Source organism: Lutjanus erythropterus, chromosome 4 (assembly GCF_056507025.1).
Source record: "Lutjanus erythropterus isolate fLutEry1 chromosome 4, fLutEry1.hap2, whole genome shotgun sequence".
Classification (NCBI taxonomy): domain Eukaryota; kingdom Metazoa; phylum Chordata; class Actinopteri; order Lutjaniformes; family Lutjanidae; genus Lutjanus; species Lutjanus erythropterus.
Window position 1 is genome coordinate 37,959,620 of NC_139320.1, and position 538,712 is coordinate 38,498,331.

The 538,712-nt window shown below is 38.1% G+C and overlaps 7 protein-coding genes across 20 annotated transcripts; 5 read left to right on the top strand and 2 right to left on the bottom strand.

The window, feature by feature from the left end:
- Positions 1-731: 731 nt before the first annotated feature.
- Positions 732-250,018, bottom strand: cadm1b (cell adhesion molecule 1b). Of its 2 annotated transcripts, XM_084717900.1 has the most exons (12): positions 249,237-250,018; positions 110,102-110,140; positions 70,358-70,378; positions 62,990-63,136; positions 55,208-55,360; positions 50,523-50,660; positions 38,403-38,561; positions 35,099-35,195; positions 34,638-34,810; positions 19,044-19,094; positions 2,622-2,750; positions 732-2,447 (listed from the first exon to the last, which is right to left on the bottom strand). In XM_084717900.1, the coding sequence occupies exons 1-12, from the start codon at positions 249,310-249,312 to the stop codon at positions 2,329-2,331; spliced, it is 1,302 nt and encodes a 433-aa protein (XP_084574026.1). In that variant the 5' UTR covers positions 249,313-250,018; the 3' UTR covers positions 732-2,328. The 2 variants fall into 2 exon arrangements, with proteins under 2 accessions (XP_084574026.1, XP_084574027.1); XM_084717901.1 differs by lacking the exon at positions 70,358-70,378.
- Positions 250,019-312,380: 62,362 nt separating this feature from the next.
- On the top strand, positions 312,381-426,493 carry ncam1b (neural cell adhesion molecule 1b). 9 transcript variants are annotated; one of them, XM_084717902.1, is made up of 23 exons: positions 312,381-312,677; positions 362,883-362,957; positions 365,590-365,799; positions 367,767-367,910; positions 370,514-370,651; positions 371,029-371,146; positions 374,464-374,624; positions 380,290-380,432; positions 383,213-383,236; positions 391,932-391,961; positions 397,089-397,239; positions 398,816-399,003; positions 399,317-399,413; positions 401,222-401,386; positions 402,467-402,595; positions 403,787-403,801; positions 405,224-405,256; positions 409,124-409,248; positions 412,124-412,304; positions 414,592-414,784; positions 418,731-418,847; positions 419,622-420,683; positions 424,371-426,493. In XM_084717902.1, the coding sequence occupies exons 1-23, from the start codon at positions 312,626-312,628 to the stop codon at positions 424,489-424,491; spliced, it is 3,672 nt and encodes a 1,223-aa protein (XP_084574028.1). In that variant the 5' UTR covers positions 312,381-312,625; the 3' UTR covers positions 424,492-426,493. The 9 variants fall into 9 exon arrangements, with proteins under 9 accessions (XP_084574028.1, XP_084574037.1, XP_084574029.1 ...); XM_084717911.1 differs by having other exon boundaries at positions 419,622-420,701; positions 424,371-424,495; XM_084717903.1 differs by lacking the exon at positions 403,787-403,801.
- Positions 426,494-432,405: 5,912 nt separating this feature from the next.
- zbtb16b (zinc finger and BTB domain containing 16b) lies at positions 432,406-461,223 on the top strand. Of its 2 annotated transcripts, XM_084717912.1 has the most exons (7): positions 432,406-432,534; positions 434,926-436,205; positions 441,403-441,500; positions 443,807-443,893; positions 454,800-454,970; positions 457,715-457,882; positions 460,441-461,223. In XM_084717912.1, the coding sequence occupies exons 2-7, from the start codon at positions 435,022-435,024 to the stop codon at positions 460,668-460,670; spliced, it is 1,938 nt and encodes a 645-aa protein (XP_084574038.1). In that variant the 5' UTR covers positions 432,406-432,534; positions 434,926-435,021; the 3' UTR covers positions 460,671-461,223. The 2 variants fall into 2 exon arrangements, with proteins under 2 accessions (XP_084574038.1, XP_084574039.1); XM_084717913.1 differs by lacking the exon at positions 443,807-443,893.
- A 20,256-nt stretch (positions 461,224-481,479) lies between these two features.
- Positions 481,480-495,428, top strand: tmprss5 (transmembrane serine protease 5). Its single transcript, XM_084716590.1, has 13 exons — positions 481,480-482,254; positions 485,458-485,596; positions 487,761-487,841; positions 488,831-488,944; positions 489,316-489,451; positions 490,803-490,916; positions 491,027-491,070; positions 491,237-491,399; positions 491,552-491,736; positions 493,554-493,652; positions 493,776-493,918; positions 494,064-494,216; positions 495,239-495,428. Exons 1-13 carry the CDS (start codon positions 481,991-481,993, stop codon positions 495,245-495,247), a joined length of 1,644 nt encoding a protein of 547 aa, XP_084572716.1. The 5' UTR covers positions 481,480-481,990; the 3' UTR covers positions 495,248-495,428.
- A 117-nt stretch (positions 495,429-495,545) lies between these two features.
- On the top strand, positions 495,546-500,361 carry pih1d2 (PIH1 domain containing 2). The gene is made up of 5 exons (XM_084717917.1): positions 495,546-495,976; positions 498,373-498,499; positions 498,586-498,816; positions 498,954-499,225; positions 499,377-500,361. The coding sequence occupies exons 1-5, from the start codon at positions 495,794-495,796 to the stop codon at positions 499,518-499,520; spliced, it is 957 nt and encodes a 318-aa protein (XP_084574043.1). The 5' UTR covers positions 495,546-495,793; the 3' UTR covers positions 499,521-500,361.
- Positions 500,362-500,528: 167 nt separating this feature from the next.
- On the bottom strand, positions 500,529-529,128 carry dixdc1a (DIX domain containing 1a). 3 transcript variants are annotated; one of them, XM_084717916.1, is made up of 16 exons: positions 529,109-529,128; positions 518,281-518,459; positions 512,002-512,159; positions 511,738-511,883; positions 507,752-507,841; positions 507,463-507,516; positions 507,313-507,363; positions 506,940-507,044; positions 506,757-506,810; positions 506,575-506,664; positions 505,459-505,536; positions 504,733-504,894; positions 504,542-504,608; positions 504,240-504,348; positions 503,877-503,985; positions 500,529-501,120 (listed from the first exon to the last, which is right to left on the bottom strand). In XM_084717916.1, exons 2-16 carry the CDS (start codon positions 518,301-518,303, stop codon positions 501,037-501,039), a joined length of 1,380 nt encoding a protein of 459 aa, XP_084574042.1. In that variant the 5' UTR covers positions 518,304-518,459; positions 529,109-529,128; the 3' UTR covers positions 500,529-501,036. The 3 variants fall into 3 exon arrangements, with proteins under 3 accessions (XP_084574042.1, XP_084574041.1, XP_084574040.1); XM_084717915.1 differs by lacking the exon at positions 529,109-529,128 and adding an exon at positions 518,676-518,865; XM_084717914.1 differs by lacking the exon at positions 529,109-529,128 and adding an exon at positions 518,575-518,865.
- On the top strand, positions 528,910-534,316 carry nkapd1 (NKAP domain containing 1). Of its 2 annotated transcripts, XM_084717919.1 has the most exons (6): positions 528,910-529,201; positions 530,312-530,400; positions 530,542-530,676; positions 531,002-531,055; positions 533,349-533,822; positions 533,917-534,316. In XM_084717919.1, the coding sequence occupies exons 1-5, from the start codon at positions 529,001-529,003 to the stop codon at positions 533,788-533,790; spliced, it is 921 nt and encodes a 306-aa protein (XP_084574045.1). In that variant the 5' UTR covers positions 528,910-529,000; the 3' UTR covers positions 533,791-533,822; positions 533,917-534,316. The 2 variants fall into 2 exon arrangements, with proteins under 2 accessions (XP_084574045.1, XP_084574044.1); XM_084717918.1 differs by having other exon boundaries at positions 528,915-529,201; positions 533,349-534,316.
- Positions 534,317-538,712: the final 4,396 nt, after the last annotated feature.

Below are 538,712 nucleotides of genomic sequence, written 5' to 3' on the forward strand. Positions count from 1 at the left end.
CAACGTAGAAGTATTTATTTACGGAATTTACAGAAGATCTTAGCCGGAAGTCGGCTTCATGCACCACTGAGCAGCTCTTATGGGAATGAACGGAGGCCCGGCTCCAACGATGTATCCAGTGGCTGTAGCATCACATTTAATGTACAGACCACGAGAGTCGTGTTAATCTTCTCATCTTAACTCCGGCCAAAAAAACGAACAATGCATTTTAAGATTTTTTTAGAACCAAAAGTTCAGCGAACGATAACAAAATAGAAAGCAAATGACAGTATTCGATGTCTGCTGTTGTTGATTTCCCGTTGTTCTCTTAATCAGCAGAACAACCTGATTTAAAAAAAAAAAAGTTTGATAAAAGAATTAGTGGTTCAGATTTTCTCTATAGAAACTTTAACTCTATATCATGGCACATCACAGCTGTCAGTATGTCTGAGACTGGACTCCACAATACTCTAATCAAATACTAAACTGACCTCACATCTACTAATCGTCAGATTTTTTTTCTTGACACCAACGAGAGACCAGTTGTACTCTGCTGTTTGGTGTGAAATGATACTTAAGTCCTACTTCACTTTCAGGAACAAATACATTCTATGATGAGCATGATTACTCACAACTGTTAACATTAGTAATCAACACAGTGAACCTGACCTCAGTGGAGGGAAATGTCGAAACCAATCAGACTGGCATGTATAGGGGAAAAGTGGAGAATCTGCAGGGGACACAGCAAAAAAAAGAGTTTTGAATCAAACGCAGACTCTTAAAGGAGAAATCTGTAATATATTTACTGTAATAAATCATCAGATGACCATGAAATGTCATCAGAGATCAAAGGAGTTGAGTGAAACAGTCACATTTCTGTCAACAATGTTGCAGCTGCTGTGTCCTTTGAAATTTCAGTTCCGGGCTGAAATAACTGTTCTTGTTTGCCTGTTTCACATTAATTAGAGTTCAAATTATTGCTGAATGTTAGCTGAATCACTAAGTGTCTGGATAACTGTTAAATTGAGCAATATCTTAATGGAGTCTGGCAGGCTCTAGGTCACTGAACTCAAACTCCATGCAGCTGTGTGCAGGATGGATCAATGCTGTGGTGCAGACTCGCCCTCAGTGGAATCATCCAGTTACAGCACAGGACACATTTTCACTTGTTATTGTCAAATTACAATTTTGCACTCGTGCTCCTGCAGTGTTCCTGCAGCCTGTCTGAGCTTCCTCGAGTCTAGAGAGGAGGGGGCAGGGAAAAACAACATGCCTCAAAGACTTTATATTAAATAGGATTCAGTCTATTTAATATAGTATCTATGGCGCCAACTCACTATTTAGACTGCAGTACTACTTTTTCATGTGCATTTGCTACACATTGCTCCTCTGTGTTTTGAAATAAACTCAACCGACCTATAATCGTATGAGATGATCCACATTTCTTCTTTAGAGTTAGTTGAATCTTTTAGTTTTAGATACCCCTAAAAATTTGTATTTCAGAAATTGTTAAGTGAGCTGTGAATGTGTAATTTGTCATGTTTGGGTGCTTGAACAAATGCTTGCAAGTGAAAATATGAAATTATTAACCATTATTTACTTTCACTTCAGTGTTTATTGTAAGAAGAAAAGTAAATTATCTCAACAAAACCTAATTAGTTTGTAAAACTTTGTCAAAACTCAAGAGTCTGAGTTTGGCTCAAAACTCAAACATCTACTGCAGTAAGTTGCCTTGAAATTTTGTGTTCTGTCAACTTTTTCATCTTAACAGTGCTGTTGGACTTTGACCCAGCAGGAAGAAATGTGTTGAAACTGTGTTCTGGTTACCAAACTCTGGAGATTACTCAGAAAAAAAGAAGAAACACTGGGGATGAACTGGCGCCTCAGATCTGGGTATATGAGCTATAAGCACACGTAGACAAACACCAGGCCCATTTAATCTCCTCCGAAAGCCAAAAGCAACAAAGGATCAGGTGGAGTACATGAAAAAAAAAAAATCCAACAAGCATGTGAAGGGGGGAAAACAACAAAATAAACAAAAGAAATAGAACAAGGCACAAAATTGTCTGTAAAATAATTGAACTGTACAGAATAGGCCCCAGCAGTCCAGGAAGGGTCGGATAGGAGACTCAGCAATGCCTTTTCTTCTTACCACTTGGCCATGCCAGTCCTACTTTCCACTTTCCTCTCTTTCTTCCTTTTTAAATCTCGCCCTCCCCGCCCCCTCAAGCCTTCTCGTAACCAATCGGAGTTAGACATAATGCTCCTACAGCACCTCCACCACCACCTCTACCTCCACCACCACCACCATCAACAGCATCCCCACCCGTCTCTCCTGGCCTGTCCAGTTTAGATATAGTACTCCTTCTTCTCGTCTGTGTTGTTGTGTCCGCCCTCCGCGTTGATGATGGCCGTGTCTGCGTCAGCGGCATCGTCCGCCCCTTTGGCTTCATGTGTGAAGTAAGTTCCTACAAAAAAAAAAGTGTGCAGACCATTTAGCCACACGTCGCCTCCTCCTCCTCCTCTTCCTCCTCCTCATCCTCTCATGCACTTCAATCCTATTGCACTCCACTTGCAACAAAAAACACTTGAACTCTACGATGTGTTCATGATCAAGTATGATTGCACTGTCGGTGCTTTACCTTTGTGTCTGGCAAAGTATCGACCAAGAACAATGAGTGCACAGAGGATGGCAAACATCACCACGGCAACCACTCCTCCAATGACAGCATGGTCAATTTTCTGCGGTGCCCCCTCGCCGGCTCTGGAGTCTGAAAACAGGACAATAACTGTAAATAATTTCATGATCAGTAGACCCTCTCAGCCAGTCACAAAGCTAATACCTTCAGACAGACATGGACCACACTGGAAGCTACGGCCATTAAATCATTAGACTGCCAAAATAAGCTAAATTGGTTTGTTTTCTCTCAAAGCATTTTAGCATGACCCAACCACAGAGGAAACTCTTCAAAAAGGCTGTTGAGAAAAAATGCCAGCTTATGCTGTTTACCAATAAAAATGAGATGATACCATGGCACAAGGTGGTCCATGGAGGATGGTGAATGGTTCACAATTTGGAACTAGACATCCCGTAAATAGGCTATTAAACCATGTCGTTCTTATTTACTGACAAATCCTGCAGACCACTGCCAATAACTCAGCTTTACAATACCCAGAATGAAGCTACTAACTAAAACGTTTAATTTGTTCAGCAATTTCCTTTCCAGCTTTATGGACAGCGTTCTTGTCCCATTGTCCATGAGACAATTCAAATTCAAAACTCATTTAAGTCTACAAAATCTGGGGTAGGCAGTTTATTTTTGGCATCATTGGGCAAAATTTCCATAATAACCTTTCAGCATAATGTAATTCAAGTGGTCTGAGATTAAACTAGGCTTCTGCTCTTCTTCCTGGCTCTGTGTTCAGGCTTTAGAAAATCTACCCTGTGATGGACACTTTGACCAATCAGAAGTTCTCCAAAGTGAGTTATTGCACCTTTTTAAAAGAGTAGTTAAACAGTTTTTGGAAATACACTGATTGGCTTTTCTGCTGATGGTTAATTGAGAAGATAAATACCACTCTTATGTCTGTTAGCTTAGCATAAAGACTAGAAACAGCTAGTCTGGCTCTGTCTTAACGTAAGAAAAGTCCCACTACCACATGACTAAACAGCTGACATTAACGTTATATCTTGTTTGTAGAATCCATATAAAACCCAAGTGCAAAAACAACACATTATGATTTTACAGGTATTGTGTGCCAGACTGGGCCTGGAATTAAGTCATTTTTAGGGCAAGGCCACTTCAGACTTTGATTAATACAAATTTATTGGGGCACTGTGGCCAACACCAACAGTGCAGTAACAATAAGTGATAATTACATTGTATAAGAACAAAGCAGTATTATTGTGATTGGCTGATAATTAGCCTGATGTAAACCATTAATCAAACAAATCAGTAACCACAGTCAGCATAAGACAACCTTGTTATACTTTAGCAGTCATCTAGTGTTTCTGTAGCCTCATGGTAACAAAATCTTAAAAACAAAAAAAAAAAAAAAACAAACAAACAAAAAAACCCTATATATGTATACATACATACATACATACACACACACACACACACACACACACACACACTGTATTATGTTAGTTTAAATTAAACATAAGCTCCCTGTGGTCTTACACCAAGACTTTAAGAAATATGACATAATAACAATTCCTTACATGCCCACAAAAACACAGACTCTTCAGGCACAAGATAAAAGTTGTTGTATGATGATGGTCTCCTTGTCAATTCAGCATCAGTATCCATAAAGATAAACTGCCCCCTCCACTCATTACCAGCCTCTGCTGGTTATCTGCACTAATTAGTAGAGATGAGAGAAAAATTCAGTTGTCTGAGTTAGGGTTGCATATCTTAAGCACTTTTCTTAATTGATCACTGGTAAAGATTAATGATAAATTAATCAATCGTTATAAAAAAAAAAAAAAAAAAGTGCTTATACCAAACAAAACAAAATGCATTTTTTTCCTTTCAGTCAAGGCTTTATTTTCACAGCAACATGCTGCATATTTTCTGACAACATTATGAAACAAATAAAGGCCTACAGGAATTCCCACGCTAATGGAAATTAACATCACGATCACTGCAATATTATCTTATCAAATTAAACAATTTCCTTCACATATAGAGTCATATAGCTGTCTATTAGTCTGGTTTCAACACTGCTTGTACCACATAACATTAATTATTAGCTAATGTTTGTTTGTAACATGTTTTTCTGTTGCACATGGAAGAGGGAGACTCATGCTACTGTTGGGGAAACTTGAGTTTGTTTATTTACTGTGTTGCATGTTGTTTGAAATGATGGAATCTACAACTTTCTTTTACGGACACAATATGACATGCCAAACTAGCAGTGTGGGTAGTTAATTTAGAACTGGCATTACAACCACACTCCGAGGCATCTACAGCACTGTCCATTAGGCCAGATTATAAATCCTGCCCTGGAAAAACGTATCAATTTTCTCATCTGACTCTTGGCAAGAAAGTGAATTTGCCAAAATGCCTAAATATTCCTTGAATAAAAACAGTATCTATGTCTTGAACATGTTAAAATAAAGTCTGATGTCTCTCTAAGTTATAAACCATACATTTATAATGTTATAATATTGAACCCAGCTCGTTATACGAGTGCCTCATGTAGCTGAAATCCCTGCCCGAGCCTCTTGAGTGAGCGATGTTGAAAAATGTTTTAAGACAGTTATTTCACCATGAAACAGTAGACACCGTCTGCAATTTCAGCGAGAGTTCACACACTGTAAAATACATTGTGATTTAAGAGGCCATTTCTGGAAGTTATAGAGCTCAATCATCAGAAATAGACACAAGTCTGAAGATAAATTGGCGCCTGGTGTCCCCATGCAGAGAAATACGTGGCTGCCTCAGGTGTCACAGAGTATCACTGTCTAGCATTTAGCCAGATTTATCCGTGCACCACAGAAGAACAAGGCAAAATTTGAAGCCTTTAAATTTCCAGTCTGAGAATAGTTCAGAGGCGTTTATCAATAGTCTATATCTGTGCACATTTGGACTGATGGAGGAGTGGCAGGCGAGGGAATGGCTGCACTGTTCTTTGCTGCATGAGAGAGCAGCTCAATTTTCCATCAATCTCACTAGTCATGCTCTGAACTTGAATGATTTTGATAAAAGACGAGCGGAGGGTGCAGAATTTCTCGACACTGTGAGGGCGTAATAAGTCGGGTTGAGGGGTCCGAGACACATTCACATCTCAAGCTAAAAAAAAACAAAAAAAAACCCCACCTCGCTCAGGTAGTTAGCGCGACGACATCTTGGAAGAGGAAACTAATTAACGAGAAAAGTTTTGTTTCACTTGAGCGCTCCCTTAAAATGGACTCGTCTGCACGGAGCAAGCCGGTCTTGTGCGTCGGCGTGTGTGAAGCAGGGATGTGCGAGGCGCCGTTTGTTTACTGTATCGGGGATGTCAGATAGCACAGCTCATTCCCCCGAGGAGAGGGAACAGCCCATGCTCCATGCTAATGAACATTCGCCCACTAAATGGCCCTGTGCGTAGTCCTGTCTCCTCCCCACTCCCTCACCTCCCACACCTTCCTGCCCTCACCTTGCTCCCCGCTGTCTTCCGTTTGACACATCCACGAGGAAACATGCAGGGTCTCGGCCGCCTCTGCACAGCGAGGGAGAGTTTTATTTAACAGGTGGAAAAATTCGCCCAGAGTAAAGCGTTGAGACTCTATCACAAAAATGTCAAAGAGAGACTAAAAATCCCATAACACCTACAGTATCAACAGTTCTGGTTGGTTGCATATCATGTTGCCTACATTAAATACACTGCTCAACACCGGTTTTCTGTTATTTATTACAGGGGAGGGCCACAAAAACATGATCTCAGATTCAATAAATATCACTGTTGTGCTCATTTTCATTCATTTTGTGGTGTTACTGCTGCAGCCTGCTTTTATATTATAAGGAGATTATGAGATATGTTACATAAAAGCAATGTGATCCAGAGGTCTAAAGCGTATTGTAAGATAATTTAAACATTAAAGGTCACTGGTCGTGAGCAACAGTTGTATAATGTGTTCTGTGAAGCTGAAGCAAGATTTTCTGAAGTAAAATAACCCCTGACGATGTCATTAGTGTTATCTCAGCTTTACAAATGTTTAACAGAAAGCCCGTGTTACCAGATGGATGTATAGAGTTTGAAAGATGCAAGGTCGTAACCAGGCAGGGAGGACCTCACAAAGAGATGCTGATGTATTACAGGTTTATCCAATGTTTTCTGGAGCTTGTTGATGAAAAAGAACATAGAATATCAACAGACTTCAAATCTAAATGATGCTTAAACCTCAAAATCTTGAAATTGTTTTAAGTTCAAAGATTTTTGTCAAGAACAATCCATTACTCATGTAATGAACCAGATTTAGCAACCCACTATCACACCTAAGCATGTAACAGACCCACCGATCCAGTAGCAGATGCTGTGTCAGTGTCATGTTTTGCCTCACCTAGGCATGAAAATTAGCAATAATAAATATGCAACATTCAGTTGCACTTTCAAAAGAAATCTTGCTAAAATACTTTTCAGGTGACAGCTGCACTTTGGTTAGGTTAAGGCATCAAAACTACTTGGTTAGGTTTGAGAAAAAACCTAGTGTAGTTCAAATAACTACACTTACAGTGCTCATTTTTGAGTTTTTCCTACATGACAACATAGGCCTGGGCAATAAAATGATACTTGATAGTTTCATTTAAATGCACTGAATGCAAACCACCATGAAAGCACAAAAAAAACTATATCCCCACTCACAGAAAACTCAAATCTCCTGATAACAGAGCATGCTATGAGCAACACATGAACAGACAATCACTTAACAGACAAGCCCCACCTGTGCTCCCTCCCTAGCTTACAAACAGCCTATCATATCCCTCGGTGCTACAGTGACATGGGATCAGCCAATCATTTTATAGGCATGTTTTCTGGTTTCCCCGTCGACACGTCAGAAACAGCGTGGAGTTGCACGTGAGAGGAACAGAAACAGTGACAAAATGAGCGCAGATGGAAAAAAACGACAGGTCAGCTCAGTGGTGTGGCAGTCTGTTGTTGGTTTTTTAAATCTGCCAGCACCAATCAGAGGGAGGCTCATTCATATGAATGGAGCTCGGAGTAGAACTGCTGGTCCTTCATGCTGAAAGGAGCCAGATGGCGTTGCAGAGTGAGAGTCATATCGTGCTCAGTCTACTGCTATCACGACTCAATCGCTGCTAAATGGAAGAAAAGGGACGGATGGTGGGACCAGCAGTCTCAGAACAGTGTTGTGTGTAAACTGCAGGAATAGCATCCTGATCAAGACTGGTAATAACACGTCACAATAATTATCGATATCTACCGATATGAAACTTCACTGTCATGACAGACTTTTCAGGCCTATGACAACATGCAAAAAAATAATTCTAAAATTACTCAAATTTAACTTTTTTTATTTAACTCCCATGATACTTTGCCTCACAGTGACCTGTCATGATGGGAAGGAGAGTAATTTTCTCTTAATGTAAAAGTAGTCTCTTTGAAGTTTATGACAAACTCGAGCCAACAAGATGCAGCAGCAGAACCTCAGGTTATCTTATGTAGTCACTCCAACAATAAGAAACCGTCTTACCTGGTAATAGTGACATTAAAGTGATGTAATGCCCCTTTTGAGTGGGCCCTTGGGGAGGAGTAAAATAGTGCAGCTGTCTGTTCAATTACTTTATATTCATGTCATAAATATACAAATGTCAAGTAGATGGTAATCTGCATGAGAAATAAATAAAGACAAAACTATTTGGTTACAGTAGTTATTAAGAGGTTTCCACTGTACCCTCTTAAAATAATCATTGTTGACTGTTGGTTTCATGCAGGAAATTAACACTGGTCTCCTGCGTGAGACTCCTGTGTTTGACCCACCCATTCACCCCTGATGTTCATCCTTTGCTCCCATCATTGTCGCCCCCTGCTGGTACTGCGCCTTCATACACGTATGTATTTTTCACACCTTGGCGAGGCAAAATGTGACATTCATCAGTTATCCCCTAGTGGATTGCAGGCTTATTACATGCTCTGTGATACTTCACTGTATTAGGGACTAAAAAGGACTATTTTTTAACATTCCATACCGACACGATAATTACTCTGTCTCTAAGACAACAGAGCAAATAGCATTTGCAAGAGCGCCATGAGATGTGACTAAACCTTGTAAATGATCTTGTTATAATCATATTTAGTCTCATTCCCACATCATCACATACTGACAATTTGTCACTGCCTCTCCACAGCTCATATGGACGCAGATGTTACCTGTTCACAGCTGAAAGTGACTTTAATGTAAACCCATATGCAGCTGAAAGAGATGCTGTGGGCTGTTGATGTAGTATGAAGAAAGTTGACACATGGAGGATGTGAGGTGGATAGATGGCTCGAGCAAACTCAGGACTTTTACCCAACAGACTGGGGTTCATGTCCCGTGTGAAACCGAAGTTATTAAAAGTTGTAAGGTACATAACATTATGTTACTTTTTTTATGTGACTTTGGTTCTACAAACTGCTTCAGTAACATTTGACGAACATTTATTGTAACCCCAAAAATGGTCTTATCCTAAACCTAACCAAGTAGTTTTTGTGCCTGAACCAAATCAAACTGTGACTGTTTCGCAGCGTTAATCATGTTAAAAAGGCTTTGAATCAGATACAGCACAGATACCTTGTGCTTCCTTATCAGACACTGTGGGGTGATGACAAATCATCTGTATGTGACAAGTTGGGGTGAGAATGTGTTTTTTTTTTTTTTTTTTGTTTAGTCAAACACACTGACTACTTGACCAGTAGTAATGTGTGGATCGATACTGAAATATCGATACCTCCAACACCAGATCTTTATGCTCTAAAATCGATTCTCAAATCAAAATATCGATACTTTTGATACTTCAGTCATTTGAGGTAATATATATCATTAACAGGAACACAGTGGAAAGTAACTAAACTGTTGCGATCTTGTCTAAATTACATGCGGTTGGTGGGAACTACTTTTTCTTCCGCCTGGGTAAGTGCATAATGCGTAAGCACAGCGGCACACTGCTCAGTCAGTCAGTCACTCAGTCTCAGTCTGTAGACACAATGGCAGAGCGTAAACGGAGTCATGTGTGGAGCTTTTTCAGCTCCACAAACAGCCTGTTTGTGATGTTTGTGGAAAAATGGTAAGGAGTTGTGGCAACACAACAAACCTTGTGAAACACCTCAGGTTAAACAACAACACAGAATACGAGGCATTTATGATGAGGCAGACAGAAGAGGATGGTTATGAAATAAGTAACGAAATAAATACATGCTTCAACAAAGAGCTGCATGAGTTCAGCTTGGAGTAATAATATGTGTATCACTGAGAAAATCTCACATAAGCAAAAAGCCTAGATTTATTCAGGTAAAGTTTCCTAAAGAATTGATCATTTAAAGTGGATTACATAAACTAGGTGTCATTAAATTATACAGAGCAATTGCGATAAAACAGCCATGGTGAACTTATAAAAATATATACTAGAAAAGATGGATAAAAAATAACATTTTATCTATAAAATAGGAAATTGGTGGTATCGAACATCACTATTGACCAGTTGCGGACACTGTGATTATTGGATGACCTACTTTACTTACTGAGCTACAGCCGCCCCTAAATCTGTCATCTGTGAGTCCCCCAACTTTATGGACCATAAATTACTAGAGCATCCTTTTTATGTTCTGCGAGGTATTATTTTTCTCACAAGGTGGACAAAATAACGGGAACATCCTATGATGTGATCACAGTACCAACAGCACAAAATACATGTTATGTTGAAACAACACCTCCATCTGTTGTGATTTTGTCCACTTACTGCATTCGGCAGCAGACTGAAAAGGTAGATTTAGGTATCTGTATTTGACCCTGATCTCCTGACCCCTTAAAAAAAAAACATACTTTCTTTATAACATTACTATCATTTCCTTCCTCCTCATGGGTAGATTAGTTTGTCATTCGGTGTTCTAACACACCCAGGATCAGGAGTGTTATCCCTTCAGGCCATCAGTGTTCAGTATGTATGCATTCATAATACTGCAAGGTGCTTAGAATAGAAAAAAACCTCCAAATGACAGACAGTGTTATTACAGCAGCCTTTGTGGCCTCGCACTTGAAATAAGTAGAATTTGATTATGTCTGTAATGTGGCTGGTGTCCATTCCGTCGGCACACAGCTCTGCTCTGCTCGCAGCTCCATCGGGGAGTGCTGACATGCCCACACCGGCGTCCTGACAGGATGTGCACAGCCGTGGGGATTTATGGGGGAATAAAGAGGATTTGCAACTGATGCCTGTGTCTGCGTGGCGGTGAAATCTGCTCCGCTGAACTCCACGGTACCCGCATGGTTTACAGTCGCACACCTTTCCAGTCTCTGTACTGGAATGACTAATTGCCACTGTGGTCAGCGACGGAGCATCTGTCAGCGTGGAGATCTGAGCTGCAAGCTTGTCACCGGACTGATTACATGGAATATAATTTCAGTTTTCCCACCTTTTTTTTCTTTTAATAGTTTTCTCCTCTCACACACACACAAACACATTGCAATTTATAGATGTAATTACATGGATATAATTGAAACAATGACTCTCTTGCATTGATGGAGCAAACCCTGAACAGGCTCTCGCTGTAACCCTTTCCTGGACAGAGGCAGGACAATGCTGCAGAATCAACTTTAGGACCGTCAATAGCCATTTTGCAGCATTGAACTGCGAACATCCGTGGCTTTTGTATTTGTTGCCGTCTGTAAAAGGAAATGAACGTAATGAGATGAGCACACATCCACAGTCTCCACCAAATCATTTTTTTTTTCTTGTATTACTGTTGTAGCAGACCATCAACAGAGCACAATATAGGCCTCAGCTGAATTCCAATGCCACTGCTCGGCCGCTAAATAGATTTCCCGAGTCCTTTGTAATAACCCAAACAATGATTTGAAGATGTACAAATACAGCTGTGACATTTAACGGAGGTGCTGGAATACAAGTGAAGGTCTAGCAACAACTAATAAAATGGCAAATGAATGGAAATTGTGACAGTGAACTTGAACTCCTCAGTGGCAGTTTATTGTGTCTTTTGAGATTGGCAAAATTCTCGGCCGCAAAAGCCGCCCGCGCCCACTTCCCCCCTTCAACATGTTTTTTCCTCCCTCCAAGTGCAGATCAAGGCGAGGGAAAAGGTTGAGAAAATAATAGAGAAAAAAAAATCACTATTTTCTTCCCTAAAGTAGCCTGGAGTAACGTGCCACAAAAGTACACCTCATCAGCTGAAAATGAGGACACAGTGTGAGTTCATTGGCACATAACATTCAATCTCTAAAACCTTAATGTGCTAAGTAGAGCTCTCATAATCATTTACAACTGCTCCATGAAAAAAACAATATTATTGCAGCGTTATACTCTTTTAACTTCAGGGTGGGCTGGCATTACTAGCCTGTTCCCTAGAGACCAATTAAAATGGACCATTACAATATTTTCTTTCTTTAATAACTGTTTAAAGGAAAAGAGGAAAAAAAAACCTGCAGGTCAGAAAAAAAACACAATTTCGACTGGGAATCAGAGTAAACAAATGTGAGGGGGGGGAAACTAATTAGCATTTCTAAATGATTCTTTAATTTTTCCAATGAAATACTTCAAAGAGAAATGATACATGTGAGAGTTAAAAAAACAACGCTGGTAAATGTTTAATGGCTAATTATGTTGAATACTAAATCCACTCATAACAGTCTTTGTTGAAGTCAATAGTGTGCACAGAGTTGAAGCTTGAATCCCAAGACTCAACAGCAGTGGAAACCTGCCAACACCTTACATGTAGCAGTGCCGAGGGAGGTAACAGCAAACAAAACACATATGAAAACCTGCCAGAAATGGATTCCTGAAATACCATCTGGCGCCAAATCACATGATATACGCGCTTGGAGAGAAAAAAAAAATTCCATGTGTTTCTTGGAACAAAGAAGTGGGAATAACCCTGAAGTCATGTATGTATTCTGTGAACCGCATGTTAAAGTCATAAGGATACAAATCTCTGACGGCTCAGCCAAGCAAGCAATAAAAGCTATATTATATTATCAAATCTAAAGGGTGCAGTATAGAGAGCAGACTCAGGTTCATGTATAGTGTAATGTTTGCTTGCAAAGCTCTTATTGGCAGTTAATTTAGCGCTTGTACAATCCATAAAACACAAGGCTGTTGACCTCAGAACACCCCTTTAACTCATCACACCCCAAAGCCTCTTTAATGTTTAGCTCCTGAGCTTTTGTATTCCTTCAGACCATCCAGCAGGGGTCCATCTGTAGCATGCTAAACAACAATTTACCCTGGACCACAGATCTGCAGAAACATAGGGCCTTTTTAATCAAGTCTACAACATAATTCCTTGTTCCGCGTCTTCCCTCTGGCTCCTCTCGACAAGCTGGGGAAGAGGGGGGTTACTGAAGGCTTAGCCAGGATCTGATGTCCCTGCCTTGGATCATCTCTGAGCATCTGACGAGCTGGAGCATTATCGCCACAGACTCCCTTTATTCCTCAGAGCTGGGGATTGTGGGTAAATTCTACCCTTGGCCGAAAAGAAATACAACCACTGACAAAGAACTTGTGGAGTGCTTTTTTTCCCCCCCCTGTGATCTACTGACCATCTTGAGGATGATATTCTGCTTCACTTGTACTGAAATGTCTGATTCATACTACTTTATTTAGTGTAGGGTTGTACCAATGTCATTTTTTTACATGCAAATTCCTATTGAGGTTTTTGAATGAAGCTTCAAGTGTTTTTCGCAATATTTTTATCGTAAAAAAAAATGAACCCAGTGAACATTTTTAATTTGAAAAGGTGTTTAAAAATGGCTGAGGTCACTGATGAAAAGACATTCAGAATTGGCCAATTATTTAAAGATGCTGATTGAACGTTCACATTTAGACCATATTTCACTTGGATTTGTGATTAGTGAATTTAAATGTAAATAGAGATTTTAAACTATTTTTCATCCTCTACAATGTGCAATAATCATTTTGGACCTTAACTAAGAAACGACATCCAGATTTTTCAGTTGAAATCCAGAAAAAATATGCCTTACACAAATCCCAGTCTGAAAGTCCTGTTTAAGCCATTATTCCACCACATCTTCCTGGCTATAGGAGTGACTATGTTTATACTACGTCACTGAACTTCCTCAAGCCTTTCTGTGGGAAACATTTTCTGGAGTATCTCAAATCAGGTCTTGAGATGGATGTGTAGCAAATTCCCCAGAATCAAAAGTTTCTTTAGGCCAGTAATCCAACACAACTCAGACTAGTGCGCCTGTGGAGAGTCTTTTTAGCCTAGAAAGTCTCGTCAGATGAACTGAATATCTGACATATCTGTTTTAAAAGACAGTGTAAACTTTTTATAGTTTGTATGTAGGCAACGTCTTCATGAGTTGCATACTGAAAATGATGTATGGCATGCTATTTGAGCCTTATTACACAGCTTTGTTAAATACTTGATTATGATTGATCAATTGCAGCATCCTAAAGGTCGGTTATTTCTGTATAGCAGGCCGTTGTTACATACAACAAATCATTGATATTAACACCAAGCCATTGCCCATGGACTCTGGAGGAATAATAAAATCATTTTTAAAATCAATATTTTGTGTCAATTTATTGATTCATTTTGGTAAGTAACCATGTAATAAGTGAGATAATGTACAGTGAGCAGGCCATTATCATGATATAAACCACTTCAGGCTGATCATCAGGATAATATAATCAATATGCACAAGGATTGCAAAGTGGTTTTCATTCTGAGTTATGCAATACTTGTTACTTTTCTCAGTAGCTAACAGCGTAACATAAGTTACTTCTTAATGGCAGTGATCTTGTTACTTTTAAAAGTAATGTTCCCCAATGCTGGTAGTTAAACATGTATGTTAGGCTTCAGCTTTTTTACATTCTCCCACTAAAATGTCCTGGAAGCTTTTTATAGTCTTCAGTTTATAGCAATAATTTCCAAAGCGTGGGTCCCTGCAGGTGGGCCTAGAGAGGTCATTTTTTTATTTAAGTTTTGAAGTTTCAATTTTATAAGTTTAAAATTACCATAAAATATTTATGACTAATTTCTTTAAAAAGTAATGAGAACTAAGTCTTGGAATTTAAATTACATGTTCTTGGTTTATCTGACTTCATTTAACAGGTGTTACACTGTATTTGGTGACTTATCACATTAACACCCAAACATATCTTATATTTTGTCACTGGTACAATTAGTCTTGTGTGTTGAGCCGAGATTGGACCAGGACATTCTTAAGTTTGGGGATGGTTGGTCTGTAGTTTAAACGCTTCATAGTTCTGTATTTATGACATTTTATGGAAAATGTTCAATCTTTTGATGTGGACCAGTGAAATATGACTTTGGAGAAATACCTGCACACTTATATCATCTCTCTTTCAACCTACAAGTGAAGAAATGATCAAAATGAGTAATCAAAGCTGTGTTTTGCAGCATATTGTTGTAAGCACATTTTAGCTCGTTGAAAATAAGATGGAAAGAGGTTGTTCAGACCGAAACTAAGCCAGTTCTTGACTACATATCAATGTTGGTGCTCAGTGGGAAAAATCTTTGAACAAAATCCTTAATTTGAATAAAATGATTAATTGGATTAAATTAGTCTCTCTTTTATTAAATCAGCCTTTTTTATTTAAAATGAACATAACTCATCAGTTTCGTCTGCATAAAAAAAAATGTAATTTATATTGCCGTTAGATTGCAGCTAGACCACCTCATTAATAGGTGTGTGCCCCCTTTTGTGTGTTGAAAGTGCAGTTATTTCATCTCAAGGGTGTGAAATAAAGAAGTTCACACGTCTGTCAACTTTTTCTTGATATAAATCGTCAACTAAAAGCTTTTTGTTTTAGTGTAAACATGGAATAAAAACACATGGAGAGAAACAAGGTCTTTAAACTTCCAAACACATGAAAGAAATGTTTGTATGAAAGAGTGACTTATCTCTCCCATGAGGTCTGTGCATACACCACACACACACACACACACACACACACACACACTCACACTCACACTCTCTATTTCTGCATCAAGACACAGAAAGACCTGACAATATGAACTCTTGTGAAACTTTGTGAACATGAAACAGGATAGAACACAAACAACTGTGGGATGCTGTTCTTTAACGTGGCATTTGCTCCCCCACTGCACAAAACCATATTTAGGCTTTGAACCAAGGCTTCAGTTTGCAAGGCTACAACAAGAGATTTTTTTTAATAAATAAATAAGCTAAACAAAGAAATGAAAACATAGCATGTGAAACATTGCATTTTGGAAATTCAATTCAATTTTGTATCTATTTTGAACCACAAAACCAGGAGGTGATGGGTTAATACGAATCAGAAAACTCCTCACATGTTTTATTTCTTTCTAAAGGAGAAAATACTGTGACCCTGTGATACCTGCTGCTTATGTGGATTAGTGACTGACAGCAACTTGAAAGCTTAGTGTATTAATATAGTTCATCCCATCATAAGAACATTGTAAAATACTCGATCGGGGTGGAGGTTTTAAAATACAGGACAGTAATTGACTTTTAAAAGGCACAATATGTGAGCCAGATGTAAAAAAAAGGGAGGGGAAACTAAAAACTGGGCTTTTAATACCAACAGTAGACAAAAACTAAATTTACGGTATGTTTGTTTATTTTATTGGAACTCTGTAAGCTTTTGCCATTGCAGTTGCTAATTGTCCCAGGGTCCACACATTAAAACTGTCCAAATAAAACGTTCTACAATAACACAAACACAAACAAAAATAAATAAGTAAATTATCATAAACTTCACAAAAAATACCTTCACACTAATCAGTTTTGTCTCTTTCAACATATGACTGAGCACCTTATCAGAACGATTAAACAGAATGATTTGTGTTTTGTGATACACTGATGTTGTAATCACATTTTAGCCAGTTGAAAATAAAGCAAACAGAGGTCTTTTAATATTGCTTTATGTTCCTTTCACATTTTGTCTTGACGCTCTTGATTCTTTTTATATTTTATGTAAAGCGCTTTAAATTACCTTGTTGCTGAAACACTGGTTAACTCAATTTAATTTCCCATAAATTCTTCACAATAAAAGTCCCCTGATATTTTGTTACCTAAAAGCTTTTTTATGAAGCAGTAAAATGACAACATGCCAGGTTTTCATCAGCATCTAAAGGTAAAAACAGTGGCACAGGAGAAAAACTTAACTTCAAACCACAGAGATTCAGTTAGAAGTTACAAAAGTACTGAGAGCTGAACACACAGACTTTTAGAAATGTCTCTCTCTGAGCTACTGCATGGATGTGAGTTAAGTCAAAACTTAAGGTTAACCACGGTGAAGAGTTCCCATCTAATATATGATTGGTTGCATGAAGAAAGAAATGGCGACGACACCTGCACCCTTCTGAAAAGTTCAAAGATTTTCAAGGCATTCAGAAAAAAGACAATGAGCACAGCGCTTTTTCTGCAGGTGGCTGCAGACACTCTTGCCTCATTGGGAACAACTGAAAAAAAGACGCTGGCACAAAAAAACACCATGTGGACACAAGTCCTTACAGTTTTTGTTTCTGTACTGTATTTGTGCCTTATTATTGCCCTGACCCCAAACTACTGTATATTTTGTATTCATCACAGTATTTTTTTTTTTTTTTTTTACCATTTTTGTTTTGTTTGAGACGGCATGTGCTTTAATGTGCTAGCAACTTTTAGTGATGATCAGTTGACAAACACATAAAATGATTTTTTGGGGGGTTGTAAACTCAATGAAAATGTGTTTGGCTCTAACTGACATTTATGCACGCAAAAATGCACTGATTGGACCTTTAACATCAGGATCATATACAGTAGTAGTTCCCTGATTACAACAGAAAATCACAGCTGGTGCTTCCAGCATCCATGCCAATTCACACATCTAATGAATGAATAAGAAATGGCGCTGTATACTTCCTCATTCGTGAGAGAAAATACTATACTGTGCTGTTATGCTGATTAAGGTAGTGCAAAGCAATCTACCGCAAGCCAGCTTACCATTGCCCCTGTGACAGGGTATTTAGAAGAGTAGTGAACTGCAAGAAAGCTCAATTACATCCTCCCAGCATGTACTGCATAAATCACGGTAAATCCTCTTTCAAGCCTGTCTTTCGGAAATTACTGGAATGTTTCAGCAGAAAACACGGAGACGGCTGCATCAGTGCAACTCCGAGGAGGAGAGCTTAGGGGGGAAAAACGCAGAGTAATGCACACTTCTGCAAAAGCAACTTCCTGCTTTGACTGAGCCACACCCCGAGAGAGCCGAAGTGAGGCTGGAAGCATGCAGCATGATCACTGGCATGCTGCTGATAACTTCATTTGAGAGGGGGAAAAAACAAGAGGTTTGAAGTGGAAATTTCAAACATGAAATGGAGAAGAGCTCCGTCACAGTGTACAGAAAATAAAACCCAGAAGACCTCACTAACTACAGATCCTATTTTTAATAAACAAACACGTAATGCACAAACTATTAAAAAGCCAATTGTTTGATCAAATAAATGTATAAATGAACGATATCTGAAAGCGGCCACATTAGAATATCAGACCTTTTGATGCAGTCTCACACTGAGTTTCAAACTTATTATGTGTATATTGCCACTCCACATTTTTATGACCGTATGAATTGTATGACAAAGGGGACCAAAATTGCCGTATCTCGAAAGCAGCTATTGATAAACCGATCTATTCTTTAAAGATAGTTTTTTTGTATTGAAATGTCACATTCTGGCATATCCAAATGTCACCTCCCAAGGTTGCCTCGCCATCTGTCTAGCCTTAGTGGTGCTTTTGAAATAATAGCGATTTTTCTTTTAAAAAAAATGGTTAATATTGGAATAAATTTAAGCAACAGAGCCAAATCAAACTATAAAATAGTGTGTACAGAAGATGCCAAAAGGTTGCTCTGCTATAAATGCCGCAAATGAACTGCCTTTCAGTCATTTCATATGTCTTTGAGAAAATAGTTATTGATGTTTTTCGGCCTCGCAAAGACGAAAATGTGACTGGCATTTGTAGGGGAGATGTAAAGGGCATTATAATATGATGGATGGGCCGGTTGAGATATAGCTGCAGATGCTGATAAGATAGCAGAACAGCAAAGCAGTCTGTACGTTTTCTCAGATCAAACATGTGACTGGAAAGGACTATGACAGGTGTCTCTGACAGCCCGCCGCTGCCTGTCCTCAATGTCACCTATCAGCAGCACTATCTGATTAGAACTGGCCATCCACGCTCTCTCTTAGCCTTACGTACAAGCCCTAACTCCTCTCCCCGATCACCTGGTCACACGTGCATGCAAGCTCACACACACACACACACACACACGCACACACACAGACACACATTGATGATTGCTGTGAGGGACAGTAGTGGGGGCATACAGTACCTTGCGTGTTGACTGGGTTGGTGGTGGGTGTGGGGCTAGTAGTGGGAGCATCTAGATGAAAAGAGTAAAAAAAAATAAAGAACATGTATAAGAAATAAAGGAAGACAAGAGTAAAGAAAGAGACAAAAGTCATTGAAGATGAGAAGCTCAAAATCATACGAGAGCGTACCTATGTTCCCAGGGTTTTATGTTCTATGCTAACCCCAAACCCACTCTGTTCCATAAAGAACATAGGACCCTGAAAACATAAGACCTGGGGAAGAAACCAAACCATGCACATGTTTTAGCCTCTATGTTAAGTTCCCTTTTTAAAGGTAAAATTTGGCACTTTTCATATTGAGTGTCCAGTCAATGCTGAAAGTAAACGTAGTCAACTGAAGCAAAAAAAAAAAATCCTTAAAATGTGCTATATTGATTAAGAAATCTGAGTTCTCCTGCTGCACAATCTGTTGATCTTCCTGCATTGAGTGATGTCACTGTGATGTAATTTGTGTTAAGGAAGAACTACAGGCTTATTCAGCTTGGATTTCTATTCTTCACCTCTAGGTAGCCAGGTGGTGTGCTAAATTAGTATTTTTGTCACCTAATGCGATGTACATGGCATTAGGTGAAAACACAGCAACATGGGCGCGAGAGTCAGAAGATCGCACACAATTCATCCTGGTACACGTAGGCACTGCAGGACAGTTCCATGAGCAGGAGAACACAGTTTTCTTGGTCAATACGGCAGACACTGAGGAATTTATTGCTTCAGTTGACTACAATTACCATCAACGCTGATTGGACATCCACATGAGAAGTGCCAAAGTTTTCCCTTGAACAGCTCATGCTAGCACAGCGGTGCTTTGAGCTAAATGCTAACATCAGCATAACATGCTCACAGTGACAACTAACATGCTGATGTTTAGCAGGTATAATGTTTAACATTGTCACTGTGTTAACTCAGAGTGTTTGCATGCTAACATTTGCTAAGTAGCACTTATTAGCCAGTGGGAATGTTATTAATTTAGCAGGCATTTGTAGTATTGGAGAAGTCCTGAAATGTTTTTGACCTGATGACAGCATTGGGATCACCAAGTTATTGCATTTCACTGTGATGGGGACATGAGTGTGTCAAATAGTTAGATATCAAGGACAATACCAGAAACCATCAGTCTCATGAAGGTGCTACAGAAAATAAGGGGATCACCATTAGATTATTAGGATTCATCCTCTGGGAACCACGAATGTCTGTACAAACTTGTGCTAATCCAACATGTAGATGTTTACTAAATAAGTGAAAACTTTGACCTGCAGGTTGCTCTAGAGTGGGCCAGATACAAAATAACCACAATGCATTCTGCTGTCCCCCCTCTCCATTCTCTAGTAGTTATCTGCCTGACTCTCTGATCTTTTATCTGACTGGGGTTTGTGACAGAATCTGTGGCCCTGACCATGGCTCTGAAATATCAGTAGCTTGAGAGGCAGTTTCTACGGCTGTATTGCATTACGCCTTGATACCACCAACCACTAGTTCTGATCCATCCTCCTGGCAGAACATTTGCCCTCCTGATCTTTTTCCTTGGTTTTGGTGCTTCCTCCATGGGTAAATAGGGTACATAGTTAAATGGTTTATTTTTTTTATCTATATTTATTTTGAAACTTTACTTGTGTCTGACTTTCTGCCTAGCTTTACCCACTCTATGCAGCTCGCTGCGGCTTCTGTCAAAAAATAAATGCGGTGCGTATTCTCCATGGAGCAGAGTGGAGGACTGCTTCTGGGACGCACTGCGGCGCTTCTGTTGGAATAAGAAGCATTGTCTAGAAAGGCTGCGATCAGCTCCAGCACCTTCGTCACACCCATAAACACGACACAGCCGTGCTCAGTGGAATCAAACTGCGGTGTGTAAATCCAGGGCGCTGTCCATGGCGCTGAAGTAGCAGAAGGATTTGTAATTGTGCTTTTTTCCCTCAGTCCCGCCCTTCTCTCAGTTTCATCTCAGATCCATGATGTTTGTCTAAAGTCCATACTATAAATCAGTCCCTCCACGAAGTTCAGATTGCAGCAGTTAACACAAATTCAACATATGCCTGTGAACTGTGCACAACATTGCAATTTTCCAAAATCACTGTAACTTTTCTGCAAATGTGACCAATCATCATGGCTCCAATCACAGCAGTCCCTAGTGCAACATCATACACCCACATCTCAATGAACTAATTTTTATTATTTACTATTTTACTATTTTCATCTTTGTTATTGACATTTATCAATGCTATGTGCACTTTTTATTTTATTTTCTGTTTTGACTGAGTTTCAGCTCCAAAAAAAAAAAAAGAAAATGCTGCAGGTGCACTTCTACAAATAAAGCATATTTTGTTGGGTTTTTGTAAGGTTAGGAGTGAGCTAAGGCAAGGTTACTTTGAACGCTCAGAACAGAGTCTGGTCTAATTCCTCCTGGATAAGTTGCCTTTGATTTTTGATGAATTATACAAAACATGGAAAAATGTCACAACTTTTTCTAGGAAGTTTCACTTGCTCGTGCAATTTAATTGCAAAAAAAAAACATCCAAAAACATTGCAATGTGCATCACAATTTAAAAAAAAAAAAAAAAAGCTGCCATGAAATCAGGCATTTTAGGCTGCAACTATCAAAAAAGCCAGCAAAATCCTGAAAGGAGTAATAAATACAACATTCTATATTGCCTATATATTCTAAAGTATGACCCTTGACAAGTCGCAACATGTAGTCAGGTAAGACGGAGAGGACTATAGACACACACTGACTGTTGACCTGTAGTATTTTTTTTATAATAATCATTCAGTAGCCTCTTTGAATGATTATTATAGAAATACACCCCAAGGCCCATGAGGGTTAACCCATCCCCAGTGGGAGGCTTAGGGTTAGGCCATCCCTCATGTTACAAATTAACAAATCAAATCTCCGACTGTCTACAGGTGAAGTCAAGAGGTGAACAAAGCTGACAATTCATCGGGTAAGTGTTACAATATTTAACTAAAACCTAAAATGTCAACCTGTAGGTGGTGCTAGAGGAAAAGTCGGGCGATCAACCATTAATGTCTGGTCATCCATCTAACAGATGCTAAGATACTTAAGTCTGGGCCAACGCTGTGGACAGACGGACCTACAGACAAACCATTCACAGAGCCACACCTGTTAGCATGGCAAAAAAACAACAACAAACAAACAAAACAAAGACAAATACACTAATATTTCTCTGTGCAGGGGTTGCATTACATTACATTATGCTACGGTATTGTATTTCCCCCTTTTTTGATACATTTTCTAATTAACTGTGAATAATAACGTCTGGCAATCATGGAAAGGCATTGCTATTTTCCACAGTCTCTCTCAATAATTAAGTCAAACTGCAAATTAAACCACTCTGGTGGTCTCCTGCTGCAGCACAGCGGAGCCCCCGAGCAGCATCCTCCGCCCCACACTGTACTGATTAGGCCTGTCACTAACCCCCAAACAAAATAATCAGAAAGACAAAATGGAGGGCAATTCAGGTATGCGACGGTACTAAGGAGGGCTGAAAGCATCCTCATCAGGGGAATGTATGCCTGGCTCTGGTGCGGGGGAAAGATAGCACGACCCCTTGCTGTGGGAGAGTCGCAGCAGGGGAAATTGGCTGGCTGTCTCCATGCCTTTACTGTCTGCACTCCATCAAAAGACAGCAGTGGGGGACCACACACTCCCAAACTAATGATAAAACATCAAGGACAGCATAATGTTGCCGCCGGGGATGGAGTGTATGGCGGAGGTGGTGTTGATGGTGGTAGGGGGGTATCAGGGTATCAGGGAAAGATTCTCCTCTGACAGTATTTGAGGAGAGGGGTGGGCTAGATTTCTTTCCCTGTGACCGAAGGCAGTCTGATAGCTGAAATGTCAGTGTCTGGAAGAGGGAAATTGGCCATTCAGGGAAGAGGGTCTTCACAAAGGCCGGGATAGGATGTGGCACATATAATATCCAGGCGAACAAGAATTCTCCATGGGCAATTTCCAGGCTGGATGACTCTGGGGCTCAGCATTATGAGGGCTGAAATATGAGTGTATTTTGGAGAGGCCATATTTTCAGGGAGCATTTGTATCAGTGAGGAATTTGATATGAGAAAATTTAACCATAAAGTGAAACAATGTAGGAGAAATTGTTTATCTATGCCTGCTTAAACCTGCCTGCAAACACGACAGCAGGGAAGAGGTTTTGTTTTTTCTTTTGTCTATTTCTTTCCTCTTGCTTAAAAGTTACTTTTGCAGCAAGTTTTAGACAGGTGATCTTCAGAAACAGGGAATGTCTAGAAAAGAGATTGTTATAGCTTATATAGTATAGCTTATACAAATAAATAAATAAATAAATAAAAATAAAATAAATAAAAAATAAAATAATGGCTCAAAATATTAATTTCAATGTGAATTTTATTGATTTAAACATTAGGCAACCCTATGTGCCCTTGGTTCAGTACAATAGCACGTTCACTTTTTTTTTAAAAAGACTTATATGATGTATTAGTTACAGTTGTTTTAAATTTATTTTCAGTTTTAAGTCACAATTTGGTTAGGTTTAGGAAAAGATCATAGTTTATGACTAAAATAGACATTGTCACAATATTGGAAAGGCTTTCACAAGACAATCAAAGGGACACGTTGAAGCAACAGTACAGTATTAGTACCCAATCACAGCAGATTAGGATGGGACTAGTACAAATCGCAAATCTCGCGTTTCCTTCTAGACACGACCATCTATGATCAGAACAGTATCCATAGCAGCAGTCTGTCATACAAAAAATAACAGACCTTAGAATATCGTAGCTGACCTATCAGAATTGAGGATTTAACAAAGTCGAGCAATAATTTATTTAATTCTGTATTTTAATCAGTTACTGTAGTCAATAAAATCATTTTCAAATTTGCCAGTTATTTTCAATAAGTGTCAGATGATTAATTTGTTTTTAAGTAAGTTGCTGTGTAATAAGCAGGATAATGTACAGTGAGCGGGTCAATAAACCTGCATCACCCTGTCAGGGTGTATTTTGCGAGAATGACCTGTTCACTGTAAATTAAGTCTCATTTCATGTTATGTCAACTGAAAAGCGCCTCATAGTCTATGTCTACAACTTGGCACTTCTTCCTTTAAATTTAGGTTGTGTCTAAAAGGGAACCCTAGATTTACAAGATTTGCAAAACTGTGTGCCTTCCCTCAGGCTGTGGGTGTTTCCCAAGTGTCTTATTGCATTACACCATAAAAATAATTCATTTTTATGGCTTATTTATTCATTTAGTTATATAATTTTGTTCTGTGAGTAACATAAGGGGACTACAATGGGATTTTGTTGTACAACCCTGTGTTATAAAATGAATACTAAATGAAGCTTGTATTTTATGACATGTATGTCTGCAGTGGTGGAGTGTTCTGGTTTCTGTTATTATAAATGTTTTCTTTTTTTTGTAGTGATATAGCCTACTATTGCTTATTTTTGTCTTCATGTATAGTCTAAGAAGATGGTTAATGTAGATACGTAACGTACTTTAAAGTAGACACGGACAAAACCAATAAAATTAGTCTTGGTGTCATCCTTGAAAGACTGCTGATACGCTTAAAACTCAGCGAGACAAGAATATTTAAAAGTTGCTCTGGGAGCGTCTCCCGGCAGTCTAGTGCTATTGTGCTGAATCAAGTGTGCGTGCACAGGAGTTTTACACGTCTATGGTTACCTACTAGACACAGCACTGAAATTTGCCGGTGGCTTGTCTTGCCAAATCCAGAAGAAGAAAAGTCTCTGAAGAAAGCTTACTGGTATGCTTGATCTGCAGTGAGAACTTAGCAAACAGCAACAAAAAAAGTAATGTTGACAGACATTTCCAGAACAAGCATTCTGTATTGTTGAAAAGTAGGCCTGCACAGTTCTTTATAGCCGCTCTATTGTGAACACCTGCCAGTGGATCTCCACTAATGCTCAGTTTTGTGGGGGGTTTCTTGGTAATTGCATCCCCCAATAAAAATAACAAAAATGTGCAGTTTTATTTATTGTAGTTCTATGATTTCATAAATGCAACAAAGCTTTGCATGAGTCTAATCGAAATGCAAATTTCAACTACAAAACTCATAAATAGCACACTGCAGAGTAGTCACATGTGGTGAAACATATTAATGAGTGCTCATTTACACCTATTAGTAATGTTGATAGGCTAATTTAGACTTAATAGGCTACGTTACCTTCATTATAAAACTCATATGTTTCGTGGCTCCAGATGAAATTAATTTTATTATTATTTTTCTTTATCTTTTGGGCCAAAAATGTCTCTTAATAATAAAGGTTGTTGACCTGTGGCTTGTAAAGTTTTATGACAAAATAATCTGCAAGCTGATGTGTTGAAAATTGTTCCTCACTATGTTGCACATTTTTACGAAATCAGTGTGATTCACAAGGACAGTTTCACAGCAGCCTTTCGTAAGAACAGGGAGACCCATGAGTCCTGTCTGCTCATGTTATGTCAAAACCCTTATAAACCCCAAATTTCCAGTGGCTTGTGAATCTTTGAGTTCTCGTCCATGCAAGATTTATAGGTCAAAGAGTCAACTGTGGGCTAAACCGTGGCAGTAAAAGGCAGCATTGTTCTCCTGCCAACAGGCAGTGTGTGTGAGTTATAGCACCAGGTAACCTCTGTGAGAGAAAGGCCTCTCTCTGGCCAGCTCTCCCCCACGCCGCACACCAGCCAGGGGGCACAATTCACAGCCTGCTGCAGACACACCCGCGTGGAGAACAGCATGACAAGCCTCTTTCTCAGCCTTTTCCACCGGCCACATACAATACACGCTCCACAATAGGACTTGATTTGACGTGGATTTACATCGGCCTCACACCTGTCCGGGCTGTCGCACAGTGAAAGGTCATTAGTCTTTTTGAAATAGGAAGAGCCCGAAGGACTAGCACTACTGGAGGGTGGCAGGCAGCAGGATGAAAGAGAATTGATGGACAATCCTGGCTCGGCTCTATCAATAACACTCACGAGCAAATATTTATCAGCAACAAAACAACTCATTAAAATAAATCTATTTGTTGCATGCAGTTGGCTAAACAAAAGGCACATTTTTTTGACAGGTGTGTGATGGCTTTAACTGGAGCAAGAGCTCATATGTTACAAAACAAAAGCATTAAAAAGGCCAGGTACGAGAAGGAAATGGTTATTTTGTGGAGAAATGTGAGGGTGAAGTTAGTGGGTGGGATGTGAGTGGTGCACTGGTGGACAGTTTCCTGAAAATCTGCACAAAAACAGCACAAAGTGATCATGCTAGGACCGATCCATGTTGCAGAAACACACTAATTAAGCCACTGTAGCAAGCATGATTAGTCTGGGACAACAAACCCTCACATGGACCACAACATGATTTTGTCTGGCATTAAATCCTCCAGAAAAGAGGAGTGGGAGTCGCAGACATAATTATACGCGGTTATGAGCACCTTTTACCAATCTCCTGTGTCTCATTATAGCCAGCTGAAGTCATAGAGCTTCCAATGCATGTACACCAGAGGAACGGTGTTTAATGGAAATTGGTAAAATATGTGGATAGGAAGTTACTAATTGAGGACGTCATGGCCAACGGCACAAACATTGATGATACTGTAGGTAGGAAAGGAAAGTTGTTGTTTCTGTCTGGCACAGAGAACATATTTGCCTCCCATTGCTTTTCATTCATTCATGCAAGCATCACGGGTGCAGAATGAAGCAAATGATACATGAATTTAACAGCAGCACAGACGCACACATCAAATGCCTGCAGGCAATTCAGTGAATACTTCTGAACTATTAGAATATTATATTGTAACTTTAAAGATTTGAGAATAACAAGCACGCTTTTCCCTATTAAACACCACATCCAGAGAGAAGGCACGGTAAATCTCAGTTTCAAAGGCGTCTTTACAGAACAATTAGGAATTTAGTCATCGCAGTAGCTTGAACAAGTCTGCCTTGAGTGAGCTATTTGCCGGCATATGCTGTCCTTTTGTTTGGGAGTGATCATTATGGGCCCATTGGGAACAAGCAGATGTCATCATCTGCCTGGCAGAGCACAATGATGAATAACCATGGGGCGGCGGAGTTATGAGAGTCACAGGAAACCTATGTCACAGTGACAAAGTCACATGTGTCAGCTGGTGCAATAAACGCATTTCTGTTCAACATCAACCGACCTACAGAACATCAACAACAACATCAAACATAAGGTGACGTAAGAAACTGTGTATGTTTCATTAACTGCATGCTGGGAGTTGTTTTTTTTTTTTCACACAATTGAAAATATTTCTGCAATGAAAAACTGGAATACAGGTGCTTCTCTGAGTGCCTGAGAGATCTGGATTAGTGAGGTCCTACTGTGTCCAGCCCAGTTTAGAAGAAAGCCTCACATGGCTATTCCTCCTGAAAATTCAAAACATCAACATCTGCTAAATCATTAAAGGGGTAGTTCAGATTATTTCATGTGGGGTTGCATGAGGTTTAGGCAGCACGGCCCCAGCTCAGAGAAGCAGAAGGAATAACGGTGTAAGAAGCAGAAACGTACTGCTGTGGACAGGGTCAGCAACAAAACATATTTTAGCCACCTAAAAAATTAAAAATAAATAAATAAATCAATATCAGTCAAGTGTATATTATATTTAGAATATTTTCACTGCTTTACTTTGCTATCATACAAATTTTTCTGACGGCGTAAGGCTGATATTGCTCTCTCTAAACCAACCAAACTCGAAATCAGTGATTTTACCTCACAGAACATCAAGTTGCTGGTCTATCGCTGCCTTGATCTGTTAGTTTCTTTGTGTTATTGTGTGACTTTGGCCAATCTGAAGTATCCCTTTAAAATACCAAAGTCACACAATAACATAAACAAAGCAACCTGACTGAGGCAGCAATAGAGCAGCAACTTACACACCAACCAAGCATAACATTATGACCACTGACAGGTGAAGTGAATAACACTGATTATCTCTTCATCATGGCACCTGTTAGTGGGTGGGATATATTAGGCAGCAAGTGGACATATTGTCCTCAAAGTTGATGTGTTAGAAGCAGGAAAAATGGACAAGCGTAAGGATTTGAGCGAGTTTGACAAGGGCCAAACTGTGATGGTTAGACGACTGGGTCAGAACATCTCCAAAACTGCAGCTCTTGTGGGGTGTTCCTGGTCTGCAGTGGTCAGTATCTATCAAAAGTGGTCTAAAGAAGGAACAGTGGTGAACCGGTGACAGGGTCATGAGCGGCCAAGGCTTACTGATGCACATTTGAAGCGAAGGCTGACCTGTGTGGTCTGATCCAACAGATGAGCTACTGTTGCTCAAATTGATGAAGAAGTTAATGCTGGTTCTGATAGAAAGATCTCAGAATACACAGTGCATTGCAGTTTGTTGTGTATGGGGCTGCAGACCAGTCAGGGTGCCCATGCTGACCCCTGTGCACCGCCAAAAGCACCAAACAGTGGACACGTGAGCATCAGAACTGGACCACAGAGCAATGGAAGAAGGTGGCCTGGTCTGATGAATCACGTGTGCATGTGTGTCGCTTACCTGGGGAACACATAGTACCAGGATGCACTATTGGAAGAAGATAAGCCGGCAGAGGCAGTGTGATGCTTTGGGCAATGATCTCCTGCCATCCATGTGTATGTTACTTTGACACACACCACCTACCTAAGCATTGTTGCAAACCATGTACACTCTTTCATGGAAATGGTATTCCCTGATGGCTGTGGCCTCTTTCAGCAGGATAATGTGCCGTGCCACAAAGCAAAAAAGGTTCAGGAATGGTTTGAGGAGCACAGCAATGAGTTTGAGGTGTTGATTTGGCCTCCAAATTCCCCAGATATCAATCCATCTGTGGGATGTGCTGGACAGACAAGTCTGATCCATGGAGGCCCCACCTTGCAACTTAGAGGAATTAAAGGATCTGCTGCTAACATCTTGGTGCCAGATACCACAGCACACCTTCAGGGGTCTAGTGGAGTCCATGCCTCGACGGGTCAGGGCTGTTTTGGCAGCAAAAGGGGGACCAACACAATATTAGACATGTGGTCATAATGTTATGCCTGATTGGTGTATATTTATAATATGTAAATATAATACAATATAACCTGGGTACAGAAAGAATTGAATGCAAATTTTGTTTGACTGGAGAAGTTTCGATAATGCTTGGTACTTTGATATTTCAATTGATACCTTAAAGGTATTGAGAACCAATACCCAGCTCTAACTATAGGTAATACACGGACTATAAGTACCTCATATGACCCCTCTTCAAAAAAAGCAAAGTAATACTTTAAGGAGGCAGGGATTTCACAAGTTTTTAAAGTTTCCAGGTGTAGAAAACCTGCATTAGTCTTGCACCCACAACACTCCCTGTTTTTCTCCTTTAATTTCTCTGGACTCTGACAGCTTTTCTGACACCTCTGCCCAGGACCTTGTCCCTCCATTAAAATCCTATTCACTGCTTGCCCTACAATTGGTGAAATGCTGCTGACGTTAAAACCATTACAAATGCATTTATTCCCATAAATGCACATTTTCAGCAACTGCCATAAACATTTGCCAGCCAGCCAAAATAAAATATGTTGCATTGCTGTTCTCTGACACACAGTTCATGGCTGTCAACACGACCTAAACAAGCAGACTGAGTGATAATCAAAACAATATCGCCATTCTGAAACCTGCAATTGGCTCTCTCACTAAATCCACAATGAGCCCATTTTCAACAACAGCTTTGCTTTTAGCACAACACTCTGCACCTCAGCTCGTCTCCTCGTCCCATCCTGCTGCTTTGGGCACATGTTAGCTTCAAACATGAGTGTTGGTTTCACTGGCCAAATCTGACAATCTGCATCAGTGTGTGATGAATCAGATGTAATGACGCGCTTTTGTAGCTTAGACTAACCCACCAGGGTTTGGACAAAGACAGAGATGTTTTGTCTTTTTCTGGTGTGACAATGTTTGAAAGGTGTACAGACAAATTCTATTGTTTCATTTGACTGTTGTCATTGTCCTCTGAGCAGTAGGACTCCTCACACCTGGCTGAAACAATTAACAAAAGAAGTTTACCAGTTCTGGTAATCCAGTTGGCTCTAAAAGTTACCGTAAGTGTGTATTTTTTAAAAATTGGAAAGGGACAATGAACTCAGAAAACTTTGGGGATTTATTGCCAGAAAAATCCCCACAGACGTCCTCTAACCTGCTCTGAGTGTCAGCAAACAGGCTAAGCTGCTGTCTCTCAAATGAGGGCTCTAATGCCTCATGGGGTACTTTGGAGTACTGCTTTGGAGTACACGAGATTGTTCAAAAATATCAGTAATGCATAATTCCTAGAATAATTATGGTATAACAAGTTCAATAAAAATGTAAGATTGATTAAAGCACATTTTATATTTTAAATGTCAACTGTCAACTTAAAACTTTTCAGAAGAAAAAAAGCAAGAAATGCAATCAGGCTCACCGTCAGCAGGAAGCCAGTTTTTCTATCAAATGATGAAAAAAATCCATGAACATTGATTCATGGTTGAATCAAAATAGTGGCAGAGTTGAAAACATAGGGAAAGTTGACACTGATGGTGCAATGCTGTATTATACGTCTTTATATAGGCACTGATTTTTTTTTTTAATTAAATATGTTTAGAGCCAGTCTGGGGGTACTTGGCTGGAAAAAATATTTCAAAGGGGAATATTATTATATTATAATTATATTATTAATTATATTATTATTGAAAAACAGTTTGAGAACCACTGGGTGAATCGAAATGTTGCTTCTTTGAAAAAAAAAAGAAAAGAAAATGCTCGTCATGGTTCTATTTTTCACACACTTGCTTCACCTCCCACCTATTTTCTTTGGTCAGAATCAACACTGACATGAAGAACAAAATTATTGCTTATTAATAAAGAACTTAGAGATTTAAGTTGCAACGCAACTCACAATGTCTCTGGATAGTTTTTGAGCTCCATCTGCTTACTTGTTTAGATGTCAGCTATTAAATTAATCATTAACAATTTTGATAATTAAGCAGTTTGAGTAATTGTTTTTAAGAAAGTCAAATTTCTCCAGCTTTAGTCCTCTATGACAGTTAAATATCTAATCTAACTAAATATCTTTGGGTCGTGGACAAAACAAGACATTAGAGCACGTCACCATGGCAATTTTCCAACGTTTTATAGAGCAAACAATTAATTAATTGTTTAAATAGCCAACAGAACAATTGACAATGAAGATAATCATTACATGCAGCCCTAATATTGAGATGCACCGATTGATCATATCCTAAAGATCCTCTCCAGACATGTTTAAAGACATAAAAATACTTAAATACAATATTTTTTCCCACTTGTTAAAAAATCTGTATTCTATGAATGTGAAAATATTCCAGGACCATGATGTCTCCTGCTTCGCTGCATCCTCTGTGGACACAATTTCTGCACTAGACGCTTCAAGTTTCCACATCAAGTCTTGTTTAAGTTGCATATTGGACCACGATTGGCTTCCAAACTCATGAAATCATGGTTGCACATGCACGTCTAAAACTCTGACTGAAGGTGAGGACGGAGAAAGTTTCCCTCTGCAGCAGATGAATGTGAAAACAGCTTTCTAGTGTTGAAATGTACATGCATCATTCTGCACAGTGAAGGTCAAACATCCGAGTGAGGGAACAATAAGCAAAACACAGTTCTTAGTGGTGTGGGATGTTCCGGGCAGAAGTGCCGTGATTCAAAAGACTCATACACAATATAGTCAGTTATTGTAGTTTGTTTGTTTGAAGAAAACCCTACAAATCAATCTTCAAGAAATGTTACTATTCATCATACTGACTTTTGTTGAACATAAAGTTTTACAAGCAACCAAGACTTTTAACTTGCACTTGATTGAAATGTCTAAGTAAAATACATCAGTTTTAACATATTACAATAATTATATCTATAAGTTTTGTACATTTTTTTTGAGAGTTTGTAGAAAAGATACACTTGAGTTTGGTCACTGGCAGGCAATGTTCTTGGCACGCAGGCAGAAACAAATTGAAACTTGGGAGTGAAATACAAAATCCTCTTCTAAACAGCAGGGAGCAAGCGCTCCAAGGAGAGAAAGCTAAACTCACCAACAATGGCTGCACCTGCTGCAATTTTATTTTCCCCTCGTCCTCATCACCCCTGCCAGCCACCAAAAATAGGAAATTAAGGTCCGAGGAATGTGTACTTCACTGTTGTTGTGTTACATGATGTCTAAACGATGAAGTCCTTCTCCTTTTCAAAACTTCAAACAGTTACCTCCTGCTGTTACCCCTTGGGGATTCAAGTGCAGAGATGCCCGGTGCACCTTTAAACAGCTGAGTTGTTTCCAAAAAACTTTTTTAGATTATGTGTGATTGCTGCCAAGAGAATTCACTGGCAATGGCCTCCTTTCTGTTCAGTATTTGTCTTTGTCTATTTTCTCTTTTCATTTATTTTATGTATTTGGCTTTATTTTGTGTTCTATTAAGTGTTGTATTGCAGATTGGGATATGTTGGAAAGAAAAACCAAAAACAATGACAGTCATATTAAGGTAAAAAGTGGAGAGAGGTTCAAACCGAGGGGAACAAACTGCCTGTTGCATTTAAAGTCAGATCCTGAGGGAGAGAGTCCCTCAGTTGCCCTTTACTGGTTGGCTGCAGAACACATTGAAATTCCACCCACTTTAATGTAAGTAAACAGAACCAAAGACCATCTTTAGTGTGGAAATATGAAGTTCAATTTCTGCTACGAGACCTAATAGTCAAATCCAGCAGTCGCAGTCTTGCAGTGTTTTTGTTTTAAAAAGAAATACTTTGACACTTTTGCCATTCTTGTGAAGAATTAGTTGAACCTGTCATACACACCCAGCAACAGGCTAGCTTAGCATAAAAACAGGAATCAGAGGGAAATAGCTAGCCCTCCTCTGTCCAAAGGCAACAAAATCAGCCTGCTGACCAAAGTGCTTTACACAGAAATTCAAAATACAATTTAAAATCAAAATAAACTGATACATAACTGCAACAGACAATATTGTCCTCATATTGATGATAATAATTAATGTTAGCTGCTACTAGCATAACACACCAGAAACTTTGACTAAACTGTTGCAGATCAAATTGCATTGTGGATAGTGTAGGAGCCAGGTTTTAACAACGAAGAAGAGTGTGTGGAATTAGAAAGATGATTACTGGTTCTGTATCGATTTTTATCTTTTTTGTTGTCTATTTGACCCTTCCTAAGTCCTGGCCCTTTTCACTCTGTGTTCCAATAACAGTTAAATAAGGTTGGTTTCTCCCTTTCTGTTTCCTGTTCTTAGATGTGCTTTGTGCTCAGCTTGTCTTCGTTCAAAAGGAAAACACATTCTGAAGATGGTTAGAAGATTTTGCTCGTGGATCTTGCTGGCAGGCCTCCCCACATGCATGTTCAAACCTCCACAGATGATCCAGAATGCAGCGGCACGTCTGGTTTTCAATCTGCCAAAAGCAGCACGTCACCCCACCGTTCACATCACTCCACTGCCTCCCAGTCACTGACCACATCAAATTCAAAACCCTAACACTTGTCTCCCTCCCACTCACTGTGCTCTGCCAATGAAACCACAACAGGGCCCAAAGTCACAGAGTCCCTCTCAGTCTTTAAGAGAAGACTGAAGACCCAGGTTTTTTGTGAATATGTATATATATATATATAGATAGATATAGATATAGATATAGATATAGATAGATATATATAAGATTGTAAGACCTGTAAAAGCAACATACATAGTCACATGTGATCTTTGCAATGTTAGAAAAACATTAAAAAGGTAATAAACTAGCTATCAATTGCTAGTTACATCTTATAGCTAATGTTAACAAAAGCTAGGTAACTAGCCAGCTAATCTACATCAATGGTTAGCTAGCTACTTATCTTTTAATGTTTTAGCTAACATCAGATGTGACTACACATTCATGTCAAGTCCATCAGCAACATCTTCTAACCATCTTCAAAATTTGTTTTTCTTTTCAACATATGCGAGCCTTGCACGTAGCATATCTGTGTATTGGAAACAGGAAAGGAGAAAACTGACCGAAGTCCGCTGGGAGCAAAAAGGGGCGGGACTTAGGAGGGGTCAGTTGCCCATAGGGAGTCTGAAAGTGTTACAGGGGAATGAACGAAGAGTAATCTTCAGACATTCACAGAAAGAAAGTGTAATGAGACTTCTTCTGGATCCGCTGTAAGACCATACAGTAATACTTTCCACCATAAAAGGTACGGTCTGCACCTATTCTATATGAGAAGAGTAATGCCAGTCCAAAGTCAACTCATCATGCATTAATAGTACAGCGGCAGCTCAAATCCCAAACCCAAATTCAGAACTCTGTGGATTTGTCAACTGCAGCCACCTTCTGTGATTTTAAGCTCCCTGTTCCCTGCAATAATGGCTTACATCCATATATGTTTGAAATGTGACTCTGTTTATTGCACAAATGCTGCCGCTAATCCCTATAGTTCCAATACAGTTTCAGTTAAGTCAATAAAACCTTCCTATATCAGCAAAACAGACTGAATCTGGTGCAAAGGAACATCAAATACCTACCATATACATAGAGGATGTAGTCGTCGTAGGCCTCTCCCACAGCATTGGACGCCACGCAGCGGTAGGTGCCGTTGTAGGACTTGTTGAGGTTCTCGATGTAGAGGTCGGGGCCAGTGACCACGGCGTGAGGTGGCACGTCCTCGTCTACTCTCAGCCAGTTGATCTGATGGGGACTGGAGAGCATAAATACCACACACATCACTCAGCCGCTGTCTATCCATGCTAGAAATCTGAAGTAAAGGTCAAATCTGAGATTGTCTGAGGAGGGCCATCGGCAGGCCCTGTCTAATGATGTGTTTTATTCAGCATGCTAACAACTGGTAACATTTAAATGGTACAACGAAATGTAAAGGTTAAGGGGGTGCTGGGATGGCTGGAAAAGGGTTATACAGTGGAAACTAAACAGACATTTCAGTGTGTTCTCAGGTGGTGGAAGCGCGTCCATCTGCTTGAATACTCACTGCGGTTTTCCTTCTGCGATACATGTCAAGTCTAGATTGTCACCCTCTCGAGTTAAACCTTCAGGATATGTCACCACAATCTTCACTTCTGGTTTATCTGAAAAGAAAAGAGTACTCACTGTGTCATAAATGATAAAAAACTGCCTTTTTCCAAAGCAAAAGTTAAATGATTATTGAACTCTAAAGTGAAGCGCTGAGAGAAAACAGACGTCTAAATGAAACAGAGGAGGATGAAATGATTATCCGATGTGCTCAGTAGAGACATTCAGTCGGTCTATAGTACCTTACAGCTAAATGTTTTTTTTTCCTCTTATCAATGCTAGCCAAAGATTACCAAAATGTCAAGCGGTTCCAGTCAAGCTTTCTCTTTTTCCTTGAAAGGTCAGACAAAACAGTTGTCTACCTGAAAAAAATTAATATTCTACACAGACTACAAAAGGGTACCTTAACCTTTCTTCGACGTTTAACAGTGTAAGGCAGCCTGTATTACCTCTTCAATCAATGCACCGTTTAAAGAACACCTAAACATCATTTGACATCTGAACAAAAGTTTTTTTTTGTAGTGACTGTCTCAGGAGGCTGCAAGACTAAGAATATCAGGACTGAATGATCTATTGATAATGGTCAGATGACACACTGAGAGACGCCTGAGTATCTTAAAGAGATGGTTCGGATTATTTGAAGTTTAGTTGTATGAGGTACGAATCAACAGTCAGAGTATTAGTTATAGTAAGTGGTGGTTGTTACGCCCACAGTTTGGAGAAGCAGCAGGAGTACCGGTGTAGGAAGCTAAGCTACTGCTGCGGACAGGGTCAGCAACAAAATGCAATTTAGCCACTTAAAAAATAGTTCCAACTAAAACATTCAATACCAGTTTAAGTGTGCGCTATATTTAGAATATTTTCACCTCTTTACCTTGTTGTTAGACAGCCTTTTCCACCAAGAAACCATCTGTTATATAAGGCAAATATCATATCTCTCTCACTCAACCCGACTCCAATGGCAAAATCAGTAATTTTATCTTGCAGAACATGGGAGTTGTGTGTGTTTGTTCGTGTTATTGTGTGACTGTGGTGTTTTGAAACGTTAGTTCAGATTCAGCAGTTACACAGTGACACAAACAAACTGAATGAGGCAGTTTTAAATGAGAAACTCCCAATTTCTGTGAGCTAACCTAATATTTGGCTTTTATAACAAATGATTTCCCCTCAGAAAAAGCTGTCTGACAGCAAATTAAAACTATGAAAATATTCTAAATATAGCATGAACTTAAACTGATTGATTTTTTTAAGTGGCAAAAATACATTTTGCTGCTGACCCTGTCCACAGCAGCTCACTGCTTAGCTTCATCCACTGGTAACCCTGCTGCTTCTCCAAACTAAGGTTATTATAGTTATAATAATAAAACTAGGTGTGAACAAAACATTTTATTTAACTGAAATTAAAATTCTAACTAGATTTAACTGAGACTAAAATAAAAATATGAAGGGAAATGTCTTTAGTTTTTTACTGAACTTCCAAATACCTGCCATTTTATAATAAATTTTAATTTAAAACAACAATTGAAAACAAAATAAAAACAAAAACCAATAAGTGACGTGATGTAGTGTTTTCCTCCTTTCAAAATGTAGTTCACTGTTACTCTTTAAATACAATTCTGGTTCAATTCAACCTGGAGTATTTACTATAAATGTGACCGTTGCAGCTCCATGGGTCATTCTACCTTCGTACTCGCCACCTCCACAGTTACTTGGGGAAATGAAAGTGTAGATCCTTACACTATTAGCTATAATGGGCATTCCAGGTGGCTACTTTCCAAGCATTTGAAATGATTCATGTGAATCATAAATGTTGTTTTTCCCTGAATCTCTACAATGCAGGTGGCGAATGAAAGGTTAGCATGTCCACTGAGTCACAAAAGCCATATTTATGGAAAATACGACACTGTTCAGAAGTTTGGAATCGCCTGCCACAGAAGCTTGATTCTGTACAATCAGATGGCTGAAAGGACTGCTTTATATTTTTGAACGGCCTCTCATGCTTTTATGCTGTAGAAAGTCCTCTTTACAAATAGATGTTATTTTGTATGAAGGGTTTGCAGAAAAGGAAATGTTTTGTACATGGAGAACAAAGTGCTGTACAATGGTTCAACCAGACTGACAATTGAAAGGGCAGAAAGAGAAAAAGACACCTCTGATAAACAGTTAAATGATGATATTAAAAAAAAATCACCAGTCACCGAGAAAATTATTTGGAAGCTTAACATCAAACTCTGCTCAGACTTGAACAGATGCACAATAATGCCTATAACAAGCTGGAATTAACAGACGTGTTGCTTTAGCAAAGCTATTCTTAAAACTTCAAAGTAATGATGTGGTTAGCACGGCTGGAACTGGATCACAGAATATCAGCTGAACATACTATGAACTGACAAATCACACTTTAAACCTGTTCCATCGGAGCAGTGAGTAAGGAGAGATGGCCCAAATAAAAACGGGCCAAATTGCACTGTTGTGCTTCAGTAATGATTTAGTGTCACTTAAGGTTTTATTGACTAGAAAAAAAAAATTAAATCAAAGGATATTTTGTGTGCAAATGGTTATAGCAGTATTATTCACTGTAATGCAACACTGTGGGGAAGTTTTAATCACTTACTTATTCTTATTTTGAGGTTTAAATCTAAATAATACATTTATCATCTCAATTTCACTGTTTTTATCTTCATTATAATAACCATTGTTGAAGGAAAGAAAAAGTCACTGCAGTTATACCCACTGTGTAGAGTGGCATTCCCAATACATACTAATACATTTGATTTCCACAAATCATGACCTTGTTGTTCATGTATGAACTACTTCCTTTTTATTAGAAAGAAAGTAGTTCTGGTAGATTCTACTGTAGAAAGAAATTAGCTGCATGAAAATGAACTGCTCACAACAAGGACTGTGGATTATTTTGAGCATTTTGGAAAGAGATACTGCTGTTACGTTTTGAGCACCACAGGACTAATATTAACTAGTTTCCTTATACTGGAGAGAAGGCATAAAGCCGATATCGCCAATCGTTTTCAGCTCACACCAAAACAGTATATATGGACAAACAGCACTACAGTCCAGAGGAAAAATATGTTTTAGATTTTGGGGTAAACTGTCCCTTTAAAGGTCAGTTAAGGCAAATTCTAGGATGAAATAACCAAGACTCTGATGTATTTTTTCTGTTGACATAAAGTTGTGACTGTTGTCTAAATAACTTTGGCCTTGGTCTCGTCTTTAGGCTTGAAAAAGTACAGCTGTAGGTCACTCACACAACACTTCCAAGTGTCTTTGAGCCAGGAGGTCCTTCGCAGCTGGGTGGTCAATGATGCAGTCCACTGGCACTCCATCATCCTCTTTGGTGACAGAAAATTTTACCCGGCTGGTGACAGTAAACATCCTGTCATACGTCTCCTCGACTGTTGCCTCACCTGGAAAATCATCACAAGCACAAGAGGGCAAAAAAGTTAACGACAGGGCTAAAGCGCTCAAAAACGAATCAGCAGCACCAACCTGCGCTGACCATATAATGAGCAAATACTCATCGCTATTAAGTGCACTTTACCTGTCAAAGTGGAGCGCTTTCGAATGGCATTTACATTTAATTTATGATTGGGTGATGTGGTGCCCGAACGAGACTTTAGAGGATTGAGACGGGCCCGGGGCCTTCGATTCCTGACGAGAGCAGCGAGGAGCGTCTGGGTCATATAAGCCTGATAATGAATGCTTCTGCAGCTTGAGGGTTGAGCATTGTTGGGGCTAACCCTGCAGTAATCTGCTGCCCACAAGGCCCTGGGCTGTCAGAGGGGCATTCATTTAGAGAGCATTACAATGCCACAGGGGCATCGCATTAGCTGCAGTGCTGAGTGTGATGGTTTACTCGCACTTAATGAAGTGAGGAAATAATTACAGCCCCACTCTGACCTGCAGCACACTTCCATTTCAGCCTTGTCACAGGGGAGCCTGGCTGGACTCACGGAGGGCAAAACACTGTTGTTCCACAGTTGATGATCACCAACACACACGTATGTGGCCTCTTGATGGATATTAACCCCGCGTAACACACACCCACCCACCCAAGACCTGCCTACATAAAATTTAAAGTAGTGGGATCAGTAAGTGGTCAGCGCACTCGAGGGCATTAAATTTGACCACTCTGCCAACTGCCGTGAGAGAACAGGCTGTTTGAAAAGCACGCTGACCGGTAGAGGAGAGAGTCATAACGGCAGCATAATGACAATAACCGCAGGAATAAAGAGAGTGGCAGTGTGATGAGAAAGCATAAAAATAAACTGTTATTATTTTGCTACAGGATTAATCAGATGGGAAAGATTACTGACTGGCAAAGAGTTGATTAATTAAGCAATAATACACGAGAGGATGTGCTTTAATGTGATTATTAGCATAACAGTGATGTGGTCAGTGCCTCGGTCTGTAAGCATCACTGAAGTACTAATAATCACATTAAACCTCACTCTCAAGAGTAATATAACAATTACACAACAGTTTGTTAAAGACAAACGAAAAGATAAAATCAAGATTTATTCATACTGTGCGAACTTTTTGCTGGTGTTATCTCCATTTCCCTGGAAACACACAGGGTCTGACTAATAACTGAAAAACAATCAGCCAAATCATTAGAACTCCTATGTAATGAAACCTAATTTACTACTCCAGCAAATAGGCAGACCCATAGTAATGACATCGCAAGAGAGACGATTTCTAGTCCCTGTTGAGTCAACTTAAAGGGATAGTTCAAGCAAAAATGAAAATTCAGTCATTATCTACTCACCCTCACACCGACTGAAAGTTGAGTTTAGTTTTTTCGTCCTGCTGGAGTTTCACAGGAGAACAGCACTGCAGAATCTCTCAAACAATTGAAGCTAATAGTGACCCCCCAGCATACAAAACTGACTTGAAAGACGTCATTTACAGCATATTTTTAGACTAAACCTTCATTGTAGATCCTTAGCTTGGAGCCATGTTCATGTACGTGTGCAAACCGTCTGAACTGGGTGGTGTTTTGCGACAGTGTACGCACGCAAGTGAACGCCATGTTGGGGCTTTAGGAGCCTTGTATTACACCAGACAAACAGTATGGAGGCATTTTATGTTTTTTGTTTTTGTTTTGTAAACTCCAGCAGTGTTTTGTGGACTAAAAGACTAAACCTGACCTTCAGTTGGCATGAGGGTAAGTAGATAATGGTAGTATTTTCATTTTTGGGTGATCTATGCCTTTAAGTTGGCTGCTGACTATCCCTTTAAGCTAACGCTTTATAGAGACTGTGAGATTTCCCAGACTGAATAAATACCACACATACAAACACATAACTGCTTTGTCAGCTCATTCTTGCTGTAACTAAGGTACTTGCTGAAATTTTACACAGACATATTTAGCTACTACAACCGTAAACTTCACATGTATTTTTAAGCTAGTAGAGCTGTATCACAGACTCAAAGCTGAATGTTTCTATGTGTGAAACATTTTCAACAACTCCAGAGTGTCCAAAGTTCAAAATTACAAATGTATTGAAAAAACAAAGATTTCCAAAAATCTTGTCAAAAACAATATTTTCATTGTGGTCACAAAACTGTTTGCTCCCCAGCTTGTCACACACAAGGGAAGCAGCACCTGTATTCATATTTGCCAACTTTGAGACCTCAAAAATCGGGAGGATTTTGATACTAAAAAAATCTGAGTTTCAGAAACTCTGCTTCCTGCATTCTTGTGACTTTTAAGGAATGAAAATAACAGCATTTTTATGCTGAATATATTAATTATCAGGAAGGAATACAGAATAATTTGTCCCTCTAGCATGAACTTGTGTAAATCTTTGCCATAAATTAATATTCATCAGTTTTATTTCATTTATTTTTTGCCCCTGCTTGTAAAAGACAGTTGATGTAGAAGAACTGACAAAATGCTCCTTTCCTCTAAATCTTTCCTTAAGATAGAAGGATTCTTCCTTTGGTTTAGCTGTACAATTTGTCTGGGTGAAAACAGTAAACACTTAGAGTCATTTAGGGCTTATGGACGCCGTACAATGTCAGAAACAGGTTGTAATAATGAAGTGAAAAAAGTGTTAAAATTTGTCATAAATTGGGAGAAACAGAGGGAATTTGTGATCCCAGGAGAAAATAAGGAGACGTAATGAAGAGCAAAACAAAAAAAACAGCACCATGAATTATTTTCATTAAAGAAAGTTAGATTATTCTATGAATGTTACTTAAACAGATACAAGAAATAGTCTAACAGGAGGTCATATCCCTTTTATAGGCCCATTGTGGTTCATGATTTATTTTCATAAATAAAAATGGTTTGAAAACATCCTTCTGGGTGGCATAATATTTTTAGTGATGACCATGGTGTGCCGTCATGCTGTAAATAACTGTAAATGATTTTTGTATTTTTTCACAGCAGTATTACTGTATTGAAAACCAATCTAAATAAATGTGTACCTGAATGAGAAAAATAGTCACAAACTTCATCTTCAAATGGAAAGCTGTCCTTAAACTGAGGGTAATATTTAGTTTTTATCATAAGTTTAAACATCAGAGCTCAGGACATTTTCCTTGTGACTTTCACTTCAGACTCAAGGAGGTTTGGTCTGTTCTGTCGTGTCATTGTGTCTGTCTGCTGACCTGGCACCTACTTCATCATATCTGGTGAGTGGTGAATCTTAAAGGGACAGTTCAACCACAAATCAAAAATGCATATTTTTCTCCTGGCCTGAAGTGTCATTTATCCATCTGTATTTTTTGTTGTGAGTCGCAGAGTTTTGGAGATATAGAAATCTGCCTTCTCTCAAATATAAAGGGAATAGATGGCACTCGAGCACACAAGGAAAAGAAAGTAGTTCCAGTGGATTCTACTGCAGAGAGAAAATAGTTCCTACATGAAACTGCTCACAACAAGGTCTGTAGATCATCTTGAGTAACCGGGTAATGATTTATTTTGATGATTTTTTTTGGTGCTTTGAGCATCACAATCTGATTTAGTCCTGTTATATTTATAGATAAGACAGACGTCTCAAAACTCTGCAAAGAAATCTCAATAGATAAATAGCACCGAAGGCAAGGGGAAAATGTATTATTGTAATGAATACAGTAAGTTATACAGAAGCACTGTAAAATAAATTTCAGTTACATTTTCATAACAGTCTGTTATAAAGTATTCCAAAAATAACAGTATAGTACTTTATCACATTTTACAGTATAACAAAAACTACTGTAGTTACTGTTATGGTAATTTTACCATGATATACACATTTTATACACATTTAGTTTACGGTTTAAAGAAATATTTAATGGCACAGAGCACCAGCCCCTCTTTCAAATAGGAAATGTTTTGCTGCATAATATTGGACTAATGGTCGTTAATGAGGAACTTTCTGATCATGTGTCATTTTATTTACACTTTATTTTCTCAGTTATATTATATGCTGTTTTTAGTGCTATTATTATTGATTTGAGCGGAATGAACTGACTAGTTTTATTCATAATATAATGTTAATGTAGTCATTGGTGGTTTTACTGGTGTTGATTTTGCTGTTGATCGGTTATTGTAGTAGTAGTTGTTGTTTTGTCTCCTTTTCCCTTGAATTTTAAAATTGTTTTACATTATGATGTAGTATTTACTTGTGTGGACCCGAGGAGGAGAAGCTGCTACCTTGGTAGTGGCTAATGGGGATCCAAACAAATAAACAACTATAAATACAGCAAATACTGGACAATTTTTGCTGTTGATTTGACAATAAACATTTTACACAGTAGGTAGGCAGGTAGGTTTTAATTAATCCCTGTGGGGAAATTTCAGTCTCACAGCAGCAGAGATATATAAGGAAAACAAATAAAAAATAGTAATTAATAAGGAAAAACTGGGCAATAGAATAAAAAAAATAAAAATACTAACAATACTAATACTATTGTGGGATCAAGGTACATCAATATGGATAATAAAGTATAAAACTAAGCATAAAAAGTGTAAAGCAGTGCAAAAACAGTCCATATATAGAGTTATAAAATGTCAAATGTTTAAAAACAGCACAAAACCCCCTGGAAAACAGTAAAACGATGTCCACATGTATGCAGAATATATAATGTATATCTAATGTTACACAGTTCTTTGCCCTCCGTAAGATATTAACTGCAGTCTAAGTAATTTGGCTTCCCCCGAAAAAGCTGCGCAGGCATTAATGTGACACACAGCAAATTAGTTAATCTCAACCATCTTTAGTTAAAGCAGAGTGCTGTGATCAGCGCTAACACTCCACAGAACAATGGCACCTTGTTCCTCGCCAAATAACAACAGGTTTTTCACATTAAGAGCCCTATTGTCATCACGCAATCACAAAGACCAGAGCGCCGCACGGGGTCACATTTGTAAGGTCGATGAGGGCGTTTCCAAAGAGTTGGGTGAAGTGGAGTATGAATTGGAGGGGGGTGTGATGATGAGTCATTATCCTCTCAGCCAGTCACAATAATTGTCTCATACTAATCACAGCACTGCATTACTAAAATGACTCAGGGAGAGATGGCAGAGAGCAAACGTGGTGGTGGGGTTGGCCGAAAAGCTGAAATCATTATCACAAATTTATTTACGGGTAATTTTCTAATAAAGATATATATATTTGTGTTGTCATTCATGGCCATGACATTAGAGAGGTCACTTCCTGCAAATATTGAGGGGTCCACATTGATATTAATCTGGCTTATCTGGTGGCTCATTTTCCTTTTTCCCTTTTTGGAGCCTCATTTATAAAATGGACATATGAGCAGTTTTGATCCTAAAAAAAAAAAGCAACGCTTCAATCTTGATGTCCCATAATTTCAAGGTAAATTGGTGGTAATTACCAAGTGATATATTTGAAATTTCTTAGAAATAGCCACAAATTACCTCCAAATTACCCACAGATTTCATGCTTAATTATGTGATAATTATCAAGTATCATTTTCATGTAGTTGCTGGTAATTAGCAACTTATTTGAAATTTCTGTGAAACTGAAAATTACCCCCACATTTTATGGTAAGTATGTGATAATTATAACAAAAGTGTTGTTTTCATGCAAGTAGATGAAGAGATTAAAAGCAAAACGACACTTGTGAATTATCACATACCATGAAATTTGAGGGTAATTTGCAGGTAAATTCAAAGAAATTTCAAGTATGTTGCTTTGTAATCACCACCAACTATATTAAAATTGTACTTGCTAATTATCACATAGTTAACTACAAAATTTGTGGGTAATTTCAAATATGTTACTTGTAATTACCACCGGTTTACCATGAAAGTACAGGACAGTGTTACCAAAACCACACAGAAGTAGTTATTTAGATTTTTTTTTACTTTGATGGGGATGTGATCTTTTCTCTAAGCAAAGTCTAGACTTGATGTAAGTGATCTTCCTGCTGGTTATGTAGGGGTACTGCGATGCAATGCATTTTTGCAATTCGTTGCAATAAGGCTGTTACATTACAATTTTACTGCATTTTCACCACTGGAAGAAGTGCCCCTGTCACTGGAGGACATCACAGGTGTGTAAGTTAAAAATGGGCCTCTTACCACCCGCGTAAGCAAGATTTTTTATGCTCAGATGCTGTAAAATGACAAATAAATGACCTAAACCTAAATCTGGCTGAAACCCCAGAAACTGGCTGTGATGTCTGCTGTTCTTTTACTGTATGTACTGCATGTATTTTACTTATATCTTTACATTAATGGACTTTACTAGATTCATTACTTCGTTGTTCTTCCTGTGAGAACATAATATTGATCTTTCTGACACGAAGCACAGTGCAACTAATTTGACAGCTAGTCTTTAGCGAATCCAGTGGCCTTGTTATTCATTTTTACAATATCTTTGGACTTACTCTTGTTTTTGGAATCTCATCATTTTCTGATTGACGGTTGCTCTCATTGAATTTGTTGTCTGATACTGTTTTACAATTGCTCCCAGTAAAAATCTGCGCTCTTCAACATGTACTGTGTTTTATTTGCTGCAGCTGTTCACAGTGAGTGCAGCAGAGGAACATATTTGACTTTCTAATTTTAATTTTTGTCTCTGGAGTTACTGAAATGTTTTCCCTTCATAATGTACAGTTACTGTTTTTTAAGGCTATAATAAAATTTGTAAAATGGAAGTAAGAATTAAAGTAGCATCTTACATTTGATTAGATTGGGTTCTGTTTCTTGTAGGTCATGAGTGCCCTCTCTTCAGTGGCAACTCAAGTTTGCTGCAAAAAACAGAGCTGCATCTATGCAATGTCGAAGAGGCAGTTTTTACCAAAATAGCACCATCATTTCTTGAAGTCCCATGATGTTGTGTCTCTACTTTGACCTCTGCATCATGCAAAATACCAAAGGGACAAGCAAAACACATTTCAAGGTCAGGAAAACAGTCACTTGTCTCAGCGCTGTCACTGAGGGAAAATAAAAGTTCTTAATTTGACTTCTAGTATCAATTATTTTTGGTCATGATTCTTCTTAGAAAATAATTTGAATATGACAAACAGTTTGCAAACTTGTGAAAGTTCTGAGTCATGCTTTGAAGATCAGACTCATACAGACAGAGCCATTATCATTGTACAGGCCGGCCAACGCTTGTCAATTATCAGTGTCATCCAAACCCAGATGAGGAAAACAACTGTGGATCAGGTCACGGAAGGACTCGAATTTGAATGCAGAGGATATTTGAGTGTTGCAGCAGAGATGTCAAATCAAACGCTCTTGTGAGCATCAACCACTGATCAATCCCAGCGCAATCAAGCATAACCTCCTCTCAGGGTGACATTTTCTTTCAGTCAGTTTCTAACCCGAGTCTTCTGCCTGCCAACACGCTGAAAAGCAGCCACTCATCAAGCTGTTTGACTGCGGCTTCGACAGTCGAGTAGCTCTGGTATTACCATCAGTAAAGCAGGATAAAAAATAAGATGATATAGATGTTAAAGCCGCTGGAAACTCTAATCCACAATAGCATTTGAAACATGTAATTTAGGGTCATCAGTGCATAACAGTACAGTCTACATATCTGTAAAAATAAAGCATAGAGTTTATTCATATATATATATATATATATATTTATATTCTATTCTATTTTTATTCTTATTTAACTATTTCTATTTATCAGTGACTCTTTTTTCTACTGGTACTTTGCTGCTATAATGTGAATAAACTGATATTTTATCTCATTCCTGTCTTATTTATTTGATAATTCTTTGTAAACATGCTTGAGTCTTAAATATAAATGCACCTTCTGAGGTTGATGCAATTGCAATTTTGTTGTGTCTAGACAATGGCAATAAAGTTCTTGAAACTTGAATGTATTGTAGCTTTTAAACCCTTTAAAGAGGAGCCTTGTTAGAAAAGTTGCAACAATATTACAAATACTAAGAAAAAACAGATCTCATTATCTGAATATAACTTTCTCAGATGTCAGCTAGCTATTACATAAAACTTTTAGGTTGCCAAGTTGTGGAAAAAAAACTCCTCCGTTGAAGATCAGGATGAATGAGCCTTGAGTTAAGAATATTTATTCACAGGTGAGCTCAAGAGTAAAACTACGCTGAAGCTCTTATAATATTCAAACATACCAAATTCAAAATAAGAATTACAAAAGTGAATAAAGCTTCAATTTGATCTGATAAGATATTCCCAAAATATTTTATTGACAGAATATTGATTGTTGCCAAAAGCAACAATGTTCGATGCAGAATGTGAACTGGCAGCAGGAGTATATCTTTAAATATTTGGGTAAAAAGCATGAAATTTTAAGCTGTTTTGCACCAAATAAGAACTAAATATATTTAAATGATTTTAAAAAAAGGTCTACTAACTTTTCAGAACTCTGATTAAGTCTCATGATCATGTACGAATTTTAAAACACATGATTTAAATCCATCTGTCTGATCTCCTCCGGTACTTTAGCAGCCGTTGCACAGCACCACCAGGCTCTACTACATTTAAATAATATTGCAGCTGTCGTTTATGCTAACAAGCATTTTGCCACCTTGTGTGTTGAGCCTCTCTCAGGCCAGAGCCCATCAGTCCCCTACCTGCCAGCATGATAAATGGTTGCAAAACCAATTCGGCCAAAGTGTGTTTAAATTAGGCGGCAGATTTCTTTCTTGCCATTACGGGCTGTCCTGCCCGCACGCGGACGTTACGACAAACATGATCACAGAGATTCTATAAAACCCAGTGTGATGCGTGGCTTTTAATCTCGATGCATGCAGGAGCTAATTAATTGTTTAGCACGTCCATAATGAGCAGTGATTTGTGTTTCCTGGGGTACAGGAGGACGTGACTCTCTGGCTCTCTTTATGTATCCACTGCCACTATGGATTAGCCTCGCTCAGCATGTCAGTGGCATTTCGCTGATCCAACCATCCTGTTGTCTCGCCCTCCCCTTACACAACACTCGACAACTCATAAACAGAAATTGACTTCGACTCCTGTAGGGAACACTGGAGGCACAGATGGCATTTAGCTTCAGATTCGCTCTTGTCTAAATATTTCATCTCTCAACAAGCCAAATGAATCCTCTCCATTCTAATACATATATAATTTGACAACAAGCTCAGAGATATCCACTCTGTGTAAATACGATATGACTAAAATGAATATCTCCCCCTTGCTGTACAATAAGTATGTAATGAATAATTGATGACCCCTAATCATAACTGAGAGGTAATAAGGATTTTTCCACCGCCTCAGATTATATACCCCTCTCTGCTACAGCCTGCAGCCGGCTGAAGACGATGAGAGGTGGATCAAATGTGCAGATACGAGCTCATAACCATGTTTACTTTGTATATGGATGATTTAAAGCAAATGAACATTTAGAGTTGTCTCATCTTGAAAACACAGAATTCCATCAGCATCAACTAAATGTTCAAAGGAAATATTTAAGATGTTTTAAACCTAAACAAGCATCTCAGAAATTAAAATTACAATATGAAAAGTGCCTTCAAGGCAGATGCAGACATGGTTGCAGTTTAAAATAATACACAGGCTACACCAGGTCTATCCCATCACTTTCTTATAAGGGGCAGAGTTGATTTTAAGTAAAGTGCCAAGACATTTACATTTCCAATGTCAGATCCATTGACAGTAGAACAAGTGGATGGAGCGTTCAGGTCTGAAAAGTGAGGCCAATGCATAAGTGCCTTAAACCTGCAGTCTTTCTATTGGTCAGTTGGGGATAATGCACTGGTTGCAAAAAGAGGTCTAATTGTATGTACCTTTATGAGAAAATGACCCAACTTTTCACTTGATTTATGACCTCAGTAAACAGTTTCCAAATGAGTTGATGGTCTCAAGTCCTCCTCAATGCAGCGTGATGTTCATTTTGTAAATTATCATCTTATTTAGAGTAAAACAGAGGATAAAGCAGAGTATGCTTTAGGGCGGGGCTACTGTGTAATTGACAAGTCAGTCTCAGTGAGTCAGTCCAGTGCAACACACAAGGCTCATGAAACTCAGATCAAACTGTCAAACTAGACGGAGCTGAAAAATGGATTAATAATCTACACTGAATATTTTCCACTCAAATGTTTCCAGAGACATAATTTAGTGTACTGTTTAGTTGTAATATGAGAATAATTACAACCAGGCAGGTTGCCATTATTTCCTGCTGAGTTGTAATACAAGAACGTCCAGGGATCCACGGCACAAAGGCGGCTGCCATTGTGTTCCATGTTTCCAACAGAGCCTCCCGAAATTTAGATCAAACTGTAAAACTGCTAAAACATGGATCGAGAGTCTGCTCCTACTTTGCCTGTTTCTTGCTTATAAGATTTTTGTTTACTGTTTAGCTATAATATGAGAAAAATCTCAACCGGCCGATATGAAGCAAAACCAAACACCATCCAAGCTGCAGTATCTCAGCCATCAGCTCCACGCCCTCCTTGGTACTGTGCCTGCTGTGGTTGCAAAATATTTTGTGTTGCATTTAACATCTTGTTTTGTTCAGAGAAACCGTTTCTCTCCTTAACAACAGACATAATCAATGAATGATCTAATTAGCCTACTAATAAAATGATGATCTTCTGACATAAACACCAATAAACTTGGAACATTAGCAGGTTATTTAAATCCTTTTTGGTCATGTTTATAATGAATAGGCTTGGACAACACTTATCAAAACTGACTCTCAAAAGTGTTTCCTGCTGTAAATTCATCCTGTGACTGGAGTGAACAAGCACTCGGTTCATTAGCACACATGTTTTGGAGCTGCCCGAGCATTGTTAGTTACTAGACTGAAATATTCCAAACTCTGTCTGAGGCTCTACGCGAGCATCTCAAATAAGCCCCAATTCTGACAGTGTTTGGAGTGAAAACAGCTACAGCAGATCAAGCAACAAATTTAATATGATACCTTTTGTGCCATTGTTAGCTTGAAAACTGATTTTTTGTTGAATTGGAAACTGAAAAACCCATCAGCCTACTTGACCTTGCTAAAACATGTGATGAAGCACTTACAGTGCAATAGTGCAATGGAGAAAATTTATTTTTCTCTATTGATGTGGCAACCTTTTATAGACTATTTCAATAAGATAAACCCATGAGCTGATAACACAGTGTTATTTACAGTCATTTGTTGGGTTTCTTTTCATGTGTATTTGATTTCTTTTTGTTCTTCCTTGCACAAATAAATGTACAAATTATATGCATTTATTACACAACTTTGTTAAATATTCATTTCTGACATCTACTAAGGTCAGTTTTTTTCTGACCAACAGACTGTAACTATGGATGCAGTTGCATTCATAAACTCAAAAGGTGCAATAAAATCAGTTTGAAATCAATAAAAGGATTTTTTGTGTCAAATTATTGGTTTTAGCCATGTAACAAGTAAGATACTGCAGCCTACAGTAAGCGGGTCATTACTGTGAGATAAACCCCCTCTCCACCCTGTTGGCGTTTATTTTGCAATAATAATCCACTCACTGTGCATCATCTTTTACATAAGATGTGTAATTGTATTGTAAGAAAACCCAATATACAGCAGCTTAAAAAAAAACATATGTGAAAATATGTGAAACAGAAACTGAGCCTGGATTGCAGTTCTTGGAGATGTGAGTGCAGTGTTTGATCATTGCATACTGTAGCTGAGTAAGCAGCCCAGGCATATGGACACTTTTTTTTTTTTTTTACATACAGAAGAGGAATGCACTGCTCTCCTCCAGCTGCATGTGCCAGGCGTGATTATCCTCCATGATACTCCCTATACATGTCAGTAACATGCTTTAATGAGTACAGCACGCATTAATGTTTTAGAGGAGAACTACATTTTGTTACACAGAGGAAGCGCCTCCAGAGACCAGGACTTGTAGAGAAGTGGACAGGCCTGGAGCATGTGAAGCAAACTGGGGGAGGCTGTTATTCTACTGACCTGTCAGTTCTTCCTCCCCTTTCATCCATCTGATGGAGGCAGCTGGCTTGCTGCCAATGGCTGTGCAGGTGAGCTCCGTCTCGTTCCCCTCGCTGACCACATCCTCGCGGCTCTCGATGATTGGGCTGCCTGGCGGGACTGACGCATAGAAATGACAGTGACGGTCAGAAAGACACCAAAATAACAACACACACATATGTATATATATTTTTTTTCTTTCCATAACAAGACTTCATTCACACTAATGGAAAGAAAATACCCAAAATACACATTTATGTCATGCAAACTGGAACATATATAATTAGACAGTGCCTCGTTTGCATATTTAAATGCACAATATGTTTGTTCTGATGCTATGGATCTCTCTGTCATTAAATAATGACAAAACACATGTTGTAATGCTTCTTAAAAACTCCACTGGACCCTGTTGATACTGATGTTGGGCAGATCTGTTTCCTCTAAGAGGAACAATAATAAGCGCCATATTTGTACTTCATTTCAAAAAGAAAAGTGGCAATATTACTTTAAAAAAAAAAAATTGACCTAATTGATTTATTTACATGTTACAACGGCAGATCTTATAATGTGAGGAAATATTCTGAAATTAACATTTACTTACTTGATTCTGCTGCAGCTTTTGAATATACCCCACAACTTTAACTAACTATGTTTCAGAAAGTTCTGGTCAATGAAGAAGAGTGTGGGATCCTGCCAAAAGCTCAGGAAAAACTGGTGGATGTGCCTTGACTTAAAAATATTTATTTGGAGATACACAGCCTCAAAGGTAATAAAGCAATAAAACTATGCTCAAGCTTTTACAATCGTCAAACATATCAAATTAAAACTAAGACTTAAAAGGTGAATAAAGCTTTTATTTGATCTCCTAAGAGATTGATTTCACAGAATATTGATTGTTGCCATAATACACAACCTGATTAACAAATCAAGAGGATTTCCACTTGCAGCCTTAAAGCAGAAAAGCACCTGCTCATATTCACTTTTAGTGAATAAGAAATACATGAATACAAGGAATCATTTGCTAATTAGTATCATGACTTAACTTGAGGGGTTACAAGTCGAATAACTTGTATGAAATGTTGATCTCCTGTGTGAAATGACTGTAAAGTAACAATGAACACTTCATGTGTCTCATTTATGCTAACTAGTGAATTTATTGGGTAATTTGGGGCCCTTCTGTTAGATTTAACATGTCTGTCCATTTTCCTCTGACTTGTCAACTCGCACCTGCTGGATGCTGTTGAGGCTTGTAAATGAGACATAAACAAGGACTGCTGGCTCGTCATGCAACGACGTGTAGATGTTCACATTTCACTAACAGTTTGATGAAAAAGGTATTGTTCTGCTTTCAGACAGGCTGATCAAATGTGTGGGACTGAAACGCCGTTTTCTATGAAACTGGATTCCAGCTAATTTGGTGGCATAAATTAACATATGAAGTGACTGTGAGTCTACAGTCACACAGGCAGTTCTGAGAGGCTGTACTGTCTGTGCTTTGAGCTAAATGCTATGTCAGCATGCTAATGGCGACATGCTGATGTTAAAGAGCTGCCCCCTAATAGTTGACTAAACCATTAGTTGGTGAGAAGAGTTTAAGTTAACAAAGTTTTTCTTTTTATCTGCTAGTCGCAGAAAAAAAACTCAAACTCCATTTGGAAGATTCTCCTGTTATGAGCAAGGAGGTTATTCTATGTTGAAATGAATTAACAAAATGTTCCTTGCAGGTTGTTCTGACACATTCACAATCGGCATTTAACAGAGGGTTCGTTTATGCCACTTGTAATTTGTATTTTAAAAGCTCAGTATTGTGGTTTTGAATTTCTCTGTAATGTAGCATGGTGTTAATAATGTTACTCAGAACATTCCCTTCAGCCATGAAACAACCATTTCTGACTCCACAATTTTTTTAAAATCATTAAATTAATATAATAGTAGTTAACTAGTAGTCAAAGAAGTAAAGACTAATAAAATCTTTCGTAAGGGGCAGCCGACTGTTTTATCTTGAACACACCTTTCACGAATTTAAAATATCTCCACTAGGGATGTCCCGATACAACTTTTTCACTTCCGATATGATACCGATATTGCAGCCTTGAGTATTGGCCGATACCGATATCGATCCGATACGATATCAGCACAAATCATACATACTTTTATTACTTATTTTGTAGTGTGGAATGTTAGAAAAGGCTTGATCAAGTGATGTTACTCAAACAGAGAACAATAGTCAGCAACCAGAGTCACCTATAGATAGAAGTGCCGGAGCAGAAAATGGACTGCTTATCGGAGCGCTTATATTGGAGATTTTAGATGCAGTCCGATAAAATTCGATACTCATTTTTTGGCTGATATCGGACCGATATCCGATATCAATATCGGATCAGGACACCTCTAATCTCCACCTCCTTTCCAGGATGTCCCAGGGTCTGTAAATTTTTCAAATGATCTTGACTCAATTCACGACAGGCCTAATGCTCCTGACCATTTTTAGTGCCATATTTGCATCACCTGTTACCTTTACATGTATTATTGAAAACATTTACATGCGTTAAATACTTTATAAATGAGAAATAAATGCATTTAGGCTGAGTTAACAGACCAACTCATTGTTTTTATTTCCTCTCATCAGGAAAACCATATAGGACATTTTAGCCTATGCCATAAATGAGACAAAATAACAGTGTTTAGACAGAATTAACAGGCTCTCATCTATTTGCATTTAAAAACTGTCTGGGAGATTCTGCAACACTGTTTTCCTGTGAAACTCCAGCAGTGTTTTGTGGACAAAAAAATTAAACCCGGCCTTCAGTCGGCATCAGGGTGAGTAGCTAATGACTGAATTTTCATTTTTGGGTGAACTATCCCTTTAAAGTTGATCCTGAGGTGCTCGTCAATGTCTGTACAAACTTTGACGTCATTCCATCAAACAGATGTTGAAATATTTCAGTTTACAGCACAGTGGTGGACCTCCCATCAGCCCATTCTCATCCCAGCTTGTCAAATACAGCACTGCTCTGTCACGCCCCTCGGTGTCTCACACTGATGAAGGTAAACTTTAGAAGCTATATGAAATGCTGCCAGAAAGCCTTTTTAACAGATGGTTAATGTTGTGAAACAGTTGCAGTTTCATTAGGTTTAGGGATCAAAACTACTTGGTTTAGGAAAAGATCATGTTTTGGGTCACTGACATAAATAAAAGATGGTCGCTGCGTTTCTACTTCCTTGCAACGTACAAAACTGAAGCAAAAATATTCTGGATACGAACGCTGCCATCTTGCGCTGAGGATGTCATTTGGAGCCGTGGTCTGTGCAGTAGCGTTCAGTGTTGGAGCCACGCCTTTGAGCAAAGCTCAGCTATCAATCACGGCTTGAAACCCCGCTTTTATATCTTCAAATAACCGATTCATACCAAACTTATGAGAAAAATAAACACTTGAACAAACATCAGCATGACAGGCACATTGTGTATGTTGATGTTTTAGTTTGGCCCATTATGACCTGTACTGCAGCCAGCCACCGGGGGGCAATAGAGATAATGTGGCTTCAGTTTGAAGAAGCCTTCATGTTGTCCATCTCTTTATATATAGTTTATGTTTTTAATTAAAATAAGTACATTACATATGTCACATGATGTAAATGAAGCAAGCCGCAAGATAAAAGTCACATGACACAAGTCTTGTGATGCATGTAATGTTATGTACCTTAAAACTTTTGGTAACATTTTAGTTTCACGTGGGACATGAACCTCAGTCTCCTCGGTGGAAATTAACTCCTCTTTACATGGTCTTTCTCGCTCTTTTGTCCAAAGCCTGGTGCGTCTCATACAACAGCTTTTGCGACTGTATGAGTCGTCTAATCACGTAAATTCAAAGTCATTTAATCATTTCTTATATGTGAGCTAAAGGAAGTCATGATACATCCAGTAATTCTTGCTTTAAATCATTGTGAGTCATACATTAGTTATGCATTAATTAAGCATGTATTTTGCACCTCTATACCCTGAAATTCTCTGCCAAAGTTATATAAATATATGTGATTACATCCTATGGTTACATACACAACATAAGGCACCGTGGTTCCTTGTCCCTGTCATTAGTCACTGCAGCAAACTTGCTGAACTCCAGTTACTTGAAAGCAGAAAAGTCAGCGGGGTGTTTATTTCAAGGACTCTTCAATGCAACCCTTGGTTCAGAAATACTGCAGCTAGGTTTCAATTGTACAACTAGAGTAATTACTTTAAAGTGCTTTTAATTCCTTTCAATCCCCCAGGATGTCTGCATGTATAATAAAGCTTAACTAGAGTAATTTCACTCCAAAGCATCAAAGTGTGGCACAGCTGACTCTCAATAGGGAATCGTTTGGAGCAGCCAAGTCAACATTCACCGGGATTCACAGAGTCAACACAGCTGCCAAAACCAACGTGGTCTGAGCCATCAGTTTCAGCATCTGCTCCTTTTCGTTATGCTGTTGAGCACCGCGAGAGCCTAATTGGCTGACATTTTGTTTCAGTTGCTAAAGATAACAGGATCAAAGATTACTATTATTTCATATTCGCTATCTTATAACGGAGAGAAATACAATAAGAGTGTGTGTGTGTGTGTGTGTGCATGTGTGAGGATGGGGTGTGATAGCTTGTGCGAGGTTCACACATGCACCCTCGCACCTACCCAGGACAGTGATGTCTGCGTAGGCTTCCTGAGGAGGATCTGTGTAGAGCTGGCACACATAGCGTCCCTCATCGGAGAGTGACACATTGGACAGAGACACCCGCAGTTCGTTGTCAGAGAAATTCACCAGCTGGAACCGGCTGTCCTTCAGAGCTGTGGGGATACATGTGAGACAGAGACAGTGAGGGTACAGAGTACAGGGACACAAACGTGAGACATGGAAGAGGGGGAGAAGAGAGAGGGGGAAGAGCGCGGAGGGAAGACAAAGGAGACGCGAGGAGAAAATGAGACAGAGATAGCGAAGGGAGCAGAGTGCTGCCCTTTTGTGGGCTTTCTCCTTAATTGAGTAAAAGAAAAGTGGGTTTCAAAATGATTCATACAAGTTGATTTATAAAGTAGCTTTACAGTCCACGGAGCACTCGCAAAGACAGGAAAGTGTGAAGAGTGCTCATGAGGACTCCTAACAAGCTGGGAACTCTTAAAATGGACTGCTGCTGGTCATGGATGGATGCATCAAACTCACATATTCCAGAAAAAGGAGAGGCATTCAAACATACATAATGAATTAAATCACAGCACAGAGGTAGAGAGGGGTTGGATGCCTGAGAGTCGAAAATCAAAAAAGTAGCCAGGAATCTGTGTACTAATGCGGGTATAGATTGGCTGAATTTTTCTTTTAATGTCGTCAAACTAGGTTAGCAGTCTCCCTCGGAGTTTTTTACTCTGCTTTTCATTTGGGTCAGCCCTCATCCCTGAGCGCTCTTTTACATAAACAGCTTTGGTTGATTTGATTGGGAGCCCTTTTGATGTTTTGACCTGCCTTCTTTATCAAGTCCTCTCTGCATCTGTCAAGCTAACGAACTCTATTCAGCCTCCTGTTTTAAAAATGCGGGGAGTTTGTTATTCCCTCCAGGCTTTACACTTAGCATCGTGATCATTACCTGAGGTCTCAGGGCAGTGTCAACATGAAACCTCACCCCCCCCCCGATATAATTTGAGAGCTCTTTGGAAGTCTCTCCTCAAAGGGAAACAATGACACTGATGCACTTTGAGAGCCAAAGCACCTGCTAGGGAGGGAAACCCTTCACTTCTGAGACGCCGAATATAGTTTATTCGAGGCAGTTTCATAACTGGCTGACTGCTTACATAAGAGCATGGAGGGTGCACAGTAGTTATTAGTCAGTGTTTGGGCATAGTTTCGCCAAATATACCCACATATTAGGGCGGCAATCAACAATTATTTTCATTAGAGGTTAATTAGCGTATTATTTCTTTGGTTAATCATTTGCTCTGTAAAGTAGTCCTTCACAGTTTCTCAAAGCAGACTAACAATTCGAAACCTGCAGATATTCAGTTGACTCTCATGGACGACCAACAAAACCAGTGACTAGACAGTGACAAAGCCAGTGAATCTTTCATAGTTTTTGCTTTAAAAATGTGTAAAACAATTTAAATAGTTTTTCATTAATTTTCTCTGACTCGAGTTTCCAATTAATCAACTATTTGTTTCAGCTTATGTTGTGACTTTGCCATCCATGAAGCTCTAAAGATCCAATGGAAGAAATTTATCCACCCATATTTTCATGAAACAATATTTTTTTAAGCAGCTACAATTACTATTTTTATATGAACAATGACAATAACTATAACAATATATTTTTGTTTTTTGGCCCACAGCTTTACTGATTTGGTTAGGGGCACATCTGTGCACCCAGGGTCCGTTTTTTCCTGGAGTCCTATGTTCTGTGCTAACCCCTAAGCAAGTTATTACCAATTATGTGCTGTACAGAGCTGGGAACATAGGACCTTGACAAAGAAATGACCCAATTTTGGTTAATTTTCATGTCTTTCATAGCATCACATAGTATAAATTAGCTTTTACCTGGTGAACGCATGAGATTTAGCAGCTAAAGAACCAGATTCTTCCTTCAGGAGCTGGTGGAGACCAAAAACAGAGCTACAAGAGTGTGAATATTGTACTTAGATTTGCGAAGTAGTGATAATGATGATTCCAAATTAATAATGCTGCTACTCTATTTCTTCTTCACGTATTTGCTAACAATTTAGTCTAAAATGTGATTTTATGTCAGCATTGTGTTCACAGCTTGTTTACACTCAGATATGGACAGTATTTCAGATAAAATAATGAATTTAAAGTATGGATTTACTTATTTTGTAATTTGCATTTTGCTTTTGACAGAAAGAACAAGATGTAATTTGCAAAAAAGTACTCTGAGAGTATGTACGTGTGTATTTGAAATACTTAAACTACAAATATTTAATATGCTTGTATATGTTTGTATATGTTGTATAAATGCATTTAATGTGAGATGTATTTTTGTTTTTTCAGATTACAAATAACTTTGAATTAAAAACAATCAAACAAGTACTTCATATTTGGTTTTGATACATTTGATGAGCTAGTATTTGTAATTTGTTACTAGATGCTTGATGTATATGTACAGTATTGTTGGATGGAGAAGTGAAAACTTGTCACTACTGAAATCCAGTGAAACCAACAACACTGACATGAAATTCAAGTTGCACAGCTGCTGTTCTATAATATACAGCTTATTTTTTTTACTTTATTCATGAAGGAACATTTTGCTGTCATCTTTTAAAAGCCTGCATTGGATACTACATGGTATCACTACTACAAATTTAGTAGTGCTCTTAGTTATTTCACATGAGAGATTTCAAAATCAGAATCAGAAACACTTAATCGATCCACTAGGGTCACATTACAGATGCTCCGATTCAAGAACAGAAAAACATATAAGCACAGACAATTTATAAGAACATAATACATATGCAAAAACATGTAAATTATACTACAATATAAAAGAGATAGTATAGCAATAATAAAACAAATTCATTAAGGAAAAATATGCATTATTCTGTTAATTAGATATATAAAACCAACAATATATATATAGAAAATAAGAAGAAATAGAAATAATGAAGAATTATGTACAAGTATGTTCATAATGCACCTGTATGTGTTTTTATTCTCGATTTTCTGGTTTGAAGAGGGCCAGGTTAGTTTCACACCTCAAATGAACCAAACACATGATTGGTAAATTTATTTCAATGCACCTATCACAATTAAGGGACATTAGAATCAAATGTGATGACAGCTGTGGGGTTGTTTGCTTATATTGCTGCAATCAAACCTGCTCAAACAACGCCTACGTACACAGTCCTAATGAAGCAGATTAGCTGAGTGTTCAACTCTTAATAAAGAAAATCTGAAGACGTTTTTTTTTTTTTTTCAGGCTTGAACTGTGATGTTACAGACATAGACGTTATAAAAGAAATACATCAGATTTGAAGACAGGTTTCCAGGGCCTTTTTAACCTACGGGGAGTGTAAGTATTTGATGCTAAAAGGAAAGTCTTTTGGCAGCGTATCGCTTTAAACATTAAACCTTTGTAACACAAAGTCAGACAACTTCTGAGGAGCGATGCAGTGAATAAATAATGGTGTGATATTGCATCACCATCCATAGAGGTCCACCTCCGCTGATAAAAGCTCATTTTTCCCATTTCAGATGACAACTCCGCCAAATTGCATGTCATTTCGCATATATCTGGCAGAATAAATGGCTCGTCCCAACAACACTCTCTCAGCCTGCATACCTATGACATAATTCATCTTTATTTGCAGCAATAGAAATTTGTTTATTTGGCCTTCGCTGGTACTGTAAAAGCTGTTATTGTTTTGGTATTTGTGTCTGCTTCTGTGGCTGCTGCCGCTTGGCTTGTAGCGGCTGTTCTTGTGGCTCCTCGTGTGTCTCTATGTCGCTGCTGTTTACTTCCTTGTATACAAAGATCTGCCACTGTGTCGAGCGGCCCTGTTGACAGGTAACAATGCCACTGGCTGAGGGGGGTCCCCACAGAACCAGCAGTCCTCTAGGAGCACAGCCTAGAATAGCGCTGCCATGGGGTTCACCAGACCCCAGTACAAGGAACACAAACATGCAGCCCAGTAACACCTCAGCCAGCTGTCAGAAATCTGATATATATTCAGATCTAATTGCAGATAAAGAAAACCTTTTTTGTGTTTAGTAGCTGACAGTAAAAATGCATTGACTAAAGGCAGAGGAAATGACATGTTTACAGGCCCACGTGGAACAGATTAATAAAGAATGAAACGAGAAAGGCTCTATTAACCTTGTGGAAGGGTTTCCTTAAAGGGATAGTTGGGATTATTTGAAGCGGGGTTGTGTGAGGTACTTATAAATAGTCAGTGTGAAATCCACAGCGGAGAAGCACCAGCACAGAAGCTCAGCAATGAACTGCTGTGGCCAGGGTCAGCAGCAAAATGTATTTTAGCCACTTAAAAAAAGGTCCACCTAAAAAAGAAAATCAACATCAGCTTAGGTCTGAGCTATATTTAAAATATTTTCACCACTTTACTCCGCTGTCAGAAGGTCTCTTCTGGTGGGAAACTGCCGTTCTACAATCTGAAAAGTCATTCAGGGGACATATTGCCATCACTTAATTAACCCCCCTGTGCACTACTACTTTGTGTACTATTACTACCTGGGTCGAAGGTGACAAACAACTTTTACCCAAGTAAAATTGGTCTAGAACCACAGCTGCATGGCTGCAAGAAAAAAAAAATCTAATTTATTGATTTTGATAAACCTTCTAAGCTGCAGAGATTACTTTGATGAGTTGTGTTGACAATTTAAAACTAAAACTTCTGTGTTAATTGATGTATGACTACATTCAAGTTACAGTAACTTAATGAAATTGACTTGATAACAGAATTTTTCTGCACCTTAAGTTCAGGATTTCAAGTCCCCTTCTGCACCCACTAAATTTGCTTCTGGCATGTTAGCAGACCTTTAAACATCTTTTTAAATAAGTGAAAGTTGGAACAACTTAATTTTTAGGAGTAATCAAGCTTTAAACTTGTTTGTGCTTATGCTACCAATTATCACGTAAGTGGTAATTAAAGTACCTTTAATTGCAAAGAAACAGCTAATTGTTGTTGTGTGACTTTGGTGTTTCAAAAAGATAGTTTGGATTCACCAAAATCAGGTCCACCTAAAAAAAATAAATAAATAAATAAAATATAAAAAAAAAAAAAAAAAAAATTAATATGCTATATATACAAGCCAACTATCACTCTCTCCAATCCAACCAAACTGCATAGGCAAAGTCAGTAATTTAACAGTTGCTGGTTTACAGTTGCCTTGATCTGTTGCTTTGTTTATATTATTGTTTGACTTCCACACTATCCTTTTCAAACACCAAAGTCACACAGTAACACTAACTAACTGGCAGATTGAGGCAGTGGTAGACCAGCAACTCCTTTGTTTTGCCATGTAAAATGACTGATTTTGCCTATGGAGTTTGGTTGGTTTCGAGAGAACAATATTTGACTTATGTAATGGCTGTTTCCCCATCAGAAAAAGCTGTATGATGGCAAAGTACAGCAGTGAAAATGAATAACGTACATTTAACCTAATAAAGAATTTTCTTGGGTAGATCTTTTTTAGGTGGCTACTATATGTTTTACTGCTGACCCTGTCCACAACAGTACATTATTTAGCTTCCATGCTGTTGCCATTCTCTGCCTCTCCAAACTCGAGGCGTGCCGATCACCATCTAATGTAGCTAAAACAATGACTACTGGTAAGTGTCTTATACAGCCCCACTTCAAATAATCCAAACTATCCCTTTAACCATTCAGCGCTAACATTAATTGCTTCTGTTACAACCAGGCTTGATCCCTTCTCTATCTTCCTCTCGGTGTCAGAATAAATATTTTCAAGTTGCAGAGCACAACATGACCTATGCTTCGTATGAATCCATTCTTCTCTGCCATATTCTCAGGCAGCTTTGGGTATTTTGTACAAATATGACGAAGATGTGTACTCAAACTCCCCCGATGCTCTTAGCAAGTGAGAAAATAGAACACACGTCTCGCTACCTAGACGTGTGAAATAACAGCTGGGATGCAATATAGACTGAAATGAAGGGTGTTTCTCGTTCACCTTGAATCTTGGCTCGCATCCCAGATACAAACAAGTAAAAAAGCAGAGACAAAAAACTCAGCTCGAAGTAGAAGTAGCCCATATGCTCATGCATAATCATAATGTTCAATATCCTAATCTAAGAGATTATCGTAAAATCGAACAGTGACAAGGACACAGAAGTATTCCCATTATGGTAGCACTGTGTATTATCTCATATTAATCTTGCCGCATTCTGAGCTTAATGACTTTTGTATAAGAGCCAACAAGTCAAGGACAGATGGAATCAGGTTCTCACAGAAAATCTAACCTGAAGCTGGAGGTGATCTTGTTGTGATATCTGAAAGCTTCACTGTAACGTCACGAGAATACAGGTGAAACTGAGACAAAAACAAACATCTCTGGAAAAAATAAAATAAAATAAAAATAAAAAAGGAAAATCATTCTCATATCTCACAACTATACAAAAGCACACACCACAAACAAAATAAAATTAAATAAAATTAAATAATTAAATCATAAATACAAACTCAAAATTATCTGCATACAAACATAACATTCCCTGCTTGTGGTGGTCTGTTGGTTGACTTTGTAAAACAAACGCTTCGTAACGTTAACTTGTCACCAGCATTGGGCAAGTTACTGAAATTAAGTCATTAGTTACTAACTACTTCTCTAACTGATTGAATTAAATTGATCACTGATTCCTGCATTTCAAAGTAATTTGTGGAAAATTAACTGTTTTTAAATCTCCCAACCACCAGATCGCAGCAATGACTACTGTTCCTTTTTGTAAGCTACATTTTAATTACCTGTAAGTTAGTTAGTTAGTTGTAAAGACTTACATGTTTACCAAACGTAAACATAAGTAGTGGAATTACAGTAACACATGACATGTTAAGTTTGGTGGTTACTTTGCAACATGGTACTCCTTATACTGCTTGTCACGTCTGCAAGTTACGTGAGTAAGTTATGTGTTGCTTGTGGAGGCACCGAAATGAACAGAGCAGTCACTTTTAATCTTGCCTGGTAAAATTTATTTATATACAGCCCAGACATGAAAAAAAAATGTGTGGGTGGGATGACAAATAAACTGCAGGAGGTGGCATTTTTAGCAAGTTAACAATTGCAATTAGCATGGCCAAAGAATTCACAATGACAATATTATCGCAAAGTATAGAAAATAAAATAATAAATAATGCTATGAGTCAAATACATCTTTAACTTTGTTTTTTTGTGCATTTAGCCTCTTTTTTAGCAAATGAATTCAACTCAGATCACGAGTATAGGCAGGGAAAGATAGAGTCTTCAGCTATAACTGTGCAAAAGCATAGAAAGAAAGTGCAAATACACTTAATGGATAGTGGAAAGGTGTATGTGTGGGAGGGAGGCAAAGTGAGAAAGCAGAGAAACGGAAATGACCATACATATGTTTATGAGGCACTGGATTATTTGCATAATAGTATTATATGAAAATTCTAAACACATTATAAATATTTCATTTTTTAAATATCAAGGTTGTTGTCATTACCAGTATATCACTATAGTCCACTGCTCATAATTAGTTTGAACTTGATTTTTTGAAAAGGTGAGAGCCTGATTATGGAACTGGAACAACGTCCACAATATACAAAATCAAGAGTTTGGTTTAAAACTGACTTTTCCTTCAGTGCCTGTCATTTTCAAACAGGTGATCCTTTTGTGGTGGGAAGAAAAACAGGAACCAACATGTTTACATATTTCATGTTTGCTTCGTAGGACAGCGGGAAACATGTTTAACATGGTGTCTGACTTACGTCTAACATCTCTGAAGTAGATGGTCTGTCTGTTGGGGTTGAGCAGCTGGATGACGGAGTCGTCATTGTTCTTCACTCTGCAGCTGATGGTCGCCATCTCCCCCTCAATCACAGACACATTGTCGGTCGCCAGGTTCTGACCTTCAACTTCACAACAGAAAAAAAAAAAAAAAAACACAGACGGGAAAAATTACATTTCAGATGGAGCGCCTGGATATTTACAGCCTATCAAATATTTATGTTACTTACAACAGAGACTGCATGTAAACACATGCATGGCGTAAAGCTACGTGAATAGGCCGCATAGATTGTCTGTTTGCAGCCATGCCTAATCCTTTTAATATAAGAGCCATGTGCAATGTTTGTCACTATTGATCTCCCCCCAGCTCAGAGTGGGCCCTGTGAGTCAGTGCCAGATGGGCTGTAAGCTCTGCTGCCCACGAAGGTAGGGAGAGACGAGAGGGTAGGAAGAAAGAGAGACAAAGAAAGAGTGTAAGAAAGTGGCGAGTAGTAGATATGGGCGGGGTGGAGGAGGGGAGGGGGAGTTAAACAGAGAAAGAGATGAGCCGGGCTGGATGCTGTTTATGGCGGAGCTTTATCAGAGCCCTCCATCTGAGGATCCATGTGACCAATGTGCGCTCCGTGTGCTCAGCTGTTCTGTTCTGTATCTCGAGGAATAAAAGTCCTGTAAGCGTCTGAGTCACTCTCTGTACACTGGCATTGTTGCCACAGACAGACCCTGGACCTTGTCGTCGTAACTTACACCTCACATCAAAACCCACACACAAAAAGCCTGGCTTTGTTTTCCCCCCCGCCCCCGTTGTCGTCTTCCAAGAGAAAGAGGAAGAGAATCAAAAGTCACCTTGTGCTATATTTATCTGGCAGCAGCCAAAAAAGCATACGGAGAACGGAGAATACGTTTTAATGCCTCAGATTCACACCAGCGGAGGAACAACACTCTCAGCCGCGGCCCCAAGAAAACATCAAAAGCACATTTGCATGCCCGAGTTGTCAGACACCTCTATTGCATTCTGACATTTACAAAGTGGAGGAGAAAAAACACCTGCATTTTCAGATAGTGATAATGGGAATAGACAGCCAAACTAACATGATTCAAAATGAACTCTGTGAATGCGGCAAGCAATAAGAAATTAACCTCCTGTGGAGAAAAAGCTCCTCAGACCTGTCTGATGCAATGAACTACCCATTTCATTCCACTCCGCTGCCAGGGATCAGGTTCAGGACAAAGAGGAAGGTAATAGGTAAAAACAGACACAGATTATGTCCAAAAAGTACACACCGCAGCCCATTACAGGTCTGCAGTCAATCCAGGATAGGTCTCTAATGTGCGTTGGCATAATTTGATTTAAGGACACAAACATGAACCAAATTAAATCATACAGCAGATGATTCTGGTTCAGCGTTTACCGGGCAATACCTCCTAAAAGCCACCAGAGGCAGAAAGGCCAACAGTATATGGACGGGGAATTAGTTTATATAAATAAATGCAGGAGTTCCAAACTTTTTTGCACATTTTTCATACTGACATATGTTGCTACGCACCAGCAGACGGAGGGCCAGTGATGCATATCGTTCTAACAAAATCGATGCCAAGACAAGAACGCTGACACTGTATGATTCTGCAAAATCTCAGAATATGTCCAATGCCAATATTTTATGTTGCTTTCTTTAATATCTGTGGCATCTATAGTTTGGTTGTGCTTAGGGAAAGATTGTAATTATGACAAATTAACATTGGTAAAAACAATAGTTCAACATTACTTTCAGAGAGTTAGATGAAAAGATCAGCGCCACTTTCATATCTGTCTGTTGAATAAAAGGGTGCAGCCAGCAGCTGGTTGATTTCGCTAACCGGTCAAGCTAACAAACTACAAACTACAAACAAGCTACAAACTATTCCTTTAAATTAAAGCATAGTTAAGATTAGGCAACTAAAAGATATGGTTATGGTTAGGGAAAGATTGTTATTACAGTTAATAAAACTAGAAAATCTGATTTCCTGAACACCCATCCACAGGCCTGACTTCTACATTTGCTCCACCGCCATAAAATTTCCCGCACTGGCATGAAATTTTGGCATTGGACATAAATCTTGAGGTGCAAGTGGAAGCAGTTCAGGGCTGTTTCTGATGATCTCCTTTAGTTCAATATCTCTTACTATCCTGTTCATGTGGGCTTTATAGAGAATGCTGAGGATTTAAACATACTATGCTTAATGCAAACACTTAATCAGCCCACCCTCAATCATGGATGGCAATCATGGATGTGTCAAACACAGAACACTGGATGAAAAGATGGCTAGACTTTACACTGTGATGGCATTGCAGATTTCGAAAATGTAGGAGAGTTTTTGGCTGCAATACTGCGAGTGGCCACTGGGCAAAATTGGATGCAAGGCTGACTGACAATGTCGTACCTAAGTTGCTCTTTACATCCATGGCAGCAACGTCAAGTGGCTGTAATAATAATTATGGGAGCAAAGGAGGAAGAAACTTACAAAGAAGTGACAAAGTCCATGTAGAATAAGAGGATAACGTGGATGGATAGGTCAAAAACATCCAGACTTTCACCCAAATGGTCGCTGTTCATATCCCGCATTAAACCAAAAGTCAACATTATGACTTATTTTAACTAAACTACTTATTTTAAGGCACTTGCCCTCAAAAGTAGTTCTGATGCCAAAACGCAACCAAACATCAACAATTTCACCACATCAAACCACATGAGGATGAAGGTCTAGTGCACTTATTGTAGGTACAGTTATACAGAGAGTAGAGTTATACAGTATATGCTGTTTTGGGAGTCATTGGCAAACAACCTGTTCCATTATTTAGGTATACGTATGTGTTCCCTTTAATAATAGGCTTTAAAATTATATAACAACAATTAATCTTTTCCTCCCGAATCATTTCCTCTCAGCCCTGTAGCAACATGGCCTCATAGCAGGTTGGGAACCGCTGAATTAGTGAATGAATCAAGGAAAGCGTGGAGTGAGCGATTAGTTACCTCCTTGCTACATCAAAAAAATAAATAAATAAATAACTAAAGTGAGAGATAATCATGAACCTCAAATCAAAATAATCTTCATGTGGAGAGCTGCAATGTGAAAGTGTGTAATGATATCAAGTGAGCTGGAGCTCCTTCCGTACATGTACTAAGTGCCGCGGAAGATGAGGCGAAAGCAATGTGAAGTGTTTTGATGTCTATTTTATTTCATTGCTGTAAAAGTAATATATTTGGCAGTCAAAACAGCAACATAGAGCAGCCTCAAAGCAAGGTTATTCTGCTCCCAATCTGTTGGACTGAGAGAAAGGGAACGCAATAGATAAATTCTCCATAAGGTTTAGCAGCCCCAAGCAAGGTTGGTCCCCCTCCAATATCCCAGCCTAGGCTCATCTCCAATTCAAAACACACATAAATAACGTCGCTGTGATTAGCAATCCCATCAAAGTGAAAACAGGCCACTTTGTGGAACATGGAGGGTTTTTGCAATTGGAGTAAACATTTTCAATTGCCTCAGCATCCTGGTCATGATTGGGTGCAAATGAGGAGAGGCAGTCATTAATTCTGGGTGGTGGGTGGGGATGGAGGGGGAGTGGGCAGAGGCATGGCACAGATGACTGGCTGATAAATTCACACTCATTCCAGCAGCTGTCTGGAAGAGTAAAGTGCCTGTATCTCTACACATGGCTGCCCTCCTGTTCCTGCATCACAACATACTGAATGAAACAGTCAGAGGGAAATACAGACCTTCAAAAGTCTGTGCGCTCTCTGAGGGGATGTACAATCTGGCATCGAGTGTCTGGCGCCGAGGCTCGGCTCATCAGCCATACTCAAAATGCAAAACAGCACCTACCCCAACCAATTTGAGCAAAAGTTGACGAAATCAAGAAATATTAGCGGACCGATTCCTCCGAGCAGAAGTTCGGAGACAGGCACCTTTGAATCAAGTTGGCTCTCGCTTTGAACTTTCCTCTCTTGTTTTCACATCAAAAGACATGAAAGGGGGAGCAAAAAGCAGGACAGCCAGCCCCCAATTCCTCTCCCTTGAGTCACCGCTGTCTGCAGCAGTCGTGTCCTTTCAAGGAACAACCAGGACTATAGACAGTCATTAACAATAAAAAGTTTCTCCCTCTCGTTCTCTGATGCCGCCTTCTCGCTGCCGTGTGTCTTTATCCTGCTCAGTCATTAAACCCTGATCCTCATGATGAAATGCTGTTTTAAGGATGTTCACAAGTACGAAGGCTTCTGTCTCAGGGTATAATTAGCGCAGTGCCATTTCTCCAAGACCCTTTTGCATGGGAAGGTTTCAAAAAAAATTTCATACCCACTAATTTGACCATCTTTTTTTCTTCCTACCAAAGGCAAGCTCTCTCAGAAGCTCAGTACAACCGTTTGTATAATGACACTACGACACGACTTCAAAAAAAGGCTGTTCAACAGGAGAAAAAACAGGTATGTGTCATTTTTCTGATATAAATGAAATGATCGATACACAGCGATGATTGGGTACCACGTTCTAACCCTTTCCTTTTATGTATCATTACTGGCTTTAATGGTTAATGAATTATTACAGCTTTATTGATCAGTTTTCACTTCCCTTCCAGAAAAGGCCTGCAGAAGTCTGGACCAAAATTCATTAATCAAAAATTAGTTAAGCATCTTGGTATTGGATTACCAACATTCATAACTGTATTATTCCCCAACAGGAACACCAGCAACCCAAAATTGCCTTTTTGCAGACCTATGATTGATCTATAGACCTCAAGTCTCACTTATATTCTGAATATAGGATCTATATTATTGGTCATAATTTAATAAATATCCAAGGTAGACTGACCACAAGCTATGAGATTGTAAAATGTCGGTACATTATCCTGTAGAAGCCACAAATCCATATGGGATGAACTTTGTTTCAAGAAAAACATGGCTTATTCACAATTTCATGGAGGTACTACACTACCCACAATCCTAAAGTATAACAACAGCACCTCTGATTGGCAAAGCTCGCTGTTACCATGGAAATGTTTGCCACCCAAACAAACAGGTTGTTCCACTAGCAGGATGGCTAATTAGGTAGCTAACATGAATCATAGTAATGATGTTGTAATGCTGCAGTGGCTATAATTTTTACACACACACACACACACACAACGCAAAATACAAAATATTACAACACTGTTATAAACAATATAAACACTATAATTACAAAAGTCAAATTTAAGAAGAGGTGGTATTGTTCACAATGGTTTATGGGATGAGTAGTTCCTTCATTCTTAAAATAATTATGTACACAGTCTTGTAACTCTGCTTTTTTCTCATCTCCATCTTTTTTTTGCTCTGAATCAATATTTTATAGTCATGGTTCCAGGCTTAAAACTCTATAAAAGGATTTTCTGAAACTTCAATGGAGTGAATAATGGGAAATTCACTTCCAGATCTGGAGCCCCTGAAAAAGTGGGCGGTCACTGTTGAGCTCCACAAACTCCACAGTTTATTAGCCATAAAGCATTAGTTAAGGCTTACAAATAGAGTTGGGTATTGAAACCCGGTGCCAATATGGCATCACTTCTTATACGGCCGTGATCTTGTGGATCTAATCACAACACAGATTTCTGTGCCACTTTAAAGCCTGAGCTGCTGAATATTTCCCTCTAGTGCTCCCGAAGTGTTGCTACTTCGATGTTACAGGCAACAGAAGCAGCGCTGCACGTGCCTTTGCTAGTCAACATCACACTTGCTTTGAAGGCAGCACGTTGCCCTCTGTTAGCTAGTACTTATCTTAAATACAGCTAAATGCTCAAAGCTAAACAGTCCTATAGATAAACCTTTTGTGTTGCGGTTTCTGCCTCCCACCCTCCCTTTTAAATGTTTTACTTTATCACATTAGGAGAAGCACCATGTTTCCAGGTCACATTCGTCAGGTGCAGAGGAAAGTACCTGATAAATTCCTAATGTCATAAAGTAAAAACATTTTAAGGGAGTGCCTTAAAGTGTTCCAAGTCCTTGAGATTCAGGAAGTTTTAGCTGCACAACAAAAATGTGCACGTGTTTTTCACATTGATCATTTATCAAAAAGTGGCACCAGCTCTTGCAATGCGTTTTCCTTCTAATTTTGCTCCAATTTGGCTTTAATAAGACCAGTTACAAGCAGAGCATTACTGTTAACAATTCACTGTAAGCCCAAACCAAGAAAATAACAAAGGAGGAGTTAGTACACCTATTCTGGTGAGGTGTTAGTTTGCAGCTCGGAGAAATGAGGAGACAACAGCACACTCACATCTCATGATCCTAAACAAGACAATATGTGCTAAATGCTGTTTAAATATAGCATGTGCAGGTATAGTATTATTCATTTTTAGCCACGTCAAGCCATACCTAGGGATCACCAAACCAGTGGTCCAGCACTTGGTCCAGACTGAAATATTTCAACAACTATTGAATGGACTGTCATGAAATTTTGTACAGTTATTCATTTTTATGCAATAATTTGTCCAATATTTACATTTACATATACATTTACATTTGTTAGCATTGTCAAAATGTTGAGAATAAAGCCAAACTTTCAGTTATACTGCCAGAAATACCATTCCAAATGTATCATCAGTATGATATTTCAACTTTAGTCTGAACATCTTGACTTTATTCTCAACATTGCAACTTTATTTGCATTATGCAATATATTAAAAAAATCCTCCTTTGATGTATTTTTTCTTATGCTTGGAACTAATATCAGAAGTTCAACTTTATTCTCAACATTTTGACTTTATTTTTGATATTTTAACTTTATTCTCAAAATTCAAATAAAAAAAAAAAAACCTTAATGTAGCCCTAATAAGCCGTCATATTGTGATCATCTTGGCATACTGATGTTCGCATTTCTTCAAAGCACAGCTGTGCCTGAGTACAGCCTCACTGAGCTGCTAACATGGCTGTAGACTCGTCTTCTTTTAATTATGACAGATAGTTACAACCAGTTTTGTTTATTTTTGCTCTTGGTATAATTAAAATAGTTAAAGTGCACCTCCTTGCCTCTCAGAACTCAGTAAAAAGCTAATTAACTACACACAGACTAAACCAACAACCAAGTGTCCTGAATAGATATTGAAATCTGCCATTACTGTACATGTGGCGAGATGTTGATTTGAGACTTAAAAATGAAAAGAGTGGATGTTCATTGTGAGTGCACGGCTCTCTCCTCCATCCTGAAAAGAAAAATACCAACATAACCAGCCATTCATGTAAATATGCACAGATGAACAGACAGCTATGGACGGCCAATCAACAGACACACAGACAGAAGCGAGCACTTCCAAATGAACAGCAGGTAGCAAAAAGAAAGAGTACCTGTCACGGTTTCAGCAGCTCCTGTTGCAGCAGCGCAGGCAAGGACGAGAGCAGAAGAGAAGAAAACAGACAGGTTGTGAGCAGACAGGATGCAGCACAGAGCCATATTCAGCTTGTAACACAAAATATATTCATAATTTCTAAATAGGAGGTGTTGAAATTCATTAAATTCGAGCTCCATATGCTATTTGTGTAATTTTCCACCAATTAAGAGAAATACAAAAGGCATCATAATGAGTCATTTAAACAATCCAGTCAGTCTATTTTTTCCACAGGTGTCTACAACCCCAACATAATGAACCATTTTTCCTCTCTTTATCCACGAGTTTTATTAATACGGAGGAACAGAGGGAATATGTGGACTTTGTTTTCCCTTCATGTCCCTGATTGAGATTCCAGCCAGCCCCCGCTGTGGAGCAGCCACTGCCTGGAGACGCTCCCCCAGGACCCGCAGTGTATCCTGGAGAGGCGAGCACCCATTCGGAACGGTGCCCACCCAAACTGGCATCTCGCAGGGCATGGGAGACTGGCGTGTTCCCAAGTCCCCGCAGCAGTGCTCAGGGCCTGCACCCTCGGGAGAGCTTCCATCATTCATTGTCTGCTATTCATAAACAACCCCCCCCCCCCCACCCTCTCCACCTCCCTCCATCCCTCCATCCCTCTTCACACACACCGTCCTCCCCTGCCCCTTTGCTGCACATGCATATCTACATTTTTATATTTCACACACCATCTTATAGTATATTTTTTTATATTGACATTTCACACACACAGACTATGGAGCTTCTCCACTCTGAGCCTCAGTGCCGAGTGTACAGTATGTCGAAGTGACTGCTTGTCTCGCTTGTCATTGCCGGCGTAATAAGGGTGTAAGGTATGACACATGTCCTTGTTATACTCCTTTGTGCATTTTCAATGTGTCAGCAATTCCCCCAGGACAAAGAAGTGTGAATGACAAATCACATACGATGGGAAACAAATTTTGAACATTGTCCAGGAGCCGGTTTCAATATCTCAAGCCTCTGTGTCTTTAAAAACTTCTCAAGTGTCAGTTGAAACTTTATCTTTATCACACTGTAAAAATTCATAACGGAATTTACTGAAATCAATAAATCTTAATTTACTTAAGGCAAATATACAGAAGTCTTTTAGTTTGAAATTATTTTAATGAATGTACTATAGAGAGTTCAATCAAGTTTCTAAAGAAATATGATCAGCATATGAGCAGACTTCCCAGTATGCGAAGTTGCATTGTTTGAGAGTCAAAACTCCCATGAGACCCCTTTCTTTAAATCAGGGACGGAGCAATTGTCTTAGGCCCCAAGCTACCAAGGCCTTCATGTGGTGTGTGGAGAACTGTAGTCAACTCGTGGAAACAAACGGGTCAGGGTCCCATTTCCCAGAGCCTTTGTAGCGCTACGTGCGTCGTAAGTTGTATTTTAAGGTCTCCCTTAAGGTTACGGGATGTTTCCCAGAGTTGGGGCAACCTTAAGTTAGATATACTGCCATAGCAGTACTGAAAAAAAGATGAAACAGGAGGATACCAAGGCAATATCCACCCCAGCTACAGCCTGTTTACCCAGCTGCTGTCTGGCAAGAGATACAGAAGTATCTACTTCCCTATCACCTGACTAAAGAGCAGCTTCTTCTCTCGGGCTGTGTGACTCCTCCATTCATCCACTGCACTATATATAAAAGTTTTTTTTATGACCTATTATTTATTCAAGGATTGAAAAAGGGATGTGGAGAGCCCTGTGCCTGTGCTCCCCTTAAGCCCCGAAATGATAAGTCACGGTTGCTTGTTTCACAACAATGAAAAGACAGTGAACCATGATGAAGGTTAGTATTGAATTAGTTAATTGGAAGTTAATACATTTTAACAAATGTTAAATGTTATAAATGTTTGCAAGTGTGACTGAACAGATGTTGGTTAAGCTTAATATCTTAAGCGTTTTCTGAAGTACAACTGAATTAATATCAAGTTTATCTGACCAGAAAAGTTTATTTGATTCATTACAAAATTACCTAAACTTAAATGGGTAAGCATATATAAATATTTTGGAAAATTATTCAATCACTATTTTTTTTTTAGGATGTTTGCCTTTATTGTGATAGGACAGCTGAAGATATGACAGGAGAGTGGGTAGAGAGAGGGGAAGACACACAGCAAATGGGCCGCAGACAGGATTCGAACCAGTAGCTGCTGCAGAGGACTGACAGCTTCAATACAAGGTGCTCACGTCCTACCAACTGAGCTATAGGGGCGCCCTCAATCACTGTTTTTAATATATCTAGACTAAATTAACACAATTTCTTGATTTATTTTTTTTTAAATATGACCTTTAGTTTCCTATTTACACTCTGTATCTCCCAGGACACATTTAGCCCATTTGGTGTATAAATTTAACACAGATTTTGGCTCTTTGTGCAGCTGGCATGGTTGCAACCTTGACTGACATTAGACTTCCCTGCAGATTTTAAAATGACTTTTGCCTGACCTCAGATAATTTCTCAAATCCACCATGATAATGTAATACCTAGAAATACAACTAAATAGTATCTAAAATATACAGACGAGATGGACTAAAAATATGTCCAACAAAAAATATACTAAGATGTACTGTATTGTGATATCAGTGTGGTGTCCAAACAGGGTTACAAGGCTCACAAATATCAAATAAATTGATCCCATGTTGCATGTATTATTCAGTCTAGTTTGCCTAATTCACCAAGCTTGAGAAATTAAATTAGCTATGCTTTGCCACTCAGTCCAACTTTTTTGTGTACTCTGAGCACAGACTGAGACGGTCGCAGGGGTCACCGAAGTGTGTACTGCTACATCCTGCTAAACCTCACCCATCCAGGGGAAATACTCGTGAAGTTGTGTGGGCTAAGTGAAGTTGTTATTTTCACTTTTAAACAACCAACATAGCTGATTAAAATCTGACATGACTCAGGCAGATATCTTGTTCATTCTGTGTTTTTTCCTGTAAGTTATCGCAACCAGACAAGAAGGAAATGCGCTGTTACCTTGAAGAAATTACAGATTTCTCTACATTTGGACATTATTGGAACCATGTGGGATAATATTAGCACACAATTCAACAAAAAATATTTAATGTCTAGACTATTTAATGCGGAAATGTCACATATTATAGCTTCAGAACAAATCGTTTTGTATTTACAATGTATATGTTATAATTCAACATAATGAGGCTTCAGGGGCGACTCTGCCTCAGCTGAAAGTGATTTAAACAAAAAAAGAGACACGGTGGAGAGTGATAGAGGTTGATAGCCAGCCTCAAACTCGAGCTTGAATGAGCAACGCCGTATGTGTCCCAGTCCAACCAGCCCTCAGGACAGCCCATAATGAGGCTTTTGAGCTGCTTTAATTGCCAGGTAATTATAATGTTGTAGCAACATTATGTAAATGAGTCATTATCATCTTGTATGTGTAGTATATCTGCCCTCGTTTTATGTTACTTTGTCAAGAGTGTAACCCAGAAAGATGCATCACCATAATACCGGGCCATCTCAGTGTTTAATCTTGTCAACAGGGGCCTATATCTAAACAGAGAGTGCTGTGATATAGTGGTGACACCTTCCCTAACCCTTCAGTATGATCCACTTCCTGCCGGTGGCCTCTGAAGGGGGCTATAAATAGCGTTGTGGTGTGTCTGCCGCCGTGCTCCCCTTCTCTCCTCTGTACCTGCAGCACATTAGGTAGAAGTTATGAGGTGCCAGCTCGACTGTGATTAGATGTCATGGCTGTCGCTCTGCTTAGACAGTGCTGATAGACAGATTTCTGGGGGAAATGCGTGTGATGGTGTTTCGTGCGAGTGCAGCCGTTGCACCAATCTGTCAATCATGCGGGGATGAGAGCAGGCAGGCCAGCCCGTCCTCCAAATAATGTCTGTCCTTGTCTCCTCACCTCTTCCTCCTCCTTTTCATCTGAATCTCATCCTCACGTTCCGCGCAACAAGCAGCATTATGTCAAGAAACAGAAGAGTGGAACATTTCCCACTTTTTCCTGCCTACAGTGATGCTATGCTTCCTGCTGGAAACACGCCCGCTGTTGACATTTGAAAGGGCATATTCTTGCACTGCATTATGTTTTCAATAAGAAGTGAGGCTCTAAGTGCCGTGGTATCCAGGCGTCTGCGCTCAACCCATCGCCACCTTGACGAATCCACAATAATCTGCACATTTTTTAGTCACTGAGGCAAACTAAGATCTCAGGAGACTGGATGTCTACGTGGTAAGAGTGGCACATAGCCTCTCCCTCTCTCTGCTGCTCAGTAAAAGCAGTGGGGTAACACTAATGAGGCAACATTTCTTCTCAGTACTAGTGTGATGCCTTTGAATTAATGTTCTTCCTTTCAGGTAAAACATTCCCTTGCTTATTTATGCTCATGATCTGCGGCGTGTTGCATGTCAGCCTCGTGTGTGATCACACCGCATAAGAGGACACAGCAGAGTTGGATGCTGGAACTCTGTGTAGTTCCCCATTGAGACTGGTTACCTTTGTGTGTGTGTGTGTGTATGTGTGTGCGTGGCGATGCTGTCTTACTGTGTGTAGCCCACTGTGTTTTCATTTAATTAGATGGATCAGAGGTGGGCTTCAAACTTTTTCTCTTCAAGGAAACCGGATGGAGCAGCGAGCTCCTGCAGAGTGGACCCAATAAACACGGGCGACTTTTGAGGTCAGGATTTTCACAAAAGAAACTGATCAAAGAGCTTCAGCTGTCCTCGCAAAAAAAAAAAAAAGAGAAGAAAACGTGTCCGACACCTTACGCCAGTCTTTGTTGTCGGGCAGATCCACATTAAATACTGCATATATTATATAACGGCTCTTTCATTTGCATATAGGATGTGAACTCTGAAGATTTGACAAACAATCGCAACTCAAGGCCCACTTAGCAGCATTTTCATCCAGAGCTTGCAACCATATCACACAATGACTAGTCAACATGTCCATTTCCATGACAACTCAGCAAACTTCCCACCATATTTGCCAACCCTCCTGATTTTCCCAGCAGACTTCCCTTTTTTATTTCCTCCTGGGATCACAATTCTCCCGATTTATGACAAAGTTTTAAACCTTTTTTTCCCCATTTCATTATCCCAACCTGTCTCTGACACTGTACAATATGAATACCACAACAATACATCTACACTAAACCAGTCTTCCTGAAAACAAGAACTGCCATTTCTCAAGGAGAGGGGCATACATTTTGTAAAGTCTGGCTTTTAGGGGCAAGGCCAAAAATAAATGCATGAAAAAGTTTGCCAGAGATTTACAAATTCATGCCAGAGGGGCAAATAATTCCATATTCTTTCCTGAGAATTAAAAGTAAAATTGAAAGCATTTAACCTAAAAATGCTGTTGCACTGTACTTATCATTTTAGGTCACCAGAATGGAGGAATTAAAGTAAAGCGGAACTCAAACTCTTTGATTTTGAAATCCTCCTGTGAGATCTCAGGGTTGGCAAGTAAGCTTTCCTCCAGAGCAGAAATGGTTATCAATCAGTCAACAAGATGTTAGTTGGCAACAATTCTGATCAAGGGTGTAGGTTTTGTCCCTTTGTTGTCAGTAGGACACATATTAAGCTGGGATCCTGTCCCTGAAAGTTTTTAGCATCATCATTTCCTGCATTCTGGTGATTTTTACACATCAATTTGTGCCATTTTGCGTAAATTTATACAGAGAATGTCTTTCAGGCACCAGGTGACAATTCAAAATATAATGGAATATAATGCAGTAAGACTCTCAGGCAAGTGATCTGTCAAAATAAAAGTCCTCGGCTACTTCCATGTTATTGGGAGGAGGGACAAATGCCCTTGTTCTAAATATCAGGGGTGACCTGCCACCTCCATCCCTCCTGAAATAAACTATTTAGCTATTAAACTGGGTTTCCTCATCTTTATGGTGGCAAAAAGAATACCTTTGGGTTTTGGACTATTTGTTGGACGAAACAAGTGTGAATTTGTGATCTGCACTTCTTACTATTTCCTGACCTTTTATAGACCAATCAGTTACCTGAGAAAACTATTGTCAGACAATAAAAGTCATGCTAAACTGGGTCAGGGATGATTCTCCTTCTGCTTACATGTGGAAATCTCTGATCTCCGAGGGTGTGACAGAAGTCTTAAAAGTGCTATTGATGAAATAACAGCCACTGACCTGACATGTCACTACATCCATCTCCATGACAACGCCACACTAATCCTTCCAATGAAGAGTGAATAATATGATTGAAAAGCTCTGGAAAAGGCTGGAAAGTTGACCTTGTTTTTCAACAACTATTTCCAAAGCAAAGAAATAACGTTAATGTTTATTACTGGAGGCTTTTACTGTAACAGATTTTGCATTTTAGAACTGCAACGATATGTTGATTAATCAATTAGTCAATCAAAAATAAATAAATAAAAAATTGTTTAATCTTTACATTTTTTCAAGCAAAAATGACAAACATTTGCTGGTTCCAGATTCTTAAATATAAAGATGCCCTGTTTTCTGTGTCATTTATGATAATAAATAAAGAATCTTTGGGTTTGGGACTATTGGTTTGACAAAAGAAGCATGTGTAGAGGCTTTTTCACAATTTTTTAACATTTTGTTGACTAAACAAAATCGTGAAACTAATTGGCAGATTAATTGATAATGAGGATAATCCTTCGCTGCAGCCTTAATGCATATAAACTTATAACAGTTTGTTTTTGGATACTATAAAAATAGCAATTTTGTGCATAATTTAGTTGCTTTTTATTTACAGTCCTGATCTCCCTCTTTCATTATCAGCTCTCAGGTAGCTACAGCTTAATCCAGCCCAACCTGTCAGCGAGATATCAGAAAACGCTCACCTGCAAACACCACAGGGAATACTCAGATTAATTCTCCCCAGAGTCGACTGAAACATATTAATCAGGTAGGCTTACCGGAGATGCAAAGCATGTTCCTGCTTGATAAACTGTAATAAAAAGGAGATTTTCCAAATATCCCCTCAGAGGAGGTTAATTGCTCACTGTTAATGGGATATGCTTTGTAAATGTCCAATCTATGGCCTGAATGTTTGTGTTGTACTCGCAAAAAGCCAGGAGGACACGTGTAGCTGAAGACAGCTTTTACTCTGAGAGATTAAGGGATAATCCTTCAGAAATGCTGGCAGATAAAAAGCAGATATATTGAATTTGGTGCCCTGCTTCCTCAGAGTAAAGTGCTACTGGCAGCTACAATTGCACATAAATAACAATAGATGGGAGTTCTTGTGAATAAAGGGCTAAAATTAAGCATCAGTAATGTCTTTGTAAAAAACAACAACAAAAAAGTCTTATCTCATTGGCAGAATTGGCAAAAGTCCACACATTCTTCAGTCAAGTAGAAATACAGATATGAAAAAATCACTTTTGTAACTGAATCAACTTCTCTACTCAAGTAAAAGTAAAAATGTACAGACTCTCAAAGATACAAACGTGAAAGTATGAACAACATTTGTGCGAAGCTAACCGAGCCTCACCTATTCTCCACCGCCAAATCACCCTCTGTCTGTTTCGTCTTCTACAATGTTTTTATGCCATTTTATTACACTGTTTTCTCTTATTACCTTATTTTCATCTTTACGTTGTTTCTGTCTTGTTGCATCTTTTATGTTATTTTTGTCTTTTCCATTGTTTTCATCTTGTTATGTTGTTTTCATTTTATGTCTTTTACATAATTTCTGTCGTTACATCTTTTTTTTCCATCTTGTTTAATGCTTTTTGTCTTGTTATGCCTTTATGTAGTTTTGTTCTTCTAACTTTTCTTTGGTTTTAATCTTGTTACATCTTTTACCTCATTTTTGACTTGTTATATCTTTTTTTGTTGTTTGTGTGATGTTAGTTGTTTTTCACTGTCTTGTTATGTCGTTTTCGCCTTTTACGTCAATATGTTACACCTTTGTTTCATCTGGTTACTTCTTTTGTCAATTTCATCTTTCACTCTGTTTTCCTCTTTATGTCTCTTATGCTGTTTTTGTTGTTTGATGTTGTTTACATTGTTTTTGTCTGTTACATCTTTTTCATCATCATGTTACTTTGTTTTCATTGTCTTGTTACATTTGTCTTGTTTCTTCAATTACATAATTACATTCTTGTAAATAATTTTATTCTTATTACATCTTTTGCAGCGCTTTGTCTTGTTACATCTTTAGTTGTCTTTTTATGTTGTTTTCTGTCATCTTTGATGCCATTTTGTCTTGTTGTTTCCGTCTTGTTATGTATTTTATGTAGTTTTTGACTTGTATATCATTTTTGTTTTGTCATATCTCTTATTTTGTTTTCATCTTGTTATGTCGTAAACGTCATTTTACTCTTGTCTTGTTACCTCTTTTCCATTGTTTTTTATTTTGTTATGCCTGTCGTACCTGATGTGCACTGATGGCTCATCACACAGAGGAATCATCTTCTCTCTGTGTTATTGTTCCATCCATTTAGACTGCAATCAGTCCTGATGTTGGGAAGGCGGTGCACAATGTCGCAATATAAAAATAATAATTCCACTCAAATGCCATAAAACAAAAAAGTAACAAGCCTGTTTTGAAAATGTAATGAGTAGAAAGTACAGACATTTGTGTTAAAATGTAAGTAGTCAAAGTAAAATGTTGTCAGAAAAATACTCAGGTAAAGTACTGATACCTGAAAACAAAGTATAAGTGCCTCGTTACTTCCCATTTCAGCTCATTGGTGCACATGGGTGGTTCCTGTCACTCACAAACACACATGAAAATGTCTCTGCCTGCAAACAGCAACCAGCCGACTTTAATGACAACTCAGGTAGTGCTCGGCTCTTGCAGTCGTGTCAAGAAAAAAGGGAGCGCTAACACATTTCTGACTACTGTAGCTGCCAGACTGCTGTTCCACACAGCCTCACATGACAGACACAGAGCTCTACCCGCTACACAAATAAAACGGCATCAAAATGCAAAAAAAACACAAAAGCGAAATTAAAAAAGGCAGCGGCTGCTTCACTTTACAGTGACACATCTATCAAAAAGGTAATTTGACATAATAAAAGAGGACTGGTCGGCTACGCAGGATGTCTCAAATCAACATATTATGAAGCAGGAAGAGCATTATAGTAACACACTATTAAGTCATGCTGATTGTGACAAATGCAGTAACTTCAGAGGTCTATAAATCACAGAGCAACTGCATTCGCTGGGAGGTACAATGATTTCCTTTTTCCTACCAGGCACAATCATTCACTCTGTTATGTTAACAAGACTGGTTGACTGAGCATGGACTTAAGTGCAGCAGCAGCAGCGACAGACAGAGACATTCCTCGCTTAAAGCCGAGGCAAAGCTTAACCTCTGGCAAAGTGACACATCACATCTCATTCAGATTGTCTATTTCGGGTGACACTGCATCTTTTTTGTGTGTTTTTTTCTCCCCCCCCTCAGAGCCTCTTTTCAGCCCCACTCGGTCTCAGTTTTTTTAAAAGGAAAGTTGCGGCAGGAGTGCCTGCGTTTGTTACCACAGGAGAGAAACCGGAGCTCTGATTCAACACGGATCAAAACGGGCGCACAACGATACGAATCAAAGCCTCTCAAAGAGTCTTGAGGGAGGGATTTTTGCTATTCTGGAGACGCTCACCTATATAGTATGGTCTCTTGCCAGGAAAACCCACATGAGCAGTGTTCACAGAAGCAGTGGCGTGTGTGTGTGCTTTCTAGCCCGTCAGCCAATATCTGCTTACTCACTATGAATGTGCGTACATCTGCACCAGCGTTTCTGCGTGTGTGTGTGCGAATGTGTGTGTGTGTGTGAGGGGTAATTAGGACATTAGGAGAAGCTTCTGACAGGCTTGTCATCGCCACAGCCTGCCCGGTGGAAAGGAGGTGGTCAGAGGGGTAAGTGGGGGTCCGGCAGGGTCAAGAGACAGCTGCTGCACCACCACTCACTGTCTGGAAGCTCTCAGAGAATATTAAACCACCGGGGCCTCGGCCAAGACGCTCCCTCATTTATGGAATACACAAAGCTGTTAGAGGTAGCGGGTAATTTATTCCACTGTTATAAAAAGTGCTATTGTTTTTTTTTTTCTTTTTTCTTTTTAATCCTGAAATATGAGAACATAAACATAAAAAGAGCATAATAAACGGTGATGGCATTAAGGTAATTGAGGTTATTTTGTAAATCAGTGATTGTTGTTCTCATTTTTACACTTTTTTCCCCCCCTGATGATAAATCTGTGCAGTCTCACGCCTCCTGCATGTGCATCCATCCCCTGCAGAGAGAGAAGCTCTATTATTACAATATGAGCAGGGCTGCGAGGGTTACTTTAAAAAAGTACTTGTCTAAAAATGTAGTCAGTAATGTAATCCAAGTATCAATGATCAAAATAGATGCAGATTAACTTAACAGTGGATTAATATTAGATTAATCATTGCAGTGTTTTACGTTTGCTTTTTGGTTTACTCTACGCTATTGATTGACTGATTGATTGATTGATTGAAAGATAAAAAATGGTAAAGTTTCCACCTGGTGAAGCATTTTTTCCTAGATGGCATGATACTGAATTGGCAACCAGGCTTGGGGAGTAACAGTTTATATGTAACAACGGAAATAGGGGAAAAAAATTTAACTGTATTCCATTACAGATAAAAAAAGAAAGATGTAATCAGATTAGATACATCTTGTAAAAATTAGGATTATTATTAGTAGGACAAGTAGGACAGTAGGACTGCAACAATTACTCTATTTTCAATTAACTATTTAACTAACCTGCATCTGTTTTGATAACTGATTCACAGTTTTTAATCAATTATATATTAGTAAGTCCAATTTCTCAGATTTTGAGTTGTGGACAAAACAAGATATTTGACGACGTTATCCTGGACTTTTAGAAACACTGGTCCCTAAAATGTCAGGAAATGGTGAAAAAAGCGGGTCACTTAATTGACATAGTTGCAGACACAAAAATACTATATTAGATTAAACAGTTTCACCGTGTTTTATACTGAGGTAATCTAATATTAATGGAATGTAATAAATTTACATTATTTTAATATTGTGATACTTGTATTACATTACTGACCACATTTTTTACATGTAATTAGTAACATATATATATATATATATTTAAAGAAACCATCCCAACCCTGTTAGCAACTGTGTGTGTGCTGTGCACGATAGCATATTGTTATTTATTTTAAAATTGCAAACCTACTAATAATCCCCATTTGTATTAAATGTACCTGTAATCTGATCTTTTTATCTGCAACCGTAATGGAATACAGTTTTGTTTGTTATTTTTTTAAATCCAGATTAGACGGTTACTCCCACAACTTGGATATGAGACATCCTAAATACATCCCCCCAGGCTGATGACCTTGGCGATGACATACCATTAATTGTATAGATGGATTATTATCATCACAACAATAACATGGCTCCTTCTCTCGTGCTCCACTCTTCCTAACACCTGTGCCCATTCTGCGGCTGCCTCCGCTCATATACTCATAATCACATCTATCAGCCCAAAACGTTAACTGCATCCGGGGACGCTAAACACGTCCATTTGTTTGCAGTTGTAATGTCTTTTGTGCGCCTCAATCAGGCACCTGTCAGACACACACCTGCTACCTCCGTGCTAAGAGAAAAGGCAGAGGGAAGGCCTTTTGTTTCCTCGCAGAGTTTATAATCAGCGCGTTGTTTCCAATCTTCTTCCACCATTTTTCAATTTCCCATTTCCCTTTTCTCAGTCAAATCACTGCTATCAATCAGGTGCATGTTTGAGAGAGGGGAGAAGAGTGCGAGAGTGCATGTGTGTGTGTGTGTGTGTGTGTGTGCGTGTGTGTGTGAGAGAGAGAGGGAGAGAGAGGGAGAGAAAGAAAGAGGGGGAAGTTCCTTGATGGAACCATCTCCAGCCCTAGGCCTCATTAGTCAGAGACTGCAGGAGAATATGTGTGTGTGTGTGTGTGTGTGTGTGTGTGTAAATGTGAGCGGGGGATGCGTGTGTGTGTGTGTGTGTGTGTGTGTGTGATAAAAATGAATACTGGTAGAGTGTGTCTGTCAATATGAGGCCATTTAACATTCCCCCATTCCACCCGAATGATGCACAGCGGACATTACGCTCTCTATTTGAGTTCCTCTAAATGGATACTCAACCCAGTAAGTTCTATTATATTTTGCCCTTTCCCTCCACTGTGCTTACTGATATCATGGCAGAAGATGACCTATAACGTCCCAAAACAATTTCTGCGCAGCCATGACAACATCTCCTCTGTATCAGCATGCTGTATTGTGAAAACATCTCAGAAATGAATGCGGCTGACTGATGTGGCAGTCGATACGAGTCAAACCATAACAGCTGCATTGGCACAAGCCTTATTGATCTCGTGTGGCAGTGCACTTCAGCGATGATTCGATCCTCAAGCGTTTAAAGGAGAAATATGTAAGACCCTAGTGATCAGAAACGAGTACTGCAGTCCAAATAGCGAGTTGGAGCCATAGATGGTACATTAAATAGGTTGAATATCTATTTAATGAGTTGCTTCCCCCTCGCCCCCTCCTCCTCAGACTCATTATATTTTGACCTTGACAAGCAACGGCGAGTCCCACACTGTAAGTTAATCAGCTGCTCATACCTGTCAATGTGACAATGTAAAGTTAAGCCCATTATCCTGAAAACAAAAGCCCACTGCTCTGATAATACACACCCTGGAGTTGGAGTTCAGTGGCTACCTGCCCTCTTCCTGCCAAACTCCATTAACATTTTTCTCTATTTAACCATCATAAGCATCTACTCCTTCTAAAACATTACTGATGTTTTTTTCACAACTCATAAACAGACACTCACAAATTTAGCAAACACTGGGCATTAATTTTAACACTAAGAAATGCGATGTGGCTAAATTAAAACAGTTATTCTGGCCAAGAATGGAAATTTCAAAGGAGAACGAGCTCGGCTGCATTGTTGCCAGAGAAGCAAGGATTTCATCTCTGATGACTTATCATCATTATTTTATGACTTAGTACAATAAATTTATTACAGATTTTTCCTTTAAAAAAGCTGGATTATTCAAAGTGCAAACATTCTGTTCTCTTATTTGGACAAAAAAACAAACAAATAAACAAACCAAAAAAATAGAGTGATAATAAATCATTTTGAGTCTCATAAAATTGCATTTAATTACCATATTCATTAACTACAACTCAATATTCACTATTAGATTTAAGCCTGAAGTAAGGGTGCAGCCTCCGATTATTTTAATTTAGCAATATTACACAAGAGAGTGTTTTGATTTAATTTATTTCTAACACTTAAAAAAATGTAGAAAATAAAACAGAAACAATAAATACTGAACAGACTTTCACTGAAAAAGATGAATTAACATTTGCTGTGGGAGTGGGATGAAGCAACATACTTTAACGTTATTATTAACATGACAGTCAGGAGAAAGGCAAAACAAATGACACTAACACTCAAGTGTTACCAACAATAAAAAAGACATAATGAAAATGTATTTATATTGTGGGATGGTCTCAAAATAAAAAATAAAAAACTTTTTAACTTGTGTTTTTCTGTTTCCCTGGAAAAAAAAAAAAATCTAAAAAAAAAAAGGCAGTCTATGTAATGAAGTCTAGTTTTCTACTCCAGGAAGTAAGCCGACCCTTAGTAACAACCAGCAAGAGACAATTTCTGGTCCCTGGTGAGTCAGCAGCCAACTTGAGCTAACGTTAACACTTTCTAGAGATTGTGGATTTTCCAAACTAAATAAATACCACACATACAAACACAAAACTGCTTTGTTAGCTCAGTCTTGTTATAACTAAGAGATCTGCTGAAAAAAATATCTCCTGGACAAATTTAGCTACTATGTCTAAGCACTTCTCATGTTTTCAACAAACTAGTAGCTCCTGTCAGTCACAGACTCACCACCTATGTAGTTAATGGAGGATGCTGTACAGAAAAAAGTCAAAATGTAGTGGAGAGAGATTTCCAAAAATCCTATATTATATTTGTTAGCTTTTATCCTTTCAACAACAACATGTTCACTGCAGTCACAAAACTGCCCTCCGGCTTGTTGCACACAAGAGGGCAGTCTGCAGCAATCTAACAGAAACAGAAATTATATTCATTAAAGAAACTTGATTTAATTATTCTATAAAGGTTGTTTAAACAGCTGCAAGAAACAGGAGGTTGTAGTCTATATAGGTCACTGTGGTTCCTAATTTATTTTAATTAAAAAAAATGTAATTTCAAAAACATCACCCTCTCTGAGCGGAGCAAATACTTAATTATGATGATGATGATGATGATGATGATGATGATGATGATGATGATGATGATTATGCCTTTTAGATTATTTAATTCTGAATGACTTCAGTGTTACACGCACATAATTGTAACTGTCACAAAAATAAACTTTGAATTGGCTGGAATGAATGTCAAATTTAACTGCTCAATAAAAAACATATAAGATCAACAAAACTCCAAAGAGAATCGGTATATAATCATATAAAACAGCCAACGGCAACAAATGTGGTCAATCAAAAATGGTGACCGAATTGAGACACGTCCACCAACATCTAAATTTAGAGCTTGTTCAACCAAAACAAACCATGTGACTATGCGACTGTTGCTACAAGCCACATTTACAACCCGACCAGACAACATCTCGTCTCGTATCAGCATGCCACACTGTGCAAACATCTCAGAAATGAATGCGGCTGACTGATGTGGCAGTCAATACGAATCACACCATAACAGCTGCATAGGCACAAGCCATATTGATCTCGTGTGGCAAGAGGAGCTCGCAGTGCATCGACAGCTTTTGAAGAGAGTCAACTGGCTCGCTTTGATAGTCTGTTTCACTGAACATGCCGACTGTTACAACAGAAATAGCACAAAGTCCTCTGTTAACATTCATGAGGCACAAATTAGGCAACAAATACAAACAGTGAATAAAGGATGAGCAAACACACCGGGTCCAGATTATTGCCAACGTGGCAATATGCTCCATGTTTTACTGAGTGTATTGATTATAAAAGAGATCTATTTGAAGTGGCCGCACAAAATGGCAACTATAGTAAATTCACAATGGCAGGGTAATATACGGCTCCACTGCTTTCATTTATTCACAGCTTGACATTTCCTCCCTTCCGCAGAGTGTGCTCTAACTGTGTGCCAATGGCCACATCATTTAGACTGGACCCGCATGAATATTTAACATTAGTGCCTGGCTCGTAGCTTGCAGAAAATGAATTATTTTTAGTGGGCTTTGCAGAGGCACCGTGGAAAACCCTCACTCTGGTGATGAATCGCTGGAGAGTTTATGTTGTATTAAGCAGGCAAAACAAATGGCTATCAATCATTTGAAGCTTTTCATGCTTGCCAGCTACACATCCCTTCCCCCCCTCTTTGCAGAGGTTCTGTTGGTTTTCAGGGGGATCAGCTGCCAGCCCTGGGTGTGTAAAAGAAGGTCAGCCTCGAGTTCACCGCTGTTTGTTGACAAGCTGGAGGAGAAGATTCAGGACATGTTACAGTAGGCAGCAGTCCTACTGCAGCTTTATGTAAATGTACATAAAACTATAGATACAGCTCAAACAAACAAATACTCTGCACTGTTTACAACCTCAGTGATATCACCTGTGACAATGCAACACAATCATGGCTATTTGTGAAACAGTCATGATAGTTATATATTAGCTTTACAGACCATCTGCTAACCACTAACTGCTGGTAGATACACGTAGGGTTGCCACCTGCATTGCAAAATACAGGATTGCCCCTAATTGAAATATAATATGCACTTTACAAGACACAATTTGTCCCTAATTTTCATGCATAACACTCCATTTTCACATATCTGAGAAATAATTCAACCAAAACAGTTAGACATAGTGGAGAAATATTCAATCAAAAAGTTGTCTGTCACTCACTGGTTACAGACAGATGCACATTTTATGTTTTTTTAATGCCAACAAATACCTTTAGCTAAAGTCAGCCTGTAAAAAGAGAGAAACTGTCCAAATACGGGTCTAAATGGCAGACAAACCACATGAGCACAAGATCAGTCCTGTCAGTGAGAATGACTTCAAGGCAAACTGTGCTGTTTAGAGAATAGAGCATTTTCTGTTACCTATTGTGACTGTCTGACTGTCCAAATACAAGGGCAGAGGCCCAGAGTGGAGTTATTTTGACAGACCAAACATTTTGCCCAACGTCTATGATCTGATGTTTGAATCCTTGATATAACTGATGCAACTTTACTCATATCGACTCTTTTTTCCCTTTATTTTCATGTTCAGAGTAGCAGATGACTTTAAAATTGATGCATAAAAACACACAAATTGGTAAATAAAAATTCACCAGAGGGCTAGACATTAAATGCTTGACACTCAAAATCTCATGAGGCAGGATCTTCAGACTCCCTGCTTTGATTTGTGTCCCCGCGCCCGAGGTCACTGGCAAGGTGTCCCTTATTTTTTGACGCTGAAGGTGACGACCCTAGTTCACAGAAATCCAGTTTGCTAGCTAATCTGTCAATACATGTGTAGACCTACATTAAATATGCTGCTTGTTAACTGCTTTAATCTAAATCCATTTGCACACAACAAAAGAGAGAATAGCCAAACAAACAATTAATGAACCTAAGAGCAAACATAAAATATTATTATATAATCAAGTTATATTACTTTTAATACTTTGATATTTGGATAAAGTTTCTGACTACATTTTTAACAGGTAATTAGTAATTGTTTTGAAATATATTTTTAAAGTGACCCTCAACCTCTATTCGATTTTCATTTTTTCCACTCAGCACTCAGCATAACATTCCAACTAACGTATCATCCATCATCGTTCTCATTACACGGTCAAGTTGTCAATAATAAATGAACAAATTCCATTTACACGTTGAGGCACCAAAACTACAAGAGGTGTAAATCACCAGTTTCATCATGAAACAATATTAATTCTTTGAACAATGACACAATATTTGCTGATATAAAGTCTAGAATATGTTTATGAATTGATTCAGTTTAATTCAGTTGCCTGCAGTCAATATCATTTGATATGCCCCATGTAAAACAATCAGTCACAGAAGAAGCTTCCACTTCTTTCTTTTATGATTAAATAAAAGATTGTAAGTCATTGTAAGGTGCAGCTGGACAAAAATGGTGACACAGACATACCATGGAAATTTCAAAATAAAGGTATACGTAAAGATGATAATATGGATCAGTGTTTTCTATGGATTGATACAGAGCAATGTATCATTATAGCCCTGAAAACTACTTAGTCAGGTTTAAGAAAAGATCATGATTTGGGTTAAAATAACTACTTCCACTGACCACACAGGAGACCAGAGTTCAGCTCCTGTGTCAAAGTCCTGCATTCAACCCACCCATCCGACTTTATACTGTGTTTATCCTTATTATTTTGAAAGTCATGCTGATTGTCATGAAAAATATTTACAGTTAGTGTCCTTGTACGAATCTGTAGAATACATTTCATGACCATTTCACAAACTGCTGTGTACTGGGTTGCATAATAAACCATTTTGAGTATTTAGCATCTACTTGAAATACAACTCAGTCTTCACTATTTTAATTATTTTCTTGACTGTTTTATTAATTAATGTATAAAAACATCAGAAGAGAGTGAAAATGCTTGTAACAATTTTAGCGTGATGTCTTCAAATGCCCCTTTTTGTCCGACCAACGGTCCAAAATTTAAAGGAGGGTCAGTTTACAGAGCAACAAATGCAACAAATGTGGTGAAACCTTTGGTCATCAATCAAAAATGGCGACGGTGCTGTACTCATGGCACTGTGGGTCACATCCACCATCAGCTGATTTAGAGCTTGGTCGACCAAAGACATGCCGTGTCAAAATTTTGACATGGGACTGTTGCTACAAGCCACATTTACAAACCAACCAATGTCAGAACATGACATGAAATGACCCAGAACACACTGGAGAGCTGGTTTCCATGTTACCCCATGTTCTCTCTACAAACCAACTTCACAGTCTCCTCCAGGCTGTTTTTTTTTCCTTAAAGCTGAGTGTGCATGCATGGAGAAAGGATGTGTGACTCTTGCCAGGGTATAAACCTAATGATCTGTCGATCTTTATAAATCATGACTTGATAGTCTAACCATGCCATAACCATCAGAGCATAAAAAAAATGTTTAAATCAAAAGTTCAAATTGAATTGTGACCTTAAAATCAAATCAACGATTTGGAGAATTGTGACATCCCTATTTTTAACATCAGTAAGGAGTCACCAGAATGCAGAAAATGTGTGTTTAATACATCAAAGACCCCCAACCCCTCCGTATATTACTGGGCTCCCTGCTTTAGAAAAAGCCTGTATCTGCCGAAGTGTTAAACGTTTTGTGATGTTTTGTGATGATATTGTAGAAGCTGCCACACAATGCGACCAAGACCCCTCTCACACAGCGCGACACAGTGTGAACTTGTAAAACCATTTTGAGCCAACAAAGAAAAACTAAAGTGAAATACAAACTGCAAGTAATTAGCCTGGCAAAGACTTGTGAGAGTTCTCACCGTGATTTTTAATTCTGGAAAACATCCACTGAAAATGGAGGAAGCTCGATCAGCCAATGAGTAAACAGAAGGATGTTTTAAATATCTAACCTCTTCAATCCCACCAGCAGGACTGTCAATGAAAACTCACACTGTGTGCGCAGCCAAACATTGTTTAAACACACAAAACTTTATTCCAAATCCTAGAGAAGATCCCAAAGTTTCCAAAGATACCAAATATGTCAGGCTGAATGATGCACCTGATAGGTAGAATATTTCCTCTTGATGGATGTTCGATGGTGCAGCCATTTCACTCAGTGTAAACAACTCGTAGCTTCAACGAAGCGTTGGCACAAGCTGATAAAGAATATATGTATGATACTGTCAGACAGTGTAGAGCAACTTTTCCAACCTTTAGAAAACTTGAGTTTGAAGGGCTAAACTAGGTTATGAAGGACAATAGTTGATAGACAATGACAACTGCTTCCGCAATGACCTACGTGCCAACGTTTTTAGAAACTGACAAAGGTTTAGCCGGAATTTGGACAATATTTTCCCCATAACAGCCACCATGTTTTTCAGCACGGATCAATACCTGTCCATTCAATGGTACATTTGTCCAATCTGGTGTGAAGGAAGGGTTGAGGCTGATGTTTGAGTGAATCATCATTTAAAATGAAATTTGTATCAAGGAGAAGGCCTATTGAGTCTTGGCAGACCACTGCCAAGGACACTGGCACAAAAGGTGTGAATCTAGCAAATAAATAGTCTCCTGTACAAATGAAATGGAAAAAAAACACACATCTGCTCCTGCAGCATTAAGAGGGCTAAGAGATCAAACCTAAGAGTGCATAGAGGAGTGGTTCTTATAGATGATTAAATCAGCTCTTCATGCTTCTCCTACCTGCTTTGAGTAGTTTTATTTGATTGGCTACGTAATTACCTTAACATTGGTTAATTGCTGGTTAATTTGCCTCTCATAGCAATCACATAGCCCTCTCGTCTGCCAATCAGTAATTTAAAAATCATGTATAAATTCAGTCAGGTAAAACACACACTCCAGCGAGTGCCCAAAACCACCGGCGTGACACCACAGCAGAGTTTACAGATTCTCGGATTACTTGACAGTTTCATTAAGACAGATTACCGTGACCCTGAAGTTTTAATCTCCCAGATAAAGTGAAGCTGTTTTTACACCCTTCCTCAAGGATGCACTTCATTTCCAGCAACATCCAGGCCGAGATGAGATTTGGCCTCTCTCAAACACAATCTGAATTGCTTCAATTGATTAAACAGAAACTGGCGGGCTGAACAGAGCGGAGGCAGAGTACAAACCCGTCCACACAGCCACTGGCAACTGTGGACACAAGATTGAGGGTAAGATATCTGTGAGTGGCCTGGCACCTGAGTCAGAGAGATAGTCCTGCTTACTGGGGGAGGCAGAGTGGAAGGAGGGATGGAGGGAGGGAGGAGGAGGAGAAGGGGGGTCAAATTGGAGACAGACTGGGTGGGTGGCTCTGCCTGTGTTTCCCCTTCAGGTTAATATTTTATGGATGTGCGATACAGTTCAGATGACAGTTTGAGATGACTGAGAGTCAGCGTGCGGGCGGCGAGAGTTCAACGATTTATTAGAAGGGAGAGAGTGCGGCACGACCGGCGAGTGAGGCTGAATCTGAGGAATGTGTTAGTGGCTGTTAACGTGAGGAGTCTGGAAATGACTAAAAGTTTGTGCTCATACAGGTGTAAGTGCACATGTGCAGATGTGAAAAATATACACACACATTCTTTACTCAAATAGAAAATACAGATACTTGTGTAAAAAGGCACTGGTAAAAATAGTAGTACTGATTCAACTTCTTTACTCAAGTAACAGTGGGGAAAAATACAGGTATAAAAGCAAAACGTAGCCCTCTGAATGACATTTGTACTACAGATGTGAATGATCAGCAGACTAAAAGTTTAAACACCACCACACTCACAAGTTGGCACCAGAAATACTAGTCGGGTAAACTATTTATCAGTATTTTCTCCTATACTTGTACTGACCTGGTGGGACATTTGGCTAATGGTAAAACAAATCTTGGATTTTTAAATGCCAAAATTAAGACCAAATCAAAGATTTGCATTTAATCTGCATTTGATGCACACTGCACATAAAGGTTATAGGTTACACGGCTTATTTTTATGCAATAAATGCAGCTTATTAAGTCATCCTCTCTTGTGGTCATTTTGTTTGAAGTCTTGAATATATCAAGCAAATCAAATATAAAGTGCAGACCACATGCTGTGTCATCTCCCATATAAATTGTCTGATTTTCAGTGCATGCCACCAGGCATGAAAAATAAATCTTGGGGAAACACTGATTTTGTTACTGTACAACTGTTGCCTACAAGATGTTACGCAGCCGGTGGCCACTAGCCAGACAGCAGGTCCGACAGACAGCGGCCCTCCTCTACAATCAATATTAAACATAACAAAGACCAGACTCTTGCTAATGCCCGTATGGCCCAGATGTTGTTAAAAGCAAAGTGGAACAGATGGCAGCTCATAAAACCAGCCACTTTGTCATGACTTTGATCTAGTCAATGAAAATAAGGTTGCATGTAGGCTGTGTCCGATTAAATGGGTATAGAACCGTTCACCTGGAGCAAAGTGTAACCACATTCAGCACAGACGAGGACGTTAACCTGCAGGGAGAGCAGGTTGCTACTACTAGCACTGCTAACGTTAGCTTACATTAACTGACCACATGGTTTGGCTACGGGTAAAGAATATTATGTATCTGTAGACAATGTGATCCTTTTCGGTCTGAAAAAATTAAACAGTGGGTTGTTGTCAAGCATGCTGCAGTGTCGCACATTTCAGTTGCATTTATAATATGATTGTGTTATTGAAGAATGTTTCAAATGGCTCTTAAAACTTTTTCAGATATTTAACTTTATCAATTAATAAACTGTGCAAAATTTGAGTTCTTTCCTGAGTATTTTCTCACATCGAGACTAGTTGACTAATCTAAATTAAAAGTTGCGTTTAACTGACAGGGAAATTAGTCACCAGGAAAAGCCCTAATTTCTACCTTTCTGTTTCTGTGCAAAGCAAACTGAACCTCATCTTTTCTCCACAGTGGTGTCCCCAACTCTGACTGTTTTAAGTCTGTTTTAAAAATGTAAGGGGTAGAAAGTAGACAAAAAAATATATTCCTTATTAGATAGTAGTTATAGCCTAATTAGACACCATGTACGGTACACTGATGAGAGGTAACAGGCTGTACTTTGCATCAAAATAGACAAAAACTAGATTTACATTATATATTAGACAACATTTTAGACCTTAATTAGACTTTATGAAAGGGTAATTAGGGACACATTACAACAGAACTGTGCTGTAAACTAAAGTCTTTTATTTCCCTCTGTTAGACCCTTATTAAGCTTTAAATGTGATACTTTATTCTCAAGCACAGATACCTGAAAACTCAACGGAAGTGCAGTAACGAAGTATCTGTATTCCGTTACTTCCCACCTCTGCACGTGCGTGTCTGTGTGATGAGTAAGTGCTATCTTCAGCCCCATGAAGAAGAGGAGGCACCAGCAGTACAGATGTATTTCTCTCTGAGCCCAACATGAAACACAGGAAACGGCCTCTTTGATCATTACCTACCTGTCAGTCTGCCCTCCACAGGGACCGCCTGTTACGACTGCTGATGTGCTGCACTGACAGGCCAGAAACACACATGCAAACTCAAACACATCGAGAAAAAAAAAAAAAAAAAAAAAAAAGCAGCGCCGCTATGAGTCTGACTGGTGTCGGCATTCAGACTCGTCCCCGAGGACGTATAACCATGACGACCAACAGTGTGGGCAAAGCGCAGGTTTATTATTCTATATTTGGATTCCAATTAGCCTCAGTGACTGCGAGGCTCGCTGGGGTCCACGTTCACATTTGTACCAATGGGCAATTTAGTCTCCACTCCCTGTGATTGTATGTTTGTTGAATGTGGGAGGAAACAAGCAGAAAGCGATGCGATCAAAGGGGGGGAACATATGTAGAAGTAGTGAGTCAAAAAGCAAACAAGCTTTTCCAAGTTCATTCGGTCGACTCTACAGAAGATATCCTGTAGAGCATCTGCTGAGAGAATCTGTAGACAAACAGCATTACTGGGTCACTGCTGGAGAACCTTAAACTTACTCATGTCATTGTGTGTATCTGACATGAAGTTTGCTTTTCTGTAAATTTGACTGTAAATGTAAGTTCTGGTTTTTTTTTTTATTACACTGGAATAAATGCACTAAAATACAGTAACATCCAAGTTATCAGCACCTCTCTACAAGAGTGTCTCAAGACACCTCAGTCGCGTGAGTGATGCAAGAGTTAACGAATTCTGACTTGAGTTTTCACACTGAGGTCACCTGTCAATGAAAGAACAGAACTTTTATGTCTTTAAAAGGTGGTACCATTATTTTTTCTTTTGTCTATCAATTTGTAGCTTCCCATCAGTGTTCCTTGTAATCTGAACATTCAAATTTTGGTCAAAGTATTAATGTCTTAGTGTGAAAGTGCTGTTTTTTTTAAAGGTCTTCTAAAAGTATTTTCCCGACATGACCTGACATAGATTTCTAGATGATTACGTTGCTTGAGTGGGCATTTCCACGTTCACTTTACAGTTGATTTACAAACAGATAGATAACCAGTAGGTCATTCTTGCAAATAATCACTAAAAATCAGAAATTTATGTTTATCCTTGCCATATATCGTATTCTTATTTTATAGTATCCAGTGTTGATTTTAGGCATTTTCATTCCTTCTCCACACAGCTTGTATAACAATTGCAGCAATTTTGGTGTTAAATAGGAAAACAAGGCAGAAGTAAGACAAACTTAAATTTCCTGTCTTTAAAAGGCTTTAGCGTCTGTTCAAATAAATTACAAAAACATATTTTCTCTGTTTCCATGACATTCATAGATAGTGTTGTTTTTTCTGAAATATGGATACAATGGAGGTTAATTAAATTACATTTTTAGTCCTCAGCAATGAAAATTTCAACCCAGTCACCAGACAGGGACATTCATATTGGATGAATCTGCAAAACTCTGAATTACATTAAAATTCTCACTTTCTTTCACAGCAAGTATGGTTAAGATTTCAGAAAAAGATCATGGTCATGGTAAATAAACTGTAGTTAAGGTGTGGTCAGGGTTAGGAAAATGTAATACTTGGGTTGAAGTTAGAGAAAGATCGTCCGGTCTCCTGTCTGAGTCTAATGTCTAATGCACCACATGCCCCACTCTCCAAACCCTTATCTGCCTCTCTACTTAAAAGCACCCTACTTCCTGCACTGACACTGACTGTTGGCACTGAACATAAACTGAGCTGTGGGTTCATCCAATATTGATGTAATTACTGGGGATAGTGGGCTGGAAAATTTACATGAAAAAAAAAAATCAACGGCAAAATCTCTTTTCAGAAATATTTTCCTGCTTACTCTGGATAATCCAGAAAACACACTGTCAACACTTTTCTTAGGGACTATTTCTCTTGTATGAGGAGTTCCAAATGGAAACTGTTAAATTAAATGGTTCAGTTTTAAAGTGGCCTTATTATGCTTTTCAAACTCGTGCTTTCTTTTGGGTTTTTACTAGAATACATGCCTTCATGTTCAGAAAAACCGCAGCATCTCTATTCACCTTCTGTTTTAGCTCTAGTCCATTACAAATTCTGTTCCAAACTAGCTGCACATGATAGAAATATAGGTCAGGCTATTAAGTTCACTAAAACAGTATGTGGGATGTTTCAGTTGTAAACAGTCGTACGCAAGGTGCATATGGTTTCCAGGGTAATATTACAGTATGCAAGCACTGGACACAATGCCAGCATAAATATCCCACAGTGCAGTGCAGTAATTAGGACCAGACAAAGGTGGACAGCAACCAAGGCAGCTCTGCCATAAGGTCAAAAACTCTTAAATGTAAATGTATAAAGGTTTCACTTTGTTAAGCATGATATATTTTTGAAATTTGTTTGTCGTTGCCATGGGTTACCACTGTTATGTGTCTGCAACTGGATGCTCTCAGGAAGTGATGTGAAAAGCTCTGAACAAGCGTGACTGACATACTTTTGTGCACGTTTTTCAGATTTTTCAAACGATACACATCTTGGGTTTGTAGTGCAGAGAATGTGATTTCTGATTTCTGTCTCATAGTGATGTCACCAAGTAACAAAACAAGGGGTGGATTACAAATGTGGCTTTTCAGGTAGTTCAGGAGGAGGCTTTTCTGCAAAAGTGAGTCCCTTTGGCATGGACTTCGATCTGAAACACCCAAAAAACATAACCTGGCCACTTCAAATCTAATATTTCATTTTGCTGTGGTCACCACAAATAAACTTTGATTCACTTCCATTGTATTAGGAAGTAAGCAGAAATCTCAAACACCTCAACTAACTAAATTCCTATTCACTAGCAAAGACCACAACAATGAAGATATGGATTTAGAATAGATTATTCCTTATTATGGATGGAAGAGAGCCTATATACCCTCTAAACCTATAATGCTTCGTTAGGGGTTGCCACATTGGATTATTTGCTGGCAGACCAGGCTCCACCCAGCTCAACATGGATCTGCATTAGAGGGTGACATTTTTTCAGGAATCCCATGGGAGTCTGGATTCCCATGGGATTCTTAGGGGATGGGAGTCAATTTTGGTATTCATCACAGGTCTGGGATGGGACAGGGAAAAAAGTCAACAGGCAGGGGCGGGAACATGAATCATAATAACAGATTTATGTATAAATATGCAAATGCGAACAAATGTTATTTCCTTTATTTTGAAAATAATGCTTGTTGTTCTGTCGTTTTTTAATCTCTCCTGTCTGCTCTGGTGGTGCAGCGACTGGACCATTGCATGTCACGTAAGGACTGTGGCTTGACAAGAGTGGATTGGGGCAGGAATATTTTTTGGGAATAGGATGGGACAATCCACTCCTGTGTCACCTTCTCATACAACGGATGCCCCTCCTGAAGCAGCCCTCCCCATTAATCCCAGTTTGGAACCAGCAATTATGAATACACTAGATGCAGAGCAACCATGGATTCAGTTGCTGCATTGTTTTCTGGAAAGTGGACTGCACAGGGAAGTAAGAATCCAAATCCTAGGCAGCAAAAAATGCTCACCTCAAAGGAAACACTGTAGGGAAGAATTGAACAACGGTTCTTCACTTTGCAGGAAGTAAACAAGCAGGATTATTCATCTGTCATTGCGCCAAAGACAAACAATGGAGTTCACAGTGGAGTTTTAAATCTTAGATATTTTTAATATTCATAATTTATTTCTGATTTAAAAATATTAATTTAATAAATAGGAAAAAAATTATTATTTAACAATATTTGACACAATAGTAATTAAATAATTGTTTTATTTATATTTTTATGTGGTCTGTAAGTTTTGTCATTGTAACTAATGTTACCAGTCATAATTATCAAGAACAACATCATAGAAATATTACATAATAATCCATAAATCTGCATAATATTTCTCTTTTTAGGGATAACACTGTGCATCTAGGTATCCATTTTGCTGTAATTGTTATCAGGCTAACAACCAGGGGAAGTGATGTCAACGCGATGGTGACGTTGCAGCATATTCAGAACGGAGGCTTCCCCCTGAACTGACATTCCCTCTACAGGGAGTTTGGAGTAGGGAAAACTGGTTATGTACACTGTGGATCAGAAACACAGCTAACAATATGTGGTGAGGGGTTCAAACCGCTGACCTTCAGACTCGCTATACAACCTGAGCCACAGCCACCCCATAAACACCTCTAAACATGAGGAGTAAATGAGAAAATATACTTTTTTGTAATGTGGGTGACCTGATGCTTTAAGGCTCTTGCTGCAAACATCAGTATCAGCAGGAAAACTTGCCTCAGCCTCCATCCTGTGCAGAGACCTGCTGGCTTTGACTAAAACTAACTTTGCTAACCAACTCCGAAGTCTAAAAGTATATCTAAAATACTGTATCCGTGTTGTCTTTGTGTGAATCTGTTTGAGTTAACAACTGTTGGTCACCACTTTCAAAAGGAATCCTTTAGAGGCTCAGTTTGCTAAAGCTTGTTAGGGGAAATATCTCCACCTTTATGATCAATCAAACCGTTTTCTACATCCCCGTTCCCTCTGCTGCCTTTGTCGCCTTCTCACCGCGATCCCTGTTGCTCTTGTTCTCTGATTTTCTCTGCCACCGCTGTTTCCAGCTTCCATAGGTTAAAGTTACCTCTTTAATCTTCATGTGCCCCCACTGGCACCGAGTGTAAACAAATGAACAATATAACGCAGCAGCGGGTACACACACACAAATTTATATGCAGAGCCGTGTTGGACTGTGTTTCTATTTCAGGCGGTGAGTTCGACTTCGTTGTTAGTCTACCACCCACATGACTTAGGGTGGTCACATTTGGTTGCAGCAATTTACACAGTTTAAGTTGTAATGGCTTTTCCACATCTTCCTCAGAAAACGGCTATGACACCTCTGTAACTACTTTGGGGATACACGTGTGTGACCGCGGCTCCACCACCATTAGCATACATTGTACTGTCAATTTAAAGGTAATGTTTGCAGCTTATTCTAATGGGAATGAGTCAATTTGTGTGGAGAGTAGCTTGAGAATATGAGGAGAGTGGGAACATGATGTTATGTGAATTTCAGCAGAAACATTATATTGTATATGCCAAAATCTCCCGGCACAGTCTCCCATAATGTCATCTCTGTCATGCTCCAGATCAGAGCGTCAGATCTTGCAGCACGACATCAAAGACTCCTCAGCGATCAAGCGCACGCCAAGAAAGCCAGAGTCCAACAGACTGACAGACTCACACACATATTCACAGCAGCTCGTTGCATCTGTGTGGCTATATGGCTACACTGTAGTCTGTACTCTCAGGTCTGCAAATGTGCTAATATGATCACATCACACAATGTTATCTCTGCTGCACCTCTCACCTCAGATAAAGAAGATGTATATCTATCACTGCTTCAACTGCCTAAACATCATTTAACGCTCACAATATAAATGCAAAAACATTATGATAAATAAATTATTCAGTTTTTGTGCTGTGCACAGTGATGGAGCATGTATTCAGATTGTTGTTCAAGTAAAAGTAGAAACACTACAGTGGAAAAATACTAAATTATGAACAATAGTAACACATTCAATTGCTTACAAAATTTTGTACCGAAGTAGGTATGATTGTAAGTAGTAGAGTATGTATTATCAGCAAAACATATGGATGAATAAACTACTTGTTATGCAGGGTACCCCAGTTAGTCTTCATGGGTAAACAGCATTTTCATGTTAGGTTTTTAACATCTTAATCTGAAAAGTAACTAATTGTAACTTTCAGACAAATTTGGGGGAGTAAGAAGTACAAATTGGATTATCAGCTACTTAAAATCTAATAGAAATGTAAAGTAATGTACATGTACTTGCTTAAAGGGATAGTTGGATAGTTGGGGTTGTTTGTGATACTTATTGATAGTCAGTGTATTACCTACAGAAGATTGTGGTCGACACAACCCCAATTCAGAGAAGCACAGTGTTTATGCTACATTTATAATATTTTCAACACTTTACATTAGTGTCTGACAGCCTTTTCCAGCAATTATATGAGCCAAACAATGCTGTCTTCATTCAACCAGACTGCTGTTGTAAACACACTCATTTTACCGCTGTCTTAAAATGTGAACTAGCCCTTTAAAACTCTAAAGTTATACAATAACACAAACAAACCAATAGATCAAGACAGTGGTAGACCAGCAACTCCTGTGTCCTGTGATGTCAAAATGATGGTAGTTTCCTGTCGGAGAAGGTTGTGTGACAGGCAAAGTAAAGTGTAAAATGTGAAAATATTCTTAATTTATCAAATACGTATATTTATTAGCTTCCTACACTAGTACACCAGTGCGGGTGTGCAGAACAACATCTAATGCAGGTAATGCAATAAGTACCACTTTCAACCAAACTTCAAATAATTCAAACTACACAGTAGTTTAGTCATTTTACTTTGTTGCTTCCCACCACTGTATGTGCCACATTTTAATCCATTTAATTCTTGGCTAGGAGTGTGTGTGGTTGGAACATATTTATGACAGCAGAGATTAAATACAAACTTAAATTAAATATCGTCAAAACACCAGCAGTCGTAAAAGAACTTTGACTAAACAAATACCACTGCCTTCAATGGTTAGTTGGTTTGTTTTATTGTGTGGCATTTTTCTGGTTTCACTGAAGCTGTACAATAACTAGCAGATCAAGGTGGCAATATTTGGTTTATATGACAGCAGTTTCCTGTCAAAACTGATGGAAATATTCTTAGGTGAACTCTACCAAGTCCAGATACAACCTTTGGTATGAATACCATGACCTGGATGACTGAGAATCTTCACAGATATCTTAAGTGAAAACTTAAACTGAGATTGATTTTTTTTAGGCGGCTTAAATACATCTTTCTGCTGATCCTGTCCACAGCAGTACATTGCTTAGCTTTCTAAACTGGTACCTCATACAGGCCCACTTCTAATAATCCAAACCATCTCTTTAATTTAAAACAGGAACTCAGGATGAGTAAACATAACCAAAATCTGACCAGACTTTCCATGCCAGCTTTCAGTACCTCGCAGTCTTCAAAAAAAAAGAAAAAAGAAAAAGAAAAGAGCTGAGGTTTGATAAACGGCAAAATATTACCTGCCACTGTCCAGAGTCATGATACAACAAATACTACTGCTCCAAACAAAAACAACATTCCAGCTACTATTACTACAGCCACTGCTGCTAATAATAATAAAATATGAATGTAGGATGTTGCACAGCACACAGGAGGTGATGAGCACAGAAGAGATGATGATCACGGAGGAAATAAAGAGGAAAGAGTCGGCTAATCTATGGCACAACACTGCTGACACCTCGTAAGATTAGAGACGCCTCTCCGTCTAAATCAGGACTCTATCTGCATGCTTACTGCCATTACTTGCTTTGTGGGGTACTGCCCTCAGGGGTGCATTGCCCACACAATGGTAGCTGCCAAGCTGCAGAGCAGGAGCACACACAAACACAGAGGCATGGACTTCCTCTCACACAGTCACGCTGAGAGGGATAGAGATGAATCGAATATGATGATTAACAGGGAAAATTCAGGAAACTCTTCACATAAAGTGTCTGCACAGTCACAGTGGTGGAAACTCCCAAGCAAGTCATGAATCACTGCTCAGGAGCTGCTTTTCTTTATTCACATTTAAATGCAAACTATTATATCTCAGGTTCAAGCATACCGCTAATGCAGCAGGAGCACACGCTGTTGGAGCTTTGATGACCAGAAAAATAGCATCTGAGGGATTTTTTTTTTTTTTTGCCTAACACAAAACACACTGGTGCGTTTTTTCCAGGAAGATCAGGGCTATGCATAGGGTATTGTTTGTTTCGGGCAGACAAGAGACTGCCACTGGAATGCCAGAGTAAATACCCAGTTTTGTCAGTTCTCTGTGCTGCTGTTTGGGATCCAGAGCAACCGCAGGATCAGCATCAGAGAACATTTTCATCCCTCGGCTTACAGACCTACTGAACTGCAGCTCTACATCCTCTTCCTAGCCTTACTGCTCTTAGCTGTGAGCCAGCTTTGCTCCTTGAAATAAAAATGGCCCCACAACTGCTCCTCACATTTGATTTGTGTACAAGGTTGAAGGAAGGAATTCATTGGCAACTTCTGCTTGGGAGTCTTTTTTGGTTGCAATATGAAGAAATTAATAAAGGAGTCCACAGCTTGTTGTTAAGAGTTCGGCTGGGATATATATTAAATGGTTAGTATAATATGAGAGTACATATCATCTTAATTTTTTATTATTATTGCATCATGACATGGAATGAATGTTGTCTTTTCCTTGTTTTAAAGGCTGCATTACAGTAACCAGTAATGCAGTCACATATATCAGGAGGCTGATATTATTGGCCAATACAGGCCTATTACAGGTACTGGGGCTGCACGATATGGTAAAAAAGTCATATTGCAAGTATTTTGACTGAAATTGTGATTATAATATGCAATATGAAAAGTGGGAATTGTCATTTTTGCATCACAATTTTCATTATATCATGATGATGTGACATTTACTATGGTCTGTACAAAACAAACATGTTATATATATAAAAGCATTAACAGCATTATAATATACATTAGAATGTTGTATTGCTATTAATTGTGCAGCCCTCACAGATACATAATTCTATACCCGTATCAGTGTATATGTCCACAATACATCCTCATACCTACAAGACAGAATAGGTCAGTTGCGGATTACTCTCAACATGACATGTAAAATACTGTTGAAGGGTGGTAGCAGCAACAGGTTGCATTACACACGAGGTTTACGCTGTAAAACGGTCACAGTGTGGTTAGGTTTAGCTATAGAAACTACTTGGGTAGGTGTAAAAAGAATACTGTGGTTGGGGATAACATCAAGAAGAAGTAGGTGGGGAAGTGAAACGTTGGAAGGCACGTACATACGGAAACTTAATAAATACAATAAACGCAAGTATGAGTCAAAATAAACTGCTTGCACATTCAGTCTGGACAAATGTTTTTCTGGTGAGGTTGTCCAATATATGCCAATAAGAAAATTTCTTTGACACAACATAACACAACATAGCTGTTCTTATTTGTTTTTACCCACTTAGCCTTTATATCCACATTATTGATAATTATTTACCAAAAATCTTATTCCCTACAATATTGTTGCAATATCAAGATATATAATATATTGTGACATTTGATTTTGTCCACATCGACTAGCCCTAATTGTATGTTGTCTTAGAGAAAATATGTATATCGAGATATTGTATATCTTGGGAAAGACTGAAAAAGATCTATTATTTATAAGCCGTATCATCCAGCCCTTGTTGAGAGCAGTAAACTAAAATGATAAGAGGATATTTTTTTCTGTAACAATTCAATTCGGGTCAATTTAGTTGATCTTGCAGCAAAAAACACAGAAATATAACTCATCTTTCATAACCGATCAGTTTAAATTTCCTCTCTGTTTTGTATTTAAGAGGTGCAGGGTACTCCAGTTGATTTTTTAAATTCAATTACCAGAGTCAATTTCAACAATGCAAAATACCTCACATACAACCTGGCAATAACGCCGGACTGTATAATGAGGTAAAATAAAGGCTAAATGAATCCAAATCAGAGGAGCCATGGGACTGAGGGGGAATATGCACTGTGAACAATTAGCCAGCTCATCCAGCATACGAATCAGCTCCTGGCACATTACGCACATACTGTAAAGCTCATTACCGCTGCAAAACACACAATCAGTCGATCAAATTCAGTGACAGAGCGGCGTGAGCGAGGATCCGCCTGTCATTCAACTCTTTAACCCTGCCGCTGCACCCTAATCACCCGGCGCAGACACAACAGCGGCCTCATCTTGTGTTTTAACAAGTCATGCTTCGTTATGTGCGGGACTTTTCCCAGACTTTTTCTCGCTCTTTGATGGATGCTGACTGTTGTGATGCTTTCATCTCCTCCCTCCAAAAAAAAAAAAAAGAATCCTTGAACGCAAACACCCATGGTTAAACATAAAAGGGCTGAGATATTTTAAAACTGACATCACTTCAAAGGCAGTGAACACATTCAAAGGGTATCACAGGAAAGAGATTCAAAAGCCTGCTAGTCACCTGTAATCCACTGCTAATACTTGGTCCTCACAACTGCATATTAACATTCACACCAGTCACACACGCCCTGGTTGAATATACAGAAATGAGTGATTCATTAATATTCAACTGAGCGCCAACACGACGCAAGAGTTTCTCACGTAGATATTTGGTAGTTGTAGCTACTTTGTCTCTATTGATTCAGCATGCCAAGAAGAGGGATCTACACGTATACACGGATTATCTCGTGAATATATCAGTGTCATTACACATCAGCAGCTGTTTTATAGCGACAACTATCCCGTTAGCTGGCATCTACCACTCTATTTTTCCCCTGTTTCTTCTTGTCTGTGTCTCATTCTTTCATCACTTCAGCTCTTTGTCTCTGCCTCCACATTCTTTGAATTTGTTGCCTCGCTCAGTTGTGTTGAAAGGTGTTGCTGTAGAAAGAGAAACTACCTCTACTTCTAAATAAAGCGAGGAAGGAACTGTACCTTCAAAGGCGTCTTTTTTTTTTTTTTTCCCCAACCACGGAAGAGAAGTTAAAAGTTTTTTTTTTCTAAAAGTTTAAGAAAACAACATTAAATCTTTGATGCAACACAAACAAGCATTTAAGCCTTTATGGTCTCAGTAAAGGATGACAGACGCTTTTGAAAGTGAAACTAAAAGATATGTGTTCTATGATAAAAAGAAAATGACGGGTATCATATTCCAACTGGCTTTTTACAAAAGGTTTATAAGCTCTATGTGCTGTTTTATTAGTAGTTACTAAGGACTTTACTCATGCTTTATGGATTAGTTAACTATTAATGAGACCAAATTATGGGTTGCCAGGTTAAGGGTATTTTTTTACAACCTGGCAAACAAAAAGTCTTTCTTATTAACGGACCGTTTGCTAATGCTGCATTCACATGAGTTCAGGCAGATGGCAGATGGACAACACCTTCTGGACAGCACAGGAAAAATAAATATTTGTAATAAGAGGATGGCCAAACGAAACCCTTCTGATGACAAGCATTGTTCGTGTGGTGAAGCCATATTGTTTACAAAGAACTAAACAAAGCTCACTAAAATTATTTTATGTCTATTACTTTACATATTAGTAAGAAGCAGTAATTTAGTAGTAGTTTTCTCCTCACTGCAAAAAGTTAACTGGCATCTCCCGTTATTGAGATCAGTTTTAGTTCTGCTTCATCCACTAAAATGATATCCATCTGAAAGAGTCCATGTGAAACAAACATATGCATCTTAGTTCTTTTTGCTCAGTTGCTGTTGCTTAGGAAGGCCTGCTGTTCTTGCGTGACAGTTAAGAATGATAATGGTGGCAGACGTACCATCAAAATTCAGATTAACCATTGACACCTTGGAAATGTGTTTGCTGAAACAAGGACAAGTAGATGTAATGCTTTAATGGCCTCAATCCGGCTCTTTGATCATTTATAAATATGAAAAAAGTATATCATTGTTATTTTCTTAAATAACCTGCTGTTTACACAGATAAATTTTGGGACAGTCAAGGTGAATGAAAGATAATAAAAAGAGATGTAATATTATGTTTCAATCTCGGACTACAAAGGTGATTTGTTTTTTTCCTGTACATTTCTACATAATATATCTTTTCACATTCTGAAAACTAATAAATTTTTTTTAAGAACGTGGTCAGATCTGCCTGACCACATCTGGAGGTAGTCTGGTTTGCATTTCATTTGGCTCGTAGGTATGTGTGAATACAATCCATACAACAATCTGGATAATGTATCTGGATACAGATCCCATTTTAGAACAAGTGTAAATGAGCTGTCTGTGTCTCAGCTGCTGTGAAACTTTGTAACAACAAGCAGCACAACAGGCAGACAGCACGAAGGAAAACAAGGTAGGGTGGTAAAGACAATATTTGTTGTCTTCTGTGGTGACTTGTTTATTGCCCCCACTAACCGTAGCATGAAATATCTAAAAAGTGCATCGTTTTATGCATTGAAATTTCCAACTTTACAGGTCAGAAATAGAAACTGTACGTCTGGCCTCTTGGCACTTTACTTTTTTCATATCTGGCCCCTCTAAAAAAGCAATTGAACAGGCTTGGTCACAGAATGTAATAATTTTTCATGACCTTTATTCTCGTATCACTACAGTCACGGGCCAGTTCCACCCTGAAAGACTCAAATGTTATTCTAAAACTTTATGTCCTCTGAATGGATCATCAGCAGTTTTTTTTTTTTGTACCAGCTGGTAACTTTAACCTCACTCTTTTATCATAATAAGAGACATTTACAAGCTTCTCATTCTCAAACTGAACAGCTGGAAATTATTCACAGAGTCTTAGCCTCAGCATTAGGTTATGTTAACTTGCTACAGCGAATCCAAACTGTAAGTTGCCATTTTAACCGACAAAATCCATGGTAAGGAAAGACTGCTTGTCTGCCACCATTATCACTATAAACTGTGTAAGTGCCATGCAAGATACGAAAGCTTAACAGGCGGAGAAAAAAACCAAAGGGTTTTTTGTAATGCTATGTATCATACATTTGGCTGTTGCAAACATGCCAAAACCAAATAAAGAGCAGGACGAAACTGCCATTGTTACTCTGTTATCAGCTCCCACACAGTGGATGTTACAGCCCTGAACAGGTATTTTTCTAACACATCCTAAATCCACATAATAACATAGCTAATGCAATCCTGCCTTTGGAAATAATGCTAGGTTAGACTACGATTGTAGGTAGTTAGCTGGCGTGCCAACACTTGCCTTTTGCATTAGACACGTTCTTAAACCCATTCTTTCAGAGTTTTTGGCTTTGGAAGTTGATTAAAAAAAAGATATCACCCTCCTCCAAATTCCTCTGATTGTTAAGATTTGATAATGGCTGTTTGGGTTCAAGCTGTAGTGAATGGCCAGTTGCTTATACATGGAACTGATCTTAAATGACCTAATAAATGGTAATAAAGCTAGTAATTAAAACTTTAAAGCTTTAGCAAAGGATAACGTATTAGAAAAAAAAGTGGTATTAACCCTTTTTGATCTACCATAGAACTAGTCCACCCGAGCATGTCTTTATAATTTTACATGCTGTAGCACCATTTTTTGGAGCATTTTAGCATTTTGCTATGCATCAATACAACCCTTATATCCCAATTTTTAATAATATGTATGCTAAAAAAGTGCAATAAACCACAAAAAAATTTAAGTAGTTTTTACTGTGTTGAAAGAAACTACATGATAGTTAATGCTCACAACGTGATGACGTATATTCCAATTTAGGAAGTGCTGTGAACACTTGTGGTATAATCTTTTTGTTGCGTGCACTTTTTACTGGATTTCTGCAAACCCATTAGTGTAAGGAAACTGTGCTCTGGGACACGTTGAATGCATGATATGATGTAAGTGTAACTCCTCTGGTTTCATATGCAAAAAGAATTATTGCTCTATCTTATTTGGTTGCAATTCTACTGGCATTTAAAAATAGATATGCAAATGGTAGCGTGGACGCTCCCATAGGTAAGAAGGGGTTGTCTGTGTCATTTTGAATAAGCACCAAAGAAACACTAGCACTATTGTTCAGTAAAGTAGGCCTAATCTGAAGCATCAGGCAGAGTAAAAGTGTAAACAATGTATAACAGAAGGAGGCTGTGAACATCAGCCAGTATACCCCTCGGTACAGTCGCAGTGAAAAAGAGAATCACACATTTTGGCAGAACACTCATAAGCTCTTAAGGGAAAAATGAGCTTCATCTTTAAGCTGCTCAAATTTCCATTTCCATTTGATTGCTCTCTCAAACTGCTGCGTATTAGTTTGGCACAGCGGGCAGATAGAGTCCACTCTATAAAACAAATCTTTAAACCATTTTGTTTCTGGCCATCTTCACTTCGACCCAAAAATCAGCAGATTGTGCGAATTGACGAGTGAGGCAAGCAAAGGAAATTAAGAGCTAGAACGACAAGATTAAGTTCCAGATAAAGAAGAAGAATATTGATGATTCCATGTAAGGTCACTAAAAGTGAAAACATTTTTACTTTTTAATTTGTTTTATTTTTTACAAAGCCTCTCAAAGGCCCTCAGGCTGCGAGCATATTGGTTGTCTGTGAAAAAAAAAGTAATATTTATTTTTCAGCCCTAGACATTCAGGATGCAGAGATGGAATAGAGTATATAATACTGAAGGACATAAAATTGGGAATTTTTAACAGTTAATTGTGCCTAATAATATTTTTGATCAAACAATTAAAATATAACCACTGATGTCCATCAGTGTCTAGTCAGTGTTAGTGAGATTTGTGTTGTGACAAATCCAACCTGTCCTCACCAAAGAAATAAATAAACAAATAAAAATGCATGTGTTGATGGCAAGTGCAAGCAGCTTATTGACTGACTGATGGACTGACTGACATGTCAGTTTAATGGCACCCCCTACTGGCTATAGTAAGTATGACAGGATACGTATGAGGAGCAAGAAGGTCCATATTTAGGGGAGGTGGAACAAATACAGGACTTTCACCCAGGAGACTGGAGTTCGAGTCCTGTGGACCAAAACATAAACATAGACTTAATCTAAAGTTTTGAGTTTTAGTTTTCTATGTTGTTGCCTGATTGATCACTACCACCATTATTTAAACTCAAGCCACGATCTTTTCCTAACCCTAACCATGTAGTCTGCTTGCCTAAACCAAACTGTGTCTATTGTATAACATAAACCACCTGCATATGTAACGTAGTTTGTACTCTCCACAGGTAATATATATGGCTTTGGGAGTAACTGACAACTAACTTTCTTCTTTTTTCTTTTGTTTAGGTACATGGATGTGTTGGCCAAAGCACCTGTGCCAATTATAGTTGCAAAACAATGTGTTTTCAAGTTTTGAAAGTTCACATGCTCCCCCTCACTATGCCTTACATTGGTTTGTTCCACTACCCACTTATCTCTAGGGATCTCTTTTTACTGGTAAAATATGTAATACTTGAATTAAGCAGCTAGTGACAAATCTAGCAAAATGATAAGACCAAACAAATGTATTAATTTGTTGTTTATTCCCATGCATGCTGTAATCTTAGTCAGCACTCCTCTGGCAGCAGCACATCATCTGTCAATCTCCCCTCACACCATGCACCACAGCCTGGAGACTAATGCAAACTTTACAGTGCTTATGGGGACACTCTCACCTCATTTGAACCTGGTATTAAAATACAATCTGTATCCGGAGAAGTTATCCAGATAAGGAGAAATGCATGTTTATGCAAGGTGTAAATGCTTTGTTATCAGAATGTGACCAGATCTGCCTGACCACATCTGGAGGTAGTCTGGCTTGCATTTGGCTCTTAGGTATGTGTGAATGCAATCCATACAACAATCTGGATAATGTATCCGGATACAGATCCCATTTTAGAACAAGTGTAAATGAGCTGTCTGTGTCTCAGTTGCTGTGAAACTTCGCAACAACAAGCAGCAGGACAGGCAGACAGCACGAAGGAAAACAAGGTAGGGTGGTAAAGAAAATATTTGTCTTCCGTGGTGACATGTTTATTGCCCCCACTAACCGTAGCATGAAATATCTGCCCTTGCTAATACTAATGCAAATCTATCTGCAAAATACTCCAGTGCTGTCTCTTTTTTAAGAAACCTGTTGATCGATCAAAGGTGACAAATGAGAATGGCGTCTCAAAAACACACAAGCTAAAAGCAATGACCCCGCAGGTGAGGCCACTCCACCTTAGTTTCTTGCTGATGATGATGTATGTCTTTGTAGGATAAAGAGAATAAAGCTGAAAACTGCTAATCTCTCCAGTCTGATCATTGCTGTCACTTTAGATTTATCCATCGCATGTGTGCAGATTTGGCAGTCAATTTCATAGCCTTAAAAACAATCTCCCGGAGAAATGCTAAGGTCAAGAAGGATCCATAAATAATCTCTAAGTCTGTGACTCTTCCACTAAGCGTTATTCAAAGAGGATCGATAGGATGTTGTGATTCAAACACAAAAACCTATTCTTTTGCTTATCAGCAAAGCTCTCTCCCAGCACTTTCTGGTGATCAATTATTAAAATCAACTTCACATGGTCCCTACGTGTCAACAAAACTGGGAAATCAGATTTATTCTATAGGCTACGACTTTTGAGAGGTAATTTTTCATCTGACTGGCCTTTAGCATTTCTTATTAAAATACATTATTGTTCTTGTAGATTTATTTATTCAATGTGATAGCTCATTAGTCAGATTAATGTAATGTACTCTCTTCTCACTAGAAATGGTATGCAGGCAAAGAGGTCCGTGTTGCTGTATAAATAAATGACATGAGGTGAAGTTCGAGTCTTCTGCTTTTTGCCAAAACACTGGCTTTCATTATGCATCTATTTTTAAGTGTGGGGCGATGCTAAATTTAGCTTTCAGTAGTTCAGTTGTACAGCAGACCAACATTCAGCTTCAGTACTCAAAATTGATTTTAAGTATCAAAAAAAGCAGCATTTTAGGATCCTTAATATTTCATAAAGGCTACAACTGCATTATTTAGCATACTGTACAGCATTGTATCATGCTTAATATGTTAATATGAAAAATCTTAATCTGCCCGGTAACTGTCAAATTAATGAAGACAAGTAAAAACTTTTACCTGTGTTTAAAGTAAGAGCTTATGCCACATTCAACTAAGGCTGGGTACTCAGGCTACATGCCTACAGCTATGCTAGCAGCTCTATCAGGCTATACTTAGACACTTGCTGCCTTCAAACAAGAGCTCCTGAGCAGTTGGTTACAAGCCACTGCACCTAACAATTTCGCAACCTTGCGAGTGGGTAACACAATGCAGGACATGCAAAGGCATAATGAAAAGATCAACATTTTCATCAGGTATGGGCTACAGAGTGCTGCAGGGATGACTTTTATTGTAGGCCAACATGGAAGTTAGCATCACTCCAGAAGTTAGCCTTTCCTCCACAAAAGGCCAGTGGGATTTCCTATTTGTATTTAGATTTTGTATCACTGCAGAAATTAAACTCAAACAAACAAAGGTTTACAATACTTGCATGTCTTTTTCAGCAAGATAATCATAAATTAACACTATTGTTTTTAGTTTTGAGCTATACATGCATCTCCTGAAGTATAGAGCTAATGTTAGGCTATATGGAACTACACCACAGTTTCATGACTCTGCATCACCCCCACTAAGGGACTAGTGTTTGGAGTGATGACATTTCATGACAGTGACAATCACTGTAGTCTGATTCAGCCACTTGTTAGGAACTACCTTTTTTAAGACACATAAAAGATTGGAAATTCACAAGTGGGGTATGTACTGACTTGTTTTATGTCATTTAACTAAATATGAAAGTGTCTTGAGCTTGTGTTAACCATGTATCTTATTTCAACCAAAAACCCATTCAAAAAAAACCCATTTATGTCAAGACGAGGGAAACAAAAGTGCTAATATGCTAAATCATTTCCTGGATTTATGACTCATCCCTGCAGCACAAAATTATAAAGGACATCTCTGTACAACTAAAAATAGCCTGCAATATATGAACTTACCATCCATCGGAAAAGTAACTTCCATGGCCTCCACCATATCTGAAAACAAAAGCAGACATATAACAACTTGTGAGCTGGGAGCTTTCAGAAAATTTCCACTTGTGAATACAACAAGAAGGGGCGTAATTATGGACTCTTGTCATGAACACAGAAGCCTAAACACAACTCTATTTGAAGGCAGCTGCAATGGAGGTTTGAGCTAAATGCTAACATTGGTTAATCAGCAATTAACACACTATGCAGCTGAGGCTGTCTGGAAAGTCATTAGTTTTGCAGGTATTAAATAAAGCATTAAACACATTTAAATTTTGACCAGATTATGGCAATTGTGCTGGAGGGAAACACCAAATCTATCAGAATTCATCCTAACAGGACCGTGAATGTCCGCATCAAACTTCATGGCAATCCATCTGATAGTTGTCACGCAATATCATAAATATTGACCTCATGATTCTGCTAGAGGAAAAGGACCAAAGTCATAAGGATTTAATGCTGGAAACAATTAATATCTGTGTATTTAAAAAAAAAAAAATCTCATAGCAATCCATCATATTGTTGTGATATTTCAGTCTGGACCGAAGTGGTAGACAGACTGAGCAACAGACTGACAGACTGACACTGACACACACCGCCAGCAACTAAGTTTTAAATAATAGCATGGTATTTTAGTTTTGAGGCTGATGCCAAAAAAACATTTCTTTTTAACAGACTCAAACATTTCCAACTCCATCATGTTCATTATCATTTAATAAAAGTGTTGATTTATTATTGTAACATTAGAAACAGATGAAGCCTTAACAAACTTATCACTGTGTCTTTATTGTGTCTTTCACCAAAATATGATTATCCTTTCAGTAAATCATGTATTTTGTATCAACTTTAAAATGAATGTTTCCCACACATACGCTCTGATTCACAGGCATTAAACATTATATGCCACTTTGCCTGTGAGGATTATTTCTTTAAATACACATGCCCACTGTTATTCTGATCTTAATGCCGCTGTGCAAACTCTGTATCACCTCAATTATCACAGAGGATGGATTTTTATTATTATCCTGGAAGGCTGAACTTTAATTGAGGTTACAAAGAAACTTTGTGAAATTAAATTACTAATTCCTATACAGCATATGTGCCACATAATTCAAGCAAACTTATTCATTTTAGATTTTTACAAACAAAACCTGTTTAATAACTTTGACTAAATCAGCTTTGCAGAAATTGACATTTTTTGCTACATTAGAGCCCCCAGCCTTTGCACCTTTTAAGCTTCTGCATGAAACTGCTCACAGAAAAGATGGATGATAGATTATTTAGAAGCAATTCGACTGCCACTCAAAGGTATTAGCATACTGTACCTGAATGTAGTCACTAAAGAAAATAAATCTCTTGGTCTTGAGTCAGAAGTTAAAAGACTGCACACACTGTAGTGTGTGTAGGAGTCTGATGATATGATGGTGCAACTCCTGGATTCATTAAATTGTTTATGTACATATAAATAAAAGTATAAATTTTATTGTCAGGTTTACAAAACAGTACACCAGATGGCCACAAGTCTTTCACTCAGCAGCACACCAAACCCATCAAAGTGTTGAGATACTACTGTGAGGGCTTGGCATATTATTATATATGATAATACTGTATGTTTTGACAGCTACATAACAGAAGCATTCTCTAATGGCAGTAAATATGTTGCCAGTAATGGTAAATATAACTTTTGGAAAATGAAATCATCACAATTAAGAACAAAAACCTCAGCAGGTCAGTCATTCACTTAGACCCACTGTAGTCTATCAGTGCTGGCACCTAAAAATTACATTTATATACCACTATTCTGATCTGGAAATACATTTGGAGAGAAGCCTAATGCAACCTTGTTTACATTTTATCAACATAAAGAGAAATATTTGTTTATTGCACCATCTAAAAAAATTGCAATGTTCCCACTCAATATGTTCCTACTGCAAAATCCATTTGTCCTTTGTTTTCCTCTACAGTGTCTGCTCCATAGCCATTAAATGATCAATGGTTTTATGGTTATTATGTTCAGTAAACTCAAAGCACTTGTTTGACATTAAGGTAAAGATTCTTGTCTTGGTTAAATATTAAAAATGTCAATGCCGACTTGAAGCACCCTACAGAGCACGTTTACTTTGTCAATATTTAACCAAAACCAACATCCGTCCCCCTCGCCCTTAAGGACCATACTGTATCGTTGGTTTTTCCACGTTTTAGCCAATTTATTCCATTTAGGGTGTTTTCATAATGACTGCTTCGAACTGTGCCTGAATACCCTCCTCACCCACTCCCACTCCCCCGCCACTCAGCTTGCACATTAGTGATGTTGTTGTGTATCTGAGTACAGTTGCATCATCACATGCAACACGTTGCTATAGTGTAGAAAAGCTGTGCTTCTTTCTTTATTCTCTAACTGTATATTTTATACTATTGATGCTCAAAAAATATTTATGAAAAAAAAAAGAAAGGTCTGTCAATTGCAATTCCTGTGGCAGTCCACTTTCTTGTTTTGGTATGGTTGTTTGTACACCTGATGCAAACTGTATACAGAGAGCACTTTTGGTGGTGGGGTGATCAATGCTCAGCTACAGTGCACACTGCAGTGATCACTAGAGTCTAAAGACTCTAGGACTAAGACTGGACTTTGAGGTCAAATGATCCAGTGCCGGGGTCCCTGATGTGAAAGCCCCCTTACTTTGCACCACAGCAAACCACTCTGCAAAAACATGGTAATGGGTTTGAAAAATGTACACATATTTTACTACTCTTCAAGGAAGCCACTGATTTACATTTAAATTCCAAATTTCTCAAAGTTACATTATTATTCTGAGGTAATGTAGAGCAGAATTATTGTGTGTGCTGTGCTAACAAAACAGGATAAAATATTATTAAAGCTACTACAAGGAGTTTTTAACTGGTTATGAAACAGTCTCTGTTCATTATTGATGCCTCTATGTGACCTAGACGAGTTAACAAGACCTTCTGTGAGAAGACTGGCTATTTGTCTGCAGTTGTTAATCCTTGCACTGGGTCAGATTTTCCTTGAAATCTAATGAAACAAGCCCGTATTTATGTTTTTTCAGGCTAAGTTACAGCCGTAGCAGTAGCATATTAGCCAGTTAAAAAGAAACAGGAGATTTTTATTTGGATAGTTTTATTTTTGCTGTTGTATTTTGTGGTTATTATGGTGGCAACACTACTGCTTTTGTCCACAGGGGGCTGAAAGTATTAGAAATGACGTTTGTTGTATAGTAAAAAGAATTATTTGTCCACGTTTCAGTGTATTTACTGCCATCTCCAACGCTGCCTCCTCTTTTGCCTCTGTCTCAAAAGGTGCTTTATTACAACCACTGACAAGTTTTGACTCTTTTTCTTCTGTTTTGGGGTAACTTTTGACCCTGAGCATCGCCCCCTATTGGATACACTGCTTAACATACTGCCAATGTTAAAAGCGACAGGAATTAATACTTCTGGAGTATTTAATTATGTGATGTTAATTATGTGATGAGCCTCAGTTGTGCGTGGAACTCAAACACTTTTGTAGGAAAACCAGCTCTTTATTTTTGGGATCCATCCAACAGTGACCTAAACTGAACTAAAGAAACAAGAGCTCACCGCTCTCAAGAGCAGGGACTGGCCCTGATGAGGGCTGGACTGAGGGACCCACTAACTGCAAGCCTGTCGCTCGGTTAGCTAACCCACCTCCCGGCTATTTCTCTGCTCTTGAAAACCAGTCCAGTTTTGCCTCTTTTCTCCAGGTTATGGCTAGTATCAGATAAGCAAAACACTTAGACCTGATGAGTCTGAAACACCAGTGTAAAGCACACATGGAGGTATGTGGGCAGTGCCGGTTATATGTTGTGAACTGGACGTATCTGTTTTCCTATGCCATGTTTTAGCCTAAATCTTAAATTCAGATCCTTAGCTTTGGAACCACATTCACGTGCACATGCACACAGCCTGAACTGTGTGAGTGTTGTGTGACAGTGTGCTCACATAAGTCACCTTTGCATGTTGGGGCTTTAGGAGACTTGGATTGCACCAGACGAGCAGTATGGAGACATTTTTAGGTTTGTTGTTTTTTTGGTTATTTTTTCCATTTGGTCATCAGTCACTTAAATGGTTTGGGAGATCCTGCAACACTATTTCCTGTGAAACTCCAGCAGTGTTTTGTGAACTAAAAGCCTATCCCTAACTATCCCTTTAACTGTAGTGCTGTTTTAAGTGTAGATGGTTTGTTTCTAAGGGACTAACATTTGCGTGTTTTAGCACACACACTGACTTTTATAAGTAAATCACTGAAAAAGTACAGGTTTGTACTGATGTTGCCAATAAATGTTTTTTTTTGTTGTTGTTTATACGTAAAGCCTTTGGGAATCAGTCTATATTTGGTTTATTCTCTGGCACTGAAAAGTTGAAGATTTAAATAACTAAATAAAAATGGCCATTTCTCATTAAGTCTTCCAAATATATTTTCCTGGGCAAAAATAAAACACATGATTCGTTATATAACTTTTGCATCCGGTCTCATTTCAAATTCCAAACAAATTCCTCGATTCAACACTTTATTTGTCTGTTTCCAACTCTCAGAAGCATAGGGACTGCATCGCACATCAAAGCGTTCAAATTGCCTCTCTTACTCCTGTGTAAAGTAGGACACACCTTCACTCTGGGGAAACACTGCCCATCTCTACGGCTATTTGAGGAACTACTTACTCCCTAAAGGTCTGATTTCTAATGTCAACAGTATTTGTATAAAACATAGCACTGAGTCATCTCCACTCTAAATGCCAACCTCCACTCAAGGAAAAAAAAAAAAAAGGTAAGATGATGTCTTTTTCTTTTTACGATGTCAGAAAAAAAAGACAGCGATTACAGATAAACACTGTTTACAAAATGTTCTAATACTGGCTGTTTGAGATGATGTGAATCCAGTGTTTGATCACAGTCCTAAGGCAATTTTTCAAATCTATCTGCACTACAAAACAGTCTGATGGAAAACGCATTTGCTGTGCTCTGATTACAGATTATTACAACCCAATGAACAAACATTTGTCTTGTCAACATCTCCGGTATGAACTACTTCCTCACGATTGTGATGCTATTTGAATTTCGCCGCATGCTATTTTTCATGTCAAAAAGTCACTCTCACATGTATTACTCATCAAACGTGAGAAAAGCTGCTTGCCGGGCATCCTGCTGGCCACAGAGTGTGAGCTGAGAAACACACAATTTCACCACAACATCCTGAGTTTCTAAAGCAGCTGAGGACCATTTCTGCATGTAATCGCCCCTCTGTCTATTCTCCTTCTGTCCTGTCATCCTCCACCTCCCGCTTCTCAGTCAGTGATTTAACTTAACTTGCTCTCTGTGACAGATGCACACGCCGTTGAAACTGAAACTATAAATGTGTTGACTTTTACATGCAACTTTTATTTTTGCACAGCACGTCTAATATATTATACTTATTGTTAAACTTTTTGACGGAAGAGACAAATAATTTCACTTTAGTCACTATTATTATAAATATCTATCTTGTCTATCTATATGTAGAAATAAAAGAAAATAAAGGGAAAAAAGACAAATTCACAATAAACAAAATAAGCAAAAAAATTAAAATAAACAGCAGAAAAGTGCTTCCAATTTATTGTAACAATGTAACATATGAAGGATAAATTATCCAACATCAATCAACTCTGTGTCTCAACTCAGTCAGAGCTGATGGACAATGTTTCCCAGATATTGAACTTTTTATATGAAGATTTCAAACATATTAGAGTAACCATATTGTTGCTGCTGTTTACATTAAACTTGATGCTAATTCAAAAAATGACCTACAACATTATTCCCTAGGTGTATGTATGTGTGTATGTATTTATTCTGTTTTATAGTTTTACCTTATTCCATTCTGAATTTAATCATTTATCTGTATATGTGTTGTGTTTTGAGTGTAGAGTATTGTGAAGGAACTTCAACTCTTAACTGTGTGGTACAACCCTGTGTTGTATAATGATAATAAATTACCTTTAATCCTTGCAATTTTTCAGACATAAATGATCAACATATTTTTGTGACACTTTTCAAGACAAAGTTCCAAAAATAAAACGGAATAAAATATTCAGCAATAACATGAGATAAAAAATAATGATAAGAATAATGATAAGAATAATAATAAACCAGACAGGACATTGGGTAGAAATGTATGCCGTGTGCCAACATCTATAAAAACATGTTTTCGAAAGATAAGTTTTGAGAAGTAATTTAAAAGATGTCACAACTCTGTGAGTACCAAATTAGTTTACATATTTTTTTTTCCAAGAGACAAGGTGTTAGTAAATTATTTTCGAAGTGCAGACCAATAAAAAACAATGCTACGGAATATGAACATCTATGAGAACAAGTTTTATAATTTGATCAAAAATGACTCCGTTATAAACTGAGAGATGGACAAATGGACAGTCAGCTGTATGAGCAGATGAGCAGAGACCTAACCTCCTAATAATGTGTAACAAGTGACAGCACACAACAAAGATGGCAGCTGCAGTACTCTCATAAACTGATAAACAAACAAAGACACAATGTGATCTGTGCTTCTGTAATAAACTGACAGTGTTGAGTGTCTATATACTTATATATGTGTTGTTTATGAACATCATTTTGATTGTTCCAGATTTAATTTCAACATTAAGCCATGTATTTATTAAGACAAATAAAGCATTTTAAATGAAAAATCACTGTGCAATTTAAAGGTCTGATTATTAAACCCAAATGCAGAGATCATATTTCACTATACTGTATGTTGAACTGTGTATGATTGTGTAAGGGACCAATAAACTTGATTATTCTTCTTAAAAAAAAACTTCTACACTATGTGGTCATGATATTTGTGGAGCAAATGTTTGGTGTGAAGCTTTTTTTAAAAAATGGTTTTATGGTTTAAAGGGAAATCTTACAAGTGAACAGTTCCGATTTTTCACATTGAAGTCTGTTTACAGGTTTTGAGGAGCTGCACAAAGTCTGACAAATTGCGGCAACAGCTGTGGCTGAAGACTACAAGTTTGAAAATGAAACTGGTGGTGGAGGAAGAAACAAGAGTTTACTAGTTCTCATTTCTAATTGAGGCTGGCGGCTTAAGGCTACATTAGTTGCTAATAGCATAGACACACCCTAATCTCCGACCGCGCTGTGGGCAGCTATAGTTGCAATCTGAGTAATGTAGGCATCATGTTTTGACAAGGAAGAAGAATGGGAATGAAAAACACAGTATCTGTGATTCTGCTGCAACAACTGTGATCCCTTTTAAAAACCTATCATGAGTCAGACAAGAGAAATGCTAAATCTGTCGAGCAATCTTCTATTGCTGCAACATATTCCATTAATAATAAGCTTCTTACTTTGCAGCAGCAGACTATGCCCTGTTTCAACCAGACAGTAACCCCCATGCACAAAGCAAGGCTCTTACAGAGTTGGTTTTCCACTGTGGTTTGGTGTGGAGGAACTTGACTGGCCTGCACAGAGCTTTTGGGATTGGGAGTTTCTTTGTTACATTGGTTTGGTGGCACTGATCCCTGCCGATTGTGGAAACTGGCCACATTCTTGTGGAAAGCCTTCCAGGAAAAGTAGAAACTGTTATAGCAGCTTATTAATGCCAACGGCTGTAGAATGAATTGTTCAACACTCACATATGACTGTATGCAATTGTTTTTCCCAGGAGAGAGAAGTCATGACCTGCTCTGACTCTGACTGGCTAGTACTTGTTGCCTTCCTTGAATTGGCTTATTTGAGTAGGATACATTTAGGCATGATTGGGTAGGTTTAGGGTAAGACTATTGGGAAAAACCAAACAGATGCATACATACTTCACTCACTAACATTATGTTAATTGTGTGCATTATATTACTTCTAACACATTTATTTTAACCCACCCTTTTTGTAAATCTAACCATGTAGTTTGTTGCATATGTGTTATTGCTAAATTGACCACTTAGCCCTGCATGTGCAAAACTGATGCCAGACAAGTGCTTATCAAGCCCCCAGGAAGTGTGTCAAGCTTGAAGCAATTTGACATAATGCCCATTAGGGTTAGGTGATTGGATGAATATATCGGCCATCTATGACGAGCTGAATCCATCATTGGTTGTTTGTTTTGGCTGATAACATGGTAAATTTGCACCTTACACACTTCTCCCAGCTGAGACTCGAGAGGATCGGAGGAGGTGGGTGAGGGGAACAAAGATATCGGAAATTGCCGCTGGTTGGGCTGACAATGGTCGGTTGGAAAATTTTAACGTATCGCCCAACCCTAGCGCCCAACCTGTGTAATGACAACGTCATGTGATGCACAGCAGTCAAAAACTGTAGGCTTACATTGTGAAAGTAGCTGCTATAATGCAGTGGATGAATTTTTTTCAAGCATCACAACCCCAACAAAATGACTCATTTTACTATCAACATTTGATCCATTTGGGCGATGTCTAGAAGATTTAATATGCATTTAACATTTTATCCTGTTCATGTTAGCGCAGGGCTAAACCAGAAATTTGCCTAGTCTATGGTGTGCATGCTGTATGGGCTGCATGATGCGGAAGCAAAAGCAGAAGATCTGGGTAATTTTATAGATTAAAGATAAACTGGCTTAATGTGGCACTGACCAGTTCTCCCTTCTTACATCTATGGTACATACACCATCATAGTTTGGAGTGTAGACCCACTGATTAACCTGTCTGATGAGCTTTGAGTGAGAACATGTAGGACTGCAACGTGCAAGTGTCCATATACTTTTGGCCATCTAATGCGTGTTATGTACATTAAACTGCAGTCAATGCCCTGATCAGCATCACCTTTCTATCTCCACTTCCCCTGCAGTTAACTGAATCTTAATGGCTCTCTGATTGGTGCAGATTGTACCCTCTGAATCCTGGTCCAGCATGAAACAAATGGCTGGCAGTGCTCACTGCGAGACAGGCCATTTGGTGGAGTTTGGCACTGAGAGCCTCTCTGGGCTATCACCGGGAGGGATTTTTCATTTTATTTTATATTTTTACATGCTTTAATTTATTCTTTTATGAGATCCCAAATATTTTTTGCGAGCCTCGTGTGGGCAAGAGGGCAACACATATGAAGCTTCAGACAAGCAATGCATTATCATATTACAAAAAAAAACAGTCTCATAGCCCTAAAAACACAGAGACAGAGACAGACAGAGGGAGAGATGAGAGAGCAGTGCCACAGCCTGCAAGATAACAACTTATGCAAAACAATAAGTCCCACAGGATTCATCTTACACAGCCCTAACTGAGGCTTTGAACTCTGTGAGAGAAATTAATTTCTCAAGTTTAAAGTTTTTCTGCGGGCGATTCAGCACCGAGGATAACTTAAGGTTCAGTCAACAGAGCTGAAGGTTTGAACCATGAACTCTACCGACCTCCACTTCGCTTCATTAATAATGAGCAGGGAGCTGTTTTAATAATAAATGGCCTTACAGTAGTTTTGTTTATTAATTGTCAGCCACTATTAAATGATTTATTGAGGAATATGTACAATTCAGTCATTAAGATTAATAATTAAACAAAACAATATGTAAAGTGGTGACTGTAATAGAGTCGTTTTCCAGCTGTAGAATCGTGTCCTCGCTTGTTTCTAAGGGTTTGTTTTTTAATCATTTAGCTTATTTTTAAAGTAGTTTCTCAATTTTCTGTATTTTATTTGATGCCTGCTGTGGTTTCTGTGGAAGCCAATATTCGGCAAGAAAAGAAAGAAATCATTAAAAAGTAATCATGAAAAGAACTAAAATATGAGATACTAAGTGAAAGGTTTAATTTAATCTAATTATAAGGAAGGAAACTGTATTTATGAATGTCCTTCCCACATCTCGAGAACCCTTCATGTGATCTACCTCACACTTGGGTTGTGTGAAGACCCAACGAATGCAGTGTCAGATTTTGGTGCCGCTATAACAACAAACTTTAAATTTTGGCCTGTTACTTTTGGACCGTACTTCATAAGTGGAATTTGTTTTCTGGATTCTGTGGGTTCAGATGAACTGAGCCATATAAGCCACGCCCATTTGACATTTTGTCCAAATCTTTTTTTTTTTACGCTGCTCCGCCTTTAAATTTTGAGCAATCATCACCAGATTTATACAGAACATCCCCAGACCAAGCTGACAAAAACCAAAACACTTTTTCATATTTCTGATATTGCATGCAGTTTTGCTACAGCCGGACCTCAAAGCTGAGAAACTGTCACATCCCCTGAAAACTTTGTTGTAATGACAAATTTGGTGCCATTGGCCAATCATCTAGCATCATCTAACTATAAAAGAAGGAACCTCCTTCTGTTTGTTTGTGACTGTCCTTTGCATATCTTGAGAACTGTTCATTTGATCGACGTCACACATCGATCAAATGAGTTGCTCTTGAAACCGCTGCAAGCACCCACCTCAAGCAGGCACACGTTTCAGATGCGTATGACCCCAAAACCACCGCAAGCAGCAGTACTGGGAGTCAAGTAACCGGCTTGCTCTGAAACAGCTCACCCACTGAATCTGACTTATTAAGTCACAATTTGTGAATTAGCATCACATTATTTTAACTCAGTGAATCAAAATTTGACATGGTATCTCTATCTTAGCAGCATCACCATTTTTGAACTACTAGGCTATAATTTTGACTTAAGTATCTCTTATTTTTTTATGTGCCATAGGTATGTTATTATGATTGTTTATAATATTCTTATAATGTCCTCTTGTAGTGGAAATGGGCTTCCTTGAAGTTTATGTGTCTTAACTTGCTTGTTGTACAGCACATCTCAACATAAATCTATATAACTCATGTTGTCAGTAGAGCGGCACAGAGATGTAATTATTTGCAATCTGTATCTGTTCAACCAACACAATTATCTGTCTCTATATCTGTATTTGTAGAAGACGAGAACTGGCTGCAGTTCATATAAAAACAAATCATGTTGAATAGGGCACATTTATATTTTCTAACCTAATATTCAGTGCCAATGTAATTGTTGTGTTCACAAACTGATGAAATGATTTAATATGGAATATAATTAGTCAGGAAATATATTTCCACATCATCTTACAGTACTTTCCATCTCTATCTCTCCTTTTATTTTTATTCGATCTTTTATTGCTTATTTAATTTTTATGAACTATCTGAAGTCCATCATCACCCCCCTGTTAACCAGGGGATATTGAAAAATCAGATATAAGATATATGTAAACAATATACTTCAGTTGAAGGGAATAATCTCGGTGCATTAAATCAGTGACTGATTAAGGAAGACGCAACAAAGAATAATTACGAGCAGCTTCAGATCACATTATTTGTGCTTTCCTGAATAACTTATTCAAATTTGGGATGTAAAAGAAAAAATCTCTGTTCACTTATGGAGGATGCATGTAAAACTGAGCACTCTTTATAATGCACAAAATCTAGTAGAAGTCTTGTCTGTTTTTATACCCACACAGGAAAATGCACGCAACTTCTGCAGAGAGCTTTTGTGGCAAAACCGATTCCCACAACTGCACTCATGTGCAGCCCTATGCAAATCCATTTACCGTCGATGTGCAAAATGAAGTCATAAACCCTCCACAACCCCAGCCCGAGCTCTCCATGCTGAGGTTGCTGGTGTGGTTTTCCCTGTTGAGGCCACCTTATTAAGCTGAATAACAAACACTTCAGCACTTGAAGTGGAGAGATGCTGCTGGGGAGGAGGCATGTGCTTTCCCACATTTCAGTTGCTTGTTAGTTTTCCAGAGTACTTTATTATTCTGTTGTGCCATTTTGAACATCATCGACTTTACGGGCTGTTAAAGTGTCTCCTGTAGGGCTGTGGGTGGAATGTGACCACCACTATAAGTCCATTTACTCAAGTACTGTTAGTATGAATTTCAGCTACTTTACATGAGTATTTCCATGTCATTCTACTTTATATGTGCACTTCACACCAATTCAGAGGAAAATATTGCACTTTTTACAGAGCTGCATTTATTAGACAGCTTCAGTTATGCTACAAATCAGTATTTTACAGAGAGGAGAAACATTTGTTTAATGAGAACTGATATATTATTGGTGATTCCAGGCACTGAAAAAAAAAGGCAGCGGTGTACTTCTGTTCAAATCTGAGGCATATACTCACATTTTAAGTTAACTAATGTTAGCAATATGTTGGCTAACAGCTGATAGTTACCAAGTGTTTTTCTCATATTAGCCACCAGGTGTAACTAGCTAGTTAACAAGTGCTGTAGATTAGCTAGCGTTTTGCTAACATTAGCTAACTTAAGATGTGATTTTTACAGGTCTCCCAGCAACATCTTTCAGCCATCTTCTAAATTTGTTTTTCTTTTAACATAGACAAGCCTAGCACATAGCATAGCCTATTTAACAATAGATAATAAAACAAGAGAAAGATGATCAAGGTACAAAGTTTGTTCAGCTGTCACTCAAGCACAAAACAAAAATGGATGAACTGGACTTACGAATTGTCAACTCACAGTTTCATATAATGATAGAGAAGTGCTGAAATGCTGAAAAGCAGCTGTGCAGCAGGTTGTAAAACAAATAAACATGCAAATCCATTATAGATCTCTGGTTCCCCGTTCTTCCTGGAAAGAAAAGGGATCCCAAAAAGAGACCAGTACGAATGTATGGGCCTCCATAGAATGGTAATTCTATATTTTGGCAGCAGTGTTAATTCCTTTTTGCTGACCAGAAATATCAATCAGCTAATTTATGCTGGATAAGAAATTAGAGACAACCATTTTAATAACCATGGCTTTCACACTGAGATTCGAGGCACATATGAATATTCACTGTCAGTGTGGTAAAAAGCTAAATGATGCTGGTGACAGTTAATACTGATGGACAGCTAACGTTAGCTTGAGTGGGAGGCTGCTGGATTACAGTCATTATGTTACAGCAGCGTCAGACTGACGTCTCTAAATCTCAGTCCATCTTAGATCAGCAGTCGTCTGTTAACAGAATTTGAGATTTACAGACACTACTTAGAATAACAATACCCGATAATTCAGCGTGAGCAGTGTCTGTCCACTGTGCCGGTTCACTGATCCACTTGGACGGGGGAAGACTGAAGGAGTATGACGGATGGCCTTCATTTATTCAAGTATGATGAACGTCCAGGTTCAGGCAAGGTCATAAAGTAACTGTTAGACAGGTCTATAAAACAAAAGTTTGTTTACCTCGACATGAATTTCTACAAACTTGTCAAAACTGTAATTCAAAAACATGTAAAACTGAATTGTTGTCTATGAGATCCCATGTTTTCTATCCCTCAAAAGGGGGTGTGGCCCAGCGTTTTGGTGAAGTACCCATATGTGCTGTTCTGATGTATGAGGTTTGTTTTGTAACCGTATTCCATTACAGTTACAGATAATAAAAAAAACATGTACTCAGATTACAAATGGGGAGTATTAGTAGGATTACAATTTTAAAATAAAGAACAATATGGTACCATACCTTTAAACTGATCAGTCAATCAATAAATTGTGCACAACAAAGGAAGGAACAGCCAGACAAACTAATAAACCACAAACATAAAACACTTAGAGCTGCAACAATTAATCTTTTATTAAATTACCATTAAATTAATCTGCATCTATTTTGATACTGATATATTTTGATTAATTAATTGTCGTGACTCATTTTTTAATTAAAACCAAAAATCCAAATTCTCTTATTTAAGCTTCTTAAATGTGAATATTTTCTGGTTCGGACAAAACAAGACATTTGAGGACGTCATCTTGAAATTTGAGAAACACTAATCAACATTTTGTGGCATTTTGTGGACCAAAAAAACTGACTGATTAATGGAGAAAATGATTGACAAATTGACGGATAATGAAAATAATCATTACCGGAAAGGAAAATTGTGACAGGATTAATTGATCAATTAATCATTTTATCTCATTTTTTTAATTAAAAAAAGAGTCCAAATTCTCAGATTTCAACTTCTTAAATGAATATATTCTGGTTTCTTTACTCCTCTCTGACAGTAAACAGATTATTTTTGAGTGGTGGAAAAACCAAGACATTTGAGCTTTAATCAACATTTTTCAACATTTTCTGACATTTTAAAGACTGACTGATTAATCGCTGATGAAAATAATTGTTAGCTGCAGTCCTAAAAACACTATATAAGAATAACAAAACTTTTATCATATTTTATATTGAGGCAATCCGAAATTAAAAGAAAGTAATCAAGTTGCACTACACCACTATTGTGAACCCTGTTAACTGCAGTGTTGTTCATTCAGTTACAGTTTTACATCAAGGCACCCTGTGGAATTTCTCTTAAGGGTTGTTTTTCTACAAGTGGGTCCCTATTTTTTTTTCTTGCACATGCACACGTAGGTGACATAACACACAGTCCTGCCAATGGTTTCACACTATTTCACTGATCACCAGGTAGCTGTGACACACCAAGATACAGACAAAGTCTGTCCACAAAGACAGGAGAAAAGAGGACTGCTACAACGTAAACATGGAAGTAAACAATTCTGGATTTGGCTTTGCAAATATTTTTATATTAGTAAGGAAATGTATTCAACACATTTGTTGGAGCTCAAGAATTCACACAATGCATGTAACACTGAATGTAAACATAACTTCTGTTTGTTCACAAGAAAGCTCCGCAGGGCATCTTTAAGTAAAGGATCTGAATACGTCTTGCACACAGACAGTTCGTACTATAGCTCCCAGTGTGTTTTATATGAGAAAACAATGAGAAGACTTGGTGAAACCATAAAATCCCATACAAAATTTGACAACTAACCTAAAGACTGAACTCAACACTGATATTTGAATGTATTTTCCCCGGAAATAAACTGCAACCTCACATGACAGGCCAGGTCCAGACTGACAGGGTGAGCAACGCTCGAGGCGCTGCTGCCACAGAAATGCAGTTTAATACTTGCTTTTGCTCCAGCACCAAGATATTTTCCCCCACTGGCTTTCTAATTCAATGTATGACCTCTCGCCAGAGAGTTTTAAAAGTCTTCAGGCAAAGATCCAGCAGCTTTAGGTCTGGCCAATGACAGATGAGCCGCAGAGGCAGGAGCAAGACAGCTTGCCCTGGGAAAACCACGGAGCTTTGGTCAGCCTGCAGGGGTGAACTTCTGCTGCAGTGAGGTGGAAGGAACAAGCTCCTGTAACATTATTTTCCTTCTACAATATGGCACCGTCCTTTCAAAACCCACCGCCGACCACAGCATGCAATCTGTGCAACTAAACAGCAGGAGATCATTATGGTACAGGCGGTTTGTCTTGTTTGATTCTCTGCCTGAAACATACTGTAGACCTGCACTGGTTTGTCACAGGAGGCACTGGGCTCACTTCCCTGTACAAGAGGCCGTCACCTGTACACAACATTTGTGTCTAAATCAAGGTTGGGAGGACTACTGTAAAAATGCATTCTGATACAGTTACTAATGACCTGTTAAAAATGTTGTCAATGACTAAATCAAAGTATCACACTATTAAAGTAATAAAAAAGTAAAAGTAAAGTGGTTGCAAAGTTAGCCTGTTTCTTCTTTTGTTAAGCACAAAGTCATGTTTAGAGTAAGACTGGTAATTACACACATTTAAAAGTACATTGCTGTAGTTACTCAAACGTCAAACTCAAACTTTAAGTAAACTTCTGTTTGTCAGAATTCTTCTGCAGCTTGTGTATTTATCCATACACCACCCTGGTGACCAACATCACCACCTACAGTGCCAAAATATTTTTTGACTGGTTAGCTAGCTAACTTGATTTCTTGATGCAGTTAACATTAGCAGTGGGTCTGTGTAGCTAACATGAATGGTTTGTGTGTATAGCTAACATTAGTAGGTGCTCTCTGTACCTAAAATTAGTGGTTGTTTTGTGTAGCTAATGTTAGCAATTGTCTGTGTAGCTAAGATTAGCAGTAGGACTGTTTAGCTAATGTTAGCGGTTGTCTGTGTTGCTAGTGGCTGGTCTGTGTGGCTAACATTAGTGGTGTAGCTAAGATTAGCAGCTGATAGATGTTGAGTTCTTGGATGATGACAGTATGATCACAGCTGAAGGCAGAACTGTGATGCTGTTCATCTTTTCTGATTTAAAGACAATATAATGTTGGAATTTCCACTTTCCAAGTATTTATTTATTTATTTATTTTTTATTATTATTATTATTTTTGCAGAAGAGGACATGATAATGAACTGACTAGTTTCACTCAGACCAGAGTGGAGTTGTGACTCTTGTGAAATGTTGCATTGTGGTATATTCTTCATTCTTTATTTTAAAATGTATTTTAAATGTAATCTTACTAATAACCCCTTTTATACAAACTATTTGCAATCTGCTTTTTTTCCTGTAACTCTAATGGGATACAGTTACCTGTTTTTTGTACCCCAATTACGTAAGTATTGTTCTATAGTTGGATGGAGAAGAAATTTAACTGGATGATCAGCACAGATCACAGTCCACAGATTCAGTGATTAATGACACCAAAGGGAGAGCAAAAAGGAGACAAGCCATGTTACCCTCTGGTGTTACTAATTGCTACCATCGAGTTTTTTTTCCATGAGGATATTTTTTTTTTTAGGAGTTGTTGGAATGAGGCAAAGCTCATTTAGTAATTGGATATGCAAGCTAGAAAGTGAATAATAGATCTTAAGGAGTAAAAGGGCTGTTTTGCATATGAGGGGAAGCTGCTGTTTTGCATATTGTAACTCGTACACTTGAGTATGCCGGTCATTTTCTCTCACTGATGAATGAGCTTTTATGTTTATATGATGCATCGCATGCATGAGGACACCTGTTTTTTAAGCATTTTGCTTTAATCCCCATTAAAAGGATTGCCTTATGTTTCTTATTAACAGTTCATGCCCCGTCTCTTTCCGTTTATAAATATGTCACTGCACGACATGTAGCATCAATTTATTATATTAGGCACAAATGACAGTATATGTATCATGCAGCATGAGCACAATTAGAAGAAAAGTTACTTGCTAGATTTGAAGCGAAGTGGTTAAAAGATATTTTGTTAAGACAAAAATTACAATCATATATTCAAATGAAGCACAATTATGGTTCTGAATCTTATGTTATTTCTAATTTATCAAGGAGTCAAAGGTCTTTAGTTGCACAGCTGAGAACAGAAATTCTCTCTGGCAGTTGAACTTGGCAGATTTAAAAATATCCAGGACAACAGGTTTTGTGAATCATGCAAATTAGAAGAAGTTGAAACTGAATCACATTTTCTTTTGTATTGTCCTTATTACAATGAGTTAAAGCCAAAATAAAATGTTAACAACAATGTTCAAACCCAGAGAAATCCATAATTTATTTAAAGTAATGGTGTTTTTCTTACCAGCCGCTGGTAGCTAGTTTCTATAACTTCTGTGAAAACAAGAGATGCGTCGGATATGTCAGAGTGTGAGGAAGGAAGCTGGTAAACGTGACTGAACGTGATGTGAATAAAACTTGAATGCCTCATCCATGAAAAGGATTTCTGCCTGAGTCTTGTCAGATACATTTTTATCAGCTATGGAAGTTGTTTAAAGGTGAGGTTAACAAATCCTATGATCCCGACGTCATCAAACTCCATCTTTTGTTATTGTTTTGATGTGAGAGAGATCCCAGCAGCAGAACTTTCATATTGACAATGACGCACTCCATGAATTTTAATGCTTGTGGTACCTTTGTTTCTAAAGATTAGATGAAACATCAAGATGGTGTCTTTGTTTAGTATTATTTGTAATTTATGCTGCGACTGGTTTCTGTTCTCTTTTTCTAAATAACAGTCTTATAAGCCTGTTTAGGCAGGACACATTATTCGTGCATGACCAACATCGGCTCCTAGAAATTACGTTTGTATATTACTAAATTGTTTTCATAATTACATTGGGGCGGCAAACGTTATTCCTGCCTGGATCATGTTCACAGACAACATTTCCTTGAAACAATACATTTATAAAATGCACTGGATATGCCAGGAGGGGGTTGGAGTGAATGGCGGACATATAAAGTATGAGATTTTAATCCCACAGTCCAGGTTTCGGGACTAGATTCCTGCAAAAAAAAGCACTTGGACATGGTTGAAATTACAAAATACAAACATGGGAGCGTGCAGCAGCGTGGCCAATTTCAGGTTTACTGCGAAAAAATTCTACTGCTACTGCTACAGACAGTCAATACGGTTGATAATATTTCATAAAGGCTGAATAAGAAAAATAAGAGCCTACTTTTGTAAAAAAAAATAAAATAGTACATTTATTAATCAAGAGCAAAAAAACAAACAAAATCCCAAAATCAGCAGGGGACTCAATGTTTTTCTGTTACACATCCTTTGATCGTATCAACATCATCATCTGAGCTTTGTAAATGTAAATTAATGCAAAGAGTCGTTGAATCAAAGGGGCCATAAGTTTCATTTACCACCACAAAAAGCAAACTGGCTCCGAACTAAGTCTCATTTTCTGTCTGTCGATCGATCTCCTCCACTCCACTACAAACAGTGCACACAGCATTGTGTTAATTACTAAAGATTAATTTTCAGAAATTATAATGTAATGAGCGAATAAACACACAGTACTGGCATATTTTACTATTATTATTTATTTCAGGAGCATCACGTTTTAGAGCTCCCCCAAAATGTTTCAAAGTAGGCTCTCAGGGGAGCCAAGCTTCCCATAGCTCCCCTGCAATTTGAACTGTGCACTTCAGTTAAAGGAAAAATACGCAACAATTTCCTAAGAAGCAATGTATTGACTGATGTAAACAAAATCCCTGTCAATCACCACTCATGACCCACTAGAAGTGTGTGATGGTGGTTGTATCTGCAGAGACCCTGCCAGCATTTCCTTAGTTTCATTGGTATTTGTCAGTGCTGGACATCCTGCGACGTTTTGGTGCATTTACAAACAGCTCAGACAAATACTACTGATCTTGTCTCTGAGGTAAGCAAACGTAATTTTGGATCGATTTAGGCAACAAAATCACTTGGGGTTAGGGTTAGGCAAAGATTGTAACCAGATAACAATAAAATATAACAGATAAGATCTAGGCAGGACTAGAATCTGCACATCATTCTCCAAAATGACATTTACATGAAACTTTACTGGGACACAGCCTGTGCAAGGTGACAGCTTAAAGGGGAGTATGGCGTGGCTTGGCCTTAAATGATTCAAATTATTTTGTTAGACTCAAAAGTCTCAGCAAGCTCCTTCTCAAACAAGATTTCATCTCTTAAATATTCTACCATTAGCTGCAGGCATTGCATTGATTACTGCACTGCAACACTGTCTGCAGCACAACTTGTATAAATTTTATTGGTGACCAGACATTGATTTATAGACAAAAATAAGTTAGAATCTTTTAATCTTTTAAAATGAACAATTATTATAATCACTCCATAATAGCCTAAGTTTGGGAAAAAAGTTTTAGTAAAACTATAACCAAACATTTATTCTGCATCTGGCAGATCTGTGGCGCCGCAATAGTTTTTAAATAATACTGTAGTCACTATGAGCGGATAGTGTTTTCCAAGATCCCATGCTGTCAGTGAGATCTTTGCTTACATTTGAAGTATTTTGCGACTTGCCAAGTACATTAATTAATAACATTTCCTCATTATGTTAATATAATTGTATTTTGTTGCAAATCTGTTGCATATAAGATTCTCAAAGACAGAGTTCATATGACATAAAATCAAATCAAATAAACTTGTGCTGACAGCACTTTTTAAATTAAAACCAAACATTTAAAGATAATTACATTCCTATCGCCTGTTATTTATGAATCCACTGATCAGCAGTGCAATGAGCATCCCCTTGTCTCCAGACTGTTTTACTTTGACTCGAGCATACAGTAGATCTTTGCTCAGCATCCTCTGTGCCATTGTAGTCCAGTGCTGGAGGGAGCCTGCCCTCCAGTCACGGCGTTATCAGACGGCTGATAAAATGTTAACAAAGAAGGCATTAGAAAGCAAACGGGAGACAGCTGGTGCAATCTTAGCCGAGCAGAGCAGAGCAGCAGTGGAGATGTCAGACAGTCATTCTGAGTCGCTGCCAAAAGCCACAATATGGTCACTAAAATTGCACTGCATGGACAATTTGCCTCTCTGTACAAGAAAAAAAAAGGCTCTTGAAGACTTAGTAGAGCATAAGAAGAGTTATTTTCAAAGTGTTTTATACGTATCTGTGCTTCAAATATGTCTTTACCTTAGCTGTATGTCATAAAGCTTGCTGAAATCATAAAACATAACTCACTCAAGAACAAAAATAACCCACTATTCTTTATTTTTTCATTTTGGAGAACTCCTCTTTGCTGTTTTGTTTTTTTTTATTTTTTTGGGTAACAGCAGCTCTGAGCCGAGCTCTCTCCTGTGAAAAACACTTGTAATCACCTTGAACTTCACCTGTGATCCAAGTGTTTGAGGTCCCACTCCAACATCAGGCTTAAAAAGAAACTGTTGTTTAGAGGCACTGAACACGACTGGAGTCTATCTTGAATATGGAGTATAATCACCACTTCTGTGTTATTCTTTTGCATGAGGAGCGAGCGTCTGAATAACAGCCATTAGCAAATGTTTAAAGGGCCACTTTGTGCTGCACGTGTGGAAATCTGACACAAAGAAGAAAATATACCTGCGTGTTCAGCGACTGCATGGCTCAAGAAACTACACTCTGACAAATAAAAGGTGCTAACTAGAACTATAAAGGGTTCTTCAGCTTAGCCTCATAAGAGAACTGTTTTGGTACCTGGTTGAACCTTTTATAAAGGTTCCATTTCAAACCTTTCCAAAGAGTTCTACCAGGTGACCAACATAAAGGGTTATACCTAGAACCATCTGTGAAAGTTTCACCCAGAACCCCCTATGAGAGGTTCTGCAAAGAAGCCCTCTATGGTGTAATGGTTCTACACAGACCCATCTCTGAAGGTTCTATCCAGAACCTTTCCGTCATCTAAGGGTGCCAACAATAACCCATCCAGGGGGTTCTACCGAGAACCTTTTTATATACCAAGGGTTTAATCAAGAACCTCCCCAGGGGGTTTCTAAGGTGGACCCTTTCATATTCCATGGGTTTTTAAGGAGACCCTGTTAATATTATGGCATAAAATCCCTTGACAAAACCTTGATGAAAGAGTTCTTCATTGAGTTTAACAATCCTCTAAGAACTCTTTCAAAAATGGTTCTTTGGATGAAAATGGTTCTTCATGGAACCCTTAGTCTTACAAAGAACCCTTGACAAACCCTTTCTTCCAAAAAGGGTGCCAACAAGAACCCACTCAGGAGGTTCTACTGAGAATCTTTTTATAAACAGTTCTTTAAAGATTTCAACAATCTTTGTAGAACTCTTTCTGTTAAAAGGGTTCTTTAGAGTAAAAAGGTAATGGAACCCTTAGTCTTACAAAGAACCATTGACAAACCCTTTCTTCCAAAAAAAAAGGGGGGGGGGGGGTCTTCAGAGGCAAATGTTTCAGGTTAGAACCTCAGCTATTCAGGAAGAACCCTTCTGGAACCCTTATTTTTAAGAGTGCAAATGCATCATTGGGCAGAGATCTTGCACTGCGGCCTCCAGCCTTTGTAAAGTCCACCTGCAGATGCGAGACAATCCAACAAAAGAAGACAAATGGGAAATCTTTGTTTGGTCACAAGTGGCTGCTGATAGCATAGTTCAAAGTCAGATGCTGACAGTAATGGATCATGTGGACAAAAATGACTTTTATGATCAAATGTTGCGGTTGAAATTAGGTGTTTAAGTCAACTCAATAACTGATCTTTGAGGGTCATCCTGTGTCAAAGGGTCAGGTTAATCAATTGAGAACGGCTCTCTTGGTCCTGTCGGATGTTTCTTTGAGTTTATCTTAGAGCCAGCAGGACCCATTTTCTGGCCAGGCCTGCAGCAGTCAGCAGTGAGTCCCGGCAGTGCAGACTGCACATTTGTCATAATTGTCTGCAGGCAAGCACACAAAAATAGTACTTACAGTTATGGTGCAGGTTTTCTGCTTTGACAAGTAAACATAGTGTGGATGAACACACCCAGCTTTACTACTGGCTGCAAGCAAGTTTGGCGGCGACAGGAAGTTCAGGAGTGGATCTCCTGAACCATGAATACTGGGACTGGAAGCTGGAAAAATTTACTTTTTATGCAGAATTTGGTGTACCGTCACTGATTTAAAAAAAAACATGGAAATACTGGAAACATTCAAATTAGAAAGTATTCCCAACAATAATGTTGTTTTGCTGAGATTTATGACCACTTTAACTTTTAATCTTTAGTGTAAGAGGGGGAGACACTGAATTGAGACTGAACTAACCATCATCACGGTGTTTTTATCACTGTGGGGGAAAAAAAGCACCCATGGCTTCAGTCTGCTAATGTTTCTTTAGAAACTCAATTTAATGAGTAGACTAAAATCTGCACAGTACATTCATTCAACTCATCATTTCAAGTCAAAAGACTTCAGGCTATTAGGACTCGTGTCTGTAAGCTTTCTGAAAGTAAAGAATAAAAATGTTAAGCTTAACTAACCTAAATAAATAAAAGTTGAATATTTAATATTTACTTTAAGAAAAGAAAAACATTTAATTCCACTGAATTCCTGTTTGATTTTTTAAACACTGTAAAAAAAAAATGTTTTATTTGTTCAAGCAAACATGAGTTCTTCTAACTTGAAGAAGAAGAAACATTATCTGTATATTATTATTACATTGTACATTAGCAGACTTCCCAACATGCATAGTTTGAGAGTTAAAACTCTCCTGAGGAGGGCTGGGTATCAGTATTCAACATCATTAAGGTACTGATTGAAATAACCCAGTATCAAGTTGTATCTAAACTTCTCCAGTCAAACAATACCTTTTACCCAGATTTAGAAAAAATAGGACTATTTCTATGGTTTTGCTCGCAGCCGATCACTGCAAGCGTTCCTCATAAAGAAGAACCTCTGACAAAAATGAACTGAATGAAGTACTCCATTGGTGTCAGTATCACTTTAAGGGTACTTGTATTGCTACTGGTATCATACTTTTTTAAACAATACCCAGCCCTCCTCCTGAGACCCTTTATTATAGTTTGAGGAAAATATCTAACTTGATGTGTGTCTCTAATACACTTTAAGAGGAGTCATGGTTGCTTGTTTTCACAATAATGAGAACACTGTGAACTATGATGAAGGTTAGTGTTCAATCAAGTCCCTACCTACTCACAGTTTTAATTTAATAATTTCACTGGGAGCACTGGGAACAAAGTGGCTCCAACAGAAGCCGCTGCAGCTGTGAGCTCTTTGTGTGAAATTAAGGAGTGCCTCTTCAAACTGAGGAAATATGAAAGAAAATCAAATGTGTTTGTCAGTGTGACTGAAGAGTTGCTTGTTCAGCTTAACATCTTAAACTTATTGAATGTTTTCTTAAGTACAACTGAAGTAATACTAGGTTTATTTGGCTAGAGAAGCTTGTTTGTTTTGAATCATTAAAAATTACCTAAACTTTTCTTTTCACAGTCAGTCAATTTAAAATTTTAAGGCAGTCCTAACTTTGCTTATTTAGAGCAAATTGGGTATTTTAATTTTTACAGTGCAGTGGAATTTGCACATACAAATAAATTCTATGCAGGCGTGCCAGTGTGTATGTATGTTTGTATAATGTTAGTATCAGTGTGGTGAGGAAGAGATCTGTAGTATTTTTTGTCGAATCATACATGAGTGCCATTCATCAAAGCGGGTGACCTCTGGCCGGTGCCCTTAGCCACATCCACAGAGTCTAGCTATGATGGATGCCTTATTAGAGTCCTTTATTAGTGTACTTTAGCCGGGAGATAAACTTTGTAATTAATGTCTCAGTTTGAGTATATCTCATTTATTTCAATCGGATAAAGGTGACTCTTCCAGCCGACCGGAGAACAATGGCCATCGGAGAAGACAGCAGCTTGGCAGCCGAGCGGAGCCCAGGAATGCTGAATAACAATCCCGTCATCCATCATGGTATGTAGGGAGTCGGCAGGCTGTGTTCGTCCTGAGGAGAAGCTCCAAGGAGCGGTTCACAACCATGAGGGATGGCAAGAGTGAAAAAACGGCCACTCCCCCCCCCCCACACACTCTGGTTCAAAAGGGAGCAAAAATAGTCAGCTTGTGCTTCTTTACCTCAATTTTTAGTGGAGATTTGAATTAGGATTGAAACCTTGTGAGCGGCCAGGGGCGCCAATATGTACGACTGGCATGCTGCTGTAATCTACAGTTCAATATTACCCACGCATCATTAAAATCAGAGCTGATGAATGACATAATGATGAGAGCAGCCTGAGCTCTGTGCTCAGCCTGTACGGTCTGTGATGATGGCAGTAGTAATTTTCCTGTTAGGCTGGCCCCTCCTGTTTACTTAACCTTTCCGCAGTCCTCATTAACTCACCAACACCAGCAACTATGTTGGGTTGCCAAGGGCAAACACAATGGGCAGATGGAGCCGAGCTGAGACCATCACTTAGCTGGGCAGAGGTCACTCTGCTATCCTGCTGGTCTGAACTCTTCGCTCTGAATCTTAACATGTCATTACATTACTCCTGCTGCCAGCCACGCAACCAGCAATAACCAGCATTTCACACACTTTTATTCTCATTTAAGGATACGGCGAGGTGTAAATCAGCAGGGTGTTGAGGGGACGAAATCTCACACTATTTCCTTCTGCTTTAAAGATACTTTTTTTTTTTTCTCTAGAAATACCCTTCAGTTTAGCTCCAAGAGAGAGGACAAAATGCAAACCCAGCACTGGGGGTAATGGGATATGCAGTCATTCATTCTGCCGCTGGTTCATGCTCTCTGGCCAAATGACATCTTGGAACACAGCCACGCTGATACAGTAGCACCTCGTGAAATCACAGCTATTATTAATCCCTAGAAGGACAGCGGTCTGATTACACACACGGCCATAAAAGACACAGTCGCAAAACACAAAACACTGAGAGTTAGCCGTGCCCATCTATAAAGACGAGCATAACACAGCGCAGGAAATGTGTGCAATTAAATTTCCAGAAAATCCAATGCAGTCGTAAAAACACATCTTAAACCTGCAATCTGTTACTTTCCTCACATTCAGACTACTGCAAAGATTACAGAACAGCTGCCCGTCGAATTTTACAAAACTGGATTTTTGTTGTTGGTGAACAGCGAGTTATGAATATATAATTTACTGAGACTGTGAAGACCTGACAATCACAGTTATCAATAGCAGAGGATGGAGAGTATTTCCAAGAACATTAAATACTGTTAGGTACATAGGTACAGTTATTATAATTTGAATATTTTAATAATAATAATAATAATAATAATAATAATAATAATAATATGCTGATTCTGGATTTCAGCTTTAATGATGAGTTATGTGAAGGTTAAATAAAGGCAAATATGCCAAAAAAAAAAAAAAGATAGTTAAGAAAATGTTTACCTGGACGTAGAGCTGCAGCAAAAGGGCAACTAAATGAACAGTCAGTCCGCACGAAATTCAACTACAAATATTTTGATCATGGATTAATCGACTGAGTGAGTGGTTTTCAAAGTTTTTGTGTCCAAGGCAAACACAACCTCAAGGCACTCCTGTATTCATATCTGTGAAAAATATAAAATGACTGTGCAACCATCTATTTTTATTTACTCGTGCCAAATAAAATTTGACAAAATGAAATGAAATATTTATCAACAAAATAATTTAAGAATGAATGTGTGGATTTGCTGTTTGTAGTCAGATAAAACAAATAGTTTTAAGATGTCACCTTTGGCCGTGATGAACATTTTCCACTATTCTGTGACATTTAACCGAAGAACTGTTTGAGAAAATATTCAGTAATCCACAATGAAAACAACTGGTAGTTTCAGTCCTAGTCAAAACCTGTGCAAATAAAACCAAAAATACCTACATGAAGTGAGTAAGTGAAATAATCCTGTTCTAAGTTTAAATATCTAGTTGGACTTGTTTTGAGTGTAGATTGGACTATGCAAGGCTGCTTGACATAAGTAAATGTCACTTGCCCCGTCTAAATTAGTCTTATCTTATTTAGGGTTATTTGTAGCCAGATAAAAGCAACATTTTAGCTACAGGACATCCAGCATGCTTTGACACTTTTAAGCTCCAAAGTTTCAAACAAATCCATCTTTTTTTAAGCTTTAGTCTTTTGGGTTACATGACCGTATATTTTTTAATTTCATCATGAAACAAAATATCTTATTTCAAGGTTTAGATTTTTTAAAATCACTTTCCATTGATAACAATAGTGCCTGAGAAGTCCCTCAGTTAAATCATACAAAACCTGATACCACAGAGGTAAGAAAATTTGTCTTTTGTCATTTGGGCGAACCAAAGTTTTAACCAGTGTCACCAACAGAGTTTAAAAACTTTTCCCAATTTGTGCTGGCACCTCAGACTGACAAGCAATTTGAAGATGTCACCTTAAGGTTATTTTCTGACATTTTACAGACCGAAGCCTTAACAGATTAATTGAGAAATGCTGATTAATACAGAACTCCTGAAGGCAAAATAGTTTCCCAAATTGTTTTTTCTCTCTTGTGTTTGACTTGAGAACAAGTGAAAACAAGGTTTTTATCTCTGATTTTTTTTTTTTTTTTGTAAAACTCATCTTGGCCACATAAGAGGCTGAAGTGCACCACTTACTCATGTTCTAAATAGAAATGAAAACATTTATTTTTTTTCCGTTTACGTTTTAGTTTCTCCATGCACTCTAAACATATTGTGTTAGGAAGATCTATAACATTTTTGTTGTGCATTGGAAATGTAATTTAATCTGTCACCAGCATGAAGTAGTGGAAGTAACTAATTACAATGACTCAAATTAATGTAATTAAGTCATTTTTGACTACTTGTACTTTTATATTTTTTTCACATATATATGTATATATATATATATATATTTTAAATTAAGTTTAAGGTTTTTTTCCCCTCACTTGCCTCTCAGGGCTTCTGTGTTAATCAGCAATATGCCTGCAAACATTATTTGCATCTCTACCTGAAACAGACCCATATGAAGGCTGTATGAGGACACTTCAGAAAAATTAAGTTAAAAAATGTAAATGAAGTCCAACAGGAAGAAGTTGAATAATTTAATCTCTCTCTTTAGTGAAGCCCACATGACTAAAAATGAACTGTAAAGCTGCTTGCACATTTTTAAGTACCTGCCTCTGTGCTGCTCTCCCCGTCGTGCAGTTAAAGCAGATGGCCAGTAATGTCAGCGCAAGCAGGAACTTCCTCTCCTAAGCCCAACTTACTCTCTGTCAGGTCCCCGTGGTTATTTGAAATGCTCAGGAAAGGTCATGTCTGCCATGTTAGAGTAAACAAGAGGCCGCTTATACCAACGTGTTTTGTCTCTGTAACACTCTCAGCGGGACGTCCGCGCTCTGTTTTGTTTAAGTGGGCCTGTCTCCAATCAGTTAAATCAACAGCAGCCATTTGGAACAGGAGCCGGAGTGACAGGTGAACTGTGGCGCTGTCTGCTTTCCTTCGCCATGTTATCAGCTCCGAGGTTTGTGAATGGCAGGACTTTAGCCACTCTCCTGTCGATAGTGGAACAACCCACAGGGACACACGGGAAATCCATTAGCCCAATACTGCTGTTTGACATGCTCCGAGTGAACTGCACTTATCCTGACACGCTGTCAGTGGGACTGAATTACTGTGTGTACTGTAGCGTCAGTCTCAGCCAAATTGGGAAAAAATATTAAAAACACATCAGTAAAAGATTTTTCTCACCTGGATGACAAAAAAATACATTTCTCTCTGACCTCTAGTGCACTGGTTCCCAACCTGGGGGTCCTGACCCCAACTAAGGGTCACCAGTGTTTCAAGGGGAGTATATATATATATATATATATATATATATATATATATATATATATATACATATATATATAAGTTTAGATCATTAGATTACTATCTAACTCTCTAGACCTGGCAGTCTGGTAACTCAGTTGGTAGAGTGTTCACCCCATGTACTGAGGCTGTGAGTGCTCTGCAGCAGCAGCCGTGGGTTTTGACTCGTGCCTACAGCCTTTTGCTTCATGTTACTGCCCCCCTTTTCCTGTCATATTTTCAGCTGTCCTATCATTAAATGCACAAAAAGCACACACACAGTTATAAGAACAAACAGAAATGTAGCAGTACGTAGTGTTTCTGGCAACTTATGACAAAAATCGTCTTATTATATACGTGGAAAAAGTTTCCGCAACCCGGTCGATTGCCCATACCAACTCTTTTTCACACTTTCCCCAAGAAAACATGTCCAGCAGAAAGAGCCAAGCAGCTCCTGCTGTTTACTGATGGTGATCACGTGATGTGATCGTGGGCAAAAGCCTCACAATGTCTCTTTTTCCCACAGTGGTGTTGTAGGCAGTGCTTTTAGCAACTTACGGCAATATAGAATGTAAGAAATTTACAACCTGGTCAGCTCTCCTTTGCACTTCCCCCTGGAAAATAGCATCCATCTCTGGCAGTGAGACCTGAGTAGGTCCTGCTGTTTACTGATGGTGATTATATGATGTGATTTTGAGCAAAGAACTTGAACATATGTTTTTGTCACTTTCCACAATGCCCCAGGGAACAGAATCTTTCTCACAGCACCATCTTACGTCATTCAAAAGATTATAAAGACGGGGACAATTTTTAGATTTACAAGTGGAAACTTGGTGGAAAGCCTCAAAAAATTTAGATCTCAATGTTATGATGTGTATTGCTGGTTCTGGTCATGAAGGTCACGACATTTATTTTCTGTGTTATTTTAAAATGATGGGTGCTCCCAGGCGCTCTAGTGAAAAGTAGAATGGGTATTCAGGGGTGCTATGGGGTCTAGAGGGTTAAGATATAAACTTATATTCACAGAGACTTATATTCAGTCTGCTAAACAGCTTTGTTCTGCTTTATAGAAGTATAAAATAAAAAAAACAGAGCTCATAAAGCAAGGGCCAAGTATCAGAGGGAGGAAAACAAACAGAAGAATTTGTCAAAAAAGAAGCTTTTTAGGTTTATATGATTGTCATAAATTTAAAAAAATACATAATAGATACAGAGAATTTGTATAAAAAGTTCAAAAAATTATCAGGAAAACTCATCTCTAATGCAGCATTCACATGGAATAAACCAAATCGCTCCTTTTTCTCAAACTTCCTGAAGTTACTGAGTTAATTACTCCAATAAATCATACAGTTTATCATTTGCTCTGTACTGTTAGTGATAAATTGAATGTAATGTGCATTATTAATTTTCTAAATATTGTGTAATATTACTTTTTATTACTATCATGCACAATATTACATTTACTATGTGCGATTTTACATTCATTATCTGGTGCAATATAGCTTTTTATTACTTCTCCACAGCACTTAATAGCAATATTACTTTCAATGTCATTGCCAATTGTACATTTTCCATTTTAGTCTACCTTGTTACTTATTATCTCCCTTCTATTCTTATTCTATTAGACACTGTTTCTTTACATTTACTCTTTTATTTTATATTCTGTTGTCTTGACTCATGTTGGAACAATCTGGCATAAAAATTTCCTTCAGTATCATCTTATCTTATCTAACTATTAAATATCCATAATATATGTTACCCGTTACCTAATTATGGGCTGTCAGTTTGCTCAATGACAGAAAAGGGGTCTCTTAAGGAAAAAGGTTGGAAAATACTTTTCTAGCAGTATCTATCCATGCAGATAGATTTAGTGTTGTGGTTATACTAAGTTACACCAACAATTGCCAAGACTTTCAGAGAGAAAACAACAGTCTCCAGTAAATAAGCTCCCAGTTTGTCGGGAGGTAAAGTCTGGTGACTTTCATGCCATCTGGTGACCTCCTCAAAGCAACTAAGAGACATTTCTCCAGTGGCAGCCAGGCACTATAGCACCTCAGACTGTTATTATTGGTTATATCTCTATGGGTGTCCTTCAGCACCATTTAGGTCACTCCCTCCACTGTGTTATACAAATAAAATTACGCACAGATTGCAATTCAACTGCTATTTCTCCGCTTGGCAAATTGCTATGAGGCCAGGAGAAATTGAAAAAGCTGGCAAGGTCTCAGGTACCTGACAGTGACTGTGACTATGATGAAGTATCCTCCTGTTACCACTGTTGACTTTGCCAAATATCAGAGATCTCCACAGGCTCCACCCCATGCTCCGGGCCCGCCAGTTTTATAAACAGAGAGGAACCGCTGCCAATAGTTCTATAAGTAGCACCAGCAACAGACCAGCCTGTAGGATCATGCCTCTCCAAATATCCTGCCGAGAGGTGACTTCGTCTTCATGTTCTCTTTTGCTCCTTGCTTGATTTGGAGATTTCAGGAGCAAATCTCTTCCAGGCCTTTAGTGGCTTGGAGTGCTGAGAGACTGGAAAGCTAACCTGTTCACAGAGAAGTTGCGAAGCCAAAAATTGGTGCCAACAGCTGGTGTTAAAAACACAATGATGGCTCAAAAACACAAAAACGAGTCACTGTAAAAGACAAAAAATATTCTGTCAGAAGTCAAACTGTGTATTGGTATTTATGTGTTTTGACTTCTTTGGTAAAAAAAAAAAAAGACCAAAAATAAGAGATCCAAGTTATTTTTCTGCCTCTAGATATACAGGACTTACACATACGGATTTATGTTTACCTGATCTGACGACTGCAATTCTCTTTATTATGGTGTTAGCCAGGCCTCACTGCTGCAGCTCGTCTTTTAACAGGAAAACGCAGGCGAGAGTGCATTTCCCCCATACTGAGGGTTGTATACTTTGAAGGAAGCTCAACACAGCCCGGCTTTCTTTGCACGAGCTGGCTTGACAAACCCCAAAACCCTGGTCAGAGATAACGCACATCATGACAGTGGTTATCAGCTTGTTTCGTTAGCCCAGGCTTTGCGGGCTTTGTGCACATTCACATGAAAAGGGGCATCTGGTGCGTCATTTGGCTCTTTTTCTGCACATGAGCCGCCCACTTAAGTCAAGATGAACAGGTTGTTATAATGGAGGGCTATGGAGAAAATAAAAAATATATTACAGCAAAAAGCAACACTGATGCTGCAAATAAGACAAGAGATGAACGCTGACAGAAAATTACTGATCAACTTAATGTGCCCTCAGTGCCTCTCATTTATTTCTAACACACAACCTAAACAATTAAACTTGATAAAACATATTAAAACATGAAATTGTCGGTCTGACCACCCTATAATGAAGGAAACATGGAAATCACTTAAGATTTTGGCCAAATCAAAGTAAAATGAATGTCACTGATTTAATATTTTCTGTGATAAATAGATTAGACTAATCAATTTTCTAATTGGGGGTCTGAGCTGCAATAACAGCAGAGCAAAACGGACTTGGCATTAAATCAGAATTAAGCTCAGAAACGTCATTAAAAATGTCTGTAGCTGCCTCATTATTCTTGTGCAAAATTTTAAGTGTTAATATGACCTGAAGCAAACAGGAAAAAATGACTCTCCATCACCAAACGAAGGTTCCTATGACAACGCGATGGATACAGTTTGTTCTGCTGTAATACGATTTTATTCTGTGAATTTACAAACTCACAGCTCAACAACTACATATATAATGTCTTCCTCAGTTTTTAATCTATATCGCGAATAACGAATACCTTCATGACAAGAATTGATAAAAGAGCTGTGATTTTATGGCTGATTTAATCTCAAAGTCTGAACCTAACCTCCTGAACAGGTTATGAGTTCAACTTCAGTTACCATGGTGATCTATCCTGGTTAAAAGAGGGCCACCTTAGTGGCAATGAAACCTCCGACTCAAAATATTTTGCTAAACACATTCATCTCACTTCATAGTGCCTCCCTTCACCTCCTCCCTGTAAGTTTTAGGATTGATTTCAAGATTTTAGTGTTTATCTACTAATAATTTAAGGGGCACGATCCCATCAAGGTCACTCCGGCGAGCGGACCAGTTGATCTTTGTTGTGTCAAAATCAAGGCCGAAGAACAGAGGAGAGTTTTAGCCTCTAAACTCTTGTTGTCTGCATGTTAGACTGGCCCTCACACTGCCTGTTTGTCCCGTCTTAAAACACATCTTTATATCTGGCTTTAAACTCACTGTCAGAGTTGCCTTTCTATTATTGCCCTGTTGTCTTTTAAACTCGTCTTTGTGTTTTCACTGTGTTTTTTATGGCCTTTTGTGATTTTACTGTGTTGTTTTAATGTGTGTTTTACAGCACTTTGGTCAACTGTTGTTGTTTTTAAACGTGCTTCATAGATAAATTTCCATTTGGATTTGGGTGAAAGTTTGGACTTACTTTCAGGAAAAAATTGGGAAGGTTTGAGCCTCGAGTTGATCTGTTCAACTCTCATAAGACTGAGGCAGACATTATTAGTTGTTGTACCATCTTTAATTTGAAAACTTTTTAATTTGTTAGCCTGTGCTGTGATTCGATTAAAGTAATATAAGGAGTGCTGAAGGTTATAGGAATACCGATTTCTCAGTATCATTGGCCATCACAACTGGATTAATGCTACCTTGTACGGTAGGATGACAGGATGAATAAAGTCTGGTAAAAGAGGGACCTTTAAATTCAGAGGGTGTATGGTTGTAACTGTCTATGGAAAAAAGATGTAAAAATATTGGCCTACTTTGCTAACTTCCATTTTCTAAGTGAATTTTAAGAGCACAATGTGACTTCCTAAATGCTGAATGTTGTAAAGGGCCAAACATTTTAAATCATTAATGGTACATAACAAGAGATGTAACAATATATCAAATATCACAATAAAACAAGGTCTCTAGTGTGATATATATTTTTTTATTTTATGATGTTTTGTTTTATTTCATAAAAGGAATGCAACTGACTGCTGCATTGTTTTCATCTTGCAGTTGTAAATGATTCAAGCGAAGACTGTGACTAACACACTTGCAGCTCAGCCTCAGAGACTGCAACTGCAACAATTTATAAATAGAAATCTGAGCATGTATTTGTTAAACTTTTTACCAGCTACCTCCTTATAAATAATGTGCAAAATGTGAAGAATATATAAACTTACAAAAACCTTATTCAGTCTTAAAGCTGCTATTACTGTTGCTTGCCTGTTTTTACTTTTATTTACACTTTGTATTTTTTTTACGTTTATATTTTTCTTATGTATGGTGAGAAGCCATTCAAATTTCACTGTTTCTGAGTATAATGACGATGACTGATCATTGCCAAAGACAATTCATGAAACTTTTTGGCACATGCTGAGGTCATGGCTGGCTACTAATATTTTGTTTTCATTAAAGACATAAAGCAAAGGCACTTTAAGATTCAAGGAAAATTAATTTTATTTGGACAAAAATGCTGTACACATCACATTTTTCTTTGTTTGTTAATATATTGATGTAAGTTGTGAGTTAGACTTTTTATCATATGCTCTACAGACGATGACGTGCTTCAGTAAATAGTGCATCATGATAGATGACAGAGCATCTCCTAGCAACACCGGCTCTTACATGTCAACCGTTGCCATGGGAAACACCCAGTCACCAGTTTCTACAAATATGTCTAAAAGATGTTTTTATCCTGTTTTGAAAAATGTAAAATTATGTAAAATAGCTGCAGAGTCATCACAGATTGTGTTTCTCCACACAAAAGGTGATGAGAATTCAATCAGTTCAGTTTGACTTTAATTGGATTTAAATCACATTTTCAATCAAAACGGAAAAATCCCTCAGCCATTTTACATGTATTTGTTTACATGTAAATCTTGGAGTAAATAGGCTGCAGCACACAGAAATGCAGACCTGAGTATATGCATGTCAAACAAACATGCACACACACGCAGCTGAGCTCAGAGGAAGAGACAGGTTATGACAGAAGTAAAGTGGTTATCTGAGATAAGAAATGTCTATCCTTCAACCGAAAATCATATTTCTCACTCCACATTTTATCTGCCGGTAACACCTGTTGCAATAACAACAAGTCAAATGGATACAGACACATGAGGGGTATTCACTTGCCAATATTCTTTTAGATCCAGGGCGGGAAAATGAAGCCACACTGTATATGCTATCCCATTTTGAAATCACACTTTGATGTGCAAATTTGTGCAAAGTCACATGGTGACTGCACACAGCTTTCCTCACTCTGTAAACACCAGCGCTGCTGAACTCGAGCCTCCTTCAAAACCAGCGCTACCACAGGTGGCAATTTAATCTAATCCCACAATCGCTGATTCTCAAATCTCAACGTAAACACGCTGCATTTATCCCACAAAGCAAGGGCAGAGAAAATCTGCGGGTCACTCAAGTGAATCCACAGTAATGTCCCCTTCAGTGTCCATCGATCACGTCAAACCACTCCTTTAGCTTGGGGACATTTTGTGTTTTGACAAGCCTCACTAGACCGAGCACCCTGTGTTTAAGGCCGAAAGCCTATGTTTATGTGGCTGCTGGCAGACTGGGCCCTGAACTACATGTGGCGTGGAAATCTGATCCATTTATCTTTTGGATTGTGAAGATGCATCTGACCTTGCTGCCCTGAGGAAATGTTGATAAAGCTTTTCACCTCTGAATCGCGCTTGATAGCATTAACTTTGCTCTGGAGCTTCTGTGTTACAGATCAGCTGGTATGTGCAGACCATAGAGTGCAGTGTGGGATGCTATGGTAACAATATGAGGAGGCTTGAAATTGGATATTTCTCTGTTGTGTTTCCTGGCAATAAAATGTCATGTTTTTTTGAGAGAGTCCTTAAATGAACTGTGTAACTGTTTAAAGATTAAAAAGATGCTAAAACATTTTGTGGTGCTGCTGAATTGTACATTTTTGTTCTGGCTTCAAGACAAAATAGAAGAGTGTCCCTTCAGTGGACAAAACATGACGATGTGCCCTCTAGAGGGGTCCAGTGTCCAAGACAACATGATAAAATGCCCTCTAGAGTGCCCTTTCAGTGGAACAAATCTGGTGAAGTCCCTGCCCTTTTTTATTTTTTCTGCCCCTGTCCCTCAGACAGCCTGTGTCTGCCACTTGGTTATATTATCCTGCACACTACACATGAGCTGTTATGACTAGAGCAATTCTGGCCATCGAAATCTATATGTTGCATATGGTCATATGCCATACCTGACAAAACAAAGGCAACATGATAAATCAGGTCAGGGATAACAAGTGTCGAGACTGTCCATCTCCACCTCTCCCTGTATCCTGTCCTCTCGCTCCCTAATTTCTCCCTGTGCATTCTCACCTCTTCACCAAGTGAATTGCACCTGTACCTTCAGCTCCCACCTGTTTCAGCTGCTGCCCATTAGCTCACACTGTAAGTCCCTGCTTATTTAAACCACTGCTCCCCAGTCACCTCTCATTCTCTGCCTCTCCTGGAGTCCATTCCTGGAGTACCGAGTACAGTATAATCATCATTTGCTATTTCCAACAGCCATGTTTAAGGGTCGGCTTGAAATTAACCAGTTCATACCTCAACGTCTAAAAGCACAAATGTGCATATCTGTCCCAAGTGGGCAGGGTGAAATGCCTGCTGTCACAGAGAGAGGCGAAACATAATTGTTCATATGGTGATAACTATGCACACTTGCATGCTCTCAGCTGAAAGGAAGTAGTTTTGTTGCACTCATAAAGCGACAGAAGCACTTGTGAGAAGAATGAGAAAATTAGCTCTCTAAGCTCATTTTTAAGTAAAAATCCTCCATATTTTTCTCCTTATGAAGTGGGTGTGCTAGTCGGATTGTTTGTTCCAGAAAGTCACATTATAATTACAGACAGTTACAAATTGTTCCCGAATTTGGACATCAGAAAGTATCTGTAAAGAGAGAGTTCAGATTCTCTGAAGTGGAGCTGTATGCTGTGCTGCCATCAGACAGCTTTTTACAATGGAAAACCACTGTTACATATGTCAAATATTACAGACTACTTTGGCAAAACCAGTAATTTTATCTCACAGAACAGTCATTTTACTTTGCAGATTGCTTGTCTACCATTTCCTCATTTGATTAGTTTGACTGTGTTATTGCGTAATTTCGGTGAATCTAAACCAACCCTTGAAAACACAGAAGTCACACAATAACACAAACAAACTATCCGATAGAGGAAGTTTTAGACCAACAACTCCTGTGTTGTGTGAGGTAAAATTACAGATTACTGATACTGAAAGGAGACTGGTGGCTTTGGAGAGAGACCGATATTTGGCTTATATAACAGTTTTCCCTAAAAATAGGCTGTCAGACAGCAAGGTTGTGAGGAATATCGTAGACCACTATCTTTTGTAGGTAACACACTGACTGTGGTTAAGAGCCTCAAACAACCTCACTTGAAATAATCCAAACTATGCCTTAAATGCTCTTCTTTAAAGGGACATACATGTAGCATGAACCAATGCCACATAAATACATGTCCTTAGTTGTGCAGGCAAGGAGTTTCAGACACTGTTCAACAATGTGAAAAGCACTTCGTCTGAAAACATACTGACACCTTTAGATGGATCCTGTCCAGGTCACAGCAGTAGTGGCAGTATTTCTCAAGTTATTCAACTCTTTTATGGCAGTTTCTCTCAACAAATCCTCTTCCTGCTCCTCATCATTCACCTGGACTTCTAGAGCAAAGTGTTACTTCAGTTCAAGCATTGATCTACCTCAGTGCCTATACAAATCCACTCCAGTCCATCACTTTCTATTACTGATGAGGCCGAGTCCTAACCCGTATAAGAGAAACTCTAGCCTTGTCCTAAGGTCTACCACCAGCTGTCCGGGCAAAGAGGAGCCGCGACGATGGCAAACGAGAGCTGCTTAAAGTGGAGACACTGCACGGGGGGGACGATGAAAAAACATTTTACAAATGTGGATGGATAAAAGGATGCTGCATCCAGCATGCTTAATTGAATTCTTGTCAAGCCAGATGGATATTCCTCTTCGTCTTCATGCAGTTTTCTTATCAGCCGGGGTGCCAGAGTACTAAGCCTCTGTCTTGTCAGTTCTGCTCCATGGCCGGCGACCTGATGTCACCCTCTCTGCCTCCTAACTGTGACCGCTATCACACTTAGAAGATCATGTCCTTTGTGGAAAAAAAACCCAACAAAATTGTAATCCTTAGCCTGCCAATAATCCTCCCAACTACCCATTCATTCCTGGTTTCAAGTCCTCCAGTGGGGACACTCTTCAAATCTCATCTATGTTCACACATCTCTGTAGGGTTTGTTACCTGTCTGTCCCTGATAGGAAAATAGCTATGCTTGTGGTAACAGATAAGTTGGACCAATGTCTCTGAACCAATGAAAACAACAGTGGAACAATCAGATCTCAGGTTTGCCTTTCACGGTCAAACTCTGCCTGATCCTGTCCAAGGAGACTAAACTAATTTTTTTTTATGTTCCTGATGAAGACAGCATGGTGCACAAATGTATGAATTACTAGTTCTCGAGGTTTTGCCTCTTCATCCATGATTTAATCAATGACTTTGCTGCTACACTTCTTTAGGATTTATCTAACATACTGCCACCTGCAATAAGTCACACCCTCCACTACGTCTCATTGATGGTTCAGCTGCTTGCACCGTTCAGCAGAGGCTGTCCTCCCAAGAAAAACAACAGCATTAGTCAAACGACCAAAAGCAACATATGTTTATGCTCATGTGAGAAAGTGATTCTTGTCGTTGGAGCAGGGGGGTGAAGTGGTGATAAAGCCACAAAGGCTGCAGAGGAAGACAGTTTGACAGGTTGGACAGGGCAAGTACAAGTCAGACTCTGAAACAGGAAACTGCCGTTTTCTTCTACGTTACATACTGACTGTTGATTCTTTTTTTTTTAACCACAACACACAAGTCTTAAAGATTTTTGTCTAGTTACTATCTGTTGCTAAATGAGGTAACGCAATGGTGATTGAGCCCATGGCCCACTAATGAAAGTATTGCAATATTTAGAAGAACAATAATCAACTTTGTTTGAATTGGTCAATTGCACAATCATGCACAGTGCAACATAGAATAAAATTTGCAGAAGCTATGGACACTTGGACATGTACACTGGAAGAAGTGAAGATCCATCCATGCAGTATTACAAACATTCCTGGATTAAATGCTGTATTAAGCTGCTGCTAATGTGATCTCTATAAACAGATATCTGCACGTTCATTGTCAACACTGACAATAGCTGATGGAGCTGAGCAAACATTTGCACCTTCACATTTAAAGCAGTTAACTGGCGAAACACAAGTTGGCATTTACTGCCATTGTTTATCAAAAACGCTCGGAGATCGCCACTTAAACCAAGTGATTATTGTTTTAATGATGAAGAGGTCATTAACATGAACAATTTAGTTAACCCGAACAATGATATCCTCCCAACCTAACATTTTGATACTAGAGGCTGCTGTAATAATGTAACTCCTGAGAAAGAGGTGAAAGCGTGCGCAGCATCGTAGGTGGTGATCTGTGTGGACATTAAATCATAATGTGGTACTCTATTTTTAAGGCTTCTTCATGTGTCTCATGTAACTATTGGCTACACCGCTTCCCTGCCCTCCATGACTTCTGGTGGTTCTGTTCCATCCTGTCTTTAACGATAACCTCTCAGAAAAAATGCACGCTCATACGATCCGTTTAGCATAAATCAGCCTTTAGTCTTGGACACATCTGCTACATCATCTTTGCTTTGAATCCAAGTTAAGAAACCAAATGACATTTTAAAAATAAAATTTGTTTTCAGATGTTCTTATCTTTAATATGCTGACGTTGCTGATCAGTTTTTGACTGTAAATGTCTTTAATGTGATCTTGATAAGTGAGGTCATTAGTGGTGATTAAAATCTCCAGCAATCATCCCGGTGTTCTCTCGCTGTTTGGACTGTAGATGAGCTCAGTGGTGGAGCGGGGAGCCGGGTAGCAACATTAGCACCATGCAGAGCAGCAGCACTCTGATTTACTGTTCCCAGGGCTGGTGATTGAGGAGAGCATTACGTCACAGCTGATAGATCAGAGTCTTACAGCAGAGTGGAGCTCCATCAACTGCTGCTGACAGTAGCGTTAGTGCTGACAACCAACCAAAATGGATTTATGAAAAAAAAAAAACACAGATACTCTGTGCACTGACACAAAATACAGAGAGAGCTTACATGCACACAAACACACACACACACACACACACACATACACTACAGGAGCATAATTCCTGAGTGAAAACGCCCACATTCAATAAAAGACATGAAGACATTATTGCAGTAAAACTAGATCTGCACAACACACTTGCTCCAATAAAACACTAACCGGCAAAGTGAAAAACACAGAGCAGCAGGCAGGATGTGCAGGACCACTTTAAGCTGTCAATTTACTGAAGGTTTGTGTTAGTTAATGTATCGGTTATTATTTCTTCATGGTGGCACTTACTGTCGTCTTCCCTGACAATCCAAAGACATGTAGGTTTTGTGAACTCGAGACTTTAAATTGTTCATACGTGTCCTTGTTTTTGTCTAACATACGGGTCTGGATGATGTCTGTAATGTACTGTTTTGCTGTTGCATTCTCAGCATTTCTCAGCATTTTTCAATTTGAAAATTCAACTTTTTGTTTATATGACATCTGTATCTTATATATGGTACATAAATTCTCAACAATTGAGATCAGAGATTGGAGCCCTGCTGGTTACTGATCTGTCTTTTTGCTATTAGAGCCTCCGCAGGATGGAACTATCTGCCTACTGGACTGGACACACTACGTCCTTAGCTTCTTTTAAAACTTTTTTCTTTGGGAAACCTCTTAGAAATGTTCAATATTTATTCTTATTTATATGATCTTACTCAGGTTATTGTTCTTACTTCCTCTGTGCTCATATCCTTTGATTTTATTCTTATTTTATCTGCCTCTTCTGCTATATGAGTAAAGGTTATGATTATTGTTGTAATAAATTTTGATTTTTCATGTGCTTGTGATTGCTGCTTTTTCTTATCTATGGATGCACGTTAGTGTTTATAAATATGGACAAAATTAACTTTTTCTTCAATATTTCTGAGAGTACAGTCCAACACACCTGCATAACACTCCACACTATACTCCTACCAGAGCCTTAATGAGTCTCATATTTCACCTGTAAGGGCGGATTCACACTAGCCTTGTTTAGTCCAGTTGAACTGAGCACTGGAGTGTTTGTGCGATAAATTTGGGTTGGTGTGACTGTCGCATTTGAACTCTGGTGCAGACCAAACAACTGCTCTTTGGTCTGCCTTGAAGGGGTTTTCTAGGACCACTGTCAAGTGAACTCTGACCATTAATGTGCCATTTTATTTCATTAACCAATAACTGGACAAAATTTCCACCCCATGACTTGTGTTCACAGTTTCTAGACCAGTTAGTTTAGAGCTTGAGATCTGTGCCTGAATCTGCCAGAACCTAACGGGACCCAAAGGGTTTGGGTCGGGTTGTGCCTTATTTTATGGACTCACATCAGGTTTGGGCTGTATCATTTTTATTATCTAATCTTATTGCTTTATTTTGTTATTTTATCTTATTTAACATCAATGTATTGTCCCTATCACTACCAACTCCAGTGTTCACTGTAAGCAAAGTATTGTCTCAGTCAGGTATGCTGCAGACTTGCAGGGTGGGCAGCACAGCACAGAAGCCCCGCCCCTCCTCTCCCCCCTCACACACAGATGTGCTGTGTTGGATAACCTGAACCCTTAGAGAGAGAAAGGAGAAGAAAAAAAAGGAAAAACAACTGGTCTCAGGTGATTACAGCTTGGTTACAGTGGGAAGCTTGTTAAGAAAAATGTTGGGCTGTAATTGAGCAAATTGTTTCTGACAGAATTTTGCTGGGCTCAACTTTTCAAGTCCAATTAAAGCTATACTCTGATTAAAATGTGTTGCTCTTCATACAATGACATAGCAAAAAACCCAAGAAAAGTCTTGGCCTTTTTGACTGATGATTCAGACAATCAGCTTTTAGGTTGCTGCCCTTGTATTTCCAGTGTGTTTTAACGGAGACCTCCTCAGGGACTGCAGGTAACATTTATCTTCAAGCTACCTCTGGCACAAATATCAAACAGAGGATTCTAAGTGCAATAGTGTAAATGATGCCTTACAAAATAATAACAAAATCATAAATTGTCTGTTTATACATTTTACCCCTGTGCTGAACTGTCGAGTGCATTTGCTGCCTCTCACCTAATGTATGCTGGGATATTCTTTGGCCTCCTGCAACCCTGCTCAGGATAAGCGTATAGAAAATGGATGAATGGATGAATGGATGTTTCATCCTGGTGCATTAACTCACCACTCACCGTCAGGCACCAGGAAAAGGTTTGATGCATTTTTCTTTTAAAAAAAAAAAAAAAAAAAAATCCTGGCACTGGGCCAAGAAAAAGTTTGAAAAGGTATTTTAAGTTCATGATTTATTTAAAATATACCTGTACATCTGAAAACTTTGATTTTACACAAGCCAGAGGCTAATAATGACTCACTGCACTGAATAAATGCATGATTTGGCTACAGTTATTAACAAGGAATGACAAATTTTCAGACTTTAGCTGAACTCTAATGGACCTATAGAACTGAAACTCCATTAATTTGCTGATCACAGACATGTAACATATTGGCTGTGAAGCTGGATGTCAAATGAATAATACAGGCCCCTGTGCAGAGTTTTTACTTCTTAATTATGATCTATATTATGAACAGTATATTATGGCTTTAAACCATTAACCCACATGAGCACATTTTCCTGTAATTGACAATATGACGAGCATTTTTCCTGGAAGCTCAGCAACCAGCCGAACTTTGATCTACCCGGCAACAACAGCCGAGACACGAGCGCTATAGGCCCTGCATACCAACTGCTTATCAACACAAATGCTAATGTGACCTTTAATATTAGAAACAAAATTATGAATGAGATTCAAATTCAATAGCTGGCAGACATGAGACATATTCTCTCAGCTGATGGGAACCTACAGCTCTCACTCTGCGAGGAGTGTAGGTTAATTGAAGTTTGATAAACATGAACGTGCCCTTAAATTAGCAAAAGACAAATGTAGAGGACTTATGATACTAGTTCACGCATTCTACTGACGCACATGCTGAAAGCTCCACTGTTCACTTGAACCTCTGCTATAATAACCATGTAGGCAGGATCAGGTTTTGCCTGAAATAAAACAGGTGAACGTTTCAATGATGAGTGTTTATCAGAAGTAGAAAACATACTAACATTCTGTAACATGTACACTGTCTGCGTGATCACTGTCAGAGCTATAACGTTACTAAAATAAGAGCGATGACGCTTTAAACCTCACAGCACCATGGGCGTGGCTGACACCTCACCGTTGCATTTAAATGTCATATTATTAAAATCATGCTGAGAGTTAAATGTGCTGATTACCTGCACCAAAAGAGTTATACTTTTTTAAATCTATGCATAGGAAAAATTCAGATTTAAGTAAAACTGACATAAAACTGGCATAAGGGGTTATCACTGCAAAAAAGAGGGGGGAAAAAATGGAAATTTTGGAAAGAGAAAGCTCCAACATCAAAACTATGACAATGACAATTGATAGACGCTGCTCACTTCAAGCAAACCTGATTAATCATTTAAGACCAATAAAATATGAGAGGATTTGGCAATCAGTCTCATCTCAAAGAAGGTACTGAAACTTAACTGCAATCCTGGGTGGGGATGTGGACACATATTGGGTATGAAAAGTATGGCGTTTTTTTTTTTTATTATTATTCGTAAGAAGTGCGTTTTCCTACGTTTTTTTTGTTTACTGTTTGTCTGTATATAAGCAAGCATGGTAACTCAATTTTGAGTTATCTTTGAAAATGATGCTTCACAAATGCCACATGAAAAAAACCCTTTCAAATGCTTTGAATTTTAACCCTGTTAGACTCTGACTTGTTGAATTTAATCACAGTGAGTCATTTTCAGTTCGGGTGAAATGTCCCGAGCGCAGCAAAACAATGACAAAAAAAAAAAAAAAAAAAAAAAAAAAACACAGGCAGAGGACAGGGTCTGTTTGGAAAATTTTGCAGATTATACCTTGAAGTTGACAGTTCTTGCTTTTAACTTATATAGAATATGCTGACACACTGTATTTACTTTGAGCTCTGCATCCAGCACAGGGGTGAAGCTCAGACTGCTTATAGACAGACTCACTACTCCATAACACTGCAGGCTGATTTAAACTCTAACAATGCATCAAGTTTTATGAGCTCATCAAACGTTCCGCATGTAAAATCTTATTCTGCAAAGTTACCGGTTACAGCAGGACAACACAGCCCTACAGATAAAATCGGAGCACTGTACTGAGAACACCACCTCTGAAACGCAGCGGAGTAAAATATGATGTTAGATAAAATGTAGATGTTAAAGTAAAGTACTATTAAATAATAAACAGGGTTTGGTAGTAACGGATGACATGAAATCTTAAATTCAGTATTCAGATTACAAAAAATAAGTCACTAATCAGCCATGAATAATTAAAAAAATGTGTAATTAGATTATAGTTATATTGTCAATATTACTTCATTACATTTTTTAAAATTACAAATATGATTTATTTGGCAAATATGTTCTACTTACTGAAAGTAGTTACTCATGTCAGATTTACTAGCTTGGTTAATGTGACTTAACTGAATGTTCTTTTTTGTTGTTGCTTTAATCATGTTTTAGGAATAATGCAGTTTTAATTCCTTTTTATTTATACTCAAATTTGTGAATAAGGGTAATTTAATTTTCTTTACTTTTAGGGACAGGAAATGTGCACATCACAACAGCAGCACTCTATGAGAGACATACGTAGAGGTAAGATAAGGTACTGTTCATTTAAAACAAAACACAACGATTAGAAAAACAAGTACAACTGAAGCAGAACGAGTGGCGATTTTTTTAATTCTATGGATTACATTACTTATTATAAAAATTGCCAGTAAGTGACTATTAGAAATATACAGCAACATACCTCTCTATATGATCAATCAGCAAGTATATACAGGATACACATGCACGCACACACACACACATACACACTCCCAACAAAACTTCTCTGGTGCAAAATGTTGAAAATATAATTGAGATTTTTTTTTTTAGAGGAAGTGGTCACATTTCTAATTAGCCGCACAGCTGCAGTGCAGCAGGGATAAAGGAGTCCCTTCAATTTTCCTTAATCAGATGGTAGAACACAAAGACTGTCTGATAAGGATTATTCCTAAGACGTTTCAGTGATGACAGGCTGTGTGTAATGTGTATTTGCAGTATGGTATGTGCTTATTAACACTAATCTATAGACTTCCTGAGGACATTAGATGGCGGTCTCATTTGGCATATGGCACCCTAAAAAATGATCCGGGGGGGGAAGCACTTTACCGCTTCTCAAATAACAACCACCCTGAACCCACAGCTAACAGTTATGTGCAGAGATAGTATTTTCAGTTTTACATAGCCACAAATAAAGCGCAGTTTCACAATTGCTTGTCTCACAAGGTTGCTGCCTCTTGTTTTGCCTGCAGCAAACTCTTTTCCATCCCAATCCAGGCTGGGAGTGATGAGCCCTGCTATCCAGATTGAGGTGAGAGAAGGGTTGGTCTCCTGCCTCCAGCACCATCTGCTCCAAAGTGCCACTTTTAGACATGCTGAATAGACGATACTGTACTTGCAAACACAGACGGTGATTATCAGAGCCATGACATCATCAATACAGACGGGGCAGAGGGGCTGTTAACTGTTTCAGACATAACTGGCCCCGAACCAAGTTTTTATACCATCCGTGTGTCCTATAACCTGATCTACAGTGAGAAGAAAAACAATCGTGACTCATCTATCACGAATAACTGTAGATCTTAGGTCTGGGCAACAAAACAACAGTGAAATGGCAATAGACACTTCATCAATAGCAAGAAGAAAATTGATTAAGGCTACAATTCTGTTATACAGATGACCCTAAAATGCCTCAAAGATATTACAGTTTGGATGCACAACTATTTTGATTCTTATGAGGATTAAACCTAAATCATAGTTATTGGTGCAGATTCAAAAAGAGACACAATTCTAAATGGATTTAAAACCCCATTTAATGCAAAACAGACTCAAACTGAGTCAGAAAGGGTTGAGTGTCATTAGAGACAATTTACATTATGCTGCCAGGATGCTTCTTCAAATGTGTTGTCAGATACATATATACACACATGCAGATGTACATGCAGACAGCCCATGCAGAGGTGAAAAAGGAGCATCTATTTTCATACTTTACACAACGATTTCTGTCACTTTTCTGTCACTTTTCACACAACTGAGTGCAACCCCACGAATGCCTGTCAGGTGAGAGTGTCTGACAGCGTCATGTGCCATATGTAAAAGATGTCAAGTTGTTTAGAACAACTATAAAACACTTGCCTTCCTGCGTGGTTAGTCTTATAAACTAGTTCTGATCATGAGCATGAACCAACCCTTTAGATGCACATTGACTACGGCTGCATTTTTCCACCTGACAAATATTGCAAAAGTCAGACCATATCCTGCTCTGTCTGATGCAAAGAAATTGATTCCTACTTTGGTTTTCCATTCTCTGGACTACTGCAATGCTCTTTTAACTGGATTACACCCTCAAAGACACACACACACACACCAAAAAAAAAAAAAAAATTGTGAATAGACTTCAGCTTCTACAAACTGCAGCTGCCAGAGACAGCACATCACCCCAATGTTAGCATGTTTGCATTGACTTCCTGTCTCTTTTAGAATGGATTTTTAAAATTTCATTACTAGTTTACAAGGCTGTGGATACTTTAGACATCCATACTAAGGTCATAAAACCCTGCCTTAGGTCATCAAACTACTGCATTATATTTGGAAATATGTACCGACCATTAAGACAAAGAAACATTGAAAGCTGTGTACTGTTTTACTAACTATTTATATCATTTAATTTCAACCCTGTTTTATTGTATTTACATTTTTCTGTTTACCACATTGTGATATTCTTATTTGAATACTTTAAACCCAATGCTATGAGTTTTTTTTATTATTGTATTATAGTCTGTCTCTTGTATATTCTGTCTGTATTTTCTTGTTGAGCTCTGAGTTTTGTGTTTTTAATGTATGCATTTATTGTTGCATTCTAGTTTTGTACTGTCTCATGTGTATTTGTTGTTGAGTTTTATGTATATTTAAAGGCACATCTAGGGACAGGCATTGCAAATTAGCTTAGACTATAAATGCTGTGGTGTTTAGCATTGGTCCACGCTATATTTGTCCCTATAATGTACAAATAAACATTAAATAAATAAATAAATAAATAAATATGGAGAAAGATAAAAGCCCACACCATTGTTTCCATAATAATATGCAATGAAGCATTTAATACCCAGGATGTGCTTCAACCTCGTATCAACTCAGGCTAGAAACAACCGGTGCCTGGAGAGAGAAAAATGACTTTCTTGCTACCAGATCAGAGCAGCAGCCCAACCTTTGAACCCAGGAGCGAGAGACACCCAGCCTCAGAGGGAGGGGAGGGGCAGGGCTGAAGTAAGTGGGAGCTGGGCTGGGAGTTTCCGTGTCAGTGGGCTCATCTTACAGCCTCCCTGATGGACCACAGTGACGTCCCCCAGGGTCTAGATGGGATTCAGTGGTCAGCTCGGTGACAGCTGGTGAAGGGTGGTCAGGCCTCATGCATAATGGAGGCTCAGCGGACCACACCACAACCTGACTGCTGCACTGATGTGGAAGTAGTTCCATCTCGGTGTCAATACTGCAGGGTTACTGGAATATTAACTGCTGTTTAAAGGCCTATAACCTGCTATGAGCAGCTTTTTTATCTGAATCCGATTTAAATGTTTTGTAAAAGCCAATGGAGCATTTCATTCAAAGTCCTGATTCACATTCGTCTCCATTTAACAAAATCTCTTGTGGTATATAATGACTTGGGTCACGTTTTCATAGTTTTGCCCATCATTTCTATCAGTTATGACAAGATTTCACTCAGCTAAGTAACTAGAGAGGTCTAGGAACATCCTGGCATCACTACAATGAAGACCAACAGGGCAGAAAACATGAGCAGTCAGACGATCGCACAGGCTGTAAACAAGTTTATCCGGCTGATCTAAACCTCTTACTTGGAGGTAAGTGGTTCGGTGGTTTCAGTTGTCAGGTAAAACTGAAAGTGAACATCAAGCGCTAACATATCATCAGCTTTTAAGCTGACATTGCAAATGCGTTAGAAAACATCTGCATATTTACAAATCCAGCAGATACAGACAAATATTATCATTCATTTAGAGCAGTGTTTGTGTCAACCTGATAAATCTAAGTCCATTATTCACTCTCTTGTAACTCTGATTTTGGTCTCCCCCATGTCCTGGGAGACATATCTGGCTCTTTAGCTGCTGAATACTCCCCTTCATTCACCAGACAGCAACTAATTTTATTGGTCATGTGGTGCTGAGCAGGTAGTGTGCAGATGTCCATCAGCATAATTACCAACCTTGAGATCTCCACAATAGAGAGAATTTCATGCCAAAGAAAATATGAGTTAGTTTCCTGTATTTTCCAGTGGGTTTTTTTCTCTTTTTTTAAGAATGAAAATAACAAAATAAGTACTTTTTGGCAAACAGATGCAGATGACCTATAACTGACACTTATTAGCTGGAAAACACAATGGGATCATAGCACTTACCCACACTTTGTACAATTTCAAATTTGATTACAATAACTGAGAAAACAGCTATTTTTACAAATGTTTTTCTCATGTTTGTTAGATTCCTCTTAGAAAAAATGTGACCCCATCCTTTAACACTTTACTTTAACACTTAAAGTTTAATTTTCCTTTCCAGGTCGTCTGATATTTGCTCTTCATTTCTCTCTCTGTCTCACTGAGGAGGATAAGGTGCAAGCATGGATGTATTAAGCAGAACTGGATACAGCAGCGCAAGCAGCTCTCTTCCGCATCATGAAACAACATTAAGTGCAGCTGCACTGTGGTCCAAGTGGAAACAGTAGACTTTCAGAGTTGTAGGGCTCATACATGCGTGCAGTGCCAAATACAGGTTGTGATAATGAAAAAGGGGAGTGAAACTTTGTCATAAATTGGGAGAACTATGAAAGAATTGTGGCACTGGGAGGACTGGCAAATTGCAGGCAGTAAAACCAAAACAATGAGCTGAAAGATGAACTATGTAGTCAGGTGATCATTGTCTTTGTGATTTTGTCACTACAAATGACTGTTTTCACGTTATACAGTTAGATGACCAGTTTGTTAATATAATTATTTTGATTATAGCAGCTTTAAGGTGAGCACACCCACTGCATGCACATACAACCATTGTAAGGTAGGAGTATGTGTTCACTTACTAATGTTTCTTGTATTTTGTTTTATTATTACCTTAGGTTAGGTTTTATTTTATTATTATTTTATTGCCTTAGTTAACCTTACTTTAGGTTATGTTTTTGTTTGGTTCGTTTGTGTGTTTGTCAGGAGGATTGTGAAAAACTACTGGTCCAGTTTTCATGAAACTTGGTGGAAGAGCATAGCATGAGCCAAAGAAGAACCCAGTAAACTCTGGAGCAGACCCAAATCATGACGCAGATACACAAATTATTCCTCACTTTTGTTAACATTGTGAAATAGGTCGATTGTTAGACCTGTGTCTACAGCAAAATGAACTGAATCCGTTGCACATGCACAAACTCTTAATAATTAAAGTCAATGGTGTGCTTTGAGTAAACAGCCTCCTCAAACATCACTGTAGAAACAAATTCAGTATGTATGCAAGATATAAGCAATGTCTAAATTATCCTTACGGGTTCCTCCAATCAAATTAAGCACATTTCAAGGTTATTGTGGGCTAGGATAATTTGCATGTCATAGAAGACTAGACTATTGGCCTTGGCAGAGGTCTGCACTCCGAGAGCCTTTCAGTTTAGCTGATTTTTGACTCTGTGTGAGTTCTATCTTTGACTTGACTGCAAGACAAATTCTCAGATGGGGACAGCAGAAAATTTGGGTAAGAACTTTACCATCTTCCCTTTTCTCTTCCAAATCAGTTTGGCTATCCCGGGGTTTTTGATTAAAATCTTTCTGATTAACTGAGTGCTCATCTACCTTGCCCTGTGGCCACATTACAAGATCTCAACAATTACCTCGGTGAATCATTTTTACCAATACGAACAAGTGCCAAAACAGAGAAAATAAGACCAAGGTTGTATGAATCTGGAATTTCCCTTTAAGAAAAACCTGGCTGGATAAACCACTTTGCTGGGTGTGAGCAGCGTGGTCCCCCTCAGAGCTTTTACATTTCCAGGGCCCCGAGTCCTCGCTTGTCAACGTGTTGAGGAATCAACGCTACCAGCCATTCTGTTGTGAACGGACACACTGCAGTACATCACCTCAATCAGTCATCCCAGCCCTCGTAGGCAGCCGCCACGACTAGCGACCCGACCCCCATCCCCGACACAGCAGCAGGAAAGTGCTTACCTAGGAGAAAAAGACAGAGAGGACATTAAATCAGCGAGCATAATATTCTAGTGAGCGGCGGACTCGCTTTCACAGATTAGCCAATCTCTCCTCTGCACAGTGGACTGCCACAGAGTTTTAACCCTCTCTGGCTTCAATTGAAATGGAGAGAGGGAAGATTATCCCATATATTCTGCTGCTCAGCGTTTTCTAATGTGTCTAAATACAGAGCAGTAACTGGGGTCGATACACATTTCTCAGAGAACAATAAGGGTTTATCAAGAACATGGTAAAAAAAATCAAAAGAAAATTGGTCACACTTGATTTTACAGTACATTAATGAGACATAACAAGCTGTACTTTGTATTCAATTAGACAAAAACTACAAATAATATGTTCTTTACAAACAGTAGTTATATCCTAATTAGACACTATACATCTAACAGTACCCTAATAAGATGTAACATGTCAAATTAGACAAAAACTAGAAATAATGCGTTTTTCATTCGATAGTATTCAACTCTTTATTAGCGAGTTATTAGGAACAAAACAGAACATAATTCAAAAGAACAGCCACTTCAAACATCACTGTATAAATAAATACAGTACATAGGCAAGAAACAAGTAACGTCTACATTATCCTTACTGTATTCTCCAAGTCAATATAATTGAAAATCAGCACATTTTTAGTTGATTCCTTTAGACAAAAACTTGAAATATATTCTTTAATAAACAGTAGTTATACTGCAATTAGACTCTGTAGACCCAACTGTACTCTAATAAGAAGTAACAAGTCATACTTTCTATCAAGAGTTACTAGGGACACATTACAACAGAACTGTACTGTAAACTAAAGTGTATTATTTCCCACTGTTAGACGATTATTAGACTTTTTTAGAGGGTAATGAGGGACACACTACAACAGAATTGTACTATAAACTAGTGTATTATCATCATTATCACTATTATGATTATTATTATTATTATTAGCGGTATTTCCTGCTGTTGGATCTTTATTGGACTGTATTAGAAAGTAATTAGGGATACATTGAAACAAAACTGTACTGTACTTGTAGATGTAGAGGACTGTTTTGTCTATGGGTGACGCCACAGTCTAATAAGTGTATCAGTGGGGAATAATGCATTTTAGTTTACAGTACAGTTCTGTTGTAATGTGTCTCTGACTACCCTACATCCTAGGGCACAGTTCTTTACTGTCTAACAAAGAATATTTTATTTCTAATCTTTGTCTAATTTGATACAAAGTATGGCTTCTTATGTCTTATTAGTTTACTGTAAAATGATGTGTGACCACAAAGTGAATAAGAAATATAATGGCAAAGACTGTGGGTTTTACATCGACTATTCAGAGAGCAGACACTACCGTACAAAGCCAAAAGAGAGGGATGAAAACGAGAAAAAAAAAAGCAGGTTGTGGGGATTCTGTGCTCCAGCCTGGGAGGGATTGAGCCCTGCATTCAGTCCACAGCCCTGTGTGAAGCGTTTTTCACTCGGCTCGATCAAAAGACAAGGATGTCTTCCAATGCCGGATGTTACATCACACAGCTTGATTCTTCACACTCTCTTATCCATTTCTCTGCTTATTTGTACCCATTTAAGTCCAGGGACCTCACAACCTCTCCGCCAAAGCCGAGCAGGCACACAAACAAGACTAATGAACAATAGCTGGAAAGATGCTGCACGACTACTGAGAGAAAATAAATGGAGATGCATGTCGTGTGTGTGTGTGTGTGTGTGTGTGTGTGTGTGTGTGTGTGTGTGTGTGTGTGTGTGTGTGTGTGTGTGTGTGTGTGTGTGTGTGTGTGTGTGTGTGTGTGTGTGCGTGCGTGCGTGTAGGACTTCAGTGAATGGGATCTTGATCAATCAAGTACCTGCTGTTGACATTCTGTAGTAGGGGAAAAAATAAACTAAGACGGTACAAGTGATCGTTATACTTAAGAGACAAAAACGACTGGGAAACAGAATTTGGCCACCTGATGCTGTAAATGATTCAAGACACTCAGGTAAGAAGTACACTGACTAATATATTAGAAAACACTTAAAAATGTCCCAATATGTACTTGGAATTAGGAATGGATATCGTTATGATACATACTGATACTTCTTATAGTTAACAATACTTATTGATACTCTTAATAGTCGCCAAATAGACATGACATGGAAAGATGTGAAAGCATTAACAGTTATTTGTATTATTACTTTTTTTGTGGGAATACGTTAAATCCTTCCCTGTTACTGTTACTGCATTTAGCGACCTTTTCTTGAACATGTTAAATATAGTTAGCAGTATCGTGTGTCCAGGAGTTTATCAATATTTTGTTCCTGAGCCAGGAGTTAGTTTTGGTTTTGATACCAATCCCTACTTACAACTAGGCTATATGATTTTTATTTAAGTAAAAATAGCAATACCGGTGTAGAAATACTCAGTTACTAGTTCTGGTAAAAGTCCTATTTTCAAAATTAAAAAAAAAATAAATTTAAGTTTTTGTGTGTGCATGCCCAAATTAAGTGAATACCACCACTTGGGTGATAATTGTCACAAAACATACCTTTAACTTGATATGGTATACCACTGTCTGTTGGACATGGACACAAAATTCAATAAAATGAAACACTGCTCTGCTACAAAGTACAACAGCCTACACCATACCAGCACACAGTCTTGAGGGGGCAGCATTAAAATAAATAACAGCCGCAACATAAAACTGTCACAACAAAAAGGGAGAGTGGCAACAGGTAAAGGACACAAACGTGGGAGGAGGAGGCAGCAGTGATTTGTTTGGTGAGGTACCTTACAGGCAGATTGGTAGGCAGATGTGCAGGTACACAGGTAGGCAGATGCAGATGCAGGTCCAGGAAACTCAAACACAAAAGTAAAAACCAACAAGGCAACTAGGATGAACTGGCTGTGCATGAGTGGGAATGGGCCAGTTAAAGATCTGCAGAGCTGATGAGGAAATGAGATGCAGGTGAGGAGGTGGGCGGGGCTGAAAAGGCAGATGAGGAAAATGGGAACAGGTGTGTAAATGGGTGGAGCAGTCAGGTGTTGTGGGAAGTCTGAGGGCATCTAGTGGACAGAAAATGGCACTGAAAAGGCCTGGGGAGCTGGGAAGGTGGCTGAAGAAGAGGGACAGAGGGTGCTTTTAATTCGGTAAATTGGTCTCCTTGTCTCCTCCACTCGCTTCCTTTCCTCGCGTCTTAGCTTCACCCAGCATTTTTTAATTACACAGTTTATCCTCACAGTTACATGATGAAACATAATATCATGCACATTCCGTCTGTGTGTGATGTGTTTGGCACTTTAGGATGTAAAGGTGACTAACTTTTTTTGAGTGATCGTCAAACAACACAAACCCATGCATACATTACGTGATTTAAAAGAAAGTTTGAATGATCCACTTGTTTAAAACAAATTACAAAATTAAAGACTACTGTGAATTTGTAGAAACTGTTCATAAGTAAAGGCTTCTATGTGCATTCAGCTGCAGTCCCTTTGACAGCTAATACAGCTGTGCAACACGTCATCAGTAACTGACGTCGCTTCGGACTGATGCTGTGGAACGAGGATTTTTCATTTCGGAGTTTCGTCTCCTCCGTCCTTGTGTCTTTTCCTCGCATCCCTCTTTCATTTCCTTGCTGGGTGGAGCTAAGACGCGAGGAAAGGAAGCGAGTGGAGGAGACAAGGAGATCAATTTACTGAATGAAAAGCACCCACAGACATGATACAAATAATTATGTCTCTGTGCACCTCTAGACAAAATTATACTTAGTTACAGTACTGCAGTAAATGTATGTTCCACCACTGGTTATAAACCATTTCACTAGTTGTTTTTTTACTACCTAGAAATGCTAAATAGGGTGTTTAAAGTGAAAAAAATGTGAAAACTAAACATCAGGTTACTCACTATTTGGGTGGGAAAAGAGTAAAATATCGTTGATTGCTTTGAACTCTGAGTGAGAGCAGGGTCGAGTTAGGCTGGTACCCAGTTGGCGGATCTGAGTTCACCATTAAAATCTACCTCTCTTTCTATTGGACTGCAGGACCCCAGGTGCTTCAGAGATGCTCTTTTTTTCCTCTTCTTTTTTTTAAATTGGCCGAGCTGTGACAGCCAACAGAGCAGGACAGAGATCGACTCACGCAGACAGACTAGCCCACACACAAAGCCTGGGAGACATGAGGCCAAAGCACACTGTCTAGACTGCTACTGATAACCAGTCAAAATGCATCGGTGGGTCAATGGTTAGGAGGAGTTCAAGGTTGTCCAGCTGAGTGGGTCTCCCTCAGTGGGAGCCGGCCACTGCCCATTCAATAGAATTAGCATCGGCTTTCTGTGAGCTCTGAAAAGACTCAGACGATCTCCAGAGCGAACCAGCTTTTCACATTTTATTTGCCCAGAAATAATGAGATATCTATCCAGCGATTTCCGCTAGATAGCCTCACTGTACATTTAGCAGTAAGTTATCTCTACTTCAGTGTTCATTCCAGTGCTTCCAAGCATAGTTTTACTGTTGTCAACACTTCACGGAGCAGCTCTGTCGCTGTTGTTCTGTGGCCTTGATGAAACAGCCTAAAAGAAATACAGACTCTAATTTTCCAGCCTTGAGCAGTGTTAAGTGCAAAGATTGTTTCCAGCTTCACAAAGAGCTCTGAGCCATGAATTTGCAACAGGGAGCTGAGCTGCAGACCAAGGTCACAACTTTAACAAAGTTACACAAGTGCAGATAGAGAGAGGTTATCTGCAGACTCTCTTACAAATACACCATAGTGAGGATAATACACTAATGGCAATAATATATTGTATATTACTACAGACAGAATACATATGTCTTCCATGAGATATTTTACTGTAACATGTACATATTTATACATTGCACAGCTCAATTTAATATCTCTGGATTTATTTAGGATCATTTTAAAAATATTTATGTGTAGATGGCTTAAATATAAATATAAAAATATATAGGGTTTGTAAGTATGGGTGATGCACAAAGATTGAGTTGGCTGTTCACATATGAAACATTTAGATAAGCTAACTGGAAAAGGCCTGAGACATAAAAACAAAAAAATTCTCCATCAACTTAAACTGGTTTGTATCAGCTCTTCTCAGTGCACAATTCATTTAAAGTTTATTTATTTTGTTTTTAATTTTTAGAAATTAAAGATTTATCTAAAAATTTATTTTAAAATGTTGTTTTCTTCTTTTTTTGAGAGACTACAGAAGTACCTGATAATGTGGTTATTTAAACTGTGGAACTCACTGCCTCTGTACATTAGAAGGATTAGAAGTTCTCTCTAATTAAATGAAATGACCTTTTCTTTTGAAATTTGGCTTTATAATTTTTAATTGGGAGCTATGTTATAAATTTTAACTTTTAAACTTAAATTGTTGTTTTTTATATTATTGTTGTCCTTGGTGTTTTTCTTATGTAATTCTCCTGACTTTCACATTACTTAAAAAAATGTATTGTGTTATTTGTTATTGTTATAAAATTTATTCTACTTTATTTTAGTACCATTTGAAAAAATCTGAATTTATTATTAAGTATTTATTTTTTGTATTTATTTGTTTCTCGTCTGTGTTGTTTTAATTTGCAGGGTCAAGCATTTTTGGACAGAATATGAAAGGTCTTATACAAATAAACCAGAGCATAGCTAATGCCATGTGGAATAGGCCAAAAAAAAAAAAGTTTGGCATGACAAGAATTAAAATTTTCACAGTAAATCAGTATTATAAGATTATAAGAGATAGTAAGATATGACTACAATAAAATAAGACAAAAGTAAAAAACGTAAACCAACATTTTTTTTTCTTTTCCAGACAGAAATTCTCATTATTTTTAAGGTTGATAAGACAATTCCTGTTTTCTAAATCCTTTATTGAGAGCATCCTCTGTAGCTGTATTGTATGCTGGTATGGACAAATGGTCAAAATTACTCACAGGATCAAATTAAGAAAACCTGTTAGAACCTGTGGAGAAATCATGGGACAACAGCAGACAGGCCTGTACCACCTGTACCTGACCAGACTGACTGAGAATCATGAACACATCCAGACCACTTTCAGCAGAGCTCCAACAACTCCCTTCTGGTTGGAGATAAAGATAATAATTATAATTTGTTCCGATGGGAATAACTAAATGAAACAAAATACAGTTGTTTATGATAATTGCTACAGTTATTGACATGTACTTTAATGCCTGCCTGGTCATGATGATATTTATGATGGCTGCTACAGCTGATCTTAGACTTTTGTTGTTTTTGTCCGATGTACTTTTAATGTGTCAGTATGTTCTCTGCTGTACTGCAAATTGCCTCACAGGAGGCATGAAGGTTTTCTAAGTCCAAGTCTAAGTTTCACTGAAGCATCCATAAATATTTTCTAGAAAATCTATACAATCTAAAATTATATATAACATTCTAGACTATTTTATCCACATAAACCACACAGTTAAAAAAGTACTTTTAGGATATGTCAGTTAAAATGGCTTTGCTGTAGGCAAAGTCTTCATAATTAAGGACTCAATCAACTTTATTAGTTTAATTTTCATTCATTCATTTCATTCATTGAAGTTCAACAAACCAACTTGTTCTTGAAATGAATGCAGTTGTGTTTAATTACTTACTGTGCTGACATCCACAGATCAAGTCTGATCGATGTGAAAACTGCTGTGGTGTCAAATACATTTAAATAGTCTACTTGTTTAAATTATAATTTTAAGCTTTATTTAAGAAGCACCTCCATCTACCTTCCTCTCCAGGTTTTTCAGATGTAAACTCCAACTCAGCTGTTTGCAAAAAGTGGTAACATTGGTAACACTGCCGATTCCCCTTAATCCAGAGGTTCATATGTAGCAATATCGTCATGCACAAACAGGAAAATAGCATTTTATGCTAAAACATACCTACTTCAACCGCAGTTTGTTTGTTCAGATTTGAATACATAAAGAACAATACTGGGAAGCTACAGAATAACTTCAAAAAACCCAAATAAATAAATAAAAAATAATGGACCAGCCTTTTCAGTGTGAGAGTCCTATTGAGATTATTAGACTCTCTTTTTTCAAGGGAGAGCTGACCAAGTCAGTCAGCAGCATAAACAAAACGAAAAGAACAATGTTGAGGACATAAAATACAACAAACAAGCATAGGGAACTCCAGGCACTTTATGCAAAACACTGAACGTCTATGCATTTGTCAGCTAAGATCATTGACTAACAATAAATCATGTGATTAAATAATTAACACAAAGCCTAAAGCAATTACTTCGACACCCCAGGTGACACTGCTAGTTGAGTTATGTTTTATGCTGTATTTAAAAACACAGTAGCACCATTTAATGAACAACATACGTAGGTGTGGGAATGAAAGCACGTGCAGCAGATCTGTAGTCTGATCTGATGAACCGACACTCTGGTGAGGAGCTGCTTTCAATTGAAGTTTAAAAAACAAAAAAGTGCTTGTTTGGATTTTTCCTCAGGCGGTGTTATGCAAAACAAGCCTGTGAACCCTATCGATATCGATGCCCTCAGTTCTGAACCGAAGACTTTGAGCTCGCCCAGGGTTGCCAATCCACAGCGCACACTTACAATTTGCTCCTGTGTCAAAAACAAAGTCATGAAGAGAAAATAACAACCCGACGCTGCATAATTTCACCGAGAGACAAGGCCACAGAGGCAATACTGAGTGGCACGGGCAAGATGGCACCGTGTTTGGGCTCCGCACAGCATTTTAAACCACTGAAGCACCTTCATTATTTTTTAGAAGGTATCTTCCCAGGAGCTGCAGCTCCCTGTGGATCACATCAGTGTCAAGTCATCATCTGTGACAGCAAACTGAAGACAGCAAAAACACACCTCCGGTAAACCCTCAACAGAAGTGCACGGAGACATCATGATCTGTATCTGTATCTGATCAACCAATGAAATTATCTGTCTCAGTATATGTATTTACATAGAGGACCAGAACTGTACATGATTTGCACCAGAAGTTACATTAAATCAGGCAAATGTTGTCTACAGTCCTTCAAAGCAACAAACTGAAAAAAGACGGGATGCAGAGTAAAACTTAGACAGAAATAGAATACAGTTATTTGCAAATCCTTTATGACTTGCACTCAGCTGAATACATTACAAAGACAGGATGTTCAAACTTACTGACTTACTAATTTTATTGTATGTGTGTATACTGTAAATACACACCCTGAACTTCTGCATTTGATGCCTGCAACACATTTCAAAAAAGATGGATCAGGGGCAACTAAAAACTGGGAAAGTTGATGATTGCTCAAAAACACCAGTTTGGAATCTTCCACAGGCAAACAGGTGACAGAGTCATGAACGGGTATTATAGGGGAATCCTTGAAAAGACCATAATACCAAAAGGTACATGCAGGTTTTGGAGCAACATATGCTGCCGTTCAGATGCCATCTTTTTCGGAGACGTCCCTGCTTATTTCAGGAAGGCAATGCCAAGACACATTCTGCACATGTCACATCAACATGGCTTTGTTGTAAACGAGTTCGGGTGCTAGACCGGCCTGTCTGCAGACCAGATCTGTCTGCCACCGAATAATGTGTGGTATGTTATGAAACCCAAAATATGACAACAAAGACCTCGGACTGCTGAGCACCTGAAGTCGTATATCAAGCAAGAATTTTCTTTTTTTAAAGCAAGAATGAGAAAGAATTTCACTTTCAAAACTTCAAAAATGTCTGTCCTCAGTTCCCAAACGCTTCCTGAGTGTTGTTAAAGAAAACGTGATGTAACACAGTGGTAAACATGCTCCTGTCCCAGCTTTTTTGGAACGTGTTGCAGCCATCAGATTCAGAGTGAGTATATATTCACAAAAAGCAATAAAGTTAATCAGTTTGAACAATAAATATCTTGTTATTGTACTATATTCAATTGAATGTGGATCAAAAATAATTTGCAAATCATTGCATTGCTTTTATTTATGATTTACATGATGTCCCATTTTTTTTGGAATTGGGGTTTTGTATGAAATATATTCTCACATCTTCGTACTTTCCATCTTTCTCTTTTATGTTTATCTTTTTTATTTTTATTTTTATTTTTCATTTTATGAACTGTCTGCACAGGGGACATTGAAAAAGCAGAAACTGAAAAAAGTTTTATAAATGCATTTAAAATAGAAATTATTATAGTAAAGACATATAGAAAACTATCCTTCAGTTGAAGGGAATAATGTACTAATGAACATAATGTTACAGCAGTTTACCAGAGAAACATGAACTATTTTACAATTGACCCTTCGCTAAGCTCCGCCCTCCCTAGTTACTTTTGCTCCGCCTGCCAAACCTCCCATTCTTACAGTGTTAAGTTGAAACACGAGGGCTTTGAATCTTTAAAGACATAAACAAAAGCAGCTTCATATTCAGCTAAAATAATGACTCACAAGCAGATTTCATTAGTGTAGCTGGCTGATGTGAGCTACTGCTAACTCCTTGAGTCATCTGAGAAGTTCGTCTACAGCTGCGTGCGTGAAATAACGTTAATGCTCACAGACTGAGGCTGAAGCTAACTTACACCTCAGCAAACACTGGTCAGATGGTGAAATACAGCCGGTATATCGACATGATTGATGACAGAGATACACTCAGTGAGGGAAAAGGAAGCACAGGAAGTCGTTTAGTGCAGCGGACTTTGAAATGGTCATCCGGCCGATCAGCCAGACCGTGATTGCGGAAGACAGCCAGGATAAGAGCTAAGCTAGCTTGGCTTACACCTGAGACAGCAAGCCAGAGAGAGATGCATCGTTGTTGACCCACTTTGATTCTGCATCAGCCCACATCCTCCTCCTCAAACGCCCACAGAACAAACGCAGTGGTACCGAACAAGTTTGTCTGAGGGTAAAGTTGCTGCAAATAGTGAGCTAGTATTAGTTAGCAGGACATGTTAATGTTTGCAGCTTATGTCTGAGCAGATGAAGACAGAGTTTAATCCATTCACCACGTGTGCTCTTGAGTTTCACGTTTTTGAGAAACAAAAAAACACCACCGTCCAGACTCATTAAACACCGAGTATTGCTCTTTTCAGAGCCTCCTGCAACATATAGAGAAATGGAAAGCTTGAGAGTCTCTGGTCTCGTGATGATAATGAGCAGAGAGACACATTGTTGCTTGTATTGTCTAGCGCCCTCCTGTCTACTGTCATGATGATATGTGATTTTCTATGATGTGAGACATACTGTATGAGTGTCTCTACTGTATCCTTAAGGTTTTGGTAAGACCTGTGTCAATGTGTACATTTTACCAAGATCTTCTCTGTGTACAGTTATGTGTCGTATTAAACTTATATATTCAAGTCAGAGCAACTGAGGCTCCTCAAGTTTATTCTTTTGTTCATCAAAGTAAAGTCTGATCAGAAGTTCAAGTTTTCTTCATCACTATCCACAATGATATTAATTGATTTGAAGGACATGACACTCAGCTGACTTTTTAATCCAGAATAAAAATTTGTTTGTTTGTATTTGTTTATTATTTGTTCCCATTACTTTCCCAAAGAATGTATTTGGATTCAGGTGCATCCCCAACGCACACAAATGACAAGCCGCCTGGTGGTTTGAGTTAAAAAATTCAACACTTTCTGACAATGAAGTTAGACCACATCAATTATCAATTACACTTAATGGTGGAGGAGAAATTGAATTAAAAAAGAGTCATGGCTGACCACAGGATACGAAGAGATATTGTTCTTGGCAGCCGCATTCTATTCATTCATCATTGACGTAAAGGTAATAGGACTTCAGAGCTGTACTAATGACCAACGACATCCTCTCTGTAAAATAGATGAAAGGTGTGCCATTATGGGGTGGACTCATGAGAGGAGAGGCCATGCGGCTAATGACTCATTAGAGACATCTATAGCCAGACAGGCTGGGAGCCAAAAGGCCAGGAGTCCTTTTTAAAGACTCAATACCCCAGCTGACACTAATTGTAGCCGTCAGGATAGCATGGATTTTCATCTCAGATAATAACAGTCTGCTCCCCTGACACATCTTGGCCTGTTACCCACAACTGGCACTGCCCAGGTCTGCTAACCCTGCTCAGCAGTGTCTCCCATCCTGAAGAGTTGATGCACAGCGGCCTGATAGACCAACCACCATAAAGCAAAGTGCCTGCCGCAGCGATGACGGTTTTAAATCTGATAAGCCGCTAAATGTGAACCATCGGAGGGTGAGACGCAGCGGTGAGGGTGGCCCAAAAAAAGAAAACGCCAGAGAGAGTAATTTTTTAATATCCTCATTGCATCATTCAGCTCCTGCAAGCACCTGCAGTGTTGAGCAGACACATCTCTCATTTGGACAGAGGCAAAGCAGGATGTTTTATGGTCTACGCATACTCCCTGTCACTGTGCTAATGTGATTCACTTCCAAAACAGTCAGAGGAAATGAGAAAAGCTACTCTTTCCCACCCTTGCAGCACTCAGACATGATACACATGGGGCTTTACACTGCTAGCAGGAGGGGGGTGAGAAAAAAAATTACAAAAACCTTTCATGATACATTGACATAAGGGGAGGAGAGACACTTAGCACAGACTGCAGCAGCAGCAGCAGCAGCAGCGTGAGATTCTTGATGCTAGATTTGAATGTTAGAGAAAGAACTGCCGAGGAAAGATTGGTGGCAGTTCATTACACTTCAAACTGAAAATGACTGGCAGCAACTCTCCCCTGGGCTGAGTGTGGAACAAGAGCTGGAGTACTGTATTTTATAAGAGACACACTATCGAACATGCAGCCGGTCAAAATACAAATCAGAAAAACATTCTGATAGAGCCCTGTGTTTTCTTTTTGGGTCTATACTCACAGAAAGCATGGCCACATCAATGTGTTCACTATCAGCTATTTAATATATAACTGCAGACCAACGCATATGTTTCTGACTTGGTTAAAATGAATACATATTCTCTTGAATGGTAAGAAAATAAGTGGTATGCGGCCATACTCAGCACAATCCAGCACTGTGGCTGTGCAGAAATTGAGTGGAACTGTATTAGTGGTGACTGCTCATTTTCAACATTGTGACTGTAGGCCTCTGCTCGAGGCTTCAGGCCATTATTTCTAATCCCTCTTGTTTTATAAGGACAGTTTGATTATATTTTAGAAAGAAATTCCCTGTTTTCTGATTTGCACCCTCAATAATTGGATGTTGATAGACTTTGTCCTTATTTGAAATTCAAAACATCCGGCATGTTCACCTGAAGTCTCGATTAAATCATTTATTGTATCAGAAATGTCACACTCTGTGGTTTCAACTCTGATTTTGACCCCACAGTCCAACCTCTTTTGGCCCTGTGCTGGAACAACAGTTGAGTGAGCTTGGTACCTGGCAGAACCAAGGTCAACTTTTTTTTTCCAGTTTCCTGGCTCATCTATGTTGAAAATAACAACAACATTTCCAAGATGGTTTTGATGATGTTCCTGGGGGACCTGTAAAAGTGAAACATCTTCAGATCTTAAGTCAGCTAATGTTAGCAAAATGTTAGCTAAATAGCAAGCTAATGATTGGTGTAGATTAGCGAGCTAGTTATCTGGCATTTTACCAACATTAGCTATCAGATGTAATTAGCTAGTATTTAGCTATCATTGGCTATCAGATTTAACTAGTTTTAACCATCTTCAGAATTTGGTTTGCTTTTCAACATAGATGAAATTAGCACATAGCATACATACATACAGGACACAGGCAAGAAGAACGTCTTTTTTTTAACATATGTATTTCTTGGACCTTTTCATGGCTCTATCAATAGGACAGTTCAAGATATGACAGGAAGGGGAATCAACATGGAGCAAAGGGCCTCATCTGGGAGTCAAACCCATCAGCGCTGCAGAGGACCCACAACCCCAGCATGTGGGGCAAACGTTCTACCAACTGAGCCACCTGGCCACCACGAAAGTGGAAAGTTGACCAGGTTCCACCAGATAACAAGCCTGCTCAGCTCTTATTGGAGGACAAAGAAAAAAGGGGCAGGACATAAGAGGGGTTAGGATTTTCCTCTTAAGTTTGTGTTACGTATTAAATAGAATATCTTTGGGTTTTTGACTGTTGGTTGAACAAAAAAAGATGTGAAAATGTGTCACTTCACTTCTTTTACCCTTCACTACAGTGTTCTTCACATTAAAAGCCTATCATTGGCTCAAAAGGTATGAAGACTTAAATTCTTAATCTTTACTTAATCTTTCTTTAATTTTTTTTTTTTTTATATTTTTATTTCATAAATACTTGTACATTATATATTGCTTTTATGTCACTGACTATCATGGCCATGCTAGATGAGCATTGTCATTAATGTGCTCGTGTTTTTTGGTGTTTTGAACTAAACAGATCAGTTTGCAACTAATGAACATGAATGTGAGACAAACGTTGCTCACTCCTGAGAGAGTTAACAATGTTCATGTCATCAAGTGGTAAAAAAAAAAAGTGTGACTGACTCACACAGACTTGAGTCTCTGTTACAGTGAAACAGACAGATAGATCTGTGTTATATACATTTGTCTCCTCTGTCTCGTCTCCCTTTCCATCAACTTGCAGTTCTCATGCTTTATGGTGCATTCAATTTCAACTAAAAAAGTCTGAATTTATTTTAATTTAGTTTATTTTTTTTTAACTTGTCCATATTAGGCTTTTAATTTGAAACATTTGCAGGAAGTGCTGAGTATATAGTAATTGTAGAAGCAATGGGAAATAATAATTAGCGAATGAAAACAGTATTTATAGAGAAGAGGAACTCTGAGCTGCTGATTGTTGAGGAAGACGTGACTCTGCAGTTGTGCTGATGGAATTAGCTCTGTGTAAATGGACATTATGCTGATTCTACCATGTGAGCTATTGTAGTCATTCCACTCTTTTGTTCTGGCTATTATTTGAGACTGTGCAATTAATCCAATGGTGGCTTTTATTAGAGAATTTATAGCATACTGTATATGAACCAGCGCAGTGGCCGTGAGACTTAGATTTAAACGCTGGGAGAAAAGCAAACCAAAGCAAAAACAGTTAGTGTCAAGTTTTGCCCTGATAGAAACCTAAAACAATGAAAAATAAATAACCAAGTCAGCACCAGAAAGACCTTGCATAGCGGCATGTCTTCAATATTTAATTATTATGAGGCCTCCACACTGAAAGGACTTGATCTCAGAATTGTAAAACAACACTCAGTGCAGCTGTGAAAGTGAAATGGTCAACTGTCCTCCTGTCCTTTCACCTCACAGACTCCCATGGAATAATGATCTACGTCATGCACATCATCTGCTGTTCTACTGAATTTGTGTTGCATGAATCAACTATAGTGGGTGTGACCAGGTTCAAAAATGTTAACCTATAAAAACCTGACAACAGCTTTAATTAACTGGACTAAAGTGTGGACAAATATTGTTGTCTCATCTTCAATTTTAACCATTAAATAACTAAAAGAGGAAACAACAGGAGAAAAGAAGACTATACTAATATGTTTAGGCAACAATACTTAATGTTCTCTTTAGGTGCACACACATCATTATTTGTATCTGTATCTGTTCAACTGACAAAATTATCTGTCTCTGTATCCCTTTACAACAGAAAACCAGAGTTGGGCTTGATTTATACCAGAAGCCACCTTAAATCAGGCAAATGTTTTATTTTCTAACCTAATATTCACTGGCAATGTGATTGTTGTGCCTACAAAGCATCAACATTATTGGCATATAACTATACATGTTTATATCCTCATGCTGTACTGCATTGGAAATAGAAATATACTGTATATGCAAGTATATAAACATATCCTTCAGTTGGTGCATTATATCAGTGATTGATTAAGGTAGATGGAATCTTTTGTAACTATGCTGAGGTAATCACGAAGTTGACTTTATTGTTGACTTTATTTATTAAAAATAATGAGTAACCTTGGGTATAAGACATATCTGTTTCCTTTGCATTATTAGTGCTTTTGGTGCCTCCTTAATATAGGCTTTTATCTATGTCTGTATGCATGAGCTGATGATTCAGATAAATCATGTATAATATGGGTCTTATGGGTGTCCTCAGAGTTATTGCATCCAATCCGCCAAATTATTGTCTGCTAATTTTTTTTTTTTAACTTAAAATATGTCTGAAAATGCACATTAACATGAAAACAACACATCAAAGCTAAGTCATCCCACTATCCATGAATCTTCATGCTTTCATGTGAGCTAGCTGGTTGGGTGTAGTTTATTTATTTATTTATTTTTTTGATACTGGTACTACAATTATAATTTTAAAACAGTACTGGTGCCTAAACAGTGGCTGAGACCATACTTTAAAAAAATAACCTCATAACAACAGTCGATGACATTGAAGAAAAGCTTGTTTCATTGCTAAGATAATTGTTGCACGTCCTCCCTGCTGTTGGAACCCTTTTGAGCTTTTCAGTACCGAACACTACTAGCTAATCTACCAGATCACCACGTGGCCCCTATCCATTACAGTGAACTAGTTAGCTACATATTATCAAAATATATCGGCCAGATAGCTGTATTATTATCCCAAGTGTGCAGACACTCTAGTGAGCAACAATGAATAGTTTTGTAACTTAATAAGCAAGAAACTCTGGCGCACCCTTCATCTCAGAAGATTAGCCATGTTACTAGCAGCTACAGACAACGAATGAGAGATGAATTTCAAATATTCAGTGCAATATATGTAGCCATTAATAGGGGTACTGATTCAGTCTTGCTATCAACCAAATGGGCCATGTCCTGGAAACACTTTTCTTTTTTTTTTCACCAGTAAGAAGAAAATAAAAATGTAATTGTGAAAAATGTCATCTCATTCAAAGGTTAGCATCAAGAAGTTGAATAACTTGCATGTCAACATGAATTTAGCTTATAGACACTTAAGATCTGACCTGGACATGTCACTGAATACTAAAGAAAAACTCCAACGTGGATCCACAAAGTAAGTCATTCATTCATTCATGTATGCATTCATTCAGTCACTGTATCTGCCCCTAGTGGTGGTGAAAAGGCCACACCAGTGTCAACAGATGAGACTGAAATACTGCTACAAAGTGGAGGAAGCTTTGTGTCTATGAAACTGGGTGTGCTTGTATTTTAAAGGGCTTCCAACGGTGAATTAAAGCCATGCCACCTCAGTCAACCATCTCAATGAGAGGAAACAAATCCATAACCACTGGCTTTAAAAGGCCACAGGACCAACAAACCTTTTAAAAGACCAAAAGAGGTGTAAGCTGAGAAACAAAGGTCAATCTAATATGGACTTCTTTAACGATTGTTTCGCTCTTTGACTAATTCCCAGAGGCAAAAAAAGAAAGAGAGGGTGAGGGAGAGGAAAGAGCCAGTTAGCTTTAGTCCATTCTCTCTGCTTCTCTCTGCCTATTGAGAATATGCCTTAACACCACAAAGATCCCAGTGGGAATTTAACCAAGGAGAGGGTTTTCTCCCACCTCTAATGTCCTCTTCAACTAACCTTAAAATGGCTCTTTAAGGTAATGTTCACAATTTTCATGAATATTTCAGGATATGACACTGTAATGATAGCAGGGGGTTCGAGGCTAGCCCTGCCTTGTGTCTGCTATTACGAGGCTAATCTAAACTCCCCATGAGAATTTCTAGATTTAATTTAGGCATTTGGGGATGATGCTTGGCGGAGACAAGGGCCATCCATCTTCTCTTAACAGTCCTAATCTTTATAGAGGCTCCAGACTTCAGGTAGTGCATGTGATGGATAGCACCCCTGGCTGAGGACAGTCCATTAGTAGGAAGAGAAAACCACAAAGCCAAAGCCCAGTTACACTGTCTTAAGTGCAATTCGGAGGCAGTGGCAGCTCTGTATACTACATTACCAAAGAAAAAAACAATGTTTTGGAACAAACGTCCACCCCAGTTAACCATCCCAGCAGCCCCTCATAGGTTCAGATTATTGAACTGCAAGCCTGCAGAGAGTTCCCCCCTCCTCTGCCACAGAGCTCAGCAGCCATTAAAGAGGAGTAACTCTCAACTCAACAGTGGGAGTATTATTCTGACTCGGGGCAACAATCACAGAATAAGAGGCGACTAGAGTGCATCCACTCTAAACTTCATTTTGAAGCTTCAATCGCGAAAAAAATCCAAGACGTGTTCAGGAGTTTAGCCCTGAAATAGCAAATAAAAACTTCTCAACTCTGACTGACAGAGCTCTTGATACTGTAGGCTGATTGACAGCGCGTGACAGCTCAGTCAGTATTTGATATCAGTAGAAGTTAAAGTTTTTTTTATGACAGACAGATTGAAACTAGGTCTATATTTTGGATTTCAGACAGATGTGTAGGTGTGGAGGGGGGGGGGGGCATTTTATTTTCTGCCTGGAAGACCTAACCTTGAAGGTTTAAGATGCATACCACTATTCTGTATCTGTTTTAAATCCCTTTAAGTGTTATTTTCTATCTACCACTGATGCTAATTTGTGTTTCTGGAAATATATTTTCAGAAAAAAAAAATGTCCTTGTTTTATGATTTGCTCCCTGTTAAGTTTAAAGTTGACACTCTTTTAGTCAACTGGACTCAGCAATGTTGTTTCCTATTAACTTTTGTGATATAAATGTCATCTATAGGAATAGAAATGGAAATAGAGAATACTTTGTCTACCATTTGCATGCAAAAGGTAGAAATTTGTCTTTAATTACACTTTGCAGACAGACAGCTATTACAAAACAAAACACACTATATCACTTCCAAACAGAACACATTAAAAATGCATTTACACAGAGACACAATAGAAGCTACATTAAAAAGAGCACCAGGTACTTGATGGTGAGGACTCAGTCGGGGATAGGAGAAATAATAAATAGATGTAAATGCTATGTGCTTCATGGCAACAGCAATAAGCAAATTTCTGTAGATGTTTTTCTTTGCACAGGAAACTCAGTGCCTTTGCACTGATGGCCTAGTAAGTGAAAATCAAAAGGGTTGCTCAGAGTTGCATGTTGGGCACTTTGTGCAGTTAGGAGAATTAGCTCTTTATCAGGTAAAATTAAGCAGCAAATCAAAAATTGTCAAGAACTTCCGAGAATAAGTTTATTTTAATGCTAAAGCTACTCCAAGGAACTTTAATATTTTGTTGATTTTGGAGGACCCTGTGGACAAAAGCGGTAATGTTTCCACTGCCATATCCTCAAATAATAACATCAAGATTATCTATATAAAAATCTTCTCCGTCTTCTTTTGAACTGTCTAACACACTACTCACTGTAACTTTTCCTGGGAAAATGTAGACACAGGTTCGTTTCATCTGATTTTAAGGAAAATCTGACCCAAGCAGGCTTTTAGAACAACTCAGTAGAAACAGAGAAATTATTTGTGCTTATATTTGCATTTTGGACTACTGGTCAATCAAAAAAAGACATTTTTAGATGTCACTTGGCACTTCAGGATATTGCGATTGTTACATAAGTTTACATTACACAAACTACACAAGCTTTCCAGATTGAAGCCTTATGTAATCTTACTACCACTACTTCTACTACTACTACTACTGCTACTACTACTAATAATAATAATAATAATAACAATAGCAATAATAAGAATAACAGCAATGATAATAATAACAGCTGTTTTACTATTGTTTATTTAATTAGCTGTTTTTTTCTGTTCCTGTTACTGGCTGCATAGTTGCTACATACATTGCTTTTATGATCTTGTATTATTTTTTAATGATTTTTAGCTAAATATATTATACATCTCTTTTGTTTAATTCACTTAAGATTACTTCTGCTCATTTTCATCAGTGTATGTGACCTGTGCCTTGTATTTTATTTTTGAACAAATTTCTTGAAGTTGGCCCTATTAGGCTTTTAATCTGAAATGTCTGCAAGAGCTATCGTCAATGTTTTTCACATTAAAAGCCTTCCATTAATTCATTGGTCATGATGATTTACATCCATATATTGCTTTTCAGGTCTTAGCTATATTATTTTTAAAATATTTTTATTTTATGAATATATCATATATTGCTTTTATGTCACGTTTAAGATGTATACCGCTCTTCTGTATCTGCTTTAAAACCCCTTAAGCGTTTAATCATGCCCAACTTTGAATCTATCACTGATGCTAATTTGTGTATCTGGAAATCTCAGTGACCTTGTACCGCGTGGCATTAATGGGACGACGTTACATAAACAGAAAATAAACAGAAAAACAAACTTTGCTAGTTAATCAGTTCAAGTAAAGATGATGTGCTTTTACTCCCCCCATGATGTCCAATTAAGAGTTGTGTTTATCACTGGAGCTCTGCAGCGGAGCTTTTTACAGGTACCCACTGCTGCTGCCACCACTTTTATCTGCACAGACAGCAGGACACCAGTTCAAAACAAAAACATGGATTATGTATAAAGTAAGGGAGGGGAGGAAAAAAAAAGTCTCATCCATATTTGCAAAGACTTGTTTGTTAAATCATTCTGAGCAAACACAAAAACACTGTTTATCACACATTCATTTGGCATTATAGCAGGCTTCAGTGCATTTCAACGGAGTAAATAAAGGGAAGATAAAATGCAGTAATCCATCACAAATCATCTCAGGCCTCCTGTCATCTCACACAGCATGCTAGCCTGCCTTGGCTTTAATTAAGTTATTCTGGAACTGCTGACAACAAAATAAATAAAGAAATGGAGGGAAAATAGAGAAGAGTGTGAAGTGTGGGGAGTTTCTATGGAGACCTGAAGCATCTGGCTTGATCCCAATAATTTGTTCTCTGCTGTCTTCATCTTTCTCCCTGCCCCTCTCTCTCTCTCTCTCTCTCTCTCTCTCTCTCTCTCTCTCTCTCTCTCTCTCTCTCTCTCTCTCTCTCTCACGAGTTTATACACAAAAACTCCTTTTCGCTCACGCACGTATCCCCTTGGTGGAACAGAACTTATAAGTTTGATTATAATCACTGTCATCCCTCAAACATCACAGCGTTTCATCACATCAAGGCTGCAGAAAAATCTTTAAAAACGCGATTTTTGTGAGTTTTCTTTTACCCTGATGTTCAGTGTCCTCTTTAAGAGCTGAAACGACACACTTAACATTGTTTTATCACCTTGATGCCTAATGACTTTAACAAATTTTATGAGAATCACTTTTAAGTGGGGTTTTAGACTGATGGCAGAAAATGACAAATTACTTATGTGTCAAAGGCGCCAGATGTTAAAAAAAAGTAAAATTCAGTGGATATTCAAATGCTCTGTATCTGCTTTTTTATGTAGCAGTATCCCCCAAAAACTGCCTATTAGGAGAGTTTGATATAAAAAAGATCACATCAATAACATCAACAACGTCAGCATCTTGCATCACCCCGTCAGGGTTTAATTTACAATAACGATCCGTTCACTGTATATTAACCACTTATTACACATCTACTTACTTAAATCAACAATTTGACACAAAATATTAATTTGAAAAAAAAAAAAAGATTTCATTGCTGCTCCAGAGTCTATGATCAGAACTGTGTCCATAGCAACAACCTGTCAACAGTCTTGTCTCAGGAACAACAGACCTTAGAATGCTCTAACTGACCAATCAGAATCGAGTACTTAACAAAACCGTGTAATAACTGAATTTGCATGTAAGTAACATGACTTTATACTTTCAAATAGTGTGCAGTACATATAAGTCAAAGTCCAATTTGTCATCACGGTAACAAAAATAAACACTTTGTTAACTTTGTCAAATGTTTCACTTAAGTTTAGGCAACAAATCTACTTGGTTAAGTTTAGGAAAAGATCCTGGTTTGTGTTGCGTGTAAGTATATCGTGTTACACAAAGTTAAATAGCCATGTAATGTGACTGTCATGGTTTTAGTTTAGTTGTTTCCTGTTTTATTTCAAGAGGCCTCTCCTCTTGTCTCTGTTGCTGGTCTCTGTTTGTTTACTAATTACTTTCACCTGTCCCTGATTAGCATCTCTGTGTATTTAGTCTGTGTTTTCTTTGGCAGTTTGTTTTTTGTCTGTTTTTCCAGTGTTTCCCACAGTTTCCCAGTCATCTTGGTGACAAAAACAATCACATGGTTAACACTGTCAAACTGTCACAGTTTTCTTAGGTTTTAAAACCCCAAACTTCTTGGCTAGTTTTGGGAAAAGATCACTGTTGTGTTTACATAAGTCAAGCAACATACGTAAAGGACTGTAAGTTACGTGATTTTCATTGTTTTGAATTTTGATTTAGTTGTTTTCTGTTGATTACTTCCACCTACCTTCTTGAGTATTTAGTCTATTCATTTCCCTCCTTTCTTACCAAGTTTGTCTTTGTCTTTGCGTCAAGTGCCATAGCTGTATGTCCAGTGTTTCTAGGTTTAGAAAAAGATCAGGTATTGAGTTGCATGTAAGTATGCTGCATTACGGAAGTCATGTGATGTAAGCAAAATAACTTGATGGTTTGAGGTTTTAGTGTAGTGGTTCCCTCTTTAATTATGAAATTCTTGCCTTTCATCTTGTTCTGTTGTTTTACTTACTGTCTTTGTCTTTTCCTACCTTTTTTCATTACTGTTTATTTTCACCTGTCCGTGATTACCCTCCCTGTGTATTTAGTCTTAGTGTTTCCTCCATTATTTGCCGGTTCGTATTAATCCTAACATCAAGCATCCTAGCTGTTTTCCCAGTGTTTTGGACTTCTGTTTAGTTTTTGAACTTTCTGCCAATCTATTGGACTTTGGATTTCCTGCCTGCCCCTTTGGATTTTGTTTGCCCTTGGACTGTTTATCTGGTTGTGACCTGTGCCTGCCTGACCATCCGTAAGCCTTTTTGTGGTATTTTTGATGCTGCACATTAAATCATTTGAACTGCACCAGCTCTGCCTAAGTCTGTGTTTGGGTTCTTTCCCTTGTTTTTCTGCTACCCTGCTACATTGTGATATATGTGTGATGCACATAACGTTATGTAACTAAAAACTTTAAATAAAATTGACTTTTGGTTTCACTCAGGGCATAAGCCATCCATCCACTTTATCTCATCCATATGCAGACGGTCTTTAAAATCACCTGACATGTTATTTTGATTGGTATATCATCTGCACTGCACATTATTTTAAGTCTAAAATTGTTTAATTTGTACAGAGATTAAAGAAAGTGGCTGCATATTTCTGTACTTGCTGTAATAATAATCCTTTGTGGTTATTTCCATGTTTTGTGACCTTCACCAAATGTCCAACCTAATACTTTCTTCATTGTTTTTAATACAGCGAGAAAATAACGCTATCTAAAGAGAAATTTTTCAGACATTGCTGTTGTTTTTATACATGCAGAAGAGCGGTATCTGAAAAGCCATAGCCAACAAAACATGAAGGTTAAAACTCCTGCCTCTGATTACATTTATTGCTGTTTTCATACATGGAAAAAAATTGACTGGTATCACTGATATACTGGTACTGATATTTTATTCATCAGATGTGGTCAGATCTGTCACTGTTTACTATCTGCCATCAAACAAAACCATTGAACACAGGAACATCAGCCAAATTCAGCTGAGCGTAAGACAATAAACATGCAGAAACCTTCCCCACATGCTGTTTCTATCATGTAGTTCTCAGGTGCCCATATTTCAAGCTTGAGAGTATACAGCAGGATAACTAATGGTGTAAAGTGCTAAACTGTGCCACTCTACAGTATTCAGTCTCAATTTGGACAGTGAAGGAGCAACACCTTTTAAAGCCTGAGGCTTGTTTCAAAGCAGTGATGGAAGAGGTCGTAACAGCCTCTCTACAGCTGATTTTAGGGAGAAAGAAGAACGAGGGGATGATAGATGGTTGAACTTTATATTTGACCCAAAGGAAAACAGAACACAATGTAAACTGTGTGCAGGGCGGTTCGTCCTGGAATTCAAAAAGAGATTAAAGTTCACTTATCATTTTGAAGGTTCAGATGAACTTTTGGAGTTTACTTTCACTTGATGCTTTGGTCAGTTTAAAGATACCGATTCGTTTGTGAGTGGTGTTTGAGTGAAGTGCAATCTGCTATAATATTTTCAGCTAGACTGTTGTTAAATTATACTATTCCGTTGGTGGGAAATATGGCCTATCCTGCAGCACAGATTATTCTATTGTAACAAAGAATCTTATTTTCAGGTGATTATGCACTAATGATGCATACTTATATTCAATTTCTAGCATATTCTGCCAATAAGACACCATCAGTTTTATACACTGAACCTTTAAATCATGCGATAGTGCTGTCATTTAATTTGATCTTCTCACATTTGATCTAAACAATAATAACTAAACTGTAATGGCTAAATCTGACCATAAGGAATACAGTTGGCTATGCCATGTCAGTGTCCACACTGACATTTTGCAGACAAATCAAAGATCAAAATCAAAGCTGTGAGCATGAAGTCACATGAACTGACTCACTGATTGGACAGTTAAGCAGCTGTCATGCTTCATCGTCAGCACAACATGGACCCACATGGGGAATTTAAATTTGGGTGCCTAAAAGCAGGTCATGCAGCACTTAACTCAACTTTAATGTGTTTATTTATCTTTTTTGGCGTCACATGGAGCACACCAATGAATTAGTGATTGTGATCATAATAGAGACAGAGCGCAATGCATCATACTCTGGAAAACACTATGCAACCAAGGTCTGACATGCTAACAAAATGCCTGTAGCTTGTTAAAAATATTAGATTTAAGTATGTCAAAGGATTACCAGAGAGAAGTTATATAGACAAACTTGATATTGTCAGTCTATCTCAATGTCCCTTCAAATCACCAGGTAAGATCACAATTTAACATAACAGAGCATAAAGTGTCAGGATCGCAAAGCTTTCCACATTCTTACCTCTGATGTCTCACGCCTGTATCCACATTTTGTCTTCTTAAAGGTTCTGTTTTTTGGTTCAGTAGCCTATAAAAACTTAGTTCTGGGTCCTTTACCCTGTTGGTAGTGCATTAAACCACACAGTAGTTTGTAGGCATTTGGTTTTTGCTAGCTGAAAGGGACAAGGAGGCACCTTCACACAATGCAAAGTCAAAGGACAGGGAATTGTTTTCACCTACAGCGTGGGTGGGACGCTCTGTCTCAGTGAGTTCATTGTTGTCCCATAATATTATGGAGAATAGTTACTATGGTCACTATGAGTTTCACACATTTTTTATTTAATTTGTAAATGCTTAAATACATTAAATAGGATGCACACCTAACACAACTCTGTTTAAACTTTCTGACTGAATAATTCATTACTACACTTCAAAAAAATGTTTTTTTTTCCTCCCAGCAAAAAGAGAAAAGGCGTTATTTTACTCAGCAGATGCCATGTTTAGTGGGGTTGTCTGTTGTTACCTTAGCGGTGTTACCATAGTGACCAAATAATCATGCATATTAGCGAGATTGCTAACTTAAGAGTTCAAATGATTTAACAGCAGTTTATATTTTGAATTCATGCTGAGATCCTTGTTTTCAGGCTTTGTCGGTCTGGTTGTTGAGTCTGCACTAGACCTTCACTTAAGCCATTAAGATATAAAAGCAGCCAAAATAAATAAAAGATGCCCCATCTACTCTTAACATCTAAATTTATCCATTTATTTGAGATGGTATTTTTGGTTTTTGGTGTTTTTCGTAGCTGAAACATTGTTGCTTCTAATTATAGAGTGCTCAAAAAAGTCACAAAGAGCATAAAGAAACCCTAAAACTTGCAGCTATACAGTCTTGGCACAAACTGTGTTGACATATAACATAAACATTAACATTAACTAATTTAAATCACTTGTTTTGTTTTTTTGTTTGTTTTTTTTTTATCTATACTGACTTTGTGATGGGTCAGACTTGAGAAAAACAGTGACACGAATCTGTTCATTAGCTCACGGGCCTCACTTTAGACATCTGCTGCTCCAATTTAAATGTTTCTCTAGTCTACAGTTAAGTCATTATCTCCCCTGCATTACTGCCTTCCTGCTGTCAACAGCTCGGCAACAAAATGATGTATGAGCAAAACGACAGTAGTATCAGTGGGCACAGGGATAACATTAATTGGATATGAGACAGCCATTTAAGACCCATTCAGATTGAGGACAAAACGAGCGTGCCTTAAGTTCTCTTGTGTCCTTAGAAAACTTTAGATTTGGCATTTCTATAAGGACAATAAGCGTGAAATGTCTCCACACGTGACGATGAGTGGGCACTTTGGCAGATTAGATTTTTGGAATAAGACAAAGCAGAGCGGAGGATTTCCTCATGGGAGGAGAAACCTTGGCTCATAACTCTGTCCATTGTCTCCTAGTCTTTTATTTGCCTCTACTTCAACAGAGGGATAATCTGCTTCAAATGACACCATATTGTTGATAGCAGAGAGGCTTATTGTCCCCCTTTCATGTCTCTGATAAAAGACACAGAGAGCTACTGTTCCAGCCGCCGGGATTGAGAAGAGAGTACCATTACACTTCCTCATCTCCATAAAGCCTCCATTCATCCATTTACCTCTCAGGACTCTGGGCTCCACCAGCCTGAAGGAAGAAGCAGTCGAGTGCAGAAAGCTGCTCCGCTTTGCTCGGGCTCGGTGCGGTATGGCACCCAAGCAGGCTGATGTGCTGAGTAGTGACAGTCAGCAGATTCGCTTTGTTGTGCACTTTCATTTAGGCAACAAGGGACTGCTTTCGTTAAGTGCAACTCACTGGGATGAAAGAAGGAGAGTTGGCGAAGGCAGGCAACGTTAGTTTTACTCCATCACTTTGAAATCCAAGCTATAACCATCTGTCTAACTCACTCCAGAAATTCAAGCCAGCAGAGGCAGGGAGAGATTATTCGTTTCAACTCCTAGCGCTGTAGTTATAAGGCATATCTTTACAGCGCTGATGCAGAAACTAGATGGCCTTAAAGTGATCACAATTGAATATTAATATTACTTAATTATCCTTCAGGGGAGATATAAGCCCAAACATTGCTGATGGGAACGCTGGACCTGCTGGAGCATTTTGCTGAGCGTTTTAACGGCTCGTCGTTAATGGGCGAGGAGCTGCGAGGAGGCAGAAAGGAGCACTTACTGTACAGTTAGACAGCATTCGCACACGATTGTGTGTGTTTGTCTGTGTGTGTGTCTGGAAAACTCTAGAAAACAGTTTGAAAAGAGTTCAATACCTCTCTCCTGCATCATGCACGGCCAGATGGCTGAGCATTAGCAGGACAGACTGGAGTCTGAAACCTGACAGTCACTGAATTCACACATCCACTGACCCCTGGACGCCCACCTAAACAAAAAGCCCTCCATGCACACACACATATTGCTACATACACACACAAGCAGAGTAATATGTTGATGAGTTAACTATCAGGAAATTTAAGATATAACATGTAACATTTCTGAATTAAAATGTCTAGAAATGCTAGACATATTTTGTTGAGTTGTGTACCTACAAAAGCTTCGAACAATGTTCAAACATAGAGAAATCAGTCATTTCTGCAAGGTAACTGTGCGTTTTTTACTAGCAACTGCTAACTTCCATGGAAAACAGGATATGTCAAGTACCTCAGAGAGAAGGAAGTCGATGTCAGATATCTGAGTCACGTCAGATAGATTTTCAACAGCCATAGTGGTTGTTTAACAATAAAGACAGCAACTCCTCTGATCCCACACTATTTCATATGTCATTAAACTTTGTCTTTTATTATTGTTTCAATGTGAGAGAGATGCACAGCAGTAGACCTTACATATTGTATGTTTCATCTGCAACAATTTTAATAACAGATAAAGTTTTTTTTTTTTTATATAAAAATACCAGAAATTCATGGGTGTCAGTATCTCAAGTATGAATACTCTCTGGTTTTCAGTCTTTTATAACAATAAACTGAGTATCTTTTGGTTTTGACCAGATTATCACAACAATGATATGGTATGTGATGGGCACTTTCATATTTTCTGACACTTAATCACTGAATAATAATCAAATTCTACAAATAATGACTTTAACCGTAAGATTTTCCTATAAATTTAGGGGGAAAATGTTGTAAGCAAAATGTTATAGGTTTGATCCATTCAAAAAAAAAAATCACCAGTGACTATGACGCTGTAGATGCCCCTGTGGTTTCATTTATGGAGGTACTTCTTTGACCTAATATTTTAACATGTCATCAAAGTCACGTGACGTAGTATAAGAAGTGAGAAAGTCATGTGGAGGGGGTGGGGTGGATGAAAAGAAGTCAAACAAACACAGGGCTTTCACCCAGGAGAACAAGGTTCATGTTCCATGGGAAACCAAAATTTCTTCTTCTTTTTCTTCTATGGGGTAATTTTTTTACTCTGAGCAGTGCCCTCTAGTGGATGTATTGCTTAATACCCACACCAAAATAAAAGATACATGGAAGTATGTGGGTGCTGGCCGTTACACTGTTTGAAAAGTAACCATTTATTTTCATACGTAAAGAGGGCTCTGAATGAGCCTAAATATGTTGCGTAATCAAGTATGATATGCAAGTTCACATATATAATATACATTACCTTACACACATACACTTACATATGTGACTGTTCAGTTCACAGGTGGATCCACATGAAAACTTAGGACAATGTAGCATGAACAAAGGAGACACTACAATAAACTTACTGGAGGAGGAAACACAGGAAAGTAAGCGGACACACAACAACAAAAGGCAGCTGAGCAAAAACAAGTCCAACAAAGATAAATCCAAACGAGAGAATACACAAAACAAAAAAACAATCATCCAGAATGTAACTAGGAGGAAAACAGACCTGGGGAACAGATGCAGACGACCTGACAACTGAAAGAGGGAACACACATGGACTAAATACACAAGGGACTAATTAGCTAATGAAACACAGGTGACATAGAAAACAGGCAGGAAGAGGACAGAAAGTAAAGTCAGCAAAGACACATGAATAACTAAACTGAAACCATGACAGTGACGTACTTATTTTAAATCAAAACTAATTCTTAAACCTAACCAAGTACTTCAGGTACCTTCATTTTGAATCTGGTAGGTGAAATCTGCCCTACATGGAGGTGTAATTTCAACACATTTAATGTTTCATATAAAACTACAAATGCATATTTTATTTATTGTATATATTAGTTTATTTGTCAGGGACGATGTGAAGCATCGTAACAGGTTACAAAAACAAGATACAGATGTTTTGCATGTGTGGTACTAATTTGCAACCCCTGTCCCTGCTTTGAGGATTTTTAGACTTTTCTACTTAAAAATTCATAATTACATTAAAAGACAAGAAAATGAAGAACATAATAAATAGGGAAATACAAAGATAGAAGTAAGTGATCATTGATCACAGGCTTGGGTTTGTTTCAGCCTGTGCTTCACCTTTTCGCTAAACGTTTCCAGATCAGTTTGTGCTTTTATTTCTGTTGGTAATGAATTCCAAAAATCTATTCCTTTTACTGAAAAGGATGACTGACCAAAAGTGTTTTTTTTTTTTACTGTGCCACTCCACTGGTTATTCTATTGGAGTCTTGTTTTTGTGACATATGGACAAAGTACAGCTGTGGCAAGACTGTTAACACATTTATAAAATCAATTTCATAAACAAGAACGTGATAAAACTGTCAAAACTGAGCCAATTGTTCTTTTTCAAAATTGTACAATGGTGCCATTTCATTTGTTTTTGATGCATTATTTTCAGTGCTTGTTTATCTAATGATGTAACAGGTTTGACAGTTGACTGTTTGTATTTTTGATCATTTTGATAATCACATAGGTGTTTTTAAATAGCGAGGCTAGTCAGCTAGCATGCCTAGCTGGCTGCTAACATGATGAAAACCATGGTTCATGAGGAGGGCGGTCAGCCCCACAGATGTCCTTTTTACACAGAAATCCTGAGGGCTCGCCTTTAAGCTGGCTTTGTGTTTCACATTAGCCAAGCAGCTCTGTGTCAGCGCTGTAAAAAAAGTGTCCGCTCATCTCCCTCCTTCTCCGAGCACAAAATAGCTGACAAATATGTGGAAAAAGTTCGTAATTTATCACGAGCAACAGTGAACATGTTATGCTCGCTTTAACAATACCAAGAATATCATTCACTTTCATTCTGGGCAGCTCCTCCAAACACTGAGTGTAAAAAAGAGCAATAGCAACTTAATGCTTGTGGCTGAAATTGCTAACGTTTATCTATATATCAAAATGATCAAAAATACTAACTACACACTATATGCAAAGCGAAACAATTAACAATATGTACAAATCCAACTGTAAAAAGTGAAGCATTTTAATAACCTGGGGATGAAAAGGCGCTCTGGTGACCACATACGCACTGCAGATTTAACACTGGAAGCTAAGTCGGAGGTGGTCGGATGTACGTCACACTACATTGTGTAAGAGGAGAATACATTGCATTCGATGTCTGAGCATTAGCAAGAGAGGCTGGAGACTGAAACCCCACGTCAACCAAAAGCCTACATACACACACGCGGAGCAATATGTGTTTACAAAACAGAGCCCTCTAGGAGCATAATGGCCGGCAAAAGCTTTTGTGAGCTCAGAAGAGAGGGGTGAGTAACCTTCACTTGGCCGTCTTCATTAAAGCCTCTGGTAGAGCACAGAGAGCTACAGGCCAACGCTGAAGTGGAGCGAGGCTAACCAGCAATCTCCCACACATGTGATACACACACACACACACGCGCATACACACACACACACACACACTTTTGTTTATAATAAAACAATGATCAGACACGCAAACTGTCAAAGTCTATTCTCACACTATAAAGGTCATATTCACAGGTGCGAGATTTGTCTAATTGCGCATTTCATACAATCTCGAGCCCCTGAATGGAAACCGCGAAGGCATTTCTAAAGATAAAAAAGCAATAAGAGCTCACAATATTATGTTTCTCCCCAAACATATTTGCTGGAATCATTGGCATTCAAATTACAGAGTATATTTTCCAGCTGATATACTTTAAACAAGATAATCATCAGCAGAGGGAAGTGGGGTAGAAATTTCATTGAGCAAACAATGATTATTTTATTCATAATCCCGGGGAAAAGGAATAGGGAGAATATCAGATGAGATGATGCAGGGCGAGGCGAGCTTAAAGCCACAGGAGAGTCTCTCCTCGTCGACATCAACTAGTGTCTCGTACGGCCGGAAATAAACAGAAACACAGTGTCCTACGATCAATAAGATGAAATGAGAGCGCTAAGATAGAAAACACGTTTGAATGTAGGAATGCACAGGCAATATTTCAGTATCACTCTTTATCGTCTTGCTGTATTACCATAACATGACAAAATTCTCATATTGTGGTTCACAGTTTTCATGTGCAAATGAATGATAACACATTTTTCTAAAAATCTGTCACAGCGTGAGACCTTAAACACCCTGTAACATATTGAATATATACATATTTTGCTCCTGAACCCACTTACTTTGAACATATATTGCCAAGATGACTAATGGAGGCACCCTGCAGCTCAAAGATGATGTAAATATCAGGTTTTTCTTATGTTTTACTATCAAAATGTGCTTGAAAAGAATAGATATGAAGGGTACCCTCAGTCCAATATTGATCCCTGGCACAGGCATTGAGCAGATAGACCTTTTTCACAGCAGACATACTAGTAAAAGCACAGTTGTCACTAAAAACATTAATGATGGTCTATTCAAGCATCCCTGTTAGCCGTGACAGTGTGACAGTGAGCCAGCAGTCACAACACCAGGACCCCGAGACTGAAGCAGCTGAATCAAATTCGGCCAGTGTTAATTTTATTATTTACACCTGTGTTTTTTCAACAGTAACACGTCAAAATGTCCTCAGTGAAAAAGAGCCTGTCAACAGTTGTTGGCCGGGATTCATCTCTGGACATCTGCTCATAAAATGGCTCATGTTGTGTTTTCAAATACTGCCTGATGAATATTTATATATTTTGGACTGAAATCCTGACTTCACGCAATAATTATGGTATTATTTGGAATGAACATGAATTTAGAGAATCAAGAATCACTAGAAATCCATGTCTCTTGCATCAGAATTCAGGGAGTTTCTCTGTTGACACTTGTTGACCACAATTCAATTTTAAACTCATGATTAGATTTTTTTTTTTTCCAACACTAACAACTCTGCCACTGTTAGACTATTGAGTCTTGATTTGTCAACAGATCATTAGTTTTATGCTTGGACATTTTCAAATTCTACTTTTAAATTCCCAAAGCCAGCATGTTGCCTCAGGCACAGAAAAGTGCTCCACACTATAAGTTAGATTAGAGCAAAAAAAATGCTGGAACAATCGCTTTCCTACCATTCGATTTTCAGCTTTTGAAACTGAATGTCGAAGATTTTTGATTTAATGCTGAAAATGTGACACTCCTGGCGCAGAGTAAAACCATGCCGTGTTGATTTGCATTTCCATGAGCAGTTTAAAGTCTCATCTGAGACTGAACATCTCCAGAGTTAGGCCAAAGTGCGCCCACCCTGCCTCCAAGCAGGTTACGATGACGTCATGCTGACCGCGGCCGACCGTGGCAACCCACCTTTCCCGGCTCAAACAAGCAAGGAGAGCAGAGAGACACACAATTTTTGAAGTGTTCACCTCTCAGTGCTTTTGTGGCTTCTGACTGAATCTCTGTAGTTTTGCTGTTTGTATTTTGCATTCACATACACATACATACATGTACATGAAAGCGAACACGTGGTTAAAATGCACATAAATCTCCAGCCTTAGTCGCATGAAGTTACTGGTGATGAAAACCCAGCATTTCCTGATTTGGTATTTCACAATTTTAAATAACAAAATAATGGTGGACTTTTATTGTGAAGAATTTATAGGACAGGAGACATGTTTATTCATAGCCACTGGATTGAAGACAAGTGCACATCAGTTTAAGAGACACACCTTTCAGTGGGTAGCCCTGCTGAAATAGAGATGCAAATCCCTGCTGTGCTGGGCTGATGCACAGAGTCAAGCTGAGCCGAGCCAACAGCACATGTGAATGGAAAAGGCTTATTAATTCATCTTAATCAGGTCTTACATTTTTACTCTATAGAGCGCTTTAAACGTCAATAAACCTATAAATCATCAGTTTGTATTGTTACTGACAGGTTTTGAGTTTTGAGGGGCACTACACAGAGAATAAGGTTTACACTAATGAAGTGGACACTCAAATAAAATGTGTGGTAGTAAATAGGGAGTGATATTTGACACAGTCAAGGTCAGAATTTGTTATTTGTGATACCTTCAGTTGAACACATCAGTGGAACAGGTATGTGGGTTGAAGATGAAAGGATTAGCCAATTAACTGAGAAATTAGAGACAGAAAATTAACCTTCAACAACTTAGATAAGAAATTAAAAGTAAAAAATGCCAAAAATTCAGGGCTGCTAGTTTCTTCAATCTGAATATTTCCTTGTTTTCACAGTCTTTTATAACAGTAAACTGAGTATCTTGGGGTTTTGAACTGCTTATCACACAAAACTGCTTATCACACAAAACAAGACATTTGAAGATCTGAGTCTGGGAAACTTTGATGGATATTTTTTACGGAATAATCAGGAAAATAATCATCAAATCGTACAAATAATGACTGTAATCGTTAGATGTACCCCTGATTTTTATCTTTAGAAAAAACATGCACGTTTAAGGAAAAGGTTACAGGTTTATCCCTGCAAAAGATTCATCACGGTGACTGCAGCTATCTTATTGAATGGTGTTACTGCATGCATATAGCTTAGACATAAACTTGATATCTTAATGTGATATTTAAGCACTACCTACAGAGAGAAAAATGAGTAAGACCTTTCAGAAACACTAAACACAATGGAATAACTTAAAAATATTTTCAAACCCTGTCACCTAAGGCTCCACGATACAGAACATACTGGGATTTTAAAAGATTTTTAAAATGTTCAAAAGTGGTTTTAGATGCAATTCAAACTTCATTTGACTGAAACATCCACATTGTTGTGCCTTCAGAGCTGTTGGACATATTTGCCTACACGCAAGCACATCTCTGTCATCACTATGACAACCAATGTTGTTGTTATGACAGCAGATGATTACATTGTCCAGAGAAAAAATCAGTTCTTGTGAATTACATTGTGGACGCTCTCTGACTTAAAGATTTGAAAAACAAATCTGATGACCCACCACTCTGGATTTCACTGGAGAATAAAACAGAAAACTGCAATATATATATATACACACACACACACACACACACACACACATATATATAACAACAACAACAAAAACACTTTCCTTTTAGAGAATTTATATGGAACCTGTGAATGCCTTTAAGTGTATCATTTCAAATAATAGTGGAGGCTCAGCGTGATGACTGAGGTGTGAAGTGAGTGTGAATTGATCTTTAGTTGTCCTCAGTATTCTTTAACAGTGAAAATGTCAAAAACTATGGCTGTTTGAACTACGTCTCTATCACTGACAGCTGTGAACCGCAGCTTCAAGTGTGAATGAAAAGCTTTGTATAAAACTTTGTGTTGCTGTTTCTCATCAGCGACGTCGAGCTGCCGTGGCGTTTGGGACTTTGGAGTGTCACAGTGTTATCTTTTGAAAGCGCTGGTGGAAATCAATAAGACATTTAATAAACACAAAGAGGGGGACCTTCAACTGCAAAAACAAAGCAACAGACGAGGGAAAAGAGACTTCAAACTCTTCAAAGTCCAGGTGATTCATGAGCTAAATGCCAATGTTAGCATGCTAACATGCTCAGAGTGACAAGCTGATCTTTAGCTGGCATTATATTTACCATGTTCACCATCCCTTTCAATGGGTAAGCACATTTAAATATTTTGGGAAATTAATTGATTTCTATTTCCTAATGGTTCTAAGCTAAATTAACAAAATTTCATGATTTTTTTTTAATGTGACCTACAGTTTCCAATTTCCACTCTCCTGGGATACACTGCCCATTTGGGGTATACATTTAACAACTTCCCCGTTTTAAAAACAGTTTATAAACCGCTAATTAGTTATTTTCTTTTATCTTTTTGAATTAAAAGTTTTAAAAAGTGAAAAAAAAGTTATTCAGATATCTTTTGAGGACTCGAAACCAATTTTATATTTGAATAAATAACAAGTTATTAATATTTATAAACAAACATCTGTCCTGTTCCTTTCCTGTGTTTTGCCTGCTATTTTCTGTGTGGTTCTGCAACATTAGCATTATCCTATCTGCTATGGAAGCTGAGCAAACAGGAAAAAGTTGCATTTAGAGCGACTAGTTAATCAGTCATTTATACATATTTAAAAGTAAAATAAAGAAGGTTTTTGGGGGTGATTTGGATTGGATTTCTGATACAAATTGTGAAAGTTGGCATGAAGTCACATGACCTGAGTGTTTGACCCATCCCCCTTTCAGTGTTTCTCTTGATATAAAGTGCCCCCAATTAATGCCCCCCTCCCCCCAGCCTGTCAAATGACTGTGTCCCCCCTGGTTACAGAACCCGTTTAAGAATTAAGCCCCTTTCACACAACCTGCTCAAGGCGGGAATGTTGCACCATTATTCCACTTCACCGTTCTGCACAAAAGGTACGAACACACAATGAGGGGCTGTTGTTGTTTCACCTCTGAGCCGAGCAGCAACAGAGCTGAAGTGAATCATACTCAAATCGCAATATAAGTCAATATAATAACTGTTTTTTTTAAATGTATAAATTGTGCAGCCCTAATTCAATGGCAGTCAATCAAATGGTGCAGAGAAATTTGTTTCCATTTGATGAAAAACCTAAAATATCAGTTTGCTGAGGGAATTATAGGAAAAGTCTGGATCATCAAAGTCGGGGAGCTTCATCTTCTGGACACCGTGAATATCTGTACATATTCATTCAGTAGTGTTGGATAGTCTTCAATCATGGTGAAGCGATCAACAACACCGTCCCTAAAGACATATCACTGGTGTCTAAAAATGTGTTGATGTTCTCTCTTTCTCTTAGGGTCTGTTTGCTTCTAATTTTGGACCAGGTCTAAATATTGTCTGTTTGTTTTTTAAAGGACCAGATTCATGTGTCTTTGGGTTCATGGAAGAACAAGTGTTTTTATCTTTGAAAATTTATTGATGTGTGTCAGATTTGGGTAGCTGCTCCTGATTTTTCTCATTTCTAATCATGTCAATTTGAAGACCTCTGACCCACAAACTCTGACAATTGTGTATGTTGGATTAGACGAAACTGAACCTGCACCTCTGCAGGGGTGGGCATTTATTAAGCTCCTGCAGCACTTGTGCAACTCTTGATTTTATTGCTGTGCTTGTGTTTTGTACTCTTCTTGGATATTTATTATTGAGTTTTATGTATTTTAAAGGCCCACCTTGGGACATGCATTACAAATTAGCTTATAAATGCCATGGTGTGTGGCATTGGTTTATGCTACATAGTTCCCCATACAAATAATCATTAACTTAATTCTTTTGTTTTTAATCTTCGGCTTACCCAGATCATTAACACGTAATTATACCACTATGAACAAAAAAGCTAGCAGTTGTGTTTTGCTGTTGCCAAATCTCAGAACTCTTTGGAGCCGTTGGAAAGTTGAGGCTGGCTTTGGTTTAAACATAAAGCTGTGATAAAATGCACACTGGATATGCTGATATGCTCATTATCGAATGTAGTAGACATATGAGCAAAACTGCGGTGGACAACAACAGTCAGATTCCAGTCAGAACGAGCCGATATGTCATTGAATCCAACTCGCTTTGAAGGATCAAAGGGGCAAATAGAAAATCACTTATATCTCACCCTGGCAGGAAAACAAAGAGAAAACACTGGCTGCATCCTATCACTTCTGACCACCCAGAACAGCTTCATCAATAGATAAATCTATACTTCAACACATCCAAAGTCAGGTAAAGATAAAACGTGACACACGGGCAAAGCAGCCTCCATTTTGTGAAAGGTACACACCTAGAGACAGCTCTGAGTCCTGATGACTGCTTCATCAAAACTGAAACGACCAAATAAAACAGACTAGTAAATCATACGTAAATCCCTCACGAACATCAACATTTCCTCAGAAGCCTGCTTCATTTATTTTTCAGCCATGCATATTTAACAGTTGCTCTCACTTGGGGAAAACAGGCCACTTCATGGAACTCATTCCAGGAATTCATCAGCACTCTGTCAGGCAACATGGCAGCCAAATATTTCTATGTCAGAGAGACACGGGCCAAATAAAAAGCTGTAAGGAAATGGGACATACTGATGATCAACTGTGCTTGAGACACGATGAACTGAAAAAAAAAAAGAACAATTCTTAGAAATGAAAGAAGCCATATTATGCAATCATTCAAATGCGGTGGAGCTGCTGATTCCACATCCAAAAGTTATAGATTCAAAGAAGAAACAAACAACCCGTAATCCCCTTACCACCATGCATGCAATCTCCTTTCTTAAAAATGACTTCCTCTCTTTGCACTGTCAAATTTTATCATCACTGTTCATCTCTCTTTTGGTATTTGCTGCCGAGATCCTAAGATTAAAGCATTAAAGTGAGATAACATAAGAATACTCTGTTTTCTCACAATTCTCTGCACTTATATTGGACTTTTTAGGATTTAATCCCGTCTTAAAGGGATCGTTCTGATTTTTGAAGTGGGGTTGTATGAGGTACTTATTGATAGTCAATTTATTGCCTCCAATACATGCTGGTCAGCACACGCCCAGTTTAGAGAATCAAAGATGAGGACCAGCATGGAAGCTAAGAAATGTTCTGCTGTGGACAAGGTCCACAACAAAAGCTATTTTAGCCAAAAATCAATATCAGTTTAAGTGTGTTCAGTAATCTTACCTTGCAGAATAATGGAGTTACTGGTCTACAGCTGCCTTGATAAATGTGACAAGTGTGACTTTGGTGTTTTAAAAACTTTAAATATTCACCAAAGTCCCACAGCAACATGAACAAACTTATAGATCGAGGCAGCAGCAGACCAGCAACTGCAGCGTTCTGCAAGGTAAAACTGCTGATTTTGCTGATGGAGTTTTGTTGGTTTATAGAGAGAGCAATATTTCCACCTCTTTATTTTGCCATCGGACTTCCTTTTCTGACTGGAAACCAACATCATATGAGCCAAATATTACAAACTTCATGGGCAAAATGAATGATTTTACATTGCAGAACACAGGAGTTGCTGGTCGACCACTACCTCAATTGGTTAGTTTGTTACTTGTGTAACGTCAGTGTTTTGAAAGGTTTGGTTGGTTTAGAGCGAGGGATATTAGCTTATATCACAACGGTTTCCCATCAGAAAAGGCTGTCTGTCTGCAAAGTAAAGTGGTGAAAATATTCTACATATAGCGCACACTTAAACTGATGATCATTTTTTTAAGTGGACCTTTCTTTAAGTGCTAAAAGTACCTTTTGTTGCTGACCCTGTCCACCGCAGTTCACTGTTAAGCTTTCATCCTAGTACTCCTCTCTGCTTCTCCTAACTGGGGGAGAGTGCCATCCATCATCTACAGTAGGTAACACTGACTATGGATGTACCTCATACAACCCCACTTCAAATAATCCAAACTACCCCTTTAATATATAAGAAATCAAACGAATCCTAATTAGAAAAGTAATCACAGCATGCTGATAATAATGCTTTTATCTACAGAGAGTATATTTGTGGAAACTGCTAAACTTCAGAACAAAAGAAAGGCAACACAACAATAACAAAAAAAAAAAAGAGAAATATTTGGTAGACTGCCATGAAAAGCCCGAGTTCAAAGAAATATGGACTTGCGGAGCATTGCATCATGTGGGGGGCACACCACCGAGTCATCTGCCATGGAGCTCATTCCAGACAAACCTGCAGCCGAGTTATGCGCTACAAAAACACAAAAAGTCATTGATCTTTTTTTTTTTTTTTTTTTTACACCACCACCACCACCTCATTTAAACAAAAAAAAAAATCTCCTGCTTGATATTTATGGGACATAAATAAGAAGCAGACAAATCTAATTTATTTCAGGGTCAGTTCCATCAGCTTCCAGTGTCGGCACAATCAATGGCAGTGAAAACACTGTTGCCTTAAAGTTGAAAAGAAAAGAAGCAAAAACAAAAATCTCCATAACTGCCATTGTGAGATTCAGATGGGCTACGTGGCTGCATCATAAAGGTCTAATTTAGCCTGTTTTTCTAAGCGAGAGCTGCCTGAACACACCCACCGATTGCCACATGACCTCCGCAAAGAACTAAAACACAGGGTGTTTTCCCTCAGCGCAGCCATAATGATACATTACTATTTATGTTCCGGCAGCTGGTGGGTGGCTGTGCTGAAAAGTCACTCAGTCTGCCTCCTTTATTTGCCCCCTGAATCTTGTAAGGCACCGCGAGGTTCAGTTTTATATGAATGCCTCTGTTAGTTAAGATGTAAATTCCTTTTACAAGTTGAGTGATGGCTCACAGTGTTTTTTGTAGCGGTGAATGAAAAGATCCTCATCATGTAAATGACTTCTCCATGCAGGCTTGTTTGTTTGCTGCAGCTCTAACCATGTGTTTAATGCTCAATGTAGCAGTGAGACTATTGGCTACTCACTGAGACTGAATGGAAGGAAGTTTAAAGTGCAGTTGTAGTGATTGGGCGATTAATATATTAGTTTATAATTGACAGTTATCTTGATAACCGATCAATCATTTAAGTCGTTTTTTTTTCAGGTGAAGATGCAAAACATCTGCAGTTCTCAGATGTGAGTATAGCTGCTTTTCTTTGTCACATAGTAATTTGAATATCTTCAACTATTAAACTGACCAAACAAGCAATTTTAAGATGCCACCATAGACCCCGAATCTGGATGAAATGAGAAAATAACCGGCAGATATAATTGCTTTTTTGCAGCTTAAACCAAGGCTACACTTATGTAAGTTTTAGGGAAAAAAAATCAACTTACTTCTCATTCATTAAAAGTTGAGTTCATAAGAAATTAAACACACTCTTCCTCAATTTAACACTCTCAGGGGCTTTGCTGCTACAGCCTCACTCGGTCTGGAGTGACAACACACTCTCACAGCCGTTTGAAAAACAGCCACGAAATTCAATCTATTATATTGACATCGACACGAATTTTACATTTTCCTGTCACACTCGGTATGACTTTCAAACTAATGTACTATCCACCATCATTCTCATTCCGTGGTCAAGTTTTTAATAATTAAAAAAATGTCCAGTTTCACTTTCAAAATAAAGGTCTTCGGTCGGTTTTGACACCAAAACTATTTGGTTGATTAATACAAAACCCTGGAAGACTTGTTTAATATTAAGTGATGAGAACCACCATGTTGTGGTGAAATAATGCTGTAAATTTATTCTTCAAGCAAAAGCAAATCAAGCAGACCAACTGTAGTTCTTAATCAGGGCCTCTTCCATTATGTATCAACGCTGAGTATCCGCCTCATATTGGAACTGAAACCTGGACTCACCACTCCACCTCCTTCCTACACTGACTTTGTTGCTCATTATACTTATTGATATAATGTTATATGGAATAAGTTACCTACGGTTATGGAAGGAATTGATGGTGTGGGCGGGTTAAAAAATGCTATAAAAAAGTGGTATAGCGCCAAGTTAGATTAAATTATTATCTCATACTCTTGAGATGTGTTGTGGCTGAATCCATGCATTTTAATTGTCCCAGTTATGTTGTATGGTGTCTGTTATTATGATATTATTACATGGTTTTGTTAAATACTTGATTCTGATTGGTCAATTAGCATTCTAAGTTGTTGTTTCTGTATAACAGACTGTTGTTATGAAGAACAGACTGTTGCTATGGAAGCAGTTCTGATCAGTCTCTGGAGGAACAATAAAACCAGTTTTAAATCTGTAAAATATTTTTTGAAATCCATATTTGTGTCAAATTATTTATTTGTTTTTGGTAAGTAACCATGTAATAAGTGGGATAATGTGCAGTGAGTAGGTCATTATTGTCAAATAAACCCCTTTGGGATGTTTCAAGGCCCATCCACTTCATTTTGAAGTCCTGCATGACTCTGTGTTGATTTATTTTGCAGTAATGACCTGCTCACTTTATCCCTTACATAGTGAGTTTTTCAATGTATGAGCTGTGAGTTTGTCACTTTCTGGCGACCATCCTTTACCCCCTTCCAAGGACAGTTTGGAAATAAGAATACTTTGACGATTTCTGAAAAAATGTACATGAAGCTCCTGTCCTGTATTTATATTTTCTTTTTATGGTAAAATAAAAATCAATCAATCAATCAAGTAAGTTCAGAAATAAGCCCACTGTCATGTTCATATCCCATCTGAGACTGCGGCTCTTCCTATGAAGCTCATTATAGCTCAAAAGGAGTTGCATAATGGCATTTGCTATGAAAGAAGTGGGAGTTTTAACTGATGTTCTACATCTTAAAACATTTTACCAAAGAAGACCTGCAGTGTGAGCTACAGGCAACAAACTGAGGCTCCACAGGTGCACTCTGTGACTACAATATCAATGTTGCCCCCGTTTATCAGTAAACTATGAAACATTTAGTAGCTTTGGTCTTTGCTGTATTTAGAAGAGAAATATTTGCAGAGATTTCCTGTCTTTGTTTATTAAAGATCAATGTCTAAACATTGTGGGTCACCGTGTTCTTCTCCTCAGTCTCTCGTTTGTTCTCTGCTGCCAAGGGCACCGCTCGCTGTAATGCATGCAGCACAAAACAGGAGGCACACTGGGCACATGATGAGAAGTTAGATATGCCTTCTTTAGGCATTAAATACCGCACGCAATCAAAGGTGAAATTAGCACTTTCTGGTTTATTAAATCCCAGGGAGGGAGTCATTTGATTATTCTGCTCCTCCACTTGTGCTTCTTACCGCTGTCACACCTCAAACTACAAATTAATTGGGTTAAAAATGCAAAAAAAAAGGAGGAAAAAAAGGCTGCACCTCATTTTCTGCCAGATTTTGCACAAGGAAAACACTCACAGTCCTGGTAAGTCCAAATCATCATTTGATTTTCGACAGCTTTAGTTTCCCCCACGGACTTCTAGATTCAGGCCTATTAATGCATGTATTTACATGTACTTGATTTGTATTCTCCTCAAGCCAGACAGCACAAATGTGGCACTTCTCCACAGATAATTAATTGTGAAATATCGTCGGAGTGTGAGGGCATCTAGGAGGAATCTCCAGGGGTATAAGGGTACATTTTAACTGATTCACAACAAAAAATATCAGAGAATATAAGGCTTGTGTGGGAATATAAATTCTTCTACAGGTTCACAAAATCACTCTCCTGCTCTACAGTGCAGCTCCAGATTTAATATTAAAGATTTAATAATGTGATTATATTCTGTGCTTTCAGACCTATGGAGAGAATTGTCCATCTCAATTGTTCCCTATCTGAGCAGCCGCATATTTTCTTATATTAAATCCAATTCATAAATATTAAAAATGGAAAAAATGGCAACACTTTGACTACTTTAACCCCTATTTAGCATTTATAAGCGAAAATGTAGTCAAGGTATTATTTATAACACACTATAATATGGCTATAAGAACATATTTGGACATTTATCTGTTTATTAATGTATATCAACACTTTTATGAGGACATATTTAATATGAATACGACTATGCAATTTTATATTATTATATTGTTTCATATTGTCAATCACAAGTTGCAGGAGTTACAGAAGTTTCACAGGAAGAGTTATAGTTATAAATCCATTAAAGGGTAACTTCTGTACTTTTCAACCTGGATATTTTCTTTTTCTTTCTTTTTGTGTCTACGTGACTAATGGGGACAACAATTTCTGCCGGCAGGGTTAAACTACAATGTAATCCTTATGGGTAAAGTACGTTCACCAAAATTTTTTGGTTTCGCCACTGACAGACTCAGGCTGCTACTCTAAGTGTCTGACAACATTACGGAAAGAAACACTACAGAGCCAAATGTTTTTTTAAAGAGTAAGATAAGTTTTGTATAATCAGAGACAGCTGTTTTATTGTTGTTTCCGAACTAACCAAATTCCCTTTACAAAACAGTATTTTTAATAAAATTTTCAATCACACTTGAGAAACACAAAATAAAACTCACCAAAAATGTCTTGGCTTGTCACTTGACTGTTCCTGAAATGACCAACTCTGGTTGTTTGGTCAGAATAAACCCTTTATTCAAGGTTTAGATGTGAAAATATCACCTCGAGACAAGCACGAGGGAGATCGGTGATCAGAAAAGCAGCTGGAAGAAACAGCAGGTACAGCCAGAATATTTTCACATCTACCCAGGTGAATACAGCTTTTATTTCAACCAAACCAGAGTGGGTGATTGTTGGAACAGTGGAAAGATAAACCAATAAGTTTTAAGTGAGTTTTATTTTGTTTCTCTCGAGTTTGAAGGAAAATGGTGTAAAATTGCAGTTTTCTATGTAGTCTGGTGAGTTTGGTGAGAGCAATAAATCAGCTGATTCTGGGTAAACAAAATCTATCTTATTCTTTAAAATAGGTCTGCCTCCAAAGTGATCCTTTCCATAATGTTGTCAGGCATTTGCAATAACAATCTGAGCCTGTCAGTGGCAAAAACACACATTAAGTGGATGTACTGTGACAATGAGCAGTTGCCCACGAGGAGTACATTGTGTCTTAGTTGCGGCTGCAATGTTCTTCCTCAGTACTGGACCAATTTCAAAAACTGTTGTTCCCATCAGTCACTTAAACACAAAAACATGGGAAAACAGGGTCCAGGTAAAACAAAATACTGAAGTTCACCTTTAATAAATGATTAAAAATGACCCAACACCTGTTAACAACGCCATTATACTGTCTTATAAACCCTTAATTAGTTGTTTACATGCTGCTTTTAAATGCTAAATAGATGTTTAGATGGTATTATTTTGAATTAAATTACAATTTAAACTTTTCTGATTGGTGTAATCCACAAACCTGAAATCTTTTTATTATGGATTATCTGCTGTTAAATGACATATATACATATATAAGAATAGCATCAAATCCTTGCATTTGTGAACCTGGAACCAGAGCAGGTTCAGTCATTTTGCTTTAAAAATAATGCATGAAATGATTATTTGATTTTGTTCTCAATCCATTTTCTGTCGATGGACTGATGGATTAATCGACTAATCACTGCAGCTCTTGTGTTCTTCAAATGAATTGCTTTAGCCATTGATTTCCTCACACTAACCACACAGTGAGAGCTGGATCAGCCTCTGTCAAACATTATCAAGGTACTGTAAATAGCTTGTCTAAGTTCAATATTGATTTTCGGCTCCTGCAGTTCTCAGAGTAAACTTTATCCATCTATGCATCTGAAGATTGGGCTGCGTTCACTCTTCAGTCCTGTTTCAACTTGACAAGCCCGAGCCATTAGGGAAGTAAAAAGAAAACAATGCTTAAGCTGTGGAAGTGAGAAAAAGTTTTTGACTCTTTTTCATCTGCAAATTAGCCATTGACAAGATCCAAATGGGTAACCTTAATTAACTGAAGCTGCTGCTCTCCAAAGTCTGAACCACCTGGCTGTCAAACAGTGAACACAGCTGGCCATCGGTGTGCGGTCAGCGGGAAATGGACTTTGTGTGTGTGTGTGTGTGTGTGTGTGTGTGTGTGTGTGTGTGTGTGTGTGTGTGTGTGTGTGTGTAAGGGAGGGAGGCAAGTCTGACTGAACTAAAAGTCCTACTTAACACATTATTCATATTATTCAAAATAATGGACAAAATTGTGTGTTTCTATTATGTACAGTACTCATCTTCTCCCTTTATCTGGAGGATGATCAGCATTTCAGGCAACTACACTAAAACAGAAAAAGAATGAAAACTGGTATTAAAAGAAGGTGGAAGAAGAACTCAGATCTTTAGGATAGTATATTACTTAGAAGTCCAGTGGGAAAGATTTACACGGATATTGGCAGAATATGTCAGATGTGGTATATAATATCCATAAGTATGATTTCATCAGTGTATATTCATCAAAAAATAAGAATTGTTGTTTTTATTACCTTAGAATAAGCCGTTCATATCTACAAAGGGTGCGGGTCCTTTTCCACAGGGTCCGCCATGTTGAACCACTATGTTTCTACAGTAGCCCAGAATGGACAAACCAAATTCTGGTTTTAGACTCTGGCATTTTGAGTTTCACAGCCACTGTAGGTTTTCCTACATGCTTGGAAGGGGAGGGTGAGACTAGTGGGCCTTTTCCACCAATTCTTTTGGTCGCACCGAGCCAAACCATACCGAGCCGAATTGTGTTTCAATTACCACTTTCAGCACACCGAGCTTGCATGTAAAATAAAAAGTTAAGCAGTCTATAAATTGTTAACAAGTTTTTTTTGTGTTTTTAATCAATATAATCTTATAATCTAGCAATACATGTGTTTATTATGCTATTATCAACACTTAAATTATGCATATTAATGTTAATAAACATCTTATAAGGGCTTAATTACCTATTAACTTACACGTATTACAAACACTTTAGTATGACTGCTATCTGTAAAAGTGTACATTAGGTAGAATGGGTCATTTCCAGGGTTTACAATATTTTATTATTCTGTTTTTATCACTAATGAATATAAGTAAGAGCATTTTAATATTGTAGTTTGTCAATGTGGAGCAAATTTTAGACACTTTGTGTACTACTGAGTGGTTTAGCACTGTAGTACTGCATCATATCATATGTTTTTATGTGTAAAAAAGTGGCTTGTAACTACAACTGTCAGACAAATGTAATGAATTAAAAATGGAAATATTTCCCTATGAGATGTAGCAGAGTATATAAAGTCACACAAAATGCAAATACTCAAGTAAAGCACAGTAAAGTATATCAAAAATGTACTTAAAACAGTATTTGAGTAACTGCTCTTTGCACCACTACTTAAAATGTTTTGAAAATCCTCTATATTATTGTCTCTAATGCATTAATGGATTATTAACACTGGTGCTTTAACATGTAATGAGCACTTTAATGTTGTAGCTGGTTGAGGTGGAGATTTTATACCGTTAGAGGCAGTTTAGTCCACAAATCACCATATTTTAGAGGCGGGTGATGCAGTAAATTTAGTAAATAAAATCTTAATGTGCAAACTTAGTATCAACTACAGCTGTCAGATAAATGTAGTGACAGTAAAAAACACAATAATGTTAGCTGCTCACTGAAGGATTGGACCCAGATGGTGATAATGATTGGACAAATTATTCTCAGGCATTGGAAGACACTTCCAAGAGGCTTCTTTCAAAGGATTGCATGAAGCATAGGATGTATAATAAGACAGAAAACTATTTTCTCAAGAGGGGCACGTATATTTTTTTTTTATAAATACGTAAGTGAAAGGATGAGGTGGAAGCACATTGATATTGATTTCCATGTGGGAGTTATGCTTTTGTACTTTTCTCTCAGAATTGCATTGTCTCTATTTTCCTTCTTTTTTTTTTTTGCTTTATTTCTCAAGAAAGCCACTTTGTATTTTGGTTACATTTTCAGTGTGGAATATTTCCCTCTGAAATGGAGTAAAGTAGAAGTATAGAGTTGCATACAAAGAGAGTAAACATGCTCCTTTCCACCCATGTTCAAAATAACCTTTATGTTATGGATCATGCTCTCTTGTTTTTCTTGCATTCTGTAATAATGACATTCAGCTCCTAGTTTCAGTTCACTTCCTCAAAGCCGTTCCAAACTTTGTAGCAGCCCAGTAAAATGTCCTACTTATTAACATATGGTGTCTTTGAAAAAAAAAAAAAAAGAGGACAGTCACTGTAATTTCAGAACATCCCCCACCTCCCCCCAAATGGTCCCATCACATTCTGCAAAAGCAGCTTAAAGAACTGCAAAGATATCATTTAAGTTTCTAAAGGTCGTATAGTTTGATCATCCGTGCGGCACAACCTGGTGACAGATGTGATCAGGTCGTGTACTTTGGTCGAGCTTACGTCTGACCCAGAAAATTGGACTGAGAATATTCATGTCTGCGTCCTTGGAGATTTCCAGAGACTCTTTCTCCCTTTCATGACCGTCATACGACCCTTCCTGTAGCACACATGGGCAAACTGCCACACCATACTGTAAAAATGCTACCAGATGGCCTCCATATCCTCTTACTGGCTGACTCTGTGGTTATGGGTTAACCGGGTGACGCCCACTCCTGAGTATTTTCACTGTGATTGTAGCTGCTGCTGTTTGGGCACACACAAAAACAGTGCAGTCAGCTTCCAAATCAGTTGCACCATGATAAAAGCAGAAAATAGCCAAAGGGGGTAGAAGATTTTTCATTTGTTGCCGTGTATTTTCTTCAGAAAATATAAAGCAGCTATTCGGCAAGTGAGCACTGGTTTATAATTAAAGAAAAAGAGTAATTTATCCAAAATGTATTTGTTCCACTGAGAATTACTAGCAGCCATAAATTTGCTTTCTGGCCTCTTTGCCGCTAGCTCTAGTTTCTGACTCATGTATTAACATCAGGTTGAAATCATGTAGCTGAGCATCTAGTTTTCTGATAATAAAATACTTGGAGATGTTTAAAATAAACACTTTAAAAACACTCCTTGCTGTTCTGAGAGTATTTCAAAAGTCTTTCTAACTACCTGGATGATAAAATATGAATTTATTAATACATGTAGCCAGAAATTATGAAATTTAATTCTAAACATATGTATGCATGGACTACTTTAAGGAAGTTAGTATAGTTGGAGTTAAGGATTTTCTACAGAACTGTGTCATTTAAAGTTGCATAAATATCTTTCACTTTGACAAACTGTACAAATAGAGTATAACTAAACTATATGAAGTTGTTGGGTGATGTGTTTTCTTAAGTGATGATGAATTATTGTGTGTGGCTCTTGATTCTTCTATTCTTTCCTCATGTCTCTTATGGTTTCTAAGTAACTGTGATGGACAGACCATCGTCAGTAAGGGAAAAATAAAATGTTTGTTCTTGCTGCTGCTTTCAGTTGTAGGATGTACAAATACACTTGAGTTTTGATTGTTAACTGCTTTTTTTTATGTTTCTTCTGGAGTTGTGCATGAGCAAAACAAATAAAAAAAAATGCAATGAAAAATTTAAAAGAAAAATCAATTTATACCAGTACAACTAATGATTAAGGTTTTAACTGTTTTAATAACATCATTTTAATTGATGATGTATAACATGTTAATTGATGTTATACAAATTTAGATAGGAAATTTAATTTCTGGGAATTTCTTTGTTTAGATTAGCAGCATGAGGTGCAACATGGAAAAGTTAAAAAGTATATAATTTTTTTTTAATCTGGACTACGTGAGAAATCTTACTGTCAGAGCAGCGTTATGTGTTAAACATCCCTCTGGGTTTTTTCAAAGATCATCAGGTTTTAGAAAATTGGATGTCTAAGCCACTGAAAACTTGGTTTTTAATCTCAATAACAACAGAAATCCATAAGTAAATAAGCAAGAACTAAATAAATGTATTATTTAACAAGAGTTTAATGCTTAAAATATATCTGCTTCATCAGGACTGTGTGGGCGTGGTGTCACACTATGGCTAAGTGCAGTATCCAAATCACAAATTTGAATTTTTTGATAAAAGGTAAAATGTGTGAAAAATACCATCATAGATGAAGCACTGTGGTGCAACAGAGAAGAAAGGAATCATGCTTGTTTGAAACAGACCCCAGGAAAAATCAGAGAATCGTTATTTTTTCAGTTAAAGTGAAATGCAAAAATCACCATTCCCTCTTAAAGCATGACTCATATTGCAATCTGTCGAATAAATCACCTTTTTTTTTGTATATTGTTCAGCCCTATGACAAACTGTCATCACCTTTTTCCAATCCAGCCCCGCCCACTTCAAACCCTGAAACCCTGTCATGTGAAATGACTAAAATTTTCCATCAACATGTTCAAGTAGATGCCCATCATTCATGTAAAGAAAATCTGTGAGAGAAAATAGGTCTTCAGGGCCCTTAAGCTCTGCGTAATGTAATGCTGATAATAAAAATAACAAACAGCCTGCCAGCCCATGTGTTGCATTTGACTGATCATGCCCTACACATTTTATTTTAATCATGATGGAGTAGTCATTGAGATGCACAACTGTCTACTTGTGCACTTCACAAAACGGAAGGTGATTTGCCTCATTCAATAACTCACTTAGTGCCGCCTGCATTTCAAAAACTGGAGAGAGGAGGAATGTCAGAATAAACAAAACGAATCAGGCCTAATTGCATCTAAAATTAGGTAACTGCAAGACAGGAGGATTTGTAACAGCGAGGGAGGCAGAGGGATGAAAGAGCGAATCAAGCCGAGATCATTGAGAGGTGAGTAACAAAGCCCTGCCAAGCTTTACTGTTGTGGTGGAGAAGAGAAAAAAAAGCTCCTCCTCACCTCAAGGTTACAAGCAGCCGGGCTATGTGCAGCAAATGAAATACTCAAGGAAGACATAAGTCTCATTAAGGCCCATAAAGGACATCCCTAATAAAATCCTCAGCCTGACATGCAAGAGCTCTCCAGTGATGGCTGATTAATTGCTGGTGCAAATGAAAGCATGAGAGATAGCCGGGGCTCGGTGGCTGTAATTTATCCTCTCCTGTCCTGTCTTGTCCTCACAGCCTGGGGAGATCGCCCAGGAAGACAGGAGGAGACGGAGGAGAGTGGGTGGCTGGTTTGGAGAGGAGGAGGAGGAGGAGGGGGTATCATCTTCGTATTATGGTGGAGGAAAACATGTTGAGGTGGCCGGTGAGATCATTTGTTTAGATTGTTTCAGTTATAACAAGCTGTATGTGTTGACATCTGGGTGTTTGAATGGGGAGAAAAAGCTCCCTGAACAGGTCAGACTGATAATGATGACTGCAACACGGCCTGTGAAGAAATATGGTGGCAGCAAAGATGACCCAAAATATATTCTCGGCGAGTCGTACATCAAGAAAAGACTGTGCCATTTTATGACAGCTCTCTCTGTAATCCATCAATAATATAATCTCACTGATTCAGATATATATTTCATCATTTCATCACCTCCTTTTGTCAGATCTCTGTTTATGATTAATAGAGAGGCTCCCAATGCCACCAGGGCATACTTGTCAAACATATGGCTAATGAGTGACTAATTACCTCCATAAAATGCTTTGATGCTTTGGCTTTAATCATATCTGAATCGGACCAAAGTGGATTAATCAATAGTCAGGGAGCTTTTAAGAATAGCCAACCGGGGATGTTTTGGGGACGGCTGCAGCCAAGGTTATGAGACAGACATGGGGGTCCAAGGACAATCTGGGCCAGGATAATGCCCAGCTGAGGCCAGACACACACCTGCCCTCTAACTGTAATAAGTGGCTGTGGCACATAAAGAGGAGAAAAGAAAGAAAAGAACAAAGGATTGAGGTAAAGCTGGTCTCAAAGCTACTAGACCTTTGTTGTAAGTATTTGTGGCTAAGTATCTTTTTCAGCTATTTGATGTATTTGCTTGCCTGCATGTTTAGAATATTGCACATACATTATATACATTCTTTGTTTCCTTTGCATACATATACCATATGTATTGGCTATTTCTGACAATGTCATCATGATGGAGGAAACTGGCATTATAGACCCTTCTTAAGTCCCATCCCATTTATGCTCTGTGCACCAATAACTAGCCTAGTACCCAACAGAACCTCCAGAACCTTCTCCTTTCCCGCTTCATGTAGGCTACATGCTACGTGCTGGGTTCATCTAAGTTGAAAAGACAACCAAATTTTGAAGATAGTTAAAAGACATTCTTGGGAGACCTATAATAGCAACACATATAGGCCACATTCACATCTTAAGTCAGCTAATGTTAGCTAGCTAAGTAGCTAGCAAATGACTAATGTTGATTAGCTAGCCAGCAAGATAGCATCTTTCTAGTTTCTAGTTAGAATTAGAGTTTACATTCTCCTATTGCACATATGCAGCAGTGAAAACCGCAACATCAAAGATGGCAGTAATTGTTGAAACACGAGATCTTTGGTTCCATAGAGAAGTAAACAAAAGCAGCTTCTTATTTCTACCTGACAATTGTGTATTTTCCAGCTAAAATGATGATTTTTACTCACAGTTTTCAGTGTGTAGCTCCCTAATGTAAGCTAACTATTGTTTAAACCCCATGAGTCAGCTGAGAAGCCCATCTCCAGCTGACATTTTAATGTTTCCATCTGACATATTTTAAACAAGAACCCTGTGAAAGTGTATTAAACATGTAAAGTTACCTTACAGTTGCGTACATGATAAAACATTAATGCTGAAAGACTGCGGCTAAAGATAGCTTACATCCCATCAAACACTGATTGGATGGTGAAACACATACATATACAACACGTATAAGTTAATGATACACTAATTCACATCAGAGAAGGACGTTCAGGGATTAGTTTAAGTGCAGTGGATCTTGAGACACTGCCTCAGGAAGAAAGCTACGCTAACCCAACACAGACCTAAAAAAGCAATCCAGAGAGAGATGCTTCCGTTGTGGTCCATTTTGATTGTGCACCAGCCCACATCCTCCTCCTCCTCAAACCCCCACACATAACAAATCCCAATTTAGCCCCTGATGAGAATAAGACATGAGTTTGGCACAAGCAGTGGTATCTAAAACAAATTTGGTTGGAGGTAACGCTAAAGAAAGTAAGCTAGTTAGCCAGACATGCTAATGTTTGCAGCTTACATTAGCGCAGATAAAGACGATGTTTAATCCATTCCTCACAGGTTTGATCAAGTGTTTTACATTTTTGAAAGATTAAAAAAAATACCACTTGAACATGTAGAGAGATGCAAAGCTTGACAGGCCTGCAGTGCCTGGTTACGGTTGCTAATCTATGATTGGACAGCTGCTGTTCAGAGGAGGGACTTCTTCTTCTTTTGTGTCTTAATGCTGTAGCTTTATATTTACGATGGTCATGTGTAGTAGGAGATTTGTTTTGGGATGAACGGATATGTTGCACTGGTGCTTTTGTTTATATTTGTTTGCTGTTTTTGTGTCAGTTTCTGTGTTGTGTCCACTGCCTCAGGTGAAAGGAACGGGGTGAAGGAAAAAAAACAGCGACCCTGCTGTCCTGGTGGTAGTTGATGATGTTCATGTCTTAACTTGCTTATAATAATCTTAAAATCATACTCCAAAGTATGAAAAACAAGGTGTTGTTTTTAACATAAAAATCTGGCATCTCACAGTCCTTCCTTGTTAAAATCAGGATCCACTGTTACTATTGAGCTCATCGTTTCTGTTCCAGTGTTAGAGGCTGGCAGCGATACCTTTCATAGCTTTTTTCCCTCTTTGTTTTTAACTGGCAGGATGTGATTTCTGTTAATTGGTTTATTCTTGCTGTTATTCTCAGTGTCACGATGACAAAGGTTTGTGTAAACAGCATAATTTTAATATCACCTCAAAAGATGAGGCTGGCAATATTCTCTATTTTCATTATAATGAAAAAATCTCATAAAAAGGCCAAAAACCACATATGTATTATTCAGTTTTTCAATACTTTCCCATCCTGTCTGTGGCTCTCAGCCTCAAGCCTATACACTCCTATGGAAGACATAAAGAGTCAAAAATATATAGTTTTATTTGTTTTCTTTTTTTTAAGGCTACACATTATTTACAGCAGCAGGACAATGTATTTGGGATTGACTCACAATAATCTACAGTGCCATTCATTCATTGCAAAGAAGGCACATGCCACCCAGAGAAACAGTATAACTGATGTGTTTTTAATAGTTTTTTTTAACAACAACATAGCTCTATGACAAAGAGGAATAAGTAACAATATATCAGACAATATTTGTCAGCAGAATCAATTCATATTGGTTTTCATCTTCTTGTGGGATCTGATAACAGTAAGAAATACATAAAATATCTCCTGAACTGTCCTTTAAAACAAAGTCCAACTGTTATGTTTTTTTTTCCAACCCAATTATTGGTAATCAAGGAAACTGATGACCCAAATTTGGAACCAATATACAGTTGCAGTTGGTGTCAAGATTTAGAATAACACATACTTGTAAGCATACCTTTCAGGATTTTGTTTAATTAAAATAGCACTTTTCAGCGTTATCTCAAACAAAAAGTGCATGGAGCTCCAAGCAGCATTTCTTATACAATTAACTGAAAATTCTAATAAATAAATAAACAAGCTTCAGTCTGCAAATCCGTGCCTCTGTTCCTCACTGCCTGTCTGTGGCACAGCAGCCTTACTCATGACATGTAACTGATCAGATTGGCAACACACACTATTTCCGTAACAGGGAACAATTTCAAACAGCTTGCGAAATATGAAGGCAAATGTACAATGAGTTGCAATAGCCCCCAGTCTCCCCTAAATGTCTGATGACATTTTGTTGCAAGTCATCCTTCCTCCCTCACCGCTCATTTCCTGTCATCTCTATTGACTATCAAAAAGACACAAATCCCCCCACCGAAAAAACAAAAAAATGTCTGATTGCTGATGCGAATTCTGTCGTAAAGCCTCTCTAGCTGTGTCCATATATGCCACCGTTAAGCTTGAGAACAGTGTAATCACAATCAGAATAGGAATGGTAGTCATAACAACACAAATAAGGCCCAGGGTGTATTTTCCTTGAGCTTTAATATGACCAGCCGCCAGTTTACTCAGCCTGTATAAATGCAGACAGCTGAGCTTTAGCTGGACGACATTTGGACGGACAGCAGAATCAAAGCACTGTCAGAATCCTCCATCTAACAAGCTGCTTCAAGCTGATTGAAGCCATGAAAAATTCAACTGGCCACATCACCGCAACAACAAGTAGCACAGAAAAAGGGTCTGGAGAAACATCCCTTAAACCTAACTGGCAGTTTAAGTGACGCTTAACACAACAGCATGGAAGCGATAGCTTAATAACGGGAAACAGACGCATCAAGTGGCTGCGGCTCGCTGCCAGAATCATTGTCACTGTCTGCTGCTGTTGGAGGTGGTGGAGGTGGTGGCGGCGCGTATGCTGCAGCTCTAACAGGTGATATATCATGTGAACGATCATACAGCTGGCTAGAGTGATGATGATTTAAAAGGCTTGGTGAGAGGAGACAGCTTGTCTGAAAGCCTTGTTCCACTGTGTCCGCAATCCCAGAGTCACCTTCAAACGCCGCATCCTCTTGACTGAAGGCTTGATGGGTCTCATAAATACCAATCGTAATTAGGACCCAGCCACAAACAAACCTCCATTTTTCAGGCCATTCTGACAAGAGTAAGGGTAAAGCAAGTAGGCCTCGCTGGCATTTTGCATATCTCCTCTGACTGATATGTCATTGTGACGCTTTAATACTCCATAATTATGTCATTGTGGATGCCTGATGGCTACGCTGGTCCAGAATGGCAACGCGCGGCCGCGGAGAGTGAAGAGTGAGATGTTTTGCCGCAAATTGCGCCCATGTTGATGACACAAGAGGGTGATGAATATTCGGAGGTGACCTACTCAACACAAAGAGCGATGGCTGCAGACAAAAACAAACATGCGGTTGGTTTGTCTGCTTGTGTGTCAAGGGAATTATTAAACATAATTACGCATAATCGCTGGACAGAACATGTCACCCGTCACACTAATAGTTTGTTTACTGTGAATATATCATTTCAAACTTTAGACGTTGCATAAGCACAAGGTGACAGCGTTTTCCTAATAATGTCACTTGCACTTACAATACACTGTGACAGACAGGTGCTTCCCCGAGGGCCCGGCTGCTGTCATTCAACAGTTCGTCAGCCATGGGCTCAATGTGTCATCCGACTAACCATGAAAGTTCCCTCCGCACTCGTTTCATCTACCTGTGCTGCTAATCAACAAGTTATCAACACACAGAGACAACAAATGTCTCTTTATTCTGCAGCAGAGATGTTTACTGTACATATACAGAGCTCATATGTCAAAATAAATCTTTTCTGTCATGCTGTTTGTTAACTGTCTCCCACAAAGAAGTGAAAAAGAAGAAGTTCTAACATAAAAGCATGCGGTTTCACAGATATCTGCTCCGATCCATATTCTTCGTATATGTTTGCACCTTATTAACCTGACATTGTCATTAGGTTTCTATTAATTACCAGCTGCAACAGCATGTGGCACCGCCGTCTCTGTTTTAATTGCAGTTTGTGTTTATTGCATGACCTTCATCTACGAGCATAGAGAAGAAGAAAACATCTCGGTTTTAGCACTTCCTACGTTACTTTGTGCTGTTTACAAGGTTCATTATTACAGTAGAAGGTAGGTCAGTTTAATTTATGTGACTTATTAACATTAAAATACCCTCTGCTCCCAGAGCTCTTTAATGTGGACAGACTGTTAAACCAAACTTCAGTCTGAAAGCAGGTATTTTATTAGTAGGCATAAACAAAAACTTCAAAAAAGAAGAAAAATATATGTGTGTGTGTGTGATTATATGTGAATTATTTCAAAGGTTATATTAAATACACATTTCAATTATTTAGCCTAATTGATTTTAAACTTATTTTCTGAAAAAACATGAAGTTGAAAAAACATTAAGTTGTCCACCAAGGTTAAAGGAACTGCTCATTCATTTTTTTTGTGATGAGAGATGGATGAGAAGATCAATAGCGCTCTCATATCTGTCTGTTAAATAAGTTAAAGCCAGGAGGCCCTTAGCCTAGCCTAGCATGAAGACTGAAGACGAGGGAAACAGTTAGCCTTAAGTTTAGGAAAATCTTCCTACCAGCACCCCCTAAGCTTATATCTTATCATCTTGCCTTATACCTTCTTTTTGTAGTGTTAAAACAACACATTTTGATTTTACAGGTGTTAGAACAATGCAGTTTAGCTTAGCACAACAACTGCAAGCGGGGTAAAATGGCTAGCTTGGTAAAAAAAAAGTTACAAAACCTGTCTACCAGCACTTCTACAGCTTATATCTTAATATTTTATCTTACCTTTATCTTGTTTCTTCAGTATATAAACATTTTACAGTGGCTTAAACCTGTACACAGATTAGTGCAAGGACTGGAAACAGCATGAAACAGCTAACCTGGCTCTGTGCAAAAGTTAATTTTCAAAAATGTCCAGGACCTCTAATGCTTAATTGACACATAATGTCATGTTTCTGTAATGTAAAACAACAAGTTGGAATTTTACAGAGGTTAGAGCTGGAAGACAGTTAGCTTAGCATAAAGGCTGGAAGCAGGGTGAAATAGTTAGCATGGCTCTGGCCTCCAGCATATCTCAATGTGACATTTTTACACTTTCGTCTTTGTACAGATTAAAGAAACCTTACATACAATGAAAAACGTGATGATATGTGAGTTTTAAAGAGTTTTTTTTTCTTTTGGACAGAGACAGGCTAGCTGTTTCCTACTGTCTTTAAGCTAAGCTAAACTAACCATCTCCTAGCTGTGGTTTCATATTAAGCATACAGACTTGAGAGTCATATCTTCTGATCTAACTCTCAGCAAGAAGGCAAACAAGCCCAAAAATGTCAAACATTTCCTTATAAAGGGGTTTTTCTTTACCTAACCAAGGATAAAGTGTTATTCTATAAAGAAAATTGACTTGACAGGAGGCTGGATGTCAAGACCGAACTAAATAAAATGTTTTGTCTGCTTGATTAACTCCAATTGGATCTGGTGTGAGGATGCCTATCCTACGTGTCAGCTGATAATGAAAACACAAAACGTCTTGTGGCATACTGGTAAAGACTGGTAATCACTTCTGCATCAAAGCCTCTGAAGTTGTATGTAATCAACAAAATTCCATTTTGATCGATAAAAACACCACAGAAGTGTGACTGAGATTAAGGGTGCAGTTTTGACCTTAACTGAAGCACAGCAAAACGCTGCTTAATTCATTTTTTACACATGGGTCCCTTACCACACATTCCAACCTTGAGATTGGACAAAGAGGAGAAAAATAGAGTGTCCCAGCTCCCCCATACACACATGGAGTGGAGAGCTGAGATCTGTGTAAATGAAAGCATCACATAATACGTTGGACTGAACTGCAACCTTGACTGAAGTCACTGAAAAGACAGCTATTGAAAAAACATCTTCTTTGTTCTACTCAATATTCATCTCGCACACTTTTTCACTGCGACAAATGAAAAGTGGACACAGTACAATTTTTACACTTTATGGTACAACTGAGGAATTTAAACCACGTCTTTAATTGAATATACAACCTAAATATTAGATATGAAAGTACAATACAACTAAAGTCAATGGACATATAAGAATAGTCATCTGTGCCTTTATGTCCACATTTATATGTAAATCGGAAGGGGAAAAAAATTAACCCTCCTATCTGCTGCATGCAAGATACCATTAAGTCTCTACTTCACATAATAGTAGATTTGAAAGTTTCTCCCTTTACTGCAAGCAACCTTCAATAAAACCACCAAAGACCAATCAAAGACATAAGCAAAAAGAAACAGACTCAGGAAAAATAAATATAAAATCACTGCGGAAGATTCACAGTTTTCAAAAAAAAAAAACGACAACACAAAATTAAATTAAAAAACAGCTCAGTTTGTAAATATCATAATCCGAGGTGACAATCAGGTGTTTATGAATCTTAAACGAGTTCAAAAATAGATAACTGTCAAAGTACATCACCTCTGTTGCAAGCAATTAATTCCTTTCACTGAAAATGTGAAGTGATTTAATTATTAGTGTGGAGATGATTCTTCAGTTTTTATGACTGACTGTAACTAGGGCTGCAGCTATTATTTTCACTATTGATAAATTTTTATTAATCAATTAGTTATTTGATCTATAAAATGTCAGAAAATGGTCAACCAGTGTTTCCCAAAGCCTAAGATAATGACCTCAAATGTCTTGTTTTGTCGACAGCCCAAAGATATTCAGTTTACTGTCATAGAGGAGTAAAGAAACTGGAGAATATTCACATTTTATGAGCTGATTTCAGAGGATTTAGACATTTTATAAAAACTGACAACTAATCAATTGATCGATTAATTGTTGCAGCTCTACTAATGATTATTTTAATTTTAATTAATCTGCTGATATTTTCATCAATAATCAATCAATAGTTTAGTCTATAAAATGTCCAAAAACTGTGAAAAATGTTCATCACAATTTCACAGAGCCCAAAATGACATCTTCAAACTGATTCTTTTGTCATGAATGACAAGGAAAAGGAGGAAATTCTTACATTTAAGAAGCTGAAACCGGCAAATATTTTGACATTATTGCTTCAAAAGTGACCTAAACCTTTGTTTATTTTGAGAGGTCTATCAAAATTATTCAATCTGCAATTTAGTCTATACGTAAATTAATCTGATCTCCTGCACAGATTGACTAAAATTGACTAATTACCCTTCAGAAAAAGGTGTGACCTCTTTACCAGTGATGAGTCAAAATCCCCTTACTATTAGATCTGCATTTGTAAAGCTCACATAGTGTTTATGAAAGCCTTAAGACCGAGGGACTGCTGGGATCAGCGGCCGAGCTCCTCATGCTTGTAAAACTGCCATAAGTCTAAACTTCACGTCAATTCCTGGCAGTTTTCTGTGCTGGCTGCACTCTCCCTTAAACAGTCATTTGCCTGGAATTCAACAGCAAATTACAGAAAAATCTCACTTTTCATGCAGTGCATTGAGGGACAACCGTGATCTACAATGACACTGAGTCAATTACCAAAGCAAACAACTAAAAACAACAACAACAACAACAACAACCAGATATGCTAACAGAGAAAGACAATACCACAATTAATTCCTAAAAACCTTTGATGATTGAGTTAAGATAAATTACCCATGAATTATAATACTGTTATGTAGAACAGCCCTAAAACATATTAATAAGGTAATTAGTTTGATAAAGTCAAATTAATTAAAATGTAAAATAAATTATAGTTATTTAACACAATTAAAATGCATACCTGTATTTCAATTATCAAAATTATTGGCGACTATAGTTGGCAACTATTTTTTATCAGTTAATCCTCGCAGCTCAAACTGTAACACACTTGTCTGCAGCAGAAACGTCCTGTTTATATTCATAAGAATAAAAACATAATCTCAGGCCGGATCAGGGGCGGATATTTAATTTCACTGTTGGACGGGAGAAATAAACAGAAAGATTTCAAGAACAGTTCCTGAAGAGGACAGCGGTTGTACTAACGTATATAGACAGAAGCTTTATCATTAGTCTATACTGAAAAATTAATTAGGGTCATTCCAGCATGTTCAAATGTTTTAAATAATTATATTAATAGTAATAATAAAGTAGCAATGTCCACTGAAAAATAATTGGATGCCAGTTTCTCTGACAAATAGACACACAGAAACACACACGGCATGCGTGTTATTTACAGCAGCAGGAGAGCTCAGTTTTCCAGAAGAAGCAGATCTCTGTTTTGCTTTCAATGCTTTGCTAAAAAGCTCATCAGAAGCATAATATTTTGACATAGTGTTTGTTGTAATTCTGTCTTTTTTGCGAATGAAGTCTTCATTTATTTCCAAAGTTTTAAATATGATTACATCATAACAGCCATTTTACAAGCAGTAAGAAAAAAGAACATGATTACATACGTAGGTCAGTTAATTTTAAATATTACAGTATATTATAGAAATATTACTGTTGACATCTACAAAACAGTCAGCATTTATATTATCCTGTATCATAAATACATTTCTGACATTTATACCAAACCAATTTGGTCGAAAATTCAGTGACTTATGAGGATTGCCTCCATAGACATGCATGTATTTGGAAACGCAGCTGCTCTGAACCAATACAGCAGATTCACCAGTGAGAAGATGGAGCAAACAAAATGTAATCTGATTACAACTGTGAACGTGTTACTATTAAGTAAAAGGTAAGAAAAACATCGGACGCATCCTTTTTGTTAAGTTAGTCTTTGACACTCGTCTCATACCATGAGCTGATTATACATTATAAGTTTACAATATGTTACTTATCGCCCTTGGGCCAGATGTGCAAAGTCATGATGGTGTTTTTACTAAATCGTGAAGACTTAAAAGGCAAAATCACAACCAAACACATCACAACTTAACTTCTTTATCGAACTTATGCCAGTCATTACAAAAAAAAAACATTCTTTACTCCCCATAATGACCTCAAGCCTCTCTTTATTTCACAACTACAACTGACACAAAATACAATATTTATGTATTTTGTTGCTAGAAACTCATTGGAAAAGAGACAGACAAGGTCAGACGGGGAGAAGAGACTTCAGTTCATCTGTGAGGTGATTTCATGCCGTATATATCAATAGATTTTTAAACTTTTTTTTTTTTTTCACTCCCCGGGTGAAAACTTTCAACAGCTTCGACTCTAATATCTGCCGCTTCTTCACCACAAGCAAGGCTGCTTTCTGATGATTCAAATAATTCCAGCCCCTCTCTTCAAATGGAACATTTTGATGGATTATGCAGTGTCAACCTTCACCGCGCTGAACACATTTGAATAAATGTAGATTTGAGATTTACTGAAAGATGAGGCCAACATGTCAAAGTGATACACAACTGCATGCAAATGTACTCTGCACTTTGAAGCTGTAGCATCTCAAAAGAAAGTGTGGTGTGGAATTTAACAAACTTTCGTGCAAAAAGAAAAAAAAAACTAAATTGTTTTTCATGTTAATTTCATTCATTCAGGCTGCTGTCACACCACATATTGCATATTGTCACATTGCACTGACAGGCAGTAATGAAGTTAATAGCTCTGAGATCTATTGTATAAACTGTCCTCATTACAGACAAAGTTTTCATCATTAGAAATTCAGTGAAAAGGACTTTAAATGCGGAGAGGGCTCTCTTAAATTGGCCTGAACGTACAATATGAAAAGGCAGAGGGAATAAAACAGCAATTTGTGCACTCGGTGAGAAACAATCAGCGCGGGCCTTAGAAGATATGACATTTGGGTGCAAGTGACAAAAAGAAATCATGTACAACAACCCTATTACACATGTATGCCATTTGACAACCCTTAAGTCTACTGATATTTGAACCAGAATAATCCACGTTGCGTAGGTCCAGCCTATTTATTCATGCACAGATCGCGATTCTCTCAGGCTTGGGAAATCAGCTTTTGCTTCAATACCGCCTTTGTCACACTCATACTTCCCTGCCCTCACTAACTACACTATCTCCCTGCCTGTTCAAGCAAAACTTTATGCTAAGTAAATCATTTACATCTCCCAAGCAGCCTATCTACATTTTCCAATAAAACCCTAAATTGATGGATGTCATCTTAGTGCTCACAGGCAATAACTCCTGCTGCTTCGAAATAACAATATGTTTTGGCTTTATGAGGTCTAGACATGCTATTCTTTTTAATGACATCCCTAGGCCAGTGCTGTTTACATTTATTGATATCTGTTTTTAGACGAGAGCGGCTCTGTCTTCCTCTGAGGTTTTTCTATACAGAGCTAAGTTTGACTTATGCTAACAAAACAAAACTTTTCATTTGGTGAGTTTTGACCACAGAGTGATATTTTGCTCATATACTTCTCTGAGATGTTTTGGAAAATTAAAAAAAAACAAAAAAAAAAAAGACAAACATGAACCATTTTACAGTGTTGTTTTATGGATTTGGACACTTTATTGAAGGTGCAGAATAACATCCACCCCTGCTTGTCCATTTATAAATCAAGTCAACAACATCAGATTTATATAACCCTTTAAACTTCAATTGGCATTCACATAAGGAGAATAAATTGCATTGAGTGGATGCTTATAAACAAAGAAATAAAATTTAAGTGTAAATACATTAAAATCTACATTGTCAAAAGTGCAATGGTCAAAACAATGTAATGTTTTCAATGGGTCTCATTTAGCTTTTTGCTTCAGTGATGGCAGTCTACTTTTGTGAATTACGACAACCTGAAGGACAATCTGCTATTTTTATTTCAGTAAAAGCATGTCAGTTAGGTTTCTCTCAGTAAAGTGCATCTGACATCATGATGTCCATTTTTTTCCCCCAGATTTTAGCCATTATATTTGGCATAATTATATGTAACAAGCTAAAACAAGGCAGTTACTTAAAAAAAAAGACTTTTCCTTAAACCATATTAGTAGGTTGTTAAGAAAAAGTATTTTACTTTTGGTTAAAGCAAAATTATTGGAAAATCTGAATTTTTGCCTTCAATTTGCATTGCATTAATGCAAGTTGCATTAATAAAATGTTGATCTGAAAGAAATCAGATTATTAAGTACATCTGACTTAAAGCAATTGTGCTTGATTTCACTTGATTTGAAAAAAAAACATGATTCATTTGTGTGTCACCAACTGAAGTGAATTTTTTTTTAAGCTGGTCACACAATTCTCCTTTTCAGCCACAAATGCAACTTCATTCACCCCACTAAGACAACTGAATAATTTAGGTATAAAAATCCATTATTTCATGTTCAGTAAACTCAATATTCATTAGTTTTCTTTCATTTACTTCATTTAAAATGTTTTTGTTTTAATGACCTTTTAGGGACCTTATTTCCTTGATGGATTAATAAAAAAAAAATCATGAGTTTAATAAACACAAAAGAAAGAAATTCAGCTGGCACTCAATATTTTCAAGTTAGTAGAACTTCAAAACAAATTTGAAGTTTTTACCACTTATTATATAATTAAATTAGATTAAAGACCATGAAAATTAATTTTCTCAATTAGGTTCTGACTACAAGTGATGAGGTGCTTCAGGAACACAAAGTTATAACTGTTCTGTTTTTTTAACAGGAGAAATCTCTGTATTTGTATTTTGTACTCTGCTTTTTTTTCAAAGTGGGCAGCCCATATGGAAAAGAAAAAACTTTGCCATTAACTTTCCCATAGTAAATGTTTATGTTTTATGTGTATTGAATGTCTTGTAACACTAACTGGTCTCGCTATTATTTACTCATGAAAATGGCTCTCATTCAACATAATTATAAGAATGATGAATCACAGTCTACCAGGTGAACTTTACAAGGGCGCTCAATGTCTGCAGCTTTAAATTAAATATTTAAACATGCTTCAGTTTCAAGACATGCTTTTTATATATAAATAAATGCCATTACATATTTTTGTTCTATGTATTTTTATGTCTCATCTATATGACATCTTATATGTCTTGTAAGGTTTTTATACAGGACTTGCAAGATTTCAGTTTCACAGTGGTTGCCGTACTCATCAAAGTTTTAAATTACACATATCTACACTCAACATTTTATACATTCAATACATAAAACTTTTTATACTTTTTGCACTGCCACTGTTTACTTCCTTGTCAAAGTGCCTTTATAACACATTTAACACTTTATAACATAAATTTATAACACATACAGTACATAGAAGACGCTACCTCGTCTTATTTATCTTGTTTATGTACCTTGTTTATTCATCTTGTTTTATATTGTTCTTGTTTTTTATCTTTAACTTGTTGTTTTCTTCTTTTATGTATCTTGTTTTCTATTGCTGCTGGTATCTGAGAGTTACCACGCAAAATGTCGTTGTATGACTTCAATGACAAATAAAAATAATAAAATAGTGCCATATCTACTATATATTATATTAGTGTTATACAAATTCACTAAGGATCTTGTACCTGGATTGGTTTGTCATAAATTACTTAGAAGTAATATAGAAGAAGTTTATATTTTCTATTAGAAGTTTCAGATAAAACATACAAACATTTAGATAAAGTTTTTAAGTATTTATTTTTTGTAGGGCTCCATGGGAAAAAGGGTGATTTCACATACTTCGATGCACCAATAAGGATTTATTGGCAATTGAAACCAACAAATCTGTAGGAACATGGTCAACCTGGGGCACATGGAGACAGGGTGAAGGCTATTATCACTCATTATCAGTGAGAGTAGAAACAATTGTTGTGGGGGGGGGGGGGGGGGGGGGGGTCATATCAGCTCAGTGCACTGGCAGAGGCAGTTTATATGTCCTTTAAAATAAAAAAAAAAACAAAAAACATTCAGACAGACCACAATAATAATAATTAAAAAATGCAAAAATGCTGTCTAGTTTTTAAAGTTTGTCTTTCCGTTTTTTAAATTAAATTATTATAGGGATCATTCAATTAGATTTGGTTGAATCTACATGGAGCTAAGTCTCTTCTGCCAAGCTGGAAATGAAACAGTGTTTACGGCTGCATAAACTGACGATTCCAGTAATTATCCTGTTTACAACTCACAAATAATGATCCTGTTTATGAACCTCTGCGCCTCAAGAAAATAAGAGTGTAAAGTTGTGATTTGTGTCACGCGCCCACATGAAAATAAAGCCCTCGGAGTGCTTCATACAAGGAAATGATATGGTGACTCACATGCAACTATACTTGCGTTAAATGGAACGACAGAACTCACAAAAGAAGGTGCTCTTTATGTGACTGTAAAAGAAAAAAATCCATACATGGCTCACGGACGGAGCAAAGTTCAGTGTCAGCGCACACAGGTTCAGCACTGAGCTGCTGTGTCCGCAACAGTTACGGTAAACTCCTTCCTCGTCCTGAAGCTGCATCATTATTGTGCCGTAACATCACGGCACATTAAAAGCAAGAAGTCAAAGAAGATAGGTGTTGAACCTTTTTTGTAAACAGTGGCTCTGTGCTAATGAGTGCTGGCATGTGTTCTGCCTCGGAGGAGAGAAGAAAACCAATTGAAACACAGTTTTAGAGACAGCGCAGACTTTACAATGACCAATTAAATTTATGTGAGCATCATGGACTGTCAAAACTAAATGAGACCTGATTGCAGAAAAGAGCACGGAGAACTGAAAGTCTCTGCGAGGGATGAACTTTGGTTATGCTCTCAGCTTGTGTGCATGCTAAAGTATGGATTTATACAACAGCGTCCACAAATACAAAGGTCCCTCTTGCTCAAGAGTTGTCACTACAAGGTGGAGGTGCCACTTTGTTATTCTGTCACTGAGCTGTCCTGTTGCTTGAGATTGTTCCTTATCTACTGTATTCTTGACACTAAATGTTCAATATCAGAGGTGGAACGTGATCCCATACATTTACTCAAATACTGTATTAAGTCTTTCTATTCAAGGCAACCTCACCTTTTCTCCACTACATCTCAGATGCAAGTATTACACTGCTTTTTACTCCACTACATATGTCAGGCAGTTGTTGCAGATTAGATTTTTTTTCATACCTTTCCACTCCAATGAAAACCATATTTGAAAATTTGTTGATTTTGAATCTGAGGTTTTTGTTAAATTGAAGCATTAGGTGCTCCTTTACTGATTCTTTGGAGATATGTGGTTCTCACAGGACAGAAACACTATAGCATATGATAATCCTATATAATGTCATGCGTTGCTGTAGATCAGAGGTTTTATCAGCCCATTAAAGATCCCCCTGGATGACTTTGCATAGTCTGAAAATTGCAGAAAAATCATTATTTCCATACAGACTACTTGACACAGCACCATCAAGCGTTGTAAGCTACTATTCATGCAGGGGCTGCCATTGGAAAGAAGAAAAGTGGGCACAGACTGTTGGGATTTTGAGGAAATAATGGACCAGTTTCTATTTCTTCACAGTGGTAAATGGGAAGGCAGTGTGCTTGGTGTGTTCACTGCACCTTTCAGTGCCCAGGAAAAAAAAAAAGAATATACGGAGCCTTGATCAGACTCATCATGGTGGAAAATATAAAAACGTTCAAAGCCAAGTGCGAACAGAGAAAATAAATAAATTCTTGGTAGGTCTGAGGAAATAGCAATCAGTTTTCCGGTGTAGCCGAGAGATCAGTGGTGCAGCTGTTAAAGCTAGCTACCTTAATGCTAATGAAACAGCATCAGCTGGAGCCTTGTCTAAGAGTGAGTTTGTGAAGACATGCTCAAGGCTGCAGAAACAGTGTACACCGACAAAAAGATGGTTCATTAATTGTGAATGTTTTCAGAATGTACTTGTACTTCTTTACAACAAAAGAAAGGGGAAAAAAATTGAGGCATTGTTATGTATAGCTTATTATGCAATGATTTTACTGCTCTGGCCCACTTGAGATGAACTAAACATTAGGTTGACAGATCTGCTGTAGATTAAACTACCCAACAGGTTATAAAGTTATTAAAAGTAATTCAATCTTACACATCTGCAGCAGTAAAATGCACAGCTGTAATATTAATCCAAAAACATTATATATAATAGTAAAACACTGACAGGGAACATTTTACTGCATTATGAGTTGTTTTACTTTTGATACTTTACATACATACTTTCACTTAAAGGCATAATACACAACATTTACCTTAAAAAACATATAGATTCATATAAAAATAAAACTTTTCAATCAACATTTATGACTTAGAAGAGTGTGGTGGTGGCTGTATCTGCAGAGACCCTGCCCTCTGCCTGTATTTCCTTATTCTCTCATTATTTTGCCGTGCTTGGGACAAAAAATACATCGATTTTTGACATCTTGAGAATGAGACAATAATCAACTATCTGTCTGGTGCGTATGCAAACTGCTTGGACAAATACTATTGATTCTACCCTTAAGTAAGACTTTGCATGCAAGGCTTTTATTTGTAGTGGAGTATTTTCACAGTGTGGTTAGTACTTTTGCCTTAGTAAATGTTCTGAAAACTTCTTCCACCATTGATTGTTAGATGGCCTGATTATGTCTGTTTACTTGTCAATAATTCAAAAATGCCGTGAGTGGATTTTTTAAAAAGTTAAGATGATAATTTGTCATAATTGGCAAGAAGTGTGGTGTCAGTGGGTGCGGCCATGAAACTTCAGAGCAGAGTCACAAAGCAGCATCAAAAATAGTACACTTTTGAGTATATTTATATATGCAGATATAACTGCTCTGTATTTTTTTAATCCAGAATTGGTACACTGGTGGAACAAAGAACAAAGGACAGATGAAAGAATTAACTCTGAGTGAAAATCTGACAAGTGGAATCGGCTTATCTTGACAAATGAATAGCATTAATGAAGGTCTGCGGCTGAGATCCATCTACAGTGAGTACTCTCAGCAGCTCAACTATTTTGTACAGTGCACAAGTTGAACAAGACTTTTAATAGGGAAGTTATAAAGTGCTGTAAAGAGGAAGAAGCAAAACAAAACAAACATCAACACATAATGATAAAGAAAAAACTTGCACTGTTGACTCCATTAAGGCCCTTAGCTCATTAAGGGAGAATCAACAAACTTCAACGCCCCTATTAGACCCCATTGGGAAAACAGAGAAGAGAAAAGAGGAAAAAAATTATATGAATTCCAGCAGAACAGGAGCAAAAACAAACGATAAATACGAATTAGGCTTTTGGTTAAATGAATAAGAGACGACAGAAAGTTTGAAATTTAATTTCTTTAAATGTTTTGGGGGCTTTGGTTGCAACTGTTTGTTCACCTTTTTGTATTTTAAAGCATAATCAGTAATTCAATTATAAATAGAGCCTACAGTGATATTTACTGCAAGCTGTAAACTGCGGTGTTTTTTAGTAAATCGGGAGTTTTATTCTGGTAAGATTGGGTGTGAATCATACAAAAAGGCAGATTCTCAGATTGTAACACAAGCTTCTCTGATCAGGGATATGAATATGTAATATACCTCAACTATTGTATTATTATAAAAATACTGAGTGAGCCTTTGAGTATTTTAACTATAATACAATTACATATTTCCCATCTTTTCAATCTGAGACTACTGCTACAAATGCTTTCTTCATGCTGTATATTTATTCCCTGTCTATTCAATGTGCAAAATATGTTGGTATTTTTACTTCTCTTTCTTCTTTTGCCATTTTTTTGTCCTTATTTGTAATATAAAAATCTATTTCTTCAAACACTTACTATGTAGCTGTTGCCATACCATAAGAATTTCATTGCTCAGAATAACTCTGTGTTACGCTGTGTGTTTAGAAAATAAATCATGTTGAACTATCAAATACAATAAATACCAACAGCAGTAGTTTAAGGTGTTAAATACATGTTAAAATTGTATGAAACACACACACACACATACAAAAAAAAAAAGCACGGTTAGAATTTTTACCTCAGGAAACCAAAAATCATTGCCTGTGTATCAAATTCATATGACATACTATTTAGGGCTATATCAAATGTTGTCTTTTTTTTTTTTTTACATTTGCAGCTCATGTTGAGGGTCTTAAAAGAGGCTTTGAATGTCTGTCGTCATATTTTATAATGTCATCACCCCCCCAAAAAAAGATCCTTGGATAAATTCCTGTTTGATTAAAGTGATTAATCAGATTTAATGAGTAAAGGGTTTGTGTCCATATGGCATTTTTTTCTCTGGCAGACAGGCAGGGCAGGGCAACAGCATGACAGCAATGTCTTGACAATTTCCTTATTTTCTTAACTTAACAAGCACGCCGTGGTTGCATAAAACAAGAACAACTGCAGAAACACTAGCTTGAAACAGAATAAATAGAAAAGCAAAAGAAAAATAAAGCCGCTCAGCTTTCGATTGTTGATTTAGAATTAGAATATCAATGTTATGAGCGAAGCTTCAGCCTCCTTGGTACAGCCCTAATACTACAATGCACTTTTAATCAGGTTTTGTAGTGTGTTAACACTGAAAATGTGTCAGTATTCATACTAAAACACCTTCGATTTTTGAGGACGCTGTTGAGAGGCACTATTCCCCAACAATGTTATTCTCAAGGAAAATGAAAACTGTGAGAAAAGGCTACAGGAACACTTCAGAAAACTTACTTTGGAAGGCAAGTATTGTATAGCTTCTTGTTCATATAAACAGTCAGGTATACTGATGTCTTGTATACTAACTGCAAAAACAGTATAAAATAAACATCCTATGCAACGGGTTTCCAGGGTTTTTTTTGCATTATATTAAGATTTTCACCACCTCACAATGAACTTGCACTGTCCACTGGAACTCTAAAGGGTTTTTAATTCTAAACAGGAAGTGTTAATAATGCATTCATTTTAACAGGGCATATTTTAGTGACAGCCCACATTTCCTATCATGCCATGTGCTGGACTGAGTAGTTTTGTTAACTTCGATGTTTCATGTTCCAAAATCCAAATGTTACCTTATTTAATGTTTATAATGTGTCTGTTCAGAGCATGGTGGTTTAGTGATTGTCATTTTGTGCTGGTTTCAAGTTTTAAACACTGGTGAGGTGGCTGTTACACTTCAGCTGTATTTTACTATTATTGTTCAGTGTTCTTGTGATGTGCGTCAGTAAAGGATTGATGTTTCCAGTAAGTATTGTCTGTCTCTCAGTCTGTGCCGCCCTGCCACAACAGGACCAAATACACTTATCAAACAAAGGGAATTAGAAATAAATCCCTGCCTCTAATGCAAGCCTGTTTTAAATAAAGAGCTGTTACCTTCTGGAGTTAAGGTAAATAAAGGTCCCTCTGGTCTCTAATACAGCAGACATTTTAATCTGCCAACAGGCAACCAGGGCTGGGAGACTTACTTTAAATATGGATTCCAACACAATTACTAATTATTTGTTAAAAAATGTAGTCAGTAACCTATCCAAATATCACAATATTAAAGTAACATAAGTTGAATTCTTTCCACTAGTTTTGGATTACCTTTATACCAAATATGTTGAAATTCTGTAGCCTAATATAATGTGTTCGTTTGTGCATTGTTTGTCCAGCTAAAGTGGTCATTGTGTGCATTTAAATGTACTGTTACACTTCACAGCTAACACTAGCAGTTGATCTGTGTAGCTAACATTAGCAGTTGGTCCGCATAGCTAAAATTAGCAGTTGGTCTGTGTGGCTAATGTTGGAGTTTGGTCTATATAGCTAACGTTAGCGGTCAGTCCATGTAGTTAACATTACTGGTCTGTGTAGCTAACGTCAGTGGTTGGTTATTCCTGTAAATATTTCTTTAAATTAGATTTTGAGTTCTTAGATAGTGAGAGTATTTTCACAGCTGAAGGCAGAACCGTCACTCTATGTTCCACTTTTTTGATTTATAGACAAAACAATATGAAATTCCCGAACAGTGAAGCATTTTTTGCTAGAGGCCATGATAATTATTTCGCAACTATAAGATTAGCTGGTTTAATTCGAGACCAGAGTGGTGCTGTGAGACTCTTACAGACACTTTTAATTTGTGCATGCTGTGCAAGGTAGTATCATTCTTAAAACCAATTTAAAATTTGTAATCCTGTTAATAATTCCCATTATTACTAAAATATCCATAATCTTTTTACTGTAACTGTAAAGGATTACAGTTAAAATCAAATTACGTAATCCTGCTACATGTTACCCCCAAAGCCTCTTAATCCATTTTGTATCACAACCCTAAATTTGTAAAATGCTGGTATATAGTGGTGTAACTGGTATGTAGTTTGGATTTTGGATACGGCAATAACTTTGAACAAAATGAAGAGGAAACCCAAACATCTTCAATATGCCACCAACAAAAGCGCAACCATGTGTCAGTATTGATAGAAACATGCTGTACTGATCGAGTCAACCTTTTATCAATGAATATTGGTTACAGCAAATCAAAATGATCAGTTATGCCATGCACAGATATGGATTTGTTGCAGAAATATAAAAGCTGCTGTGCTGTAAGCACTACATCTGAACTGCAGGGCAGCTGATCATTCTGGGTTTTTACTCTCCCTGTTAGCTACAGACAGACGGCTATTTGGGAGCCAATGGATCAAACCCATATTTCCTTTCAAATACATTTACCTGTCATCTCAGATGTAAACAATGTGACTTTGAGTTTCCCCCTTCCATTAGCTCTATTGCCTCCCATGTCTCTCCGCAGTGCAATGACTCAAGTATGAGAAGTAATCAATAGGCTTCTGGTTTGGGTGAATGAGTCTTAGTGCTTCGTTTGCACAGTCTTGATCAGCCTGACAATGACAGATTATAGTGCTGTATCTGAGAGTAATTAAGATGGGTCTATTGTCACGCTGATAACTCAAGAGCATGATGCCCCCAAGGCAGGCAGCTCCAACCTGTCAGACAACAGCTCTCTTCTGTGTAAACAGCATCAAAATGTTCTTATGATTCACCTTGAGACACAGTTCTGCATTGACTCTAAATTCTCCAATGATTATCTTTTCTTCTACATTCTACTACTACTACAATATTGGCAAGTATGACTTTCAAAACAAACTGAGCATATGTGAATGTGCACATTACCCTGCCAAATTATCTCCCAAGCCATCCACTTAGTATATTAGGTAGTACCTAGAGTAAATTAAGACGTAAAATGGCCATTTAAAAAAAAAAAACAGGACTGTATTCCAGGAGTTTCTGTTATGTAATCCAATCAATTCAACAACAATCCTCTAATAAATATCAATGCACCTACGTGGAGCTCACATTTCTTAACAGATATTGAGTGTCAGCGATTTGTTGACTTAAAAAAATAGTTCAACATTTTGGTAAACACAATTACTTAGCTAGAGTTGCATGAGAAGATTGATAACCTCTCTTATGCCTGAACACTAAATATAACGCTATAGCCAGCAGCTGGCTAACTTATCTAAGCACAGCTGGCTAGAAAATGCTAGCCTAGCTAACCTAAAGTGCTGGATCATATGCAAGTCTATGCACTTACCCAGTACCACATAAAATTACATCCCTGCTACTTCCTAGCAGTGTCCTATATGCCAGTTTTTTAAACCCTAGCCAGGCCATAAAGCAATACTAATGATATGTACTTTTTTTTTAATACACTGGTATTCAATCCCTTCTTCACATTGGTTGATCCGCTTTGGGTTGGGTGGTTTTACACCTCCATATCGTGCCCTCGAACCGTTTAATGCACACCTACTCATTGATTATTCCTTACATATCAGTAGTTTGTGTAATACACACAAAAGTCAAAGTGTAACAATGACAACTGACCCTTTCTAAGTCCCGCCCCTTGTTGCTCCATGCTCCAGTAACAGTTAAGCAAGCTCTGTACCCAATGTTCAACTTTCCTGATTCCTGTAGGCTATTAGATATAGTTATATATGCTAGGCTTGTCTATGTTGAAAAGAAAAGCAAATTTCAAAGATGGCAAAAAGATGTTGCTGAGGGACCAATAGCAATATATATAATCACATCTCAAGTTAAGTAATGTCAGCAGTTAGTGAGTTACTGATTTATGAAGATTAGCTTGCTAGTAAACGAATGTTTTTCCAACATCAGCTGTCAGATAACTAGCTAGCTAACGATTGATGTAGACTAGCTTTTTGTTTTGTTTTTGTTTATTTAACATTAACTTGCAATGGAAAGGTCACTGTGCCTCTTTTGGTGAGGATATGCTTCTGCTAGTTGCCTGGCAACTCGTCACAGCGACTTTGATTTTAACAAGCAACACATAATGTGTTAATTAGTGAGCTTTAGTAGGAGCAGTTTTGTACTTTTGGACAGAGGCTAGCTGTTTCCCCCAGTCTTTATGCTAAGCTAAGCTAAGCTAACTGGTTCCAGTTACATATTTAGCAGAGAGAAATGAGAGTGGTTTCATCTAACTCATGGCACGAAAAGCTTTGATATGGTAATTTTTGACCCTCTAGTCTCTACGCTCAACTCATATTGAGTTGCATTAATTGTTTCTCATGCATACTTGCATCTCCATACATGTTAATGGATTTAAAACACTGATCAATGTAATGCAGGCCAATATAGCACAGTCACAAAGTAAAATGTTCAAATAGACCATGAAATCAAGTATATAAACATCTAAAGTAGCAGTGAAATGATTAGTCAATTAGCTGAGCAGTCAAAAAACAACACAAAACACTACCAAATATTTTCATAATCAAATTATTGTTTAATCAGTCTTCAACCAAAAACATCAAACATCTGGTTCAAGCTTCTCAATTGTGAGGATTTGCTGCTTTTCTCTCTTTGATATAATTGTAAATTGAATATCTCTGGGGGTTGGACTGTTGTTCAAACATTTTAGTGACATTTTGTTTTCTAAATGATTAATAAGTGAAGAAAAGTAGCATTTCATAAACAACTAAGCATTTTAAGTAGCGTATAATTTAATTCAGGGCTATTGTGAATACATCAGTATGGGAGTTTCGATCCTCCTGCCCCTTCAGTGTATTTAAAGTTGTTTCTTTAAGACTTGTTTGTTCTTTCCAGCTGGCGTCCCTGAGTGTACTGCTCAAATAAAATTAGAGAAACATTAGGGTGCAGTGGAGGGACTGCAGAGAAAGAAACATGGAAAGTTGGAAGGACCGGGCTATTCTAATGTTGTCCCCAAGTTGAGCTCCTTCCTGCTGTGTAAGGGAATAATATTTCATTCAGTCTGCATAAATGCATTTGCAAACAGCTCTCCAACAAGAAAGGGAGGGACTGATTCCAGGGGATGCTGTTAAGAAAGCGAGGCACCTGTCCCATTATTTCCCCGTAGGTATATAAGCACGAATCTGGCCAAATTAGTTTTTTTTACATTTTTACTCTTATCTCAGAGTTAAGTATGGCATCAGCAACACATTGCGTTTCTATTAACAATGTAAGATTTATTGATTAGTGCAGTGTTTGCATTCTGTTGGCGCTCACTTGTGCAGAGTAGGTACATGTATTTTTGATTTTCTCCAGCGGCGTTGCATTACTTTCACCTGTGTGCAGCTGCTTACAGGGGACTTTTAGGTACACAGCGGTTATTTTATCAGGCTCAGATCTGCCCGACAGAGGAGACAGAGAGGTTCTGCTTCCATTCTTACACTGCTGTATGAGATGCATGGTGCACACGGAGTGAAAAAGCTGCCAACAAACCGCAGAGGACACAACAGATAGGGCTGGTCCAAAGGGGGCGTCTCAAACAGCCCCTCAACTCAATATCTCTAAAGGTGACCAAAACAAGAAACCATGTGATGATACGCCTTTTCATTGGTCAGACACAAACACCCTGCAGCTGCTGTCCAGGGGAAAGGAACCTTTTTCATTCCAATTCAAGCAGTGGATTAGTGGGAGCTCGATAACTGAATTTATTGATTAGAGATTCAGTCTTCTCTCTCAGAAAGAGTCCTTTCTGCTCCACATTGATCAGCAGTTATTTAGTCTTTATGTTGTGAGCTCTGGTCTGAGACTCGGTGCTTTTTGTTGAATTTCTCTACAGCTGTGACTGAACTAGGACTGCACCTAACAATTATTTTTAAGCAATTAATGTATTATTGATTAGTCTAACAATTTTTTTTATTATTCAATTATATAACTAAAGTACACGTCAAAAACTTGTCTAATTAATATTTAAATACTTAATTCAATTATAATCCTGAAAAAACAGACAGATAAAGTATATTAGTATATTAGTATATTAGAATAATGATAATAGTGTCATTTTTTAAAGTTTAATTTCCACCCTACTCAACAGACTCCATGTCAGAGGCCTGATCATAAAAATACTGGACCTCAAATTCAAAAAGAGCTGTGAATCATGTTAATTTAATCGCTAATCATTGTCAACCCTTCACAAAACTGGACCATCAGTATTTTCATTTAAAACTTCTGCCGACTGAAATGATTTAGAGACAGCCTGTAACATTATTTTTATCCATTTCTGACTCATTCGTGGCTGATGAAGTGAACAGAAAGTACAAAACAGCCGAATAACACCGTTAGATGACACATGGTGGAAAGTTAGCAGCAGCGGTGCAGGCATCACTTTTAACACGAGGGTGTTGTATAAACATGTAGGAAAATCTAAATCAGGTGACTTCTACTAACTGAAACATGTTCAGCGCGTTGATAATCCTCATATATCGTGTTTGGGTGCTGACAGAAAGTAAAAAAAAGGTGATGCTGCTGCAGCTGCAGAAGGAGGACAGGTTGCTCGGGGCTTCACAAATTTTCCTACAAGCAGACTAATGCAATTTTATAGACGTAAGCTAAACTTAACAATTTCAATCAATTTTAAAGTCTTATAAAAATCACATTTAAGACATGTTAAGGCCTAAAATTGAGATTACTGAATTTTAGACTCTTTAAGTACCTGCAGAAATAAAGATAGAACAGTTTCTTATGAAGATTATCTATATAAATTCTATATTTTAAAGGAGAAATATGTAATGTATTTACTGCAATAAATCATAAAAGGACCACACTATGTCATCAAAGATTAACAAAACATGCTAAGATAAAATACTTGCTTCTCTGACAACAACATTAGAGCCACAGTGTCCTTTGAAATTTCCATTCTTGCCCATAACTTATATATTTTGCCTGCTTCACATTAATTAGAGTTAAAATTAATGCTAGTTAGGGTCTCTTTATGGGTCGTAAGAAACCATTAATAATCTTTTAGGAGTAGATATTTATAGCAGTTAAACTGAGCAATATGTTAATGGACACTGTAAATTATAATGTTGCGGTCATCCTGCAGCCTGCCTGAGTTTCCAGAAGAGGGAACAGGGGGAAACAACTCACATCAACCAGACTATATATTTCATAGAATTTCAACTTATTCAATATATTGTCTAGGGTGCCAACTTGCTATTTGGACTGCAGTACTCATTTCTAGATGTGCAACGCTTACATATTGCTCTTTAATATATTATATCTTTGGATGGTCCAAAAAGTAAAAGATCAAATCACTGTATTTGTCTATTTTTAGGCTGTAATTATGGTTCCCCTTTGGCACCAACAGTGTAATTTTGAACGCTGTGATGCTCTGATGAAATATATCATCTAATATTGTTGAGAATCAGATCATTGGTGTCTCAGTTATTGCATATGACACACGGATGAGTGAGCAAATTATGTAGAGCGCCCCTTTGGGCTGATCAGTGTAAATTTTGATAATGTGAGATGCATCCCCAACTTCTCATAAATTCCCCCCCAGAAAATGCAGAGAAAATGTTGCTGAGCCCTGCTTAGGCCAATCAGTGCAATTTTATAAACACCTGAATGGAGCAACAAGTTAAATGTATTAAAAATCTGATCAGTGGATCAATAGAGAAATATGACTATAGATAAAGGGAAGGGTAGATCAATGAGATACTGATTAAATACAAAAAAACAGCAGAGAAGCTGCTACCATCAGATCACAGCAAGAAAGAACCACTTATTCCAATTTAGTGGCATTACAGAGTTTGTACTATACAACAAGGTAAACACTGCCATACTTCGAATGCCTGTTATTGTCATATGTAATGACAGGGTTCTGTGGAAAAACTGTGTTGATAAGTAATAAGAGTCTGTAGCCAGCAGCTCTGAGCCTGTACTTAGCCTTTGAGCGTAACGCTAACATGTGTTTAGCTGCTGCTTCACCATGTTCACCACCTTAGATTAGCTTGTTGCCATTCCAACGTTTGCAAATTAGCACTAAATAGAAAGTACAGCTGAGGCTAAATGTTATTCATTTTTTCTGGTAACTGATTATCAAGTAAAGTATTGATCAAGTTAAAATACTGACCTGATGATGGCGCTAGATGAAAAGTGAAGATATTTCAATTCACCCTGAGGGGAACATGAGTGTGTGTTAGAAATGTGGCTGCATCATCTAAAATGAAAGAATCAAAGGGTTTATAGGGTTTATCCTTTGGGCACCAGTTTGTTATGCACATGGGAGAAGTTAGCCTGCAGGGCTCTCTGCCAGAAAGTCTTTCTAACACATGGTTAAAGTTCTATCTTAATCCTTTTCCTACTGACCAAGTAGTTTTGTTGCCTAAACCTAACCAAGTTAGACTCACAAGACAGTTTCTGAAGGCTTCACTCAATACAGACTGCAGACAATCTCCCAGTTTTCATTATTAAAAGTGGATGGAAACAATTAGAGAGTTAAGAAAACTCACCACTACCAAACCAATTCAAAGTGTTTAGGGCAACCCTTCATACTGGGGTGGTGACATTGTGTGCTTACTACTGAGGGGAACGGAGGAAGAGCATCATAAGTGTCCTTTAAAAAATGTAATGTACTAGTGGCTATACTCTGTTCTTGTCACAGTTTAACATGTAGAAATCCCCTGATGATCGATAGGCGGCAAGATCTCAAATTGTCTGATATCCCAAGACTTCAGGTGCCTAAACCTAACCAAACTGCAACAGAAAACTGAAAGTAATAGCCTTAAAAAAATATAACCCAAGACAATATGGCCAACAGAAAATAATAAGTTAGTAATAAGCTTCACATGGCTGTAAAACCTCAGTCTCCAGGGTGGAAGTCCTGTATTTAGCCCACTCACCCACCACAACCTGCTCCTGGTTTAGACTTTGTTGCTCTTTATACTATGGCAAGGCAAATCAACTATATGTGAAAACCATGATATAATTGTAATTTCAAAGTGCAAAACTCCAGGCAAGCAATAGAAGAGATATGAACGATTCGAAGGTGAACTAGTGCAGTTTAATCAAGTGACAATAAAAAGATAATACACAGCAAATGCTTCCATATTTAAATGTACAATTAAATTAAATTAAATTAAGGCAATGTATTAAGTTCGGTGACAATGAAGGCCATTTAAAAGCTAAGCTAAGAAGAAATTGTTTTTCAGCCACTTCTAGGTAGTTTTTAGCTTCAAATTAAAAATGAGTCAGGGCTTGTCAAATATCATCTGGGAGGATATTCCAGGTCTGTGCTGCATGATACCTATGTCACCCTCTTAAAGCCTCTTTCTGGGCTTTCTGACAGAGAGCTTTCTGGCAGAAAGTCCTTAAGTCTAACTTCCCCCATGCGTGTTTGGCAGCAAGCGTCTCTTTGCACATTTATGAACAGGCTCAGTGAAATCATAATGTGGCAGGAGACCATTCGTGCAGCAGTGACAGAACACAGCAGATGGATTCTCCCTCCAGTCCCTGTACAACTTTATTTCAAATTTATTTGGCAATCCAGCTCACTGTAGTAAAATTTAGGGAAGGTTTAAAGGTATCAAAATTTGAATCTCATCCAGCCTGAGTAAAAACACAATTACTGGCATCTGTGTTGTTATGTGTGAGAGACAGATGAATGGTCAGACGGAGGCTGATCTGCAATACCTCCCCCAACATCACTGCAGGAGACACAAGCTTTTATCCATTTATACCGGACTGGATTCTCATTTGTTAAAATTTTTGTACAGTGCATGTTATGGCGGATATCTGCCCAATGGAGCTCTTCATTTAGAAAGTACTGTGCTTTGACGGCTCCACAGCCTTAATGGTGGTTTGTAATTGCTCCATCACCCATACTAATGTGCACTCTGCGCCCTTTTCAAAACAAAAACATTGCATTTCCCTTTTTTTTTCTCATTGTGGACCTGATTGTCACCATCTAAGCATCGCAGCCAATAGAGTGAGGTCTCTCAGATCCAGGGAACAGAGAGAACAATGTCATATTCATAAGCGGAGACATCAGCTCTCCTCCTCATTACCACAGTATAGTCATGAATGGGAGCTTCTGTCCCCACAATCATGAAAGGACCTGTCATCTGTCTGTTTCTGCTAATTGACTGTTTACTACATTTCAACACAGACAGACAGACAGACAGACAGACACATTTTTGATCGTCCTCAGTTTGTCATTCAGTTTGACACCGCTGTACAGATCGCTCACATCGAGATGTCCCAGTTGTTTTCTTCATATACACCTTATTTTGATTCTTCCATTCAACAGAACGGGTACAACTGATACAGTCTCCGTCCTCATTCGCACTCATGATCCCATCCAAGGTCAATATACAAACAGACACAAATGAATGAATAAATTCCCACGGTTAAGTTTATCAAACATTAAATTCAATTAGAAATATTGTGCATGTTTAGGAATACCTAAAGGGGAAACACACACACACAAAATAAAAAAAGTAAATGCTACATATGAGATGTATATTAGACTCCCTGCTTCGGCACCCTAACATCAGTGGTTCTCAACCTTTCTGAGTCACGACCCCCAGAATAATTAGGTTGGTGATTGTGAACCCCCACCCCCGTCTGTCCGAGAAACTCAAACACAAAAGACCGTGGCTTTGACTCTCACAACAATTAAACTTCCCAACAGCATATAAAGTAGAGCTTGGCGATACAGACAAAATCAAATACCACAATAGTCTTGTATGCAACTGCATCACTGATCAAAATAAACACTAGCCATCCCCCAAAAGTAAGGACACACCGATATGATATCAGTATCGTATCTGTCTGATACTCTACTCACATACTCATGTTTTTACTAACTAACTACATTGATACCACCACTTACGATACCACTTGACGGAAAGAAGCTTCTTCAGCACGAATAACTTGATAAAACATTTAAAGAACCAACATGATGCAGAGTTCAAGGAGTTTGCTCTAACTGTCAGCAGGAAACAGCCAATCTAATTAAACATGTTTTTGACAGTCATTATAAGAACTGTAATCAGTCCCTCCAGGAATTTGCGACGTTGCCATCACAACAGTTACTGCCACTTTAACCATTTCATCCATCGATCATGGCAGTCCCCCGCACAAACATCATACATGTGCATCTCAGTGAACTGACTCTATGGTTTATTTATTTTTTTCTGTTTTGTTTTGTGTTGATTATTTTGTCATGTGCGCTGAAAAGGACACAAGGTTTGTCGTTGCTATTGGGATCCATCAAAGCTCTTTTAAAATGTATAATTTTTGTGTTTGCCATTTTGACTGAGTTTGAGCTCCCAAAAAATGTATTTCTTTGTCTAATACCTTCCAGTTACACTTCTTTATTTACACACAAAAAGCATATTTTGTCAGAATTTTTGTAATCTTGAGGCTTTTTGGGAAGATTACTTAAAACCTTCACAGCAGAGTGTGGTTTTATTCTCCCTGGAACAAGTTGCCTTGTTTTTTTTCCATTTATAATGAATGACACAAAAAAAAAAAAAAAAAAATTTTTTTTTTTTTGCAATTTCCACCTGCTACCACAATTTTGTTGCAAAAAAACACCTAGAAACTACTACAAACCTTGATACGAAAACCTAGAAACCTTAAAATATGCCTCACAATTTCTGAGAAAAGCTGCTGCAACAATCCCCAACAAAAAATCCTGGAGGGACTAAGTCATGGCATTATTCAGTGGGTTTATATCAGTACTCAGTATCGGCAGCTACCCAAATGTAAGTTCTTCCACTTGTACTTGGTCTGAAAATATTAGATTTGATTAGATTTTTATTTTAGACATGTTAAAAGAAAAAAAAAACTATAATATACAAGTACCAAAAAAGTAACAGATGAACTTGTGTTCAGCAGCAGAAATAAATAATTCATGTCCAAAAACGAGAAGGAAGAAGTGAAAACCTCCTTTTTTATATTTCATCGATTAACTATCTGAAATGCTTAAGTAAAGTAAGTGGTATCAGCGCGTCCCTACCAAAAAATCGTTCAGACCCTTTTTTTCTTTATACATTTACTACATGACTCAAAGTGACAGCACGTCGACAGCAGCAGCACTCCTGTGACCTTGACAAAACAACCAGCTACAGTGTTTACTTCAAGGTCCCGCAGTAAAGTACGTGGACAAAAACCCTTGTACCCATGCAGCACCCAAGGTGATGTTTTTAAGGAGAGATTGGACTCTTTCAGCGGCTGAAAAGAATATAAAGTCAAGGATAGTGAGAGATTTTCAGCACCCAACGCTGACCTCCATAACCAACTTCTTTGAGTGTAAACTGGCTGAAACCTCTGACTCTGGAAGGACAAACCAAAGTGAAATCTGCCTATTCACTCCAAGCCGCAAAGACCCTCAGCTCCCACATCGCATTGTACGAGCCATCTCTAAAAAGAGTGTGAAGTTTGAGCACGGACACACATTCACACGCTCAGACAAGGTAATAATGGTTTAAATACATTCGATTTACAGGTTAGACCTTGTGCCTTCACACACAACCACGGCGGGGAGAGCAGAAAACACAGCCCGGAGGTGTGATGATGTCCTCAGCAGAGCCCACGTCTCTCTTCTTTGTTACATCTGATACCAGCGGCGAAAATTCCTCCCATGCATCAGCTGCCAATTCCTTGCCAGCCCCTCCCTGTTCAGCAGTATGATTAGCTGCCACCGCATAAAGTAGTGCCATGCATTATCTCGCAATTAGAGTGAGGCTTATTAGGCAGAGTTTAATGTAAATTTAATGAGCAATAAATTCAATTTCTTTAAATAGAAGAGTTTATTATTCTTACAAATGATGTACTGTGGTGATTTCAATGTACAGGCGATGAAATACTTCACAAGCGCGGGCACGTATCAATGGGCCATTAAGTGTGGTATTAAATGTATCCTGAAACACGGTCGTGTGTAAGTGCTATTTTATACAGACAGCAGAGGGAGAAGAACACTTCAGAGATGGAGCTGATGTACTGCGTGTGGTTATGTGTGGAGCTGAAACAACTGATCAATTGTTTGAGTCATTTTTCGAGAGAAGATGCTAAACATTCTCTGGTTTCAGCTTCTCAGTTACTTATGTGATAGTAAACTGCTATTTCTCTTTTGCTGCCCTGTCTTCTTTGTATTACGTGTTTGCGTCTTTTTTAATTTTACCCTAATTTTGTCTTGGCCTCACTGTTTGGTTGTCTGTTGTTATACTTCCTCCTGGGTATATCCTGCTCTGGCTCTGGCTGCCGAAGCACATTGTGAACTCTGTCGTAAAGGTGTAAAGGTCTGTTTTAAAGGTGCAATATACATAAAGTTATTATTACAGTATTATTGTTAAGTTTTGCAGGGAAGCTCATTGCATTCTCTTGGGGAAAAAAAACCTCCCTTTTCTGAATAATTTTTCAGAAAAATTTTTTGGAAATCATTTTTCACGTTAAAAAAAATTGGTTCTGTTTTTCTGAATTAATGAGATACCTCCAGCAGGTTCTCTGTGCCCAGGGCCGGCTCTCAGCCCCCTCACAGCCTGTCCTAAACCTTATAACCAGCCTCCAGCAGGCCCCGGCAGGAAAAACAGAAACAAAATTATTGTCTCAATAATTCAAAAAAACACTTGTGCATGCAATACACTTTCATAGTTTTGACTGCTGATTGGACAAAAAGCAAAAAAAATTGAACGTGTCACCCCATCTTTATAGAGGTGCTGCACACTTAAACATGTTTTTGAGCTTTAAAGTAAATGATAACACTGTACTGTGATGAAAACACACTAATCCTGGTGTTAATACTGACATTCCTCACCTAATTCATTAAAATGCCACCTTCTGTTTTAAATCATTCTGAAACTTGCGAGGCCAATACTGACAGAGAGACGGGCCATTTGGGACAAATTTACATCATCAAATGTATATCAAAAAGGAAAGTTGAAGCCTTCTAAATGGAAATGGGCAGCCCAGGCCACTGGGCAACTCCTGCCTCACAGCCCATTATCCACTTTTTAGCATTTTTCAAAATTATACAGTTGGTTAGGCTCAGACCTGGGGATGAAGTTACACTTTATGTTTTATTATTTTTTGACATGCTGTCAATCAGACAACCATTCAGTTAATCAGGAAAGTAATCAGCAGTTTAAGCTACAATATGGATGATCATTAGTTTAGTCTCTGCTGTAACTAAGTACATTTACTCAAGTGCTGTACTTAAATAAAATGATGATCTACTTGCACTTGAATATTTCTGTGTAATTACCTCTCAGTGCTGTTTGTCAGTAGGATTACAGGAAATCTACTGGCCTTATTTTCATGAAAATTGGTTGAAGGGTGTAGCACAGGCCAAAGAAGAACCCATTAAATTTTGGAGCAGATCCGAATAATGGGGTGGATATACTAATAATTTTTTAATATTGTGAGGTAGATATATTGGCCTTGGCGGAGATCTGCGCTCCCAAGTGCCCTTCTAGTGTTACTTTACAGCTCTACTTTACTACATTTGAGAGGCAAATATAAAACTTTATACTCCACTACATTTATTATACGGCTGCAGTTACTAGTTACTTTACAGAAGAACATTTTACACTTGAAGCTAATGAGGGGAGAGTAAGAACAAGGTTGCATTTTATAGATTTAATTACCCAACACTATATAAAGAAGTTCAAATTAGCCCAAACTGCTTACACTACTGTTAATGCATCAGTAAAATTAATCCAGTAAAATATTTTATTGTATAAAGCTCTATTCACACAGGACTAGTTATCACCTAAGGATGGGTATCAAGGCCCAGTACCAAATTGGTACCAGTCACTGACTGGTCAATACTAAAGTATTGATAAGCTCCCGGACAGACAGTACTGCTATCGGTATTTATGAAATGTTAATTCACTCTAAAGGCAACATTCAGAGAGAATCAGGCACTGCATTGATCAGCTGCAGGGCTCTGCAGGGGTGTGGAGGGTGTTTATTTGTGCTTAGAACACCACTGCTGTGAAACAATCAGGAAATAATGTTTTATTTCTCTGATTCAGTGGACTCTGACCATCAGCCTGCATCCCGCGCGCTCGCTCGGTCCGCCTTTTCCTCTCAAACACATCGACACAAACCAAACAAAGCTTCTTGGCGTAGCTATTTTTCTGCAACATCTGAGGACAGAGGTAGACGCCAAAGCTGGACACACAGAATAAAACAAGCAAGGACACAACGGGAAGAGATCGGGTCGTGTTTCTACAAAAGTTGACTCTGATTCTACTTTTCCTCCACATGACACTGTCTTTTTTTTTTTTTTTAAATGGCATCCCCTCCTGCTAACGTTGCCTTAGTCTCGGCGAGACAAGAGACACAGAAAGTGAACGTAGCAGTGAAGAGCAGTGTGTCTGTACAATTCACAACTCAGGCCAAACTCTTGTGTTTTGAATGCTGCTGGAGGGGCTAACTGTTAGCCCCGAAGTAGCTACAACTCCGACACAGACTCACTTAAGGTGGACTGACCTTTAAAGTTATTCTCATTTCAGTGAGAAGCTGCTTCCTTTGCTCAGGAGACGACCACAGCCTTTAAACCCAGTTACGCCAATTACCCCAAAGTTGTTGAGAATAGTTAAAAGTCTGATGTTTTTTCCCACATTTTCACACACCATGTCTTTATTTTTTGCATCATTATGTAAATTAGTATTGATAAGTGTATCTACAAGTATCGATAATGATACCCATTCCTGCTTGGGACCTCTAGTAATTTGGGTTAATTGGTTGTCTGTGATCTTAATGCTGAGAGAATCTGACATGTCTATCAGTTGTAAAGTAAAAAAATCATTGCAAATTACCTGCCATATTTCACCAAACCCAGGTGTCATGTCATAATATTACAACGTACAAATCAGTATCGCAGTTTGTTTTTTCAAGGTATTTTGTCTTCTTCATACACACACACACACACACACACACACACACACTTTTTTGAAAGAAAGTTTTGACAGCATTTTGGGTTCAAATCCAGGAGGCTCACTGCTCCGGAAGCAGATGTTACACACCAACTTGACATACAGGAATTATTAGAGCGGATAACAGACTTCACTTATGCCAACATGCCACACGATACACAAATTCGGGGTCTAAATTACACAAGCTCCCCTGGTAATACTTGTCCTGTGTGAGCAAGGCTTGATAATATAACACCCACAGGGGAGAGTTTTCTGCACAGGCTAAAGATAAGTGTAACTTTTCTTTAAGTATATTTTGCTGTTTTCGCTGTTTCTTGTTTATAATTGTAATACACTGTTGTGTTGCTACCTATACTTGAGTTAAGGATCTGAATATTTCTACTACCACTGCCTGTAGCTCTTTGCTTCTTCTAATGACCTTCTCTTTAGCATTCGACAGGAGTTTGCATACACAGGTATGAATCCTGCGGGTCTGAGTACTCACCACTGACTCAGAGAGATCAACCTGTGAGGTAACATGAGGAAATAAAACACTATCAACCTGCAGGACACACACACACACACACACTGTAAGCAAACACAAATTGAGGGCAGAGCAGCACAGTGCGAGCAGATTTTCAGCAGCATCTTGTTTCAAAGCAAAACCCCACCACCATAAGCAGTGAGAGACGGACGGACATCCTCAATTACTCATCGCGTCACGTGCCAACTGGCAAACGGAGAGCACCGTAACAACTGTATGTTTCCTTTTGTTTCCCTGAGATCCCGTCCTTCAGCGGCGCCTTGAGGCTTCATGACAGCTCCTATTGATCCACTTCGCCATCACTCAGCCCTGACGAATGACTTTAAGCTGGCAATAAGTGGGATTATGCAACCTTCTGAAATTCGACCATCTGATACGCTACAACAGGCCGAGCCCCGGGAGACGCAGGAGGAGAAATACTGCAAACAGATTCTTTGTTAAAATGCAAAGTCTCAGCGTTTCATAACACGAGGCAGCAGCTCTTTAGCTCCATGACTCACTCTGTAGAGAACAAGTTTCTCAGACACTTTAATTACACGCTCAGAAATACAGGGGATAACTAGAACCACACAGCGTTCTACACCTTGGCCCCGCAGCAGAACCCTTTATGGTTGCTGGTGTCTTTTCTAATGGTTTCACTTGGAACCTTTTCAGAGTGTTCTAGAACCCAAGATAAGGGGTTATACCTAGAACCGTCTATGGAAGGGTTCACCCAGAACCCCCTGTGAGAGGTTCTACCGAGAACCCTTCTAAGTAATTTTTATAGTAAAACAGTTTTATCTACAATTCTATATTCTAAGCATTTCACCTAGAACCCACTCAGGGTGTTCTATTGAGAATCTTTTTATATTTCAAGGGTTTTACCTGGAACACACCAAGGGGGTTCTACTGAGAACTTTTTTGTATTCCAGGGTTTATTTCAAGAACTCATCCTAGTTCTACTGAGAATCCTTTTATATTGTGGTACAAAAAACCCTTGACGATACCTAGAACCATCTGTGAAAGTTTTCACCCAGAACCAGAGGCTCTACTGAGAACCCTTCTGTGGTGTAATAGTTCCACCCAGAACTCTGACTGGGGGTTCTATCCAAACCCTTTCAACCCTCCAAAGGTTTTATGCAGAACCCACTCAGGGAGAACATTTTATTTTTTAAGGATTTTATCTAGAACTCATCCTCAGAGGTTCTGTTAAGAACCCCTTTATATTATGGTACAAAGAACTCTTAACAGAAGAGTTCCTCAACAATCATTCATGAAATGTTTCCTGGATGAAAATGGTTCTTAATGAAACCATTGGTCTTAAAAAAAAGGGTTCTTCAGAAGAAAATAGTTCTGGGTAGAACCTTTTGGATCCCTTATTTTTCAGAGTGCAGCCCTCTTTCTTTATCTTTATAATAAAAACTCGACACCTCTGGTGTCAAGCAGTGATCCAGTTAGTGGGATTTTGTTTTCCTCTCGTCAGATTTAGAGACAAAGTTCAAATCCACTGATTCTGGATTATTAACAAAGAAAAATAGGAAGCTGTCAGAAAGCAGACTGTCAGCACTTCACAAAGCAGGAGCCGGGGTCCTGTTTTTGCTCCCAGCAGCTGGCACAAAGACAATCAAACAAATGAAAAGCCTCAGGTCAGATCAGTCCATCTCTGGCTGAGGGGATTTCACCTGAACCAAGAGACCGCATCGGTTTCCTGATGCTCCAACCCCTCGCTGTGTGCAGCTCGGGGGTTATTGCGTATTCACGATGCATTATTTTATTTGACTGAGAGGTTAATTAACTTAATGTGACAAGGAGGCGCTAGACAATGCTGTAAATGTCATTCAACTGCTATTCAACACAAACCATAATAAATTCAACAACTGTGAAATGAAAGCCGTGTAAGCAGTGAGCTGGAAAGGAAAAAAGAACAAAAAAAAAAAAAAACAATCCGTATTAGTAAGCTCATTTTGGGAACAGGCTGTCAATCACAACACTCACAAAACTAGAGCTACAACGATTAACCAATTAGTTGTCAACTATTATATTAATCAACAATTATTTTAACAATCAGTGAATCCAAATTCTCTCATTTCAGCTTCGCAAAAAGTTAATATTTTTTGGTTTCTTTATTTTTCTCTGACAGAAAACTGAATTATGTTGACTATTTTCATTGTCAATTAATCCGTTGACTATTTTATGGATTAATCAATTAGTTGTTTGCTCTGTAAAATGTCAGAAAATGGTGAAAATATGGATCACAAATGTCTTGATTTGTTCACAACCCAAAGATAGTCAGTTTAATGTCATAGAATAGTAAAGAAACCAGAAAATATTCACATTTAAGAACCTGAAATCAGAGAATTATCAATTAATTAAATGACTTTTTTCTTTAATTTGTGACAGCTAATAGATTAATCATTGCAGCTCTAAATTGAATATCTTTGGGTTGTGAACAAAACATTTGTGATGAACATTTTTCAACATTTTATGGACCAAACAACTAATCAGTGAATCAAGAAAATAACTGACAGATTAATCATCAATGAAAATAATTGGTTGCAGGTCTGTTTACTAGTAACTTAGTTTTAATCTCACCATACACATGCTGCAACAATTAATCAATTAATGAGTAAGTTGTCATGTAATTAATCAAAATTCTGATTGTAGTGTCTTAAATGTGAAAATTTTCATTTGTCGTCTCAGACGTCTTTTCACCTTTTTCTCACCCACCTAAAATGTGGACCAATGTGTCACAAAACACACATTTGTTTCATCATTCTGATACTGATTAGTGTGATGACATTTCTCCAAAGTCATATTTCACTGCTGGGTGAAATCTGGTCCACACAAAGACAGAATTTCAACATATTTAATGTTTCAAATAAAATGTCAGAAATAGGAACTATACCGGCAGCCAACAAGAAGCTTCCAGGACATCATAATGGGACAAGTTCTTAATATAAAGTAAAGAAATTGCACTTATTGCTGCAGCCTAATGCTCATACGCATGTACTTAGGTGTGTCTGTTACAGCTCTGATGGTATATGCACCAGGACGTAGTATAAAGAGCGACATAGAGGATTAGATGAACAGAAAGATGCAGTATCTGAGTGGGTTAAACACAAGACTTTAATCCAGGTGACTGGGGTTTGAGTCGTGTGTGTGGCTGAGTGATTTCTACCAAACTGCCATATGGTGATGTCCACAGTGAAACTCAGCGATGAATGACGACATTGCTTTATACTTTTTATATCTGCATATATTTGATGCTAATTACAAATTAAGCAGGGCTTCATGCAGCTTTACTTTAAGTAAATCAGATGCAAGGTGTTATTATAATAAACCCATCCTTCATTTTTTGAGCTCTCTGCCTGACATTCCTAAAATATATATTCATCAGTTCTAAGGCATGATGTTACGATGGTAGAGAGCTCACTGGACGATGACTGTCAGGCATCGTGATGGACGATGGCATCATCCATCTGTCCAACCCAGTGTGGCGGTTATTTTTTCTGGCTTTCAACTGAGATATTTGGATGTAGTTTCTTAGTTAGGGTCCGAAGTGACGATCGGCTTTGATCCACAGACTGTAGAGGATGAAAAATGTCTGTAGTGCAAATCTGGGTGAAATATTGTCTAAATGAGAACCTGCAATTAACATCTTCAGACTGTCAGAGAAAAAAACTTTCACTTTTGAACCTATTCTGAATGTCTTTTCACCAGTGACTATAGTTGTTTTTCAAACATCTTCTCAACAGAAAAATGCTCACTGGGAAGCTTCTTAAATGTGAGTATTTTCTTGTTTCTCTCTGACAGTAAACTGAACATATTTGGGTTGTGAACAAAACAAAATATTTGAGAGGGTCATATTGAGCTTTGAGAAACATGGCTCGACATTTTTAACATTTTCTGACATTTAATGGACCAGCAAACTAATTGATTAATAGAGGAAATAATCGGCAGATTAATCAATAAGGAAAATAATCTTTAGTTGCAGCCCTTTTGGGAGAAGGTTGTCAGTCTCTGCACACACACACACACACACACACACACACATGCACACACGCTTTGATGAGTTTCTGCAGACCGGTTGATGGCTGATTTAAGACCATGATTGTGATGATTATTATTAGTTGTTGTTAGCTGTCAACCTTTAAATAAATTAGAAACAACTTTCATAATCGATTAAACAGTTTGAGCAATTTTGTAAACAAAAAAGTCCAAATTCTCTGACTTCAGCTTCTTAAATGGGAATATTTTGTGTTTTCTTTTCTCCTCTATAACAAACTCAATATCTTTGACTTGAGGGGAAAAAACAAGACATTTGAAAGCATCAACTTGGGCACTGATCAACATTTGTCAATACTTTCCGACATTTTTGGGGGCTGCAACTAACAATTATTTTCATTGTTGATTCATCTCTTGATTAATCGATTAGAAGAAAAGATTGTGAAAAATGTCGGTTTGCGTTTCCCAAAGCCTAAACTGATGTCCTCAAATATCTTGTTTTGTCCTCAGCCCAAAAATATTCAGTTAACTGTCATAGAAAAGCAGATGAACCACAGAGTACTGACATTTAAGAGGCTGGAATCAGAGAATTTTGACTTTTTTTCTTAGAAAATGACTCAAAACAATTCATTGATTATTAATATATTGGTGATTTACTTAATAGTTGACAGCAGTTAAACTGATCCATCCTTTGGATTGCAGACAAAACAAGACATTTGAGAATGTTGTGTTGAGCTTTGTTTCACCATTTTCTGACATTTATGGACCAGAAATTGATTAATTGAGAAAATAATTGACAGATTTATTAATAATAAACCCATTAGTTGCATTCCTAAGTAACTTAATTTTGGGAGCAGGTTGTCAATCTCACACACTCACCTTGGCAATCACTAATAAAGAAAGTGAAAACTTTTTAAATGATATTTTTTTAATAGTATTGATTGTTATGGGGTTTTTTTTTTTCAGAAAAAAAAATCAAAATTCTCTGATTTTAGCTTTTCAAGTGTGAATTTTTCTGGCTTATTAAGTCCTCCCTGACAGCAAACTGAATATCTTTGGGTTGTAGTCAACATTTTCTGACATTTTATGGACCAAACAACTAATCGATCAATTGAAAAATTATTGGTAACCTGATTTTTGGGGAGTATTGTCAGTCTCCCACCACACAGAGAGATGCTTTGATGAGTTTTGTGCAGACCTGTTGATGGCTGGTGCAGATATTGTACAGTGAGTAACCACTAATGTCAACGTCTGAAACGGGAATTAACCCAGTGAGAACTCGCTGTAGTAGTTTTCACGTGTAAACCTGCCATCATCGCAACTGTTGCTTTGCCATTTCAACAACCGCGGGGACTGACAGCGCCACAACACGTCCATCCTACCAGCTGGGAGGGATTTAAAGCGGCTGCAAACTGACATTTTAACCGCTTCACATGCGTCAGTTATTGTCAGCGCGGAGACGTTTTCCAGGAAAAAAAAAAAAAGAGAGAGAGAAAAAAAAAAAAAAACACTGACGCATGCAACTCTGATGCAACCACGGTGGAATAACGGGGGAATGATCGGACTGTATGAGGACTGACTGCGATGAATGCACATTTTAGGTTGTAAAGCAGCGACATGGCACAGATTTACATCTCACTGACAGACAGACAGACAGACAGACAGACAGGCAGCAGAAGCAGGAGGAGGAGGAGAAGTGAAGAAGACTGCGGACTGGAACACACACACACACTGGCATCAGAGGCTGCAGTTGTGTGGCCAGAGGACACTGAAGCTGCAATGCGTGTTTTTCCTCCAAAGCGCACCTGAAGCGCAGAGATTTGAAGACAGTGGGATGAGTTGAAGGTTTTTATGCGGTTTGACTGAAGGATACAAGCGCGTTTGAGTGTGAACAATAAAGAGACACGTTTCAGTGAGCAACTTGCCCTGTAGCTCTAAATACTGTACGAGCATTGCCACTGCTGAGACTTTCCCTCCGCTTGTGCACTAACACTACTTTTTTACAGCCTATTGCAGCAGTAAAACTCAGGACAACACCCCATCAATCAGCGCTAAAATCTGCAAATAACTCGCCCGAAACACCGCAGATATTTCGCACTCAAAGCAGCACTAAGTGATGCTGAGATTTAACGGGGAAGCTTGTGCGCATCTAGCGCGCAAACGCACCACAACTTCTCCCCGCCGGTACTCTTCTGTAGCTCTTTAGCTGTGCGAGGGGGTAATTCTGCAGCACAGACACACACATACACACACAGACAGCACAAAAACTTACCTTTGTGAAGAAACGCCGCTGAAATCACGAAAACAGAGAGAGAAATAGCGAGAGATCCGCTCCCCGTGATCGCCATGTTGGACACCTGCTTGAGACTGGCGGCGCTAAATCACCTAGAGACGGCCATGGGATGAAAATGTAGACACATGAGAGGCGGAGGGAGGGCTCAAAGCAGGGAGCCTGCTATCATATTGGGCTGCATTATGTTGCAATGACATCCAGGCCTATAAAATAATATATTAAAGGTGTATTACAGTGACACATGCAGGAGAATTTTATAATTTAGAGTAAAAAGTGTGAAATTGCGCACAAAAGACACGCACTAAATCCCTATAGGAATATTACAGAGATACCACGGGAAGTGTAAAATACAATGAAGCGCGGTGAGGTAACCATAAACTCACCACCGAGAACCACAGACACTTTATATGAATATTATAGTAATTTTCTTTTATGGTTATAGTCTGTTAGTTCATGTGGGTGAGACCAACCTATACTCAACTGGCTGCACTGGAGCACAAATACTACTGAGCCAAAACATGCATGAGCATTCAGTTTATGTTTATTATACAGTAGTAGCGGTGTAAAGTGCTGTTTGTTAAATGAACTGTGTGTTCCAGTCTGTTTTAGGACATTTTAAAGGCTGCAGAGAAGCCAAAAGGATGCATTTTATGTGGAAATCACACATTTATGTTGCTTTTTCTACGTCAGACTGTAACATGTTGAGTTTAATATGTATTCACTGATGTGTTAGCGTATAAGCCTGTTTAATTAAAGGAATAATCATAAAGTTTGGTGAAACTCCGGTTCTGAGGTCATTTTGTTCAATGCCTACTCAAAGAGCGCCCCCTTTTCTTTAAATTGTGTATTGCATTTTATAATTGTAGCTGACAGTGCTGGAGAGGTTGCATGCTCATGGTTGCATGCTGTGCATTATGTGAGGAATGGTCATGCAGCTCGCAAACAGTGAAGTAGGGGAGACCGGGGCCCACTGTTACTTTTTAAATATTTATTAGACAGTAGTTGGTCCAGTAGTGGTGTTGCTAAATAAACTGTGTGTTACAGTCTATTTTCTGACATTTTAAAGGCTGCAAATGAAGAAAAGATGACTTTTTTGTGAGGAAAACTTTTGGAGTCACACTGTAACATGTTAAGTTAAAAAATTACTCACTTTTGTGCTCAACCATATACAAGCCTGTTTAATTAAAGGAATAATCAGTAAAGTTTGGTGAAACTCGGGTTCTCAAGTGATTATGTTCAATGCTCAAAGAGCACCCCCATTTATTTAAATGGTGTATTGCATTTTATAATAGTGGCTGATATATAGACATATTTGTGCATTATATGAGGAATGTCCATGCAGCTTTCAAACGGTTTGCAGGGGAGACTGGGGGCCAGTGTAACATTTATTTTAAAAGATTTACTTAATAACAGCCCATTAGAAATACATTAGTCATCTTTTGATATGAGAAACATAAACATGCACATTAATTAATAATACAATTAATATATTTTTACAACAAGCTCATTGAATGCAAGAAGTCAGAGTGTTACAGTTACCTCCTTTGTTGGGGGCAGTTGTAAAAGTCGTTGGGGGCAACTGTAACAATGAAAAAAAGAGTCATACTGTCCTCCCTAAGTTTTTCATTTTTGAATCAAACTCAGACTCTTAAGTTTTGCTCTTTTCACAATCGTTTGTTGAGATAATTTACTTTTCCTCTTAGAAAAGCTTGAATCCTTGAATTTTAGAAACAAAAAAATGTATTTCAGAAATAGATAGGCAAGTGAATAATTTAATATTTTCATTTGCAAGAATTTGTAAGGTTCACAGCTAAATATTAACTTTTTTTCAAAACTAAATGCAGACTTTTGGGACATTCTCAGACTCAAAGATTCAAAATTATCTAAAGAAGAAAAGTAAATTATCTCAATTAAAGATTACAGGTCAGCAAAAGGTTTTTGACTTTATTTCAATACTTAATGGCTCCTTTTGTACTTAAGACAGTTGACTTAAATTCTGAGTTTTCGCAACTTTTTTTTTTTTTTTTACAGTGATGACCAGGGGAATGATAAAAAAAAATATGCAACATCCATTAGTAGATGTTTTTCCTATCAATGTTAATGGTCAACAACAAAAAATGTGCAGTGTGGGGCAGTAAACTTTTTTCAGTCTCTGAAGTGGGGCACTGTAAGTCAAACTGAGTTTAAAATGTGTTCACTGAGGCTTTGTGGCTTTATGTTGGTGCTTAACCATATAAAAACTGGTTAATTAAAGGAATAATCAGTAAAGTTTGGTGAAACTATGGTTCTCAGGCCATTTTGTTCAATGCCTACTCACAGAGCGCCCCCTGTTCTTTGAATGGTGTATTACATGTTATAATTGTAGCTGACACTTGGAGCTGGAGAGGTGTCATGCTCCTTGAAATTGGTTTGAAAAAATCACATCAGAATTTCCCATTTTAAAATCACACTGCTCGAATGGAAATGAAATACCAGAGATTATTAATAAGTGTGACCAACTGAACTCTATCGCTTCTCTTCCTCTGAAATTCTTCTTCCTCTGTGCGTGTACTTTATTATATCTGAGTATGTGTCACTCTGTTAGTTCATGTGGGTGAGACCAACATCTGCACCCAGCTGGCTGAACTGGAGCACAAAAAAACTTATGCTGTTTGTTAAACGGACTGTGTTTAACATTATTTTTGGAAAAACAGATTTTTATGAGTCAAACTGTAAGATGTTGAGTTAAAAATCTATTCACTAAAGTTTTTTGGCTTCATGCTGGTGCTGTTAATCATACAAGCCTGTTTAATTAAAGGAATAATCAGTAAAGTTTGGTCATTTTGTTCAGTGCCTACTCAAAGATCGCCCTCTTTTCTTAAAATGGTGTATTGCATTTTAGTCGACACTTGGTGCTAGAGAATAAATCTGTGCATTATGTGAGGATGCAGCTTGCAAACACTTAAGTAGGGGAGATCAGGGGCAACTGTAACATTTTTAAGATTTTCCATCACAACTCACAAACAATCCTTTGATACTTCGATACAAGAAATATATAGGCATGCACTAATTAATAATACAATCAATTTAATTTTATTATAAGGACAAGAGTATAATATTAAATTTAACACATGTCAGTTGTTACAATTACTCACTTTGTGGAGGCGGTTAAATTAAGTCATATTAAACCACTTTATCTCAAATAAAATCACACTTCAAAATAATCACATTGCTGCTGTAGCATCTAATAATGTTACTATTAACTACAATACTACTATTTCTATTTTTGCACAAGACTATGCAATTATTGTAGTGACTAGAAAGTGATTATTTGAATTGAATCGCACAATATGAAGTGATCCTAAGTTGAATGAATATGATTTATATAAGGAAAATAAACCAATAATAGTCCACTGATGCTATTGTGCTGACCATTATTTCACAAAAATTCAGCTCGGATCCCTTTCTAGCCACTTCCCCGTGTAGTCCTTGCATTTTATCTTAAATTGTGGGTCATCCTCACAGAAACTGGAAGATAAACAGACTCAACAACTTTTGTATCCTCAACATGTTTCTGATTCTGAATGAGAGACAATAAGTGTTGAGGAATCATATGAAGGTTTTGAAAATCGCCTATGATTCCACTGAAAATGCCTTTTTAGTGCAGGCATTTGTAAGAATAAAGGGGTGAACCTCAAACAAATTACAACAGAAAATCTGACAAATGAGTACTGCTCAAAAAAAGTCTCCTCTCTCACATACAAGAAGTGCAATGAGGCACAAGTGGTTGTTCAAACTTATAAGTTGGTATCACTTTTTTGCTCCTAATGCTCCACAAGGAGTTTTTAACCAGTTATGAAACAGTCTCAGTTTATGAACTATATAAGTTAACAAGACAATCAGTGAGAAGATCAGTTATTTCTGTGTAGTTATTCTTCATGGCTGACACCAGGACACAACCCTGTCTTTACATTTCCCCAGGCAAAGTTACAGTAAGTAGAACATTAGCCACTTAAAATTTATAATAGCATTTTTATATTACTTTGAAAATATTTGTGAATGTCAAATTAGCACTAATCAACATAAATGCTGTCAATTATGAACATAAGCTTGGACATGTTAACTTTTCAGTTTTTTTTTTCAAAAGAAAACAAACCCACTAGATCATTTTGATCCATTTATGAATAAGGGCTACAAATTTAATTTTGCACCTTCCCTGTTGCAGCCAACTCAACGTCTCACGTGAAAGTTGATTGTGGACAGCTGTGAACACTTTGTGTGGAATTCGGACAAGAAGAAATGCATAAATCAGTTTGTGGCTGCAATGGGAAAGGTGTTACTAGTTTCAGTACTTTTCAATACTTTCCCCAACTTGGATTTCTTAAGACTTTTTTAAGTAATATTTTCTCATTATATATAAACAGAAAAAGGTATGAAAAATGGAGGTATACAAGGATATGAAAACAGGAAGAAAAAAGACATACATATCAGTGTCGAATGGTACAGGCTTTCACTAAAGTGACAAACTGGCATCATCCCAAGATGATTATGGTTTGATGTTTGTGCTCAACCATTTAAAAACCTGTTAAATTATCATCAGTAAAGTTTGGTTAAACTCCAGTCCTCAAGCCATTTTGTTCAATGCCTACTCAAAGAGCGCCCCCTTTTCTTTGAATGGTGTATTACACGTTATAATTGTAGCTGACACTTGGATCTGGAGAGGTGACATGCTCCTCAAAATTGGTTGAAAAAAAAAATCACATCAGAATTTCCCATTTTAAAATCACACTGCTTGAATGGAAATGAAGTACTAGAGATTATTAATAAGTGTGACCAACTGAACTCCTCTTCCTCCCTCCGTGTGTGTTGCGCTTTATTACATTTGGTAATTCTTCAACTCTACCGCCCGAAACTTATTCTCACCTGAAGAAGTACATTTGGAATATCTTATGGGAATCACACAGAGCTACAGAGGAGCGTGCATGACAACGTTGAATCTCATTTCCCTTTTTCATTGTGTCAAAACAGCACAAAGGCTGCTAATTGCACAATCTATTCTCTGAGACTGCGTGTCAGTCCTCATTCCATGGATGAGTAGATAGCATTTAGAGCTTCACTCTAATGCTGCAGCCGTCCCTATCACTACAGATTGAATTCCACACATCAAATTTATTTCAGATGTTATTATCTGTGGCAGCTTGCCAGTTCTGCCTGCCACTCACACAATGTCTCCACAAGGTGTTTTCTCCTCACAGCACCGGCCGGCCTGCTTTATTTTCAACCGCGTCGCATTGGTGGGCATCAGTGTGCACCTGCATGAGATACTGTGTGCTCAATAAGTTATATTTACACACTTTCTATTTCTGTTTTTTCTGTTGCTTTTGGTGATATAAATTGTTTATTTATTTTTGTTTTTGTTTATTGTCTATTTATACAAAGAAGGGGAGGCAACATCACATAAGTTCGGGGATTCCAACCTTTTTCCTGACAACCCCTGAGGCAACATATTTCATGATTTTTTTTATTATATTCAATGCACAACAAATAATGAATGGTAATAACTGCAGGAAGTTTGTGTAAAATGAACAATTTGGAAGGATTTTAAGCAGATTCTTTCCTTTATTGCATAAGAGCTGAGTTTTCATACAATTCTCTATAACACTTTATTTGAAGGGATGTACATAAGACTGTCATTACACTATCATAACACTTGTCATGACCATGAAAGAGTATTCATGATGACAGTTTGACCACAAGGAATATAATAAAAGGTGGTTTGGTTCCTGGCACCACAAAACTGAGTCAGCTAATTAATTAATTAATTAATCACTAATGATAGCTTCACAGCTAACCAAGCTAACAAGCTATAACAGGATCAGATAACAGCAGACAGCAGTTAGCCTAATTTAGCAAAAATCTATCTTACATGAGGCAGAAATCTTGTTCACAAACAAGGTAATATCAAAGTTTTATTCATGTTATGTTTAGTCACATTTGAAGACTTTCTCACTCTCTGATGTAGCCGGCATATCCTGTGTTTATCCGAAAGTTAAAGCAAGTAGCCGGTAGTTCACAAACGTTGATGGCAACATGTGAGATAATGTAAGTACACAGCTTAACAAAACTGATAACATATGACTGGCATTTTAAGACATTTTAATGCCGAACTGTTACATATTATAACAATCGAAATTTTAAAAATAACTATTTCATTTAGATTTCTTCACAGAAATATGAATGACATGCTGACATATCCTCAATATCGTCAAAACATTTTTGTACACCTCTTGAAAATGAAGAAGTTGACCCCCCAGTGAAGCTTTTGTGACCCCTAGTGTGGGTTAGGACCCCGACGCTTGGAACCAGTGACATGAGGCAAACAGGCAAAATAGTCCCTTATTTTCCCTCTAACCCATCTTCATGTGTATTTTCAGACAAAAAAACAAAAAAAAACAACTTTAGAATTTGGTGGCCCCCCTGCAGCAACTCTGAGGACCCCCTAGGGGTCGAGGACCCCCTGTTGAAGGCCCAGGGACTGAATGGTTGATAATCAACTGTGAAAATAATTGGCAGATCAGTCAGTATTGAAAATAATTGTTACTTGCAAGGCAGTGTTCGTGGATAAGAACATAAAAACAAAAACCCTAAACAAATGTAAGATAAACTACAAGAACAGCCTGTCAGTTTATCTAAACCCCACCCCCCCCCACTACCCAGGAATCCTGTTTTTTTTTCAAATTTGTAACTTTTATAATTTGATTTGCAGTCCGCTTGTTCATTCATTTCAGTTCTTGTGTGCTCACACTCCCAACTTTTTTGTTTTCACTCCCCGGTGATTCACTCCACTCTGCTGCATGGCATTTCCTTTGCTCATGAGAATAGATGGGGTTCCTGGGTCTCTCTGAGAAGAGAAGCCCAGCGTCTCTGTCTCCCCGAGCGGGATGAATAATGGATGGGAACGGATCAGATGACTGAACTGCTTCATCTGTATCCTCTGTGGTAATGCCCAGTCATAGATTCTCGGTATGTCTCCATATGGTAGCGTGTGATTATGTGTGCTCAATCTGTGCATCATGTGAGGAATGGCCGCGCAGCCCGCAAACAGTTAAGTAGTTTATTTTGGAGATCTCGCATATATAAGCTAGTCACACACTGAATACTGGTTGTGCCATTTAATAGGGCAGCCGTCAGCATTTTCTATTTAAATTAGTGGGGAAACTGGTAATAAAAGATTTTCGCCCAGGCTTCTTTCTCAGTTAATGTTTGATTAGAAATGCAATGGTTTTAAATTAAGATTTCTTTCCCCCCTTGGTATGAAATCAATCAAATTAACGGAAATTGAATTATTTGAGATGGTAATCTATTTAAGCAAACCATTCACCATGAAAATGTTTTCCCCCTGTTGTGAACGGAAGAATAATTGAATCAGACCCTTGTAAGTGACCCCCAATGGCTGAGCAAGAACAAGGCTTATTGAAATGAAATGTAGATTTTCTCATGCTCAGACCACGTCAGCGAGCAGACAGGGGTATGTAAAATTCAATTTACCTCACATAATATGTACAGAGATTCACATGTGTGTGATATGTAACATACAGTAGCAGGAGAGGGCCGTGCGAGGGCAGAATAATGGACTGTAATCATGAGCAGAAATGTGTTTGCAGGCCTCTGCCCCTGTCCATATATCCCTCTAAAAGTCCTATTTTTTTTTAACTTATTTTAGCACAACAGCATTTATAAAGTAGAATAGTACTACTGCAAATTTCCTCCTCTTTTTTTCACCCCCATAGCAAATTATTACAGGAAATGATATTCCAAATATATCACCACAGGTCATCAATTCTTTATGCCTTCGAGGGATGAAACGTGCACTCGATTGGTTTCCTGCCTCCTTTCTCGTCACACTTACATACATGTAGGAGCAGCTTGTAAATCATGTTTATATATGCTTCTGAGAAAGAAAATCCTATATTTCCTGCAAACACTCTGAGAAATAAGGGTTCCAAACAGGTTCTTCCTGAAGGGCTGAGGTTCTACCCAGAGCCATTTGGCTCTGAAGGACCCTTTTTTGAAGAAAGGGTTCTTTCTAAGACGATGGGCCCCATTGAGAACTCTCATCATCCAAACACCCCCTCTGAAAGAAAGTGTTGTTGGAATCCTTAAAGAACTCTTTCATCAATGGTTTGTCAAGGGTTCTTTGCACCATAATATAAAAGGGTTCTCAGTAGAACTGTCCATGTGGGTTCTAGATAAATCTCTTGAAAAGCTGTCAAACCCTCAGAATGGGTTCTCGATAAAACCCTTGGAATATAAAAAGGCTCTCAGTTGAACCCCTAGGTGGTTTCTTGATAAAACCCATGAATATAATAAGGGTTCTCAGTAGCGCTCCTGAATGTGTTCTAGATAAGAACCCTTGGAATATAAAAAGATTCTTGGTACAACTCCCTCAGTGTGTTCTAGATTAAACCCGTGGAATATAATAACGTTCTTGGTTGAAAACCCTTGGTTGGTTCTTGATAAAACCCTTGAAATATAAAAAGGCCCTCAATAGAAACCCCGCATGTGTTCTAGATAAACCCCTTAGAATATAAAAAGGGTTGTGGTAGAACGCCCTGGGTGGGTTCTTGATAAAACCCTTTAGAATATAATATGGTTCTTGGTAGAACCCGTTGAGTGTTTTTTTGTCAACACCCTTCAAAGGTAGATAGAACCTCCAGAGAGAGCAGAGCGATCAGGAGGTTCTAGGTGAAATCTTTCACAGATTGATCTAAGTATAACCCTTTGTGTTGGGTGCTAGTTAGAACTCTGAAAGGGTTCCAAGTGGATCCTTTATAGTAGAAAAGCTCTTATGGGGAACCAAAAAGAGTTCTCTATGGGGACAACCCAAAGAACCCTTTATGGTTCCTGGTAGCACCGTTATTCCTCATAGGGTAAATCTCAAGGAGAACTGTATCTTAATGCTCTGGAATATTTTATCAACATATTTAATGATTTGCTTAGATTGAATTAATGACTTTTAATAAATACCAATTAGTGCATCCAGACTGTTTGTTTGCTAAAGAAATCAAACAGACCTGCACAAACACATACCGTACTCTGCGTATCTTCTTATTCAAATCTCAATAAACGTATGTAAATCTACATACAGTAATGATCTCCATCATTCTCTGCCTTCTCCCCAACAGAAAACATGTAAATACTTAATTGTTTGACACATGCTACACATTTTATCAGCCGATGCACGCACAGGCAATTTTGCATCCCACCAAACCCACGGACATACAGCAGGTGATTGTAATAAATCATGAGTCACATGGTGCCTCACAGAGGCTTAATGGTAATAAATTTGTCAGGGTATAGTGTATGTCAAGTTGGCTGGATGGGCCTGAGAGGGCCTTTCTTGTCTCAATATGTGTGGAAGAGAAATATTGTTTCAGTCCTCCCATTTATATTAGTCTGAACTCTGAGACACTCAGACTCGCACTCTGCATTTCTTTTGGCCACTTCAAGCCTTTTCAGAGCTTGAAAGGATGGTATTGACCCACTTCCACCTTTTTATCTGCTTCAAGTGGTCTATCTAATCCAACATACCGTATATAGGCTACTCGAGGGCATCTTTTCTCTTTTATGCAGCCTACAGTCTGTATACAGTCAGATCAACTCAAGTGCTCCTATAGCACCAGTCATGTTCTTATGTGATTATTTGAATTGTTGATTATATAAATTATATATCTTTATATATATTTTATATTGTTGTTGTTTGTTATTATGTTTTCATACAATTAAACTTTGATCAAGTTTTCATTACAACCTATAGGCTACTATTTATTCATTTTAGCAAATTCAGCCATTTATCCATTAAAACAAAATAGTTTAACTGTTTAGCAAATAGCTTTAGATATCTATTCCAAGTCTTTATTCATTAGCTAACTAAATTATGACTATTTCATTACTTTGTGCTAACTATCCATTGTTTTAGCAAACTAGTTCAACCATTTTATTTTCAGCTAACTGTTTAAAGTGTAAAGCCACCCCTAATCCATTCATTTTAGCTAACTACAACTTACCCCATTTCTTTTAGCTGAACGATTTCAACTGTAAATGTCTTACTTTTGGCAAACTATTTGAACTGTTCCCACAATTTTTGTCTATTTTGACCATGTTTCCATTAGCCACTGAATTTGAATTTATTTATGATTTTAGCTAGCCCTTTCAACCATTTAACCAATCACTACTGAAACCACTATTGTCTTCTCTCTCCACATCTTCTCCAGCTCCTCTTTCAGCCCTTGGCATTTTTCGAGCTTCTTGTGTTCCTTCTTCCTGATATTGCTGTTGCTTAGGATTGATTGTCGATCAACAGGATGTCTGATTGGTTAGCCATCACCAGTTTGTCAGTCTGGATCTGATAGTCCCACAGGATCTTGGCTCGGTCATTCTCAACCACCTCAGGAGGTGTCTTCCATTCTGACTGAGGGACCTCCAGCCCATACTTAGTGCAGATGTTCCTGTACACTATGCCAGCCACTTGGTTATGGCATCCCATGTACGCTGTTCCTGCCTGCATCTTACACCCTACTATGTGCTGGACTGTCTCCGGAGCGTCTTTGCACAGCCTGCACCTAGTGTCCTGTCTGGTGTGGTAGACCCCTGTCTCTATTGATCTTGTTCTAAGTGCCTGCTCTTGTGCTGCCTTGATTAGTGCTTCTGTGCTGTCTTTCAAGCCAGCCTTTTCCAGCCACTGGTAGGACTTCTTGACATCAGCCACTGCTTCTATCTGATGGTGGTACAAGCCATGTAGGGGCTTGTCCCTCCATGATGGCTCCTCCTCCTCCTCTGCATTAATGGCTTTCTGCTGCCTGCAGTAGTCACTTAGTATTTCATCTTTGGGGGCCATCGTCCTGATATATTCGTGGATCTTGGTTGTTTCATCCTGGATAGTGGCTTGGTATATGCCACACTTGATGATAACTTGTGCAATTGGCTTTGAGTTGGCCTCCAGAGTTGTTTTCCACAGTCCACAGTCTACTACAGACAGACCAACCTGTGCATCGCACTTAGTACAGGTTGATCCAGGTTGGTACGAGCAAGGCCTATGTTGGTCTGTCAACCATATATACTTGTTTAAAACTAAAAATGTTATTAGTATTTATTTGGCAAATAACAACCCGAAACAACTAAATAGTCCTCTTTCACACATAATAACCAAAAAACTGAATATTTTGTATGGCCTCCTTTGGCCTTGATAACAGCTTACACTCTTGCTGACATTGTTGTAATGTACTTTTCGACAGTATCTTTTGTTCCAAATAGTTTCTAACTGTTCCCACAGACTTTCATTAGATAAAAACTTTTGTGCGATCAATCTTTGAACCTTCTAAACCACAAATTTGTTCAATACGATTCGGACTTTGACTCGGCCAGTCCATCACTTCCAGTTCTCCAGATCCCTTTTTCTTGGTCAAATAGTCTCTGCACAGCTTTGAAGTATGCTTGGGGTCATTGTCTTATTGGTATATGAACCAATCAGATTCAGTACAGAAGGGATTCCATGATGCACTAAGATGTTGTGGTAGACATTCTTGTTCATGATATTGTCGATTTTCATTAATTTGTCCACACCATTTCCACAAATGGAACCCAATATCATAATGGAATCTCCACTGTGTTTCACTGTGGCTGCAATGCATCTGGCATCAAAACGTTTTCCAGCTTTTCTGCAGACATAAACATGACGATGCTGACTGAAGAGTTCAAACTTGAACTCGTCATCTGCTTCAGTTAACTTTCATTTCCTGCCTCTTCCTTGGAACATTTTGTAAGTACCAGTCTCAGCAGTTGACTCCAAAGCATACTTGACCACACTGTGAGAACACTTTATGTCTTTGCCTATTTGTCTCAGAGACCATCCAGCATCATGAAGTGCTTTAATACAGACTCTTTCATTTTCAGTGAGCTCTTGATGTTTTACCATTTTGCAGAGGAATGAGGAATTTCAAACTGAATTCACCTTTTTATACCCAAATTTGAGCCAGCTCACTGGGGTTCACTGAGAAGTCAGAAATGAATCAAGCTTAGCATTCAACTACTAAAACTATTTTTTCTGTTCAGGAATGCAAGTAAATAACTATAATTTGACATCCTAATCAAGAAATAATAATGGGCTTTACTATTTTTTCTGGGTCTTTTTTGTGAAACAGTAAATTGAAAATTCATGGATAACAATAATAATTATATTTTATATCATTTTGGTTAAAGAGCTTCTACATACTGGTTAAAATGCTATATAAAATATATATTAAACTGAAATTTCTTTTTTTTTTTTCCAATTCAATCTTTCCCCCTGGCAAATGCAGACACCCCCTGTGGTAGAAGTAGGCCGAAAATTGTTTTGTGCCATGAAAAGGCTTTTATAGGCTAATGTACATCTTAAAGTCGTTCCACTGTTGGTTGGAGACAGACCTTTAAATGCAGAATTTACGGGATAATACATAAAATGACTTTGCCATGATTATAGGTAGCAGAAACACAATGAAGAACCACCTTAACAGGCATAAGGAGCTGTTATACAGCAGTTAAAAGACATGTCTTCTGTATACAATACTTTCTTCAAACTAGTACAAATGCATGTGAACAAAAAGAAAATACTGATGAAAGCTCTATGGTAATGTACTGGCATAGCAACTGGGGATATTGCTAGCTACACATTACTGGAATTATTAGCACAGCTGGAACGCTTGGCTGAAAATACCTCAGCTACGTACAGTAGACTGAACAGCATAATGCAGGGCTGGGGTCATTAGCATCAAACTGTCCATGACTATTTGTGCTGTGAGGCAAATGCCTGGTGGCTACCTGCTGTTAATGAGGAACACCATGCCTATAATTTTCCACATTAGATTGAGAGTGAACCCAATGACATAATATCGGTAATAATATCATATTACTGCACACACATATAAAAAAAAGTTTTTAAACCAACAAAAGCCACATAATACCATGATTTTCTCATCAAAGCCTGCAGCAAAACCAGGAAATTTCAACCTAGTGTGCAATGTTGTTATAGGGGACTGTGGGGTAGTTGACCCACCTCTATTTCTAGGAAACTGTGCACATTTTTTGTCATGTGACCATAAATTAAGGACATACCCTGGTGAGAAACACATGGGTGAAGTGGAAAGTGATGGTAATGAGTGGTGGGTGGTGTAATGACTGTAATGTCAAAGCAGGTGATTGGATGAACTATCTATCTATCACATCTAACACGGAGTTACAGGAACTTCAGGAACTGTCATTGTTTTTTCAAGAAGAGTCGCTTCCATGGCCACTTCTCGATGTTCTCGCACTGAAAGCCACTCCCATAGCTGCTAATGGTCCCTCGTAAGATGCTGATTATCTGCACCACTTGTGGTGCAGAAAGACACGGATAGCTTGAAGCTTTGAAAGATGAATTCTGGCATAATCTTGTGATCTTGTGAATCTAGCTGCCTCGCAAGGAAACCCGGTCTCGGCTTCTACACACATCATGGCAGAGGCGAAGAGACCAAACAGGATGTTGGTGGAGGGAACTACAATTAGTGGCTGTCTTAGCTAGTTTTTGAATATAAATAATGTTATCATAATAAATTCACATGTATAGCTGTCCATATTTATGTAAATGTGAATTGCACTCTAGGAGCAACAAATTGCAAAAAAAACTAAACCCGATATAATGTTGCTTTAAACTTTATTTGGTTGATTTTTGTTTGCTTAAGTTACCTTTAAGAAAATAAATGTAGCATTTTTGGAAAGGAAACATGTATGATTAAATTACTTTAAATGACTTTTTAAATTATGCTCAGGTATTAACATAAAATGTCAGAAGGTCAGTTTACCCCCAGATGGCTCAACAGACTGACTTGGAACAACTTACCCCTAACGTGGGGCAAATTGAGCCACAGGACCACTTTGTTTTTCAAAGGTTTATTTTCAAGGCCATTAATCACAGATGTATTGTGATCATTGTATTTGATAGGAGACAACTTTTTTTTAATTGTCCTTCTGTCTAATGTTACCTTGCCTAGAGGACAATTTAAGTAAAAACTGTCTCATCTTACCCAACTCTCCCCTCGCCTGTGTGGTGCTTGAAAGCGCTAAAACAGATATGAACATTTTTATCAGATTCAGGCAGTTTGAGGACATTTCAGCACTTCCTCTGAATAGCATTAAATTGCATGAGGATTAGGACACATTTGCATATTAATTAAGCAGAAAAATCTCATAAACAAATCATGTATCTTCCAAAAATCCAGATGAATGATTTGATACATATGCCAGATTGTTTTGTGGGACAACTGGTTTTTACAGGGGCCATTTCATTCTGAAGACCTGCACTACATGTCGGTTCAAATCCCAAAGTCCCCGAGGTGCTGCTCAGGAATTAAACCTGTTTAAAATCAGGAGTCTGACTCTAGATCTGTGTGTGTGGCTCATCTCATCAGACATTTAAATCTCAAAACAAAAGCAGAAAAAAAAGCAAGTTCATCCTATGCTGTTTTTCACCATTTAAAATAAACTAAGCCAATATTTTCCCAAGGTCTGTGCTGTTTAGTCCTAATGATTACAATGCAAAATACACACCACCAAAGACCAACCAAGCAAGAATCAAACCTCAGAAAATCCAATAAAATGCTTTAACCTTGACAGTGCATGTAGCAATCATCTGTAATCCTATTGGACACGCAAATTAGTCTCTAAGACTATGCTTTCACAGATCAAAATAATTTCATTTTTCAATTACTGAAATCAAAGAGACAATAATATGGCTTAGGAACATCCAATCACTTCTTAATATTTTTTTTAAACTGCAAACGTGTTGAAAAACAGGGAGAGGTTAATATCTTTCAACCTGGTTCACTAGACAACAGACACTCTCGGCAGAGTCCCGGTGAGTAAATTCAAAACACTTATTCAGTTCAAAATATTCTTTAAAACTATAATTTTTCAACTGAGAGAAACAATACACTCTCAACTGTAATTAACAGGAGAGATCCTATCATTTTATCTACTCCACTGGCACGCCGTTGATTTGGAATTGATTGCTGCCGAAGTAAAGACTGTTTGACCCGATTACACTACAGCTATAATTGAACTCTCAGGTACAGAAAGCCCTCCGGAAGGCCTCCTTGTCTATATCAAAGACAAATGTGACAAGTATTTGTACACAAGGAGCCTTAACTGAAGATAACATGTCTGACAAGATATGATTACCAGTCTCCGTATCTCTTCAACTTAACCTCTTCAACTCTGCGGCCGACACTGCTCGGCGAGATGGGAAAAGTAGCGTCAGTTGCGTATCTATTGAGTATTTTGGCCCCAGGTTCCCAGCTTTCAGATGATGTATACTACTTGTATGCGTCCACACTGTAGACCTACAATTTCCCCTAAAATCTCCTCCCACTCTCCCACCCCGACCCTTTAAAAAAAAGACAAAAATGGGTGCATGCTAGGGGAGGGAGGGAAGGAGGGGATGGATTAAGTAAAAACAATTGATGAATCAGAGTTGAGCTGAAACCCTGTTGTCTTTCTTATGTCTTCCATTATGCTGTGTAGGCCTTATGGAAGCAGGAGTATGAGATATTATTTCAGCTTTAATTTGATGGTTTAATTAGATAGTTAGTGGCCTGTAAACTGTTAAGTGGGCTTTATAGTGTCCTAATTTGTATGTAAATTTTCATTGTTATGATAATACTACACGACAATGTCTTGTGCTGTCTCTGTTATGCTGAAGAGGACTTTATGGGAGCCAGAATTATAGGCTCCATTGTACTTGATATTTGGTTGAAATTTGCATATATCTTTTATTTTAGAGAATCCATTTTACAGTTTCATTTTATTGAACACTAGGACTATTTTGTCTCTCCGGTCTAATCAGTGATTTATCGTGATACAGCTGCATATTTGTTATGTAAATACATACTTTTTCACATGTAGGCTACACAGATTTATCCTCAGCTTACCTTACCAGGGTGGCAAATTAGCCTCAGCTAGATGCCCCGTATACATTACAACTGTTACATCTCTGGTGTAACCATCCTTATCTGTATTGTCCTTGTTAAACAAGCTAACAAATAAATAACAATATGCAATCCAGTTTCAATAACTCATCCTATAAGTCTCCTGTTATTCACTTTTTAAATCAGTTCCTCTGTGTGGAGGACACAGCTCATCGAGCAACAGTCTAGGCATTACAGATTACTTTTCCTCCCCTGTGTTTAAAAAGTTCCCTTATTTAATAAATGAATGGGAGCCGCTGCAGTATGAGGGTCTTTATGAAAACAGGCAGGATTTCATCAGGTGTGAAAAGCAGTGTTTTAGCCAGGCTTAATTGGGTCTCATATTTTTATTTCTCCCTCTCCCTCCCTCTCTCTCTCTCTCTCGCTCTCACACACAGTCTGTTGGTATAAGGGGTACATGAAGCAAGTTTCACTGAGTTAAGGTGTAATTAAAACTTTTTAAAATTTCAAATGTACCAAAGGTACTCACTGTCAAAAAATGAATCTATCTTTTTCTTTCCTCTCCATCTATGGAACAGCTGCTGTAATTACCAGACCATAACCAGAGGTGTGTTGAACAATAATATTGAGAATATTGTAACTTCCCTTGCTGCACCAACAGCTAATCCGAGGTTGAGGTGTCCCTGGTAAAAACAGCAAAAACAGGGTGGCAAACCCGCTGCCTGTCTCTGAGCTTGTCTTTACATTATCTGATTCTGTTAACATGTCCTGCATCTCTTTCCTCCAGATGCAGATGAACTGGCACGTTATCTCACAACTAACATCCAAGTTTCTTTTTCCTTTCCCGGAACCCCTGACCTGTCATAGAGTCACATGCAGTCAGTCTTCTAATATCCAAACCAAAGTTTTTCACTAATGACTGTGTAATTCATTAGTTTGAAGACATTTTGAGTTTGAAAAATAAATTACACTTCTTAATTATGTCGACATTATCCTGTTTGACTACATTTCAAATTATAATATAATTGTAAATTTACATATAAAGCATTCACTGATCTATTATTACCTGCTGTCAGGTGTATTGGCTGTATATCTGCACATGCAGGTTTATGAAGTCACTGTCCAGACGAACATCCTCATTTATTCTGTCCTCTTTCTCCGTGATGAAAACTTCCCCTTAACCCTCTCCTCCCGCAGCAGTCACTGATCGCCCCTTACTGTGGCAAGTCGTTTTTTTCCTTTTAAGTAATTTTTATATCGAGAGGTTTCGTCTTTATTTCAGTGACAGTCCGACTCTCCAGTAACATCCATTTCTTGGCTTTAGCAGGTCTTTTAATTCCACTGCTGACGCTGTTAAAATGACTGATTTTCCTTTATGGATATTTGAAAGCAGAAAGTCTTTTTTCTCTTTGAAGCCATTTTCATGAATGAACACTTTCTGACACATTGGCGTTACCTATGCTAATTTATGTAAGTCTCGTGTACACAGTCCATAGGCTTTTATAGACAATCAAGAAAGGGGAAGGCCCCATTTCCAGTTACAATCCATTCACACATTGGCAATACGAAGTGATTAATACAGGTAAATTGCCTCTAAAAGTACATTTAAATGTTTGCATCTTATAGTTTGTTGGTTGCTGCCACTGTTACACTGAGATATATTGGCTTTGACTGTGCTTGTACAGTAAATTAGTGCAAGTGAAGCCATACTGAGGGATTTTTAATGCATTAATAATGAGCCACATACTGTATTAACTAAAATCACTGAAGAGTAGGATTTTATTACACCTTACAGGTCTGACTATAAATCAATGCCAGGTCAGTGACATTATCATGCTTGGTAGTAAATCTGAATCAGGTTTGCAGAGCTTTTTGTAAAAGACCCAGAAAGGTCATTTATTGTTGTGCCTCATTCCCAGGACGTCAAGTATCAACATTTTGGTTTGGTAAAACGTCCCGAGCGCCGCAAAATAATGAGAAATAGAGGCAAAGGGCAGAGTCACTGCTGATACAGACACCACCACACATTTCTAGTGGGCCATAAGATTGAAAGGGATTATGTTTTTATGAGCCTATGAATTGTATTTGTGTGTTAGTGTACAGTAATCATTGTAAAGAGTAGTCAACAGATTTTAGATTCCAAAAAGGTAAATGAAAGACAGTAATTCTGGTTTATAAAGCTATTTAATGTCTTTGATTTACAGTAACTGAAGCTGTCAGATTGTTTTAGTCTTTAGGGGCTGGAGATATGTGCTGTGATTGAGTTTGGGATGACCTTGGATAAAATAAAATACCTAATTAGGATATACTATACCACTGGGCAATTATCCTCAGAATGCTCTAATCTCCTCTGAACAAAGACTGAAGCGCTGCAATAGCAAGAGTGAATGCCAGCACTTCTCTTTGTCTTTGAAACTACTTTACGAACTTACGTCAAACATCAAATCATTGTATTTTGCAGGGCATCTTGCCTTTTATTTAAGTTGTATAAGTGACTGTTAACAGTTAACAAAAACATGTGAAGACAGAGAAGAGAAAAGTATGCAAAAGTCCTGTGCCAGATTTGTGCGACAGGCTTCACAGTTACAAGGTTTAAAATTCAGATTTCAAGGTCATTAAGAAAACTACCACTCACTCTGCATTGTGTTGATTTATACACATGCTTGAGCATTTGGGTCATCAATGCTTTTCACAGCTGTTGAGCGTTGCACCATGAATGGTAGTTTTCTAATAACGGGACTCAACTGTGTCTCCATCAAGGACAGAGCTTTGTGGGATTTCTATCTGGGTAGTAGAAAGTAGTAGTAGTAGAATCTTTCAGAATAAATGATATTCCTGAGAATATATATGGTCTTTTTTCAACGTTATTTCTTTCAGAATTTTACATTTTATCAGTGCCCACACGAGTTGAATTCAATTCAAGGTGATGTGTCCCTCAGCACCTTCGGTCCTTGACACTGCAGTAGCTAAGATGCTGTATTCATGCTCTTAGAAAATGTTTAAATGGAGAGGCTGCATGCTGTTCTGCTGTCCTTGCTGTAAAGCTCCAAACAGAGAAAGAACCGGTGAAAGAATAGTCATAGCACTACAGTTGTTCCTCTATAGAGGCAGAGCTCCAGCAGTCTTGTGTGTCATTAGGCCTGTAGTGCACAGAGGCAGGTGTAGGCAAAGACGATTCACACCAGTAAACACCCCGAAGTAAGAGCTGCAAGATGTAGTGAATGAGTCAGTCCCTTTACACAGTATATAGACAGTGTTGATGTTTCAATTCCAAACTGTGTGCTGCGGGTGAACAAGTTCATCCTGATGTGTGTATAAGCAAATATTTTCTTCTGCACAGTGAGTTCTGTAAGGTTTCTGTGCAGAAGAACTGGATCATTACCCGTGTTGGGGAGTAACCAGTTATATGTGATTAAATTACAAAATAAATGTAACTGTAATCCATTACAGTTAAATAAATATGTACTTAAATTGCAGTTACAAAATATTGGTTATTATAAAGGGGTTGCAAGGATAACATACTGGATACTAATATTTTTAAGGACTGGTGGTGGCCCAAATATAAACTTGACACTTGTCCATTTTTCTTAAGAACTGTGATGTGGTGTCTCCTGAAAACATTGTTTATGATGAAAAACGAGCAAGACTTCTTAGCACATTAGTACATTACATGTCATAATCTAGCAACTTACATCCATTCACTCCTAAATTTTCAGCACCATTTCGTTTTTTTCGTAGTCCGCCTTTTGTGTTTCTGGTTCTTCTACAAGAATTGTGTTTGCAGTTGGAGCAACATATATGTGGAACTGTAACGTTGTGTTGGCAAAGGCTCACAGTATGGTGATGAAACAATACTACAATTACTATTTATTGGCCACAGAGTAAGAGTTTTTTGTGGCCTCGGGCCTCCGGGCCATGCTTAATGTGGCACTCTGGATTATCTATATTGTTTCTGGAAAAACTAGAATAACATTCATTCTGTTGCTTTGCATCTTTTCATTATGCAGGATTGCCTTCTTTTGGAATATAGACGGACAACAAGGGTCAGCAAACCTGTTGGGACAAATTTGAGTGCAGTACCATTAAGGGTGGGATGGCATAAGGAGCTGTCTCTACTCCAGGCTAATATAGACTCAAATTCTACCTACGATGCTGTTGGGAAAAGTTAGGCTTCGTGGCTTTCTGCCAGAAATCCCTTCTTGGTAAGGGTTGGGGGGGTTGTTTGAAATGTTCGCCTGCAGGACTTGTCACTACTGAAATATCAATAAGCTCCTGGAGAGACAATACTGCCATGGGTATAAGTTTATAGTGTGTGCTCGGTTTATTAAAGTTGATGAAAATGCACCTAAATACAATAATGCATAATGAAATATTCATCTAATCCTCTCACACTTTTTCTTGTCTTTATTTTTTACACCAAATTAGTAGTAGTATCAAAAAGAGTATCTTAAGTATCTGTATCAATGAAATCCTAATGCTACCCATCCCTATCTACAGGTACGTTAAAGTAACCACAATCAGTCACATAAAATAAAGTTGTGAGGTTCACACTGCCTGGTTTAAATATATGTTTGTTTGTTTTGTTTTTTCAGGACTTTTCAGTTTTATTGCCCGTTTTAAAAAGTTGTTTGAAAGGTAATCAAAAAGTAATAGGCTACATTAGTTTAATTAAGTAATTAAAATAGTTACATTTTACATTTTTAACTGGGTAATTAGTAATCTGTAACTATTCCCAACACTGATCATGACGACCCACTGTAAGTTACTTATATTAAAACTAGACAGGGTTCACTGAACCAGACAGCGCGTCACTGTAAATGAAAAGAGGCCACTTCTGAAATGAGATACAGTTTGATGAGTCAGTGCAGTTGGTTTGTTTAACTAATTTGCACACTGAATTATTCAAATCACAAGCAGGGGAGACTGATGGCTTGTGTTTATACTGTGACCCTAATTATCAAAATACTTCATTAGCAGCATGCACTGTCCTGGTATGTCGGCCTCATAATGTTTGTCATGTCGGTAAAATAAACACTTGGAGGCCCATCAGAGTAACATCATGTATAAAAGCTCCACTGTTTGACTGAGTGAGCACACACTAATTAAGCATTTTAAAATTGTGTTCACATATTTTCAGTATTCCCGAAACTCAGCAGTTTGGTCATAATCCCCCGGTAGACATCTAGACATCATGGTGCTATGATGAAGACATGAATAATAACGTGTTTTAAACCTCTGAAGACTCTCTCTCTCACTTGTTTTCTACCCCACAGACACACACAGTCACACATTATGTACATGTGAGTGTTAATTTACACATGAGTGCACTTCAAAAGTAAATTAATCTAAAATGATGGTGTAATAGATCTGTAATTAGCTGGGTGAACCAGGTACTTTGCACAGTATTAACAAACTCTTTTATTTAAATGTTACTTGATCTCTTTGTATTGCAGAGATTGCTGAAATTTAAGTATTTATCTAATTCTAGTACAAAATGTAATTAGGCTTTAAGCACAAAAACTTGGTGGCACAGTGCTGCAGTGGTTACCACTGTTGCATCACAGCGAGAAGGATCTGAGTTGGAATCCCAGAGCCGGCTGGAGGCTGGGGAGTTTCTTTGCAGAGTTTGCATGTTCTCCTCCAGTCTGCATGGGTTCTCTCCAAGTACTCCGGTTTCCTCCCACAGTCCAAAGACATGCAACACAACTCGAAATTGCCTGTAAGTGTGAATGTGAGCGTTTGTCTCTGTGTGTCAGCCTCTGTGATAAAGTGGTGACCAGCACCCCTACAACCTGTCAAGGATAAGTGGTTACAGACAACGGGTGGATGGTACAAACAAGATTTTAAAAGTCAAAAATAAAGAGATTGAGATCAAACTTTTCAGTCATTTTTTCTCTTTAAGTATCAAGTAATCCCTTATCATGAGAGACAACTCAGCAGCTACTCAGTGTCATGTATCACTTTACTCGAGGGGGCACAAAAAGAATATCTAATTATTAAGTAATTAGTCAGCAGCTTGTTCATTGTTCAGGAGCAACTCATGAATAAAGGGGGCAGAATCAGTTGTTCAGTTGTTCATTCAGTTGTTTCCATTACCACTGCTCCCATTCAAGAATATAAGTACATCCGAACATATAGAAAATACAAGAATTGAAACAGAGACCATATGTAACAATATGAAAAAAATACTATATATAAACTATAACTACTATACACAACAACATAGAAAAAAATAGAAATAAGAGGTGTAAAAATATGTAAGCAACAATATATTCAAGTGGTACACATAAAAAGTGTAAAAAAAAATAATTCTGAAGATAAGAGTGTTATGATGCAACAGTGTTATAAATGAGAGTATAGTTTGGTTTAAATGAACAGTATAAATAAATAAATGCAGTAATGAGGCCAGTGTAATCAGTGTATTGCACTATTGAATTATTATCATTGCACTGAGTATATAAATAGTCAAATTATTGCACAAATAACCATATTGTTAGATCAGTATTGTACATATAAAGATCTAAATAAAATATAAATAATGATTAGCTTCTGATGAGTTGAATACATGAATGACTAATAAGTAAGTAGTTTCTGACAGCAGTGAAATAGTGGGTCAGTATGTTGATTCACAGCTCTGTATGAAGTTATCGTTACCTACTTATTCATTAATATAGAACCTCCAAGTCTGTTGTCTAGTACCTCATCATCATCTACTGTATAGTACTTGAATCAATTACTTAGGAATAACTCATTAATGATTAATTAATAATCAGGTTGTTTCTGATTCATTCCCCACTCTTTCCTTAGAAACCATTACATTTTTGTGTATCATATTGTAAAGTGCTTTAAAAACACCCAAGCTATCCATAAACCTTGAGCAAAATACCTTTTTTTGTTTGTTTTATTGCTCAGAATTATTCTCTGCATAATTTTAGTCTCAAAACCACCTAAATAGTTAATAACTGCTTTTCTGTTTTCATGAGTCATGTTTTTATTTCCCAAAGCATTTCCTTGGGAAGAATAAAAACCTCTCGAGCAAACATAAGGGGAGGCCATCTGCATTGTCATGTTGATCCATGCTGGCTTCTGCTCGGCTCTCTCCCCTGCTCTCCTCCTCCTCTGACTGGCCTCCAGATACACCGCCTTACTCATCCTCGACCTGACCTTTGGTTTGATGTCTTCCAGCTGGATGTCCAGTGGCAGCCTTTAAAGGTGAGATAAAGAAGTGGATGCTGCTGCAGGACATGGATTGACTTTTGCTTTGAAAACAGTATCTTCTTAAGCCCGACTTGAAATGGCAGGATGGAGGTTTTTACAATTACTCCTTTCATTAGTGCTTTTCACATGGCCAGGCTCGATCAAATGCTTAAATAGATTAATATGGCCAGAAAGGTCCAGAAATGCGCTCCTCTATCATGCTGTTTTGGTGGAGATCATGTAAGTCACCATGATCTCAGGTCAACCACTGGTGGTATTTAAATATGTATGAAGATTGGGGCTGTATTCAAAGAGAAAACTGCTTCATCTTGATGCCTAATGGACATACAGTGTGACAATCACAGCCCTTTACATAATAACAACAGCAAAAATGTACTACAGGAAAAACTGCACAACCTTTTATCTGGTTTAATTATACAAAATATATTGTGTGTGTCTGTGTATTGGCTTTAATACACTATTCATTTTAAGTATGATGTGAGTACATACAGAATATGTGACATTGCTGTGTTGTGTAGAAACAAGACTAGTCTACAGTTGTGCTAACGGCTCTGTGAGACCAGCTGTGCTTTCTAAATGCTTGGGTCAGCATGCTAACATGCTCACAATGATCGTGAGCAGGTACAATATTTACCACGTTCAGCATCTTAGCTTAGTGTGTCAGGAAGCAAACATTTGTGAATTACTGCTAAACACAAAATCAGCAGATCCTATCAATTTTCTATGGAGAGGAGTAGACCCGGCCGTGCAGTGCATGATGGGTACAGCGATGCGAGTTGGTGGACCGTTCACCCTTGCTGAATTTGCATAATCAAGAATAGATGTAGACCTGTAGTCATTTTAGCTAAATATTTATTTGAATAGTAAACTTACTGAGGCAATTTAATTCAGAGAACTGGTGACTATACTGATAGTCAATTATTGTTACATAATATATTAAAATATGAAAGACAAACAAACAGATCCAACTCTGAAATGGCATTTTATTAGTGAGGATTCACAAACCCTGCAAAATGTTCTTTGATTATATTTGTTGACTATAATCTTTTGAACAGACACCAAAGTCCCCTGAATGCACACGCACACCCTGCCACAAGACACCCATATGTAGCACACTGTAAGAGAATAATAAGAAATAATAAGAAAAGAATTAAGTCAGATTTTCAAATAAACTGCTTTTGCCTGAAAATCAATTACTCTTTATCACAAACTGATTCATCCTCTTGGGACCACAAACATCTGTACAAAATTTCATGACAATCCATCAAATAGCTGTTTGCTGGACTAAAGTAGAAGACCAGCTAACGGACCGACATTGCCATCCATAAAGTCACACTGTTTGCATGCGTAAAATCAAACCTGCTTTTCATCTACACCACTTGGCATTTTTGCTTTGTTTCTGACAATATTTAATCACCAATTTGCGTGTAAGGATCAAGCCACTGCCTGTGAATCTGACAAAGAGAAAATGAGCTAACCTGTTCTAATCTGCACTAAGTGGGGAGATGGAATTGAATTAAATATGCTCTTCCCTCTTCAGTGGAACTTAATAAAACCCATCACTATAGCTCACACGCCATCAATGAACATTCAGCTGGGGATGCATTCAGCTTTATATTTCCTCTGTGTGAGATAACGCGAGGTCACTGTGAGAAATAATGATGAAGCCAACATACCCATTTTATCCTCCGGTGAAACGTCTGCTCATCTGTCTCAGTTCATGGATGATTGATATGCCAATTACTTAACGTCTGCCTCAGAACCTGCCTTTAAATACTGCTGTGTATAAGTCACTGTAACTACCTGTAAGTATCAATGATCTCCACAGCAGGTTAAAGATTCAGTGGGTTTATGTACAGTCGGCTTCACAGAATATCCAAAACGCCAGACTACACTCAGTCACAAATCCCACATTATTATTCTGAAATGGTTTATATTCCTCCCCAGACGCACTACAGAAGCTCTCAAAAGTATCTTTCATCCCTACACAGTAAGATACTCCAAATTACTGTACCAACTTCACTGAGTGGGCACACTTAAATGGGATACTTCTCACTGCTTCATTCAACCAGACCAGGTAAGTAGTCCTGTTTATGTTCCCTAAACTGAGGGTTGGATAAGAAGATAATAAAAGAGAATAAATCCTTCTGTTACTCAAACTTAAATTTCTTTTTCTTAAGAAATACCAGATACCTTCACATATTCAGGCTTTGAAAAATCCTTCAAATTAAGGAATGAAAGAAAAATGTCTTTTTTATTAAACTTTTCATGAGTCATGTCCTTACAAAGGCCATTGCGTGATGAGTCATACAGTATTAGTTCATTTTGAAGTCATGGTTTGCTGTGTTGAGAAAAACATTTACTGGTTGTCTCAGTGAGAGTTTGATGAGAAAACTGTAAATATGGATTTACAGCATAGTTGTGAAAGTGCAAATACTATACTTAAGTAGAGTTTTCTGGAATCTGTACTTCACTTTTATTTATTTTTCTGACTTTTTACTTTTACTCCCTATAGTAACACAACTATGTGTACATTCTACTCTATAATTTAAAAACTGTCTTGTTAGTTTAGTTTTAATGTATTTGAGGGGTATTATTGATTATTTTATTTTGCATCATTGCGCGCTACCTTCCCAAACTCAAGACTGACTTCAACCCAAATGGATGGGACAATAACACATAGAAAATATGGTTACTTGGTGTATTAATTAGTGCATATTTCAGACAACAGACATAGCAAGATGAGAACAACATAAAAGACATAACAAGATGAAACGGACAAGAGAGGGAGACTCGACCGAAGAGAAACAGTGAGGTGATGTACTACCGGCTCATATTATAGTTGTTTTTGTTGGTTCTGGTCTTTTGGGTTGGGTAGGTTATGGGTAGGTTTAGGCATGAGGACTGGGATTGGGTAAGGTTGGGTAAACCGTTCAGGGTAAGCCAATCAGAGGCATAGGAGGGCAGGGCATGTCTTTTCCATCCTGGGTTAACAAAAAACTTACATTGCAGGTTCTCAAATGGCCACTTGAAGCTGGCTCCAAAAGCAGATCAAACTCCACAGACCCACATGTAAAAATGCCCAACTTTACAGCAGAAATAAACGTTTACACTCTGGTACAAAAACAGTTCTGGTCTCTATAGATAATTTACCCATTCCAGAAAACTGTACAGTGGGTGAATTTTTATATAATTAACCCGTTTCAATTACGCCTTTAAATTGTGCCTAATTAAAGGCGTGGCCTCATCTAGTGCCATTACAGATGGCTAGCCACCTGTCACCACCTCAGTGCCACACTCCACCTCCTTGCCCATTTTCGGATTAGCCAGGTGTCAGGCGGAATCAGGAACTGCCAAGATGGCGATGGCCAGAGCCACCACACTGAGCTTCACAACGGCTCTTCAGAAACCTGTGGGTGACGACTGTACGTCCATGTTTTGTACAGTCTGTGGTACAAACATGATAGTGGCATCAATCTTCTCATCTAATTATAAAAAAGCGAAAGAGTTCTTCCCAAATTATCACACTATTCCTTTAAGGGGTTGCAAGCAAAAGTGATTGGGAATTACTGTTATTTAGGTGCAAAACCCCAATCAGGGTAATTAAATTAAATGCACAAAAGGTCTGCCACTAGACATCTCTCTTACATTAAAACAATAACAAAAGATATAATTAGATGACGTCTGAAGTAGTGTGGGATCATGAGAGTTGTTGTCTTCATTGTTGAACAACCAACTTATCTGATGAAGATCTATCTGACATCAGGCAGAAATCATGTTCAAGGAAGAGGTTAGAGCTGCAACAATTAATCAAGTAATCAATTAAGAAATTAATCACCAATCATTTAGTTCAGTTAATCAGCAACAGTTAATTGATTTGAGTACTTTTTAAAGAAAAAAATGTCCAAATTCTCTGAATTCAGATTCTCAAATGTGAATCTTGCAGTGGTGAACAAAGCAAGACATTTGAGGACATCATCTTGGGCTTTGCAAAATACTGATCAACAACTAACTAATACCAAAGAACTAATCGATTGACAGAGAAAATAAGCGACAGACTAATCGATGATGAAAATAATTGTTAGTTGCATCCCTAGAAGAGTTAATACATTTTATTCACATTATGTTTAGTCACATTTTCTAACTTCCTTCCTCACGCTCTGACATATCCAACATATCCCGTGTTTTCCAGGAAGTTAAGGCAACTACACATCGTTACCTTGAATAAATCACAGATTTCTCTTGGTTTGACCACTGTTGGACACACTTGGGAATAATGTAAATACACAACTCAACATAGGTCTAACATTTTTAGACATTTTAATGTGGAAATGTCACAAATCATAGCTTTAAAATATGTGTTAAGCACCTGTTTTGGCTCCAAGAAACTCCAGTGTACTTAAGAATCTGGGCTGATGGGTGCATGAGTGGTGCAGGGGCAAAAACCTCACCTGATTACCGCTTCAGAGGCCTGAATTCAGGTCGTGACAATGCAGACAATGGGCAGTGATTGCAGGTGCTAATCCAGTGACAGGCCATGCCTATCTAAAACTGTAAAAAGGACACTCATATATAAATAATACTACTGTATAATTAAGGTAGGGTATAATAAAAAACAAATGTCACACAAACTAAATAGCTACATAAATGACTACATTCTTCATTGCTATATTTTATATAATTAATTAATGTATTTTTTTAAAGGGCTGGATACATTTTATTGTGCTGCACATGTAAAGGAACTGGAATAATATTTCATGTATTATAGCAAAAGAATGACTTTGCTTGCTCATTCATCCATTACAAAGGTGTGTGCAACAGACTGCAGGTGTTATCACTTTAATCTGAATGGCTGAATACCGCCTAATATCAGATATCAGTATTAAAACATGTCCAGGTCTGCGATCCAGCACCTGCCTATTTAACAGTCACATGCTGTTCATTAAGTCTCTCTCTTTTGCTGTCAGTCATATCTCGCCCTGGCCATAACTCAGCTGGGGACATGAGTGATAACAGCACCATCATGGCCCTTTTCAATTAGTTTCTGAGATGAAAAATATATAATCCTCATCCTTCATGCCAGGATGCTTTCCCAGATTACAACACAGTCTGTATTAATCATAAAATTTATGAACAAGAAGTCTGTGCTTGCATAGCACTGCCAGTCATATTGTCTGGCTCTGGGCACTGATAACTACTCATGCACAGACAGAACAAAGACAATTAGGGGTTGAAGTGTGTGTTTATGTTCTACTTATTGTGGTCTTTTATTCTGAATGGTAAATACTAAAAATGACTCATAGCACTTCGAGTCCTGCAGCTGTTGGAGAAACATTTGCACAAAATAAGGTGCTGCGTGTTTGTTTATGTTAATTATTCTTCACTTCGCTTTGCAAAAGGTAAAGGAACTCGAACAAAGGGCCGAGCTATACAGACTTACATGATATAGAGCTGCATGATTCTGTGATTTCTTTCATGTATGTTTGGAAATTGTGATGTAACTCAACTAAAAGCACAGGCTAACACTCATACAACAAAGCCATGCAGCCATTAGTCTACTGATTCATGTAACAGGTCATACTCACATTACACAGTTTAATAAAAACATAAACTATCATTATACTAGGAGGCTATTGAGGCCCCAGTCCATATAAATGTTTATGGCAGCTGATCATTGGAGGACTCAAAGGGGGGCCAGGGGGCATGTCTGAAAAAAACAACACAATAGTGCCCTTTTGGATGGTAGATAAAACATAATAAAGCGCCCTCTGGTGCCCATGAAGTGGACAAAATATGATAAAATGTCTTGTAGGATGTCCTTGCTGTGGGCAAAATAAGATAAAATGTTTTGATGGGTGTCGTTCCAATGGACAAAACATGATAAAATGCCCTCTAGGCTGCCTTTGCAGTGGTCAAAATATGATTAAAAGCCTTGTAGGTGAAAAAATATGATAATGTATGCTCTAGTTTGCCCTTTCAGTGGTCAAAATATGATAAAATGGCCTCTGGGTTGCCCTCCAATAAAGAAAGTGTGATGAATTCCCTCTCTGGTGTCCTTCCAGTGGAGAAAACACAATGTGCCATATACACTGTTCTACAAGCTACAAAATTCCCTCACGTGCCTTTAAATAGTTAATAGTTCCGTGTCTTTTAATTACAGGAGTGTAGTAATTGTTGTACTCAAAGTCACATAATAAAACAAATTGGAATTGGAACTGTTTCACCATAAATGCATCACGACATGCAGTGTGTGTGGACCAGGAAGACAGCCTAGAAATTAAACACACGTCATTTTAGAGGAGAAGCAGCTATTTTGATGCTCATTTTCTTATGTAATGCTCTCACATTCACTTGTATATATAGTATTTGATGGAAACACCCACTGATCACAGGTTATTTAGCCAACTTTTCAGAACTTCACTTCAGCAGAGGTTTTCAAACTGTGAGGCCAACACCTCATGTGGGGTGGGAGCGTGTTTGTCAAAAATTCAAAACTGTCACAACTCTGTTTAACCTAGAAAACATGGACATTATTCACGTTTTTAGATTCAGTGTGACTTACTCCTTTTAGACGATGTCGTCTCCAACATCCATTGCAAATATCCTTCCATGATTTTGCTTAGAAAACTTCAGTCCTTAAAATTCCAGAACTCGCAGAATCATCACGTTTTTAAGATTTCTTCGGTATCAAAGTAATCCAGTGACAGTTGTCTGAGCATCATCGGGTACACTGCAAACAGCAGCTGCTATTACATAATTTGGCACACTTTTAATGGTGCCAATTTGACAAATGTTAACAGATGTAGGATAAAATAAACAGGGCTCAAGTTGTTAAAAAAAATCCAGCATGGTATACTTCCTGTTTATATACCTTAAAGCATTATGGGAGCTTCATGGAAAATGTGTATCTCCTTGCTTGCTTTGTACAAAGTAGGTGAGCATCAGAGCTGTAGCTCAACTATGCACTCATACAGCTAATATGATGCAGGCAATTTTTAAAGAAACTTCATTCTATATTGTATTTATTTATTTTTATTTTTTGTTTTTCCTCTTATCTTTTGTGTTTGTTCTTGCATACTACATTTAGAGTACGTCACTGTTGATTCTATAATCCTATTGAGAAGGAGGTCATTCCTGAGCTGTTTTTATTACGTGGCTGTTACTGTTACATGCTGTGAGTGATGCAGTGTCATATTTAAAAAAAAAAAAACATTAAAAAACGTAGGACCACAAACAGTTTTTTGACTCCTATGCTGGCATGCCACGCCAGGGGAAGTTTTGTTGGTGTATTTGTGATTGGTGGATTTATGGATCTTGATGGACACTGATTTTGGACTCTTGCATGTAACACATTGAAGACCAGTACGGCGAGCAACAAATTATCCAAAAAATATCAAAGAAGAAGACGTGGGATGTTGTTATTTCACAAGATACAACGAAGCGGTGCAAGGCAAGAGCGTCAATTAAATTATTACCCCATCTATGCAGCCCCTCAGTGGCTTCAAGGGTTAGGTTTAGCCACTATAGTAGCTGCTGCCACAATGTGATGACACACTGAAATGCAGAATTTTTTAACACCTACACCGTAAATCCCTTTGTTCCACTTGTTTTTCAGAATTAAACATGATAGGTGCTTTACCAGGCTTCATAAAGAGCACAAATATATCAATAATAAATAATAACAAATAAAAATCCACCTGAAAATAAAGTTTTAAAATTTGGTTAAGCTGTGGCTACAACCTTTTTGAGCATTTTAACAAAAAGTTGCAAGTTGCAAGATGAGCCTTCTCTATATTTTCTTTATTTTGCAACCAATGGAATACATTCTCTTTAAATGCCTTTAAAACAGCGGTACGCTCTTTTCAGACTTTTCCTTGAATTTATCTTTGAGACAGACACTTAGCTAATGTAATCATGAATGCAGACATCTCAAATGTAAACTGTGGCTATGGCAATGATCTATGTGCATTTACCTACTGTAGTCGGCTATATGAGCAGGTAGAGGGCCAGTTGTTTTAGTTCTCCTATTTATAACAAAGGTCTGTATGTGATCAAACAGTTACTGTAGGCATCATATGAAAATCTGAAATGAAATATGATGACTGAACTTAAATGATTTGTTGTGAGATTTCAAGAAACTGGTTTTCAGTGGACATTTTGAGCCTGTTTATACTTGATTCATACCTGGTATTAATATGCGTCTTGCATGATCTGATCACAAGTGGACAGCTCTAAGTAGGTCAGTTCACACATGACAGCATTACAATGCATCTCCACCTGCATCTCGAGTGGCCATTTGTGATCGGATCTCATCTCCCCGCTCTATATGCAAATAAACACGGAGCTACATCATTTCCATTTGCAAAGACCAAATGCACTGTTGTTTTTAATCAGTGGTGCAACAGTAATTTGACAGCATTTGACAAAGTTTATAAAGTTTTTCCTCACTCAACGACTCACAAAACTGGAGATTTTTTTTACACAAGTCTGGCAACTTTTCCCACAGGCAACAAAGAAGTAGGCCATATTGTTAACTGTTTACTGTGTTTATAAAGTTTGACATGTTTATATGAATAAAATGTTGTCTTCTTTCATAAATTTAATATAAATGATGTAATCAGGTTAAGCGGTGTGATAAAACAGCTGCTACATGTTGGCAGGCAAGATGTACTTCAGACATGGGTAGCCAGCAGTACACAAGTGACAGTCTTTTTTACAAGGAAGAAAACAACTTAATGTGTTGCATTTAATGCCCAGTTTACAAGAAGGCATAATGATTCAGAATTTGTTGTAGATGGCATTTCATAAAGTTTGTAAAGTAAAGTTTCACTCAGCAACTCACAAAATTTAGATATTTTTAAAGGAGGTCAGGCGACTTTCTCCACTGACAAAGAAGTGGCAGCTATTAGTTACCATCAATAAAATGTTGTCATCTTTCACAAATTTAGTGTAAATGGTAAAAATCAGTTGAAACAGTTGAAAATTAAGATGCACTTTAGACGGCAGTGGCCACTGGAACAGCAATGCCAAAACTGACAGTGTTTTTTTTTTTTTTTTTTTTTTAACAAGGAAAGAAACAACACATTTTTTTTCTGGCATGGTCCCTTTCAGAAGCCCCAAAAAAAGTTTACAACCCACCCCAACTCCCAATTATTATCAATCATTAACAAGAACTGGGGAAGTAACTGACAAAAAAAAGATTCAAGTTGAATTTTAGTAAAATAAAGGTCAGCATGATAGCATCAGCAAACTCATGTTTGTTTATTTCCCTACATAAATCATATTGATTTATCTTTGTTTCACACATATTTCTCTCCTGGTCATCCATGCATCCCCTTGCAATGGGACTCAAGAAACATTGCTTACACATTCCTAAAAGAAAGTGGTTAAATCCAGTCCGACTACTTCTGAATTCTCAATCACCCCTTCACCCCAAATGTGTTTTGGTGGTCAGTTTGCAGTCACGCAGGGTTTGACTACATGACGGTTCAGGTGTAAATGTACCCAAGATGTATGGAGGACCAATGGTGACCTGATCAGTCAAACCACCTCTGGAAGTGGTCAGGGATGCATTGTGACTACATTAACCACAAGGATAACTGCACATGCTTTTTAAGTCCACATACAACGACCACATGGGTGGAAACTTGGTAACTCGCCACTAGATTTAGCAACTTCTTGTACCCTATTGGTGACTTTACTTTTAAAACACTACTAGTGACAAATTTTGCTACAGGAAAATTACATTGTCCCTAGGCAGAGTTCAGTTCAATGAGTTTCTTTGGTTACGCTGGTGCTCTCGCTCTGAAACCTTCTCTACATTGGGACTTTTCAAAATGCAAATGAGTTTCTCTCATTCTTCTTCTCTGGATGTCTTTGTTAGGATCCTTTAGCTTGCAATTATACAAATACTTTGTTTGATCTTGATAGTCTCTAAATAGTTTGTTTGAGCTTCTCTCTCATTCTTTTTCTCTGGATCTCACATGGTCCAATATGGAGTCATAGGAGTGCCATAAAAATAATTAATATGTATAGGAATAAGAAATATAATGGTAAATAGTCCATTTGATCTTCTCTCTCCTTTTGCAGATTTTTTTTTATTTACTTTTTTATTTTGGCAAATGTTCAACAACAATAAAGGATAGTTCACTGAAAAAAGAGAATTCAGTCATTATCTACTCACCCTCATGCTGACTGTGATTGTCGGGTTCATTTTGTTAGTCCACAAAATACTGCTGGAGTTTCACAGGATTGGTGACTGTAGGTGTGAGTGGTTGTCTGTCTCTATGTGTCAGCCCTGTGATGAACTGGCGACTTTTCCAGGGTGAACCCCGCCTCTCGCCCAATGTCAGCTGGGATAGACTCCAGCAGCCCACGACCCTTACGGAATAAGCAGTTACAGAAAATGAATGAATGAATGAACAAGACAGGTGAAGGTAGACTGGAAAGGTGAGAGAGACAAAGGAGACGACACAAAAATAAAACAGCATAAACAACAACTATTAATTCTTAATTAAAGCTAGAAACATCTGGTGGACCAAATCAAACATTATGGTGAGCCAACTTTGGTCCGGGCGCCCCAGTTTGGGCTGCCCTGATCTATATAAAGACTAACAGGCTCTACAAAGGCCAGATGAGTCGTTTTTTTATTTTCAATAACTAGATGGTTTGAGACAATTTGTTTTAGAGGCATTTTTCATTCTCACTTTTGTAAAAAGCCTCTAATTTCTGGGATACTTAAGTACAAGAGTAATATACTTAATTACATTTCACCACTGAAAAAAGAAAAACATCTAAGTACTTGGTTTGTTTAAGTGAACCCAACTCAAGTACACTGAGTTTGGCAGCTTTTTTGACCTCAATGTACAAGTAACTTATTTAAAATGAGTGTTAAAAACAAGCTGATAAAAACTGAGTTAGTTGAACTCAGCATTTGTAATTGAACTCTATGTTAGTATTTATAGTGCAGATGCAATCTGGATGTATGACATAATTTAATATGAGGTGTTAAGGGCGTGAATACCTCCTCAGTGTGCATTCACACCTGTACTTAGAGCTGTCCACTTGTGTGTGGATGAGCTCAGACACATCATGTCAACACCAGGTGTAAACAGGCTCTGAGTGATGTGGCCCTCAACATGACAGCTTGCAAACCCTGCAAATGTTGCCTGTCCAATCAGTTTGGCCTTTTCTTTCATAAAAGGGGAGACACTTGTGTGAATGATGGGCAGCACAAAACCACGCAACGGCTAAATTTAGTCCCGTCAGCTGGGCTATTTTTCACTTGACGTATTTCATGTCACTCTTTGTTCCGTTGTGTATTAACCATGGCTAAAATATAACTATCTGGCAGAGAGCACCCAATGTGATAGTTCTGTCTTTTCCTCTCGTGATGAATTGAATTAGGCAGAAGTGACATGCATATGAATGCTGTCTGAGCTCAAGGCAAGAATTGAATTGATGAGGACTCACTAATTTCAACCCACAACATTGTCAAATTAGCTTAGTGGGGGGAAAAAAAGCTCTGTATTGACTAGCTATTGCAGGGGTCATTTAATTTTTTTGATTTTCAAAAAAGGCAATTTAATAGCTTAACGAGGGCAATCAATTTTAAGAAATGTCAGCAGAATGAATTGAGAAGTACATGTCCCAATGTTTTTAATTGTGGAAATGGTGTGAAAAATCCACTCCCTGGATTGAAAGTTAATGGGCCAGGTGGATACATGCGGACAGCCGAGTCATCAGACAGTGTAATTAATTAGCACACAGTATTTGCATCGCTGTTTCCTCTCTGTCAAAAATGAGCAAAACAATCACATGAGGACATTTTGCAGAGTGAAATGGGTACGAAGACAGACAATAGCAAACCTCCTGCCTGTCGTTATGCACTGTTAGTCTTGACTGATGCTCTTTTATTGATTCTCATTTTGTCACTAGATAGTATAACAAGAGAAAGTCTAATTTTTTGTGTTCAGGACAGCCAAAAACAGAGAAGAACATCACAATGTCAGACCGTGCTCCTGACATATTGGAAATGCAATTTAAGGATTGTGATTCTACACAATATGTCCATCAGTGAGCTTTAAAGGCAGTGGTGGGCAGATTTTGTTACCTTTAGATTGGCTAGCTGTTTCCCCTTGTTTCCAGTCTTTGTAGTCAGCTAAGTTAGCTGGCTAAAGCTTCATGTTTGGCATACAGACATGAGAGACATATCAAGCTTCTTATCTAACTCTAATCAAGAAGGCAATAAGCATAATTTTCTAAATAACACAACTTTTCCTTTAAAGGTCCACTGTGTAAGATTTTGGGGGATCTACTAGAAGAAACTAGCAGAAATGCCTCAACACAAGGGCCTGACACTAACATGTGAATCGTCTGCTTCTTACTCAATCCTCAAAGAGCTCTAAGGTTATATTTAAATGCTCAAAATTAACACAGAGAAATGAAAAATCCTCCCCTATAATATCTAGCAGTCCAGCTGAGTGAAAGGAGGTATAAGGCCTAATGCCATTGCTCAGCAAGATAAATCACCAAATGCATGAAAAACTACCTCTTCTCAAGGTGAGAAAATAAATAAATAAATAAATAGGGACATACTATTCAGCCAGTACCATCGACTGCTGACAAAAATAAACAAACGTACCAAATCCTCACTTACCATATCCAGAGGAGCAACTGGTTGAAGAAAGGCTAACAGACTGCAATGCAAATGGGAATGAAATACAGTTGGCAGTGCTGATTAGAGAGTAATTATTTAGCAGAATTGCATCCTCACTGTTTGCTATTACAGCCCATATCCAGACACTTTTTCATTTTCAGATGTCTAACATCCAGCAGCTGCAGAAGAGGGAGAGGAAGACGAGGAAGTGGACCTCGGAGGCCATGCAACAGGCAGTCCAGGAGGTGGAAGCAGGCAGGCTCTCTCTTCGACAGGCAGCTGTGAGGTTTGGGGTCCCAAACTCCAGCCCGAGTGACAGAGTCAGTGGAAGGGTTGCCTCTGGCTGTGCTAACGTCCAGAGGCAACTTCTCACCCCTGAAGATGAAAATTCCCTGGTGGAGTACTGTTCGTACTCCGCCAGTCTCAGGTTTCCACTGACGAAGCCTCAGGTCCTGGCCCACGCTCTGGCCATCTTCGACCACCACCACCCGCATGCACAGAAGACCGTGCTTGGCCAGATGTGGTGGATAAACTTCAGGGAACGGCACCGTCATCGCCTCACAACACGGATCCCACACATCATCGACCGTGGGAGGGCATCCTGCGCCAAGAGGGGGACCATCGAGGACTACTTCAGGCTCCTCACCACCACCCTGGAGGAGCACGGGTTGAGACAGAAACCCTGTCAGATCTACAACTGCGATGAGACGGGGTTTCAGCTGGACTTCAGCAGGTCATCGTGCCCCAGGGGACCAAACACGCCTACAGGCAGGCCCAGGAAACCAGGGACTACATCACTGTCTTAGCCTGCCTGAATGCCACTGGGGAGGATGTCACCGCTTTCAATGTCTATAAGGAGGTATATCCTGTGGGCCCCTACAACAAGGAGGGGGTCACGGACAGTACGCTGTTTAGGAAGTGGTTTGTCGGGCACTTCCTGAGATATGCCGTGCAGGAGAGCCCACTGCTGCTGGTAATGGACGGCCACCAGTCCCACCTGGATCCAGAGCTGGTCCGGGCAGCACAGAGGGAGGGGGTAATTCTCCTGTGCCTGCCACCACACACATCTCACATCCTTCAGCCTCTGGATGTGAGTTTCTTTGGACCCTTGAAGGTAGATTCTGCTGGTGTTACAAGGGATCAGTTGGCAGTAAGTAAGTTTTCAAGGGTCCTAAGACACTCCTACCAGCGGATGAAGGATCCCCCCACCCCCAAATCCCTACCTCACCCATCCCCAGGTAACATCAGGGCAGATTACAGCAGACCTGGCCCACCTCCTGGCTGAAACCACCAGCAGGGTCAGGAGGAGCAGGCCAAAAACAGCCCGACAGCCGCTTCCCCTACCCTGCCTGGCGGCTCCCGCCACAGCCACCGAAGAGGAATACCCCTCGGGGCTGCTCCTGCCACCAGCTCCGGCCATTCAATTGCCGGTCCCTCGACCCACTCAGCCCCCTCTGGTGTCTCCCACAGTCACCAGCTGCCTGCCCCCAGCGGCACACCATCCCCAGGGAGCCTGCCTGCCCAGCGACATCTTCCCCCATCTCCTGGTCCACAAGGGAATGGTAAAACATCAATAAATATCAAAATGTAATCACTGTGATGCTTACAAACCATTAATATGTACACTGATATTGTCATAATAAAATATGATTATTCTTTTAGAGCCTTCAGCATCGGCAGCGGGTGGTGGCCTCCGAGGGTCCCAGACTCCTTCCTCTCCCTCCCAATGTAAATGTTTTTTTATTACCTGCAAATAAATAACACACCTCTACATGTTACAGCACGAAACTGCAAAATTGGTACATCATTTAGACCATTATCTCTACATGCACATATTCTTCATGTTGTGAAAATGTTCACATTTCTGCACAAACTGTGTAGCTCCTTAATTTTAAGATATATTCTTTGTCACATTTCTTTTTGAACCAATAAAGTGAAAAATTATAAATTATATTCTGATTCTGAAAACAAGCAACTATTTAACATGCTAGTGACATTAGCCATCATAATCAGAAATGTTAAATCTTTGTCCCTTATTTTTACAGCTTCAAGTGCAGCTTCAAGTTTTGCCCAGCTATTTTTCTTTGACTAGGTTACACAGCTGGAGAGACTGAAGAGGATCAGACGGTTTGGCGGTGTGGCCGGTGCTGGAAACCAGACCCACCAGATACTTTGGAGGGTCTGGTGTCATGGGTCCAGTGTGACACTTGTGCTCACTGGTATCACACCACTTGTGTCGGCTGGGAGGAGGAGCTGGATGAAGATGCTGATTTATGTTGTTTTTGGTGTATTGAAAATTAGTTTTTAATAAAAATCTTTTTTTTTTTTATACCAATCAATGTTGATTTTTTAAAAATAAATTATTCCATGAACGTTTAAATTATTTTCTCTGATCATTTGTCTTTTGTAAAAATGACCATTTTATGGATTAAGACCTGAGTTTATACATACATATATATAAAGTGTGAGTAATTGTTATATATACATATGTGTATATAATTGTAAATTTAATGCATCAGCAGAGATTCTGAGAAGACAGTTTAACAAAACATCCAGCAGGTGGTGGTATAAACTCGAAATGGAAATTAAGCAGCTTTTACTGCATAATTTGGAGTTGCTGAAGCATGCTATTTTATTTTGAAGGAAGGAAGTACTGTGTCGGATGTGTCGACAGTAATCCTGATAGTTTGGCCGACTCGAGAACAACACTAGATCGCCATAAAATCACTTATTCCCATTGTTTACAGTGAGAAAACAAGGGTGTCCGAATGAAGACAAAGGTTTTCGGTTGTGGACACAGTTAAGCTACTAACTGGTGTTACCTTATTCTCATCAGGACAACAAGGACATAATTGTCAAGTTCTACTTAACAAGAAACAAACAAACAAAAAAACCAAAACAAAACACAAGTATCCGCATCCCTCTTAATACCATCAAAGAGTTCAACTGTGTGAAAGGCAGCAGAGGGGCTCTGTTTACAATCTGTTACAGTTCAACCAATGTATAGGAGGCTGCCTCTATGAAATTTTCAAAGGAGGGAGAGAGGTAAAATACACACAAAAAAAACACAGGTCTGGGCCGTGTCATTAAATGTTTCAGCAAAATAATATAGCCATGAAGCTCGATGCACGGCCCTTTACAGAGCTGGACATTGTCTCATCCAAAACACCAACACGCTGCCCACCTGCCAGGTGGCTATCACATTAGCCGTCATGTTAGCAACCGGCTAAAAACAACAGGCCCGGTTCATACTTAAAACAGTCTTTAGTGTTACTCTAATTCGCGCGGCTGTAGATTACTCATAATGTACGCTCTGGCCTCCGATGCATTATCCAAAGATGTGTGCTCACCTCCTGGAGTAGTGATCTGTAATGTAGCTGGGTATGAGATGCCTACCTGACACCAGGACAGCGTCGGAGCAGACCCCTCACTTCGTTGAAGGCCGCTGGCTTCATCCTGACAGAGGCCGAGTAGTCGGGATAGATGTGGATGTGCTTGTTGTTGTGGAAGATGGCCCCCGCTCCCGCAGCTTTCCGTAAGACGTCTACTTTCTCCTGAAAGTAGTGGAACTTCAGGACGACAGGTCTGCGTGGGCTGCAGGCTTCTGTGGGGTCCAGTGTTGGAGTGTAGCCGAGAGCTAGCACATCTTGTAGCATCTTGGCAATGGACTGCTCTGGTCGTGTGTCACCGAAGGCCTCCTCCACGCCGATTAATCCTGCAGTTGTCTCTCCGCTGTCTGTAAATCCAAGTCCTCTGTCTTGGCCGTCAGCTGGTTTACTTGGGAGGTGAGTAACTTGACTTTGTTTTCAAGTCTGTAGACCAAGTCTGAATAACCATTAGCCCCTTCTTGCAGGCTAGCAATTCGTGTAGCATGTGCGGTGTTTACTTTTTCAACTTGTCCCAGTGCCTTTGAATGTTAAGCGCGGGCCATAGCTATTACTGTCAAAAGATTCTTGTGTGCACACAGAAAAAAATATAAAAAATATGTGCATGTTAGTCTATAGTTGCACATAAATAGAAATTTTGTAAAGTCTTGCATATATTATGTAGTGTATATTTTCTCAAGTTTCTAAAGTTACAACTTTACTAAATTACAAATAGGGATTGGCAGCCTTAAGATCGCATTTAGTCGATCAGTAATTTTCTGACAGAGCTCTTCTTCTTCTGCTTTATTTGCAGCAGTGTCACAGCAGCACAAAGTTGTTATAATTATGAGTTGTGGAAAATATACAAAATATATTACGGCAAAAAGCAACACTGTTGCTGCAAATAAAGCAGGAGAAGAAGAATGCTGTCAGAAAATTACTGATCGACTGAATGCGATCTTGAGGCTTCCGTTTGTCTCTAACATGAAAACTGCACGTTAAAAAATAAAACTTCATACAGCAGATTTAAACATGACGCTGTAAGTCTGATACTATCTCCTGGTGACAGAGATGTGGAGATCACATAAGTTTCTGGCCAAACCACCGCAAAATGCAACTGATTTAAGATTTTCCGTGATAAATGATGATTAATTTTCTAATCAGAGTTCTGAGCTGCAGTATCAGCAATGCAAAACGGACACTGGTAAAAAAAAGTATTAAAAGTGTCTGTAGTTGCTTCATCATTATTTTAGTGTGAGATAAATTTATAGTGGACCTGGAGGAAATGAGAAAAATGCCTCTGCTTCCCCAAACATGACAGTGTGACGCACACAGTTTGTGCCGCTGAGACACTGTTAGATTTGTGTATTATACGGATTCGTTCGGTGATTTTACGAACATACAGCTCAGTTACTTTTCATTTTGAACGTCTTCCCTCAGTTTATAAGCTATATCGCTCATAAACAACCTTGCTAGGACAATAATTAGCTTAAGAGCGGAGATTTTTAATCTTTCATGCATGTGCAGTTTGATGTTATCTTCCACTCCATACATAATGTCTGACCCCGTGACGTAGTTTTGACAGTAATTTCACGGTTGTCAGATTCGTATCCATAATGAAGAAAACCCATAAAACTGCAATCCGTATTTGTAATTTAGTAAAGTTGTAACTTTATGAGTTGTCTTCTCATGGAGAAAATATACACTACATAGTATGCGCATGATTTAACTTAAACAAGAGTTTACAAAATTTTTATTAATGCACAACTATAGACTAACATGCACATATTATTAATACGTGCACGATTTTTTGTGTGTGCACGCACAAATCTTTTGACAGTAACCTTACTCCATACATAGCAATCTCCTGGCGTAGCTCTCTCGAAAGATCCTCAATTCTCTTATTGGATGAATCTATCTTTGCTAAAACCCTTTGCTCATATTCCTTAATGGCTGCCATAAGTGTCTCAATTGCCAAGCGGGTGTCTTCGTCAGGTGGGTCCATAGCATCGTGGTATGGGTTAGGTTTTGCGTATTTTGGCATGGTTAGGCTGAGGGTTACAGTCCACCAAAGCTCGCCGAACAATGAAAAGTATAACAGAGAGTAAGGTTTAAAGTTAATATGTAGTTATTGAGCGTGGGAGATAATCGCTTATGGAGCTCGAGGAAGACACGTCCTCACATGTTGCCGGCTCTCCTTCTGCAGTGATAATAAAAGTTTTTAAGGAATATAATATTATGTGCGTCACATGCATTGCATCATGTGGCGTTCATCTTGCATGTCGCTCCAATGACATCACCTGTCACCCAAACATGGTCTTCCAAACTGCAATGGTTTCACAACGTTAACCACATGTTAAAAATGTTTTCTGGCAGTGTCTCATACGGCTGCTACAGGATGCCTTTTATATCAGTGTAAGATGCCGACTGACAAATCGGCTCACAGTATTCAGTTGGTTGCAATTTAAAGCCTTACTGCTAGATGGCACTAAATCCAACACACTGGACCTTTACAGAGAAATTTTGCCATGTTTCATGTGGATCTTAAATCAGTGTTGATAGTAAATGTAGTCAGTTGAAGCGATTTCTTTCTTCTTTCTTTTTTTTTTTTGTGATCGCACATGAGCTTCTGATGCCCAGGTTGCCATTTATCACCACTCTATCCTATAGCTATGACTTGGTTGGCCAATACATAGCACATATTGCTTCAGTTGACTACATTTACCATCCACATGGCAAAATTTCTCTTTAATAGATGAAATGTTTTTGGTCTAAGGACTTATGTAATGATGAATTTATAACAACAGTCAAAGAAGTTTGACCTTGTCAAACTTAATTTCTCCAGAATTTGAATCTTAACCCATAGTTTTTTTTACTAATGTACCAGCAGCTCTCGGTTCCGACCACTTCTTGACCCCACTGCCCACTCTGAAGGGCGTGATCTCTGTTTCGTTTACTCTCATCCACTTACTGTATTAAACCCTATCTTGCTGCACTGTGTTGAAACACCATGGGAGGATGATTTATATCTCGAAATAGCAGAGGAGGATCGGGTCGAGTGTTTGCATCAGGTTCACTCCTTTTTTCATCTCTGCAAGGCACAAGCTGATACAATGCAAGATTAGTCTCCACTATCACTTAACTAAGGTCAGGCTGCTGGGGATATATGAAGACTTACATCCTGTCTGAGATAGACGTTGTCAGTCTCCTACCTGCATTCATATGGAGTTTTTTTTTTTTTTTTTTGCAAAATTTGTGGTTGTAGGTATATAATTAGACAAATTATGTCAGTCCCTGTCAAACCATCTGCAATTATCTCTGTACCTGGAGTCACCCTGACACCTGCAATACCACATCATATGATGTAACATTAATAGCTTTTGTAACTCTTTTAACTTAATGTCTGAATCCTCTCAGGTGGAAATGTTCCTCTCCATCCACCCATCACTTTTGGATGAGAGACCTTTTGCAGTTGAAACAATTAGATGTATACTGAGAGGGTCATCTGCCAGTTTTATGGACACATGAGGACCATTTTTCACACACAGCAGGCTAATAACTTCATGGCCATTCTCGTGTATCTTTAGTTATATTATTTAAATTAATCCCTTTGTCTGTTAATTTTCAGTACTCCATTATATATGTATGTAATGTATGCATAACTATCTAACTTATTATTTCTCTTTTGTTTTTTCCTGCAGATCTTTTTTTAGCACAGGGGTGTGCTGATCCACCAACACTGTAGTCCCTCACTTTGGTGATCCTCTGACTTTTCATCCAGCCCTACAGTCAGGTCAGTGTTAGTAGCTGTGAGTAAAATGTCTCAACAACTATTGGATGGATTCCCATTAAATTTGGTTCACATATTCATGTTTTAGGATGAATTATTATGACTTTAGTAAGTCCTGTGACTTCAGTGCCATCATCAAGCAACAATGTAAATCCACATATGTCATTTCTGCCACTTGGCGTCTCTCTCACATTAAAACAGTAGAGCTTTTTGCGCAGATGTCGGTAACAACCATTGTGGAGATACTGGCGCCTGATATCCTCAGATACACGTTGCTGGTTGTTCCAAGATCGAGATTTATACAAACGAGTGATAGAGCCATTAGGACGTGGAAGAGCCTGCCTGAGGAGATCAGGGCAGCAAACTCTGTCCCATCTTTTAAATCACTTTTAAAAACCCACTTTTAAAAAATGTCTTTTTATTGATTCTGTAGTTTTACTCTCCTTGTGCTGGTTTTATGTTTAGTTTTTATGTCTTTTAGATCATTTTCTTTTCTTCTTCTTTTGAAAGGTGATATGTAAATACAGTTTCTTCTTCTTCTTCTTCTTCTTCTTCTTCTCATTATCATAATTAATATTATTATTACGTAGACAATAGAATGGATTACACATATTACATGGATTAGGGTGTCTTAACAATGGAAAAGTTTGCATAAAGTGTCACATTATTACTCTGATGTATCCAAGATATCCTGTGTTTTCAAGTCATAGCAACTAGCAGCTGGTAGCAGCATTTTGGATAACGTAAGCACACATCTCAACAAAATATATTGCATAAGTGTAGCATTTCTTTTAAATATTTTAATGCAGAAATATCACATTTTATAGTTTTAATTTTTCCAGTACTTTGGTTTATAAAATAAATCCCTGTAAAAAAAATGGCATTTGAATCATCCTCAGCTATACTTTTTATTACCACTAAATAGCAGGTGCATGAATCCCAACATGCTAAATTAAGTTGGTGATCATATTAAACCTTATACTGCTAAACACCAGCATGTCTTCATTGTCACTTTTATTGTCTTATTTATTTTCTCTTTCATTTGTTCAGCTTTTATATTTTTAAATCAAAAAGCATCACAATAATTTTACTTACAATTAATACATAACAAAGAATCTAACACTGAATAAACATGAAACTGCTCAGCCCACACATTAAAATACAGCCATGAAACACATGCATGACACATGAGATTTAAGAGGAATTCAGAAATAAATTGATGGTTATGATCCTATCCCTCAGTGACAATTACTGGAGTAAAATATAACAAGATCACTTCAAAGTGCGGAAGAAATAATATTATAAAGACATTCTCTATCCACCTCCCTCTCACCACATGATAGAGGGTGTAATGAAGAATGGCATGAAAAATTTATGGAATCACTTCAAAGATAGCATATGCTTTCATGATTTCAAATATTTCTAAGATAGGCTGAAAATGGATGGGGCTGCTATATATCAACCAATTCAAATCGGATCTTCTTCATCTCACTCTTTTTGTTGCATAACACTCTTTTTTTTTAAAACCATTTTTTGTAGACGCATTTCCTGCGTAGTGCCTTAAAGGTTAAAAGTGATCACAGGAAATTCAATAACCTATAACACTGGAGGTGTTGTTGGAATATAACACCGTGTTGTAGTTTGGATGTTGAACAAAAACATCTAACATTTCTGACCTCAGATTAAGATGTGGGAGTGAAGTTGTTCAGGTCCTCTGCTGACTTTGAGATGAAAAGCAAAGACGAGAAATTATTGAAAGACTTCGGATTGTGAGTGGGGTCAAAGGAAATGAGCAACAGGCAAAACTTCTTCTTTGTTCTTATCTTTCTCACACAATCAATAGAAGTGAAAAGGGGAGAAAAATGAACACCACCCCTTCAAAGTCCGTCTTATTCTGTTTGAAGTCCATGTTGTACTTGAAAATGAGTGTAATGCCAGAGGTAACAGTCTGCCCTCAGCTCCTGTTTCTGAGTTAGAGTAATGCAGTATTAACAGCATTAACACATGAAGAAAATTGCTTTTGAAAGATAAAGAAAAAACAAACAGCATCTTATTAAGCAATTAAATTCTTCTTCTAGGGTCTAGATATGATTAAACTGTATCTTTGTCAGGGATAATAAAAACAGTTACACTCTTAGAAATGAGGTTTCCCAGAATGGTTCTGCCTGAAAGGCTGAGGTTCTACCCAGAACCATTTGCTTCTGAAAAACCCTTTTTTGAGGAAAGGGTTTGTCAAGCATTCTTCAAGAATTGGTGAAATTCTTAAACTCATTTGTCAAGGGCTATTTGTACCATAATATAAAAGAGTTCTGGGTAGAACCCCATGTGTGGGTTCTACATACAACCCTTGAAATATATAAAGGTTCTTGGTAGAAACCCCCTGGATGGGTTCTAGATAAAACTGGTGGAATACTACTGTATGCCATTTTAAATGTTTACTCATGATTGATGCATGAATGATGAATGCAGTATGTTACATCAGTATTTGTTCTTATACACACATGTAAGTTACACTGAAATACATATGTTACAGTCCATAGCCACTGTGGTGGAAAGGTGGGTGGCTGGATTTTTTCTTTGGTAGCAGAGCTGCTGAACACAGTATTAAACTCATGTGTCTCTGTCAACTATGTCTTTTCATGTAGTAGCCTCCAAGCTAATGAGCAGTCCAGTTTTAAGCCTTAAAATTCAGGCTCATTAGCATTCTTGAGCCATGATTCCCCCTTAGTTGAAAGAAAAATAGGGTATGAATGGAATTTGGTTAAAATGCCTTAAATAAGATACATGCTTAAAGGAAATGTTTAACATTTTGGGAATGTGCTTATTCACTCTCCTGCAGAGAGCTGGATGAGGAGATAAGTTAAATCTAAAGTTATAGCCAGGAGACAGTTAGAGTAGCTTAGCACAAAAACTGGAAATGGGTGGAAGCAGCTAGCCCAGCACCAACAAAATCCACTGTCACAGGTGGAAAGAGCTAGGCTAGCTGTTTCCTCCTGTTTCCAGTCTTTGTGCTAAGCTAAGCTAACTGGTCACTTGATATAGCTTCATATTTACCATAAAGAAAGCAAATAGCTAGCAAACTATTCATTCAAGACAAGTTAAAGTTTAATTTTGAAGGTTATCCTAATAATACAAGCTTCATATACCAGTCTTTGAAATTCAATTAACAGGCTTTTATTACAGAGTCCTTACATTATGAATTAATAATGATGAAATCTCAAGACCTTTTAAAATTACACTCATTTGGATGATTTGAAGTGGGGTTGTATGAGATACGATCTAAAGTACATGGCAGTCAACATGCCCCCAGTTTGGAGAACCAGTAGGGGTACCAGTGTAGGACAAAGGCCCACTTAAACAAAATTATTATCACTTTAAGTGTGCACTATGTTTAGAATATTTTCATTGTTTACCTTGCCCTCAGTCTTTTCTGATGGGAAGCTACTATTAAATGAGACAAAATCTATCATATTATATCTACTAAAATCTATTATTTTACCTCACAGAAGACGCTGCCTCAGTTAGTTTGTTTGCATTACTGTGTGACTTAAGTGTTTTTACGGTTTAGTTTGGGTTCGCATAAGTCACACAATAACACAAATAAACTAAATAGTTGGGGCAGTGATAGATCAGGAACTCCTATGTTCAGCAAGGTTAAAGTACCTATTTTGCTGAAGGAGTTTGGTTGTGGAAGAGAGACTTATATTTGGCTTATATAGCAGCGGTTTTCCCTTGGAAAAGGCTGTCTAACAGCAAGGTAAAGCAATGAAAATATTTTAAATATAGTATACAAATTTTGTTGCTGACAGCAGCACATTGCTGAGCCTCCTACACACTGTACTCCTGCTGCTTCCTGAACTGGGGGCGTGCCGACCGCCATCTACTGTAGGTAATACACTGTCTGCTGATAACTCGTACAACCCCACTTCAAATAATCTGACCTATCCCTTTAAGATGTGCTGGCATAGTGCCATATGCTTTGAGTGCTGGTGTCACGAATGCAACCTCAGTTGTATTTCACCTGATGTCTGCCCGTGTTTAACACACACCTTATTTTCAGCATCAGTCTGAAGGCACATTCAAAACCCTGCTGAAGTTATAGTGGAGGCTGCAGCCAACGAACCGTAGCAGAGTTAACTTCCAAGTTGGCTTGCAGGATAACAGCCCCGCTGGACTCGAGGCCATAACATTATTCACATAAACACTGCACATTGAGACAACCTGTTGAAGTCATACTGAATGAACAAACACACTGAGCCCAGCTCGTAATCCTTGGCTCCTACTGGGCTCCTAATAACACCAATAGACCCCAAGTAGGTACTAACAAATACTGAGAAAATAACACATTACTTTTACTGTGTAGCACTTTATGCAAGCTGCATATACACTCCTTAGACATAAGAGTTCCAAGAGGGTTTTTTCCTGAAGGACTGACATTCTACCCAGAACCATTTTCTGAAGGGCTGATCAAGAGTTCTTTATAAGACTAAGGATCCTTTCATCCAAGGAACCCCTTTTGGGGAAAAAAAAGAGTTCTTCAAGAATTGTTGAAATCGTTGACGAATTCTTTCATCAAGGGTTCCTTGTACCATAATATAAAAGGGTTCTCAGCAAAACCACCTCAGTGGGTTCTAGATAAAACTATTGGAATATAAAGGTGTTCTCAGGGTTAAAACCCTTGGAATATAAAAAGGTTCCTGGTAGAAATCCTTGGGTGGTTTCTAGATAAAATCCTTGGACAATATAAAGGTTTGCAGTTAGGGCTGGGTTAAAAAAAAATCAATTAATCAATTTGAATTGATTTTCCTCTGCCCGGTCTGATATAAATTCATAAAATTCAATAATACATCATTTAATATGTCTTTTCTCCTGTGGATGTGTGATCCATCCTGTAGTTTTAACCCTGTTTGTCTTGTATGACCAGCTTTTGGCTTGAGATCTGGTAGCGTGAGATTTAACTAAACTTAACTTTAAGGGTTCTTTGTAAGACCAAGGTTTTCATTAAGAACACTTTTCATCCAAAGAATCTTTTTTGGACGAAAGAGTTCTTCAAGAAATGTTGAAATAATAATGGAAATATTCTACCAGGGACCAAAAAAGTGTTCTCCCATGGGGACGAGCCAAAAAAAACATTTTATGGTTCTAGTTAGCGTCTTTATTTCTCAGAGTGTAGAAGCAAAGCAATGACCTATTTTATTTCAAATAAAATTACTCTTCAGCTGTATTTCCTTTAACCTCTTGAGATACAATCAGTGTATATCATGTCATACTGTACATGTAAAGATCACCCTTTTGATCAATCACCCATTTCATGGATCTCTCATCATCTTTTCTTTACTTCTTTGGTGTTTGAGTATTGCAGAGAGCATCTCGAAGGCAGTTTGATGACTGAGAGCAGTGTTCTGCATAGCCCCGGGTTTCAAATGGGGTTTGAGTATGTTAGAGGCTTGTCATACATCTTGAGTGAAATCCAAAGTGACAGGCTTCTTGAAAGACCCGGGATCTGATGCGAACTGTCACTGCACATTACAGAAGCTGCTGCATGCTAAGCTCGGTTTACAGGATGTTTGACTAGTCTGCAGCAAGAGTCTTAAAATGAGTCCGTTACTCTAATTGTTAATACCCTTTATAAATAATGACAAGTGCATTTGGAGAGGAGGCTGTTTGCTTGTGTTTTGATGGATTTATAACTCCAGCCAGCTCTTTGCCACCTGTTTTAGATTAAACATCAGTGTTGAAGTCATTATCAGATTGTAATTTAAGTTTTATTTCAGGGATCTATTGCAATAATTTTGTCTGTTATTGTGGTATTTAAATGAGGCTGTCTGTGCATGTTGATGGTGATGACAGTGAGGGCTGTTTTTAGAGCATATCACATCACTGCCGAGGTACTAAAAATAGAGTGAATACTCATTTACTGATAACAATGTCATTTAAAATGTGACATTTAACACAAAACACGTGTATTTTGTTTTATTGTTTTTATCAATTTGGATTGGATTCAGAAAAAGAAATACATAATTAAAAATTAAGAGACAGACATAAGTGATAATGGAAATTTTAAATTTAGCTTTGAGAGCATGTCTCAAACTGCCTTAAAGGGACAGTTCAGAGTTTTTGAAGAGGGATCATCTGAGGTACTTACCCATAGTCAGTATATTATCTACAATAGATAGGAGTCAAGACAACCCCAGTTTGGAGAAGCAGCAGGAGACACGGTGTAGGAAGCTAAACAATCTACTATTGTGGACATTGATTGGGTGACCATAACTGAGTCATGTTAGATCAATCCAAATATTATACATTTATACTCAGCCAGATGTATTTTGGGTGTTCTTTTGGTCAAAAGTGAATTTCGCAGGTTGGACTTGAACTTTGGGTTTGTGACCTGACCTCACCATAAGTGAGAATGTGGATGTCAAACACAGATCACCAGTTTTTCTGCTGCACTGAGATACTTTCGTAGCAGATTAATCTAAATTGGTGAGCACTTCTGATGTTTTCTAACACTAAAGACGTGACTTCTTACTCGGTTGAAGTTAAAATCTTAATGCAGCACTTTGGGAGGCAACGCTGTATACAGTATCATGTATTATTATACAGTATTATCATTTTTAACTGAATGTTTTCCAGTTGAATTAATATATGTTAACGTTATAAGTTACCTTTTGTGGGCAATTTGAAAATATTAGTAATGTAGCTACAACACTCAGCATGGTTGATGGGTCCAATGTCCAAATTAAGTTAAAACCAGTTCGCTATAGTTATAGCTGTCTGTGAGCTACTGTGCTGTTGTAAATACACAATTCAAAGTTGGCCCCTCCTCCCTCCCTTGCTCAGCTAGCTAAACTGTGGCAACCACTATCTACTGTAGCTATGATAAGTACCTCATACAACCCCACTTCAAGCAATCTGATCTAGCCCTGTAACACTGGCATTATGCAACTACTTATATTAGATATAATCTCCAGTGACAGTGAATGCAAACAGTTTCATGTATCACTGCTGCCAGTTTAGAATTAGTTCAATGTCTCTGCACAGCAAGACACCAGACGCAATGTGATGTGTGAAAAACTGTGCGAAAATATCACAAAATAAACACAGAAAAAATAGATGCAAATTTCTGAGCTGTGAGGATGAGATTATTAAGTATAACATTTGCTTAAAAACAACATATAATACAAAAAGGGAAACAAACAGCAGCCACACCAGATTCAGCAAACATCACTGCAGTTGTTGCCTGCAGCCTGTTGTGTGTTAAACCTCCCATCATCCAGCTGGAGTGTTGGGTCAGACTCAGACTGTCAGGTCTGGGGCCAGACACCATGGGCACACGATGAAAATCTATTATCTTCTATTTTCCCAAATCACATCGCTTTTACAGTAGAAAAGTGATCAACATTAGTCCTCATTAATTCTTAATTCCATTTGTACACTGTCCATGCATGAATTATAATAGCAAAGATGAAAATCTGCTGACAGGATCACAGTTAAAGTAGAGTTATGCTGCCCCCACATGGCAGAAAGACCACATTACAGCTTTAAAGGAGGCATCGCCATCTTATTTAAGGCTCCATGCACGTGCTGTGATGTTGTTAAATCTCTAGGTGGCAGCAGATATCCAAGATATGTTTACTGTTACATCGTTTTTGGTTGGTTTCATTTGACTCTTATTTTCTGCCATGCATCTTTTAATTTGATTCAGAGCTTAAACAGAACATTGAAAGCTGAAATTATGCAGATCTCTCCTGAAATTCATTTAAATGTGTCTTACTGCAGATGTTCAGGAGATGGAGGAAATAGCCGGATCCACTTACTTGCTTATCTAACACACCTTGCTTAATTATCAGAGAAAGATGTTGATTCAACACTGAATGTGATGCTGCTGCAGTTTGTGGTTGTCAGTAGTAGAGGTATTCAGATCATTTACTGAAGTCAAATTATAATAGTAATATCACTTTATAAAAAATACTGTTGCTTTGAAAATATTTCTTAAGGTAAATAATGTAAGTATAATCAGAAAATGTACTTAAAGAATTAAAAGTACTTAATGCAGAGCATGTCCAATGTGACTGTTAAACTATATTATATGATTGGATTATTATTACTGATGCAATAATGTAAAAGCAGGGTTTTTTTTTTGTAGTTGATTGATGTGGAGCTCATTTATAGCTATTTTGTACATGACTGTAATTTAAGGTTATTTTCCTTGTGGACTAATTTGCTGGTTATTTTTCCATTAATTAACTGATTGTTTGGTTTGTTAAAAAAAAAAGAAAGAAAGACAGACAGAAAGAAAATAGTGAGCAATGCTCATCACAGTATACCCAGAACCAAAAGTGACACCTTCACCATTTTTATTTTGTCCAACCCACAGTCAAAATAAAGTAATACTAATAAACTGAAACTATTAAAATAACTCAAAGGAAAAGCAGCAATCCTTATATCTGTAAAGCTGCAATCACAAAATGTTTTTGCATGAATTCTCAAAATTGTTAATCAGTTAGTCAGTGAATTGTTGCAGCTGTACCTGTGTCATTTCATATGCTTTGCATGCAAAATCATAACTGAAGTGTGGAAAAGTATTTTCAAGTGAAATATAGTGGAGTGGAAGTTAAAAAAAAAGTGATATGGGAAGAAAATACTTAAGTAAAGTATTTAAGTACAGTAATTCAGTTAGTTACCTTCCACCACTGGTGGTGGTTCTTGTATTTGGATTTCATACCTGGTTTAAAATTAATAAATAAATAAATAACCAAAAAAATGTACACTAAAGTAGACTTAACATGGGTTTTAGATAAGTACAGATAAGCACACTTAATTTTGTATACTTAGTATGCTCATGATTTTGGTGTATAAAGTATATTTTTCTATTTTTCGATTTACTAACAATGTACTTGATGCTAATAACCTAACTTTAGTGCTACCAAACATTATTGAAATACAATTAAGTGTACTTAAGTGTACTTAACTGTGTAAAGTGTACTGAAATTTAATGCACTTTCACATACGTTTTTTACCTGGTTAATTTAATCCAGTCATACCTGAAAGTGGTGCACTTTGTAGAAGAACATTTTCAGTATTTAAGGAACAAAAGACCATTCAGGGACCAACAGTTTTCCTTCTAATTTAATTGAATTCTTTGTGTGACTCAGTTGGCTGTGTCAGCATGTGGTCAGAATAGGCAGAGGTAAAGTGTTGTCACTGGTCTGGCACTGGAACTAAGCCCTCTTTGTACTGGTGATGATGAGCATTGCAATGACATCTGGCAGTGGCACCTTATGTCTGCAGCGGTGACGACAAGCTTGCGCTTATTGTGTAAATCATCTCAAAAGAATTACATCTTTATGATGGGGGATGCTGTATGTGGTGGGACACTGCATCCTCTCTTCCTGCTGTTACATAATGAATATGCATATGGCCGGGTCTCTGTGTGTCTCTGTGTGTACTGATGTGTGTGGTTGTATGTGAGCTTAGTCAGACTCCTCCAGATCTCTGCCTACGCAGATTAATATCTGCCGTCCACAAAGGGGCCCTGTGTGCCTTGCAGGACAGACTCTCAGGACAATGAATCCACTGTCTGACAACACCATCTCCCACTCCAGCAAACCGATACGCACCCCTTAGTCCTGAGATTATAGGAAGCCCAGTCTTTCTGCACTAAAGGTGATAATTGAATGACGGAACCGTGCTCCTGGCTCTCTCAAAGCTTTTCACCGAGTCATTCATCTAGACTGCAGAACATTGAATTAGAGTCGCCAAGAGCTCTGGCACTTGTGTCCCCACTTGTGACTTCTGGATTGTGGAAGGCTACTTTCAAGGTTGAAATGACAGGTCTTTGTTTTTAAAAGAAATATATAGTATCCAGCAATAATAGAGCTTTTTCGTGGTAGTCATGTTGATATGGAATAGAGTAAACACAGGTGTTACCAGTGATCAGAGATAGGCACAAATACATTAAAATGTATCTTACAAATACCTGTGCATTAAGACTGAGTTGAATCAACATAGATTAATTTAACCCAAGATAAGTTCTAATTAGAGTTTAGTAAAAAAAAAGTTTTAAAATGAGAAAATTCAGATTTAAAATCAAGCAGAGCTCTGTTGAACAATTAAAAACTGGACTAAATTTATTCCATCCAAGTTTAGTGATGTTGCTTAACTAAAATGTAATAGTAGTTCAATCAATATGGACATGCTTGCTTAACCAAATTAAAAATAAATCCATAAAAATGAATTTGAGCGCTGGCATGACCTAGCTACTAAGTATTAAAGATGGGGAATAACTAGCTAAAAAGTAAATAAAACATAACATTGCTTGCTAGCTACCTGAAATGTATTTTAAAAACTTTATATTGCTTGCAAGCTAGTTAAAAGTGCTACAGTTTGAAAACATGTTACGTTGTTTGCTTGCTAGCTAAAACGTCAGTTAGCCCTCTTAACCTAAGCCTACATATGATGGGTCGGCATTGAAGCTCTAATTTCTTCTCTAAGAAAAACCTAGCAACCGGAGTGAAAGAAAGAAGATACACATAATAAAGCTCAAGCGTGTTGAATCTGTCCATTAACTTTCTTTGACGAATGAGATGTATTTTCAAAAACGCAACTATTTTAAAAGTACCCCCTCAAGTATAAATTTAAAGTTGATATTGGATCAAATTTGAAATTGGAGTTTAAACTTTTGGTGCAACATAATTGAGAATTAATTGAGGTTTAACTTATCTTAGCTTTAGGTTTAACTAAACAGAGGTTTAAAGAGAGGTTTAAGTTCAAAAATAATCATTGTTGGTGCAACCCAGCCTAAATGCATCAAAATAAAATACAACAAAATAGGAGACAATAGCCTAATTTGTATTTTGGAAATGTAATACAGTCTGTACAAACTGATATTGTCACATTTTAGGCATCACTATGGGTCTGACCTTAACCCCCCTAAGGCTCCATCAAAAACAGAAGGTTTAGTTAACTTAAATAGACTATCCAGTGAAATACAATTAAATGTGATTGGCTATTACTGACAAGCTAACATGATAGCTATGTTATGCTAGCATTAGCTGGCTGAGTTAGCTAGGTTAGCTATGGATTATTCATTGGTAATGTTACAGAACATCAAAGTGATGCACTGTTCTTCTAGAATAACTTTAACTTTATGCTACTGTAATTTTTGTTTGCAAGGAAATATTCCTGAGCTTTGATATTAAAACTTAAATTAAAGCATAATACTGCACTTACATCAGTGGTGGTCTTCAATTTGAAGATTGCAGTTTGTGGTTGTTTTTCCTGGCCAGTTTGTATTACTGTACTTAGATTTACAGTAATATTTTCCTGGAATGCATTGAAAATCTACAGTAACATACTGTACACAAAGCTACAGACAGTAATAATGCTGTGGAAACAAGAAAGCATGAATAAAATGACAAATTACATAATGAATTTCCCACATTTCATATGCAAATACAAGCTCTTTGACTGAAATATGACTAATTAAGGTCCTGTTTTATTTAGTGTAGCAGAGCCTCACAATGAGGCCAACATGCACATTAGCTGCACCCTGACTCTGTTTGACCTGAATGCAACAAAACATTAATTAGTATCATTGTTGTGTTTACCTGTGTTTACCAACTATTTCATTTAAAAATGGCTGCTGAGAATAAAGCCTATAGAGCTCGATTCAAATCTGGTGTTTTGCCCGACCATGATGCTGCATTTTCTACCAGCCTGCTGAGCCACAACAACACCACAGTGGGATTTTCTTATTTATTTGCCTTCGCCTGATTTAAAATTGATTATTTGATAGATATACACTGCGAGGGTTGGTTAGAAGGGGAGGGTCTTAATAACATCCCTGTTTTTCTCGTTAGTCACACTGATATCCACTGAGCATGTATCATGAACGCTCCTCCCTCCCTGCACCACTGACCTCCACTTTTCTCCCATGACCCGGAAACCAATGTTCATAATAGTACTGTATGTAGCCTTCTGTTACAGTAGTGGAGGAGGCAGGAGAAGCTATTTTAAAACTTCCTACAGTGGAGGATGCTCACATGTATCCTCCCGAGGAAATATACTAGACAGTATGGCCAATATTGTGATAGATAGGTAAGACTTTGACTTGGTAATTCATAGAGAGAAGGACTAAATGCTCAGTAGTTGTAGTAATTAACGTTGAAAAAGTATCTGTAAATGTGTTGCACGTGTATATGTGCATGTAGGCGTGAGCTCCACAGAGTATGCATGTGTGGTCAGGGCTCTAATGGGTGAGGGAGGATGAGAGGAGGCAGGCGAAAGAGGGGGAGATATACACTACTGTTCAGAGAGAAACACAGAGATGAAGAGCACAAAATAACTCCAGGCAGCCTGGTGGGTAATGAAACGAACGTTTGAAGTTTCACAGGGTTGTACATGTTTTTGTAAAAATGACTGTGTACTCGCTCTGTCTCTGTAAACTGAGGAGAGTGAGACAAACGGAGATTACATTTATCAGCGTGTCCAAACAGCACTAATACTGCTGATATTACGACTGTATGTGATTGAACATGAGAATAAATAAATCTTGGCAAAGTTTAGAGAGGGATTCTGCGTGATTTGAGTAGATGAAAGAGCATGTTATGTTTGCTTTGCCACAGATGGACAGCATATTCAGTTAAAAGAAAAATGGAGTTGATGGCTCATGGGGGATACATTAATACAATTTTTCTCTCAAAGTATGTTTTACTGAAGGAGATAAGGGCATGTGGGTGTCTTAGTTATACGACCACACAGACTAACAGAAAAACAGAAATAAGATTGTACCATAAAGACAAAAACACAACTCATCCGAAATCAATGGCAGACTGACCTAGAATATCAGATAGGCGTCAGTAGAAAAACAATATATACATTCAGACTGGTTTGCACCAACAAGGATTCATTTTTAAACCTGATTAAATCATAATTTAATCAACGTTGCACCAAACTTTAAACATCAGTTTAGTTTTTATTGTAAACATAAATTTAAATTAATTCTGTTGCAATAAAATTTTAAACTTGAGATCCAGTATTAACTTTAAACTGACACTTGAGAAGGTTTAACTTTTATAATGGCTGCCTTTTTGAGATGGATTGAGCAAAATAATTCTCAGCCGGACCATCATGAGTAGGCTAACTAGGCTAACCAACTTTTTAGCTAGCTAGTAAACAATGCAATGTTTTTAAAACCTTTAAGCCAGCTATCAAACATAAGTTTTTTTCCAGCTAGCATACAATGTAACTTAGTTTTTTTTAGTACATTTTGATTACTTTTTAACTAGCTAGCAGATAATGTAATATTTTAACTTTTTAACTTTTTTTTTTGTAGCTATATGTAGCAAACAATATAACATTTTTTGAGCTGGTCAGCAAACAATATAAGTTATTTTTACTTTAGCCAGCTAGCAAACAATGCAACATTTTGTTAAGGAATACAGAGCAACTGGAAGTTAACAGGATTTACTCATTTTAAACCTAGTTTTGCAAAACTCTGGTTAGAGCTAAACTGATTAAATTTCTAAGGACATCCTTATGCTGAATGACTGGCATAAGGAGGTACTGAGAGAATACTCCCTATGGAGAAGATGACTTATGTCCTTAAGGACAATGTTGAGGGATTTATTAAGATATGGCAACCAGACATAGTGGACCCCTCTGGATTGGACTTTGTTTTAATTACCTTTGCTATTTCGTGTTTGCAAAGCTGTGACTCCTGCTGTTTTTGTGTTTTGTTAAGGTTCAAAAGTTCAAAATCTATGAAAAACATGGTTCTGTAGTCTACATATGAACTGAACTGGAAGTTTATATAATTGTAACCAAGCACAACCTCAATTTTAAGAAAAAACCCACACGCACACTCACATATCTCTATTAAACTGGACAGATTCTCTCAGATGATATGATTTTGTCAGTTTTTCTAATTGAAAATGATGTCTCCAGTTAAGCCTCTTATTAATTAACACCCAGGAATTTGGCTGACGGGACCTGTGAGATTTAATAACCATAAATAATTACTTGAGCAGAAGGATTTATACATTTATCCTCATTTTTCATCCTTTAAAAGAAACCACTCAATTTTTTTCTTGGAAATTCAAGTGTTCGTGAGCCGCAACACTAACAAGATAACCCAAAAATAAAAACAAGCTACATCAGCTTTTCAACTCCAGCGCACACTGAATAAAACACTACAGTATATTTCGGAGGGCATTTATATGTATGAGTCATCAGCTGAGTCATACTTTTCCTATCTGTGATGCTGAGGCACAAACGCCAGTCAAAGCTCCCCTCCCCCTCACAGAGCCCCAAACCCACCCTGCTTACCTCTCTGCTGCCATGCTTCTCCATCACTCTCAGAAGTAAGGGTTCCAAAAAGGTTCTTCCTGAGGCCCTGAGGTTCTACCCAGATGCTTCTGAAGAATCATTTTTAAAGAGGGTTTGTCAGGGATTCTTTGTAAAACTAAGGGTTCCATTAAGAACCCTTTTCATTCAAAGAACCCCCCCTACAATCCTTGAGAAACTCTTATGCAAAGGTTCAAGGGTTTTTGTACTATAATATAATATAATTCTCTGTAGAACCTCCTGAGTGTGTTCAAGATAAAACCCTTGGAATATAAAAAAGGTTCTTAGTAAAATCCCCTTGGTGGACTCTAGGTAAAAGCCTTGGAAAATAAAAAGGTTTTCAGTAAAACCCCCAGGGTGGTTTCTACATTAAACAATTGAAATATAAAAAGGTTCTCAGTAGAACCCTCTTGATAGGTTCTAGTTAAAAGCCTTGGAACATAAAAAGGTTCTTAGAAGCCTTTGACTATGTTCAAGATAAAACCATTGAGATATGAAAAGGTCCTTTGTAAAATCCTGTTGGTGGGTTCTAGATAAAATACTTGTTATATAAAAAGGTTCTCAGTAGAACCCCTTGGCTGTGTTTTAGATAAAACCCTTAAAGCATAAAAAGGTTCTTTGTAGAGTACCCTTGGTAAGTTCTAGATAAAATCCTTGGAATATAAAAAGGTTCTCAGTAGAAACCTTCGACGGTGTTTTAGATCAAATACAGAAAAGGTTCTTGGTAAAATCCCCTTGGTGGTTCTAGATGAAACACTTGGTTTATAAAAAGGTTCTCAGTAGAACCCCCTGGGTGAGTTTTTGTTAGCACGCAAGGTGGATGGGTTCTGGATGGAACACCCCAGGGAGGGTTCTGGGAGGAGCCATTACACCATAGAAAGGTACTCTGTAGAACATCTCATTGGGGGTTCTGGGTGGAATGTTTCACAGACAGTTCTAGGTATAACTCTTCATATTGGGTCTTAGGTAGAACTCTCTGAAATGGTTCCAAGTGGAACCTTTATATAGGTTCTACCAGGAGCCAAAAAGGCACATCAAGGAACCCTTTATGGTTCTTGTTAGCACCTTTATTTCTCAGAGCGTCGTCACTTCTCGGTAGACAGATTTTTAAAAGAGAAAGAGGTGTCTGTCTGTGTGGACATTTTTTGGGGCCGTGCTCTCTGTGCTGGTATGTTTGGAGTCTGAATTGCTGCAGAAGGATGGGTTGCAGCGAATGTGAAAGATTTGACCACAATACATTCACAGCCAGTCCACAGATTGATTTGAGTTTATTAAATTTTGGCCCATTGCCTCTCTCTGCTGGCCAACAGTGCAAATCAAAGGCAAACCGACCTCTCAGGGTGCCAAATGCTACGGTTCCTCCCTGCTGTGCGAGCAAACAGCATTCTCTTCCCTTGCATGTCTGTTCTCTCAGGTACCATTCAATGTGAGGCCTAAATAAAAGTGTGTTGCGTAAGGCTCTCTTCGGTCATTGGTGGGGTTGAGGGGGGTCAGGGGGGAGTATTTGACTCACAGCAGTCAGTGCTTTGCAAAAGTATGAGGAGGCGATGGCTGTGGTTTTTGTTTGGGAGATTTTTAAGGTCTACATGCTGTACTTCAAACATAATGTCAAACTGTTTGACAGCATTTCACTGAAAAAAAACAATGTTCTGCTGCGCAGCAAAATAGATATATATTATTGTGTGAATAATGTAAGATGTAATGTAAAAATATTACAGATTCCTGTTTTAATTGAGAACTATTTTGATAATCTGTTTTTCAAGCAAAAATGTCAAACATTTGGGAGTCTTCAGGTTTTGGACTGTTGGTTGGACAGAAGAAGCATTTTGAAGATGTCTCTCTGGGCTTTGGGAAATCTTGAAGAACATTTTTCAAATATTTTTGACATCATATACACTCAACAATCTATCAATTACCTATGAAATAATTGGCAGATTAATTGATAATTAAGCAGCCCCAGTAGGAACTATTTTCTTTCTTGACTTGACTTCTGTGCAGTGATTTGGTTGGTGGTTGTAGTTCTGCAATGAAAAGAAGAAAACAGTATATGAAACTGCTCACAATAAGGTCTATGGATTATCTTGAGTAACTGGGAACGAGACATTGCTATTCAGTTTTTCAAATGTATGTTTTGGCACTTTGAGCACCACAAGTTGAATGCCATTTAGTTCCATTATATTCAAGCGAAGACAGATCTCCAAAACTTGGCAACTCACACCGAAGCAATCTTGATGGATTAATAGTGCTACAGGTAGGAGGGAAAATATGTATTTTTAATTTCAAGGTGAACCGTCCCTTTAAGGTAGTGTACAGGCAATAGTATGTAATAAATATTTAAGATAGAACCTTTAAAAATCTGACATTTCATCATTGCAAAATAATTTTTGTAGTGAATAGCACAAGGGCTGCAGCTTCAATTGAGTCTTCTTTGTGATCAATTTTTTATTTTTTCAATACTGGAGGTTAAGTTGCATATGACAGCAAGTCACCAGCCTCTTCATACATCTATTGTACTGAATACAGATCATTTTAACAAAAGTACAGAAGTACGCTTGCTTGTCAATGTGTATTATGACATTCATCAACTTGTTTGCCCCTCCAGTCTTCCTCCTCCTCCCTTCCTGCACCCTAAGATGGCACATTGGTATGATGACCCCCTCAAAAAACCAAGACTGAAAAATAGAAAGGTGAAAAAAAAAAGATATACAGACACACATATGCGCATATATACATATGGTAAAAAAAATGAAATAAACAAAACCATCTGTTACATATCAAAAGCTGCCACTGAATACAATGTAGACCATATCTTGGTAATGGTGTTTGTATGCAGTCACTGACATTATTTCACCATCTGGTCATTCAATTTAACTTTCTCCATCTGGTTTATATAACTTAATTTAACTTTCTCCAGTGCCTTGGACAAGGTGTCAGTTTTATTTCCCTTCACAGCGTTGGTTCGAGCTGTACAGAGTTCTAGAGAGATGATGTCTAATAATGAGAGACTCCGCTGGGAAATCTGGAGTTTATGAGGAGGCTTCAACCTCACTATCAAGTTTTTGGTGGCTGTCAGACCTAAAAGTAAAAAAGCCTTCTCTGAGATTTTAATTGCTGAATCATCATTTAGTTATAAAATGTGAAATTAGGACTGCTAAATGGCACAAGTGCAACTCTAGACCAACAATTTTTCACATCTGTGCAGTCCCACATTGTATGTAAATATTCTGACCTCATTATTATTGCATAATGTACATAATGGGTTTGGGACAAAGCTGGAATTAGAAGCTTTTCCTGGGGGTCAAATAAAACCTAATGACTGAATGTGGGAGTTTTAATGAGTTTCAGCTCTACAGTTTATAAGGAAATTTCACATGTTGGGTTTTGAAGGCTGATTCTACTATTTTTCACACTCAGGTTTGAAAAAATAAATTATCCAAAGAGATCAACCAATCAGCTAAATGAATAAATTAATGTGAAAAAATATAATTTTACCAATGTCTTTTGGTGCAAAGTAAAAGTGTAAAAGTTGCATGGTGGAATATAGACTCATGACCCTGTTTGCCATTGGGAAAAGCAGTTATATAATCATGGTTACCACTTAATTAGTAACAAATAATTTACTAAGGCTTTGTAGAGCAGTTATAATAAACTTAACAGCACATTTTGGGTTGCCATGTTGCAAAAATCCCTTTGGTTAGGTTTAATTTCTGTTCAATAATATTGCAGTTCTAAATATTGATAATCTATTAACAAATTGTTAATTAATGAAACTTGGTGAGAGTGAATGAGATTCACTGCTGCCCCTCTCCAAAAGGGAAGTGGTCATAGCTATATTCAAGTGGATTTTTTTTTCCACAACCTGGCAACTAGGGCTGCTACTAACAATTATTTGAGTATTAGTTGAACTGTAGTAAATCAATCAATCATTTGGTCTACGGAGAAAATCGCTATCACAATTTCCTAAAACCCCTGGTGATCTCTTAAAATCAAGTGTTTGCTCTGACGAACAGTTCAAAATCCAAAGATATTTTAATTTGCTCTCGCTTAAAACTAAGACAAGGAACAAATCCTCACAAATCACTGTCACAGGCATTTGTGTTTGAAAAATGACTAACAATTAATCAGTCTAATCTTAATAGTAACCAATTTATCTGTCACTTGAAAAACTGATTAACTGATTAATTGTTTCAGGTCTACTGGCAACTCAAAAAGGTTCTTATTAATGGCTTAAAACTGATCTAAATTATTAAAGCCTTTCACAAGTACATTTTTTGAGGTAGTTGTACCTTATTCTAGTATTTACATTTTCTACTAGTTTATCGTTTTACTCCACTACATCTGTTTGATACTACCCCAGAAATAATTTCCCACTTACTCAAGATAATCCACAGACCTTGATGCGAGCAGTTTCATGTTGGAGCTACTTTCTCTCTGCGGCACAATCTATTAGAAAGAAAGTAGTTCCTACATGAAATTGCTCACAACAAGGTCTATGAATTATATATGTATTTTTGGAAAGAGACATTAGTTTTGAAATTTTCAAATGTACTTTTTTTCTTTTATTTATTTTTTTTTTGGCCAAGTGCCATTTAGTCCCATTATATTGGAGAGAGGCCTGACATCTCTCATCTCTACGGCTGACATCTCCAGCAAAAAAAAAAAAAGAAGGAAGGAAAAATATGTATTTTTGATTTGGGGGTGAACTCATGTTTTAAAATCATTTACGCATTAATGCATCAGTAATGCAAAAATACAATAGATATTATTCTGGAATGGGCCATTATCCATAATATGTATTTTTAGTTTTTGTAGATTTGTATATTTGTATTTTTTGTGTATTTTGTATTACTTTGATTTGAATGCAGCACTTTGTAACACATTCTACATTTCTACACTGCATTGTTACTTATACCTATGTACAAGATATGAACACTTATTCCACCATGGCTCATTAACTCTTTATGAAAGGTTTTAAGTTTGCTATATGCACAACAATTACAGTGAAACAGTTGAAAATCACACAAGCAAAAATTAATATAGAAATAAAATAAAAATTAATGGAAATGTAAGACATAAGACAAAAATAATTCAGGGGTTAGGAGACAGGAATTAACTATGTCATATATAATAAAATGAAATAAAATATACTGTGGTGGAGTGGTGTAGTCCAATACTAATGATAAAATGAATAAAACTGTATGTAGATTGTGCACTAAGTATGCTTAAAGAGAGCTGGTTATGAACAGGTAAGAACAGGAGACAGCGATCATGGTTTTTTAACAGGTAAAATATTTATGTGTAGGGGTGTGCAGCAATAAGTATATACATTTAGATCAAAAATATAGAGATATAAAGCAGAAGAGCCTTGTTATTTCACATATATTTGTACATGCACTGTATATTGGAGAAACAAACATTTTATTTTATTTATCATTTTAAACTCTAGAACCAGTTTTTCCCTTATGTGGTGTTGGCAACGTGATCAAAAATACATTTCTGTCACAGAAAACGTTAATTTAAATGAATATCTCTTTTGACCTTTAAGGTTAATTCTTTAAATATCTCTATTGTCTGCTTTGTGTATTCTGAAACAGATATAAGGATCGTTTTGCTTTATTATTTATTATTTTTATTTTTTTGCATTATTTATTACGGGGGTTTCCCCGTGACACTGGTTTCCTTTGAGACCGGCGCACTATTTTACGGGAGGTCCTTTATTCCGCTTGTGTGCGCGGATTAATCCACGTGTGTGAGCAGGCTCTGCTTGTCAGTCAGACTTTGAACGGAGCACTGGCGCTCATCATCACTGCTAATCTCTGTCCGCTGCTTGTCATCACCGAAGCTGCTGCCGCTGCTGCTGCCGACAGTTATTATCACCGACCAGCTCAGAAATATACACAGATTAGGATGAACAGTTGCTAAGATAGGCAGGAAACCCGAGGGCAACACCGTAGGGACCGAGCGGAGATTAAACGTTAGCTGCGCCGTTTAACGTTCACGTTACTCGGGGAGTTGCGATGGTCCAGTTAAGGGATATTTTTCTAGCCTTGCTTCTTGTGGGCTTTACAGGTAAGACTCTCTTATTTAGCACTCACACTCGTTTTTTACAGATAGAAATGTGTCCTTTTTTCCCCGTAATATCCTGACCCTACCTTTTAATAGTGGTCAGGACCGAAGGCATCCACTCCTCTCGGTCGTCCCTCTCCCTCCTCCCTCCGCCCGCAGGCAGGCAGGCGCTCTGTTTAGCAGGTGCAGCGGTAACAACGGTATTGCGCCTGCTGCTAATTAGCTTACTGACGAGCTGCTGGGTGATCTGTTTTTAAGTAAAGACAGCCTGCTGCTAATGTGTTAGGGCTCCATTTTCTCCGGACACACACTAACACTCAGTGGGCTACATAATTCTGCTCTTTGCGTGACCAGCCTGTGCGCTGACTTAGCGTTATTGTACATTAAATAAAACATGATGTTCAAGAGGGACATGCTTTTTAAAATCCAATTAAAATCGATTGTGAATGGGATTATGGCGTGGGCATTATTTTTTTTTAATTTATTTATAGTCGTTTTGGTTTCAGCTTGGATGGGACGTGTTTGTTGTTTATGGGGAGTGATGCTGGGCTCCCTGTATTTGTACACACACACACACACACACACACATTCACACACATGAATGCACACATACACAGCCTTCTGGGTTGAGTCACTGTCTCTCAGTTAAAGATACATTGTGCAAAATATCACACGTGTTATTTCAAGTGCACCTGTCACTGTGTGCAGGTGTGATGCATTGAGGAGGGGTTAGTGTTTGTTATCAATATCAATAGTGTGATATCAGACTAGATATTGTCTTATGTTTTGAATATCATCATAACGTGATATGGCATAAGTGTTGCTCTTTTATTGTTTTAAAGGCTGCATTTCAGTCAGCAAAGCATATACTGTCAGTAAATACATTTTAGATTTTTACAATTCTTAATGGCAACTAGTCAATTAAGGATTAACCATTAACATCCCTAATATTATGACATGAGACTAGATATTGTCTTAAATTTTGGACATTGTTATATCGCAATATGACATAAATGTTGCATTTTCCTGATTTTAAAAGCTACATTATAGTAAATCGTAGAGCCCATCCAGGATATCGTAGACCAATATTTGCTTATCATAGCTGTATTGGTCTATAATGGTATCGGCATATATGTGTGTGTGCCTATATTAATAATATATCAACAAATTTTGATTTATCATTTTTATTTGATAGCCATATAGACAACATTTAATGGATATTTGATACTTTTTCTGAATTTGCATTTAATATATACATATTTTTGCTCTATTTGTGTAAATATATGGTAAAAGCACCACTTGTCATCCCTATAATGTTATTGCAATATATGGTATTGGTATATATCGTCAAAAATATAGATAGTTTAGTTTGTCAGTGTCAACCAGCCCTAATTTGTTTGTTTAGATCCTCATTAGCGTCTGCATAGCAGCGGCTATCTTTCTGAAGTTAGCACAGTTTACAAGATGCTAGTACAAAAATACACATTAACACTTTTCATAACAGTCCACTGACATAACACATTGCCATATACGTACAATATAAATTATATATTAAAACAAACACAACCAGCACAATTTAAATAAAACAAACACAAAGAAAATAGACTGGCTGCAACTGAATCTGTCATAATCTAACATATAATATCACCGTTTAACAATGCTCATTTACACGTCAAAGAATACTTATGAATAACTAAAATTTCTTCTTAAATAATGCTCTTTATATATTATTTTGTTGTGTAATATGATTTGGCTGTGACTTCCATTTTAGCCTTTTTTAATATATTTCTGTACAATCAGTTGATATGGTTTTGGTTATTGACAATGAATGCTTGCTTGCATGCAGTGCATCAAGGGACTTCCAGGCACTGTATTTGTTTATTTGGCCTCTCTGGCACACTGATGCATAGCAAGCACAAGTTCTACTCTGAATCATCTGTTATGTAATCTGATGCCACACGATAAAGGCTTTGAAATGAGATCCTCTAAGTTGGTAAAATGTGTCGTTATGTAAGTCTAATTGAGGGAGTTTTGTGTCAAATTACATTTTTAATAGCCTCTGCACGCCCATTTTTTGATTAAAATCAGTAATTTGATGTGATTTGAGGCGCTTATGGTTGGAGTAGTACTCTCAGCTACACCCAGGATCAGGGTTTTCGTGGGATAGCCTTTTAATCCTTTATGTACAATCCAATATGTGCAGGGGTGTTCCTCAGGCAAGGGAGGAAAACACAGAGGAACTGGAGCCCTCACTGCATTGTAATGGTAATGGAATTTCTCCTGGGTTTATTGGAACATTTTATGTAGAAATGAAATTTTTTGCAAGACCCTTATGATTGGATTCAGTCATCTCTCGTGCTATAATTTAATGTAAGCATCTTCTAATGAATTTCACACATTTGTACTTGTTATTTTGCTAAGTATCGACCGCTGATTACACTATGTTGTAATACAGCATAGTAAATTATATTCTACTACTGAATATTCTGAAAAGACCTGTTAATTCAATGGAAGCAATAGTTGAGATCTAAAAAATGATTCAGAACAAATTGAGCTGCAGCTACAGCCTCTGAAATTGTCTATTCTGTTTGAGAAAGAACATCTTTTTAAGTTTTTGTGAAATTTGTTATCTTTTCAGAACATCTGAAACTAAGAAATGTGGACTAGAGTTATATGACTAGAGAAACTCCAGATGAAGGATTTTGTTAATACATTTATTAAACAGCTATATAATTTAGCCATCCACACTGGATTTTTGATAATGATATGTTAGAGTTTAATAGATCAGGTGATATACTTGACAATATTAATTTTTACATAAACAAAAAACACAGTTAAACAAACAATGTAGCCTGATAGTGACACTGTTTCTAAATGTGCATATACATAGGTATATTTAGCATGTATGTGCACCAGTTTCGGGATACTTATCAGTTTATCTGCAGTAAAGTAATTCCTGTTCTGGTTGTTCTGACACTAATACTGGTATGGGAATATGCTTTGACACTGAAATGTGGGATCAGGTATTGTCTATGCACCAATCCAATACCATGTAATTTATTAGCCCTGAAATGGGACCCTTCTGCTTGAAATGGATGTTTTTAGTTGTCTTTCTTTTGTGATTGTGAACTGAATTGGAATGAACTGTTGTGGAGTTGTGGGAAAACTCTGCAACCAAGTGGATTGATCTCTGAGATTTTTTATTTTTTTTCTGATGCACTGGTTCAGTGTCAGGAAAAGAGTTCCAAACTAACTTTTTGTCTACTGGCCAAATGGGTATTGGATTTTTCAATTTTACTAGCCACCAATGGATTTTTGGCAGTTGAGTGACGCAAATCTACAAGGCAGTTGCATATTTTACCAGCATTTGGCTGGTGCTAATTTTTAATCTTGATCAGGATGGAAAAAAATGCATTGGAAGATCTCTAATTTGAGGGTTCATTAACCAAGGCTGGTTGCCACCAAAAGTGACTCTGTGGCCACCAATATTCTGTGTAGGTGAACCCTTGTGACCACCAAGTCTTATCCCCACATTGTGAGCCTTCGCCAAAACAACATTAAGTTGCCGTAATCGCATTTTCTGTATTGTTTTTACATAAGTGCACATTTGAGCCATGAAAAATGTACGTCAGCCACCAAATTAAGGGCTTTGGTGGCCTGTGGGGCCAGTGCTTGAAAATATTAGCTTCTATGTGGTTGATATATCGGACCGTATAATTAAATGCTACATACTTATAGTGGGAAAGGAGATTTGGGGTTTGTTTTTTGGTTTACATCATGTAATAACCTGATAATAACTTTAATAACTTTAAATATACAATTATGTACATACAAAGTAGAGTTAATCATAAAACAGTTATGTACACAGACTACCTTTAATGAACTAATCGCTTTGTCTCATAACCCATGCGCCATGACCAAAGCTAAAATCATGATGTTTGTTTTTGAATTCCATTATTGAATCTACATTTGTAGTGTATGCAGTGCTCCACTTAAATGTCAGAAGTAATGCTTTTCTAAATGACACTTTTGTAGGTGAATGCAAACAGAAAAATGTATTATTTTCATAGATGATTCTATGAAATAGTTGCAGCAGTATTTCTAAAAGTGAGATGGGGAAGGAATTAACCATCTTTCTCTTCCCTTTCCTCTGGCTCCGGCTGCATGCTCTATGGGCCTGTTGAGCCTCTTGACATAATTATTAATTGATCGTCCTCAAACTGATAACTGGAATGTGGGAGAATTTCAAGGCTGCATTTCTGACAGAAAATGAAATATGGCCTCCAGAAATCAGAGTGAGAGAAATGAAGCAAAACTGGGCAAGATAGGAGATGAGTTCCAAGTGTCCTCAACCTGTGAGACTGATGAATGAATTCCGATCCTGCATCTCACCATATGGCGCTTTTGAACAGTAAAATGTGGCTCTCTGGTGTACAGTAGGATTGTTTCACTTAGCCTGTGTTACATCATCATCAGATCATGTGGGAGTGATGACGTAGCTCCATAATGCTCCACTTACAAAGCAAGATGGAAGCGTGGCTGTAACTGCAGGCTGACTTACAAATGCTCCAGACTTCTTTACGTCTGACTTAGCTTCATGAGGATGGAAATCAACACTGCCAACAGCAATGGCTGCCAGTCCAACAGCTCCAAATTGATAAAACGATTATTTCGGAATAGTGTGTGCACATTGTGTACTGCCAGTAGTGTTTCCCACATTTAGAATTTATTTGGGAGTTCCACCAGTATAGATTTGCCTTCACCAACAAAAGAGACGGCAAATCTTTTAAAAAAAATTATGCCTTCTCTTCAGTTGCCTGCTTGACCAAGACCAATCAATTTACACAGTTGCAAAACTCGATTAAGTGCAGAGACCTTTACATTATGTCCCTGGCCTAATGAGACCAATAATGTCTCAGTTCAACATGGTTGTATCTTGCGGAGAGGTTGCACTGGAAATGCATATGAGTAGGGCTGCTTCTAATGCTTTTATTGGTGAGTAATCTGTTTTTTTTGATTAGGTGATTGATCATTTGAGTCTATAAAATGACTGAAAATAGTGAAAAATGGCTGCAGTGAGCACTGTTTTTATTTGCACAAGACCATTTCTGCAGATTGCTTCTTCTAACAAGCTTTTTTAACTAGCAGCAAAACCCAAATGTATTCAGTTTGCAAGTATATAAACCATTGACATAGGTTCATGGCTTATATAAAGATGGAAGGAAGTAGTGACGAGTCATCCATCTTAAGACACAGTCAATATATAAAACAGTGAAATGCAAGCTTAAACCAGCAAATATTTGACATTTTTCTTAAATGACTCAAACAATTAATCGATTATCACTAACAGGGCCACTTTGTTGATTAATCTGTCAATTATTTTCTTGATTAATTGAGTTGTTTGAGCAATTAAATGTCTCAAAATGGTGAAAAATGCGTATCAGTGTTTCCCCAAGCCCAAGATGATGTCCTCAAATTCACAACCCAAAGAAATTCAGTTTCCTCTGATGGAACTGTAAAGAAACCAGAAAGTATTCACATTTTAAGCTGCAATCAGAGAATTTTGACCATTTTCTTAAAAAAAGATCAGTTATCAATTAATCAATTATCAAAATAGCTCTAATCAACATTTTTGTCAAATTAATTTTCAGTCAGTCAGTTCATTCTGACTAACACCCACTACATATGATCATGGCTTGGTATGCCATTTTGCTGCTAAAGCTATATCACATTATTAATGCAAAACATGTTTCAGCGTTAGATTAAAATCACCATAAAAAGTAAGTATTTTGGTGTGGGAACCAGTAGTAGATTCTTATCAAAGCAGCAACAGTGATGGCACTGTCAAGTGCATTTTCAGACTTCCACTTTGAGTGTCAAGCTGTACTTTGCAAAATCGTATTAAATTCAGACAGGCACATGCACATTTTGAGGAAGGTCCATTAGGGAGATCCAGCCAAAGCGTGTAAAGGCCTAGTGTATCTTTCACCTCCGTTTTCTGTGATTTTTGTTTTGTCTTATCAAATAACTAAACCCGCCAAGAACAGAGCATCTACTGACAGGCCACTGCTAAGCCTTAGAGAATGTTTATTGAACCAGAATTCGTTTCCGAGTGGAGCTGATGATGGAAAAAGACAACTACTGGATTGGGAGACAATTTTTGGGAAACAACTGTCAGCTGTGCGTGTTTTAGGTATTGTATCCATTCAGACTAGTAATTTCAACAAATTCATATGTCATCTTAACTGTGAAACAGTCAGTGAAATACCAATTCCCTGTAAAGCAGAACGAGGACTCTGAGGAGTTTTAAACCTCCTGCATATCTTGCACATCTTCTTTTTATTTTTTTTTAAATCTCACAGATGCTAAGGTTTTTTTTTTTATCCAGTATTAGGCAGCGGAAGCAAGGGAGAGACTGATTTTGTTCCAGCTAGGACTACTTGACTCTTTAGTGATGGGGAGTGGATCAGACAGATCCAGGTCTGAGAGAGTTGAGAGGAGATGCATTGCCTAAGGACGCTAAAAAGATGACATTACATGTGCACGTGACCCCGTGAAGCACTGTGGGAGGAACATAAACATCCTTTCATAAGGGTTTGTTCACAGAAGAGGCGCAGGCGGTGGGTTTAGTAGCTGTTTTTTTTTAGTGATTAGCCCCTGTGGTGGTTGCATCCTTATGTCATTCCTGTGAGATTTGAGTTTTTATATTAGGGATTAATATTAATCAGGCTTAATTTAAGAGTATGAAATAGTTTGTGAGATGCAGCACTGAACAGGGAGGTGTGGGAGACGAGCTTGTTGTGTGTCTTGTCATGACTAGGGCTGCACTGTATGGTAAAAAAAAAATGCAACTTCTATATTGTACATGGCCATATTGTGATTTAGATAATATTTTGATTAATTATGCAGTTCCACTGATGATGCGACAAGAGCACTGAAAACCTGTTTAAGACTAGGGCTGTGACTGAAGATTATTTTCTTGATTAATCAGTTGGATGTTTTGGTTTATAAAATGTGAGAAAATGGTGCCAAATGTTCAGTCTTTCTCAAAGCCCAAGATTATGTCCTCAAATGTCGTTTTGTCCACATTTCAAAGATATAAAATGTACTGTAATAGAGTGGTAAAGAACCCAGAAAATATTTACATTTAAGAACGTGGAATCCGAATCAGAATTTTGACTTTTTCGTAAAAATTTACTCTAAACAATTAGTCGATTATCAGAATAGTTGCCTATTAATTGAATAATTGATTCATAATCAATTAATTGTTGCAGCTCTGGTTCAATGTTTCTCACTTAATTCTACTAACTTTGTTCCGCAGTATGAACATGCTAAGATCTCAGAGCTATCAGGAAATTAGAACAGTGTGTCCTTGTCATTCATCAAATTAAAAAAAAAGAGGCCAGCACTGTGAGCACAGTGACTCCCCGTGGACCTGTAACCCTAGATTGGCAAACCTTTAGGCATTATATGTCTTCTCTCCTCTTTGAAGCATTTCCACTGTGGGGCAAAAGGAAGCCATGACAGGGTGTTGCAGAGTTTGTCAAAGTATTAATTATCTTCTAGGTATAGGCAAGACTACTTGACACACTGATTGCACATCTCAAGCACTCAAGTAATGCTTTAAGCAGGAGATGTTATAAATATCGTTGGCTAGAAGATTTTGGCATTTGGTTCTTAGTTCAGGCTGCAGTCTCCTTTTGCCAATGGTGAATACAACTCTGAGCCTTTTCCATGTGGATATTTTTCTTTTTGATTCTCATTTTCCCTGACCAGTCACCTTCAGCCATCCAGCCTTGGTGCACTCTGCAGAATGTATCACCTTTTCTCTCCCGGTTATTCACTTGCAAATAAAGACTGATTTCCCCTATGCTTAGGCTGTTATGAACTGAGAGCACCTCCTGGCTCCCCTTTCTGCCTTTCTTGTGTGTTTTATTTGTCTCATTTGGGAAAGACAGGACTCCTGTGACCCAAACCAAGTCATCACAGCCTTGTCTCTGGCCCATGTTAGCCCTTGAAAGAGGAAATGAGCTTACAATCATGTCACTGGCCATGCTGGAAGGAACTATATAGCAATTTACAAGCAATACATATGAGTGTACTCAACTCAAACTCCTAAAAGTGAGCTTACAGTATGTCTGATTTTATAAAATGAGTCAATGTCTCATCTTAACTGTAATAAAGCAATATGCTGTTGGGTAGGATTTAGCACTCAACTTCTTTTATGTAGTGTGAAGGGAGGCAGTGTGTGTGTTCTCATGCATCCATGCACATCATGGTGCATTCATTATTGAAACACTATAGGGTACATCACCATGCACCGAGCAGGGAAAATTTGGATCGCTATGCCGCAGGCTTTCTTTTTATGCAGTCACCATAGTGTGTCACCCTCTCTTACATTACACTTCTGTACAGGCTTAGTCATCGCCTGGCAACTTAGAGATACCTATTTTTCCACATAAAGTCATGACATGCATTAACATTATTCAGAATATAAAATCAATCATTAAAGTAGCGTAGTGACATTCATTCAGCAAAAAAAGCTGTTATTTTTAATCTCTAATTAGATCACACGAAGAAGGCGCTATCTCCAGGGGAGCAATAGCAGCTATAGCTGTTTCTGATCCATTCACTGTGCAGGATCCACTTTGAAATGATGTCAGTGATTCCCACAGATAGGCTATACTTGGGCAGCCTGCAGAAGTATTTTAACAGTCTCTCAAGTATATTTCAACCCATTTAACGATTTTACATGTGAAAAGGTCTGTCTGATGTAATGCAAAGCAGTGGAGAGCAGTGCATTTTAAGTAGTTTATATGTAATCCTGCACTGATGTCCCTCTCACTTTGCATATAAACTACAAACTCTTTATTCAAAGGCTCTCTTTTCACAGAAGGCTTATCTACTCAATGAAAATATGACATATGATAATCACCTTTTTATAAATTTATTAGCCCACATGGCTCAGTTAAGTGACACATTGTTCTCAAGTTGATCATATTTTATGGGTACATGTCTCAGTATTAGGCTTTTTAGAGGACTAGAAGGAAAAGAAAATTTAGAAAGTAATGTCACAGGGGATGGGAATTAACCTCATTTCATCCCCATTCATGCAGAGTAATCTAAAATTATGTAATAGAAATGTCCAAAGATAGAAAGAAACCTAGCCCACATGGCAACATGGCACCTCTTTTAATTTTGTAGCAAAACTGTGAAGCTCCTCTGTGCATGGATCATTTTACGTAGTATGTAAATATAAAATATTGTCAAATATTTTCAGAGCTCTTTGATCAGTACTGTACTTGCAAACAGCCAAACAGTGAACAAATGGAATGTGTGTTTTTGATTAGGTTAATTCCCATACCTTTCCAAACTACTGTTCTGAAGAATAGACAGTAATAAATATTAACTGTTGAGGGTTTTTGTTTGTTTTTCATTCAAGTTTGAAAATTATACCAGGTAGGGCTGTGCAAAATGACGTGTGATGATAGAAAAATTGTTTCATGTTACGGTTCTTTTCGGCACAGCACAGACACAGGCAGGATATTTGCATGACGGCAACAAAAATAAAAGAAGGAGCAAAGTAAATGTAGCAGAGACTGGGGTATTTCTGACCTGGAGAAGGACTCCAACCGATACCTAAAAGAGGGACTGCTTCTTCTTTTACCCATGGACATGGTTTGGGTATTAACTGTATGACTGGAGCACCGTACTTTGCAAATTAGTATAATTTATATTTTATTATGTGCTAAATTGAAAATCTGCACAAAAGTTCTAAATAAAATTTAAAAAAGAAACAAAATATGAGTAGGTACCTTTTATTTGTCATTTTATATACACTATTAATTTTGGTCACATGCAGAATTAATACCAGTGTGACAAATAAGACATGGTGCAATCTGAGATCTTAACATCTACTTTGACCTTTTTTTATCTGGACAGCACGTGCAGGCCTGTGGTGATTGATCCCTATGAATAATGAATGAGTAATGTTAGGACATTACGCCATGTCTAACTGACATTTGCCTCTGCAGTACCTGGAGAAATATTGGCTGTTGTTAATGGACCTGTAACAGATGGCATTGTGACATTAATATTTTTAGATGTCTTATTTTTTTCCCCGTTTGGCCAGCCAGTCCCCTTCAAACTGAGGCATATGTAACTGCTAACTGGGATGTATTTAGTCATGTATTTCCTCCAATACTCACAGTCACGACAGCCCTTTTCTTTTTTCTTTCCAGCAGAGAGTAGCTTCACCAGGAGGGTGTAACACAGACAGATTCACACTATCTGCCACAGACCACATCTCTTTTCACACGCCCCAACCAATCAGATGTAACCACTGAGGCTTGGATGTGGAAGGAATTTTGAGAGGCAATAAATGATAATTTGAAGGTGTTTTCATTGAGGGCAGTGGATTGCTAACATTAACAGGCAATAACGTTATGAGTTAAATGGAGCACTTAGCAGAATTCCTGAACCCGACAGACACACCCACTGGACAGGAGGTGTAGCTGAAGGATTCAGGGGATTAGAGTCCATCTCTGAGTCAGAGGTCACTGGAGTACTATAGTTAACCCCTCATTGGAAGCATGCTAGCAGTGGATGAGATTTGTTCTGAAATGCTGAAGGCTGTTGGGATAGTAATAGCATGCTTGGAGTGGTGCACCAGCATGTCCCCATTTCTGCAGTGTTTTCTGACTGACTGTGTGTTTCTGTGTCATTGCACCGTTTAGTCCCTCTCAAAACCCTAAACCAAGGTGCTGGGATCTCCCGCCTATTATTGAAACTCAGTTTCAGCTTTGTGTGGAACAGTTGTCCAGCTTTTAACCCAGCTAGGAATGGCTCAATACCACTTTTTCCCGCTACTGCAGCTATGTGTATTTGACAATACCAATCTGAAACATCCGAGCTGTTAATATGTTTGCATGGATGCACTTTGCTTAACCTCGCAATGTAAAAACATTATGATCACACTGTGAGACAAATATTCTACTCCCCGGAGGGAAGAAAAATAGATAAGTGGACACGAAGGGAAGGGAACAACAAGCAGAAGAAATGTGGTTGGCCATTTTAATTGACTGTAATCAGTGATACTAGTTTGATCAATGACTAGAAATATGTTATTGTCTTCAAACCTAAAAATAACAAAATATTAATAGAGATTGTCTTAAGGCAAATTCTTCTCAAATTTGGGATCTGTGGTCTAATGTGCATCCATTCTTTGCCATGAAAAAGTTTGCCAACCCCTAACACAGCTATAACATGACTCAGTTAGGCTAGTGTATGTAATACTGCTGCCCCCCCCCCCACAATGCTTAACAGCATTTTTGATTAGTCAGCACCTTTCAAAGTTTAAATTAAATCCATTAAAATAAGTTAAACTTGAAATAAATTGCATAACTTGTAGTCAGCTGTTTTTCTTTTTTCTTGCTTGAGCTTAAAATAACTCCACACAACTGACATGATGACAGTAATGCTGACAGGTCTCACTCACGTTCTATTTACTGTTCACATGACACATGCTGCTCGCCTGTGTTCCTTGTGACACATCTCTCTCTACAGCATGTCACTCAAGGTTTATTTAAGTAGTTATATGGTAGTTTTGGTGAATGGATTGTATTGGATTAGGCTTAAGTTTTTCTTTTCCCTGATCTAGTAATTTTGGCCATATCTGCCCAGTGCCAATATTGAGAAGTGGATAGATGCAACCCTAACCTGGTGATAGAATATTAAGGGAAAGGCTTAAAGTGTTTTTTTCTGTGTTATATATTCCTGTGTGTGGGGGGCTGCTGTTGCAAGTCGTGCATTCCCTGCAACCTCAAGCTGTGTTTGCATTCTTGGCACAAACTCAAGCACAGTCAGTGTTGGCGCTGAACAACGGTTGACTTGTCACCTTTACTGTGTATGATATTCATGGACAGGATATCAAGGCACAGTGTTTGGTGAACTCAACAGTTTACTGGTCAGGCCTCACCTTTAGTTACAAACTTTGGGTATTGATCCAAAGATGAAGGTTCTCTGCAGGGTGGCCGTCTCACTCAGTGTGATATCATGACTTAATGGGGTGTCTTAGTTTTGATTGGCAGATCTCCCAGGTGGTCACACTGCTCAGCAAACACATCTCAGTTCCAAATTTGTTGCCCAATTTGGCTATGGTAACTGAGGAGGCATAGTGTAAACCTCCCAGGAATAATGCCCTACTGTTGAAGCATATCAGTGGATGTCTGTTTGCAGCTCCCTTCAAGCAAACAGTTGGGTTAGCATTAAGAAAGACACCAGTGCATAGGATAGTGGGCTTTCCAAAACAAGAAGAAAACATGGAAAATCCTGATGAATGTATCTTTAAATGAAAATACTTAAGATTACACCATAAAACTGGAGTAAGGTTTTTGGTGCATTTCTTTACATTTCAGCTCAATTTACAAACCTCCCTGCACCTTGTTTGGCTGACTGAAGAGATGACTCTCATAAATTATCAAGTGTTTGTCTGGTGCCCTCATGCTGCACTAAAACAGAAGGAGAATCTACTACTTTCTTACAGATGCATGTGCAGGTTAAATGTCCACTGGCCAAATGACTGTGTCTTAGTCTTACCATTAGTGTTGCCACAATATTAGAATTTCAATGCTCTACATTGATAAATATCAATATTAGATACCATTTTCAGTACCACAAAAAAAATCACTCAACATTAAGGGCATAACATTTTAGATATATATTATAAGATAACAAGTAGAGATGCTCAGTTTCAATCTTCTTGGCTGATTCGAATTTACATTTTTTTTTTTTAAAGGTCTGACCTGCCGATTCCAATTTTGGCCGATTACGATTTTCAGTCTTTCTAAGAACTGTAATTGACAGCATTCATAAACATTTTTGCAACTTTTCTTGTAAAAATTAAATTGGATGTTTATAATAAGACACTAACTACTAAATATTCATTAAATACTATTTAAATTTTCTCCAAAGTCCTCCAGGTTTCAACCAGGCCTTATATTGTTTTATATTAAGATTATGAATCAGGTGAACGTGATATCGCAAGATCATGGAATCTCATGGGATTTCGTGAGACACTATTTCACGTGATCTCCTGTGGAAGCAGATGTAAACAAACCGGACACTGACGCGGTCCAACAGTTTGCTGCAGTAAAACTTTGCCGTGAGACAAACAGATGCAGAAGTTAAACGAGTCTGGATGAGAAAATGTTTGAGGAGACACATCAACACAGGTTGTTTATTCTTCAGCCAGAACAGGAGGTGAGATTTTAACCGTCCCTCTGTGAACAGCAGTCTGCCGCTGGCTAACATTAGCCTGAAGAGCTAGAAAGTTTACGGCTGTTCTGCGACATCGTCAGCTGCTCTGTCTTGTTGTAGACTGTTTGTCTTCTCCTTATCCTGTTCTTGGAATCTGTTGCTGACACCCGATTTCATGCGAACATGTGTCTGAGTGTGTGTAGCTGTAATCAGCACTGTGGTGGGTGTGATATCACGGTCAGTTTGTCTGCTGCACACATGATGTGACCATCGTGCAGAACTCGTGTGACAATAACAGGCACAGAATTGGTTAGGTGACGCTGACCGGAGCCGGTCACACTGAAAACCTGCTGGTTCCGGTCTCTGGCCGGTTGATCGGTGCATCCCTAATAACAAGGCTATAACATAACAATGGATATAGAAATTGAGACAAGTGATGAGAAGAAGATAGCACTGTGATAAAGTAAGAGGAGACAGGGTTATTTGGGCACTGCAGCGGTGTATGTGCCAACTCTGTCAGAGAGGAGAGAGAGCGAGAAAGTGCAGCTGGTGCCAATCAATCAATACTGCGAAAAAAAGAGTATTGAAAGCATTTCAAATATTCAGTATTGATATTTGTACACATATCAGTGTTTTTGAGACTGCTTTCCATTTCACATTCATTTTAGATGCTGTGAACATAAGAGGTTATTATCACTATTAAATTATCATCTTAAATATTTAGATTATTATTTAGATATCAACAGTGACTTGAAATTATGTGTAACTCACAAATAGTCAAATTCCATGAGTTATGCTCCACAATAATCAGCAGTAGACTACAATACAACAGCATGTCAACCATTTCTGTAGTATTAGCTCATTTACAATCTAATGTTACAATAAGGCAGCATAGTTAAAGCAAAAAGGGTTAAATTCATTACATTTGTGATTATGATTATTAATTACAAAATTGCTAAATATCATGAATCCAATCTGCATGAACTGAACTGCTTAATGCAGATGAACGTTATTACCTGTAAAAGCAGATTCTTCATCTTTGAGGTAACTGATATCACAAATTCCATATTAAATTGAATTGTTGGGTTTTAAATCTTAGATTGAATTAATTAAACTTCCGATTCCTTTTGAACAGTTTGATGGATTTAAGTATTTGAGGCAGTATTGCAGTTAATAATGGTATTGATACCAGTGCTGCCTTTAAAATATTGAGTACTAAAATCTTAGCTATACCCATTCCTAGTTAAAGATAGTGTGCAGTGGAGAGTGAAAAGATTAAAATGGATGAAGGATAAGAAACCATGTGCAGGGTTAATACATGATGGTAGTACTTTAAGCTCAGGTACCACTTCATCAACCCAAGACTTTTTGGGGGTTTCTTAAAAGGAGGAGATTGAAAATGCAATACCCAAACAAAAGTTGTTCTACAATATAGTGCCATCTTTTTGAGTCAGACATTTTTTGTGTATGCTATGTTTGGCATCTTGTCTGTCGTGGACTTTTTTACCATGTCTCTCACGCTCCTCCTTGAAGGATCTCCTCACAGTATGATTCACTGACTTCCACTGCCTGAAAGCCGTCTTGCTCTCTTTGCCAGCAGAAGCCGGATGTGTCACGAACCCCATTGTGCATCTTTTCCATGGATGTCATAAAGTGCAAAAGGCAAATGACAGGCCCTCTGAAGCAAATGAAACCATCTCACAACAACAGTCATAGTGCCTGGGCCAGTGTAGAGTTATCTATGCACCCTTCAAATGTTTGATATGGTAGCATCTGGAAAAACCACCAATGAGAACCACTACAATTACCTTCATTGTTACCTTAATTATTGGTAGTCTTTAGTAATTATTACAAAGCTGCAATTTGAAGCAGTTAATTTAGATTAATGTTGTGGTCAGTATGCTCACAATGTAGTAGGATAGTGTTTTTAATTTGCCCACCCAAACCGTGGTAGGCTTTCATGAAAATACTTGAAAAAATGTATCATGATAAAAGGTTTCATTTCAGGCAATAAAGGTCATTATTATAATTATTATTATTATTAGTAGTAGTAGTAGTGTTGTCAAGATCAGGAGGGAAAACTGTTAAATTTGACCACTTTATTATGGATTTAACCACCTTACTTTGAATTTAACCACTTTATTTTTAAAGTTATGTTTTTTGGGCTTTTCTTGCCTTTATTTGATAGGATAGCTGAAGAGTAGACAGGAAAGGGGGGTGAAGAGAGAGGGGATGACACGCAGCAAAGGGGCCACAGGTGGGAGTCAAGTCAGGTGGGCCGCCACTCCTAAATCCTAGCCGCCACTGCTTCAAATTTCTTTTTTTTCTTTTTTATTGTTGACGCAAATACACCACCGCCGCATCTCTCCACCTTCAAAACAGACTCCTGTCGGGTACTTGCAAGCACTAAGGTAAACTGCAGATAACTATCTTGCTCAGTATGGAAATCTACTTGCGCGTGCTCATTTGCTGCATTGCATGCATTTGATGCTAGCGTTGTTTGGGGGGCGCGGTCGTCAAGCACATCAAGCACCTAAGCGACAGGGCAGAGTCAAAGGAGCGAATTCCTGAATTACAAATAAACAATAAAGCAGTGAATTACCGGCCAGAGAAGAGGTAGACGTAAGTTATTAGCTTGAGATAACTCGACATACATTTTACAAGTTAAACAGACGTTCACAATATGTTGATGACCAGCTAACGTTACGTAACTTATCGGTAGTTTAAGTTAATTTGGCCCGGTGCCAACTCAGTGTCGCTAACGTGAGTAAACTAATTGATAGTATTAGGCTAACGTTAATATCTACACACCATTATGTAACAACTGACTGCATTTTTCAGATGAGTTTATTGAAATATTTCTCTAAGAAGAGAAACGGAACGCCTGCCCCCGCTGCTGAAAAAAATCCTAGAGGAAACACTGTGCTGGTCCCACACTACAGGATAACTGGGCAGATTTTGGGTCTGATTTGCCTCTCCTGACAATCACAGGGGCGTTCCCAATTCAAGGCTGGTCTGAGCAGATTATCTGTCCAAATGATCCAGTAGAGGGAGGTGTTACAGACATTATCTCAGTGTTACCAACTGCATCAGAGTCTTCCAGAATTTGAACCATGAATATCAAACATGTTAAATATTTACAAGTTAAAATATGATTGTCAGTGCGAAAGTGAAAGAGAGGTGTTGCCGAGAAATGCTAAACATTTTAGCCCTTGTGGCCAACGTTTGCTTACATACTACTGTTAACTAAAACTGACAGTTAAAATTTCAACTCCAGTTCTTACTGAAAAATAACATGTTTTATTGTTTATGTCTGCTTCCACATAAAATCCCACAAGATCACTTTCCCCATGAAATCAAGATTGTGCACCCTCTGGCACAATAATCTTGATAAAATCCTTTAGTGTGAGGTGTGCCATTATGTTCAGATCTTGTAGTGTGTGGGTGATTAGAGAGAAGATAATCAGTGAAGTTTCTACGTGGTACAACCAGATTTTAAAACTCCTGTACTGTGGGACCAGCTTTAATAGATAAAAAAAAAAAAGGGATGTGATAGGCTGTTTATGAGCCAGGGTGTGTGATGTGCTTTCAGTTTGCATGTAATGCATTTAAATGAAAGTATAGAACATTCTACTGAACAGTTTGCTTCTTAAGGCCTAGTGACTACACCATATTATTAGGAGCTTATTTTTGGTGTGTAGTCTAATTCAAGTTGAAGACATTTTGAAGCATAGGGGTATTTTGTGAAAAGCAAAAAACATTTTGTAAAGCATTACTTACATTCTTTATTAATGAAACATTATTAGAAATACAGTGCGTTTTGATTTAGTGACTGTGCTGCATGTACGCTGTTAGCAAACTGTAATCATCCACTGTATTCTCAATGGCATACTGGTGACTTGCATACCTACTCCCACTGGAGATTGCTTCACAACAACCACCATTAGTGGGGTGAGGGGATATGCCTGTGAAGGGCTGTTCTCTGCCTTATGACAGCGCATGGCTGCTCTCTCTGCCTGAGTGGCTGCAGTAACATGCAGTTAAAACGCATTTTGACTGAACAGGGTCAGTGCACGTTTCTCTAGTGGATGGGAGCCACCGTGCTACAGCATTAAGGATGTTTGACATCAGCTGTGGTACTCGTAGCATTTGTCGGTCTTACTGTGCCATATTGTAAAATGTGTTCCCAAGCGTTTCTGGTGTATTGATATAATGGGGAGGCTAGTTCAGATGTATAAACATCCCCATTTGTCAGATTCTGGTGCGACTGACTTTCTGTGTTATACTGCCATACTTGAACTATCGAGGATTGTTTATTTAAGTCCTCTACCAGACTCTATTTGTTCTATATTTGCTGGCATTGTTGGTTATCTAAACATGTATGTACGTTCATGGGAATGTGTCTTTTTTACTCTTACTGCCCGTAGCCTATATGTGGGTCCTCCCTCTGGGTTTTAATTAGGTGGAAAGCAAGTAGTGCAATGGCTTGGCTTTTGTTATTCCTATTGATTTTGCACATTGTCTTTATGTCTCTGTCTAGTGGAACCACTGGCTGTTTGAAATAAATTTAAATGTGCTGTATGCTCACTATGTATGTAGACAGAACAAGTCCAACACCTACATTTATACTCTCAGGGAGTGCCCCCATTAGGTCTCAAATGACTGTTCTGGTATTGATTTGCAGAACACTCATTTAACATAGCAGATCTACCATTATACAATGGTTGTACAAAATAGCCTAAGCATTTTATTTCCAATTGGACAGCAGTATCTGTCCAAACCATGACAGTGTGATGTGTTGTACAAAATATGCAACCCTGTTTTGAAACTAATTTTCTCATAGAAGTTAATTAGAAAATTAGCTTGGAGGAATGCACTGTTGAAATTCTTTTGCAACATGAGACATCATGATCAGAGGGCGCCATTGCCTTAGGTCCTGGATATTTATTCACTTATAGGGTGACATGTTTTCCCACAATGCTAGTATGCTGTGGGCTGAGGCAACTGTGGTTAGCTTGCTATTGTCTCAAAGAGATCTTGTTCAAATAACCAGAGGAGAGTTGCTTCTCTAAACAAGTGGCAAGAATCCAGAGGTGAAATGCATGCTGTTTAGTTACACTGAATAATTGGGTTAAGGTCTTTTTAAGTGAATCTGTTATTTGCCTACACTTTTTATAGGCTGTGACTGTATGTGTCTGTTGCAATCAATAGATGTGCAGAGTACCATCTACATACAGAGTGTAAAGCATGAAAAAGGTGTAGGCACAGGCTACCTGAGTTGTAGTACTAACAAGTGTAGTGTAGTGCTCCTAAAGGATACTCCACAAATGGAATGTGATGGCTTGATTGAATATGAGTAGTTGTTATCTTTGCAGTTTTGTTCATAGATGGTTGTTAAAAAAAATAAAAAAAAGTTAATGCTAGGAGCATTCTCTGATGTCAAGGTCAAAACGTATTTCCCATGCAGGCTGATTCCTATTTTCCTGTGACTGTTAAGTCCTTGCCCTTGGTAGAAGTTCCTGTGTTTTTCACAAAAATCATGTAGGAACTGGTGAAACATCCACATTTTTCAAAATTTTAATTACTATTTTAAAAATGTCAGCTGTCATATTGATGGAAAAGAGGGCATCATAAAATCTAGATCAGCAGCTCTGAGTCTTTTGAAGGCTCTGAAGACCCAATGCTGATTATTAAATGATTTCGAGGATCACCTTCATAAATAAATGAAAAAAAAAAGAAAGTAACATGAAAAAAAGAGACAAAAATAAGCTGGGCTGTGACAGGATTTCACCACATTCAACACACAGTACCTTTGGCTCAGCATCACCGCCTGCATTTATGAATCCAAAGTTTATATATTTACAGTCATATTTCCTCATCACATGCTTTGGAGCTTTCACTGGTATGGGGATGTTGGGTTTGTGTTCCACATCTGGGGCTGGATACTGGACTTCAGTACTTTTATGGAACAGATCAAATTGCTTCAATACTATTAAGCATGGAAAAATGCCTTGTCATTCGATACCAAAATTCATTACATTGCCAAAGGAGTTTTATTTCTAAAAAGTTTCTCCAGCTGCTCCTAGGTCTTTGAACAGCTTCTTCATTTCTTTTGTCCTTTCCTTGTACTGTAATGTGTAATGTAAGTCTCTTCTTGTTAAAATGGATTATCTAAGGGGTGCCCCTATAGCTCAGTTGGTGGCGCATTGCACCCCATGTGCTGGAGTTGTTGGTTCTCTGCTGTGGCTGCTGGTTCGACTCCTGTTTGCGGTCATATCCTCAGCTGTCACTATCAAAATAAAAGCAAAAAGCCCAAAAACTATTTAAATTTCTTTTTAATTGCTACAGAAAAATAGTGGTGTTCATGAAGCACTATCGAAGCCAAGGAATGATACCCAGTCCTATGCATAACCCTTTTTCCTTTTTAAAAAACAATTAATTATTTTTTACTGAAGTACTGTTAGCTAGCTGTGACAAGACATGTTTGTCTCTGCCTGGTAATGTGTCATGATTGGCGATATTAAAACATAACTGGTCATTAACACTATGTATTTTAATTTCATGTTGTTGTTTTTTTAAATCTATGTGAATTCCTGATCATATTTAGAAAATAACTAGCTTGGTAAATTACAATATTTATCCATTTATCTATTTTATATCTAACCATTTGGCAGTACCACTGCCTGTAAGGCCCACTAGATATCACTCTGAAGCCCACTGGTGAGTGATGACCCTGAAGTTGAGATGACAAATTAGAATAGGGCTGCAACTAACAATTATTTCCATTATTGAATGTCAATCATTTTCTTTATTAATCAGTAAGCTGTTTGGTCCATAGAAATGTCAGAAAATGGTGAAAACTGTTGAATGATCCGTGTTTCCCAAAGCCCAAGATGACGTCCTCAAATGTCTTGTTTTGTCAACATCTAAAGATATTCAGCTTACTGTCATAAAGAAGTAATGAAACTACTATGAAATTATTCACATTTGAGAAGCTGAACTCAGATAAGTTCATCGTTCTTTCATAGAAAATTACATAAAACAATTAATCAGTTATCAAAATGGTTGGTGATTAATTGTTGACAACTAATCAATTTATTGACATATTGTTGCAGCTTTGAACTAGAATTTAGTAGTCAGACATTCAGTCTGCGTTCAATAAATGCTTTTAATATCTCTAATGTATTTAGTCATACTCTGTGAATAATAATACAGTCTACTATTGTGCTATCCTTATTTTGCTTGTGGCATGAAAACTTCTATTAAATGCATCCCCCCACTGAGTTCATTCTCCTAGTTTAAAAAGAGAACGACTCGAATTTCTCAGAAGCGACTGAAATCGACTTTCTCAGATGACTTGAATTTCTGACTTGAATTCCCCAGGTTTTTTTCTGCTCCTGACAAATTTATTCCAGTAGTGGAGCTCACAGGATTTGTAACAGAACATTAAACGAACCGCAGCTCAAACGTGCAGCGTATACTCCCTTGGATCTACCTCAGACTGAATTTAATGAATTTTAAGGCAGGTGAATTTGTAGTAATCGGCTGGCTTTACTGCTTGTTATTATTTGAAGGTCAAACAAGTGAGATCCAATAATAACCATCAATAAAAAAATACCAGAAAAACCACTGAAGGTAAATATGACCATTAAATCCATGTATGTCCACGGGTAATGAAATTAGTCCAGGCTACTTAGCTGAAGCTGGCACGTCGTATTACATGTATAATGAACAGCCATAAAATGAGGAAAAGGTATTACCCTGCTCTAATTCATCACAGCCGTGTTTTTAAGTACCCAGATTAATGGCGATAGTCTTCGCTCTCTGTAGATGTCTCCGGAGATTCTTAGCCCTGAGGAATAGAGTAGCCAACTCTCTGGAGGCTAGCCCTGTCCCAGAGTCTATTTTTACAGTCCAGCCTCTGATTGGCCGACAAGGTGTGTGTGTGGAGGCTCATGTTGTGTCATAAGGTGCCTCTGTGCCATCTGTCGCCCTCAGTGGAGCCGTTGTGAAGACAGACCGCGCCTAGTCAGTCTGTTTCAGAGAATGCAAAACACAACCTTGGGCTTTCCTTGCTCTTTTGTACTGACAGCTATATCAAGAACATGAGAGGAATTCAGGATCCAGCTTCCCAATTAGTGCTTTTAATGAAACCAAGACAAAATCTTGGCTACTGATGGGATCTGCTTTTGTTGTTCTTTCAGCCAATAACGTTATGTGGTGCAATCAAGTACATTGAAATTCGATGTTAAATATTTCTGGAAGGTACATTGGACTTGTAGCTAAAGAGACACCTGATATTAAACATGTAAAACCGTAAACATGAACAGATTTTCTTAGCAGGTGTAGTAACAGGTTGTTCATGAGTCATTGCTCGTCTAGTCCGGATATGACTGTGTTGTCTCATCAGAAGTGCTAAATGATTAATCACATTTAGCTGACTGAAAGATGTCACAAAACAGCTTGGACTTCAGTCATTTTTAGGGCAAGACCACTTTTGCCTTTGGTAAATACCAGTTTATTGGGGCATCATGGCTAAAATGTAGGGCACCAAGGCCATGACCAATAGTGCAATAACAACAAAGTGGCATTGTATGAAGACAATAATAGTACAGTTAACTGATAACTAGCCTCATCAGCCACAGTCGGTAATCAATACAAACAACATTATTAGACTGTAAACCATTAATCAAACTAATAATTAACAGCAGTTCATATCAGACAACCTTATCAAAACATTATTTTAGCAGTTACCTAGTGTTTCTGTAGTGATAACAAAACATTAACAGCAAATAACTCACAGTATTAGCAGTTTGAATGGCAGTCTCTGGAGAATTATTACACCAAACTGCCTTTAAGAAATATGACATAATAGTTATGTGTCTGCCAAAATTGATAGCTTAACTCTAGAAACACGATAGATATGAAAGTCAGTCCTTGCATCAGTCTGGCATCAATATAATCCTGAGAGAGAGGGGGGAAAAAAAGTCTGTTATATTCTTCAGATATAGACATTAAAACTGTTGTGAAAGGTGTCATGTTACTAGTATGATGTTGATATGACTATCAACATGTCTTTTCACTGTCTATTTTGCTAAGAAATGTGTGTCACAGCTAAAATAGGTAAGATGAGGCACCATGTGTTAAATGGATATCTGATATCGATCGCAGACTCCTGAATTGAAGTAAACCAAAATCATATCATGGCAGACTTTGTAATCGGCAAACATTGTATCGTTGTCCAAAGAATTTATATAATATCGTATTGTGATGAAACTTGATTTACATTCCTTGCATGAGATGCGTATGCGCTGCAATGCTCACACAGGCCATGTAGTTTTTGTAGCCTATTAATATGTAAATGAGAAGCAAGAGGTTCTGTGATGCATGTGTGTTGCAGTATGTCCCAAAATCACTACTTTCTTTAAAGGGCACAATGGCCCATTCAAAACAGGGCATGCAAAACTTGCCATGTGTGTACAGGGGGCATTACAGGTTCACTCCGGGGCATCCACGGCCCTGGTTGTTTGTCTGTGGTATAATTCCTGCCCTGATACCTCTTAAGGTTGACTGACCTTGACTGCTCTTCTGCCTTAACCTTATCCTACTCAAGCCCCATGTACAGTACACATACTTGAAAGACTTAACAGTTCACTTACCTTGTTTTCCCTTGTATGCTGTGGTTTCTCTCTCCACAATCCAAAAATTCAAAATTAGAAACCCTAAATTTTGCATTTTGTATATGCAGTTCACATTTTTATGTAGGCTGAAAATGCTTTGTAATTTTTTACTGAGGGACAAATTTAGCCACAGTGTGGTATACTACAACAATACTGGTAACACCTTAGTTGCCACTATACCAGAATTTTAATCAATATGATATTAGTATAAAAAACAATACTTAATACCTCTCAATACCGTGGAAAAAGAAAAAAAAAGTCTTAGGCACACAAAATAGGTAGATGATAGGTAGATATGTTTTTCCTTTTTGTTGGATTAATAATCTGCACACAGTGTTTTTACAGAAAAAGTCACTGAACACTGTCAGCTTTTCCTATGCTGCAAGCCAAATTTCAGGCAGAAGAATAAAGGCTGTTCTTGAATGAGCTCTTAAATAATCTTTCTAACAGCTTTGGTACTTTCAATACAGTAACTAACAGATATTGTGTTGTTTTACACATGTGGTATCAAAAGTATTGAAGTTTGAAGTCTGATACTCAGAAATGTCTTCCACAAATGTCAATCTGAACAGGTCAACTGTATTATTGATCTGCTCCACAGGTCACAAACCAACATGAGTTTGTCTAAAAAGCTTGTCTGTTACCCATCCTCATCTGGCCTGTCAGGAGCATTTCCAATTAGTCAACAACAACTGGAAAAATTGTGGAAGAGGACAGCACTGTTGTTTAAGAATGCAAATGGCCTGCTGTTATGGCTTAGCACAATTAGATGTGGCATGGATTAATGAGGGACATCAGGGATGGCCTTGAGTAACAGAAACATGCTACCGGAGTACCAAGCATGCCCTTGACTGGAGGGCTACAGAAGCATTTCCTGACCATCAAAGAAATCTGACATTCTTCATTGAAAGTTTTTATTGTCAAGAGGCTGTGTTGAGAATTTAAAGCATGACCCTGAGCACAAATATTTAAAGCAAAATGCTGCTAAAGTGATATATTCAGAATAGAAATAGAAGTGTAAATCTAACCAAGATATCAGTGCTTATTTCAAGCTACTCATACAATCAACTACATACTCCAAAGTGTTTTCTTTACATGAATGTGGTAAGCACTGCTGCCTCACCGTAAACAGTGTAGAGTTTTAATGTTCCCCCATGTATTTCCTCTGGGGGCTTTGGTTTCCAACCCCAAAGACACACACATACGCCTGCTATTGCCCCTAACCAAGGCGATGACCTCAGAATTGCAGCTGTTCCCCAGGCATTTTGCATTGTGGTTACCCCACACAACTAAATACTTGGGATGAGTAACATTGAGGGGACAAATTTCCCCATGGGGACTTATAAAGTATAACTAATTTTAAATAGGATAATACAAATGAGCTTCTTAGTGAAGCATAGACGACTCTTGTGTTACCATCAAAGGGTTTTATTCTGATATAGTTGGCAAGAGGCCGATTTTCCAGCAGGCAGATGCACTGCACGTACAGATGAGAAAGATGAATTGAACTGAAGGCATTTGATGATGGCAGTTGTCTGGTTAGTTAGATAGCAAGAGATCCTGTGCATATAGATTCTCAAAGAGGCTTTATGTAGCAGACATGCAGCAGATTCCACAGTCTGTGAGGTCAAATTAGTGGGTTATTTTCTGCAGGAGGCTGGCCACTTATACATAATTAGCATTGAGTTATTGTTTTGATTAAAGTAGTTGGGTCAATACACAGCTAGGGTTGTTATGTGCTTCACTAACTACTTCAACATCTACAAAACAAGAATATTTTAAAGTAACATTTTAAAAAGCTATCAAGACGCTGATATGTAGGCTATACTTTTGTCTGTAAAGCTATTTTCAGAGTAGATTGATGCCAATGTAATGAGCACTGAAAATGTTTATATGTTGATCATTATGGTGCAGTTATGCAATTCAAGGGAGCAGGCTGTTCGAAGACATGGGAGCACCTGGAGAAACAGTTTTCACTGTGTACATTTCACTCAACCTGGACAACTGGACTAAAATGAAGAAACTGATTGAATATTAGTATTGGACTATATAAAAAAATATAACTGTCAAAAGTAACATTAATAACAAACAGCAGTCCGCCTTATTCAAAGAAGAAAAAGAAGGAACTGACTGTGTGGGCGATGTTTGTGGTACTGAGAAATAGTGGCAGAATGAGACCTCTGACTTTCTCTGTGCTAAGAGCAGCTAGCCTGAGTCTGACAACCATCCACTGTGTCACTTGTGTATTTCTCTACTTTTACTAGTCGGTCTGTAAGCTACACTATGTAAGCTAATAGTCTAGAGCTAATAGGGGTGTCATAATAATCAATAATAATAATAATAATAATTAAATAAAAGGCAGAATCGATTCTGCCAGTATTTTTTTCTCTCCCCTCCCACCTACTTGTAGCATCCAGCACATGTTGGAAAAAAAAACAAAAAACAACACTTCAAAGACAACACAGTACCAGCCCTTTTATGACATTTGATACCATATAGACTAACTTTTTAAAGAAGAATTTGAAAATGTAAATGACATTTGACAGAACTTAAAACCAATGGTCTGTTAAACTTTTAAAATCAAGACTAGAGTCTAACAATGGCATAGCTGCTAAAAAACTGAGTGACTTTTTCCTGCATGCCTCAACGACATGTTACATTAGTCAGCCAATCATCAGCTTTAGATACTGGTACATGCTGCATGCTTAATGGCTAAATGACACTGATTTACTCCATTGGTATTGAAATTTGGTATTATTCATTCTAGGTTTGCCCTCTAAAGAAGTAGCACTCTCTCATTATCACTGCAAATTGTTGGACAAACTTTTGCTTCTTGCTCGTAAATGCATCCTGTTAAAATGGATTAAATATACTCCACCCACAGTAACACTCTGGTACAGAGAGATTTTCAGTGTTCTGCCTCATGAAAGGATAAGTGCGGTCCTGATGGATAATGAGGAGTTATTTCTTAACATTTGGAATCTTGTCCTAGATTATTTACCAGTCGAGCTCAGACATACTCTGTTGAAAGGCCAATACCCTTCGGAGTGGAAGCAAATTTTGCCTAGTGCCTCATAAAACCTCTGATATTTTTTGAATCACTTTATCACTCTAAATCGAAGAGAGAATTGTAAGACAGTATACTTTTATGTAATGCTATCACTCCTTTTTATGTGTGTTTCATATTTATATTAGTGCTGTCAATCAATAAAAAATTTAAATTGTGATTAATCACATGACTGTCTGCAGTTAATCGCGATTAATAGCACATTTTTTATTGGTTCAAAATGTACCTTAAAGGGATATTAACCAAAAGTGATAAATATTGTCCAGAAACCGAGCACTGCATTTGGCATGAAAAATATGCTCAAATAATAACATAATAAAACCAAGCCCGTCAAGCACAGATAAGCATATTTACCTGATCAATTTAACATTAATATTTACATCAGTGTCACTCTTACGGTTTACATCAGTGAGGATGTTTTAGACAACAGCAGACCGCAAACTGCACACCAACACACACCAAGGAAATGAAGAGGAGAGATAGTGTCTGGACTCTTCATCATGACTTACAATAATGCAGCACAGTAACAAACTTTTTGTGGAGGAGACGAGCCTCTGTCAGTTTGGTCTTTGTAGTGACAGATATTTTAATCTGTAGTGGATAAACCACAGAACTGTACAGTAACATCAGGAGTCGTGAAATGTGAAGTTTTATATTGGTCGGTACGTCACACACTCGCTCCCCTCCCTCCCTCCTCTCTGCAGCTCGTCTCTCCTCCTTCGCAGTTGTGATTAATTGCCATGAAGTAATTAAGTATTTAAAAGTACACAAATCAGACTTGGAGTGAAAAATCAAAAAGGATGCTGTATCTGTTTTGGTGTTATGGCAGAAAGGAAAAGAATTGTTGACACACAAAATATTTTTTTTCCTCTTAACATGCATAAAGTGCAGGGTCAGAAAAAGTCACTGAATACTTTTTTCTATGCTGCAAGCCAAATTTCAGACAGGAAAATAAAGAACTGAAAAACTGAAGTGAGGTCTTGAATGAGCACTACACTTCATGGCTTTGTTGCTTTCAGTTCTACTGAACATTAGTCTTGTTTTAAATATGTGGTATTGAAGTATCGATACTTTTTAGAGATGCACTGATTTCAATTCCCTTGGCCGATTCCGATTTTCAGTCTTTCTAAGAACTGTAATTGACAGCATTCACAAACATTTTTGCAACTTTTCTTGTAAAAATTAAATTGGATGTTCATAATAAGACACTGACTATTAAATATTCATTAAATACTATTTAAATTTACCGCGACGCGGTTTCACGTGATCTCCTGTGGAAGCAGATGTAAACAAACCAGAGACAGACTTGTTGCAACAGTTTGCTGCATAACACTTTGCCGTTAGAAAAACAGACGCAGAAGTTAAATGAGTCTGGATAAGAAAATGTTTGAGGAGACACATCAACACAGGTTGTTTATTCTTCAGCCAGAACAGGAGGTGAGATTTTAATTGTCCCTCTGTGAACAGCAGTCTGCTGCTGGCTAACATTACCCTGAAGAGCTAGAGAGTTTACGGCTGCTCTGCAACATTGTCAACTGCTCTGTCTGGTTGTAGACTGTCTTCTCCTTATTCTGTTCTTGGAATCTTCAAGCAAGCATGTGTCTGAGTGTGTGTAGCTGTTATCAGCGCTGTGGTGATATCACGGTCAGTATATCTGCTGCGCACATGATGTTACCAATTGTGCAGAACATGTGTGACGATGGCGGGCACAGAATCGGGTATGTGACGCTGACTGGCCGGTCACAATTCATGGTCTATCACGTGAAAACCAGCCCGATTCCGAGCATTGCTGATTAATCGGTGCAAGTCTAATACTTTTGACTAGAGTTTTCAGAATACCAGAATTTTAAACTTTAAACTGATACAATATTAGTATATAAAAAGAGACTTGATACAGCAAAAAGGAAATCCTTGACACACATCGGGATATTTTTTTCATTTTTTCAAAATTTACAGCCAGCCAGAAAAAGTCACTGAATGCTATCTGGTTTTGCTGTGCTGTGAGACAAATGTCAGGCAGGAAAATAAAGAATAAACTGAAGTGAGATCTTGAGTGCGCACTTAGATCTTTTCTTTTTTATAGATTTGGTACTTTTAGTACCATCAAATTTTAGGATTGTATTGTTTTACACAATGGAATATTGAAAAGGTATTGAAGTATCAATGCTTTCGACAACCTTTGTCTACAATTGTTCTCATACAGCAGGTAACAGTATTGCTGTTCCTATTGTTTTATGACCCATCTGCTTGATGAGACCTTGGGCTGTAGCACAGACCTGCTCATTTTCAGTGCTGTTTCATGTTCTGTATTAAGTCAGGAACGTTGTAAAAAATTCAGTAAAGAGACAGGCAGATAGAGGCTTTGATTTCAAACTTGGTCACTCAATTCTAGGATAGATCTTTTCTTTGTGCTGGCTCTTTGTGTGTTGCTATCTTTAAACCCCTGTTACGCTGCTAAACCATTTGGTCAAATGGGAAATAACAGTTTTGCAGTTTCTTGTAGAGCCTAATCAGAAGGCTGTTTGATGCACAGCCAATGTTTTGCTTTGATTTGATTGGCTTACGGTTAGAGAAAGTGTATAGTGTTCAGGAGGGACATACAGTAATCTGTGGACAGGAAAAGACCAGCTGAGGCATCATCGTCTTGGCCACTGTGGTGGGTGACCCTTGTTTATTTACTGGCAAAGGCAAATTTTACTGGCATTTGATTCTTGGCAGGTGTTAATTTCAGACTCTGTTAGTATGGGAGGCGGGACATCAGTGTGTGATTGACTGCTGGTGGATGATGTCCAAATGCTCATCTGCAGCCAACTGCTTCCATGCCAGCAAGCGAAAGGAAAAGAGATGGCCATGGTGAACATTGTTCAACACTTCTCCGGTCATAGGATAGGTTTCTGGCTTGTGGAGACCAATTTCTCTTCCTGCTATCAATGCGTTCACACAGTTATCTCTTGGTCAGCTCTGTAACCTTGACGGAGACACGCTCATGCCAGTTTTTATTTTCATTAGTACTTTAATCCAATTACTGTGTGGTCTGCCCCTAATCTGTAATGGGTCTGCATCATCTTCCTCCATTCATAGACGACTCCAGAAGTGGCTGCACACACTGTGTCATCCTACACAACATAATGAGTACTCAAGTGCTGCTCTGCCTCTCTGCCCTGCCCCTGGCTCTGTCTGGCTGTATCTGAAATGGTGCATTCCCTCTTATTGATCCTCTTCCTGGTGGAGTCACAGGCAGGCTTATCCGGCTCGTCCCAGCTTGTCTGCCTTCTGAATGGACACACAGAGAGAGCTGTGTGCATGTGCCAGGCTTCGGGGTTCTGTGTAGTCCCAGGCAGCTTGTGGCTGAGTGGTCATTGTGGCTCCCTCCCTCCTGCCCGCTGCCCTCCCTGTCCCCCCTTTTTTTTTTGCTTCTTTGTCGTTACAGTAATTATTAGAGATGCATGAAATTCTGCCCAGCTCTGCACAGCATTAGCGTATTATATTCCACTAAACCTTAATGGCTTTCGCGCTAGTAGCAAGGAGGCAGTTGCTTTGTGGGCTTTTGCACGAGAGTGTGTCGTGACTAGCACTAACAGGGAAGCCACTGGAGAACCACTGTTATGATTAATCTGGAAGAAAGAGTGTTATTTTGCGGCAGTCTGTGGTGATTCATTGTGTTCACAGAGATGTTACCATTTCAGTCATTGTTCATGCCACACAGACTCCCTATTCTTGTATGTAGTTGCCACACCGGATTCAAGACAAAAATAAAAATCTTTGCACAGTCCCCCAGAATTCAGCCTGCAAGAATCTTTCCATTTCACTGAATATGCATGTCTTTTTTAGACATGGTGACAGACTGCTCTCTCTCAGTCCTTGCACAGGTTGTACAGCTCTACTGGAGCCCTGTGCTGGATAGAAATCAAACTGGGATTTTTTGGCTTAATTATTATTTCACAGCGTCACATGGTTTGTCGTCAGTGACAAAACATGTTTATCCTGGACTGTGCTAGTTTGTGTTCACAGAATTGTCAGAATTATTTAATAAGCCACAATTAATCTCTTTCATGTGATTTTCTAGAAACCTTCTCTCCCCCTATATTTTAAGTGTCCCTGCCAGCACAATGTCTGCATTTTCAGCCTTCTAAATACTGACTCATTACAGGAGCACACAGCATGGCATGATGGGCCACAGACGCTCAGCTCTCCGCCTCCCTGGGCTTTTGTTGTGTGGTGCACAGCTGAGACAGATGCTGAGGGGCACTCACACTAAATTGCCTGAATGAGGGCGAATTCTGTTGGCCACTGAAGTGGAGTGCACCGGTGCTCATTGAGTCACAGATTATCTTCAGCAGAGAGAGAAGGAGGAGGAATGGAGCTCAGAGAGGCATATACCCATTAGGGAGAGTTCACTTTAACTTATATTTTGGTTTCAGTTTGAGTCATGATGTTACTTAAAAGATGTTATGGCACCACAGCAGTATTTCCCATTTACAGAATGTATTTGAGAGATTCAACACATAGATTTACCACAGCCCAAAATTCTATCTGTGTTTTGTATTTGTTACATTTTATTTTCAGTTCATACAAATGCAGTTGAGGCTGCCAAGTCTGGGAGAATGGTGCATTCATGTGCAACTGCATAGACTGGAAAATATCTTTCCTAATCTGAATTTAGCTTTTGAATATAATTTTGTTTTGCAACAGACTCAAGTAAAAACATATTGAACACACCACCATATAGGACAACTAATTAAACTGCTGATGCTTCGAGTTTTTCTGATTAAAAATTGATGTATCTGTATATCCTCTGGGGAACTGTGCACTGCACCAACTGACACAGTTATTGTGGTTGGACCAGTTCTCTGTACTTTTCATTAAAGAAATGCTGATCAGCTTGATTCATCTGCCGATTATTTTATAGGTTACTTGTAAAATGACAGGAAAATGATTAGAAGAAGAAACGGAGCAATCAACTATCAAGATAGTTGCAAATTAATTTTTTGTCAATTGATTGATCGACTAGCCCAATTGTTTCAGCTAGTGTCAAAAATATTGATTTTTCAATACATATCAATTCTGAATATTTCTAACTATTTCAATACTCATTGGGCACAATATCGATATACCAGTACCAGCTGCACTCTCTCGGTCTTGCTTCTCAGAAAGCAGCAGAACAGATGTTGCAAGTGGGCTGCTAGGGGGTGGGAAAGTGTTGAAGAGCCAGCTGATAGCCAGTGTTAACTGAAAGCATTTAAGGACTGTAAAGTGAGATTGTCGTGCTCTCTGTAAGACTGTGAAGACGAATCAACTATTGCAATAACCAGTATTGCTATAATATCACACTGAAACCATGCTAACTGTGTGTTCACAATAATACAGGGAAAGCTAGATAGGCCAGCCATTTATCTTAACTATTAATGAGGCTAATGAAACGAGTCTTTACCGACATGACAGCAGTACAGTGAATGCGTCAAGAAGACAGTAGGGTTGGGTGATATGTTAAAATTGTACAATACACTTTCTGAATTCCAGTTTCTCCTTTTTAATGAACTAAGACGAGGTTAATTGGCTCGCTAACTCTTCGTAAAACACATTTTATTCAAACTCGACAGAAATGCGTGTAAGATTGTATGCATGTAAAACTTCCTTAGTCTTTCCACTGTCCCAACAATCACCAACTCTGGTTTGGTTGAAATAAATCCTTAATTCACTGTGTTGGATGTTTAAAGAGTCTGGCTCTGTAGGCTGGTTTCCTCTCACTCCTCACCCAGCTCAGAGCACTTGGCTCTGGCTGAGTGGCTGATTACTGTGCCGTTGGATTAGACGGTAGGCGATATATTCATCCAATCGCCCAACCCTACAAGACAGTGTAACGTCATGAACAACTGAGAGGAGAGTGCCACACAAACCTTATAACAGTGATACAGTTAACACCATCAGTGAATTCTGGACCAGTGATCTTTGTATACAGTCAATGTGACAGCTGATAGCTTTGTTAATGGGTAGAGAAGGAAACGAAAGGGTTAGGGCTGTGTCTGTTTTTCCCTGTGGTATTGAAAATAGTATTGTTATCAATATTTTGTAAGAATTGCATCAAATTAGAAATTCCTTTATTGTGACGACACTAGTTTCAGCTCTGGTCTGCATACCACAGTGTTTGTCAGGTCACAGCTGTCCTTGTTGACAATATCAGTAAAGTCTGCTCAGAACTAAGCCAGCACACTGAAGTGTCACGTGTTTGGCCTACACCATATTTAAGGGTTGGGAATTTCTGGATATCTCATGATTTGATTCAGTTCCGATTCAATTCCTAAATGATTCTGGAATGAATTAATAGAACAGGAGCACAGTTTTCAGTCTCTTTCTCCAGTATACTGTGTGCCAAACCATTTACTGATGTCCTTATTCCACTGAAATGCAACATGGAACATAGCTGGCAATTAAATGGTCCAGAGCCTTTTATTTTAAAAAGGTAACTGCATTAATTAATGAATTAATTAATTTGAAAGCATCTTACAGTCCCTGGCCTGTATGAGAATTACAAAATGAGGATGAGGCGGAGTGTTCTGCTTTGTTGCTGTTAACATTTTGTCTTCAGCAGTGAAGAGCAGCTTCTTTGCTGCACCGCTCTGGGGAAAGCCATCACTGTCCAGGGTGCAAAGGGGTGCAAGGTTTTTGAGGTGAAACAGACTGAGCTGAGAGTTATTTATTCACCAAGTTCACCCCAAGTTTTAAAATCCTAACAGATTCTGAAATCTGGTTGCACCACACACATGAGGAGACATTTCATAGATTCTCTTCTCTCTCATCTCAGACACCCATATTACATGTTACACACTACAAGATTTGAAAATAATGGCACACCACACAATACTGGGTACTATCAGGATCGTCATGCCAGAGGCAGCGCAATCTCATGTGTTTTAATGTGATTTTGCTTGATTTCATCTGGAAGCAGATGTTAACAATTGAGATGGACCTAGCAGAACAACTTGCTTTAGTAAAGCGTTTAATTTAGAAAAAAACAAAAGTAGAAGTTAAACAAGTCTGGATGAGAAAGTGTTTGGGGAGTTAGTCAACACAGCTTGTCTGTTCTTAAGTGAGAACAGGAAGTGAGATTTTAATAGTTCAGTATCTGTCAACAGTAGAATGCAAGCTAATGCTTAGCCACAGGGGCCAGACTATCCCGTTGCTTGACATCACCTCTCTTTGACATCTGCACCGATGTAATCATCCAGATTTTAAATAGTAAATATTGTAAGTGTAAAGATGCTTCCCCGATGATTATGAGAGCAAACATTGATTACAACCTGATAGGGGTGCAACGGATCACAGTTGACCCGTGTTCCGTACGGATCGCCCTCTACGGTTCAGCATGCATGTGATCCGCGGACCACATGTGAGCAACATAGTTTTACTGTCACTGTTACTTTTGTATAAGTTATAATACCCGAAATGTCAATGCAGAGTTGCAGTGTAAAGACAGGACAGATTCTGCTGTGTGCAGCGCATCTCTGCAAAGAGCGATTTAAAAGCCGTCACATCGCCTTGAGTGAAATCCAGACCTTAACTTTTTTCACTGATGTCACTATGCTATCACCAAAGAATCAGATCATAAAACTGTGATGTTTATTGAAACTTTGGTGATATCAGCTGTCTTAACTTATACACAGCTCCTCTCTGCTCACCGGTGCTCTGTCTCGCCCCGTCTGTGACACAGTGTGTCTGCTGATTGATTAATCATGACTTCTAACCAATCAGATGTGCTGTGCTGTGCTGTAGGCGGGACATTGAGCCCGACTACAGAGCATAGTTGTGTATTTTACTGTGCAGTTTATAATGATCTAATATATGTATAGTATATCCATAGTATAGTACTGTATAAGTTTGAAGTTTTTAATATTATTACCATTATCATTACTATTATCATTATTATTACATTACATAACTATGGTGATAATTACAGACAGACAAAGATCAAAGACAAGTGCATTTTAAAAATAATTTAACCCTAATCCCACCACTTTTTTCTTTTTTGCTGATCTGAAAAATGATCCAATCTGTGACTCAAAACCATCCATCTCGGTTCTCGGTATGCTTGTAACTGCTGTTTTGTCAGTATCACGTTAGTAACTTAACATTTATAAAATAGATTCTTGACATGTGTGAATCAATGAAAAATCTTCCACAAATGCATTGTGATGCATCTAAGAATTGTTTATTTTCCCCTACATCTATCGTATTTGGGTTTACATGTATCAAAATTAAGTTTTGTAGTGGCCAGTTCACATTAACAACCATTTTTCCATTAGACCTCTTAATGCTGCAGAGATTAACAAAAAGAAGATTTCAGTTTAAAATTTTTTTAAAATTGCTGTCAGGGAAGTTTCATTTGAATGTAAAAGTCTGATCTCAAAATAGAAATTTTTTGAAGGATGTGTTTTAATGTATTTGAGTGAGAAACCTTTTGTTCCAGATTTTTTTAAATTAAATCCCGTCTTATAGTGATGCACATCTAGCTACACTACATGAGACTGAAATGATCCTTTTGCTTTATGACAAAGTGATAAAAGTGATATGACATGAAATATGGCCTGTTTTATGACACTTCAATATCGCAGCCAAACACCTTTCAAACGGCCACTTCTCCACAACAGATAGGAGTCTGAATCATCTCAGCTGTGGCAGCTCAGCTTCTGTTGCCTCGGCCTCTTATTCTAATGTGCGCTGCCCTATTATGTAACCCATAAATATGACCATTACGTCAGTATTTCAAGTGATATTTTACGCCCTCGTTTTTTAACATGTAACATTCTGCTGCCACAAAGCCAATCCTGTTATCTGCTGACTGGGATTGCAGAATATGTTAATTTTCAGATATGATTAATCATTTATAGCTTAAAAAAAGGATTTAAGTACATATGAATTACATTTTAAGCTCCCTTATGTGGTGTAGACACCACTGAAAGAAGATTAAGATTTAGGTTTTACAAGGGTAATTTTGACTGGAATAGATTGAATAGATAAAATTAAGAGCCAGGCAGTTTCTCTGTACCAGTGGTTCCTTTTGGGCTGGCACATTACCATTTCTTTTAAACCTAATGCACAGAGATTTACTGTGAGCTTGCGGCCATCTGTTGTGCAGTCTTATCATGTTTGAAAAGCAATGCACCGATGAAATGCCCCAAGTGTTTAAAGCCTGGCAGATATTGATGCCTCAGCTTGGGGCTATAATAAGGGAAGCACCAGCTGAGAGTCAAATGAATTGTTAAAATTTGCTCTTTAAACCTCATGTGGTTTCACTGAATCATATTGTACAGGCTTGAATTGGTAGCATTTATGTACGTACAGTATGTGGATAATGGGTGCAGGCATTGGCGCATCATACCCCACCGCTGGCCTCGCCATTGAAGGCAATCATGGTGATCAGCTGAAGTTGTGCACTGTGTTTTGACAACCTCTTCAATGTAAATAGTCGCTCCTCTGAGGCTGTACTGCTGCATCCAATCAGACAGCCTTATGAGAGAGAGGGAGAGAGAGAGAGGTGATGTCAAAATATGGGGAGAGGGGAGCTGGGAAACACGTTTCCATAGCAACTGGTCGAAGTGAGTATAACTGTGGTTGAGAGGCATGAGCAGCAAGCAAATACTCACTTGTTCCTTAAAAGTATTGAGTCCTGAATACGACCTCCTTGGGTCTGCATTGTCCCTTTAAGACTGAGATCTCAGTGCTGTGTTTGTTCTAAATTAAATGCTTCCTTGTTCATTTCTAGTAATCTGTTTGGAAAATCTTTTTACTGTTCATGGAGAATCAAAATGAGTAAGCCCTGTGTGAATCAAAACATCTGAATTAGGCCTACATGTCTTGGTCTCTCACATTTTACAAGTGTCTTTTAATGTTCTTCTTTTATTGTAATTTGAGTATTTTAATAGACAAAGTTGGTGTAAGCTTGCCCAGTGACAAATATGTTTGTCTTGTTCAGAGTTTTTTGTTTGTAATAAAAAAATCAACACAATAAATTGGTCCAAGTGGATGAGTTATTGGCAGTTTTTCTTAGCTAGAGCATGTGGGACAAATAAAATTTTGATATATTGCAAGATATTGTGAGTCAGTCTCTTGCAATACATAACAAACATACTGGCACTATCACTGATGCAGAGGCACTTCATTCCTGTTGACATTTGAAGTCTAAACTGATTTGCTTTCCTGCAGTTCAGACGCTACCAGTTAGAGACCTGTCTGATATTGAAAAAGTGGCACATAGGTTCATGTTGGTTTGCTTGTATGTGTGTAAATTATTTAAAAAGGCTTGGTCTTCATTCATGTTGGCACTCACTTCTTCATCTCAGTGGTCCATAAAATTATGTCAAACTGTAAACTGTTCAATGCAGTAAATAAATAAGGTATAGCTTTAGTTTTTGCTATGTAAAGAATACTGTATTTTTGCTTTTTAAAGCTGGGATAGGCGATTTTTGGGTAGACAGGTGTAGGGCTGAACGATTTTAGGAAAAGATCTAATTGCAATTTTTCTGGCAGATATTGCAGTTTCAATTCGATTCACGATTTTTTCTTCAAATCAAGCTTCAGTGCAATATTCACAATGTATAGTAACATTTACAATCATTATTAATTATTCAAACTAGGTATTTGTGAGGGCTTCAAAGAAAAATAACATTAAGGGAAAAAACGACTGACTATACTGAAGACAATTCACACACATCATCACATTAAATCCGTATAAATAAATAAATTAATAAACAAACAAACACACACACACACAGGTCTGGTCCATTCATTAAGTTCCATATGACGTTCGCTGCATTGTTGGTTATGATGCACGTCAGAGGAGTGTAACTACGAAGCAAGAGTAATGGGTTAGCGAGCTATGTTGAGCCTAAATCCAGGGTTTTCAGTGTCACGAAAGTGGCTCTCTTTTAACCTGCTAGATCACCGTGGTAATTTATGCTAAACTCATGACCTGGTCGGCAGCAGGTTATGTTAAGAGTTTCAGATTAAATCGTCTGTAAAACGCGCTGTTCTTTAACTTATAATTGTCCTAACAAGGTTGTTTATGAGCGATATAGCTTTTAAACTGAGGGAAGACATTAAAAATGAAAAGCTGCTGAGCTGTATGTTCGTAATATCACCGAACGAATCCATATAATGTAAAAATGTAACAGCAGCACAAACTGTCTGCATCGCACTGTCATGATGGTAACCTCCGTTTGGTGATGCAGAGTCATTTTTCCCGTTTGCTCCAGATCATATTAACACTTTAAATTTACATGGTATATAATCCACACAGTAAAATAATGATGAAGCCACTACAGATACTTTGAATACTTTTTTACTGTTATCTCTTTTGTCTTGGTGATATTGCAGCTCAGATCACTGATTAGAAAATTCATCATCATTTATCACGGACAATCTTAAATCAGTAACACTCGTTTTACGTTCGTTTAGCCAAAAACTTCTGTGATATCCACGTCTCTGTCATCATAGGACAGTGTCAGACAGACTTCCTCATGTTTAAATCTGCTGTATGGAGTTTTATTGTTTAATGTGCAGTTTTCATGTTAGAATAAACTGCACCATTAAGACCGCATTTAGTCCATCAGTCATTTTCTGACATCATTATTCTTCTCCTGCTTTATTTGCAGCAACGATGTTGTTTTTTGCCGTAATGTATTTAGTATACTTTCCACAGCTCATAATTATAACAACTTGATCATTTTGACTTAAGTAAGTGGCTCGCGATCGCTTCACTTCATGCGGAAGAAGAGTGAAATGACGCAACAAACGCCCCTTTTATGTGAGCACGCACAGAGTCTGAAGATGGAAGCCTGGATTAAAGTGAGTTGATAACCACCATCATGATACCCGTTATCTCTGATTGCAGTTTTAGGTTTTGTCGATCCAGATCATACAAAGAAAGCCTGGCTGTGTTGAGCTTGCTTCGTAGTATAGCCCTCAGGAGCACTGCAAAAAACCGCAGCTTTGGCGATCACGTGATCGCGTTGTCTGAAATCGCAATTTCGATCAGAAAACGATAAATCGTTCAGCCCTAGACAAGTGATTGTTGTGTCTCAAATACCCTTGTTTTGGCTTGTAAGCTGGCTCTGGTTGGTTGTTTTTGTTCAGGCGCGATGGATAGGGTTGGGCTTATGTAAGAAGTTTCAAACTGGTTTGATATTAGACCAAATATCAGACTGGACTGGTAAAACTGAATTTTATGACTCAATGAACAGTTAATAAGTTTACCACTAATACGTTCCTGTAATGTTTCACAATAAAAGACTTGTTAAGAAATTAAGGGGGTCTGTACACTGAAACACCAGAGGGCTTTCATTTATTTATTTATTTGAAAACAGATGCAGGAAATATAGTTTTTTTATTCATTAACTTTAACAGGCCAAACAAGAGCAGATCAAAATGACTTTGTACCTACCATCTGTTACGTTACTGACCGTACTGACAAACTATAGCTGGCTACTTGCAAATATAGCAGACAGTCAGAGACAGGGTTATATTAGAGTTGTACTGAGTGAGAATGATGGGAGTCACTGTTTAACTTCATAGCAATTTATTTCACAAGTTAGTTAGCAGCTTAGCTCTGCACCACCCTCTGCTCAGCTATGATGCACACTCTACTACATGTGCTGCAGAGACCTCCCACATTTCCCATGATGCCTACTAATGCTGGAAAACCGAGCAAACATAACAAACTACTCAATAGATTACGTTTTCTGTCTCTGAATTTCATAGCTAATCATTTCATCACAACAAATGCTGGTTCAGTTGGTTAGTGCAGAATTTAACCGTTCCTTTACTGCATCAGTTAAAGTGGTAGATTGTTACGAATGTGGAAGAGAGGAGATGAACCTTTTTCACATATTATGTCTCATGTACTACTGTACTGAGATAAAGGGCTTAGTGAGAGTTTCAGCAAATATGTGAAAAAAGTCATTTTTATGTAAGTTACCAACTGTATAGTTAAAGGTCATATTTTTTCTATGCCATTACACAGATATAGATAATTTTTCTTGTGATGTAGCCTATTAGATATCGCAGATATGTGATTCTCAGTGTTAGTGGCTAGCATACCTCATACCTTCATTTGAAGGACAGATGAGATTCTTTTGTTTATTTTAGATTACAGATAGTTAAGCAAAGGTTTATAACTGTGACTGTCAATTTGGCAGGCTTAAAGTTTAAGTGGTTGTGTGCACGTGTGTGTGTGTGTCTGTATGTCTGTTTTACGCTAGCAGAATAGATAATGAGCATAATCCTGCACAGCAAGTGAAGCGAGTCATGGCCTGGGTCGAGGCTTACTACAACATCTAATGGCACACATGCAGTAGCACCCGAGGTGTTGTTTTAAGATAACTACAGAGGCTAAAGGAAAGAGGCCAAGCTCTGCATAAATTCTCATCTATATGGTGTCCTTGCTCTTCATATCTTATCAGTTACTCCCAACATAAGTGTGGAAAAGTCAGTGTATCCCCGCAGGACACTTAAATTTCAGATACATCCCAAGCTAGAGAGGATGGGTTTAGGCTACATGAGGCTATTTAAGGATCTCCATCTGCAACCACTGATTACTGTAGCCCAAGGACGTCGATGTACACCATTTCCATTCATGAAATAACCCCCTTCCACCACCATCACTACACAGAAGAACACAAACACACTCATACACATGCAAGGACATGTGTATGCAGTGGTATTACGTAGTATAATGCCTCATGGCTGTACTGAAGAAATTATGAGCATGACCCTTAAATAGAAAAACAAAGACTACAGTACAGATTAAATTGGGTAGGGTGCTTTAATTTCTGCTCCTAAACTACAATTATATTTGGAAAATGGTACAAAATTCTTTGAATTTTGCTGCATCGTGCTGTGACCTGCATTAAGAAGCAGCAGAGAGATAAATTCTGTCATTAGTAATAAACTACCACTAATATAGTATTTTTACTCCATGTTGCTCTAAAATTAATGAGTTTGCCACAAGACTACAAACACTTCATTGATGACCCACAGAGACATGAATTATTGACACTGCAAGCTGTCTCCTATAGTCATGATCAGCCTGCATCCAAGTATGACATTGCCCACAGCTACAGCAAGTGTTACATCACAAATAAACTGCATTCAGATTCACCTTGTTCCTTCCCTGTTTAGATGCAGGAAAATGGACCAACAACTAGATTTACTGGTAGTGTTTTCTTGGTATTTATCTTGGTATTGTGGTATAATTTAGGCAGACCATGATTCTCTGCTCATATGTCATCTTGTCAAGTTGAACACATGGTGTAATTGTAAATAAGACTTAATTTGCTGCTCAGATTTTGGGACAGACCGGCATTCATCATCCATTTGTTGGCAGCTCATCTTTTGGTTCCAACCATATTCTGCATCCTTAAATGGCAATGTCTCAAAGGCCGAGATTATTAAATCTAATTATCCTCTTTGGTTTTTGTTAGTATGGCTTTCCTCTTCAGTCTTAAGAATTAAACTATTTATGTAAAATGGAATCTAAAGATACTCAAAGGTAGAGCCATACATTGTCTCTGGATGTTTGTGGTCTGTCTCTTGACATTGGTTCGTTGATGGAAAATTCCACTTAGTGTTTTGTCCATGTCTCTAAAATTCTTGCAAGTGGCCTTTGCAGTTCACATTCCTGGTTTTATTTATTGTATTAAACATAGGTGGTAAACAGAGATTGATTTTTGTTGAGGACAGGATTGAATCTTTTCATCTTAGTTCAGTTTTTGTTAAAGTGAAATTTTTTGGATGAAGAGCTCTAGTCTGAAGAGTCTTTTTAATATAAAATGCCAAGTTTAACTGTGGGGGAGATTGCATGTTTACCCAGAACTAGGTCACTTTTATCTACTGGAATTGTTTATTTCCCTGTCGGTCTCTCAACCAGTCCAGTGTTGAGGGCCTTAACAACGATGAAACTTTACACAGGTTTGGGCATGTTACTCCTGTTTGCAAGTTTTACAAGCCTGAGGTTTGGTTTGCCAATTAGTGCTACATAACACCTTCTGATGCTCTTGGGGCCATCTTCATTTCTCCTAATTTTTAAGTCCTTGTTCCAGTTTTAATAAACAGTCATACTTTGAATCTTCTTTTATCGAACATGAATTGGAGGCACAAGGTAAGTTTACAGTAGGTTTAAGAGTTTTTGCTTGATGATTATCAGTTCAAAAAAATAACAGCTTTGTTTTCAGTATGATGAAAAGAACAGATCTTACTTAAATCTTCCAAAACCTAGCATGTACATCATGAACTTTTATGCATCAAGTTTTGTGCGTGGAGCTTTTTGAATTGACTTATTTATACAATGCTGTACTGCACTATACTGTATAGGCTTTTGCATGAATATATCAACAATTGGTTTAGCAGCAAGTCCATGGTTGGTTGTCTGTTTTTTGTGAAGTTGTTGCTAATTTAATGGTCTGCCTCTGAGGAACGATTTAGAGCACTGCTCAGCAAAAGACTAGCGGGACAGTACAGACCCACTGAGCTGAAGAATGAGTGAGTGGAAAACAGCATAGAACCAGGATATTTTTCACATTTTGTTTCCGTTGAGTTTGAATGAAGTGTGTTTTACGATGAGTTAACAAGGCAGTTAAGCTTTTCTTTGTCTGATAAAAGACAGAAACTTGAATTCAGAAGGTGTACGGTTGTATTTGTGTTTAACAAGGATAATTCAGTGGGTCTAAGAATAGTTTATGTAACGTAGCGAACTCGCTGCTCACACAAATCTCCCAGCTGAAACTCGATGACACACACACACACCTGTATGAATATATCATCCAACCTTCATACTATACTATGCTGTGCTATACTATGCTATATTACTGTACTACTATACTCCTTTTTTTTTCTTAAATACCCATATGTGTAGGAACTGAAAATTTGAGAGATTAGTACCATGGTAGTAGAGCTGGGCAACATATCAATATTATATTGATACTGTGATATGAGACAAGATACCATCTTAGCTTTTGGATACAGTCATATCGTTATATGGCATAAGTACTGTCGTTTCTTGGTTTTAAAGGCTGCATTACAGTAAAGTAATGTAATTTTCTGAACTGACCAGACTATTCTAACTGTTCTATCATTTGCCTTCACCCATATAATGACTAAGTCATTACATCCACATTACTGATGATTATTTGCCAAAAATCTAATTGTGTAATATATTATGAAAGCATCAATAGTCCTACCTACAATACTGTTGCAATATTGAGATTGAGATATTTGATAAGAAATATCATACTTGATTTTGTCCATATTGCCAGCCCTAATCTATAGCAATGTGTCATATTTTATGAGATTGTTGCATTTTTGTATTATTTGAGAATTTACAGTTTGTTATTTTAGAGAAAAATGTATGCATCAAAATAGATGACGTATTTCCTAAACCTAAAAATATGGGTATATTATCCATAAGCCATATCGCCCAGCCCTACGTGGTATTATCAAATAATGACGTGGTCACAGTAAGCATCACAATGTGATACACCTCTGGCTCAACAGCACCTTAGACACTGACACATCCTTGAAATGTCATTGGCATATGGACAAATATTGACACAGTCTTGATATTGATTGACATATGTATAAATTTACTGAGACATCCTTGACATATGGAATCAATTACTAATCAGTTTTTAACAACTGGTGGTACCAGAGTAGATGTAAAATAGGTGGTCAATAGGATTCATCCATTGGGTGGGCCACGAATGTCTGAACAAGTCTCCATGACAGTCTACCCAGTAGTTAATATATTTCAGTCTGGACCAATGTGGCGGAATGGCCAATCAACAGATTAACATCGCCATCTCTAAAAACATGCCTCTAGCTATCTTAAATTAGGGAGTAAAGAAAATATTACATATGCTTGAAAATTGTGCTAAAGGCCAAAATGAATCTCTCATTTGTGAAAACACCTTACGAATAACTCCAAATAACCCTTTATGAAGTGAGACAAAAGAACTTGATAGATGATTCAATTACGCTTGTATTCTTCTCTTATCTGCAGTCCATGCTCCTTTAACTTCTATGATGTGGAGATCTCCATGCAGTCTTAGACCTACTTGGGTTTAAAATGGGTTGGTCACTAGGGATTCACATGCAGATTAAATTTCTAGGACATGCTTCTTGTAATTTGGCCACCCCCTTTATGCCCTTTAACTGGGCTTGAGCTACACTAGCTTGTTAGCCTCTTAAATATATGAAAAGTGAGCTGTTGGTTGGAGTGCAATTACCCTGTCTTGTTCATAACTATCTGCGAACAGGAGCCACGGCTCTGCCTTCGATCTGAGAGAACCAATTAGTGCTTGGGCTACAGAATAGTTTATTTTGGAAAACTCCCAGACTGTGCAGGTGTATGTTGTTCTTGTATTCTAATGATCTACAGAAGAAGGAGAAAAACACTAAGTGAGAGACAGTGAAGAGGATGGGGGATCGTGTGATAGACATTCCCTGTGGGACCTTCATCCTTCTGAATGTCAGCTTGCTGGGAGGATATGAGAACGGTTTTGCATTGTTGGTTTTAATATAGGAAAAGGCAGCATTGTGAAGTATACTGACAGCTTTTACAATCTGGCTCGCTGCTTTCTGACTTTGGGGCATTAATTCAATGCATAGAACTTAGTAGACTTGCACCAATTAATCGGCAATGCTCGGAATCGGGCTGGTTTTCACATGACCGGCCCTGACCGGTGACCGGCCAGTCAGGGTCACAAATCCAATTCTATGCCGGTCATTTTCACACACATGTTCTGCACGATGGTCACGTCATGCATGCAGCAGACAAACTGACCGTGATATCACCACAGTGCTGATAATAGCTACACACACAGACACATGCTTGCTTGAAGCTGGTGTCAGTGACAGATTCCAAGAACAGAATAAGGAGAAGACAGACAGTCTACAACAAGACAGAGCAGCTGACGATGTCACAGTGCAGCCGTAAACTCTCTAGCTCTTCAGGCTAATGTTAGCCAGCGGCAGACTGCTGTTCAAAGAGGGACAGTTAAAATCTCACCTCCTGTTCTGGCTGAAGAATAAACAACCTGTGTTGATGTGTCTCCTCAAACATTTTCTCATCCAGTTTTTTGGTTAACTTCTGCGTATGTTTTTCTCATGGCAAAGTTTTACTGCAGCAAACTGTTGGACCGCGTCAGTGTCCGGTTTGTTTACATCTGCTTCCACAGGAGATCGCGTGAAATTGCGTCCCGCGAAATCCCACGAGATTCCATGATCTCGCGATATCATGTTCATCCGATTCATAATCTTAATATAAAACTATAATAAGGCCTGGCTGTAACCTGGAGGACTTTGCACATGCAATTTAATTTTTACAAGAAAAGTTGCAAAAATGTTTGTGAATGCTGTCAATTACAGTTCTTCGAAAGACTAAAAAATTGCAATCGGCCAAAATCGGAATCAGTAGGTCAGATCCTTCAAAAAATCGGAAATCAGAATCAGCCAAGAAAATTGAAATCGGTGCATCTCTAGAATTTATTGTACCTGTTCCTTTATTATTTTGCCAATATATTATGAGGCAAACCCAGCTAATACTAATGCAGTCTGACAACACTGCTGTAATAAATCCTACTTTCACTGAAGGTAATAATGTTTTGTTTTGGGGAAACTGAGGTGTTGATTCATCTTTATGGGCATTTCAGAGGCTGTAGTTTGTATATATTGTATATGTATTGTATACTGAGAGGTGTTAGTATACTGTCATTAATATAAATGGTTTAGTAGATTTATTACAGCACTGCTTTACTAGATGGCGTAAGTTTTAGCAAAGTATACCTAATAAACTGGCAACTAAGGATGTTTTCACACCTGTAGTAAATTGTTGGCTTTTAGTTTTGTCCTGGTTCATGTTGACAGTGACTTTTTACAAACAACAAAGAACAGTTAACATCAGGTTTTACAGAGAGGTAGCTCATTTAATGGATAGTTTTGTTGATTTTCATCCTGCATCATCAGGACCAGTGTGGGGAAATCAAACACTGGTGACTGACAGAAGTTTATACAGCACTTTAATGTTTCTGATTTGTATATTTATGTTGTTTGGTGTCACAAAGAGCTCACAAAGAAATTACTGATTTTAAGACTTATCAGGCTCTGTATTATTAGCCTGCAAATCAACCACTTGTTATTATGAATAATGACTAACGAGTAGAGACAGGACAAAGAGGAGGCGTCTTGTACAGTAATGGTTTGGGGCTTATTACTATGGGATCGCTGTCACACACTTTTTAATTGACTTAATGAACTGACAAAGTACACAGAGTGGGATTTAAGCACAGCAATTTTACCTGATTTTTAACTATTAATCAAGGGAAATATGCATGCTGATGAGCATGCATTTTATGATGTTTTTTTCACATTTGCATAAATCTATGTAGACTATATATGGCTTATAATATAGGTCACTTCCAACCGGATTTATTAGCATTTGAAATCATGCTAAAATCATATACCTGCGATCATAAAATTTGTTTGCTTTCACACCACACATGGCACCACAGTGTACTTGTTAAGCAGACTGAGTCCCACCTTTTCAGGCAGTCTCAGTCCGGTTGTTTGGTCCACACCAGGCAGGGTTCCATTGACAGCTTTCTCACCTGCCCAAACGTACCATCCTAATTTGGCAAATAAACCAGTTTGTTTGAACTGAACCAAACAGCTTAGGTGTGAAATCACCTTGGTGTATAATATATAGTTTTATTTGACATCAAAATTCTTCACTTTTGCATTTAATTTACTCCTCAAACACAATGGTGTGGTAAACATTTAGTATATTTCTGCATGATTCTGCAGCCTCAGCACTTTTTGTCATGTTACAGAAGCTACTGTACAGTAAATCCGGATTTAGCCAGTCTTTTTGACTGCACCGCCTGTGGATCTTCCCAGCCAAATGTCAAAGGGAATAAGCTTTAGCTTTTATACTCCAGGATGACAAGAAATGCAGAGAGCCCAGCTATTTCAGTCTTAGCACTACTACGCCCTGACTCACCACCTGCCCCACATTTCACCTTTCTCCCTGATTGCCACTCAACCTACCTGGCCCCTTGGAACTGAAAAATATTAAAAACTCATGCTTGACCTGTTTATAGACTTGCCTAATTTGGCTTTCTTTATTCAGCCTTCATTTAACTCTAATACTTTATTGAAGTTTATGGGTTTATCATGTAAGTGTTAAATCTGCTCTATCATGACTGTTGATCTGAGATCTAATTATTGCATTTTGTGTTTCTTTTGCATTTTTTATGTGCTTTGCCTGTTTTGAGGATTTTCCCTGTCTGCTTGGGTAGCTTTGGCTGTGTTGGGAAACGTTGCTGATGTAAAGCTCTTTCCAGACATTGAGTGTTATAATGGGCTTCACAAATAAACTTCACTTGACTTGACTAATCATCATCATCATGCTTCCTCTGCAAATGAGTTGCTTGTTTGTTTGACTAAATGAATACCAACCGTACTTATTTCCTCTGCCCAATTAAAACAAAATCCTTATCCATAAAATTAGCATAACATTGTTTGAGTTAGTAGTTCATATGAAAATAAAATGAGTGGGTTTTGATGCCTGGTTTTCATGTCCCTTCACTTTGAACATCAAATCCTGTTGACAAAATCAAATAATTTGGCTCATTTAAAAATAAAACCTTCAAACAACTGTCATGCAGGCAATCATTTATAGTAAACTGTGCTTTGTGCCTCTGTAAAGGTGACTAAGATGAGGATAATCTGACAGCAGAAACAGTGCAAACTACAGTGATTTTCAGAGAGTATATTCAGTTTCTGACACTGTGGCTCTGGTTGGATGAGGGATCATACTATACACACCTACCTCACATTTGGTAACACTGAACAGAATGAACAATGAACAGAATGAATAATATGAAAACTGTTGGATTTTTTATCTGACAAAAGGATATTTTTTAAGGCGATCATAAGTAGCAACCAATCATACTAATAACAGTAACTCATTTTGTGTTTTCTCCTTGTTCCCATGAGTCACCAAAACAACAATAGAGAATCAATAGAAATACACAAAAGACAATTATAATTTTTGCACTTTTTGATCCAGAGCTTTTATTTGTTCAGGTCTAGTGCTTTCTGGCTAGCCAATGTTAAAAAGAGAGCCCAATTTTGAAGATGGTTAAAATGGTTGTTGGGGAACCTGTAAAACCAATATATATAAACTTTAGACATATATCAAGTTAGCTTATGTTAGAAACACTAGTTAACTACCTCACTAACAATTGATGTAGATTAGCTAGCTAGTTTGCCAGTGTTTTGCTAACATTAGCTAACTTAAGATGTAATTATTTTGTATATGTCACTTTTACAGGCCCCGCAGCAACATCTTTTAACCATCCCCAAAATTTGGTTTACTTTTCAACAGCACATAGCCACAACCTAGGAGCAATGTATGGGAAACAGGACAAGAGGAAAAAGTTGACCAAAGTTCCAAACAGTGCGGTTCTTATGAACAATCATTTATAATTATTCGGGCCTATATTATTCTGGGATGTTGATGGGTTAAGAGCTGAAGTGATAGATTAGTCGATCGTAGAGTTATGACCGTGTGGATTTTTTTTTTGTGTAAAAGCAACTTATTCCCTCGGGCTGTTGGTTTATTATGAATGTTGCTAAAAATAGCAGCACATTTGTACTTACAACATCGGCTCTGGTGAGATCAGCTTTCAGAAGCTCTGTTTTTCAGACTTGAACTGCAGTATATTTTTTGGGGGGACTTTGTAAAATAGATACATAATGACAAATCCAGCACTAAATGTCTTCTGTGATTATTTGTCCATTTATCGTGTTGAAAACAGTTGTTGTTGTTGTTGTTAGCTCACCACTAGCAATCCCATAATGCATTGGGTTTAGTCTTTTGACCAATCAGCAGCTGCTTTCTTGGCATTTTGTGTGTGACAGCTCTGATCTCAAATACACTGTTCAATTGAATAACATGAGATTGACCCTACAAAAGAAAATTTGTGGCAATGACGGTCATGAGCTCAACCCCATGGTAGGCAACGCATGCAACACTGTGGTCATGCAGTCAAAAATCAGAAAAAAATCAATAATTGATCAGTTGTTGTCATTTAAAAAAAATCCCAAACCTTCAATGGTATCAATGGTTTTGGTCCTCTGTGATGGTTAACTAAACGTCTTTAGGATATGGACCATTAGTTTCTCAATCAATCTCTTTTATTTACAGAACAAGCTAGTCATGCCGTGTAATTTGTTGCTAGTTATACTGAGCAGTGGTCCCTTTTCTTGAGCAGTATTTAGGTTCAGTAATGTTTATTTTCAATGCATTTAGAAAGGTTTATTTACAGTTTGTCTGGTAAATGCAGAAGAAGGAATTAGACAAAAGTTCTAATTAAAAATCTGATTTTAATTCTGATTAAATTCTTGAGTAAAATGTGACACTGAATAAGCAGTTACATGGGTTCATAAATTTTATAGCTCTAATCAAGTAGAATTAATCAGTTGTTTTAAAGTAAACAAATGTGAAAGGAGAGAACATTAGAAAGTGATTTGCCAATGTTATTTAACCTTTAACTGTATTATGATTCAAAGGTTAAATTGTCTTTGCATTTTCACGTTTGAGCGAATGTCACTTGCAAGGAAACAGACTTCAACTGAAATAGATGTGACAACAATAAATATCTCATTATCTTCATTTTGCCTGTTCACTGCAGTCCAGCTTCACTAGACATCATTGTCCTCTTTCCCTGTGTCCCTCGACAACAGTGTGTGTCCACTCTTGCCCTGACCTCCTGTGTGTCTGTGTGTGTCTTTGTGTGTATCTGTGTGCGCACACTGATGGTACATACACATCCACGGTCTTGCTCATGCATAATATGGAGCTGGATTTTGGACCCATTTAGTCACACTTCTTAGTCAACCACAGGAACCCTTGACTGCCCCCTTGGGAGATTCTGCAGGAAACAAGTGAAGCTTTGTTCTAATTAAGCATAGAAGTGTTTCAGGCCATACTTCTGTCTGTCAAATAAATAACAGAAATCTGTCTTTTTCATCCGGTCTTTGATTAAGTGCACTGAGCGACTCACTGCGTTTATCTTGCTAGACAGACAGCATGATTTCTAAAACAGTTTTTAAAGCTTACTTTCTCTCAAGGTACACTGGCAGCACAGTGTAGGTTCTTACTAACTGCTGCAAGTTAACTCAATAATTGCAGCGTTGGCTGGATGCTGTATCTCTTGAAAGGACAGGAAGACTGCAGGCAACAGAGGAACAGGAAATGTCCGTTTTTGGACATGGGGCTGCTAGAGCCAAAACTGGCTTAGTGAATTTTTTCTATGTGCATGTGTATTAGTCCCTACAGATATCCTGTATCTACTGCCTTTTCAGATGCAGTAAAAAATGTTGATGTATGTGCAGATATGAGGGTCCTGGGTAGCAGCTGTAATTCGAGCCACCTGCAGGAAATGAGAGTCACAGCTTGAGATTTCTTTATATATTTTTAGCTGTATTTGCCTTTAAATGTGTGTTTTAAAGTTTTACATTTAAAAGGTAGAAAAAGTAAGTAAAGGAATTGTCATTTGCTGTCAATGAATTGAACCAGAAAGAAAGTTTATTGTTGAGGACCAATCCCTGGACATCAAATAGCAATGTTTTGGATTGGTAAAGCATCCCAAGCACAGCAAAATAATGAGGAAATAAGAAGGTGCAGGCACAGGGAGGGGTCTCACACTTCTGGTGGGTAGTTGGTGATTATTAAGAGGGATTATTTTTGTATGAGTCTATCAGGGTGGGAAATTAGCACCAGCCACCAGCTGGTAAGATATGAAAGTGTCTGGTAGATTTCAGACACAGAATATTGATTTACTATTCCTACTGGTCAGTTGGTGAAATTGAGCATTTATCTGTCAGTGGTGGGTAGACGTTCACATTTTAGTAAGGTAGTTTCCCACTCAGGAGTCTGCGTGTTGTTTTTTGGTGAAAACCCTGCATAGTCTTCCTTTTAATACTTGCCGCAACTGATATGTCTTCATCTGCAGGTTGAAGTGTTTCATTAGTTTTCTGTTTCAGTGTTAACGGTTTCAATGTTAATGCTGCAATGTTATCGAGCATTTCTCTCGGCAGTGCCTGATTTATTACGTTACCAAGTTTCTAACTTTGTATTTTTTTCTGTTTTAGTTTCACTGGAGGTGCAGATCACACCAAGCCAGGGGGAGATTAGTCTTGGAGAGTCCAAGTTCTTCATGTGTGAAGGTAAGTTTACCAAACTGTCATGACTCTAAACATTGTTAGCCTTTCAAACCTGCATCCACCTATCAATTTTCAGTTTTTTGTTCCATTTTTGTACTCAATTAAAGATATAGCCTAACTTAATAATATCACAGAGAAAGATAACAAGAGAACAAATGTCAACAAAGACAGTTTTGTGTTTATGTAAGATAAGATAATCCTTTATTAACCCCACAGTGGGGAAATTTGCAGTATTTCACCAGCAAAGCGGATAGCAAAATAGAAAGATGCAGCAATAAAAAACAAAATAAGGACAGTAAACAAGCAATAAAAACAAGAGAAAACATAAACAATAGAAACAGTATAAACAAGAAGAAATATAAACAGTAGGCACAATATAAACAAGAAACAGACACAACAGTTGGATTTACACCATTACCCACAGGAAATATTGGTATTGCACAGTTTGAAATATTACACCTGAGTGGAACATAGATGTTGCACAGTTGATTTACGTTAATATCACTGTCATATTCTTATTGTTTTCATATTCTATAAAAATAAGAAAATAATAATTCATGTTGGCATGTCATGTGATAACTGGTATTCAGATGAATTACACATAATATATTGGAATCTGCACAGTGCTTGAAAAAGCACCGCTAAAACTGCTAATGAGGAGAAGTCTTTTTCTTTCTCTCTTTCTTTTTGTGGATTTTCGTGAATGATGGCTTTCTGATTCTTTGTGGCTGTTCAAGCACATCCAGTTTCTTAGGAAGAAAGAAAGGGAGAAAGACAGAAAGTTTCATAAATCCCTCCATTGCACTACTTTCAATAGGGATGCACCAATCATCCCGGCCAGAGACTGGAGCCGGACAATTTTCAGTGTGACCGGCCGATCAGCGTCACATATCTGATTCTGTGCCGGTCATTGTCATACACATGTTCTGCACGATGGTCACTCTTCAGGCTAATGTTAGCCAGCAGCAGACTGCTGTTCACAGAGGGACAGTTAAAATCTCACCTCCTGTTCTGGCTGAAGAATAAACAACCTGTGTTGATGTGTCTCCTCAAACATTTTCTCATCCAGACTCATTTAACTTCTGCGTCTGTTTTTTTCACGGCAAACTGTTGCACCACGTCAGTCTCCGGTTTGTTTACATCTGCTTCCACATGAGATCACGTAAAATCGCATCCTGCAAAATCTTGTGAAATTGCATTCGCTGTATTCATAATCTTAATATAAAACTATAATACTATAATAATAACCAGGCCTTATTATAGTATTATAATATAAAACTATAATAAGGCCTGGTTGTAACCTGGAGATTAAAATAAAAATCGCATTTAATGAATATTTAATAGTCAGTGTTTTATTATGGACATCCAGTTTAATTTTTACAAGAAAAATTGAGGAAATATTTGTGAATGCTGTCCATGATAGTTCTTAGAAAGACTGAAAATCAGTATTGGCCAAGAAAATTGAAATCGGAGCATCTCTAACTTTCAGACTTCCTAACTGCCATAATATTCAGATGTCTAGCATAACACTTTCACCTGGCGACATGATTCTCCTCCCTGCAAACTTGCTTTCCAAAGTAATCACTGATCCTACAAGCCATATCTGCAAAACTGAAAATATCACATAATGTTAATTAAGAGGTCTGAAAAATAGGAGGTTGACATGTTCTGCCTCTGGTTGTGAAATGTGAAGATGAAAACAGTGGTACAATGCAAAGTTCAACGACCCTGTAACAGGGCCACATTTTGCTGGTTGGGAATTGTGTAAAGAAAAAGGCGTTTATATTGTATTTATGTTCACCTACACTACAAAAGAGGACCCTGAACTGTTAATGAAAAGCTATAGCTTTATTTTAAAAATCTTTGCCAATTCACTGTAAATTAACACATTGGCTTTTATGAATTTAATTTAATGTGAAACATGGCACTTTTATTTTTTAAATAAAACATTCTTGATAAAGATCTCCTAAGATACTCAGTTATAAAAAATGTTTGTGCAACCCAGGGGAAGGCACAGTACACACGCACAATCACATTATCGGGCTGGTACCACCCAGACTCATGTTGAGTCTGGGAAAACCCTGTATTGTGAAACCAGATGCAAGCCATCTTTCAAGAATATTTAGTGACATCCTGATGATTTAGAGGTCTGGGTTGTGTACATGTAATCATTTGGCTGAAATGTTCTGCTTATCAGTCTAATCAATGATTGACCTTTTTCACATAATACCCCCCTTAATGTCCTGTGTTTTCTGTTGCCCTCCATGTCTTGTGACAATTTCCCAAATTATGCTGTTATAAATAATAATAAATATTATTATATGCACTTTTTTCACTCACCTCCACACCGCAGTCCTGTTAGCAAGTAATATGGCTCTGATATACCCACTTCTGTTCAAGGCAAAACATGATATAAAATATAAAAAAAGTTTCTTATTGGCTGATATTGTACTTTTGTAACATTTTTATTAATATGTTTTTTATTAACATTTAACATCTAAAATGCCTAAACCACAGGTTTCAGCCCATGCAGGAGTATGACCATCCAGCAATATTTATTATGTGCGCACTGGTGTGGAATGTGTTCACTTTAGACAACTTGTTCCTTACATGCTGCTCTTTACTGTGCTTTCAGTTGTAGGTGTTGCCAAGCATATAGACTGGTTTGGACCAAGTGGGGACAGGATAGAACCGAACAGACCAGACATAACAGTAACCCGTAATGATGAGTCATCTTCCACCCTCACACTGTATAAAGCTGGGACTGAAAACGCAGGTACATACAAGTGTGTCGCTACCAATGGAGACCAGCAAGGGGAGTCAACTGTCAAAGTGAAAATCTTCCGTAAGTATTTTTTCCTCACCCCCCAAATTATTGAGTGGTATGAGCACAGAAGAAAAAAAATCCTGTTTATTGAACTCCAAGTATTTTATTGACTGCTCAAGGGCAACACATTACTCTTTTTCTTTTCAAGTGAGGAATGATTTTTCATCAGTTCAATAAACGGTCGGAAGACCATTAGAGGGCTGCTTAATGATCCTGTCTGTTGTGCAGTTCTTGTGAGTAATGGGTTTTATTTTCCGTGAATGCCAAGCATCAGCAAATGTCCATCAGACATGAAATCCTTTTCCAAACACAACTTTTCTTGTTATTTCAGTTCCTATTTTAGGCTATTATTAGAAGTGTTCACCCATGTAGACATGGCATATTAAAATCAATATATAGTCCGTGTCAATCGCAAAATAAGATTGCTGTTGCATTTTTCAGTTTGCAATTTGTCAAGATGAGCATTCTTCTTGACTCAGTAAATGTTAAGAAAATGGGAAAGTTCTGTTTGAAGAAGGGAATTTAACTATTTATAGATGTGAAGCACATCATGGAACTAACTTGTTAACTAAGCTACTGCAGAGGTTGCCTTAGACTTTCTCCTTGTCCGTCATTTTGACAGACAGGGTTGTAAAAACTCATTTTAATTCTTATTTTTAATAACAATGAGGCACAGTCTATTTAATTTTCAAAAACAAGTTGATCAGAATAACATTTATAATACAGAACATACAGATTATGCATGTAGAAGTGCAGGGGGAGAAAAGATGAACAGAGAAACTGACTGTGAGGTCACTTTCCATGTCAGCAGTGGAGGTCAGAAGTGTTGCTGCTCACTGATAAATGTACTTTTAGCCACTTGCTTCATCATAATTATTGGGCAGCTCAGTGTTGCCAACTGAATTTCTCATTAAATTTAGCAATTTTTCAACTTTATTTCTATAAAGTGATTACCAACAAAGTTAGCAACTTATTCACACCATCTGGCAAAAGACAAAAAAATATTCATATTATATTGTAATTTATTCCCATTCATGCTGCTCAGGGTAATGCAGTCCAAGGCTCTGGAGAGCTAATATAATGTTGGATTTTTCTCAAACTTTTTATCATGATTTTGTGATAAAATAAATGTACTACCACTATAGTAGATCGCCTTCAGTGTTTTAATCTGTCAAAATTTATGACAGCCTTTAGATTTTTCTGTAAAATCTGCAAAAATTTGGTCAGTGACATAAAGTATCTGAAAAATATTCAGATATAATGCAGTGTTGCCCGCTGAATGTAAATAAAAGCTTCTTCAGCTGCTTCAGTTTTGTCTCTTATGCCCCTGCCTGCAATGAATATTACAGCTGCATCTTAATTTATTTACAGCCACTGTTTTCTTTGTGCATATTATAGGGTTTACATTAAAACTTTTAGCACTTGTTTCAAGAAATGAGATGCACTATGTGGCTAAAACTGTCTTCATAGCCAGGAAGTTGACTGCAATTCTTTGCTGTGAGTCAAGTCTATAAGCTAACCAGTTCATTTTTTCAGAAGTGCTTCAGCTCAGGTTACTCAGTCAGGTTAGTCAGTCAGTAGGAGCTTGTTTAGAGTGCTAATAAGCTTGGAATAACTGAAAACACTGCTCGATTTGGGGGGAAAGAAGGTCCTTTTCATCATATTACAAGGAAGTTGGTTGGGTTCAGAATTGGATTTTTATTGGATTTATAAAGGTGTGGTGATTAGTAAAATTGCCAAGCACTCTACTAGTTCTCCTTACAGGAAAATTGCAGGGAATTGAAAAGAAATTGCTCGTGTGATTTTGAGGATATCCTGTTGCAAGTGGAACAGTATTCTTAAAAAGTGCTTAACAAATGGCTGTATCTCTAACAGTGAATAAAAATATTTCTTCCCAACAAACAAACTGAGTGAAGAAGATGGAGCTTTGATGAGATTCATGTTTCAATACCAATGAGTAAAACATGTTTTACATTATATTCCAGAAAAAATCACCTTCACAAATGCACCCTCACCCCAAGAGTTTACTGAAGGAGACAACGCCAACATTATTTGTGACATCGTCAGCTCGCCTCCACCCAGTGTCCTCTGGAAATATAAAGGAGCAAAAATACATATGGAAAAGGATGGTAAGAGTTCTCTGAACAGCATGAAGATCATATTTCTGTTTCACTTGATGTGGTCATTATCTCCTGTCATCTGTTTTAATTCAGCACATTTTTAATATTCTTAAGTTGTTAGTGTTTTGTTCAACTCCAACTCTTTGACAAACATTAACTAATGAATATTAATAGTTTTAAATATTGTTTTATATTTAATTTGCATGGTCTAATTTGCACAGTTGTTTGCATAAAATCCATTTGAAGTCCATCATATTAGAATGAATCAAAATAATTAAGAAGCCATCAGCACTAAATATTTTGTGGGCTTTGTTTTATTGGTTTCAAAAGTAAAAACTGCAGCTTTGAGTTTGGAAATCACAGAAGTGTCTAGGTAGTCGTACAGTTTGACATCTGAATACCCATGTTAACATTGCAATATGGCCAAACTCTTATGAAAACCAACAGGAAAAGATATTTTAAAACAAATCAGTGCAGCAGCTAATGCTTATTTTCATTCTCAATTAATTTGTTGCATCATCCTTAAAATGTCAGAAAATGGTGATAAATGTTTCCCAAAGCCCAAAGTATTGTCCTCAAATGTCTTGTTTTGTCCGCAATCCATAGATATTCAGCTTACTGTCAGTCAGAAGGTGTTCAGATTTGAGAAGCTGAAATCAATTAATAATTGAGTAATCAATTAATTGTTGCAGCTCTAAAACAAATTAAAGGAGCAGCGGGGAAAAAGAAAATCCTGAATTTAAACTGAAAACATTGAAAAATTAACTAACATTATCAATAGCATGTGAAGGAGTCACAGTTATGATGTTATGTCGAGGACATTTATGAATTGTGTTACAGAGAGGTATCTACTGAAGTTGGCATGCTAACCAGCTAGCCCAGACACATACTTGTCAACCTTGAGACCTCAAAAATGGGGAGGATATGAAAATCAAAGTGGGGCTTCTGCGAAAAGAAAAAAAAAAAAGAAAGAAAGAAATTGAGTTTCATAGACTTTGTTTCCTGCATTCTGGTGAGAATGAAAATAACAAAATAAAAATATACATTTTTTTGGCAAACAGATGCCTGCAGATGACATATAATCTAACCTGTAATGCTTATTAGCTCGAATGGGACGACAGCATATAACCTTATCTAGTTCAATTTCAAATTTGATTACATGGACACAACATAGTTGGGCTGCTCATAGAAAAATGTGTCCCTTTCTTTTAAAACTTCTTCCTTTATACTCTCTACTTCTCTTTCCATCTCTCGCTCACTGTTATGTCTAGAAGGGAACCCCAGACCCTCAAAAGGTCTTGCAAGAGTAATCATTTTAACCCAAACCATGATCTTTCTCTAAACCAACAACAACAACTCGTACAAATCTTGCGAGAGTTTCACAAATCAAGGGTTCCCTTCTTGACACGACTCTCACTGAACATGAATATATTAAGGAGAGGATACAGCCACGCAGTGGGTGCAAGCAGCTGTTGAAAAAACATTTAGTGCAACTGTATTGTTGTCCAGGTGGAAACTAAACCTTTAAGACTTGTAGGGCTTGTACAGGCTGTATAGTGTCAGAAATTTGCTGTAAACTGGGAGGGAGCAACGAAAAACAGGAGTCTCTTGTTTTTTCATTGGTGTTTCATTCCTATTTGCAGGAGCCTCTCCTGCAAATGGAGAGGGTTTGCAAGTATGATTCTGACTCCTCTGTGTTTGGCATCACCTTCAACAGGTGTCCATATTTTACATGCTGCTTCTGTAAAACTAAAAATGTGAGTTATGTATTTTAAATGAAATTCACATAAACTACTACATACTATAGTACAATACAGAGTTTTACAGCGTGCAACCACCGACACAGTGGTTTACCAGTGCTGGACTTGAAATTGTTGATGCCCTGCTTTTGTTGCCATTCTCCTTCAGGGTTTACCCTGCACTTTGAAAGAAAAAATTAATTTGGTTTTGGATTTGAAAATGCAATTGATTCTCTGTTATTCACCCCTGACACTGAGCAATATCATAATGCGTATGGTATTGTTGGTATTGCTCACTGGAAAAATAATAACACAAGCCCATGTGTGGGTTGTAATAGTATTTTGAATTACTACATGATTAAATTTATTCGGTTCACATTTCATCTCAAACTGAGGGGGCTCTTGTGGGCTTTGGCCATATTCCTCTTTTTCTGGAGCTGGTGGAAGTAGCATTGGGCCCGCTCACTGAGATGAATTTGACAAAGTTACAGATAATCTGTTGTATTGTCAGTTTTTTATATAACATTATCCCCCAGACAGATGGAAATATTGCATATTCCTTGGACTAATGGAGCTTGAAGAAAATGTATAAATTCAGTATTAAGTTTGCAATAATAAAGCACAGATAGTAGAGACTAAATCAGACATCAGTGTTAAAGTGTTGAAAGGTTGTCGGCAGATATATCAAAGTGAATCTTTGCCATGGTTGACTAATTAAGGCAGCTATTTTCTTTATATATTGTGCGTCATTACATTACTATGTAACCGTCTTGGTTGCACAACAGTTGCTGTTGATCATCAATACTTAAAGTGGGTGCCTATTTTAAACTGTCAAATATATAATACATGCATTCATCTTCTGCTTCCTTTCAGTTCGGTTTAAGGTACTGAGCAACAATCACCTTCAGATCCGTGGCATAAAGAAGACAGATGAGGGCTCGTATACCTGCGAGGGTCGCCTCATGGGCCGCGGCGAGATTGATCTGCGGGTCATCAAGGTCATTGTGAACGGTTAGCAGCTCTCATACTGTTTCCTCTTTTCCTTTCTGTTCCTGCGTGCATGTTTTTGTGCGGCAGGTGTCCCATGACGCTTAAATAAGCTGTAGAGCCTCAGAGGCGACCAGGCTCAGCATCAATGTGGAAACAGTTGCCCAGAGCAACCGTGTATCAAAGATGTTCCATGCTAATGAAGTCTGTTTCCTGCAACTTCTGAGCCTAGCAAATGAGTGTGCTTAAAATAAGTGTTCTGAATTTGTCACTGCATCTGTCTCTGTTTTCCCTCCTACTATCTGTCTATGTGACTAGCTGCCTATGTATGCATCTCTCGATTAATTTATTTTTCTTTCTAGCTTTTACATTATTTACCTATGTATCTCTTTGTGTCTCAGTGCTCCCGACCATCAGGGTATGGCAGTCAGAGGTGAATGCCACAGCAGATGTCGGGCAGCCTGCCATGTTGACTTGTGCTGTTGATGGCTACCCCGAACCCATGGTGACCTGGACAAGGTAAAACTCTGCTAGCAAGTAGGGAGACAAATGCTTTTAACATTGGCAGCAGCATTTGTAAGATGACAGCACATCACACTAATAATTTATACAATGTATCTGTTAGTGTGTAGAATTATCTTGTAGTTAGCAGGACTCTGTCTTTTATTGATATTGATATTGTGATGTGAGACCAGATATTGTCTTAGACTTGGAATATGATTTTATTGTGATATGCATATATGATATGCATGCATCATAGTAAAGCCTTTCTGTTATTGCCTTAGACTAAGCAAGATGCGTATAATGACTAAGTCTTACTGATGATAATTTTTATCAGAATTCTCATTGTGTTAATATTTTGTGAAAGCACCAATTGTCCCTACAATATTGTTGTAATATCAATAAATATCAACATTGAGGTATTTAGTCAAATATATTGTGATATGTCATTTTGTTCATACCACCCCGTCTAAACAGTCTAAAAACATAGTCTAAAAAAACAGCACTCTATCTAATAATAAAGTGGCTGCTGTTGCATGTAAAGAACTAAGTTCTTGTCCTTTGTATTTAGTATTATTTGTCGAGTTTATCAAGTTTAAACATGTTTGTATCACCCTTCAAATTATTCCTTAGACATAAGTGATTGCTTATAAGTCAAGACTAGTCCTGCTAGCAGATCTGTGAGGCTGTACATCGGTATAGTAGTGCTTTGAGCAAAATGCTAAATTCAGCATGTAAGCATGCTCACTGTGATATTACTAACATGTTGATGTTTGTGAGTGTTAATGTTAATTAACACATTAAAATTTTTACTTGATAATGGTGCAAGATGAAAAGTTAAGGGTTGAGTATCCTCACCTGTATTAAATTTCATAGCAATCCATCCAGTCATTGCCAATCCATCTAATAGCTGTTAAGATATTTTAGTCTGGACCAGAGTAGAGGACTGACCAACAGACACAGACGAACACTGGCATCCATAGAACCACACTGTAACTAAAAAACTGTGTTTAACAGTGATAGCACCAATTGTTGTAGACAGCGTAAATGGTTGTTGGCACATAGTGTCAGTTGATTAGATTAGACTTTATTGTCATTGCACAGAGTACAGGTACTGAGACCACAAAATGCAGTTATCAGGAGAGATGCTGAGCCTTGTGTTGTACACAAGCTGCCATCTTGGTTATTATATCACTATCCAAATCGGTAAAAGCTGGCAGCAAACTAAAGAGATGAGTCTATGGAGAAATAATAGTAGAGTTTACGGTAGTTTCCTAAGTATGTCATTTCACAGAAACATTTTGCTCCTGCATAAGAAATGAAAGCCGAGGGTGAAATTCATTATAGCCTTTTATATTTCTGTGTCATGAAGGTTGTTGGTTTCTATAACACAGCAAGACTGCATGAAAAGTGAAATTTTTCTCACCACCAGTAACCTGTAGCCAACCTTGCATCATTTACATTCTTATGTAACATTATTTACATTATTATATATATTGCACAGTATTATGATATAAAGTTTGTTTATTTTTTTACATTATACCCTGCTGGTTCAGTTTGTTGTCAGAGAGAAACATTATGCTGCTCCTTAAGTAAAATAGGGTTGAATATCCTCCAAAAGGAGGAATGGTTTTGGTCCATATGCACCAGTCTACCTCCATCAAACTTGAGGCCAAAGTGTACGCCAGACACTTTAAGCTATTTGGGATATTCTACCAACTGGTTTATTCATTGCAACGGGACACTTAATCACAGGGTATCAGAGGTGCATGTCAACAGTGAAACCTGAAGCCTGGAGTGTCATCAGTAGCAACATTATTGTGTGTATCTGAATACAGCCACTGAGGCTCCTGCTTTGTTAAACTGTTCCTGTTCATTTTGTTTCCAAGACAGCAGTTAGCTGTGTAGACAGCTTCGATTGGGGGTGGGTGCAAACAGCCCAGGAGCTACTGTTGCCCTTGGATTTTTTGTGTTTTGTTGCCCTTGAAATAATATTTTGTACTTGTGCAGTTAGACGGTACCTGCATGCTGTTGAAAGCTGTATTGTGAGCAATCACAGACAGTCAGAGGCCAAAGAACATTATCTCATTTACATGGCTGCCAATGGATGACAAACAATTTATACTCTGTGAGGACAAAATGAAAATACATGAGCCATTTTTGTTCAAATTGATTCTTAACACCAAATGTCAAAAGGCCCTCAGAAGAAAAACATCATGGCCCTCATTTTCTAAAAACATTCTCTGCTCCGAGATTTTCAGCTTTTCACCTCTTTTCTGTTTTCCTCACTACACTTCTGCTTAATCGCTTCGATCTTTTTCACTTTGTCATTCAAAGATCTCAGGAACTGCTGCTTACTTTGTTAAGACTGAAGGGTCACAATTAGGAACAGTTATTTTTTTAGAGGAAACCTTGCAACATGGTGCAGTTTAAAAATTGATTTGGATACATGGATATAATGTTAAAAAATCATGTGTCACAAGGACTGAGCTGCGTCTCAAAAAACTATAATTTATTAGTCTTTTACTCTAGTGCTGTAGGCAAGAAAAAAGTCACATATGCAATGAAGGACAAAGGTTTTAGATATTTCTTGTTGGGCTGCACAGAAAGTGAATATTGTGTTAGAGCAAAAATGTGCAAACATGTCAGTCCATGTTGGACTTTTCTCAATGCAGAATGAAGCATGCATGATGAGCCTCCCCATGTAAGACTGGCTCTACAGATGCACCGAGTCAATGGTCTAGGGGTAAATAAACACACATGAAGCCAGTTGCCAGCGCCTAGGAGTGTAACGGATTGTCACTGGTCTGTACAGATCACCCCCTACGGTTCAGCTTGAATGTGATCCGTGGACTAAATGAAACGATTATAATGTGAAACAGCTTTACTGTCAGTGTTACTTTTTAAAGTAATAATTCCCTAAATATCTAGACAAATGTGTGCTGTATTGTACTCTGCAGCTCATCTCTGTGTGGCAGCAGTCTTTAAAAAAGCAGCAGGCCAAGACACCAGACACATGAGAACAGCTGAATGGCATGGTGTTTTTGTCTGCACTGGCAGTGGGACCCACTGGTTTTTGAAAAGTCAAGATCATATCCAACTCTTCATTTAAGCCACTGGGGTGTAGTGTTTTAAGTTAAAAGATAAATCTGCATTCACATTGGAATAAAATTTGATCCACATTCCCACCACACCACCACACAGATTGCCAAATCCAAAATAGAATGGTTGCTACCTGAAAAGTGTCTTACAACAGCTGATTTAGAATCCACACAGCGAATAGCACTTTTATGTTCATTGATACTGAAACTAAGTTGTCTGTTTGTTTCCTGCAGGAACGAGGTGGTTCTGGAGGCTGGAGAGAAGTACAGCTTTAATGATGATGGCTCAGAAATGACAATAATGGATGTGACCAAGCTGGATGAGGGGGACTACACCTGCATTGCCAAGAACAAGGCTGGGGAAAGTGAGCAGGAGCTCAGTCTGAGAGTGTTTGGTAAGGCTAAATGTTTTGTATACGTATATGAACTAAAGTGACAATATAAATTGTTCCAAGTGTGTGGGAATGAGGTATAAGAGTATGTAGGTGGGGGAAGAACAATAGTATGGTTATGTGTCTGTTTTCTAAGGGATACGAGATGAGGTGTTGTTTCAGTGTGGGCTGTGCTTGTTTCATGTAAGGCTGAAGCTTAAGGATTTAGAGATCTGGCCAAGTGGGATGAGCTCAGCTGAACTCTTTGAAATCTTTTTCTTTTTTTCTTCATTTTTGCCCACTAGGTTGTTGTTGTTGCCTTTATTTTGTCACGTAACGACGGCCGTAATTTGACTCGCAATCACAGTATTAGCTCATGCAGTCTTTCTGTCAATTAATTTTACAACGAGTTAGTTGGTGCAGTTTATTTTCCCAAACAACAGCGGCCGAGGCCTGGTTTTTCTGAGGGGTAAACAATTACCATAAAATTACTGAGGACAGCTTTCAAAGCACATTGTTTACCTCTTTAGCAAGATTTATCTCATTATCTCCAAGATTTTCTTGCACTCCTAAAGCTTTGGTCTCTTTGCATCAATATAGGAAAAGCTGCAATCATGCGGATCCTTGTAAGCTCCCATTTCTGAGTATGGAGGCTGTGTAAATGTGTAACTGTGTTTTCCAGATATTTTCTCCCTTGATCCTGAGTTCTTGAATTTTCAGTACCTTTCGAGTCTGATTACAAAATTATACTTTTTCACATATTACAGCTGCACAGTATGCTGCCTTGAAGCTTGTTTCACTATAACATTCACAATCACATGCAACAATTAAAGGTGATGTTTAAAGAAAATAATAAATAAATATTATATTATTATAAATATTCCTGCTCCATCCCAACCCCATGACAGAATTAAAAAAATTCAGGTCCCAGTCTCAGAAGAATGACTCCCGTCCCTTCCTGTTCCCATCAGTTCACAGTCCACACACATCATAGCTGCAACCAAGGCTTGAAATGAACTTTTTTCCTCAGTGACCCACACTGTCCCAAATTCTATTTTCAACTTTCCCGGACTTAACACCTGTTGTTTCAAATTGAAGTTCCTCCTTTTCGTTTTACATGATAAATATACTTAAATAACTTTGTTTCAGTAACTTTTATATCACTTCATTGACTCACTCTGGATTACCCTCAAAGTTCTGCTACTTTTTCCCGTCACTCATATCTGAGTAAAAAGCTGAAATTACCCCGGGTGTTTGGATACAATAATTTTTGTTATTTTCTCAGTCTTCGATTGAGTTATTGTTTCTTGTTTCTTAGTGTTTGAACAATGAATGCAAACTTGTTTCCAATTGGTGGGCTACATACCAGTGGACATTTACTTACACACATGTTGAACATATTTCATAGTGGATACTTTTAGTTTTTACACCATGACAGTGTGTTAGTTAATGACACAGCATAGAGCTCATGTTGGTGCTACCTCACATTTTTCAGATTTGATTGATTTGAAATAATTTGATAAAAAAAAAATGTATGTATAAATGTATGCATGTATAATCACCTGAAAGTAAAAAAGAGACAATACAATGACTAGCATTATGTTAATTTTTAAAAAACAGAGTTACTGGTATTATGATTCCTGTTCAGCTCCCGTTGACATTTTCCTGTCCTGTCCCAGACCCATGATGAATAGTAAAATTGACTCCCACCCTGTGGGAAACCCAGAGGAATCCGTGTCCCACAGGATTCCAAAAAAAATGTCAGCCTCTATTCAGACTGAATTTATTTCTCTCAGGGCGGTGGGGTGATCTTAACATAACCTGCACTGGTCAGCCATTTTAATCCTGACCGGAGTCCATATGTGGCTAATTCTTCAGCCCAGTCAGAGTTCCAGCTTATGTCCCACCTGGGACTTCTGGCCACAATTATACGTTGCCACTGAACCCTGTCTCGTACTTTGGCCTGTGCTCTTTCCCATGAGAGACCCATCTCTCCCTGTTCTGTCATCACTGTCCTTTGCCAGGTGATTTTTGGTCTGACTCTCTTTCTTCTCCCTGTTGGAGTCCATCTCAAGGCCACTATGACTAAATGTGACTAAGAGCCACAGTAACTATGGTCCAACTGCTACTGGATTTTTGGGCCAGAGGGCCGATATTAGGGAGTTTAAAAAAAAAGAAGAAAAAACTATACTGATATATAAAGGCCGATATTCATCATTTATAAAATCCAAAATGACAACAGGGCACTGAAAACTGTAAACTTTTACTTGTATTTTTAACAATTAGAAATAACTACAAATGTTTAAAAAACACAAATAGACCAACTTGAAGGAAGAAAAAGGATCAAATAAACAACCTGCATTACATTTTGTAAAAATATCCAACAACAATACTGATAATACTGGCTGACTGATATATATGTCTGGCACTATCCATAACCATGTTGCAGATTTTGCATATGCAGCTATTATGAAAAATGTTGATAGTTCTCATGTCATTTTCCATTGCTCTCAAGCACTCTGAGTCATACAAATGAACAGCCGTAACATTGCTGTTGTAATTATCTTTGTAGAGTAGTTTGTCCTTCTACTCTTTTTCGTTTTTCATATTGGTGTGAAATTTTACTTTACTGTAAAATGGAGTAAGCTGGAACTGTTTTTGCTACTCTAACGGAAACATGCTCATAGAAGCCTATTAGGGAACCAATATGACAAAAAACAGAGGCTGGAAAAGGTTAACAAATGGCCTGTTGTAATGCCAGCTGCTGCAGTTACTGGTATTGTCTCTGAAACCTGTCTTTTTTAGCCAAAATTTGTTTGCATTTTGTTTTGTACATTTGATTTTTAATGCACAATTAAAGGTGTGCAGAATTAGAAGTTCAGTGCAGTGTACCTATGGATGTACAGACAACTGTGGTTGAATGGCAAATGTCTTTTTCTCTATAATTTGTAAGTGAATTTATGGACATCAATTCCTGATAGACATCTGACTTAAAGAAGTGTCTGTCACACTGTATGATATCAATATTATGTCCCTGTGTGTTAAGATTCGACTGAGTTATGATTCTTAGAAGGAGCATGGTTTTAGACACAGCATCTTTGCCTCCTGTCTCTCCCTCTGTGGGCCCTGAGGCAGCTTTTGCTGTCTCTTTTGGCTTTGTCCTGCCGAATGTAATCCTGTAATGTCACAATGGTTAAAATGCTGGCCGGAACGATGTGTTAAATTACTAAGGAGTGCTGTCCGAATGGGGCTTTAGGTAGCCTATTATTTATCAAGAGTTTCACACTTGAAGACCAGCTTCATCAGGATTGTGTGGGTGTGTTTTGATCAATTTGATTGACAGTACTGGAAATATAGTGCTCACAAGGATGTGACAACCCTCTATCTCCAACTGATTACCCTCACCCACTTCAAACCACAGACAAAAAAGAAATGCAGACATCTATCATTTAAAATAACCAATACTGTTCTATCTGTAGGAGGAGATTTCCTGTTCATGCACCGTCAAAGTTTGATTGAGAAAGTAGATATTCAGAGCCTTTAAATAAGGCCACACTGAAATTAGCAAAGCAAAGTGCACTGAATACCTGAACCTAAAAATGTATTATGCATCAATATCTTTGAGAAAAGTCTGTTTGAGTGTCGGTCTGGAGCTGTAGTGGCAGCAGGGTTTATGCAGGATTTCTTTCCCTCTTCTCCTCTCTTCTCTCTCCAGCATAAACAAAATACTGACATTTAAATGAAGTTGTTAGACAGCGCCAGAGACTTTTGAAGCTTCGTGCACCTGTGAAATACTCAAAGCAGCTCCGCTCACTTCATTTGCTGCTGACACACATCGTCAGTGTGGATACTCTTATTAAAACTGCTGGATCCATTGTTCATTCGTTTGTGCCCTTCTCTGGTCCTATCGCTCACACTTCTGAATCCTCAAATGGTTCCAGTGTTTTAATCAGGGTTATCTGGGTTCAGCATTCAAGTTTATTTTTTTTTTAAATCTACTTGCCCAACCTTAATTTACACTTGTCCTCAAACAGATTGTTGTATTAGCAGCTATTAAATACCATCAAAGACTAAAGATAATTGTCATGTTTAATCTAGGGCTGCAATGTCTATAAAATATCAGAAAATAGTGAAAAATGTCTATTCCAGTATTTTAAAGTCCAAAGCATGTCTTTAAACAGACAGTTCACCCCAGAATCAAAAATACGTATTTTTCCACAGGCCTATAGTGCTATTGATCCATCTACATTTATTTTTTTTAGTATGAGGTGCAGAGTTTTAAAGTTATCAGTTGTAAAGATGTCTGCCTTTTCTCCAGTACAATGGGAATAAATGGTACCCGGCTTTTGGTGCTCAAAGCAGAAAAAAAAAAAACATTTGAAAAATTCAAAACCAGTGTCTTCTTCTAAAAATCATGATGCAGTTTCTCAAGGTAATCCATAGACCTTGTTTTGAGCAGTTTCATGTAGGAACTACTTTTTGTCTAGTAGAAAAAAAGTTGTTCCAGTAGTTTCTAAAGTTGTTCTGGTAGATTCTACCACAGAAAGAAAGTAGTTCCTACATTAAACTGCTCATAACAAGGTCTTTAAATATCTCTGAAACTCTGCAACTCAGACCAAAACAATCTAGATGGATGGATAGCACTACAGGCCAGAGGAAAAACATGTACTTTTTATTTTGGGGTGAACTGTCCCTTTAACTGATACAGTGTCAAACAAAGCTGAGAGATGGCAGTTTCCATCCATGGATAAACATGAACAGTATTTAAAACAGCATTTTCTGCCATGTTACACAAAAAAATGGAACAATCAATTAATTAATTAATTAATTATCAAAATAGTTTAATTGTTTTTTGTTTTCTTTTTTGCCACTTACCTGGTCAGGCAAATTAATTAGCTGACAATCCTTATTGTTGAGCCCTGTTTTTCATAGCTGTTACAATCCATTTAAAAAGTGATAATCAGCTCTGATTCCAACCCTGCTGATCGACTTGTGACAGCCCTCGCTGCGAATACGAAATTATTGCATGAGATACTTTTAATTTAGAAATAACAAAATGACAGCACAGCTGTTCCTTAGTTTATTTGATCATTTCAGTTGAGATAACATAATTTTAATACAAGGTTGCAATTGTTTTCTTTTGCAGAAACCTGTAAATTATACATGCTATATTGAATAGGCTTACATTTTGCAAGCGTATTGCTTGATCCATGTGTTCGCCCTTCATTGGAGTGGAATGAAAAGTATGAAAGCACAGAGTAATGCTCAGCCTCACATTTCAGAGGTAGCACTTCAATTTGCTTCACAGTGCTCATGTCACAGTTGTGAAACCCTGCTGTGCTTTCAGGTTAGCTTAGGTTTACTGTAACATGACAGTTCTCTCAAATGTAAACAAAAATGGGGACCGGCTCCTTTGAGATAGGCTAAATAAATAATTACATGAATTAAGTTTGGCTCCACACACGGTTATCACAACTTTGCCGCTGCTATGGTTGGAAAAGCTTAAATGCAGTTTTGCTGCCACTAGAATCCCACTCACCTGTCAAGCGACTGATCCTCATCCTCCCTTTGAACTCGTCCCAAATCCACAGAGTTGCTCCTCTACTTATTGTACTTGTGCTACCAAACCACCTGGCTGTCGTGTTGTTATGCTAGAATGGCTGTGATGACTTTGTTTTTGTGTTTACAGTCAAACCTAAGATCACGTACATTGTCAACCAGAGCACTTCAGAAATGGAGGAACAGGTAACGCTGACTTGTGAGGCGTCAGGGGATCCGACTCCCACCATCAGCTGGAGCTACGGCGAGCACGTCTTCACTGAAGGAGAGCAGGTAAAGTGATAAAGACAATATGGATGATAGTGGAAACTAAATATTTAAATCTTTGGTACCTGAGGGCTGCTGTTTTGCAAGCATCTTTCCTACTGGAGTTAATGAACCACACATGGTGCAAAGTAGACTGATATTAACTGTGTCCCAGTTGGATTCTGCAAATAAATTCTCACCTTTTTAAGTCACTAATACACACTGGGAAAGCCACTTGGTAGATGCTAAAAAAGAGATATATTTATTGTGTTTAGTGATAGCACTTGCACTTGCAGTTTGTGATATTTTCAAATTACTAACTGGTGATATATTTCTAAAGTTGCCATTGACTGATATCAGTGAATGTCGTGCATCAGTTCCTGTATGTACCAAAGTTATTATAGTTCTGTATTTTTCATTAGTTTATTATGTATTTTCATTTTTGTTCTCTCTTTTGTTTCAGTTAGTGTCCAGAGTGGATTTGTTCATTTTAGTTTAGTTTTTATTGTTTAAAAACGTTCAGTTTCAGTATTAGATTTTACATTTAGTTTATAATTTAGGGGGTATATGGCAGGGGCAAGATTCAGGAAGTCCAGAATAGCTATTAAAATACAAACAGATGATTTCGTGAAGGCTCATGTAGACATCTCAGTCTCAAGAAACTAACAAAAGACTGAAGCTAAAGAAATTTCCTCTGTACTTTTTATTTTAGTTGAGTTTGTTTTGTAAGTACAATTCTGAAGTGTAGTTTTTATTTTTCATTTTAGTAAGCTACAATGTTTTTATCATCTAGTTTTGTCTTTTATTTAAGTTGTAGTTAACTATATTAACCTTGGTATGTACAGAACTTTTAGTCTAACTTTCTTATAGTATACTTTATAATGCATTAGTATGTGAGGTGGAATTGGGCCGCGCTGACTCGTAACCCACCAGGGAGGCACACAAACCTGCAGGATGCCAGTGTCTCAGGGGAGAGGAATTGAATACCTTTAACCTAAATTCAGGAGGTATATTGATCATGTGCAGGTGGGGCAACTTGCAGTTTCATGGTAAAACTCCTTCAACAAGTTTTCTGTACTGCTGATTATTTCCCCTAAATTAGCAGCTCCTTCGAGATGGCCCAGCGGATCTCATGTAATTAGCTCAGCGAAACTCAGCCACTAATGTGGAGTAGGCTCAGATTTGACTCGAGTTTTCCCAAATGTCAAGAAAATCTGCATCAGAAACCCAATTATAACATTCCCAAAATAAGCACGCAATTTGAGGCAATAATTAAACTTTGTCTGCTTCTTATTGTACGGTGTTTGCTAGAACGAGCACTTGAATGATTAAGTGTTTGTTTAGCATTTTCAATCACCGTATCATTATGCTACTCATGCTGGTGATTGAAAAGTTTTATATTCCAATGTTATAACTTAAAATGTTTATCTCCGGATATTCCGCTGCCATCTTTCAACTTTGTTTTGGCACTACATCAGTTAAAGGGACAGTTCACCCGAAAATCAAAAATAAATGTTTTTCCTGTGACTTGGAGTGCTATTTATCCATCTAGACAATTTTGGTGCGAGTTGTCGATTTTTGGAGATGTCAGCCTCAACTTGAATATAATAGGAGTAGATGGCACTAGGCTTTTGGTGCTCAAAGCTCCCAAAAATAAGTTTGAAAAGCTCAACAGCAATGTCTCCTTTCAAAAACCATGACCCGGTTACTCAAGATAATCCACAGACCTCATTGTGAGCACTTAAATGTAGCAGATATTTTTTGTATACCATAGAATAGCCCTATTTAATTGGTGCCCCATGGGCTGAATCTGACCATTTAACTATCTCAGTCTGGCCCTTTGATCGTTTATAAATCTGAAAAAAGTATATCCTTGTCATTTTATTTAAATAGTCTGCTAATATTCTCAGTTCATGGGTGCTTACAATTTTATTGGAAGATCAGCATTTTATTAGTAGGCTAATTAGTACACCCATAGGTTATGTCTTATCATTAAAAAAAAACTTTTTACTCTGGCCGCTTAAGCAGAGGAAATTAATGTGACTCAAACTGATTGAAAAAAAAAATTAAATGCAGGATTGTGCTCATTAAAACAGGCTGCTTCTGATTACTGCAGTACATTGTTTTTCCTGTCATTTTGCACATAATTTTTCTTTCCAATTGTGAAAACTAATAAATTGGAAGAAAAAAATGTAAAGTTGCAGTGTTTTACACATTTAAATTTCTAACTTTACATGAAAGATATACCAAAAACATTCAGCCCATTGCTCTGTTAGTCTAGCCCTTCCAAAAAACTAATTGAATAGACCTGTCATGGAAGGAAAATAGTTCCTGTATGAAATTGCTCACAGTAAGTCTAAGAGACATTGCCGACATTTCAGCTGAGTACCATTTAGTTCCATTATATTCAAAAGACAGCCAGAATCTCAATGGCTGATATCTCCAAAACTCGGCTCACACTTAAACAAACTAAATGGATAAACAGCTCTACAGGTAAGAGAAAAAATATGTATTTTTGATTTTGGGGGTGAACTGTCCCTTAAGAGCTAGCCTTTTACCATTACATCTTTGATACTATGCCCTTTGGTAATGTCTTCTACAATATTACATGTGCAAACCATCAAAAACAATGAATACCTGCTTGGTATTATCGTGCATCTATTGCCCTCGTGGCCCGGTTCTTCAAGGTCTTGGCGTCTTGCTACAGTTGAGAGGTAATGAGGGGGAAAATGCTTCAGAGAGATACTGGAGTTCATGGAGGTTTTCTGGAGCCAGTCCATTACATGCACTACATTTTCTTCCTACAGGCACATCTAAACAGGATCTATCAGGTATGAAATCCGCGTGGCACAGAAATGTACGGGAGTAGTGTTGCAAAGTATGCCTCCAGATTTGACAAAACCCCCAACTGAAATCAAATAATCCCCTTTTTATTGAAAATTTCCCAGCTGTTTCTTGAAAACCCCAAGGAATGATCTCATCAGAAGTTCATCAAATTGATTCGACTGTTGCATGCCTCCCAAATATAACCTGCAAAACTTCACTGATCTGGTGATACAAAGCGTGCAGAGCTTATGTTACAAGATCAGATGAAAATTTGGTTAATAACATAATAAAAGGGAAACTCCATTTCTGTGTCGCTGTTGCCTGATCATTTCAAACTTTCCATCACAGCATGAGGTTGCCTGGATTAAAGCCCAGCTCAGTCTGTCTGTCATCTCCATAGTACTGTAGACTGTCTAACATTTATGTCAGTATCACTTGGAAATTGGGGGCAAAAGTGCACCACTTAAAACCTTGTCTTTTGAGTATCAAACACTCACCCCCTGCAGACAAAATGAGAATATGAGTGTTTAGGAAATATTGATCAGAGAACTGGCCAGTGGAGAGGTTTAATGGCCATTTTTTCCAACTGTGAAAACTGATCACTTTTGAAATCCATTATGTCTGACATGACTTCAAGCAGCTGCCATGCTCATCGAAAATGGAGGTATAAACTTTTCACAGCCACCTGTCAAGCCTACAGGGCTCAGTGTTTGATACTCAAAAATAGGTTGTCAGTGGAGCATCTCGTTGAGTACAAAACACGCTACCACCATATGACGCACGTCACGACAGGCCTATTTTATTCTTTGTAAAATTCACACACCCACAGTGGCAAGATGCAACGGCCAGTAACAGTTTACACCTCTGTCCTATTATCCAGAGTAGACGTCTCCTGAAAAGGAGAACACACCTACCAGCTGCTGTACCTCGACTTCATGTCAGTGACAGTTTCTTCTTTTGTAGTGTTGAATCTGTCATAATGGTTGAGGAGAGAGCTAGAGTCCCACTCAGAGCACTACATCCCACAGTCTCACCATTACAGGTCATAAAAAACATTGCCTGGACAGCTATACTGTAGGTGTGAGGACTGGCTCTGCAGGTGGGTGCTGAGGAAATGAAAAAAACACAGGTTTTAACAAGAAAACTGGCAGCTACAGTACAGTATGTATTATCCACCCATTTTCTGCACCGTGTCGTCCTGCTGGCGTTCCACATCATGGCATGTCACGTGACACATGTCATGTGATGCACAGCTGTGCTGTGGTGGCAGAGTGTTTTGCACCTTTAGTCTGCAGTATGCTTCGTGATCTGTGGCATCTCTTCACAGCTGTTTTCAAAGAAATGATTAGCAGCCTCTATGAATGACTGTAGAGTTTAGAAAGAGTAGCGACAGATTGCTTAGATTGTCCTTTATAATTCTGGTTATCAGCAAGGGAAATGATTTCCATGGTGGGGCACTAATGAAAGCTCAGCAAACGGCTGCTAATTGTTTAATTGTCTTGTTCTGTTTGTTCATCTGATGTCCGTCTGTCATGCTATCTGTAATCATCACAACAGCTGTATTTCATCCAGGACTGGTGTGACAAATGAAACAGCATTCGTTTGGGGTGGACATGGTGAATTGAAAAATAAAATACAGCTGTCCAATTTTTGAACAAACTTTAAAAGGATGTCAAGTGCAGGATTTTCTCATTAATGTATTGATGTGAGAGTTTTGTATTGGTCACAAAACCAGTGCAGATCTGTGCTGTCCCATTTTAGATGTATGGCAGTAATGAATAGACAGAATTAATTAACAGTATGTTTAAATCTGTCGTTCACTTCTTTGGATCCCTAGTTGGCCGCTTTCATTTCTTGTTTCAATAGCGCTGTACATCTAGTAGTAATAGACTTTCTGATGCAGAACCCTGTGATCATAAAAAGATTAGGGTTTATTCCCATACAGTACTTTATCACACAAATCAGTGATGCTTTGTTCATTGTTAGAGAGGAAATTCAGTGGCATAAGAGGAGAGGATTATTGAGTCGAACAGCCAGAGTTTTACTAAAAAATCCACTTTGACAGTACCTCCTTCACATGATTCAGTACTGACTCCAAATACAATACGAAGGGTACCAACTTTGGAAAAAGCCTCAGAAACCAAGCAGCAGAAAGTTTTGAATCACCTGTTAAAATGATGCTTTTCATCTTCAATAATGGCTGGTTTAACATAGATAAAAAAAATAGTATTATTCAGACACAAAAATAATTTTTTATATTTGAAATAGTTTTGGTCCCAAAAGAAGAAGAATTAAATGATTAAAACTTCCATTTAGTTGATGTCCCCACAGTGTTGCATAACACTCTTGTCACTGACCACCCCCAATACCCTTTGATTTGGAATTTGTTTTTCAGTCCAGAAAAGCATAAGCCACCCTCAATCATTATTGAACCGCAAAAGTGCTTGAAGTTGGATTCCTCAGAGATGTCTTTCTCTGTCTGCCCTTTCAATTCAGTTAAGTTGAACCATCATGCATTATTTTATTCTCCATTTAGAGAACATCACTTTTTTTGCAAACACTTATACAAAATAATATCTATTTATAAAGAGGACTTTCTACAAACGAAAAAGCCTGAAAGAGTATTCAGTCCTCTCAGCCACCAGACTAGACTGAATCAAACTTTTGTGGCAGATGGTTCCAAATTTTTGAACTGTAGTGTGCAGGACTGGGTATCATTTAAAAAATTGCCAGTAACAGTTTTCATGGATCGTGAGAATGAATGGAAGCATTCCCAAAATAATCCTTCCACATTTTATTTATTATTCTTGTGAGACACCATGCTTGTGGTATAGCTATATTTTCATTTTGGTGGCATCTTGGCATGCTGAAATGCCAAATGCATCAAATAGACCCTGGTCGACTTAATCACATCACAGACTGTATATTGTAGTTGCTGTGATAGTGGACTAAACACACTACACATTCAATTAAAGAATTGATTGGCTGTGAGCAAAACTATACAAATGATCGTTTTTTACATATCTGGGTACAGAAAGGATTGAATACAGGTATTATTTGACTGGAGCAGTTTCTATATCACTTGGTAATGTTATTTTTGTCAATACCTTAAAGTGTTTAAGTAGTGATAAGAAACCCTAATAGTGTATATTCTTTTGATTTACTTCCATCTTTAAAGTCAGAATAAAGCCAATCTTAAAAAAAACATCTGTTTATTTATTAAAGGCACCCTGTTGAGTATTCTTGTAAACAAACAAAGCCTCTGTTTACATTTAGTGTTGCTCACCTAAACACCTAGTGTGAGTATCCTTGAGGTGTAACAAACGTGTTGAATGTATTTCCCTCCTCATAAAATATTTGCAAAGCTGATTTTTCTTTGAAACCTGCACTGTTTTAATCCATGTTTACTTGCTAGCAGCCTTCTTTTTCTTCTCAAAAGTTGTTGCTACCTGTATATCAGTGGAATAGCAAATGATTAGCAGGAACGTGTATCACATCACCTACAGGTCCGCGTGCATCTGTGTTTTAATGCATGCATGCGGATTCAAATGTAAAAACATTGCTCCATAGTAGTAGTCAAAACCTCCACAGGGTACCTTTAAACTAACAGTTACCTTTCATCATTTGCAGCCTCTCAGTTATTTACTCTTAGGCCTTATGTCCACATAGCAATTTTTCTGGCAGAAAGGTGCTGGAAGGACACTGGGATGAAGCGTCTGTGTGGTTAAAAAATACAAAACAAAAAAAACCCACTATGTTTTGTTTCTATGACAACTATATTGAAAATTCCTCCACCATTGTTGCACAGTCTAGTGTCATCCTTTTGGTTTTTATTATCTGTTTGACATTTTTTAAACTTTGAACCACAGAGCTTTAGTTAGAAGCTACAAAAGTACTGAGAACTGAACAGACAGAGACTTCTAAAAATCACTTTTCTCTCTGGACTCTGTGGCCTGAAAAAAGCAGTGGTAGAAGTGCTCAGAGCTTTCGCACTTCTAGCTGGTCCTCATTGGGAGCAATTAAGAAAAGAAGCCAGCAGTCTGAGGAAAAAAACACTATGAGGACATGAGGTCTTATACATGTAAAAATAAAAGGAATAGGTGGTAAGGTTTTAATTACACTTAGCTTCATCTGAAAACTACGGAGGCAGGCTGTGTAGCTTAAGATACCGAATTACTATATATTGTTTCAGCAGAAAGACCAGGATTAGAGAATACTTTTAGATACTGAGTTTTAATTATGTAAAAAACACAATATATCTAGATTAAAGCTTATATTCTTTGACAGATGCTCGGCTCATTGTCAGTTAGGTGATTGGGACTCTTGTCTGCCTTTGTTTGACTACGTTTCCCTGTTACTATGGTCTTGGGTGTTTTAAAGGTTAACAGGGGGAGAAACAAATTCATTCTGAATAACCTCCTACACACAATCTCCAGTGACAGCAGACAAAAGTGTTGTGAGTAAAGGGGCGCACAATGTGAGGATTGAGGGAGATTACTGTATTATACAAAAGAAAAGCAGTGGTATATTCAAAAACTGTTGTACACTCGTGGGTGTGTGCCTGCTTAGTGTTATGTTTCAAATTCAAATTGCTGCTTATCCGAGGATAGTTTTGTTTGTGTTTATACGGCTGTTAAAGTTAAGTGTTTATATATTTATTTTAAAACTTTCATCAACTTTACGTGCGGTATTTAGTCGTTTCAGTCCTTTGAATGCATTCGCTCTGAGTCGCTCCAGATAAGTGTGTCGTTTTAATAACTGAAAATGGAAATGAAGTATTTATCCATGCTTTGTACATTATCTACATAATGAATGTTTTGCTTATTTGAATACATATTAAACATTCTGCTTGATGCACAGAGTTTCCGAGCTGTAATTATCTGGAACTATTTTGAACTATACAGAGGGAAGTTGTAGAGAAATAAGACTAATTATAAAACTTAAAAGCACATTAAAGTTTTTAGTCGATTAGGTGATGACATTTATGTCTCTGATCTGTGTGTGTTTTTTGTTTTTTGTTTTTTAAAAGAAATTCAAGTTTTAGGATGTAAATCCACTTTTGAGGCCTGCTCTTTCTGACAATTAAAGACCAGAGACAAGAAATTAATAATTATTTCGTAAGTAAGTAGGTGCTTAAAGAAAAATTATGATTAATGTTGTATGGCAGCAGTTTAGGCAGGCCGTCTGAAACAGAGGAATGCTTTAAGCGCTGCGTGCCAATGCAATGAGAGCATTGTTTTCTCGAAACACAAAAGGCTACTCATTTACAACGGCACGCCTGCTAGCTCAGTAGTGTGATGATGTAAGGGTTTCTTCTCTAAAATACTCGTCAGTTTTCTGTGATATACTGGCAAAGGCTCTGAGGCTCAGCAGTTAATGACACAGGACGATGACGAGATGCATAATCATTGCTTTCAGTCAGGCGTCACCCAGTGAATGAAACACCGCCAGGGTTCTGTACATTTATGTTTGTTGAATTTGTGTTAGTATGTCTTCTTTCTTTCTCTCTCTGCGTTGCCCTCTTCACGCTGACATTACAATTCATGTCAGAATAAAGAGCAGGGATAATTCTCTCTGGAAGGGAATAACAATGGGCTGGAAAAATGATAAGTCCCAAAGGAACCGGTGCCACATTGTTCTACGCGTTCACTCGGGGAAGTGATTGTGTTTTTTGGCGTCTTCCGTTTTGCACGTTCGCATCTGCTGTTGTTCATCGTCCCTTTGTCTTAAACAAACACCTGTCACAGATATGACAGCGATACTTGTCAGCTCACTTACTGCAGAGGCAGCGCTGCAGACGAGTGTGTGCGCGGATGAGGTGGTGATGTTCCAGACTATTAGGTTGCCTGTTTTAATTGGACTGCTGCTCTTTCTCGGCACCGTGGTGGTGATATGTAGCCGACTGCTGTTAGTAATGATGCATGGTGTGTTTTACTGTGACAGTAGAGGACTTACAAAGCTCTTAAGAACATAGTGAAATAACATTACAGAAATCTTTGCATAAGACTTGTGCTTTATCGTCTCCTCCTTGTGCCTTTTTGTTTTCATAGTAAACGGTGAATCAGGTTTGTGGGTGATATAAGGTACTTGAATTCAAACGCGCCATATGTTCTTTGTGTTATTTAAAAGCCACCTGTTACGAGAAGATAAAAAAGGGCTGATTTTTAGATGTGAATTCATTGATGGTTTGACTGTTTGCCCTACAATTACTCCAGCAGATTGCTTTCATTTACTTGACATTTTCTTGCTGTTGCACCTGATGAAATAGCTGTTTATCATTTTGCTTGTTATGCTCCAACACTTCGTCACTGTGTGGGCCATCACATCCCATTGTCATGCTTAACATTTTCTCCTCAGCATCATGAAATCCATAGAGCATGCCTTCCAAAGAGCTTTTTTGTCTTGTCGAGTTGGGCTTTTCACTGTCATTGTGATTTAACTTGACATGCTCCTCTAGCACAGTTCAGTACTAAATATTTATTTGTTATGCAGTGGTTTGATTTTGTCTGTCGTGATGTTAAATAATTCTGTGTTCAGTAGAGAGGGAAATATGACCACCATGATGAGGATAATCACTTATTTATCTCGATATATGTGATTTTATTTACTCAGAACTGAGATGCTTTTAGTGTTTTTCTGGTAATATACTGTAAAACTACTTACTATCATTCTAAAAACATTCAGTTTGTACAATTATTTGACATGAAACTTCATTAATTAGACATGACAACTGAACTGTGCCTCAACATGAGAGTTTGTTCACTACATGATGGTATGAAAAGGCAATTAGTGTTAATAACATTCAACAATAACAAAGGCTAATAATAACAAGGGCCATTAGGGAAACTTTAGTGCATCACTCTTACAATACAACATGAATATTTTTAAAGCTAAAGTGCCTGTAAATTTATAAATATTTTCTGACAAGTCAAAAATACATCCACTTACCTGAGAAAATATCTGCCTTCTCTCAAATGTAATGGAACTCGGCACGTGGTGCTCAAAGCATCAGAAACTCAACAGCAATATCTCTTTCCAGAAGTCATTACCTGGTCATTCAAGATAATCCACAGACCTTGTTGTGAGCAGTTTCATTCAGGAACTGTTTTCTTAGGACCATCCATCAAACGTGTCGAAACAGAGAATGAAGTTAATGGCCAGACTCTCTCTTGTTATGTAGGATGTAAACATTAATGGTGTCCTCCCCAGCTGAGCTGTAACCTCTCGTCCATGAGTAGATACACACTTCCTTCTGTACAATTGACAGTAGTAAGAAAATTGTTCCTACATGAAGCTGCTCCTAATACACTGTAAAAATGAAAAAGTTGAGAAAACTCAAAGTTTGAAAAGGTTTTTTGAGTTGAGTTTTGAGTCCAACTCAAAATCTTCGGTTTTCAAAAAGTTTTACCAACTAATGATGTTTTGTTTAGATAATTTACTGTTTGTCTGTAGATAAATTTAATTTTCTAGCACCCAAATAATGACAAATCATGTCCACAGCTCAGTGTGAACAACTGTGAAAATATAATTTTTGGGTTTTTTTAAAAAGTCAAAGATTACCTATGCTTATCTAAAAAAGAAAAGTAAATTATGTCAACTAAAGATTATAGGTTGGCAGAACTATAAGTTTATTTCAGTACTAGAGAGTTTGAGTTTGATCCAAAACTCAAAAATCTAGTGATTTATGCCATTTAGTTTCATTATATTTTGCAGAATGTAGACATCTCTATAGCTGATATCTCAAACACTCTGCCGCTCACACCAAAACAATGAACACCAATATATATGGCACTGCAAGTAAGAGGACGAATATGTTTTTTGGTGTAAACCGTCCATTTAAAGTTTTGAATTTATTCAAAACACATTTTGTCTATTTTAACCTTGGAATACAGTCAAAACCAAACAATGGGGGAAAGAACCATTTCATTTGAGTCTGTAATAAAAGTACTGTTAACACTCCGAGCAGAACATCTCACTTGCAAAATGACTCAATGCAACACAGGCCACCTGTAGGCAAGGATTTATTTACAGGTCTCACATGGGGTGCAGGAAGAACTGCAGCAAAATTGTCTCGTCTAAACCCCTCATTGCTTATTGAAAAACACAGCAAGTGTTGTTCAAAGACTTGATGACTTGGGTACTTACTGTTGTTCCCTGATGTAGGACAGGCAAAACACTGCTAGAGTAAATCCACTTTTATTGGGTTTCATATTCTCATTACTGCTTTAAGCCTCAAAAATGGATTGCGAATCGATAATTGCTGTACTACTTTTGCCAAACAGGCGGACATATCTCTGTTGTTGCACTGTAATGGAGTCACCTCTTCCCGATAAACCAATAACCTTCTTATCTGTAAGCATTTGTGTTATCATGATGCCAATAGACTTACTTCGTTTGGGTCTAGAAGCATTGTTGCTTCAGTGTGCAATACAGAAAACAACCATAAAAATCCCCCAGAAATAAATCTTTTAAAAGAAAACTGCCATTGTCACATTACAGGCCTCTCCAGAAGGGAAATCCAAAGCATATCTCTTATTGTATCTGCAGACGTTTAACTCAGGGGCTGTCGGATGTACAGAAAATAAACCGAACACTTAATACTTGCATGCAATGTGCAGCATCCCAGCTTTCCCTGGATGAGGATTACCTTCTAAGAATTGCTCTGCCTTTTGTTTGTTGTTGTGTCTCTGTCCTCTGCAGGCATCATGGACTCGGCCCGAGCAGCACAAGGTATTCTAAATGCATGACTTTTTTCTACAACCCATCCATCTTTCATGTCAGGGGAGTCTAATTCAATTCTGGATGGATGCAGATCAAAATTTGTGATCAAATGAGGGTCAGGTAGAGTAGTTTTCCCTGAGAATGATGCAGAAGCCAAACAGGCCAGTGTAAGTCTGTCTATTTTTACTTCTTTGGTTTCCATACAAACTTAATATGCAGTACTCCACTTCAGTCTGTTTTTTTTTTTTTTATGAAACCTTTAACCTTGCCTGTGTGAACATACGTCAATAGAATACCATTGCCTGGTTTGATGTGATTTTTATAATTACTTCTTGTTGATAATTTATAGATTTTATGCTAATTCAGTTATATGCAGTTTGTCAACCTGTTTTCTCTCAAAAATCTGATTTTGTTGAAGCAAAACTCTCTGTTCTCCCACCCACATCTCACTCAGTCCACTGCCAAATCTTGATTATGACTTCAACATGTTTTTTTGACATGCTCTAGTTATCTATAGTTCTGATTTATTGGACCGAAGATGAATGGATATGCATGTAAGAGAAAATGAAAGATGTCTTTGTGCAACAGCCCAGAGTGTCAGAGCCAGGGTCTGTTAGTGAAAGAAAAGTGAAAATTGGCAAAAGAAAGAGCTGCCCACATACGCTTTTCTCCAACTTGGAATATGTGTTTTACATATGTGAGAAAATTGGTGAGAAATGCCACTTTGTCATCTTGAGTATTAGAGCTGAGTGCACCATGTTAGAAGACAGATTCGTCTTTTTGAACAGAGACAAAGTATGTCATCGATGATCAGTCCATCACCCTTTCAGCAGCAGGATTTGATGTCAGGGTTGCCATTGTTATTTATACTTCTGTACCATCTTAGAGGAAACAAAAATGTATTTTTAGACCATTTGATTTCTGAAATAGCCTCACAATTTTATTTTTAAACTGCAGGGAGCTCTGCAAATCAAGCAAATTGGTCTTTTCCTTTGACTCCTCACTGTGCAAGCTTTGAGAATGGGGTATTTTTTACATTTGCCATTTCCCACAATCACAAAATATTGACATCTGAAATGCATACATTAATAACACCTGTGATTACACAACATTGAGAATAGCAAAATCTTATCAGACACGAGTCACTACAGGAGTCGAGGAAGAACCTTTCTCATCAAGCACATGCTGACAGTAATTGCTAGGTTTGTGTTAAATTGACACATGGTGGCACTTAACATTTTTGTGCATCAGCGGTAATAAGGTATAAGTAGCATTGGACACAGAATTGCTTAGGCGTGTAAGAAAGTACAACCCCAATTCCAAAAGTCAGGACATTGTGTAATACAAAACTAAATACCAAATGTAATGACTGGCAAATCTTTTTCGACTTATGTTCAGTTCACTACAGTACAAAGACAAGTTAGAATATGTTCAAACTGATTTTGGAAATATACACTCATTCTGAATGTGATGCCTACAACACATTTCAATAAAGTTGGGACAGGGCCAACAAAAGACTGGGTCACAAACATTAAAAACTGGATTAAAAACCCACACAATTGTGTAAAGGATACAACATGGGCTCATGAACACTTTGGAAAACCATCGTTGGGAAACACTAGGGTTGCAAATTGTTTGGTACATTCCTTAATCCATCACTGGTAAAATTAACAATCGATTAGTTCTTTGTTTAAAAAAATGTAAATTTTGCTTTTACCAAACAATACCAAATGCTTTGTTTCCCCCTCAATCAAAGCTTTATTCCTACAGCAGGATATTGCAAATTCTCTGACAGCATTATAAAACATAAAAGGATATAAAGGCCTACATATTAAACATATTCTTGAATGGGGTGTGCTCATTAAAATAATTTGTTATAGTTAAGATCTTTATTTCATAATAGATGGATTACATTTTACTTGATTGGACCATCAATCATCAATTCATCATTATTATCCCTAGTAAACACCATTTGTCGCTGCATCTACAAATGCAAGTTATGACTACCATGACAAGCGAAAGCCATGTATTAACAACATCCAGAAACACCTCAGACTTCTCAGGGCCCACTGTCCACATTTCAGATTGTTTTCAGACATCATGGGTGTCGTCATCTGCAGGGCTAAAGAGGAAAATGACCATCCAGATTGTTACCAGTACACAAAGCCAGCATCTGCAATGTTACTGCGGTGTGTTAGTGTCCATTGCATCATGGGTAACTGTCACATCTGTAATTGCCCCATTAATGGTGAAAGGTACATAGAGGTTTTGGAGCAACATATGCTGCCTTCCAGACAACATCTTTTGCAGGGACATCCCTGCTTATTTCAGCAAGACAGTGCCAACACACATTTTTCTCATGTTACAATGACGTGGCTTTTCTAGATAAGGAAGGTTCATCAGTTTGAACATTAAATATATTGTCTTTATACTGTATTCAAATATATAGGTCCAAAAGTTTTTTGTAAATCATTGCATTCTGTTTTTATTTATGTTTTACACAACATAAAACACAGTATAGTGATGCATGCGAAGGTTCATGGTGGTGGTTCATTTTGTGCTGTGTTTAAACCCCACATTGTTATCTACTTTCATTGTTCTGATTGCATAAAAAGAACAAGTTTTTAACTCAGATTTTATGTGTATGGTGGTATGTTGTTGTTTTTTTACACTATGACACTTTTCCTTACATTAGATTATAAAATGTATCCTGGTTACCTAAGCTGCTCAGTTCTTCAAGGAGGATAGAGATAATCCAAAGCAAGTGCTACTTCTCTCTAAAAGAAGAACACACATGGCTTTAAGACAGAAATATTCCATGCCACTTTGTTTTATGAACCATATTTTAGTTCACTGTTATATCTCAGCAGCACATTTGCAGCACATTTGTGGTTCCAGGTTGTGAGTGCATTGGTTTATATTAATGGACCAGGCAATAATAATTTTCACTTTCTGCTATAATGATATGGTTTTAACGTCTACCTGCACTCTGCATTGATCAGTGTATCTCTGCAAGAGATCCCATTACAAACCGCACACAGGAGGAGTATGAGCATGCTGAGCATGTTTGTTGCAAATGCGTAGGCAGCTGAGTGTTCATTTGAGCAGGCGGCGGAAGGGAAGGTACATTCAGCGGAAGGTGCATTTGTATGCTGGACCAGTTAAGATTTGGTGAGACATGAGTTTAACATGTCCTCAGTGTATTCTCAATTTTATGCTCTGATGTTCCAGCAGTGCCTCTCTGTGTTCAGCTGGTAAAGCTGAAGAAGCTGTTGGAGAGCTCTGCTGTCAGTTTGCTTTGATTTATTGGAGGAGCTTCTGTCTGAGAGTCTTTATTTTATTCCCTCATCTGTTTTACACCACATTTTTTACTTAGACGGGTACAGACACAGGCTGTAAAGCCAACAAATAATGATCAAGGATGTTTCCAACAGACAACCACTGTGGTGCATTATGCATTCATGCTGAAAATCCATTGTTATCAAACATTAATGAATCACAATATTAAATTGTGAACACATCAGTGCTCTCTGGTATATATTCATTATGGGCTTCATATATGAATGAGTGGCTGTAGCCCCTGAGAAGCTGTACATGTTGTTCTGGCTTTGGTCACATTCTCGTGCTGCATTCTCCAAAAAATTAAAGAGGACTCAATATTGCAGCACACTGCCTAACATGGCTGCACATGGTGTGGTGTGTTGCACAGATGAAGGAGTCAGAAGCAGTACCACGGGGGTCGAGGCAGAATGCTTTCTGCACAGGGGTCAGAATAAAAGGGTAGTGTGTTATGTAAGTGTCTCCCTGGTCCTGCTACCCGCTATGCATAATGAATGCCCCAGACATGCTTTGTCTATTGAATTTGAATACAAACTAACAGGGGTTTCTCTTACATGGCTGCCCAGACTGGGCCCTAATTCAATATGTGTAAAAGCATCCGTGCCATTGTTTTGCCTGCAGCTTGGATCAAAGCCATGAAAGCAACAAATAGGGAGGGCTTAGATATCTAGTTCTGCAGCACTTTGTAAAAGGAACGATTCACAGAAATACCGATGCTTGCCGGATAAAAGTGTACTATACAAAATAGACTGCACCATTTGAATTGTTTTGAGACTTATTAAGTTTGAGATTTACTGTGTTCAGAGAAAAAAAATCATCTAAACAGCATTTTCTACACCATTAGCTTCTTTAATTAACTGTTAAGTTGAGGTTCGCTGAATCTTTAGTGATGTAAAATTAAGGTATTTTAATAATTTGCATAATACATTCTTAATTTATAAAATCCTGGTGGGGAAAATGCTTCTTCAAAAGGATAAATTAGGCCTGTCTGAAACTCTACACCCACCGTTTAGTGTCACATGACAACAGCAAGCACAACAACAACACAGGAGTTGTTGACCCTGAAGGTCAGGAAGCCACTTATGGTAGGATGTTGTAACTCGGCATATCAAGTTAATGAAACCAGGTATCTCTGGAGCTGGAAGGTCATTTACACATCTCATTAGCCAGCTGTCTGTTGTTATTTCCCTGGTTTCAAATGCTATGTGACTTGGCATGATGTGCCCTTCATCATTCAAACCGGGGCATGTGCTGAATGTGGGTTGAGAGAAAACGTTGCAGCCTACCGAACCACAAATCACCACAAGTGATTAAGTTAAAATGTTATTTTACTTAAGAAAAATATGATTGTGTGCAGTGACACTAAGCCCCTTAAGTGTCTTCAAGATAAAAGTGCAAGCGTGGCATGTAAGGTAATGCTCTGCTGTCTGGCGTCATGCGTCAGCGTCTTTCACGACTTGCTAAGCCCCTCCACGTGAAAAGCTCTAGATGGTTTCTGGTGCCTTCTGTCATCAATTATTGATAAGCTCCCCTGTACTGTCAACTGTGTCCTTATGTTTCCACATCTCCACTGAGCAGAATGTGCTACTTTTTTCTCTTAATGTTATGTCTGTTCTTCTCATTAAAGGCAGGCTTTTCTTAAGTTTTTTTTTTTTTTTTTTCGTTCCTTCAGGTCACACATCTCTCTGCAGAAATGTTCTCTGTGGATGTAAATGTGCAAATATGGCTGTGGAAAATAACAGATGTGAATGGTTTGTTTTTCTTTCCTAAACCAAGCTATTTTCTGCTCTCATTTAGAGTCCGGACGGAAATGTAGTGGTGAGAAGTGATGCTCGTGTGTCCTCCCTCACTCTCAAGTATGTCAAGTACACGGACGCCGGTCAGTACCTCTGTACAGCACGAAGCGCCATTGGAGAGGATGATCAGTCGGCATATCTGGAGGTCCGCTGTAAGTATTTAGTTCTCTCTTAATATAAGTGTTTAGGCCGACAAGATGCGTTTGCTGTTGATGAAATTACTTTAAAACAAGACTGCAAGTCATCTACCTTTTCAACTGAATAAAACAAATATTTCCTGGTCATAGGGTGCTGCAGGGATTACATATACGGAAGTTAGCGTTGCTGCGGTTCCCTCCACAAAAAGCTGTGATTTTTCCAGTGGATTTTGTATCAAAGCTATAATATGTAACGTTTCTGCATTAAAATATCAAAGCTGGAGAAATCCATGATTCATTCAAAATAACAGTGCATTTCATTGTTATCCGCTAGTTGTTATAACATCCTTGAAAACACACTAGAGATTGAGAGGGGAGTCAGTGAACATGACTCAGCATAATGTGAATTAAACTTAAAATGACCTTGTCTATGAACATATATCCAGCCTGAGTCATATTACTTAGATTTTCATCTGCCATGGTGGTTGTTTAATAATGAATAAAACATATTGTTTTAATGTGAAAGAGACCCCATAGCAGCACAACTTACATATTGTGCATTTAATACAGAAATTTAGCTCTGTGGTGAACAAAGGCTTGATGCACTTCAGCAAGATAATCTTCAAAAATGAACATCATTTTTGAACCGTAAATGTCATCGCCACAAGTATAAAGCTAACTGTAGGCTATAAACGAACTACACCACAGTCACATGACTCACTGTTACCACCAAAGAGTGACTAGTGATTTGTGTGATTACATTTAAAGTCTGCAACAATCTTTGTAGTCTCATTTAGCATTTACTAGTTAGCAGCCACCTTTTTTGATTTGATCACACTGTAACAAAGCTACAAAACAAAACCAACATGGAATCTATAAGTGCTAATGTGAAATTACAAACACAACAAATTATACTCTTCATAAATGTAAAATTTCTGCAGTGGAAGTCCTCTGACTGGACAGAAACCAGAGGTGCCGTCAGATATTTTTGTTCAGCTTTGCGTTCTTAGCTATCACTGTTTCTATCTCTGTTCCGTTAGCCTATGCTAATTGTGCTTAACTCTTTAATTCAGCATGCCTAAAATTAACAAAACACTGAAATCAGATTTCCTTATTAGTTTTATTAGCTGCTAGCAGTAGTCATTTCATACAGCAAGTGTAACTCTTTACTTGTTTTAGCTCTTACTTGGTTAGCATTATTGGTTAATTCTGTACAAAGTAGACATTTAACAACCATTTTTGTAGATTTTAAATAAATTGAATTCATAATGGTCTTTAAAACTTCTTAAAAAGTGTTAAATTTAACTTCTCAAAACCTGCGGAAACCCTGGTGAACCACAGACCATATTTCAGGTAAATAACGAAGAAACTCATTCAAAAAACCCATTCACCTCAAGACGAGGGAACCAGAAGTGCTAATATGGTTTCTTATTTCCACGGCTCATTCCTGCAGCATTCCCTCTATTATGATCATATAAAGCTCCATTCACATTCACTTTTATTTACACAACACTATTTTCAGACTCTTAAAAGCACAAAACCTCAAATATTTTGGCTAAAACTCTGTTAAATGGATGTTTCTTTTTACTAGATGCTCCTAAGATCCACGGTGCAGTGGCCATATATACCTGGGAGGGTAATGCTGTCAATATCACCTGTGAGGTCAAGGCTCATCCCAGCGATGTGTCTATTGTGTGGCTCAGAGATGGACTGCAGCTCCCCAACTCAAATACCACCAACATTAAGATCTACAGAACTCCATCATCCAGTTACCTTCAGGTACACACACGTGTCAAAACACGAGTTACAGTCCATAAAATAAATACACACATACACACACGCCCCCCTGTGTCATCAAGATTTCATGAGCATGGACTTGAAGTGAAGGGTTTTCTTTCAGCTCCATTGTGGGAAGAAAAAAAAAAAAATCTGATGAATAATTCAGCAGCAGGAACGCTCACAGCAACAAATAAAAATAGGCTACTCTAATGGACAAACAAAAAGGTCACCTTCAGAGTGTTTGACACACAAGTTTGTGCATCTGTTTTGGTACACTGCCCTTCATATATTTGCTTCCTATTTTTTCCTCCAGATAACCCCGGAGTCTGAAAATGACTTTGGTAGCTATAACTGCACCGCTTCAAATGAGATGGGAACGGAGTCCAAGGAGTTCATCCTCATTCAGGCCGGTCAGTTGTCATTCATAATGCTTTGTATTGTTGTTTTGAATTTATTTTGGTTGAACTTTTCAGCCTAATCAGCATTCAAATTATTACTGATAATCGGAAAATGTCTCATGTAGTGTGTACATTTTCTATAAAATCAGAATCAAAATACTTAATTGATCCCCGGGAGGAAAGTGGCCATGTAACAGGTTCTCCCATTCTAGAATAGAAAATATAAACATAGAACAATGATAATACTATACAAAACAAGCATATAAAAATATGTTCAGTCTACCACAATATATAACGGAGACAATATAGCAATAATATAATGAATATACATTTACATTTATCGTGCCATATATACATACACACACACACAAAAGTCAAAGAAATTGAAATAAATAGTAAATGTAAGAATTATGTGCAAAATGTCCATCATGATACAAAACATACATATATCTGTGTATCTGTGTAAACAACGATGCTTGGAATGTTTATTTTTAGTGATAACAAATCAATAATCTCTAGTTTAGTTAAATTTCATTGTAGCTCACAAATTAAATTGTGAGGGGTGCGTCTGGCTCCAGGCTCCAGGAACAGATTTTTCACCCGTGTTCAAAACACATTAGACCAAAACATTCAGCACAATGTGAGATTACACAGAGCAGTGTTTGTTTAGATGGATGGTACATTTAGATGAAAAGGCAAATAATTTACATACCTTCCCCCTGGTTGTTTACAAAATGCAACAGCTCTGAGGATTTCACTTGAAATGTTAAACAGTATATATTATTGCACACGTCCAAGGTTTTAGGGTGTGTATGTGTGTATTATGAATTAAAAGACATTTCATCAGAGTTCCGACATGTCACCACCAGCTGATACCACAAACTGTATATATTCACCAGCACATTAGACAAATGGAACAGAGAGCAGAGAGATAATGCCACTCTTAAGCCACAATCTGAAGTAAATGAATTGAAAACACCACACGGAGCAGAACATGGGTTACCACAGTAATCACAATGTGGCTTTTCATTTCGAAGATCAAAGTGATTCAATTCAGAACTGTGCTCACAGCAGTGAGTGTGAAGTTAGAATAGACACCAGTATACGGCCAATATGGCCAGTCTCAGTGGTTTAAATATTGTCGTTGTCTCAGCACAGTGGTGGGCGAGCCAACATTTGGTTGTTTTGATCATTAAACTTGAATAATGTGAATGTAAATTAGGAATAGTTAATTAATTGTGTATACCACAGGTCATTTTCTCCACAAGTCCAAAATTAAGGGACTTGGTCATAAAAGTGTCTGATTTCAACTTGATTTTGCATCTCCTTCAATACCATCTGTTTACACAGCTGTTTTTTTTTTTTTTTTTTTTTTTTTTTTTTGGGATATTTACGTTCTATTTAAACATTATATTGAGCTTAGCCGACTTCAAAGTGTTTGCATCTTAAAATGTTTTCTTGCTCAAAGGTTTATCAAAATCAAAACAAGCCGCTCGGTTTCTTTGTGCAATTATCATCATTTAAAGACTGATCGGCTTGTACTTAAAGCAGAGGAGCATTTTGATGTTTTTCCTGCCTTTATTTTTCTTCTTTGAAATGATGTCCAGAGTATGCAGCATTCAGTGCCTTAGAAACAGCATTCATGTCACAAATCATAGATCTCTTTTAAAGCTGAAGCATTTTGTAGATGCATTTTGAATCTATGAGGCGCCGCGAGCTCGGCCTGTTAGTGTAATGGAACAATGGACTCTGACAGCGTTGGCGTGCTGCAATCTTATGGTTTTTTGCTGTAATCGCATCGCATTTCCTCCCTTTACCAGAGGTGCCGTCAGCTCCGACCATCAGTGAGGTGAGGCCCTTTTCCACCACAGCACAGATCCAGTTTTTGGAGCCTGAATCCACCGGAGGTGTTCCTGTCCTGAAATACAGAGGGGAGTGGAGGATTCAGGGCAGGGGCAGCTGGTTACATAAGGTCTTTGAAGATGGTAAGAACACAAATCAAACAAAGAATGATTTTTGGGAATGGTTTTGGAGAGATGTGATTTTTGTAGGTTGAAAAATAAAAGATTTCAAGCAAATTGCAATTAAAAGCTAACAAAAATAATTATGTAAGGTTGTTTTTTATGTAATGCAGAACATTGGATTAGACATTTTAATTATTATATTTTCATGATTTTACAGTCCACAGTCCAGTTTGGTCCAGAGACATTTTTTTTTAAATCATGAAATAACGTTAGATCCCTAATGGAGTAACATGTCAATACTGTCAAAGTATCCATATAAAGAAAAGTAATTTTAAGTGTGCATTCTCCTACTTATACTCAAGGTATAAATTCCCAGCACCCGACAGAGTCTCTTTCAGCTGCTGACAGCGTGTCAACAACTGCGGTGCGTCATTTGCCCTGCATACTCCGCAGTGCACTGGAGTGGATAAGGCGTCATATGTGCTCTGTTTCTATATTTCTTCTTCACAGAGTTAGTTTTGTGGTTTGTGGTGATTTTGAGACACTGTGAAGTTTACAGCCTGCCACGTCATTGCATGGCTCTTCATACAATGACAAAGCTAAAAAAACAAGAGCTGAAACTTGTTCATCCCCTTGTCTAATCAATTAACCATCAGCGCATTTTTGTAAGCTTTTATCTGTTTTATCCTGTTATTGTAATGCACATCAACTGGAATAATCTCTAACTGATGATGATGAATCTTCAACTTTATTATTTTAAGATGAAATATGCATCAGTGACATTTAGACAGTAATCCTAATCCCAGAAGTAATCTGTACATTCAGGTTTCATGCTGCTAGATGGTGGCTTTAAAACAGCTGTCAGTTATTTCTGTTTCTGTGTATCTCCAGGTTTAGACCTTTTAGACCATCTCTAAATAGATTTATCTGTTGTTTAAACATTGTCGGAATGAAACGGGAATTGAGCTAATCAGTGTTTACTTGTGGCGGAATTAATTATGCATGTATTGTTTGAACGAGGGCTGTGTTTGTTTTACCTCTAATCAAAATTATCAAGGTGTTCTCACCAGGGATCGCACTGCCTCTGATATATTGTAACAGGCTCCATCAGTGAGGTGACTATCACAGGCCTGAAGCCAGACACCGGCTACGAAGTGAAGCTGTCAGCCATTAACGGGAAGGGTGAAGGTGAAAGCAGCCCCGCTGAGTTCTTCAAGACGGAGCCTGTCCGTAAGTGGCACATGTTGCACAGTTTACAGCACACTGAAGAGCTTTCATCAGACCTTTCTGACCTTAGTCACCACAAACATATTACCTGAACTCCTCCTGTCTTTTGTGGAGTAAGAAGTGCTTGTCCATCCCATTACTGAGCTATAAAAACTCATTGACAAGAAGAGATTGTCCGCTGCTGGACAACAGCACACAAGTCAGCACTGAGGCTCTTTGGACAGTCACAAAAGCTTCGAGTCTTTTCAGGCTCAGTGTGTCCTTCCAAGTTTGTCAAGTAGTAAAACTGACAACAGGAACTCCCCACTGACCTCCGTGTTTTGTTTATTTATTTATTTTTTTCTGTGGAGGGACTTTGAAATCCAAGAATTCAGGAAATTTTTTCTCAGTAAAGGGATATTTCAAGTGCAGTTGTTTGAGGTACTTATCCAGAGTTCTTTGTATTACCTACAGAGGAAGGTGGTCGACGCGCCCCAAGTTTGGAGAAGCAGAGAGGGATACCAGCACAGAGGCTAAGCAACAAACTGAACAGGGCTAACCTTTTACAAAAGGACCATTAAAAAAGTCAATATCAGTTTAAATTCATGCTATATTTAGAATATTTTCACCATTGTCATTGCTTAAGTTCCATGCTGGTTCTCCTCTCTGCTTCTCCAAACTGGGGACCTGTCGACCACCATCTACTGTAGGTAATACACTGACTGTTGATATGTACCTCATACAACTCCATTTCACATAAACCAAGTTATCCCTAAATCCACTCGCTTTATCTTGCTATTATACACATTAAATTGCACTGCGATGTCATCAAACTTGGATCCAGTTGCACAATCATTCAAAACCCACAGTTTTACAGTATTTTGTTCTCATTATGAGCTTGCAAACCATGACTTAGAATATGAAACAGAGCTGCTCCTTGGTTCTTTAAATACCCGCCTCGTAGTGAGTCTTGAACCCATTATTTAGTGTTTAGCCCCCTCTGTTGGTTGGGGATGCCTGTTTTTGGAAGCTGAACCTGCTCCTCCCTGTTGGCTTCACATTGAATGTGCCTACTGACTCATAATTGATTGCATTTTTCATTTGTGGACATGAATCAATGTTATCTGCATGCTGATCATCTCCTCACCTATTAATTTGATCATTTTAATCATGTATTTTTTATCCATTTGCTCATCTGTCTGTTGTATCCATCAGGCCACACTTACAAAAGTAAGTGCTTCATCTCTTTTTGCTCAGCTCTGACTTTAATTTCCACCTGCCTTGTGTTAGGTGGTTTGAAATGTTGTTCATCAGTATTAAATTGGAAAAAGATCTACACATAGACACAAGATAGATCTTTTTATGATTACAATATTTTTCATTAATATACTCTGGAGAATTATCTTTCCCATTTCAGTTTTTCTTTAACCTCCATGTCTCTCTATTGTTATTAACATCTTTTGTCTTACAGGGACAGTTTGATTATTTGAAGTGGGGTTGTATGAGGTACTTAGTCTGTGTATTACCAGGGTCAGCAGAAAAATGTATTTTAGCCACCTAACAAAAGGTCCACCTTAAAAATCAGTGTCAGTTTAAGCGTATTCTATATTTTGAATATTTTCCCCACTTTCACTTGCTGTCAGACAGCTTTTTCCGATGGGAACCCACTCTTATATAAGCCAAATATTGCTTTCTCCACAGCAACCAGACTCTTCAGTGAAAGAGTAATTTTACTTCACAGGAGTAACTGGAATAACACTTGTTGTTGTGTGACTTTGTGTGTTTTAAATGATTAGTTACAGATTCACTGAGGTCACAAAATAACACAAAAAACAAAACAATCAAGGAGTAGTAGGCAAGCAACTCCTGTGTCCTGCATGGTAAAATCACTGTTTTTCTTTAAGGAGTCTGGTTGCCTTGGAGAGCTCGATATTTGACTAACATAACTGTTTTCCATCAGAAGAGGCTGTCTGGCAGCAAGGTAAAGCAGTGAAAATATTGTAAATATAACATACACTTAAAAAATGTCCACCCAAAAAAGTCAGTATCAATTGAAGTGGATAAAATACATTTTGCTACTGACCCTGTCCATAACAGTTCATTTTTTTGTCTCCACACTGGTACTGCTCTCGATGATATGCTGACTATCGACACATATCTCATACAACTGCTTCAAATAATGCAAACTATCTCTCTGATTGATCTGTAACATAATATGAACACATATGTGACAAAATCAATAAATCAGTATTTACGACCTGCATTATTTAATGACTTAACATTTTATTACAGAGGACTAAGACATTTGGTAATAGCAGTTTGTTTGATGTTAATTCAGTTGAATAAAAAGTAAGTAGAACAACTAAATTAAATTTGCTGGAATGTTTCCATGAAATACACTCGAAAAACAATTTTCATATCATGTCAGCTTTCAAGCAGTTTCATCTGTGCTGTTTCTGTCTCATTCTAACCTTAAATGTGGCAATCATTTCAGTAAATAAAATGTTTTGTTTCCTTTCACTTTCCTGGTGCAGTCTGCCAGAAATGAGTCCTGCTAAACTCCTCAGTGAAGTGTTATTACAGAGATTCAGGTAGTCATTTGCGCAGACAACTGATTCTGATTGCCTGATATTTTCTCTTTTATGTCCCTAGACGGCATTTTTCATTTTTTCTCTGAAGACACAGGTTTGTTCTGTTGTGAGGATAAATAGATGATTAGTTGTTCCTGCTGTAGCTGTTCCGATCCCTACAGGATAACACCATCATCCCTGATTAGCTGCATTTGTGATAACTTTAAAGCCTAGTTAAATGAGTATATTTTTTTAGAAAGTGTGACCCTGTATGGCCTGATCATCGATTCCAACTCCTCTGTGCCTGTTACCTGTAGATTGTACTTTACCCTCCTTTCATGAGTTGAAAGCCGAGTTATTCAAACATGAATATTAATATCATTTAGATTTGTGGCTTGTGAATTAATTGGCTTAATGACAGTATTATGAATTAACGCCAAATCTCTGCAAATGCCGCACATTTCCCCTCTGGCTCTAGCTATTTGGCGTAATTTGGGAATGTTTACGTTTGGATTAAGCCCATCAGCATTGCTTAATTAGTTGCCTTGCAAATTATAAAGTCTCTAAAGTCAAAGAGGATAAAGCTGTTAATGTCTACTTCACTTTTCACATTCAGACCCCAAACAGAGGAATTTCTGTGCTCAGTTGTTGTGTTTATTAGCATAAAAAAGCTTTGCTGTGACTCCATGTCATTATTTTTGTCCTCTACCTGTGTATCTGTTTTGTTGTCTCTTCTGTCTTTTCATGTACTTCTTCCTCTCTCTACCTCTCAACACGTGTCATTTCATGTGACTGTTAATTGGCTTGCATGGTTCTGATGATCCCCCCTCTCCACTCTGCAGAAGGTAACTTACTGTTGCGGCTTTCTGGAAGAAGATCCCTAACTTTAATTGGAGAATCCTCCAGTTAAACAACACATTAATTGCTTCCATGCAGTCATGTAATATATGTCTACCTCAGTCCTATTAATCAGTCATGTAGACATTTGCCTCAGCAGGATAAATGAGAGAGAGCCAGAGCTGTCCTCACGGTAATATATAACAGTCAAGAGTGTTTAATATCAGCATCACTCGGATACTATTGATAGCCCACCACCTAAAGGGATGCTACCTCTCCTCCTTATAGGATTTGCTTCTATAAATCAAGTGTGTAATAAACAGTTTCCTCTAATCACAAGAGAATCATAATCAATGTCTACCCCACCTACCTGCACAAACTGCTGCTCTTGTGTTTGCTCTGGTTCTCAATCAAGAGTTTTTAGTATTCATGCTGAGAGCAATAGCTACCCTGTGCATTGTGTCCTCCATATTGTTTATCATGTTTAACCTTTTAGCCTCAATTCCATGCTTTAAAGGCTAAATCAGCTAACTTGGACCAATTTAACCAGTGTTTTTATTTTGAAGGAAAGCAATATTATGAGAATGAAATGACTAACCATTATGCACCTCTTCCTTGTTGTCTGTTAGTAAATGAGTAAATATACTTTATTTATTCAGCAATTTTCTGAGCCAGAGTTACCAGACTTTACAGATACAAAAAAAGAAGCATTTGAAAAAATATCTAAATCTAAGTAGGGGTGTCACGATATACTGGTAATGACAATAACTATGATATTTAAAAAATGAAATATTGAGACCATGTTAATAGTATTCATAAAAATATCATGTAAATGATCCATTGCCTCTTAAACATGCTTTTAAAGCATTTCCATTTCTGTGTATGCACTTATTTGCATTTATTCATATTTTAAGTGTAATTTGCCAAAATAAAAATAAGCAAAATCCACAAGAAACGAAAAAATAAGTAAAATGCACAATTAATAGTTAAAGACTGATTATAGAAATTAATTATGCATTAGCATTATGTGTTTATAAGCATTTATTTATTTCAGATTTTATATAGATATCACTATAATATTGCTATTGTGAATCCTTTTTGCAACAATAATTGTGTAGTGAAATTCGCAACAATTTCCACAGACGTGCAACAATTTTTAAAGAATAAGAACAAATTATGGCAAAGGAACATCACATTTAGAGAATAAATGGGCCTTGAAAAGACATTTGAAACACTCAGACTTTGTGACCTGACCTCCAGAGGGAGACTTTTTTTTCTAACCTGGAGTCATGAGAACAAGAGCTTTGGTCACAATGAGTCTGCAACTGTAAATGGGAAAAAGCCAGCAGGTCTCCTGGACCTGTATGTGATCAGCAGCTCACTGATTATACGGCGGAGCCAAATTGTGAAACACCTTACAAGTAATTAGAGAGATCAATTTCATTCCTAGGTTTGACAGGAAGCCAGTGTGCTGAAGCCAGCACCTACTGTAGTTATAATCATGAGCAGAATTTTAAACTAATTGTAGACGTGCCACAGCCTCTTGGCTTAAACAAGAATAAAGTGCATTACAATAGTTGAGACTCGAGGAGACAACACAGTTAATTATTTCCTCAAGCTGCTGGAAAGGAAAAGCAGGGTACTTTGGCAGGGTTTCTTAATTAAGAAATAACAGGACTGAATAACTGACTTACTGATGTTTCTCAACGATCAATTGGGAGTCAGAAATGACCCCTAGGTTTCTGGAAACCAACTTTTAGTTAGAAGCATACAGTGAGTCATGTGAAATTAAAGTCTGATTAAGAACTTCAGTTTTGTTAAAGTTCAGATGCATCAAACTAGGAGACATTCAGCCACTGATCTAATTAAGACGAAAGTAGCCAAACATGAAAGTTCTCCGGGTTTCACAGATAGCTAAAGTTAAACAGCATCAGCAGCAATGATGGGAAACGCCACCAAACTGAATAATGAATACTGTGCCTTAAAGGATGATTAGGAAAGGGCCCAGGACTGACCCTTGAAGAACTCAGCGGGTCAGAGAAGCACAGATCCTTGATAGATACAGGGAACTAAAGGAAGTGATTATTGTTATATGTTAATGGGAAAATATGTGATATTCAATGTGGCTATTGATCATTGTTGATGGTAAATGTAATTGATTAGAGCAATAAATTCCTCAGTGTGTGCTATAATTACTAAAAAAGTGGAATTCTCCTGTTTGTGGAGCCATGTTGGTAGTGCCTACATGTACCAGGATGCATTGCATGCAAGCTGCTGATATTCACACCCATGTTGCTGTGTATCTCCACCCTAGCCTATAGCTTTTACTTTGTTGGCTAAAACGTAGCATTAGGTGACAAAATACTCATCAAGCATGCCCCCTGGCTATGCCGAGGCAGAGAAGAAAAATCCAACCTGAAATGGCCTGTAGTTCTTCCTGCATCCAGTGACATCACTGGATGCAGGAAGAACAACAGATTTTACAGCATTAATTCTCAGCTTTCTTGGTCAATATAGCAAGCACACAATTGATACATTTACAATCAATACTGGCAGGACATCCACATACAAAGTGCCAAATTTTCCCATAAAGTGTTTAACATTGGTTACTGAAACTAGTCCAATGTGTTTGAGAAGGGCAAAAATTAGTTTAGTGCATTAAATATAGGTTGTGCTGTGCAAACATTAAAGCACACTGTGATATTTAGCATTGGCAAACCCATTCATAACGCTGTGAAAATAAACATTTCAGTCAAAGAGAAAAAGCCTTTTCCTTGAAGCCTTGTATGACACTGGGGGAATGTCAGTCAGCAATTTTATGCTGATTGAATGTCATTCAGCAACTCAGCCTGAATCAGATAAGCATGTGGCTGTGTGTCATTTGGTAATTAGTCCGACTTGAGACATGCCATCTTGAGGCAAACGATTAAAGAAGGGCAAGTGATTGAAAAGGACAACAACAAAGAGGCCAGGTTTAAACTAAAATACCTTAAAATCTCATCAAGGGTTTTGTTTTCTGTGCTCTATAATTTTAAAGGTACTGGTGGACTGACAGAATCTCCTACCAATAAAGTAAACCCGTAGTTCTCTGAATCTTTGAATTGAGCCTTTAAATAATCTTTGTTTTGCTCTTGTGTGTGTTTAGGGAATCCCAATCCTCCTAAACTGGAGGGGACACTTCGACCCAAAGGCAACTCCCTCAAAGTCAACTGGATCAAGCAGGATGACGGTGGCTCGCCCATTTTACATTATCTTGTCCGCTACAAACCAGTGAGTATGATTATTAGAGCTAAAAAATGTCATCTGTGTCAACACAGGCAACCCCTGATAAAATATTTAATCATTTACGTACTTTTTTCAAGCAAAATGGCATAAAATATCTGGTTCTAACCTCTCACATGTGCATGTTTGCTGTATTGTTTAGTCTTTTGATAGTGAATATATTATCTGTCTATCATAATATCTCTGGGAGATTGTAATCAGGATTTTTCACTATTTTTCTGACACTTTATATACCAGACGATTAATCACTGATAAAAATAATAGTTGCAGCCATAATGACGATTCTAATGAAGATCCAGGGCTCTGACATATCCAAAAACATGAATGAAAATATAAATTTTCTTTTGTGTTCAAGCCTTCATGTTAATGTTACAGCTTACACTATTAGTTGATTAATCAATTAGTTGATGAGCAGGAAATTAATCTACAGCTACTGTGATAACTGATTAATCAGCTAGCTTCTGTGCTAGTAGTTCAAACAACAATATTCTCTCTATGCTTACAGTCTGTATAGAGTCAGGACTGCTAGCTGTATGGCTAACTGAGTTAACTAGCTAACAGCTGCTAGTTAACACCAGTTAACAGTTACTTTAGCAACACTAAAGCTTTCTGTCTGGAGTGGAGCAGCTGGAGGACAGAAAACGTTTTCTCCATATAATATGATCCAGATCACAGTCATGGTCAGAGCTGCTATAACTCACCCCATACGACAGTGGTGTAAAAATGATTTGAACTCCAAAACTGAAGGGGTGCCAAGTTGCAAAAAATACCAGTTCCTGCATAATGTTGATTTAAGGTATTTAAAAGCATTTGACAGTGTAATACCATTTAATGACATCTTGATGAAAAGTCCAAATTGTACCACACTAAAGTTGAGGTCAAGGGAATTAATCATGACACTGTTAGAAAGGCATTTGACATTGTAATAACACTTAATGACATTTTAATGACTAGTCCTAATCAAACCACTGTGGTTGAGGTCAAAGAAAATATTCATGACAATTATAATGGTCTCATGACAGCCGATGTCAAAACCAACCACATATGACAATTTAAAATTCTCATGCACACAAAATCATTGTTCAAGTGTCTTATCAAATGTATATATTGTGCTGTACAACACCTATACACCAGTATCTGACCCAGCAATGACAAAAGTTGTTTTGTAGTTATTCTCAGGTATTCTTAATGGTATTTCAAAGTTTGCCTTCCTCCTTGAAAAAGATTAAAAACTTCTGATAATTCATCCTGCACTCGGGGACATATACTAAAGTTACATCTAATGAAACAATTCCTCGCTTATTATGCTGCCTGAGCATGGAAGACAAATACATCCACTCACCGGAGCCGACTACAGTGTTTCTGGGGAACATTTCTCACTGTACAAAAGCACAACTTAATAACTTTATTCACTGATTAGGGTGAAACTGTATTGTATTTTATTGAGAAAATAATTTATTTTCTTGTTTTCCCTCTGATGTCCTCCTGCTCCACAGCTTCAGCTGTTGTTGATTTGTAGCATTTCATGATGGATAGGTAGCTTTCACTGCTTACTTGTTGCTAAAGTAGCTAACTATGGCAGCTACTATTAGTGGGCAGCAGAACAGGGCTCAGCAGCCCAGTGAACAGGACTGGTCACCGGGACAAACACAGCTTCCACAAACAACAGGGAACAACAGAAAGATAGCTTAACTTGATGCTCAAGTAACTTATCTATCTGCTAACTGACAGTAACCCTGTTTGCTGTACTTCAGAACCAGGGTGTCAGGAGCCAAACTCAGCAAGAAATCTACCTCGGTAGCTTATTCCCTGTTGTCAGACTGGCCTTCGTTGGTCTTGGAGGCTGTTTTGGAAATATCTAGGGCTGGATATTGTTACTCTATAACCTTAAAGTATTTACCAAAATAACACAGTACCAAGTAGTGTGGCAACTTTTCCAGTCATTGGTATCGGTATCAATTTAAAGGGACAGTTTACCCTAAAATCAAGATACTTATTTTTCTACTGGCCTGTAGGGCTGCACTGTAGTGGTCCTGTAGTCCTGTAGTGGTGTGAGTTACAAAATGTTTTAGATATCAGTCATAAAGAGTGAATCTTCTGTCCAATATAATGTAACTAAATGGCACTTGGCTTGTGGTGCTCAAAGCACCAAAAACACATTTGAAAATTTCCAAATTCTTTCCGCAGTAAAATCTACCGGAATTACTTTTTTTCTGCCTGAAAGAAGATAGTTCCTACATGATAATGCTCACAAGGTCTGTGGTTTATCTTGACTTGGGTCATGATTTTGAGACACTGGTTTGAAATTTTTTTCAGGCTTTGAGCATCACAACCTCAGTGCCATTTAGTCCAGTTATATTAGAGAGAGGGCATACATCTCTACAGCAGATATCTCCCAAACTCAATTCACACCAAAAAAAAAACCTGTCCCGTTAAGGGTATGGGTACTGGTATCATAATTTAGAAATAAGTAAGCAATAAGCTCTCAGCTAGCTGTCTGATGGGAACTTTAATATAATTTTAACATATTAAGATACATAGTTTCTTTAAGTTTGATAATTAGGTCTTCTATGGCATGTTTACGACAGGTTATGTTGTCTTGGTTAGTGTCATAACAAAGACGATGGCAGTTACATTGAAGGTTATTTCGTCTCACTTAATGCCACTGTCAACTTTGTATTAAAAATGACCAAATGACATGTAATGACACCAGTCGTAATCACTCTTAAAGATTCCTTCATGTTCATAACAGGTGTCATATAAGCACATCTTTTCAAATAAACTGTACATATTTTTATAATGATAATAATAATGAGTTGCAGCTCTAAATGCACATACTGTACATCTCTCTGTGTGTCCGTAGATACAGGCACAGGATTGGAAACAAGAAATCCGTCTGCCCAGTGGCAGTGAGCACGTGATTCTCAGTGGGTTGGAGTGGGACACAGAGTACAACGTCCATGTGATTGCTGAGAATCAGAAGGGAAAGTCCCAGCCAGCAACCATGTCCTTCAGGACGTCCGTGCAGCCAGAAGCCATCCCAGGTACCCTCCCTCAGGTCACTCTCACTAAGCTGGAACTAAACAACCAGAAAACTGAGGAGCCAAACTCAAAGCTCAAGACCAGAACCTCACGTTCTATTTTTAACTCTGTAGCTCTGAAAGGTGAATGACAACTAAATAAATCTACAGAAAAAATAGATTTCCTGGACGGCAGTGAGCCAGAAATGATTTTCCGGCTGAATTTTCTCACTTTAAAGTTTTGACAGCCCTTACTAAATGAGCTTGAGTTTGTGCTTGCAGAACTGGGGCAGGCCCTTTTCCACAGAGGATGAAATGATTTCCTCTGAATGACTGTGGTTTTTCTTTGTTTACTGTTAAAATAGCAGCTAGAGTGGATAGTTTGCCCCTGTGTGGAAGCAGCCTTTAAATTGACCCCTGATAACCACTGATTAACTTGTACCTCGAGGCCTTAACTGCTGCTGGAGGTTTTTTTACCCACCGTACAAAAACCAAACAGCTTGTCAGATTCCCTTTAGGTGCTATACACTGCAGAGTGCTTTGCTGAAACATCGCAACAGGCCATTATGTCTTCCTCTCACTTTGTTTCTAATTCATTTTCCAATCTAAAGCATTTCCCACTCACCCACCACTGAGTCACCATCCAGCCAACATGGTGTAGTTCTCCCCCTTGTGCTGTGCTTTCGCTTTGATGTGTTGCTGTATTTTTTTCCTCCCTCAATACAAGAAATCAGTTTCATTTTTTTCCACTTTTCGTTTTCAGACGACACATTTTCACTTTCTCTCTTCCTCTGTTTTCCCCACCCTTCTCTTTTTTTCCTCTGTGTTTCCCTTCATTTCCCCCCCTCTTCTTCCTTTATTCTCTTTTTATCCCCCGTCTCTCAATGCTCCTGCTCTCTTGCCTGGTCCCGGACATTGATGTGGTGGACCACGTGAACATTTTCGTCCCGACCTGTGTGCATTTTGATGTGTTCGGGGTTGTGCTCCCTCAGTCCCTGTTGATGGCTGTTCATCTGTGACATGCACTTTGGTATCACTCATCTTGTCCCTCATCACTGCACTCCTGCTGTCATAGTTTTCTTGGGAATTCACACCGTAACTGTAGAGAGGAGAGCTTGCCTTTTCTCTGGCCTGGCTGTCTCTCTGGACGCTTTCACTCCTTAAAACAGACTTTTGTCCATGACAGACACGTCTCTGTTATGCGCGAGAAAAAGGGTACCGTGTAGTGTGGACCGTGTAACAGACCAGACAGACATGTTGAACCAAAGGCAGTGGAAAATCCTCCGCCTCCTACAGATTCACTCTTGCTCAGCATTAGCAAAGCTAGTCATCAGTACTAGACAAACAGAGAGGAGTGTCAGTTTACAGTAATGAACAATAGTGGAAGTGAAATGAGGTTACATTAAACAAAAAAATATAGCACTTAGAACAGAATGAAGGCTGCAAGCTGAGCCTGTCCGTTTACATAAACACTGTATTATATTCTTTAATCGCTCACAGAATTATGCATACGTACTGTAAAGGTTTGTAACATTAACGTTTACATCATTGAAAACAGAGACGCCTAACTGAAAAATGTTTGTAATAATAATATTGGCACAGTTTGACAAGCTGGAAAGTGTTATTTTTGTGCAGATTACTAAGACAAATGTTCAGATCTGTCTCATGCATGTAATGTGTATCAAATATCATTCAAAAATACCTGTTTTTATACATTTATATTGGAGGGTGCTTTACTCAGCTGCATTTATTCTCAAGCAGATGATTAGCCGTTAATTATTGGTATCTAAAGAGTTACATTTATGTAGAAACAGGATATTTTTCTGCAGTTTTCAGCTGTAATTAAAATGGACTTGACAAAAACTGTGAATATACATCATAGCCTTTTGTGATATTTGTGCATTTTGTCCACACATTTTGTCTGGGTAACTAGCAGCACAGTGTAAGCTTTGGTTTGCTCTTCTTTCTAATACCAAATAAATGGGTTGAATATATCTATTTTTTTTATGTCTTTTTAAGGACATCCAGTTAAATTCCTCAACACGCCTCATATTTTAAATGAAGCTGTATAAATAATTGAATACAAATCACACAGCAGTCTACACAAACACATCACACTGCAGCGAAATTCATGCTGAGACAACTAGATGTCTCAATGCTCAGAGCAGGTGAGTTGTTTCTGTTTTATGGAACTATTTGTGGTTACAGTAGCATAGCAGCACTTTATTCAAGCTGTTCATGGCTGTTTCTATAAAACCGTGTCACGCTACAGTTGTTCAGCACTCTCCCTTTCTTGTCTCCTGTCTGGCAGATGATGAGGCGGCGCTCTCCATGGGCATCATGCTCTGGGCAGGGATCCTTGTTGTAGTATTTGTGCTCCTGCTGCTGGCTGTGGATGTCACCTGTTACTTTGTCAACAAATGCGGCCTCATCATGTGCCTCTGCGGCAAATCCGGCACAGGGACCAAAGGGCACAATTTGGAGGAGGGCAAGGCAGCCTTCATGTGAGTAACACTGGCACCAGTTAACATGCAGTTCAACAATCTTTTGAACAGTGACTGAAGGCTGGGGTAACCCGACAGCATAAACAACATCATTGATTGCAAAAATTCCTTAATTTGCATAACGTCCATCAGCGTGTTCCAATGAACTACTGCGCCCAGTCTGACTTACCTGCAGAACAAGCTGTCTGGGATCATGTATTATGACTTGACCGCAACCATCTAAGGTTTAGGAGTATTTTAGACAGAGAAACAACAGTATGGTTCTCTACTGCAGTCATTCCCAAACCGCGGCCCAATTTGAAATCTGAAAATCTTCCACCCAAACCTTTAGTCACAACTCTAATGTATACGTGTATATATAGAGAGAGAGATACACACACACACACACACATATATATTTCTTCTTAACAGACCAATTCTATGTGAACTTGGGCATACAGCAATGCAGTAAAATATTTTAAATTGATTATCCATCCACAGAACTCATAACAATTTGTGAAATTTTAAATTTATCTGTACATCTACAATATTTCCATTTTATCTCTCCTGCCAGTGATGAGGTACTCCGTCACTTATGATTCCCTGCCACTGACAAAATATAAGAAGTTCCAGTGTTAATGTGTGTTAATGTGTCTCCAAATGTGGTGCAATACCTGTTAAGATAGGTCAGATAAATGAAAAGTAACACGTAATACTTAGTTATAAAATTTAAAATTAAAAGCTTAAACTTTTTTGTAATGGCCACGGTTCATCAGGGAGCCAGAGCCCACATTTTGGGAATCTCTGTTCTACTGTATAAGCTCTACGAATTGGACATGCCTTATCTTAGCAGTACAAAAGCTTTGCATGAGCACTTCAACAGAAAGCACTGGAGCACTCTGTCAAGCAGCAGCAGCAGTAAGACGACAGCATCCTGTTTACTTCCTGTCAGCACGATGTAAATTGTAAACCGTTTATTTTCCCTGCTCTGCATTGATGCAACAATATATTCTCCAGAGATTATCATAACTGTATATTACTCCTGTGATAAATAAATCGTCATGATTGTTTTAAGTTTAAGTGAAGTACTTCAGTAAAAATACTGATTATACCAGCAGTCCTTTCGAATTTGAGGTCCAGTATTTTTCTTATCAGGCACCTGGCAAATAGGGTTCATGAAACGGGGTGAAAATTAGACTAAGATTAAAATATGCCACACTTATCATTATTCTAATGCACTTTGTGTCTATTTTTCAGAATAATGATTAAATAAAATACTGAAATATTAATGAAAAGTAAGTAAGCATGTAAAAAGTAATTGTTAAGTGCAGCCCTACAGTGACCTGTCAGCAGAATAAAGTTAAGGTTTAATTATACTGAAGGACCTAATTTTCCTTTTTAGACTCATCGCATATGCATCTTGTTTTCACAAACTGGCAACATGGATGCTTTAAAAGTTGCTTGAATCAATGGATCAGATGACTGTGATGATGATGATGATGATGATGATAAGTGGCACTTGCAGTGACAAACACTGAGAATTATCATCCAGCTCTGCCAATTGCTAATGACTGATTTGTTTTTAGTTTTGTTTCAGTCTTACTGCTGTCATCAGGGTTGTCTCCAGTTATAGCAGACAGCTGTTTTCAGCACCAAGCTCTGTTAAACATATAGTACACTACCTGCCCAGCAAACAGCAGACAGACAAAGTTGACAAATAACTGGTGAACAAAGTGGAGCATTTAGCAGCTAAAAGAGAAAGATATTCTCCTCAGGAGTGGGTGGAGACCAAAACAGAGCTTTAAAGTCCAGATGAACGGCATTTTGAGAGTATCTAGTTTCTACACTGTGATGTATCTCTGAGTGAACCTGGACAGGGAGGTGGACATGATGTTGGGAGGAATTTGATTTGAATGTAGAAAAAGCAGGCATGTCATAGCAAACAAAGAGAACGTACCATGCTGTTGTTAGCCAACTAACTGATAAATCTTAGCTCTGTGCCAGAAAAAGTTGAAGACTGATATTACAGGTTGGTTCAAGCCTATTTTAAGCACACATATTTTGTTTTCAAGGAATTTTGATATGAAAAATTGTATGTTTGTTCAGTGCACAATATGAAATGAGATGTAATTTAAAGTGCTAAAGAGCATTTTTTCATTTCTCTCAACTTGAAGGTGAGAGAATATGTAGATTGCATGTTAATGCCAGGTGGTAAAATATTCATTTTAGATAAGGAAAAATCAGTAAGTTCAAGTTAAACTATTTCCAGTTTTGATGTATTGCCCAAAAAATCTTTTTTCACTGTTATGAATAATCAGTGTGTAATATCTTCCCAGGCATTATTTTTTTGGATCAAGCTGTCTTCTTTTTGTTGTTTACATTTTCCCTACATTTACTGTACTACTACCTTAATGACCTACTACGTCCCCAGAAGGCCTTTCAAGGACTGACATTGAAGATGATAAACAATTTCAGCTTAAGGTTTTATGTTTAGGCTGATGAAGGAAGAGAGAACTGGGGAACAGTTTCCCATTAAGAGAAACAGAGTGTTCTGCTTCTTGAGCAAAATCAACATGTCTTGTGACAGCAGTGCATTATGGTCCGCCCAGTCAGTATCCTCAGGAACAGGAGAAATACACAAATCAATGAAATGGGTCCATAAATGAGATGAAGTTTTTAGAGTGGATTTCTCCTTCAGTGAAAATATGAAGGATGTTGGGTTTAAGTGAAGCATTGAACAAATACTCTCATGTGCACAATAAGGCAGTTTTGAATCAATCTGAGTGGGAGGTTGCATCGTGTATTGATTTGTGCCACATTTCATGCTACCGGTTTCACAAAGAAATAGCAACCTGTATTCCTTCATACGAGTTAGCCAGCTCCAACATTGAGACTGATTGAGTTGAAAAGATCATCCATTCACATAATCACTGTCTACTGCTCTGTGTCACCTTTTCTCACTGCTCATTGTGGCGGACATGATAACAACAGTGTTGGGGAAGCTACTGTCAAACCATCGCTTTGCGAGCCAATTACTTCACACCGGAAGAAGCTGAACTATTGCAAAGCTACTCAACAGAGAAATCTAGTTTGGTTAAAGCTACTTAGGTTTGTTTTTAAAAAAAAGTGATTAAAGTGACCGTGTAAATGTGATAGGAAAATATAAGAAAATATAATGACAAAAATGTCTCATGCACATAGTTAACAAAAAATGGCAAAAGTAATTTAACTACTTGAACTTCAAAATCCAGTTACACTACTAGGTTAATAGATCCTTTTCACAGCAGCCATTTTTACATAAAAAAGTAGGTGAACACAGGTTTTATCAGTGACACTAATTAAGGTTCTGATCCATGTAGATCAAACAGAGTCGGAGTGCTGAGGGCTTTTCCATCAGCCCTTTTTGCATTTGCATTTCCATTACCAGTTATAATGCGTCAAGTCGAGATCAATCATCACAGCCTCATATCAGGATGAGGTGACGTATTTCTGATTGTAGCCAATATGTGACAACCCCTCTGTCTCCCCCTTAAACAAAGTGTGTTTTCTGAGACTCAGCTTCCAACTGAATCTCTGTCGTTTGGATTTTGGTTTCTCTCCTGCATCGCTGTTTGAACTTTCAGGTATCTGCTTTATTTTACTATTTCGTGTTTACTTTCGGCTGATAGGAGTCATTTTTATCTTTCATTACTGCAGATTAAATTCCAACATTTCCCAATTTAGCTGCTAAAAGATTTTAAGTAATAAAATAATGGGACTTTTATTGCAAAATGTAACGTATTTATCTGCCTTTTTGACTCAAGACAAGTGTTTATTAGTTAAAAGATACACCTTCAAGCAGGTAGCCCTGCTGTAAGCCAACATGTGTATGGAAAAGCTCACTGGAAAGGCTCTGGTACACTATATAGACAGTCTATGAGATAATCTGTTGCCATTTTATCAAGACTTTTGTCTTTCTGTCTCACAGGAAAGATGAGTCCAAGGAGCCAATCGTTGAAGTCAGAACAGAGGACGAGTGCACAGCCAATCATAATGTAGCAGGACCAACAGAACCCAATGAAACCACACCTCTCACAGAGCCAGAGTGAGTATAAACCAACATACAGCACACAGAATATTTCTACCGCTCAAGTCTTTTTTAGCCGTTGTACATTGCACTCCACTTTAAAGAATAATTATCTTATTCAACAGGACAAAATTTGACCCTTGAAATTACTGAAAAGTTCAGGTCATTCTTGAGTGGAGTCCACTGGACTGTGTTGGCTTTTATGTTTTTATCCCCTTTACAGGGGAATTACTGCACTTTGTGTTTCTTCTCTCCAGCCTTTATGGAGATTTTCTGTCTCATTGTATGAAGGTTGAAGCAATACCAGTTAAAGACACAAAGGCTTTTTGTCCTCGAGTGTGGTCAACTCACATGAAGCCATTTGACAACCTCAGCAAGCCCCATCTCTCATATCAGCAGGCTGGAAAAATTAGATTAAACAGTGTGAAATTGTCACTGGTACTGTTTAACCCTTATAGGTGGTTCATTCTGCGTGGTGCTGTAGTTTTCTGCAGGAAGACTGGTGCCTTTTTTGAGTACTTTGGTTTTCTTAGTCAGTGTACTCCATGTAGGTGTGTGTATGGGATGTATCCTTTAATGTCCACTCACAGCATGACGCCCTCTCTTTTTTCTTTGTTTCTTTTTCTCACTAGGCTTACTAGTTGTTGTTTTTAAGTTGCTTTTGTCTATGTTTGTGTGATTATCTAAAAGCCAACTAATCCCTCTGCATGCTCTCGTCCGGGCCACCCTTCCTCTGTCACAGTCACCCTGGTGTCTAGTCTGTGTGTCTCTGTTCTCTCCCTGCTCTCTCAGGCTGGCGGCTTACACTGCTGCTCTGGCACTGGACACCCTCTCCTCCGTAGCCACCAACTCTGACACAGCCACTGCAACAATTGACCCCGCTCAGGACAGCCCCTCTAGCGAGACCACTACCCTCACTTGTAGCCTGTCTACCCCCGCCAACGACCCCCCAGAGCCCTCACCCACTCCTATCCCGGCCCCCGCGCCGACTCCAGAGTCGAACACTGCCCCGCCGACGCCAATCCTGTCCACCTCCGCTGTCGAAGCTAAAATGGCCCCGTTAGTAGAGCAAAGAGGAAGTGACGTCCCTGAAGAGGAGAAAAAGACCTCTCCACCTTGTACCCCTGAACGGACTAGAGCTCAAAAAGCTGGGACGCCGATACCACCAAAGCGTAGACACTCTCCTAAACTCGCTGCTCTGAAAGCTAAAGGTAGCCCACCTGTATCTCCACTGGCTGCGTCTCCCTCTCCCGACGTCAAGAAACATGCTATGAGCCCCCCGGTGACCGATCTCGTACAGCCGCACACTGTAGCCTTAGACACCGAGACACCAGCACAAACTGCCTCCACTCGAGCAACCACTGCCCCTCTGAAACCAGACACTGACTCAAATCCAACTGCCTTTGACACAAAACCAGCTGACCAAACTGTTCACGATAACTTCCCCACTGCCAAAGATGCTGCAACTAGCTCTCCTTCAGTGATCCACAGTGCTCCTAAAGTCCTGGATGCTGAAGAACCCGCTCCTCTAGTTGCAGAAGTCCCCTCTCCTCTACCCGTCACTCCCATCCCTCCTGTTACTGAGGCAATGATCTCGAACGATCTCCTCACACCACTGTCAGGCACATACGACTTACTAACCCCCAACATGGGGTCCAAAAGTGTGGATTTAGAACTAGAGCTGACAAATGGGACAGACAGACCCTCCCAGATCCCCGCAGACCTTATTAGCTTAGAGAGCCCACCCTCTGCCCCCTCTCTGCCCAATGGAGACGGAGCAGACCTCCCCCCCTCAGGCCCAGTTCTGGAGGCGTCAGAGACTCTGGCCAAGACTGCTCCTCCTGTCAACGATGAGTACGGCTCCCTCTAGAGGTTTATCTGTGTGTTTGTGTGTGTGCGAGTGTTTAACTTGTATGCCCATTCATTCACCACCGCATCTTGCCATTGACCACACAATATGAAATATTGTAATGGTAAACTGTGGTAATGACACTGGGATAAATACTATTAGTCAGATGTTGTGGATTGTGATAGTTGAGTGAAATGATGGTTCTGTTCTTGATGCTTGTACGTGAAACCATCGTGGGTTCTCCAGTTCTGCAACATTCACCACAAGAATAGTTGAGCCCCTTTCAGATATGCACCTCGTTACAGACATGTGGGGGAAATTTAACGTCACTCTCATCTCTGAATAAGTGTGACAGTCAAAGTCACAGTGACAGTGTTAGTTGGTCCGAACCAGAAACATTTTTCTCTAATATGGCACAAATCTTAATTAAAGCTTTGTGCATAATTCATCAGGAGTGCTTGAGAGACTGTCTTAAAGCTTGCTCCATATCCCCATATTTATATGATTACCATGTCTCACCCCCCTCTGTGATGGCTGGATTTTCATCCTGACTTTGTGATTGGCTGTCTGAAACGGGTATAAACACCTTCTAATGTGGTCGGGCAACGTGTTGTTCAAAATAGTTCTTTTTGAGCTTAACAGCCTTAACGCTAAAGCTGCAGCAGCTCAGTTAAATACAAAGAAATTTCATGCACATAACAAATGTATCATTTAATTATCCTCTTTTAAGTACAAAGAAAATAAGTTTAAAGCTGGGGTAGGTTGTTTATTTTAGGCATAATTGGGCAAAAGTTCCATAATTCCCTTGAACCATACTGTAAGTCAAGCAGGGTTTCCCCCAGCAAAGTTGCTGGACCTGGTTAGTCTGATTCACAGGATGTAGACTGTGGCTATAACCCTGTGATTGGACAACAGTTTTAGTCAGCGTTCTCCTCCTTCCGCTATCTGCTCTTCACTGTTTTCAAAGTCACGGTCACTACATGAAACAACAACAACGTCTGAACCAGCGTCCTATGTGTTGAAAATGCCAAGTTACCCAAACATATAAAGGTAAACAAGTTAGCAGCTGTTACCTTTTTCTTTTATGGGGATGTAGCCTTTTTGTTTTTTTGTAAAAGATCTTTTATTTATGATCATTTTTCTTTTTCCAAAACACAGAGACAAATAGACACGACAAAACAGAACGAAATGAAACAAACAAACTGCCAGCCCACAGAAAAGATGTACATACGTTTGTCAATCTGTACAACTGGCAGAAAAGTTCACAAGTGCATTGAGGATCAGAAATAGTCCATGCTGCTAAGTGCGCTCAGTGAGGTTAAGGAAGGCCAGATGAAATCGAAATGAGAACCTGGCAGATTAAAACACAATATAGTACAATGCAATACAGCAGAATACAGTGCAGTCCATTGTAATTAGGTCCCAGTATGACACTTCTCCCTCCTAATATGATCAATAAAGGGTTCCCAGATCTTAAGAAACTTCTGGTGGGCCACAGACAGAGTATATCAAATTTCCTCAATATATAGACAAGAAAACCATGGCATTTAGCCATTTTTAAAGCAGAGAGGGGAGACAGACTTCCACTCTGTCAGGATAACCTTTTTTCGCTATGACCATACCAAACATGACACAGCTTGTTGTAATGCAGAAGGAAGAGTAAAAGAAAAGTCAGAGAAAGGGTTTTTGCCATTTTAATGCCAGGGCTCACCTCCCTGCATGCAAGTGTTCCACCAAAACAAGCGTCATCCAAAATGACTGTGATTGGTTTAAAGAAATACAAACAAGCCTGAGCGTTTTTCCCCTTATAACAGAATGATAACGTATGAAGCCAGGCCTTTCTCTATCACACAGCACTGTGGCATTAGAACTGGCAAGACTAGGCCTGTTGGCAAGTATGTTTTGACAGGGACTTGTGGCCAAGTGTCTTTTTTTTTTTTTGACAGACTGTTGGCAGCATCAAGATAGGGCCCTATAGTTTCTATGAAGCAGCCAAAATCACGGAAATAAGAACTTAAAAAACCCTAACACAGATTTCATAGAACCCTTCATTATATCTGTGCTAAAACTGACTTGGAGAGTTGAAACTCTCAATACACAATGTGTTCAACACACATTTAAAAAACTCTGTAGCAAAGTTTTACAAAGAATCTGACAATGTATAGTTTTGGGATGCTGTGTTTTCAACAACAACAACAACAAAAGAAATTAAATAGCGACTTTGTTGACTTCTTAAATTGACAAACGTGTTATTCAAGGCACAAATCGTTATCTGAAAATGTTATCTATGCTTCCAACTGAGTCGCCCCACTGTAACTGTTGTTTAAAAAAACATCTTAAAACTACACCCCCTGAAAATAAAATGACCCGGTGCTTAGGCCCAACTGTGGTCAACTTGTCCTCCTTTTGGCCTTGTTTACCAGGCCTGCAGTACACTGAGGGGAACCCTGTCAACTGGTCTGAGAGAAAATGAGACTTCTTGTCCTCGTTTTGGCCCTGTTTTCCTGCTTTAGAAAATGTAGTCAGTGACAGGAGGCCGATCGCAGGTCGGTAAGATAGTTAATTGTTGAGTCTCACCACCAAAACGTCAGTATTTCATAACTTGAGAATGATACTTAACTACAACTATCTTTCTTCAGAATTTCTCAGTGCACTTTTAGTAAACAAGGAAACACTGTCAGTGAACTAAAATAGTTTGTAAAAAAAAAAAAAACCCTCTGAGAACAACAATAATTAGAACTGCGGTCTTCCTCCCTGTATTTTTGGCTTTCATTTATGCCCATTATAAGTGTCTAAAGTCTAAACATGTTAATTAAACAAAAGTTCCAACTTGGCATTGTAAAATAGACCATTTATTTGAGGATGGTCATTAATAAAAGCTTCAACAGGACAGCAAGTTTTAAAATCAATCACTGAAGCAGCCTGTTGACATCACTACTTCCCAACTCAGCGGTCCCATTACTCCCTCTTGTGCACCAGATGGCAATATTGCACAAACATTGTGGCTTTTTTTCCACAACAGTCCCGTGACTGTCATGTCTGAATAAAGCTGTAACAAACACCTCTGTTCGTCTGAATGACCAAACACTGTCACTTTAACAGACAGACGAAGCCAACAACGTTACGTGTTCCATGTCTGAAAGGGGCTTTATTTTAATGACAAAATGTTTTGTTTCGGGCAGTAAGTGTGTGCACCTCTGAATGTTGCTTAAATCTGCACCAACTCTGCAGCTCTGCTAAAGAGAACAGAGGCTAGACGCTGGTGTTTTCCTGCTCTGAACTGCAGACGAGAGGAGAGGAGCTGCAGGCAGGATCTAGATACCGTGCTTCAACATGGATATCACATACCACAAGCCCAGGGCTCATTTACTGTGCCATCATAGTCTCTTTGAAGTAGAGCTAAACTGATTAATTGATAATATTTGCTAAACACTGTTTGTCTTAGATCAGGGAGGCCGGATGAATTATATGAGTATGTCATTATCTGTTTGTTTAATTTTATCTGACTGTTGTCAAGGTGGTGAAGAAATATGTAAAAAGACCTCTGATTACACACAGTGTCTTCTTACATATTGGGTGAAGACGTCATTGAGAATAAATGGTTCAAATTGTGTTCAACTCAAGTGTTTGTTTGCTGAGAATTTTCTCACCAGATTTCTGATTTTGCCTTTTCTCGTTCTCTCCATTTGCAGGAAGATTTTCTCTGATGAGAAAGGCAAACTGGAGGAGGCAGAATTATCAAACGCCCTGACAGAGATCACTGCAGAACACAACAGTGTCATACAGACAAATACCACCGAGAGCAAAGCATGATGGGCTGGGGAAACCTCCCCAACCCAGATCCAAAACACTTTTTGCAGCAGCAGCGTCGAGCGAGAAACACTGCAGGAGTTTTGATTTCCAGTGCCCTTAACTACATATTTAAAAACAACACACACACACACGTGTCGATTGGTTAGAGTGCACTTTGACTGTGCTTCATTTCTGGTTTCCATTCATGAAATGTTTACTACACCCGAGGAGTTTATCTTTAGGTCATAAGAGATTTATTTTATTTTTTTATTGTTATTTTATTTAACCAGTCAGGACTATTAAGAACAATCTCTTATTATATTGATTGCTTGGTAAATATATTAAATTAGACTCTACTTTCTATTGTGCTTATAGTTTCAACTGCAATTGCACACAAGTATTGAATTATGAGAAATGTAAAAAAGAAAAAAAAAAACCCTGACTATATATAGAAATTATTTTTCTTATTTTCATGTTCAACTGTTCAAATGTGAAACTGTTTGCATTTTTTGTTTAGTTTGAACTCTTTAATTTGTGGGCTAGTCTCATTAAATAGCTTGTTCTGCATGTCTGACCTGCAAGTGGTTGTAAAAGTTTTGTTTACAAGGTTTCTGGTTTCACTTTGTCCGTTACAGGGATTTATCATCTCTCAGATATGCTGGCATTGATTAAACACAGGCCCGAGCTCAATGTTTGGATTGTAACCATATTTGTTATGGTTGTAAAAAAAAAAAAAAAAAAAAAATACAGGATTAACCCTCAGCCAGCTGCAGCGGGAAGGAGAATCACACATCGACAAGTGTGCACGATCGGATCAGATTTGGCCCGTTTTATGATCAAATTTATTCAGTCTGTCACTGCCTTACCACAGTGTTAGTTAAAAATTTTCATTAATAAAATGTGTTTGATTAAAAGAAGGCAACTCATTGAACACAGAGAGACAAAAAATTGCCAGCAGAACTGCTGATTCTCAGCCAAGGGTTGAAGAACTGCGAATCAAGCGAATGTCGTATGATCTTGCGCTAAATATACGCCACGTATTTGTTTGGGGGGGGCAAAAACTACAAAAGCTATTGTTTCTTCCTCACATTAAAGCAGATCAGAGGTCTGGCTTCGTACCTTGAGTTGTGCTTTTGAAGCAAAAAATAAATAAAAAAGCATTTTTGTACTATTTAAAAACTACAAAGATTTCTTTTCCATTTCCTGCCTGCAAGCTTGTGCACTGTGCCTGTGTGTCAATAGATTGTCTTGTCATCAGTTTCTATGATAATCTGCATAGCTTTGTCGTGAGAGATTTAGCCTCTTCTTTTTATTTAATATATTGTATTATTAGAAGAAAAGTATGATAAATGGACTAATGTGGTCATTATAACACGTGTAGTGTATAAAACTGTCAGTCTCTGGTCACAGCACTATATATTGCCAGCTATAGTGAGGGAAGGTGTTTTGAGCCTTGGCATGAACTCAGTCAGTACTTCATAACGTATAAACTACGAGGCAGATAGACGTGCCCATGTTCGTTTGGGGGTAAAATAGTTCTCATATTGATTTGATGAGTGTTACCTTTGGGGCTTGTTCTGGCATTACTACACATTGTTTTTATTTCCCCTCCCCCAGTTGTTACTCAAGTGTTCTGTAATGTGGTCTTTGAATTTCATTTGAACTTTTTTTTTTTAGTTTTTGTCTTTTTGTACAAAAATCACTCACCAAGAGCGACTGCTTGACAAGTTGAGGATAGCACTGGCAGGAAGCAGGGTGGTCCACCTGAAACAGGAGATCAGACTTTTTGTTTTTTTAAGCTTTAGCTAATAGATGAATAGAAGATTGAAGTACACAAGAACAAAAAAACAAAAACAAAACATGAGCTTTACTCACCTTGTATCCACTGCTGTTACCAGACCACCTTGCTCCCTTGTCTCTGGATGCTCCTTTTGGTTTTATTGGGTCAAACTCAGAAAATATCTGTTGTGTACAGTCTGAGTGCTAACCCATTTACAAAATAAAAAATGGTTTCCGAATCTAATTTTGTCCTGGCCCATTTTGTCATTAGTTTCAATTACTTTTCCTTTTTTCTTTTTTAAAGAAACCCTTCCCTGTCCAGGTTGTGGTGACAGGATTTGGACACTAGATGTCAGTGAAGAGCTATTTTTGGATTCCCCTTTGTTTTCGCCATGTCATGGACACACACACAGGACTATTTACAGAAAGGTTACAGTGCAAACAGGTTATGTTGGAGCTGGAAATTCCTCGGGCTGCTTTTCCAGATAGATGGTGGAGCAAATAAACACATGTTACATAATGCATGTTTGTGCAAGAGTAAAGTTGATACTTCCAGGCTTGCATGTCAAAATACTATTTACCAGTGAGGGCTTGATATTTTCAGCTGTGGCGCTCCTCTGCTCTGTACCTCCAATGTGACATGAACCCGCAAACCGGTGCTGTGTAAACAGAGTGTCAACAAACACAGGAGCCAGCTCTGACCCGGCGTGGCATCATGACTGTCCCATCTTTGCCTCATTTTATTATCCCTGTAATGTCTAAACCTGTTCAGTACTAAACTGGTTTGATCTTTACACCAGCTGCATTAACCAGTCTGTGCTTCTGATTATTCCAGGACAACAGACTGGTCCTGACCTGGTAAGCTGTCAGTAGTTCAGATGCCCTGTAGATGTCTCTGATTGCAGCCTTGATGGAGAGACGAGGAGCAGAGGGCGATCATTCAGAGCCGTGACGTCTCCCCGGTGATGATGTGCAGCCGGTCAAGTCAGCAGCAGGCAGCCGCGATCAGACAGGAAGCTAGGTGATGTGGCCTTCAAAGTAAAAGGGTAGAAATTAGTGGTGAAAAAAGGAGAAGTGATGGCTTTGTAGTGCAAATGTATCATGATGTGACAATTGCATAAAAGTGTAGGAGTATCTATTCACTTTCATCCAGAGCTGGAGCGACAACTTTGTAATTTATGTTAACTGGGGATTATTCTAGTTGGAAAAGTATGCAAGTCATCCACTCAAGCAAAAGTAGGGTACGGCTTTCTATGAGGCCCTTGCATTGTAATATACTTAAAGCACTGTATTTATACACACTCGGTTATTTGTAATGCTTTATGACAATATTCATAACCCATTATAAACTATTTTATACTGACTTTTAGGTCAAGTATCATAATACCTCATAACCCTTTGTTAGAGCCACTACTTTTATAACCACAATTATCTAACTAGAAAATGTCCTCTTGCTTCTTTTTACAGTTTGGCTAATTTTTCAAAACAGTCTTAACTTTAAATGCAATTGTCACAACTATTTCCTTGGACAGCAAAAGTCTACTGCACGTTTGCAAAGGGTAGTAAGTCGCCCAAATATTTCATTTATGTTTCAAAACCAAGTTACTGTTTCATTTAATTGGCCATTGCCACCAAAATGAAAAGTCGTTTTCTCACTGTGTGAGCCACACTGGTGAAAATGTTCTTTTCAGCCTGACAGTTACTACCAGAAGTGTTTCTGATATATAAAACTATGTTTTATTTTTTATTTTTGTTGACACACTGACTGCCTACTGTACTAAACACAAACCCAAGTTTTGTGGAGCTGAGTGCTGTTGTGTATCACTCTGAGCTTTTTAGATTCAAATTTGAATGTGTAATACACAGATGAAGACTACACACATTTCAGCCTGTCCTCATATACATTTCAAAATTCACCTTTGATCTTTCATGTTAAATCATATATTGAAAATTTGCTGGCAAATTTAAAAAAAAAAATTACTGGCAGGTCATATGCCACTTTATCAGACATTACAAACACTCCATGTCATAGATATTTATTGAATATACATCTGACAGATTTTGAGAATTGAATGGATCATTTTGCATATGATGGCTCAAATGATACGAGAATTTTTCACACACGTGCAATTTGCTTGATTGACTGAGAAATTCCACTCCAACAACAGACTAACAACAACAGACTAATTGTTTTGAGAATTCAACATACTGTTTTGAAAAATGCGAATGAGAAAAACTGTAACTGATTTAAGTACAACTCAGTGTAACTTTGTCTGGGGAAACGCAAAAACAGGCCTGTTTCGTCTGATTTCACAGAGAATCTGACCCGGTGGCAGATATTAAGAATAACTATACAGAAATAGCCACAATAGTCTTGTTAACTTATGTAGGTCATAGAGGCATCAGTAATAAACTGAGTCTGTTTCATAGCCAGTTAAAAACTCCTTGTAGGAGCTTTAAATGAAAAGATTAATAGCAGGAGTACAAAGTAATTGATTATATGTCACTTCTAAGTATATAGCCTATTTGATTATAACAATTCATTTTTCCTTCAGTGAGAAACACCAGAGGGAATTTCACCTCTTAACTTAAGCACCTAATAACCACTTAGATTAACTTAGAATTGCATTATAGTCCAGTGTAACAGTGATCATACTGTCCTGTAAAGTGATTATGATTTATTACAATCATAATATATGATAGAAATAATTATAATATGCTATGATTCTTGCAAAAAAATCCACCAGTGATAGACCAGCAATTATGACAAAAGTTTACCTTATAAGGCATTGTAAAAAGTTAGATCATTTGTTATGATTGTTGTAAAGCCTTATGAAGATCTGTAAGTCCTTACAGCTATAATTATACAGTGCATTGTAAGTATGTTTATTATGCATTATAGACATTGGTGCTACATAAAGTCTAGCCAAAAGTAACAATACCCTCCAATTATGAATTGTTACTATATACATTTATTCAAGTACAGTCTTGCAGTATTTGTACCCAAATTGAGTGTTTCCATTTAATTCTACTCTGCTGCATTTCAGAGGAAAATATTGTACTTTTTACTGCACCACATTGATTTTATAGCCACAGCTACTAGTTATGTTTTACATATTCAGATTAATGCAAAGTGTTGCTGATATTTAACCACAATCAACTAATTATGATATATTATTATGCAGTAAAGTAATTAAAATTAGCATTTTGCATAATGAGGACTTTTACTTATGGCACAAAGTATATTTTGATGCTAACACTTTTATTCACTTGTATGTAAGTAATTTTGCATTCAGGACTGTCACATTAAAGTTAAAAAAAAGATCTGAATACATACAAAGTATGCAAAAAATACTCCATCACAGCAAAAAAATCCCGCATTTGAAATGTTAAGTAGAAGAACATAAGTATTATCAGTTACATATAATATCAACAGTATAAGTATCCATTATGCAGAAAGAATGGACTGTTAAAGCTCTTAAATAAACGTAGTGGAATAAAAATGTACAGTACCATAAAATGGGTTTACTCAAATAAAGTATAGGTATCTAAAAACTGAGTAAATGTACTTAATTACATTTCAGCTCAGTGTTCTACAATTTAAAAACTCAAACATAGTGGGCATTTTTATATGCTTATTACTGTATATTTTAGTGTCAGTAATATACATTTGCCTGCTTGTAAGTCAGCATTAAACAAAGGAAACAATGGATAAGATTCCCGGTGGTGTGGAAAGTGCTTTGAAACAGCATTTGACTCCTCATGTTAAGAAAAACAGTGACAGAACAATTGAACAGTTGGGGAAGGGGTGTATTGAGTGGAGTGACATTCTTGACCTCAGCTGACCACATGGTGAGCGCCTTAAAGGGTTAAAGCACTATAGGTCTCCAAGATGCCACAGCTGTTTTATTTCTAAAATCTTGTCTTGTCCTGTTTCCATACAGAAATTGTCTATTGAAATGTCAAAAATTAAAATGAGTGCAGTCGGGGAAGACAGTTTTCTGTAGCAGTATCTGTTTAACTTTCAGTCAGACACCAGTTTGCGTTTGAGATGTCACTCTTGCTCCCCTCCCCCCATTTTTTGCACACCACAGAGCCACTCCCACATTTTTAGAGGACAAAAGTTTGTTTCTAAACATCAGCATTCCCTGTATTTTCTGAACAGATTTTATGGCAGTTGTAACAAAAAATGTGTACATCTCATCATTAAAACTGAACCCACTTTGAGCTTGAATTTTCTTTATAATCAAAGTATAACTTTCTATACAAATAAAGATAAGCAACACAACATATTTAGGATGAGGTCTTAGTTAAAGACAAGAAACATTTGTTTCTCCACCAAGGAAGTTCCTCTTTGTCTATGTGATAAACACCTGATGCATTTTTGATTGCTGAAAATATGCACTTTTTACTTATTTTGCTATATTCTGCCAAGTTAAAGGGTGACATCATTATGTATTGTGTCTAAGTGACTAATGGGTACAACAATTTTTGAAACTGATATTGAGGGAGAACTCTGCAAAACTAAGGTTCAGCATAATCCTTAGGTCCACTAAAAGTGGAGAAAAAGTAACATGAGAAACATCAGTTTTATTGCTCTTTACAAACTCAACAGTCTCCCTTTACAAAAATGCTAATTTTATCATCATCATCATCTTCATTCAAACCCGACAGAAACAAAGCTAATGACAAACATCTTGGTTCATCTCTGCACTGCTCCAACAATCACCAGTTCTGGCTTGGTGGAAATAAACCCTTTATTCACCATGTCAGATGTAAAAATATCGGGAGAACAGCGAGAGGGAGGTCGGACATCAGAGAAGCAGCAGGAGAAACAGTGTATAGAGACAGAATATTTTGACATCTATCAGTCATTCATCGCAGTGAATTAAGGGGTTTATTTTGAACAAACAACCAGAGCTGGAAACAGTGGAAAGACAAGCCAAGACGATTTAATGAGTTATATTTAGTCTCTGTTGAGTTTAAATGAAGACGATAATGATAAAATTACTGTTTCTGTAAAGGGAGTCTGGGCAGTTTGGTGAGAGCTACAAAACAGCTGTTCCTGGTTAAACAAAACAAAAACAAGCACTTTTAGTGGATGTTGTTTGGTTCTGCACAGTTGCCCTTGCAGGATTAAATTGTAGTTTAGTTTTGCCTCTGCTGGCTGCAGTATTCTCCCTCAAAACTGGACCAAATTCAGAAATTGTCACCAATAGTTACTTGGGCACAAAACATGGGGCAATAGGGTCCAAGTTACCCTTTAAAGACCATAGACTCCCACCACCAAATTTTAGACCAAAGGTTTTGCTTCTTTTCTTATTTCCAACACTAAAAACAATCCAAGTTCGTAGTGTAACCTTAACATCATTGATTAATATCATTTTGACTCTAAAATATATCTTCATTTCAATTTTATAGTTTGACTTTTAAATCACGGTATTGCAAACCCATTGAGGCTTTAAATACCTTTAATTCTTAAAAGATAAAGTAAAAGAGTGGATGAACACTGCCTTCTGCACTGTAATTTTGGCTGGTGTAATTTGGTAGAAAGACAATACTTCCTACATGAAACTGCTTGCAGCGAGGTCTGTGGTGTATCTGAGTGACTGGGTCATGATTTTTGGAAAGAGTTTTTCCAATTTTTTTTTTTTTTTTGTGCTGAGTTTTTTTACAAGCTGAGAGCCATCTAGCTCCACTCTGTTTTAGAAAACGCAGACATCTGTACAGCCAATATCTCCACAACCTCACATCAAAGCAATCTAGATGGATAAACAGCATAACAGGTAAGAGGGAAAATATGTATTTTTGATTTTGGGGTGAACTGTGCCTTTAATATTATTGACTAACACTATTTTGACACCAAGTCTTGTTCATTTTAATTTGATAGTTTTAATCAGACTATTACATCAAGTTCTTACAAACCAAATAAATCTTTCAAATACTTTGGTTTTAACATATATATATGTATTTATTAACAGTGCATTTCCTCTTCGTCAGTTAGTTAATTGGTTAATTGGTTAATGTGCATCTTTTTTTTTTTTTAACAGTATTTTAACTGCCCCTCATTCTCTCCTGTTCACAAACATTTCAACACGTGGTTCTCCAGACAGGTTTTATTCTGAAAGTACTCATCGGAAGTGGTGTTTTCCCCCTGCTGGTTTGACTGTCGCGGCTGGGTGATGATTTGCTTACTTGGAGCAGGACTGAGTTTGGAGCGGGTACTGTGAAATGTGTAACCATGATGTTGCCTGGATAATCAGCGGAGGACGTTAGGAGACAGAGGTAAGGACAACTGGGACAGACAGAGGACACTTTTATAATTGTCTCTGCTCATCATCATTTTTAATCTGCTGATTCCTGCTCCGGTGAACTACTTTTCAGCTTCAGACTCATTTGAACAATTTATATTTTAAATAACGCCAGTACAGTGGCGGGTTGTTATCATTTTAATGACAGCACACATGCGGAAGTTTTCCCGCAGCTGGATTTAGGATGTTACAAACTTGATTAAGCTCAGACTGGGTCGCAGACTGTCCACTTCACCGAGACATCAGTGGACTATTTAGGATCAAATGAGGTCTTTTATTCTCAGACGACAGACGCGGTGCAGACAGTGCAGAAATAAGCGCATGTGGAGGGTTAATTTGTCGCAATGTGTTTGGATAATAAAGGTGGATTTGTGCGTGTGCACCTGATGCGCTCTGATGTTGCGGTTAGTTGAGGATGCAGCCTGTCAGCATCACTCGAGGTGCTGCTGAGTGCTCCGACAATACTCATCATCACACACCACTCACACTTCTGTCATTTGGGTGTTTAAATAGAGTGAAGAAACGTGTCTGCGTGCTTCATTTTCACGCTTTCATCAGTCTCAGACTTTTATAACTTATTTAGGGATTTTTATCAGAGCGACTTAATTGTCTTTAACACATCTAATCACGCACGTGTGCAGCCTAAATGAACTAATCAGCCCTCCGAGGCGATTGTTAATAGCGGGCCTACCTGTTGAGGGCATGCATGTGTGTCTGAGTGTGTGTGTGAGCAGCTTGATAAATTGAACCGTCACCTCTCAGTATGCAGACGTTATTACAGCGACGTGACCGCTCTCAACGAGACCTCAGACTAATCACCTGCAATGGAAACTGTTGCTTTGCTGCTTATCGACCTGTTGTCTGTCTTTGGTTCTTAATGAAAATAAATAAACATGTTTTGGTGCATGAAATAAAAACGCCTGAAGAGATCAACAGGGGGGTTAGATCTCACAGAATATTTTATGTTTTTTGATTTATTTTTATTCTTTAAAATATTCCCTCTGACTGACCATGGAGTGGACACTGGAGGATAATTTAGAGCTGCAAGGATTAGCTGATTAATTGATTAGTTGTCAGCTATTAAATTAAACGCCAGCTATTATGACAACCTATCAATCCGCAGTCTTTTTTTGGAGGAAAAAATGTCCAAATTCTCTGATTTTAGCTTGTCACATGTGAAGATTTTCTGTTTTCTTTACTTTAATGCCCACCAGATACTGAATTTTTGGGACCAATGCAGATTGCTATTTTATTTTCCTAATATTTTTTCAATTCTGGTCACGATATATCGGGAAATATTCTTTATACAGAATATAATATGGAGTATATAATGTAGAGCAGACAGTAACACATTTTTGCAATGATCCCTCAAAAGAGGTTAACACTTGAGCCAATCATGGAGACAGGATATTTTACGATTTAACAATGAATTTTTCAAATGATCTCAGGTCAGTTCATCACTGACTCATTTTCTGGTTTCTTTAGTCCTCTTGGACAGTAATCTGAATATCTGTGTGTTGAGGACAAAATAAGACATCAGCTTGGCCTTGATCGACATTTTTCACCATTATGTGTCATGTTATTCACCAAACAACGAATCAGTTAATCAAGAAAATGAACACATTAATCAACAATAAAAATAATCATTAATTGCTGCCTTAGTATAATTAACTGCCTTTACATCATGTTGTGAGCTGAACAGGAACCACAGGAGGCAAAGGTACACACATGCTATACTCAAGTACTATGTAAAAGTAGAAGTACTGATACAACTTTTTTTCTCAAGTAAAAGTGAAAAAGTACACGCTCTGAAATGTACAGAAAGTATAAATGTAAAAACTTGCCCTGTTTCCACTGGGTGTTTCTCTGGCAGTCGATACTCCCTCCTCTCTTGTCTGTTCTGTCTTGTTACATCTGTTGTGCGTGACATGCACTGATGGATAAACCAAGGAATCATCTTTCCTGTGTGATGGGCCACGTTCAAACTGTGCCAGCCTTTGTGCTCAGTTCTGATTTGTTGCTCAGATCTGATTTTTTGTTCACATTATTTTTTTTAAATGTGGCCAAAATCAAATTTCATTGTGAACTGGTCATGGTCCTGAAGTGACCTGCATGTGCAAAATAACAGTAACAAAGTTTCACACACAGCATGCTGTTGTATGAAAATAAAAATGGAGGTCAATAAAGTCTGTTTATTGTTTCATTTTGAGGTTAATGAGCAGCAGAAGTCAGCAAATTTGTGAGCAGATGACGAATGGCTTCACAGAAACAGGTTTTCAGCCATCAAAGTAAAAAAGTACAACTACCTGAAAACTTAAATGAACCACAATAACAAAGTATTTGTACTCTCCTCCACCCAAACCAGAGACTACAACCAGCTGAAGGCAGGTGCAGCAGGCGGGACAGCCACACCTCATGCGTGGGCTCAGCAGACATCGAAGTGGATACGGGTCTGACAAACATGGGTGTGCTCCAGCTTCACAACCCCACTCACCCCAGTACGCTGCTGCAGCGAGCCAATCAGATGCGTCTGACCGGCACCTTGTGTGATGTCATCATCACAGTGGATGGCCAGGAGTTCCCGGCGCACCGCACCGTCCTGGCCTGCACCAGCAAAATGTTTGAGATCTTGTTCCACCGCAGCAGCCTGCGCTACGCCCTGGATTTCCTGTCCCCCAAGACCTTCCAGCAGATCCTGGAATACGCCTACACTGCCTCACTCCAGGCCACCGCCGAGGACCTGGATGACCTGCTGTATGCTGCAGAGATCCTGGAGATTGAGTACCTGGAGGAGCAGTGCCTGAAGGTGCTGGAGACCATCCAGGCGGAGGAGAGCGAGGACGTGGCAGTGAGGAACCACAGCTCCGGAGAACACACCGACCACAGCCGCGCCCGCCATTGGAGGCACATGTTGATGTCCAAGAAGCATTCCATACAGGATGGACCCACCCGCACCACGCCCACTGCCCTGCACCACCTGGCGCTCTACCAAATGACGGAGAGGAACTCTCCTGGTCCAGAGCCCAAGGCGGCACCTGAATCCAGCCCAAAGCTGGACGCGGAGGTGGACATGGAGAGTTCCCAGCAGCCTCAGCAGCACCACAGCGCAGAGTTATCCCAGACCTCTGCCCTGGATCCTGCCAGAAACATCAAATCAGAGAACATGCAGGTGGATGACACCAACGGCTGCGAGGGCAGGTCCTCCAGCACCGGGGAGGGGAGCTGCATGTCAGACCAGCCCAGAGACGAGGGCCCGGGGACACCGCTGAGAGGCAGCGTCATCACCAGTGCCCGAGAGCTGCACACAAGCCCCGAAGACGGAGCAGGACAAGTGGTGGGGAACTCTCTCGACTGTTTCCCCGGGATCGCTGAGAAACATCTGGCTTCCATATACTCTGTGTCCTCCAACCACACAGGGGAGGGGATGCTGCCAGTGTCCGTCTCAGTGGCCCCGTCCCTGGGCGTGCCACTGGACCCGAGGGCCTATGGCGGGCTGCTGCACCAGGGCTTGCTGCACAGAGAGCTCCTCAGCCGGCTGGGCCAGTTTGCAGCAGGGATGAGGCACGAGGGCCAGGCTCAGGGCCAGCAGTGCTGCGGAGAGTGTGGGCTCCAGCTGCACAGCAGACAGGCCATGGAGCAGCACAGGTAACATGGACACACAACCGCCAACAAAAACACATTTATTTTTACACTTTTCAGTACCACTTCAAAATAAGACTGTCCTGATTTATTAATGGTTCATAATCAGGTTATTAATTAGGTTGTAAATGCTTCATAAGTCATTAATTAACAAGTTTTCTAATGCAGGGGTTCCCAAACTTTATCATGTCAACAGAGACACATTAGACTACTGACCCCAAAACTGAGAATATTTTGTTTTAATTTTTAGTTTTTAAGATGACAAAATCTTGATAGTCACAGTCAATGATCAAACTAGAATCACAATAAATTACAATCAATCAAAACAGCCATGTAGGAACCCCCTATAATCCACTCAAGGACCCTGGTTGGTCCCCAGAGCCCAGTCTGAAAGCCACTGTTGTGGGCTCACTATTTGGCAAGATCTGGTTACTGCTTGCCACTAACATTTATAACATTTATAACTGGCAAAAGGAAGCCATATCGTAAAGTATGAATGACTCCAGGGTTCACAATGTTCATAATGTAGTGTTTACAAGGTTGGGAAAGTGCTCAGATTTTGGATAAAGTAATTGAAACTGCTTGAAATTTTAATTGCATCACTTTTATAATGAATTGCTACTTGACTTGAATAATCAATAATTTAGATAAAGAAATAATATACGATGGATATTGGCTCAAGCAGTGTTGATTACAGACAGGTGACACATTTTGAAACTATGCTGAGTTTTCCTTTAATTTGTCATCCTTCTGTAGAATGCTAATATAAAACTTAATATTGGTTGTTTATAGCACAGTAACATCATTTAATGTGAATGTGTGAATGACTTAAATATTAATTTTGAGTATATGTATATAAATATATAAATGCTGAAAAGGCTTGAAAATGCATCTTAAATTTTTGGAAAAAAGCTTGAATTTGACTTCAGAAAAGGTGTAGAAACCCTGTGACTTAGAAGGCAAAAGGGAGCCTTATTATAATGTTTAAAATGGTGCATGTTAAAAATATAAAGACAAAACAAGCTTTGTGTATGAATCTGGTAATTTGATGCATCTTTTTGACTATTAAAACATGGACAGTGGTTACATGTTATTCACTCATGAAGCTGACAGGTATAAATGCTGCTGACGGAGAAGACAGCGTAAACCAAGCAAGCAATGAGATCTGAGCTGAACAGCACAGATAAATGAGGGCTCACTATTTGGCAAGCAACCGGTCACGGTTACCCTTTTTGTCTAATGTGTTGTCACAGCTTATTAATGATTTATAAAGTGTTTACCCACTTTTCTGCAGTATTACAGTCTATTTTTAATATACGTTCTTAAGTAATGGGAAACTAAATGTAAATGTGGTTCCAGCTGAGGTCCAAAATCCAATAATTTAAAGCCAAAAGAAAGATGGCCTTTTGCTGGGAAAAACAACACTTGTGCTTCAGTTTTACTGACGAACATATGTCTGTTAATTTGATATGCCAAATTAAACTTCTTGACTAGGTGAAGAGAACGTAAGCTAAGTAAACAAAATCTGAGGCGTAACAGTACAGATAAATGTGGGTTCACTATTTGGCAAAGAACAGATCACTGTCGCCCTATTTATCCAATGTTGTAACAGCTTATTAATGATTTATAATGTGTTTACAATCTAATTGTAAACCATTTATAAATTATTTATAATGGTAGACTTATCTTGAAGAGGTTCACACTTTTCCACAGCATTACAGCGTATTTTAAATATATTTCAATATCTTAAGTACTGGAAACAGGAGATAAATGAAAACGTGAATCCAGTTAGGTTCAAAATTGAACAATCACTTGTTAAAGTCAAAAGAAAAAGCACACACTGTGCAACATTTTAACTGACAAACAAGTGTTACGTCTGTTAATTTGATATGCTAGATGAAACCTCTTGACTAGGAGAAGCTAACTGAGATCTGACGCTTTATCGTACGGATAAATGTGGGCTCATTATTTGGCAAGCAGTAGGTCACTGTTGCCCTATTTATGTAATGTGTTGTAACATCTTATTAATGATTTATCAAGTGTTTACAACCTAATTATAGACATTTATAAAACATTTAAGAAGGGTAGACTTATTTTAAAGTGTTACTTTTCTGTAACTTTACTTTAGCATATTAAGGCTTAACAGTATAGATAAATATGGGCTCACTATTTGGCAAGCAACAGGTTGTAGCATCTTATTATTCTAAACGATTTCTAAGTAATTTATAAAGGGTAGACTTATTGTTAAGTGATACCCACTTTCCAACACCATTACAGTGTATTTTAAATCTATTTTAGTATCTTAAGTAATTGGAAAATGAAACTAAATTAAAATGTGAATCCAGCTGGGATCCAAAGCCTAATAATCACTTTTTAAAGACAAAAGAAAGAGCTGTAAAAACCAGCCCTGCTTCGCTCATTGTGCAGATTTTTTTACTGACAAACATGTGTTATGTCTAATAAAAGATGTGAAGGGTGTGTGTGTGTGTGTGTGTGTGTGTGTGTGTGTCCTCGTGTGGTGTGATGACTGTATGCCAAGGAGTTGATTATGCTATTAAGAGAGGCATTGGACACATGTCTCCTGAAGTGAACTCTTGGTCTTCAGAATCCATCATGTTAAAATACTCTGAGAGTAAAAAGCTGGAAGGAGCAACAGAAATATGATAATTTATTCTCAGGGACACCTGCACTCATGTCTTTAACAGTGAGACGTCTCGGGGAAGTTTTGAATCGGGTCTTTGTGAGGGATTTTGATATAAAGAGGCCTTGGTGTCGCATAACGCTTGTTATTTACAAAGGCTGATTTTCTAAATTCTGTTTGATTATTTGTGCAGAAGCGTGCCTCACACAACAGGCTGTCTCCCAGGCTATTTGATATGCATTCCTTTGCATCAGCAGAGAGGAGCCTCTCAGCAGGGACCGGGCTGGACGCTTCAGCTTGATGATGGATAACTTCTGCTTCACGACTCGCTCTGTTGTTTTTTTTGTTTATTTCTCCTTTATTTACGAGCCTGTCACTTTAGATTTTGTCACCGTACACAAAAAGTTACCGACTAGCTCAATGACAACTCTCATTAGCTTGATTGCAGATGTTTATAATTGTGCGTGCTTGGCAGCGTTTGACTCATCACTAATCATTAGAAACAAGATGATCTCCGAGCCAGAAGTCCCGATTTGCAGCTAACTCGTGATTAGGATCACAGTGCCTCTCCATCCGCGCCTCTGGCTGACATTTCAGCCTCGTGCCACTCCAGAGTTGTGTGGAAAGTGCCCGGTGAAACAGAGCATCCTGTGGGATATTTAGTGATGCGCGTTTCTTACTCATGGAGACAGGCGCATGTCCGCAGGTTGAAGGAGTTGCTGTGGTGGCACTGCTTGAGGATGTAATGAAGTTGTTGTAGGTCTGTAACCAGGTCACTGAGCATAACACCTGATCTGCAGATTGACATTTTGTAGTGTTTTTAAACAGGGACATCCTGGCACTATTTAAGCATGAAAAACTGGAAATTTAACAGATTTTTGACATTTTGTGGTGTTTTCAAACATCTCCTGACAGTTACTGCATACCTTTAACATCTCCTGGGACAGTTTAGTTTGAAAAACTGCAGAATTTTAGCAGATTTTTGATTTTGTGGGGTTCCTAAAGAAGTGTGTCCTTTAGTAGGAAAAACTACAAAAAAAAATATTGATTTGGGTTTGAATTTTTTGCTTAAGTAGTAAAGAAAAAAAATGAGAAATTTGCACTCCAAATTTAGAAACATGCAGTATTTCCTACACTATTTACAGTGTGGTTGACATTACAAAATTATAACAACAGTATTTTGAGTAATTTAAAGATCATTGAAACCTCTACTAATAAAACTAACTGCAGTGATCAGTAGTTTTCAGTATTCTTAAATTAATTAACTTAAAATCTATTAATGTCATGGTATTCTTTCTAGAAATTGAAATGATGGCATTAATTTTTCCTGTTATTTTTGCCTTTTTGAATATTTTTGGGTGTGAGTGTCTTTATTTTGGTAGAGGAGACAGAAAATGAGCGTGACAATCAAATGCAACAAATGTACCCAGCTGGACTCAAACTTTGTGATGTCATGGTCAGTGTCTTAAACTCCTGGGGAAGTTTTGATTGATTGTAGCTTCTAGTGATCCTAGTTTGATTACTGTTTATGAAGACTGTATTATCTTAAAACCTAAAGGTAAAAAGAAGAAGACTATGAGAGAGGTTTCCTTAAGACAGAATCCTCTGAGATTGGGGGTCTTCTGTCTAATGTGCTGCTGTTGTGGGGGTCCGTGATATGACAGAGTTTGGGAGCCTCGGCCCTAAGCCACCATAACAAGACACATTTTTGCCTTGTATTAAACAGTTTGTGTGGAGAGAAAAAGGAAACACACACATCCCGGCTTCATGGTTGACTAAAGTCTCACATGAACTCTCAAGGAAATTATCTTTAAAAGTCGGTCAAATCTTAAAGCATACAGTAAAAAAAAAAGGGGGAAACGTCAGTGTTTCTAAGCTCAAATGTTTCTTTTTCCTGAGTATGTTCATGCTGACTTCACATGTGTTAAATTTCCTCTCAGGATTTCTCGTGACCACAGCGTGTGTTTAATCATGGACTCTTCTGAGGCCATTTTCTCTGTGTGAGCGGGGTGATATAAGGATAACAGTACAGATGCCTTGCATGCTTGGATGTGTGTGATATGATATGATAGGTTTTGCTGCCGGCAGAGCTTCAGCGAATCATCTTCTTTTCTCCTTTTCATTGCAGTTACAGGAGAAGTGTGTGTGTGTGTGTGCATGTGCACATTATGTTGGGGTTGTGAGTTTGCGTGCATGCACTTAGTGTGTGTTTGTGTGTGTGCATGCCCAGTGTCTTGCAGTGCTGGCGGGTGGAGGCACGCGTATGTCTGCACTCTGAAATTAGCCAGATATCCTATTGTCTGTGTTCTTTTAGCATTCATGCGTTGTGATTCACAACTCCAAGGGCCTCTTACACTAATGATGTTGCATTCAGCGAGGGATTCTTGCCGGAATTAAAACATGCTCCTCTTGTTACGGGGACAATGATGCTTCTGGGTTTGGGAGACCTTACAGAAAGGAAAAAAAAAACAAGATACTTTTATTATCACAAGTGCGTTTTTTCGCTCTGTTCTCTGTGTGTCTCCGTTAACATGCTCACATTTAGTGTTTGTCTTTCCACAGGAGGCTGCATAACGAGGAGAAGGGCCACGGCTGTGAATACTGTGGCAAACACTTCCAGGACAGCATGCGGCTACGGATGCACATGCTCTCTCACACAGGTACTTAGTAACTCTCACACTCTCATCTCAGAGTATTCACTGCTTATTATGAAGCCTCTTGATAGTGCGGCCTTTCAAATGCACCTGTTCATACTACAACCCCCCCACCCCCACCCTCCACCCTCCTCCTACCAGTTAGTGCTGCTCCGAATACTTGGATCATGCTTTCTTTTCCATGCTTAGGTCTGTGTACCTCTCCCTCCCTCTCCTCTCCTCTCTAGTCTCTCTCCGTTTGAATCGTTTCTGTGTTTTTTCGGAGACTCTGGCAGCTCGCCAGCTCTGCCCCTTCTGAGTGATGACATCATCAGCTGCCGGCAGGCCTGGGTGTTCTGCCAGTGTTCCGAAGCGTGTGTGATGGCTCGCTCGCAGATGTGTGTCCAGGAACACACTGTACCCAAATGCAGACTTAATCAGACCTGACTGCTCTCCCAGCTACTTTATCCAAAATAGAGAAAGAGGAGCAGAGGGGGGAGTGGGAAGGGGGAGGAGAGGGGGGGGACTAAAAATGAAACTAAAACAGAAACCTCAGTCGGAATATGTGTATAGACAAGGCGAGGTCCCTGTCCCCTCCGCCTCGCCTTTCTCTGAGGATTGTTTGGGGATGACATACTGCTGACAGATGAGAGAGAATCTGCTTCTCTAAACTTCACCTGAGTCGTCCCTTTTTTTTTCCCTCCTCTATACCCTCCACGTAACCCTAAACACACGCATTGTCTCGCTTTACGCTCAGACCTCGACTTTGATTTTCAATTCGCAACAACATCCACGACAGCGGCACCTTTAACCTAATTTGAATTTTTGCATAAACTCTCCCCATCCCGATGTGTCAACCCATAATACTACAAAAAAAAAAGAAACGAGATGTGGATCTCATTTCTTTGTCACTGTGTATTTCGGTATAGCAGCCTTAGATCCCGCTGGTTGCTAAGGAGCGAGTGCTCCACTGCTCTAATGGGCTGATTTGGTATTCAGCTCGATGCTGGCTCTTATTTTGGTATGCCAGACAAAGTGTTTTGATGGAGGACGATTGCAGCCGCGTCTGGAGACAGTTTGATGGTTTATGGATGAGAGCACACTCCGTGCCTTTGACTGCACAAGACAATGCACTATGTTCTCTTCTTCCCTTATCACACAATCTCACACAACACAACACACCACACTGGACAGCGTCACACAACATCAGGATCTACAACATTTGTGCTCTAGTGTTACTACAATATAAGACGACCGACTCTCTCTACCAAGTTTTATTTTTGCTCTGTGTAACAAAAACGCGCACGCTTTCCAAAACAGAAACAGTTTGTTTTCAAAAATTGTTGTTTTTAGAAATGAGCAGATTGAGGCTTTTTTTTTTTTGTTATTTGTGTGCGGCAATGGGAACAGTGGCACAGTGTCTGAGCACAGAGGCATCGTAAGAGTTGAAAGAGGACCACATTTAGGCTGTAGCGCTCAGAGTTCCCAAAGCTTGTGGGTGTTTTAATGAGTCATTTTAACTTCATTTAAAGCCAGCTGAGCAGAAAATAGATCAGTGAATGAGCCCTGGGCCAGTATGGATCTGCAACCGATTTACATCTCTGTGAGAGCCAACCCACATCCAAACAGCTGTGTGTATGTGTGTGTGCGTGTGTGTGAGAGAGAGAGAGAATGTGTGCGTGTGTGTCCTATGTGTCTGTCTGTGCAGGTGTGAGGTGAGTGCAGAACAAGGATTGAACATTTCTGCAAGCAGTATGCATACTTGTCTCTTTCATGTCTTCATCACAATAGACAAGGGCATTCCAAAGGTGAACTGGGAACTGTAGTTACAGTGTATGCGGTGGGATTTGGGGTGTTGACTCTGAACTGTTTTTTTGATAAAGGGATGTGCCGTAGGCGGGAAGCGTCTGCTGTAGAGAGAACACCCAGTCCTTCTGTGGCCTCTCAGGCAGACAGTCTGCTCACTGTTCAGAGACTGATAACAGGGCACGGTAAATAAAACTCTTCAGCTCGGCTCTTTTTTGTCAAGAAGAAGGGCCGTTGCACCCTGTCTGGTGCCTTTGTTTGTCCTGAGTTGTGTTTTTATGGCGCTTTCCTCCGCTCCATTGTACTCCGTGCATTTGCTTCCTTGTGTTAACACCTGAAAAGCGCAAGTGTGTGACGAGCAAAGCTCTCGGGTGACTTTTGAAATGGGGCGCCTTTGTTCCTCTCTTGTTGCTTCTGTGCCACAGTTCTCTTTAAATGCTAGATTAACTGACTTACTCTACAATTACAAACACACATGTTTACTGTCTGATCAACGCACCTTCTTATGAATTTGATTTTATCTACAGCTCCTGCAGAGGCGCTGGTGTGTGATCAGTGTGGAGCAACATTCTCCTCAGAGGATGCTCTGGAAGCCCACAGGCAAACACACACAGGTACTTTGCAAACGTGTGCATGCACTAACACTCCCTCAACACACACACTCATTTTGTTTAAAGGGATACTTCAGATTATTTAATGCGGGGTTGTATGTTATACTTATCCATACAGTTTAACCCAGCCAGTATTACAGGGAGGTTTAGACACATGATCAAGCCTGTAGTTACAGCTTACACGACAGCTGAATGCATGCTACCCAGGTTTAAGGGATAATTCCGATTATTTCATGCGGAGTCTTATGAAGTACTTGTAGTTAGTCGGTGTATTACCTTCAGTAGATCACAGTCGATGCGCCCCCAGTTTGGAGATGTAGAGAGGGGCACCAGCACAGATGTTAATGTACTGCTGTGGACAGGGTCAGCAACAAAAAGGTATTTTAGCCACTTAAAAAAGGTTAACCGAAAAAAAAAATCTATATCAGTCCAATTGTAGGACATATTAAGAATATTTTCACTGCACAGCCTTTTCTGAAAAGAAATCACCTTTAAAGAAGCCAAAAATTGCTCTCTCCACACCAACCAAACTCCATTGGCAAAATCAGTAATGTAACCTTGCAGGAGACAAGATTTTCCAGTCTATTGCTGCCTCGATCTGTCAGTTTGTGTTTTTGGGTGATTTCTGTGAATGCAAAGTATCATTTTGAAACACAGACGTCACACAATAACACAAACAAACTCACTGATCGAGGCAGCAGTAGACCAGCAAGTCCTGTGTTTTGCAAGGCAAAATTACTGATTTGACCTTTAGAGTTGGCTGGTTTAGAGAGAGCAATATGTTGTCTTGATGACAGCGATTTCCCATCAAAAAGTGAAAATATTCTAGATATAGCATACATTTCAACTCATATTGGTTTTTTAGGTAGGTCTTCTTTTAGGTGTCTAAAATGCATTTTGTTACTGATCCTGTCCACAATAGTTCATTACTTAGCTTCTGTGTTGGTACTCCTCTCTGCTTCTCTCTAACTGGGTTTGTACCGACCACCATCTAAAGCTGCAACGATTAATGGTTTAATCAATTAGTTGTCAACTATTAAATTAATTGACAACTATTTAGATAACTGATTAATCCATTTGAATATTTTTTAAGAAAAAAAGGTTTAAAATCTCTGATTCTAGTTTCTTAAATGTGAATATTTTCTGGTTTCTTCAGTTCTATGACAGTAAATTAAATAACTTTGTGTTATGGACAAAAAAAAAAGACATCATCTTGAGCTTTGGGAAACACTGATCAACCTTTTTTGACAATAATCAAGAGATTAATTGACAAAAATAATCACTAGTTGCAGCCTTACCACCATCCACTTTAACTAATATACTGATTATCGGCAAGTACCTCATATGACCCCAGATGAAACAATCCGAACTCTCCCTTTAACCTGGCCAGCCTGCATTGAGCTGTTGAGTAAGCCGTGACTACAGGACTTGTGATCATGGGTCTAAACTTGCCTGTCATGCTGGCTGGGTTAAACTGTTCCTGTCATGATGCTCCATAATTTATCAACAGGGAGGTGGGAGGCCCTCTCACATATCACCCACTAATATCTCCTGGCATCCAGACCCACTGGATGCCACTTTGCCACAGCCGTAGCTACACAGTGCCAGCATTACAGTTTCACAGACATACTATCCTCACCTCCTGCTTGCCGGAGAGTGCCTGTGGAATTATTTACACTTACACTCCACAACAACACGAACACCTTTTGTTTTTCAATAATCCCTCATTAACAAAATGTATTGCAACTTATCTTGCCCAGTGAATGTCTGGTATTAACAGGTGGCATCAGGACGAATCCAAATATTTTTTCTTAAAAGTTGTTTTTTTGGCCGAGCGGCTGCACAAACCTGGATGGTGACTTGTGATTTGCAATCTTGGCTCTTATAGTCTGGAACAACCTGCCTGAGGAACTGAAGTCGTTTTCATCTTTTAAATCAATTTTTAATGCCCACATTTCCACACTTCTGTGTTATTAGAAGCAAACTTATATTTCAAAACATAAGTTACAATGTATTTTATAGCAAGAGGAGAAGTGAAAAAACAAGGAGATAGCAGACAGAGAAAACGATATATAAAGGAAGCAAAATGTTTGTAAGCTATAAAATCAAGGCAAAGATTTGTAACAGAAGATTTGTAAGTTGACTGTATTGATGATTAAAAAGTATTTAATTTATACTTTATCAACTTAAGCTCCATTATCCCTGGGGAGATATTGGTCATGTAGTCAGGCGAAATATAAAACTCACAGACTTTAATCTAAAATACATTAAACTATGTATCAGTCATTATCCATAAAAATAAATCAATATAAGAACAACTTGCGGCTGACAGGTTGTATGTCTACATTTTAGCATTTTTTGGTTTATGTGTATTCTCTGTCAACATGACTCACTTTGACACCCTCTGAAGAAAACTTAAAAAAGTATCTCAGTAAATAAAACTTTTAATGACTTACGATAGCATGTATATCTTAGGGCTGGTTGGCCTTTTTTAAAGTAGAGCTGACACGAGATTAATTGTTTAGTCGATTGACAGAACATTTTGATAATCAATTAATCATTTTGGTAATTTTTTAAGCAAAGTGCCAAAAATGTAAGTTAGTTGCAGCCTATTTTAAAGCTACCGCAAGGGCTTTTTAACTTGTTGTGAAACAGTCTCTTATTACTGCTCTCTATATATATATATCTATGCTCTATATATGACCTACATAAGTTAGCAAGACCATCTGCAAGAAGATCGGATATTGATATATAATTATTCTTAATTCCTTCCGCTGGGTCGGATTCTCCTTTAAATCAGATTTCACAAGCCTCCATTTTCCCAGAAAAAGTTACAGTGAGTAATACATTATCCAGTTAAAAAGAAACTAGTGGAGATATTTATTTACATAATTTTAAATTTTGTGGTTATGGCATTGGAAACACTACTGCTTTAGTCCAAAGGCCGCCAAAATAAACAAAATAAAAGTTTCTTGTAGTAGCTTTAAAGTCAATAAACCCATGATCCAGTTTTTCGTCTGCAATAATAATAATAATAATAACAATAATAATAACAATAATAATAATAATAATAATAATAATAATAATAATGTCAGATAAACACCAACTGTCAGATAAGATAAACCTGGCTGAATGGGCTCACTTTTAAAACTCTGGTACTGGCTTGTTGGGAAACAGGCTAAATAATGCTCCAAAGTTAGCCTAAATTTTGGTGTTGGAAAGGTGCAAATTTTTGCATAAATGTGTGCTTATTCTAAAAATTGTTTATTTAAATGTTTCTGCACACTGAGATCTCTAATCAGTGTTGGAGTTGTATAAGATTGTTATGACTGAAAAACTAAGACTCATGTGAAGTCAGTGAAATCAATTTATTTATGGTTTATTTGATAGGAACAATACAGTATACATAAGCAAGCTGAAAACAGCTATCCGATGCAAGTATCGTAGCGTTTGTAACGAATGCTGATTTGCAACACCCATCCCTAGAGGGGCTTTTATGAAAAAAAAGGCATTGGGACAGTGAGATGAAAAGATGGCAAACTGAATACAACTAAAAATAAAATTAAGTGCATTCGTAAAAAAAAAAAAATAAAAAAAATAAAAAATAAAAAATAAAATCACCAAATTTTGAAAGTTTTTGATACCAAATCTCAGCATTAATTTTTGTGGTGTTCCTCAAGATCCTGGTGGTAAAAAATGTTAGAATTTGCACCAAATCTGTGTAACAAATGTCATCAACCCAAAAACTGATGAGGCAGAGTTGAGTTTGGCAGTGACCATCATACACTTCAGTCTGTAATGCTCTAAGCCAGGGATCTTCAGCGTTTACTGTCCAAAGAGCCATTTTTGGCCTAAAAAGAAAAAAAAAACTGTCTTGTGCTGCAACTGTTATTTTTTTCTTTCTCAGAGACATTCTTTTTATAGATTTGGCATTCATTGCTAGCCTAAGGAAACTTCAGACTAGCCACCACCAAAATTCAGATGGAAAGATGATGATAAATCAAAACATTACTCATTTTCTTTTTTTTTTCTTTTTCAAAATTTGAACAGGTGACTAACTACAACATAATGTTTATTGTAAATTTCTGAGTAGAAAAGTGCTTCATCTTGAATTAATTTTCAGTTTCCCAGCTCTTGAATGATGTTTACCACTCATACGCTGCATATACGGTTGACCTGCTATCCTTCCCTTAAGATCCTCTGTCCCCCATATAAAAGACAAATATGGATCTACGATCGGGAGGCGGGAGGGGACGAGGTTAACACTGTTCTTCACAACATTGATTACTACTTTATCATGATTGATAAAGCCAATGACATCCTATAAAGCCTCACTAAGTATGGTAGTGAAGTGGCACTTTACTCCTGAATATTATCTCATTAGCTCAAAGTGTGAAAGATTTAACAACACGTGTTTGACTCAAACTGTGACAAAAAAAAAAAAAGCTGTATTGTTGTCAGACGGTCCATATGCCTGCCAGTGTCTGAATCCACACCTTTTCTGCTACTGTCAGAGAAAGGTGATAACCCTCTCAGGAGCATTGGCATGTAACTGTAACTCCAGGTGGCACACACAGTATGAATACTTAATGGATGTGGACATGGAGGGGTGTTAACGATGCCCAGAAGTTTCTACCCTCATCTTCCCCTGAGTTGTAAACATCCAGAGCTCGGTTTCAGCTTGGCCGTGTATCCAGAGCAGGCTACAGGAGGGCATTACTCTCTCATTTTGTCGTGATCTCAGCTCGCTCTGCTGTGACGCATGACCCTTTTTTTACTGACACTTATGGTGAGCTCTTGCAGACATGAGCTACAGGTAATTTAATCAGCTGTGTGGAGGTTATGTGAGGAAACTATGACATTTGCTCCAACTTAACGCAAAGATTTACAACCTGGGTTTAATTCTCCTTAAAAAACACAGTACAGATCATGCAGCGTCGGCTTTAATTTGCCATGTGGCATAACCAGTGGGCCAAATGAGTTTCCTCTTAGCAGATTAACACTTGTCAGACCTCAGCAGCTGCACCACTGCTGTCCACCTCCTCCAGAGGGGAAATAATACTACTTTTGGGGGGGACCTTTTACTCTGAGGCAATCTGGCAACGCTGACTACAGTGAAAGTCTCTTTAACCATTTTGATATGTCAGAGGTGAATGGCCGTGGGTTGCTGGAGTTAGAGATCAAAGAGGCGGGGTGGGGGTTGGGGGCGGTGTGGACTGTGGGAAGGGACGGGGGTAGGGGGTATGTGAGGACTTCCTGAGGGCGAGAGGATTGCTGCTGGTGTTGGATGCCAGGACTGGAGAGGAAAACAACATCATGTGCTGCTGTTTACTCCTCACCACAGCACTGTCATAGTCTCCTCTGACCTACTTGTCAGCGCCCAAAATAAAAGAATGGATCTGTCTCCGAATTGCTCGCACAACAAAGGGGTTTGTTTCATCAGAGCAAGTCGAGGCTCTGGGGCAACGAGCTTTCAATTTTGGAAAACCCAAGACTGCGGCTTATCTCCAGCACGCACAGAAATTGACTGTATATGCTTCAAACCACGCCGGCCGACCATTTTGCCACCTTGCCTTCGAGGCAAAGGCCATAAGAGTGCTGCTTTTGTGTACTCACAGCAGCTGCACCGCCGCTGTTTCCACACATTACAGGCTGCCTCATCAAGTGAATAATATTACCTTCTGTCTGAGCCCTAATTAAACAGTCCTGTAGTCCATTCAGATACAGCTCCGGCTTTATAATGCAGCCCTCTTAATGCAGACCTTTTAGCTCGCCTAATTGCGTGTCCGTCATCATCCTGCACCCTCCTGTTAATACCCAGTTGTAATTCATACAAGCCTTAAACTGAATTGAACTGTGCTCTGTTTGGCCATTGTGACCCAGTATTTATTTGCACTGACTGTCACGATACACAAAGCCCCAGGATGCCCTGTCATTTCAAGTAGGAGTGAATTATAACAGCAGATACAGGAAAAATATTGTAAACATTCTAGGAATCGAGGCGAATGAAACGGTGTGTGACCTTAACGAACCGATCCATGGAATGGTGGTTAAACACGAGCAACGTATCTCTTGTTGCATTAATTATTAAGTCGGTTGTTCCTCACTCGGGTAGATTAGCAGTCTGCTGATGAGCGCCCGGGGTTGTTTAAGGTACTGTAGCGTTTGTGTGTGTGTGTGTGCGCGCGCATGTGTGTGCGCCAGTACAGCAGCCACATCTACAGGGAGCAGGGAGCTGTCTGCATGAACACTTACAGTAGCATGAATGCACAGGGTCATGTGAGGTCCAGCACATAATGTAGCCTGCATGACTGTGTATGTTTAACTGAGTCATATCAGGGAGCCAGCAGACAGAGAGCACACAGTGCTGCGTGTACGCTGAGCATGGCCTTAGGACACTGTTTATAGTGTCTTCACATTACAATGCATGTAATATGGCTGGTAGACATGATGTAATATTATAAATTGTGAAAGCTATGCAAAACAAATGATAGCAGGTGGACATTCATTTAGCTTTTTATCAAATTCTACTTAAATCTGATTTGGCAAGTCTCAAATTGTTTGGATGAATGAATTTAAAGTTACTTTTATAACGTTAAATTGTTCGGTCTTGCCATTAAATGTGTAGCACACCAGTTACCCAGTAGCATTAGTCATTTAACAGTAATTAAGACAGATGAGCTGTTTCAAACTATATTCCCTGATTCAGACATTGCTAAAAAAAACAATGTACCTTTTAGCCAGAAAGGTTGTAAAATGGTCTTAAACCATTTTAGCATTTATAACTGTCTTAAAAAGTCTTCAAGTTGCTGAAACCTGCAGAAACCTGCTAACAATTATTTTCCATTTCAATTCATCTGTTGATCATTTTCTTAATGAACTGATTACTTGTTTGGTTCATAAAATGTCAGAAAATGGTGAAGAATGGTGTTTCCCAAGGTGAAACTGAAAAAACAGAAAATATTTACATTTGTGAGGCTGAAATCAGAGAATTTCGATGTGTCTTCTTAAAAAATGAGTCAGAACAATTAATCAATTTTAAAAATATTTGGCACTTGGTTTAATTAAAGCTACAATTGATTGATTAGTTGTCAACTATTAGATTAATCGGCAAGTATTTTGATAATAGATTAATTGGTTTCAGTCATTTTCTATGACAAAAGCTTCTTAAATATAAATAATTTCTGGTTTGTTTACTTCTCTATGACAGTTAACTGAATATATTTGGGTTGTGGACAAAACAAGACATTTGAGGACTTCATTTTGGGCTTTTGGAAACACTGATGGACAGTTTTGACTGTTAATGGATTAATTGAGAAAATAATCAACAATAAAAATAATTGTCAGTTGCCACCCTACAAATTCATTTCATTGTCATACTTAAATACATACTTTACTACATACTTTACTACATACTAAAAAAAAAACAGAAAATATTCATATTTTATAGGCTGGAATATGAGAATTTGGACATTTTTTCTTAAATAAATGACCCAAAACAATTCATCTATTATGAAAATAGCTGGAAATTAATTTAATAGTTGACAAATAATCAATTAATTGAATAATGATTGCAGCTTTAGTTCATATTAAATGTTTTATTTCCATATATTTCAGCAAACATAAAAGCCAAATTATTCCCGAATCAATCAGTTTAATTGGTGGGCTCGGGACTCTGAAGTTAAGATTAACACAGAAGAAATTATACAGATTTGCGGTCGTCACTGAATACAATCTCTTGTTCAATTTGCAGTGGGTTTACTCCCAGATTCTCAGGGTGGGAAAACTTTTGTTTGCCGCTTGAAAAGAAACAGGCTGCGCTTATTTGTGAATGAAGGGATTAGCCCGAACACTTCACCCCAACAAGGACCATGATCCTATCTGGTTGCCTAGACACATGGTTTTGTTTCTCAGGCAGCGTGAGAGCGTGGCTGGCTCCCACCTCGGGTTGGACTGAATAAGTGGCAGATGTATGAAGGCAGACCATGTTAAATCACATGAGCGTACACATGCTCTTAGTAGAGATATGCTGAAATAGCAGAACAACCTCAAAACCATCCTGAATTAGCAGCCTAATTGTGCATTAGACAAGCGGATCAGACATATAATTCATACAGTACATGTTAAGAATTTCTGCCTCTTAGGAAGAATTGCTTGAAAGTAAATCATTATTCCCACTGTTAAGGCTCCCTCCCACTAAACACAATGCTCAGTCAACTCTCCGGCAGCCTTTGAGGAATACCATTGATTACATGGTATTTACTCCATTGAGGACCAAGGGTCAGGGGTCATTCTGTGCCTTAAAACCCAAATCCCAGGCCCATTGTCTGGTTAAGGGTGAGAAAGCAGGGGGCAATGACAGCCAACTTTAGGGCTTATTCTCTCATAAAGAAGCTCCTCTGCACTTATTACCAAAGCTTACTGGAAAACTCTACAACTGCAAATCCTTTTTGTTTGAAAAGTTAACAGAGCGCAGCAGCGAGGCGAAATGCCACCACTAACACATACAAACACTTCCCCCCTTGCCTCCGAAGGTTTTTTTTGTTTACACTTCAAGATATTATTTGTTATTTTTATTTTCAGCGGTGTCGTCGGGTGCTGCGCGCGGAATAAAAACCCGAAAAAACGACTGCTGAGCTGTTGTCACCGTGTGTCAACCTGAGATCAAGAGTGAGATGCTTGTGACAGAATATTTGTCACATTTCTTGACTCAAGTTTCAGTATTGCTGGTGACAGAAGGATCAGGATATACATCTGTACGACTGTGCGAGTGTGTCAGGGAGTAACGCTTTAGCTCCACAAAAGAAAAACTGGGATGTTGAAACTTTCAGAGCAGACAGAACAAAGTACGCAGGCTGCATTGAGACAAGCATTTACAAGATATGATAGTTAATAAAGCCAGAGTGCAGAGAGGATTGATTAAAGTAGCTTTGAAGTATCTACAAGGTGGATAATATGTTATTCAGCTGGTTGAAGGCTGCAGCTAAACTAAGCTGGACACATTGGAACAGAAAGCACTCCCCCTGCTGGCTGCAGCACAGATTACCAGACAAACTGGTTAAAGTGGATCAAGGCTTCACAGCTCAGGTCACTGCATTTTGTGCTTCAGATAGATCATTACCCAGACTCCACTGTGCATAGAGAACTGGCTTAGTTAGGTATGACTCAGGCAGAAAGTGAAGCTGGTCAGACGGTGAAAGGATTTCCTGTATGGTCAGCGGATGAGGGGAGTGGGGAGGGTGCAGAGGCGTTGAGAATGGAGGGTCTTTTGTCTTCAACTAAAATATTGTGATCTGTGGGTGAGAAAGGGCCTTGGTCATTAGGCGACAGCATAAAGACAGGGATTGTAGGAGTTGCGTGAGGAGCCTATGACTAATGGGCTTGGTCAATGAGGGCCTGAACCTCATTGTGTGCCCTTTGTGCAAAAGTCCACAGGCTAAAGCCCCTGAACAGGTGCAGTTCATTCCAGCGGATCGCCTCCCTGCAGGATTGTTAAGATCAGGGAATGTCTTTCATCCTGTCTCCTTTCTGTTAATGATTACGAATGATCAGCTCTATTAGTGCTGAAATTTCAAAACGGGGCTCGAAAAGAGGCATAATTTCAAAGAGGAGCTGCTGCTGTGCCAAATTGTAGTTTATCCGTGAAATGTAAAGTCTTTGCTTTGTTTGAGCAAATTGTGATACGTGGATTAGTAAACAATACCCAGTGAATGTTTCTGATTTATCCCAGAAAATGTGAATTTTCTTGATTTGTTTTCTTTCCACTTTGAACAGGCTTGTCTGTTAACTTGATAGAACCTAAAGCGAGTGTCTGACACTCTTCCCTCTTAGTATGAGTGTGCTGTATCCCTTTCCCTGCGTTAATTCCAATTTAATTGCCAGTTGCCTCAAGGCACTTCAATAACAGTAACAAATGATTTGATTTAGTGGACCTCATCAGACTGCATTTTAAATGCGACACAGCAACCCCACTTGAATTCCAATGAAGTGCTGGCACAGTCCTCTGTTTACTAATGATCCTCCGCTGGAGATGTCTGATTGAATCTGAGTCAGGAGCAATGGGACCTGCTAGCATTGTAAATGATCTGCAACCTGAGCAGACAGAGAAATAAGGACCTCATAATCTCACATTAAAGCCTCACTCTCCAGGACATGCACATTATGTCCAATGCAGCTGATTAACCAGTCCCTCAGTCTTACCACACATATGAATTTGCATCGGTCTGGATGCCAGGATGGATTTTGAGAGCTGGCGTACACCGCCTGTAGATCAAGTGTTGACTGTATGACAGCCAATGGATCTTCTTCACATAGCCATTTTGACTTGAGCTACCCTGCCAGCGTCTCCCTATCTGTATTCCTCTCCACACTCTGTGCAACAGGAAAGCAGCCCCAAAGAGATGCCAGGTCACACACAGGATTAAACTGGATTGTGTTTTTTCCTGCAGTCCTGCCTTTAATGGCTTGATATCACTACTTAACATTCTGCACAGAGCGCATAGTGTAGGCATCATTTAGGGTGGAGCTACTATCAGCCGCTCTTTGAGCACAGAGACAGAGGACTTCACAGGCTGGAGCTGACTCCTGATGGGGAATGAAGAGAATAATTACACATCTAACACACCAGGAAGGAGCCATTGATTGTGTGATTGGCATGCTGTGCATTGTGTGGGAAATTCTTAAAGAAAACAATGACTTTCATGGTTTAAAATAGAACGCATAAAGACTCACAGTTGAAAGTGCCTCTGGGCTTTTAGGGGAGTTAGTTTAGGTAGAGGCACTTGCTCTTTGAAAGAAGCTTTTCCCTCAGAGGACTCACACAAAGTTGAAGTGACCCAGTTTCCCCACTTAAGGCCCTGTCTGTGTATGGTACTGAAATAACTGTGTCTGTGTCTTGTGCGTTCTCCAGGGACTGACATGGCGGTGTTCTGTCTGCTGTGTGCAAAGCGCTTCCAGACCCAGAAGGCCCTGCAGCAGCACATGGAGGTCCACGCAGGCATGCACAGCTACATCTGTAGCCACTGTGAGCGCCCATTCCCCAGCCACACCACCCTCAAAAGACACTTGCGCTCGCACACGGGTAAGACACGGATCGTTTGCGCCAGCATCGCTATCCGTTAGGGGCAGGGTCAGATAACTTTGGAACGTAGTCAGTTACTGAATAAAAAGTTTCTACGGGTGTAAATCACAAGTGTCATCATAATACAATATTATATTGATTCTCTGGACAACAATACAATATTTACTGATATCACAAAGTTTGCCACGATACAATTTTGATTCAATTCAGTTAAGTTCAGAGACCTGCAATCAATATCAGACAATATCATATATCTATTTAACACATTTACGTTACATTTATAAAACAAAACTAAATTACGATTCAACACTTTTATGACTGAAGTCTTCCAGAGATCAATATTTTCATTTTGCATTGATTATACCGGATCATTGAACACTGAATTGATGTATCGTGACATCCCTACAAATTACAAGCCAATTTTTGTAGTTAGTAACATAATCTATTGGATTACAAAAAATGTTATCTAATCTGATTAAGTTTGGATTTCTTGAAAATCAAATAATGAAAATACTGCATTCATGTACTAAAAAAACTGGTCGCATCATCAAAAGTTTGAGTTCTACAAACCTTTTTTTCCTCAAAATTTTTATCAATATAAACAGTGCAGTTTTGTATGTGTTTCTTTCTTGGCCTGTATGTCAGACACACTTCACAGAGTATTACCATGAAAAGTGTCATATTTCGAAGATGTAGTCAAAAATGTAGTCAAATTATCCTTGACAATGTAACTATAATCTTTTAGCATTTTTAAATACGTGATCAGAGCTGGGGGTTATTTTTTTGTAATCTAATTACTAGGGGTGCTACAGTTTCAATATTAAATCAAAAACCAAGAAGATTAAAATGAGTGAAATCGAATCAAATTCAAAGGCAATATTACAATTCTCCCTGTAGATTTTTTTTCTCTCCACCCAGCCTACTTGCAGCATCCAACATGTGTCCAAATAAAAAAGACAACACGACCATTACATCACACTTCTTCAGTCTTCTCAAAGAAGAATTAGAAAACCTAAATGACAGTTGTCACGGTATAAAACCAATGATTGAGACTCTATAATTTAATAACAGCATAGGCATCAGTACTAAAAAAAAATAGGACTATATTTAGATTGAAAAATTGAATTAAACTATGTCATTAATATTGAAAGTAAAGTTGAATTGTGAATTTTGAGAATTGTGACCTAGATTGGTAAAGAACAACAGAACATTGGTTTTATTTCCTGAAAACAGTATAAATAAGTTCAGAAAATTGTTAGGACTTTCACCGTGGCAACCACGGTTCAAAACCTGCCAACTTTTTCTTGCTTTCAACTGAGAAATTTCAATGTAGTTTAGGCTCCAAAGGCAGCTTTTATTTACACATTGTAGAGGATGAAAATGTCACTATTGCATTATCTTCAAACAGTCAGTGAAAAAACTTTTGAATCTGTTCTGAACACCTTTTTACCAGTGGTCATAGTGATTTTTAAAATGTCTTTTCAATGAAAAAATGCTCACTGGGGTTATTTTGTTTTTTTCTTGAGACACACGCTGGACATGCAAAGTTGGTGAGTGTAGAGAGAGACAAAAAAATACGTGGAAAATTTCCGATCCTGGTTTCGATTTCAATCCATTTTCGAATTAGAATTGAAATTGTAACACTGCAAGTATCTGTAGTGTTACCTCCTGTCATGAAACATAAAACACTTGGTGTCAAACACACGCGTATGTTGGAAAAGACACAAAGGCGTCTGTATTTATTTTGGTATATGGGTTAATTTCCTTAGGTTACTGGCTTTAAGGTTTTAGTCAATTTGCATGCATCCTCTCCCACCCTCCTTTTTTTGCCTTCTCTATAAGATGACTCACCTCTCTGATGACAGCACTGTACCGTTATGGCCGGTGCATATTTTGGGCAATTTCATCCTGTTTATATTTTGGGTTCTTAGACAGCCTTTGGGCTTCTGCAATTCACGGCTGTCAGTTCTAGTGTGGTTCACCCAAAATGATAGAGGAAACCCAAATAAATATTGAAGGAAAAGCAAATGGAAATGACTTGTCTGTGTGTTCTACCGAGGGTGAGTCTTAGTGCCGCGGGAGACGGAGAGATATTTACTGAAAAGATGTCCCCCTTTCTTCTTTTACCTTAAATAACACTCCCAGCTGTCACGACGGCTTGATGTCTAGACAGGAGAAATACATAATTGATGTGAAGAGACAGAAGTGAAGGGAGTTTTGGCCATGGCAGCGTATCTTGTTTGTATGCCATTCTGCTTGGAAGTAACATTTTGTAAATGTCATCTGCTCCACAGTGGGGTGGGGGATTGGGGAGAATCGGCCTGTAATGAGGAGAGCAATGTATCCTCTGACTTGGCTGTTGCTGTGGACACTGAGATAATGAGGCACATAGGTCATTGGAGATGAGTCAAATCCTCAGCCTAGGAGAGAAATAGATTAACTACAGTATAGAGAACAGAGCAGCACATGCCTGGAGGACTTTTATTAGCTATTAGCAGACAGCCAAGAGGAGTGTCCTCGTGTCATAACATTAGCAACGTCTGAGAGCACATTATTTCCCTGTTTGATATGCATGTGCAGAAAGGGCTCGGTGACTATGTGACCTATGCGGCTACATATGCACCATACCATGTCGTGCCAAGGGTAAAGTTAGCCTTTAATGCGATCTCACGATGATAATGGGCTGTGTTGGTGTTGTGGCTGCTGCTTGTTGCTGCCACTGTGTGACACGACTATGTTTTCAGGCGATCACCCGTTTGAGTGTGAATTCTGCGGGAGCTGTTTCAGAGACGACGGCACGCTGAGGGGCCATAAACGCATCCACACAGGAGAGAAGCCTTATGAGTGCAATGGCTGTGGGAAGAGGTTCAGCCTCAAACACCAGCTAGAAACACACTACCGTGTACATACAGGTGAGAGACGCTCAGAGGAGGTAAATACTAGAGCTGCTGCAACTGCATCAATTTGTTGTCATCTAAAAAGAACATTTTGATTTAGCTTTAGTTATGACTTATGAGTGACATGCCATGTAGTTTTAGTCACATTTTGGTCATCTGAATCATTTTAGTTTCAGTCTAGTTTTAGGTGACTAAATATGAGATTTTACTAAATCCACAGTAGTCGATCAAAATCTAAGGTGTAATTAAAGATTTAAGATGTTTATTGTTACACCAGCTATACATGTACAATTATGTGAAAAACTTTAACTGAGATGAGAACATTCAAAGAATCACAGTAGTTTAGGCAATACGGGACAAAAGAAGAAGGAGAAAATGTGCATTTATAAAATAAAATATGTAAGGGAAAATGTACTTTGCACTGAGGTCTCGCATCACAGTGTCAGGGTTTATGTCACAATAATGACCTGTACATTATCCTGCTTATTACATAGTTACTTAACAAAAAAATTCAGAGTCTATGATCAGAACTGCGTCCATAGCAACAGGCTGTTCTTCATAGTAACAGTGTATTATACTTAGCAACGGTCTGCTATAAAGAAATAACAGACTTTAGAATGTGTTAATTATGATGTATTATGTTATTATGCCTCAACAAACCTTAGAATTGGTTGACCAATTAGCATTGAGTATTTAACAAAGCCATGCAATGTACAATAATAAAATCCTGTGTAGATGGACGGCAAAGTGCCAGAAAATACTAGATACACTAATGTCACCTACCTTTATTAGACACTATAGAACCTAAAACTAACCTGTAAGAACACAAAACAAACCTTACAGAAGCCTAAAACTAACCTAAAAATGCAGATCTCCCAGCATGTCACCCTCTGTGCAGTGCCATCTTTCAAGTGTAATGCACTATTTAAAGGTCTTGACTATTTAAACTTGTCTATAATTTCCAAACTCATCAAATTCTCCCAGAGGAAACATCCATTAACATGTTATCAGTATGCACATTAACATTTCTGCTATTTTCTCCCACCATAAGTCTGACATTAAAGCGATTAAAGGAGTTTTTAAGTGGGTATGAAACTGATACCGATGCCTCTATATGACCGACATAAGCAAACAAAATCTTTTGCAAAAAGATCAATGGGTTGGATTCTCCTGGAAATCAAATAAAATGAGCCTGTTTACATTTTCCCACATCAAGTTACAGTAAGATGTACATTAGTCAGTTAAAAAGAAATGGGGATTTTTATTTAGATAATTTTATTTTTGACATCATATTTCCTGGTTATTTAGGTGGCAACACAGCCACTTTTGTCCACAAGGGACAGTTCCTTATAGTAGCTCTAGTTTTTGTTTCATATTTGCTTCAATTTGAGGACAGTGAAACATTACACTCATTATCTTGTGTGTGTGTCAATCAATCTTTTATTTTACAGTTTAAGATCAACAGCTTGAGTTCAGTCACTTCTTTATCAGTGCCAGTTCTCTAAAAAGCAAATGTTGACATTTCTGTACGATTTATGAGACATACAAAGTCTCATGGTGCGTCATCTTATCATCTTGTTTTCATCATTGAAAAAATATTGATTAAAAACTGTTAAATTAACACTTCTATTAAACTACACACCAACCGTTTTGATAATTAATTGTTTCTTTACCCCTCTATGAGTGTAAACTGAGTATCTTCGGATTGTGGACAAAACAAGACATTTAAGGATCTGACCCTTTAGGACATTTTCACCATTTTCTGACATTTTATGGACCAAACAACTAATCAATAAAGAAAATAATGACGCATAATAAAAAAAATAGTCCCTCACAAATCTACTTTTTACTTCTGTTTGAGTGACTACAGTTCTCAGCTGTTTTAGATGAGTACTTTTTTTTTTTTTTAAGCTGTAATTATATTTATGACCTGTTTTTAAAGATTTACATCTTCACTCAGAATAAACTGACTTGCAGCTGAGTGCCACAGACAGGGCAGCCCGAAAAATTCAGAAAGTCAGCCTAAAGCATTTATGGCTTCAGTCTTTTCATTGGACTACAAAAATTGTTGTTTTTAAAGTAAAACAATTGCTTCTAAGATAAAGGACAGTAAAGAGTTTATTGAAACAAACTAAATACAGCGAATCCCAATCACTAAATTTTGATGGTTTAGCAGCTTTTAAAGCTATTTTATGGAAGCGAGTGCCTTTATATTTAATTGCTTTTTATAAAAAACACTACTGAATCCCTGAATTAAATCATTAAAAAGCGAGTCTACATTTTATTTCAGGTTAAATTTTACTGACTGCTATCTGATTCCTCACTGAGGTCAGAGACAAACCTCTGTCGTATTCGCAGCGGGTGACGCTGACCGGCCAATATCTAATATCAAACCGAAGGCAAACCGATATAGGCCTAATCCTCATGCCCAAACACACAAACAACACACACACCAACAACACACACTAACAGAACAAGTACAGTGGAGTGACTGGAGGTGAATCCCGTTTCACCAGGCAGGGGCCTCTGACTCCAGGTCTACAAGGTTAATGCTGTATTGTTGAATTTTTTAGGTGAGAAGCCATTCGAGTGTAAGCTGTGTCACCAACGGTCCAGAGACTACTCTGCGATGATCAAGCACCTGCGCACTCACAACGGAGCGTCTCCGTACCAGTGCACCATCTGCCAGGACTTCTGCCCGAGCCTGGCCGCCATGCAGAAGCACATGAAGGGCCACAAACCGGAGGACGTGCCGGCCGACTGGAGGATAGAAAAGACTTACCTGTATGTCTGTTACGTCTGAGCAGGACTTGGACCCCCACACGCACAGTCTCTCACACACACACACACACACACACTCACACACACACACACACTGTCACTGTTGGGTGAAAACCTTGTAACTCCAGTGTTGCTGATTTTTTCATGCTGAAAGATTACATGTTTGTTTGTGGGTGTATAACGTAAAAATCAGACTCTTTTTGGACAAACTGAAAAATGCATCGTGGGAAGTTGTCATTCTGGGAGATTCGAGGTTTTTACCTGACGACAGAGACATGCAAGCACGAATACAAATGTGTGTGCACATACGACACTAGGGCTGCTACTAATGATTAAACTCATTATCAACTAGATTATTTTTACTACTACGTGATGAAGCGTTCAGTCTGAAAAATGTCAGAAAATAGTCACATTTTGGTGACAAGGTGACATTAAAAAAAAACAAAAAAACAAAAAAAAAAAAACAGATTTATCAAACCAACAGTCCAGTCCAAAGAGATTCAGTTTATAATGACATAAACAGAGCAGGCATGCAAACTTGTCATCAAAGGCAGCGTTTGTCCACAGCCAGTCAGTTGTGACCTGCTGTGTGGAAAAAGCTAAAACTAAGTTGCCACAGGTGGCTTGAGATAGGAAGTCGGAGGAAACAAACTGTTTGCAAGCAAGCTAAGAGAGATGCACAGAGACGTCTGTATCTGTATCTGTTCAACCAACAAAATTATCTGTCTCTCTATCTGTAATTAGATAGAAGAACAGAAGTGTTCGTGATAAATCAGCCAAATGTTTCATTTTCTAACCTGTTTCATTGGCAGTGCAACTGTTACACCTACAGAGCATCAAAATGATTTAATATTTGCATATAATTAAATATGAAATATATTTCCACATCCTCATTCTGTACATTTTATCTGTCTTTCCCCCTCTGTTTTTAGTTCAAGCTCAAGCTAAAGTTTTATCAACTGACAGAAACCACCACCACCTTCTCTTAAATTGAGGAATATTGAAAAGTCAGAAACTGAAAAATTATAAATCTAAAGATTATGTTTTGTATTGGAAACAGAAACTCTATAGTAAAGATATACAAGTATATGGAATATCCTTCAGTTGAAGTGAATAATGTTAGCACATTATATCAGTGATGACTGATTAGTGCACATAGGGCCTTTTTTTTTTAACTATGTTGTGGTGAGCATGGAGTTAACGTTTTCCAACTAATAATGAGCAACTTAAGATAGAAGAAATATCTGCTCCCATCACATGACATGCACTTTCCGAATAAAGTATTTGCATTTGGGTGCATCTCTACCAGCTAACATTGTTAACCACAGAGGCATTTACACAGAACAGTGGCAGTAACCTGAATGTAACGTCACAAATCTCTCTCTTCTTGCAGCTGACGATAAATACATGTCGTGTGTACAACATGTAATGTAGGCAAGAGCGAGCTAGCTCTTCTCAGAAACAGGAGAGACCTGGTTAAAAATGAGTTTTAAGGAGGGTTTGGATACGATAAACAATAAATTAACAAGGCAGCTGGGTAATTTCACCAGCTTGCAATAACTAACTATTAAAAATAGCGTTAAAGTTTGTTTTGAAGAATTATTTGAGTGTTCTTTTGTATCAGTCAGCATTACATTTGGGGCAACGACACAATTGCAATTAAATGCAACTTTTGCCTTCAGCTTACTCCAGTGCATTTTAATTAATTAGTGGAGAACAAGGTTAGATGAAAACTTTACATCTATCAAACTACCATGGCCAGAAAAATACAAATCTTGATCTAATACAGTGATAATTATCTGGTCAATGCTTTCCTATCATCTTTACAGCTCAGTTTTATCCCGTTTTCTTGTGCTTGATATGAACTCGCTCATGTGTGCATTGCAGATTGTAAACATTGTAATTTCTTAATACTTTATACTTTTTCTGCTCAAACCTGTTGTGAGCAGCAGCAGAGTAATCCTAAAAGTCACCAAAAGTAAGCACTCAGTATCTTATTTAAAGCTACTACAAGGAGTTTTATCTGGTTATGAAAGTCTCAAGTCGTACCGGTGCCTCCGTATGACCTACACAAGTTAACAAGACCATCAATAAGAAAATTTGTTCTTTCTGTGTAGTTGTTTTTAATGTGTGCCACCAGGTCGGATTCTCCTTGAAATCAGATGAAATGAGCCTGTGTTTACATTTTCCCAGGCAAAATTACAGCCAGCAGCACATTAGCAGGTTAAATATTAGGAGGAGGAGATTTTTGTTTAGATCATTTTGTTTTTAACTTCATATTTTGTGGTTATTACGGTGGAAACACTACAGCTTTTGTCCACAGGGCCCTCCAAAATCAACACAGTGTAAGACTTCCTTGTAGTTGCTTTAATAACTGTCTCTGGGGCAGCAGACCCCCTGCTTGCTCGCACATCCCTCTCATTGACCAGTTTGCATGCCTGACAGAGAAAAGCAGCAAATTCTGCCCCTTAGAGAAGCAGGAAACCAGGAATATTCAGCACATTTCCCCGAAAAATGACTTAAACGATCTTCTGATTATCAGAATTGTTGACATCTTGTTTCCTGTTGACTTATTCTGTCAGCCCTAGTGCACACAGACACACACAGACACACTCACACAGTTTTGATAATAGCTGTATCTCTAAATGGATCCACTGTGGTTAAAATCGATGCCACAGTGGCTGCGACTGCTGACCTGTATGTGTAGCAGGAGCGTTTTTGATTGATTGCTGAACCATCAGGCAGACCTGAGTCATCTCCTATGATTGTGCAGTAGATGTTGAAAATAATTCCACGAAGGCTTGATTGGCTGAACTCTGCAACATTTTCTCTCCTGAATTCCTGTGACTTCTCAGTTTTTTTGTTTCTTTTTTTTTTTTTTTTTGTTCTGCTGTTGGATTTTTATTTTGGAGTTGTTTATTTTCTGCATGTTTTACTTGAACGGCTGCCACGTTTTGACCTCATAAGCTTGATCTCTTTAATTGCCTTGTCTTTTTCTTGCAGTGGGTGTTATTGTTTCGAGGTAGCTGGCTTACAATTTGAGTTTCTCTTGCAATGTAATAGGTTTTGCTATTTATATGTTGTTTATTTGTTACCAAATATGTGCTGGTTTTCATCACACAGTCGGTGTCTCTTGGGATGATTTCTAGTAGAGCGAGCTCTACCTCTCTCCTCACTTCTCACCGTTTTTGTTTTAGACCTACTGCAAATTATTCTCCCATCAGTAGATTTGATTTTCTTACAAATCACCCATTCTTGAGAAATGGGACAAATCATGTCCTATCAAAAAAAAAAAGAAGAAAAAGAAAAGAAAAACTTTAAAAATTATTGATACAAACACTTTTTGGTGAAAACAACGTTTGGTGAAAATATAGTCTTTAAGGTTTTTTATATATGAAATATAATTTTAGCAATTTTTTCATGTCTAAACTTGCTCTGTGCCAGAAAACACCCTCATCCCAGACAAGAATTCACAACTTGAAACAATTTAAAAATGTGGTAAAATCCTTCAAAATTGAAAACTAACAATACCTACTGATAACAAAGGTATAAAAGTGTGCTATTATTATGATCTTTGTTTTAAAATTGATCTGGTATAACTGAACTGGTAAACTTTATAGTTTTGACATATTCATTAAATAATATTGTTATCTGATGTGTTTCAGCCATAACATGTCAAATCTGTAGCCCTTCTAAACCAAAGCTAAATAAGAACTATGGTTTGAAAATGTGTATTATTACATTAAGTTACTCTTAGTAACTTAAAAAAAAATGGCTACTCACTGTGACTATGCTGTGAGATGATAAATTTTACACTAAGTCACCAACTTCGTCAGATTTTTACAAAAGCATGATTTAATTAGATATAAAAATGTTATGCTATATCCTACTGACCTCTCTCTCACTTCCTGGTTTAAAAAAAGGAGGGAATATTCTTCAAGCACTGGTAAACTTTCTACTTTTTGACAAATTCATTCAATAATATTGCTATCTGATGTCCCTCACCCATAACAGGTCAAATCTGTAGCTCTTCTAAATCAAAGCTAAGTAAGCATTTTGGTTTGAAAATGTGTATTTTGATTAGCATTAAGAGAATTCTTAGTAACTTTAAAAAAATAAAATAGCTAAACATTACAACTATGTTGTGAGATGAAGAGTTCGCCTGTTACAAGGTTTAATAGTGAAGAGTTTGATATTGATGGCATGATTGAAGATTAAAAATTAAAACCCCCTCAAAAAACAGTTTTGTCCCTGTTCTCAAGAATGAGTGAAATACATCAATTTAAATGGTCACAGTGTGTAAAAAATGCCTCAACATGGCTTTTAAGTGTAGTTTTTTATCATTAACTATATATAGATGTCTTATAAAATCACAGAAACAGAATTTTCTAGGAGAAAATTGAAAAGATGAAAAGAAGTTGTTGTTTTGTTTTGTTTTTTATATAAAAACCTGAAAAGAAAATTCTGACATTGAATCACTATGAGCAGGTTATTGTCAGTTATAGTGTAGCTGTAATGTACAAACTGTCATGGTATGTTATTCCCTTATGTGAGCCTAACACAGGCCTTATAGATTTAAACATGTTGTATTTTTGTATTACAGTAATTTGCTATATGTTTACATTTGGTATGATTTGAGAAACATCTTAAATGTGTGTGTTTTATAAGTCTCTGATTTGATTAAGATCCCTCCCTTGTGCCTCTTTTATAAGTAGAGCATCGATGTGCTTGAGTACATGGGTCTGTGCTATTGGTAGTTGTTTCTGGGTGTTTGTTTATTGTTACTTAATTAAAGATAGACTGCCATGTAGATCCACTTTGTCTGAACATTGCAACTGGAAGCAACATACTGTGATTAGTGGCTGATACTCTGAGACAAGCGTGTGTACTTTTTACATCAAAAATTGCTTGGAACTTGCATCAAATTGTTCCCTTCAAAATGACAATGGACTGAGATCTTTGGGTGAAAACGGTGTGTACAGCAAATCCTGGCGTCTGCGGGCATTACCAATGCCTTCTTAAGTAGCCAACAACACTCAGTGCCATGAAAACACACATTCACTGTATCTATTCTACATGAACATGCACTATAACTGGATTTCCTTGGTGGACCAAAAGAAATAGAGCACTTTTGTTTGAAAAGGGTTTTTTCTTTGATCTTTCTATGTTGTGATAATGCAGATGTCCTTTTATTTGATGTGTCCTAGAAGGATGTGATTAGCATTGTTTAGATTATGTCAATGTCTGTCTACCTCAGGGCCAGATCAAAGCTCGACCTGGTATCCAATCAGGGTTGTTCTTCTTGCCATGTGTGCAGTAAAATCCCTCTTCATTACAGCTTTGTAACACAGTGTGTGAAAGTGTTTTTCTCAGTGTGGATTCAGGCACAACTCTGTATGCGTCAGTGTTCGGTGGCATGGTTAAAAAAAGAATAAAACAAGTTACTATTTTATGCATCTTGTCTCATTTGCCTCCTGTTTCTGCTGTCTGCATTCAAAAGAGAAACTCTGTGTGGCAGAGGTTCACAACCTTTCGTGTCCCCCACAGGCCCTGACTGATGATCTCACCCCTTCGTCGACGCCAGCCGCCATGTTCCAGAAGTGTGCATTTGAACTGATTTTAAACTGAATGTTATTTCACACACTCGACTATATAAATGTGGACTGTCAATAACTGTCAATAATTAGACTTGTCAAGTTTGCATTCATGCATTTGCACTTGGACTGGCAGCAGCTGGACGTTTCAACCATTCATCCATTACCATTAGCTAACCTTTTCAACTGTAATCCATTACTTTTAGCTACTTATACTATCCATTACTTTTAGTAAATTATTTCAAATGTCTTTCTATTTGTTTTAGCTAATTATAACTGTTTATTCATTGCTTTTGGCTAAGTACTTTACCTGTTTATTCACTAGTTTTAGCAAATTATTTCAACTAGTTTATCTATTTCTTTTAGGTCATTTTTTCAACCATTTTCCCATTACTCTTAGCTACCTATTCATCCACTACTTTCAGCTGTTGATCCAACACTTTTAGCTATCATTAACATCCATTAGCTTTAGCTAACACTTTCAATTGCCATTACTTTTTAACATTTATCCATCATTTTTTAGCTAACGTTAACAATTTCAGTTGGTTTAATCTATTACTTTTAGCTAACAATTTTAGTTTACTGTTAAAAGTTTCCATCAGCTAACAATTTAAACAGTTTATCTGTCACTTTTATGTAACTATTTCCACTGTTTATCCAGTTACTTGTAGCTAACTATTTCATTAATTTCTATTTCAATAATTTGAACTGTTTATCAATAACCTTTAGCTATTTAACCATTTATTCATTACTTTTAGGTAAATATTTACTCTTTATCAATTAGTTTTAATTAAGTGTTCAGGCTTCCCTGCTTGCAAATAGTGTTCATGAAATACCAATAGCAACATGTGTTTTTATAGCTGACTTAATGGGCATTTTTTTAAAATAGAAGCTTCTAGTTTTTCACAGAGCTTTAGTCATTCCATGTACTGAGTACCCCTGGGGTATACATGTCCCTTGGGAATCACTGGTGTATGGTCTGACTCCTCTCTCCACGGCCTCTGTGTCCCTAATTCAATCTGAACATTTCACTTTTACAGCGCTGCTCTTGCCCTGCTGCCCATCATCCAGACAAAGACCATGCTGTTGATTCCTCTTAATGGTTTATTGGCTCCTGCCACAAACCTTCACAGTCTCAAGCTGTTTATGGAGTTAATGTGTCATCTGGGCAACTTGCAAACAGCTGGAGTCACTCCAGGCTCTGCGGTGACCTCTGATGGCACTCTGCCAGAGCCACAGCTGGCCTGTGTTTTATCCCAGATGTGAAAGGAGCTAGTATCAGTGTTATCAGTTCTGCCACTGCTCCCTGCACAGCACAGTGAAAGTGAGACCTTTTAAGTACAAGTAGCCTTCTGCCAGCATGTAGTGTGCATTGTTTTAGAGTTGAGTTTTTATGTTTGTCTAATGCCTTTAGGATTTAACAGGTTATCATTCTTGAGCAAAGTGTTCCTCTGGTTTCCCTTTCCATCTTCTTCATTTTACCATAAAGTAGCCTCTGAGTACACTGTGAATGTTTTATTGTGTAATCTATTTTCTAGCTATAGGACTTAAACCCCGTCAGCTAAATTCCAGCCTGCAGTGTTTACAGTTTCTCTCAGTGATCGTGCTCTCTCATCTTCTACTGCTCTCTTATATTAAAGCTCACTCAGTTTCACCACAGGGATAATTTACAGTATATTATGCCATTCTGTACACTAAAGTCATGTCCACTAAACCACAGTGTAAACATTGTGAATACATGTCTAAGTTCTACTAGAAGAAAAAACTTGCTGGTGCCCAAAAACAGATTCTGTAAACTGACCAGGTCAATTGGCAGGACCTTCTTGCTTACTAATGCAGTGTTCATTAGGGGCGTTGTGTATAGCGTCATCTGTTGGCCAAATGGAGCCAAATTAACCATGGTCACTCAGACGTCACATCTACACATGTCCATCAAATGTGGTTGTAAGTCCACGAAAATAAACGGTTTCTGTGACCTATGGTTCAAAAGTTAAATAAAGTTTGTTGTTATAGTGCCATCATCTGTTCAAATTAGGGCTGCAACTAACAATATTGTCACAGCTGATTAATCAAGTGATTATTTTCTCGATTAATTGATCAATAGTTGTTTGCCTTTAAAATGCCAGAAAATTGTGAAAAATGTTGATCAGTGTTTCCCAAAGTTGAAGATGACGTCCTCAAACATCTTGTTTTGCCTGAAAATATTCAGCTTACTGTCATAAAGGAGTTAAGAAACCAGAAAATATTCACATTTAAGAAGCTGAAAACTAACTAACCAATTATCAAAACGGTTGGTTAATTTAACAAGTAATTATTAATCGATTAATTGATTAAACGTTGCAGCTGTAAGGGCACCAAATTCATCACTGCATCTGAAGGAACAAAATCTGATGTCGGCTACATAAAATGATGTGCTTTGTTGTTTTTCTGGTTAAATATTAAATAATTTTATCTCCTTGGATCTCAATTATGAAAATTAAAAACCTGACAAAGGAAAAAATCACTATTTCCTTGTGTTGTACAGCTGACAACTTCCAGATTTCCTCCATGGCCACAAAACATGAAAAGCTGAATCTAGAGCCAGTGTTTCGTTTGTCTGTTCTGGGCTACTGTAGAAACACAGCGGTGCAACGAGGTGACCTCCATGGAAGAGAACCTGCACCTTCTGTAGATATAAACAACTCATTCTAAGGTCACAAAACACAATGAGTCTTATTTTCAGGTGATCATAAACTAATGCAAACATACATCATGGATTATTCCATTTCTGCCACATTTGGTCAATAAATCCCCATAAATCATGAGCCAAAAATGTTGGGAGCGGTCAAACTCCTGAACTTGTCAGCAGACTGAAAACACTGGACATGATTCACTTCGACGAGAGCTCCTCTTAGATATGACAACATAAAAGCAAAGTTTTGACACCACAAGGACCACGAACAGAGCGCTACATTAATGATAAAAGAGCCAGCAAATGGAATAGAAAACAAATAAATTAGAACATCAAACTGCAATCAGAAAAGAGTGTAATTTTCTCAAAAAAAAAAAACAAAAAACAAAAAACAGCTATTGTTTATCTCTGAAATCAAGTATTGATTTCAATTTTTGTAAAATCTAGGGCTGCAACTAACGATTATTTTCATTTTCTTGATTGATCGATTAGTTGTTTGGTCCATAAAATGTCAGAACATGGTGAAAAATCTTAATCACCATTTCCAAAAAGCACAAAATGACGTCTTCAAATGTCTTGTTTTGTCCACAACCCAAAGATATTCAGTTTACAAGAAAACACTCACATTTGAGGCACTGAAATCAGAGAATTTGTTTTTTTTTTCCTTAAAATATAACTCAAGCACATAACACATAAGAAGACATACAAACAACATGAGGGAAAGTTTTGACACCACAGCGGCTGTTACACTGATGCTGGCAAATGGAAAAGAAATCCAGAAATGAATGCATCAAACTGTAATTAAAATTAAAAGAGATGACCCAGTTTAATTTCCTTAAAAAAAAAAAACAGGGTCAAATCTATTGTCAAATTAATTTACACCATCTATCATCTATTTGGAAGTTATCTGTAACCTATTTAAATGATCAATTTATTGACTGAATTGAAATAACTAATACACTGACAGACTGATTTATTCAGTTGTAAATTCTCAGTGATATAATCTTGTTTTATTAAATCTCTCTGTGTAATTTGCTTTATTGTTCACTGTAGTACTGGTTATTTTGCAGGCCTGGGGAGGGACAGACGTCTTATCTGACACATCAGGAGCTTCACTGGCAGGTTATAACTGGCTCAAGAGGTTTTTTTTTCCTCACCCACTTCACACAGACGCCAAGTCTCTCCCGTGGCAAGTGAATGTATTTAACACTGATCCTAGGCCGTGTCAGCTAAAACGCATATCACCATTGTGAAGTTTCACATCGGTCGACATTGATAATCACTGATCATGTAGGTTGTGACTGAGGACATGTTTTGTACTCCAAGGGGTGGAAGCGGCTGAGGGATTAAAATGAGTAAATATCACAAAGCTTAACACTGCAACAACATTGTAGGGATGACTGTTGGTGTTCTTGCAAAATATTAACTCAACAAGATTTTTTGGTAAATAACCATCAGTAATGTGGATAAATGCAAATAACTGGGTAAAGGCAAATAATAGAACAGCTACAACAGTGTGATAAGTTCAGAAAATTAAATCACTTTACTGTAATTCACACTTTAAAACCAGGAAAAGAAAACATTTATTCCATATCACGATATAATGATATCCAAAATCTACCATGATATCTAGTCTTATATCATGATAAGGTATAATATTGATATATCGCTCAGCCCTACCTGATCCCCTGACTGTATTTTTCATAGCTTTGATGTTTATTCACTCAGATAAAGCATTTACTTTAAATTTAAATTTTTGTGTGCTTTTAATAGGCAAACTTACAAGTATATCAACAAATTATATGCTGATGATTTACTAATAAAGAAGACTTGTGGGCGTCATTTTGGGGTTTTGGGACATACTGATTGACATTTTCCATCATGTTCTGACATTGTAGACAAAACAACTAATCGATTAATCAACAAAACAATCAACAGGTTAATCAACAATGAAAATAATCATTAGTTGCAGTCCTAATATTTATGGTTTGTAAATTATTAGTTCATCATTAACTAAAGGCTTATTAATGACTTCTGAATTCACGTTATTATAAAGTGTTATGATGAATTGCTTAACAATCATTTAAAAGATTTTTCAGATCCGTCTGTGAGCTTTACAGTAGATCCAGTGTCATATGTTGTTGACCAGTGAACTTATTACTACAGCAGATGGGGGTTGAGTGCCTTGCTCAAGGGCATTCAGGGAGTCAACAGCAGTTACAAAAAAAAAAGTCTGGGAAAAGCTTTTAGATTTTTCAAGTGGGTCCAACCATCTGCTCTGAAGCGTTTCTTCCTAACCTTCCCCCCTACCAGCTTTTTCTTTTCCTCACGAACAAAATTAATTTAGCTTTACAGCAAATTGTAATTCTGACTCTGCCAAAAATGACAATCACCTCCGTGACCCCTCCACCTCTGATCTCCGACCTCGCTGTCAGCGCACGGCCACGCTCAGTGGAGGAGCAGATTGAGTGGGAGCCACTGCTAATGTAATCTCCTCTGTTTAATTAGAGTGAGCGTGGTGGGCAGCTAAAGCAAACCACATTACCCACCATCTGGTGGGGAGCAGCTCTGCTCTTACACACCCTCACTATCATTAGCCTCTACAAGACAAGACACAAACACATACATGACAGCTATTTATTCATCCTGCCACTTTCAATACAGACACAACTGCATACCATTTAGCTGCTTTGAGGAGGCCATACTCGCGCTCAGACCTGTCATATATCCATTGTCGGCTACTTACAATATGCTGCACACTCAAACGTCCAAATTAAAAGAGTTGTCAGAGAAAACTTAAGAAGGCCACGGCCCAGTTTGAAATCTGAATCAGCTGCGGCCAACCCAAACTTTTAATCACATCATCATCGTCGAACAAATGACGAGATATAAGATACATTTTCAGTTTTACTGTAACGTGTCAGCAACATGGAAATTCAAACTTACAAAATTGAAAATCTGTAATTTATTTGTTTTTACTGAGATCATATACATATTATTTGTCCACAACTCAAAGATGATCAGTTTTTTTTTTTAAATATTCATTTAGGAAGCCGTTTTTTTTCTCAGCTAAATCTGTCTATATTGGTATCTGCATTAGTGTTGTCCAATAAGAAGCTATATGAAAACTTTTTTTTTTTTTTTAAACAGAATGTAATGCAGACTCTTTTTCTTTATTAGCTTTGTAGGCAACATTTATGTATGTTTTCTATTTGTGATTTTTTTTTACTCACAGTTATCTATAATTATTAAAAATACCAATGACAATGTACTGTTTCAGTCCCTGATATTGGGGCTGTGCAATATGATGATAATGTATTGATATCATGAAAGTAAATATTGTCTTAGATTTTCAATATATCGTAACGTGGTCAAAGTATTGTATTGTCTTAAAGACTGCATTACTGTAATGTAATTTTCTGAACTTACAAGACTGTCCAAATATTCACCTTTTCCTATTTAGTCTTTAGGCTATATCCATATTATTAATTAATTTGTCTACAAAATCTAATCGTACATATAATATTTATTACAATATTGTTGCAAATTCAAGGTTTTTGGTCAAAAGCATTATGATATTTAATTTTGTCCACATGGCCTATAGAGTTGCATCGATTAGTCTACAGCAATACATCATATTCTATAAGATCATCATATGTTTGCACCATTTGAGAATTTATTGAATGTTATTTTACAGAAAATGTGTATATCTAAATATATAATATCACTGCATAGCCTAAAAATATCAGATATAGTTTATAAGCCCAACCTGATATCATTTTGGACAATAATGTTTATTGTTAAACAGTAAAATATCCTGCCTTCAATACATATGTTTGTCACAAGTGTTAACCACTTTTGAGAAGTCGCTGCGAAAAATGTGTTTATTTTAGATTTGTACAATGAATATTGGCGGATGTATCAATATCAAAATTTTTGTACTCCATAATATCTGCCTATTATCAGTCCCAAAAGTCCAATATCCATCCGACCCAACAAACCACAAACTGTCTGATTCAGGTGCTCATAAAACTGTCTGACATTTCTGCTCCTCTTTTTCATCAGCTGTGACCTCCAGCAGTGACTATAACACATTCAATACAATGGATTAATTACTTTTACAATTAATTATCTCTACAATGTTTAAATGTTTTAAAATGTCAAAAAAAAAAAAATGCTCATCACAGTTTCCCAGAGCCAAAAGTGACATCTTCAAATCACAACTGTTGGTTTTGTCCAACCAACAGTCCAAAACCCAAAGATTCCTCATTTACTGTCACAAATAACAAAGAAAAACAGCAAATCCTCAAATTTAGGAAGCTGGAACCAGGAAATGTTTGACAATTAACAACAACAACAACAACAATTGACTGGTTATCCAAAAAAAAAAAAAGTACAGTTTGATGTATCTATATTTGTATTTTCATCTTCTGATACTTCATATGTCTACTCCACTACAGGTTCAGAGGAAATATAGTACTTTTAATCCACTGCATTTATTTGATCACTTTGGTCACTAGTTACCTTGCAGATTCAGATTACTAAGGAATAAATGGTGTAAAAATATAGTTTAAGATAAAACTTTCATCACTAGGGGAACTTCATAACTTAACCAATAGATAAAATGTATAAAATATTTTAATTAGCTCTAGCTTTACCATCTCCAATATAAAAGCAATGATGGGTACTTTTACTTTTGTACTTTTAGTATATTTCTATGCCAATACTTTTGTACTTCAACAACAATAATAATAAAAGACTTAAGTACAAAATCTGAGTACTTCTTCCATCTCTGCTAATCACTGCAGCTCTACAGCCAAATAATCATCACACAACATATTTAAACTTTAGATAAACATAGTATTGCTGAAACTTTACATAAAAAATAAACCCAGCCCTTACTTGGACTTAACGACATGGTTATCCTCAGAGTATCTTACAAATGGAGGTCTTTAAATCTGCCACAAGGGGGCAGTATGCTACCACAGCTGACACATGCAGACAGCAGGCAGGCAGGGCTCAAGCACGGAGGATTTACTGCTCCACAGAAGGCAGAACCCACTGGCAGCCAGCAGAGCAATACAATTATTGAAGCACAGAGGAGAGAGCCTGGTGACTGAGAGTGTGTGAGAGAGTGTGTGTGACAGAGTGTATGTGTGTGTGTGTGTGTGTGTGTGTGTGTGTGTGTGTGTGTGAGCGTGTTGAGATATAGGGGGCTCAGATTAGTGGTGGCCCCTCTGCTGTATCATGACCTGGACAGTTTACAGTGGGCTTTACCTCTTGAACACATGATTGTGTCGTGACACCGCACGCATGCAGGGCCAACTGCCTCAGCCGAGCCCTGGCAAAGTTAAAGGTCCATTCAGTCTTTTTTTGACCATATAAATCTGAGGTACAGTATTTTTTTACATAATACAGCTCAGCGTCTAGCTCTCGTCTGTGGCTGGAGGATTCAATCTGAACTCAGACATGATGCACATATTTTTAGAGTCGGTGTGACTTGCACTTTCTAAGGATCTCATTATCATGTTTATTTATATTCACAGTCAGCCCTTCCTCACCTGTGCAAGCATCTTATGATGACTAATATTGATGTTTATTGTTAGGCAGTGACCTCTAGTGGCTGTAGTAATAATGACAGCAGCAGTATAAAGGGCAAGAAAGTCCATTTTATGGAGGAGGTGGGGTGGATGGAACAAACACAGGTAGAACCACCACTCGAACCACCATTCGAGTCAATTAATTGGTTGGTCCTTAACTATTACATTAATTACCAAATATTTTGATGATCGATTAATAATTTCGAATAATTTATAGGTGAAAAAATGTCCAAATTCTCTGATTTCAGCTTTTCAAATGTGAATATTTTCTGGTTTCATCACTTACATCACATCATCACATGACTTTAACATTAACCAAACTGCAACCATTTTACAATGTGAACTACGTGTTTAATGCCACGAGACGTCCGCAATGTACTTAAGGTCAGGCACAACAGTTGCTGATACTCGCTGATACACCGGGCATATGTAGTTCTCAGAGTTATTAGCAATCAATCTATTCTTTCATTTAGGTATGAGGATGTGTGTTAGGAGAGTGATTCTCTTCCAGGGGTATGCAAGGGCTTCTTCTGCAGTTAACAAAAAAGCACACAAGTAGGCTTTACAAATTGTGAGGCTGATCTGTATTATATACCACTAAACCTCCAGCTGTGAAAGGCTGAATGTAAAGGAAACACCTCTAACCAACATGAGTCAATTTGAACACCTGAACACATACTGTGATGGAGAGTGCTTGAGAACTGGTTAACAAGCTAGCAGAGAAGTTGAAAGAGATCACTGAAAGCAGTCGATAAAGGGTTGAAATGTCAAGGTGGTGGCAGTATGAATGCAAACTTGATCAAACACACTGATGACAAGGAAAGAAAAAGAGAGGCTTAAATGCAGACAATTCCAGGATCACCCAGTCACGGATGAAGAAAGTATTGTTAACAACACCCACTTTATATATTTAACAGTGTTAAAACAATAGTTCAGCATTTTGAGAAATACATTTATTTCCAGAATTAGTTATTGTGCATTCATGTGGTGTTGGAATAAATCGAAAAAATGACTGAAAAAAATAACTGGAAATCAGCTAAATGTGGCACTTAACTTCAAAAAGCATTTTGTATTCATTCTATTGGACATTTTATTCACCATTTTCATATATAGTCAAGCCCAGGCTTTTGAAAGGACCATTTAAGTTAAATTTCAAATGTGAAACGTTAATTTAAAGGCACGCATTTGTGCTGTCTGCAGTTTTCAGGGAATCTCTTTATTTCAGCCTACCATTTTATTTATTTCTTTTTCACTAGCTTGATAAGAAGGAACAGCTAAATGCAGCAGTTTACTTTAAAAAGCATTTTATTTACAGCTTTTGCATGCAATATAGCAATGATAGTGCTGAAAAAAAAACTCAGACAGACTGACTGATATGTGATGTGCAGTGAATAAGTCAACTTTTTCCCCTGGTCTGAGAATTGAGTCGCAATATATATTAAATTGGCACCCAAATATTGTGATAGTATTGAATTGGAACATTAATCAGGCATAACATTATGACCACCTGTCTAATATTGTGTTGGTCCCCCTTCTGCTGCCAAAACAGCCCTGACCCGTCGAGGCATGGACTCCACTAGACCCCTGAAGGTGTGCTGTGGTATCTGGCACCAAGATGTTAGCAGCAGATCCTTTAAGTCCTGTGAGTTGCGAGGTGGGGCCCCCATGGATCAGGCTTGTTTGCACACACATCCACACATCCCACTGATGCTCGAATGGATTGAGATCTGGGGAACTTGGAGGCCCAGTCAACACCTAAACCTTGGTGTGGTGTTCCTCAAATCATTCTTGAACCATTTTTGCTTTGTGGCACGGTGCATTTTCCTGCTGAAAGAGGCCACAGCCATCAGGGAATACTGTTTCCATGAAAGGGTGAACATGGTCTGCAACAATGCTTAGGTAGGTGGTGTGTGTCAAAGTAACATCCACATGGATGGCAGGACCCAAGGTTTCCCAGCAAATCATTGCCCACAGCATTACACTGCCTCCGCCAGCTTGCCTTCTTCCCATAATGCATCCTGGTGCCATGTGTTCCCCAGGTAAGCGACACACACCCCTGGCCATCCACATGATGTAAGAGATAACGCGATTCATCAGACCAAGCCACCTTCTTCCATTGCTCTGTGGTCCAGTTCTGATGCTCACGTGTCCACTGTTTGGTGCTTTTGGCGGTGCACAGGGGTCAGCATGGGCACCCTGACTGGTCTGTAACTATGTAACCCCATATGCGACAAACTGCGATGCACTGTATATTCTGAGATCTTTCTATCAGAACCAGCATTAACTTCTTCAGCAATTTGAGCAACAGTAGCTCATCTGTTGGATCGGACCACACAGGTCAGCCTTCGCTTCCCATGTGCATCAGTAAGCCTTGGCCGCTCATGACCCTGTCACCGGTTCACCACTGTTCCTTCTTTAGACCACTTTTGATAGATACTGACCACTGCAGACCAGGAACACTCCACAAGATCTGCAGTTTTGGAGATGTTCTGACCCAGTCGTCTAGCCATCACAGTTTGGCCCTTGTCAAACTCGCTCAAATCCTTACGCTTGCCCATTTTTCCTGCTTCTAATACATCAACTTTGAGGACAAAATGTTCACTTGCTACCTAATATATCCCACCCACTAACAAGTGCCATGATGAAGAGATAATCAGTGTTATTCACTTCACCGGTCAGTGGTCATAATGTCATGCCTGATCGGTATAAGTGTATGATCGCGGCCCTACCAAAAATGTGGCTGTGACCAAGACCTTTGACCTTAAAATCGTAATCAGTTCATCCTTAACTCCAAGTGGACTTTTGTACCACATTTGAAGAAATTCCATTGAGGTGTACCTGAGATATGACATTCACAAAAATGGGATGGACGTGAGATCACTGTGGCCTTTGACCACCAAATGCTAATCAGTACATCGTTGAGTCCAAATGGACATTTGTGTTTGAAGAAATTCAATCTGCGTATTCTTGAGATTTTGCATTCACAAGAATGAGATGGATGCACAACCTGAAAACACAATGTGGCTGTGGCTGTCGCCAGTGTAGAGGCATAAAAAATGGGAACCCCTGCATTTGGACTGTGCCTTTAACAGGATGGATCTGGATCTGTGGGCACGCCAACCGTTAATGGCCATCTCTGAGAGGTCACGGCCAACAACATCAAATGGCACAACACTCCTGATAGCCCACACATCAGTGAATCAGTTTTAAATGCCTTGGTGGGCTGGACTTTGGCAAAGAGCTGCTGAAGCAAACGCTGTCCAAACCTTAGAAAGAAGCTTCCCTCTCTTCTGTTCAGTTAGAACCTACTGTGGGATTTCAGAACGGGGACTGAGAGACCACATCCGACGTTCACGGTTTGGACGTGGAGAGAGGCTGAGATAAGAGCAGAGCTGATCAAATCTCACTACACCAAACAGGGAGAGTGCTTTCCCCTCAGAGCAGAGAGAGATAGATAGATAGAGATAGATCCAGCTCCAAACTGGGCTGCAGCCAGTCTCTTCATAGCGCAGCTTCAGACTGTGCTACATGAATAAATGAATGAATCTAGTCCACACTGGGAGGTCTCTGACACCCCCCATGACTGTTATTGTTGTGGTCACGTTGGAGGGATTCACTCATGAAATTAAATCTCTGATCAAAAGATAAACATAAGCCAAAGTCTGGTCAATTACTCATTAGGATAAAGCATATTTACTTTAGGGAGAGTTGGGTGGCTTAGATCAGAGCTTCTCATTTTTTTCCTTAGCCGAGAATCCCTTACAAGACAGAACATATACTGGGGACTCCCTCATGTATTAAAATGTTTTCACCATGTCAACACAGACATAACAAAACTTATTTGTGCAAAGGGAATAGTTTGTATAAATACGTAATGATTGTTTAAAGTGTAATCTAAAATAAATGGCAGCTATATTGAGGCCTTTAAGAAATGTGTATTGTTTTAATAACATGATGATTTAACTGAATGAATGTTAAACTTTTCACAGACCTCCTTGTCAGAGTGCAACGGGCTGCAGTTTGAGAGCCACTGGCCTAGATAGTTTGGTTGTCGTTTCTTATAATATTAAAAGGGTTCAATGTAAGTGGGTCAGAAATATACTTACTTGCCCATAGTCGATTTTTACTTTTTATTTTTTGCCCATGTAAAAAGTATTTTATTTATCAGCAGTTATCAACTAACATCGAAGACTCAAATTAATAGCCATGTTTAATGTAGGGCTGCAACATCTATAAAATGTCACAAAAAAAAAAAAAAAAAATGTCCATCCCAGTTTAAGTTTTCAAATTTCCTTGTTTTTTCAGTCCAAAACCCAAAGATATTCAGTGATAAATAAGAAAATACAAGCAGAGTCTCTGCAGACAAAGACACCACCACACATCAGTGAGTCTATACATTGTTGTGGATTGTCTGGATCACATTTTTATTTGACAAGGAAATACACTCTTGCAGGAAAAGAACATTTTTGGAAATATCTACAAATTAGGAACTGTATTACAGAGAGGACTGTGGATGGTAACAACATTATGGATGTCTTCAAATTGCTGGCGGAGCGCCTTCGTGCTTCTGTCATTTACAGACTGACTAATGGTTTGCTCACCGCTCAGTAATAGTTGTAATAGCTTGCAAATAATATGGCAGACAGACCTGGGATGTACATTGGAAGGGGAGGAATGGTTGAAAATCTTGCCCAACTGCAGCAAATGTCAGGAAATCCAAAAGTAAATTCACTGAGTATAAAATAATAATACTCAGGTGTTACTGAACACCAACCAGATTACATATGATGGGATTCTTATCTAGTAATTCATGTTGGAAATGCCAGAAAGTAGGCACATTCTTACACTGTATTTACCTGCTCATTCTGCCCTTTTGGAGGAAAGTTTTATGACATATGAGTTAGCGGCTGCTGGGTAAGACGCTGCCAGAGTCTCCAAGAAAATCTTTATTAAGAGACAGATGCACACACTGAGATAATTTCACCAAGTTTTATATAGAAAACTTTTCAACAGTTTCAAATAGCATCATATCCTTTCCGATGTCAGTTTTTGCATTCACGTAAAAACCTCACCGCAAGCTGCGCCTCCATCTGGCAGAATGTGCCTGCTTTGATCAATGCTGGACAGTATTTACTGTATTTTCTCTAAACATGTCAATCAGACATGGTTTTAATGATAATCAAATTTGAAATGCTAATAACAATCATTGGAAATTTTATTGTTGTTTATCAGGGAGGACAGTGCAACTTAATAAAACACAAAAAATACCACAATTAGGCTATTTTTCATCTACAGTCTCTAGCCAAGGTGTTAAAAGGCTTCCTTAAATACACAGAAGCAAACACCACGAAATTCATAATCTTTTCATCCCTACATACAATGTAACTTTGCCAATACATACTGAAATTCACTTTACATCTTTGGGATGCTCCATTTTGATTTTGATTTAGCAACAGGAAAGACGAATGTGTCAAATAATTGGGCCTTTTGAAGTGCAAAAGTTTGTATTCACCATTTAAAAACATGCAAAGAATCAGAAGAGATACTGTTAGCAAGTTTCTGCATGCTCTTGTTGTGAGCTGCTCTCTTTTATTCTATAGCCATATTATTTATATTGGTGGTGTCACAGATGGAATGTGTCATTTGATATGTTAACTTGTACCAACTCGTTCAAAATCAATGCAAAATTTGAATTGTAAAAAGAGGATCTTTTGCAGAACTGCTGTATGAGACCTTTAGCTTGGTGTACCCAATATGCTGAAAAACTGTAAAATTATGGTTATTCATGCACACCACTTCCTCAGTGAGGAACAGATAATTGGATTTTAAAATCATGAAGCACAATTTTGGAGAACTAAACACAAAAGTGTCCTGTGGTCTTGAAGTGACTCTGAACCCTGGCAGTGTATCTGGGTACTGTAAAGGCTAAAAAACTGCAATTATGTCAGTCTGATGCTGTGTATTCATCTGAGATGTGGCTAAGAGAGCTGGGCGAGAGCCTCCATTTGGAAAGGCTTAGATTGAAGATTGCAGGACGGAGGAGAGTGTTTGATAAGACATGGTGACCAGTGCTGAGACATTTAAAGGGTCTGAGGGATGATGATAGTGTATCATGAATGATCGGTAATGTTAATCCTGTAACAGTGGTAGCTGTGTCTGTGTTTACTTATTTGTTTTATACTTTTTTCTTGCTTTTTATCTATCTTGCCCATAGATGTGTATAAAATCTGCCGAATAATTCTAACTGTATGTTCTTTTATGCCACTATGTTGTTGTTCTTGAAAGAAAAAATGATTTTATGTACCAAGAAGGACTAAAACCAGCATTTACCTGCAACAAAAATATACTTAAACACATAAATCTGTTGTGAAACTGTTAATGTATAAAAATTATCCTGCAAAACAAGGATGCATGAAGGATAAATAACTTTTTAACACATATCCCTGAATGAAAATGGCTCTATCTCAGTGAATGGCAGCTCTGTAAATCACTGTTTACTCGGCTGTCTGAGAAAACAAATTCCACCAGAAGAGGGAGACATCAAATCCCTGTGAAAATTAGCAAACAGCAGCAATGTTCTCCCTGCTCCTCTTGTTTGCCTCTGCAGGAGAACAATTCAGCGCAACGCTAATATTGTCAAACACTATTAACCTCACAAACCCCGGCAATATGAATTTCAGCTGTTGCTCAATCACATGCAATTTAAGTCACTGCTGCAATGCTCATTACTCTGTGTTTGATTTCCAAATAATTCCATACGACACCTGTTAGATGAGCCAAATAGATCTGAGACGTTTCTTGGATTCGGCCTTGACAGTTGAGACGAGGAGGAATTTTCCTCCTGGCAGTTACTCGCTTTCACCTGGACTGTGGTTAATCCCACGCCACACATATGTGAGATACATAAACATCCTTTGTATCAAATCTTCTTTTTATCTGCAAGGATCTAATTAGTCGTTACTTTTCAATAAAAATTCAATGCATCGTCAGAGAATTGACGTGCAGACAGACTTTGATCTCCCTCAAACCATTTTCAAAGAGCACACCTTCCTCATCTGTAATTATTCAGACTATTTTTAGAGCTAATGATCCCTTTTTGAAGACCCTCCAGTCACTTTTTCTAAAGCAAAGGAGATATTTGCAAGACAAAAACACAGCATTGACAAAAAACAGTCTGAGCTGGTTAAAAGAGCCAGGAGAGAGGAGAAAGTCTCATCTGTCAGCAGCGCCGACAGAACAGACTTCATTTTGTTCTTGAGTGTCGAGAGATGATAGCTCTGGATTCCAAATGATGGGGGATTGACATGATATGAGACTTTTCAACAATCTGCAATAATGACCTTTTCTCAGAGGCTACAAACTGTCAGGTAATAACATGTCTCGGGTGAAAATGGACAATCTTTTGGCACAGGTAAAAAGTGTTACCTAGCAACCCTCCTGTGTCCTATCAATAGTCGGTGAGCAGGTATCTCTGGAGATGCTCTGCCCCCACCTACAAAGACCCGGTTCAGCTTGCTTCCACAGGCCCCATGACCCCCCTGGACAAACAACAGCCTCATTCTCTGCATCGCTGCTGACCTCATTGTCTCTTTGTGAAGGGAAAGTCCAGAGTTGCATTCTGTTAAATGGCAAATGGTGCATCAACTGTGAGCGGGACGGACCTCTCTGCCTCCAGCACAGGCCTGCAGATGAGCACCGACGCCGCTGTTTCTTCCTCAGGACTGTACGCCAGGAAAACATGGTAGGAACAGGAGACTAAATATTCACTTCCATCTGTCTCACAACACCTCTCTCATATTGTCAGCTTCAACGTTTACAGTAACAGCTGCTGTTTACACATGTACTCTTCGCTTCATACTTGTATCACACTTGTTTCTGTCCCTTTTACTTATGTTTTATTTTTTTATAACTCGTGTGCATCTTATGACCTGTGCTGTATAGCTGTACTGAATTTCTTAAGTGCAACTTGTGCTAATTACAAATCCAAAATTACATGTTTAGCTACAGTCAAGTGTTGTAGCAGCTGGCATGGCATTTATTTAGATGGATTTTGTGCTGCAATTGTATAATATTAAGTCTGCATCTCAAATCTATGGAGAGCTTTATTATAATTACTGTAATACTCTCAATATGTTGCTTATACAAACAGCTGCTCCTCAAAGGGTAAGCCCAACAACACACACACACACACACACACACTCCAGAGAGATTAAACTTTTCTGAGGACAGGAACACAAAATATGCTTTAACTAGGAATTTAACTAGGGCTGAACAATTCATTAAAATGACAACATGGCCTAGCACAGAAACTGCATTTTTATGGACAGTAAAAGCATTACACTGCTCTGGTGCTCTGGCAGGATGCAAGATGCAGACGCAATGCCTGTTCGATACTGCAGTTAACTATTAGTTTCATTATCAGTTAGATTATTTTCTCAGTTATCTGATCATTTGTTTGGTCTAAAAATGTCAGAAAATTGGGAAAAATGTTGATAGTGTTTCTACAAGTCCAAGTTGACTTCCTAAAATGTTTCGTTTTGTTCATAACCCAAAGATATTCAGGTTACAGTCATACAGAAGTAAAGAAATATTTAAGAAACTGGAATCAGAATTTTTTCCTAGTTTGTGCTTAATGTTGCAATCATTGCAGCTCTAATCATATTGCAATTGTAATATCTGTCATATTGCAATAAAAAAAGTCTTGACACCATAGCGGACAACCATGATATCTACCATGATGACATGGTTAGTTATTTTATTCATATTGACTGCAGCATTGTTTTTGTTTTGTAATTACATCATTCAAATATTCACTGCAAAAGAAAATTCATGCCAATTTTTTGCACATCAAAAGGAAAAACCTTGTGTTTTTTAATACGAGAATAAATATAGAGTGGAATTATCATAGTGAGTTTTTGGTATTGTTACATCCTTAGTTTTAAGAGAACATTAAGAACTGTGCCAAAATATTTATAATACATGGAATAAAGATCTTGGTACAGCAGATGCAAACAATAAATGTAAGGAATGTTTACAACTCACATATGAAATCACCTCTGTATGTTTAATCCGATATAAAGTAATGAAAAGAACATGAAATAGTAGAGACAGAAGAAGTTTGATATCATCTACTCAAATAAATGTTTGAAATGCAGCAACCAGTGACTCCTTCAAGCCGTTTGGTACTGTGAAAAAATTTGAAAAGCTTTGCAAAATATCAAAGAAAGTATTTCAAAAACCTGTAGTTGTAAAGTTGCATTTTTTACCAACGGTTTTTCTCTTTCAAAAACAAGATACCCAACAGGATGGCAAATTCTTTTTTCATCATTAGTTTAAAAGCTTACATTGCAAAACTGACCCTGACATTTCAAAACTGGAAAACATCGATGACATATTACTTGAATACAGACAGGACAATGTTGAAGGACGGCAACAAAGAGAAACAATTTCACAAGATCTGGAGCAAAATTTACAAAGCTATGTAGACTAAGAGGAGCTGCAAAATGTCTTAAATGTGTCCTGTTCTGTTGTGTGCGTATGTGTGTCTCTCTGTATGTAGGCTGTATTGTTGGGTGGGGATGCAATATTACCTGTGATACTTTTATATTACCTGGGGATAGGCAACTCAAATAGGGTCAAAACGTGGAGTTTGATTTTTTGAAGAAATGACGATCTTGTGACATAATGAAGTATATTGATTGCATTGTACTCATAATTTAAATAAATATATATATTTTTATTTTTTTATTGAGTGAGTAAGGGTCTATCTTTGCACATATAACTATCTCAGATGCAGGTGTGTAGGAAAATGTCACTTCAGTCTAATGAAAAAAGAAAATCATTCACACTACTCTCGCTCAGCATCAGATCAATGTTGAATGAACCGTTTGAACCACTCTTAAAAATTATATATATTATTATGAGTGCTTAGCAAAAATATGACAACAATAAACAACAAAGAAATGGCAACAAAAAACCCAAACGAAAAAAGCACATCCTATAGAAATGATCAACAGAGCAGCCTTACAAAACTAAATATACAAAAGTATCTACAGATAGAAAATGACAGCAATGTGCTTTGCATTTTCTACATCACATTAGGCCCTGGTCTGAAAAAAAAACAACAACAAAACAATCAGCACAGGGTCGTAGATCTTATCTAACACACTTTGTCATTATAGAATCTCAGTCTCTTCAAGATGTATTGTCTTTGCCATTTCTCCCATCTGACAAAATGTATGAGTGCTCACAGTGTAATTTCCACACTTGGAAAATCAACTTTTCTGCAATTACCATTCCAAACTAAGCACACGTTATTTTTCTACCTATCAGCAAAAGATGGGGAGTTAGTCGCTCCCAGAAGAGCTACGAATGAGTCAGGTTCCCACTGCTTACCAAAAGTCTCCAAATAACAATGAAAGATGCGTCTTTCTGCGTGAGCATAATCTCGCAATGAACAGAAACAGGTGAAACAAGAAAGCTGTGGAAATTTCCCCTGGAGTAACAGATTCTGTGTAGTGTTTTGAACTGTATAAGGTCACGTTTACAACAGTCCTGACGAAGGTTCCGAGTGACCAAAACTTCAGTGTGAGCGACAAATTGTGATGTTGAGCAAGAGTTGTGTGGTCTTTCCTTTTCATAACACATTTTAAATGTGTTGTACAAGACACACACACATGCCAAGACTTTAGCTTGCTCATTACACCTCACACACTGACAAGGTGTATGACACACACATCTGTACACACCTACAGCTCTGACCCCATACATCTGGACTGGTAAGCAGTGGTTAATATCCAGCATTGCACTTCCACTAATTAAACCTGATAGCCTGACAGGTGCACTGTTGTTGAGGAGCAGACGGTCAGCAGGTAGTTGCTGCTGAGAGTAAGCAAACTTCCCGACTGTAAATGAGGTCTGATGTGATAACTGTACTTCTTATAGAGTCTTGATGGAGACATATTATCAGTGATTGAGAACCCGGCGGCTGTCAGCCATCCTTTCCATTCAGAGAAAGCAGCGGGAGTTGCAGCAACCAAGGGAGCGCAGGGCTGGTTAAAAGGCATTCATTCTACAACCCACGGTAAGATCCACCACCTGATGGGCATCAAACGTCAGGCAGCAATCATGCTTTGCTTCACGAGTGCCAAAAACGACACAAGCTGTTTGAACACACTGCTCTAAATGTTAGGGATGCACAATATGGATTTTTTTCCTTCTGATGCTGATAACTGATAATCACCTGCTTGTCATGGTTGATAATGATAAGATAATTTCACACTTTAGTAATTTAAAAATAAGTTCATATAACTTGCAGCTTATGTACGCCCAAGGGGAAGAAAGGCTCAGATGTGGTGAGCAAAGATGGATGATTTAATATTCCATAGGTCTGACTGAACCAAATCCAACTGACACCACCATTACAACAAAATCAAAATACAACTCTGACTTTTCAAAACTACAACCCCAATTCAAAAAAAGTTGGGCTGCTGTGAAAAACATAAATAAAAACTTTTTTAAACTTTTTGACATACAGTCTATGGAATACAGTACAAAGACAAGATATTTAATGCTCAAACTGATGAGTGTTTTTTTTTTATAAATATACAGTCACTCTGAATTTGATGGCTGCAACACGTTCCAAAAAAGTTGGGACAAAGTCATGTTTACCACTGAGATATATCCCCTTTCTTTTAACAACTCTCAGTAAACATTTGGGAACTGAGCACACTAAATGTTGAAGATTTGCTTGATGTACGAGTTGCTCAGCAGTCAACGCTTTCGGTTGTTATATTTTGCACTTCATAAAGCCTCACACATTTGCAATAGGAGACAGGTCTCAACTGCAGGAGGGCCAGCTTAGTACCCAGACTCTTTCACTAAGAAACCACACTGTTGTAACACATGCAGAATGTGTCTTGGCATTGGCTTACTGAAATAAACAGAGACATCTCTGTAAAATATGTAATGTGGATAGAAACATATGTTGCTCCAAAGCCTTTATGTACATTTCTGCATTAATAGGGCCTTCATAGTAGTAGTTACTCATGATGCGTTGGGAAATAAAACACCCCAATATGTCACCATGGCCATGACTTCTGAAAACAATCTGAAATGTGAGCTCATCAGGCCACAGCACACTCTGAGATTTCTCTGGATTCCCAATCATGATACTGTTACAGGGTTTTTTGAGCATTTCACATCTTTTCCAGTCTTTTGTTGCCCTGGTCCCAACTTTTTTGAAAGATGTTGCATTCATCAAATTCAGAATGAGTTTTGAGCCTTGTTGAGTCTTTGTGTTGTCTTCAGTGGAATAGATGTTTTTATTTGTGTTTTAGACAATGTCTAGACTTTTTTGGAATTGGGGTTGTACATAAAAAAAACTTCACAACTAGACTTTGTGAATTTGTCAAATCAGATATCCTTATTTGCTATGTTAATCAGCTATAATTTCACTGTCTGTATAAATAACATAAACTTTACAACACTGGCCCATAGTTTATCTGCACCGATATTTATTGTGCATCCCTGTAACAATGTATTATGTAATAAAAACATATTAAAATGTTTATTAAACGTTAAATGTGTATTAAACAAAATAAAATATATTTTCACTTCATTATATAATAACACTTACATAATGCAATGGATTTCCCCACATTCTGTAATACAGACTGTGGTAGTTATTAAGCTATGGAATACAATGACACTTGATGTAGTTTTGGCCAAAGAAAGATATTATTAAAATTAACTATGAGTCAGTACAATTCAAGCTTGAATTCATGAAGTAAATGTTGTTACGATGTTATAACAATTTTGAAGAATCAATTTTGGTTGGTTAATACATGATGCACAGTATTAGGAATATTGTTTTCAGGCTGTTCATAATAAAATGTGGCAAAATATTACAAGAGGTAGGTGTTATTACATAACGGAGTGAAGATGTACAGCATATTGTCAAGTTATTACATAATACATTTTTACAATCCCTACTAAACGTAAAGAATAATCCTAAGTAAGACTTAGCGCTGAATCAAACTATGTGCAGTGATATGAAGTAAAGCAGTGCTTTCTTACTGATTTACTCTTCAACTCTTCATTGTTGTGCATTTATAGAATATTGTTGTAAATTTCTGCATCTGTCTCTGTGCTATGTGGCAATGTACTATATATATGCAACATTTAATGATTCTCGGCTCATGTCTGGGATCAGAAGGCGTTAACTCCAGCGATAATTGTTGTTTTAGCTCACAGACTGGTGCGGCTGCTGGCAGCGGTGTGTGCAGTTGGACTCCTGGGAGGCTTAGCTGTAGGTGTCTGGTTTCTGGGTGAGTCACTGTGTTGAGGAAGAAATCGCTAAATTAGCTTCACAGTGACAAGGAACTGCAAACCAAAGTGCAAACTGTCGAGTTACAGCCACTAAAGCTTCTGTGCACTTTCAGGCCACTGCTGATCCAAACAGCAGAGCCTAATTAATACTGGATATAAATATAAGCATTTTAACGTTTACTTTTTTAATGTGGGGCCAACTTTCAATTATTGTCATTATTGATCTGTCAGTTATTTTCTTGATATACTCATTAGTTGTTTGATCTGTAAAACATCAGTAAGCGATGGAAAAACACTCCAGCTGACGCCCTCACCAACAGAGCTGCAAAAATTAGTCAATCTTAAGAAAATTCTTTGCCAACCATTTTTAGAATTGATTCATCGCTTTCATTTTTCAAGCAAAATTGTCAAACATTTGCTTTTTCCAGTTTTTAAATGTGAAGATTTGCTACTTTTCTTTGTCATTTATGGTATTAAATTAAGAGCCGTTTTATTTTATACTGTTGGTTCACTGGCTCTCGATATGACCTTCTGTCTTTTGTACGGGTTTCAAAGCCACTGTTAGCTGCACTAAATCCTACACGCCGGTCCTTTGAAGGGATGGGAAATGTGCGCTCCAGTGCTTTAGGAGCTTGATCAATACTGGGGATTTAAAGTCAGTTTATCATATACTATACACCATTTTGTTAATCTGTTTCTCACAAATCCCCAAACTTGATGAAAGTGCAACACTAAATTGCTTGAGTGCCCCTTTAAATCTTGGAGCAAAGATTTTGGAACAGGAAAACAAAACAAAAAAAAAAATTAGTAGTATTATTTTATTAAGTTTTTCTCCCCAGTCAGCAGCACCTAAAATATGAAGATATTTCATTACATCCGCTGGGCATTCAACTCAGATAATCTGGTAATGTTTAGTAATAATTAGCACATTTTGGCTGACTGTCTCACAGGCTAATTAAAGGCTGATTATATCTTTATCTCCTTATAGTTAAGCTTCTGCTGAGGCCATCCTACTCCCAGAGTCCAGTGGGACTTGGGGACACAAAGGAGACGCCTTTCTGCAATGTGACAGAGGATATCTCCATCTCTGACCCCCGGAAAGGTCTGTGTTTCCTCCTCCCTCTGCTGTCTGTTGGAGGCAGACATTTATGAATTAAGCAACACTGCAGGACTGTGTGGTTGCACATTGTTGTGGGATTCATCATACTGGGTTATGGTTCACCCTCTGAAGTGATTTTGAATTGAACGGTAGCAAGAAATTATCATTCTGCAGCTGCTTCTCGTTGCCTTTTGTTCACTCTTGAGAGATGCCCATTGACATACATGGAGATATCACACATAATGATCTGTTTGTATTGACTGTATTAGCATACTTGTGTTTTTCCTAATCATTCTCCACTCATAGAAGGGGCTTGTTCATTACTGTTGACTGAGAGCTCGTCTCTGGAGGGATTTTCAATCAATCAGGTTCAGTGTTTTACAGAATCAGCCCGGAGAACTCCCTCCTGGAGATCCAGCTGGGGAAGCTGCCCACCTGGCTGCCTGTGTGCTACGAGAGGTGGAACTCTTCACTGGGAACGCTGGTCTGCAGACAGCTGGGTTACCTGAGGTCTGCGCTCCTGACACAATCACACAGCAGCTCAGCCCTTAAAGGGATAGCTCGGATTTTTAGAAGTAGGGTTGTATGGGCTACTTATCCATAGTCAGCATCAGACCAGCAATACTTCATCAACCCCTAGTCATCAAGGCCACACACCCCCTTCTGGGAGAAAGACTGCAGTTTCATACAATGAGCGAGATAAGAAAATGAGGAAAGGCTGCTGTGTAGCAGGCTGTAAAACAAATAAACACACAAATCCTTCCAGGATAGGAAATGGATCCCAAGAGGAGAGCAGTAAGAATGTCTGAGCTTCCAGAGAGCAGTAATTGTTTATTTTGACAGCAGTGTCAATTCTTCTTGACAACAAATATGAATTAGCGTCTGTCATTTAAATTATGCCGACTAAGAAACTAGAATCAACTGTATTAATAACAAAGGCTTTCACAATGAGATTTGAGGAACATAAAGATACATGATTCTTCACTGCCAGTGTGGTAAATACCTCAGAAATGCTGGTGACAGTTAATGCTGATAGATAACGTTAACTTGAGTGTGAGGCTGCTGGCGTTCAGTCTTAATGTTACAGTACAGCAGCGTCAGACTGTCGTCTCTGACTAAATCTCAATCCAGCTTGGATCAAACAGCTGTCTGTTAACAGGTTCTGTTATTTGCGGACAACATTTGGCCTAACTATACCTGCTAAAGGAGAAGACAGAAGGAGCGTGACAGCCGATCGTCAATTTCTTACAGTATTGTGTAGAGCTTGCAACAATTAATAGATTATTAATTGATTAGTAAATTAATCGCCAACTATTTTGACAATAAATTGATTTGAGTTATTTTTGAAAGAAAAAAAAACAGTCAAAAGTCTCTGATTTCAGCTTCTTAAATGTGAACATTTATATGTCTTCCCATCAGAAAAGGCTGTCTGATGGCAAGATAAAGCCATGAAAGTGTTCCAAATACAGCATTTAAATATAGCCTTTAACCCTTTGGGCATCACTTGGATCTCATCTTTACAAAACCTTTTAACTTGATTTCAGAAAAGTCCTCTTTAATACAAGCTGTAACACCGGTTCTCCTGCTGCCTCTACATACTGGGGGTTTGTCAACCGTCATCTACAGTAGATAATTTACAGACTGTGAATAAGTACTTCACAAAACCCCACTCCAAAAAATCTGGACTGTCCCTTTAGCTCTCACTAACTTATATTTTAATCTTAGCCTGCTTTGCTGAGGTTGAAGGCTCATCTTATTTATGATCTGCTAATACCTCAATTTTGCTTCACACTTTATCAGTCTGAATTATCTTTAATAGTCACTCCCATCCATTTTTTCACATTGTATGTTCTCTCACCAGACTCACCAAGCATAAAGGAGTGAATCTCACTGATATCGGGCCAAACTACACCGATGGCTTCGTACAAATTACCTCAGAACACAAGAGCAGTCTGGAAAATATGTGGCAACTCAGGTGAGGCAATTTGTCTGAGGAGGACATCATACTCATAATGATGCAGAGAAAACTGTGGCTACCAACACATTAATTATGCATCATTAGTTACCCAATTTATTTTCATTTAGGGGGAGCTGTATCACAGGGAAGGTTATCGCTCTGCAATGTTTTGGTGAGCAAATTAAACTTAACTTTTTGTTTGACTTTGCACCCAACATCACGCCCTGTAGTTCCTTAATAATTATTTCATAAAAGCTTCATATCTGCGAATTATGCCACTCGCTGCAGCATTTTCTCACCAATCCAGCTGCTTGTTTGATGAATGGGTCTCTGTGTAGAGTGTGGGACGCGAGCGAAGCTGCCCAGGATAATCGGGGGAGGTGAGGCCACGCTGGGCAGGTGGCCGTGGCAGGTCAGCCTCTACTACAGCAACCGTCACACCTGCGGAGGCTCCATCATCACCAGTCAATGGGTCGTCACAGCTGCCCATTGTGTGCACAAGTAAGACTGCTGACCTTACCAGAACTAAAGGTCCAGGGTTCACAGACTCCACAAAGGAGAAATATCAGTCATTAACAGCTGCACCACACCTGGACACGTGACGATTCTGACTCATCAGTACCTGCCGTCTCTTTTCTCATCTAAAATGTCAGCTACAGGCTACCTCAGGTGTCCAGCTGGGTGGTCTACGCCGGTATAGTCACCCGCAGCTCGGCTAAAATGGCTGAACATACAGGATATGCTGTAGAGAAGATCATCTACAACAAGAACTACAACCATAGGAGCCACGACAGCGATATAGCCCTGATGAAACTGCGGACCCCACTGAATTTCTCAGGTCAGTCTTGGAGCCTCCTGGCAAGATAGCAGCAAACCAAAAAAAAAAAATCATTACTATGGCCTCAGTTTATCTTTTATTTTCTTATACTGACACATTTCAGCAAACACGCCTTCATCAAAAGAGGTATCCTCCTCCTTTTTTAAGAAATAAGAGGAATAAGTGATCATTCCCTGATGTGCAGTAGGGGTGAGAATCACCAGTCTCCATAATCTATCACAATACTATCATGATACTTAAATGCACAATATGCCAGTCTTTCAACAAGGTGTCTCTTTCACATTTAATCAATAACAAAAAAACATAGTCTGATGACACCTGAAGTAGTGTGGGATCATGGAAGTTGCTAGGTCATGTACGGTCTGTTCTTCATCGACATATCCCATATTTTCCTGAAAGTTATAACAACAAGGTACTAGTAGGAAACGCACTGTTACCATGACAAAATTGATGATGGTTGAAAACAGCATACAATCAAAATACTACAAAATTTCAAATGAAAATACTTAAACTACAAGATTGCTGAAATGTAAATGTAATGTTTTGTCTTTCTGTAATATTATTGTCTCAATATCAGCCTGCCACAGTCATGGGGCATAATGGGGATAAATCCTAGTAAACGTAGACAACATTTATCTACCTCTTTGAAATGAGGCAGACAGTTTACTGATCTATTTTCAGATCAACTGCATCAATCAGTGATAGGAAACAAGGTGTGTACTTGGAGAATCGAATATTTTCTCAGGTGATACGTGATGTAAAAAAAATTGAGAAAAACTGGTTTAGTGTTTTTAGACATTTTAATGTAGAAATGTTAGAAATTTTAGCCTTAAGTCACAATAAGATATTATTGTGAGTTTAAAAACTTTGTGTTATAATGATTACTGCTATAACATAAATTGGGATAATTAATTTCCTCATTCAACTGTAAATTATGTCCCCAAAGGAAAAGTTTGTCAACGTCTGTCTTATCTAATAAGATAAAGCCTTTTAGTCTGTTCATCTCACTTCAGTCAATTTTTATTGCAGCAAAACAGGATCATCAAGCAGGCAGACTGACCAAGACATACATAAAAACTTAAAAGTCCTGTTGGTCATAACCTTTGCTGACCTCATCCGACAAAAACACTATCTAGCATTATCTAATGGACTGAAAAAGTAATTGATTTTATTATCATAGTAATTTAATTCAAACTTGAAATATCAAGAATTCATATAATAAAAGATTGATAATCGGCATCCATGTATCGATACAATATTGTCACACAAAATATCATAATTGTGTGTTGTATCAGCACCCCCTCCTTCTGTAACTATAGTGACCAGCGACATACACTTTTAATAAAAATGATACCAAACATATAAATGCACCACAACACTAAATCCCACAGCAGCCTCATGTTAGAGACCCAATCCTTTACAGAAGTTCAAAAAAAGTTCAGACTTTCCCTCATTCAGCATGAATGTGAACCCAGTATCTTTCTAGCATCAGACTCTGCACATACATCATTCTGCTCACCGAGGTTCAAACAAACAAGTGAAGTAACAATAAGCAAAACATATTTTTGAGTGAAGGGGAGACTTAAGGGGCCCAATTAACAACGGGTTGTGAACTCAACCATATCCAGAGTGCAAGGTAAACTTGAGGGAGCCCATTACAAGACAAAACCACAAAAGAGTGTGTATTTGTCTCAGCATGGAAAAAAAGCTTTAATAACTATGAAATAAATTAAATGCAAAAACATGAGTTAATGCAAACTACCCTGTCAGAATTATTGTGTAAAGAGGCAAACTCTTTTTTTTTCCCCTTTCACCAGATACAATTAGACCTGTCTGCCTGCCTCAGTATGATTATGATCTTCCAGGAGGAACACAGTGCTGGATATCTGGATGGGGATACACACAGCCTGAGGGTGGTAAGATGCTGCTGCGCTACTGTGAAACAAATTTACATCTGCTGCAAGTCTAATTCACACATGATGATAGAGTGTGCCACATGCACTGACAGAGAAGCCTTAAATGTGTGTCTTCTCCTTCAGTTCACTCACCTGACACCCTGAAAGAGGCGCCAGTTCCCATAATAAGCACCAAGAAGTGCAACAGCTCCTGCATGTACAACGGAGAGATCACGCCACGGATGCTTTGTGCCGGATACACAGAGGGAAAAGTTGATGCATGTCAGGTCAGACACGTGTTTTTAACGGTAGCGTGCACAGGCATTTTAAAGATTAATTCTCTCTCCTCCTGTGATTTGTTTACAGTGAAACACTGGCATAATGAAGGCTGAGTGAGGCTGTGCTGAACAGTGTGTGTGTCTACCTCTCCAGGGGGACAGTGGGGGTCCTCTGGTGTGCCAGGATGAAAATGTGTGGAGGCTGGTGGGGGTCGTCAGCTGGGGGACAGGTTGTGCTGAGCCAAACCATCCTGGAGTTTACACCAAAGTGGCTGAATTCCTGGGCTGGATCTACGAAATGATTGAGGTAAACAAACTTTAAGATATAGAAAAATGATAAGAAGTGTAAAGTAATACCCTCAAATATAAACTATACAAACTCTTTTGTTTTTGCTCCCACTTTTCAAGAGTTGAAGGAGAAAATCAAAGAGTTGACAAACAAGAAGTCCCCACCAATATGGATCTTAACAATTTTGCGAACATAATTTGAGATGAATACTCTTTTGTGTGCATAGAAGTTTTAGATCATTTATTTTAACTAATGAAAAATAAAAAGCATTGCATTTATATATTGTTCTGTATACATACGGTGCATAACATCCAGTATAATCAGCTTGAACAATATGATGCATTATGGTTTAGACTAGATCAGGGCTGCAATTAACAACTATGTTCAATCACAATTAATCTGAAGATATTATAATAGCTCATTTAGTCTAGAAAATACACCAAAAAAATGTCTCATTCCAAGATGAAATATTCAGCCTCATGAGTACTTTTACTTTTAATACTGCGTTTTGCTGATAATGTCTCTGTTCTTCTTCTTAAATAAATTATGTATGCTGCACTCTTACTTATGATGAATTATGTTTGCATTGCTACCTTTACTTGAGATTGCAAGTAAGTGCAGAGTTTGTGCAACTCAACTGTGCATTGCATACAAGATTATTTACACTATTATATATTGTAGCATGATATGTGCATTTCTTCTTATATTTTCTTTGTTTTTTAAATGTGTATGTATTGTTGTTGGATATTGTACAGCATATACTTCCTATATGTATGTATTTTGTTATATTATTCTTAGATTAGTTTGATATATAGAATATACAATTTCTTATTTTAATACAGTCTGTCTGAGTTCTAATTCTGATAGAGAGGAGGGTGGCAATATTTCAATATTTCACTACAGAAATATCTTCAGTCCTAATTAACTTCACACACAGACATTATTCTCATATCGTCAGCGGCAGCAAAGAAATGGAAACTGCACAATGGAATATTGAGTGCAGTTTTTACATTGCTAATAATGTCTGTTTCTCCTTGCAGAGCTACTGAAGAGGGCTCATGGTGGCTCACACCAAGAAGAGGATGCCACTGATTATTACTGTTTGAGACATTTTAAAATCATAGTTAATATTTTTACTTTAAATGTCCGTTATATCATGTACACATAAAGACAGACTGGAGACATCAAAATCCATTTTTACGTTATATTTTTCATGTATTGAATATAAATTATGCCTCTTATAAAACTGTGTCCAGTGTGATTATTGAGCTGCAGTTCTGCTTCTCACCGTCAGGTAGCAGCCGTGTGACGCTTCCTCTCTTGTGATTTCCATAGCAACTGACAACATTAGCTAAGATAGCGTTAGCTATTAGCGTAAATTGACAGAAAACATTCACCTTGGTATATTTGTGTGATAGTGCGCCATATTTTTTTAAATACTTATCGCAGACTAGTCGTTATTTCTGACGTTAACTCACCAACTTAAACGTTTCTCTAGCTAGTTGTTTTCTTATCAATCACCTTACCGAGCTACGGTAACTAGCTAGCGTAACGGCTGGTGTTGGTTAACTTTAAAGTAAGACAGTCACCTGAAGATGTCCTCCGCTGCCAATACAGAGGATGTTTTCAAGCAGGTCGACCAGTTTTGGTCCATGTTGGATGATCTTTCTCAAAGTGACCCGGCAGCTTACCGCAGGTTCATCAACAAACAAATGAAAGAAGGAGCTGAATTCATGGAACCGCCTCAACTCCACTCCTGTTTGTGCACTAAAATACTGGTAAGTTCACTACGACGCTGGCAGTAGCTTTATAAATAGTAACTAGTTAACTTTACTTAAGTAGTCAGCCAACGTTTTGTCACGACAAACATTTTACGTGAAAACATGGAAAGCACAGGTGTGTCTCATTAATGATGGCTCCGTCCTGTTTCGGGGAAGTGTGTTCAATACAGGTGTTGCACCAAATTCTGTTATCCAGCAGATTCTGTCACCCAAATGAGGCCATTGTTTTTCAAACAGGAGTCTGTGGTAATCTGCCAAGGGGTGTGTGAAAAGTTTTCAGATTCATTCATGTTAAAGATTATCATATATATAAAAAAGTATGTATTTGTTTTGCAGAAGGCTTCATTATGGCGTCCGTTTACTTTAATGTTTACACTCATCATTACTTATTTACAATATTTCCTTTCCACAAATAATTTTAGTGGTCTATTGTATTCAAGTCCCAGGCTGGTCCTATTATTGTTTTGTTTTTTATTAGACATAATTTATCTTTTCTATTATTTATCTTTTGGATATGTTCTACATTTTTTAAATTATATATTAGTTAAAATAATTAGAATCAGCATTTTATTACCTAAGAATGACACATACTCTCTTGATGTGTGTATGTATGTTATGGGTATTCTGTGTTTGCAAATATTTTTAGTACTCATCTAATATATCTATATTTCTCTTGGTGTTCGTTTTTCAACTAAGTACGTAGAAGTGTTAAAGAAAAACAGGCAGTGTCAAATTATTTCAAGGCACATACATGAGAGGGTCCCTGGTATATTTTGTATGTTGTATGGGACCCTTGGTTGAGAAAAACTGAGAACCTCAGCTTGAGCTGTGTTGCCACTGCAAATATTTCCCTTTTTTTAGTAGCTGCAACAAAGATTGTTCTTCCATTGTGTTTTGATGTTATCACTAATTGTGTTAACCATTAAGAAAAAAGACCCAATACATATAAAGAAGGTGAAAGCGTTAATAGCACAAACTGTAGTGTATAGATCTTTGTTGTATTTTTCATGTGGTTCATCCATCCATCAAGCATCACAGAATCTTACAGGTCACATCAGAATTGGTGACACTATCAACATATAATGAAGCCACTGTGTTGTAAAAGTGTTGTGTTATAGACGCAGAATCTGATGGGTCACAGAAGTTGGTATAACAGCTGGGCCCCTACACTGGGACCAAAAATAAAATGCAGCCATTATTAATGATATTACTAAGTTTTTTATTGGTTTTATTCCCAGTTACACACATTATACACAATTAATTAAAAAGAATTAATAAAAAAGAAGCTCATATAACTTGTAAATTATGTACACCCAAGGTTAAGAAGGGCTAAAATGTAGTGAGCAAAGATAGATGATGTAATATCCTACAGCTCTGATTTAAACAAATCTAACTGGCATTACTATTACAACAAAAACAAAGAACAGTTCTGCCTTTTTAAATGTTCTTTGTGTGTGTGCGTGCTTTTATAGAGCATTTTGCATAAGAATTCAACTTAAATGCTTTAACATTATCTTTAATATAAGAGTATCAAAATTAAAATAATAGCAATAATATAATTTTCCCGTTATCAGACTCCATCAGGTTTATCTGAGTACTGTCTACCTGTCTGTCTACTGGAGCTGCAACTAAAGATTATTCAAATTATTAATTAAGCCACATATATTTATTTCTCATTTATTCATTTAGTATTAGAGTTGATCAAACACTCTCAGTGGTCAATGCAATATCTTCTACTATTAAGTACATCTAGATGCTGACACGTTTCGTCATGTACTTATGATTACTAGAGATTTTGGCCTTTAGACGATTTCTTCAGGTGGCATCTAATTTTCCTTGGGCTTTCAGACTCTAAACCACAACATGCTCCAATTGGCAGATCAGCAGTGATGGCCAGTCACTGCCCACCTTCTCCTTGCTTCCAGCTCAACTCCTCTTGCTTGTTACAGAGCCAACAAGAGGCTCTTTCCACTCTCTCCCCCACCCTGTGAGCAGCTGTCTTCCTCAGCTGTCTTCCTCTCCATTCCTGCTATTCCCAGAGCTGTGAGCATCTTCCACACCGACTGCACAGGGATACCCCTGCAGCCAACCTTGACTGGAAATAGCCAGGCTTGCCAAATGTCTTCTTCTGTCCAAACAACAGTTCAGCACCTGAAAATATCCAATTTACTACCAAAGAAGACTGAAAAACCAAGAAAATACTGGCATGAAATAATTTTCTGTTGATCAGCTAATCATTTAAATCATTTTAGCTCTACTGTCCATGCCTTAATATAAAACATCTGACTTTAACTATATGCAGGGAAGCTGGCACACCTATATGCATTTAAAGGTCAGAGACAGGGTGTGTTTTGACAGTTTTTTGACAGACTATACATTTGTGTCCTCAATAGGGGCCCAAGACTGGGTCACTGTACATCAACTTATGCAGCTGGAAACGTGTGCCTGCACCTCAGGATCCCAGCAGGCCTTTACCTGTGTGTGCAGGGAAGCTGGAAACAGACACAAATGAAGGTCAAGGTAAAAGGCAAAGCTGCTACAGAAGTGGCCTTTGTGTTACAGTAAACAAGACTATTAATAAATTGTTTTTTTTTTTTCCTCTGCAGGTTTGTACACCGTGTTGGATCTGGCATTAAACCCTGCCGTGCTGCAAGGCAGTAAGAAAGACAAAACTGAAGTCTACATTCTGGCCTTGAACTTTGCCCAGCAGCAGCTTGGGATGAGGTTATCTCAAGAATACACGGTTGTCAACTGTTGCCCAAAAAGTAGCCCAGATGACTTGCATCGCCGGCTTGGGTTTCAGCAGTGGCCTAACTCCTCCAAACAACTAGACACAGGTAGAGCAATAAGTCTTAAACCCTCACAAGGTGCTACAGGACCTTTACATTTGAGCTATTTTCTTCACTGCTGCAAGAGTATCATCTTTCACCTTCCAGCACAGTTCCTAATAATCTATAGTGTTTCTTCTCTACAGCCAGTCAGACTCCGGCTGCCCTCCTGCAGCAGATATCCTCTCTACGCTCAGAGAAACAAGACGAGGACACGGCAGCCCAAATTATCTGCAGACCCGCAGAGCACAAGAAGGATTTGATCCAGGTCATCTCCACCACATTTGTGCAGCCTCAGAAGCCAGAGTACCAACTTGAGGTGAAGACCGACTCAGCAGGAGTTTCTCGCAGCGTGGAGCTGACAGTGGAGCTGCCAAAGGTTCGCTCCATGTCAGAGTGCCAGCTGAGAATCTCCAAGGTTAGCGGTTACACACTCCCTTGAACAGTTATAATGAACCACTTTAGAATCCAGTGTGTGTCGGGGCGTAGTTGGATGTCATGAAAAATACATAATTGGCCCGTTTCTACATCTGCGAGTCTTACTGTGCTGAATGTACTTTTCTACGCAGGATGACGTCTTACTGGAAGTGGAGGATGTCTACCATTTGCTTTTGGAATTCCCGGAAACTGTAAATGAAGACACAGCATCTGCCATCTTCAACAAGAAGAAAGGAAGGCTTACTTTGAGTGTGATGTTTTCTGATCATAATTAAGATTTTTTTGACTGAGGTTGTATGAGGTACAGTTGATGGCAGTCGATAGGCCAACAGTTTAAAGAAGCAGCTGGAGTCGACTGTAGGAAGTTAAGCAATCCGCTGCTGTGCAAAGGGTCAGCAGCAAAGAATATTTTAGACACTCAAAAGAAAAAAATATAAATAAATCGGTATCAGTTTAAGTGTACGCATTGTAAAAATACAGAGGGTCAACACTTGATCGACAGTTGGGATGCCATGCAAGCCTCAGCAGCAAAATGGAGGGGAGTCAAATATGGAGACAAAGATATTGTTGTGGTGTTTTCTCTTATACTGCCATTGAACACCCGGATGTCTCTGGTAAGACTTTCTTCCATGGATGGTGCTGTTGCAAATGGTCCACAATCAAAATGTTATGAACAGTAGTTTGGAAAACTCCCCATTAAACCTTAAAAAAATAGATATTAGCTATTAAACTTGAATCCAAGTCTGAAAAGTTGAATAATAATGAAAACATAGGTAAAGGGAACTAAAGCTAGTACTCTTCTCTGTGTCTTCGAACTGGAATATAATGAACTATCAATAAATACCTCATACAATCCCACTTCAAATAATCTGAACTATCCCTTTAAGGGAGAAACAAATGTACACAGATATGATCTGTCCTGCTTGGAATGTGTTGAAGAAGTACATAACCAGAACAAAGCAAATTCCTACTATGCAATCTGTGCCAATGTTTTGAGTCCCTGCATTAAACTATGCAGGGACTTAACAACAAACAAACAGTCCCCCTGTAAACTGATCCTTTCCAAAAAACCAAAATGTTTTTACTGAAATAAATATGTCAGTGTGTGGGTTCATCTGCAGCAGCAAATTTGATTCTTAACCCAGAAAAATTAATTGACTTTAATGACAATCTGTGGTGTTTGTTTATTAACATGTGGGTGTATGAGTGGAGGTGTATAATGGCCAGGAGCTGGTGTACAGTGTCATTACCGTACGTACGGGGAGTAATTGACAACAAAATGATCCATGCAATAATTCATGTTTATTAAAACATCAAAATTGATGCGGAACAACAACATCACTATTTGGCAATCTGGAACATGTGAAAAATGTCAGTAAACACTTTTATTTTGAGGTTTGCATACTATGCAGTGATTACAGCTTTTTAGATCACAGCTTATAACATGTTATTTATTATAAATCGCATGAACTCTGTCTCATAATTCAGTTTCAAGTATCACATTACTGACCATTAATTGGTAGTCCAGCACATTAATTTACAAGCTGCAAACAATGTCTAATATCCATTCCTTCAAAATAAAAGTGGTACCCAAAGGTCAAGTCAGACTCTTCATATGAAACCTTCACTTTTAAAACATGGTTTTGTACAGGAATGGTGTTAGATCCATTTGGTCCCAGTTAATTAAGTATTATAACTTTTCTCTTTCATGGCATCACATGTATTTTCAGTGGAATTCTGGTCCAGTGGGAACAACTGAGGTTTGTAGTGGTGATCTCTGTTTTTTGGGTTCTATCTCCTCTCTCCGTGGTCCTCCTCCACCCACGCTACAATCTTTCCTTCCCAGCCAGGCACGACTGCTCCATCCTGGAACACCTGCATAGCAGAGATGGCAAAAGTACACATGTTCTTCACTCAAGTAAGAGTACAGATACTTTTGTCAAAAAAAAAAAATATTGGTTCAACTTCTTTACTAAAGTTAAAGTGAAAAAGTTCTGAATACTCAAAGTATAAAAGTAGAAAGTATTCCCCTCGAAGGACATTTCTACCAGTTTTTTCTATGCAAAGCTAACAGCATCACATCATATTTATATAGTTGGTAGACTATTAAACTTTAACCATTCTAACTTACAAAAAAATAAAATGAAAAAAACAAAAATAATGATCACTAACTTTGCTCCAATGTGCAAATCAGTTTCCACTGTCATGAACAGAACTTTCAACATTATCGACATGAAAACACACCTCGGGTCTAATTAAGAAATTCCTTCATCTTTACATGACTCCCAAAACCTTTTGTTCAGCCACAGCAGAAGCTGGTTCTTTAGGTTCCTTGGATCAACGTGTGCCCCTCTGGGTCAAAAATCAGTGCTGCAGTACTAAAATGCCTCACAGACAGCTGAAAGATTCACTGGATGTCTCAACTCCACCACCAAGTCTTGCTTTCTGTCTTTTTCATCTTGTGTAAGTCTTTTTTTTTTTCTTTTTTTTTTTTTGTCTGTTGTGCTCGTGTGTGATTTGCACTGATGGATACACCAAGGAATCATTATTATTGTGCCATCCATTTACCTTAAAATCAGTCGATGTTGCAAACGTAGCATTTAATGACGCAAAAAAAAAGACAGCTCTCCAAAGTAAAGCAACAAGTCTGTTTTGAAAATGCAAGTAGTTGAAAGTACAGATTTTTGTGTTAAAATTTAGGGAATTAAAATTGAAGGTGGTCAGAAAAACAAATATTTTAGTGAAGTACAGATACCTGAAAAAATTATTTATAGTATAATAACAAAGTATTTGTACTTTGTTACTTCCCACCTCTGCTGCACAGCATATCAGCATCTATAGTGGTGGAATATAACAAAGTACATTTAATAAGGTAATGCACTTAAGTACAGATTCATGGTACTTCATATTGTTCTCCAAATGTGTTGACTTTGAACTTTTCTTATAAACTGAAGGATGAAGTGTTCCTTAATGAGCTGAGAAAATTCTGCTTCTTAAAGGTAGAATAAGTATGATTTATCCATAGTTTGTAAACACACCAGAAAGATTGTTGAGTCCCATTCTCAGGATGTCAGATATCAATGTTTTGTATTGATGAAACATCCCAAGCACAGCAAAATAATGAAAAAATAAGAGGGTATGGGTGTATGCAGGCGCCGCCACACACTCCTGGTGGGGTGTGGGTGATTATTGAGAGGGATTATTTTTGTTTTTTTGGGGTCTTTGCATCATGTTTTTTGCATACTTTGCCTTTAAAATTAAAATCCCTCTTAGATTAGCAGGAAAATGGGTTGTCACAAAGATGAAAACAGCTGTTTTTCCTCATGAAGACTTTTTTTTTTTTTAGAGATTCCAGATTCTTACAGCACAGCAACACCATAAACACAGGATGATCCAATAGAATATGATGCACTGTGGTAACTTAAACCAAGGTTTCTCAAATATGAGTCCGGGGACCCTCATGGCGTCCATGAAAAGTTTTCAGATTAATTTATTTAAATTATTATGATCTATTAAAAATGTATTTATTTATTTATTTATTTACAAAAGGTTTCATTATAGCCTGCATTAACTTTATGATTAGAGTTTTAGGAATCATTACTTATTCAGAGAAACTATTTCAGACAGTTTTATAGGTCCTTTCTTATTCAAATCCCAGGCTAGGCCTACTGTTGTTCTTTTCATGTTTCTCTATTTGGGGATTTTATTATTCATATTTTATTGTTTACTTGCTTAGTTGTGTTCAATTCTTGCCATTAGGTTCATGATTATGTCATTTAATCACATAGACACTCAAAAATTCATCCAAGATGTTTGACATAACTTCAGATAGCATCAAATATACAAAAAAGGTCTGTCCAAAGGCATTTATTAATTTCTGACTCTTTGAAAGTGGAACTTTCTGTTTAAACTAACGCACACATTTAGGCTATTCTATGTGATCTACTTTTGATACCTTATGTAATAACTAATGTGATGTTTTACACTCCCATTCACCGAGGCTCCACTGAAATGGTTTGTTTCACCCGCCTCTCACTATGCTGTGTCAAATTGTTCAAGGGACATACTGTACATGAGGGGGTCACTGTTGTATTTTCTACAGAATAAACTATCCAACAGTATAAAGAGTTGAAATTACCTCAAACTTAAATATCTACAGCAGCACAGTGCAACATAATCATTAACGCAGCAGTAATATTAATCCAAAAAATATTACATAATAGTAAAACACTGACAGAAGCCATTTTACTGCAAAATGAGTAATTAAGTATAATTTACTGATAAAACTTGCACACTTGAAATTAAGTACTTTTTTTATTGGTTTGAATGCAGAAATTTGACTTGTGGATTATAGGGTGCTTTTTCTGAAGTAAAGAGTAAGTCTTCCACCACTGAACATTTACATCTCTGAGAAACACTCGCATCTATAACAAATGTATGAAGTAACAGAAATTGAAAATGACTACTCTGTGTTATCCAGTTCTCTGGGATGGAAATCAGTCCTCCTGCAGTGTTTTGAAGTACAGCGCAGCCACAGCTATTATTAGCTTATTGTACTCTATAACTGGCATTTCATATTTGCCTGCTGATGCTGAAAGAAGCAGGGGCTATAATTTGACTCCCACGCCTACCTCCTCTTTCACTGTGCCAAACTCTGGGTCGAGGGCCTTGAAGTGGTATCTGAAACTGCCTTGTCGGTCCACGGCGGCCTTGAAGTCTCGCAGCGTCACCTCACCCAGCCTGTAAGAGCACACTGTCAGTCATGATCTCTACTCACATACGCCCACGTAGACATTAAGCCTGATAAACATTTAACCAGGAAAGACAGTGAAGCATCTCTCTGTAGCTCTGGTTATGCCCGAATCGAGCAGTTCGTCGTCAGTGTGCAGCATTCACCCAAACAGCAATTTGCTTAAAAATCATGCACGCTACAGTGAGGGAACAAACAATAATACTGTTATATAAACCAGCCATTAAGTGTTTTTTATTTTCACCTTTTTGGGATGTTAATCAGAAAAGGAGTGAGCGAGCGATCAGTGAAGTACAGCACTTTAGTGGAAACAGCGGTGTCCAATCCCGGGCTGCTGTGTGAGTGGGCCATTTCTGGAAATAATTACAAAAACAGAAAAACTGTTTCTCACAACTACAGTCTAAAATGGCTCTAGCCTCGCAGACAATAATGCCCTCTCCATACATAGCTGCGTAATTGAGCGGCAGAATCTGATTTAACAGCCAGAGTTGAGATGTTGCAGAGGATGACAAATCCTCAACGAAACAAAGATAGTGTTTGTCTTACTTGAGCTCGGCGGCCAGGAGTCACGGTCTGTCGAGTTCGCTCTGCGTCCTGGTGATTTAAATTCTTCCTGGAAGAGGAAGCAGTTACTAATGGTCAATAATCAAATGTCACTTGTTGTGACTCATCATTCAGCAGGTGACGAATGTGTTGCTACTTTTTAGATTTACTCTGAAATGTGTGTGTGTGTGTACCCCTCTGTCTTGTCTGCGCTGGGTGTCCATAGAGTGTAATCGGTCCACGAGACTGGACACGCCCTGTTCCAGGGTGTCCAGGGTGTGATGCTGGGGGTCATGGCCAGAAAAGCTGTCCCTCAAGCTACGCAGTGCCTCTCTGACCAGCTGCAACTCTTCCCCCTGTGACAAACACACTTTCTATAAATGTCACATTAGTTCTGACCTGGTTACCTGTACACAACTTGATTTTTATCATTTATTCTCCTTACTATCTCAGAATTCTGACCCAATACATCCCCAATTTGATATGGCATCTCATAATCTTGGTAGCTCATAATTTTTATATCTAATAATCTTGATTATCACAATTTTGACCTAGTGCCTCATACTTCTAATATAGTCTCATAATTTTGCTAGTTTCTTAGAATTTTGATATAGTCTCAAAATTTTGACTTAGTATCTCATAATTCTGACCTAGTACCTCATAATCTTGACATAGTCTCTTGATGTAGACCTAGTACCTCAGACTTTTGTCCTAATACCTCATGAATTTCACATAGTATCTCATAATTTTCAGAGTGTCTCAGAATCTTGAACTAGTACCTCAAAATTCTGATGCAGTACCTCATAATTTTGATATAGTCTCTTTCTTTTACTACCACGAAGAGACATCAAAATCAACCCAGTAAACACCAAATTGATAGTACTGATTAAAGACAGAAATAAAAAAAAAAGGGTACGTACTGGTGCACTGTGTTGGAATGCTGCAGGAGAGGACGAAGCCACCGAGTTGCTGTAACCGCCACTTTCACTCCTGAATGACTGAAAAATGGACACAAACACATGGAAATGCGCAAATAAGGCTGGATGATTTTCATCTTTCAGAGGATGAAGCTGGTGATATTATATAATTATCAACAAATGCCAAGGAAAAAAAAAAATCACACCCATGTATCCAAAGCTGATTTAGCTCGGTCCTCTGTGCTATGAATATCCATTGTAGTCTAAAAACTACTTATGGCAGATCACTGAGGCTCTGACTGAGTGACATGTTTCCTAATCATGACGAACACATTCCCTGCAGTTTATTTTCAGTCAGTCCCACACACACCGTCCTGCTGCTGCTGTGTTTACTCATCAAATATGTATTAATTCACAGCTGAAAATAGTCCTCAATGCACTGTGTACTTATGTAAACATAACATATGGTAACTGGTATAAAGAGGGTGTGGTCACACATTTTATGTTAAATATCAACCATTTTAACCTAAAAAAATGGATGCCACTGATAATATGGTTTTGTGTTACTGACCCCATATTATATGTAGTTTTCTTATTGATTCATTGATTTCTTTATTTATACTTTTCAATATTTATTTGGATTTTCTGTTTCACTCACTACTCCTTTATCATAATTTATTTTTATTGTTTATTGTATTCTTATATTTTATTTTTGTCTCACACATGATTTTTGTCACATTGAATATATTTATATGCATATATGTAACTGTTCAAGAAATTGATTATTTGATTACTATAAAGTACAGTAATCCTGTAGTAGGGATGGGGTTCTGTTCTGTTTATCCAACTTAATCTGTGATTTATTACTTTTAGTTTTTTTTTTATTTAAAAAAGAACTCATATTACTGTAATTGGTTGTGTCTGTTAATGTCTTTTATTGCCTTATTTGATTTTATATTTGATTTAAGTACTTCTTGATTTTAATTTGCTGCCATGATTATTATTATTATTATTATTATTATTATTATTATTATTATTATTATTATTATTATTATTATGTATGTAATTTGCCTCCAAGCACATACTGTTTAAATACTTGAAACATATCCTGATTCTTACCCGACCAAGGCTGACTTCATGTACTTTATGTTGAGATTCATCGAGCCTCTGCTGCTGCTGCAGTATTCTGTCCTTCCTCCCGAGTTGCTGCTGTTGTGACAAGAAAGACGGATGACATAAGTCTGTGTATGCATGCAAGTATCCAAGAGATGCACCGAAGCGTAAAAAATAAAAGACGATACCTCATATTCAGTGAGTAATTTGCTCCGTTCACTCAACTTGTGTTTGAGCTCCGCCTGCAGACAGACACGGTATATCAGCATGACACATGAAGCTATACTGCTCCCACATAAACCTGCGTCCATGCCAGGTCATAGCAGGTCAAATATTTTATAGTGTCAAATGGAAATCATCACTTGTCTCACATTTTCCCCTTCCAGCTGATCTTTGGCCATGTTGCACCTCAGTAGCTCCTGCTTTAGCTGCAGCACAGCATCCTCCTGCACTGCCAGCCGCTGCTGCAGAGCATCCTAATGAGAAACAGGGGCAGATCAAAGAAACGTCCAGAGGAGACCTGAATACAGATACACCGCATCCACCTGCTGCCTTATCAACAGCATACACCCACCTCCAAACTTCATTATCTTTACAAAGAAATGAAAAAAATATATATTGTGTGCAATAAAAAACTGCAGAGTAATCATTTTGGGATGGCACAAGAGTAGGGACACATTGAATTATATCCTTTAATCCCTTTAAATTCACTCACAAAGGACAAAATTGGAGTAAGAGGTTTACCTTGATGGCCTGAAGGTGGCGTGCCTCCTGCTTGTGCCTCATGAGTTCCCTCTGAGAGCCACACAAATTAACAGAGACATTAGAGAAAAGTACTCATTGCTTGTAGGGCAGCTCATCTATATTAAACCTAATTACATTAACTTACTGTACCTTGAGATCAAGGGCTTCCTCCGTGCTTTGGTCCAGACGACTGCGGATTAGAACCTTCAAAGGCAGAGAGTACGAGCAGAGTAATTAGAGAATGGAAAAATGTCAGAACGTATGAGCAAGCAGCGGGTCTAACAGATCAGAGAGATTCAGTTGTGCTCTACAGTAGCCACTCTTGAGAGAGAAGTGACGGCTGCAAACATCATCACAAGAGAAGGGCTGACACCGATACTCCAGACAGAGTGGCAAGCAAGTGCTGTTTTCTCGAGTTTGCAGAGAGAGGGCACTGTACCAGCTGCTGTTCAGTGTTGGCCCGGTTATCGCCGAAGCTCACGGATCCATCCTGGTCCTCCTCGGGGAGCGAGCCATGGAGCAGCAGAGCCTGAGGACAAAAACACACACACACATACAGTATATATAGACACACAGCGTGGAGGCCTGAAAGCAGCATTAAATATACATGGCAGAGAAGCCAGATTTATTTCTGTATTTGTATTTGTAAATACAGCAGTTTGGGATTTTTATACTTGGCTGCACAACAAGTTTCCTATTTTAGCTAATAAGGTCAAAGAAATTAAAATGAACTGAACTGTATCAAATTGAAATTATATTAAAAACAGACTACAGCCTCTCATCTGTATACATAAATATTTTCATTACATTATAAATTAGTTTGTTAACATAATAATGGTGTGGTTGTTTGTTCATTTATGTTTTTTGCTCATTTATTTTCTCATCCTTTTCTTCTTTATTGCATTGCATTTACCCAGAGTTTGATGTCAATTACTGGGCAACAGGCATCGCTGTACACTTACTTTATTACTCCTTCTTACATTTTTATCTACATATGTCCACATAAATCCTTGAAGGTCTTTGTGAAGTAGAGAAAAGTCTATAAGGTCTAAAAAAACCCATTTTGTTTCACTTCATTCATCTGAATTACAGAACAAATCTGACATGTGGGCGGTGATTCAGAGGTCTGGAACCAGGCTTCAAAAATCTGTGTGATGTCTATTTTTAAGAACTGTGCAGAGTTGACTTGCTGTAGCTGCACCACTTACATGACAAACTGTAGTAGCTGAATGCAATGAATGACTCCATATTATCTATATAATATACTGAGTTATTATTATATATTTAGATTCATACTGTATGGACAAAATATGCAAAATACATTGTTACTCTATGCATTAACTTAAACTTGATTGTTACTGAATAAAACTACTTCTGGGTTGTGGGTAAAGAAAGAGCATGGGGACAGCTTGATCTGTGCAACTTGGTCCACTTTAATGTCCACCTCAACAGTAGGACAACTGAAGACTGACTACAAACATGGTACATCATATATTACTCTGCCAGTCTTAACCATCACATATTATTATTATTATTATTTAGTTCCTGATCTAAAGAATTTGAATGTATTGTGTATATAGTATATAGTTACCATTAACCATAATAACTGAAATTAAATTATGTCAATTATCTCAATAAACCTGAGAAAAATAAGGTCATCTACAAAATAAATCTTATCATCTGTATGCAGTAATATAAATTCACCATATACTTTTATATAATACTAACACATATTAACATATACTGTATTTTACCCATAAGCAGCATAACCACTCTTTACAGGTAGCAAAGATAATGTGTATTTTGCATATGTTCCAAATACTAAACATTAAATTTACTGTACAGTATATTACTAAGTGTGTACAATAGCATGTATCCCTGCAAATGAACATTTATTTTTACTGCATTAGAGGCATCTGACCACTGCTTCAATCGCTGCTATTACAGACATTTTTCATACATGTGTGAATACTCGACCAGCTGTACATTGATTTTACAGTGGAAGAAAACAGGTTAGGTTGTCAACCTTAACAGTTCTTGAAGAAATTATAAATAGAGTCAACTTACAATGGATAAATAGAGGTCGGGTGCCCTTACATCAAGTGCCTTTATGTACCCCAGGTAGCTGAATTTAACAGGGATGTAACATGTCCTTCCTTGCCCTCCTTTCAGTAAAACTGGCAAAACATCAGACACCTTTGCTATAGGAAGGATCTCAGAAACTTTGTAAAAGAGTCGACAAAAGCCTCAAATTATGAAAGAATGGGGTGGATAGAGGATCTTTAAATGCTTGTTGCAGAGCAGGAATGGGAAATATTTTGGTTCAGGCACAAACATTAACTATTAGTAGTAGATTTAAAGTGATCCAATATAACTAGCTTATGAGAACATATATAACTCCTGAAAAACTCAATAAATTCAATCCTAATATTGCAGACAGTTGTATAAATGAAGACCAGAAAAAGGACCCTATTTCATTACATACAAGACTTTTGGAAAGGAATGATCGACACAATTTCCAGAATCATCCATCCACAAAGAATTCCCTTTGTGCCCAGACATCTGCGTTATTGGTCTTATTCCAGAAGCGTTGGCCCTGAGAATGCATGAAAGTGAGCTGGTTAACCTTTGCCTACAAGTGAAGCGTCTTATTGCTAAACAATGGAAAAGTATTGATTGTCCATCTGTAAACCTTTAAATTAATGATCTCTCTCTCCTTGCATAGTTATTGAAAGGCTTACATACACAATCAATTTAAAAAGTCATATCTTTCATAAAATATGCATTTAATTTCTTACAATTTTGGAATCAACACCTGATAAAGCAGACAATAGCAGGCCTGGAATATTATCACTTTAGGGGCAAGGACACTTGGCCTTTGGTGTTGCCAGTTTTCAAAGGCCAAATGCCAGGACAGCAAGGCCATCAAATAAAATAAAGATTTTAAGTCCATGGAAATAAAGAATTCAGCTCAAGGGTTTGGGATGATTTTATTTGAAACAGGCCTACATAAATAAAGCAAACTGTTTATTTCACTGAATAATTTATTATTATTGTTCACAAATTCACAATATCTGTACAGACTCCAGAGTTAGAAGTTTATACACACTTAGCCCTGAACTGGAGTCAATGGACTCGCTTGAAGATGGGGAGTCTGGGGGGACTAATGTTACATTTGTAAAGATTAATGTGACCAACATTAGGCTAAAATAACTGTTAGGCCTGTAAAACATCTTGGGGCACTGGTGTCTAAAAACCATATTAACAGGTAAGAGGCGGAGGAGAAAACTGTGATATCAGCTGGGGCAGTGTGGGCAGGGCAACAAGGCCACTGTGGCCTCAAGGCAATTCATTTTTTGAGGGGCATAAGGCCAAACTGAGGGGGCACTGCTGGCATGGCCTTGATAACCGCCATGAAATTCCTGCTCTGCTTGATAGTATCCGTTTTTTTTTTCTTCCCAGTTTACACATTTATACACATGGTTATATGTGTATATGTATATAGTAATTTATTTGCATTGTTTAAATCAGCAATTTGTAAACTCATTATTGTTTTTACCTACATCAGTGGCTCAGATTTTAATTAGTGGGTGGGAGGGATCGGAGGGAAAAAGTTCCAAAGGAGACCAAAATGTTATAACAAACTCATTGTGACGCAACAAAAAAAAATATGTGATTGAAAAAAGTATGTCCTTTCATTGCCAATGTTTCAACACAGCAGTAGATACTGGAGAGAAACAGGTGTTAAACAATAAATGTGAGTCTGATAATGACCTTCTTGTTTTCAATTCAGTATTTATCTTTTTACTTTTACTTAAGTAAGAGTTACAAATGAGACTGTACCCTTTCTAATTTTTTTCCTCATTTACACATTTGTACCAATGGGTATATGTGTATATGTATATGAAGTAATTTAGTTTCATTATTTGTATTATAAATTTGTAAACTATCATTTTTATTTTCACCTACAAAGATGGCTCAGAGGTTTTGAGTGGGTGAGAAGGGAGGGAAAAGGTTCCAAATAAGACATTAATTATGTGACAGATTCATTTTGCAAACAGTGAAGCAATAAAAAACATGCGATTTAAAAAAAAAAAACAAAACATGTCCTTTTATTGCCAAATGTTTCAAGAGAGCAATAAAGTCTAGACAGAAACAGGTGTTAAACAATAAATCTTGCGAGCTTGATTATTGCCTTTTTGTTTTCACATCCTTATTTCAGTCTATTTATCTTTTTATTCATATGTCGCTTTTATTTAATCTATTTGAATCCCTGAGAAACATCCGAAACTGACTGAAACCTCACTGGATGTTGTATTTGAGCTGCTACTTTCCTCTGGTTCCTCTGTACTCTGTATGCCCTCTGTCCATGTGTTCAGAGCATCGGTGCAGTTTGTTTTGTAAGCGTTTTATCACAGGACTTACCTGTAGGCGGAACACCATCCTCCTGGCCTCCTGCATCTCCTTCTCCAGCTGCTCCTGGTGGGCGTCCAACTGCTCCTCCCAGGACTTCTCCTCCTCCTGCCCATCGTGCCCGAGGGAGGGACACAATCCACACAGAGACACCTCCTCTGAAAGACGGAAAGAAGAGAAAGACAGAACGAGGCACAGGGGAGATAAGACAAGGCAGCACTTTTATTTTTTTGTATTGAATCATGCTCTACAAGAGTTGATGTGCAGCCAACCAACCTGTGACAGATTTCTTCTCTGTCAGCTCAGATTTGTCATCCCGAGGTTCCCCCTGGTCCTCAGACTGATCATGGACTGTCTCCTCTTTGGGGGTATCAGTGGACTGGGTGATAACATACTCCTCTTTGGGGGAGTGAGCAGGGCTGGCTGAGCTGAGACTGAAACAGATGGTGGGCACAGGCAGCAGTCAGTGCGTTTGTATCTCCTGCCAAATGAATGGCAATAAATAAACCCAGCAACATAAAATGGAGATATGCGCTTTAATAACTCCCCCAAGAGCGCAAAAATGTGAATTAATCCCATCTGGGCTAAATATTTTAAACCATATCCGTTTTAAACGCATAGGGCCCATAGGAATACAGCGTAATCACAGACGATAACAAATAAAAACATGAATGAAAAAAAACAACAGAACAGGATTGAAACCTGTTCAGAAAATAAACAGTGGCAGCAGGAATTCATGCAACTCTGTCATTTTTCCCACAGGAAATTCTTCACATAGTTTGCTCCCCCTTTGGCCATAATTTCAGAACACAATCCTGGTCTGGTTTCTGAATGGCTGGTTTTGTATGAATATGCATTTTGTGTTTTCCGAGAGCATCTCCAGCAGCCTAAGGTCCAGGCCGGCTGTCATCTTCACTCCACTGTGTTTGCAGAAATAGGATACAGCCACTGTGACCTGTGACCTATGGCATTATGCACGGTCCGTTAACAAGGGATTCCTTCATTTTTTTTTTCCCCCTCTGTGGCTGCATGGGAAAACAAGCCTGTGTCTGTGGAAACAGATCTAAACTGTCTGCAAGAGACAAGACAGAAAAGCATCACAATTCCTCACCCTGCTCCTCCCAAGGCCAAAAAAAAAAAATAACTGTGGACTTAAACTGTGTTTACAAAGCAAAGAATGTCCCGAGGGATTGCATTTGCACAGTTCAACACATTCTTCCCATACATATGCAGTGAGATTTAGATGGTAGCCGATGAGATTTTCTGCTTATCTAATAGCATTAGTCAGCACAGGCAAAATATCACAGCAGACAGTAAACAGGAACGCGTGCAGAATCCGTCACTTTTGAGTTCACAACCTCTTTATGGATTAATTGTGTTCATATTCCCATGACTACTGTATAATAATGTGCTCCTAAGCTCTATCCCTCCGCCACCAAACAAAGACTAATAAGAGTCATGCTAGCGGCTTTGTGAGACTGTTTTGAGACACAACATTGAGCTAAATGTTAATGTTTGCGTGCTAAATGCTTAAAGCTACCATGAGGAACCTTTTTTTTTTTGATTGATTAGTTGTCTCCTGTGAACAGACTCTTCCAATCTGCATGCTGTAAATGATTTAGTCTGATTTGAAGAGTGTTTCACTTGTTTATATAGGTCACATGGAGGCATTTGTATTCAGCTGAGACTGTTTCAAAGCCAATTAAAAACTCTGTGTAGTATGTTTAAACTGCCAGTCCTGGCTAGGGCTGCAACTAACAATTGTTTTTATAGTCAATTAATTGGTTGATATTTTCTCAATTAATTGATTAGTGGTTGTTTGCCTATAAAATGTCAGAAAATAGTGAAAAGTATCGATCCGTGTTTAACAAAGCACAAATGACGTCCTCACATGTCTTGGTTTGTCCACAACTCAAAAATATTCAGTTTACTTACATAGTGGAGTAAAGAAACCAGAAAATATTCATATTTGAGAAACCTGAATTAGAGAATTTAGACTTTTTCTTAAAAAATTACTCAAACCAATGAATCGATTATCAATTAATTTAGTAATCAATTAATCGATTTATCATTGCAGCTCTAATGCTGACATGTTAACGTTTAGCAAACGGCATGGTGGGGCAGTGGTTAGCACCATCGCTTCACAACAAGAAGGCTGCATGTCCAATACTTAAAATAATTTGGACCCAAGTTCCATGTGGAGTCTGCATGTTCTGCCCATGCCTGATAGTTTTCCTTCAGGACTGAGGTCACTTCCTGTCACTTCTTCAGGCTTAGAACTAGAGTGAGTCCCTGAGCAGTGCACAGTGGCTGCTCACTGGTCCAAATACTATGATGGGTTAACTGCAGAGACCAAATCTGCCTGTTTAATTGTACTTTTTATGGTACGTTGTAATAAAGTTGACCTTTATAATGTTTACCATGTTCAAGTTAGCATGCAGTTACCATGAATTAGCTCTACACACAAAGTGCAGCTGAAGTTGATGGGGATGCTTTGCAGATATCTGGACTACAGAGTTCAACATTAACTATGGCCCAGTGCTCTCTAGTGGCCACAAAAAGTTAATCCAGGGCCACCAAATATTTCAAGTGGTTGGCCTCCAAGCAGCAACATCCAAGGCTGAAAAATGAACAGCAGTTCTTCAAATGGCCACTTGAGGCGAGCTCCAATAGTGGGTAATTATATTAAAGTCCACCCTTGCAGACTAACTAAAGCCTGTAGGGGGTAAATCCGCTGCAGGAGGGAGACATGGATGACAAGGAGAGAAACATCCAGTGGAAGAAAGCTGAAAGAATGCAGTATATGTAGGGAAATAAACAAACAGTTTTCCAACGCTATCACACTAACCTTTATTTTATTAAAATATAACTAGAATCATTATTTAGAAATTGCTTCCCCAATTATTGTTAATGATTGATAATGATTGCTTGATGGGGGGTTGTGAACTTTTTTCAGTTTCTGAAGGGGGGCATGCCAGAAAAAAAGTGATCATAGTTGTTTTAATTTACCCTAAAGGGACCATAAACATATGGACCAACTTTCACGGCAATCCATCCAATAGTTGTTATGAGATTTCATAACAAACCACAAATGTCAGCCTCATGGTGGTGCGAGGATTAAGTCAGACCATCATCAAAGTCATTATGATTAGTCATCTGGGCACCATGAATATAATGAATATAATATAATATAATTTATCTCATAGTTGTTGCGATATAGTCTGGACCAAAATGGTGAATCAACTGACAGAGCAACATGGTTAAAGAAATATAAGGATATAACTTAAACTTTTTTTTTTTAGAAATGTAATAAAGTTTTGAAAATGGTGTGGCCACCTCACCACATTGAGAAACTTCAGATGGATTGCTCCTCCCAGCTCCTCAGAAAGAGTAATTGCACCAGGTCACATAAAGAACATGAATCGAGCGTCTTATCAGATGCCGCTGTGATTATCCCTGAGTGTTTCTGCAAAGGGGATCAAAGCAGCTGCCTCCAACTAATCTTGTCATTGCAGACGATGACATTATCGAGATACCCTCTATCATTGTCTCAGGGTGCAGCAGTTCAATAAACACATTTATTTTAGATGCTTTGTTGCTGATCTGTCGCTCCAAAAGAAAACAAACACACACACACAGATTTGAAACATATGGGTTAAGCCAAAGATTAAGCGCTGGGATTTGCGAGAGATGAGCTTCAGATTGACATCATTTTATCACGCAGTGGTGGAAAGTTACCAAGTACAATTACTCCAGTACTGTACTTTCTATTTTATATGACATTATACTCCTACTTTGCTGTATTTGAGACAGGAATATTGTACTTTTTATTCCACTACATATATCTCACAGCTAGAGTTACTACTTACTTTTCAGGTTAATATTTTACATTAAAAAAATGATAATCTTATAAAATCCAAGGTATTGTTAAATATTAAATTAGTTCTTACAATGAAAACAACAGTGTATGTTTGGGGCCTGTTGTCATGTTTCAGATGTCTGTAAAGTGTTAACGTTACCCTCTGAACTTCTTAGATGATTTAATGTTAATAATATTTGAGTATCAAAAAGGTAAGTTAGAGAGAAAATTATCCGATATGTCTCAAGGTAGAATAGATTAAAGTCCTAAAAATGAACTTTGTTTTTTTCTTCTTTTCAGTCCCATCAATCATCACAGAACAACTCAGATTAAGCAGAAATGTTTCAGTATCCTTTGTCTGTAAGACTCCAGCTGAGACAGGAAGAATCTAAGATAAGATTTTTCCCACTTTGATATTACAGCAAAGAAAATCCTAACTAACTAGGAATCCTACCTTACCTTACTTCATTCTATTTTATCTCAATCCAACATCAATTATCAATTTTTATGTCTGTTACCTAGCAACTGGCCTTGCTTTTCTCATCTCACTGAGTTAAACGACTTTTTCTCATTGAAACATACTGAAACATTCATTGAAACATACAAAAATAGAGCAAACAAACAACAATTTGCACTGAACCTCAAGCCAGATGAGTGGCACGTGTTTTTAACATATCCGTACAGAAGTAAAAAGATGTTCTTTTTTGGAAGTTTGCAACAATGCCAATGCTAACTTTGGATATAAAGAAAGAAAGTGCAGGTAGCACACAGTATCCGACATCCACTGTGTAAAAACAGCCATATGGATTAAACATGTTAGCTAACACTACCGTTAGCTACTGTTTTCAAACAGTACTACTGATAGCTACTGATAGCGAACACTACTGCTAGCAGAGTATTAGCTACCATTAGGTAATGCTAGGAGCTAGTAAGTACGTTAGCTATGACAGGCTTAAGGTTAACTTAAATTTAGGAGAGTTTATTAAATATTTTGGAAAGTTAGGATGCTTGTGTAATACACAAGTCCTATCTTAAGTTAGGGTCCTAACCACTCAACTAAAATACTGAACTGCACGTCACGTGTTTACAACTCTCCACCAGCTACAACAGTAAAATGTTGCTTATACGTCAAATCAACAGCATCAAAAATCTCACAATGTCACATAAAATATTAATCACAGGGTACATTTTTCTACAGAATGAGTGCATTTACTTTTGATATGTACATTTTGCTTATACTACTTAACATAGTAGCCTATACTTGGCTTGTCCAGTACATTAAAAATCTTGGAAATGATGGTGGCATCAGTATTAAAAGTCTGATAATGTCACATAAAATAAACATAAAATAACATGAAGAGTACAGAGTACAGAGTACTTTTACTGTTGATATTTCAAGTATATTTAGTTTATAATACTTCCGTGCTTTTGCTTAAGTAGGATTTTAAATGCAAGATTTTTACTTGTTATAGAGTATTTTCACATCATCATCATTATTATTATTTACTAGTACTTCTTCCACCACTAGTGATCAGGATGAAAAACTTAAACATTATCTATCAATCATCACAGAGTGACTTTGATTTATTTTGTGACCCTCAAGAGGGAATCACTCAACTACCAATTTGTATATGATGTTTGAAACGATTTCCACCTGAAACAGCTAAAACCAGTAAAAGGCTGTTTCTATATTAATGCGTTACTATCACAAATCTAATAATGTTACACAGAATAATGTCCGTCACATTTTTCATCACTTCATCACTTTTACTTTTGATACTTTACATACATTTTGCTGATAATACTTCTGGACTTTTACTTTTTTTGAGTATTTTTACATTATGGTTTGGTACTTTAAGTGAAATGTACTACAGTAAGTTTTTAACTGGTAGTAAAAAATTTAATACTGATGCCTCCATCAACGAGTAGATCGGCTATTTCTCTATAGTTATTCTTAACGCCTGCCACTTGGTCAGATTCTCCCAGAAATCAGATGAAATGGTTTACAGCATGCAGACCGGAAGAGCCTGTTTACTTTTTCCCAGGCTGAGTTATGTTGGCCAATTTAAAAGAAGCAGGGGGGGAGTTTTCATTAGATAATTTTACTTTTTAAAATCAACGCAGTCCGAAAGTTACTTGTAGTAGCTAGTTAATTTTAAAGGATTAGGTAAACATAGTAGCCTTAAATTACCTTGTCCTGTAAATACCGTATTACATCGAGGAAAACATGGTGACTTTTAAAATAGGCTCACAGTCCAATAGTGAGCGTTATGCAACTGTAGAAAAAAAACACCTTGCATTTGCTATTCTAGTGTAACTGAAAATGTGTGATCTTTATCCGAATCATGAGATGGACGAGCCGGTAATGGAAGTTAGACTGGTTGCTAGGCAATAGCAGCTCAGCTCACACAGACACAGGCACATAGAGGGACACACCCACACCTACTGCACTGTAAACACTGAACAATAACCTGCACAGTGAGGGAATCAGAGTCACACTGCCATGGTGAAATGCATTTCTAACACTAACACTGACACACACAAGCTGATGAAGATCATGTATATACAGTATAGTCTTCTGAATGCAGGCCTTATGTGTTGTGCTGTTACTGCTGCATTACTCATGCATGTTGACAAAAATAGCAGTCTGCATTGACATGATATTAAAATGATAATAAAAAAAAAATAGCTCTTACCATTTCATTTGTTTGGCTCCCATGCTGGTGTTCACAGGCTTAACCTCCCATACAGTTGCAGCCCGGCATCTGGGTGATGCTCTGCTTCTCAGTCAGGACCATAGCCCAAACACAGCCAGAGGCAGCGGGGAGGGGAACAGCCCTGGAAGCAGCAGCCAAAGGAGTCTCCACGTCGCACACTGTGTTCAATCAGAAATAACAGCACGTTCAAATCCTCTCAAACAGCACACTCCTGAAACAAAAAGCTCTAAAAATCCTAATCAAAAGCCCTGAACCCCTTCCCATAAATCATACCAAGGCTCAGCTGGCAGAGACAGACAGAGACAGACAGAGGCAGAGGGAGAGAGGATTGGTGCTCAGCGGCTGAAGTCTGCCTGGTTTCTCATTGCACTCGCCTTGTGCCTGAGCTCACCAGCTCCCATTCACGAACACAATGTTTTTTGTTCCTTGCGGACAAGAACTGATGCAGCTCTTGTGCATCTTTTTCACCCTTTTTTCCCCGCCGGTCTTTTTGCATTTATTCCCTATGCCCTCCCCTCCCCTCCTTCCTTCCTTTCCCCCTCTTTCTCTTCTGCTCGGTCGCACTGGCTTTGTAGCAGTCCTTCCTTCTTTCACTGAGCGAGGATGTCAGACATGGCTCTGTCTGGGTGTGTTTACCCTCCCCCCCCCTCTCTCTCCCTCAGCCCTCCTTTCCCCTACTGCTCTCTCCTTTCACAAGGAGGAGGAGGAGGGTGTTTTTTCTTCTTCTCCTCTCTCCTTTCCCTTTGCTTTTTTGCCTACTGTATGTCACTGCGGCTAAAATGAGAGCCAACGTATGGACTGAAAAACAGACATGAAGATCTGTCTCAAAATCACAGGCATCAACATACCAGACAAGCCCAAACACAAGAGAGGTTAATGATATATTTACACAGTCAGAGGGAGAATGGAGGTACAAAATAAGCAAACAGAAAATGGTATTTATGGAATGCAAACATCAGCCTACAATTACAGCTATTTCACATTGTTCATTGTCAGGGTTCGGAGGGTTACTTTAAAATGTATTCCTGTGCAATAATTACCTGTAGTCAATAACCTAATCCAAAAATCACAATATTAAAGTAATGTAACTTGATTACTTTCTGTTACTTATATTATCTCAGTACCAAATATGGTGAAATTGTTCAGCCTAATATAATGTTTTATGTTTGTTCTATCTTTTTTTTTTTCAGATATTCCGTCCTTTGTTATGTGTGAATGTACATTTTTAGCCATAATGATGCACATGTAAATGTACTTTGTACTTTTTAGCTTGTGACTCTCAAACTTGAAGTAAACTTATTCAGATCTGGGGCTTGTGTTTTTACCCACCATTATCACCACCTACAGTCCCCAAATATTTTTTATTATTAGCAGAAGTATTGACAGGTGAACTAACCTCTTTCTGTGTAACAAACATAAATGGTGGTCCTTTAACTAATGTTAGCAGCTGATCTGTGTAGCTTATGTTAGCAGTTAGCCTGTGTAGTTAACGTTAATGGTTGTTCTGCGTAGATAACAAATGGTCTGTATAGCTAACATAACTTGTTAATCTGTGTAGCTAACATTTGTGGTTGTTCTGTTTAGCTAACATTAGCAGTGGTTCTGTGTAGCTAATGTTAACGGTTGGTCTGTGTAGCTAAAGTTATCAGTTGTCCATGTTGTAAACATTACTGGTTGTTCTGTGTAGCTAACATTAGCAGCTGGTTTGTGTAGCTAACATGAGCTGTTGATCAGTGTACCTAACATTAGCAGTGGTTCTGTGTTGCTAATGTTAGCGGTTGGTCTGTGTTGCTAATGTTAACGGTTGGTCTGTGTAGCTAAAGTTAGCAGTTGTCCATGTTGTTAACATTAGCAGTTGTTTGTGTAGCTAACATGAGCTGTTGATCAGTGTACCTAACATTAGCAGTTGCTCTGTGTGGCTCACCTTAGCAACTGCTCTGTATAGCTAATGTTAGTAGTTGTTCTGTGGAGCTAATGTCTGATTTAAAGACAAAATAATGGCAAAATTTCCACCCAGTGAAATATTTTTTTTCTCTAAAGGCCATGATAATAAGTTGACTGTAGGATTAGTTGGTTTCACTGAGACCACAGTGGAGTGAAGTGTTGTGATGCGCACGGTAGTGTTTCTATCTTTATTTTAAAAGGCATTTCAAAATCTTAATCCTGCTAACAAGCTCCAGTTTTACTAAATGTTCCGCAGTCTGTTACTCCCCAAGCCTGTTCATTGCTGTGTACTAAACTCAGTGAATATTTTTACTACAATTGTGACAGAAATCCCTGATTAGTTAGTTAAAGAATGCTCTGAAACAGTAGACACATCAGACTAAACCAAATGTAAAAAAGTGCCAGATTCATAATTTGAGCAGCAGGCAAACAGAAACAAAAGGTTTTCTCTGACATGTGCTGCTGGTGTTAAGTGCTCTTTTGAAAGGCGTTTTGGCTGAGCACACTGTCATTAAGCTGTTAGAAATGTTGCTGGATGTCATCAGCAAGAATGTGAGATAGGTCTCTATGTGGCAGCTTGCAACTCTGCCCAGAACAAAATGACAGAGTCTTAAATTCTGCATGAGCACCATCAACACATGCTTCAATGAGCTACTTTACTGTAGAGTGGTCCGAGCCATTTGAATACATGCAGAGCAGCAGGCTAATGCAGCACTAGATTTTACTTGACTAAAGGTGCAAAAGTGTTTGCATCAAAATGTACTTAAAGTATCAAAAGTAATGTAGCCCATTTCACAATTATACATACGATATTCTTAGACTATATTGACGCTTTAATGTGCAAGCATCACTTGAATATTGTAAAGCACGCAGGGCTAATTATACTACTTTTTATACTGCTAAGTAGGGATGGGTATTAGGTCAGGTTAGGATTTTATTGATACTGATAACAATACTAGTACTGATTATACTACTACTCTTATTGATCACCATAATTCTGTGCAAAAAAATTAAAGACATGACATAAAAAGATGTGAGAAGTTTCAGCAGTTATTTTACTATTAGTACCTAATATAAAGCCCCAAGGAATATTGCTGATTTGTGCTTTTGGCCTATAGAAATAAACTGAAAGTAGCTCTTGTAGATTCTACTGTTGAAAAAAAGTAGTTCCTACATGAACCTGCCCACACCAAAGTCTGTGGATTATCTTGGCTAACCAGGCACCAGCTTCACAAAAATATTTTAGACTGGTCTGTTGTGTTAGACTTGTCTTAATAGATTAGCCTATTGCAAGTTAGACGATCTCACAAAAATAATGACCGACTAACTCGAAGTCTGCTGACTCAGGTTTAAGATCCATGTTACTGTGGTAAAAAATAATAAGTAGCTCCAGCAACAAAAAAAAGAAAAAACACGGCTCTTAATTTGTAGTTTGCTAACATCAGAGCAACGATTTCTTTGCGTATTTTTTATTTTTGCGTATTTTTACATCTTTTTTGAATGTCATTGATGCTTCTCTCAGTGGTGGGATTAATATTACTGCCACTGCAATTTTTTCCTGTATTGGGTTTTTTTTGTATTGTTACACTCTTTGCTAAACTTTCAAAGTAAAATGTCCTTGTAACTGTTGAGTTCTTCCAAAAGACAGATATTTTCTGCTGGGATAAACGGAGCTGTGCAGTTGGATGCAGTCATTCAGTCTGCCATTTTTTTTTTTATCTTGAAAAAAGTCTTAATTTGCCCAGAATTCATTGTGCCATAGCCCTACAACAGATGAATTTAGATGTCTCTCCGAAGTGTGATTATCTGTTGCGTTTAATCCATAGTCAAAGTCTATCTTTGTGAAACCGACCTCAGATCATAATTTTTGAAAAGAGACAATGGTTTTGAATTAATTTTTAAAAGGTATTTTTTGTGCTTTGAGCACTACAAGCTGAGTGCCATCTAGCCCCGTTATACTGGAGCATCTCCAAAACTGTTCCTTTAAGCGTTGATTACAAATCATGTCATGTTTTTATGTTATCATAACATTAATGTGGGCTACATACCACATAAATTAACAATACTCTAAGGAAACTTTTCATTCTGTCGAGCAAAAACTCACAAAGACACTTTATAGGTTTTACTTCCTACTGATGTTGATCTTGTGATCCTTAAATCCCTTGAACTTGTTACTACATTTTGACTGCCCGGTAATCTGTTGTTGTATCACATTTACAAAACTACAAATACCCCGGGAACTTGTCCATGGGGATCAATTAAGTATCTCTGATTCAGATTCTGATAAGAACGCCTTGCAAAATTTTGTTATGTCCTTCCAGCCAAGTGAATCAATACATTTGACGGTAGGATTAAACATACTGGGCAGAAAGAGCTGCTGGTACAGTGTTTACAGTATATCACTTTAAAGATTTAGTAACTTCTTTAAAATACTTTCCTGAAACAGCCTTGATAAAGTTGCTGGTGTTTGTTCGTGCCCTAATTCCTATTCTTCTGAGTGTCCCTTTGAATGTTTTTGCACCAATATTAAAAAGACAAGGACAAACTCAGGTACAAAATTGACGATGAAGATTTGGCAGTCCAAGATGTGACTAAGGGAATTGAGGGAAACAAAGCGGGTTTTTCATATATTTATATAACAGAGGATCTTCTATTCACGCATAGATGATACATAAGGAGTGACTTTGCTGGTCAGAGTGTGTGGTGGGAAAGTCATTCCACCGCTGAGGAGCCTGGAGGTGAGAAGAAAGCCGGTTTGCCACAGGGACAACATGCAGTCGGCCAATTTGTGAATCAAATGAGTTGCTAAAATAGAACAGATTGTTTGGATGGTCACTGTGGATTCTGATTGGAAATTATTATTGTGTCTGCTATGAAACAAGAGTTGCCCGTCTATTTTATTTCAGTGACCTTCAAACAGAAATGCATGAAGCACCACAGACTGATGAGATTTTGTCCTTGAGAATCTCATCCATTTTTGTTGCCAAACACAATTTACAAAAGAAGTCTGAGGCTGTTCAGGTTTATTGTTTGGGAGGTAAAACTGGAGAGAGTGCAAGATGATTGAAACTCAGTCTGACATTATAAATCAGCTATTGTCCAAAATATAACTGCCATGAAATTATCTGATATTTATCGAGCATTCAAGGCTGCACAACCTCCCAGATTTGTTATCTTAAAGGGGAAATCTTTAATATACTTACTGTACTAAATCATAATGTGACCATGATATGTCATCAGAAAGGACATATGAAAGGAAATATGTGAAGTTGAAATACTCACTTCTCTGACAACAATAGCATCCATAGCATGTGTTATTATTTGCCAATTTAAGGTTAATTAGAGTCCAAATTAATGCTGAATGTTTGCCAAATGAATACAAGTCTGTTTATGAGTTGTAACAAATCATTAATAATCGTGTAGAAGGAATAGATGTTTATAACAGTTAAACTGAGCAATAAGGTATTGGAGTCTGTCAGGCTGACACTGAACACAGATTGTGTATTTTCAGAGCAGTGGGCTTTTGTTTTCAGGATAATGAGCTTAACTTTACATCGACAGACAGCTGATCAACTTATAGTGTAGGACTCAAGGTTGCTTGTTATTGTCAAATTAAAATGTTGTGCTTGTCTTGCGGTCCTGTAGCGTAGACTGTATATTAAATAGGATTTCAACCTATTTAATGTGCCATTCATGGCTCAAACTCACTATTAGGACTGCCGCTCATTGTTGGATGCACAATTATTAGATATCACTCCTTTAACAGCTAAATATATTTGGAAAGTTGAGCAAAGATTTTTTGTTTCAATTAAGTCATGAGAAAATAACAAACATGTTCATGTACGCCCTATATTAACAAATGCCTGTATGTAAGCTTTTATGACTGGTGACTGAGCGACTGGTCTTATTATTTTTGTCTTAGCTCACCAAGACATCAGCCATGTTGGGATGGCAATGAAGTAATTAATCTTGAAAACCTGGGTCCAGTTGGATTAAGGTCTGAGCACAAGTATTTCCAGCACAGTTAACTGAAAGCTTCCTAATTGCTTACTGACAAACACAATAGAAAAAATACCTCCAAAGGTAATAAGTGGCAGAGGTGGATATTCAGATCTTTTCTTTGGCAGAAAATAATTAATAACAAGTCAAAGTCCTGCATTTAAACCCTTGTTTAAGCACATAAGTATTATCAGCAAAATGTTTTTAAAGTAAACATAAATGTGTGTATTAAAACTAAGCATCTTACATGTTGCTTTATCAGATTCACTCTGTGCTTAATTTCCATCAGGTGTGCCTTTAAATAATCAAGTGATGATCTGCACTTTATTATTTCAAGGCACACCTGATGGCAATTAAGCCCAGAGCGAATCTGATGAATGACGGCACACAGGAGAGAAGCACACAGCTGTGCACGATGTATCCTCAGGTTTTTGACAATGTATTTACTGGCTTTTTACTTATGCATTAAAATTAGCAGCAAAAGTAGCATTTTAATGTTAGAGTTGGTCACAAGGCAGCTGTTTACTGTTGGGTATAACCATGCATCAAATTTCATAAAACATTATGTATATAATAAAATTATAAAAGTACAATATGACCTTTGACATGTGGTGGTGTTGACATATAAAGCTGTGTAAACTGGAAAAACTCATGTTAAGTAAAATTACTTGAAAAGCAAAGTACTTGAGTAAATGTAGTTGGTGCCATCACAGATTACTGGGCTTGTCTGCCGCTTGAATATGAAAGACTTGTCATGATTGCTGTTAAATGTTGATCATTGTTTTCAACAATTCAGTACTCAAAGAAGCCCAAATGTTGTAAGCTACACTCAAGAAAGTCTAGTCTGACATGCATGAACTGATGAAGCTTCTTGGATGAGAGGCGAAACGTCTTCAAAGACATATAAACAAGGTCCAGTTGCCTTCGGTTTAATCTTTTCTTGAGATTACAATGACCTGGACGAATGAGAACATTCACAGACATGTTGTAAGCTACATTATGTGTAGGGATAATGTACAAGGATCAGGTCATTATTGTGAAATAAATCTTAAGCGGTGGTGGGGTTTTGAATCATACCAAAAAAAAAGAATATACATGGCACACATGTATGTGACACAAAATATAAATGAAAAAAATGATTTTGTGGCTTTATTTCAAAATAGTTACCTGCTCACTGTACATGATCCTGTTTGCTCCATAGTTATGTATTTTAAACATTAATCTTAAAATTATTTTAGTGATTTAACAATTATTTTATTGTTCCTTCGGAGTCTATGATCAGAATTGTGTCCATAGTAACAGTCTACATAGAAACAGTCTGATATACAATAATAACAGACCTTAGAGTACTGTAATTGACCAATCAGAATCAAGTATTTAACAGACCCTTGTAATAATTCACAATAATGACCTGTTCACTGTACATTATCCTGCTGATTACAGGGTTACTTACCAAAAACATATTTGGCCCAAATTTAAGTGATGTTATGTACCAAAAAAATCAATAATTTGACACAAAATATTAATTTCAACATGATTTCAGTTGTTTAACAATAATTTTAGTGCTCAATCCAGAGTCTATGATGAGAAGTGTGTCCATAGCAGTGGTCTGTTAACAATAATAACATAATAACATAATAACAATGGGTCGTTTGTACATAGCAAAGGTCTGCTATAAAGAAATAACCGATCTTAGGATGCTGTAATTGACCAATCAGAATCAAGTATTTAAAAAAGTCATGTAATGAACTACTTAGACTCTACTGCTTCAAATCTGGTTGGACGTGTGTGAAGAAACAAAGCCTCAAAGCCCTGCCTTAGTGAAGTCTGAACTGGTGAACTTGCTTATCAGTCATCTACGATTTGCTTCAAAACTTCCACAGTGTCCACAGTCCACAGTGATTTGTGTCAGAACGTGAATGGTCTAACCAGGAGAGGAGAAACAAGTCAACAAAGTCTGATTTTTCATTGTAAAAAAAAACAAAAACTATTTTACTATATTAAAGCTCAGGCAGCTCAGTCTGGTGAAGTGCTTGTAACCTACATACGTAGCTGAGCAGCAGCTTCAAAGTGGAGTTTGTAAGGATGTTATCACACAACTTTATTTCAAACTGTCTATCTGCTATACAGGAGATGCATAAAGCTGGCAAGACAGGCAATTATCTAAAATAGGTCTAACATACAGTACACACATCAAATGAGATGAAACTTTGATTCCCACTAGGAAATTACACATTATCATATCATCTTCTCAGTCAGTAGTAATATAGAGCAGCAGCATACATGTAACCATGCTGACTACTTATTAATACCACTAATTAAGCTCCTACTTAATTGACCTTCCTCATACTGTGTCTTTAAAATATCAGCTTGTGTAACCATCAGTGTATTCCAAATAGGCCGACATCTAATTAGTTTTTACAAAGTGATCCATCTTTCAACATGCTGTATGTATGCAAATACACAGTATTACAACAACTGTTTGACAATATTCACACAGTACTTCAGACGATCACCACTTGCATCTTGCAGCTACGACCTGTATGAACTTGTGCAGCCCTCTGGGTTATAGCTTCTTCTTATGTGGGTCAGATATAAATCATGCCAGGACGTGTGGAGCCTAACTCAGCACAAAGCACAAACACAGCAGGCAAGCAGAAAATACACACATTTTTCTAAACTCACTATTTTTTTATTGTGTAGTTTCTTTTCTTTAATTGTGCTTATATATAAGCAGCTAGCTTAGATCTACCATGAGATTTCAAACAACTTGAAAACTGTGAGCAGGTATTTACATTTACATGTATCTTGTGTAATTGACACATGTAGAAACTGAAAATGAGCCATTTCCAGCAATGGAAAGTAACAGTAAATGTAAGACAAAAAATACATTCACTCAAGTGCTGTATTTCAGTATAATTTTAGCAAGCAGTAAGGAAAATTTACTTTTTCAAATATGAACATCTACCAGCTACTGGTAGATAAATGTTCAAATTCACAAACCACTCAATAGTAAATCATTATTTGTGTCTGAAATCTACCAGCCACTTTCATGTCTTACCAGAATGTGGCTGGTGAATTTCTTTTCCTAACAGCAAGATAATTATACCTTACTGGAGCAGTTCAATTTTCCGATATGTTAATTCTTCTACTCCACTACACTGCAAATATTGTACTTTTTACTCCACTTGATTTATTTTATAACTCTAATTACTAATTACTTTCCAGGATCAGAATAATATTACAAAATATAATTAAGAAATAAATTATGACATTATTTTCAATAAGACTATTGATCCCCAAAGGTAAATCCATATGATACTCAGCAATAGGGCTGCCCAATATGGTAAAAAGTCCAAAAGTCATATTGCCATTACTTTGACTGAAGTTGCAATATGTTATACAATTGGTAGCAATGATCATTTTTGCAGTACAATTATCATCTTTAATGGAAAAAAAATCTTCATAAAATCATGATGATGTGACATTTGTTAGGGTCTGGACCAAACAAACATGTTTTTTTTTCATAGAGAATAAGATTTGTAGGCCAGAGCATCTCTGCAGCATGACAGTACTTCATTTTTCCTTTTCTAAAAAGATAGTGATTTGGTTCTGGTTCTGCAATTTGGATATTGTACTTCCGATTAAATGTGCTACCTTACTTAGCAGTAAAACAAAGTAACATTTCTGAATTTGATAAAGATTTATTCTGAAGTAGTTTCAGCAACACTGCTAACTTGTTAGAAAACAATTAGGTACTTACACATTTAGAGAAATGAGCAACACCCTGGAGTCCTTGTTCTTTTTCGTCACCCGATGTATTTTAGACTGTCCTGCTTCCATCTAAAGAAAATTGTAGTTTTTTCCTTGCTAATTTTTCACTTCCTTAGTAAGTCACTCATTTATTGTTTTGCTTTGATGATCCAGGTAACTCAAATGGGGATGCAGTGTTGACACTCACTCAAAGTGGGACCATCACCACTAGCATCCGAGCCATGTGATTAGTGTCAATAAAAATATTTAGTACTTTAAAATAATGGCTTATTTTTTGTAAAATGTTTCTGATTAAATTGTGGCAAGCGTGTGAAATGACTATTAAAATTACTTTGCGAAATATGATTCAATGAATCATATTTCAAAAGACAACCTACCAGTATGTTGACTAATTTTGTCAAGTTTATGTATTACTAGCTGGAGCGATTTACAGCGGTCGTCTCAAGAAGGGAACCCCACACCCGCGGAAGATCTCGCGAGAGTGATCATCTTAACCTAAACCACAATCTTTCCTTAATCTTAACCAAGTGTTTTCTGTCACTAAATCTACCCAGATTTTAACTACAGAATTGTCGCGTTAAAAACATAATTAACGTGTTCAAGCTGCAAAATTAGGAGACACCGCGTACATTAATCGCGAGAGTTTCTCAAACCAAGGGTTTCCTTCTAGACAAGACAGTTCACGACTGCTACGGCAATGATTGACGGACATTTAACCAATCACAGTTCCAACATTCGGTGACGTAACTGTGCGACAACGATACGCGTACGGAAGTACCGGCAGAGTGTGTTGTAGTGTTTTATGGTTTTTTCCTACCCGTTTTGAAAAAGGTACAGTTTGTACACATTTATTAAATAAAAGTGTAGGTGAATCAGTAGTAATTTTGTGTTATTTTAGTTTTCTACAAGGGTGTTTTTAGACAGCCTTGTTGCTTGTATCTGAATATCAACAGTGTTAGCTAGCGAGCTAGGCTAACAGGTGATGTTGAGTGTTCGTGTAACAGTAATTACAGCTTTCTTGTATTTGCACTCATCACCCTTATTTTTGGATTTATTCACCAGCGATCGGTTTTGTCTGTCGATGACTTACATTTGTCTTCTGTCAGGTGTCGTCATGTCCAAGCAGCCGCTGGGGAAGACACTGCTGAAGAATGTAATCCGCCACACAGGTGCCCACAATAAGGTGCGTTTGAGTTCATGTGGGAAACATCTGCAGTCGTCAATTTATTAGGTACACCTAGCAAAAATTAATGCTGCCCGATACAACAACCCTACAGTAAGTCCTGCCTTTATGAAGGTTATAATGTTCAGTGTTTATCGAAACTTTCATAGAGAGCTTCATTTAATGGATATTGCGGAAGTTTTTGTGGGCCCGCTGTTTATTGTATTTTCTCTGCCATCACTGATCTAAAAAGAAAAGACAGACTAAATAAACAAATAAACTGCCAAATAAGTGAAAACAAGAAAAGCTTAATCCCCCGTGTAAAACCTTACTCATTCACATTGTCTGAAACGGTCTGATTGTAATCAACACTCACGATGGATTGAGTAATCTGCTAATTATTTTCTCATCGATTGCCCTATAAAATGTCAAAAGTAATTATAAAAAGTATAAGACAAATAAAGCAAATCAGCAAATCCTCTCATTTGAGAGACTGGAAATGCAAACTCTGGTATTTATGCTTATAGCTGATGACTTTCTGTACAGAAGTAATCTGTATAAGTGTATATAACCTCTGTAAATATTTGACAATACTTGAATGCTTTTGGTAAAGTCAAATAAAGCAATTAAAATGGGGTTGCACAATAAATATCAGGGCAGATCATATGATAGCTGATAATGAAATTTCTATTGTTTATCATTCCAGTAATGAAATATAACCAATAAATATTGTACATATGATTTCACAGAAGATGTCAAAGTATTTCATTTGAATCATCAGGCAAAATGATCTACAAAAGCCAAAGTATATTTGTAAAGTTTTTGATGTACTTTGCTATAGAAAAGTAAATAAACATTTGAAGAGTCAGGACTGTTCTTCCTTTTTTTGTAATAGAGAAGTCAGTTAGATTTAGTTTGGTCAGGCTCTGGAATATTCAAAAACGTGAAAATGTCTGTTATCTTTTTGGTATCAGCCATTAGAAACAGGCTATAATTGGTTATCATATTGGCTGTAAAAATCCATATTGTGCAACCCTAATTTAAAATTTATGTGTGAGTGTGAGAGAGAGCATATGTGTTAATGGTTGCTGGAAAGTCTTAAATGTACTTACCTTTGTTAACCTGCTGCAGATCCAGGAGGAGATGGAGATGTGGAAAATGCGAGGCTTGGAGGTCCAAATGTCCCAGGACAAACATTTGTCAGATACAAAGAGTGTCAGGTAGGAATAGTGACTGTCCCATCTGAACACGAATGACACCAGAACTAATTTGGGACCATGTTTCATAATGTAGCTCTTACTAGTTCAGAGAGTTGTTTCTGTGTGTTGGTGTTTGATCTATTGCTGATGGTTGTTTTCCAGGGGGCAAATGCACTGTGATCGAGTGTCAGACCAACCCAGAGACCTGAGTCAAAGCAGAGTCTCAGAACACGATGACAGAGAGGCTCGATACTGGACCCGCAAACTGTATGACTTTGAGTCCAATGATCCTGACAGGTACAGTACCTGACTAAATCTTAATCTAAATGTGTTTTCACTTTTTCCACCTCTTGGGAAAATCTCAGAGTGGCAAATTTCTGAGAGGTAAAAACGTGAATTGGTTTCCTTATTTGTATTCAGTTTATTCATCGCCCAATGTCAGCTGGGAGAGGCTCCAGCCTCTCCGGCCCTGCAGAGGATAAGCACTTAGAAATAATGGATGGATGGATAATCTATTTATTTTCCAGGGACAGTGCATATTTTTCCACACTATAATGTAAATGTAGGAGAATTGGACAAGAATGACAAATGCACATCTTTATCTTATGTGTTCACATCATAGGTGGGGACACAGTGGCTTCAAGGAGCTTTATCCAGAGGAGTTTGAAAGTGACAGGTAAGCAAAAATGCATTAAATAAGCAAGAGATTAGACTTGAGCTACATATACAACCCAGGTTTTAAAGGGGGACCCCAGATATTTAACTGTACTTCCATAAAGTTAGGGGTCATGCTAGAAAATTGGGATTTGTTCAGACTGCAGACAAATCAGATTTGTTTCTCAGATCTTTAAGGCACAGTTCACACCAAAATTAATACATTTTTTTCCTCTTACCTGTAGTGTTATTTATCCATCTATATAGTTTTGGTGTGAGTTGCATAGTTTTGGAGATAACCGCCATAGAGTCATCTGCCTTCTCTCCAATGCAATGGTACTAAATGGCACTTGGCTTGCGGTGCTCAAACCATCAAAAATAAATAAGTTTGAGAATTCAACACCAGTGTCTCGAAATCATGACCAGGTTACTCAGGGTGATCCACAGACCTTGTTGTGAGCGGTTTTGATTGTAGGAACTACTTTCTCCCTAAAAAAGGAAAGTAATTTTGTCCTTTTGAGCACCACAAACCAAGGGCCATTTAGCCCCATTATAATGGAGAAAAGGCAAACATCTCCAAAACTCTGCAACTCACACCAAAACAGTCTAGACGGATACATAGCACTACAGCTAAGGGGGATGTACATAACTAAAGATATATTTTTGATTTCGGGGTCAATTGTCCCTTTAAGACAGCTTTCCAACACTGAAGCATGAGAAATGGAGAGAGCCTGTACGAGCCTCCCACTGTGCCAGCAGACAATTTATTTCAGCGTTTCTCCACAGACTGTTGGTCTCTGTGTCCTCTACACAGCTCTGCTAGTAGCAGCATGAATTGTGCTCAGCCACTTTGATGCACTTCCATCCCTCTGGATTTGATATCGTCATTTTGTGACGCAATGCAAGTGACGCAGAAGACACTTTGAAGTCAGGATTGAGCTGCCACAGTGGCCAAGCTGAGACACATCTGTAGAAATCTGATTTGAACTGTAATTCAAACCCACAGTAAATGTGACTTGGATCCAATTTGATTGTAGATTGCAGATTGTATCCAGATTGATTTTAGACGTTCTGGACAGCATTTTTTTTTTTTTTTTAGAAATTCTGTATACAGTCTATTTGTGCCGAAAAGAGATGAGCTGTCAGTCTGAACGAGGCCTGAGAGGTTTAGACATCCTGGCTTTCAGTCTGTAGTATGATTCCAGCTTCAAAACAATCTGGATCCTATATCTTCCCAAATATTGATAGTATATTTTGTTATGGCATATTCATGTCATATCCAAATGTATCATAATAACAAGTTTCTTAACCAAGTTTCTAATTTATTAATACTGTAGAATCCATTTTAACTTCCAACTGGGGAACTATTTTATGCTGAAAGCTTCAATATGTCCCCTTGGCACTTACTAATACAGAAGTGCTTGACAAAACAAATTTGGACACTTCACATCGGTCAATTATTGTCGCTCAGCATAATTAAAAACCCAAATTTAATGGATATAGCGTTACATTGTCAAAGCACAGTGTTTTAATCATCGCACAACCAATTCCATCATCATGCACTTCTTGATGAGATGAAAACTCGTTAAGTCATTAACATGGAATCTTTTTTCATCTCTACCATCCATTCACATAATATAACTGCCATGAATTGTCGGCTTTCTGTCAAAACATTGATGCCTCCAAGTCAAAGCTGAGATACACTATAACATAATGAAATGTTTTTTTTCAGACTATAGAGAGCTCCTCCTGAGTCCCAGAAGAGAATACTAACTACCAAAGTAGTTCCCTTATGACAGGGGTCAGCAAAATTTACTCTGAAAAGAGCCGTTTTTGCCAAAACAAACAAAAAAAAAAAAATAGTTTGGAGTGGTAACAATTAATTTGTCTGTTATTTTCCTCTGAGATTTTTCATTTTTGTGGATTTGGCATCCATAGCTAGCCTTAAAGACTTAAGACTAGCCACAGGCAAAATTTAAAGGAAAAGGCAACAAGCTGTAGTGTTTGACACACATATAGTTGATGAAATATTACAACTTTTTTTTTCTTTGGCACAGGGCCTACACATTTTTACAATTGGAGAATGCAAGAATCAGTTTAGACCTACAACAATGATAAATCACAGGAAGCCAAGGGGCAAAAGACCCAGATCCAACTCCAGAGCTGCAGGTTGCTGACCCCTGCCATATGACAAGTAGCTTGATCTTGATGTGTAAAACTGGTGGATTTCCCCTGTAAGACATTTTGTAAAGCCTAAATCTTACCGTGCTCTGTCTAGCCTACATTTAATTTGTTCAAATTTGTTTTTCCTTTAGTGAAGGAAACAGTTCCAAAAAGAAGATTGAACGCCACAAAATGAAAAAGTCCAAAATGGACGCAGAAGAAAAACGATCAAAGAAATCTTCTCGGAAGAAGAAAAAGAAGAAGAAGAAGAAAGAGGAGGAGGGAAAGCGCAAGAAAGCTGAGAGCTCAAGCAGCAGTGATGACAGCAGTGCCACCAAAGACAAGCAGAGAAGGAAAAGGACTAAAAGTCGACATAAAAACAAGAAAACTGCCAAAAGCAGAGGGAGAGATGAGGACAGCAGCTCAGGGGACAGTAATGATGAAGAAGAAAGGGAGAGACAGACTCACGGCCGCAAAAAGCGAAAGCAGGACTCCCACAAAGACTCAGACTCGGGGCCGAACTCAAAAAAGAAGAGGAGGAAAAACTGGAAAGCGGCGGGTGAGGAGAGCTCACAGGATACTTCTGGAGACTGAAATTTACAGACATGATCAGACCCACAGCTCAGGTAACGACCAGGAAAACTAAAGCTGATTCCTTTGTTCGTCTTAACTTCACAGAGGGCTTTTCACCACAGGGCCGTTGCTTTGTGCTTTTGTTAGACATCAACAAACCTGCTCTGTCGATCCGCTCTGTGGGCGTTCTGTGCAGCAACACCTCATCCACCTCTGCAGAGGCTCGAAGCTGCACGCTGCACGGCAGTACAGACAGCGTGAAGAGCGATGGTGGGGCGTCCACAGCCTGCCTCATGAAAGATTCTGTCGGCTGCTGCAGGCTCATTGACTCAAACATCGACTCTCACCTCAGACAGTCTGCCTCACGACGAGACCCTCCTGTCCTGAACTGGCCGCTGTTTTCTTTAAGAAGAACAAAGGAATGACTATCCAATTTTCTTCACCAATTATGGTAGAATGTGCATCTGCTTTTAATATTTTTAGTTTTGTAAATTTTAATATTTGTATGCAGCACATTGTCAAAAATAAACATTTTGTCTTTTTTTTTTTTAGAAATATTTGTTATTTAAAAATGGGGGAATATACATTTTTTTAAAAAACGATGTGTCTGGTGATGTTTTATATTTTTATTTTTTATCAACAATTCTCACTGAAAGACCAAAACCAGTACTGTATTTATCAGACTAACAAGTGTTACCTGTACAAAAATGATTGGGGAGGATGAAAAAAGGGGAATGGTATTATAATTCTCCTCTTCTTTTGAGTGAGACTCAGGGAGGATCTTTTATTTATTTATTTTTCTTGCCACAACTCTGTTGCTTATTTCAGCCTTCTTTTATAATACAGCTAACAGTTACATAAAAAAAGACCATTTTCAGTTGTGCCATGTGTCATAAAGGTGCTGTTTTCCATATGCAGAGGACGATAATTCTACATCTGTGTTACGGATTTATTGTGTACTTCAGGGGTTTTAAAGACTAGTCGACTTGTTAACTATCCAAACAAATAGTTGACACTGAGCATAGTTGTAGACTAATTGTTTGTCTGCACTTTTAGCAGAATTTAAGGTATTTATGTAAGGAAAGACTCTTGCTATTCCTTCCAGAAAGCAGTGATGCTGTTACTGCAGTCAAACAGCATCTCCAACTCAGACAAGCTTGACAAGGGTTTAGTCAATTGAAGACTCTGCTATTTGATTTTATTTTTAGACATATATGTGTAGATGCTGCATTTGCTTTGGCTCATTGCTGTGATGTGTCAGTGTTGCCGCCATATTGGACAGAGCAAGACTGGCCTCTGAACAAATACATGTAAATGGTGGAGCTGTCACTTTTCTGTTTAATGGGATTAAAACATTTACCTTTTTCAATAAATTTCAATGAGTCATTTTTATATTCAAGTGTTTATGATCTGCAACTAGTCGACTACTTTTTGGGAGTAGTTGACGACTACTAAAAATGCAGCGGTCGTGAATGACTCGTACGTGCAAAGTTCCATTAAGATATGATGGTTGAAATAGGGCTACACTGTTAAACAGATTGCAAAAGTTTATAGCTTACATTATTTGGACATGTGGGTAGGGTGTTGTTGTTTTAGATCAAAGTGAAAATAATTTTCATGCAGTTATTACTCTGGGCAGTGGACCTCTATTGTTGTTCAAAAATGATTAAAAACATCAGTGAGTCACACTGTTACACTGGGTGACACATATAGTATAAACAAAAATAAAGAATATCACCAGCCTTATCCATGAACAGAAAATAGTTTGTTTTACAACCCTGATTCCAAAAAAGTTGGGACACAAATGTAAGATGTAAATAAAAACTGGATGCAATGATTTGCAAATGAACTGTGCTTACCAACAAGTGTTCCTGAGTCTATGTAGTAAAGTGGTGAGCTGTCCATGGACCCATCATTGCTTGTGAATGACTGAGTTGCGGCTGCCCCTTTAATTTCCAATCACCTGTTACCAATTAACCTTTTTACCTGTTGAATATTCCAAACAGGTGTTTCCACACCTTCCCCAGTCTTTTGTCTGCTTTTGTCCCAACTTTTTTTGCAACATGTTGCAAGCATGAAATTGAAAATAAGCACACATTTACAAAAAACAATGAAGCTGACAAACATTACATATATTGTCTCTTGTGCCGTTTTCAGTTGTGCATATGTCAAAAAGGATTAGCAAATGATCACATTCCTTTTTGTTTTACACAGCATGCCAAATCATGGGGGAATTGGGGTCGTATTAATTGTCACAGAATGTGCATTTGCTTTCATTCCTGGTTGTTTTAATTATGTAAAGTTTAATATTTGTATGCAGCATATTGTCATAGGTAAAAAAAAAAACTTCTATTTTGCTTTTGTATTGTAGAAGTGGTGGAATAAATATTATTATTATTATTTTTTAATGATAAGTGTGGTGATACAATATGTAATTTTTGCATTGTCAACAAATCCAAGTGAAAGACAAAAACCTGTATTTCTAAATGTAAGAACTGCAGTTTACACCTGCCTGTTTAGATAACATTCACCTGTGTTTAGAGCCAAATACAGCAATGTAATGAGGTAAATCTGGATAAGTGAATTAATAATTCATACTTTAATACTTGGAGATAACCTCCTTCAGCTTAAGACAAATGGCATTTTCTGATTTGATTTTTTTAGGATCTGTCAGGCTGTTTGTAAAGAAACACAGAGGGCGGTTTCCTCTCTATTGGGTGTCATGGATCAAAGATCCACAGTCCTGTCCCAGTCTGAACACATGCAGTGTTATTATGATGCAGGAGATACACCTTAATAAGATGCTATTCATGATCAAAGTGAATTACTTCAGTCATTTACAGAAATGCTCTGCTAGTCAAGAGGAGCAGCAGGTTTCCATCCCCTGTAACGACTTATTGCCGAGGTTATTCAGCACTTCAGGTGAATTTAATGCTTGAGAAAAAAGACTCAACAACATCAAAAACAGCCCTGAACATGCAAATTCAACACTACGCTCTCATAAATTGCACCATTCAAACCATATTAACATCAAGTTCTGTGTGCCGGTGGTCAGTTTCTTCCTATCACACTTGTCAGACTCTATTTGTTTTTAACGTTTTTCCAACAGACAGTAAGAAGTCTTAAATAAACCTGGTAACAAGTAGGCCTGAGCCATGTGGGTATTTTTAGATAATCTGATGCTGAAGGAAGTGTTGGTAAACCATTTTGAGTGTGTGTGTGTGTGTGTGTGTGTGTAGTGTGTAACAGCCCGGAGCACTTTGCAGAGTCTGTGTCAATAGGCTAAGTGTTCTCTCTAAGCAGCAGAGAGTGGGCTGTGTTCAGCTTGGCTGCAACTGCCCAAATCTTGGAAACAGAAAAAAGCAAACAAAATTCGTCCGGTCAAATCGGTATTGACTGAGGTTTTTAGAACATATTGTCAAGGTTAATAAGCATTTGGCGAGAGGGCAGAACCCAAAAGTGTGCGTTTTACAGCTGAGTATGTCTGGTTAAGGCAAATAATTCAGAAAATAATTATAATGAGCATTCTGTGCTCTTGCTACATTATAAATAATGAAAAACATATGTGCGCCTCATACTGCAGCTTTTCAGACAGCGATTCCTTAATACAGGTTGCGACTCTGTGCTAATGTCTATTGCTGCAAATGGTTTAAATGGCAGCAGTAATGGTGTTTCCACTATTAATTAACTCTTATCTACCGTTTATGGCCATGCAAGAGCTGCTAGTCCCAACAGATATTCCAACGGACAGTCAGAATGGACGGGCAGAAATGTTCATGGTTCCCAGAGGATGAATCATTTACCTCTAATGATCCACTGATTTCTCCTCTAGCGCCACCATGAGATTTAAATGTCTCAGCAAATGCAGACCATTTCACAGCAGCCATTTTGCCATGAAATAGTAAATACAGGATGTTACCAGTGACACTAATTAAGGTCCCATTCCATTCAGGTCGATCAGAGTCAGGGTGCTACTGCAGTGCATGTTGCATGTATCATTCATGTCACTCCCAGGATTGATTGTAATTAAAATAACTTGTGTTTAGTGCTAATTTAGTGCTAACAGGCTAAACTGAGATGGTTAACATGGTAAACATCACCCTCTGAACATCAGCATGTTACATAGTATTGTCATTTAGTTTTTTTTCTTAATCTTAATTTACAGTTTCAGAATTTGTGAGTGAAATGTCTGCTGAAAAAAATAGATGTAAGAAATTATAAAATAATTATTTAAATGTGAAACGCTACAATCAGAAAGAGGCATATAGTTATACAAACATCACATGTAGATTTGAGGTTACTGGAAAACAGGCAACACAAGGACACAGTTGTGACTGAATCACTGCTGTTTGCAGTCGGTCTGTAGATGTTATTTCCTGCAGGTATCATATTTCATAGAATCATAATTGAAACGGCTGCAGAGAATTTCATATTGTGTTGATTAAGGAGACCCCTGTGGACAAAAGTGGTAGTTTCCACTGTCATAAACACAAAATATAACGTGATGGGACATTTCATCCAAAATCAAAAAGTGCACACTTTTCATCTGCCCTGTAGTGCTACTATTCATTTAGATTGTTCTGGTGTGAGTTGCATAATTTTGGAGATCCGGAGAGATGTCAGCTTTTGCTCTAAAAAAAAAAACATTTGGAAAATCTCAAAAGCAATGTCTTTTTACAGAAACCATGACCCAGTTCCTCCACAGAACTTGCCATGAGCAGTTTTATGTCTGAACTATTTTATTTCCATTGAACTACACCGAACAACCATAATATCAGAACACTAGCAGCACAGTGGTGCTAATGTTACAGCCACAGATGTTATATTTGGAACTGATACCAGATGCAAAGATGGCAGTTCAATGAGAACGGCTCGTCTGTACACCAAATTCGTTTTCTAGCTTCCAAGGTTGCCTCCTGGACATACATCCCACTGAATATGTG

Excerpts from the sequence above, each read along its gene's own strand:
- pih1d2 (XM_084717917.1), top strand. The coding sequence starts at position 495,794 with ATGTCCTCCGCTGCCAATACAGAGGATGTTTTCAAGCAGGTCGACCAG. Across the intron at positions 498,500-498,585 it reads AGACACAAATGAAGGTCAAG|GTTTGTACACCGTGTTGGAT; the intron begins GTAAAAGGCAAA and ends TTTCCTCTGCAG. Across the intron at positions 499,226-499,376 it reads GCCAGCTGAGAATCTCCAAG|GATGACGTCTTACTGGAAGT; the intron begins GTTAGCGGTTAC and ends TTTTCTACGCAG.
- tmprss5 (XM_084716590.1), top strand. The coding sequence starts at position 481,991 with ATGCTCTGCCCCCACCTACAAAGACCCGGTTCAGCTTGCTTCCACAGG. Across the intron at positions 482,255-485,457 it reads CTGTACGCCAGGAAAACATG|AGTCTTGATGGAGACATATT; the intron begins GTAGGAACAGGA and ends TACTTCTTATAG. Across the intron at positions 491,737-493,553 it reads GACCCCACTGAATTTCTCAG|ATACAATTAGACCTGTCTGC; the intron begins GTCAGTCTTGGA and ends CCCTTTCACCAG.
- nkapd1 (XM_084717919.1), top strand. The coding sequence starts at position 529,001 with ATGTTGAGTGTTCGTGTAACAGTAATTACAGCTTTCTTGTATTTGCAC. Across the intron at positions 530,677-531,001 it reads GAGTCCAATGATCCTGACAG|GTGGGGACACAGTGGCTTCA; the intron begins GTACAGTACCTG and ends TTCACATCATAG. Across the intron at positions 531,056-533,348 it reads GAGGAGTTTGAAAGTGACAG|TGAAGGAAACAGTTCCAAAA; the intron begins GTAAGCAAAAAT and ends TTTTTCCTTTAG.
- zbtb16b (XM_084717912.1), top strand. The coding sequence starts at position 435,022 with ATGGGTGTGCTCCAGCTTCACAACCCCACTCACCCCAGTACGCTGCTG. Across the intron at positions 441,501-443,806 it reads GCACATGCTCTCTCACACAG|CTCCTGCAGAGGCGCTGGTG; the intron begins GTACTTAGTAAC and ends TTTTATCTACAG. Across the intron at positions 457,883-460,440 it reads ACACTACCGTGTACATACAG|GTGAGAAGCCATTCGAGTGT; the intron begins GTGAGAGACGCT and ends TGAATTTTTTAG.
- ncam1b (XM_084717902.1), top strand. The coding sequence starts at position 312,626 with ATGGTCCAGTTAAGGGATATTTTTCTAGCCTTGCTTCTTGTGGGCTTT. Across the intron at positions 371,147-374,463 it reads CCCATGGTGACCTGGACAAG|GAACGAGGTGGTTCTGGAGG; the intron begins GTAAAACTCTGC and ends TGTTTCCTGCAG. Across the intron at positions 401,387-402,466 it reads ACATAAGGTCTTTGAAGATG|GCTCCATCAGTGAGGTGACT; the intron begins GTAAGAACACAA and ends ATATTGTAACAG.
- cadm1b (XM_084717900.1), bottom strand. The coding sequence starts at position 249,312 with ATGGCGATCACGGGGAGCGGATCTCTCGCTATTTCTCTCTCTGTTTTC. Across the intron at positions 2,751-19,043 it reads CAACCCAGTCAACACGCAAG|ACTCCAGAGCCGGCGAGGGG; the intron begins GTACTGTATGCC and ends TCCTGTTTTCAG. Across the intron at positions 2,448-2,621 it reads ATACTTTGCCAGACACAAAG|GAACTTACTTCACACATGAA; the intron begins GTAAAGCACCGA and ends TTTTTTTTGTAG.
- dixdc1a (XM_084717916.1), bottom strand. The coding sequence starts at position 518,303 with ATGGGAGCCAAACAAATGAAATG. Across the intron at positions 504,895-505,458 it reads CATTCCAACACAGTGCACCA|GGGGAAGAGTTGCAGCTGGT; the intron begins GTACGTACCCTT and ends TGTTTGTCACAG. Across the intron at positions 503,986-504,239 it reads CTGATTAACATCCCAAAAAG|GCTGGGTGAGGTGACGCTGC; the intron begins GTGAAAATAAAA and ends GTGCTCTTACAG.